This window comes from Carcharhinus amblyrhynchos, chromosome 3, assembly GCF_965287045.1.
Source record: "Carcharhinus amblyrhynchos chromosome 3, sCarAmb.v2.hapA, whole genome shotgun sequence".
Lineage (NCBI taxonomy): Eukaryota > Metazoa > Chordata > Chondrichthyes > Carcharhiniformes > Carcharhinidae > Carcharhinus > Carcharhinus amblyrhynchos.
Genome location: NC_137326.1, coordinates 12,698,017 through 13,209,020, shown reverse-complemented (window position 1 = coordinate 13,209,020; position 511,004 = coordinate 12,698,017). Strand labels below are relative to the sequence as shown.

The 511,004-nt window shown below is 42.5% G+C and overlaps 3 protein-coding genes and 1 non-coding gene across 5 annotated transcripts; 2 read left to right on the top strand and 2 right to left on the bottom strand.

Moving 5' to 3' along the window:
* Positions 1-45,996: 45,996 nt before the first annotated feature.
* On the bottom strand, positions 45,997-99,943 carry spdl1 (spindle apparatus coiled-coil protein 1). Of its 2 annotated transcripts, none has more exons than XM_080181472.1 (12): positions 99,848-99,943; positions 77,009-77,191; positions 76,342-76,518; positions 73,626-73,820; positions 71,953-72,102; positions 70,221-70,319; positions 69,686-69,796; positions 66,268-66,408; positions 65,202-65,305; positions 61,671-61,858; positions 59,571-59,931; positions 45,997-47,935 (listed from the first exon to the last, which is right to left on the bottom strand). In XM_080181472.1, the coding sequence occupies exons 2-12, from the start codon at positions 77,180-77,182 to the stop codon at positions 47,773-47,775; spliced, it is 1,863 nt and encodes a 620-aa protein (XP_080037598.1). In that variant the 5' UTR covers positions 77,183-77,191; positions 99,848-99,943; the 3' UTR covers positions 45,997-47,772. The 2 variants fall into 2 exon arrangements, with proteins under 2 accessions (XP_080037598.1, XP_080037607.1); XM_080181481.1 differs by lacking the exon at positions 45,997-47,935 and adding an exon at positions 55,602-58,004.
* Positions 99,944-170,209: 70,266 nt separating this feature from the next.
* LOC145335738 (guanine nucleotide-binding protein G(i) subunit alpha-2) lies at positions 170,210-409,147 on the top strand. Its single transcript, XM_080181461.1, has 9 exons — positions 170,210-170,693; positions 278,932-278,974; positions 279,857-279,998; positions 290,458-290,618; positions 344,671-344,799; positions 374,675-374,804; positions 380,055-380,208; positions 397,242-397,454; positions 405,777-409,147. The coding sequence occupies exons 1-8, from the start codon at positions 170,576-170,578 to the stop codon at positions 397,430-397,432; spliced, it is 1,068 nt and encodes a 355-aa protein (XP_080037587.1). The 5' UTR covers positions 170,210-170,575; the 3' UTR covers positions 397,433-397,454; positions 405,777-409,147.
* LOC145341629 (U6 spliceosomal RNA) lies at positions 380,887-380,991 on the top strand. Its single transcript, XR_013886398.1, has one exon. It is a non-coding gene; the product is annotated as a U6 spliceosomal RNA (small nuclear RNA).
* An 18,728-nt stretch (positions 409,148-427,875) lies between the features above and the next one.
* On the bottom strand, positions 427,876-497,954 carry LOC145335724 (guanine nucleotide-binding protein G(t) subunit alpha-1). The gene is made up of 9 exons (XM_080181454.1): positions 497,663-497,954; positions 450,177-450,219; positions 448,975-449,116; positions 444,504-444,661; positions 441,689-441,817; positions 440,093-440,222; positions 438,763-438,916; positions 430,021-430,232; positions 427,876-428,330 (listed from the first exon to the last, which is right to left on the bottom strand). The coding sequence occupies exons 1-8, from the start codon at positions 497,766-497,768 to the stop codon at positions 430,042-430,044; spliced, it is 1,053 nt and encodes a 350-aa protein (XP_080037580.1). The 5' UTR covers positions 497,769-497,954; the 3' UTR covers positions 427,876-428,330; positions 430,021-430,041.
* Between the last annotated feature and the right edge of the window lie 13,050 nt (positions 497,955-511,004).

The following is a 511,004-nucleotide window of genomic DNA, read 5'->3' as shown; positions in this document are numbered from 1 at the left end:
CTGTGGCCTCTGAATTCAGTAGGGATCCATCCAAAAATGGGAAATTACTGGCACCATTGCAAAAAGGGCCTTGAGTGGGGCCTTACTCACTCTAACTAGTTGTCTGCTTCCATGCAGCAAGCAGCTGACTCAGAGACAGGAATGTATCAATGAACCGTCCTCCCCTCTGCTTTCCCAGCTTCCAATCCCACCTCCACAGGAACAGAAAAATTCAGGCCTGGTTTTCCAAGGACCATGTGGTCTCCTTAATCTTCCTACCAAAATATATTATTTCAGGCTCATCTCTGTTGAAGTATATTTGACAACTCCATGTCCGATCTGCAAGTTTATCAATGTCATCTTGTATTTTGATGACAGTATTTCTGCGCTTTGCACAAATTTGCTTTCTGCAAATTTTGAAATTTTATTGATTCTTGTTCCAAATTGTTTGTGTAGGCCGGCACAGTGGCAGAGTGGTTCACACTGCTGACTCACAGCGCCGGGGTGCTGGGTTCAAATTTTGGCTTGGATCACTGTCTGTGTGGAGTTTGCACATTCTCCCCGTGTCTGCGTGGGTTTCCTCCGGGTGCTCTGGTTTCCTCCCACACTCCAAAGATGTCTGAGTTAGGTGGATTAGCAATGTTAAATTGCCCCTTAGGGTCAGGGGGACTGTGGGGATAGGGTCTGGGTGGGATTGTGGTAGGTGCAGACTTGATGGGCCTCCTTCTGCACTGTAGGATTCTGTGATTCTAAACAGTGAAGATCAGTGCGCTGAGCACGGACCCTCGTAGAACACCACTTCTTACTTTCTGTCAGTTTAATACCTTAACTCCTATTTTCAGTTCTGGAGCTAACTTTGCATCCATTCCATAACCTGTCTGCTGACTCCACATTTTCTAACTTTCCCTGTGAGGTCATTATAAGATCCCTTATCAATATGATTATGCAGAGGCAACATGAATTGATGAAAGGAGATAACCAAGTCCAATGAGCTGTTAAGAGTTTATTTGAGGGTGAATAAGGCAGGGCAGGGGAGTGGGGTTGGGGGAGGGGTGGGGCTGGTGCTGGGATGCAGATATAGTATGTTTGATTTTCAAGAAGCATTTGTCAAGGTGCCACACAAAAGGATTATAAAAGAGCTCATGGAATTGGGATCTGCGCTAACTTACCAGCATAGATCGAGGATTGGTAGATGAACAGCAAACAGAGAAGGAAAAGACAAGTCACTTTCTATTTATTAATGTCACAAATGGGCTTACATTAACACTGCAATGAAGTTACTGTGAAAATCCCCTAGTCGCCACACTCCGCCATCTGTTCAGGTATGCTGAGGAGAATTTAGCACAGCCAATGTGCACCTGACCAGCATGTCATTTGGAATGTGCGAGGAAACCAGAGCACCCAGAGGAAACCCAGGCAGACACAAGGAGAGTGTGCAGACTCCACACAGACAGTGACCCAAGCCAGGAATCGAACCCATGCTCTGAGGCAGCAGTGCTGACCACTGAACCACCGTGCCACCCATACTGTAACTAAAAGGAAAATACCACAGGTGCTGGAACTCTGAAATGAAGCAGAAAATGTTGGAAAATCTCTGCAGGTCTGATAGAGTCTGTGGAGAGAAACAGAGTTAATGTTTCAGGTCTAAATGATCCTTCTGAATTTGTTCATATCTCCATTTCCCCGACCTATCCCTGGTCTTCCATTCTGCCCCACCTCCTCTGTCTCCTTTCCAACTATAAATTCTGTACATTCCTATCTTGCTGCACTTCTGTTGAGGGATTACTTAGGTCCAGGGCCATTAACTCTTGTCTCTCCACGGGTCTGCCGGACCTGCCGAGCTTATCCAGCATTTTCTTATTTTACTTCATAGAATCCTACAGTGCAGAAGGAGGCCATTTGGCCCATTGAATCTGCACTGACCACAATCCCACCCAGGCCCTATCCCCATAATTCCATAATCCCATAGCTAGGACCTCTGACACTAAGGGGCAATTTTAGTATGGCCAATCCACCTAAACTACACATCTTTGGACTGTGGGAGGAAACAGGAGCACCCCAAGGAAACCACTTTATGCAACTAATGGGTCTTCCACAAGGATCACTGCTTGGGCTTGAGCTATTTACAATGCCGAATATTGTGCATCCAAGTTTACTGATGATACAAATGTAGCTGGAAAAGTAAGTTTGAGGAAGGTGCAAAGAGACTGCAAGAGGATTTAGATACGTTAAGCAAGTAGGCAGGTGAGTGACAGATGGAATATAATGTGGGGAAATGTGAAGTTGTTCCCTTTGCTGGGAAAAAGAGGAAAAGCAGAATACTTTTTAAAAGTTCAGAGACCAGGAAGTGCTGATATTCAACATTAGTCGATTTTCCTGCATAAATATTACATGAGTTGGAAGTGATGATATTCAGGACTAAGCCACCCTATAGTTTGCTCTATAATCTCCCTTGGCGATTTATTTATTTTTCCTCTCCCCACTACTCCACAACTTGTCTCAAAAACACATCCAATTCTGTTCCCCTTCATGAGTTTCACTCACAACACGTCTAGCAAACAAATCAGATAAAATTAAAGCTCATAATACGTTTTGTTGCCTGGCATCTGATGTACACAGTCCCAACGCATTAATATTTAATAAATCGCTCAATTAGCACCTTTCCCTTGCATAGTGTGAAAACTGATTCTTGCAGCTTTGCAGAGTGTAAGGAATGATGCAGCGTATGAGATTGGATGGGAGAGCTGTCTGAGAGAATTAAAGATGGTTTGGTTTTTGATGCCGAAATCATTTAACATTTAGTTTTAAAACATAGAAGAAATGAAATGATATTGACTGACAAGGAAACTTTAACACCTAGGGAAGGGACAAATAATTTGTTGCAAAGTTTTATGCTTAGCTTGTATAATTATTCTTGTATTAAAATCCCTGGAATTTGGTAAAGTAATAAATTCTAAGCCAATGCAAGATGCTTATTTGACTCAATTTTCCATAATGTTTATTAGGTCTGTGCAAGTTTAATAGAAGTGTCTTCGGAAAAAAGTAATTTTATTTCTCAGCTGAAGCAATGGTTTTTGAAGTGAGAATTAATTAAAATTCTTATGGTTTTAAGTTTACATTTGGATTCCTTTTTTTAAGCTATAGGCAAGATTTGGCATTTTCAATACAGATCCGAGCTCACAAGAGGCTTGGGTTGAATAATCAGTGCGAAAATGCTACGGACTTATTCTTTAAAATAATTGCCCAGAGGGCAAGGACAGCAGACACATGGGAACGCCACCACCTGTAAGTTCACCTCCAAGCCACTCACCATCCCGACTTGGAAATCTATCGCCGTTCTTCCTCAGTCGCTGGGTTGAAATCCTGGAATTCCTTCCCTAACGGCATTGTGGGTCAACTCACAGCACATGGACTGCAGCGATTCAAGAAGGCAGCTCACCACCACCTTCTCAAAGGCAAAAGAGGTATGGGCAATGAATGTTGGCCAGCCAGTAACGCCCAGGTCGCGTGAGTGAAAACAAATGTGGGCAATGCTTGTAAAGTCTCATTTTTCATTGTCCATCACTAGTTGCCCAGATGATACGGTGATACACCATCTCCTTGGACTGTTTAGTGTGACTGAGAGGAGACTTGTGATAGGATAGCTTTGTCATAATATTACTGTCCTTCTCTTAATGTAGAAATTTGTGGAATTGAATGGTGCTGTTGAAGTAGGCTTGGGGAATTGTTGCAATGTATCTTGAGTTGGTGGAAGGAGTAAATTTTGAGTCTATTCAGCAAATGAACTGCTGCATCCTGGATGATGAATCTCAGCAGGTCTGACAGCATCAGTGAAGAGAGAATGGAGCCAACGTTTCAAGTCAGCATGACTCTTTGTCAGAGCTATTGACAAAGGCACGGATGAAGGATCACCTGACTCAAAGCCTGGGCTCTATTCTCTCTCCACAGATGCTGAGTTTCTCCAGCATTTTCTGTCTTTGTTTAGATTCCAACATCCGCAGTATTTTGCCTTTAGCATCCTAGGTAACATTGACTTTTTTGTATGTTATTGCGACTACACAAGTCCTTGCAAATAGTGGGTATTCCATCATACTCCAGCCTTGTGGAGAGGTTTTGAGTGAAGATGACTATTCATTAGCACTAATTTGTCACAGTTGTTACCAAACACACTTGTCAGCCTGAGGCAGGTCAAGTGGTAAACTGGAAGGCTATGTAGAGCTGCACACTGTAACATCGCTGATAAAAGGAGACAAAGACAGTTGAGCCCTCGTTAATTTTGTGAGGGAGTCCTACAGTGATATCCTGGGACTCTGATGATTGATTTCCAACAGCTGTGACCATCTTTCTTTGTATAGAAGCTACAGCATTAATAAAGACCATTTAGCTCAGCTGGTCTTTGCTGGTATTTATAAGCTTTCTGCCATCCACCTTTATCTAACCCTGTTCACATATCCTTTCATTTATTTTGCCCACAAGTGTTCATCAAGCTTTCCTTTATATGAATCAATGTTATATATCTCAACTACTCCTTGAGGTAACGCAGTTCGCATTCTCCTTACTCTTTGGGTAGTTTCTCTATTCAAATAGTTTATGACTATCATACATTAATGACCTCTAGCTTTGGACTTAGCAAAAGTGGAAACACTTTCTCCAATCAAATTCTTCCTGAATCTTAAAGACCTTTGTAGAACTCATTCTTTCTGGTTGTATCACAGCTTGATATGGCTCTTGCTGTGTCCAAGAACACAAGAAACTACAAACCGTAGCCCAGTCCATTACTTAAACCAGCCTCCCGTCCTTTGACACTGTCTACACTTTCCGCTGCATCGGCAAAGCAGCCAGCATAATTAAGGACACCATGCACCCCAGACATTCTTTCATCCATCTTCTTCTATCGAGAAAAACATACAAATGTCTGAGGTCATGTACCAACTGACTCAAGAACAGCTCCTTCCCTGCTGTTGTCAGACTTTTGAATGGACCTACCTCACATTAAGTTGATCTTTCTCTACACCCTAGCTATGCCTGTAACATTGCACTCTGAACCCTTTCCTCTCCTTTCCTTCTCTATGTACGGTATGCTTTGTCTGTATAGTGCGTAAGAAACATTACTTTTCACTGTACACTACTACACGTGACAATAATAAGTCAAATCTCTCAGTCTTCAAAAAGTGCCCTAATCTTTCATCTTCTTTGCTTGGATATTATCCTTCTGAATCTTGTTTGCACCTTCTTCAATGCCGTTATATCTGAAGAGACCAAAACTGTCCACTTCAAGCCTCCCCCACCCCTCCCTCCACTTTCCTAACATAACTTATCTGCTTTTCAATTCTGCTACCTCAGAAATGAAACCCTGTGCATGTTTTACCTTATTAAGCTGCATTGCTACTTTTTGTGGTCTGTAACCCAAAATAACTTGAACTCTTCCACCCCATTTATCCTCTTCTGATCCAACATATGTGATCTTGTATTCTTCTTATAGTTAATTGGTAATACAAAACTTGAATATAGCTGAAAAGAGAGACATCCTGCATTTATTGACATAAACCATGTGCAAGGACCTGTTCTTTACAAATAAAAAGAAGCATGTTCACTCTTGCATCTTTATTGAATTACCCCAGAGCCTGGGGAGCTGATAGTTCTCTGTTGCTTTCTCATTGCAACATCTCAGCTAATCAGAGTTTACTTGTCATCCAATCAACATCCTTTTCTCTGGTAGTATAAATTGTCATGAATGTTTGAAATTTGATACTCTTGCATTTGTCCTGATGAGTGCAAGATAGAAAGCTTTGGGAACATGTTTCTCTTCAGCAAGATTCTTATTCTACCTTTTTTATTATTTGTTCATGAAATGTGGGCATCACTGGCTGGTCCAGCATTTATTGTCCATCCCTCATTGTCCCCCATTTCAGAGGACAGTTAAGAGTTGACCACGTTGCTGTTGCTCCAGAGTCACACGTAGGCCAGATCAGGCAGCGATGGCAGATTTCCTTCCCTAAAGGACCATAGTGAACCAGATGGGTTTTTGATAATGGTTTCATTGTTAGACTTCTAATTCCAGATCTTTATTATTCAACATCTTCAATGGTGGGATTTGAACCTGGGATCCCAGAGCATGACCCTGGGTCTCTGGATTACTAGTCCAGTGACAATACCACTATGTCACCGCCTCCCCTATAACTATAACTTTACTATATTGAAAATCAAATGACAATTATACACCCATTTAGCGACTTTATTAATGTCTTCTTGTATTCTGTTGCATTGTTTCTCAGTATTAATGAATCTACCATCCTCAAACATACAGATGTAACACACATGACTTTCGCTTCTGGAGAGTTTTGTCCTTGCCCACTGCAGGCCATGGTTTTGCCAATGTTCTTAGGACCATAGTTGGTTGAATGCTGCCTTGATTTTGAGGCCAGCAATTTTCACTGCACTGTTGGAACTCTGCTGGTGTGCCCATGCCTGGATCAAGGCAGTGAACAGATCTGGAGCTGGGTTTTTCTGGAGCTTAGCATTAGTGAGGAGATTAAATAGTGTTGCTTCATGACATTGTCGCAGGCTCTTCTTCATAATTTTGTTGATGATAGAGAGGACGCTAAAAGGTAGTAATTAGCCGCTAGAGTTCTGCTGTTTTGTGTAGATAGGACTTATTTCTTTTGTACCCACAGGTGCACTGGCAAACTGCCAAGCCACAAAAGAGCATGAAATTTGAATGAATATGAAACACATCAATATAAAGGGAAGATATTCTTTGTGCTCCATTAGTAAGTAACTTGTTGATACTCAAAGAGAACAGAGTAAACCTTCTTGCTAGGTTGTACTTAATTGTATGTGTTACAAGGGAATACGAGATGTATGGAGAAATATCAGCAGTCAAAATTTTAAAACAACTTATTCATTAATATTTTGTCTTAAACACAAATGCAATGTGGCTGATATGGTTTGAGTAATTGCTGTGGTGTTGCCATGAAATACAATGCAATGTGTGGTGTTGTGGAGATTTATTGTAATACTAACGAGACAAGGTATTGCAGTCCTGATTTCCTGCTCACAAATACATTTTTGTATCCTTAAGTAATTATCCAGTATGTTTTTGAATGTGACAAATGCTTTTTAAAATTCTTTCTTGGGATGTTGGCATCACTGACAAGACTAGCCTTTGTTGCCCACATTTAATTGCCCTTGATTTTAATATTAAGATGGTGGTGAGCTGCTATCTTGAACTGCTGCAGTCTGGTGCATGTGCTCCCACAGTGCTGTTAGGAAGGGAGTTCCAGGATTCTGAGTCAGTGACAGAGAAGGAACGATAACACGGTTCCAGATCAGGATGGTTTGTGGCTTCGACAGGAACCTGCAGGCCATGGTATTCCCATGTGTCTGCCACCCTTGTCCTTCTAGGTGGTAGAGATCATGGGTTTGGAAGGTGCTGTTGAAGGGGTTTTGGTGAGTTGTTGCAGTGCACCTTGTATATGGCATACACTGCTGCCACTGTGCATTGGTGGTGAAGGGAGTGAATGTTTAAAATGGTGGATGGGTGCTAATTAAGCAGACTACTTTGTCCTGCATAGTGTTGAGCTTCTTGAGTGTCATAGTGTCCAGGTATGTGAGGAGTCTTCCATCGCTAACTTGTATCTGTTGGACTGGCTTTGGGGAATCAGGTGGTGAGTTCCTCAGAATTCCCTGTCTCTGACCCGCTCTTATGGCTACCATACTTAAATGGCTGGTCTATTTCAGTTTCTGGCCAATGGTAACCCTCAAGACTTGACATCGATCATCATGGTGCAAAGGAAGCCACGTTTTGCAAAATCAATTTGCAAAATAATATTCTATATGCTCTCCTTGTATGGATCTCTTATGTTTAGATTATGGCCTCTTGCCTTCAATGTGTGGAATTTTACTGCCCCTCGTGCCATTGGAATCGGAGTGGGCGAAGGTCGAAGCATGGTAAGATCCATTGACCTTGGGCAGGATTTTACGGTTTCGGGATGAGTGACACCATAAAATCCCACTCGTTGTACATATAAAAATGTATATATCTTGTCCATTCTATCGGCACCACTTTGTATGAACCATTTTTGTTCACCTTAAACCTAGTATGTTATAATGGAACGTACATGTTTTACTAGGACTTCATAATCTTAGTTACCTCATTCTCCAGAGCAAATAGATACCCTTTGTGTTTATCTACACTTTCGTCAGTGTTCCAATGTTTCCTCGGAAAAAACGACCCTGAGAGCACACTATGTACTCTCTGACAATATTGACAGTGATGACTGAAGTAATTTTTTAAATGATATATTTATTGTCTTTTGAAAGGTTTATAAGAAAATGAAAATGTACATGGTTATTCCAGGAAAACGAGACCTATCATTGCCAAGATTGCCAATTCAACGTCACTGTCCATGCTCCTGCTTATTGCTATTTGTCCCAATGCAACCAGCGTATTTCCCATCCAACATGTGCATTTTGGATGTATTCAAGATTCCATCCTTGGACTGCTTCTATTCTTCATCTAAATGCAGCACTCTCACCCTGGCCTTGTCCTCCTTGTGGCTCAGCTCTTACAGATTTGCTTTGAAACTGAGCTGCCACTCTCCACACATTATCTTTAACTCTTTAGCCACCATTGCATTGTCTGAATGCTTATTAAGGCCTGGATGATCAAGAACTTTCTTCAACTTAGGGCAGCACAGTGGCACAGTGATTAGCACTGCTGCCTCACAGCGCCAGGGACCTGGGTTTGATTCCTGGCTAGGATTACTATCTGTGTGGAGTCTGCACGTTCTCCCCGTGTCTGCTTGGGTTTCCTCTGGGTGCTCCAGTTTCCTCCCACAGTCCAAAGATTTGATTTGATTTGATTTATTTTTGTCAGATGTATTAACATACAGTGAAAAATATTGTTTCTTGTGCTATACAGACAAAACATATCGTTCACAGAGTGCAGACTGTACTGTTACAGTCACAGCTAGGGTGTAGAAAAGCTCAACTTCATGCAAGGTAAGTCCATTCAAAGTGTGATGGCAGCAGGGAAGAAGCTGTTCTTGAGTCGGTTGGTACATGACCTCAGACTTTTGTATCTTTTTCCTGACGGAAGAAGGTGGAAGAGAGAATGTCCATGGTAATTATGCTGGCTGCTTTGCCGAGGCAGTGGTAAGTATAGACAGACTCAGTGAATGGGAGGCTGGCTTGCATGATGGATTGGGCTACAGTCACAACCTTTTGTAGTTTCTCGCGGTCTTGGGCAAAGCAGGAAAAATACCGAGCTGTGATACAAACAGAAAGAATGCATTCTATGATGCACCTGTAAAAGCAGGTGAGAGTCGTAGCTGACATACCAAATTTCCTTAGTGTTCTGAGAAGGTAGAGGCTTTGGTGGGCTTTCTTAACTATAGTGTCCACATGGGGGGACCAGGAAGGTTGTTGGTGATCTGGACACCTAAAAACTTGAAGCTCTCGACCCTTTCTACTTCGTCCCTGTTGATGTAGATAGGGGCAAGTTCTCCTTTACGCTTTCTGAAGTTGATGACAATTTCCTCTGTTTTGTTGACATTGAGGGAGAGATTATTGTTGCTGCACTGGTTCACCAGATTCTCTATCACATTCCTGTACTCTGTCTCATCATTGTTTGAGATCTGACCCACTATGGTGGTGTCGTCAGCAACTTGAAAATCGAACTGTAGGGGAATTCTGTTCTTTTGGCCTCCAATTTCCTTTGAGTGTTGGTCATTTATTCTTTTAGTTATTTCTTCAATTTCTATCTTTTACCTTTTTAAAGGTCAGAGAATCTCATCTCAACTCTGCCTTCAGTTGCCTCAGTGCCAAGGCCTGGCATTTGTGGGTCAGGTGGATTGGCTATGCTCAATTGCCCCTTAGTGTCAGAAGGACTAGCTAGGGTAAATGCATGGGGTTATGGGGATAGGGCCTGGGTGGGACTATGGTCAATGCAGATTTGATGGGCTGAATGGTTTCCTTCTGCACAGTAGGGATGCTATGACTCTAACTTACAATCAACAAGATTGTAGCCATCACATTTGGCTGCCGTTAACCCTGAATCACTCTCAAAGTGATATTTATAATTTATAATCTTTCTGTAATTAACTCTGATTTCACACTCTTTCTCCCTTTTCCAGTTTCTTCTTTCCTTGGTCTTGTCTTTACTCTATTGCTCTCCAACTTCCACTGAGTGTTGCCCACTTATTCTTTTAGTTACTTCTTCAATTTCTACCTTTTACCTTTTTAAAGGCTGGAGAATCTCATCGCAACTCTGCCTTCAGTTGCCTGGATGCCAAGTTGTGGCATTTCCTCCCGAAATTTCTCCGTGTCTCTCTTTCTCTTTCTATTCCATTGGGGCAAACTTTAAAATATATTACCATCATTTGTCCCAATATACCCTACGTGACAGTGTGTCAAACCTAGTTTGAAAATACTTCTGTGAAGCACTTGCATCATTTTAAAGGCACTATTTCAACGCAGGATGTTGTGGTACAAAGCAAGTTGGCAGCCTTGATGAACTGGGTTGGAACACAAAGCAGGGCCATGGCAAGAGAGGACAACCCTGAGGGCAGGTTGGCAATGGCAGGCCAGGAGCAAGTGGGACAGAAAGTTGGGCCAGGACTTGGACCAGCGTTGAGCAATTTTGGTCTCCTTTTCTGAGGAAGGATGTTCTTGATCTGTCTCGAGGGAGTGCAGCGAAGGTTTACCAGGCTGATTCCAGGGATGGCGGGACTGATGTATGAGGAGAGATGGACTAGGTTAGGATTGTTTTTGCTGGAGTTCAGATGAATGAGGGGGAATCTCATAGAGACTTACAAAATTCTAACAGGACTAGACAAGGTAGATGCATGGAGGATGTTCTTGATTGTGGGGGAGTCCTGAACCAGGAGTCATAGTCTGAGGACTCAGGGTAGACCAATAAGGATGGAGATGAGGAGACAATTCTTCACCCAAAAAGTGGTAAGCCTGTGAATTCATTACCACAGGAAGTAGTCGATGCCAAAACACTGAATGTATTCAAAAGGCAGCTGGATATAGCACCTGGGGCAAATGGATCAAAGGTTATGGGGAAAAAGCAGGATTAGACTATTGAGTTGGATGATCAGCCGTGATCGTGATAAATGGCAGAGCAGGCTCGAAGGGCCAAATGGCCTCCTCCTGCTCCTACCTTCTATGTTACTTTGACTTGAACTGGAAGGGTAGCTCAAATCAAAGGAAAGGAGCCAAGAGAATTGAATTTTTTCACAGTTTTTCTGAGAAGCACAGCAGCTTAAAGAATTTAAAATGTGAAACATAATAACTCATTTACTTTTCTTACAACAGGGATTCTCCTCTGCGACAAGAAGAGGTGGCATGTGTGGGAATAGGATAGATACTGCATTTCTGTCCCTCCCATATCAGAGAAGATTTTCCTCTCTCTTTCTCCTTTCGTCACAAAGCCAGCAAAATGGAACCCCATTCTTTCTCTTCTCCCATCCCAGCAACACAGGACAAGTTCTTGGGGTGGGGTGGCATGAATTGCAGAAGGAGGAAATAAAATGCAGTGATTTGATGTCCACTGAGTGTGAGAGGAAGTGGGCTCAGAAATCTCTGTTGCGGGTCAAACTCCATACTTATACTTTCGAACAGAAGTCACAATGGAATAGAATATAAAAAGTATAGCATTAAAGGTTGTGATTAATCCCACTGTGCCTTTGCAAAATCTTCAACTTGAACACTACATTAAGAACATAAGAACATAAGAAATAGGAGCAGGAGTAGGCCATCCAGCCCTTCGAGCCTGCTCCGCCATTCAATAAGATCATGGCTGATCTGTTGTGGCTCAGTTCCACTTTCCCGCCCTCTCCCCATAACCCTTAATCCCCTCACTTATCAAAAACCCATCAACCCGCGTCTTAAAAATATTTAGCGAGGCAGCCTCCACCACCTCAACGGGCAGAGAATTCCAGAGATTCACCACCCTTTGAGTGAAGAAGTTCCCCCTCAACTCCGTTCTAAACCGCCCCTCCCCCCCTTTATCTTGAGGCTGTGCCCCCTAATCCTACTGTCCTTTCTGAGCGGGAAGAGTCTCTCCACCTCTATCCTATCCATCCCATTCATCATCTTATACGTCTCAATGAGATCTCCCCTCATTCTTCTAAACTCTAACGAGTACAAGCCTAGTTTATTCAGCCTCTCCTCATAGCTCAACCCCCTCAACTCCGGCATCAGCCTAGTAAACCTCCTCTGCACTGCCTCCAAGGCCAAAATATCCTTGCGTAAGTACGGCGACCAAAACTGCACACAGTACTCCAGCTGCGGCCTCACCAATGCCCTATACAGCCGCAGCAAGACCTCCCTACTTCTATATTCAACCCCCCTCGCTATGAAGGCCAGCATCCCATTAGCCTTCCTGACCACCTGCTGCACCAAATCTAATTTCACTGCCCTTCTCACCTCAATACGACAGCAACGTGACTTTAAATGTATAACATTAAGCTAGGAACCATGCAATGATGTTGATAAAAACTGTTCCTCTTCCAATTTTCCATTACCTCCACAGGGTCAGCTAACATACTGAGCAATGACTTTCCTGTTTGAAGAACCATTAATAAATGTTGGATCATTCTTTAAACCTTTGGCTTGTTACTGACATGAGTATTCTAGCCAACATTGACTGCCCTAATCTGCTGACAGTTGGTGATTGGGAAGGAAAGGGGGTGTGACACAGGCTGGGCATCTGGTATGAGTTTATCCGACATACCAGAAAGTGTGAACTCTGAAAGCTCCCAATGAAAAAAGAATCATTACGTCTTCTTGGAACATAAATAAAATATGTATTTCCCCTTCTCCATGTCTCTTGATTCTTTCAGGTTATCTATTCTAAATGTCCAAGAGAAAGTACCAAGTGTTTGCAAAAGAGGGATGCCAGGTCAAGGGTTCAAATGCAGCATTGATAGGGGTCACAGAAAGGACAGAAGTAGATCAACTCTGTACACCCTGTCTGATCTTTCTTTCCAATTGCACTTGATCTACTGCCATCCATTTTTTACCCTTGTCAAAGTTGAATTTCAAATCCATTTCTCCTTTTATACTTTACAATTTTCAAAAATTTTGAAAACCCAAATAATAATATTAACTGTATGTCAAAGAGGCAATATTGATGACTGGCGCTAAAATGTCCTTACGAAATTCTGTGAGTATGCACTTACCAAACACATAATGGACACTGCAGGTTCATGGATGAAGAAAGGCATTTCGTGGAATATAATCATTAGCATCCTAAAGACGTACTCGCACCCATGAAAATTTAAACTCCCAGCATACACAACTTTGCCTTTTACTAACGTAAAGACATTGGTCGGCACAGTGGTTAGCACTGCTGCCTCACAGCGCCAGGGACCCGGATTCGATTCCTGGCTTGGGTCACTGTCTGTGTGGAGTTTGCATATTCTCCCCTTGTCTGTCTGAGTTTCCTCTGGGGGGTCCAATGTCCTCCCACAGTCTGAAAGGTATACTGGTTAGGGGCATTGACCCGAACAGGCGCCGGGGTGTGGTGACAAGGGGAATTTCACAGTAACTTCATTGCAGTGTTACTGTAAGCCTTACTGTGACTAATAAATAAACTTTTAATTTAAATATTGCACAAAGGGATTTTATAAAATGGTAGCGCCAACTATTTCATACGAGCAATATTAATATAACACGGCAAATTTTTAATACATAATGGATAATCTAGTTAGCCAGATTAGTTTTACTAATTAAACAATGTCTCTGACAAATAATTTCAATTTCAGAGCTGTAAATCAGCACAATCATTTACTTATTTTAAACACTCAGCATACACAACAATGGCATTGGATAGGTGGTCCATCGAAATTCAAGAATGCAAGACCTTAGCAGTGTTCCAATAGAAAAATAAAGAGCGTGATAGATCTTTGTTAGCAGCTATGGGTCACAGCTGAAATCTGAGATAGACCCTGGCAAATAGATAGGCATTTCCATATGGAGGGCCGAGCTCTGTTCACGTCACTAGACACACGTGTATATTTAGCCAGAAGCTTCTTCATGTCAAATTAAAAGACATTGGCTATTTACACATCAGTTCAATGTATTTTAAGACAATCCTTGGCATCGATTTCAGGCACCCAAAATGACAAAACCTCGGGCTCTAAACTTTTCATTTCAAACAACTGACTGCTGAGAAAAAGAGATTTGCACTTTATAAACAGCTTTGCAAATCGAAGTACCCTGCAGCCATATGAAGTTCATTCGAAGTGTTCATTCGAAATACGGCAGCCAATTTGTGCACATTGCGAGTTCAGGTGGAGATAAAGGGCAGGATTTTCTGGCTGCACTCGTCCCAAGGCCAGAAAATCCTGCCCAAGGTCAAAGGACCTTTGCAATGTCCGTATCCCGCCCGCTATAATTCCCTTGGCGGGCAGGAGGAGAAAATTCTGCCCAAAATATCCCCATGAGCTATTCAAAGAAAGGCAGTTGAATTTTCCGTGGCCTGGCTGATATTTTTGGTTACATTATGGACTAAAAACTAGGTACACCACACATTCATTGTATTGATGCTAGTGGGATCTTGGTGCAAATTGGCTGTGTAATTTCTGCAGCAGTGATTATAACTGGAGTGCACTCCATTGGCTGTGATGTGTTTTGAGACGTTATGAAATAGTGGAAGGCATTACATAAGAACATAAGAAATAGGAGCAGGAGTAGGCCATCTAGCCCTTCGAGCCTGCCCTGCCATTCAATAAGATCATGGCTGATCTGTCGCTGCTCAGTTCCACTTTCCCGCCCTCTCCCCATAACCCTTAATCCCCTCTCTTATCAAAAACCCATCAACCCGTGTCTTAAAAATATTTAGCGAGGCAGCCTCCACCACTTCAATGGGCAGAGAATTCCAGAGATTCACCACCCTTTGAGTGAAGAAGTTCCTCCTCAACTCCGTTCTAAACCGCCCCCCTTTTATCTTGAGGCTGTGCCCCCTAGTCCTACTGTCTTTTTTGAGCGGGAAGAGTCTCTCCACCTCTATCCTATCCATCCCATTCATTATCTTATACATCTCAATGAGATCTCCCCTCATTCTTCTAAACTCTAACGAGTACAAGCCTAGTTTATTCAGCCTCTCCTCATAGCTCAACCCCCTCAACTCCGGTATCAGCCTAGTAAACCTCCTCTGCACTCCCTCCAAGGCCAAAATATCTTTGCGCAGGTGCGGCGCCCAAAACTGCACACAGTACTCCAGCTGCGGCTTCACCAATGCCCTATACAGCTGCAGCAAGACCTCCCTACTTTTATATTCAATCCCCCTCGCTATGAAGGCCAGCATCCCATTCGCCTTCCTGACCACCTGCTGCACCTGCAAGCTGGGTTTTTGCGACTCATGCACAAGGACCCCGAGGTCCCTCTGCACTGCCGCCTGCTGCAGTTTTTCGCCCCGTAAGTAATAGTCCTTCCTACCATTCTTCCTACCAAAGTGGACCACCTCACACTTGCCAACATTAAATTCCATTTGCCATTTCCTGGCCCATTCGCCCAGCCTATCTAGATCCTTCTGCAGACTCTCCACACCCTCCGCACAATTTGCCGTTCCCCCAATCTTGGTGTCATCAGCAAATTTCGACACCCTACACTTGGTTCCCTCCTCCAGATCATCTATATAAATGGTAAAAAGCTGAGGCCCCAGCACCGACCCCTGGGGCACTCCACTAGTCACCATCCGCCAATCCGAATAGCACCCGTTGACCCCCACTCTCTGCCTCCTATTTGACAACCAATCCTCTATCCACGCTAACACCCTACCCCCAACTCCATGTCCCTCGACCTTCTGCAATAACCTCTTGTGAGGTACTTTGTCAAACGCCTTCTGAAAATCTAGAAAGACCACATCCACCGGCTCTCCTCTATCCACCGCCCTAGACACATCCTCATAGAACTCCAGTAAATTTGTCAGACACGACTTCCCTTTAATGAAACCGTGCTGCGTCTGCTCTACCAAACAATTCCCTTCAAGATGCCTCGCAATTTCCTCCTTAATGACAGATTCTAACATTTTACCTACAACAGACGTTAAACTAACCGGCCTATAATTCCCCGCCTTTTGCCTGGCACCCTTTTTAAACAACGGCGTAACATTGGCCGTTTTCCAATCATCCGGCACTTCCCGGGGATGCGCCTATGGAGCCAACATGTGTCTTGCCTGGAGCTGGAGAACTGGCGAGAACCCTTTGTTACCTCTTTTGGTGAAGCTGAAGTCCCACCCATTGAAAGCTGCCAGCCAATCAGAAGCTGGCAACACTTCATTGGCCAGCAGCACCCTGGGGAGGCTTCATTTGGGGCAGGGCTGGACATCACTGGTGGACGGGTCTTGATGTCACTGGGGATGGGACATGACATCAGGGGGGACCCCAACATGGAGGTAGAGCACAGGGTCCCCAAAAGTGTAAGTCCGCCTCTGCCTCAGTAATCAGGTACTAAACAGTGGCCAAGTAGATGGGTGCTCTTTGGAAGGGAGATCCAGGAAGTTGACTCAGCAACAGCGAAGGAACAACAATTATAGTTCCAGGTCAGGGTGGTGTGTGGCTTGGAGAGGAACTTGTAATTGGTGGTGTTCTCATACGTCGGCTGCCCCTATCCTCCAAGGTGGCAGAGGTCATGGGTTTGGAAGGGCTGTCGAGGAGCCTTGCTAAGTTGCTAACTTTCTTATTTCACTATATACTTTTAAATTTAATTTCATTGCACCATTACTTCTCAGTGGTGCCACATTTACTTGGTTACTTAGCTGACTATTTCAACAACAAACACAAAAGGCTGGAAAATCTCAGCAGGAATGACAGCATGTGTGGAGAATGAATCGAGCCAGCATTGATCAGGGTGACCCTTTGTTAGGATGTCACTCCTTTATCCCACCATCTCCCTCTCTGCCCCTGGCAAAAGTTTTTCCCTGGAGTTGGTTACTCTGGTGGAGTTGGCACAGCAGAGACACCAGAGAATAATCAGAAGGCGTGGATAACATGTCAGCTGAAAATAGAACGGGTAAGATTTGTTTACTTTGTTCCAACATAGCATGCCGGATGTCGCATTTACATCCTTCTGGGTCACTTTGATGCCTAAAGCAAAGTTAAAGTTTATTTATTAGACACAAGTAAGGCTTACATTAACACTGCCATGAAATTCCCCTAGTCGCCACACTCCGGCACCAGTTCGGGTCAATGCACCTAATCAGCACATCATTCAGACTGTGGGAAGAAACTGGAGCACCCAGAGTAAACCCACGCAGACACGAGAAGAGCATGTAAACTCCACACTGCCAGTCTCACAAGCCAGGAATCGAACCCTGGTGCGGTAAGGCAGCAGTGCTAACCACTGCCTAATGATCACTTCCAAACCCAAATGAAGCACACATTTAGCAAGTAAGCTATGAGTGCTTCAGTGATCATAGAATCCCTACAGTGCAGAAGGAGGCCAGTCAGCCCATCGAGTCTCCATCGAACACAATCCCGCTGAGGCCCTATCCCTATAATCCCAATATTTACCCTACTAATCCCCCTGGCACTAGGGTCAATTTAGCATGGCCAATCAACCTAACCCAGTGTGGAGGAGTGTGGAGGAAACTGGAGCACCCGGAGGAAGCTCACGCAAACACGGGGAGAATGTGCAAACTCCACACAAGGCCGGAACTGAATCAAGGTCCTTGGCCCTGTGAGGCAGCAGTGCTAACCACTGTACCATCATGTCACCCCGGATCTGCAACCAATACTCGTTCCTAATTATACCATTTGATGACAGACCAATACTGATCTCTTCTGAGCTTTTATAAATGCTTATTCAATGGCAGATCTTTCAGGTAGGGTGGCCTTGCTGCAGCAATGTTTTACAAAATAAAACAAATTTATCATCACTCAAAGTGCACTTCCTTAAAAGCTGAAGCTTTATTTCTTTCCTCCTTTCGTTCCTGTCTGGTATTGCTTATGGAGTTCACACCGACATCATAAACTCATTTTGTTTTTAAGGTATTTACCAACACAATTAACCTGTCTATAATTTTATCTTTCCACGAGATATAGAAAGGCAAAGGAAATATAAACCTGCCTCTCAGGTCATTAATATAAAACACTGTTTAATTTTCCCCATTTTCTGATAAGAAAGAGGGCTTGCCAAATGTTATGGACAAAATTAATCTCCAGCGTCACAAACCTTGTACTACACATGTGCAGAGATATTACCAGCACATATTAAAGACTTTGCTCTTTAGTTATAGTTGATTCCAAGAGGAATCTGAATTAAATGCACTGGAGAATTATTTAATTATATGAGTTTAGTGGAAAGTAAGTTATTTAAATACAATTGTTAGTATATGACGTTTTCAAGTCATCTTGAGTTGTCATTCAGAATAAATCTGTATCAAACATTAAGCCTTCAAGAGACATATCATTTGAGGACATGCACAGTGATATTTTTCCTCATTTCACAAAGTGTGGAATTGTGCCAGTGGTTAATGGTTTTATGTTTTATTCATGGATGACATGGGCATTGTTGGCTGGCCAGCATTTATTCTCTCCTCTCCATTCACCTGACGAAGAGGGTGTCCCTCGAAAGCTTGTGAGTATATTATCAAATAAATAGGTTGGACTAAAACCTGGTGTTGTCAGACTTTTTACTGTGTTTACGCCAGTCCAACGCCGGCATACCCACATCAGCATTTATTGCCCATCCCTAGTTTCCCTTGAGAGCGTGGTGGTGAGCTGCCTTCTTGAATCGCGATGTGGAGATGCCAGCGTTGGACGGGGGTAAACACAGTAAGAAGTCTCACACTAGGTTAAAGTCCAACAGGTTTATTTGGTAGTAAATGCCACTAGCTTTCAGAGCGCTAGGGAGTTCTGATCACAGACAAGGCATACGAAGGCACACACACTTTACAGAATGCTGATTAGAATGTGAGTCTTTACAGCTAATCAGCTATTCAAGTCTTAAAGGTACAGACAATGTGAGTGGAGATAGCACCAAGCATAGGTTAAGGAGATGTGTATTGGCTCCAGACAGGACAGTAAGTGAGATGTTGCAAGCCCAGGCAAGTCATGGGGGTTACTGATAGTGTGACATGAACCCAAGATCCCGGTTGAGGCTATCCTCATGTGTGCGGAAGTTGGCTATCAGTTTCTGAGCAGCGACTCTGTGCTGTTGTATGTTGTGAAGACCGCCTTCTTGAATCGCTGCAGTCCACGTGCTGTGGGTTGACCACAGTGCCATTGAAAAGGGAATTCATGGAATTTTTAACGACACTAAATGTGCACAATTTGAATGATTGCACAATACACACAGTCAGAACCATTTTCAGATTCATAGAATCCCTACAGAAGCAGACCATTCAGCCCATCGAGTCAACACTGATTTTCTGACAGAGCATCTTATCCAGGCCCTATCCCTGTAACTGCACATGGGCGGCACAGTGGCTCAATGGTTAGTACTGTTGCCTCACAGCACCAGGGACCTGGGTTTAATTCCAGCCTCAGGTCACTGTCTGTGCGGGTTTCTTCCAGGTGCTCCAGTTTCCTCCTGCAGTCCAAAGATATGTGAGTTAGCTTGATTTGGCCATGCTAAATTGACCCTAGTAGCAGGGGGATTAGCAGGGTAAATATGTGGGGTTACGGGAATAGGGCCTGGGGTGGGATTGTGGTTGGTACAGACTTGATGGGCCAAATGGCCTCCTTCTGTACTGTGGGAATTCTATTTACCTCGCTAATTCCCCTAACCAATACTTTTTGGAATACCAAGGGGCAACCCAACTCTCTGAATAGCCTGCTCAGCAGCTGCTCTTTACCACAGCAAACTGATTATCATCAGACTCCCTGATCAGGGAGGTGGGATAATCACCTATTGTGCCAAAGAAAGGATTTCTAATCAAAGAGATCACATCATGGGTTAGAATAGCTCAACTGGACATGGATGTTTGAAGCTGCAGAAACCATCGAATAGATGGGAGACTTGGGTAGGCTGCTCCCTGGGTCTCCCACTGTAATCCAAAAGTCCTCCTGAAAGCATGCAGTGAGGTGAGCTTGCCCAAGGATGAGAGCGACTGGATAATCTCTTCAATCAAATATGGTTGTAAGTGGCCAAGGACATCAGGGGTAGGAATGTGCTCCCTCCAACCTGGAGACACTGCACCAAATGAATTCAAAGTCTCACAAGGGAAATACAGGTGAGTGGCATAAGACTCAGGTGAGAAGCTTCACACTCTGACTTCCCTAGTATTCTTCTGCACAGTACTCTGCAGATCACCCACAGCTTCCAGCAACATTCATGCTTCACATTGTTGTGAAATCCAGATTTACCTCACTGTCGGGAAGCTGGGAACGACAACTCCCAGCATTTCTCTGGAGTGTAGCACATGCACAGGCTGGGAGCTGGTGAATTGGTTCTGGAGTGCAGATTTGGGAACCTAAGGGAATGGAGTCTCAGTAGATGAGATTGAAATTCTGAGAGATGGATCTGTCAGAATAAACGTGACGTTTGGAAAGAATTCCAAGGCGAAATCTTCAAAGATGAAGGCTGGAAGCCCTCGCGAGAGAGACAAAGTTTCAACAAATGAGCTGACTCATGGTATTTAATGATATCTGGGTGGGCTCTTGAGAAATCCATGGAATTTATCTTGGTTGCGTCTGCCGCCTATTGTGCAACGTGGTGAATTAGATCATGGTTTGTCTGGAAATTCATATTTACCTTGTATTAACTCTGATTATTTTAATTTTTATTATTTTAACCTGCAGATTATTTGCACCTTCTGACTTTGTAGACTGAAGTTTATTATCGTTTGTTTAAAACCCGCAGAATCTTGTGGCTTTGTCTTAGGGAGTGTTTGAATGTCAAACTTTGTTTACTTTAAACACAAAAAGTTATCGATCCCTAAAGTAAAGCTTACCAAAAACATTGGTCCCTAAAACTAAAGGGGTCTGGTCGAGGAACATAACAGCATCTGCCTCCGAGCAGTTAATACTCACTCACCCTCATCCCCTTACCCTCTCACTCCCATGTCTCACAGTCACCCTGTACAAATGTTGTCTTTTCCTCCACAACAAGTCATCGTAACCACTCACACCGCGCTGCTTTCGCTCCCTGAAAAAGACAGCACAGCACTTAGTGAGAGGCCAGGACCCGGGATGAGGGGAGAAAAGGCAGTCCTCTTGTGATGGACACCTTGTTGGCCTTTGCTAATGCATCCCCACCTGCTCCACTGGGAAGGAAGTCTAATTTCAGAAGGCTGCAGCTGTCAGCAACGACCTGCTGTGAACGTTCAGCCCTCCTCAGGCAAAGGTGTTCATACTTGTCATCCACTGATTGTAGATTCATTTTGGGGGTCTCACCTCTGTATCCGCGTCCATTCTCTCTCCCGCTTAGAGGAGCTTAAGGCTAAGAAAAAGGCATTGCTGCTCTCGGTGAAGGTTGGTGGCAAGGAAGTGCACCTGAAGGTGAGTGAAGTACTAGGTAGAAGTGCCTTACAAGTTGGCAATCCCCATCAAGCGGTGAAAATACTCTGAGAAGTGCTTCGAATAGCAGTCCCCTACCTGACTATGGTTGGAGCTCTTCAATGTAACTGAACAAAGCCTTCACTGCTTGTCAGTTTCACGAAAGAAGCTCTTCCTGTTTTCCTTTGGCAAAATCAGGAAACAGGTCCCATGGCTGGGAAATCCAGGATTCAGGGCTAAAGCAACTCATAATTGGCTTAACAACTAATGAATTACTTACCTAACAGATCCAAGCAATTTCCCCATTCAACTGCAATACTTCACTAAGAAAAGCAACATCAATGGCCTGAACATCCCCACCCTGCTCATCATTACAGACTGGGAAAATTCTACACAAAATTTCGAAATTTGTGGAACTTTACCTAACATAGTTACCTGCCAACTGAACACACACAGGAAACATTTTTTTTTTACAAGCACAGGTTTGATTAATAGGGATGCACTATATATTCTGTCAGCTCCAAAAGGACATTTGGTGCTTGATAAACAAATAAGCACATGGCTTAAGAACTGGCAGCCGTGTCAGAGGGATAAACATACTGTGCGATACATGATATTTTATATCAATTGCCAGCACATTATTTTTAAGGTTTGAATGACAGTGGACCTGCCACAGAAGCAACTAGATATTAGGGCCGGGATTTTCCATTCTGGGCCTAAGTCCTGTGGGGGGTCAGGAACTGGGAGTGTTTCCCACTGCAGAGGGAGTTTGCGCTGAATCGGGCAACGCTAGGCTCATTAATTTTGCAGTCAGAAGTTTCCTAATATACTGTATGGCATGCCTACACTATAGTTAAGAAAGCCCACCAACCACTCCGCTTTCTCAGAAAACTAAGGAAATTTGGCATGTCAGCTATTACTTTCACCAACTTTTACAGATGCACCATAGAAAGCATTCTTTCTGGTTGTTACAGCTTGGTATGGCTCCTGCTCTGCCCACATCTGCAAGAAACTACAAAGGTCATGAATGCAACCCAATCCATCACTCAAACCAACCTCCCATCCACTGACTCTGTCTCCACTTCCCGCTGCCTCGGCAAAGCAGCCAGCACAATTAAGGGCCCCGCACATCCTGGACATTCTCTCTTCCACCTTCTTCCTTCAGGAAAAAGATACAAAAGTCTGAAATCACGTCAGAGCTTCTTCCCTGCTGTTGTCAGACTTTTGAATGGACTTTCCTCCCATTAATTCAATCTTTCTCTACACTCAACCAAGACTAACACCACATTCTTGTTTCCCTCTCTACGAATGGTATGCTTTGTCTGTATAGCGCACAAGAAACGATATTTTTCACTGTAGGCTAATACATGACAATAATAAATCAAATCAAATCAAAAGGACAGGCTGGGTGACATGCATCCCGCCGTAATATCTAGGCACTATATTAAAAGATGTCCACTGTGGAATCCACTGTTGAAGGAGGAGATTGCTGGCAGATTCCAGGGAGCTCCTGGCCACAGATTCAGTGATTCTTTCCTCAATGCACTGGAGACCAGAGGATGAAAGGAGGAAGCCTGAGCAGTCAAACCAACCCTGCACGGGAGGAAGTCTCCAGAGAGGTCCATTCCCATGGCTTCCACCAGAGATTGCCTGCAGTGCCGCAAACACTGAATGACTCATCCACTCTGCCAGGGTTAGTGAGTCCTCAACTGCTCACACTCACCTCACTCAATGGTACAGAGCGCATGGGTTTCAGTGGCAAGGATACCATCCTTGCTGTCTATGCATAAAAGAGCTACTCAATATGATAAGGTGATGTTTCATTGACCCACTGCTGTCCATCTAGTTTACAAATGGAAAGGTCACTGCGTCCCTGACCCTTCCACAAACAAGCCCAGAAACTGTCTGGGAGGGGATGGTTGGAGAAAGGGAGGTAGATTTTGAGGATACCATTAACATTCGCCTCTATGAACCTTATCTTTTCTCTGTATGGGCTCACTGCTCTGGAAGGGGCCCTTTGAACAAACAGTGCGTTAAGCAAATGGCACATAATCCAGTGGCTTATTTATAAGGCTGGAAGAATAAGAAAGATGCATGAGACCCAATAGCTCTCAACCCTGTCTTTGCTCTTTGCGCAGAAGATTGTGGTACAGCAGTACAGAGAGAGAGGGAGAGACGGGAGGAAGTCCACCTATACTGAGGAACCTTAGAAAGGTACAATGGCACAGCGGTTGACACTGCTGCCTCATAACGCCAGGTTCAATTCCCGGCTTCGCTAACCGTCTGTTTGGAGTCTGCACATTCTCCCTGTGTCTGCGTGGGTTTCCTCCAGCTGCTCCAGTTTCCTCCCACAGTCCAAAATTTAGAGTGTGTGCACAGTATTTCAGATTTTTTGAGATATTGCCTATCAGTGATATATTAGTTTCTCAAGGGATTACTCTTCAAAAGAGTTGGCACAGAATTGTTGGGTTGAATGACCCCCCTCTATACTGTACAATTCAATGGCTGTATGATAGACAGATAAATGGGCATGGGGTACAGAACAGATAACATAACATAAGAAATAGGAGCAGGAGTAGGCCATCTAGCCTGCCCCACCATTCAATAAGATCATGGCTGATCTGTCGTGGCTCAGTTCCACATTCCCGCCCTCTCCCCATAACCCTTAATCCCCTTGCCTATCAAAAACCTACCAACCCGCGTCTTAAAAATATTTAGCCAGGCAGCCTCCACCACTTCAACGGGCAGAGAATTCCAGAGATTCACCACCCTTTGAGTGAAGAAGTTCCTCCTCAACTCCGTTCTAAACCGCCCCCCCCTTTATCCTGAGGCTGTGCCCTCTAGTCCTACTGTCCTTTCTGAGCGGGAAGAGCCTCTCCACCTCTACCCTATCCATCCCATTCAACATCTTATACATCTCAATGAGATCTCCCCTCATTCTTCTAAACTCTAACGAGTACAAACCTAGTTTATTCAGCTTCTCATAGTTCAACCCCCTCAACTCCGGAATCAGCCTAGTAAACCTCCTCTGCACTCCCTCCAAGGCCAAAATATCCTTGCGTAAGTGCAGCGACCAAAACTGCACACAGTACTCCAGCTGCGGCCTCACCAATGCCCTATACAGCTGCAGCAAGACCTCCCTACTTTTATATTCTATCCCCCTCGCTATGAAGACCAGCATCCCATTCGCCTTCCTGACAACCTGCTGCATCTGCAGGCTGGGTTTTTGCGACTCATGCACAAGGACCCCGAGGTCCCTCTGCACTGTTGCATGCTGCAGTTTTTCGCCACGTAAGTAATAATCCTTCCTACCATTATTCCTACCAAAGTGGACAACCTCACATTTGCCAACATTAAATTCCATTTGCCAGTTCCTGGCCCATTCGCCCAGCCTGTCTAGATCCTTCTGCAGACTCTCCACACCCTCCGCACAATTTGCCGTTCCACCAATCTTGGTGTCATCAGCAAATTTCGACACCATACACTTGGTTCCCTCCTCCAGATCATCTATCTAAATGGTGAATAGCTGAGGCCCCAGCACCGACCCCTGGGGCACTCCACTAATCACCAACCGCCAATCCGAATAGCACCCATTGACCCCCACTCTCTGCCTCCTATTTGACAGCCAATCCTCTATCCACGCTAACACCCTACCCCCAACTCCATGCCCCCTGACCTTCTGCAATAACCTCTTGTGAGGCACCTTGTCAAACGCCTTCTGAAAATCAAGAAAGACCACATCCACCGGCTCTCCTCTATCCACCGCCCTAGACACATCCTCATAGAACTCCAATAAATTTGTCAGACACGACTTCCCCTTAACGAAACCGTGCTGCGTCTGCTCTACCAAACAATTCTCAAGATGCCTCGCTATTTCCTCCTTGATGATGGATTCTAACATTTTTCCTACAACAGACGTTAAACTAAACGGCCTATAATTTCCCGCCTTTTGCCTGCCACCCTTCTTAGACAACAATTAGATCATGATCTAATTGGTTGAGAATGTGCTGGGTAGCTGCATTGGCCATGAGGAAAGACTGAAAACGGTTAAACAGACAGCTTGACATTCGTATCCACAGTCACTACAGGCAGACATGTAGCAAATTACAAATAACTACAACCCAGCTGGCACTGAACAGTCATACCCCAGGTGATATCTCTCCGAGGTTACAGCAACAAGAGAATCAATACCACTTAAAACTGGTCTGGAAGAACCATTGTGTCTCTGGAAAACTGATCAAGTATCAGGGGTAACTGCAGTGCTTTGATATTGGAAACAGGTAGACAGAATATGTTCAGAAACAATTAAAGATAAAGCACACAGGACAATGCATCAGTATGTGATCAAAACAAAACTTTTAACAAAATTAAAGTAACAATATGATGGCTTAATTGAAATGTAGTACTTTGAAAGTGAAAAAGTACAAGAATGTGTAAGAACCTATGATTAGCAGAGTAGGTCAGGAACAAGTTGGGATTACAGCTCCAAGTTCTACTCTCCCTCATGCATGTTGAATAAAGGCATTTTTGTTGAAGTTCTATATGGTCTCTGAAGACTCAGTTCATTCAGTCCCTGCAATAACCTCTTAAATTTTACCTGTGATCTCTTGTTCTAGATGGCCCAATAAGAGGAAACATGCGGTCTACATTTACTTTATCAATCCCTTTTCAAATTTTATATACCTCGATCAGATCCCCTCTCATCCTTCTAAACTCCAGCGAGTAGAAGACCAAAGTATTTAATCTCGCCTCATACATCAATCCTTTCATCCCCAAAAACATACTTGAATCAGATCCAAATTACTCATGAGGGAAACCTATCCAGTATAGAGAACGTCATGAGATAAGCTACAAAACATATACCACATTATTCTGAGTCATGGCCCGGTGGTAGCATTCACATCGGAGTCAGAAGATTGCAGTTTCAAGTCCCACTCCAAAGTCTATTGCAAGTGTTGTCCTTCAATGTGAGATGTTAAACCTCTAAGATAAACAGAAAAAAATTCCATGGCACTATTTCAAAGAAGGGTAGGGAGTTCTTTCCAGTGTCCTGGCTGACATTTCACTCTTAACCAACATAACTTAGAGCAAATTATCTGTGCTTTATCACAATGCTGCTCTTGGGTTTGTGCTGTGCACAATTTGGTTGCTACATTTCTTACAGTTCAACAGTGATGATACTTCCAAAGTACTTGTTTAGCTGTGAAGCACTTTAGTACACCCTAAGGTTGTGAAAGGTGATATATAAATGGAAGTCCGTCTTCTTTCAATAATACTTGGGAAATGCTGCAATGCTATGTGCTTTAATATGTGGGAACTGCATTCAGCGTAGTCAGTGTTCCTTCGATGGACTTCTTTGCGTACATTAAGCAACTGAAGACCAGCTCCCTGTTTATCAACACAGAGTAACTTGCTTTAGACATTAATCCTTTGTTACTTAACTCATTGGCTTGGTAATCGCATTAGATCTGATGACTGCAAGACAGCGGGATTTTTCTTTGGCTGCATCTTGTAAGAAAATTCTGTGAACGTGCAGTTCTCAACTCATTGTTAAAGGACTGCTCAAGGAATGTGGCAGTTACACTGAAGGGGGAACCATCACTTAGATTCTAACTGATAAAAGCAAAATATTGCAGATGCTGGAATCTGAACCAAAAACAGAAAATGCTGGAAAATCTGAGAGTTCTGACAGCATCTGCTGGGTTACCGCTGCTCCCAATGTGGTCTACTTTACATTGGAGACACCAAACACAGACTGGGCGATCACTTTGCTGAACACCTTCAGTCTGCCTGCAAGCAGGATCCAGATCTTCTTATCACTTGCCACTTCAGTGCACCGCCCTGCTCTCCTGTCCACATATTGGTCTTTTGCAATGTTCCAGTGAACCCCAAAGCAAACTGGAAGAACATCACCTCATCTTCCAATTGGGCACTTTACAGCCTTCTGGATGGAACTCTGAGTTCAACAACTTCAGAAGATGAACTCTCTCCTCTGCCTTTACCCCATTTCTATTTATTTTATTCCATTTCATTTCTATTTTTTTTACTTCTCCATTCCAGCTCTCCTGTTTTCCACACCCTCCCCCTCCCCCATCCCACTTCAGCGTACCTGCCACATTCCTTGAGCAGTCCTTTAACAATCTGTATCTCTGTCCTGCCATTTTTGCATTCTGATCACTTAATAGACACTCGCACCTTTTCAGCTTTTTGTATCCTCATTTACATTCCCTTTGTCCAATTCCACTCCTCTCATAGTATAAATCTCTGCTGATTCTCTTTGCTCTTAGACCTGACAAAAGATCATCTAGGCTCAAAACATTGGTTCTATTCTCTCTCCACAGATGCTGTTAGACCTGCTAAGATTTCCCAGCATCTTGTGTTTTAGATTCCAACTGAACCAGTTGAGCAACCAGTTGAGGGTCTCTTACTGTGTACGCTGGTATTTTACCAGTGGCAAGGGGACACTATATTCTGGGGAGAGATCTTTTGACAAACACCAGAGGCCTCCTTGGGAGTTGGTTTGGGAAAAGAGGCTCATGAATGGGGATTCTTGGTGGCAACCCCACCCTCTAGCCAAGTCCTTCCTGACCCACACTGGCACCGCCACTTAATTGGTTATGAAAGTCTATGTCCAGCACAGTGTCCTCTTTCCCCGGTGCAGTCCCAGCAGCGACCATGGCTCACGATGGTGCTGTTGAGGCTGTTAAGCTCCAGTGCTGACTTCAGCCTTAAATGTACATACCTGCCTGTTCCCCTGTAACCTTTGAGTCAACTTAAAAGAGCCTTTAAACAATAATAGAAATTGCTGTGTTGGAGAACTAAGGCAGGCCTTCTAATCATTTTAGATACAAAACCTTCAGTTTTGTCCTTCTACTATTTTCACAACCTTTTGCTGGCTGACGTAAGTTTGTGCTGTCTGTTCTTACATGTTTTATCATTCCCTATTGATATATTTATCTCTTCCTTTGTCTTCTCTAATTTATCACATCTTCCCACACTTGTTCATAGCGAGGGGGATTGAATATAAAAGTAGGGAGGTCTTGCTGCAGCTGTATAGGGCATTGGTGAGGCCGCAGCTGGAGTACTGTGTGCAGTTTTGGGCGCCGCACCTGCGCAAGGATATTTTGGCCTTGGAGGGAGTGCAGAGGAGGTTTACTAGGCTGATACCGGAGTTGAGGGGGTTGAGCTATGAGGAGAGGCTGAATAAACTAGGCTTGTACTCGTTAGAGTTTAGAAGAATGAGGGGAGATCTCATTGAGACGTATAAGATGATGAATGGGATGGATAGGATAGAGGTGGAGACACTCTTCCCGCTCAAAAAAGACAGTAGGACTAGGGGGCACAGCCTCAAGATAAAGGGGGGGCGGTTTAGAACGGAGTTGAGGAGGAACTTCTTCACTCAAAGGGTGGTGAATCTCTGGAATTCTCTGCCCGTTGAAGTGGTGGAGGCTGCCTCGCTAAATATTTTTAAGAAGCGGGTTGATGGGTTTTTGATAAGAGAGGGGATTAAGGGTTATGGGGAGAGGGCGGGAAAGTGGAACTGAGCCACGACAGATCAGCCATGATTTTATTGAATGGCGGGGCAGGCTCGAAGGGCCAGATGGCCTACTCCTGCTCCTATTTCTTATGTTCTTATGTTCTTGTTCCCTTGCCCCCCAACTATTTAGTATAAAGCCCTCTGCACCACCCCAGTTACATGACTCACCTGAACACTGCTCCCAACACGGTTCAGGTGAAAAACATCCAAATAGCGCAGCTTTCACTTTCTCCATTACTAGTGCCAGTGGCTACGGATCAAAACCCATTTCTCCCACAACCATCTTTAAGCTACAGTATTTACCTCTCTGGTCTTTTTAACCATATGCCAATTTGTTTGTGGATCAGGTAATAATCCCAAGGTCATTGCGATCTTTTAAGATTCTAACTTTGAGGTTCTGCTTTTCAATTTATCCCCTTGTAATTCATACTCACCAAGCAGAGCTCCCTTCCTCCAACTTGTCATTGATGCCATTGTGGTGGTCAACCACTGAATCCTCCCCCTCCCACAAAGTTCATCTCCAGAGCAAATGTCCTGAACCCTGGTAGTGGGTATGCAATACAACCATCTGGACTCACTCTCAGCTCCAGAGAATTGTACCTTCCCATATCACTCTCCTCCCCCACTATATTTCTATTAACTCCCTCCTGTTGAATGGCTTTGTGAACGATGGTGACTTTATTCATCCACCCTGCAGTCCCCACTTCTGTCCATACAGGTTGCAAGCACTTCAAACCTGCTGGACAATTGCAGAGGTTGAGGCTGCTCCACTTCTACCATCTCAATCACACTCTTCTGTCTTTGACCACTAGCCAAATCAAAAGACCTTATCCTAAGGAGTGTGTGAGACTGCCTCCTGGAATAAAGTTTCCAGGTACCTTTGCGCTGCCTGCTGCAATGCAGTTTCCATAGCTCAGCAACTGTTGCTCAAAAGCTCTTCAAGCCAAATATTTACTGCACATTTGGATCAAGACATTAGTGCCCAAAGGAACCCATATTCTGCAGTAGCAACATTATCACCTGCCCTTCCACTTTTTAGATATTAATTTTCTTAATTTATGATTAATAAACCCTACTACTCGCAATAAAGTTTACTACTGCTAATAAGACCTTTCAAAACTTGTACTTTATTAATTACAAGATGAATGGGAAAATACTCACCAACCACGTTTCCCTCTGATGTCACACTGATTTTTCCCCGTAAAGTCACGCCCATGCCTGCCACCATCTCTCATTGCTGCCCTCCCACCCCTTAGTTGTTTTAAGTCTCTTGCCTCTCCCTCCTGCACTGATTTAAGCTTCTTGCTTAAATTCAACCCGAGTTGAAAGTTAGTTTCAGTATCGATAACATTAAAACTATTGATTTGTCATAAAAACTCACTTGGTTCACTTATGACCTTTAAGGAAAGAAGTCTGCCGTCCTGATCCAGTCTGGCTTAAATGTGATTCTAGATCTGCAGTAATGTTGCTTACTCTTAACTACCCTCTGAAATGGTCTAGCAAGATGCTCTGTTGTAACAGACCATGATGTGGAGATGCTGGCATTGGACTGGGGTAAACACAGTACTGTGTAACAGACCATTACAGAAAGCATACAGCAGTTCAACAAGGCAGCTTATCACCGTCTTCAAGGACAATTAGAGATGGGCAAACGCTGGTCTTGCCAAAGACATCCATGAAATAATTTAAAAGGGCGATTCAAAAATAGGTCTTCCAGTTTCCTTACTGCTCAATATGATTTACTCAGACAAATTTAGACTTTGTAAAAATCAAAATTGAATTTTAAATCATTAAAATTAGTTTTTATACTTGGTGAACCAAAAACAGTCAGAATGCCAAAGAGCTACAAGATTATTTTTGTTTAAAAATGTTTAAATAACGTTGATTATTTATCAACACGAAACCGTTCTACCAGTCCAGAAGTTTTACTTATTTACAATTGATTTATTAAAATTTTAAAAAGAGGGAACTAAAAGGAACATGGAACATTTGTGAAGCTAGTTAGCAAAAACATTTCCTCATTGCTTTATGGGTGGTTTTCAGTTTGAACAGGAAGTAATGTGCATTTTCCGGATACAAATATGTGCACAAGGTGTATTTTAATAAATTTTCAGATGTTTTTCATGCAAATAGCAGGGTATTGGAAAGAAAGTTCTGTCGTGCTTTAAATGTACAAAAATCAAGACTTAACACAATTTCCCCACACTAAACAACAAAGCCATTAAATCTAAATATGATACAAATAAGTAAGTTTACCAGAATAATTACCGGACATACTTAACTGGGATAAAACCCCCACAGGCCCTGATACTCAAGTAATTAGGCCCCATCATCCTGTGGTTCATATCCCAGTAATTCATTATTTACTCCAATGCCTTTCCCGGTCTCCAAATTGTTAATTTTTTTAAAAAAATCGAAATATCACGTATATTTAATCTGTCCTAATCCTACAAAAAGACAAATATTTATGGAACAAAGGTTCACTTGCTGCTCGCCAATGACCTCGGCTTCTTGTGCAATATGCCTCTTGGTATCTTCTAACAGATCACCCCCGAGGCCTTATTAAAATCTGACATCGTCATTCTAATAAAACCTAATAGCGTTGAACAAGGCACAAATTTTAATGCCAGTCTGTCGTCAGGTTGGTTTAGTGCTGCTGCATTGCTCCTAACTTAGGCTTCCGTCAAAATAATTAACTTTTTTTTAAAAGAGGAGTCTGCATATACACAAGAATAAATGCAATACGTGATATGTGCAGTAAGCACATGTGCTGTACACAATTTAATTTAGGAATAGCATCACAAATTTATAATGCAAGTTTAAATGGGTCAGCTTCACTAATTCACCCACAAGGGTTTAACTTCTAAGCTCAGATTACTGGTCTTATCTGGAGAGATGTATTAGAGAGACTCTGCTGTACACTAAGCATCCGGTCTGTTTCTTTTGAGATTGTTTAATGTATTACTGAGTCATCACCATATACCTGGCTGCACTGCCTTACTTTGAACTGTTATTTATGTTCTAGTGAGATGAATGATTACATTATTTAACAATTGTTTGAGTGCAAGTTGGTTTGGCTTTTGTTTCCAATGGTAGTACAGAACCAGCTTCTGCAAATGCCACATTAGCTCAGCAGTAGTGATATCCTCACCTTAGTCAGAAGGCTACGGTTTCAAGATTCACAGCTGGATTTAGCACATAATCTAGGCTGACACCAATACTGAGGGAGGTGCTGTCTTCCAATGATGCATTAAGACACGTCACACCTGTCTATTTAAAAGATTCCTTGGTACTCTTCAAATGTCTCAGTTGCTAGTACAGTGTGGTTGCTATTGTTACAATCTGGTTAGGGACCATTAATGCTTGAAGACATGCAAACATCCTCGCTAAATATTTTTAAGACGCGAGTTGATGGGTTTTTGATAAGAGAGGGGATTAAGGGCTTTGGGGAGAGGGCAGGAATGTGGAACTGAGCCACGACAGATCAGCCATGATCTTATTGAATGGCGGGGCAGGCTCGAAGGGCTAGATGGCCTACTCCTGCTCCTATTTCTTCTGTTCTTATGTAATTAACTGACACCACAAGATACCACTTTTTAAAAGAACTTTATTCCATATATAAAAAAAATACAAAGTAAGCAATACTAAATTAACACGATATACTTTAAACTCCATTCTGCATTTTATTTCTCACACACTCCCTCAGCTCATCCCATGTGGCTCACTTCCATTTGGGCATGTATGGGGTGTCAGGGAGGGGTAGTACCTTTGGTGGGGGAACATGTCATGTCCTTTCAGGGTGGTTTGTCCATCTTTTGTCCCCACCTGGCATTCAGCTCTCACCTGCGGCTCCCCGTAGCTGTTTGCATGCGACAGTGGCCACACCCCGGGCAACGGCCTCGACAAGCCGGCTAAACCAGTTGAGGGTAGCCAACGGGTCTCAACTCTCAGTGAAATAGGAAGATGTCTATTCCAGCATGTGAAGACAGAGTCCAGCAGATTGAGCGGACGAGACCAATGGAAGGTCCAACGGTCAAGAAGGCCGTCTCGGCAAGCGTCGTGGAACACGAAGAGCAGGACAAGGCACAGAAGACGTCCTGGTCATCCACTGCGCCTAGTCCCACCTCCAGCCATCTTGACTCTCGTATTGCCACTGGATCTAGATGGGAATTGGAGAGCGAGACTGACGCTGCGCAACTCTCCCTCATTTTAATCGAAATCAAGCACTAGTTTCGACACCATCATCAGTGTCCAGTGGCAATAAGCGAGTGACGAAGCAGTACGTGTGGATACACTGGGAGCTGTAGTCATGGACCTGCATGCAGGCGGCTCAGGTCTAATGATCATTTTTCGCTGACCGAAGCAGCAGTGGAACTCGTGTCTACCTTGGCGACGGAGCAGTCCTCTTCAGGAACGCACTGCTCACCTCTGTAGAATGAGGAAGGGGCTAGAAAAGGTGCCTTAAACATTGCCTGTTTCACTACACCCTGGTCAGTTTACAGCGGCTGGCGGGGATCCCATCTTGCGGTCAAACAAACAAAATAAAACAAGGTGACACCGTTCACCACTGGCACTTGGAACGTACGCATGCTTTTGGACAACCTTACAGCAGCAGACCAGAGAAAACAGCCTTAGTTGCCAGAGAACTTGCAAGATACAACATTGACATTGCAGCCCTGAACAAAACTTGCCAACGTAGGTCAGTTGACTGAAATTGGAGGTGGATACACTTTTTTCTGGAGCGGTTGCGGCAGGGATGAGCATCGTGATGCTGGAGTTAGATTCGCCGTCAGGAGTCACCTTGTTCAGAAACTTTATAGTCTACCCAAGGGTGTGAATGACCGGCTTATGACATTACAGCTTCCACTACAGAACAGAAGTCAAGCCACCCTGATCAGTGCCTATGCACCCACAATGAACATCCCAGACAAGATGAAAGACAAATTCTACAAAGAACTAGATGCCCTACTATCAGCAGCAAGCTGTACCAACAAGCTGATCTTGCTTGGCGATTTCAATGCAAGAGTAGGGTGTGACTCTGCAATCTGGCAGGGGGTCTTTGGGAGGCATGGAGTAGGCAAGTGTAACAGTAACGGCCTACTCTTACTAAAGACCTGTGCAGCACATGCCCTCATCATCAACACAACCTTCCGTCTGCCTACCGTAATAAGACCTCCTGGATGCACCCCCGCTCTAAGCATTGGCATCTTATTGACTATGTCATTGTCAGGAGAGAAGATAGGCAGGATGTCAGAGTTACCAAGGCCATGTGTGGTGCTGAATGCTGGACAGATCACAGGCTCATTGTCTCCAAAATGAGGCTCCGCATCAGACCCGAGAAACGACCACAAGGAAGCAAGGTTACGAAAAGAATCAATGCAGCCAAGCTAAAGAATCCCAGCATAGCTTCAGCACTGGCTGAAGACTTAGAAATCAAGCTTGCTGACCTACACCTTGCAGGCAGCGCTGAGGATGACTGGGGATGCTATCCATACATCTGCGCTGAAGATGCTCAGATCCTCTACCCACAAGCAGCATGATTGGTTCGATGAGAATGATGAGGAGATTCAGGCTATACTTGTTGAAAAGCACTGTCTTCATCAGGCCTGTCAGAGCGACCCATCTTCAACTGCCAAGAAAAATGCTTTCATCAGTGCTCGCAGGACAGTCCAGAACAAACTGCGTAACATGCAGGATGCCTGGCTGAGCGCCAAGGCAGATGAAATATAGGGATACGCTGACAGAAACGACTTGAAATGGTTTTATGAAGCCCTCAACACTCGCTACGGCCCTCAATCTCTCGGGAGATTCCCCCCTCCTGAGTACAGATGGTACAACTCTCATTACAGAGAAAGATCAGATCCTGCAGAGATGGGCTGAACACTTTGAAGCTGTCCTCAACCAACCGTCATTTATTAACAATGAGGCAATAGACAGTATTCCCCAGGTTGATATCAACAGCGCTATGGATGATCCACCAGTAGTAACCAAAGTCACGAAAGCTGTCACCCAGCTATCCAGTAGCAAAGCCCCAGGTGCAGATGCCATACCCGCAGAGATCTACAAAGCTGCTGGTCCTGCACTTATCGAGAAGCTCAGAGTTGTTCCAGTCCTTTCAGAAGCAAGGATCCATTCCTCAGATGCTTCCATCGTACACTTCTACAAGAGAAAGGGCAATTGGCAATTATGCGACAACCACTGAGGAATCTTGCTGCTCTCCATCACAGGAAAAACACTTGCAAGAGTCTTGTTAAATCATCTGGTCACTCATCTGGAGCTGGGCCTGCTTCCAGAGTCACAGTGTGGCTTCTGCAAAGGTCGCGAGACTACTGACATGATTTTTGCTGCGCACCAACTTCAGAAGTGTCAGGAGCAGAATCGCGAGCTCTACACAACCTTTGTTGACCTCACGAAAGCCTTGGACGCTGTTAGCCGACAAGGCCGGCGGAGGATCATGTCAAAGTTTGGCTGCCCTCCAAATTCATTCAGATGGTAAGCCAGTTCCATGATGGCCAGAGTACTGGATGGCAGAGAATCCTCTGAGGCATTCTCAATCACCAATGGTGTCAAACAGGGCTGTGTGCTCACACCCACACTGTTCAGCATGATGTTTACTGCCATGCTCAATGATGCCTTCCAGGACAGTGTTGCTGGAATCAGCCTCAAGTTGTGAGTGGATGGGAAGCTCTTCAACCTGAGGAGACTTCAAGCTATTACAAAGTGAAGGAGACTGTTCGGACAGATTTCCTCTTTGCCGATGACTGTGTCCTGTATGCTGGCTCAGAGCCAGAGATGCACGTCAGTATGGACAAATTTTCCATGCCTTGTGACAACTTTGGACTCACCATCAATATTAAAAAGACCGAAGTCATGCACCAGCCTGCTATATGCTGTATTAAGACCTGTCCTTTGCAACCAGAAAGAGCATGTACATATACTACACATTTTTCAATAAAACAAAATAGGGGACAGCCATATTCTGGTTAAGGCATTCCTCTGGGGAACAGACCAGAGTTAACTTGCCTGATTTGAATTTAAACAAAGTCTAACATTTAACCATTAGTCATCAGTCAACTGGTGCACTCTCCATGGCAACTCCTGTATCGGGCTCCACTTGCCAACAAATCAGCACACTCTTCTCTATAAATTGTTGTCCCCATTTCCATTCGATATTCTTGTTAATTGTTCTGTTGAAGACAAGATAAGATGCTTTGACAACGTCTTCTTTCCCCAATTAGGTATTTATTAATTGTTCTTTGACTTGGAGGAAATTACAAAAACCTCAACATATCAGCCATTTCCAGAATTGAAGGGCCATTAGGCTCATTTCTGTGAAACAGACTAGTGCTGTATGATGGTAGATTTTCCAGTTTAATCCCATTGAGAAGAAGCCTTGCCACGGTTTAGTGCTTCACCCTAAAAAGTACACTGAAGAACAGGATATCACTGCTTACTGAATCGCTTGTGTGAAAAAAAAATGTTGTACAGCCAACTGCAGTTGGGCACAGCAGTAACAAAGTTTATTTATTAGTCACAAGTAAGGCTTACATTAACACTGTGAGCGGTCTCTCAAAAAGTCCAACAAGTTTATTTGGTAACATGAGCTTTCGGAGCCTTCATCTGATGAAGGGCAACGCTCCAAAAGCTCATGCTACCAAATAAACCTGTTGGACTTTAACCTGGTGCTGTGAGACTACTTACTGTGCCTACCCCAGTCCAATGCCGGCAACTCCACATCACAGTTACATTAACACCGCAATGGAGTTCCCTTAGTCGCCACACTCCAGCACTTGTTCGGATCAATGCACCTAACCGGCACGTCCTTCAGACTGTGGGAGAAAACCGGAGCACCCAGAGTAAACCCACGCAGACATGGGGAGAATGTGCAAACTCCACACAGACAGTGACCCAAGCCAGGAATTAAACCCGGGTCCCTGGCACTTTGAAGCAGCGGTACTAACCACTGTGCCATCTGTGCCGCTCACTGCACAAGTGAGTTATGTATCTTAAAGCAGAGATATCAGTGAGCATCAGATACCAAAAAGAAGGTAAACCACATGCAATATCTTAATATAGTTGGCAATTAGTATACTTACAAATAAGGAACCTAAGTAAAGCAAAGGAGTCAATCTAAAGACTAGAAATGCCAAGGAAAAGATGCATAATAAAGTAACCAAAGGAACGCTATCACTGTTGAAGACAGATGCTCAATAGCAAAAAGATTAATTTTAAGATAATTACTTGGTATATTGAGACTGATGCTGAACAAGATTAGTCAAGATACCACAAAAATGTCTTAAAAGCAAAGATATGCCAAGAGCAGGATATAGTCCTGCTGTGCAATTCTGTAAATGGGGTCTTTGTGTTCTAGGCACTGACGGAAATCTCATGACTTATGAATGAATTCACTAGTTCCAGTAAGCCCTTGCATTCTTCCCTTGTTCACGGTGATGTCATGCCCTGGAAATACTGGATTGCCAACCATTGCACTTGTAGCCTTAACTAGCATCTTCTGCACCAGATGGATCCATCTGGGCTCAGGCATTGTTTATTTCCCAACTCCACAAATATTTTGCTGACAAGGTACAGTGGTGGCATTGTAGCTTTGAAGTTTTGATGTGAGTTAGCATTGACTAGCGAATCAACAATTGGAAAGTCATTATTCTAAGTTAATCAAGATGCAATCTCCAGCTGCACTGGAAAGTGTGTGTGTTTTTTAAAAGAAAAGATCCCATATTGTTAAATTTAACACACAAAATTGCACCATTATTCATTTTTCCCCTGTACTGTAGATATACAAAGGGAGCAACCTATGACAAACATGACAATATGCTAGAAAGGTAAGCTTAGAGGTATGACAAATTGAATGCCTTAGCTTGTTATATTATGAATATGGGAGTCGGTTGGCTCAGTTGGCTGGATAGATGGTTCGTGCTGCAGAGCAATGCCAACAGCATGGATTCAATTCCCATATATGCTGCGGTTACTCATGGAGGCCAGTCTTCTTGATCTTGTCCCTCGTCTGAGGTGTGGTGATCCTCAGGTTAAATGACCACCAGTTAGCTCTCCCCTTCAATGGAGAGAGCAACTTATGGTCATTTGAGATTTTGGTGACTTTACTTTTTAGCTAAAAATGTGGCTTTGCTTATTCTTCAATAGCTAACAGACAATTTAATTCATCCTTGTATCATTTTATTATGTAATTGAACTTAATAGGTGTGCAGCATAGTTAATTTGTTTTATATGAAGGGAGCATGGCCCAATGGTACAAGTGCACGCATGGATGCTGAATAAACACAGTGCCAGCCAAGCTCAGTCATGCCCTGAACTGATGTCCATATTTGTAGGCTCTCTGTGGAGGTCACTGGATTATGACCATAAACGAGAATCCCCAATTTAGCCTCCTTAGCCATGCTAAATAAATCAGCTGACATCTTTTAGGATTTTTTTTGAGCATCTCAGCCCAGCAGGACTCTTGTACCACCTAGTGGTTAGCATTTAAAATTCAAACAGCCCTTACTTTAACCTACCATCCCAAGCTTTTTGCATCTTATTTTCATGTCTGTAATTGGCAGTCCAGAAATCCCTGGAAAATGGCCAATAGGTAAATAGATACTCCTTTCCTTCATCCTATGCAGCTCAGCTGCACAAAATAAACGTTATACTTTTCCACCAAAATGTGTGATTTTAGCTCAAAGTTTGTATTGGCTATGTTATAAAGTTTAATTTCCAGCTGGTTCCCTGTAATTTAGAAATCTACTTATTCAAAAAATACCCAATTCTCTTGTAAAATAATTTTAACTCATTAGATTGTTGCAGAGACAAATACCTATGCTTCAACATTAAATTGCCACACGCTACCTTAAAAATATAACAGCATTTCCAAAAATTAGCACAAAGCCTTTTTTCTACTTTTGAAACTTTGAAAACATTGGGCTGGATTTTTTTTGGATAGCAGTTTCCCACCCCACCACCAAAAAAGTCTGAGCATTAGTTGTTTGGACCTCTTTCCTTCACTTTGGAGGAAGTTCTGCTTTGAAGTGGAGGCCAGTATGATTGACTGGTGGGACCACAGGGCTGCCAGCCAAAGTGCTGGAGCCCACAGCCCAGGTAGATCTGGGGTCTTGTTGACAGCAGGGGAGAAGGTGGGCAAGAACAGACAACAAGCACCTGTAGAGAGGCTAGAGAAGACTTTGGGGAAAGGGCCCTATCTGAAGGTAGGAGTGATAGAAGTGCACCCTTTTCCCCACAGAGGTCAAGTGACCAATAGCAGGCACTTAAGGGCCACAAATAGGGCAAATACAGGCAGGCTGCCCAAGGTGTTGCCCACCTCTGCAAAATTCCTGACAGTTGGGAGTGGCTGGGCTGCTTGAGAAATTCTACAGATCCTTGTTCTGGGAGTGGAGGGGGGTGAGGATCGTGGCACAGGAGATGGACCGCATGCTGTTGAGGGCCCTGTTGACAAATGTAGATGTGAATCCATGGTTGAGGAAGAAAGAGCACATATTAGAAGCACCACTTTGGAAAGTGGCATCAACGGAACAAATGCGGTGGAGGTGAAGGAGCTGAAAGGGATGGAGTCCTTACAGGGTGCGAGGTATGAAGAGCCTGAGTCTAGATAGTTGTGGGAGTCAGTGAGCTTGTAACGGATATTGGTAGATAGTCAATTGCCGGAAATGGATACAGAAAGATCAGGGAAGGAAAGTGTCTGAGATGGACCAGGTGAAGGCGATGAAGGGGTGGAAACTGGAAGTGAAGCTGATGAATTTTGAGGTCTGGACTAGAGCATGAAGTGGCACCAAAATAATCATTGATATAGAACATAGAAACATAGAAAAAAAACTACAGCACCAACAGGCCCTTCAGCCCACAAGTTATGCTGATCATATTGCTACCTACTAGGCTTACCTATAAACTCTCAATCCTATTAAGTCCCATGTACTCATATAGAACATAGAAAAACTACAGCACAAACAAAATCCCCAGGTCGCCACACTCTGGCACCTGTTTGGGTACACTGAGGGAGAATTTAGCATGGCCAATCCTCCTAACCAGCAAGTCTTTCAGATTGTGGGAGGAAACCTATGGGAAAAATGTGCAGACGCCACACAGACAGTGACCCAAGCCAGGAATCAAACCCAGGTCTTTGGAACTGTGAGCCAGCAGTGCTAACCATTGTGCCACCATGCTGCCCCAGTAAAGGAATTGTGGGAGGGAACCTGGGTAGGCCTGGAACAAGCAATGTTCCATATATTCCATAAAATGACAACCCTCACTAAAAAATGTTGGTGGGAGCCTGTAAAATTCTGTCCATCGAGTTCATAAAAAATAAATATCGATCATAAAATTATCTTGAAAATTTATAGACAATACATTTTAACATTTCAACATTTCAAAATAACAGTATTTTTGCTAAATGCCGAGCTCTGATAAAGACCAGTGACCTGAAATGTTGCACTAGATTTTCATCCAAGGTGGGTAGTAGGAGTCAAGAAACTAGCTGACTCAGCCCACCTACCTCAATGCCAGATAGGTTGGGATTTTAATCCTGAGGATCTGAACATGAGATGCAGTTGTGTCAGCTGACCTGGGAAAAAGTTCGGAGGCAGACTATCAGGTGCAAGAAGAGTTTCTTTCTCAACCCTGTCTTAAATGGATGACCCATAACCTGAGATTACGCCCTCTGGTCCTAGAATCTTCCACAAGGGGAAACCACCTCTCAGCATCCTCCCTGTCAACTCCTTGCAAGAATCTTGTGTCTTAATAAGGTAACTTCTCATTCTTCCAAATTCCAATGAGTACAGGCCCAACCTACTCAACCACTCCGCATAAGAAAATCCATCAATACCTGGTATCAATCTGGTAAATCTTCTTTGGACTGCCTCCACTGGTTATATACTTCCTTAGATATGGGGACCAAAAGTTCACAGTATTCCAACTGTGGTCTAAATAGTTGCATAGTTTTAGCAAGACCTCTTTTTTATATACTCCATTCCATTTCAATTAAAAGCCTATTGCCTGCTGAACTTGGTGTGCTAGTTATGTGAGATTTATGCACAAGGAGTGCCCAAATCTCTGTGCAACAGCTTTCTGCAGTCTTTATCCACTTAAGTAACATTCAGCTCCTTTATTCCGACCAAAGTACATGACTTCACCAAAAATTTCATCTGCCAATTTTCTGCTGTCACTTAATTTGCCCATACCCCTCTATCTGAATTTTTCACATTATCCCCACCACCTGCCTTCCTACTTATTTTGGTATTATCCACAAACTTGGCAATAGTACATTCACTTCCCTCGCCCAAGTCATTAACATATATTGTAAATACAGTGTGGCCCCGTTATAACGTGATGATTGGGGTCATAAAATGATATCACAAAAAAAGCAGGGTCGTGCTAAATCAGGATTCAAGAAAATTAGCGTTCAAATTGACCCAATGTTGACCTAACATCCTAAAACACCACTATTATCATCCTATTTGACCCGTTTTTTATACATTTACCATCTGGCAAGTAAACTACCTTTTAAAGAATTCTGTGAATAAATTGTTGTTGTTACAGTAGAAATTAAAACAAATTAATTTTTAGTAAAGCTTTTTAATAAATAAAACAAGTTTATTTCTCAGGAGAGTGATTGAGTGTTCCTTGCTTGAACATAGCATTTCGCTGGTTGCGAGCAAAATCTAGAATGCTTCTGAGTTGGAGGATTTTTATGTGGTCCACCTCATGGGTCTCCAGCCAACGGACGCTAGCCTCGAGGTGTTCAATGGCTTCAGACACTTTTGGGGATGGAGAGTCTTCATTATCATCTTCTTGTGGCTCGAGAATCTGTACACTTGCCTCTGCCAGTGCTATAGTTACATTATGGACGATCTCAGTGTCCATCAGACGCTCATATGTTGGGCATTTGTCGTTGGCAGTGTGCCACTGCTATAGCTCGTCTTTGCTGCATTCAGATAGCTTCTCTGTCTCGTGCACATCTTCCTGTGTGAAGCCGTAAAAATCTGGCTCATTATCATCTTCCATGGTGGATTGGCATGATGGACAGGCTGGCCCCAGATCCTGATTCTGGTATCCTGAGGTCTCGTGCAACTTGAGTTTGACTTTTAGTTTTGATCGCATCAAGTGTGTGAAGCTTATCTTTCACAGAAAAAGATTTTCTTTTTCTAGCAGTTTATTCCATTTTGATCTGAGAAACACAAAATTAACTGACCAAAAACTTCTCAGTTTGCCAGAAAGAGCAAATAAAAAAGGGTCCAACGATTCAGCGCGTTATATCCGAATTCATGCTAAATCGGGGCACGTAAAATTGGGGTTTCACTGTAATTGTGGCCCAACCTTGATCCCAATGGCACTTCAGATATAGATTGCCATCCTGAAAATGCAGCCCTTAGCTCAACTGATTTCTACAAGTCATCCAATCCTCTATCCATGCCAATATACTACTAGCACCATGGGCTCTTCTTTTATTAAGTAGCCTTTTGTGCTGTACTTTACTGAACACTTTTTGGAAATCCAAATGTAAAGGTTTCACTTTATCCTATTCATTACCATTGCAAAGAATTCTAATCAATTTGTCAGGCATGATTTTCCTTTATGAAGTCAAGCTGACTCTAAGTTTTTAAATACTCCGCTATTACATTCTTCATAGTGGATTCTACTACTTACTTTATTACCCTAGGATGCAACCCATTAGGTTGTGGAGACTTATTGGCCTTCGGCCTCATTAGTTTTCAAAAGAGTACTTTTTCCTCTCATGAGAGGTATTGTATTTATTCCCAACGACCCCCACCCCCGGATTATTAAGTATTTTTGGAATGCTATTAGTAACTTCTACCACAAAGACTGACACGGGGCGGCACAGTAGTTAGCACTGCTGCCTTAGAACACCAGGGACCCAGGTTTAATTCTCAGCTCGGGTCACTGTCTGTGGAGTCTGCATGTTCTCCCCATATCTACGTGGGTTTCCTCTGGGTGCTCCGGTTTCCTTCCAAAGTCTGAAAGATGTGCTGGTTTGGTGGATTGGCCATACTAAATTCTCCCTCAGTGTACCTGAACAGGTCCTGCAGTGTGTGTTGACTAGGGGATTTTCTCCGTAACTTCATTGCAGTGTTACTGTAAGCCTGTGACGCTAATAAACAAACTTTAAACTAAAAATATTTATTTAACTTCTCTGCCATTTCCTGGTTTCCCATTATTATTTCCCATTCTCTAAGGAGCCTATGTTCATTTTGGCCTCTCTCTCCTTTCTACATATGTAAAAAAGGTCTTACAGTCTGCTTTTATATTACTTGCTAGATTACCCTCAGTTTTTCACCTCTGTTATTTTTATTTTCTTCTCATCTTCTGTTAGTTTTTAAAACTTTCCCAATCCTCAGGTTTACCACTAATGTTTATCACATTGCATGTTTTTTCTTTCAGTTTACTATCCTTACCTTCCTTGGTTAACCATGGTTGATTTTATCACCCTCTTAGAATCCTTCTTCACTGGGAAACATCTTTGTTGCAAGCCATGAACTATTTCATAAATGCCTACCATTGCTGATCTACTGTCTTTTCTGCTAAATTCTTTTCCTAGTCCACTCCAGCCAACTCTGCCCTCATTCCTTTGTAACTATCTTTATTTAAATTAGCACAGTTGTTTCTGACCCAATTTTCTCACTCACAAACTGAATGTTAAATTCTAACATGTTATGGTCACTGTTTCCAGGGGATCTTTAAACTGGTGATTATTTATTAAGCCTGCCACATAATCAGACACAAAAAAGCCTGATCCCTGGTTAGATCCACAACGTATTGTTCTAGGCAAAGGTCCCAAATACACTCAATGAACTCTACCTCACAGCTATCATTTACCAATTTTGATTTTCCCAATGCACATGAAAATTAAAGTCACCCATGATTAATATGTTGTAATAGCGAGGCATCTTGAGGGGAATTGCTTGATAGAGCAGACACAGCACGGTTTCGTTAAGCAGAAGTCGTGTCTGACAAATTTATTGGAGTTCTATGAGGATGTGTCTAGGGCGGTGGATAGAGGAGAGCCAGTGGATGTGGTCTTTCTTGATTTTCAGAAGGCGTTTGACAAGGTACCTCACGAGAGGTTATTGCAGAAGGTAAGGGGGCATGGAGTTGGGGGTAGGGTGTTAGCGTGGATAGAGGATTGGTTGTCAAATAGGAGGCAGAGAGTGGGGGGTTAATGGGTGCTATTAGGATTGGCGGTTGGTGACTAGTGGAGTGCCCCAGGGGTCGGTGCTGGGGCCTCAGCTACTTACCATTTATATAGATGATCTGGAGGAGGGAACCGAGTGTATGGTGTCGAAATTTGCTGACGACACCAAGATTGGGGGAACGGCAAATTGTGCAGAGGGTGTGGAGAGTCTGCAGAAGGATCTAGATAGGCTGGGCGAATGGGCCAGGAAATGGCAAATGGAATTTAATGTTGGCAAGTGCGAGGTGGTCCACTTTGGTAGGAAGGACTATTTCTTATGTGGCGAAAAACTGCAGCAGGCGACGGTGCAGAGGGACCTCGGGGTCCTTGTGCATGAGTCGCAAAAACCCAGCTTGCAGGTGCAGCAGGTGGTCAGGAAGGCGAATGGGATGCTGGCCTTCATAGCGAGGGGGATTGAATATAAAAGTAGGGAGGTCTTGCTGCGGCTTTATAGGGCATTGGTGAAGCCGCAGCTGGAGTACTGTGTGCAGTTTTGGTCGCCGTACTTACTCAAGGATATTTTGGCCTTGGAGGGAGTGCAGAGGAGGTTTACTAGGCTGATGCCGGAGTTGAGGGGATTGAGCTATGAGGAGAGGCTGAATAAACTAGGCTTGTACTCGTTAGAGTTTAGAAGAACGAGGGGAGATCTCATTGAGACATATAAGATGATGAATGGGATGGATAGGATAGAGGTGGAGAGACTCTTCCCGCTCAGAAAGGACAGTAGGACTAAGGGGCACAGTTTAGAACGGAGTTGAGGAGGAACTTCTTCACTCAAAGGGTGGTGAATCTCTGGAATTCTCTGCCCGTTGAGGTGGTGGAGGCTGCCTCACTAAATATTTTTAAGACGCGGGTTGATGGGTTTTTGATAAGCGAGGGGATTAAGGGTTATGGGGAGAGGGCGGGAATGTGGAACTGAGCCACGACAGATCAGCCATGATCTTACTGAATGGCAGGGCAGGCTCTAAGGGCTAGATGGCCTACTCCTGCTCCTATTTCTTATGTTCTTATGTACTTTTTACATGGCCTCTATCCTGTTTAAACCTACCGTTAAGGGGCCTATTGACTACTCCCAATGCCTTTTTCCCATTGCTATTTCTTACCTCCATCCATATGGACTCTACATCTTCCAATCATGTTTATTCCATCTTGTACTAACAAAGTTACCCACCACCCTTTCCTTCCTGCCTGTCCTTTTCAAAAGTCACACATCCCTGAATATTTAGCTATAAACTTTGATCTCCCTGCAAACCTTTGATGTTCTTGGAGATCAGAGAGCTGTTAATCAGCTAAGAGCGCATTGTGGCACTAGCATTGTGCTAAATGGGATAGATTTTGAACAGATCTAACAACTCAAGACAGGACAATCATAGGCGTTATGGGCCATCAGCAGCAGAATTGTACACAAGAACAGTTTAATCTCATGGCCTAGCATATCTCCCATTTAAACATTATCACCAAAGCAAGGATTTAACTCTAATTCAATGAAGAATGCAGGTGGTCATGCCAGAAACAGCATTGAGGTGTTAATTTGGTGAAGCTACAAGACAGGATTACTCACATGGTGAACAACATAAGCAGCAATTAATAGACAGAGTTAAGTGAATCCACAACCAACGGATCAGATCTAAGCCTTGCAGTACTGCCACATCTAATAATAAATGATGGTGGACATTTGAACAATTCACTGGAAAGGAGATATCCCTATCCTCAATGATGAAGAGTCTAGCACATCAACACTAAATGCTGCTGGATTGAAAGCCAAAGAATGTTAATGACACCCCCATAAAAAAGAAACGGAAGAAAAAAATGGGATACAAATTCAAACTTTATTTGACTAAAATATATGGACAAGCTACCAATATACAAACTTTGAATGCCAAATTCAGACAGTTAGTTCACGGCAACCAGAAATAGGTGTGGACAATAAAGACAAAAATTCATGCACTTCAGGCACTGAATAATTAGAGGGCAAACAACAAGCTTCAGAGGTTTTAAATTTACTTTTTCTAAAAGGTGTCAAACTTGTCTGTAGTAAAGCTAGAGTTGTTTTTTGTTAAATAATCAAGATTATGTTGCAGTCCAACTCATAGTCCTGCATTTGTTATTTGATCAGACCAGAACTGGATAAAATTCAAACGATTATGGCAGTCCTATATGAAGATCAACAGTACTAATAACAACAGGTTATGATCACAATGCATCTCTAGTGTATAGCAAGTTCAATCTAGGTACACTATAATATTGTTCTCAGTAAGCTTCCAAAAACAATACTAAGTAGGATACCAATACTCTTCTCTACCTCCATCTGAACTGTCACTGATCAGATCATCAAGATGGAAAGGCAGGTATCAGTTCCAGGACTAGGTTTAAGATTTGAGTTGTGCAACACTAAATTTTCTCAGGGCAATAATTTGCCTAGTTTTCTCAAATGAAAATAAACTACTGAATCTTTGCACCATCTTTCATGGTGTTTCAGGAATATTTACAGTTCTGCTGCCATGGGAGCAGGGTTGTCTCCCCCCACCTCCCCCAAAACAGTCACTTAGATTATTTTTATTTAATAAGTTGGGGTAGTTTGTAGGCATTTGAAAGCAACTGTCTTTCACATCAAGGGCTTCCGATGATTGTGCCAGACACAACATAGTAAGTGGCAAGTAACACTTGTTTGCACTTCATGCCCAACAGAAGCACAAACAGTTCCTGGGAAAAAAGGTATCTGTACACCCTTTCATTGTATCATAATCTGCAGCGCAATGGATCTAACAGATGAGAATTAAGAACAGAAAAATCCTGAAAGCTAGATAATCCTATCAAATAATTCACTTTAAGCAGATTTAGGCCAGAACTTTCCAGCCTCACCCACCACGCAGGCCCCTCTGCGACGGACGTGGCAAGCCATTCAAGTTCAGTGGGACTAGAAAACCCCTCCAGCAAAAGATGCCAGAAAATCACTTTTTTTTTTAAGCCTTAATTGGGAACAATACAGCTATAGATCAGTAGTACATTTTCTGACTTTGCATCAGAGGGAGACAGGGGAACCATTGACTGGAGCAATATTTAGAAAAGCAGGAGCAAGTGTACTTCTCATCGAATTTGGTGCTAGAAATTAACAATTTCAAACTAGCCAAGAAAAAGAGCAGCAAAAATTAGAGTTTCCAAGTTTTAACAGGCCTGTATTAGTTTTATGGGACCTAGTATTTCTGAAATTGCATATTGAAACCATGAATGCTCAGGAGAATTTGTGCATGTTATTTTAAAGCAGTATTGTTTTTTGCAAATTCATCCTTGTCTCCGCTTTCTTCTTTCAATCATAGGCAGTTAAATGCAAGCTCCTGTGTGCAGAAGGGCATCTATTGAACAAGAAATTCAACACACTGCCAAACTGAAATGTGCCACAAAGGCATCTCCCACTTACAATACCACATAATATACAGAGATGCACATTAAGTTTAAATGAGAGTGCCTGATTTGCAAGTCCCAAAGTAACAGTTTTTAACATTGTACATTTACAGGTACTTACATTTGTCCCCAGATAAAACATAGAAAAGGGCACTTATGTCTTCAACATCTGTAAAATATCTGCACATTGTTTACTGTTGGGCACACTGGGATTCAACAGTGGGTTGAGATGACACATGGATGACTGGGTGCAACTTCGGCCTTTTAACTTTATTCTTCGATTTCAAATCTTTTGTTTCTTCATCCACTTCTTCCTCGTCGAGCTTTTCTAGCTTCACATCAGCCCTGGATACCCTACAGGCAGAGTATTCAAATAATCTTCCGAATTAACGGATCAAACATGATACAGGTGACAAAAATCAGAGATTTATCCAGCACCAATTCAGAAATAACAACACAAATTTCCAAACATTTGGAAATGTTTGTATGTTTTTAAGATTAAGAGAGAGAAAATACTGAATAAATCTCCAAACCACTGTACCACAGCATTTAAAGAAAATCTTTATAGAAATTATTAATTATACAGTTAATGACAGCACAATGATTTAGAAGAGCAATTTCAAAGATCTGCTGTAATTTCATAATTGAACTATGAACTGGAGGTGACCTGGCATTCAATCTAGTCCTGTAATCTAAATGCTAAACAGACAGTACAAGTCGCACAGAAATTAGAATATACACAGGTTGATCAGTCCAGATTGGTTTTTATCCTCTACAGCAGTAACCCTACTCATTTGCCTGTCCTGTTCCCATGTCCTTTTACCCAATTTCCTGTTAGCCTGTCCAACCTGCTCTTAAATTTTGACACAGTCCCTGCTTCAACGATGAACATTGGTCATGTTTTCTTTACTACCTCTTAACTCTTTACATAGAAGATTTTTGTTGCTCCCCAACTGAAATCTCTTGCATTTGAGTTTATCCCATGTTTTTCTGTTTAGACCTCGCAAATCACTGGAATCAATGGATTGGACCTTGTCCATGTCCACTGTTCCAGCTAAAACTCCAATCACTTTCAGTAGCACTGGAGAATCTCAGCCACAAATGATGAGGTTTTGGGTCAGTTTATTTTTAATCTATTAAATTCTATTAAATATTATTTCCCTCACAGACAAATGACAAGTTCAGCCTTTGAACCAGGCCAAATGGCAGCCCCACTGTACATTTTTTAAAAAACTAATATTCTCTATCTCTTACATGCATGCTTGTAGATCTCCAGTACTACAATTCTGAAGGGCTTACCAGTTGTTCAGTAGCCAATCCCAGCTTCTCAAAATCGTGCACATTAAATTATACAATGTTGTCTTTTTGAAGTAAAGGAGACTTTCATGAAATTACAGCAGTCTACAAATCAAATTTTGCTAAAAATGTTTGACTAAAATCAAATTCTTAAAAGTTCACAATTACTGTGCTTACAATTAAAGAGCAGAGATTTTGAAGTATATAAATAAACTCTAATAACCAACCAATTTTATGTCAAGTGGACTAATTAATCCTTTGAGCACTAACATGGAATTTTAAACCAAAAATCATCTATTTAATAATATATTTTTTGAATGTTAAGCTTGCTGTTGCTTTGGACACTCAACCTGCATCTACTATAGCAACCATAAAGCAGTAAAAGATCCACGTAGCACTCAGAGGGTTAATATTTAGAAGAATTGAACCATACCAGTGTCATGCCTTAGTGCAATGCCTAACCATAAACAGTCCAGTGATGAACAAGAATTCAAATCCAGAAATAGTTCCAGCTGACATTTGTATTTACGAATATAATTTATGAACTAGAGAATGTCACCTGGAAATTCACTCTTCCCTTTTAGTTCACTGGTGACAAAACTTGGGGAAGCAGCCATGATGAAATCTGTAGTAGTGCCTACACTCTAGTTCTCTCATAACCAGAGACTTGGGTAGGAAATAATTAGAATTGCAGAAAATTTCAGCATAGAAAGGAACCACTTGGTCCATTGCATCTGATTCTTTGAAATAACTATCCATTTGTATTCATTCTCCTGTTTCTTTTCCCCACAGTTCATCAATTCCACAACCAATGCCACCCGCATCCCCCCCCCCCAAAACCCCACAACAAACCAGCATACAGTAAGCATGCAGGTGCAGCAAGCAGTCATGAAGGCAAATGGTATGTTTACCATAACATTTGAGAACAAAACCAAGGATATCTTGCTGCAGCTGTTTAGTCCTAGGTGAGATCACACCTACAGGAGCTTTAGAAGAATGAGGGGGGAATCCCATGGAAATTCTGATCGGAATGGACAGACTAGATTGCAGGCATGATATTCCCCTTGGCTGGGTGGAATCAGGAACTAGAGCGGAGGGGAGAAAGAATCTTGAACAAGGGGATCATAGTCTCAGGAAGTGGGTAGGCTATTTAGGACCAAGGTGAGGAGAAATTTCACTCACAGTAATACACCTGTGGAATTCTCAACAGAAGCCAAGTCACTGAATATGTTCAAGGAGGAAAAAGACTAAAAAGCATCGAGGGGTATAGGGAGAGCTTCGAGTATGGCGTTGAGATAGAGGATCAGTCATGATTATATTGAATGGTGGAGCAGGCTTGAAGGGCCAAATGGTCCAGTCCTGCTCCTACTTTGATTTCCCTTCTATTATGACTCCTGATGACTGAATGCTACATGAGCATACTAAATCCGTTCTACCACAAATGTTACAAACAGATTTACTGGAAGAGTAATAGCACACAAGTTGCACCATAGAAAATAAGCACAAGTATTAAGGTGATAGTCAGAAAGAAAGATCGAGTCCACTGGTATCAGGAACAGCTGCTGCTTCAGAATGTCAGGAATTTATTTAATGCAAATTTATTAAGAATTCACAATTTTATTTTAAATAATACATTACTGGATTGGCAAATGGGATTTGTAGTAGATTTGTAATTTACGTAGTGTTACTGATACATTTTGTATTTAGCTAGGTATGGATCATATAGTCTTTACAGCATGGAAACAGGCCCTTTGGCCCAGCTTGTCCATGCCACCTTTTTTAAACCCCTAAACTAATCCCAACTGCCCACATCCCGCTATACCCATCTTACTTATGTAACTGTTTAAACGCTTTTGAAAAGACAAAATTGTACCTGCCTCTACTACTACATCTGGCAGCTTGTTCCAGACACTCACCACCCTCTGGACCCTTTTGTATCTCTCCTCTCTCCCCTTAAACCTACGTCCTCCAGTTTTAGACTCCTCAAACTTTGGGAAAACATATTGACTATTCAGCTGATCTACGCCCCTCATTATTTTACAGACCTCTATAAGATCACCCCTAAGCCTCCTAGGTCTAGGAGGAAAAAAGTCCCAGTCTATCTATCCTCTCCTTATAACTCAAACCATCAAGTCCTGGTAGCATCCTAGTAAATCTTTTCTGCACACTTTCTAGTTTAACAATATCCTTTCTATAATAGGGTGACCAGAACTGTACACAGTATTCCAAGTGTGGCTTTACCAATGTCTTGTACAATTTCAACAAGACATCCCAACTCCCGTATTCAATGTTCTGACTAATGAAACCAAGCATACCAAATACCTTCTTCACCACTCTGTCCACCTGTGACTCCATTTTCAAAGAGCAATGGACTTGTACGCTGAGATCTCTTTGTTCTATAGCTCTCCTCAATGCCCTATTAACTGATTAACTCCTGCCCTGGTTCGTACTACCAAAATGCATTACCTTGTATTTATCTAAATTAAACTCCATCTGCCATTTGTCAGCCCACTGGCCGAATTGATCAAGATCCCATTGCAATCTTAGATAACTTTCTTCATTGTCTACTACGCCACCGATCTTCGTGTCATCTGCAAACTTACTAAACATGCCTACTAAATCCTCATCCAAATCATTAATATAAATGACAAATAACAGCGGATCCAGCACCAACCCGAGGTACACCGCTAGTCGCACAGGCCTTCAGTTTGAAAAACAACCCTCTTCAGCCATTTAGTCCCTACGTATTTGAAAGAATCATATAAACATTTGAAGGAAAAATATATTGCCATGGAAAAATATGATTAGAGTTCATCCCCTCCGTTAATAAGCTGCTACTAGATCAAGCACAATGGGTCAATGCTTTGTACTGAAACTTCTATGATTTTCCATTACAATAGTGTTTGATGCGAGAAAGTACATTACAAATATCACTTTGCACTTCTACATCAATGCAGCAAAAAAAAACTGCTCTGCCTTAACCAACTTTAATTTCAGAAGGCCAACTTGGTGCATTACTGACTTTGCAGTCCCCGTAATTAAAGCTTGAATATTTATTTCCTACGCCCATGAATTTGAAAAAAGGAAAAACTGGTCCATGTTTAATGTGTGTGTTTTATAGTTCTTCACAAACTGGACTTTCTTACTCTCCACACCAACCATTCAACACATACACTGTCCTTTGCCTTTATCCCTTTACCATCTTTTCATTTGCTTCCTTGTAATCCATTAACTATTCTATCAGTTGCCTTCCTTAGTTTTGTTTTCTCTCCTTGCCAGACCGCACTCTATTCCTTCAACTGACTTTGTCACTCTTCACCCCCTCTCAATTCTACTTGCTTACTTTCTTCGGTGTCCGCATTTCGTTCAATGGGTATTCTCTCTGTTCATTGGCTCCATCTCTCTCATCCCCAAATAACACTTCCTCCTTGGTTTTCTTATTACATACCTCCTCCTCCAGCTCTAATATTATGCCTTTTTAACTTTGCTGTCAATGTTCCCACTATCATTACAGCTATTCCATAAAATGTAAAAATGGAAGTCCTTAAGATCATACTTGTGGCTGGGTCATACAACACAACAAATCTTCAATGGTGCTCATGACAAGTCAGAAGATAGTTTCTCTAATAATTAGGGAAGTTCATGCCATGGAGGGGATAACATTGAGCCCACCAACCAGTGATTGTTGGGGTCGGGGCTGGCCCAGAAGGCCAGCAGTCGACAGTGGGATGGGGATCAGCAAGGCCAGCAATCAGGAGGCCGATAGTGTGGGCTACTGCACATGCGCCGTTCTTGGCACTGAGATCAGTGCATGCGTAGTGGCCCATTCAGCGCTATGCTGTTGGCCTCTCCAGTGGGAATAGGTCCCGCACACTGATTTTTCACAAGATTCAAGCTAGGGCTCTGTGTGATAAGAACATATAGGAGAAATAGGAGCAGGAGTAGGCCATCTAGCCCTTTGAGCCTGCCCCGCCATTCAATAAGATCATGGCTGATCTGAAGTGATCAGTTTCACTTTCCCGCTTTCTCCCCATAACCCTTAATTCCCCTGTCTATCAGAAACCTATCTACCCGTGACTTAAATATATTCAGCGAGGTAGCCTCCACCACTTCAACGGGCAGAGAATTCCAGAGATTCACCACCCTTTGAGTGAAGAAGTTCCTCCTCAACTCTGTTCTAAACTGCTCCCCCTCCCCCCACTTCTCTTGAGGCTGTGTCCTCTAGTCCTGCTATCCTTTCTAAGCGGGAAGAATCTCTCTACCTCTACCCTATCCATCCCCTTCATTATCTTATATGTCTCCATAAGATCCCCCCTCAGCCTTCTAAACTCCAACGAGTACAGACCCAGTCTATTTAGTCTCTCTTCATAGGCTAACCCCCCTCATCCCCAGTATCAGCCTAGTGAAACCTTCTCTGCACTCCCTCCAAGGCCAATATATCCTTCCACAAGAGCGGCGACCAAAACTGCACACAGTACTCCAGCTGCGGCCTCACCAGTACCCTGTACAGTTGCAGCAAGACCTCCCTACTTTTATATTCTATCCCCCTCGCTATAAAGGCCAACATCCCATTCGCCTTCTTGATCACCTGCTGCACCTACAGACTGGGTTTTTGCGACTCGTGCACAAGGACCCCCAGGTCCCTCTGCACCGTAGCACACTGCAGCTTTTCGCCTTTTAAATAATAATCCCTCCTACTATTATTTCTGCCAAAGTGGATAACCTCACACTTGCTAACATTACACTCCATCTGCCAGGTCCTTGCCCACTCGCTCAGCCTATCCAGATCTCTCTGCAGACTTTCCACACACTCCACGCAATTGGCTTTTCCACTCATCTTCGTGTCATCAGCAAATTTCGTCACCCTACACTCAGCCCCCTCCTCCAGATCATCTATATAAATAGTAAACAGTTGAGGCTCAGCACCGATCCCTGCGGCTGTGATGCACAGGGTGTGGGAGATCCATTTTGAAAATTCTGCTAAAAAAAAAAGTGTGATTTATTCCAGTTTTGATGCAAATTCAGCATTGAAGTTTTTTTGGGAGAATCCCACTCCTGGTATTTAGTAGCTTTGATAGGGATGTGGTATTCAGCTGCACTGATGATAGTTCTGAGTTCTGACTGCGAGTGCTAAGTGGCAACGAACAGCATCTTTTGGCCTGATAGAAATATGGAAGGGACTGAGAGCTTTACCTAATTATTACATCTTGCATCCCTATAAAGCACTAAGGGGAAGGGTAGTAGCATTAGCTTCCCAGATCCTATTGCACTGGTTTGTTGCATTTGAAGAGAAATGTGCAAATCACTATCATTGTTTTTAGGTCAATTACTTCAAATGTAACACTTGAGAGGAAGGACTGGCAATGACAATGTTTGCATTCTCTAACATAACGTTTGAAAGCAAACATAGCCTTTGATCATTGAGATGCAAATCAGTTTTATTTTAAACGAAAAGAAAAACGGCTCATTCTCTTCCTCCAACTTTACCTCTCAGCTTAATAAGCTTTCTGAGGTTTATATCTCATTTCTGATTTGAATTGCAGTCAAGGCTACCAGATCTGAAATCAGTCAGTTTTTCACACAAGCAAAGACACTGAAAATAAAAAGCACAAATTCTCAGGAAATCTTTTCAAATTAATTTTCTACTTTTCCTTTGAACAATTTAAATGAATTTAATTAAGCCTTTTGCGAATTGTGCTATTGTCTCATTAGCCTGTATCTGGGACATATTACAAATAACATGCTCAGAGTACAGAACCAGCCCTTAAGCTAAGAGAATCAGGCAAAAGTAAAAATTCCAAGCTCAGACTTCTGGGGAAAAACCAGAGGCATTCAGGAAAAAAATCTTTTAGTATCTTCAAGTTAACAGCTAAATAGTTCAGTTATATTGCTATATTAAAAACTGTATTCTGGATATTAGGAATTTCAGTTAATGAAAAAAAGCAAATATAAATTTTCCAAGTAGCATATTTTATAATGTGATTTGTTCACCAACAATAAATGTTAGGCAATGTCTGCTAGTCCTTGTGCATGAGTCGCAAAAACCCAGCTTGCAGGTGGTCAGGAAGGCAAATGGGATGCTGGCCTTCATAGCGAGGGGGATTGAATATAAAAGTAGGGAGGTCTTGCTGCAGCTGTATAGGGCATTGGTGAGGCCGCAGCTGGAGTACTGTGTGCAGTTTTGGGCGCCGCACCTGCGCAAAGATATTTTGGCCTTGGAGGGAGTGCAGAGGAGGTTTACTAGGGTGATACCGGAGTTGAGGGGGTTGAGCTATGAGGAGAGGCTGAATAAACTGGGCTTGTACTCGTTAGAATTTAGAAGAATGAGGGGAGATCTCATTGAGACGTATAAGATGATGAATGGGATGGATAGGATAGAGGTGGAGAGACTCTTCCCGCTCAAAAAAGACAGTAGGACTAGGGCGCACAGCCTCAAGATAAAAGGGGGGCGGTTTAGAACGGAGTTGAGGAGGAACTTCTTCACTCAAAGGGTGGTGAATCTCTGGAATTCTCTGCCCGTTGAAGTGGTGGAGGCTGCCTCGCTAAATATTTTTAAGACGCGGGTTGATGGGTTTTTGATAAGAGAGGGGATTAAGGGTTATGGGGAGAAAGCGGGAAAGTGGAACTGAGCAGCGACAGATCAGCCATGATCTTATTGAATGGCGGGGCAGGCTCGAAGGGCTAGATGGCCTACTCCTGCTCCTATTTCTTATGTTCTTATGTTTCCATGGGTACATTGATTCAATGTCAAATATGAACATTAACAAATCCAAAATACATATTAAAGTTTATGTATTTATTGTACATAAAGGTGCAATAATGCAGGATTTATGATACATAACTTGGAAATGCTCTCAAAAAAACCTTTGTTTTGAAACTTGCCTATAGGGAATAAAATTACATGTAATCTGGCCTGCACAGCAAAAGTTGCTTCACCCACTGTGCAGATCATGCCCATGTCCCTGGAGGGCAAGGCTGGGAGGTAAGAGAAACCAGTTTCCAAAAGTGTTAAAATGGGAACTTCAACTAGAATCCAGCAGAGAAAAGAAACAAATACTTCTTATAGTCAAATACAAGGGAGTGAATTCTTCTTGCACAGAGTTATTTGAATAATGCTACCTTTGAACAGTGACCCATGACCAGAAAAGGAATGGAAATGGCAAGTATTTTATATCTGGCCAGCTGCAAGAACTACACTACATAGAATATAATCTTGTAATTTATTTAGTTAGAAAAGTCAGTACTTCATTTTGTTTCCCAAATCTAATAGGAACAATTCAACCACGTGGCTTCAAGTGATTGGTTTCAATGCGGGCAGCACGGTGGCACAGTGGTTAGCACTGCTGCCTCAAAGCATCAGGGACCAGGGTTCAATTCCCGGCTTGGGTGACTGTGTGGAGTTTGCGTGTTCTCCTCCGGGTGTTCCAGTTTCCCCTCAGTCCAAAGGTGTGTGGGTTTGGTTGATTGGCCGTATCAAATTGTCCCTTAGTGTCAGGGAACTGGCTAGGGTAAATGTATGGCATTACAGGGATAGGACCTGGGTGGGATTGTGGTCAGTGCAGCCTCAATGGGCCAAACGGCCTCCTTTTGCACAGTAAGGATTCTATGATCCACTAGTTGCCTAAACCGATCATATCCTTCATGGGATGCTTTTACTTAATATTTAAGCATGCATGCAAAATGATTTACATATTTTGCCAGTAGGGAAACAATAAGCAACCTTTATTATATCACAGATTATTCAGAAGGATCACAAAGACTCAGTCCCAGTTGATTCCCATTACGGCCTGGCTCAATCACCACATTCCCACCCAAATAAATTGCAATATGCAATAAATGTGTCTTTAAATGTTAAAATGCATTTCAATTTCCACGTTAAATTGCGCCTTGGTATCAGGGGGTCTAGTTAGGTTAAATGCATGGGATTATAGGGCAAGGGCCTAGGTGGGATTGTGGTTGGTGCAGACACGATGGGCCGAATGGCCTCCTTCTGCAATAGGATTATTGGCCATATTTTTCCAAAGAGAAAATCTGCCCAATCATATGTAACCAGTAGAAATGCATTCTTTGTCCACAAGGAGGTGCTACTGCACAATTTTCCTCAAAACATGGAGCTCTCAGTATTTTTATTCAGCAATCAGCATTTAAAATTACAATGACAACAAAATCTAAATTTTCTGGAGTTGTGTAATTGACCAATTTCATTCACGGTACCAAAGGTCTTTGAGATACAACAGGTACCTTGCAAATACTGGATTTCAGTTTTAAATAAAGATGGCAACTTGTTTCTTTTGGAGATCTCCATAACACATCACAAACTTTAAAATACGTATACAGAAGCAATACCACCTCCCACTGCCGCCACACAGAGCTGTTTCAACTCTTCCCCAGAAACAAGCTATGCATATACTCTAGAGTAACGAGGGTATAAATAATGACCACTACAGTAGAAATAGGACAATATGTAGCAAATCAAGCATGTTGAATGACTTCAGAAGACTATATCTGTGCAATTCACAATTCTGGACAATATAACCCATTTAGGGTTATTTTTACTAAGATGATGCTCATAGTGTAATGAGCAGCAAGGGCAGTGGAAGGAAAAGAGTATTGCCGGTTTACAGGAAGATTTTTTTCAGTGCAGCTATATGCACTCCAGAGTATGTTTGATCAACATTTCTTTTTCAGAAAATGTGACAAATTATTTGAGCGAGAACAAAAATTGCCATAATACTATTCTCAGGAAGTCAGCAATGTTGCATTTAGTGCCCATTCCTGGTTGCATGCAAGTTCTTAGTACATTGCAGTACAAGATAAAAAAAGACAAAACTTCTACCAGGGACTTAAACTCTGAGGAAGAAGGGCAGGAACAAGGAAGGGTTAGAAGGAACAAAGAGAGGACCAAGAAGATCAGAAAAAAGGAGGTGCAGGGGGCAAAGTTACCCTTAAGAACTCTTGAGAATTGCAGTCCTAGTACAGACCAGAAACATCAGGTTACATACAGGATTTGTAGCAGTTCACACATAGTATTTTGGTGATAGAGCAAAAAATTTACTGAGGAAGCAGTCTTTTATCAGATGACCTATATTTTGAAGTGCCAGTTTAGCCCGTTGGAGACAGCACCGATCTAAAGTTGTTTAAGGTAGAAGAAAAGACACAAAAAGGACAAAAGAAAATAAGTTTTCAGAAAGATTTCCATTGCAAGAATACATTAAAAGCGTTTGTTTAAATATTTGCTTTCAAAATAATGAAATGGTGCACAATGCAAAGATTGTTTGAATATCAGTGGTTTAATAGACAAGATTATATTAGCAGCATGCAAAGCTAATCTATTCTTAATTCAGCTACTTTTGTACAGTCCAAAAAAAAATCAAATTACCCAGCAATTTGAATTAAGCAAATTAAAACATGAAGTGCTTCAACAATTCAAATTAATGGGCAATTTAAAATAAGTAACTTCAAATTACACAATTATATGTGCCACTTGAATGATTCACGATCTCAAAATTGTGTAGTGAAGGATCATAGAATCACTACAGTGCAGGAGGAGATCATTCGGTCCATACGCCTGAACTGACACAATCTCACCCAGGCCCTATTCCCATAACCCCACGTATTTACACTGCTGGTCCCACTGACAGTAAAGGTCAATTTAGCATGGCCAATCAACTAACCTGTACATAACTGGAGTGTGGGAGGAAACCAGAGCGCCCAGAGGAAACCACGCAGACATGGGGAGAATGTGCAAACTGCACACAGTCACCCAGGGCTGGAATTGAACCCAGGCCCCTGGCACTGAGAGGCTGCAGCGCTAACTACTGTGTCACCTTCCTGAAACAAGAAAAATGTGATGGAATAAGAGGATGTATCAGTGCAATGAACAGACTCCTGCAGCACATCTTTCTTCCTGTGAGCTCCTGATTGCAACAGGCTTTCAAGTAGTGTTATAGTATCACACGTATTGGCTAGATCAAGAACTACATTGCCAAAAGACTGGAACAGATCACCCAGCTGCTTTGGCGGCAATTGAATGAGCAGGGAATCCAAGCAGGTAGGTCCCGGAAGGCAGAATGCAAAATTGGAAGATAAGCCAAAATGGAATAGATCAGTGTTGACTGCAACTTGTGACATACAGTGCTGGGGAAGTGCTATATTCCAAATTGGAACAGAATTTATGAATTTAAACAAAGATAGGTATATGAATTAGGCATAAGCTTCAAATTTGTGTATGACACTGGTTTCAGTCCAATTCTTTACACATTTATAGAATTTCAAACACTTTCAAAAAGAATACAAAAAAAAGCAAGCACATACAGAAGGAAATGGAATGGAAAATAAAATTAGTTTGCATTTGCAGCAATCTTTTTTAAGTTATAGCCAACAAAATAAATGCAAGTTCTGGACCATGCTAGCCAAACGTTTCACATTCGAAAACTGGTGGTACTGCAGGTCTGCATCAAGGCAAGGCAGGATTTTACAAGAACGCCACACTACCTAAGTCTGTCTTTTCATTAAAAAAACTCTAATCTTGTTATACAATTTTGAGAGTCCAAACTTTGGTAACGCAGGGAAGATGGTGAAAATAAAACCAAAGAAACCAAGAACAAAGCACAGAGCATAGTTCATGCTGTAAATAAGGAGTGCAATAGGCCACTGAAGAATGCTGGGCAAAAGCTGAAAACGAGGCACTGACCTTGGGGAAGACGATGGCCTAGAGACTTCATTGCTGCTCAGTTCAGATAGCACTTGCACATCACTCGCTTCTTGAAAAATCCGCACTCGTTTGCCTTCTTTAGAAGGCGGCTGTTTACAGGCAGGTTCCAGTTCTGTATTTTGTTTGTCAATAGCAGAGGCTGGCACTGCTTGAATGACTGGTTCAGGAGCCAACATCTCCTTTAGCAGCACATCAGTCTGTCCACTTGAAGTGTCAGCTGCTTTATCAGATGAGGGGGTAGTTTCAACAACAGGAGTCTTGCTGGATGCCAGTTGAACTTCCTCGAGTACTTCAAATGGAATTTTCTCTTTCTTGCGGTTCTGTGGCCGATTCTTAACTTCTGGAATTTAAAATTTGCAAGTCACAATTTTAAAGTTAAGCACAGGAACTTTTACATTTGTGTAATAACCTTCTGGTTATTGTTGCATTGTGCCAGGCAGTTTGGGCGGAGGAGAAAGGCAGATCACCAGCTAACAGCTTCACATTTACAACACCCAGGGAAAAAAGTTTATCTTTTTAAAAACGATCTTAATGAAGTTAGTTGTCTATCTTGGTTACTGATCTTATTAATTAGAATCATTGAATGACAAGGCACAGGAAAAGACTTGGCCACCCTGCACCTATGCTGACTTTTCAAAGAAAGCATACTGAATGTAGGGTAGTTCAATCTCCACAGAGAAATGAACAGGTTATGTAAAGTGAGAAAGAAATCACTGGGTCAGTGAACCTCTACCAGTCTGACATCACATACACACCACAGGGGTATGATAGTCATGAAAGAGCTGCACACCTAGCCCACCCCCAAACTGTATATGTGCACATTACAAATCTATGTCATGTTAAGTCACCCCTCAGTCTTCTAAACCCCAGTGATTTTACAGCAAGCACTGCCTGCAACCAACAATTTTCATGTTGAAAATTCCAATTGAATTTGTTCCTTGGAGATACACACACCACTGATCTACATTTGTCACAATGCGCTTTTTAGGCAGAGTAAACCTTCTGCATTCATGTTACAATTTCAAGTCAGGTAGAACTTCAAGTCAAGTTAGGTCAGTAGATCTAAAAGGAGGACTCAGTATCCAGTTATTAACATGTACAAAATTGAATGATATCTTGCCAGGAAAGCACATGGTGAGATTAAGTTAAACAAAAAAGAAAATAGGAGTAGGCCACACGGTTCTTCGAGCCTGGTCCACTATTCACTTTGATCATAGCTGATCATCAAATTCAATATCATGATCCCTCCTCCCCTCCGTATCCCTTGATCCCTTTAGCCTCAGGAGCCATATCTAATTTCTTCATGAAATCAAGAACATGACTCAACCTTGAAAAGACAATTGCTCCATTTATTTATAAACGTTGCAAACCTCCTACTGGAGACAAAAGCTGTATTTAACGCCACCTTTAATTTAGTTCAAGGCTTACAGAATCAATTAAAGTAGGTATAACCAGGATTACTTGTCACCTTAACATCTTTGAGGCTGGTAAGTTTTTAAATGTTAAATAAGGTAAACTCTTCTCCACTGTGCAGTAAAACTGGTTTTTACTATTATTTACAGAACGTCAAACAACTATATACATAGCAAAGGTGCTACCATTTGCAACTTCAAAGTTTGGCCCAATTCAGAAGATCGAAAGTCAAAATCTTGCTGTTTGTCAGTCTTAAGTATCTGAATAGAGCTGCAGCATCCCACAGATATCCAGTTGTAGAATTGTGAAGAAATTAATGACAAATCGGCTGCCATTGATAGTGGTGGAGGCAAATTCAATAGGGTCTTTCAAGAGACTTCTGGATGAGTACATGGAACTTAATAGAATTGAGGGTTATAGGTAAGCCTAGTAGGATAAGCCTAATGGATATCATCAGCGCAACTTGTGGGCCGAAGGGCCTGTTTGTGCTGTAGTTTTTCTATGTTCTATATTGGCTGAAACCTTCCTCCTGCTTCCATGCCATGCACTGGCAAGTTTCAGTCAAAAACCTTCACAATGCAACCCAACAAATTTACTCGTAATTGGTATAAACAAACATGGCTGGGCTTTCAAAACTTAGATTAATTCATAAGTTAACACAGATACCTTCAGGTTCATATTTAAGCCTCAACTCATCCAGTTTGATTCGAAGTTTCATGTTTTCACTCTGATATTGTTTCAGCTGTCTCTCATTGGCATAAAATTTACGTTCGACTTCTAAGACACGCTGACTCTCTGCAAGAGCCTTCATGCGTTGCAAAGAGAGCTCATCATTCACGGTCTTATTTTCTTTCCTAGTTTAAAAGATAAGTTGTTGTTATAATCACAAGTTAGCAATTATATGTCTATTTCAAAGTATAGTATTAAGTTAGATGAAAATGTTACAGCATTTATTCCTCAAAAGGCTTTTAAAGTTACTTTTATTCTTAATCTTCCAATTCCTATCAATATTCAAATTAATTCAAGTATAATAATAGATGCATGCTATATAGCAGAGGGAATGGAAGAGTTGAGGAAATAAGTTGCAATGCAGAGTAGGCTATAAAGTGCGTATAGGCTACATACATCCAAACACAATGTCGATGTTCCATTATCTGTAGTAGTCGTCTTTCGAACACAATTACGCATTTGAATGAAAATGAGTACAATATTATTCAACCATCAAGCTGCAAGCCATGTTGAGAATGAATGGGATTTAAAAAAAAAAAGAAAGTCTGTAACTAAAAGATAAGAAATCAACTATTAATCCGCTTACATCTACAAACAGGAACTTCTATTCAAAAAACCAAGAACAAAGAAAATTTCAACACAGGAACAGGCCCTTCGGCCTTCCAAGCTTGCACTGACATTCTGCCCGACCAAACCGAAACCCCCTACCCTTCTGGGGACCATATCCCTCTATTCCTATCCTATTTGTGTATTTGTCCAGTTGCCCCATAAAACTCTATCAAAGAAAATTCATGGGATGTAAGCATTACTGGTTATGCCAGCTTTTATTGCCCAACTGTAATTGCCCCTGAACTGCCTTTTTCAAACGCTGCAGTCCATGTGATGTGGGTATACTTACTGTTGGGGCATGAAGTTCGAGGATTTTGGCCTAGCGACAGTGGAGGATTGGCAATATATTCCCATGTCAGCATAGTGAGTGGCTTGGAAGGGAACTTCCAGATGGCGGTGGTCCCTTGCATCTATTACCCTCGATCTTCTGGATGGTAATGATTGAGAGTTTGGAAGTTGCTGCTATCTAGAGAGCCTAGGTATGTTCCTTCAGTGCATCTTATAGATGGCACATACTGATGCAAAATTGTGAATGTTTGAGGATTGGGTTGAACTTCTTGTGTTGTTGGAGCTGCACTCACCCAGGCAAGGGGAGAGTATTGAATTACACTTCTGACTTGTGCCTTTTTTTAAAAATATGGAAGACAGGCTTTAGCGAGATAGGAGGTGAGTTACTCAGCACAGATTTGCCAGCCTTTCACCTGCTCGAGGCCACAGTATTTATATGGCTAGTCCAGTTCATTTCTGGGCAATGGTAGCCCCAGGATGTTGACAGTGGTAGGCTATGGCATTGTGGTATTATTATGGAAGTGGTAATCCAAAGACCCAGGAAATAATGCTGGCTCAGCCGGTGATGCCCACATCCCATGAACAAATAGTAAAAATAATTTTGTGATGGTAATGCCTTGAATGTCGAGAAACGATCCTCCCTTGACGGAGATGGCTATTGCCTGGCACTGATATGTCACAAATGTTGCTTGCCTGTTGTTAGCCCAAGCATGGATATTGTCCAGGTCTTGCTGCATTTGGACATATATTTCGTCAGTGTGTGAGGAGTTACAAATGGTGGTGATTATTGTGCAAACAAACATCCACATTTCTGACTATTGGAATGTCATGGATAAAGCAGTTGAACACTAGGACTCTACCCTGAGGCACTCTTGCAGTGTTGTCCTGGACCTACGGTGATTGAACTCCAACCACCGCAACCATCTTCCCTTGTGCTAGGTATGACTCCAACCAGCGGATTTTTTCCCCGATTCCCAGCAATTCCAGATTTGCTGGTGTTCATTGATGCCACAACTGACGTCAAGGGCCATCACTCTAACTTTTCAAGTTCAGCTCTTCTTGTCCATACTTGAACCAAGGCTGCAAGTCTGGACCCTAGTGATCCTGGTGGAACTTACTGAAATAGTGCGAAATACAACTGAACAAATGCAATCTCCAAGTAAGGCTTAGCTGTGATATTCTCCAATGTTAGACAGTTGGCCAACACTCACTACTGAAACTTACAATAATGACTACTTGAGCAGGCCTATGATATATGTATCTGTAATTACATTTCCATGGAGGGAAAATGTGACAACAAACTGCACAGGAAAACCCCACAAAATTTGAATCAAATGTGGAGCACATCTCATCAAAATGTCCCGCAGGTAAAGGCAATAAAATGTACATAAGTTCCTTGCAGACCATGTCAGAGATCTTTCATACATCTACCAAATAACCATAATTGGAGTAGAATGAACTGAATGTTCAATTATGGTTCTTGACTACTAACATAACAGAGCAATCCATGTTCCACAAGCATCTATTTATAGTAAAACATTTTACTTGATCCCAGCAGAACCATAGAAAATTACAGCTCAGAAACAGGCCTTTTGGCCCTTCTTGTCTGTGCCGAACCATATTTTGCCTAGTCCCACTGACCTGCACTTGGACCACATCCCTCCACACCCTCCTCATCCATGGACCTGTCCAAGTTTTTCCTTAAATATTAAAAGTGACCCCGCATTTACCATTTTATCCAGCAACTCATTCCAAAACTCCTACCACTCTCTGTGTGAAGAAGTCCCCCCTAATATTCCCTTTAAACTTTTCTCCTTTCACCCTGAACCCATGCCCTCTGGCTTTTTTCTCCCCTAGCCTCAGTGGAAAAAGCCTGCTTGCATTCACTATCTGTACCCATCAAAACCTTATACGCCTCTATCAAATCTCCCCTCATTCTTCTACGCTCCAGGGAATAAAGTCCTAACCTATTCAATCTCTCTCTCTAACTCAGCTTCGCAAGTCCCAGCAACATCCTTGTGAACCTTCTCTGCACTCTTTCAACCTTATTTACATCCTTTCTGTAACTAGATGACCAAAACTGTACACAATACTCTAAATTCGGCCTCACCAATGCCTTATGCAACCTTACCATAACACTAACTTTTATACTCGATACTCCAATTTATAAAGGTCAATATACCAAAAGCACTCTTTACGACCCTATCCACCTGTGACGTCACTTTTAGGGAATTCTGTACCTGTATTCCCAGATCCCTCTGTTCAACTGCACTCTTCAGAGTCCTACCATTTATCCTGTACGTTCTAATTTAGTTTGTCCTTCCAAAGTGCAATACCTCATACTTGTCTGCGTTAAATTCCATTTGCCATTTTTCAGCCCATTTTTCTAGTCCGTCTAAATCCCTCTGCAAGCTTTGAAAACCTTCCTCACTGTCCACTACACCCCCAATCTTTGTATCATCAGCAAAACCTCTGAAAACCTCAAACCCAGAGCTATTCTTGATGAAATTAGTTTCCCATTCCCAGATATAAAAATTGTAAGCATTGTTCAGAGTACAATCTGACACGTACTTAGCATTGTCTATTTGCAGTTTAAGCAATTCAACGTAGTATTGTCCATCACCAAAATCTGAAACATCAACTCCATTATGATTATCCCCAGCATCATAATTCATCTAAAAAGAAACAAAATGCAGGTAATTAGTACATGTAGATAAAATCATGTGGCGGCAGCTGGGGGGGCGGGGACACTAGATTATCTATAGGTTATATTTTGGCCTTGGCGGGAGTGCAGAGGAGGTTTACTAGGCTGATGCCGGAGCTGAGGGGGTTGAGCTATGAGGAGAGGCTGAATAAACTAGGCTTGTACTCGTTAGAGTTTAGAAGAATGAGGGGAGATCTCATTGAGACATATAAGATGATGAATGGGATGGACAGGATAGAGGTGGAGAGACTCTTCCGCTCAGAAAGGACAGTAGGACTAGGGGGCACAGCCTCAAGATAAAGGGGGGACGGTTTAGAACGGAGTTGAGGAGGAACTTCTTCACTCAAAGGGTGGTGAATCTCTGGAATTCTCTGCCCATTGAAGTGGTGGAGGCTACCTCGCTAAATATTTTTAGGACGTGGGTTGATGGGTTTTTGATAAGAGGGGATTAAGGGTTATGGGGAGAGGGCGGGAATGTGGAACCGAGCCACGACAGATCAGCCATGATCTTATTGAATGGCGGGGCAGGCTCAAAGGGCTAGATGGCCTACTCCTGCTCCTATTTCTTATGTTCTTATGTACTTTGGTAAAACTACCTGAGTGTTTATTTTGCCACCTGAAGAAACAAAAAATTGTGTTTGCATTATGGCATTGGCAATATGTTTTGACATACGAGTTATCTTTTAAAATACTAAAAACAAACAGGATTTAAAAATACACATTTCATTACAATTAGCCTTCTAATGTCACTGTTATGTGATGATTAAGGATAGAAGATGAGTTTTGAAACTTCACCTTGTCATCTGAGTGACACCTTCTATATCCATTTGAAAACACAGATTATTGACTGTTTTTACAGGGCCAGCAGGAGACAGTGAATGGCCAAACCTAGGCCCCAACTGTCGCATACCATCCAACGCAAGTTTTATTTACCTCCATTTTCTCTAGGCGTCGCAGTTTTACCACCAGAGCTTGAATTTCATTGTTCTTTTGTGCCAGCATCGATTGTAAGCGCTCCAGTTGTCCTGGGTCTGACTGCAAGCCCTTTACTTGTAACATTGTAGCTATCTGCATCTAATATAAAAAATTAAGAGCCCTTCTGACATTACTGCAAATTTGATTTGAAATGTTTCTATGGTGTTAAGACTTTTATTCAAAAGCAAATCCAACATTGAAAGCAAAGCATATTCCATCGGAGTTCTTTGAAGCTCAAGTTAGGTGCCTTCATTTTTTTTTACAGATACTGCTCCTACAAGACTCAAAGTAGGGTTTGAAGCTAAGGCACTGCACTGGAGCCCATACAGACTCATTCATATTTTGGGCCACTTGCACATTTCTGGCAACCCAATCAAGAGCCAAATGGGAAGAGGATTCAAAGTAGACAACAATTCATTATACTGCTCGTGACTAAGTAGAGCCGTTGAACATACAATTATTCACTTAGGCAGATATTCAGATCAACACCGTGCATGTCATTCCACAAAATTCAAAAAATAAATGAATAAATCAAATTTTTCTGTATTACACCAGATTTCATGATTTTTAATGTTTTGAAATCTTATTCTAAAATTCAATTAAGGTTTCTGTTCCAGTGGACTCAAAGGAAGGTCACTATAATACAATGTAACGGGAAATGACTTGAACCAAAATTATAATATTTCACAGGTTGCATTCTCAGGACAAACTAAAGCACGCTCAGCACAGTTGCTAACCATCTATTTTTTGAGTCATCGACCAGCAACTTTACGGAATATTCACTTTTGCTTCTGATGTTTACCAAATATATTTGCTGGCTCTAGTGGATCCAGCAGGTTCTGGCACATGGGAAACTGCAAGTAAAGTTGAGTCTTCCTGTTTCCCATTTTAAACCAGAATCCTCCAATTGCATAAGGCAGGGAACACTTATCTGATCCTGATCACAGATTTACATCATCCATCAATGGAAAGCAAAAGTGAGAAGAGCGTGGGGATCTCCTGAGGATTCATCAGCAGAAGATCAGGGAAGGACGAAGTACAGTAAAAAAAAAGAGTAAGCATCAGGTCCAGTGACACAAATTACTCGGTTACACCATAGAATTAAAGAGACCTTGATGAGAAAGGCAAAGACTTTCCCTTATCAGTGCTTCTCGCAACTAACAGACATATCCAAGCACTTTACAATCAATGAGGCATTCTTGAAGTGAAGTCACTAAAAATATAGAAAAACGCAGCACCCAATTTGTGCACAACCTTTCCCCCACAAAAAGCAATGTGAGAGTGACCAGTTAACATTGTTGATTGAGGAATATTTGGAGGACATCAGGGATAAGTCCCTTGCTCTTCTTCAATATAATGCCATTGCTCCTGTATGTCTACCTGGAAGGGCAAATTAGATCTCAGTTTAGCATCTTACTCAAAAGTTTGGGTTCAAGGGCAGAATTTAACACCCTCTCCTGCTGCATATTTGTTGGCCTGGGGGAAATGGGAGATGGAAGACAGAACTCATTTAATCAGGCAGAAGTGGTGGGTGGGGATCCCACCACTCTCCCACCTCTACCCCAATTAGGTCCATCGTGGGAAAGCTCTTGAACAGCCTTCTTACTTTGTCACCAACTGAAGCCCTTAAATGGGCAATTAACGTTCACGAAGTTCAAAGGCATTTGGTGCCTGACCAAGAGGCCAGGCACCAGCAAGAGGGGGGAACATATTGAGAACCAACTCCCTGCCTTTGCTGGTAATGGTGGGGGTGGGGTCCTCCACAGCTCCATCCCTACCATCACCTATCTGTGGCATGGGGATTCAGAAGCAGTCGTAAGACGTGGGTGAAACAATACGGGTAACTTCATTCTAACTCTCTACACCCTAGTTATGACTGTAACACTACATTCTGCACATACTTGTTTACTTCTCTATGTACGTTATATCTGCCTGTACAGCGTGCAAGCAATACTTTTTACTGTATGATAATATATGTGACAAATAATAAATCAAATCAAAGCCATGGTCTTCCCAATGGTACTACCACTCAATACAGCTGCTAGCCTCCAACTAAGAGAAATTGCTGGCAAGGTTGGGAACAAACCTCTGGACTAGGCATTTGGTACGAAGTTTACTTTCTCTTTATTTTCAAAAGAATGCAGCCAACAGCATTCATAACATATTCGTACATGAGGCTTCTGCTCCCAGATTCCTGGATCCCCGGTAAAGCTCCCGCTTTCCAATAAAATGCCCAAGTGGCACATAATTTGACGGACCGTCTTTAAAAGACGTGACACCTCAGCCCAAAAATGTCTTAATTCTGCATTTAGTATTGATAGAAATATTTTCCAAAATGTTGGGGGTGATTCTTCCAGCTAAAGCAACGCAGAGGGCCAGGAAGCTCAAGCAGAGGCTGCGTAGCAGACTCCCACTGGATGCCACAGCCTCCATGAGTCTCCAGCACCATCAACTCTGTGCCAGAAATTGGCATGGAGTTGTACAATTTATTCAAATGACCATTACCATTTCATTAGCGGGCCTGGGACTGAAGTCTCCACCTGCCGCTACTAGGAATGTTTCACCCCTGCAGGGTTTACAATATCTTCTCACTTGTGGGAAGCTGGAAGCCCTAGCCCCGCTGGAGTGAAGGGAGGGAAAAAAACCATTGAGGCCCCCCCAACTCCCCCAGAAGGTTGGGGATAAGGTCGCCTGGCACTGCCTATAGGGACACCCTGGCACTGCAAAGGGGGTGGGGCTTCTGTTGGAGAGGATGGCGGGTTCCGCTGCCTCTCTGCGTTCAGCCTTGACAGAGGGAGCAGCACCAGCGATCAGGATGGGGGTGGGAGGATGTCAGAGGGCCAGTGATGTGGGGTCAGTCAGCGATTGAGAGGCCAGCAATTGGGAGGCCAGCAGTGCAGGGCTACTGCACACACGCCAATCTTGGTGCATGCGCAGTGGCCCACTCGGCGCTATGCTGCCAGCCTCTCCATTGGGATTACGCCCCGTCCTTGGATTTTTAAAGATATTCATGCTAGGGCAATCTATGATGCACAGAGTGTGGGAAATTCATTTTGAAAATCCTGCTGGAAAAAAAGTGGGATTTACTCAAGTTTTTACACAAATTCGGCACCCAAAATTTTTTTGGGAGAACCCCACTCGTTGTTCTTCATCTGGCAGAGAATCTCGAGCAATGAATGTTTGCTTTGCCAACATTTGACATCATTAAATATTTGCTAACACAGACCAGAATGATATGGAGAAACACTGCACAAGTTGTAGCACAATCCATCATTCAGGGAGCATGTCACCAAACTCAGCTGGTGATGCATAATATATATATAATCTATATCAATGGTGTCATAAATTGTGCATAATTGTATCATGGAAACAGTACCTTCATTCGGTGAAGCTGCTGACGGGAGAATGCGTGCTGTTTCTGCAGTGACTGGTACTGGATTCTCAAACCAATAAGCTGTCGCTCCATCATCACCCTACGATCTTCCACCTAAGCAGAAATGAAACTATTGCTCAATTGTAATTCTTTCAAAACATTCTGTACTTCAGTTGTCTGCACACTGCATAGTTCAGCAAGTTCCCCAAATAATTTAACATTTTAGATATGTCCATCTCCAATTTTTCTCTTCTAACATGCAATTCAATGAACTTTCATATCAAACCTGAGTATCAAGTGCAGTCACCAAGGGAACAGAACTAGCAAAAACTTGGTAATCTACTTAGGCTCCAGGCAAGAGAATAGTAGATGGAGAATGAACAAATGCATAAATTCACACAAAACACACACCATTTTTACGCTATAGAGGAACTTACAATTTTTATCTGGGTCTATACCATCTGGTTCTAATGTGGAGGAAACTTTCCGTTAAAAAGCTATTCACTACTGGTATTTGGAAATAACTGAAATACAATACCTCAGAAAATAGTGAGTTCCCTTTACTGTTGGGATCACGAGCCTCCTGTAGCGCCTGATCCAACTGGACCTGGAGATCCTGGTTAGTCATTCGTGCTTTCTGCACAGAAGCAGACAAGTAAATCACATCAACTACAAAAGTAATCATAATCTTAGCACATCCAATACTTTTGAATATTACTAAATTTGGCTACACTGATCAAGATTACTAAAAGGAAAGGCCGTTGGGCATGGCCATGTCATAGTTCCTTCAAATCTATCTGCAATAATCTTAAGGTCCAATAATTATAAAACAGGGATTTTTAAAATTGTGAAACAGAAAGTATTAATTAGAACACAAAGAATGTTAAATGCCTAGGATTCCCAATGCCCTTACTATTGGTCATTCTGCACAAAAAAAAATTCTTGTCCATGGAAACTAAAACCGTTAGAATATTGCATTGAGCAAACTGCTAGATTAAAATTTAATTGAATCACTTGCATGCTATAGAAAATAAAAACAAGAACCCAAATAAGAGTAATTCAAAATAATTTATAGTTCTGTGGTTTAAAACATCCAAACCTCCCACCTACACAAGAAGAAATTCAAAAGGGAACCCGAGGACAAGGAAGATGTCATAGCATTTCAAGCATAAAAGCGTTCCTAATCCACATGAAGAAAACTTTTTTTTTAGATTATTCAATGACAGGTATCCCTGACATACATGAATTAGGTTGATTGGCTCTAAAGAAATAAAGGAATTTAGAATTCATAGAGAGATCAAAGAGGGATGCCAAATGAAACCTTCTGCAAGGACAAGTGCACAAGACACTGATTGCATCCGCCCACATTGAACAGTCAGGATCATGTGATTCAGAGATAGCAAATCAAAAATCTGATTCCATCCCACATCCACCACATATCAGAGGTACTCCAAAGTAGGACAGAATTTAGGGGAAAGGATTATAAAAATAGCTGCCAGGGCAGAATCTACCAAATATATTATGGCAAGCAGCAATTAAATTCAGATAGCATAAGAAACAAATGAAGATCGTGCACCCAAGTACTCTGCAACCCGAAAGTTGGTTTGAGATATTAGTTCATATTATAGACAAAGAGTGGATAGTCAGAGGTTTTTTCCCAAGATTGGAAGTGTCAATTACAAGGGGCACAGATTCAAGGTGAGAAGGGAAAAGTTTAAGAGGGATGTGCGAGGAAAGTTTTTCCCCACACAGAGAGTGATAGGTGCCTGGAACGTGCTGTCAGAGAAGATAGTAGAAGCAGGCACGTTAGCAACATTTAGAAGGCATGTGGATGGTTACACAAATAGGGAGGGAATAGAGGGATACGGACTGAGTGAAGACAAAAGGGTTTTTTAAAAAAAGTTTAGTTAGGGCATCATGATCGGCACGGGCTTGGAAGACCTAAGGGCCTGTTCCTGTAGTGCATTTTTCTTTGCTTTGTTCTACTTTAAATTATATGATTGAGCTTTTAAAAAATTATAAAATAATTGACTGAGTGGCATTGTCCTAGACATATTGAGTGCCTAGGACACAAACCTGAATCTGTGGTGCTCTAAAATAGACCCAAGGTCAGGCTGATTAACATCCAGGCAATTAGGCAGCAGCAATTGAGCTCTATTACATGGTGTGTTAGAATTTGGATTGCAGCCAATTTTGCATCCAGTCCAATCTTAATGTGTTTCAGTCTGAAAATAACGATTGGTTTTGAAAATACAAATAAATGTGGTCACCTCCAGTGCATTGCAGTACGAAGCCATCTCTTTCTCTTGTTCCTCCTTCTCCTCTTGCAGTCGCTGAACCTGGCGCTGAAGATTATTATTAGCCAGCTCCAACTGTTCCTGATGGTACACCATTTCATTAAGGTCTTCCTGCAGTTTGCCCTGAATGAGAGATAATGCACTTTTTGAAATCAGGATTCTGGAACAAATCATGGTATTTGTCAGTAAGTTATAGCCAATAAGTATATACCAGAACACTATATTGAGTCAGTATAGCAGCACTGTCACACAGTGGGACATTGCAGGTTTGCATCAAGAATGGCTTCAGCCATGCTATCATTTCTGGACGTTAAGCACATATTATGAATGGTTAGAGGTTAGCCAGTTGCACATTTAGCGGCTTGGGAGGTCAGGTGCTTATCCTCTTGATGTGCAGTGACATGGATGCTAGAGTGCACAGAATAAGAATAGCTCAAAGCTTATTTGTTTCATCTTGCTAAGACCCAATCTATCCACAAAACTAAAATGTCAAACTGTAAACTCAAATTCAGATTTCAAGGTGGAGATGTGAAAAATATTCACTCACAATGCAATAAGCTTTTCAGAAGGAAAAAATAACTTGCATACAACATGGTTTCCATTTACTGTAATATTGATGGAGCTAACTGACACCAATACTTTAAAATTGCCATTCACAATTTAAAATATTTTAAATTTTGAACAAGTATCTCCTTTTAGTTGTTTTGTTGCTCATTTTCTACACCCCTCCCAATGTTGTTGACTCCTTTCTGAGACTTTTGCAATCTGTGATGTTAGGCACTAGTACCTCATTTGAGTGACTTATTCCCTGTCAAAAGTCTGACATTGTACTTCCTGGCAGACCTTGGACCATAGCTGAGCCCAATCCCATCGTCACTTACATCAGCACAAGTAGAGTTTCTGCAGGGATCATTGAATGGCAGTCTAGCAAAGGAACCATGTCCTAATCAGGAGCACTGAAGTTAACATCAGATCATTCAGCTACTCACTGCTAAATCTGCCAAGAAACTCAATGTATTTCAGCTTTCTTGATAACTAAGTAACTCTGCTAAAACTACACAGGTTATTCACATGGACCCGCCTTCTCAACTTTGCCCTCTCCTGAGCTGTGGTGATCCTCAGGTTAAAATCACCACCAGTCAGCTCTTCCCCTCCAAGGTCATCTGGGACTATGGCAACTTCACTTTTCACACACAGATTAAGCTGACAACCTAAGTAAATAGATCAGTTTAGAAATGATGTAAAATTTGCTTTGTAATATTTTAAATCTTTAGAATACAAATTTTTTTTTACATATTGCTCCAATTCAATGTGTTAAAACTCCCTAGAAAAAAAGAGTTTTGATACTCAAAATATATGCTGCAAAAAAAAATGTTTGAGAACAGAGAGCTCTTTTTCAGCATAGGTCATTAAACATTAGGATTAAAAGCACTAACAGACTGGATGTTATTTCTGTCATGGTGGTGCTGAATTGTGGCAAGAACAAGAGATCTGGAATAGTCCTCTGTTGAGTTTGTTGTATTGCCATGGTGAAGAGTGTGAGTAACTACCAGTGTTAGGGTAACTAGTTTGTATGTTGGTATTTGAACCAAACAAGTGAAAAATAAATAAAATAGTTGTGGATTTTAAAAATCCCAATCCCATACCTTTGCAGCTTCAAGTTCCATGTTCTCCACTTGAAGGCTCATCACTTCAGATGACATTGTTTCCTGCGCACGCTCAGATAGGTTCCTCAATTCTTCGTTCTTAGCATTAAGTAATTCACTCTGGTGATCAAGTTTGTGTCTCAGCTGCTTCTCACAAAGCTGTGCTTCATCCAGCTCAGATTTCTGCTTTTCCAACTAGAAATAAATCCAAAGGTTAAAAGACGAATATTCAAAAGGCACTATGCTCCCTCCAAAGTTTACTCTTATAAAATATAACCAACCATCATATTTTTCCTCTCATAGACAATAGAACCTATGCAATTTCATATAAAATTTAGTCCAGTCTTTCACTTTCTAACAATACCCAAGAGAGAGACAGAGCAGGTGGCATAATTGGTTGCGTCGCAGTCTCAGATATTTGTTATTCCCAAGGTGGTGCTTCTATCTCTGCAGCTCCCACCTACAGTTTTGTCATGCATTGGCAGCTATACTTGTATACCATTTCCAAGGACTTTTGCTCATCAGGCACTATCACTCTTCCTTAGTCCTGCCACCCTCTTCTTGGAATTGGAAGGTTCTCAAAAGACTTTTAACCTCCTAAAGGAACATAATTATGATTTTTTTAATCCATTCCACTGTCTCGTAATCAAACTCTCTCCTTCCCCATACTAGCCTTAAAAATAAAAGTGGGTCAGTTTCCTCCTATACTCTCCAGCCAGTGGCACAGGGGTGAACCATGACTTGGGCATGGATGTACCCAGCATTTGAAAACTAAAAAGAAAATGACGACTAATTTTAAATGTATTATTAGGTAACTATGCTCAGTAGATGTCTGACAAGAAACCTTGTTCTAGCTTCTCAAAATCTCATTTGCTAAAGTTACCAGAGCATCTATTTTGTTCCATGAACCTAGCTCTCACTGTTAAGTAACATCACCATTTGCTTCCACCATTATAGCATCTGGCTCCTGCTCCTTTTCCCTTATCACACCATGATTCACAAGAGGTTATTGCAGAAGGTCAGGGAACATGGAGTTGGGGGTAGGGTGTTAGCGTGGATAGAGGATTGGTTGTCAAATAGGAGGCAGAGAGTGGAGGTCAACGGGTGCTATTCAGATTGGCGGATGGTGACTAGTGGAGTGCCCCAGGGGTCGGTGCCGGGGCCTCAGCTATTTACTATTTATATAGATGATCTGGAGGAGGGAACCGAGTGTAGGGTGTCGAAATTTGCTGATGACGCCAAGATTGGTGGAACGGCAAATTGTGCGGAGGGTGGGGAGAGTCTGCAGAAGGATCTAGATAGGCTGGGCGAATGGGCCAGGAAATGGCAAATGGAATTTAATGTTGGCAAGTGCGAGGTGGTCCACTTTGGTAGGAATAATGGTAGGAAGGACTATTACTTACGTGGAGAAAAACTGCAGCAGGCGACGGTGCAAAGGGACCTCGGGGTCCTTGCGCATGAGTCGCAAAAACCCAGCCTGCAGGTGCAGCAGGTGGTCAGGAAGGCTAATGGGATGCTGGCCTTCATAGTGAGGGGGATTGAATATAAAAGTAGGGAGGTCTTGCTGCAGCTGTATAGGCATTGGTGAGGCCGCAGCTGGAGTACTGTGTGCAGTTTTGGGCGCCGTACTTACGCAAGGATATTTTGGCCTTGGAGGGAGTGCAGAGGAGGTTTACTAGGCTGATGCCGGAGTTGAGGGGGTTGAGCTATGAGGAGAGGCTGAATAAATTAGGCTTGTACTCGTTAGAGTTTAGAAGAATGAGGGGAGATCTCATTGAGACGTATAAGATGATGAATGGGATGGATAGGATAGAGGTGGAGAGACTCTTCCCGCTCAGAAAGGATAGTAGGACTAGGGGGCACAGCCTCAAGATAAAGGGGGGGCGGTTTAGAACGGCATTGAGGAGGAACTTCTTCACTCAAAGGGTGGTGAATCTCTGGAATTCTCTGCCCGTTGAAGTGGTGGAGGCTACCTCGCTAAATATTTTTAAGACGCGGGTTGATGGGTTTTTGATAAGAGAGGGGATTAAGGGTTATGGGGAGAGGGCGGGAATGTGGAACTGAGCCACGACAGATCAGCCATGATCTTACTGAATGGCGGGGCAGGCTCGAAGGGCTAGATGGCCTACTCCTGCTCCTATTTCTTATGTTCTTATGATTCAAGTTATTTTTCAAGTGCACAATTTGCTCACGGGGCCAAGCCCCCTGATATGACGACGCATTTGAGATAAAAACATATTAAGTTACATGGCAGTTTGTTAAAAATAACTTGTTATCCAAGTCAGATTGAAAGGAAAGTTGTCCACATCTTGTGTCGTTTTGCATTTCACATACTGGGACTGAATGTCTGGATATTTGCAGGAATTCCCATTTTAACAAAAATCCACATGTTTCTCGGGACATGCAGGTGAGCCATCTCTTTACCAAATCACTGACACCAGTAATTTTTAAAGTGTCGGTGCACAGGTCTTGCACAGCCTGCTGCAAGCAAACCATAAAACTGAACAGTACTCATCAGGGCTGACAGCCTGGAAGATCGAATGAAAATTAAATTAACAGATAGGTCGATTCTTTCCATATGACTGCATAACATCAGGGATTGTGCTGGATGTCAAAGAGTACTTTACATTTTTAAATGATACGTAAAAGTACTTGATCACACTACAGAGTGAAACTTAATTACACCCCTTCCTTGCTAAATTGAATTGTGTCACACCTTGCCCTTCAGCTCGTTGATTTCACGAGCATGAACTCTCTCCAGCTGTTCCAGTTGTTGACTCAGCTGAGTTTTTTGTTGCTGTTTAATGCTTTCAATATCCGAATTCAAACTGTCCATCAAACGGTTTTTGAGTTCCACCTCTCGTTGCAATGAATATTTTTCCTGCTCCAAGCGCTATTTAAAAAAAAAGAAAATTAAAATGAGAAAATTTGTGATTTATTATTCCATAGAATCGCAAACTTATTCAGCTCATCATGAAAGCAAGATGGTGAAAGTAATAGCACACTGCATAGCACAGTGGGAGAAAGGGGTAGGTTGGATAAAGTTTGGCAAAATAAATTGATCAATGTAGGGCTCTGCAGAGATATCTTGCAATTATAATTCTAATGGTTTCCTCCCATTAAACTTAAATCATCAGTTAACTCCAAAATGGTATTCTATCTCATTACAATAGAAAAGACTGGGGAAATAGGTGACAAAAATAATACCAAGATGATCTTATCTTAGAGTGACTTGCTGATATGCAAACAGGACAAATTGCTTTCTTAGGAGGAAATATGCCTGAAGTTATGTAACATGCATAAGTTACAACGTATGCATTTAGAATCAATTTCCCATTCAATTCACAGTTCACCGTATTTTGAGTAATTTTGACACATATTACCTCTCTGACAGCAGCAAATTCATTTGTTGTTTCTGTCAATTTGTTGTCCAGTTCTGCTTCATTTTTCAGCAGCTCTAGCCCATACTGAGCCGCCTTCATCCGCTCACTTTCTGACTCCTGGAGCTGCTGCCGAAGCTGCTGGATAACTTCTTCCAGCTCTGAAACAGTCGTCATCTTGGGATCCTGCAAGGCAATGAGGCGAGCCAGCTTTTTATTTTTGGTACTAAAGTTTTACAAAGTTTCATAGACACAGAGCTAATAAGGATGATGGGGAAGGAATGTTTTCCTGTAATACTAAACTGGAAACAATATCCACAACATAAAATGCGTATAGAAGGTTCTGAAAAAAAACACGATGAGATCGCATTGTCAGATGGATACTGATACTAGTTATCCTCATGATACATAAATATATACACAGGAATAGAACTTGGTTCAATAGCATTGGATTAAATTTTGAATTGCACCTTGATTGCAAAATAGTAACAGCAACTGAGGAAAACATTTTTAGTTAAGCAGCAAATGGTTAGGATGTGGAAAGCACTGCCCGAGAGTGTGATGGAGGCAGATTCAACCATGGCTTTCAGAAGGAAAATGGGTAATTATCTGAAGATAAAGATACACAGGTCAGTGGGGGCAAAGACAATAGGCAGGAGGAACTGATGGCATACTCCATGCCAACCTACCTTACAGCATAGAGTAAGAATTTTGACTTTCACCCATCACTGGAGAGGTCTCACCCCCTACAGCAGCTCTCTTTTTCCCAGCAGCATCAGAAAGCTGTCAACTGAAGCTGCTGGGACTGCTGCTGAAGAGAGGAGCCCAAGGCCTAGGAACCCCATAGCAAGTCAGTCTCAGGTTTTGTGTCAGGAGCATTTGGGTCCATTAGGCACTGTGAAGACAGGGAATGGATAGGAAGGAGTTCAGTCGAGATGGCACTCTGTCCTCAGAGCGAGCCCTCCACCCCACCACTTCCATCCCACCTTTTAAACATGTTGTGTAAAGAAAAATCAGGCTTTCCACTCCTGCCCACAACAAACATATTATGGTGGGGGCAGCATATTATCAGATAACATGCTGAAGTGACCCTTGATTGTTCATTTAAAGATGGTGGACAGGCTGTCGATTTTAGCACACTCCCACCCCAATGTTATGAGAGTGGGTGGAAGAGGTGTAGGATAGGCAGCCAGCCATTTTATATGCTCACCATCCCCTTCTCTCACTGTACAGGAAGCACACCTACCAGGGGCATGTAAAATTCAGCCTAGGTGTGAGACCGGTTGAGTTGCTCTTTTATAGAGCCAGCACAAGCACAACAGGGTGAATGGCCTCCTTTTGTTCTGTAACCATTCTGAGATTCTATTCTATTCATGGATTGCTTTTAGACTTGTTCTGTAGCTATATAGGAACTAAGTAGAAAGAGTTGAGAGCTTCAAGTTTTTAGATGTCCAGATCACCAACAACCTGTTCTGCACCGCGTCCCCCACCCCCGCCCCACCCGACCCTATGCCGAAGGTATAGTTAAGAAGGCCCACTAGTGCGTCTACTTTCTCAGAATGCTAAGGCAATTTGGCATGTCAGCTACGACTCTTATCAACTTTAAGGATGCACCATAGAAAGCATTTCTGGTTCTATCACAGCTTGGTACGGCTCCTGCTCTGCCCAAGACCACAAGGAACTACAAAAGGTCATGAATGTAGCCCAATCCATCACGTAAACCAGTCTTTCATCCACTGACTCTGTCTACACTTCCAGCTGTCTTGGCAAAGCACCCAGCATAATTAAAGATTCCGTGCACACCGGACATTCTCTCTTCCACCTTCTTCCATCAGAAAAAAGATATGAAAGTCTGAAGTCACGTACCAACCGACTCAAGAACAGCTGCTGTCAGACTTTTGAATGGACTTACTTTGCATTAAGTTGATCTTTCTCTATACCCCAACTGTGACTGCATTCTGCACTCTCTCATTTCCTTCTCTATGAACAGTATGCTTTATCTGTATAGCATGCAATAAACAATACCTTTTGCTGTATGTTAATACATCAGACAACAATAAATCAAATCAAAATACTGAAATGCTTAAGTAGTGAAATCCTGGCATGTTTCAAGTTTTAACATGCCATGGCGCAATTTAGCTGTTTGCTGAATATATGGGATGTGTAAAATTTGTGTCCCCTCATGTGTTTGCATGGTCATACTGGGTAGCAGATAGCCAAGACTGTTTTAAGATAGGAATTGAGTAATGGGAGCAGGATAAAAACAAGTATATGCGATGGTCAATAGGCAGCAACCTCACAAAAAATTACAAATTTTTTTTATGGTATATATATCAAAGTTAGTTATCCCAAGAATCAAGTGTTCTATTTTGAACATATCTGGTCTATGACCAAGTGCATTCATTCTTCAATGTCTTGAATGACACAGCATGGGGTCATGTTTGACTAATTTGGTGGAATTCTTTGAAAACATTACATGTGCAGTGGACAATGGAAAACCTGCGGATATGATGTATCTGGATTTCCAAAAGACATCTGACAAGGTGCTGCACAAGATAAAAGTTGCAAGGTGTTACGGGTAATGTATTAGCATGGATAGAGGATTGTTTAACTAACAAAGCAAAGAGTGGGGATAAATGGGTGTTTTTATGGTTGGCGATCAGTGACTAATGGTGTGCCTCAGGGATCAGTGTTGGAACTGCAATTGTTTACGATTTATATGGATGATTTGGAGTTGGGGACCAAGTGTAGTGTGTCAAAATTCGCAGATGACACGAAGATGAGTGGCAGAGCAAAGTGTGCAGAGGACGCCGAAAGTCTGCAAAGGGATACAGATAGTCTGAGTGAATGAGCAAGGGTCTGGCAGATGGAGCACAATGTTAGTAAATGTGAGGTCACCCATTTTGGTAGGAATAACAGCAAAACGGACTATAGTTTAAATGGTGAAAAAATTGAAGCATGCTGCTGTGCAGAGGGACCTGCGTGTCGTTGTGCAAGAATCACAAAGAGTTGGTTCGCAGGTAATTAAGAAGGCAAATGGAACTTTTCCTTCATTGCTAGAGGGATGGAGTTTAAAAACAGCGAGGTTATGTTGGAGCTTATAGAGTGCTGGTGAAGCCACACCTGGAGTACCGCATACAGTTTTGGTCTCCTTACTTGAGAAAGGATATACCGGCACTGGAGTGGGTGCAAAGAAGATTCACTAGGTTGATTCCGGAGTTGAGAGGGTTGGTTTATGAGGATAGACTGAGTAGACTGGGACTATACTGATTGGAATTCAGAAGAATGAGGGCAGATTTTATAGAAACATATAAAGATTATGAAGGGATAGATCAGATAGAAGCAGGGAAGTGGTTTCCACTGGCAATTGAAACTAGAACTAGGGAGCATGGCCTCAAAAGTAAGGGGAAGCAGATTTAGGAGTTGAGGAGGAACTTCTTCACACAAAGGGTTGTGGATCTGTGGAGCAGTAGAGGCTACTCATTGAATGTTTTTAAGGCAAGGATAGATAAATTTTTGAACAGTAAAAGGAATTAAGCGTTGTGGTGAGCAAACGGGCAAGATCAGCCATGATCTTATTGAATGGCGGAGCAGGCTTGAGGGGCCAGATGGCCGACTCCTGCTCCTAGTTCTTCTGTTCTCAACTTGTTTGTAATAGAGAAACGGAATGTTTATTTAGGTACAGAATCTCTTGGACCATGCCCTTAATCTAACCTCATGTCAGATAGGAAGAATATTTGTCGCAGAGATTTGGAACCAGTCTGAACATGTGGTTTTCTGACTATTTGCACCAGGCTTCAAGGTCTTCTTGTTTCTGTTCAGCAGCAACTCCATTAAGTTGTTCACAGTGATTCCATGCCCAAGCTTGAGGTCAAGCCTCAGCATTACACATAGCCATTTTGAAAACAAGGCTAAAATATTGATTTAAATTCTAAAAATTGCAGCTTTGCTACTCAATGCAACTAGTTCAATTCATGACATCAGGTGGGCGATTCTTCCAGCCCGCTGCACTAGCTCAGCAGAAGCCATTTAGCGGGCTTCCCGCTGGTGCCATGGCCTCTGGATTTCCAGTGTCGTCAGCTGGAAATTGGCGCGAAGCTGTTTTCCCATACTGAAATTCTCATCTGAAAATCATTCGCGGGCCCAGGACTGAAAACTCTAGACCCACCGACCTCTTTCACCCTTCCCTCACCAGGAGTGTTTTACTCCAGCGGGGTTAACAACAGCTCCCCAGTAACAGAGAGCTGGCGGCACAACCCTGCTGGCGGGAAGGGAGGCCGGAGAGGCCCTCCATGAAGTCAGGGATGCCCTCTGGGCATTGCCAGCCTAGCCACCTGGCACCACCCAAGGGGCAAAGCCCAGGGGCACCATCCACTGGACACAGGCAGTGCCAAGGGGGCAGGGCCTCTAGGTATGATCACTGGTGGGGTGGTGTGTGTGTGTGTCCAGCTGCAGTTGGGATTGGACAGCAAATAAGGCTGGCCTGTATATATCCAGGAGGCCAGCGATCAGGGCATGGAGGGTTGGAGAAGCAGCTTTTGGGGGCTGCTGTGCTGGCCAGCAATTGAGCTGGTTAACGATCAGGAGACAGGCAGTGCAGCCTATTGCACGTGCTGATCTCAGCGCTGACAGATTGGCACAAGTACAGTGCTATGCTACCGGCCTCTCTAGCGGGAATATGCCACGCCCACAGATTTTTAAATCGAGATTCAAGTTAGGACTCTCCGAGATGCAGAACGTGGGAGATTCATCTTGAAAATCCTGCTGAAAAAAGGCAGCGGAATTTACTCCAGTTTTTTACATAAAAATGCTAAGTGCTGAATTTTCGGGAGAATTCCACCCCATGTCTTGATTTGCAACAACTCATTTATTTCTATGATTACAGCCAAATACACAGATGGAGTAGAATGTAGTGACATTTCCCCCTCACCTGCTCCCCAGCCCCAGAGGGGGCCTGGGAGGTGGGCATGCAATGGGATGTAGATGATATTAGGTTGGAGAGTGTATCATCATCTTCCCAACACCATCACCCCTCCCCCCTCCTCAACTAATTATGGGGCAAGTATGGGTTAAGACTTCTGACAGAGGGCCAATTAAGGATCTCACTCTGCAGCCACTCGTCATCTGGGCAAATTGCCAGGTAAGCCGTGGTAGGCATGTCTGCAGCCTAAGGGAAGAATTTCTGTTCTTGGGCATCTTGTGCCCAGTGAAAGGATCTGGTAACAGCAGTTTGCCGCACCTGCATGTTAACTTTGATATCCTTGAAATATGGTTAAAGCATATTTCAATAGTCTAACCATTGGTCTAACCTCAAGGATACATCCTAACTGGCTTCACATAATGTCTATAATACAACATGACCAGCAAATGTTGACGCCCAAGACAAGCACATTGCTTTGCCATCTCGTGAATATCCTCCATTTATCTGGCAGATACCTCACCCAAGATCAACAAACACTTTATGCAAAAAACAGAAAGAAAATGCTGAAGATTTGGAGGGTTAGCATGGCATGTTGGATGGGGAAGGAACTGAAAGAATCTGGGACAGAATGGTAAGGAGAAAACAAAGTATAGAAAATAATCCAGAAATCAGGAATGTTTGGCACCCTTTAAAAATCAGGAAATCTGCACCTTCAAGAATCTCAAGGAACTTTTAGTATTTCCAATACATCAAAGTCAATTTGACTGCAGCCAACAAATATGACCCAAGTCATTTTTTAAAAAAGTCTTTTATATCACAAATATAATTTAAAGCAACTAAGAATATTTTCTCTACCTAAATCAAAAGAAAATGATTAACTACAAGAATTATAATACAAGAACCAATGATCGTAAATGCCAAATTAGTAATTTTTTTCGTCAGACAGGCAGATTAAAAAAAATTGACTTCCTCAAGTTCATAAGATATTAGGAGCAGAATTACACCATTTGGCCTATCTAGTCTGCTCCGCTATTCGACCATGGCTGATATGCTCCTCATTCCCATTTTCCTGCCTTCTCCCTGTAATCCTTCAACCCATTACCAATTAAAAATCTGTCTAACTCCTCAAGTTTGCTCACTATCCCAGCATCCACCACATTTTGGGGTAGCGAATTCCAGAGTCACAACCTTTGGGGGAAGTAGGTTCTCCTCTTCTGTTTTAAATTTGCTACCCCTTATCCTAAGACTGTGACCTCTTCCCCTAGAATACTCCACAAGAGGAAGTATCCACTACCTTTTTATCCACATCTTTTATACATCAATTTGATCTCCCTCATTCTTCTAAATTCCAGACAGTATACGTCTAAACCGTTCAATCTCTTTTCATGCAACAAACCATTCATCTCTGGAATCAATCTAGTGAACCTCCTCTGAACTGTCTCCAATGTCACTACATCTTTCTTCAAATAAGGGGACCAGAACTAGCACCTGGAGTATTGTGCATTTCTCACCAGTGTCATGTATAGTTGCAACACTACTTCCTTACCTTCCTATATGCAATAAACAGAAAATTTGGTACCAGACTGATTCCTGGGATGGTGTGATTGAAATTTGAGGAGAGAATAAGTCAGTTAGGATTATATTCGCTGGAGTTTTGAAGAATGAGAGGGAAGCTCATAGAAACCTATAATATTCTAACAGGATTAGACAGGATAAATGCAGAAAAGATGTTTCTGATTGAGGAGATGTCCAGAACCAGCAGTCATCATCTGAGGATAGGACATAAACCTTTTAGGACTGAGATGAGGAGAAATTTCTTTGCCTAGCGACTGGTGAGCTTGTGGAATCGCAAGCAATTGAGGCCAAAAATTCTACGTTTTAAAGAAAGGATACATGAGGGTAGGGGGTAGGGTGGTGGGGAGGGAGGCAGGATCAGATTATTGAATTGGATGATCAGCCAAGACCATAATGAATGGCAGGGCAAGTTCAAGGGGCTGAATGGCCTATGTCTATTTTCTGTTTTCTAACATAGTCCTTCCCATCGCATAAATCCAGATCTAGGCACGTCCAATTAAAAGTGCGTGAACAAAGATGGCAGCTCACTACCAAACCTAAATGAAGCCATTTTAAAAACATATTTTTAACATAAAATCAACATGAATGATTAACGAGCTGCAGTGTAAGAGTAACTGTGTTTCAAAAACTACATTAATAGTTTTCTTGACGTAAATAATGATTAAGTCTCAATAGACTAATCATGCTTCATTCCAGTGCTGCCTGCTTAGTCAAAAAAGGCTTAGAAAAAAATCAAAGAAAGCAAACATTTGAAAAGTTAAAAACTTTGCAGACATAATTGCAGTGCAGTACAGGACTATAGCTGAAGAATAAATCCTGTTCAATACATGCAAATGCTTCAGCAATGCTTAGAACAAGCAGTACCAAAGCTCATCAAAAGTGCTTAGTTGTTTGAGAATCTTCTTGATGCTGTCGCTGCATGACTCAGTTGAATAGTACAAAGCATTGACGTGCACGGACTAGAACTGAGCAGCCAGCCACAAGCCTAAAAATAAGTGACTCACAGGTTCCATCTCTGCCACACACACAATCCAAGTTGAAGCTATATTGATAAATTGTTTGGTCATAACAATGTCATCAATATCATTAATGCTCATGGCCCTTCTACAGCAGATTAGTGCTGTTCAAATTCTATACAATTATTAAGATAATATTGAACTACAGGTTTCTGGAATTCTTCCTGCATAGTTGCTGCCTACTCTTCCTAAAAACAAATATATAACTGCAGACACATGTATTATCTAATCTCAAAACTACTTCACTTTCAGTAACTCCTTACCTTGAGTACATACATAGCAGACACCATAAATTCCCAATTAACATGAATATCCTAGACCATGGAGAATAACTCACAGAATGAATTTAAATGTCAGTACCATATAATGCTATTAAACACAAAGCTTCTTGTGTATGCAGTTTAAAACTCTCAGCACTTTTGTGCTTGGATTTACATAAAATACAGGGCCTAGGTCACAATGTTGTCACAGCAACCACTTTCACAATCTCCAAGGCAGCCTACTTTTGTCTGTCTGAAGAAGTTACTGTTTCCTTGATTTTTACCTTTAGAAAATGAATTTTCCCCAAATTTACACCATTTCCAGCTGACCCAAATAGGAGGTGACTTGTTTTAAACTAATGATAATTAAATCATATTTAAAAACAAGATGCAACTAAGAATTAGTACACAATGCACCATAAAAGAAATTTACATAATGGGGGAGATACAGTTTATTTTGTTTAATTGGCCTAAAGCAACTTTACACTATTAGTTTCTGCATTTTAATTCTAAGCCCTGCAAACCAGGGAACCCTTTTCTGTTCAAAAAACTCCATCATTACTAGCCTCCTGTAAAGACACAAGAATTCCATATCGAACTACTGCTACAAAGTTCAGCCATTGGTTAAATTCCTAAGGAAATGCAAATAATTCAGTTAAAGTTTTATGCAATTGGGTATCATTTCCTTTAATAAATAAATTAATTAATTTTGTTGACCACTGTCTAATGCAGGGTTGCGAGATTCCACCAGTTTGCCAGTGTAATTTTTTCCCTACTTGTATTTATTAAACTGATACACATGAAGTGAGGTGCATTCTGATTGCACAGTTCTGTGCTCCCCCTGCATCCAAAGCGCTGCTATGGTTTAATTGTAATGCTCTGCAAATTCTAGATATGCAAGCATAGTATTTCTTTCATTTTTCTATTTTAAGTTGATAACATCTATGAATAGATGAATAATTAAGCATTTTCTGTAACTGGTTATGAAATATTTGGTGTACTGCATGTATGTAATCTTCTCCATGCAGTCACGTGTGTGTGGCCAAACTCCCCTCCAATTCAGTTTTCAAGATTGCTGATGACACCACCGTAGTGGGTCAGATCTCAAACAATGATGAGACAGAGTACAGTAATGACAGAGAACCCGGTGAGCTGATGCGAAGATGATCTTTTCCCTAATGTCAACAAAATGGAGGAGATTGCCATCGACTTCAAGAAGCGTAGTGGAGAACATGCCCCTGCAACATCAACGGGGACGAAGTAGAAATGGTCAAAAGCTTCAAGTTTTTAGGTGTCCAGATAACCAACAACCTGTCCTGGTACCCCCATGCCAACACTATAGTTAAGAAAGCCCACCAATGCCTCTACTTTCGCAGAAGATCAAGGAAATTTGGCATGTCAGCCAAGACTCTCACCAATTCTTACAGATACACCATAGAAAGCATTCTTTGTGGTTTTATCACAGCTTGGTATTAGCTCCTGCAAGACAGCAAGGAAGTACAAAAGGTCTTGAATGTAGCCTAATCCATCATGAAAATCAGCCTCCATCCACTGACTCTGTGTACACATCCCACTGCCTTGGCAAAGCAGCCAGCATAATTAAGGGCCCTTTGCACGCAGGACCTTCTTCCATCAGGAAAAAGATGGAAAATCGTACCAACTCAAAACTGGCTTCTTCCCTGCTGCGGGACTTTTGAATAGACCTACCTTGCATTAAGTTGATCTTTCTCTACACCCTATGACTGTAACACTACATTCTGCTGTCTCTCATTTTCTCCTCTATGCTTTGTATAGCACGCAAGAAACAATACTTTTCACTGTATGTTAATACATGTGACAATAATAAATCAAATTTAAAATAAAAACATGGTTACTGCAGTGCCCCAATTCATGGCCAACTGACTTGAAGCAGTGCCACTCATGCTGCCCACTCATTATCCTAGGTTGCCACAATGCAAACTGATCACTTACCAGTCTAAAAAGAGAACCAATTATTTCTTACACTGCTCTTACTAAAGGCCTCTGTTCTAAACATCGAAACATCTGTCCTCCAGACTGGAGGTGGGTTGATGACTCCTTGAGCACTTTCTGCCACTTAACGACATCATGGCTGATCCGAGACCTGCCTTTGTTTTGTTACCTTTGGCTAACAAAATTTCAGTGCCAGATTTACAATTATTGATTGATTTAGCATCAGCTATCATTTGCATAACAGAGTTCCAAACTTACACCATCTTTTGCATGTAAAAGTGTTTCTAAACTTCACCTATGAAAGCTCTGGCTCTAATTTTTATACAATGTCCCCACCTCATCTTCAACTTCCAAGTAACAGAAATAGGGTAGTTCTGTTCCTCTCAACATCTAAATTTCATAGAATACAAGCCTAAGTTTATTTCCACTTTCCTCTTAGGTTAACCCTTGGGAATCCCAAGTTACATTCTAGTAAACCTACACTGCACTCCCTCCAAGCAAACACATCCCTCTTAAGGTTTGGTGCCCAGAACTGTGTACAGTATTCCATGTGTGGTGTAACCAGAGCTTGGTGTAGCTGAAGCATGAACCTCTTCATCATAGCACTGCATCAGCCAGGTTCTGAGCCCAAAACACAGGCTTGTTTTTTGCAGATCCAGTGTTTCAGTGACAAAATCTGTTTAACTTATTTGACACACATTAGATTTTGTCTTCTTTCATGTTTGCGTGCATGCTCTTCATCACTCCCCTCTAGTCCCATATTCCATGTTCTTTGAATATCTGAGAGATCTTATAATTCACATAAATGATTTTCAAACTGGTCAATAGATCAGTTAACATGTGGATGCCCTCTCTGGAACAAGTACAATTTCTGCTCTCCCCACACTCTGCACATTGTGATTCCTACGACTCCACTCACTCTACAACCACCCCATCCCTTTCCTTTATAGATGCTGACATAATGGCCTGGATGAGGACATGGGATTTAATGGGATTGAGGGTTATAGGTAGGCCTAGTAGTTAGAGATATGATCAGCGCAACTTGTGGGCTGAAGGGCCTGTTTGTGCTGTAGTTTTCTATGTTCTATAACATATATTCAGTATTTTCTATTTTGTTTCATACATCAAAGGAGCATTTGGAAGCACTCATAGGGTTAATGACCCATTTATGTTAATTGAATATAATTACTTCACAATTTCACCCAGCAAACACCAAACTAGAAGCCTCAATGATCAGCTAGACTAAACAAAATATTGAAAATTAACAAGAGGACGAAATTAAAATGTTAATCACAACTCTTGATAACTTATTTATTTGGTGAGATTGTCTTATTATAGCAGCCTTGGGAAAGATTTGTGACAGTCAGAATATTACACATCCAGATCAGCAACCAGAAAGGGCAACTAGAATTATATCTGCCTGTTATACATGCAAAATTCAATTACTTAGATGGTGCCAAGTGCCTCCAAAGGCAGTTACAACTCCACAAACAACGTAAAGAGGCACAGGTAGAGTGTTTCATAAGATCAAAGAACTTCCCAAGTTGCAGTTATCCTGAGCATTTGACCGGTATTCAGCAATTTGTCAAAAATCAGAGTATTACAGCTGGACCCCCTGGAAGCCCAGGTTTTGGAGCTGGAGCAGCAGCTGGGAAAACCATGGAGCACCTACAAGGTAGAGTGCATCTGATATAGCATTAAAGAGTGGTGGTCACACCTCAGGCAAGAAGGAAATGGGTGACCATTAGACAGAGCAAGAGGACAAAGCAGGAAGTGCAGCAATGTCCTGCGGCCATTCCCCTGCAAAACAGATGTACCTCTTTGGATACTGTTCAGAGGAATGTCCCCTTAGGGGAAAGCAGCAACAGCTGACTCTGCTGCACAAGGGAGGAATAAAGAGAGTGGGACTGCAATAGTTATGGAGTATTCAATTATTAGGGGAATAGATGGGCATTTCTGCGACCACAAACAAGACTCCAGGATGATATATGATACCTCCCTGGTGCTCAGCTCAAAGATATCTCAGAGCAGACATTCTGGAAGAGAGAAGGTGAACACCAGTGGTCATTAGTACACATGGCTACAAATGATATGGATTAAAAAAAAGGATGAGGTGCTAAAAGAAAAATATAGGGATTAAGTAAATTGAAATATAAAACCTCAAAAAGGTAGTGATTTTAATCAAGATAACTGCCAGTGCCATGTGCTAATCAGAGCAGAATGTATTAGATGAATTACGTAGCTGTACAGATGGTGTGCGGGGGAGGTTTTCAGATTCATGGGACATCAGGACTATTCTGGGGGAGGTGGAACTAGTACAAACTGGATAGGTTACACCTGGGCAGGACCAGGACTAACGTAGTACGGGGAAGATTTGCTAGAGTAGTTCAGGAGGGTTTAAATTAAGAGGGCAGGGAAATAGGAACCTAAGCAAGGAGTCAGAGGAGGGGCGAAAAAAATCAAGGATAAAAGACAAAAGGGAATTTAAAAAAATGATAGGTGGAGAAATCAAGGACCAGATTCAAATAGGCCACGGTGAAAAATAACGGGAATGGGACAACAAACGTTAAGAGATAACCCTTAACATAGAAACAAAGCAAAAGTAGGCCATTTGGCCCTTCAAGTCTGCTCGGCCATTCATTTTGATCATCGAATTCAATATCCTGATCCTCCCTTCTCCACACATCCCTTTAGCCCCAAGAGCTTTTCTTCTTGAAATCAGATAAGTCTGGGTGTCTTAATGCGTGGCGCATTCACAATAAAGTGGATGAATTAAACAGGTACATTATCATCTAGGTTCACTAGGCTGATACCAGAGTTGAGGGGGTTGAGCTACGAGGAGAGGCTGAATAGACTGGGCTTGTACTTGTTAGAGTTTAGAAGGATGAGGGGGGATCTCATCGAGACGTATAAGATGAAGAAAGGGATGGATAGGGTAGAGGTGGAGGGGTTCATCCGGCTTAGAAAGGACAGCATGACTAGAGAGCACAGCCTCAAGATGGGGCAGGGGGGGCCAGTTTAGAACAGAGTTGAGGAGGAACTTCTTCACTCAAAGGATGGTGAATCTCTGGAATTCTCTGCCTGTTGAAGAGGTGGAGGCTACCTCACTAAATATATTTAAGACGTGGGTGGATAGGTTTTTGGTAGGCAAGGAGATTAAGGGTTATGGGGAGAAAGCGGGAAAGTGGAACTGAGCCACTTCAGATCAGCCATGATCTTATTGAATGGTGGGGCAGGCTCGAAGGGCTAGATGGCCTACTCCTGCTCCTATTTCTTATGTTCTTATCAGGATTATAGAAACATGGTGGCAGGGATGGGAACTGAACATCCAGTAGCATTCAGTATTCAGGAAGGACAGACGAAAAAGGAAAGGCGATAGCATTACAATGACAATGTTGGTTAAAAGGGGAAAATAATGCAATAGTGAGGAAGGATATTAGTTTCAAACATGTGGAATCTGTATAGGTAGAGCTGAGAAACAGCAGGGTCAAAAAACATTAGTAGCCCCAGTCCCAGCAGCATGACACCGGCAGCCCCCCGAACCGGTCTGAATCTCCCGAAGGGAAACGAATCCCCCGAAAAACCAGACCTGTCCATGAGGGTCACTGCCCTATCAAATGCTCTATATACCCCCCACCCATGGTGAGCTTGGGAATGGCATTAAGCAGGAAATTAGAGACAAATGCAATAAAGGAACACCTGTAATTACGGGTGACTTAAATTTGCATACAGGTAGGCCAATCAAATTAGTAATATTGTAGAAGAGGAATTCCTGGAATGTATATGGAATGGTTTTATGGACCAATACATTGAGAAACCAGCTAGAGAACAGATCATCCTAAACTTGGTATTACATAATAAAGAAGAGGTAATTAGCAAACAAGTTGTGCATGGCTCCCTGGGGAATGAGTGACCATAATGATAGAATTTGTCATTAAGATGGAATGCTGCAGTTGAGTTTGAGACTAGGGTCTCAAATCTAAATAAAGGAAATTACGATGGTATGAGACACAAAGTGGCCATGATGGTAAATAGGCAGTGCAGACAGTGGCAAACATTCAAAGAGTGGATGAATGAACTGCAACAATTGTACATTCCTCTTTGGTGCAAAAATAAGATAGGAAAGATAACCAAACAATACCTTACAAGAGAAACTAAATTAGATCCAAGGTAAAGGCATACAATTTAGCTAGATAAAAACTGCAGACGAGGACTGGAAGCAGTTTAGAATTCAGCAAACAAGGACAAAACTTCTGTAGATGTGTGAAGAGAAAATGATTGGTGAAAACAAAATGTAGATTCCTTACAATCAGAAACAAGGAAATTTATAATTGGGAAATATAGAAATTACTGACCAACAAAATAAATATTTTGCATCCTTCTTTGCGATGACAGAGCCAAATAATGCACCAGAAATACTGAGGAAGATAGGTTTAGTGAGAGGGAGGAACAGAAGGGAATCAGAATTAGAAGGGAATTGATGCTGGGGAAATTGATGGGACTGAAGGTAGATAAATCCCCAGGGCCTGATAATCTACATCCCAGAGTAGTAAAGGAAATGGTGCTGGAAATAATGGATACATTTGTGGTCATCTTCCAAGGTTGAAAAGACTCTGGAACTATAGATCGGAGGATAGCTAATGTAACCCCTTTATTTAAGAGGGGAGATATATATAAAGACAAAACAGGGAATTACAGACCAGCCTGATGTTGATAGTCAGGAAAATTTTAAAGTCCGTTATAAAACATTTAATACCAGAACACTTGGTAAGCAGTGGCAGGATTGGACAGAGTTAGTATAGATCTATGAAAGGGAAATACTTGACAAATCTACTGGAATTCTTCAAGGATTTAACTAGTAGAGTTGATAAATAGGAGCCAGTATAGTGCTTTATTTGGGCTTTCAACAAGGTCCCACATAAGAGATTAGCATTTGGGGTAGTGTATTATGATGGATATAAAACCTGTTGACAGACGGGAAACAAACAAGGAGTAGGAATAAACGGGTCTATTTCCAAATAGCCCGCGGTGACTCGTGCCGAACCAGGGATCTGTACCAGGACCCCAGTAATTCACAGTGTATGTTAAAGATTTAGATGAAGGAACTAAACACAGTATCTCCAAATTTGTAGATGATACAAAGCTGGGAGGGTGGGTGGGTGAGGGTGACGAGCTGTGAAGAGGATGCAGAGAAGCTGCGACATGGACAGGTTAAGTGAGTAAATGCACGGCAGATGCAGAATAAATGTGGAAATGTGGGGTTATCCCCTTTGGTTGCAAAAACAGGAAGCAGATTATCTGATTGAGTGGGACAAACGTGCAACAAGACCTGGGTGTCCTTGTACACCAGTCACTGAAAGTAAGTGTGCAGATGCAGCAGGTGGTGAAGAAGACAATCATATGTTGGCCTTCATAATGAGAGGATTCAAGACAGGGATGTCTTGCTGCAATTATATTAGGGCCCTGATGAGACAATATATGTGTGCAGTTTTGGTTTCCTCATCTAAAGATGCATGTTTTTGCCATTGAGAGAGTGCAGTGAAAGATTACCAGACTGATTCCTGGGATGGTGGAACTAATGTATAAAGGAGAAATTGAATCAGTTAGGATTACATTTGTTACAATTTAGCAAAATGAGAGGGAATCTGACCTGTAAAATTCTAACAGGATGAGACAGGGTGGAGGCAAGAAGATATTTCTGATGATGGGGAGTCCAGAACCAGGAGGAGGAGTCTAAGGATGCGGGATAAAACATTTAGGACTGAGATGAGGAGAAATTTCTTCACCCAGACTGCTGTGAGCCTGTAGAATTCATCACCACAAAATGCAATTCAGGCCAAAACATTGCATGTTTACAAGAAGTTAGATATTGTTCTTAAGAGTTAAAGGAATCAAACGATATGGGCGGGGTGGTAACGGGAATAGGTTACTCAGTTAGATGATCAGCCACGATCATAATGAATGATGAGCAGTCTCAAAGGGCTGAATAGCTTACTCCTGCTCTTATTTTCCATATTTCTACAGATATGGTTTTTAAACAGGCATAAAGCATTACCTCATCATGCTTTAAAACACAAACTTTATTAAGTGGATAGGTAGCTCTTTACTACTTCTAAAAATATGAAAGTTAATAAAGAAATTTAAGATTGGGAAGCTAACTTTAAACCCACCACAATCAATGTGAACTCAAGCAATGTTAAACATGACTGATGAACTGTGAATATATACTGCACAACCTAAAACAATGGGGTAAGCAGCCGGAGGGTGTGGGTGTGTGTGTGTGGGGGGAGGGGGGGGTTGGAGTAAAGGTCTGAAATTATCCAAAAGCTGCAAGTTTACAAGAAATTATAAACTGTTAGATTTACAGAACAACAGATGTAACTCTATGTAAAATGTGAATCACTGCCAAAAAAAAAGTCAGTACTGAAGCCAAACATGAATCGCCCCAGCACCAGTGTTTCAGCAGCAGGAGAAAACAAAAAGCTTTTTGATGAGATTATAATTGAATACCATGCCTTCTCTGGATTAGACATGCTTCATATTTTGAAAAAAAAAATCACAAAGCTTGAGCTACTGCATGATAAATTTATATTGCACATTTGCAGATGTCAGTAAATCTCACTCTCTACTGTTTATCTTAAAAACTTTACAAATAGACTGGTCAAAATTCATAAATGCATTTGTTTGCTCTTAGGACATGAGCTTTGCTAGCAAGGCCAGCATTTATTGCGTGTTTCTAACTGGACTCAAGAAGCTGGTGGTGAGCCATCTTCTTAAATCACTGCAGTCCATTGATGAGGTACACCCATGGTGCTGTTAGAATGGGAATTCCTGAATTTTGAACCTGAGACAGTGAAGGAACAGCAACATAGTTCTATATCAGGCTGGTGCATGACTTGGAAAACTTCCTGGCAGTGATGTTTGCATGCATCTTCTGCCTTCGTCTATCTAAGTGATAGAGGACGCAAGAGAACATGCTGGAAAATCTCAGCAGGTCTGGCAGCATCTGTAAGGAGAGAAAAGAGCTGATGTTGAGTCCAGGTGATTCTTTGTCAAAGTGATAGAGGACACAGGTTTGGAAAGTTCTTTTGAAGGAACCCTGGCAAGTTGATACAGTGCATCTTGTAGATGATACCGTCTTTAACAGATGCATCATAGGAAGTATTCTTTCTAGTTGTATCATAGCTTAGTATAGATCCTGCTCTGTCCAAGATTGCAAAAAAAAAGGGTCATGAACAAGGCCCAGTCCATCACTCAAACCATCTTCCCACTGACATTGTCTACACTTCCCGCTGCCTCGGAAAAAGCAGCCACCATAAGGACCCCATGCACCTGGCACAAATCCGCTTCCATGTTCCATTGGGAAAAAGATACATACCAACTGACTCAAGAACTTCTCCTTCCCAACTGCCATCAGACCTTTTGAATAGACCTACCTTAAGTTGATTGTCTACACCCTAGCTATGACTGAAACACTACATTCTACACTCTTTCCCACCTCCTATATGCAGTATGCTTTGTCCATACAATATGCAAGAAACAATACTTTTCACTGTGTACTAATACATGTGACAATATTAAATCAAATCAAACAGTACAAGAAGCTCAACATCCAGAAAACAGCTCATTTAATTGGTACCCCATACATCACCTGAAACATTCACCCTCTCCATCACTGGCATAGTGGCAGTAACTTATCATCTACAAGATGCACTGTATCTACTTGCCAAACCTGTGTCCTCTATCACTTTGACAAAGAATCACCTGGACTCAACATCAGCTCTTTTCTCTCCTTACAGACGCTGCCAGGCCTGCTGAGATTTTCCAGCATGTTCTCTTTTGCGTCCTCTATCACTTAGATCGATCAAGGCAGAAGATGCATGCAAACATCACTGCCAGGAAGTTTTCAAAGTCATGCACCAGCCTGATATAGAACTATGTTGCTGTTCCTTCACTGTCTCAGGTCCAAATTCAGGAATTCCCATTCTAACAGCACCATGGGTGTACCTGCATCAACGGACTGCAGTGATTTAAGAAGATGGCTCACCACCAGCTTCTTGAGTCCAGTTAGAAACACGTAATAAATGCTGGCCTTGCTAGCAATGCTCATGTCCTAAGAGCAAACAGATGCATTTATGAATTTTGACCAGTCTATTTGTAAAGTTTTCCTTAGTCTTCTGAGAAAGTAGAGGCGTTGGTGGGCTGTCTTAACTATAGCCTCTGCATAGAGGGACCAGGACAGTTTGGTGGTGATCTGGAGACCTAATCAATGTTCTTGACCATTTCTATTTCATCCCCATTGATGTAGACAAGAACATGTCCTCCACTACGCTTCCTGAAGTTGATGACTATCTTCTTTGTTTTGTTGACATTGAGGGAGAGATTATCGTCATTGCACCAGTTCACCAGATTCTCTTTTTTCTGTACTCCATCTTGTCATTGTTTGAGATCTGACCCATTATGGTGGTGTCATCAGCAAACTTGAAAATTGAGCTGGCCACACAGAGGTGTGTAAGGAGTATAGTAAGGGTTGAGGACACAGGATCGAGGAGGTGGTATTGTTGCTTATCCTTACTAACTGTGGTCTGTGCGGTTAGGAAGTTCAGGATCTAGCCACTGCCACGGAGTTTGGAGATGAGTTTCATCGGAATAATAGTGTTGAAGGCTGAGCTGTAGTCGATAAATAGGAATCTGACATAAGTGTCTTTGTCATGCAGGTGCTCAGGGTTGAATGCTGGGTCAGGGAGATGGATTCTGCTGTGGACCTGTTACGGCAATAGGTGGGATTGTAGTGGATCCAGACAATCTTGGAGGCTGAAACTGATTCAAGCCATAACTAATCCTTTGAAGTGCTTCATAATGATGGATGTCAGAGCCTTTTTTTTGGTACTGGGATGGTTTTCTTCTTGAAGCAGATAGGGACCTCACGTTGGTGTAAAGAGAGGTTGAAGATGCCTGCAAATACCCCCACTATCTCATCCATGCATAATCTGAGCGTTCGTCCAGGTACTCCATCCAGGCCAGTCACATTCCATGAGTTGACCATCTAGACGGCTAGTCTTGCCCAAAACAGGCCTAGAATGCATCGAGCTCACTGCGGAGGGGTGCATTGGTGCCAGCAATTTTACATGCCTTCATCTTGCAGAGCTTACCATAATCAGTGGGAGTCCATTTGGCTAGCCTGGGACTCTAGCTTGGTCTGGTACTGTCTTTTGGCATTTTTGATAGATCTCCTTATATCATATCTGGTTTTCTTGTACAGGTCAGAGTTGCCTGACTTGAACACCTCAAACCTGGACTTTGAGTGTCTTTAAGACAGAGATAGATAGGTTCTTGATTAATAAGGGGATCAGGGGTTACAGGGAAAAGCCAGGAGAACAGGGATGAGAAAAATATCAGCCATGATTGAATATCAGAGCAGACTCAATAGGCCGAGTGGCCTAATCCTATGTCTTATGAACTTCAGCAAGCAGTGGACATCCCTGTTCACATAAGAACATAAGAAATAGGAGCAGGAGTAGGCCATCTAGCCCTTCGAGCCTGCCCCGCCATTCAATAAGATCATGGCTGATCTGTCGTGGCTCAGTTCCACATTCCCGCCCTCTCCCCATAACCTTTAATCCCCTCTCTTATCAAAAACCCATCCACCCGCCTCTTAAAAATATTTAGCGAGGTAGCCTCCACCACTTCAACGGGCAGAGAATTCCAGAGATTCACCACCCTTTGAGTGAAGAAGTTCACCCATGGATTCTGGCTGGGAAACAGCAGATTTGCTTTTTTGGCACACATCTTCCACACACTTACTAATGCAGTAAGTTACTGAAATGGTGTACTCATTCAGATTGGTCTCAGAGTTTTTAAATACTGACTAGTCTACTGACTCTAAGCAGGCCCATAGATCATCCGATTCATCAAACCAACACTGCATGATTTTCTTTGATGGATTCTCCCGTTTCAGTTTGTAAGCCAGGGGCACAGTCTTGTGGTCTGATTTTTGGAGTTGCACTCATTCAGGCAAGTGGAGAGCATTCCATCATACTCCTGACTTTCCCCTTGTAGATGGTGGACAGGTTTTGGGGAGTCAGGGAGGCTGTTACTCTGCAAATTTCACAGCCTCTTATCTGCTATTTTAGTCACATTGATCCAGTTCAGTTTCTGATCAATTGCAATCCCAAGACATTGATGATTTGTCACCCTCCAGGTCTGAATGTCATCTAGTCTTGCTGCATGAGGGCATAAAGTGTGTTCAATGCCATCTGCAACTTAATTAATGACAATGTGTAAACATTAGCAAGCAACCCCACTCTGAACTTATGATGAAGGGAAAGTCATTGATGAAGCAGCCAACAACGTTGAGGTTAGGACACTACTGTCGAGGAGTCTTGTAACGATGTAACGGGACAGGTGATTAGTCTCCAACCTTCCTTTGTGCTAAATGATGCCAACCAGAGGAGAATTTTCCCTCAGATTCCCATTGACTCCAGTTTTGTTAGGACTCCCTGATGCCACACTTAATCAAATGTTGTCTTGATGCCAAAAGCAGTCATTCTCATTAAGCCCTGAATTTAAGTGTTTTGTTCATGTTTGAACCAATGCTGTAATGAGGTCACACAGTGAGCGATGAGAATTTGGATTGCACTGCCTGAGCATGGTGGAGACAGTTTCAACAAAAGCATCCAAGAAGGAAGTGAATTATTATCCAAAAAAGATGAATGCAGTACTGCAAGAAAGTGACAGGGGTCTAGCACTAGATGAATTGCTCCTTCAGAGAGTGAGCACGTACAATGGGTCAAATGGCCTCTGTGCTATAATCCTTCAATGATTCCACAAGATTGATGATCACTCTTACCAATACATCAACAACAGGGAGACTGTGAGGGAGATGTCAAAATTCTTCCCACCATTTTGGTTCTCTCACCACCTACCAGAGGTCCAGATTGGGAGATACATCCTTCAGTATTTGCCTTGCTCAATCAGTAGTGGTGTTACCAACCTGCTAATGGTGATGGAAGTTGAAGCCCAACATGCACAATTCATTCTGTGGCATTGTTACCCTCAGTGCTTTTTCTAAGTGCTGTTCACCATGGGTAGGATGATTGAACAACCAGGAAAGGATAGTAGGTGGTAATCAGCAGGTGGTTTCCTACTTCATACTTTATCCAATGCCATGAGACTTCAAGTGTTTAGCATCAATGCTGAGGACTCCAGGACCACTGCCCCCCGACAATCACATTTTGATTTGATGTCTTAAGTTTCTTTTGTACTTTTGTTTCTGTTCCGGCTGTTCCCCTTCCTTTTGGGGAGCTGCCCCTTTTACTTTGTCCTAATTTAGTTTGAGTTTGTCTATTTGGTTTGACGTTAAGAGGCCAGGACCATTGCCTCCCAATTCTATAACCTTTGCTGCATCCGTCTGCCAGTGTGATAGAATAATGGCTAGGGATGACAATGGAAAAGTTTGGGATATTGGCTGCTGCAAGGTATGATACAATAAGTAAAACAATGTCAGGCTGTTGCTGGAGAAGGCCATCAGGCGGTAGCAAGTCTTTAAGGAGAAGGAGGCAAATAGAAGTAACTTACTATCACCATCAAACTTCATGACAAAAACGTTTAAGTTTATTTATTAGTGTCACAAGTAAGCTTACATTAATACTGCAATGTAGTTACTGTGAAAATACCCTAGACACCACACTCTGGTGTCTGTTCAGGTATACTGAGGGAGAATTGAGCATGGCCAATGCACAGCTTTCAGACTGTGGGAGGAAACCCACACAGACACAGGGAGAACGTGCAGACTCCACGCAGACAACAACACAAGCCGGGAATCGAACCCAGGCGCTGTCATAAAATCCTACAGTGCAGGAAGCCATTTGGCCCACTGGGTCTGCACCAACCACAATTCCACCCAGGCCCTATCACCTTAACCCCAACTATTTGTGCTACCAGTCCCCCTGATGCTATGGGGCAATTTAACATGGCCAATCCACCTAACCCACACATCTTTGGACTGAGAGGGGAAACTGGAGCACCTGGAGGAAACCCATGCAGACACAGGGAGAACGTGCAGATTCCATACAGTCAGTGACCCAAGCCAGGAAACAAACCCAGAGCCCTGGCGCAGTGAGGCAGCAGCGGTAACCATCATGCCACCGCCCCCCCCCCCCCCACACAAGTAGGAGAAGAGAGTCAGGGTTCAAAAAGATGTTGGATGCAATCAAGTCTTTCACATGAAGCCGTTTCCTAATCTTAGCTACATAGAACAAACGAGTAGTGCGAGCATCACGTTTTTATAAATGCCTCGATTGTGGAAGAAAAGCCAAGAAAGAAAATCATGCAGCTCCAAAAAAATGAAACGTACAGATAAAAATAGAGCAGCAAATAATATTGCATTTATAATCAGTGATCCGAATTGGCCGAGCATATAGCAAACATTGCCGGGGGGATAGAAAACAAGATTGATTTCCTATTTGCTTGTGTGATCATTTTGCTCCGGACTCGGTCTCTCTCCCCCCCCGGTAATCCGCAATGCAGTTTGATCTGATACCATTCCGGTTTGCAATCCGTTGACCCACCAGTCCGCCTCCTATCAACACAGATAAACAGCATGCATTTTTTGTGCTCCCCACCCTATCGACTGCACAAACTACAGTCGCTATTTGCACAGGACGCTACTGCTACATCCTTGTAGATCACAATGAATGTATCTCTGAAAGAACAAGGCGGGTAGATTGCAGTGGGCGCCCGGCGTTTGATTCTGCAGAGCCGATTCAGTTCGAGGGGGGGGGGGGAGGCAAAACAAATGCGCGCGGGGGCAGCGCGTGTCTCCCAGTGCAGCAGGTTCCCAAGGCGACCCCGCCCGCCGTGCGCTATAAAAGGCCCAGCTCAGCCCCTCCGTGATCCTCAGAGCGAGAGGAGCTGCAAGTGGCGTTGCTTTCTCGCTCACGGGCACCACTCAAATTGACCGACAGACACCTCAGGGCCATTTCCTCCCGCTCGCCCCCTGAAAAAAAGGCAATCAATATCTGCCACCCCCCCCCAATCATTCTCCGAGTTTCAGGTATGAATTCCTCCGTATTATTTAAACTTCCGTCTGTCCTTTTACCTGTTTTGAGACACGGCACAGCCACAATCACCAACGCTCGAACCCTTCAACTGCCTCGCGCCTCCAACCGTCCCTCCCCTACTCTGCAGTTTGAACTCGGCACGCACTGCCTGACCAGCCAATCATCGCGCTCCCGCCCCTTCCCCACCACTTCGCAGCGCAGCCGCTGTCGCCACTCCGGCGCGCCCCCGCCCCGCCCCTCTCCCCCCTCCCCGCCCCGCCCCTCTCCCCCCGCCCCGCCCCTCTCCCCCCGCCCCGCCCCTCTCCCCCCTCCCCGCCCCTCTCCCCCCTCCCCCGCGCGGCCCCGCCCCTCCCTCCTCCCGCGGCCCCGCCTCTCCCTCCTCCCGCGGCCCTTACCCGTCCCCGCGCGGCCCCGCCCCTCCCTCCCCGCGCGGCCCCGCCCCTCCCTCCCCGCGCGGCCCCGCCCCTCCCTCCCCGCGCGGCCGGCCCCGCCCACGCGCGGCCCCGCCCGTTCCCCTACCCCGCCGGCCCCGCCCCACTCCGATCCCTACCCTCTCGGCTCCGCCCTCGTCCCCACCCCACTTGGCCCTCCCGTCTTCACCCCGCTCGGTCCCGCCCCTGTCCCCGCCCTCTCGGTCAGGATATGGCGATGGACAGGGGTAAACAAAGTAGGAAGTCCCACAACACCAGGTTAAAGTCCAACATGTTTATTTAGTAGTTTAAGACAACTAGCTTTCACAACGCTGCTCCTTCGCCAGGTGAGTGGGGAGTTCTGATCACAAACAGGGGCCTGTTATATGCTCCCCACTCACCTGACGAAGGAGCAGTGCTCCGAAAGCTAGTGGTGTTTACTACCAAATAAACCTGTTGGACTTTAACCTGGTGTTGTGAGACTTCTTACTGTGCCTCCCCCCTCGTTCCAAGTCCCTCTCCCACCCTGTCCTCCTCCTGGCCTCTGGCAGGAGCTAAAAGAAAGTGTTGCAGATGCTGGAATCTGAAATAAAAACAGAAAATGTTGGAAAATCTCAGCAGCTCCATCAGCATCTGTGGAAAAAGAATAGAATAAGAAGTCTCACAACACCAGGTTAAAGTTCAACAGGGTTATTTGGCAGCATAAGCCACTAGCTTTCAGAGCACTGCTGCTTCATCAGGTGAGTGGGATTTCAGTTCACAAACAGGGCATATGTAGACACAGACTCAATTTACAAAATAATGGTTGGAATGTGAGTCTTTACAGTCTTTAATCAAGTCTTACCGGTACAGACAATGTGAGTGGAGACAGGGTTAAAGAGATGAGGATTGTGTCCAGCCAGGACAGTTAGTGAGATCTTGCAAGCCCAAGTAAGTCATGGAGATTACAGATAATGTGACACGAACCCAACATTCTGGTTGAGGCCATCCTCGTGTGCGGAACTTGGCTATCAGTCTTTGCTCAGCAACTCTGCGTTGTGTGTCGTGAAGGCTGCTTTGGAGAACACTTATCCAAAGATCAGAGGCTGAATGCCCGTGACCACTGAAGTGTTCCCCAACAGGAAGAGAACACTCTTGCCTGGTGATCATTGAACAGTGTTCATTTATCTGTTGTCATAGCGTCTGCATGGTTTCCCCAATGCACCATGCCTCGGGATATCCTTTCCTACAGCATATCAGGTAGATAACATCGGCCAACAGGAACACTTCAGAGGTGAAGGGGCAGCACTCCAAAAGCTAGTGGCTTGAGCTACTAAGTAAACCTGCTGGACTTTAACCTGTTGTTGTGAGACTTACTGTGTTTACTCCAGTCCAACAGTAGCAGCTCCACATCATGAAAAAGAATAGAGCCAACACTTCCAGTCTAGATTACCCTTTTTAGTGCTGATGAGAGTTGGTTGTTTTGACAGGAGCTGTAGTTCACCAGTGGTGTTGGTGAAAGATTGAATAGGAAGAGTGGAACATGTTTGTACAAACCATACTGGGGATGCTGCAAATCTTTTGCTATACCCCGTCCTTTCCTATGAACAGCACGGTGGCACAGTGGCTAGCACAGCGGCCACCACAATGCCAGGGACCCAGGTTCAATCCCAGCTTTGGGTCACTGTCTGTGTGGAGGTTGCACATTCTTCCTGTGTCTGCGTGGATTTCCTCTGGGTGCTCCAGTTTCCTCCCACAGTCCAAAGATGTGCGAGTTAGGTTGATTGGCCATGGTAAAAGTTGACCCTAGTGCCAGGGGATTAGCAGGGTAAATATGTGGGGTTATGGAAATGGATGGGATTGTGGTCAGTGCAGACTCAATGGGCCAAATGGCCTCCTTCTACACTGTAGGGATTCTGAACAGTATGTTTTGTTTAAGTTTATGGATTAGAGTCACAAGAAGGCTTACATTAACTGCAACAAAGTTACTATGAAAATCCCCTGGTCGCCCCACACTGGTGGCTGTTCGGGTACACTGAGGGAGAATTTAACATGGCTAATGCACCTTTCAGACTGTGGGATGAAATTGGAGCACTCGGAGGAAATCCGTGCAGACATAGGGAGAGCACAGTCAGAAGTCTCACAACACCAGGTTAAAGTTCAACAGGTTTATTTGGTAGCACAAGCTTTCAGAGTGCTGCCCTTTCATCAGTTAGAGTGGAGGATTGGGTTCACAAACAGGGCATATATAGACACAGACTTAATTGCAAGAAAATGGTTGGAATGTGAGTCAACAGGTAATCAAGCCTTTACAGGTACAGACAATGCAAGTGGAGAAAGGATTAAGCACAGGTTAAAGAGATGTGGATTGTCTCAAGCCAGGACAGTTTGTAAGATTTAGCAAGCCCAGGCAAGTCATGGGGGTTACATGTAATGTGACATGAACCCAAGATCCTGGTTGAGGCTGTCCTTATGTGTGTGGAACTTGGCTGTCAGTTTCTGCTCGGCAATTCTGCATTGCCATGTGTCTTGAAGGCCGCTTTGGAGAACGCGTACCCAGAGATCAGAGGCTGAATGCCCTCAACTGCTGAAGTGTTGCCTGACGTGAAACGAACACTCCTGCCTGGTGATTGTCGATCTGTGTTCATTCATCCATTGTCGTAGCATCTGCATGGTCTCACCGATGTACCATGCCTCAGGATATCCTTTCCTGCAGCATATCAGGTAGACAACTTTGGCTGAGTCACATGTGTATGTACCATGTACCATGTACCTGGTGGATGGTGTTCTCAAGTAAGTTGATGGCATCAGTGTTGATGATCTGGCGCATCTTGCAGAGGTTGCTGTGGCAGGGTTGTGTAGTGTTGTGGTTGCTATTCTGAAGGCTGGGTAGTTTGTTGCGAACAATGGTCTGCTTGAGGTTGTTTGAAGGCAAGTAGTGGGGGTGTGGGGATGTTTGTCTTCATTGATGACATGTTGAAGGCTCCGAAGAAGATGTCGTAGCTTATCTGCTCTGGGGAAGTACTGGAAGTCGAAAGGTCCTCCGTTGGCCGTGTCCCATGTTTGTCTTCTGAGGAGGTCGGTGTGGTTTTTCGCTGTGGCTAATTGAAACTGTCGATCAATGAGTCGAGCACCATATCCTGTTCTTACGAGGGCATCTTTCAGTATCTAAATGTGCCTGTTGTGTTCCTTCTGATCTGAGCAGATCCTGTGTATATGGAGGGCTTGTCCATAGGGGATAGCTTCTTTTTGGGTGTTTAGGCTGGAAGCTGGAGAAGTGGAGCACCATGAGGTTATCTGTGGGTTTGTGGTAAACTGAAGTGCTGAGTGACCGTCTTTGATGAAGGTGTGTGTGTCCAAGAATGCAATTGATTCGGGAGAGTATTCCATAGTGAGTCTGATGGTGGGATGGAACTTGTTGATGTCATCATGTAGTTGCTTCAGTGATCTTTGCCATGAGTCCAAAGGAAGAAAATGTCATCTAGTGTATAGCATCGGTTGAAGGTCCTATGTGGTGAAATGATCATGTTCGAACCTATGCATGAAGATATTGGCATATTGAGAAGTGAACTTGGTCCCCATGGCTGTTCCATGTGTCTCAATGAAGAACTGGTTGGTGAAGATGAAGACGTTGTGTTGCAGGATGAAACGGATGTGTTGTAGGTCAGACTGTATCACAAATCTACAACTCATCTGTTTCATCCTGGACCACAGCGTCTTCACTTTCAATAATCAGTTCTTTATCCAGACAAAGAGAATGTAAATGAGGTTACAGAAAGCTGAGAAGGTTCTAAGAGTATCCATTAAGTGATCAGAATGCGAGAGTGGCAGGACAGAGGTATAGATTGTTAAAGGACTGCCTGAGGAATGCGTGAAGATGATCCTTTGACTGTGGAGACTGGTGGGGTGAAAAGTGATGACAAAGGGGGACACTGTTCTGGGCAGGAGGGGATGGGTGAGAGGAGTGCTCCAGAAGATGGGTTGGACGTGGTTCAGAGCCCTGCCAGCCACAGTGGGTGGAAATCCACAATTGAGGACAAAGGAAGACATATCGGCAATGCCATTTTGAGAAGTGGCATCATCAAATGTAGCAGACACGAAGGAGCTGGGAGGATGGGATGAACTCTGGGTCATCCTGACTCAAAACATTGGCTATATTCTCTTTCCACAGTTGCTATTAGATTCACTGAGTTCTTCCAGCGTTTTCTGCTTTTGTTGCAGCCAGCTAACTTGGCTAACTTAACCACTAGTGGGTGGTAGAGCCTGCTCTGCCATTCATTATGTCATGGCCTATCATCCAACTCAATACCTGTTCCTGCTTTCCCCCGATATCCTTTGATCAATTTAGTCTCAAGAGTATATCCTGAAAGCAAACATTTTAAGCCTCAACTGCTTTCTGTGTCAGGCTCACCACCGAAGAGACGAGAGTGAAGAGATTTCTCCTCATCTCTGTCCTAAATAGTTTACCCCTAACTCTTAGACTGTGATTTTCGACTGTGATCCTCTCCCCATCACCCCCCCCCCCCCCACCCCCCCCTGCCCCGGCCTCAGTCACCGGGAATATCCTGCATTATGAATGCACGGCCGAATTCCGTTCCAACTCCATTTTTAGATTTGTGATGACACCATTGTAGTTGGTTGAATCTTAACAATGAGATGGAGTACAGGAAACAGATAGAGAATTTGGTGAACTGCTGCGCTGACAATCATTCCCTCAATGTCAGTAAAACAAAGGAATTAGTCATCGATTTCAGGAAACGTAGTGGAGGATTTGCCCCTCTTTACATCAACGGTAGTGAAGTGGAAATGGTCAAGAGCTTCAAGTTTCTAGGTGTTCACATCACCAACAATCTGTCTTGATCCCTCCATGTCCACTCATCCAACCTGTCCAGATCATTCTGAAAGATCTCTGCATCTCGTCACAGTTCACCCTCCCACCCAACTTGGTATCATCTGCAAACTTTGAGATGTTAGATTTTGTTCCCTCATTCAAATCATTAATATATATTGTGAATAGCTGGGGCCCCAGCACCAATCCCTGTGACACCCCACTAGTTACTGGCTTAGTGGTAAAAGCTGGGCAGCATGGACGTGCTGTAAACCTCTATGACTCTAAATACAGAGGCTTTGGTCTCAGCAGTGACTTCATTGACAATTCCAACATGATTGTTTCAGACTCATGAAAGTTTGGCCCACCATAAATGCCGGCCTGAAATTTCTTTGAACTGAATTATACCGCTGTTACAACTTTGGACTTGCATCCACTGATTCAATTCCACTGATCCATGTGGGCTTCAACAGTCCGTCTATTTCTACTCCCAAGTGATGCCATCATTGGCCCGGAACTGAGTGAAATGGGAGCTTGCAACTGAATAACATGGGTACCGCTCCCCCGTGCAGCCTTTAAAATGTGTATTCAGCCAGCACTCTTTGGCATCAGGCTGGGGTTAGCAAGTTTGTGCAAAAAGAAACAGTGTCTGCCTCTATTCATTTGAATACAGCATCAAAGGCAGGATCTGGCTTCCTGGGAACTAACTTCAGAGAAGCGGCCAGCAGCTGCTCCACTGTCACAAGCAAGCTTCCATGAGAGAAGTGCCACTTCAGTCCCAAAATTCTTTTATATAGAGCAGGCAACCGCCTCCAGTAAAGTATTAAAGTTTATTTTATTTATCACAAGTAAAGCTTACAGTAACATTACAATGAAGTTACTGTGAAATTCCCCTAGTCACCACACTCCAGCACCTGTTTGGGTCAATACACCTAACCAGCACGTCTTTCAGACTGTGGGAGGAAACCAGAGCACCTGGAGGAAACCCACGCAGACACAGGGAGAACATGCAGACTCCGCGCGGACAGTGGCCCAAGCCAGGAATCTTTCCCAGGTCCCTGGCGCTGTGAGGCAACAGTGCTAACCACTGTGTCACCATTGCCACCAGTAACCTGGGATCTCAAGCAGCATTCAAGAGTAGCAGTCAGGAGAATCAGTATAAAATAGCTTGAGTGAGTGCTCAGGGAACCACTCTATTAAGAAATAGTTGATCGGCTTGTGGTTCATTATATTAAAACAACATGTACTAACATCACTGTTTGTTTGGCACGGAGATTGCAATCATACAGGTGCACTTGGGTGACATTGCCATCTTCACTCAGACGATGATTATCGAAAAATACATAAGATAATAGGTGAGAAATTGGAAAAGACTTGAACTTCTCAGTCCTGTATCAAACCAGCTGCCTTAACAATTCGTATATCTTCACTGTATCAGGATTCAATCTCATTCATTCAATTCTTATATACAGAATTATTTTCTGTCTCCATAAAATCAGGAAGCCCATGATTAATAACACAAACGCATAATTGAGCCATAGGAATAAACAAGTCCCAGGTTTAATTCTGAGTCAACCTGCTGTAGCTGTGGATGGGAGTGGAAAACTACAATTAATTGGCTTCAGCACCAGTAAATGAGGCAAAATAAACGAGAGTTCTTTCTCACGATTGATGTTCAATAAGCCCCACAGGAAAATGCATCAATGTGTGCTGAGTGCAGGATCAGGCTTCATTGTGGTGCCACTTGCAATCAACTGCCTGCTGACTCTTTCAGCTTACACATTAGAAATTGGGGAAGGTACTCGAGAGCAGATGCATCTTGTAGAACTGTAGATCACAGCAGAATTGTTCAAGTTAGAAAGGCTGCTGATACGCACATATATGTCACTTGGGATTTCAAAGGTCTGTTTCATGACTGCTTACAGTCTTTCTGTTGAGTAAGAATAAATTTAGCTCTGAATTTCTATTAACTTGGAGCCTTTAATCTTAGAATTACTACCATCCTTCTTCTGTATATCCTGTAAAGACAAAAATGTCTACTTTATGGTAGGGAACCAAACATTACAGCAAGCAATCTGGAAATGTGGCCTCATCAGTGATTGACGTGGATGTCAGGCATCCCAACTAGGATTAAATTGAACTCTTCTTGCACTCTGAGAGGCAATCACTCCAGAAGCTCAGGACATATGACAAGATTATGGGAGGATGTTTTAAATAAAACATGTTCATGAAAACAGTTTTCAAGCAACCATAACAGTTGAAGAGAATAACATGCCATACTGCTTGTGCATTTGATCACCAATGGTGTCCTGACAATTTTACATCAGAATAAACCGTGTATGATGTATGGTAGGGTTGCCTGCAAGGGTAAGAAAAGCTGACATCATTACATTGATACATCATCACTTTGATACATTTGTAATAGATCATCACCAGAATGGAGTCAGAGAAATCAGGGAAGGGAAGGGAAATGGCGGAGATGGACCCTATGAAGGTGAGAGAGGGGTGGAAATTGGAAGCAAAATTGATAAATGAAAGCATGAGATGCCACCAAACAGTCATCAATGTAATCTCTACAGTAGAAAGGAGGCCATTCGGCCTATTGAGTCCACAATGACCACAATCCCACCAGGCCTGATTCCCAGAACCCCACATATTTATCCCACTAATCCCTCTGACACTTGGGGCAATCTAGCATGGCCAATCAACTTAACTCACAGATCCTTGGACTATGGGAGGAAACCAGAGCACCCAAAGGAAATCCACACAGATATGGGGAGAATGCACAAACTCCATACAGACAGTGGCCCGAGGCTGGGATAGAAACCGGGTACCTGGCACTGTGAGGCAGCAGTGCTAATCCACGGTACCCACCATGATGCCTGGATAAAGAATTAACTCTGTTAACAATGAGAAAAATACTGATAAAGAGTTAACAAAGAACAAAAGAAAGGAACTGGCTCTTTGGCCCTCTAAGCCTGTGCCAATCATGATGTTGTGACAGGGAGACTGTTCCCTCTGTGACACTCTGTCAACCTCAGATTTAAAATATACAATTGATTTGGCATCAATTTGCATTTGGGGATAAGGGTCCCAAATTTCTACTACCCATTGTATGCAGAAATGTTTCCTAATTTTCCTCATGAAAAGCTTTGCTGGAATTTTTAGACTTAAATCTGTGTTGATCAGGTCCGACTGTGAAGTTCAGCAGAACATAAGAAAGATCAGGTTTACCAACTACGAAACTGTTACCCTCGACCCTGCCCAGTCCCTCCCACCTCCCTGTTGATGCCATTATCACATATAGGTGGCTTGGTAGCACAGTGGTTAGCACTGCTGCCTCACAGCGCTAGGGACCAGGTTTGGTTCCTGGCTTGGACCATTCTCTGTGTGGAGTTTGGTCATTCTGAGTGGGTTTTCTCCGGGTGCTCTGGTTTCCTCCCACATTCTGAAAGATTTGCTGGTTAGGTGCATTGACCAAACAGGCACTGGACTGTGGCAACTAAGGGATTTTCACAGTAACTTCATTGCAGTGTTAATGTAACCCTACTTGTGACTACTAAATAAGCTTTAACTTTATATAGTGCATCATCGCCATCTGGTGGTGTGTAGCCAATGCCTGATGAACAAGAATATTTCTTAGTATCAATAAAAGAAATATTTTAAATCAATGGTTACAATGAAAATCTAGCAGGAATCAATGAACTGTGAAACAATCTAACATAGAATGCAGGGAAAACTGAAAGGAAAGTGATTTACAATAACAACAATAACTTGTACTTGTTATAGGATGATTAATGGAATACAACGTCCTAATACACTACAGCGTTGTGGTTGAAAATGGAGATGACAGCCTGCTTTTTATTGGCACAGGAGACAAAAAGATAATGAAGAAAAATTTGAAGCTTATGTGAGTCAACCTAATATTACATTCATAAGAGTATTATGATGCAAAGTTTTACACCGGGCCAGTGTTGTAATGTTCTTTCCAGGGATAGCAGCATGATGCCACTAGAAAGAAAGTGTGTCATGCAATCCAATCTTAGTTTCATTTTTGCTTTAGTGTTTGGTGCAATGACTTCAATGAGGTCCATGAGTTGGACCTGCTGGAATATGAGCTCTCTAATGGAGGCCTATGCAAACAAGATCCCTAACTGAGGTCTATTAAAGCTGCTCAATCAAGGCGATCGACAGAGACATATACTGTGGAGTATGCGGTTTGCCACACTCGTTGTGAATACTCTGTAAGGGGAAGTAGCTGCCTGAGTATTGCAAACCATTGTAAATAAATCAGTTTTGGTGAAGAGACACCGGCCTCACAGAAGTTATTTCATTTGGAATCATTTGTTTTAATTCCTATCTATTTGGCAAAAAATTGTTGGTAGAGGCTGGCCACAGGCAACTGGAGATGATTTGGTGAAAACCACCAGTGCACTGCCAAGACTGCAATGTCTCTTGATAACACTTCAAGGTTATGACTATGAAATTAGGTAAGTCAGGTTACTTGATGGTCACATCAGCTAAACTTAGTAGATTGCCTAACCCAGAGAAAACAGAAGGTATCTTCTTGGATCCACAAATTGACTTAATTGACATCAAACCTGAAGATGTTCACCAATTGATCTCGTACGTCTTGTACAATGCAAATGCCAGCTGGTATAAGAAGAAACGGTGAAAGATTCCACACTCCAGGAACTGTGGAGAATCATCTTTGAAGGGTGACCTGGTTCAACCAACATTGCCACAAACATGAGAGCACTTTAGTCTTAGCAGGATGAACTAGACATCTTCTGGGGAGTCATTTTCAAAGGTAAGCAGGTCAACATACCAGAATATTTGTGGCCTGATATTCTTCAATAACTTCTACAACACTCAGCCAGGGACAATTCCTGGAAGACCAACAAGTTTCGGGCAGACCAAAAAGCGTCCTTCACCAAGTTGATGATCCTCCAGCAACATCTGACGTTTGTCAGAGTACATTCCTGGGAACAGCCTATAGAGCACAGAGTCCTGCCTCATGGAACTATTCGGGATAAACTTCGATAAAAACCATCACATCTCTCTCCAGATCTTCTTCGCAAACGCACATTTCACAAGGAGGTGGACAATGGTCTCTTCTCCGCCATAGTCACCTCGAGGGCAATGGGCAGATGGGATGATGCTCCAGTCCGGATGATGCGGAGGGCCTTTCTCACCACCAGCCAAGCTAGGTCTTGGTGCTTGTTTGAGAGTTCTAGTGATGAGACTTTCTGCCAGATGACACTGACAGTATGCTCAGGGAACCATCCGACAGGATCCACAACCTCCTTTTCCTGTAGGGCCTCTTGGATGTTATGTGCAGTCCACTGTCTGATGGTTTTTGTGATCAAAGGTGGTTTTCTGTGTAAATTTGTTCATGAATGACAGGTGATGCTGCACGGTCCAACTACTTGGAGCGTTTCACGGCAGCATGGCCAGACCCATCCTTCACAATACTAGGACAGGTAGAACCTCAGCACATAGTGACACTTGGTGTTTGTATACCGCGGATCTATGCACAGCTTGATGCAGCTGCAAACAAAAATGGCCATCAGGAGTTTGATGATGTTGGATACATTTTTTTCTCCCATCATGTAGACGTGCGATACGCTGCCAAAGGCCTTCACGTGGTCCAGGTTGATGTGGCTGGTGTCCACACCCCTGCCGTGCACATTGGCAATTGTATCCCTGAGAAGGGCGAGGCTATCAGAAATATTCCTGCTGGGAACAGAGCAGGTCCGGTCAGGGTGGATCACCGACTCCAGAGCAGACCAGATCCGATTGGCGATGACGTTGACAGAATCTTATAATCCACATTTAGTAGTGAAATGGGTCACCAATTTGTAATTTCGTCCCTCTCCCTCTTCTGCTTGTAGATGAGGGTAATGAAGCCTTTCCTTATGGATTCTGACATGCCCCAGCCAGAAGAGGTACCTCTCGGGTACCTCCAGTAGGTTTGGGCTGATCCAGTCCCACAGAGCAGAATACAACACTTGCAGGTTGCGCATCTACGAAGTTTTAACTTATTCACTCCAAGATGTCCCCTTCTTTGTTTCTGGAGATTGTTAAAATCTGTAGTATGTTGCTTTTACTTTAATATTCAACCACTCTAACAATGTGCCATTTTCACTCTTCCCTTTGTCATTTTCCATTCATGCTGCCATTTTCCTTCAGATATTTCCTCTCTGTTTCTGTGGTATTGTATCATTTTCATCAAAAACTTGAGAAATGTATGTTGAGAAGGAGCCACTTTTGACTTTTTAAAAACTTATTCATCCAGAAATAAATGATTCCCCATTGCAGCAACCAGCTGTTTCTAAAATGATTTTCATCTTTCAGCACCCTGTCCTCCATCACCGAGGCCTTAGACGATAGACAGCGGGAGAGCCTGGTCATACCACAGATCTTAGATGAGTTGACTAAGGCCCTCACATCCTTTGAGAAGAGGCAGCAATGTTGTGATTGGCCCAGATCTGCTAGAGGTATATGACAGTATGCTTCTGGCTGGGAACGTTTTTAATTTCCCAGCCAGATTTGATTTGATTTATTGTCACATGGATAGGTATACAGTGAAAAGTTTTGTTTCTTGCATGCTATACAGGCAAAACAAAGTGTTCATAGAGCACGGAGGGGCGAAAGAAAGATCGGGGTTCGGAATATAGTGTTGCAGTCACAGTTAGGGTAAAGATAAAGATCAGGCTAATATATGGTAGGTTCATTCAAAAGTCTGATGGCAGCAGGTAAAAAGCTGTTCTTGAGTTAGTTGGTGCATGATCTCAGACTTTTGTATCTCATTCCTGATGGAAGAAAGGCTGTGTGGTGTAGTTGATTGTGCTGGTTGCTTTCCCATGATCTCTGACTTTTGTATCTTTTTCTCGATGGAAGAAGGTGAAAGAGTGTATGTCTGGGCTGCGTGGGGTAGTTGATTGTGCTGGATGCTTTCCTGAGGCAGCAGGAAGTGTAGACAGACATCAGTGGATGGGAGGCTGGTTTGTGTGATGGACTGGGCTGCGTTCACAACCCTTTGTCAGAATCCATGAGGCAAGGCTTCATCTACAAGCCGAAGGGGGAAAGGGGATAAATTAGAAACTGGCAACCCATTTCACTACTGAATGTGGGTTATAAAATTCTGTCCAAGTTCATTGCCAATTAGGTCAGCGACAGTCTGTGAAACAGCTTGCCCAATTTTAGCACAAGCCTGCAGATTTTAAGGAGGACTTAACAGAGTCAACAGGGCAGAGCCATTGTTGTTCCTGTACCTGGTTAGATTGATGACAGGTGGTCAAGTTGTCAAGATCAGTGGAACTGTCAAGTGGTCTGTCAAGAAAAATGAGAGTCTTGGTAGACAACACCAGACAGAGGTCAGAGGCTGCTGGGAGTGGAGGATGGGCAAAAGGCCAACCTCAGTGCACCTGTGAACTCAAATGAGAACTGAGGCTCTCAACGGATTTAAACCTTCTGCCTTTTAAATTTTAAAAACTTAGTCTGCAATGTTAAAAAAATCAGTGCTTGGTATTTCGCTCTGTCTATTGACATAAGACTGGAGCCATTAATCCAGGATTACTGTGGCATGACTGATTTCACAAACTTTCATTATCAAAGTAGCATGTTTGTCAGTTTGGTTTAATTGACATTGCAAGTAGTTATAAACTCTGAAATGGTACTATGAATACAAATGTTTGTTTTCATAAGGGATCAAAAAAATTTAAATGTTATGAATCTTTTATCAATGGGAGTGTTTTCTAAAAAAAATGTGAATTAGTGAATAGACTGAGAATGGATCCTGAGGTCTGCCCATAGCGTATACTGAGTGACTTGATATGGTAAGTTTAAGGGGAATGGGTGGTGGGTGGCAGGCATGGGCTGGCATAAGTTAGCAGTAAGTGTAAGCAGTAAGCAGTAATGAGGGGCACATGTTGGCATGGAAGATATGAGGGTGTGCTGGAGTGTCTGAGGGTAGTGAGGTGGCATGACTAGCATAGGTAGGACATGGATAGGGCATGAGGTGTGTGGGGGATTAAAGGATGAGGGCTGGAAGGCAGTTTTTTTGTTTTATTGTTTATTTTCTTAGCGTTGAGAAAGTGATGGGGCACTGAGGCCAGTGTTTCACCCAGCCTGCCTCCACACCCAGCAGCCTTTGACCTGTTTCTGGGGTCACCCATCAAGATTTCCATCTTCACCTGGCCGCTGACTACAAATCTGACCTTCAGGTGCACTTTTTCCTGGCTTGTGCTTACGGAACTGGGAATTGTTCCGATGCTGTGCTCCTAATCTTGGAATGAAAATTCAGGCCTTCAACCTTACCAGCGCCAAAAGCCATTTTTGTTCATTGCTAGGAGAGCCTCCCGTGCCACGGGAACAATGGATTTTGGGTTTCAAGACCTATGTGCTCGCAACACAGATGGAGAGTCCAGATGTGACTGTGATCTGTAAGAAAGCAATATTGAGTGTTCCTGAATAAAGAGACATGCTGTTGAAGCTTTCATCCTGCGCTCATCAAGACAGATACAAGAGGACATCAAGATGGCACAGTGGCTAGCACTGCTGCCTCACAGCCCTAGGGATCTGAGTTTGATTCCCAGCTTGGGTCACTGTCTGTGTGGAGCCTGCATGTTCTCCTCATGTCTATGTGGGTTTCTTCCAAGTGCTCTGGTTTCCTCCCACAGTCCAAAGATGTGCGGGTTAGGTGCATTGGCCTTGCTAAATTCTCCCTCAGTGTACCCAAAGAGGCGCTGGAGTGTGACGACTAGAGGATTTTCACAGTAACTTCACTGCAGTGTTAATGTAAGCCTATTTATGGCAATAATAAATAATAAAATCTGTACCATTTAAGATGATGTTGTGAAAAAAGTAAATGAAAATTATTCAGATATGGAAATATAGGGATCATTTCATTGCATTTTGTAAAATCATAGTACCCTACAGTACAGAAGAAGACTAATAATGTCCATGTTGATTCTTTGAAACAGCTTTCCAATTAGTCCCACTCCCCCTCTCTTTTCCAATAGCCTTGCAATTTTCTCCCCTTCAGTACTTATTCAATTGCCCTTTGAAACTTATGACTGAAATTGCTTCATAATAATTTGTTGTACAATTCTATTTCATAGCTTTCCTCTGGCTCTTTTGTCAATTGTCTTAAATCTGTATCCTCTGGTTACTCACCCTTCTGCCGCCAGAAACAGTTCCACCACATTTACTCTATCAAAACCCTCCTTGACTTTGAATACTTATATTAGATCTAATATGTGCTCAATTAACTGTAAAGTAAACCCCTTCATCATGAGGTAATTATTCAAATTGAAGTGCTAAATTATAAGCTTGAGACAACCCCGAGAGTTATGTTTCCTCCGTATGTTGTAGACCTTCAAGCTATTCTGTCTGAGATCTATGTTCAATGTGACAAACCATAGAGGAATCAATAATAAGCATCTTCCAGATTCCCATGTACAACACCAACACTATGTTGTAACCTTCATCTCTCGAAAGCAACTCTACTGCACCAATGTGATTTTTTTCATTTCTCACACTCGTTATTTTATAGCTGTTCCAAATAATAGTGCGTTTAGATTTGTAGGAAATGTACTGTGGATATATTTCAGCTAGAAACCGCATATAAATTTTCTACATGTACACTATTGTTTAGTCAGACAGAGGAAGAAAATGTTACACCATCAGCTGAGGCTGCGTCAGAATCCAGGTTATAGAGATGCAAAGATAATGCACGCAAACTCACTGTGCAACACATTTCCTACAGTGCATCATACATTTGTCGAATGCAGTCAACTCATCTTAATTCAGTGTTATTTAATTCAAATTATCTAATAGTTCTATTACGAAAAGATATACTTCCACTCTGTTATCTACATCATGGGCAAAACTTTTCCCCAGAAAATTCTAAGTTATAACAGTGTGAAAACAGGAGTTTTCCACATCGGTCTTTTGGGCGAGCTTGGCGTTGCAGCCTTCTGGCACTCTGTCAACTTGTTCGGGGCTTTGTGCCAGTAGCAGGTGGAGGGGGAGTGAAGCCGAAATACACGGGTGAACCTGAATTCAGAGCACTCAGGTGCCATTGCGCAGGGCACCCTGATCTCTTACTGAATCAGGAGATCTCCTTCTACCTCCTCCATGTCTGACCACTCCTCATCATGGGTGGCATTGTCAACCCCACCCACCCCCCACCCCCATACCAACATGGCTCACCATCATCAGGGTATCAGGCCATTCCAATTGTTCCCTGGTGGCCTCCCGACATGATCCCTCATCACAGCCCCCTCAGTGCCCCCCACTGCACATCCCCACCCACCCCTTGCACACCCATTGCACGTCCCTCCTTGCTAGCGCTTTCTGTGCATGAGCCCCCTGTCATTGTGCATAGCCTGCACCCCCCCCCCCCCCCACCCCCATCATAGCCCCATCCTCTTGGCACTGCCACTGGATTTGCTCCTTGGTCTCACTCCAATTGTCCCATCTCTTGACAGAGTCAGTCAGAGACTCTCGGGCGCCCATTGGGAGGAGGACCAACAGCTGGACGCCCCAGGACCATTCAGACAGGTGACTCTGAGGCTCTCCAGCCAGTTGAAATCCTTTCTTCCTGTGAACCCATGAACTCTAGCTCCACAGAAAGAGTGCACCTGGCCCACAACAGGACACCCAAAGCAAGGCCAGGTCTCAGCTCTCCAGAGGACAGAAGCCAGGGTAATCACAGACAACATAGAAAAATCACAGAATCATAGAAACCCTACAGAAGGAGGCCATTCGGCCCATCAGATCTGCACCAACCACAATCCCATCAGGCTGTACCCCCATATCTCTACATATTTATCCGTTAATCTCTCTAACCTACTCATCTCACGACTCTAAGGGGCAATTTTTAGCATGGTCAATCAACCTAACTCACACATTTTTGGACAGTGGGAGGAAACCGGAGCACCCAAAGGAAACCCATGCAGACATGAGGAGAATGTGCAAACTCCACACAGACAGTGACCCAAGCCAGGAATCGAACCCAGGTCCCTGGAGCTGTGAAGCAGCAGTGCTAACCACTGTGCTACCGTGCTGCCCAACATAGCAGTCAGTAGGCTGCCTCCACCCTTGCTGTGGATTTTCAGGAAGACCCAAGCTCAAGGTAAGGCCAGGAAAGTTAAAGCTAATTAATTAGATAACTGGCTTAAACAGATTTCCAGAGGTTAGTTTCACTTGAGTATAAAAGTAAGCATTCTTAAAATGCAGCTTGGTCTTGCACTGGATTGCTGCTTGGACTGCAGTAGAGTGACAGCTGGAGTGTGCTGACCAAGGGAATTGGGTGAGGGGGGAGCCATGTGATTATTTCCTTTTCTGTCTTTCCTCAGAAATATATATGAAGGAAGTAATTTAAGGGTAATTCATGGCTGGGCAGCTTGGCCATGTGGAAAGCTCTTCTCGTGTGATGTTGAAAGTCAGGGACTGAAAGCCAATGACCTGATAATTGCACATTTAGAATATTGTGTGCAGTTGTGGTCATCTCTCTAAAAGAAGGATGTGGAAGCATTGGAGAGAATGCAGAGGAGATTTACCAGGGTGTTACCTGGTTTGGAGGGTAGGTCCTATGAGGAAAGGTTGAGGAAGCTAGAACTTTTCTCTTTAGAGCAGAGGAGGATGAGAGGTGACTTAATAGAGGTTTATAAGATGATGAGGGGAATAGAGTGGACGTTCAGAGACTATTTCCTTGGGTGGATGTAACTGTTACTAGGGGGCATAACTATAAGGTTCATGGTGGGAGATATAAGAGCGATGTCTGAGGTAGGTTCTTTACTCAGAGAGTGGTTGGGGTGTAGAATACACTGCCTGCTGTGATAGTGGAGTTGGACACATTAGGAACTTTCAAGCGGTTATTGGATAGGCACATGGACCACACAGAATGATGGGGCATGGGATAGCTTGATCTTGGTTTTGGACAAAGCTCAGCACAACATTGAGGGCCGAAGGGCCTGTACTGTTCTATGTTCTATATATCCTAGGCTGTTAAGTAGGAAATAGTGGTTGCATTCCTTATCAAATTCCAAGATTCTACAGTCTTAGCAGATTGAAGGGTGTCAAGTGCAACCCTGCTATTTAAAAAAGAGGAGGGAGAAAACAGACTGGTTAGTCTAAAATCAAGAGGAAAAATGCTGGAGTCCATTATAAAGGATGTGATAAGAGGACACTTAATGAGATTAGACAATGTCAGCATGGATTTATGAAACAAGGCTCTTGTCACAAACTAGTCGTGTTATTTTACATTTATATTAATGACTTGGATGAGAATATAGGAAGCATGATTAGTAAGTTTGCAGATGACACCAAGATTGGTGGCATAGTGGACAGTGAAGAAAGTTATCTCCTATTGCGACAGGATTTTGATCAATTGGGCCAGTGGGTTGACAAACAGCAAATGGAGTTTAATTTAGACAAATGCAAGGTGATGCATTTTGGTAGATTAAACTAGGGCAGGACTTACTTAGTTAATAGTAGGGCACCGGGGAGAGTTACAGAACAAAGAGATCCAGGGGTACATGTTCATAGCTCCTTGAACATGGAGTCATAGGTGGACAGAGTGGTGAAGAAGGCATTCAGCATGCTTGGTTTCTTTGGTCAGAACATTGAATACAGGAGTTGGAATGTCTTGTTGAAGTTGTGCAAGACGTTGGTAAGACCACATTTGGAATACTGTGTGCAGTTCTGGTCACCCTATTATAGAAAGGATATTATTAAACTAGAAAGAGTGCATTAAAGATTTACTAGGATGCTACCAGGACTTGATGGATTGCGTTATAAGGAGAGGCTGGATAGACTGGCATTCTTTTCTCTGGAGCATAGGAGGCTGAGGGGTGATCTTATAGAGGTCTATAAAATAATGAGAGGCACAGATCAGCTAGATAGTCAATATCTTTTCCCAAAGGTTGGGGAGTATAAAACTAGAGGGCCTAGGTTTAAGGTGAGAGGGGAGAGGTACAAAAGGGTCCAGAGGGACAATTTTTTCACTCAGAGTGGTGAGTGTCTGGAACAAACTGCCAGAGGTAGTAGTAGAGGTGGGTACAATTTTGTCTTTTAAAAAGCATTTAGATAGTTACATTGGTATGATGGGTATAGGGGGATATGGGCCAAATGTGGGCAATTGGGATTAGTTTAGGGGTTTAAAAAAAACGACATAGACAAGTTGGGCCAAAGAGCCTGTTTCCATGCTGTAAACCTCAAAGACTCAGTACTGTGCATCCCCTCACCTCAACACACACTGATGTCACTGATGCTAATTCCAAATGGTGATTTCTGGCAGACAATAGCATCTTTGAGCGTGCTCCAGAAGAGCACATGGTTGTTTTAGACAATGTGGAGGGGAGCAATGGGATAGGAGCGAGGATGTATTGAAGCTGAAGTCTGCTCTGTGTTGGCAATGACAGATACCCTTGAGAGCTTCATGATCTGTTTGCATTTTAGACTTGGCTAGGGCCAGGATTCACCATGTGGGCATAATGCCTTTGTTAAAGAGGAGGCATTTTAATGCCTGGCAGGTAAGCGTTTGATGTTGTCATGCTCAGGTGGTCCACATCCATATTAAGGTGAGGATAAATGCAGCCTGGAATCCAAACTGAGAGTCAGTGTGATTTGGAAGAATGCACTACAGATAACTGAGTCATCTCTAAATGGATTCACAACAGCGGAATGTCATCGGCTACCTTGTCTCAAGTGTGATTTCTTTGATTCACTATTGATGTTACACAGAATGTGTAGTTTCCTTGCTTGAGGTGGAACTCATTGAGGAGAAATGTCACATTGAAGGCATTCAGCTACGAGGATCAACTGATAGCTCCCAGCTCTTGTAGGATACAGTTGTGACTGATACGCTGTGGAGACACTCGAAGAGGCATCTGGTGCTGGGACACCATACACCAGCAAGGATCTCATCTCAGCAAAGACACGTGCTGCCAAAATCCTTCAAAGGATCAGGACCTTGTGGGCCTGATGTGTGATTATTCATTCTCATATTGAAATGCATGAACGAAATGAGGAGAATAGCAATGCTGGTGTCATGTAGGCTCATGGTGGAGGGCGCTTGTCCAAGACAGTACTGACTACAATTCATCATTTTTCTGGTGGAATCTGGTGGCTATCAGTGACTCAAGCACATGCCTGCCTCATCTGCTCTGTGCTATGGTCTTTTCCCCTATTTTGGCTTCCTTTTACTCATCATCTTCATCTCCTTTGAGGGCCTCAGAGAGGAGGAAATGTGCAGCTGCTCCATCATGTCACCTGGCAAGTCCTCTTCCTTTGCAGCACCAGGTTGTGCAATGCGCAGGAAGTCACAATGATCTGTGAGACCCTCTGGAAATCGTACTGTAGTGCTCCACCAGATCTATCCAGCCATCGGAATCACATCTTAAAATGCCTGTCGTGGGATCCACCAACGTTTGGCTAGCAGCATGAGCCTCATTGTACCTTCTCTGTGCAGGCGTCTGAGGACCCCAGAGAAGCATCATCAGCCACTTTCCTGTCCTCCAATCTGCCTGCAGCACCATCAGCAGCAGAGCTTCTCCTCATTTAATCTGATACTGCAGCATTGCTGCAGATTGGAAGATGGTGGTGCAAAACCTATCACTGTCAGACCAGCTTGGACCTACCTGTGTGAGTCTAGAAGGCCGTCCCATTGTCCCTGAGCAGGTCTCCCTTTCTCACAGACTTCTTCATCCAGTCTCAGTGTCCCATAACCTTATTGTGCTTCTAGTATATCTGTTTATTAGCCCCTGGGCATTTTGAATGTGCCAATAGCTCACGTAGACTTCACCTATCCCCATCTTGATGCCGCTTCTATTGTTCAACATTTATCCTCACCCTGGCATCCTCCACTCAATCATGTGTCTGAATGCAACTGCTGGTATAGTGTAACCCTGCAACCCCTTCTCCTGCCTAAGGCCACTTGACACCCCCCTCCACCGCTTTACCCAGTACAGGCCTAGCCCTGCAGCCCATGAGTAGTCACCCCACCTTATCATTGATTTGGTAGGTGCAAACTTGCCTATGACAACATCCTGAAAGCATTGTGGTGCTGCCTGTGAAGCCTGATATTGATTCCTGTCGGTGCTGCAGTGTAAGATGGGCCAACTAATGTCGAAGTAATGATTGAAGTGCAGGCCGCCAGATACACGTCGTGTATATACTGTTGTGAAACATGTTGTCCTAATTGCACACTGACATGCCCGGATGATCCAGCATTGGGGGATGACTCGGATGAGCAGACGTTATAATGACATGCAAAAATACTGAAATGATGTTCCCACAGTGTCGCAGTGCAAAATGTAGCCCGCCATTGACAGCTGGAGTGCACAACCACAATCCGGTTTGATGATGCTATAGAACCAATTTTTGATCTTCTCTCCTGGCCATCATGATGTCCACCACAAACAGGAACGGAAAATTACAGTCTATGGGGCGAATTTTCCTATTCTGCCCACTGGAGAATTGCAGCGGATGAGGGGCAGACCATGGAAAGATCCGTTGACTTTAGCTGGGGTTTTCCGGTCTTGGGGCGAGCATGGCTGGAAAATCCCACTCTAAGGACGGAATTTTACTGTCACGTCTGCTTGAGGTTCAACCAATCCCGCCTGAGGCCAACGGAGAATGCCAATCTCCAAGCCTCACCTGCCCCCAGAATCGGGGCGGGTGTGCTGGTAAAATTCCAGCCTAAGCGTCAGAAGATGTTGCTGCCAGTTTGACGAAAATCAGTTCTATTTATCTAGCTTTAAGCAGTTTACATCCCAAGCTAAATTCAAGAAATTTATGGTATTATGATTTCTAGTTTAATAAATGTTTTAAAGTTTATTTATTAGTGTCACAAGTAGGCTTACATTAACAATGCAATGAAATTACTGTGTTAATCTACTGCCACATATTTCAGACCTAATAAATAAAATACTAGACTACCTTGACACAAGAACACAATATTACAGATATCGGGAATCTGAAATAAAGACAAAAAATGCTGAGTATTCCAGCATCTTCTGTCTTTATTTTGATCTATAATCTTTTGCATTGATTACATTGCTTTAATACTTGCCAGTTTTAGGATCCTGCAAAGTTTTCAGTTCTGGCTCTATATGGCCCAAAAAGTAAAATTAATGAAATATATTCCCTTACCAAAACAGTGATGATAATTTCAGCTGAGGTTTTTGCTAAGCAATATCATAACATTCGTGCATAAAGGAGATAGGCAAGGATGTCATTTGTTTTTTATTTCAATATAGTCATTGCCATTACATCCATTTTCTCAGCTGCTGATGTTATGTGGGCCCGATAAACTGGGGACTGCAGATTACAAAGGACTAAGGATTTTGTAGGAATAAAACTAAATGAGTGAAAAAAAAATGTGCAACAAATTTTGCATTAAAAATAATCAGACAAATAACCTGCAGGGCTCAGTTAAATGTCACAATCAATGTTTTGCAAATGTTAATAACATTGTGACTGTGCAACAGAATAACAGAGGAACCATAGTAATGATTTGAAAAATTCTAAGATACTTCACACTTCAAATGGGTAAATGCACAATTGGAAGAAATACTAAGATCAGCTAATATCAGAAGGTTCTACATGTGATACCTACTTTCCTCTGACTTTGTTGATCTCACTGAGGTGTTATAATTTGCCAAAATAACCCTTAAGCTAGGAAGGTGACAAATCAACCATTCCTATCCCTGTGACTCCTGCTAAAAGGTCTATGTGTGTGAACATTAAATAAAGACATGATTTAGATTGCTAGCAGTACCCTGGTTGATTGATTGTAGTGCCCTTAGATGGCCCACTGACCCTCTAAGCTTCCATAGGAAGATTCACCAGTGGCGGAGGGAGTTACGTGAAGGCTGGAATTGCCCATTGATCCAAACCTCAGTAGCATCCAAAGTAAACAGCAGAAGACAAGGAGGAAATAGTTTGGTTAAAACAAATAATAAATTGCCCTGGAAAGAGTAAAGGATTAACCAGAATGAAACAATATCTCAATTCTGTGCTATATGATCAGCAAAGATGGGACTCCCTGCAACAGTTCAGTCATTTTGATTTCTTACCTGCACCACTCCCTAGCCAGAAAGGAACTAACCGCTCATGTCGATCTACGACCACTCAAAAAGAGTGCATGAGTTTTGGCCAGTTACTCAAACTTTTGTGTTTAGTCCAATCGAAGCTTAAGGAATTTACATTCTATTGATCTGTGGTACAGTTGTTTGCATAGTGCTTCAAAGATTGTATTGATTTCCTTTCTGTCCCTACATTTGGCTTCTGGTTTACCTTCACTGCAATGGAACGGCAGAGATTTGTGGTTCTGAGGAATGTGAAACCTTGTTCTACCATTTTGTGGAGCAGTGGTTTTTTAATTGTTTCATGGGATGTGGGCATTCCTGGCAAGGCCAAAATGTCTTACTTATACAGAATTGCCTGTGGGAAGATGGTGATGAGTAACATTATTGAACTGTTGTAGTGCATCTGGTGTACATTTATTTACAGTGCTATTAGGAAGGGATTCCAGGATTTTGAGCCAGCGACTCTAAAGGATCAATAATATAGTTCCAAGACAGGATGGTATGTTGGTTGAAGGAGAGATTGCAGGTGATGAAATTCCCATTGATCTGCTGCCCATGTCCTTCTAGGTGTTAGAGGTCATGGGTTTGGAACATGCTGTCAAAGGAACCTTGCTGAGTTGCTGCAGTGCATCTTGTAACTGGTACACACTGCTGCCACTGTGTGTCGGTGGTGAAGAGGGCGAATGTTTGTGGATGGTGTGCCGATCAAGTGGGTTGCTTTATCCTGGATGGTGTAGAGCTTCTTAAATGTTGTCGGAGCTGCAATCATCCAGGAAAGTGAAGAGTATGCTACCATACTCCTAACCTGTGCCTTGATGGTGGACAGGCACCGGGGGGTCAGGAGATAAGTTACTCACCACAGTATTCCCAGTCTCTAACCTGCTCTTGTAGCCATAGTCTTTGGCTGAATGACTACTCTTGCTTCTAGTTTCTATGTTTCTGTGGCTAGTCGGGTTAAGTTCTGATCAATGGTAACCTCAGGATTCTGATGGTGGAGGATTCAGTGATGGCAATGCCATTGCCATTGAATTGTTCGATTTTCTCTTGTTGGAGATGGTTATTGCCTTGGTACTTGCGTGGTGTGAATGTTATCTGCCACTTGTCAGCCCAAGCCTGAATGTTTCTGCATATGGTAAAAGACTGCTTATGTATCTGAGGAATTGCAAATTGCAAAATTGAAGGTTGTGCAAAGTTACTGTGGCACTGTATATTTGACCCTTAGAAATGAAGACATTTAAAATTGTGCTGATTTTATTTTGGCAAAGCTGCTGTCCAGCTGAGTCAGTAGGTGGCAGCAAACCTTTTTAAAAGTCTGTAGGCAGCATCCAGCAATAAATTGATAGCGTTTAGAGGGAGAGGAAGTTTCAAGAGAACAATTCCGTTTAGGAATTTAGGATGATTGTATGGTATTTCTATTTCTGATTGTTTTCTATTTCCAATTCTGAAGCTGCCATCTCATGCTGGGGATTTTCCAACATTCCCAAAACCTTTGCTGAAGTATTTCTTCTTTATTTCAGACACAACAGTGCATATCTGTAGGTAAGTAAATCACAAAGGGTGCCACAAATGAACATGAACCTATTCTTGATGTGTGTATCTTGTCATCTGTACGTATGGATGACTGGGGTACCATTAAGGGTGGAAATGATGCTTTCATTCTTTCATGGGATAAGCAGTGTAGTGCCAAACCCCGCTGATGTTAAATGCAAGAATGTTCGAACCAGAAATGCTGTTTTTGTATGGTGTATTTCCTTTTGGATATTAGCGAAAAATGTTTGCGGAAACAGTGAAAACCCAGACCTTGCTTTCAATAAACAAACAAATACAAGTATTTACTTAATAGAAAAAATATAATAAAATAGCCTTATACTTTAGCACATTAACAGGATTCATTTAGTCCTTCAAAGGATGAAAACCCAAAAATATCTGCTTCCCTTGTACCTAAACTCTAAGACCCCCGTTTCCCAAACAACAACCATAACCTTATTGGTGAAATCTAACCATGATTACCACGTTGTACAACTTATGTGATCAGAATTGGAAATGGTCTTCAGTTCAACAAAGAAAACAGTCTTTTTCACAACCTGATCTCTAACTGAGTTGTTTGCTGAAGATGGGTGCCTCTCTCTCTTTTGCTGCTGCTTCTTCAACACCTCATTTGTATCTAAACTGTTTCCTGACTCACAGCATTCTGACCACAAATTATGCCAATTGCAAAGAACACCGTTTCCTATCCTTCCCTTCCTCTTAGTTGCTGCCCAGACGTAATTTACAAAATATATGACAGTTTGATTTTACTTGTACAAAAAGTAAATATTTATTTTGATAGCATCCCACCATTTCATGACAGTTGGCAAAGCTTGCATTTTGTTGCCCATTCCTATTTTACATTCTTTCACAGGTTATGGTTGTTGCTACATTTATTGCCCATCCGTAGTTGCCCTTGAGAAGGTGAGCCCCTTTCTTAAACCACTGCAGGCCATATGTTGCAGGTACAATCACAATTCTGTTAGGAAGGGAGTTCCAGGATTGACCCAGTGACAGTAAGGGAACACCAATATTATTCCAAGACAGAACGATGTGTGGCTTGGAGGGGAACTTTCAGATGGTGGTATTTCCACATATCTGATGCCACAATCCTTCAAGGTGGTGGAGGTTTTGTAAGATTTTGAAAGACCCTCGGTGAGTTGCTGTGGTGCAGCTCAGAGATGATACACACTGCTGCTACTGCACTTGTGGTGGAGGGGGTGAATGCTGAATGTGATTGGTGGGTGTCAATGAAGCGGGTTGATTTGTCCTGGATGGCATTGAGCTTCTCGAATGTTATTGGAGCTCCACTCATCCAGGCAAGTGGAGAATATTCTATCACACTCCCCATTTGTGCCTTGTCGATGGTGGATAGGCTTTAGGGAGTCAGATTTCCCAGTCTCTGTCCATCACTTGTAGCCAGAGTATTTTATATGGTTATTTCAGTGAAGTTGCTGGTCAATGGTAACTCCGAGGATGTTTATAGTGAGGATTCAGCAATTGTAATGCCAGCGAATGTCATGGGATCATGGGTGGATTTTCTTTTGCTGGATGATTATTGCTTGGCACTTATATGGCATGAATATTCCTTACCACTTATTAACCCAAGCTTGAATGTTGTCCAAATCTTATTGAATAGGGACTTGGACTGCTTCAGTATTTGCAAAGCCATGAACGGTACTGAATATTGTACCATCATTAGCGAACGTTCACAATGCTGACCTTATGGTAGAGGGAAGATGAATAATGCAGCACCTGAAAATAGGATACAGCCCTGAGGATTTCGTGTAGCAACGTATGACAATTGGCTACCATCAACCACAGTCATCCTCCTGCGTGCTTGGTGTGACTCCAACCAGTAGAGACTTTTCCCCCTGAATCCCATTAACCACAATTCTGTCAGGGTGCTTGATGTCACACTGGGTCAAATGCTCGCTTGATGTAAGGAGCGCTCTCTCTTGGATTCAGTTCTTCTGTCGGTGTTTGGACCAAGGCTGTAATAAAGTTAGGTGCTGAGTGGCCTTGATGGAAACCAAACTGAACATCAGGGCATGTTATCGCTGTGCAAGTGCAACTTGATAGGGCTGTCATCGACACCTTCCCCCACTTTACTAATGATGGAGCAGTAATTGGCTGCGTTGGATTTGTTCTGCTTTTTGTGATTAGATCATATCTCAGTAATTTTTCACATTCTGAACTGTTTACGATACGCATAGATGATCTGGAGGAAGGGACCAAGTGTAGGGTAACGAAGTTTGCTGATGACACAAAGATGAGTGGGAAAGCGAATTGCGTGGAGGACGCGGAAAGTCTGCAGAGAGATTTGGATAGGCTGAGTGAGTGAGCGAGGATCTGGCAGATGAAGTATAACATTGGCAAGTGTGAGGTTAACCACTTTGGAAGGAATAATAGTAAAATGGACTATTATTTAAATAGTGAAAAATTACAACATGCTACTGTGCAGAGGGACCTGGGGGTCCTTGTGCATGAATCGCAAAACCTCAGTCTGCAGGTGCAGCAGGTGATCAAGAAGGCAAATGGAATGTTGGCCTTTATCACGAATGGGATGGAATATAAAAGCAAGGAGGTCTTGCTGCGGTTGTACAAGGTACTGGTGAGGCCGCAGCTAGAGTAGTGTGTGCAATTTTGGTCCCCTTATTTGCAAAAGGATATATTGGCCTTGGAGGGAGTGCAGAGAAGGTTCACCAGGTTGATACCAGAGATGAGGGGGTTAGCTTATGAGAAGAGATTGAGTAGATTGAGCCTGTGCTCGTTGGCACTTAGAAGGCTGTGGGGTAATCTTATAGAGACATATAAGATAATGAAGGGGGTAGATAGGGTAGAGGCAGAGAGACTCTTTCCACTTAGAAAGGAAACAAGAACTAGAGCACACAGCCTCAAAATAAGGCGGAGTCAGTTTAGAACAGAGTTGAGGAGGAACTTCTTCTCTCAGAGGGTAGTGAATCTCTGCCCGTTGAAGCGGTGGAGGCTACCTCATTGAATATGTTTAAGTCACACATAGGTAGACTTCTGATCAATAAGGGAATTAAGAGTTATGGGGAGCAGGCAGGTAAGTGGAACTGAACCACTTTCGAATCAGCCATGATCTTATTGAATGGTGGGGCAGGCTCGAGGGGCTAGATGGCCTACTCCTGCTCCTATTTCTTATGTTCCTATGTCAGGTAGATGCCAATGTTGTAACTGTAGTGGAACAGCTAGGCTAGGGTGTGGCTACTTCTGGAACACAAGCCTTCTGTACTACTGTTGGGATGTTTTCAAGGCCTATTGCCTTTTCAGCATCCAGTGTCTTCTGACGTGATACCTTGTAAGCTCTTGATATCATGTAGACTGAATTGAATAAACATTGGCAGCTGTGATGCTAGATCTCTGGAGGAGGCTGGAATGCATCATTCATTCAGCACTTCTGGCTGAAAATTGTTATAAAAGTTTCAGCCAATATGATCAAGGGTCACTGATATGAGTTCTAGCAAAACTCCCCCCATCCCACGGTAAGGTAGGCTGACTGAGAACTGAGGATACTATCTGGGATTTATCTATCATATGATTCAGTATAGCTTTCCCTTTTAAAGCCACCTTCACTATCCCTATCCCAAAACCTCATTCTGAATCGTTCTATTCTCAACAACTAAAGCTGTATCTCAAATCTCTTGTTCCTCTCTAAAATCTTTGAATGTGAAATTACTACTCAATCAACTCTCCTGTAATTCTCCACTTCCTTTCCTAAACCTCAAAACTTCCCTCAGGCTTTTAAGGTTTCAAGCCTCATTTCATTTGATTTCTGCTTCCTAATTTACATCATCCTTTTCAATCTTTTGAACTTGTTAAGACGTCTATAACCTTGCTAAGTAAAAGCAAATTAATCCTGATGCTGGAATCTGAAACCAAAAGAGAAAACGTTGGAAAATCTCAGCAGGTCTGGCAGCATCTGTAAGGAGAGAAAAGAGATGACGTTTCAAGTCCAGATGACCCTTTGTCAAAACTGAACTCGGACTGGAGGACTGATGTTAATTACCTTCTGATCTTAGCATTTGCATAGAGTATACATAACAGGATTTTGCATATCCGCAGGAATGTCAGCAAGTGCCCAAAATCTGGAGAGACTCAAAAAACATGATTCGTCCCAGTGTGTTCCTTAGTTCCAATCTTCCAGCCCCTTAGCAGTGGTGTAGTGTGAAACTGTGGAATTCCTAGAAGTTCATTTTAATACATGCCATTAGTGAGCATTCTCTCCAGGACTTCCCCCCCCCCCCTCAACAGATATTCTGCATGACATCATGTTAGCACCATTTGTAACAGGTCTACAGAAGCGTAATCTTGGCACTTTCATCTCCAAGGGGGATTTCAGAGCTGAGTGCTCAGGCAGCCAGAAACCCCAACCCACTGTGGTGTCCATGGCAACAGAGAAGAGTTGGGTGGGGAAACAGTTAAATTCAACTTGGGGCCGGGAGAAGTCCCCAAATCACCATTTTGGGGAAGAGGGGTCTGGAGGGTTCACTTGAAGGCCTCACCTTTCCTTCATGTCAGGGTGCCCCTTGCTTTAAAGGGGTGTGAGGGCTGGTTTGCTGGTAGCGCTTCCCATGTCCTCCTTCCTGGGTTTCTGTCCCCAGAGCAGCTGAGGAAGTGCCCTTCCTTCGTGGGGGCTGGCCAGAAGGTGGAAGGACTTGAAAACAAGAGGCTCTGCACTGGGAGGTAACTGTGAGTCACCCAGATTCTGGGCCATAGGGCAGAGTGAGGGAATTCAGAAATGGACTGCATCTCACATGGCCTGCAGGGCCTTGCACTCGGGGGAAGGAAGACTGCAGTGTGAATGAAGCCCACATTCAGACAGCAGTGTGAGGGCAAAGGAGAGGAGCTGCCCAGCAGTCCACAACCAACACGCTTGCACTGACTAGGGCTGCCACTGCATCCGGGGGAGGGGGGTGGTGGTGGTGGTGGCTCTGTTGGAAGGCATTTTCCTAGAGTAGGGGTAGAGTGGCTTTGTTCCACTCAGTGGAGCTTCTGCTCCATTCCATCCAGCATCGTCATAAGGGCCCCTTCTGAAACACAAGGTGCAAATTTCTTGACCATCACCTCTGACAATCATTGTGGAACAAATGCTGGGGAGCTGTTTATATGGAGCTCCACAGTGATTGGATCAATTAAGTCATTGCAGGGTGAGTGAATCAGAGGGAACATGCCACAGGTGTGTCATGACTCTCATGACTATAAACATTTTCACCAGTACATCATGAGATTTGGTCTGAAATTATACTGGTACCGTCAGTGGGAATTATTCCATTTTTTGCACCGGAACCAGCATTTTCTGGTAATATTTTGCAAGCAGTCTGAATTCTTTGCAAGATTCAGATTGTTCCACAAGATTTGACATGCTGCTGCAACCTGACTTCAACATGGCATACATGGTCTAGAGGACAAGAATCAGCATGTAATGACAATGATTGAATGAGAATAAGCTTTCTTTCTAACTGTTTATGTCTCCACTAATTGTGCTGCAACACTTGCTACCATTATATAAATTTATTGCACTTGCTTGTGAAGATTTCATTTTTCATTGCAAATGGCAAAATTGCAATTTTTGTCCATCAAAATGGATGAAAATTAAAGGAATTCCTCAAAAAATTTTCTGTATAATAATATTTTTAGCACATGAGTCTATCTTCTCAGGTAGAACAATTTGTATTGTATTATATGTTTTCCCTGATAGCCTTAGAAATTACGAGAAGGAACCATTTGGAATCGTCAACCACTTAGATAGAAACTACAGATTGCTAAGCAACAGGCCAATGATCCTTATGAGTGCAAATTCTGCGTCTGCGTGACTTATCTTATTGCAGTATGACTGAGTGACTGTGTTAGTGCAGACTCTGTGGCTATGTGACTGTGCAATTTTATAGATTTTGTATCTTTGTAACTGACTGACTTTGATAGTTCAGACCCTATGGCTGTGTGACTGACTGACTATGATAGTATTCTTTGCTGCATAACTGACTTACCCTGAGATAATCCAAACTGCATGACTGACTCACTAATCCTGTTCACCAGATAACTGCTGAACAGGAAAGGCATTTGGCACTTCTTAATTCATTCTTTCTGAAATACCCTACCATTCATTCCCCCATCCCATTATGGAATCCAATTGTATCTTTGCGGTTTCTACTTCTACTCCACTACACTCTGAATATTTCAGAGGAACATCCTGAAATCAATTCTATATTGCCATTTGAATCTGGGTCATCTGACATACTCTCATAGCTTAATTTAAGGTAAATATCCAAAACCACCCTTTCCTTACCAATCACTATCTTTATCTATATATGGAAAAAGGTTATGAATGCATTCACTTCCTGTCCCAAAAACATAACTTCCTTTTGGTATGATTTTTGAGTATGCATTATGTTAACATTTATACTACAAATACCCTTTACGTCAGTCAACAATGAATGGTCACAATTAAGCCCCCCCCACCCCCTTTGTATTTAAAAAATATGAATTCCTTTCTGCAATTTATAAAGCCAATGCGTAGAGTGGACAGCGCAAACCCTTAATCTATCTCATTGCTTGTTCCAAAAAAAAAATTGAAGTGCAAATTGAATCCAATTCATGGCCTTCACAAGAGACACAGTAAGAAATCTCACAACACCAGGTTAAAGTCCAACAGGTTTATTTGGTAGTAAACGCCACTAGCTTTCGGAACACTGCTCCTTCATCAGGTGAGTTCTGATCACAGACAGGTCATATAAAGGCACACACTCAGAAAACTGATTAAAATGTGAGACTTCACAGCTAATCAAGTCTCAAAGGTGCAGACAATGTGAGTGGAGATGGCATTAAGCATAGATTAGTGATGTGTATTGTCTCCAGACAGTACAGTAAGTGAGATTTTGCAAACCCTGCCAAGTCATGGGGGTTACAGATAGCGTGACATGAACCCAAGAGAGAGACATGTGCATGTTAATACGTGACAATAATAAATCATATCAAGTCAAATATAATTTTTATGTGATTTTGTCATCAGTCACATATAACCATTGGGATCCTCCCACGCCCAGAGATGTGCAGGTTAGGTTGATTGGCCATGCTAAATTGACCCGAGCATCCCACTAGTGTCAGGGGGATTAGCTTGGACCCACAAGAGAGGCATACTTAGACCCAGGTTGACAAGAGTAGGCATTACATCTGACCTCAAGCTTGATCCCGTGCTTGATCTTGGCCAAAAGGCTGTAGGTCTGCATCTGTCTTCCAAAAACTTAGGTTTTAGCCCCAACATTTGTTAATCTTGTATATTCTCCTGCAGCCCCACACTTTAAAGTTGCTGTAGGCTCTCATTTTGGGGTATCAATTTTTGAATGATACCTGCCAACCTTTAATATATTTGTGTCCAATGTCTTGGCTTTTCTTTTCCATCTAGAACTCCAATCTTCATTCAGTCCTGTTCTTCAAGTTATGGGGAATTCAATAATCCTATAAGATCATCTCTCAGACAACTCTTTCAAGGCTAAAACATGCAAATTTCCCCAGTTTATCCTGACCCATTCTTTTGATGGTAGGGATCAGGCTTCTGCTTCTTCTCTGAACTCCTTCTAAATCTTCAACAGTGTCCTTGTGTCTCTGATAAGAAAAGATACAATACAGAAAGTATAGTTAAAACAGTACTCTATATAGAATCCATAAAATCCCTACAGTACAGAAGGAGAGCATTCGCCCATCAAGTCTGTACCAATCACAATCCCACCCAAGTCTATTCCCTTACCCCACACATTTACCCTGCTAATCCCCCTGACGCTAGAGGGATGCTCAGGTCAATTTAGAATGGCCAATCAACCTAACCCCCACATCTTTGGGCGTGGGAGTATCCTAATGGTAATATGTGACTGATGACAAAATCGCATAAAAATTATATTTGATTTGATATGATTTATTATTGTCACGTATTAACATGCAATGAAAAGTATTGTTTCTTGCGCACTATACAGACAAAGCATTTCGTTCATAGAGAAGGAAACAAGAGAATGCAGAATGTAGTGTTATAGTCACAGCTAGGGTTTAGAAAAATGTCAACTTAATGCAAGGTAAGTGCATTCAAAAGTTTGACAGCAGCAGGGAAGAAGCTGTTCTTGAGTTGGTTGGTACATGACCTCAGACTTTTGTATCTTTTTCCCGACGGAAGAAGATGGAAGAGAGAATGTCCAAGGTGCGTGGAGTCCTTAATTATGCTGGCTGCTTTTCCGAGGCAGCAGGACGTGTAGACAGAGTCAGTTTCCGTGATGGATTGGGCTACAATCACGACCTTTTGTAGTTCCCTGAGGTCTTGGGCAGAGCAGGAGCCATACCAAGCTGTGATACAACCAGAAAGAATGCTTTCTATGTTGCATCTTTAAAAGTTGGCGAGAGTCATAGCTGACATGCCAAATTTCCTTAGTCTTCTGAGAAAGTAGAAGCATTGGTGGGCTTTCTTAATTATAGTGTCAGCGTGGAAGGAACCAGGACAGGTTGTTGATGATCTGGAAACCTAAAAACTTGAAGCTGTCAACCTTTTCTACTTTGTCCCCGTTGATGACAACAGGGGCATGTTTTCCTTTACACTTTCTGATGTCAATGACAATCTCCTTTGTTTTGTTGGCATTGAGGGAGAGATTATTGTTGCCGCATCAATCCACCAGTTTCTCTATCTCATTCCTTTACTCTGCCTCGTCGTTGTTTGAGATCCGACCCACTACGGTGGTGTCGTCAGCAAACTTGAAAATCAAACTGAAGGGGAATTTGGCCGCACAATCATAGGTATATCAGGAGTATAGTAGGGGGCTAAGAACAGATCCTCGTGGGTCGGGGCATAGGTGTTGAGGGTGATTGTGGAGGAAGTGTTGTTGCCTATCCTTACTGATTGTGGTCTGTGAGTTAAGAAGTTCTGGATCTAGTCACAGAGGGAGATGCCAAGGCTCAGGCCATGGAGTTTGGAGATGAGTTTCATAGGAATAATGGTGTTGAAGGCTGAGCTGTAGTCAATAAATAGAAGTTTGACATAGGTGTTCTTGTTAGCTAGGTGTTCTAGGGTTGAGTGCAGGGCCAGGGAGATGGCATCTGCTGTGGACCTGTTGCGGCGGTAGGCAAACTGTAGTGGATCCAGATAGTCCGGGAGGCTGGAATTGATTCATCCCATGACTAGCCTTTCAAAGCACTTCATAATGATGGATATTTTGCAAAAGATGTAAATTCATTAGTAGCAAAGGATAATGGATTTGAAGGCACTTTAGGTCACCAGCATCAATTTTAAATCATTTATCCTACAATCAGAGTTGAAAGGTGGAGCTTAACCTATTTAAGACCAACTTTGTGTCTGATCATTCAGACAAGTTGGTGTGAACTGGTTCCCTTTATTCAAACTCTTCACTTGGTTACCAAGAGAATTTTATGTTTCTGCTTCATGAAGAAATGCTTTTTCTCAAATCAGAATGTATTTAACCAACTCTGCAGTGAGGAATAAGGAGCCAAACAAACTAAGTTTTAAACACATTTTTTAACTGCTATCCCCGGGGAAAAAAAACTACAAAAATGCAATGTCACACATACACAGGTATCAGAAATAAGGAAAGTTAGTGTCCAATAAAAAATTTAAAAGAATATATGGTTAAGTGTCCTTTGCTTGTCCTTGAGGTGTAAATGTTTAATGATATCGCCAAATTCAATTAGCTGGTTTTCAGGATGCAGTCAGACATAGAAGATGTTACAATTATTACAAGATCTCAGTTCACTGGTAGATTCGAGTAAAATTGTCTTCCAATATGTTAATACAATTATTCCAAAAGAGAGCGAAGGAGAGAGAGAGTGCAGCTTTTCACTTTGTTTCCTCTGTTAAAAACTTTATCGATGCTCTCTGTGTCACTTACAATCTCTCTGCAGTGTCTGCAGCCAGACCTGTTATACTCCACTGTGTATTTCTAGGGGGTTTAATGCGAGTCTGTTAGTGGCAGCCTTTATTTCATTATCCAGCATATTGCATTTTAATGTCTTGTTGCTTTTTCACCTTCACTTCAGAAGGTGGCCTTGCATCTTTAAGTAGTTTGTTCTGTCTCATTTCAAACTGTAAGATTTCCAGTAAGTTGAAAAATCATTCATTTTAAATTAATGGGCCTCATGACAACAGCACAGCATTAGCATGTAATGATGTGGAACTGCACCAGAAAGGTATTAAATTTGACATATAAATATCAATTTAAACATGCAATGCAATATCTTGTGCTGCTGAATAAAATGGGAGGAGTTTTGGTTTCTGAAAGGGCTTATCTATTTTTTCATTTGTTCTTTGGATGTGATCACCATTGGCAGGGCCAACATGTATTGTGCATTCATAAATGCCCTTGATAAGGAGGTGGTGTGCCATCTTCTTAAATCATTGCAGTCTATGTAGAACATAGAACATAGAACATAGAACATTACAGCGCAGAACAGGCCCTTCGGCCCACGATGTTGCGCCGACCAGTTACAAAAACAATGACCCACTAGCCTATACCAATCCCTTTTCGTCCATAAACCTATCCAGAGATCTCTTAAACGCCCCCAAACTAGACGCATTTACAACTGCAGCAGGCAGGGCATTCCAATCCCTCACCACCCGCTGGGTAAAGAACCTACCCCTGACATCCGTCCTGTAGCTACCCCCCCTTAATTTAAAGCCATGCCCCCTCGTGCTAGCTTTCTCCATCCGAGGAAAAAGGCTATCACTATCCACCCTATCTAAACCTCTAAATATCTTATATGTTTCTTATAGTGTACATTCGGCCACAGTGCAGTTAGGGATGGACTTCCAGAATTTTGATCCAGGAATAGTGAAGGAACAGCGATATAGTTCCAAGTCAAAATGGTGGGTGACTTGGAGAGAATTTGGAGGCTGTCATGTATCTACTTCTAGGTTGTAGAGGTGACAGGTTTGGAAGGTGCTGTTGAAAGGGTCTTGTTAAGTAGCTGCAGTCCGGAGAATTGTTGCCACTGTGCAGTCTGCTTATTTAGTGTATGGATTTTCTGCTGCCATTTGAAATTTGAAATATTGCCACAACATGTAGGATAAAAGACATCACTGCTTTCTTGCTGTGTTGAATGAGATGCTGTAATTGAATATGCAGTATTGAATTAACAATTTATTTTTGTTATGGTAAATCATCGAAAAATTTCCTAATGATCTCTTTATCTGTATTCATTCACCTACAATTATTGGTTACATTCTCCCAGCTTCTATCCAGTTCCCTTCTTACACAGATATATTTGAGGATTTTGACATGTATTTACTTTTTGATTTGCCTCTACTTACCTAGGAATATGCATGGGTCACAGTATACCAGCAATCCAAAGCAGGCTTCAGCAATAGCATAAAGCAGAAAACTTGTTTGAGGTCATTTTTAGAACAGACTTGTAAAGACACAGCTATTGCTTCATCAAGCAAACTCTGATGAATTTTATGAGTTGAGGGAGGGCAAGGGCTCCATTGGCTTGAGATGTTTGTTAAATTAACATTGTGAAGTCCTTCAGCAAAGAAAAGGAGAAAATAGATCTGATTTTTGATTTGATTTGATATATTGTCACATGTATTAGTATACAGTGAAAAATATTATTTCTTGCACGCTATTAAGACAGCACATCCATTCATAGGGAAGAAAAGGAGAAAGTGCAGACTGTAGTGTTAGAGTGTAGAGAAAGATCAAACTGGTGCAAGCTAAGTCCATGCAAAAGTCTGATGGCAGCAGGAAAGAAGCTGTTCTTGAGTTGGTTGATACATGACCTCATCCTTTTATATCTTTTTCTCGATGGAGGAAGGTGAAGAGAGTATACCTGGGGTGCGTGGGGTCTTTAATTATGGGAAATACAAAAATGTTCTTTGAACTCCATTACATGAATTGGTTGTTTATGGCCTTATAGTGCACTGAAAATGTCTGTTATTCTCTGTACAAGTGTTTGGTTGTATAGGCTGATGACAACAGGCTAACAAGCAGAGGGGTTTATTCAACAACCTTCGCAGCTCTTACATGTGGTGAGGTTTTCATGCAGTGAGATTTTCCAGCCTGCTCACTGCAGGAATCATCACGGGCAGAACAGACAATTTAACGGACCATTAGAATGTTTGTTGATCTCAGGCAGGAATTTCTGGTCCTGGGGCAGACAGGACCAGAAAATCTGTTTTAGTCTGTCTGCCCATGCCAGGGCAAACTCCAGTGCTACTAACCTGTCACTTTCTGTGTCCATGTCATCCCGATGTACACATGACCACCCAGTCAACAGCTTCCCCAGTTAAGTTGGGACAACTGGTTCCATGGGCATATAACAATGCAGGACAGCAGTGACAGGTTATACATTATTTTCAAGATATAGAGCACAAACTTGGGCAAAATAACGTTAACTATTAATAATACAGAACACTGACTTGGATTGCTACATCTGGTGCATTGCCCATCACGTTTCTTCTCTCCTTTTTCAAAATACACAGTCCATTTGTAGATTAGATCAGTACATAGCCCTTGAACCTTGAATTTGGCCTTTTCACAAGCCCTGAATATGTGATTGTGCCATTTGACTGTGCTTGGGATGCTCTTGGGTTGTCCTCAGGGTGGATATCAGGTGCCCTTGTGGTGTGCCCAGTGGCTGCATTTGCCACAGGAGAGGCCTCCATATCCAGCGGTGCAGAAAGTACAGATTGCAGACTCGGTGTGTTGGGCTCTGTGATGGTTTGTCGTGCTGGATCAAATACCTGCAACAGGTGACTCCTGTTCCTGACTTAGAGAGCACCATCTGAGGCAACCCACATAGCTGGTTGTTGGGCCTGGCTGTATACCACTGCCGGTTTGTCATGGCTGCATATGGTTTGGAACCTGACCATTTGGCCTGGCTCTAGAGTGCAGAATCTGAGGGCATTGAGGTCATAGTATCCTTTAGCTATTTGCCGCACTTCATGGGGTTGGCACACGCATTTGGCTCCATGTGCCTTGGTGACAGGAATCATAGTTGTGGCATGCCTGGAGAACATTCTGTGTGCTGATGAGGACAGGCCCTGCCTCACCATTTCACAGGTCGAACAGCGCTGCATTAAAGTCCATGTTATCTCAGTCACATTTCTCAAGGAGATGCTTTGTTGACCGTACTGCCTGCTTTGCCAGACTTTTCGATTATAGAGGGGGCTACTTGTGATGTGCTCAAAGTCTCATGTTTGTGCAAAGTTTCTCCCTGGATATAAACTGCCGAGCATCATTGTCCTCTGGAGTATGCCATGTGTGCTGAAGTATCTCTTCAGCTTACTGATAACCATATTGCTTTTCAAATTGGACAGATAGTCAATTTCATACCAACCAGAGTGCGTGTCAACCAGAGTCAAATGCTATTTTCTGACAACTTCAGAAGGAGCTCAGTGCCATTCAGCTCCTCTTACTGTAAACATTGTGGTTTGGAACAATGGAGGGGAGAGTACTTGAGATGCATTCAACCATGATGGGAAAGATCAACAGACAAAGCAGACTGCATGAAGTCTAAAAACAATTAAGCTGTCAATCAAAGGACTGTCAGAAGGACTGGACTGAAATTGAATGGAAATAAGGCTTTTCAAAAGGTTTGAAGGGATTTCAGAGGCTTTCTGCTTTCTATGAAGGCTTAGAAAATTGAAATAAATGCTGTGTTAAAGGAATGGGGCTAAGTGAGCATCTGTGGAAAAGGGAATTCCCCTCCCCTGGTGAAAGTTACTGACTTCTATCAGTCAGAGGACTTGAAAGGGCTTTTCTCTCATCCACAGCTTCTTAGAGAGAGAAAGGGGAATCCTTTCTGCAGAATGGAGTATTGCTGGGATTTGGATGGAGATTTAAGTGACCAGCTCACTTCAAAGTGTTGTGCTTGCCGCACAGTCTGCTTTAACCCTTATATGATGGACAAAGAATTGTGAGTCGACTTTTTGTTAGTACAGTAATATTTATTCACACATATTGGTATTAATCACCCACACAATCGATACTAAGTTATCTTACAGAATACTAAAATTCAAGTTCAATACTAGACCTTGACTTAACTTTTGTGTGCCTGGCAAGTACCCAGGCAGATCTTGGCCTTTATCCGCGTGTTGGTCTCCATAGTCCTCTGCAAAGTCTGGTCCTTCAGTCTGGCCTGATACTCTGGCTCTACTCTTCCTTCCTTCTTTGGTGTGGTGGCTCTCCTCGCGCTGGTGGTTGCTGGCAGTGGTCACCACTGTTGTTGTTTGTTTGTTGGAGAGAGAGAGAGAGAGCTCCTTCCGTTGTGCAGCACTTTTTATCCCTCAGTGGTTTTGTGCCCTTTTGGACAGTCTCTTGATTATTGCCAATCATTCGATCGGGGCTTTATCACCCAGATCAATAGAGTCCAATCAGGTGCTGCCACACTGATCTCTGGGCATGTACCCAACTGCCATGCCTTTAGGTGCTGGAAGCACGTAGGCCATATACCTCCCTTCCAAATTATGGGTTAAGACTTCCCTTTGTCTGGTAAACAAGTATGTTTGACTAGAGAGTGTCCATTGTCTTCAGGATGGCCTACTTCCTGTGTACTCAGTCGTCTGAACTGCAGTCTGTTTTATCTCTGTCCTTTAAGCTGCAGCCTGTCTGTTTCTGTACTTGCCGAATTATCATAAGAACATAAGAACATAAGAAATAGGAGCAGGAGTAGGCCATCTAGCCCTTCGAGCCTGCCCCACCATTCAATAAGATCATGGCTGATCTGTCGTGGCTCAGTTCCACTTTCCCGCCCTCTCCCCATAACCCTTAATCCCCTCTCTTATCAGAAACCCATCAACCCGCTTCTTAAAAATATTTAGCGAGGCAGCCTCCACCACTTCAACGGGCAGAGAATTCCAGAGATTCACCACCCTTTGAGTGAAGAAGTTCCTCCTCAACTCCGTTCTAAACCGCCCCCCCTTTATCTTGAGGCTGTGCCCCCTAGTCCTACTGTCTTTTTTGAGCGGGAAGAGTCTCTCCACCTCTATCCTATCCATCCCATTCATCATCTTATACGTCTCAATGAGATCTCCCCTCATTCTTCTAAACTCTAACGAGTACAAGCCTAGTTTATTCAGCCTCTCCTCATAGCTCAACCCCCTCAACTCCGGTATCAGCCTAGTAAACCTCCTCTGCACTCCCTCCAAGGCCAAAATATCTTTGCGCAGGTGCAGCGCCCAAAACTGCACACAGTACTCTAGCTGCGGCCTCACCAATGCCCTATACAGCTGCAGCATGCTTTTGTAAACCACCATCTTAGGTGGTCCATTTGGCCACAAAAGTTTTCACAGTCCACAGATCAGAATGAAGACTTTGATCAGTGAGATGCCTGAAATCACCATGCCAGGAGTGATGTTCAGGTTTCCCAGGACTAGAAGGGGCAGTCTAGCCAATAGATCGCCATCCTAGGGGAGAGTGCTGAGATCAAACCCATTCCCCCAGCCCGAGCCCACCTAGCCCCCAACACCCTTGGGGGACACTTCCTCAGCAGCCTGGCAGCATTAGAGGGGCATATGCACTTACATCATTGATCCCACTCAGGGTCCATCATGTCAGATCCATTCTCATGATCAGAACAAAACCTGCTTGGTGCAGATCCTGCCGGGCAGATTGGTGAATGGTGGGAGAGCTTTGAGTGAGACTTCCAGCTGCTAATGATATTACAATGATCAGTTTTGCATAATCAAAGTTTCCCACCCGATTTGGGTCGGTAGCTGATTGGGCCAATGGGGCAGGCTGGGCGAATGGTGACGGGTATGGCGCCCATCAGGAATCCTGTTTTAGCCCAACACCTGATTCAGCAGCAAGTTGGGATTCCCACCAATGGCGGATGGGGCTATTGAATCTCCTCTCATATTTCCTACGATAAAATCTGCCAAATGCTCCCAAATATTAAAATTTATGTGGTTATTTTTGTTGCTACAATTGATGAAGTGCCTCTTGCCACCTAACATCTCTCTGCTGGCTCCAGGCACCATGCTCATCTTAAATAAGAGATGCTGCAAAGTACATTTTTTTCAAAAAAAAGACAAATGAAATTTAAAGATGTATCTCTTTGTCAAAAGAACTTTGCATAGAAACATAAAAATTCCTTACATTTAAATGGAATTACTTGGACCTTCTCTTAGGCGGCTGGCCAGACTTCTATATTCTAAGGCTATTATGCCAAAATAAACTGGGCCATTTTCTTTGAGCGAATCTAATTTTTAATCGGATGCAATAGTATGCCAATGAGTCAAATCCCGGGGATCAGGCCTCAAATTTGAATTAAGTAGAGCTTTGTGATAGCTGAGGGAGGCCTCATTCCCACATTACTGTGTCTCAATGTAACTCGATATGCCTAAAAACTCAGCTGATGTCAAAAACAACAGATTCAAATGTCAAGTGAAAACACTGTAAAGCAGCAAGTGTGTGAAAAAATCTTTATTCAATGTGTTCACACCTTACAATGGCCTGACCTTGAAAAAGGCCGGGAGCTTGCATTGAAAATGCTGTGAGTTAGCTCTGGAAAATCTCAGTAATCTTCTTCTGCTTAGAGTGCTGTTTCTGGATGTGCTCAGTTCAATCTGACAAGTCCTCAATGCAATCAAACATGGTTTTGGTGTTTTCATGCCACAGTGCAAAATCCCGGGGCATCTCCACGACCTTGGCATTGGCTAGAAAATAGGTGGATGAGTATTCATCAGGCATTTCAGGGTCATCAGTCTCCTTGGGTTCCTGGGTTAAAGACCATACTGGATCTACAAATGCATCATTTGTCAATTCCATCGTGCAGCATATGGCAATGTCTGCCTCCTCATAACTTTCCATGATTACCTCTGCTGGAATTTCCATGTTGGCTCCTGCAGGTGAGTGAAAAGTGCCTCATCATTGGGTCGGCTAGCCTTGCCCTGCGCCGCTTTAATCTTGATGTCTTGTGTGGTCATAAAGCATTTGGACCCAGTACGATGGAAGCAGTTTACAATTGTGGCTGACATCACCACCTTCCACATCTTCTTCATTGTGAATGTAGTCTCTAGAACAGTTGGATTGTGCTCCTACTTCTTATCAGTGGCCTCCATAACCTGAATGATCAGCTGTCATCTGTCGGGTGTTTTCAGGTTCCTATTCACCCCCTGATCCATTTGCTGTACCAACTTCACTTCTGTCCAGTGGACAATACTTCTAACTTTCACACAGATTTGCTGTACATGCAGACTTTGTACGTCCTTTCACTGGGAGATCTTGATGTTAAACGATGACTTGCCCAGTGCTCTATGATTTTGCTCTCTTGTGTAGGATAACTGTGCTCTGATTGGTTGGCATGGTCATATGACAAACTTAGACAAGTTTGGTTAATCCAGAGTTATCACTGCAAAATTTTGGCTCATTATAGGCAACATTCATCCAAGTTTGCCTCATCACGATTTCATTGTATGTACTTTGGCAGATAAATGATATGTAACAAACTTTCTAATTTGTTGAGCTCATACCTGGCTTTTTGTCATATATGATTTTGTATTATATAAGAATAGTTCTTTCCTCTTAAGATTATGTTTTTCCTCATGGGGAATCGCTTGGATCCTGACTGACGAGGTTGAAATTTATGCCTTAACAATTCATTAAGAGTGCATATGAGTGATCTAGTCAAAGACCTCCACCATTTTCACCTTGAAAGCAGAATTTAAGAGGAGATTAAAGGTGACCTGGATTGGTTTGTCCTCCTCCTCTCTGCAAGGAAGTGTTTGGCCTTTGCTCAGTATCTTTTGCAGCAGTAGAGTGTTGAGATAAATAAAGGAGACTATAAAAGGATGAGGGAGAAATTGACTAAGGTAGACTGGGAGCAAAAACTTTATGGTGGGACAATTGAGGAACAGTGGAGGACATTCAAAGCAATCTTTCACAGTGTTCAACAAAAGTATATACTAGTGATAAGAAAGGACTGTAGAAAAAGAGATGATCAGCCACGGATATCTAAGGAATTAAAGGAGGGTATCAAATTGAAAGAAAATGCATACAAAATGGCAAAGATTAGTGGGAAACTAGAGGATTGGGAAATCTTTAAAGGTTTTGACAGCCACAAGAAAAGCTATAAAGAAAGTAAGATGGATTATGAGAATAAAGTAGCTCAGAATATAAAAACAGATAGCAAAAGTTTCTACAAATATGTAAAATGAAAAAGAGTGGCGAAAGTAAACATTGGTCCTTTAGAGGATGAGAAAGGGGATGTAATAACTGGAAGTGAGAAAATGGCTGAGGCATTGGACAGGTGTTTTGTGTCGGTCTTCACAGTGGAAGACACAAACAACATGCCAAAAATTGATGACAGGAAGGCTATGGTAGGTGAGAACCGAGAAACTATCATTATCATGAAAGAGGTAATGTTGGGCAAGTTAATGCGGCTAAAGGTAGACAAATCTCCTGGTCCTGATGGACTGCATCCCAGGGTACTGAAAGAGATGGTGGGAGAAATAGCAAATGCAATAGTGGTAATTTACCAAAATTCACTGAATTCTGGCGTGGTTCCTGCAGATTGGAAAACAGCAAATGTGACACCACTGTTTAAAAAAGAAGGTAGACAAAAGGCAGGTAACTATAGGCCGGTTAGCTTAGCTTCTGTAGTCAGGAAAATGCTTGAATCTATCATCAAGGAAGAACTAGCACAAGGCATCTGGATATAAATTGTCTCATTGGCAAGAAGCAGCATAGGTTCATGAAGGGCAGGTTATGTTTGACTAAGTTGGTGAAATTCTTTGAGAACATTATATGTGCAGTGGACAATGGGGAACCTGTGGATGTGGTGTATCTGGATTTCGAGAAGGCATTTGACAAGGTGCTGCACCAAAGACTGCTACATAAGTTAAAAGTGTACAGTGTTATGGGTAATGTATTAGCATGGATAGAGGATTGGTTAACTAGCAGAAAGCAAAGAGTGGGGGTAAATGGGTATTTTTCTGATTGGCGATCAGTGACTAGTGATGTGCCTCAAGGATCACTGTTCAGACTGCAATTATTTACGATTTGCAAAGATGATTTGGAGTTGGGAATCAAATCTAATATGTCAAAATTCGCAGATGACGCTAAGATGGGTGGAAGAGCAAAGTGTGCAGAGAACGCTGAAAGTCTGCGAAGGGATATAGATAAGCTAAGTGAGTGGGTGAGTGTCTGGCAGATGGAGTACAATGTTGGTAAATGTGAGGTTGTCCATTTTGGTAGGAAACACAGTAAAATGGATAATTATTTAAATGGTAAAAAATTGCAGCATGCTGCTGTGCAAAGGGACCCAAGTGTCCTTGTGCAGGAATCTCAAGGATTTGGTTTGCAGGTGCAGCAGGTAATTAAGAAGGCAAATGGAATTTTGTCTTTCATTGCTAGAGGGATGGAGTTTAAAAACAGTGAGGCTATGTTGCAGCTGTATAAGGTGCTGGTGAGGCCACACCTGGAGTACTGTGTACAGTTTCGGTCTCCTTACTTGAGAAAGGATATACTGGTACTGGAGGGGGCGCAGAGGAGATTCACTAGGTGGATTCCAGAATTGAGAGGGTTGGCTTATGAGGAGAAACTGAGTAGATTAGGACTATACTCATTGAAATTCAGAAGAATGAGGGGAGATCTTATAGAAACATATAAGATTATGAAGGGACTAGATAAGATAGGAGCAGGGAAGTTGTTTCCACTGGCGGGTGAAACTAGAATTAGGGGGCATAGCCTCAAAATAAGGGGAAGCAGATTTAGAATTGAGTTGAGGAGGAACTTCTTGACACAAAGGGTTGTGAATCTGTGGAATTCTCTGCCCAGTGAAGCAGCTGAGGCTACCTCATTGAATGTTTTTAAGGCAAGGATAGATAAATTTTTGAACAGTAAAGGAATTAAGGGTTATGGTAAGTGGGTAGGTAAGTGAAGCTGAGTCCACAAAAAGATCAGGAGCAGGCCTATTCCAGCTCCTAGTTCTTATATTCTTATTAAAAGAAATCATGAATATAAATGCATATCTAATGGGAAATACACTGGAACTGGCATGTACTATGTTAGCTCTCTAAGGAGAATTTTAAAAGAAGGAGCAACATAATGGGCGGGATTTTACAGCCTTGCTCATCCTGAAACTGCTCAACTATGTCTAATCTACAATTTTATTTTACTTTGAAGAAGCAAAATTCCGCACAAGGTCAACGGACCTTTCCATGGTCCACCCTTAGCCTGCTCCGATTCCTATGGCGAGCAAGGCGGTAAAATTCTGGCCAATATATCAAAATGTCCCTAGAGGAAGTGATGAACAATTACCAAGCAGTAACTTCTATTGAAGAATAGTTGTGGAGATGTTGGGTGAGAACTGAACCAGTTTGGGCTGACAATGCTTCTAACCTTGGCTGGCATATGAAGTACATCCAGAGGGGTAAGGTGCCATAATGCTTGCAGAGTGCACAAGTGAGGGTCTTTTGGAGGGAAGAGAGTAAAAGGTAGCAAATCATTTACTGGACTCCATTTGAACATTTGGAAAATGAAGCTATTTTCTTCAACTCAGCCCATAAACTTTTTACTTTTTTCTATTATTCTGTTCCCATCCCCTGATGCTTGCTTAGGCTGAACCCAATGATATGCCATCTCAGTGCATTATTCAACCCAGACTGAAATTCAAACCCCCTTGTTGATTACTGATACCATTTACTTCCAAATTTCTTCTGCTTCCACATTTGCCTCATTCTCTTTACAATAAAACCTTAATCCACACTTCTATTATGCCCATTTTCAACTTCTCCAATGTTCCAATTATTGACTTCCTATGCTGATGTCAAATGCCAACTTAAAGCTTTGTCCTCAACCTTGTTTGCTGATTGCTCCCTGTTTACTATCACATGTTTGACAGCACTGCAGTAAAGGACCTTAGAATGTTTCACTATGCTAAAGATCCTGCATAAGTTGCTTTTGTTGAGTACAAAATCCTCATTTCAAAAGTCCCCCATGTCTTTTGCATTGTAACTCTGCAGCCTCCTTTAGTTGTGCATCTCAGCCCATCTCCCAACTGTCTTATGTCTTGCCTACTTTTTTCCATTTCATCAATAGTGTAAGCCTTTCAACGGTCTCAACCTCACTTTCTAGAACTTCCTTCCTAAATCTATCTTGCTACTTGTTTCATGCTGCCTTTGATCCAAGCTGAATTTGTTTATCTATTTCACTTGTCCACTGTTTCTTTCGTTTACTGAAGTGTTTTATGCATGAAAGTGCAATGTAAGTGTATGGTTCCTGTTGAAAATGATCAATTAAATATGGAATAACTGTTCAACCATGTCCAATCTGCAAAATTATTTTATTTTGAAGAACTAAAGAGCTCACAGAAAAACTTTACTTCACTTGTTAATCATGTACTTTAGAAAGTATGCAATTAACTGCATCATTGAAAATCGTTTTGAATAAAGTTCATCTCTAAGGGTAGGGTGAAGTGTAATGGTTAGACATTTTTATATGGGTTTTAGTAAGCACTCTGCGTATTTTAAAAACTAAAAGCTTTATTCTCTGCTCCATTGAATTAGTACAGCTTGAGTGTAACAAGTAACCCTTTTTGTGGTAAACTGCTTACTGGAGAGCACTAATGGCATCCCATTATGTCTTTCAATGTGGAGAATGGGAAATAATCACAACATTAGTCTTTCTTGTACTGGCTAAACGATGGATTAGATTTAGTTATAAATTTAATTATTTATAATCATAAATGATTACATTTATAACACATTGATGGGAATGAGCATTGGACAGCAATAGAATTTCTGCCACCCAGCCAGGAAGCTATAAGTTTCAGTCGTAAACCAGACAGTCCTGACAAATAGAGACAAGGGGGTGGATTTTACAGAGGGGTCAGATTACCAACTCACCGACTGAACATTCCATCAGCAATTTTCCAACCAGAAACCTGGGTGTTCCACAGTGATAATACAGTGGGGGCAGTTTTAACTGTTCCAGAGTACGTCCCCACTTGGGGGGAAGTCCCACCATAGACAGCTACCAGCCAATCTGATTGACTGGCAACTCCATTGTCCTGTCAGTGCCAAAATTGAGTAGTAGCCACTACTGGGAATACAAGCAGTGCCTGAAGAAGATAACTGATGGATCCTGGATCCAGATAAATCAGAGGGTTTTGGATGGGCCTGCCAGGCAGATCCCAGTGATGGGTGGAGGGGAGAGAGGCAGGCAGCCATGTTTTAGAGACTGAGGAGAGTATTTTTTGTGGGTATGTTTTTTTTTGGGCAGGGCTGCCTCTCATGGATACAACAAACCTCTCCCACCACCCTTCCCCCAAATACTGCCCAACAGCAGCCCACACAGTGAAAGTTGCTAGGCTGTGCATCTGGCTTCCATCTTCTCCTGCCATATATATTATAGTGGTGGACGTAGAAAGAGGCTCTTTATTAGCCACCACCTCCTCACTTAGGGATCTCAATAGGGCCAAGGACAGGTGGGTTGCCTAATGCCTTATCTACCCACCGGAATATGGGAGACCCATTTCGGGCGGGTGGGCAGATGGTGGAAATGCCGTTCTTTTACAAGCCCCTCACTGCCTTCAAATATGCTGTCAGCGAAGTGACAATAAAATTCAACACAAAAGTTCTCTGAACAATGGATTAGCATCCAGCAAAATGTTCGCATTCGGTGGGAGTGGAGTGGCCATCCGCACCCATTGTGGCCATGACAATCAGAAGATCAAAGGTATTGCCTCTTTCTATTGCATTGACAGCTTAAGTTCAATGACAGTGGATTATAGTGACAAACCCATTGCATTTAGCCAATTCTATTAGTCAGGAGTTGTGAATAAGACTAGCAACCTCCCCATGAAACCCCCAAAGTACAAACTATTGGATGTAAAGCAATTGAAGAAATAAGTTGCATTAGATGCTGATAGGCATGGTAGAGAAAAAGTCTGATCTGGATGAAAAGACTCCATTATGTAGCAATTGCTAGCATACTGTTGAAAAGACACATATGCAGACAGGGAGTAATTGACCACACATCCTTTTTTTCAACTGCATACATGTTTCCACTTGACTTGATGGGAGCAGAGTAAGCTTCCATCAGCTGAAGCTTGGAACTTCATTTCCATATTATTAATGGTGTGGAGGTCTCCCACTCATTTTACTGGCTGGAATAATTGTGGGAAATTTATATGCCAGGATTACTAGATGTACTTTTCAGACAAAGGCCAATTAAAGTTGAGATGTTGAAGATGAACAGTTTTAGGAAAATTTGGGTTTACTTTTGATCATTTTCTTGTTCTTCTTCCCTGCTGGCTTTCATCAGTGTCCTTGACATTTGTTAACTTTCACCCTCAAATCCCTCCACAAAACCAATGACATGTCTGAATGAAGAGGATGATTGTAGAGTTGCAGGAAAGATGCTGTGTGTCCTCCAACCGTCATGCTGATGTCTGTAATAAAAGTTTAAGTCACTTTGACGGATGTTGCACTGGATAGTTATGCTGAATAGTTTTTCAAAAGCATCCCGATTGTTGCATGTTGTACTTTACGGGTTTCTGCATGAAGAAAAGCGTCTGACAGTAACTGGGAATCAGTGTTGACTGATTGATCAAATCTGTCAGGATGCCACCAAATATTTCTTCTGGTCCTGACATGCTTACATGGCAAAGACTGTGATGGTTTGGTATTTTGGATCACTTTTTGCATGGTTAGAATTTCCAACCAAGTTATCTTTAAAGATTAAAGAAAAGTGAATTTGAACAGACATTTTTTAAATTGCCATCAGCTCTTGGCATTGAAAATGTGCATTAAAGCCAAATGGACCAGTCTGTGGAATGTCATAATATGTGGTCTAGTCCAACTGGATCCAGTGAGGGTCAACTGTCTCATCCCAGGTCCATTAGCCAAGAAGGTCCCAATTCATTTTCAAAATAGCAGGAGGAGAGAGGCTGTCAGTTTTACTGAAGCATATTGGTGAATCACTGGCTAGGAAGGAAATCAGCCACAACCTTTCTGCAGACTGAGAAGACAAGTAAAAGAGAAAAGGACAAATATACAGATGGCTCTCAGTAAGTCTTGTTTTTAAACAAGCAACTTGGGATCCAGATCTCAAAGCTCAAACACAGGAGGTTCTTTTTTTTCCGTTAGAAATTAGTAAATCAACACGAGAATGGGACAGGGAACTTGTTTATTATTTTTCAACCTATTTTTAGGAGAGAAATAATTGACCAACATGGGATTTGGTTTAACTACTACCCAGTATATTGACTTGCTATCAATAAAATAAACAGCACAACAATTTCACAATATCTCATGAAATAGTCCTTGGCCTGTCTTTAAAAAGATTGGAGAAGATTAAGGACTTATGTGAAAGACATGATATCCAATTTACCTAAGTTCCAGTATCATACAGTTTGATTTTGGACAGTACAGAAAAATCCTGAACACAAGATGCTCTGGTTATTTACAGGAACTTCAGAGAATTTCTGAGCAGACTTGTAATTCTTCTGCAACATATTTTAGAAACTGGATCAACAAAGAGGCAGAACAGTGCAATTTGTTACAAGGATACTTGTCGCTACCAGGGAGGATAAGGCTACAATGTGCTGTGAAAATAATTCCCAGCTCAGAAAGAACTTATATTTATCCAGCGCCCTTCATAGCTTTAGGATATTCTAAAATGTTTTACAACCTTTTGAAGTATAATTACTGTTGTAACGTAGGAAGACTTGTTTGCACCTCCTTGCAGATATCCTTCACTGCTGACCTATGCTGAGGGCACTATAGAGGGCAAACACCCTTGCATGCATCTTGTGTAAATGAACTCGCACTGTAGAACTGAATGTCACATTGACATTCTGGTAGGATTTATACTTGTTCTTAAACATTCAGAAGTGATGTGGAGCTGAAAATGAGCATCAGCCGCACAGTATCTAGTGCTGAAACATAAGTAGCTGCTTACAGAGCTCAAACCATTTCTGAACATGTAATGGAATGACTAACAGAATCAAGGCTTTTTCAGCTTAACATTTACAGATATAGGAACAAACTCTATGAAGATTGTCTGAAACAGCAAAATGTGATTAGCTCACAAGTCATGTAAATTGACAAAAAATCTGGTTAACGCACAAAGGCTTTGCTTCTTGGCAGATTAGTTGCACAGGCCAACAATAACATGCATTTATTAAACATATTCCAACATGGGAAAATAATTCCAAGGTGTATCACAGATACATAATTTTAAAAAAGTCCATTTTGAAGCAGCATTCTTGTCTGAGATGCTGAATTAACATTTCAAACATATTCTTGTGACAAACTGATGGTTTCACTTCTTTCAAATCAACAACTTTTTAAGTTCAGTATTTCTTGATGGGATTTTTGTAGTTTGTAATCTATCGTCTGTCATGTGCTGAAATACAGAATCACTGAATAGTACAGTGCAGAATAGGCCCTTCTGTATCGATGCATGAAAGGCCCTGAACTGCCCACTTAATCCCACTTGCTAGAACTTGGCCCATAGCCTTGAATGTTATGGTGTGCCAAGTACTCTTCCAGGTACTTTTTAAGGAATGTGAGGCATCCTGCCTCCATCACCCTCCCAGGCACTGCATTCCAGACTATCACCACCCTCTGGATAAATGTTTTTTTCCTCAAATCCCCTCTAAACCTCCCATCCCTCACTTTTAACTTGTGTCCCCTTATAACTGATCCTTCAACAAGAACAACCTCCCTGTCCTCCCTGTTTATGCCCCCTCATAATCTTGAATACCTCAATCAGGTCGCCTCCTCCCACCCGTCTTCTCTGCTCCAACGAAAACAATCCAAGCCTATCCAACCTCTGATTATAACTTAAATGTTCCATCCCAGGCAGCATCCTACTAAATCTCTGCACCCCTTCCAGTGCATTCACGTCCTTCCTATAATGTGGCGACCAGAAATGCACACAATACTCCAGATGCGGCCTCACCAAAGTTCTATACAACTCCATCTTGCCATCTCCACTTTTGTGATCTATGTCTTGACTGATAAAGGCAAGTGTGGCATATGCCTTTTTCACCACCTATTTACCTGCCTTTCCGCCTTCAGAGATCTATGGACAAACAATCCAAGGTCCCTTTGTTCTTCGGAACTTCCCAGTGTCAGACCTTTCATAGTATATTTTTTTTTACTCTTTCCAAAGTGTATCACCTCACAATTTTCAGGGTTAAGCTCCATCTGCCACCCAGTCGCCCAATAGACCATCTCATCTATATCTTCCTGTAAACCAAGACACAACCTCATTGTTAACCACCCGGCCAATCTTTGTGTCATTGGCAAATTTACTGATTCCACACCACCCCCCCCCCCCCCCCCCGCCCCCCCCCCCCCCCCCCCCCCCCCCCCCCCAGTCATCTATGTCATTTATATAAATGATGAACAACAGGGAGCCCTGCATGGTTCCCTGTGGTACGCCACTCGTCACACAATACTTTCTCAAGCACCCGTCATTTCCCAGGATAGATGAGTCACTTCTTCTAGATAAAGTGCACGATGAATGTTAAGCACAAAATTCATCCAGGTTTTCAAAACAGTCAATATCGTTTACAAGTGCCTGCCATACTTAGGTTGGCTGCAACTTCCTATTTGATCTGGCAATCAATCAGTTCACGTTCCCTGGCTGAAGGATGTCAACGTTTAAAAATGTGTATATCTAGCTACAAGAAGGCACAACTAATCATTTCCGATTGTCAACTCAGCATTCCACAGACTCTCAACCCTTTGTTTAAAAAAAGTTTATGCTACTCTGTGTTCTGAACTTCCTTCATGTAATCTTGCATACAGTCATATTGGGCGGCACGGTAGCAAAGTGGTTAGCACTGTGCTCACAGTGTCAGAATCCCAGGTTCAATTCCAGCCTTGGGTCACTGTGTGGAGTTTGCACATTCTCCCTGTGTTTACATGGGTTTCCTCCGAGTGCTCTGGTTTCCTCTCATGCTCCAAAGATGTGCGGGTTAGGTTGATTGGCCATGCTAAATTCACCCTAGTATCTGGGGGATTAGCAGATTAAATGCGTGGGGCTATGGGAATAGGGCTTGGGTGAAATTTGGGTGGTCAGTACAGACTTGATGGGCTGAAGGCCCTTTTTTTGTGCTGTAGGGGTTCTATGGTTCTATGATGTCAGAATTTTCAACAGTTCTGATGAAAGCTCATTGACTTGAAATGTTAATTCTTTCTGTCTTAATGGCCGGAATTCTCTGACCTTGCTTTCAGCTAGGATCCTCCAGTCCCACTGCAGTGAATGGAGATTTGGCTGAGCACCAAGTTCTCCATCCTCACTGGCAGCGAAAGCAGGCATGTGAGACCAGAGAATTTGGGCCTGCAGATGTTTCCTGACCCGCTGAGTATTTCCAGCACTTACTAATTTTTATTATTGTCATAAACATGTGCTTTATGCCCAAATAATTATTTTTAATTTGCCAGCTAGAAATCTGAATTGGATTTTTAGAATGGACTTTTTAATAAACATAGAATAAAGTGATTTGAACGCTCAACCCTTCAAGGACAACTACTTCAGGGGAGTGTGGAGGAACTGCATCTACCGTCTCACGTCTGTCACGTTTGTCGACGAGATGGAAAAAATCAGACGCATTTCCCATCGACGTAAATGCAGGAAGCAATAGGCCCCTACCCCATCAGCGGCTGACCACATTTCCTGCTATTCAATGTCAGAAATGTTATTGTAATACATTAGCATACCATAACTGAACCCGTACATCAGAATCATAACCCCAGGTCAAATAAAGCATCCACGGTAGCATGACGTCAGAATCTGACGAGCAGAACTCCAAGGGGAGACGGAGGTGAGTGAGTGCACTTAAGCAGAGTGGTTCCGCATCTTTAGGGGGAGAGGGGACGGGGATGTTTCGGAGGAGGAGGCAACGATGGTGAGTTGGGGGGAGGGGAATAGGAGGGTGGCTGGGGGAGGACAGGAGTTGAGGGATGGATGCAAAGGCCTAATGTTGGGTGAGCTGCGGAGAATGGAGAGAATGGGGTGTCGGGAGTGAGAGGATGGACAGTGGTGAGTGGGGGTGATTGGGGGTGGTGGTGAGTAAGTGGGGAGGACAGAGGTGAATGGGGGAGGGGCGACGGAATGAGAGGACAGGTGACCTTAATATATAGGAGCAGAAGTAGGCCATTCAGCCCATTGAGTCTGCTTCACCAATGAGATCATGACTGATTTGATGTGATAATCCTCAAGTCCATTTTCCCATCTTATTCCCATAACCCTTGATTCCCTTACTGATTAAAAATCTGTCTATCTCAGTCTTGAAGATAGGCAGTTACTCAGCCTCTACAGCTCTCTATGGTAATGAATTCCACAGATAAACATTAGGCCTGTAGCCGCGCTGATCAGAACTCCTGCCCGAGCAACACGTCACTTCATGTGTATAACATTGGCAATATATACATGAATATACATTCTACAACATTCTCATTTCATGCAAATATCACTGTAGCACTTTGGTAGTTCACTAGCTGATGAACAATTCCATTAAATAGAGCGGTGATAAATTTAGTCTATTCAGAAAAATAACATTAGAATTGTTCATGAGTTTATGGAAGTACTTAAACTTGCATTATAACAAATTAGAAGAAATTTACTAGGAAATATTTACAGTCCATGCAATTCCTGGCTGGATAAATGGCACACTATTCACTGTCTGATTTATGCCAGTGGAACTCTGCAGCTAATCACTGCGTATATAATAATAGCGGGGTTAATTTTGCCCTTCAATGTTTTTGTGGCCTCTGGCAATATCTTTTGTACCAGATTGGTAGGAAATGGTCCATATGGGAAAGCAAACTGAGGGAGGCCTAAAACAACCAATCCAGATAAATGCACAACATAGAGCCATACAAATTATTGGTGAGTCTTGGTATTAGTTAATTGATAATAACAATGGGGTGGCAATAATTACCCCAAGAACAACAGTCAGATTTCTATTCTCCAGTGATACCTACTTATTATTTAGCCTTATATCTGAAGAATCATAAATAGGTGAAGCACCATAAATGTAATGGACACTTAAAGAAGCTTGCAAAGTATTGTTTCACAGAGGAGCAACTTTGATCTTTTCTTTTATGTTCTCAAGATTTGGGAACGTTCAAGATAAAAAGAAGTAGAACAATTAACATCTACAGCACTTTTTGTCACAAAGGCTGGAATTTTACTAGCATGCCAGCCCCGATTCCAGGGGGCAGGCTCGGCTCGGAGAATGGCATTCTCTGTTGGCCTCGGGCGGGATCGTGCGAAACTTGGGCAGACATGCTGGTAAAATTCTGCCCAAAGAGTCCGTGGAGGGGTACTTTTCAACTTTGTCACCGGGCCATTAACAAGAACAATAATAACTTGCATTTAGTTGAATAACCATGCCAAAGGAGCATTATCAAAGAGTGACATGAATACATGGCAGATTGTTACCTACCTACCATAGAATGCAACCAATTCAAATCATCAGAATGAAAGATGGAAGACATCACATCCTGTTCTCAACTCACTCCACATACACTCTTCCAACAGAGATAGAGCCGGGTGTAGTGGGAGTCCTCACATCCCGATGGTCCAGTGATACACGGGCCAGTTTCTTTATACATTTACAGAGTTGGATTGGGCATGGGTGAGGGGCCAAGGAGCAGGAGACCACCAATTTTTAAAAAGAGATAAAACATAGTAAATGAGAAAACTGGATTTTACGACTTCAAATGTGCAGAGGATGGGCTGAACTGATAGGCATTTCAACAGTGGCCATTGTTTGTTGGTGTTTCTCTTCCCACACCTCGCAATTAGCAAGTCAGATATTCATCTGTTCCCAAGATGAGGTCTTTTCCTGAAGCAGGTCACTCACATGTCACCAGGGGGCGCCACTCCACGTCAAGCATGGCTGACTCAGAGTCTCTCCCACTCTTACCGCCAGCCATGGAAAGACTTGCAGGTTGACACTCAACCTGTTTGGCCACGTTACAAACGCACCTTCTATGACCATCCAGTGGTTAGCACTGCTGCCTCACAGCACCAGGGATCTGGGTTCAATCCCCAGTTGGGTCACTGTCTGTGCAGAGTCTGCACATTCTCTCCGTGTCTGCATGGGTTTCCTCCGGGTTCTCCGGTTTCCTCCCACGATCTGAAGATGTGCGGGTTATGTGGATTGACAAGGTACCTCACAAGAGGTTATTGCAGAAGGTAAGGGGGCATGGAGTTGGGGGTAGGGTGTTAGCGTGGATAGAGGATTGGTTGTCAAATAGGAGGCAGAGAGTGGGGGTCAATGGGTGCTATTCGGATTGGCGGTTGGTGACTAGTGGAGTGCCCCAGGGGTCGGTGCTGGGGCCTCAGCTATTTACTATTTAAATAGATGATCTGGAGGAGGGAACTGAGTGTATGGTGTCGAAATTTGCTGATGACACCAAGATTGATGGAACGGCAAATTGCGCAGAGGGTGTGGAGTGTCTGCAGAAGGATCTAGATAGGCTGGGCGAATGGGCCAGGAACTGGCAAATGGAATTTAATGTTGGCAAGTGCGAGGTGGTCCACTTTGGTAGGAATAATGGTAGGAAGGACTATTACTTACGTGGCAAAAAACTGCAGCAGGCGACGGTGCAGAGGGACCTCGGGGTCCTTGTGCATGAGTCGCAAAAACACAGCCTGCAGGTGCAGCAGGTGGTCAGGAAGGCTAATGGGATGCTGGCCTTCATAGCAAGGGGGATTGAATATAAAAGTAGGGAGGTCTTGCCGCAGCTGTATAGGGCACTGGTGAGGCCGCAGTTGGAGTACTGTGTGCAGTTTTGGTCGCCGCACTTACGCAAAGATATTTTGGCCTTGGAGGGAGTGCAGAGGAGGTTTACTAGGCTGATACCGGAGTTGAGGGGGTTGAGCTATGAGGAGAGGCTGAATAAACTAGGCTTGTACTCGTTAGAGTTTAGAAGAATGAGGGGAGATCTCATTGAGACATATAAGATGATGAATGGGATGGATAGGATAGAGGTGGAGAGACTCTTCCCGCTCAGAAAGGACAGTAGGACTAGAGGGCACAGCCTCAAGATAAAGGGGGCGCAGTTTAGAACAGAGTTGAGGAGGAACTTCTTCACTCAAAGGGTGGTGAATCTCTGGAATTCTCTGCCCGTTGAGGTGGTGGAGGCTGCCTCGCTAAATATTTTTAAGACGCGGGTTGATGGGTTTTGGATAAGCGAGGGGATTAAGGGTTATGGGGAGAGGGCGGGAAAGTGGAACTGAGCCACGACAGATCAGCCATGATCTTATTGAATGGCGGGGCAGGCTCGGAGGGCAAGATGGCCTACTCCTGCTCCTATTTCTTATGTTCTTATGTTCTTAAATTGGGGTGGCACGGTAGCACAGTGGTCAGCACTGCTGCTTCACAGCTCCAGGGTCCTGGGTTCGATTCCCAGCTCGGGTCACTGTCTGTGTGGAGTTTGCACATTCTCCTCGTGTCTGTGTGGGTTTCCTCTGGGTACTCCGGTTTCCTCCCACAGTCCAAAGATGTGCGGGTTAGGTTGATTGGCCATGCTAAGAAATTTCCCCTTAGTGTCCAGGGATGTGTAAATTAGAGGGATTAATGGGTATAATATGTAGGGATATGGAGGTAGGGCCTGGGTGGGATTGTGTTCGGTACAGACTCGATGGGCCGAAGGGCCTCTTTCTGCACTGTAGGGTTCTCTGATTCTAAATTGATCCTAGTGTCGGGGGACTAGCCAGATAAATGCATGGGGTTATGGGGCTAGGGCCTGGGTGAGGTTGTGGTTGGTGCTGACTTGATGGGCTGAATGGCCTCCTTCTGCACTGTTGGATTCTATGATTCTAAATTTAGGCATGTTTTATCACAGGCAAGCGATCTGAGCACCCATGTTAACAGTGTTGACACTCCAATGTCTCCAGGAAACACTTGCTTGATAAAAACCTGCTTTCATGTTTAGATTCTCATGCTCCATTGAGTAAAACAGGATAGAGTTCCTGATCAGTGTCACCTGCCCTTTCATAAGCAAGTATTGTTTTCCTCTCGCAAAGATGCCACGTTGCCTTAGAGGATGCAGTATTACCATGCTGCGACACATCTTTACTTTTATAGTCCTCAAGAATAGCATTAAAAATCTAGTTCCATTTAACCTTACTAAGGATTTACCTCAAAAATGAATCCATACAATCACAATTTTTATTTAGCTAAAAAATGGATGGAACGGAAGTGTTGCAGTTGTGCGTGTGTGTGTGTGTGTGTGTGTGTGCACGTGTGTGGAGAGGATGGGTGGTGGTTGAGTTTAGTGTTAAATCACCCTATTCTTGGAATGCAGACAGGGATTTATCCTCCCTACAACCTATGCCTATTTGACATCATTTTTGTGATGAAGAGAAGTTATGTCTGTGCAGGCAACAAAGCATTTTCACCTTTTGCACCAAAGCATCACCTCTAACTGAGGCTGTCGAAGTTTGATACAGGTTACAGCTCTTTCTCCAGTCTACTTTTTCTCTAGTCAAATAGGCACAGGTTGTGGGGAGGATAAATCTCCGTCTGCATTCCAAGAACAGGGTGATTTAACATAAACTCAACCACCACCCATCCTCTCCACACACACACACACGCGCACAACTGCAACACTTCCGTTCCATCCATTGCTTTTGGCATGATTTCCAAATTGTTGCCAAATTCTAGGTATTGTTTCTGTATGCAACTATAACAATTGGATCTCTGATAAGTGGCTCAAACTTTTGGCGGCACAGTGGCACAATGGTAAGCATGGTTGCCTCATACCTGGGTTCAATTCCAGGCTCGGGTCATAACATAAGAACATAAGAAATAGGAGCAGGAGTAGGCCATCCATCCCTTCGAGCCTGCCCCGCCATTCAATAAGATCATGGCTGATCTGTCGTGGCTCAGTTCCACATTCCCGCCCTCTCCCCATAACCCTTAATCCCCTCGCTTATCAAAAACCCATCAACCCGCGTCTTAAAAATAGTTAGCAAGGCAGCCTCCACCACCTCAACGGGCAGAGAATTCCAGAGATTCACCACCCTTTGAGTGAAGAAGTTCCTCCTCAACTCCGTTCTAAACCGCCCCCCCTTTATCTTGAGGCTGTGCCCCCTAGTCCTACTGTCCTTTCTGAGCGGGAAGAGCCTCTCCACCTCTATCCTTTCCATCCCATTCATCATCTTATATGTCTCAATGAGATTTCCCCTCATTCTTCTAAACTCTAATGAGTACAAGCCTAGTTTATTCAGCCTCTCCTCATAGCTCAACCCCCTCAACTCCGGTATCAGCCTAGTAAACCTCCTCTGCACTCCCTCCAAGGGTCACTGTGTGGAGTTTGCACATCCTCCACGTGTTTGCATGAGTGCTCCAGTTTCCTCCCACAGCCCAAAAATGTGCGTGCTGGATTGACTGGCCATGCTAAATTGCCCCTTAGTGTCCTGGGATGTGTAAGTTAGAGGGACTAGCAGGATAAATATGGGGGTTACGGGGATAGGGCCTGGGTGGGATCGTTGTTGGTGCAAACTCTAAGGGATGTGTTCCAAGCCAATTAGTCATCTATATCACCCATTGCATTGCACTGTTTCAAGTAATATCATCCAAATCACATTATTTCAAGTAGTTAATGTTCAATCAATAAAGATTGTCATTCATCAGTGTCCTCAGACTGCCCTTATAAAACTGGAACTTATTCAATTGTTGTTAAAGTGTTCCTAGTTGAAGGTTGTTACTGTCACTCCTGTGAAGGACTGTGAAATCAATGTTTGCTAGATGTGTATATTTGTATTTCCACAAAGCTATGCAAATCTTAATGGATAACTGATAGTATTCTTTTTGTATGGATTTCATACAGGTTCACCCAATTAATATTTCTTAGTTACGAAAATAACTTGCAGAATAATAAAAGTTATCATTTAACCTTCTGAAGATTGAAGGTGGAATTTCACAAGATTTTTTCTGCGTGTTGGGCAGATGTGAAACTGGGAGGTTCCATATCTGTTTTTTGGGTGCCTTTTCAGGCCCAATCTTATAGAATCTGTCTTTAAACTTTTGGGTGAGTTTGTTTCTCGCTGCAGAAGGCAGTGAGTGGAGTTTAACTCACCAGGCATTCTGAAGAGAGAGGTATTGCGCATGTGCAGACCTCTGATGCTGCACATGCACATTCACAATGGCAGGGTCTGACACACAGAGAGCTGTCAGGCCCCTGTACTGCAGGCAGCCTTAAGTAGCAACCCCCCCCACGCCTTGGCGATCATGGGGGCCCACGGCCCAAGATGCAGCCCCTGCCAACCCCCCACCTCCTAGACCAATCATGGACTGCTGCCCTCCCTCACTGATCGCATGCAGAATAGCAGCGGACCTCCTTCCCCCACTGGCCCTGCCTCCACATTCCCATTGATCCCACCCACCTGCAGACCCCACCCCATGGCGCTGCCCTACAGGCCCCATCCCCATTAGCTCTGCCCCTGGTATTGCTCAGTGGGCATTGCCCAAGTGTCAGGGTGGCACTGCCAGTGTGGTAGTGCCTGAGGGGCACCCCCGCCTTGCCCTCAGTCTCCTCAATGGCCTCCAGTTCCATCGGCGAGGCCAACACAATTGTTCTCCCTTCATGGGGAGCAGGTGTTTTCCTTGCTGGAGAGAACCTCGCCCGGTGTGGCCATTAAGTGAGTCCGGATGATTCAATGCCAGGCTCATTAAAGACATGGAAATTAACATTTCCATAAATTTCAATAAAAGAATCAGCCTCTACACGGATTTCTGGCAAGAGGCTGACTGTGCCCGAAATCTGGATGTTGTAAAATCGCACCAGACACAAAAATCAGCCCATTCGTGCCAGCCGCTTTACACCCAATTTTAAGGCACTTTCCTGCTGCAAAATGGGCGTAAAGCAGCAGTAAAATTTTGCCTTGGGTTTCTTTGTTAGCTTGGGTGGTTAATGTATCCCCAGGTTAACAAACCTGGTCTTCATTCCTTAATCTTTGCTTAATTAATTTTTTCCAGTGGAAGAGTGGTGAGTTTGTGATGTCTGCATTAAGCATCCCTTAGATTGTGTGGTAGAAAAAATATATAATTGAGTGTTGAACAGTAACTCACACTGGAAATCATGGACTTCAGATGAGCAGAGATTTAACCTCGATTGTGATGTTCCCTCTGGGGTTGATTAGATTGCTGACAGTCACTATTTAAACTCATGAATGAAGATAACCTCTAGTGGTGACTGTGGCACAACACTGCAGCACAAGTCAGTGCCTTCAGGATAAGAGAAAGAAGTAATATGGACGACAAGAAAAAATATAAACAGAATTCTTTGTCCTTTATTCTTTGTCCTTCAGAAAAGTTAATTTCATATTGCTGGCAATACAGCCATTGGCCCTAACGAAGAAGGTAGGGCTGGATTATACAGGGCACTGTATTCCCTGTCTACCTGAAAGCCAGTTCCACACCATCCACCCCTCCAGCCTCCATCCCATGGGAAGGTTTAAAGTGGGTACGATCTGGAAGGATGTCTTCTATGGGCACAAGAGACCCCGTGAAGAAGATAACTCCTATCTCTGCTCAATAGCAGCCAAGTGAAAGCTGCCAAGATACATGCCTTTCCTCTGCCTTCTGATAGCGATGGAGGCTGAAAGAGGCCCTTAAGTGGCCAGTGGTTGGACATTTATTTGGCATGTCAGTTATGTCTCTCACCAACTTTTACAGATGCACCATAGAAAGCATTCTTTCTGATTATATCACAGGTTGGTATGGCTCCTGCTGTTCCCAAGACCGCAAGAAACTATGAAAGGTCGTGAATGTAACCATTCCATCAAGCAAACCAGCCTCCCATCCATTGACTCTGTCCACACTTCCCTCAGCAAAGCAGCCAGCATAATTAAGGACCCCACGCATCCCGATCATCCTCTCTTCTACCTTCTTCCGTCGGGGAAAAGATACAAAAGTCTGAGGTCACGCACCAACTGACTCAAGAACAGCTTCTTCCCTGCGGCCGTCAGACTTTTGAATGGACCAATCTTGCATTAAGCTGATCTTTTTCTATGACCTAACTATGACTGTAACATATACTCTGCACTCTCTCCTTTCCTTCTCTATGAACAGTATGCTCCATCTGTATAGTGCACACGAAATGGCAAATGGAATTTAATGTTGGCAAGTGTGAGGTGGTCCACTTTGGTAGGAAGAATGGTAGGAAGGACTATTACTTACGTGGCGAAAAACTGCAGCAGGCGACGGTGCAGAGGGACCTCGGGGTCCTTGTGCATGAGTCGCAAAAACCCAGCTTGCAGGTGCAGCAGGTGGTCAGGAAGGCAAATGGGATGCTGGCCTTCATAGCGAGGGGGATTGAATATAAAAGTAGGGAGGTCTTGCTGCGGCTGTATAGGGCATTGGTGAGGCCGCAGCTGGAGTACTGTGTGCAGTTTTGGGCGCCGCACCTGCGCAAGGATATTTTGGCCCTGGAGGGAGTGCAGAGGAGGTTTACTAGGCTGATACCGGAGTTGAGGGGGTTGAGCTATGAGGAGAGGCTGAATAAACTAGGCTTGTACTCGTTAGAGTTTAGAAGAATGAGGGGAGATCTCATTGAGACGTATAAGATGATGAATGGGATGGATAGGATAGAGGTGGAGAGACTCTTCCCGCTCAAAAAAGACAGTAGGACTAGGGGGCACAGCCTCAAGATAAAGGGGAGGCGGTTTAGAACGGAGTTGAGGAGGAACTTCTTCACTCAAAGGGTGGTGAATCTCTGGAATTCTCTGCCCGTTGAAGTGGTGGAGGCTGCCTCGCTAAATATTTTTAAGAAGCGGGTTGATGGGTTCTTGATAAGAGAGGGGATTAAGGGTTATGGGGAGAGGGCGGGAAAGTGGAACTGAGCCACAACAGATCAGCCATGATCTTATTGAATGGCGGGGCAGGCTCGAAGGGCTAGATGGCCTACTCCTGCTCCTATTTCTTATGTTCTTATGTTCTTATGAAACAGTACTTTTCACTGTATGTTAATACATGTGACAATAATAAATTAAATCAAATCAAAAACTTAAGGGTCTCAGTAGACCAGAGGCCTGGTAGTTGTGCTGCCTAGTGCCTTTCATGCCCACAATAATATAGCAGACAGATCAGGGGTGATGGGAAAGCCATCCATTTTATTTTACAAGCCCTCTCCTTTCAAATACACTGGCCAGAGAGTTGTAAAATCCAATCCATAGAGTCAAATGATATAATTTAAAAATGGGGTGTGAAACCCTGTTACATAAGAACATAAGAACATAAGAAATAGGAGCAGGAGTAGGCCAACTAGCCCTTCGAGCCTGCCCCGCCATTCAATAAGATCATGGCTGATCTGTCGTGGCTCAGTTCCACATTCCCGCCCTCTCCCCATAACCCTTAATCCGCTCTCTTATCAAAAACCCATCAACCCGCGTCTTAAAAATATTTAGCGAGGCAGCCTCCACCACTTCAACGGGCAGAGAATTCCAGAGATTCACCACCCTTTGAGTGAAGAAGTTCCTCCTCAACTCTGTTCTAAACCGTCCCCCCTTTATCTTGAGGCTATGCCCCCTAGTCCTACTGTCCTTTCTGAGCGGGAAGAGTCTCTCCACCTCTATCCTATCCATCCCATTCATCATCTTATACGTCTCAATGAGATCTCCCCTCATTCTTCTAAACTCTAACGAGTACAAGCCTAATCTATTCAGCCTCTCCTCATAGCTCAACCCCCTCAACTCCGGCATCAGCCTAGTAAACCTCCTCTGCACTCCCTCCAAGGCCAAAATATCCTTGCGTAAGTACGGCGCCCAAAACTGCACACAGTACTCCAGCTGCGGCCTCACCAACGCCCTATACAGCCGCAGCAAGACCTCCCTACTTTTATATTCAATCCCCCTCGCGATGAAGGCCAGCATCCCATTCACCTTCCTGACCACCTGCTGCACCTGCAAGCTGGGTTTTTGCGACTCATGCACAAGGACCCTGAGGTCCCTCTGCACCGTCGCCTGCTGCAGTTTTTCTCCACGTAAGTAATAATCCTTCCTACCATTATTCCTACCAAAGTGGACCACCTCGCACTTGCCAACATTAAATTCCATTTGCCATTTCCTGGCCCATTCGCCCAGCCTATCTAGATCCTTCTGTAGACTCTCCCCACCCTCCGCACAATTTGCCTTTCCACCAATTTTGGTGTCATCAGCAAATTTCGACACCCTACACTCAGTTCCCTCCTCCAGATCATCTATATAAATGGTAAATAGCTGAGGCCCCAGCACCGACCCCTGGGGCACTCCACTAGTCACCATCCGCCAATCTGAATAGCACCCATTGACCCCCACTCTCTGCCTCCTATTTGACAACCAGTCCTCTATCCACGCTAACACCCTACCCCCAACTCCATGCCCCCTTACCTTCTGCAATAACCTCTTGTGAGGTACCTTGTCAAACGCCTTCTGAAAATCAAGAAAGACCACATCCACTGGCTCTCCTCTATCCACCGCCCTAGACACATCCTCATAGAACTCCAGTAAATTTGTCAGACATGACTTCCCTTTAACGAAACCGTGCTGCGTCTGCTCTATCAAGCAGTTCCCCTCAAGATGCCTCGCTATTTCCTCCTTGATGACAGATTCTAACATTTTACCTAAAACCGACGTTAAACTAACAGGCCTATAATTCCCCGCCTTTTGCCTGGCACCCTTCTTAAACAACGGCGTAACATTAGCCGTTTTCCAATCTTCCGGCACTTCCCCGGAATCCAGCGACGTCTGGAAAATAACCACCAAGGCATCCACTATCACCTCCGCCATTTCTTTCAGGACCCTCGGATGCATTCCATCCAGTCCTGGGGACTGTTGATCACTGCTGCTAATACCACATGCCCTCGCCCTGGCTATTGTTATTTACTGTTCTGGTCCTAGTTAATCAAATAGCTGAGGGTCACTGCTGATGATGCAATGGCCCAATCATCCATTCTATTTTGCTGATGAGTTACCTATTACTCTCTGCAGTTCCCAGCTCAATGGTTATAGGGCCTCAGATCCTCTGGGTGTACCTCTGGCTTCACCATTCAGATGTGGAGATAACGGCGCTGGACTAGGATAAACACAGTAAGAAGTCTCACAACACCAGGTTAAAGTCCAACAAGCTTATTTGATAGCAAACACCACTAGCTTTCAGGGCTTTTCCCCTTTGTCAGGTGAGTGAAGAGTTCTGATTACAAACAGAGCATATAAGGGCACACACTCAGTTTACAGAATACTGAGTCTGGGCTTGCAACATCTCACTTATTGTCCTGTCTGGAGACAACACATATCTCTTTAACCTATGCTTAATGCTATCTCCACTCACATTGTCTGCACCTTTAAGACTAGACTAGCTATAAAGACTCGCATTCTAATCAGTGTTCTGTAAACTGAGTGTGTGCCTTTATATGCCCTGTTTGTGATCAGAACTCCCATTCACCTGACGAAGGGGAAAAGCTCCAATAGCTAGTGGCGTTTGCTACCAGATAAGCCTGTTGGACTTTAACCTGGTGTTGTGAGACTTCTTATTGTGTTCATCATTCAGACACAGGGTGTATTTATTGTGCTTCTTACTTTTCTGTGCATCAAAAAATGGATTTGCCTCAATTTTTAGGCCAATGTATTTAAATAATGTTGATTGAGGGATAAGTATTAGCCAGACACTAGTGGTAACTCCTCTCCTGTTCAAACACTGCTAAAATATCTCCTACTTCCACCTGAACTGCAATCTTGGTTCAATGTCTCATCTAAACAACAGCACCTCTGGCTCGGGCAGCACTGAAGAGTCAGCCTCGATTATATATTCAAGTCTCTTGATTGGAACTTGAACCCAGAACCTTCTGACTCAGAGGTGAAGGTGGTACTCACTGAGCCATTGCTGACATGTAAAAGTAGGTTAGGAGATGCAAGGGGCTTGTAACTGAAGTTTCTCTAGATGTTTAATGAAAGGTTTTCCACTACAGATCAAGATAAACAGTGTTTTACTCCAGTGTTGTATAAGCTGATTAAAAATAGATTTACGAAAACATAATAAAGAGCAGTGAGGAACTCTGTGGGTGAGTGCCTATTTCTATGACACTTATTTTAATACACGCTTTTCCAGTTTTCTCTTCTATCTGCCTGAAGGCCATAGCTGTTGCTGGGTTACGGTTCCACAAGTGCTGGCAACCTTCCAGTATTTCATCCAACAAACTACACTTTATTTTTCAGCATAGAAAATAAACATTAAGAAGCTATTCAATTGTGGAAGCATGATAATTGATTCTGATCGTACTGATTATCTGAATATGGGCACTCTTAGCAAATATCACTCATTTGCAATGGTGGGGTGATATTTTAATCCCCATAGGAAATTAGGAGAAGGTAAAAAAAATTTCATTCTCAAACCCAGTCCTAAGCCAGTTCCAAATCTCGCATACTCAGTTTTAACTGAGCAAGTCAGGAGAGACAAGACTGGAGATGACCAGTTCTCTCTCGGAAGGTAAGTTGGTATTTAAAATGTTTTAGGGAATTTACATACCTTCATTATAACTGAATTTTTATTTTTCAATTTATGGGGGGCTGGGATGCCTGAGTCTCAGAAATCCTGGCAGGTAAAAGGAGGCAAGAACAGCTCGATTCATGAGCTAAATGCATTTATTGCATTGCTTTTGGATCAGAAGGAGCATGATTAACCTCTGCAAGCCTTACGTGCTTACCTCTATGCATCAGAGCCCCGTTAGCTGACAAACCCACTAATCTCAACTGGTAATGTTTGACCCATGCAATGTCTTGACAGAAGCCTCTTGTGATTTTCAACCCTCCTGCCCCTAGCAATGTACCCTTAACATCTGTTCTCCAACAGCTTCAAACCAGTTGGTGGCCAGGTGAAAAAACTGTTTCAAAAATATGAACAGCAGGACATTCAGGTTAGTCTTACTTTTGGGGTTAACTTTCAAACCAATCCTAATCCAGGAAAATTTTTTGCTTCCCTATCCCTCCCCTGCCAATCTCTTCCAGGTCTAGAGCAAGCAAATATTGAGGCTGAGGAGTGCAAATTATGGCAATTTTCTTATCCTCCATGGATATTTAAATTAATCTGACAAATCAACTAACTCAGCATCTGCTGATGGATCTAATTGTAGATTTTCCTCTTTAGCAAATATAGATTTTTATCTATACAGTGAGTATTGATAACATCAATGAATACTATGATAACATCGTAGTTTGTGAAGCTATGGAGCCTGACAACATAAAGGAGCTGCATTAATATGCAGAAATTTAGTCATCCCTGAGGTGCTGCAGGTTTGAATCTACATGCTAATTCAGCTTCTTATTATTGCTGTGGTTTCTTCATTTTCAATTCTATTCTCGAGGCAGAATTAAAATTCCAGTAGAATTTTTTTTGTGCGTCACTATGGTGATCATAAGAACATGGGCAAACAGGACAAAATTGCACTGTTTTACCTTACTAAAAATTTCTACACTACATTGTTTCTCATGTTTTATGCTTTGTGGAGATATAAGATGCGTGCATTGATCCTCAGTAACAGTGTGGCATATCCATTCTCATCTGTATTGATTCAAACTGCTCACTGTTTTCAAAGAAATCCATGAAAGAAAACTGAAAAATCAGAACTTTTGAAAAATCCAAAACAAAATACATTTATATTACAGATAGAATATTTCACATGGGCGCATCTGATAAGATTACCATTGTAAAATCATTCTTGACTTATTTATCTTTTATAGCGACAGTCTCATTCATAAAGTGTGTGTTAAACTGTTGCACCCATATAATATCCTTTATGGCTCAACAGAGTCCATTATTCATTTCAAATGTCATATTATATTTTAACAAACTTGAAGGACGTTGTCACAACATTGAGGCATTTTTCACAGCTTTAGTTCCAGAAACAGCCTGGATTACTCCAGTCTGAGAACTTGGCTCAAAACTCAATGTGTTGGCCTTCATGGTAAATCTTTGCAGCAACAGAAGCTATGCTTGCTGTGACCTTTTTTCCCTGGAGTTCTATATTCAACATTTAAAACTTATCATGGAAACATACTTGTTACATATTTTTAGCATATTTTTGCTCGATGCTCCTTCTGGCTCAATATTGATAATAGCCCCGTACATGAGAGAAGGTGGCATAGTGGCATTGTTACTGGACTATTAATTCAAAGATCCTGGGTAATACTGTGGGAACCTGGGTTTGAATCCCACCACAGCAGATGGTGGAACTTGAATCCAATAAAAATCTGGAATTAAAACTTCAATGATGACCATGAAACCATTGTTGATCATCATTTAAAAAACATCTGGTTCACTAATGCCCTTTAGAGAAGGAAATCTGCTTCCCTTACCTGGTCTATGTATGACTCCAGCAATGTGGTTGATTCTCAACTACCCTCTGAAATGGCCTAGCAAGCTATTCAGTTCAAGGGCAATTGGACATGGCAACAAACGCTGGCCTTGCCAGTGCTGCCCTCATCCCATGAAAGAATAAAGAAAAAGTGATCTTCAGTACAACTTTACTGCCTGATAACATCTATGTGTACTTGTTGCTGTAATATTAGTTATCTAGCCATGTATGTTTCAGTCTTATAGAATGAATTCTACAAACAGACAGTATGATTGTATACTAACAAAATGGTTTTATTCTATATAAATGACATGAATTAACATTCTAAAAGCAAGATCCATTGATTTCCTACTGTCCTTGTTTCATGTATGATAATAAAAATGCAAACTTTACTTACACATCTGGGCAACACTTCACTTTCCAGCTAGCTAATCTTGGGCAAGCTGTGTTACGGTTATAAACAGCATAGATTCTCTTTAACAATCTGCTGCCTCTAAGAGAAAAAAGTCTTTTACCATTCTTGTTGAAAGGCATACTCTTTGACATAGAAACTAAACATCTCGTTACCTAAACTCCCTAAAGGGTGTACTGACACCTAATGGAGTTAGATACTAGAGCTAGATACCTTTCCATCACAATGGCAAGAAATGAATAAATTTGCACCCAACTAATTAATATTCTCAACTAGTATGGGGACAATCTGGATTTTGAAGCTGCTGACTTTATATGTTAAAATAAACACAGCTCTTAACAAATATCACAAACGTTATAAATGAACTGAATTCTACTCAGGACAATCCAAAATATTACAATTTAAAATACTGTATCAAAATCTTATTATTGCAACATTGCATACTGTTGTCTTTTACAAACACAAGTTATCTCATAAACTTCACCCAGCGACAATGTACCTTTAAAGGCATTTATAGCTCTCCTGTAAAATATTGGTAAAGGTGCAATATTATGTTAGTAAAGTTTCTAGTTTTGCAGTGGGTATGTAACATTTGACTTTGGTGCTGCTGAGGTAACGGTGAAAAAAATAGCCAGCAATTCTACTCATGAGTTCTGTCCTGTTGGACATGTGTGGACTGCCTTGAGGAACAGAGCATTTGAAGACCAGAACCTCAGACCCGCAACGAGCTCATGGTCTAAACAGCAGCATTGATATCTGCCTTCCAATATGACTCAGAGTCAGGTGCCTCAAAATCCTGGTGAGGTTCCATCAGTGCGACCTCCATAAGATCCTACAAGTCCGTTGGCAGAATAGGTGCACCAACATCAGTGTTCTTGCTTATGCCAGTATCTCCAGCATCAAAGCATTTACCATGCTCGATCAGCTCCGTTGGGTGGGCCACATCATCCACATGCCAGCTGGTGGAATTCAAATTAAAAAGAATATAGTCTCGATCATTAATTTTTGCAATAAACCCATCTGGTCCATTAATGCCCTTTAGGGAAGGAAATCTGCCATCCTTACCATGTGACAATAGGCCCCATGGAATGAGGTTGACTCTTAATGCCTTCTGAAATAGCCTGGCTAACCACTCAGTTAAAAAGCTATGAGGGATGGGCAATAAATGCTGGCCCAGTCAGTGATGCCCATGTCCCACGAATGAATAAAGGAAAAAAAGGTTGAAAATTCATCTTGGGGTCAGATATGACACCTGTGTTGCGAACTGTCTGGTCCAGTTTCAGTCAGTGTCATGGAGAGGGATAGAGTTGTGGCAGGAACTAAAGATGTTTGGCTTCAGTCTTCCCAATATTTTGTTGGAGGAAATACCTGCTCATCCTGTGCTGAATGTCAGACAAGCAGTCTGAGAATGTAAAGTATGGAGTGGTTAGGAGAGGTAGAGCAAACTGTTGTAAGCATAGAAGTGGAAACTGACATTATCTTCTCCAATGATGTCCATGAGGAGCTGCATTTAGGAAGGTGCCTATTATAGACCTTTGGAGATATCAGGGGTAGCAATGTGGAAATGGTAAGAGAAGGGTGGCAAGGTGGCTGGCAGCCTGGTGGCTGGCACTACTGCCTTAAATACCAGGGACCCATGTTCAATTCCTGACATGGGTCACTTTGTGTGAAGTTTGCATATTCTTCCTGTGTCTGCATGGGTTTCCTCCAGGTGCTCCCGTTTCCTTCCACACTCCAAAAATGTGTGGGTTAGGTGGAATGGCCTGGCTAAATTGTCCCTTGGTGTCAGGGGGACTAGCTAGGGCAAATGCACGGGGGTATGGGGATAGGGCCTGAGTGAGATTGTGGTCAGTGCAGACTCGATAAGCCGAATGGCCTCCTTCTGCACTGCAGGGATTCTAAAGTTAAAGTTTGTTTATTAGTCACAAGTAAGGCTTATATTACTACCGCAATGAAGTTACTGTGAAATTCCCCTAGTTCGGGTCAATGCACCTAAGCAGCACGTCTTTCAGACTGTGAGAGGAAACCAGAGCACCCAAAGGAAACTCACACTGACATGGCAATGCTAAAGAAGGTACAGACAATGACCTAAGCCAGGAATTGAACTTGGGTCCCTGGTGCTGTGAGGCAGCAGTGCTAACCACTGTGCCATTATGCCATCCATAAAACTTACAGGGATTTGTGACTGCTGTATGAGCAACAGTTAAGTAAACATTTCCAATCACATCACTTGCCCTGGAAAGCCCCATTGGATTCCAAGTCCAACGACTTAACCACTCAGCCATCGCAGCTGTTGATTCTAAGATATTGATGGCGATTCTATGGCTTCAGTTAGATGGATAAAAATTGAACCAGATAATTTCAAACTCTCTGTGCAAGTGGGGGTAAAAAGTCCCATGAGCATTTAAGATCAGGGAGTTCTTATTGTGTTCTGGCCAAAATGCCTCCCTCAATATCCACCATCAAAACAGATAAACTGTTTGCTGTGCGCATATTAGCTGCTTTATTCGCCTACAAAATTGACGACACACTAAAGAACCTTCCACTGGCTGTGAAGAACTTTGGGACGTCTTGGGGATGTGAGCGTCGTTATGTATAAGCAAGTCGTTCCTCAGTAAATCATTACATTCAGCAGAATAAATATTCATTTCAGTCCAACGTGTTCTTTCTGGACAGAAGCAGCCACCCTCATTATTGCTACATAAACATAAATGTAACAGTTCTTCCACATTTGCAATTGGGAGTTGGCCTCTGAACAATTATATTCTCTTTTACTTCATCCTAGGTGGAGGAAGTTCTCAGTAACGGATTGGTGTTTTTTTTAAAATGAGCGGTGATTGTATGTTCTTTTGTATACTGTTTCCATGTGAATAGTTCAGTGAATCCGTGCGACCGATTCCTCTGCTGGCGCTGGCTTAGGGACGCTGCTGGAACTTGGGATTGGCTTTCTTGGGGATGTCGTCGCCTTCCTGCTGTCAGCACCGTTGTTGTAGCAACAAGTCACTCGGTTTGCTGCAGGACAAACACAATAACACGAAAACGAAAGGGCAGTGAATGCTAAACACCAAAACCAAAAACAAAGCAGGAAAAATAACACCATGGTTGAGGAAAACGTGCACAGAATGTAAAATAAGTGAGAAACACCTAGAGCTGAGAGTCAATCAAAAGCAGTGAAACTAGATAAAATACTGCGGTTGCTGGAATCTGAAACAAAATAGAAAAACTGGAAAATCTCAGCATGTCTGACTGCATCTGTAGAGACAATATCTGTGGAGGGCTCCAGTCTCTCTTCACAGATGTCGTGAGAAGTCTCACAACACCAGGTTAAAGTCCAACAGATTTACTTGGTAGCAAATTTATTTGGTGGCGTTTTCTACCGAATAAACTTTAATCTGGTTTGTGAGACTTCTTATTGTGTTTACTCCAGTCCATCGCCGGCATCATCCACATCATGATCCACAGATGCTGCCAGACACGCTGAGATCTTCCAGCATTTTCTGTTCTTGAAGCAGAGAAACAATGGCTAATAAATGCATTTTTTTTTGTTTGCATACAACAGAAAAATACCAGATATCCAGCTCCATCCGTGGCAGGGAGGAAGAGAGAGAGAATTAAACACGCAAAAAAAAACCCCCAAACTGTCAATCAAGCTACCTGCTGGGTGAGCGGGGAGGTGCGGGCCGCGGGGCACGCTGGGGGTTGTAGTTCCCGGGCTGAGGGGCCAGGCTGGCGGGAGGGAGGGCGGGGGACTACAACTCCCAGCGCGCACCGCGGCCGCCTACCTCCCCCCCCCCCCCACCCACCCACCCAGTGCTATCCGGGCGCCTGTGCGAGCTGGAGCGGGGTGTGGTGGAGCAGCGAGCGCTTCCCCAGCCACTCACTCTCTTACACAGGGCTGGCTGCATTGCAAAGAGAGAGAGAAACAAAAAAAAACCACACTGCAGCGCAAACCCGCCCGAGTGTGGGGGAAGAAGAAAAAAATAAATAAACGTTTCAAGAAGCGAGGGGGAGAAGAAAAGAATTAAAAGTTTACTTTTTTTGGAGACGTCGTGCGGATCCTTTTTTTTTGTCCTCGCACTTTGGCACAGGATCGAGAAATTTAAAAGGGAAGGGTGAACTTTTTTTTTCTCTCCCACACACACACACACACAACACAACGAAGCAAACCAACAAAAGATTGAATCCACTGGCCATGGGGTGTACCATCAGTGCGGAGGACAAGGCGGCTGCCGAGCGCTCCAAAATGATTGATAAAAACCTCCGGGAGGACGGCGAGAAGGCGGCTCGGGAGGTGAAGTTGCTTCTTCTGGGTGAGTTGGATCCTCTCCTCTTCCCCCTCTCTCTCTCTCTCATCCATCCTCCGGCAGCTTCACGTTGCCGAGATGCGGCGGGGCTTTTGGGGCTGGGGCGTCGCTACATGTTAGCGAGAGACTGGATACCCCTGTGTAACTTTGTACCCAAAACCCATCGCCCCCAAATCTTATTGTCTTCTGTTTTTAAACCGCTCCCTGGGCAAATTTCTACTCTCCCCACCCCAGGAAAGGGCGATTAAAAAAATAACGGAAGTTGCACGAAGCGAGGTTTTTTTTTAAACAGCAGGCCCTCCAATGTTCATTAAAATATAGATTTTTTTTCCCCTTAATTCAACGAACTCCCGCAAGGACATGATTTGAAACAGTGTTGATGAAGTTGGATGCAATGTTACTCCGCAATCTGTTCCTGTCCTTACTCATAAACCGTGTTAAATAGATTCAGACATTTGGAGCAGGATCGCTACTAAGTTCTGGTGTGTTAGGATTGATTTAGCCTTCTGATTTCTGCTTCCACACCCCTCCCCAAGCAAAACTGCAGACACAAATGCAGGAAGTAATATGATGGGGTTGACCAGTTGCTGGGGGAAGGGGGGGGGCAAAAAAAACCACACTGTTTAGGTTGCTCTAGAAATCTGGAGATATTTGAACACTTCTGATATTTGGGAGTGGATTTTCCCACCGATATTGGGTGGGTTTTAGGAGTTGATTAAAGTGTGGAGTTAGTTGGCTTGCCGTGCTGTAGGGTGATGTCGTCAGGCTTTCGATGACAATCTCTCAGTGCATTTTTTTTCCTCTCTTCTGCGAACTTGGACGATAGGGTTCGTGCTGTTGACGTAGAGTTCAGACAAAAAGGGAAGGAAGGAGTGAGGGGAGCTGGGCCCCATACCGACTCTCAGTTTAACAGCAGCCTCAGCCTGGATCCGGTGTGTGAGGAATCCATCCGGAAGGATCAGTGTTCAGTGTGGACAAGGAGATAGCAGCAATTCAATGGGGATGATGTTTAAACGGCTGTCTGTGATTAGCAAGACCGTACATATATAGAGAGCTTATTCACAACTGCAAGCTGCTCGCTTTGCCTGTTGCTTGAGTCTGTTTAATTGCACATTCAGCAAAATTAATTTTATAAGTTTCCCTATAATTACTTCGGAATAAAACCACATTGAAAAATATGCTGTAGTCCAGGGAGAAATACTTGCTGGTTGACGGATATATAACCCCAAAGTGTAGATGTGTACACTGTCACTATCAGTTGGGCAGAAATTATATTTAATTGAAGCTGCACTTTGCAATCATGTAGCGCCTGTTATTTAACCCTGTTGTACTACCCTGTGTGTACACTGATGTAGCATTGCAGAATGTTCCCCATTTAAAAATGGAGTAAGGATGAAAATGCAGGAATCTCCAGAGAAAATAACCTCAAATGGAGGCTGCACAGAGGTGTGTGGAAGGAAAGCTAGAAATGATTTTGAGAGTTTACGGGTCTTTCGGGGTGTGTAATTTAAAGGTTAACCCAGAAATCCCTTTGGGTATTCTGTTTCTAACAGAAACGGACCTGATAGTTTTAACAAACTGATCTTGAGCAGAAAACAAAAAAAAACCCTTTTGGGCGTGGAAGCAGCTTCACAGAGGGTGAGATGATACTTGTGGTGTTGTCACACATCATGTAATTTCCTGTTGTGAACAATTTATCTGGTCATGTTTGTGATCACGGTTGTAAAAAAAACAAATTGAGATGTGAGAAATTGAAGATTATTGTTACATGAGGAACTGATATCTGCACATGAAATATTTTCAGCATTGAAAGCAGCTTGAATACATCATTTTGGTTGGAGAAATAGGAAAGCTACCTCTCCTTGGAACACAAGTTCAAAGGGAGTGAGATTCACAAATGCATTGAAAGTAGGTTAACGCATCCATCGGAAAAAGCGCATAAATCTTGGGTTTTTTTGGAGAAATATAATTCAAGAGAAGGCAGGGTTCTGGTCTTCAGGTTACAAAAAGGGGATAGAACTTTCATCAAGATTCACAAGGATGGTCCTAGCACTGGGAGCATGCAAATATCAGTAAAGATAAAACAGACTGGGACTCTTCATGAAAAAATTGAGAGGTGACCTGACCCAAGTCTTTAACGCTAACGGAGGTGTTTGTTAGAGTAGACATAAAGCTTTTTTCAATCGTAGGGGGGACCGAAGCTGGTGGACGTAAGTATAAGATAGTCGCCAATAAGTTCATTATTGAGGCAAACTTGTACACCGAGAGAGTGGCTTGAGTGTGCGACCTTCTACCTCACGGAGTGATTGAAGCTAATAGCATGCGTGCATTTATAGTGAAACTAGGTAGGTATATGAGGGAGGAACAAATAGAAGGATAAAATGGGATGATATAAGGTGGGAGAAGAATCATGTGCAGCATAAACACCAACCTCCAATCATTGGGCCGAGTGACCTATTTCTATATTGTAGACTCTGTGTAATTCTATGTAGGTCATGGGTCTCCACGGTCATGGGTTTGACGGGGTCCATTTGATGAAACATTCATAATGACAATATTTCGTAAAGTGCATTCTTAGTATGCAGTTTTTGGTACATAATGAGTAAATGTGTTTTGGGATAAAATTATGCTGAAAAGGAACTCTTAAAAATAAATTAGACACAAATCTTGTGATTCTGTGCTTTATGAACACACTCTAAATCTGCTGTGTTGATATTAAGCATGACTCTGGCATGATGAACCTGTGGATAAAATATATTTAATGTCCATAAATCACTTTTTTACGACATTGTACTTTTCAGCTTTTTAGAAAAAAGTCACTTTTGTACTTAAATGCCAGAATCTGTTAGTGAGCCATTTTGTGTACAAATATATTTATAAATATTTTATTATGCATTTTAAAACTATACATATTTCAATTTTATATTGTGTTCAATTTAGTTGATAATGCCAGATAGTGAGATACAAATTCCCTTCACGATGCTTTACAACATATTCAGTTTGCAACATATGTTAATTTGGTAAATGGGTAAACTTAATTAGGTAAAGAAATGGAAAGGATGGGCTTAGAGGTGTAGTGAATTCCTCTGTGGCTTGTCTCCAGTGCAGCTGGAGACAGCACTAGTGCTAATTAGTCTCTTGTGTGGTTTGGATTTAGGATGTTTACAATTTGAATGTTGTCAAATGAATTTTCAAAGTAAAATTGGTGCAATAATTAAAATGCAGTGTATACAATGTGAAAGATATTTAATGGAAATCACTCTAACATAATGAGTACTTGCAAAATGCATCTGAATCTACAGGGAGATCTTGATCCCTAAATGCATCTATTTTAGTAAGGCCTTCTGAGATAACATTTTGTTATATGGGGTGGGGGGGGTGGATGGTGGTGAGTAAAATCTCTGTCCCATCATTAACTTTTTCTGTATCTGCTTTTTGCCAAATGAAGTTGAACCTTGAGATGATAATGGAATAATCCAATAATGAAAATAATTTAATGTTGCTCTGTACTTAAATTTCTTCATTTCATTTTGGTTACAATGATTTCATCAATGATGTTGGGTAGCTTGTTTAAAGATAGTGCATTGATATAGAGGAATAGAACCAGAATGTATAATTATCACTGCACGTCCTCAGTACTTTGATTATTGGTGCTTCAGGATGATTTATTCTGTATCTCCACCCAACCTAGTCCGTACTTTGGCGTGAGGAGAAAACTATTTTGGGCCAGTGGGCTGACGCATGGCAGGTGGAGTTTAATTTAGACAAATGTGAGGTGATGCCTTTTGTTACATTGAACCAGGGCACGACTTATTCAGTTCATAGGGCGTTGGGGAGAGTTATGGAACAAAGAGATCTAGGGGTACATGTTCATAGCTCCTTGAAAGTGGAGTCACAGGTGGACAGGGTTGTGAAGAAGGCATTCAGCATGCTTGGTTTCATCGGTCAGAACATTGAATATAGGAGTTGGGACGTCTTGTTGAAGTTGTAAAAATCATTGGTAAGGCCACACTTGGAATACTGTGTGCAATTCTGGTCACCCTAGAAAGAGTGCAGAAAAGATTTACTAGGGTGCCACTGGGACATGATGGACTGAGTTATAAGGAGAGGCTGAATAGACTGGGACTTTTTTCTCTGGAGCGTAGGAGGCTGAGGGGTGACCTTATAGAGATCTACAAAATAATGAGGGGCATAGACAAGATAGATAGTCGATATCTTTTCCCAAAGGTAGGGGAGTCTAAAACTAGTCGGCATAGGTTTAAGGTGAGATGGGAGAGATACAGAAGTGTCCAGAAGGGCAGTTTTTTCAGAGGATGGTGACTGCCTGGAACAAGCTGCTAGAGGTAGTAGAGGCAGGTACAATTTTATCTTTTAAAAGATAGTTTTTCATTTAAATAGTTAGACAGGTACGATGGATATAGAGGGATATGGGCAAAGTGTGGGCAATTGGGATTAGCTTAGGGGTTTTAAAAAAAAGGGCTGCATGGACAAGTTGGGCCGAAGGGCCTGTTTCCATGCTATAAACGTCTATGACTCTATTTTGATGAAACATATTAAAATGGAGCTTTGTACCTCAAGAAATATTAAATTCCAGGACATGAGACATTTCATTAGTGGTCACCTTAATTTCTTGAGTAGTAGATGTGAATATTGTTTTAAAAAAATATGATTTGGTAAGTAGTTGAGTGTTCAGTCCATTCTATGACTCTATGCTAATTGCAAAAGTGTCAATTTCAAGGTCCAAATAATTTGTCAGGCAAACTTAGTTGCCTCTTTTGCTATGATGCTGGGTGAGTCTTGGGCTTCAAGTTGGTTGGCTGAGGTAATATGTAAGTTGTTCTGTGATCTTGCTGGGGGCGGGGGGAGGGAGGAACATGCCAGACAAACAACCATTGTCTAAGGAGTACGCCTTGAATCATGGCTGCTGCTTCACTGGTTATGGTGTAGTTTTGACGGCTGCTGTTGTGAAACCCATGGTCAAAGGAGGATAACATACTGTTTCCAAAGAGAAATTTGGAAGGTAGAGACTGATTCAAAAAGAAACTGCTGAATTAATCCCTTAAGCAACCATTTGGAAGGGGAGCACAATCTGTTTTTAAATGAAATAGCAGATTGTGTACACAGTTGAGTTTTTTGAGTTCCAGGTATGACCAGCAAGTATTCTTGTATATTGAGAAAAAATTGCAGCCCAATAATTCATATTGAATTGAGAAATAATTTTGTGTAAAGCAAGCAGTCAGGAGGAGATAGATACTGAATGAGAAGCTGTAAAGTTGAAGTACTTGAACTAAGAGCAAATATCATCAGCAGAATCTCCGTTTTAAAGAAAGACCATAAATTAGAAATTACTTAAATTGTTCCTTCTCCATTTTCTTCAGTTAATGTTTGAACATTTTTGGTTTAAACAATGAGTGATGACACTGGGATGACAGTGTGAAAGAGTTGAATTAGCATTGCAGTTGAAATGACCAGATCGCTGAAGCATACATAAATTAATGACTGTATCTGTGCAGAAACTCATTTCCGTTCACCATCAATGTCAGTTCCGTCTCTTGAGTCGATTCTTTTGTGATCTCCTCAACATTTGCTGGTTAGACAAGTAATCAAATTAAAAAATGAAGTTGTACATCATAGTTTCTAGGTTTTATTTATCATGAAGTGGCCCTGATGGTGGTGTTCATTGCAATTTTAAGTGTTGTGTTGCTATACAATGGATATAAAATGTTTTATCACTTCAGTAGTGAGTTTGTAGGTTGGTATTATCTGAAGTGTTTTACTTTTGTGTTGATGTGGGGAAAATTTCACATAATCAGTTGCTCTGTAAACTATTATGATGTGTGAAATTCCTAACACTAGACCCAACTGTCTTCGTACTTTGTGTTGTTTCCTATTTACTTATCCAGTAATTTGTTGATTAATATTGGAGGCATATACTAGTGTTAATCGAACACTTTCCCGCTATTTTCATTTAAAATGTAAGTCTACCTCAATGTCAACAATGAATAGAGCAGACGCAGCATGGATTCATTGAGAGGAAGTTGTGTTTGACGAATTTGTTGGATTTCTATGAGGATGTGACTAGTGCGGTAGACGGGAACCAGTGGATGTGGTGTTTCTCGATTTTCAAAAGGTGTTTGATGAGGTGCCGCACAAAAGGTTGCTTCATAAGGTTGGGGGTAAGGTGTTAGCGTGGATAGAGGATTGGTTGCCTAATAGGAGGCAGAGAGTTGGTATCAATGGGTGCTGTTCTGATTGGCGTTTGGTGACTAGTGGAGTGCCGCAGAGATAGGTGCTGGGGCCTTAGCTATTTACCATTTATATAGATGATTTGGAGGCGGGGGCTGAGTGTAGGGTTACGAAATTTGCTAATGACACGAAGATGAGTGGAAAAGCAAATTGTGCGGAGGGTGTGGAAAGTCTGCAGAGGGATCTAGATAGGCTGAGCGAGTGGGCGAGGACCTGGCAGCTGGAGTACAATGTTAGCAAGTGTGAGGTTATCCACTTTGGCAGGAACAATAGTAGGAGGGATTACTATTTAAAGGGCGAAAAGCTGCAGCATGCTACGGTGCGGAGGGACCTGGGGGTCCTTGTGCATGAGTCGCAAAATCCCAGTCTGCAGGTGCAGTAGGTGATCAAGAAGGTGAATGGGATGCTGGCCTTTATAGCGAGGGGGATAGAATATAAAAGCAGGGAGGTAGATAGGTTTTTGACAGACAAGGGAATTAAGGGTTATGGGGAAAAAGCGGGAAAGTGGAACTGAGCCACTTCAGATCAGCCATGATCTTATTGAATGGCGGGGCAGGCTTGAAGGGCTAGATGGCCTACTCCTGCTCCTATTTCTTATGTTCTTACATTTATGTAATGCCTTTCACAACCCCTGAAAGTGTCAAAGTGCTTTACAACCAATAAAGCCACCAACGTGGAGCCTGTTAGTGGACAGCAAGCTCCCATAATCATGGTAAGTAATGGGTAATCTGTTTGATGATGTTGGTTGAGGCCTGGAGATGAGGGAAACCACTGCCCTTTACTTCGGAATAGTCCAATGCGATTTTTGTTTTTTTTGTTCGGCTGAGAGAGTAGAGGAGACCATTGTTTGGTCTTTCTTCTGAAAGGCAGCATCTCCAACAGTGCAAACTACTCTGGGGTGTCAGCCTTGACTTTCTATGCACAAGTATTGGAGAGGGACTTGAATCCATAACCTTCCGATCAGAAGCAAGAGTGTTGTCAACTAAGCCACAGTTGACAAAATGAAGTGCTTTAACCCTTTAACAGGGGTTTTTAGCAGCTGAGCTGGAAATAACTCTCGTTTTGTGCTGAGTTAAACTGTTGGAAGCTCAGTTGAGGAGGGGCAAAACAATGACTTTCTGTGCCCTAAGCTGTGGGAGAAAACGGCAAGGACTCCTGCTTTTTGATGCCTGGTCACTAATCCGGAAAGTTTCTATGTATATAGATGTCAGGTGTGGACAAATTTGGGCTTGTCTATTGTGATCCTTGGTGTTGAAGTGCTCACTTGCACCTGTTAGCTAGTTAGCTAGTTTGAAGTGTAACATGGTAAGTAACGGTCTCAAAACCCCATCCCCACAAAAATGGGATGGGTTGGGAAAAATACGTTAAAAATACTGGCTTTGTGTTGATTCACAAGTTGCATGGTTGCTTCACTCAGATTATTGGGTGCAGACCAAATGAGTGGAATATAGTGCAATTTGATTGCAAGAAACGAGTTTTGATTTTTAATGGCCACTAGAGAAATTATTGAAGATTTAGCAATAGAATAGATTAGTGAACCCCACACTCCAACCACATGCTGAATAGATCAGGAAAGTACCTTTGGACAAAACACCCATTGGTTTCTATAGCTATAGCATTGGTCCTTTGTTTCACAGTGAGGCTTTCACAAATTGTGAATGGGACTATAAAACCATAAATATGGCTATTGAAGTAAATAATTAACATCTGCGGACATATGGTCGTTTTCTAATAGGAGTTGAGCTGACAAGTAATGTCATTGACAAAAACATTTCTGGCTTAATCGTCCCCTCTTCCAATGTGATTTTATTCATAGGAAATAGTCAACCCTAGATGAATACATAATGAATTGAAGCGTAATTGTATCTATACAATTTAATAATTCCTGGTTCGAGTAGAGGATCATCATAAATTGTTTTTGTTTATAATCAGTGTACTGACTGTAATCTACCCAGTGCCAATATTGAGCAATAATTCAAGTTACACTCTCTCTCTCTTTTGTGAAAAATATAACAAATGTTAATTGCTGAGTGATCTTGTGGACTAGGCTGTGGTGTGGAGATTTATAAATTGACTGCTTTCAGCGGCAATTCATAGAAATCATAGCAAAATGCAGCTTGAATGCTGGTGTAATAATTTTTGGCATGCCATTGGAGCCGTTTACAGGATCCACCTATATCTGAAAATAAGCTACTTCAGTATTTAAAAGTGCTGACGGCAAGTGTTGTGAGCCAAAACTTTAAGTTTCAGGAGCTGTAATCTTTTTCAATGCTGTAAATAAACACTTTACTCACAGGAAGCCTTTTAAGACATGCAGGGATCTGCTATGACTAGTTTTTAATGCATATCTCAACAGGTAATGAACAAAATCCTGAAGTATATATTGTGTGCTTAGTGCAGTAGCCTCCGATTCATGCTGATTGTAGGATCAGGAAATGCAGAATGAGTTCAGACCGTTGGCAGAATAATGCAGAATGCTTACTTCTGGAAGGTAGATACGTGAAAAATCTTTTTTTGGTTCCTTCGCATCCCAGCAATCTGTTCATTTTCTCTACACAGAAGCGATTCATACTTCTGTTTGCGAACTAAGACTTTTGAAAAAGCCAAGTCATTAACAGACTGATTTGTTCTAATGACAATAAGAAGTCTCACCACACCCGGTTACAGTCCAACAGGTTTATTCGGTAGCGCAAGCCATCATGAAGGGGCAGTGGTCCGAAAGCTAGTGGCTTGTGCTACAAAATAAACCTGTTGGACTTTAACCTGGTGTTGTGAGACTTCTTGCTGTGTTTACCATAGCCCAATGCTGGCATCTCCACATTATGTTCTGATGAGCCAGAGTCCTTTTGATCAGTTGGATCCATTGAAGCAATCAAATCAAAAAGTCATCCTTCTGTGATTTTTGGATTGAACAAAGAACAAAGAGAACAAAGAACATTACAGCACAGGAACAGTCCTTTTGGCCCTCTAAGCCTGTGCCGATCATGTTGTCCTATGTAAACCAACTGCTTATATCCTCTATCCCCTGCTTGTTCATGTGTTTATCAGATAAGCCTTAAATGTCGCTAATGTATCTGCCTCAGTCACCTCACTTGGCAGTGCATTCCAGGCCACCACTAACTTGTGTTAAAAATCTTCCTCCACACATCTCCACCGAACTTTTCCCCCTTATCTTGAATTTGTGACCTTTGTAATTGTCATCTCTGCCCTGGGGAAAAGCTTCCAACTGTTCACCTTATCTATACCCCTCATAATTTTATAAACTTCTATCAGACCACCCTCAGTCTCTGTCCTTCCAGGGAGAACAATCCCAGTCCATTCAATCTCTCCTCATAGCTAATACCCTCCATACCAGGCAACATCCTGGTAAATCTTTTCTGCACCCTCTCCAAAGCTTCCACATCCTTCTGGTAGTGTGGTGACCAGAATTGGACACAGTAATCCAAATGTAGCCTAACCAACGTTTTATACAACTAACATAATTTGCCAGCTTTTATACTGGATGCCCCAGCCAATGATGGCAGATATACCATATGCTTTCTTCACCTTTTCCACCTGTGATGCTACTTTTAAGGATCTGTTCTGTGTGCCTATGCTCCTGAGGGTTCTGCCATTTAATTTATAGCTCCCACCTGAATTGGATCTACCAAAATGCATCACCTCGCATCTGTTTGGATTAAATTCCATCTGCCATTTCTCTGCCTAATTTTCCAGCCTATCTATATCCTGCTGTATTCTCTGACAACCTTCATTACTATCGGCAACTCCTCCAATCTCCATAGATTTGTTAATCAGACCAGCTATGTCTTTTTCCAAGTCACTTATACATATTACAAACAGATTGTAAATAGGACTTTATAACCAAAGCAAATAGGTTGGTTGAGTGGTACAAGTTTGGGCGAGATGCTTCTTAGGATTCCCCTACACTTTCTGCTCGTCCTGGCTGTGCTGTTTGGATGTGAAGCTGAGTAGAAGCAATGTACCTTACAGGAAAGGAAGGGAATTTGATTCAAGTGATATGTAATTGTGTAAATGGAATCACCCTGCTTTAGCTCCTCCTTGGTTTATATTTCCAATCTGCTGTTGACAATGTTTTTTTAAGCTGTGAATATAAACAGCACTGTCAGGGGCAGCGCACATCACCCAGATAGATTTTGAAAGGCATCACTGAGACAGACGGTTACTGGAAACATAAAGAGGAAATTAGTTTGGTTTAAAAAAAAAATCCATGGTAGCTAGTAAATTTAGTAAACTGCCTGCCTGTATATGAATCAGCAAAATGGTGTTACCTTGTTCATCACTAAGGATTTGGCTGTGAAAAACGGTGCTTTGTGCAGTTCAATCATGTTGTACCTCAAACTTCTAATATTGTCAATTGGCTAGTTTATGTGGTGAATGGCAAATGTGTCAGCTATAGTTCAACCTTGCAGCACTCTCACGTTGAATCACAAGGCTCCGGATTCAAGTTGCATTCCAGGCCTTGAGTACTGAAAAGAAAACACATGACTGACACTCCAATACAATTCTGAGAGTCACTTGCATTGTCTGCAATGTTTGTGAGATATTAAACCAAGACTCAGTCTACCTGCTTGTGTAAGTGTAATAGATCCTGTTTTTGAAGAAGAGCAGGGGTGTTTATTCCTGGTGTCTTGGCCAATATTTATCCCTTGTAATCAACAACACAAGAACAAACGACATGGTCATTATCAGCTGGGAGTGGGAGTTTGCTTTGTGCAAGTTTCTGATAGTATAGTAGTGGCTACACTTCAAAAGGGCTTCTGTGGCTATAAAGCACTTTAAGATGTCTGCTAATTTTGAGAAGCATTATTTCAATGCAAATGTTTCTTTTTCTTTTAAAATAGATCCTCCCAACTGGACAGTAGCTTTCATGATTGTTCCTTATATTTGCTTGGGAGTTTTGTTTTGAACTGATCTTTTGTATAGTGATGGAGACAAAACTGTTGCCATTTGGGGAGGGAGGGTGCACACACCTTCGCTTTGCAGCAAAGCCTGTCTTCACCATTGATGAAAAAATATTTATTTTAATTTTTTTATGCAACCCGCTGCCTGGCACAGAAGTCCAAGCATCTAACCAGAGAGATGAGCAGAATTTATGGAGTCTATTGGTTTCCTATCATTTAGTCAACAAGTATATCTTGTCAGATTTTATTGAAATTCTTAACAGCGTGCGAAGGGAGTTGCAGTAACTTGAGACCACTATAAGGTAGTTGAATAGTTTTGCTTAAAATAAGGATCATTATATTATAAAATAACAAAGTTTATTAGTAACTCAGCAGAACAGTAATTATGAAAACATGTGTAACTCATGCATTGTAACTCGTGCTTTGCTTGCAGAATGCTCTTGCAGACTAAAAGCCTTCCAAAAGCATGCATAGGTCAGAACCTGCAACAGAGACCAGTACAGCCATTACATTAGACAAAATGCTTATAAGAACACTTTGTACTCAGAATGAAACTCTGTGACAAGAGTGAAAAAAGATTAGAAAAGAAAAGCAGATTGGGTAGAAACTCCGGCCATTTCTGCTTTCAGGTTAAATGCATTCATTATAGCACTGGATTTTGCAGTAATTTGTGTTAATCAGAAGAATGCTATTTACAAGAAAAACTGACATAGAACCTTTAATGAGATATTTCAAGATGCCTCACAGTAGCATTCTAAAACAAAATATGATGCCAAGCTTTGTAAAGGGGTATTAGACCAGAGGACCAAAAGCTCTGGCCATGAGTTGTGCCTTAAGGAAAGGAAGGGACTTAGAGAGTTGGAGAAACCTAGGAAGGGAATTCTACAGTTTAGAGCCAAGATAACTGAAGACATGGGAACCATTATTGGAAAGAATAGATTCTGGGTTGCTAAAGAGACCTGAATTAGATGGGTGAAGAAATCACAGAAATGGAAGGGTAGGGTCGTGGGGGAATTTGAAAATGATCAGAATTTTAAAAATGGATTTGTCGCTTGATTAGGAGCGTGAGTGATAAGTGAACAGGACATGGTATGAGTCGGCACAGGGTGGCAGTGTTTTGGATGACCTCACACTTATCCAGCTGGTATCACACTTTCTAAACTTCATGTATATTAGAATGGTGAAATCTGGATACAAAAGTCATAAATGTGATTTTGGCAGCAGATGAGCTGCCATAGTGCTGTAATTGGGCAAATTTAAGGAGTAAAAATGGGCAATCTTGATAATGGCACGAATATGACCTGAAGCTCATCTTGGGGTCAAATATAACACCAAGGTTGTGAACGGTTTTGTTTAGTCTTTCAGTTGCTGGGATGGAGTTGGGAGTGAGAATTCGCTGTTTGGAGTGGGAACAGAAAGCAATGGCTTGAGATGTTCAACATTTAATTGGAGGAAATTTCTGCTCATTTCGCACTGGATGTCGGGTAAGCAGCCTGATAATTGAGCTACAGTGGAGGAGTCGAGAGAGGTGGTGGTGAAGTGCAGCTAGGTGTTATCAGCTGTGCTCATTAGTTATTTTAATTCTTTTACCAGTGCAGGTTCCCATAGTGCGAGTTGTTTTTGGACTTGCTCCAGAAGGTACATTTGTAGCTCCAGCAATTTTGGTGATGTTTATATACCAGGAGGTTACAAACAAAATATTGACTTGTTCTGACAGGTATCTGCCCAATAGGTGCTTACAGCCATCGTCACTTAAGGCAATAAGTGATAATAGCTACTATCAGTGCTCATTACCAGCACTTTCCAGCATTCAGTGAGAGTGTGCATTACTTTCTTTATTAAGGTTGGCATTTCAATGCGTGATGTGGTTTTATCAGATTCCTTGTGTCTGGCACCATTGATCAAGCAGTATATGCCTGAAAATTTTCCCCTTAAAATCAGACTCTGGGGCAATTACATTGTAATAAGGGCACAAACCTGTTCTTGTTTCTGTTAAGAAAGATGTTCTTTGAAGAACATTTTAGAAGATAGTTTCTTCAGAGAAATGTTACTGAATCAGAAAAGTTGTTATGCTGGCCTACAACTAAATTGGATTCTAAAAGCCCATTGCCCACGAATCTGCCCTAAGCTTAATTATACCAAATCCAGTTCACTCGTCCCAAAGGCAAAAGTGTAGACCTAACATTAAAGCTTCCACTCCTGCCCACTGCGGGAATCGTCATGGGTGGGATGGACAATTTCACGGACCATCGAAAGGGGGCAATTTTCTGTCCTGGGGTGGGCACAGCCAGAAAATCCTGCCCCTAATTTGTTTTTCAAGGGTCTACATTATGATACTGTGGGAAGTGGAGAACTGGCTCCAAGGATCAACTTAATCATAGAACCATCAAGAGTATAGAAACACAGAGGGACCTAGGTGTGCAAGTCCACAAATCCTTGAAGGTGGCAGCACAGGTGGAGAAGGTGGTGAAGAAGGCATATGGCATGCTTGCCTTTGTAGGACGGGGTATAGAGTATACAAGCTGGAGTCTGATGTTGCAGCTGTATAGAACGTTGGTTAGGCCACATTTGGAGTACTGCGTCCAGTTCTGGTCACCACAGTACCAGAAGGACATGGAGGCTTTGGAGGGAGTGCAGAGGAAGTTTATCAGAACGTTGCCTGGTATGGAGGGTCTTAGCTATGAGACGAGATTGAGTAAACTGGGGTTGTTCTCCTTGGAAAGACAGACAATGAGGGGAGACCTAATAGAGGTGTACAAAATTATGAAGAGTAAAGATAGGGTGAACAGTGGGAAGCTTTTTCCCAGGTCAGAGGTGACGATCATGAGAGGTCACAGGCTCAAGGTGAGAGGGGCGAGGTATAACTCAGATATCAGAGGGACGTTTTTTACACAGAGGGTGGTGGGGGCCTGGAATGCACTGCCAAGTAGGGTGGTGGAGGCGGACATGCTGGGATCGTTTAAGACTTACCTGGATAGTCACATGAGCAGACTGGGAATGGAGGGATACAAACGAATGGTCTAGTTGGACCAATGAGCGGCATGGGCTTGGAGGGCCAAAAGGGCCTGTTTCCTGTGCTGTACTGTTCTTTGTTCTCTACGGTGCCAAAGGAGCCCATTTGGCCCATCGAGTCTGTACTGATCACAATCTCACCCAGGGCCAATCCCTGTAACCCCAAGTATTTACTCTGCTAATCCCCCTGGGCGTAAGGGTCAATTTATTATAGATAATCCGCCTAACCTGCACATCTCTGGAGTCTGGGAGGAAACCGGAGCACCCGGAGGAAATCCATGCTGACGCGGGGAGAATGTGCAAACTCGATGTTGGCAGTCACCCGGGGATATGACTCCAGCTGATGACTTGATGTTTCACTTCAGAGTGGAAATTAGGATTTGTTTTTGATTTTATATTCCTCATTTGTTTTCTCCTGCTCTCATCTAGGGATGTGGGCAATAGATGTTTTTAATACCTATCTCTAATTAACTAGCAAAGTTCCTGGTGTACGACTTTGAACTGCTACTGTTGCTGGTGGTGATCCATTGTTGGCCTTTTGCAACCTCAAAACTGAAACAGGTAGTGGCATTATGGTTTGACTATTGAAAATTGGTATGCTGTATTTGACTTTAACATCAGTATTTAATGCTTCAGGGTATATGTTCTCAAAATAACAACAATTTGTATTTATGTAGCATCTTTAATGCAGTAAAACATCCTGAGGTGTTTCATAGAGGCATCATCAAACAAAGTTTTCACTGTGTCACGTAAGATGTTATGATTGACCGTAAGTTTGGTAGGAAAGGTAGGTTTTAAATACTATCTTGAGAGTAGGGACATGCAGTCACTCAAGATTTAGGGCCTTAGCAGCTGATGACCTGACCAATGATGGGGCAGTGAAAATCAGGAATGTGCAAGAGGCGAGAATTGGAGGAGTGCCATGATCTTGCCGGGGGGGGGGGGGGCTGAAACACTCAAAGATGTTACACAGATTGAGAAGAGTGAAGCCAAGGAGGGATTTGAAAATGTAGAAGTTAAATTTATAACGCAGAATAAACAAACATGGTTCATGAACATCCACCCAAAGACTAGATAATCTGTTGTGCCAATCCTAGTCTGAATTCAACTGTACACTTTTATTATGTGTCCTAATATCAAAGAAATTATGTGAAATTGCATTCAATTTTTAAAATTTGCTCACTGAATGTGGGCATTGCGTGGACTGCAGTGTTTCAAGGGGGCAACTCGCCACCACCTTCTCAAGGGGGTGGGGGTGGGGCGTGCAATAAATGGTGACCTAGCCAATCTCACACCACACATTGTGCAATGTTAATAAACTGTACAGATGCTTTAAAGATTCTCCCAGAATTTTAAAAATACAGTTGTACTAAAAGTTGTTGTTTTAAATACCTGACGGCTTAAGGTAGAAATAAAGGATTTTTTAATATTGGGAAACAATTATTCTCGGGCACAGCATGTTTCCATAAATTTGTACAGTTTGATTTTGCTCCTTAGAATGTTGATAACGAACTTTCTTTGAACAAAAGGTTAGCTCGATCATAATGAAAAATAAAAGCATTACAAGTGATATTGCTGCCAGACATACCTGGGTCTGACCTTTGCCTATCGTTTTCAGTACAATGCTTTGAAAAAATTAATTATTGATGATAGTGTTAATGGCTTGCAATCTGTAATTGATTAGTGTTTGTTGCAAAGCTCGAAATGCTGCCTTCTGCAGAGTCTGAAGCTGCTGAGACAGGCAGTCATTATTTGGCCTTCCTGTGTAGCACTGACTCACTTCCTCTTTTCTTGTTTTTTTTCTGAAGTGGAAGAAGTTGCCAGAAATCAAATGCTCATTCTTCACGTTGCATTTTCGTTTGTTTACATTGGAAGACGTGACGTATGATTATTTTAGTTGAGTGAGAATGTCGACCCTTTTTTTGGTAGGCGCCTCCTGGCTAATGGGCTTGAGAAGAAACAGAAGCAGTTCTTCTCCTCATACAGAATCTACTGTTTGCAGATTTTTGGAAACGGGTGTCTGTGTGACTTCCAGCAGGATTGCATTTTCAATGGGTACTGCAGTGTAGGAGTGCAAAAAAAAGAGGAAGTATGCCAAGACCCCATAGCTTCACCCTAGTTCCTTTAATTTGAATGTGCTGACATTGTTCTGGACTGCCATTTAATCATTCTGCACATTAAAAAGTCTCATTGGGGAGTTAGTACTGCTTTATAATTTAACCCATTCTTCTGAAAACACCTCAGCGTTGGAGATGCTGAGTATGGATTAGTTTTAAGCAGTTGATCCATCTGCATAATGAAAATATATATATAGAGAACCACAGAAATGTGATGAAATAGTAGATGAGTCACAAATTATTATTCAGTAGGCGCTCAAATTGATCAGTGGGACCAGGTTGAAACTCCCAAAGTAAGGTATTTAGATCTTGGACAGTGCTTCTTCAACTGTCATCTTCCTTCAAGCGCCCACTGCAGCACCAAGATATTATTTAGTTTCTTATTCCAGTCAGCTTTGCAGTCCTTTGAATGAAATGGCCAATGTTTCTTGTTTTTTTGGCCTGAGTTCAAATCCAGTCCCAGTCACAAACAACAGTTCCTGCCTAGTTCTTTCCAAAACCTGTTGGAGCGTTTGCCTTCAAACAGTTTTTGATGCTGATGGCCTTCAGATCAGAATTTTGGGAGAAGCAGAAAATCCTGAATATGTCAGCTTCTGTCACTCAGGATTATGGTGTGATAGATTTCCTTTTGAAAAGAAAAATAAAAATGTGACATTTCCATTTTGTTGAGATGGATGCCTCTTCCGTTCCCCAGCTTCTCCTCCCCATAGCAACAACCTCACATGGTGACTCCTGCTCGTGTCCCCCTGCCCCTGCCTTGTCTTCAGCCCAGTTAATAGTGTTTCTATAATGATTGAGCTGGGACCTGTTAAGAGAGTAGCAGGATATTGAGCCTATCTGATATTTAGTGATATTGTTCCATATTGTAGCTCCATTTACTTACTAATTCAATATTCCTTCATACGCTTAACAAAAACCCATTAATCTGTGTTTTAAAGTTTTCAATTGATTTGCCTTTGAAAGCTCCTTTTTAGGGAGAAAGTATTACAAATTTCTATTATCCTTTGGGTAAAATGTTTTCAGACATCACCGATGAGTAATTGAGATCTAATTTTAAGGCTGTTCTTCCTTTTTCTGGACTCCTTTCTCCACTGCCCTTCCCAGAAGAAATAATTTCTTCTCTGTTTACCCCTTCAGATCCTTTAATTTGCCTTAACTAATGTGAAAACTTAACGCATACAGTCATCCAAGGTAGGAATTGAACTCTGGCCCTTGGCGCAGATGCAGAGTGCTAACCACTGTGCTGCCCCTCAGTGGACTCAGTGTTAACTCTGTTTCTCTCTCCACATATGCTGCCAGGCCTGCTGAATTTACCTACCATTTTCTGTTACTATTAATCCTTTAAATTGCTTTGCTCCTTCACATTTTGTAGTTTCTCACCATTTCGAAAATACTGTGATCTATCTTGGTTCCAAAAGTAGATGACCAAACACTTCCTAAACTAAACTCCATCTACTACACTTGCGTCCACTCACTTTATTGATATTTCTTCGCAGCTTTTTGCTTCCGCCTACAATTTCTACATGCCGCATTAATGTTTTTGGGAAATTTGGGTATAACTTGCTTTTTTTTTCAAGTCATTTTTAAGTGTAAAGCTGAGATTCCAGTGCAGATTCCTGGGCAATGCATCTATTTGCATTCAGCCGGTTGTCGTGCGTCCCCATTATCCCTAATCTCTGTCTTTTGATGGAACCAATTGCCTGTCAAGAAGGCAATGCCAAGAAGTTGCTTACAGTTCTGTGGACTTTCGTTTTTACTTGGTTTCTCATGTGGAATCTTTATTGTCTTCAAGAAATCCATATCATTAACATTTTGTTATCTGCCATGGTAGTAATATTCAGCTGGGATACTTATAAATGTCTTGCTTGTTACAATTCCATACTGGCTCCCAGATTCGATTCTTTGATGAAATTGCAGATGTACATCATCTGATTCTCAGGTTTGGGGCTCAAAGTAATATTCAGCAAAGAAAAGTCGCTCAACCATTGAAACTAACTCTTAACAACACTTCTAACAGTTGAGATTTGAGATTTACACTGTGGATTCTTGCCACTTAAATTTAGGTTTTCAATTTTAATCCAATGGAATAGTTGAGTAGAACATGAATGTGATGTATTTTGTCATTTGGCCTTCATTGTGACTTATTGGAAGAAAGTGCTTCCATTTGTGTTAGCAGAACTGCCGGCAGTTACTTTGCAGATTGATGGGATGTAGACTTCACGCATGAATTTTCACATTTCTACAATTTGGCCCTCGGAAGATGAACGAAGCTGAGCCTATTCTTCCGTGGCATTGTCATCTTCCCCCTCTGAATAGACAATAATGTATAACTAGAGGAAGATGAGGATGGCGAAACCTAGGGGTTGAGGGGGTGGGGTGAGGGCACCCTGTTTGAACAGCACAGGGGAATAATTTTGAACGATGTTGTCGAGCACTTTTATTCATCTAAAATTCTTTCTTTTGATTGAAACCATTTGCTTATACCGCTTTATTGAGAAGATGTACAATCTGAGGTTCACGTTAGGAGCCCACAACATAGGAAATGATGAACATAGGATATTAATTTAAAACTGATGTTTTGCATGAGCTAATAGCTACTGACATATATTTTCCTGATACTAAGTTAATAGTCATACATGCTGTTAATGTGACAAAGTAGATTTCTGGCATCTTGTTGCGGTGATTCCTTACAAATTTCGGTGTTGCATTCTAGATTTTGCAGAATTGATCCAATGTTTATTATTTCAGTCAATGTTCTTCCAAGTTATAAGATTTAATTGCTCGTGCTTCTTTTTTAATGTGCCTTCAAGAACCTAATTTTTAAACTCACCATAAGCGCTTTTTCTGTATTGGAAAATAACCATTGCTTTAGTCTGATATAACCTTGTGTCGTGAATGTGCCAGCAGGTTAAAAGCTGCGAGGATTTACGACACTAAAGTCGGAGGAGTTGTACACAGTGAGGATGGATGTTACAGTTTGCAGAGGGACATAGATAAGCTGCAGAGTTGGGCTGAGAGGTGGCAAATGGAGTTTAATGCAGAAAAGTGAGAGGTGATTCACTTTGGAAAGAGTAACAGGATTACAGAATATAGGGCTAATGGAAGGACTCTTGGTAGTGTCGACGAGCGGAGAGATCTCGGGGTACATGTGCATAGCTCCCTGAAAGTTGGCACCCAGGTTGATAAGGTTGTGAAGTAGGCATACGGTGTGTTAGCTTTTATTGGTAGAGGGATTGAATTTCGGAGCCATGAGATCATGTTGTAACTGTACAAAACTCTGGTGCGGCCGCACTTGGAGTATTGCGTATAGTTCTGGTCGCTGCATTATCGGACAGATGTGGAAGCATTGGAAAGGGTGCAGAGGAGGTTTACCAGGATGTTGCCTGGTATGGTGGGAAAGTCTTATGAGGAAAGGCTGAGGGACTTGAGGTTGTTTTTGTTAGAAGGTTAAGAGGTGACCTAATTGAGGCATACAAGATGATCAGAGGATTAGATAGGGTGGACAGTAAGAGCCTTTTTCCTCAGATGGTGATAGCTAACACGTGGGGACATAGCTTTAAATTGAGGGGTGATAATTATAGGACGGATGTCAGAGGTAGGCTCTTTACACAGGGTAGTAAGGGCATGGAATGCCCTGCCTGCAGCAGTTGTGGACTCGCCAACTTTAAGGGCATTCAGATGGTCAGTGGATAAGCATATGGATAACATTGGAATAGTTTAGGTTAGAGGGTCATTAGATTGGTTCCACTGGTCGGTGCAGCATCGAGGGCTGAAGGGCCTGTACTGCGCTGTAATGTTCTATGTTTTCAAAAGGTATGCAAGTCCCAGTAATTAGTTGTAGACAGACCAGAAGAATCCATCGCTCTGCTAATAGAAAATGCCTTTGGGTAGATGATTGCACCATCCAGTAAAGGCATACATGTTAATCTTTCAGAACTACAGAAACTGAGGGGACAGAGTTTAAAGTCTATTTATTAGTGTCACAAGTAGGCTTACATTAACACTACAACAACGTTACTGTGAAAATTCCCTAGTCGCCACAATCCAGGTACGCGGAGGGAGAATTCAGCATGGCCAATGCACCTAATCAGCGTGTCTTTCGGACTGTGGGAGAAAACTAGGGCATGCAGAAGAAACCCATGCAGGCATGGGGAGAACGCGCAGACTTTGCACAGACAATAACCCAAGCCGGGAATTGAACCTGAGTCCCTAGTACTGTGAGGCTAACCGCTTTGCCACCTTGCAGATACATAAAAAGAACTATTAGAGGGAAATAATGGTATAGTTGGCAACCTTTTTGTCGAAGCAGGGAGGCAGTATCGATCTTGCGGCCCTTGGAAGATGAATGAAGCTGGGGTTATTCTTCCACAGCTTTGTCTTCTTCCACCTGCTCCACCCCCCTACATTTCTGAATAGACAACAATGTATAACTAGGGGAAGCTGAGGATGGAAAAACATTGAAAGTGGGTAGGTGTGCCCTGTTTGTACAGCACAGGAAAATAATATTGAAAGAATTTGTCAAGCATTAATTTATTCATCTAAAATTCTTTCTTTTGATTGAAACCATTTGCTTATACCAATTTATTGAGAAGATGCACAATCTGAGGTTCACATTAAGAGCCCACAACTTAGGAAATGACAAACATAGGATATTAATCTAGAACTGTGGGGATTTGCATAAGCTTATAGTGACTGACAGGTAGACCAATATATGATAGTCCCTCTACAACTAACTGGCAGATTAAGCTGATTTTAGCCAGCAGACCAGAAGCAAGAACACAGAAACCTTCATGGAAGCAATTAAAACCATGTTTTCACCGAACCAAGAGAAGTTGTTCCCCAGCGTAACTACTCAATTGTATACAAAGTGGTAATTGTAAGCTGGCCTTTACTTCTAGATGTATTGAATTGATGTTGTTTGGGAAGAGGGAAGTCCTGAAAAAGTTCAGATCTTGTGAATGTATTTTGGATCAAAAGGGTAATTTCTACTGAAACTGTTTGGATGTTTTTAGTGGTTCTTACGTAACTCTCTTAGATTGTTGTTGTCTTGTTCATATATTTATGTGTCTATTCTTTATTATAACAAATCGAGTTTAATAAGTGTTTCACTCCGTGTCTACTAAGTGTTATAATACTGGGTTGGTTTCTGTTCTCACTGACTCTTGCACGTGCTTCCTCACACCATTCCTGTAATCAAGCTATACGCCACAATGAACCGGTGTCCCGGGTTAGGGCACCCTTGCAGATAACATCAGCCTGGTTTGTGACAATTGGCAAGACCATTGGCATGTTGCTGTAAAGCAGCACTATGATAGGATGGTCCTGCCATGACTGTATTTTTGAACGATGGGCAGCAACAAATTTCAGAAGAGTATTATAGATATTTCCTATTGACCGAGCTAATGCTTTTCAGATTTGTTTTGCCGGAGGGCCTATGGCTAGCATTCTTAACCAGCATTGCTATTTTATTTCCCTTTCTACTTGAACCTTACCTTCATTTATGTGGTAACGATTGTTGGGACCAGGGTCCATACGTGATAGCTCCCTTATATTCCTAAGATAGTATTCTGTCTCTGAGCTGAGACAGTAAGTAAGAACTGTATGGGGGAACGCAGTCAAACTGGTCTGGTCTTGCCACAGCATGCAAGCTTACACATGTGGCAAGGTCTGAATAGAAGAGATCAACTATGCCTTCATCTCTTAAAACCATCTCTTAAGATTGCTGAGCATAACCTGGGACTTCCCAATCTATGTTTCACGCTGGAATCAATTTACTACATTGGTTAGTAATCACAGCATGTAATTTAGAATCTATTTCCTTTCCCCACAGCTAAATCACCTGGCACAAATCTCAGCCATATTCAGTTATATGCAAATTTATAAACCCATATCATTGCAAGCAGAGCCAACCATTGAGCAAAATATTTGCTGTATCCTGCTGAGTGATTTCCTCACACTCCTGGATCATTCAACGTCGTCTAAAATGGGCCCAGATGTTTGAGAACCTATATAAATGATTTTTTTCCTTGATTGAGCTGTGTCCCATGATGTCTTGTGCATATTTGCATACACTTTTTTTATTGTTCCTAACGCAGGCGACGCTTGCAATACTTGTGTAAATCTTATGTTCTACGTTTACTTTAAGTTTACTGATTTTAAATTTGGAACACCATAACAGCATGGGCAAAAGGAGGAAAGGTTTAAAATCAGCAGTGGAAGCTGGGACTCTAGTCCAGCTTGTGATTTATAGGGTACTTTGGTTGGTTTGAGCCAAAACTGAGAAAATGTTCTTGTGGTTATCTGTGAAGTGAGAGGCAGTAGTTGGATGGTTCACAAGTTGGTAATAATGACCTTTGTTGGCACATTGTGGAGGATTTGTTTTTGGATGTTGGAGAGAGAAAGGGTGGCCAATATTGTGCTTGTACAGAGTCAGTTTTCAGTAAGTGGAATGGTATCCAGTGAATATAATGTTTTTTGAAAAGCTAAAAAGCAGCCAAGGATAACTTAGTCAATCCTACATTTTAATTGTGTTGTAAATTGTTTCCATTTTCATCAGTTACCATATCCAATGCATTGCAATCAGTATTAAACATACTAAAAAAAAAAGTTACTTTGATCTTTTGGTTATCCTGCAATCATGTTAGTTACTTAATCATTCAGCATCGAGGGCATGATGTACAATTTGATATAATTTTTTAATTTGGCCAGCCCAAAATCTGGTTGAAACGTTTGCAATTTATTTATTTTTCACAAGGTAGATTATAAAGCGACCAGTATCTTTCCAAGTGCAATTTGAACTCAAATCCCAAAGAACTACTGTAAACAACTCAAACGTTTTTGTTTAATATTATTATTGAGGTGTTGATTAGACTTTGTGTTTTGGTCACCTCTCCAAGCATGGTTGCATAACATATGAACAATTGCAGAACTTTACTTTTATTATTTAAAATATTTAAATGTTAAATATTTTAGTTTAAATATATTGAACATTGAGAATGAAAGGCAAACAATTAATGAAGGAAGTTGGCCACAGCTGTAATCTCAGGTCTGAGACCACATCTGGTGTGTTTTATTGACTTTGAGCTTTGGATCTGTAAGCTTGCTGTTTGATTTCAGAACAGCTGAGGGATGATCATTTGTAAAGGACATGATTTTGCAGTGAGAAAGGAGAGGTCTAATAATTGCAGAGAAGACCAGTTTCTCCAGATTTTCTGATTAGGTGGGAAGTTCCCCGCAGTAAAAAGCCAGGGGCTATATTGATCACTTGCAAGCTTTCTTAGCATGCAAGTTATTTCTATTCATTGTGTTGCAGTTCAACGGAAAATAGAAACAGAAATGAGCAAATCATTGCGTAAAATGGTGCATCATTGAGATTATAAACTCATTTACTGTGATGCTTTAAGTTTCTGGTTGGGAGATTATAAAATTTGTAACAAAGGAGATCCTCTCTCACAAAGGTGATATCAGTACTCAGTGTTCATTGTACAATTTCTTTTAGTTCTGAGGCACAGAAACTTATGAAGCTGGGGTGAGTTGATAGAAAGAGACGCTGCATGTGGCCGCTGATGAAGCAAAATGTGTATCTGTAAGTAATGATTTGTGAAATTGCTGAAAAAAGACTTTTTGTTGAAGATTTTCATCTTGCACTCAGCAGGACTCTTGAGTACCAGAGCTAAACCTTCAAACAAAAGATCTTTTCTCAGCAATACTCAAGTTCTGTCCTCCCAGACGATGATCTTTGAAATGTAACAACTACAAGGTGTGCTTGCCTGAAATTGAGATAAAGGCCCCTTAATTAAAAGTGGGGAGTGAACTGCAGTTGGATAATATCATTTATAAATATTGAGCGTGTTTATTTTTGGTGGGGGAGGGAGCCCCACTTGCTGCTGATTACATTAATGGTTCAGTTCTTTCTGTAAGGCTAAAGATGTGTGTATAACATCAAGTGAAGATAAATTAAACCCTCTTCCTTACATCACTGTGCTGCAAATCACAGCTTTTAATTCTGAAATAAGTGATTCGTTAGCTGTGATTTTTGCCAGTGCACATTGTAGAGTATTGAAAACAGCAAAAATAAACATGGATATTTTTGGTCAATGCAAATGAATAAATTAATTAGAGGTTTGTCTGTTGCACATGATGTATCTAAAAACTTGCATCTGACGTACACTTGTCTTCAAACCTTAGTTTCTATACCACATTTCTGAGTTCTGCTTTTATTGGTCAGCTTCCATTTTAAGTACTATCTACACACTTTCATGGAAAAAACTCAGAAGAACGTGCCAACTCTTGCAATAGGAAAACCCTACATCAGCATGGTAATATTTCACCATTTGGGGCTTGTTATTAAATGAGTTGAATTTGACAATTTTGCACATCTTTTACCCACTCTTTCTTAATTGAAATTTCTAATGTCCAAAATGAGTTTTTAAACAAAGCAAAAATAATAATCGAAGTCCACAATATTCAATAAATAAACTGTGATTCTTATGTTTAAATTGAATCATTGAGGAAGTCAGAAATCATACCAATGAATTTCGAATGGATGATGTTTATCCCAACATGTATCACTAAGCTGCTTGAGTTCAAGAGCAGAAAATTTACTTTCCTTTCCCAAAGTTCTTAAAACAACTGAGTATGGCAGTTCCTGAGGTTTCAGATCGATTTCACAGTGAAAAAACTATCTACTCCAAGAGGACTGCTCACAGACTTTGGCGTCTGTGATTAACAATGCCCATGCCTTTTTTGACATTTGGCAAGCAGAATAAGAATTGTTTATGGAGAATGAATTCTGTCCCAGAGTGGAAAAGTCCATTTTCATTCTAGCTGGCAGGAAAGCTTGAGTTATAGTGGTTCCTTCATGATTGGCTGTTGTCCGTGTCAAATTTAATCTCTTTCTATTTTAGCAAAAAACTTCAAGTAAAATTTCCTCTTTCCAGAAAAACAGCGAGCCATTTTGATGGTCTACGGGTATTTTGTGTACTAGTACATGGAAATTGTAAATGACATATTTTAAAGCAATTGAGGTGACTTTTGTTTATGGAATTTTATGTACTTTGAAAACTGCAGAAGCAGGCATGCTTGCGTAGTGCATTTAGTACTTCAAGGCAGAAACTGGTTGCCGTGGAGAAAGTGATCCTAAGGTACCTAAGGGAGCTGCAGATGGGCCTGGAACTGATTATCAAGAACACAGTGGCAACAGCTGATGGTCTGAAGTGAGCCGAGGGCAAATGACATTCCACTGGACTTTTGGCTAAGATCAGATGTAGTATCGACGTGCTGTGTTTGTTGAAGTCATTAGGTTACATTTTAGCTTCATTTGAAGCAATTTTTAACAGCGGCATCTCGGCCTTTTGGCTAAGATGCAAATGAGATCAAGCCTTGGAGGAGGAGCTATGCCTACTCCAATCAGCTTGGATTATGTAGATCAAGCCCAAGGCAGGTGAGAACCCTGTCTTGTCAGCTTGGATCGGGAATGTCTCAACTTGTCGAGACTCTGAATTGGACTTGATTTGATTGAATTGGAATAAAAACAAAAAAAGCTGATGGATTTCACTACTTTCCTGGACAACCTGGAATACTGGCTCACCTGGTGTTTGCAGTCCTTTGGCACTTCACCTTCTCCCCCAAAGAAATTCATCCCAGCTCCTCTGGACTGCTTCATTTCCAATCTTCTTCCCAATTGGTTAACATTTATGAACACTTGAGGAAGGATTGCTAATGAGAGATATTTAATATGCTGTAGACCAGATTTTGAAGACGTAGTAAATAGTAAGCACTGATATCTTACTGCCATTTCCAGGAGAGAAACAGAACCTTACAGAGGACTCCCATTGTAATTAAATTTACAGATTCTTGCTGCAACTGTACAGGGCACTGGTGAGGCCGCAGCTGGAGTACTGTGTGCAGTTTTGGTCACCGCACTTGCGCAAGGATATTTTGGCCTTGGAGGGAGTGCAGAGGAGGTTCACTAGGCTGATACTGGAGCTGAGGGGGTTGAACTACGAAGAGAGGCTGAATAGACTGGGCTTGTACTCGTTGGAGTTTAGAAGGATGAGGGAGGATCTTATTGAGACATATAAGATGATGAAGGGGATGGATAGGGTAGAGGTTCTTCCCACTCAGAAAGGATAGCAGGACTAGAGGACACAGCCTCAAGATATGGGGGGTGTAGTTTAGAACGGAGTTGAGGAGGAACTTCTTCACTCAAAGGGTGGTGAATCTCTGGAATTCTCTGCCCGTTGAAGTGGAGGAGGCTACCTCGCTAAATATATTTAAGACGCGGGTAGATAGGTTTTTGGTAAGCACGGGGATTAAGGGTTATGGGGAGAAAGCGGGAAAGTGGAACTGAGCCACTTCAGATCAGCCATGATCTTATTGAATAGCGGGGCAGGCTCAAGGGGCTAGATGGCCTACTCCTGCTCCTATTTCTTATGTTCTTATTTCATATTGAGCTCAATGAGTGATGTTGTAACTTTAAAAATCTCTCATGCTTTCGACCAGTTTGTTTACTCCAATGTTTCACCCCGGTGCCCTTATTTGCAAGATGGACAAAGGACAAATACAGTAAAGGTTCAACAAGTTTATTAACATTAACCCTACTAACCCTTAAATTACCCACATAAAACAAGAGGATACCCCAAAATCAGATATACTACCTGCAAAGATGGTTTGGTTAAAACTGCAGGCTCGATTCTCTGAGTCCCTCTGGCCTGTTGTCACGAAGGTGAGTCTCGATGGCAGCTTCTTCCTTCCTTCTCTGATCAGTCTTCCAAATAGTCAAGGGTTGCCTCCTTCTTCAAGTCTTCTCAAGTCTTCACTGCTGGTGTCTGAAAGTGTGTTCCTTTATCCCCTGCCTGCTTGCCTTTCCAGAAACTTCTCTGGCTTCTGGCCAATGAGGTCCCAGGAGGGGGTTCCAATACCCAGTGGGTTTCTTGATGTCTGCCTGACAGGACGCCAGGGTCTGCCGTCGGGTGTCCATCTCCATGCTGTTGCTTACATGTAACCTTTTATCAGATTAAGCCAACTGCAGGAACTTGTGGTGACAGTCTGGCCCAATCTGGGCTTCTAACAATAGGCTGGTGCATTTCAATGGGGTACAATGATCTCCTGCTAAGTATCAGTAGACAATCACCAGGCAAGACTGTTCCCTTCCTGTTGGCGAACACTTCAGTGGTCATGGGCATTCAGCCTCTGACCTTCGGGTAAGCATTCTCCAAGGCGGCCTTCACGACACACGACAGCGCAGAGTCGCTGAGCAGAGACTGATAGCCAAGTTCCCCACACATGAGGACAGTCTCAACAGGGATCTTGGGTTCACGTCGCACTATCTGTAACCCCCGTGACTTGCCTGGGTTTGCAAAACCTCACTGACTGTACTGTCTGGAGACAATACACATCTCTTTAACCTGTGATCAGTGCTCCTTCCACTCACATTGTCGGCCACTTTAAGACTTGAACAGCAGGTCATGTGTAAAGATGCGCATTCTAATCAGTAATCTGTAAACTGCGCTTTATATGCTTGTTCTGAGGCCAGAACTCTCCATTCACCTGACGAAGGGGCTAACCCGAAAGCTAGTGAGTTTACTATCAAATAAATCAGTTGGACTGAAACCTGGTGTTGTCAGACTTTTTACTGTGTTTACCCCAGTCCAACGCCGGCATATCCACATCAAGTATCAGTAGGGTGCAGGGGAGATTGATGAATCAGGCCCAGACAGGTTTGTGTATTGTACAATTGGCCTGCCTGAGGTTTGACTGTTTGATTTTTAATATGCCCAATTCTTTAATTTAGGATATCCAATTTTATGAGCCTTAAAACTAGGGCCTGTTTATGTTACAGTGAGAATGTTTGTCCTTATCGCATATGGGCTAATATAATTTGATGTGTAATCAAACCCATGCCCCTTTGTATTATAATACGCATTAATTCCTGAGCAGGTTTTTTTGGGAGGAGGCACTAAGGGGTAGAGCACCAAGCATCAGGACAGTGTAATAAGAAATCTAAACTGCACTGTAGCTGATTTATTATTTTCAGAGTACAATCAAACCTTAATGGGTATATGTGGTGGCCAGTTTGCGTGCAGCAAGATGCATGAAAATGTGATAAGTGATCAGTTTATCTGTTGCACTGGTGTTGGTAGAGGGATGAATATTGGCTAGAATAATACACCTGGCTATGATTGTTGACTCAAAGTTGGTTATGAAGTCTACAGTGAACACTGTCTCCTGAACTGGAATGAAGTCATAGCAGATTATGGTCCAGGATGAAATAATTGTTCATTTGGTGGAGTTTCATCTGGGCCAATGTAAAATGTGTTGTAGCATTTTTATGGATGTAAAAACTGTGGAAGAATTTTTTAAAGAATAATTGCAGAATTGTTCACCTTCATTCTCATTAATTAAAGATCTTAAGATTGAAGAAATATGTCTGAATCCTTAAAACATCTTGGATTGGGTTTTCAGGAATTTACATTTCCACTCCAAAGTGACTATGCAGGTAGATTTTATAAAGCTCTTGCATATTTAAAGATATCATTTCACACACTTTTTGAATACATGTCTCCAGACATAGTTTATAATGTCACTGGACATCCTGAAGGCCAGTTACTATCAAGAGGAGGAATATTTTCCCAGATCTGGTAACTTGGGATGAGTTTTGAGGTGTGGGATTGTTGTCATGTCTAGGAGCAAGGTGGATTTGGGTCCATGGTGATTTTTTCATTCCCGGGATCTGGAGGAAATTAGGATTCAGGACAGTGGAGATCGAACTTGAAAACTGGTTTGGGGTTACTGCTTCTCGAGGCCAGCTGTGCCTATTTTTCCCCTTCTAAATTTTTAAACATTAAATGATAAACGAGATTAAATTTTAGCTGTCGCTCAACATTATCACTCTTAAAGTGGCTGAGTGGATTTGAAGGTCTGAACTTATGGTTAAGCTTTTAGGTCTCTGCTTTAATGGCATGAATCTTTCACTATAGCTTCATTCATACCTGCTCAACTGCAATTGTAATATCTGTTGTGTTTTTGGGAGGTTGTATCTATAATAGTAATTTACATGGTAACCTAAACTATAAGAATTACAATTCCAATGATGCAAATAAATTATTATTAAAATGGAAATGGTTTGGCAATGCTGGATGAGGCTAATTTCATTCAAACTATGATGGTACAATGCCAGTCCTTTTCCAATTGCTTTCTTGAACCTCCTTAAATGCTATCAAACATTTGATTAACGTTAGTGTTTGAGCTTATGGGTTTGAAGACATAGTGGAGTTCAATGTCTGTGTGTGATTACAAAATGTTTGACGTACATAGAACATAAATAGGAGCAGGAGTAGGCCATCTAGCCCTTTGAGCCTGCCCCGCCATTCAGTAAGATCATGGCTGATCTGTCGTGGCTCAGTTCCACATTCCCGCCCTCTCCCCATAACCCTTAATCCCCTCTCTTATCAAAAACCCATCAACCCGCGTCTTAAAAATATTTAGCGAGGTAGCCTCCACCACTTCAACGGGCAGAGAATTCCAGAGATTCACCACCCTTTGAGTGAAGAAGTTCCTCCTCAACTCTGTTCTGAAGCGCCCCCCCTTTATCTTGAGGCTGTGCCCCCTAGTCCTACTGTCCTTTCTGAGCAGGAAGAGTCTCTCCACCTCTATCCTATCCATCCCATTCATCATCTTATACGTCTCAATGAGATCTCCCCTCATTCTTCTAAACTCTAACGAGTACAAGCCTAGTTTATTCAGCCTCTCCTCATAGCTCAACCCCCTCAACTCCGGCATCAGCCTAGTAAACCTCTGCACTCCCTCCAAGGCCAAAATATCCTTGCGTAAGTACGGCACCCAAAACTGCACACAGTACTCCAGCTGCGGCCTCACCAACGCCCTATACAGCCGCAGCAAGACCTCCCTACTTTTATATTCAATCCCCCTCGCTATGAAGGCCAGCATCCCATTCGCCTTCCTGACCACCTGCAAGCTGGGTTTTTGCGACTCATGCACAAGGACCCCGAGGTCCCTCTGCACCGTCGTCTGCTGCAGTTTTTCTCCACGTAAGTAATAATCCTTCCTACCATTATTCCTACCAAAGTGGACCACCTCGCACTTGCCAACATTAAATTCCATTTGCCAGTTCCTGGCCCATTCGCCCAGCCTATCTAGATCCTTCTGTAGACTCTCCACACCCTCCGCACAGTTTGCCTTTCCTCCAATCTTGGTGTCATCAGCAAATTTCGACACCCTACACTTGGTTCCCTCCTCCAGATCATCTATATAAATGGTAAATAGCTGAGGCCCCAGCACCGACCCCTGGGGCACTCCACTAGTCACCATCCGCCAATCCGAATAGCACCCATTAACCCCCACTCTCTGCCTCCTATTTGACAACCAATCCTCTATCCACGCTAACACCCTACCCCCAACTCCATGTCCCCTGACCTTCTGCAATAACCTCCTGTGAGGTACCTTGTCAGACGCCTTCTGAAAATCCAGAAAGACCACATCCACCAGCTCTCCTCTATCCACTGCCCTAGACACATCCTCATAGAACTCCAGTAAATTTGTCAGACACGACTTCCCTTTAATGAAACCGTGCTGCGTCTGCTCTATTAAGCAATTCCTCTCGAGATGCCTCACTATTTCCTCCTTGATCACGGATTCTAATGTTTTACCTACAACAGACGTTAAACTAACCGGCCTATAATTCCCCGCCTTTTGCCTGGCACCCTTCTTAAACAACGGTGTAACATTAGCCGCTTTCCAATCTTCCGGCACTTCCCCGGAATCCAGCGACGTCTGGAAAATAACCACCAAGGCATCCACTATCACCTCCGCCGTTTCTTTCAGAACCCTCGGATGTATTCCATCCGGTCCTGGCGACTTGTCCACAATCAGTCCCTCCAGTCTGTTGAGCACCTCCTCTCTAGTAACAGTAATGTCATTAAGACCCTCCAGTCCTACCACCTTTCCATCTCTAACACCCGGTAGACTGGAACTTTATATATAATTTATTATTCTATGCTGAAAATTTGTAGAGAATCAGTTTATGGATACTGGTCATTATGCAATAGCAGTTTATATTGGTGTTTAACCTCCAGTCAAAATGTAATCCTGACCCTAAGAGCCTGCTCAATAAGCATGTCTCCATTCAATTTTCCTAACCATCCTATTTTTAAATGTTGACATGGATTCTGTTTCAATCATGAACTCTGGTAGTTTAGTCCACTGCCTTAAAGTACAACCTACTGTACTTAAAAAAAAATCTCCTTTTTATCCCAAATCTTAAACCCATATCCCCTTGTTGTCTAGAATCATAGAAACTCTACAGTGTAGAAAAAGGCCATTCTATCGAAGTCTGCAGCGACGACAGTCCCACCCAGACCTATCCCTGAAATCCCACATATTTACCCCGCTAATCTCTCTAACATACACACCCTGGGACACTACGGGGCAATTTAGCCTAGCCAGTCAACCTAACCGGCACATGATTGGACTGTGGGAGGAAACCCACGCAGATATGGAGAATGTGCAAACTCCACACAGACAGTGACGAAAGCTGGGAATTGAACTCTTATCCCTGGAGCTGTGAGGCAGCAGTGCTAACCACTGTGTCACCTCCAAGGTGGGTTCTTCAATTGCTCGTAAAAGTCTTTTTATATAAGGCATGGTGGCACAGTGCTTAGCACTGCTGCTTCTCAGTGCCAAGGACCCGGGTTCAATTCTGGCCTCGGGTCACTGTGTGGAGTTTGCATCTTCTCCTCGAGCCTCTGTGGGTCCCCTTCAGGTGTTCTGGTTTCTTCCCACAGTCTGAAAGATGTGCAGGTTACGTGGATTGGCCATGCTAAATTGCCTTAGTGTCAGGGAGATTAGTTGTGTTAGTACATGGGGTTATGGGTCTGGATGGGATTGTCAGTGCAGAATCGATTGGTTGAATGGCCTCCTTCTGCACTGTAGGGATTCTATGAATCTATGATAGCTGCTCTGTCCCATCTGTTCATCATTTTAAATACCTCTATCAAATTGCCCCATAATCTCCTCAGTTTTAATGAAACAATGCCATATGGCAATTTAATGGACAGTTTCACTGAAGAGAGACATCTGCACAGACCCAATTATATCCTGTGTAGCTAATTATTGTTGTTGAAAGGTGAGAATATTCAGTTTAATGTGCTTTCTTACACTCCAGTGAAACATTTTTGGAAAGCAGTCCTGTACAGAGCTATTATGTTGGCCATCCTGGGGTAGGAAGACCACTCAAACCTTATTTGTAGTGTCTACCTTTGGGTTGAGTGGAAATTTAGAGTCCCCTTGATCCTGCTGTACAAAAGTGGTTTCAAAATTCATTACCCAACATCTAAGATGCTTGGTCATCATACTCCAATGATCTGGCCCTCAATGCCTGGGCAGTTCAGGATAATTTATGGTTAGATGTCCTGTTTATAATTTTTCCTGTTTGAATCTTGTGGAGCTAGACATTTTGAAAAGGTTATGTGAAATAATACAGACGGGTTGTATAGCTGAACCTGAACATAAACCAGAAATGATGGATGTAGAGGATGGACTAGTCACCAACTAGAAAAGACATGTTATTGTCATGAATCAGCTTTTTTTACGCAGAGTCCTGTGTATTTTCCAGCATTTTCTGTTTCTCATTATTTGAAATTTACGGCAATTATCTCAGCCAGAGAATTTGGAGTCTACGATGTTTAGCATGAAAAACGGAAAATCTTGTTCAGCTTGCTGTCCAGAGGCTCCTGCTTGTGTGATAACTGAATCAAGCTTGATAGTGGGAGCTTAAATGGTTGTACAGTCAGTCTGTATCCACTGTCTAGACTTTCAAGTGAAGAATGTCACTAGGATTGTATATTGGCAGAAGGCTTACTTGCCTGTGGATCGATACCAAAGCCTGCATTATTACATCATATGGGAAAAGAGGGATTCAGCGCTAGCACAATTGGTTAAATGGTGATCTGTGCAGTATTGTTCTATGTAACTATGAAATAAAATAGTATGGACATATCATTTTCAAAAGAAAATATAGTTGGTAAAACACCCATGGCCAAAACTCCCTGGCTTAGACTACTATTAACTCTGTTACTTTGCCCAGATGCAGCATTCTCGGTTTGTGTGTCTGCATTCATACCCTTCAGGTACATTTTGTGAATTAAGTAACCAAATTCACCACTGCAAGTCTTTTGAACGATATCACCACTGATAGAAACATTGAAAATAGGTGCAGGAATTGGCCATTTGGCCCTTCAAACCTTGCAGCACCATTCAATATTATCGTGGCTGATCATGCACTTTCAGTATCCCACTCCCACTTTCTGTCCATACCCCTTGATCCTTTTAGCTGCTGGGGCCAGTGATAGTGATTATGAAATAGGACAGTCTGTTGTGTTGCAGAAACTTAAACCAAAATGTTTCTGTGAGCATGAATGATGCTAATAGGGTAACAATAACAGCAGGAACTAAAATCCGTGCTTCATTTGACTGACTAAAATCCCTTTGAACTGTATCTACTATAAAGCACAGTCTCAATTTTAGAAGTGCCCTAAGCTCCATCAGTGTGAACTCTGCAGTTTCCCATACCAACTATCCTTGGGGCCCCTCTGAATCCATCTGATTGGCCAATTTTTAATGCAAAGTCAGTGCCAAGCTACAGTTGGCCTATGTTTTGGAATTATGCCGACAAAGAAATGGATTTAGATTGCACCAAGCCCAACTCACTTAAAATCCTGGCAGCTGGCAGAAAAGAGAACTTGGATGCATTATTCTGATGAGACATTTCACAGTAATGAAATCTCTAGAAATATTAACGACAGTAGCAAGTATGTTGTACATGAGAACATACTGGCTTGGCAACAAACAGTGATTGGTTGTTTGTCATGGATGATATCTATTTGTCCCTTGTATAGAAGAAATCAGCAATCAGAAAGAAATCAATATGTACCATGTACACTAGATTGCACATTGCTGTTTTATACTTTGGATGACCTTTGGCACAAAATGCCTTTTGAAGATTGCATTATATCTGGGTAAGCTCTGTTTTCTGTATTTGAAGAAGGATCAAACAATATTTTTCTAATTTTCAGAATTTATCATTAACAAAATGGACTGAATTGTTTGTGAAAATTTACAGTGAAAGTTAATGGACGTGATTTTATAGCCTTGCTCTTCCTGAAACGGTCATATCCTGCCCAAGGTCAACGGATCTTTCCTTAGTCTGCCCCTCGCCCACTCCGATTCTTGTTGCGGTCAGGACGGTAAAATTCCAGCATATGACTGCATTGAAGAAAATATTCATTGATGTTTGTCCAATCCTTGTGATTCTAAAATTGTGTAGAAACCTTGTGTTCTCCCTTGCTCTGCAGGATAATCAAAACTTCCGTGTAATCAATATGTACAGCTTATCTTGCAGAATAATGAGAAGCAGACACTAGGCTATAATTTGTATTTTAGCTCTGGGCATAATTTACGGTTTTAAACATTGATTCTCAACATGTTCTCATAGAGCTCACATTGGATTAATTACAATATAGAGTTGGAAATCATTTTGTATTGGGTACTGAAAAATGCCTGGGAGCACTTGGACTGCTCTGCTCACATACCAACATGCTGTTTGATGGAGCGTTTGGAATGGGGGCAATGAAATGCAAGTTGCCTGTATATTTTGTTTTCTTGGAAATGCCACAGCAAATATTTTACCTATTTTGTTTGGGAGAAGGAAGAAAAGATACACACAAAATAACTTCAAAAATTATTCTTGGGCATAAGGTTAGGAAAGATTGGGTAGACCAATAGATTGGAGACTTGGGCACAGAGATGGCTGATGGAGTTTAATCCGGACAAATGTGAGCTGGTGCATTTTGGAGGATCAAATTTAGGTGTGAATTATATTGTAAATGGCAGAATCCTTAGGAACATTAACATACAGAGGGATCTGAGCATGTAAGTCCACAGTTCCTTAAAAGTGGCAACGCTGATGGCCAAGGTGATTGAGAAGGCATGTTGCGTGCTTGCCTTCATCAGCCAGTGCATTGAGTAGGAGAGTTGGAAAGTCATGTTGCAGCTATATAAAACCTTGATTAGGCTGCATTTGGAGTATTGCAGACAGTTCTGATCACCATGTTATAAGGTCGAGGAAGCTTTGGAGAGAGTGCAAAGAAGGTTCACTAGGATGTCACCTGATCTCTGTGTTGGCTATGAGGAGAGGTTGAATAAACTATGGAGTAGCACAGTGGTTAGCACTGCTACTTCACAACTCCAGGGACCTGGGTTCGATTCCCAGCTTGGGTCACTGTCTCTGTGGAGTTTGCACATTCTCTTTGTGTCTGTGTGGGTTTCCTCCGGGTGCTCAGGTTTCCTCCCGCAATCCAAAGATGTGCGAGTTAGGTTGATTGGCCATGCTAAAACTGCCCCTTAGTGTCCTGAGATGCGTAAGCGGGATTAGATGCGTTAGAGGGATTAGTGGATAAAATATGTAGGGATATGGGGATAGGACCTGAGTGGGATTGTGGTCAGTGCAAACTCAGTGGGCCAAATGGCCACTTCCTGCACTGTATGATTCCAAGATCTATAAACTAGGATTGTTTCCTAGACAGAGGCTGAGGGGAGACCTGATAGAGGTCTACAAAATAATGAGAAGCATAGGCATAGTGGATAATCGGAGGTTTTTTCCAAGGGTCGAAGTGTCAATTAGTACGGGGCATAGGTTCAAGGCAAGAGGGGGAAAGTTTAAGGGGGATGTGCGGGAGAAATTTTTCACGCAGAACATGATGGTTGCCTGGAAAGCACTGCCAGAGGTGGTGGAGGAAGCAGGCACATTAGCAACATTTAAGAGGCATCTAAATGGGTTCATGAATAGGGAGAAAACTGAAGGATATGGACTGAGTAAGGGCAGAAGTTTTTTTTAAAGTTAGGGCACCATGATCAGTACAGCCTTAAAGGACCAAAGGGCCTGTTCCTGTGCTGTACTTTGTTCTTTGAAAAATGCATCTTTTTTTCCTGATGGGGTGTGCATCTGAAATTGTGCACACCCCATCAGGAAAAAAAAAGCATTTTTCGAAGAAAAAAGTACAGCACAGGAACCAGACCCTTTGGTCCTTTAAACCTGTAGTTCCACTTAATACCCGGTTGCCTTGTGCAGGAATCATGACTATTTTGTACTCCCTCTCCCAGAAAACAACTGCAAACTAAATTTAAGTGTGTACTAGAACGTCAAGACTTATTAACAATCATTTACTTGCAAAAAAAAATCTCCTCATATCCTGTTCTCCTTTGCTGTCTAAAGTTTTCTCCTGAGAGTACTCTAATTTTCAAAATTTCAATCCTGGAATATTGGTGTTGAAGGCAAGGTTGTATTTTAATGCCCACTTTGGTTGCCCTTGAGAATGTGGCACTGGGCCAGTTCCTTGAACCGCTGTAAGTTGTGAAGGCATTCGCACAGTGCAGTTAGGGATGGAGTGACAGGATTTTGATCCAGCACCAATGAAGAACTAGCACCAGTAACAAATGTCCAAGTCAGGAAGGCATGTATCTTGAAAATAAATGTGTTGCCTGGCATCTTCTCCTCTTGTCTGCCTTGCTGCACTTTTTGTAGAGCCTTTTCTGACCTCAGTGTCCCAGAGTGCTCTGCAGCCAATTAAGTCTTTTTTGAAATATAGTCAGGATTCTGATTGGGAAAGGTAAAGATGAAGTCACCATAGTCCCAGATGACCATAGGCCCTTAAAGGGGAGAGCTGACTGGTGGTGACTTATTTTGAGGATCATTGCACCTCAGACGAGGGACAAGATTGAGAAGTTGGGTCCTTCATGCATTACCTCAGCTGGTATGGGAATTGAACCTACGCTATTGGAGTCATTCTGCATCATAAACTAGCTGTCCCAGGCAACTGAGCTAAACCGATTCCCCAAAAGTAGTATGCGCTGCAGATGTGGCGGGGATGATTTTTGTTTCAACTCTGCATATTCTGCTGTCTGGCTAGCAGCTTGATTTAAGAATGATTCCAAGAGCTACTCATTTGTTTTCTCTCCATCCCACCCTGTATCATAAAAGTCTGGCGTATGTAGGGTTGACATGGGACTTCAGTACTGCCCTCACAGTATGTAAGAAAGCACATGATCTGCATCCAGGGTCATTCGAGTGGACAGGGCTGTGTGCCAGCGAGCATGGAGACACCGTCTAGCTTGTATTCTTTACTGAATGCAGATAGTTTCAAATCGTTAACTTAGTTTGACCAAAGTCATCAAATATATAACCAAGCACACACCTACTCAAAATGGACAAATGCTTTACCCTTCTAATGTAGTCACCTAACTGTGTTTGTGAATCAGGATCTACTGCTCTAATGAGATTTTCTTTTGTTCATAGGTTTCAGGTCTAGCCAAGATATAGTTTTGGTATTGATGGGTTTGGCTGTGCTTGGATTATCCGTCCTCTGTTATTGAGCTGTCGTGTAATTCAGCTGCTTTGGGATTTGATCTTGGTGCTGTTTGCTGAAACATTGATTTCTGGTCATTTGATTTAACAACTGAACAGTTTCCTGGCTCAGACTCATTCGTGCTCTGGTGTGGTTTCCTTGCATTTCTGTGGTCCAGAAGAGCTGAGATGAAGAGCTACTAAGCGCAATTGTCTCTGTGCAATACAATGGAAAATGTTACACTTCCTGTTTCAGTTGGTGGTAAATGCAAAGCTTGAAATTGTGTGTGGAATTTCTTTTCAGACATTGGTGTAATTTGCTTATTATAAGCCCAGCCATCATAGCATTAAGGTACCTGGTTAGGGAATTGGAAATAAATTATTTTAAGCTTGGAGCTCTGTTATAACCAGTACAAATTATTTGAAATCACTGTTAGATTTTATTTTTGTGCGTGTGCTGGAAACAGGTTATTTTTTCCATTCTTGGGTGAGATGGTGGCACAGTGTTTCACTAGTCTAGTAATCTAGAGTCCCAGGATAATGCCCAGGCTCAAATCCCACCACACAAATGGTGAAACTTAAATTGAATAACAATCTGGAATTAGAAGTCTAATTACAGCCTTTTTTTTCCATTGTTGTAAAAATCCATCTGACCACACCTGATCTGACCTGTGTGACTCCAGATCCACAACTATGTGGTTGACTCCTAAATACAGAACTCAGTTCAAAGGATGGGCAATGAATGCTGGCCCAGCTAGTGAATGAATTAAAACAAAAGGCCTTGATCAATTAATTCAGCCCTTTAATTGCTGTCCCAAAGGACTGAATTCATTGGTCAAGGGAGAAGTTCAGCTCACAGTATTGAGCCAAGCAAATAGATTTGCTGTTTTCTATAAATAGCTGGTCCAAGTGTCCACATTTAACAAAATATAAACATGTTTTAGATGTCATTTTTACCTTTATTGCTAAGATTGTATCTTTGAGGATAAGCATATAGTACTACTACTAAGGTTATAATCATAAAAGTGTTGAACTCTATGAAGATTTCGTATGTACTGGGAGGAGTGTGTTGGTGTCATAGTTGAAGGCCGTTGTTCATGTACTGGTGTGGGAAACGGAGATCGAGCAGTTGAGATTGTGTCCAAGGGTTTCTAGTGAAGAATAAGCACGTGAAATGTTGTGGACATCGTTTGGTTGGAGCATTTAGTTCTGTTTCAGATCCTGAGAGATTTTGACAGGTTGGATGTGGAGAGGATGTTGCTTCTTCAGGGGAATCTAGAACTAGGGGATCACTGTTTAAAAATAACAGGATGCCCATTAAAATGGAGATGAAAATTTCTTTTGAGGATAGTGTCTTTCGAACTTCCTTTCTCAAAAGACAATGGAAGCATATTTTTAAGGCAGAGGTAGATAGATTCTTGACAAACAAGGGGGTGAAAGGTTATCGAGGGATAGTTGGATCGTTATAACTAGATCAGCCAAGATTGCATTGAATTTGGAACAGGTTCAAGGGGCTGAGTGGCCCACTCTTGCTCCTAATTTGTATGTTTGTGTAATTCTGTTTGCTCCTTGATCCTGCCAAGCAATGTGCTACTTTTAGATGCTTGTTATCTTAAACCTTTGATATGTAAACAGAACTTGAATAGTTTGTGTTTTATTTTTGATGCGATTTGTGGGATTTTTTTAAAAAAAACTTTCCAAGTTTTACATTTTTTTCTGAAACTATAAATACTTTCTTGAATTTAAGGATTTAGAACTCTGAAGGATTAAGATTTCCATTCTGTGTTGAGTTTGGAATGGAAATGACAAAAATAATGAATTCTATTTATGAAGCACTTTTAATGTTGTAAAATATTTCAGGGTGAAAATGGGTGAAGCGATAAGGGCAGCATTAGGATGGGTGACCAAAGTTTTGTTGAATAGGTGTATTTAGGCAGGGGGTTAGAGTGGAAATGCTTGGAGTTGCAGCGAGGTTTGGAGAGTGAATTCCAAAGCTTTGTGCCTGGAGGGCTGACAGCACTGATGCCAATTGTGGGGTGAAGAGCAAGTGGTATGCATAAGGGGCCAACGTCAATAGAATGAAGCTCTTGGGAGTGGTTGCAAAGCCAGGGGTAGTGCAAGATTATGAAAGGATTTAAAATGTGGCCATGTGAGTGTCAAATTTGAGGTTTTGGAGGAGTGGCAAGCAAGTGTGAATCTACAAGTGAAAAGGGCTCGGATAAGTGTTTAAGTGTCAGATGAGAGGAAGAAGGACCAGAGGCAGGCAATGATTTTGATTTGATTTATTAATTGACACATATATTACAATACAATGAAAAGTATTGTTTATTGCGCACTATATAGACAAAACATACCATTCATAGAGAAGGAAACAAGAGAGTGCAGAATGTAGCATTACAGTCATAGCTAGGGTGTAGAGAAAGCTTAAGTTAATGCAAGTTAAGCCCATTCAAAAGCCTGACAGCAGCAGAGAAGAAGCTGTTCTCGGTTGGTACGTGATCTCAGATTTTTGTATCTTTTTTCTGACAGAAGAAGATGGAGAGAATGTCCAGAGTGCTTGGGGTCCTTAGTTATGCTGGCTGCTTTGCCGAGGCAGTGGGAAGTGTAGACAGAGTCAATGAATGGGAGGCTGGTTTGTGTGATGGATTGTGCTATATTCGTGACTTTTTGTAATTCCTTGCGATCTTGGGCAGAGTGGGAGCCATTCCAAGCTGTGATACAACCAGAAAGAATGCTTCCTATCGTGGATCTGTAAGAGTTGTTGAGATGTTGCAAATTCAAGCATGCACTTGAAGGAGAGAGTTTTTAAAAACGTCATCTTTTGCTTCCCTTCAAATCTTCCCATTCCACAACCCCCGGTGTTTCAACATGATGCTGAACTAAAGTAGGCTATTCGGTCTTCAAATCTGTTATGACGTTCAGTTAAAGACAGCATGGTGGCACAGTGGTTAGCATTGCTGCCTCACAGTGCCAGGGACCCAGGTTCAATTCTGGCCTTGAATCACTATCTGTGTGAAATTTGCATGTTCTCACCGTGTCTGCGTGGGTTTCCTCAGGGTGCTCTGGTTTCCTCACATACTCTAAAGATGTGCAAGTTAGGTGGATTCGCCATGCTAAATTGACCTTTAGTATCAAAGGGATTAGCAGGGTAACTATGTGGGGTTATGGGGATAGGACCTGGGTGAGATTATTGTTGGTGCAGGCTTAATGGGCCAATTGGCACCTCCTGCACTGTAGGGATTCTATGAAATGATCTGTGATTTATCTCCTATTTACTGCCTTGGTTTAATAATTCTCATTACCCTTGTCTAATAGAATCTGTTGTTTTCAATTTTAAATTGTTCAGCAGTATTTGAAGGAGAGTGTTCCAAAATCCCACTATACTTTGAGTGCACAAGTGCTTCCTGACATTACCCCTGGGCAGCCTAGCTCAAATTTAAATGTCATGTTCCTTTGTTCTGGATTCCTTCAGGAGAGGAAATGGTTTTTCTCTACCTATCCAAAAAAACAACTTCTAGCATATTAAATGCCTCCATTCGATCACGCTCATTCTCTTATATTTATTGAAATACAGGCCTGGTCTATACATCCTGCCACCATAATTAAAACCTTTTATCTCTAGTTTAATTATGGGAAAACTGTACTGTACCACCTCAAGGATAATCTACCCTTCCTAAGTGGGTGCACTGAATAGAATGCAGTACTCTTTATAGGCTAACTAGAGTTTTGTACAGCAGTAAACATTGGATCCTGAGATTGCCTGTGTTTAAACTATGCAACAGTACGTCATTAAACTCGTCTAGATAAGCTGTGAAGCAATTATATCCTGTCAAAGTATCTTCAATTTATGATTCCCTTTGATATGTTTGTTAATAATTTTAGTCTGAAGAAATTTCAGCCGTAGCTATTTGGCTAAGAACAGGCCAACATTTCCCAATGTACTAATGCTGCTCCTTTTCTCCCTTAAATTAAGGCTAATTTGCTTAGCCTAGTTTATTTGGACTGTAACAGGTACTTATTGCTGTAGTATTGTTTTGAATCATTTTTCCATTGGACAGCCAGCTAACTATGCTTGTGAAGTTGGAGGAAAAGAGAAGCAGTTCTGTTGAGAAAACTTGTGTTTAAAACAGACAAGGGGTTGGCTTGTCGTATGACTTTCCTTCAACTGCCAAGGGAATTCAAAACAATGTATTGTCCATGTATTCCAAAAGTGACTTAATTAGCCCATGTCAGGAATCTAGCTTAGCCATGATCCCATTGTCCAATCGACTAGTTTTAATGGCCCATCTCCAGCAGTCGAATACCTTAGGTTAGTACTGCAACCTCAGTGTCCAGGGACCTAGGTTCATTTCCAGCTTGGGTGACTGCCTGTCTGGAATTTGCACATTCTCCTGCCCTGTTCGTGTAGGTTTCCTTTGGGTGCTCCAGTTTCCTCCCACATATCTAGAGATGTGCAGACTAAGTGGAGGGGCCATGGTAAAATTGCCCCTTATTGTCCCAAGATTAGATGGATTACTCATGATGACTGGGTGGGGTTACAGGGATAGAGTGAGGAAGAGGGCCTGGGTACAAAACTGTGTCAGAGAGTTGGTGCAGACTTGATTAGCCAAATGGCCACCTCCTGGACTGTAGGGATTCTGAGATTCATTGATTCTAGGAGACTTAGTTCATGGAATCATAGAGTCCCTACAGTGCAGAAGGAGGCCATTTGGCCCATTGGATCTGCACTGCCAACAATCCCACTCATGCCCTATCCCTGTAATCCCACGTATTTATTCTGTCATTGTCTGATTGCCATATGTGCCTTTCTAATGAGATAGTAGATGTGATTCCTTTATATTCCACTGAAGTAGTTGTCTTTGGGATTTGCAGATGGACTGGCTCCATTCCAATGCATTGGCTATGGAATGTATCGCAATCCAAGTTGAGGTTAGCCATTTTGCATTGTGAATTCCAGTCACTTTAGCCTGTATGCATTTTTGAAAGTCTAATTCAGGTTTCCCACCGGTGGAGTAAAACTCTATTTGACATGAAGCGCATCTTCATGTCAATGCAAACCAACATATATTGAACATTGTGAAAATATCCCTCAAGCAACTTCCTATGCAAGAATGGAGTGAATGCGTAATGCTGCTGGGATGCTTTTACAAGTCCAATTCTGCGTAGGGCTGTCTTCAACTTGGTCTTAATTTCAAGATGAGTGCCAGACCATTTACATAGTTACTTACATATGCCGTGGTACACTTGTGAAATTATCAAAATAAAATTAGCTTTGATTAATATTGAAGTGTACTTTGCAGTAATACAATTCTTTGTTATAAAGGGGAAAATGACCACGAAAATTGTGATGGTGGAAAATTAGGAGATGTAATCAAAAGCTTACTCAGTGATGGGTTTTTAAGGATAATCTTAGAGGAGAGTGAGCTGGAGAGGCAGAGGTGTTTAGGAAGGAAAATTCCAACCTAGGCAAAGAAGGCACAACAATCAGCAGTTGGGTGAAGAGAAGGAGGAATCAGATTGAGTATTTTGCCTGGCATCTTTTATGTTGGGTGAGGAAGGAGTGGTGCTGAGTTCACAAAGAGATTTAAACAGGAAGATAAAGTTAAATTGGGCACGTTGGAGGAACCAGGAGTCGATGTTTATCTTTGATTTGATTTATTATTGTCACATGTATTAACATGCAGTGAAAAGTATTGTTTCTTGCGTGCTGTACAGACAAAGCGTACCGTTCATAGAGAAGGAAACAAGGGAGTACAGAGAAAGATCAACTTAATGCAAGGTAAGTCCATTCAAAAGTCTGACAGCAGCAGGGAAGAAGCTGCTCTTGAGTAGGTTGGTAGGTGACTTCAGACTTTTGTATCTTTTTCCCAATGAAAGAAGGTGGAAGAGAGAATGTCCGGGGTGCGAGGGACCCTTAATTGTGCTGTCCACTTTGCTGAGGCAGCGGGAAGTGTAGATAGTGTCAATGGATGGGAAGCTGGTTTGCGTGATGGATTGGGCTACATTCACAACCTTTTGTAGTTCCTTGTGGTCTTAGGCAAGAGAGATAGATAGTGTTGGATATACCCTGAGTAGAAAAGTATTGGATTAGCTTGTGTTAATGAAGGAAGTCTAGCCAGGAAAGCATTGAATGAATTGAGTGAGTCCCTGAACCTGTGAACAAGCAGCCCAATGTAGTTTGAATCCTGAGATTGCCTATGTTAAACAATGCAACACTATGTCATTAAACTTGGATAAGATGTGAAGCAATTACAGCCTCTGAGTATCTTCAATTCGTGGTACCTTTTGATATGTCACCTTTTAGTTTGTTAATGGTTTCAAACTGAAGAAATTCAGCTTCAGCCATTTGGCTAAGAACAAGCATTCAAGCCTAAGATGGGGTGCGATGCCTTCCTTATCTTGTCAGCTTAGATCTTGTTTATCTCTCTTGTGGGGACCGTGAATTGGATTCAATTAGATTTGGAATTTGGTTTTTGGAACAAGCAGGGAATGGATTTGGATTTACCCCATCCGCACAGAGCATTGGCTTTGAAACTTTAAGGATGGAGTAAACAATTTAAAAAAGAACCAATTTGGAGGCATTTTTGGTAAATGATTTGTGTTTATATCACACCTTTCTTGATCCTAAATCATTCCAAAGTGCATCACTATCAAATAACGTTATTTTTTTGTGTATTGTTGTAATGTAGGAAATAGAACAACTAATTTGCATACAGCCAGTGCCCACAAATAGCAGAATGATAATCAGATAATCCTTTTCAGTGATGTTGATTGAGGCATATGTATAGGCCAAGAAACTGGGGAGAACTTGTCCCGCTTTTCATGAAAATAGTGCTTTAAGATCTTTTACAACCATCTTAGCTTTCGGCCTGTGTCAAATTGCCTTGTTTAACAAAACATGATGCAAGTGTAAGGATGCGTATATGGAATTGATCTGTTGGAGAGAGTAAATTATTCCTTTGGACTTTGAAAAACAATTATTGTAAAAGTGTTTGCCTTAACATTCCCAGTTACAAGTATTTTTAAATTTAACTTGTAAATACTTCAGTTGACATGTAAAATTACTGGTCTGTGTATTGCCATTTGCCATGGTAAGGTAATTGGAAACTTAGTATTACCTTACAAGAAGTCCTGTGTATGGCTTCATTTGGAATTGTTTTTAGCTCTGGGTCATGTAACTTCAGCCAAAAAAGCTATCACAAAACACATTTGAATCACAGGAGACAAGATATGTTGAAATGATCAAAGTATTTTAAAGCTGTTGATTGTAACTCCTAAGATGACTCATGCCAATCCTCCAGTTACCTTTTTTGTCTGACAGAGATTTGGACAAAACGATGTCATGTGCTGTTTCTGGATTGACAAGGCAATCAAGTTAGTTTTCCTTTCCTATTACCGTACGTATGATTGGTAGACAATTTTTGATCTTTGTCAATTTAATTTATAATTTCCTATTCTTTTGCATATTATGTTTCCTTCACACAGCTGGATGTAAGGGCATGCATGAATTGTTCAAAAACAGTGCATTTAAGAACGTAAAAACATAAGAAATAGGAGCAGGAGTAGGCCATCTGGCCCTTCGAGCCTGCCCCGCCATTCAATAAGATCATGGCTGATCTGTCGTGGCTCAGTTCCACATTCCCGCCCTCTCCCCATAACCCTTAATCCCCTCTTTTATCAGAAACCCATCACTCCGTGTCTTAAAAATATTTAGCGAGGTAGCCTCCACCACTTCAACGGGCAGAGAATTCCAGAGATTCACCACCCTTTGAGTGAAGAAGTTCTTCCTCAACTCCGTTCTGAAGCGCCCCCCCTTTATCTTGAGGCTGTGCCCCCTAGTCCTACTGTCCTTTCTGAGCGGGAAGAGTCTTTCCACCTCTATCCTATCCATCCCATTCATCATCTTATATGTCTCAATGAGATCTCCCCTCATTCTTCTAAACTCCAACGAGTACAAGCCTAGTTTATTCAGCCTCTCCTCATAGCTCAACCCCCTCAACTCCGGCATCAGCCTAGTAAACCTCCTCTGCACTCCCTCCAAGGCCAAAATATCCTTGCGTAAGTACGGCGCCCAAAACTGCACACAGTACTCCAGCTGCGGCCTCACCAATGCCCTATATAGCCGCAGCAAGACCTCTCTACTTTTATATTCAATCCCCCTTGCTATGAAGGCCAGCATCCCATTCGCCTTCCTGACCACCTGCTGCACCTGCAAGCTGGGTTTTTGCGACTCATACACAAGGACCCCGAGGTCCCTCTGCACCGTCGCCTGCTGCAGTTTTTCTCCACGTAAGTAATAATCCTTCCTACCATTATTCCTACCAAAGTGGACCACCTCACACTTGCCAACATTAAATTCCATTTGCCAGTTCCTGGCCCATTCGCCCAGCCTACCTAGATCCTTCTGCAGACTCTCCACACCCTCCGCACAATTTGCCGTTCCCCCAATCTTGGTGTCATCAGCAAATTTCGACACCATACACTCGGTTCCCTCCTCCAGATCATCTATATAAATGGTAAATAGCTGAGGCCCCAGCACCGACCCCTGGGGCACTCCACTAGTCACCATCCGCCAATCCGAATAGCACCCATTGACCCCCACTCTCTGCCTTCTATTTGACAACCAATCCTCTATCCACGCTAACACCCTACCCCCAACTGCATGCCCCCTGACCTTCTGCAATAACCTCTTGTGAGGTACCTTGTCAAACGCCTTCTGAAAATCAAGAAAGACCACATCCACTGGCTCTCCTCTATCCACCGCCCTAGACACATCCTCATAGAACTCCAGTAAATTTGTCAGACACGACTTCGCCTTAACGAAACCGTGCTGCGTCTGCTCTATCAAGCAATTCCCCTCAAGACGCCTTGCTATTTCCTCCTTGATGACGGATTCTAACATTTTACCTACAACAGACGTTAAACTAACCGGCCTATAATTCCCCGCCTTTTGCCTGGCACCCTTCTTAAACAACGGCGTAACATTAGCCGCTTTCCAATCTTCCGGCACTTCCCCGGAATCCAGCGACGTCTGGAAAATAACCACCAAGGCATCCACTATCACCTCCGCCATTTCTTTCAGAACCCTCGGATGCATTCCATCCGGTCCTGGGGACTTGTCCACAATCATCCCCTCCAGTCTGTCGAGCACCACCTCTCTAGTAACAGTAATGTCATCGAGACCCTCCAGTCCTACCACCTTTCCATCTCTAACACCCGGCAAATTATTCACGTCCTCCTCCGTGAAGACAGAAACAAAAAAGTTATTCAAGACCTCAGCCATTTCCCCATCCCCTACCACTAAGTCCCCCTTCTCATCCTCTAAGGGACCAACGTTCACCCTAGCCAGCCTGTTCCTTTTTATATATTTATAAAAACTCTTGCTATCCTTTTTTATATTAAGCGCTAGCCCAGCTTCATAGTTTCTCCTACCCTTCTTTATCAATTTCTTTGTCAATCTTTGTTGACATTTAAACCTCTCCCAATCCTCTTCTCGCCCACTACTCTTAGCTACTCTAAACACCTCCGCTTTTAATTTTTTACTGTGATAAACATTAGAATTCTGGAAACTTGCTCAAACTTTCAGCAGAGAAATTCTAAACAATTTGGGCCGTCAATATTGACGCCGCTTCTCTGCTTTCCTAACGTGCCCCGCATTCAGATTTTATGCTAATGACGTGTCTGCTAATGGGTGGCACAGTGGTTAGCATTGCTAACCATGCCTCACAGTGCCAGGGACATGGGTTCGATTCCCGGCTTGGATGAATGTGTGGAGTTTGCACACTCTCCTCGAGTCTTCACGGGTTTCCTTCGGGTGCTCCAGTTTCCTCCCCCACTCCAAAGATGTGTGAATTAGGTTGATTTGGTCATGGTAAATTGCCCCTTAGTATCGGGGGACTAGCAGGGTAAATACATGAGGCTACAGGAGTAGGGACTGGATGGGATTGTGGTCAGTGCAGATTTGATGGGCTGAATGGCCTCCTGCACTGTAGGGATTCTATGACGTAACAATGACAAGCATGAATTTAAATTGAGATGTTCAAATGACAGATTGGTGGTTCGTCTGCTCTGTTAATGACTGCAGGTCTAACTTTGCTTGGACACAGTAACTTGGTTCCCCAACAATCACTGTCTAACCAGTAAGAGAAGAAACAATTAATAGGGCAGGCTAAGAATTCTGTCTTCTGCTGCAGTGCAGCCTTATCTAATCAACCACAATGTTTCGCCATGATGAATATTGACAAGATTTCCCCTTTTGTCTTTCATTTCCTGATGGCTGCTGTGTGTGTTGTAACCCTCCTATGCTTTTTTTTTCCTTCCCTTCCCCTCCATGTCGTCTCCAATCCCATTCCACCCTCATGATTTTCCCCTCAAGACTCCATTTTACTCGAGTTGTATTTTGCTCTGAAATGGTGAGTGCAAGTCGATGGCATTGATCCAAAAAAAAGCCTGCCGATTTCATTTGAGAAATTAAAAAAAACTCTTCCAACATGATGCTTTGATTTGTTTAGCTTGGCCCTTTTTAAATGGTGATGGTTGTCATGTTTTGTTTTAAATCCTAGTTGGCCTGAATTCCAATTCTCCCTTGACCAGTAACATTCAAATCTGGTTAGAATAAGCATTGATGATTATGTATATGTAAAGGATTCCTACTTATATAGCCCAGTTGAAACTTTGCCCATTAAGTGTGATTAGTTTAGAAATTGGCACTTCTCGAGTTTAATAAAGGTTTACATTTAATTTTTATATTTGTTTTGTAAAATGCTGTGAATGATGCATGCTGGTGATAAGATCTCATTTTTGTTTCCATAAATCAGTGGTTTCATGCCAACTTGTGTTGGAAATATTCACGCAGCTATACCATTCCAAAGCAAGCAATATCACAAATAAATTAAGGCGGTATGGTGGTACAGTGGTTAGCATTGCTGCCTCACAAGGCCAGGGACCTGGGTTCGATTCCTGGCTTGGGTCACTGTCTGTGTGGAATTTGCATGTTCCCCACATATGTGTGGGCTTCCTCCGAGTGCTTTGATTTCCCCTCTAGTCTGAAAGATGTGCTGGTTAGGTACATTGTCCTGAACAGGCACCAGGGAGTGGCAACTCGAGGAATTTCACAGTAACTTCATCAGTGTTAATGTAAACCTTGTGACTAATAAATAAACTTTAACTTTACGTTTACTTTCCTTGGGCTTAATAATATGGACAACTCAACAAAAGTTATTCTAACTGGACACTAGGAAATGGCCTGCAATCATTTCACTAAAATTCTTCTGTCACCGTCTTGAGCGGAAACATTCTGAAACTGCAGGCCATAATTACACGCCATGCATGTTGGTGATGCAATACTAGCCACACAGGATGGTGACATATTTATGTAGATAGTAAGAAGGAATTTGAATGTATGTTGTTACTTTCAATTTTTTAGAAGATCCAAAGCATTCTCCAACTAATAAATTACTGTTGCTGACATGTTTAAGCTTTGTATTCTTCAGCCTATTTCCAATATTTATATCTGGCATATTCTATCCCACATGGCTCACTTCCACTTCTGGTCCTCTGAGCTCCTGACTGCATATCTCAGTTAATGGTTGCACTGTTGTCAATGTCTCAAATTGGAACAAATTTAAATGAGCAAAAATAATTTGATTTTGCAACTTCTTAAAGCATTAAGTGTTCTTTTACCTCTGATTTCCAAAGCAGTACGATGCCTTTGAGTCCAATTCTTGTCTCTGTGTCATAGTTCATTTCACCCCCGCCCACCCCCTTCTCCACCCTTGTTTCAATAGTGACCATTGCATATAGTTGCCCAGTGCAATAAAACTTTGCCTGTCCAAGCTCTGACTTCCACCCATCCTTAGACATGAGAATTTCTTAAATCAGGACTGATAACTTGATGTGTACAGCTATTGGTGTAGCTTTTTGGACTTCGTATTAATTGATGGTAAGCTTTGTATTGAAAAGCCTCCATATGAGAAAGTTGAAGGTTTCTGCTTTTCTTAACCCACATTACACATGTCCACAAGTTGCATGCAGTGTCACTTAGATCATCAATTGGAAAGTTTCTAAAAATTGAATAGCCTGAAAATGGGACTGAAGGGAATATTCAACACAAAAGTGGCATGTTGGAATTTGTGCACTATAACATTTGAAATTATTTGAGCTACTGAAATGATATTTTGCTCTGTTTTACTGCTCGATAGTTAAGATAATTTTAAAATCTGATGTTAACCATGAAATAGACATTTTTGGGTTGGGTTTCTCCACTCCTAATATCAACTGCCATTACCAAATACTATTCAACCAGGGAATGAGAGGGAGAGTGGGAATACTCACTAAGCCTGGGCCAAAATGCTGGGAGGAACATACTTGGGACATTTTTACATAAACATTTGTTGATGTTGTATTCTAGAGCTAGGCTGAATCAGTTAAACTAATTTTTAAAGAGCATACCTCCATTGCTGCTAACACCTGCCACAGCTATATTTAGTAAGGAGGAAGTTAAATCAGGTCCTGATATTTGGGATATATTGACACTATAAACTCTGGCATTGTAGTGTTAAAATAGTTTGCATATTTAAGAACATTGATGCAGGAGCAAACCATATGGCCCTTTGAGCTGGCACTGCCATTCCAAACAATCATGGTTGAATCTCTGCCTTGACTCCACTTTCCTGCCCACACTCTTATCCTGAGAGACCAAATCTTTATCTGCCTCAGCTTTAAAGACACTCAACAGTGGAACATTTATGACCCTCTGGGGTAAACGATGCCAATGATTCACACCCTGAGTAAAGAAATTTCTCCTCAACCCAGACCTAACTGTTCAGACGTCTTATCCTGAGACTGTGCCCACATCAGCCAGACTACCTTGTCAGGGAAACCATCCTACCACACTCTACCCTGGAAGACTGTTGTGTTTTAATTAGATCGCCCCTCATTTTTCTAAATTCTAACATAGTGGCCTCATTTACCCAGACACTCATCATGGAACAGCTCTTTTCAATAAGGAACCAATCTACTAACCCTTCACTGTGCTGCCTTCAATGCACATGTTGCCTTCCTTATAAATGGGGGCCAAAACAGTGCACAGTATTCTTGGAATCGAAAGAGAAAATGATGGAAAATCTCAGCAGGTCTGGCAGCATCTGTAAGGAGAGAAAAGAGCTAACGTTTTGAGTCCAGCTGACCCTTTGTCAAAGCTTATTTTTTACACGGTGTTCCAGGTGTAGCTTCACCATAACCCAATACAATTGTAGCAAGACTTCCTTACTCTTGTACTCCATTCCCCTGTAACATCTTTCACGTGGAGTTGTCATCCTTATTGACACTCTTCCAGTCGCCTTGGCAATACTTCAGCATCTTGGTGGTGGATATCAGGGTATCATTGCTGAAATCGGAGATGTCAGTGACTGGGCACTCACCTTTTAATTCTGTTATATCGAGAAACGCAACAATATCCAAAGGAGATTAAATGAACCAGTGTTCGAGGTTTCTCATGATTGCTAATCATCACTGCTGGGAAGTGCTAGGATTTGGTTAGGAGAGGTTTGTGCGCAGCTGTGATGCATCACATTTCAAACTTATAAGTTGCAGGAATGTAAGAGTTTGGCCAGTGTTGAACCTGAGGGTGAAACGTGCATTTAGCACAAGTGAAATCGCATCTTGAACCTTGATGCAATTATCATACAATTTGCCTGCGTGATGTAAGATATGGAGCCAACAGCTCTTTTTGAATTACAATTTTTTTGTTCTCACTGATTGTGTTCAGAGCTTTGAACTGGGTGAGTTGTGAGCAGAAAAATCTACCCAGTATGATTTCTCACCAACGAGTGGTAGATAATTGACACCTGAATGTTTCCCAATTCTAAAATGGGTTCAACATCAGCAGCGGAAAATTGTTAGCAAGCTGTTGATTCATTATTGTGCATGAAACGTTAACAACTCGGCATACCTGTGTATTAAACTGTGGCAGAATAAAATTATCTTCAGCCAAATATCAAGTTGTTGACCTATCAGTGTAATTCTGCATGTGGTAAATGCTATTTTGACTATTAAAAATTTGTCCCGAGATTGACCTTCTGATCAGCCTTGCATGACAGATCAACAGGAAGGCAAGGCCTACTATGAGATAATGCACTTTTTGAGAAGAAAGCTTTTTGCACTCTTTTTGTTTGCTTTGAAACTTACTGAGTAGCTTAACGGTCCCCAGCTCTTCATTGATCCTGTCTTCATGTGCTAATATTTTCACTGGCAGCTAAGGAGAGATTAATGACTAATTCTAGCTGAACCGGATTGTTGTAATCTTCAAAAGCAAGCATGCTTAATTTTTAATCGCTGGTAAAGAGTGATTTTTAAGGCATCATAGCAGTGGTGCATCAAATGCATTACATAATCTGTTTTTAATGAGCAACCGATGACAGGCAGAGTAAAGGTCAAAAAAGAATAAAACTGATTCTTTTATTTGCTATATATTATATTAAGTAGCAATTTAAAATGATTTTGTGAATTCCAAGCGATTACAAATGCTTTTCAGGTGAGTGGCTGGTGGTATAGTGGTATAATTTCCAGCAGATTTATTACTCTACTGCCTGGACAAGATGGTTGTACTGAAATCAGGCAGCATGACCTTAACTCCAAACCCCTTCCCTCATACACCCAGATCATGGGTTATAGGCTGCAGGAAGCTCTTATCTGCTGCTATTGGTTTTGGAATGCTGCAGTGTTACAGTAGAGATTTTAGTTTAATGTTGTGTCAGAGGAGTTTTTTTTACTGCAAGCTGTTGCCGAGCATACTTGACAGTCTTCGTACATGTAGTGTGATTCCATGCTTGTGCACATTGTGATTTATCATTGAGTGAGTTTCCACATGCAGGAAAGGACATGTGGGGAAATTCCCCTTGGCCCTTCCAGACAAAGCTTACTAAGATGCAAATGAGTAATGCTCGTATTATGGTATGTTTTTCAGTTGATCAGTCAGATACGAAGTGAAAATGCAGATTTGTGTATTTGGCAGCTTCCTGTCACTGGACAATGTTAATTTATAGGTATTTTAATTTTACTGTTCTCCAAAATAAATCCATCAATTTTTGTTCTTGATCTGCTGAATGTTCGAAATATAACCCCACGGTATTAGTGTGTGAGGATGGCATTATTAAGGTTTCATTCATGGCTTTGAGAAAGGGCAGGGGCGAAGGAAATTCAGGTCATTGGCAATCTGTGTGCTATCTAAATTTGCATTCATGTTTAGTTTTTACTAGGTTTTTGATCTGATCACAGTGAGAGTTGATGTTATTGCTGGCTAGTGAATGGAATCGTTTTCAGCCTATAATTTTTTAGCAAGTGTAGCAATTTTGCTATTATTGCATTTAATGAATCCATATCTGTTTTATATGATGCACCATTGCTTTTCAGCACACTCAGTAGTTTCAGTTAAAAGTAAAGTTTACTTATTAGTCACGAGTAGGTTTACAGTCACACTGCAATGAAGTTATTATGAAAATCCCCTAGTCACTACACTCTGACGCCTGTTTGGGTACACTGAGGGAAAATTTAGCATGGCCAATTCACCTAACCAGCACATCTTTGGACTGTGGGAGGAAACTGGAGCACCCAGAGGAAACCCACGCAGACACAGGGAGACTGTGCAGACTCCACACTGACAGTGACCTAGCCGGGAATCGAACCCAGGTCCCTGGCGCTGAGAGGTAGCAGTGCTAACAACTGTGCCACCGTGCTGCCAAATGTAATAGGTTTACATGAGCATGCAAGTTTGTAAAAAGTAACACTTCTAAAACAAAAGAAAATTGATTGAACAGTTTTATGGCATAGTTAGTGGTAAGCTATAAAGATGGTGACTGTCTATGGGATTTTAAATCTAAATAAAATGTTCCTTCCACACAGGATGTACATCTTTGCCAGAGAATGATCTGTGACTGAAGTATAGATGTAATGTTTTTACACCCAAGTGTGGAGATTTCCTGTTAACGTGAACCTAACCCAAATCTATTATAGGTGAAGTTTTATCGCCTCCCACTACAGTCACTTGGCATAGATTCATTACAGCAAGTTATCATGAGGTTAAGTAAGTTCTGCCTTGGGCTACTGGTAAATACAGTTGCACCTCAGTGGTCATATTGTGGTGTGCTGTGAACATGAATGAAGGTTTTTAAAATGCCTGACTTTAATCTGGTTTGTCTGCCAGTTCCAAATATTCTTGATTTTACCACGGTGCATTTTGCAGCAAGTTTACTGAAACATAAATAATTTTACATTAGTGGCATAAAATGAACATTGCTTCCTTTTAATAATACATTGCAATTTACAAGTGCTAACAGGAAATTAGGAAACGTTACTACTCGTTTTCAAACAATATGATGGATTGTTTGCATTCACCTGTTAAGGCAGGTGAGACCTCGGTTTAAAATCCATCATGTCCAGCACCTCTGACAATGCTACATTGGCGCAGTGGTTAGCACTGCTGCCTCACAGTGCCAGGGACCCAGGTTCAGTTCTGGCCTTGGGTCACTGTCTTCTATGGAGTTTGCACGTTCTCCCCGTGTCAGAGAGTTTCCTGTTGGTGCTCTGGTTTCCTCCCACACTCCAGAGATGTGTGGGTGAGATTGATTGGCCATACTAAATTGCCTCTAAAGCGTCAGGGGGATTAGCAGGGTAACTATGTGGGGTAATGGGGATAGGGCCTGGGTGGGATTGTTATTGGTGCTCGCTTGATGGGTCAAATGGCCTCCTGCACTATAGGAATTCTAATACTCCTGCACTCTTTTGGGACCATAATGAAAAGCAGTCTAAATTATGTGCTGTGACTTTGGTATGGAATTTGAATGCATAATGTTCTTCCACCAACAAGAGTTGTATTCTGACCCAGAATAACTGTGATATAAAATGTTTGCTGATGTTAAATGGCTTCCAGTTGGGCGTTCTGGAATTTTAGGGCCAGTAGCATTTATTCTCTATGGAATGGACATGAGTCCCAGATACGAATAGTAATTATGCATCACTGTCTAGAGTGTTTGAAATAGCTTGCTGCATTCAGCTGTGACAGAGTGCGAGTTCACCCAATAGCTTGCTTAATGAATGTCAGGCCTCATCTGGCAGATATGCAAAGTGAGACAATAGTTCAGGGGGGGTAGCTTCCGACAGCAAATCAGCATGGATCCTTATTTAGGAATTAATCAAAAGTTGTCCTTGACATATGGGAGTATTGTATTTAAGACATGGGAATACATTTTTTTAAAAACACCAGTGTTTCTATTTCTACACTTCACACTGTTTTCGGAGAATAAGGCATTTGAGTAATTGCTCAGGGACTTTGCCTTCCCTCAGATGATTCTCAGGTTTCACTCATATCAATTATACCCCCAAATAGTAATCACCAGACACAAGTGTTCCCTTACTGATGGGGAACACTTCAGCAGTCACAGGCATTCAGCCTCTGATTTCGGGTAAGCGGTCTCCAAGGTGCCCTTCAAGACACACAACAACACACAATCGCTGAGCAGAAACTGACAGCCAAGTTCTGCACGCGTAAGGATGGCCTCAACCAGGATCTTGGGTTCATGTCACACTTTCTGTAACCCCCAGGACTTGCCTGGGCTTGCAGAATCTCACTAAATGTCCTGGCTGGAGACAATACACACCTCTTTAACCTGTGCTTAACCCTCTCTCCACTCGCATTGTCTGCACCTGTAAAGAATTGATTACCTGTTAAGACTCGCATTCCAACCATTATCTTGTAATTGAGTTTGTGTCTATATATGCCCTGCTGGTGAACCAACTCTTCACTCACCTGATGAAGGGGCAATGCTCCAAAAGCTTGTTCTACCAAATAAATCTGTTGGACTTAATCTGGTGTTGAGACTACTTACTGTGCCTACTCCTGTCCAACGCCAGCAACTCTACATCATACCCCAAATAGCAATTGGTTTGACCAAGGGGATAGTAATACCTCTCTGCTAAAGGGTTTTGGATCCAATTACAAGCCGCCCCCGCCCCCCACTCAACCAGCCTAATTTTTTTCATATATCCCTTTTGCATTTGCCTCCTGGTGGCTATCACTGACTTTAAAGCTTAAAGTACGTTGGTACTCAACCTCTGCTCCAACCAGACAACTGTTTCACTCAAAGAACAGGAAGAATTAGAGGCTGAAGTTGAGCCTTGAAGCTTTCTGCTCTCTGAAGGAGCCACTAATGCAAGGTTAGCCACAGTTAGTGGTTAAAATTTAAATTAAAATCCGTCTTGAAAAGTTATTTTTTAAATTCACTTTTTCTTTATGTGTGGATGGCAATTGTCCTGCGGTTATTCTTCAAGGCTGGGCAAGCTCACTTTGAAACATTCTTTTAGATAGCTGCAAGTGTGCTAGAGAGAGAAATGATATTGGTAGGTGAACTTGGATGGAACAAGTTCTTTGTACGATGATTCCCTGGGCAACATTCTGTGCACATCTTTTAATACTGCATCCCATTGTATTTTCTGGTTGCTAAATGTCCAACTGTTTCCAACACTACTTGTTAATCTTGGCCACAACAGTTGAGAAACAGGAAAATAAATCACAAGGTCAAACCTTTGTCCTCATGGTGCATCGAAGCAGTAACATGCTGCTTCACCCTGGAAGAAGAAATCTGCTTAGTGTTGTCATGTTGTGTTTCTTTGGTTCGTTTATCAGCTTGGATAATTGGTTTCTGCTGTTTGTTCAGTTCACTGTGCCAAAGCTCTGTTATCATCCCTGTTTTAACAATGCAGATGGAGGATTGTAGAAGGAAACTGCTGATTATTCAATCTGTTTACATGAGGAACTTTACCATCTCCTACCACCTCTATCTTTACAGCCTTGCATTGTCTCCTGGTACTGAAACAATTTTGGCTTAAAATTTTCCTCATTTTTAAATCCTTTCATCACTCCTCTGATCTCTGTTGCCTCTAGGACCGCCACAATTCCTTTAACTTTGGCCTCCCTTCCTCCCTTTGCAGCAACGTTATTATACAGCCTCTACTTATTTGTAATCTAGGTGCTGGAATTCACCCCCTCAAAACCAGTTCAACTCCGCCTTCCCCTTTTTGAAATCACCCATAGTGCCCATTACTTTGTCCAAGCTTTTGGCAATCTGTACAAAGCCTCATTTCCTGTCGCAGTTGCCCCTCTGAAGTGCCTCGAGATGTTGTCTAGATTAAAGGTGCTGCTATATTGATGCAGGTTGTAAGAATTTGAAATCATCTGAATCTTTGACTTGTGTGCTCCAATTTGCCTGACATGATTTTTATACAGTGTGGCAGCATACCATAATGATGATGCAATGTTAATATCACTAGGCAAGGGCAGCATAGTAGTTAGCACTGTTGCCTCTCAGTGTCAGGGACTCGGGTTTGATTCCAGCCTTTTGGTGACTATCCGTCCATGTGCAGTTTACACATTGTCCCTGTATCTGCCTGGATTTCCTCCGGGCATTCTGGTTTCCTTCCACAGTCCAAAGATGTGCAGGTTAGGTGGATTGGCCATGGTAAATGCATAGTGTTAAGGGCGTATCACGGAGAAGAGGGCTTGGATGGAATGCTCTTTCAGCAAGTTGGTGCAGACTCAATAGGCTGGATGGCCTTTTTCTGCATTGGCCCAAAAGGGCATTAGTACGCTAGATGGGCTTTTACAATAGTAGTTTGGTCACCATTACTGAAGCTAGCTTTCAATTCCAGGTTTTTAATTAACTGAATTGAAATTTCATCAGCTGCTGTAATGTGATCTGTACCCATGTCCCCGGGCGTCTGGATTAACCATAGAAATCTGCCGTCCTCGCCTGATTTGGCCTACATGTCTCCAGATTCTCAGCAAGATGGTTGACTGTTAGCTTTGAAATGGCCTAATAAGCCACTCCGTTCAAAGGCAGTTAGGAATGGGAAACATCTGCTGGCCTCACCGACATGATGTGGAGATGCCGGCATCATGTTCAGCAGGTTTATTTGGAACACTCTGTTCCCTCGTCAGGTGGATAGGAGTTCTGATCACAAACAGAGCACAAAGACACAAACTCAATTTACATGAATAATTACAGCTAATCCAGTCTTAAAGGTATAGACAGTGTGAATGGAGTGAGCATTTAGCACAGGTTAAAATGATGTGTATTTTCTTTCCAGACAGGAAAGTTAGTGAGATTTTGCAAGTCCAGGCAAGTTGGGGGGTGGTTACAGAAAGTGTGACGTGAACCCAAGACCCTGGTTGAGGACGTCCTCATGCGTGCAGAACTTGGCCATCACGCTCTGCTCAGTGGCTCTGCACCGTCGTGTGTCGTGAAGGCCGCCTTGGAGAATGCTTACCCGAAGATCAGAGGCCAAATGCCCTTGACCGCTGAAGTGTTCCCCAACAGGAAGAGAACACTCCTGGTGATTGTCAAGCGGTGTTCATTCATCCATTGTCGTAGTGTCTGCATGGTCTCCCCAGTGTACCAAGCCTCAGGACATCCTTTCCTGCAGCGTATCAGGTAGACAACATTGGCTGAGCTGCAAGACTATGTACCGTGTACCTGATGGATGGTGTTCTCACGTGAGATGATGGCATCCGTGTCAATAATCTGGCATGTCTTAGAGGTTGCTGTGGTAGGGTTGTGTGGTGTCGTGGTCACTATTCTCCTGAAGGCTGGGTAGTTTGCTGCGGACAATGGTCTGTTTGAGATTATGCGGTTATTTAAAGTCTAGAAGTGGAGGTGTGGGCATGGCCTTGGCGAGATGTTCGTCTTCATCAATGACATGTTGAAGGCCCCAGAGAAGATGTCGTAGCCTCTCCGCTCCGGGGAAGTACTGGACGATGAAGGGTGCCCTGTCCACCGTGTTCCATGTTTGTCTTCTGAGGAGGTCGGCGCGGTTTTTGGCTGTGGCGCATCGGAACTATCGATCAAAGACCCACATTCCAATCATTATTCGTGTAAATTGAGTTTGTGTCTTTGTGCCCTGTTTGTGATCAGAACTCCCATCCACCTGATGAAGGAACAGCGTGTTCCGAAAGCTTGTGGCATTTGCTACAAATAAACCTGTTGGACTTTAAGCTGATGTTGTGAGACTTCTTTCTGTTCTCACCACTGACACCCAGAGAATAAAAAATCTTTTGTTTGTACAGTTGTATGTGAACATGTGCCTGAACTGCAGAACAAGATGACAGATTGTTTAAAAAGACTCAAATTATGGAAACTTTCTCTGTATCTGTATTGTCCAGTGTGCACAAATCTCTATCACGTAATGTTTGATGAAATAGGTTTAAAAATTACATGGATGTTTCTATACAAGTATTTCATCTTGTCTTTTTAGCTGTTTAATGCTTTTGTTTTGAGTATCAGTAGGAAAACTGGTATTGCTGTAAAATAAAATCGCTTGATGCCTGTTGAGCTTTGGAAAGTGTTAATTTCTGGCTGCTGTGATCAGTCTTTTGTAATACTACAGAGAATTAAGTTGCTGTATTCTCCCTCAGCCTACCCAAATAGGTGCCGGAGTGTGGCAAGGAGGGGATTTTCACAGTAATTTCACTGCAGTGTTAAATGTAAGCCTACTTATGACACCAATAAATAAACTTTAAATTTAAACTTAAGTGTAAAATAATGAGTTTACGTGACTGAGATTTATTAGGGCATCCGTTACATTGAATTACACACTTGTTTCAACTTCATTGTTGCCAGAACATTCTCTACCTGAGAAGTCAGAAGAAACAAACTCATAATATTTATGGTATCAACAACACAACATAAAACTCCTTCTGCCACATTAGTAACCACATAGTAGTTATGAAATGTGTCAAAGAACAGGTAAGCAGCAAATCACACTTGGGGTCACTATAATTCAGTGAACGTTCAGTTCAGATTGCATGATGTACAAGCTAATTGTAGAATCATAATACACAGAAGGAAGGGTATTTGGCCCATTGTACCCAAACCTGCTCTCTGAAAAGAGTTTATCCAATTAGTTCTACTCCCCTGCTCTTTTGTCACAGCTTTGAATTTTTTGGTGCCCTTTTTAAGTTTATACCTGGTTCCTTTCTGAAAGTTAGTACTACTGATCCCTCAGTATTGCAAAAATTGGAAGTCATTTTGTGAACTGGAAGAACCCTCCAGGGAGCTACTGCTTCCTTGGGTTGACATTCTCACCATACTGGTGAATCATTCAAAACTGTCCTATCAGAAAAGGTGTAGGGAGCACCTGTCATCCGGTAAAGATGTTAACCGTTATCAAACAGCTGATATTTTCATGTAGGATGGAGTCAGCTCAAGTTTGTTATCTCAACTGTGTTCAAACAACTGCCAACAATATCAGCTTCAGATGCAGATAGATTGCAGCATGAACTTGGCGTTAATGGTTTCTTTGGAGGCATGGTAATTGTTACAGATGTCAGGGACTTTACAGTTGTTGTAGAAGGGCACTGAAGAACATGGAAATTATTTTTAAAAACCTGAACATTTGAGTCAATGGCCTTGTACTGAGGGTAGGAAATAAAAGGTGGTGTTACCATTTATTACTTTGTTTCTGAATGCAGTATCGCACTTCCTGGTTTCTGTTCCCCAATCATTTAAAGTGGCTAGCTTTCCTCAGCCACTCCAAACTGCATAACTTTTGTGGTGTTGGTCATGTCTCATGTAGAAAACCATGTGATCTTCTGCATTGGTCATGCTTCAGTGGTTTGCTTTGATTAAGTGCCTTCAATATAAATCGCAAAAGCCATTCAGCTCTAATCTGTGGAGTTTAGGGATTGATGCTTGTTAGAGAACGTGGTAGTGAAAATATAATGCCAATAGTGTTGGCCCTTGTAAAATTTTTTCAAGGGAGGATTACAAACTAATCTACATAATCTGAATTGCCAAATATATGTAGTGATGGTATCCTGAACTTGATTCAATTTGTCTTAACTTGGTTAACACACTTTTAAACCAAACACACTCCTTGCATTATTTTGGTTCTGAGTTGTGCTGGTTGAGAGATGTATAAGTAAAACAAATCTCACTATTTTAATTCTCTCATTGCCTTGTAAACATCAAAGAAAATATTTGATCTGCCATTGGCAGAGCCAGATACCAAGTGCATCTTTTCTGTAAAGGATTTTCTTTTGTCTATATTATCCCACAGGAAGCAGAATCTGCTCCTGGATCTCTACCAATATGGGTAGCTGGGGTGAAATTTCGCCCTCTGTTTGTTCTTCCAAAAGACTTGCTGGTTAGGTACATTAGCCATGTTAAATTCTTCCTCAGTGTACCCGAGCAGGTGCTGTAGTGTGGCGACTAGGGTATTTTCACAGTAACTTCATTGCAATATTAATGTAAGTCTACTTCTGACACTAATAAATAAACTTTAAACTTAACTATAGGGATTCAGTTGATTTACTTTTCACTTCTGTGAACATTGGAGAAGCTGTAAATGGTGAAAACATTGGGAAAAGGGTGGGCCAGTCAGCCCCTCATTCTACCAGATCCTGGCTGATCTATATGTTAACATCATTTTCCCATCTTTCCTTGATAGCTGTAGCTAACAAAAAATCCGACCATCACTACCTCGCAAGTTCCAGTTGCCATGGCATCATGGCCTCCTGGTCTTTTAGAGAGGCAGTTGCAAGTTTCTGCCACTATTTTGTATGAAAATGGTAGCTCAGCCTCCAGCCAGTTATTGGTAGTTAATCACCCTGGCAGTCAAGGCTGCTCTACATTGGAGCCGAAACTGCCTTTTGAGTGAAAATGTTGATCTCCAGGAAATTTCAATTCCATTGTGCACTGGAAACAATTGAAAACAGATGTTTCAACAATTTGGTAAAATTATGCAACTGTGTCTCTAATATAACACGCATTGCCCATGGTGCACTTAGTGGAAAGGTCAGGCAATGTATCCAATTTATGACGTGCTTCTCGCAATCTGCTTAATACTGGGGCTTGCAGGGGCAGCATTGTGGAGAAGATCTGGTGTTTTTGGCCCTTGTTCTTATCATGCAGTGACAGTTGGCAATATTGTGCAATCCTAAGTCTGCCCTCCTGTAACCTCTGCCCACCTGTTTTCATTGAAGACACTGCACTTTGATTGCATTTCTCTACATTTACAGATGAAAGCCATTTTAGATCACACACAGCATGTGCTTCAAATGAAAGTTCGGCTTGAAAATTGTGCACCTTTTGAATACTTCTGACAGCTTATGTTTCCAACCCCTGCTCACTGACCTCAGAACTAAATGTTGTAAAACACATTTTGTGCAAGTACTGGTAAGAACATAAGAAATAGGAGCAGGAACATACACCACATGGCATAATAAGCCAGTTCCACCATTCAGTACAATCATGGCTGATCTTGGGGAGCGGTGCAGGGGGTGGGGTGGGGTGGTGTTGTCTGCCTAGATCTTTCACAGTTACCCAGATGTTGCAAGATTCCTCTAACTTTGGGTAACTATTTGTGTAACACAACTGGAATCATTCAAAGTCTGCAATTTAAATCACGTTTTTGGATTGTTCCCAGTGCAGGGCAATTTGCCAGAGGAAGTTTGCACTTCTGGGCAATCGCCATGCAAACGTTTACCTGGTAAGCTCCAAGAGGGATTCCTCAGGAAGTCTTTGGGTTACTCCCATCATAACTGACACAGAGGAGCCCAGAAGTTGCAACCCATTGTTTATAGATCCAAAGTGTTCTGTATATTAGTGTATGTTAGGGAAGTAAATGTAGTTTAAGGGATTGATATTTGTATTAGCAAACAATAGAAATAAAGTAAAAACAAATTATTGCAGATGCTGAAATCTGAAACAAAACACAAAATGTTGGAAAATCTCAGCAGGTCTGACCATATCTGTGAAATAACATACAGTTTTAAATGCTTCTGTGCCTTGAAGGGACCTGTAGTTAGATTCATGCTGGACAAAGGTGTTTGTATGTGTGGAGGTTGGTTAAGTTCAAGCTTGTGACTCCATTGTGCTTAAAGAGAGCTATGATGTGAAGCATCAATAGGTCAGCAGAGGTATGCAGGCATTGTTTCACAATTGGGACCTTGTAAGGATGAAAAAAAAAGCTTTCCTTTGTACTTTATTTTTAAATTGAAAACCAGAACAATAACAGATAGAAAGCCAGAGGGGGAATATTTCTCAGCTTTGCTTGAAGCAGGAAAAGCTGTACAATGAAATAATGTGCAAGCAAGCACTCTCCAAGGAATGAAAGGACAGTTGGTTCTGGAAATAAAACAGGATACACAGACAAAGGTGAGAAGACTTTAACTGGTGAGAAGCTAGAGAATGGTTTCTAAAGTTTGGAATATCTTACTGCAGTCTGTGAAACAAATTTTAAAATAATTGGGAAGAATGTATTGGCTAGAAATCAGAAGTTGTGTAACAGTGGAAGTCAGTCAAGACAAAGAAATCCTGAGAAGGTGCAACATCTTGAGGTGAATTCACTATCAAAGTGGAGCGGAAGCTCAGTAGAAGAGTCAATTGTAAAACCGGCATTGGATTTTGGAATAGAACCTGCCAATGAAAAGCTTTATTATGAGAGACGATTTTAAGGCCTGCTTTTGGGAGTGAAGCTTGGAAACTCAACAGACTTTTTGTGTTTGACCACAATCAATCTGGCTGGTTTAACAAAGAACTTGGTGTGGTACGAAGACTTTGTTGCTTCAAATGTACTTGTCATCCCTGTTGATCTTAAAACCTGTGTATATCCATGTTTGATGTTTTCTTTTAAAATAAAAGTTAGTTGTTTGAGCCAGGATTCCATTCTGGGACCTTTCCATCCAATTATAAGACCAACCGTGACTATAACATGTAAGCAATGTGCACACAAGACTTTACAGCCCCAGGAATGGGAAGGATAAACCATGACACCATATCACCAGCAGCCAAGGGTAATCTTTGATTTAGCTGTATCCCATGATCTGTTTCTAAAGTGATTTGCCACTGATTTTAAAAAAAACTATTACATTACTCAGCATTTCACAAATATGTTTGTTTTTGCTTTTAATAACAACACTACATTGTTCCATAAAATATTATGAGCTCCAATGATCACAGTGGACATTTTCCATTAAAATGTAATCACATCTGCTTTGGGATGATGCATCTTCATAACTGCCTGCAGCAAATGGGAGGGGAGCGGAATGAATAAATGTAATTTCTTGCATTGCGACAAAATGGAACATACATGCACTCCTTTTCTCTTTCACAATATAGAAGGTTTGTTATTTTGCCTAAGTAATGAGTAATTTTCACATCCTGGATCTCTGCAGGTGAGCAGTTTTCTGAGCACATGAATGACCTTTTCCAAGACAGCTTTTGATTTTGCTTCAGTGTGGTATCTCTGAAGTTGCACTCCTTAGTTTCTGCAGACAGTAGTGGCATCTTATCCTCTTGCTCTTGTTTTATGCAAGTAATTTTCAAACTGCGTTACTGTGTAAAAAGTCTCTGCCTGCAGTTGTCCATTTGGATGGTTCTACCATTGCAATGTTTTGTTTATATCCAGCAAAATAGAATCTTTGAACACGTGGGACCTGAAGCTATTTAGTGGCAACTGAATTTTTTTGGAGAAAGTGGGAGGATTTGCTGTATGAAGGATACTTTATGGACATAAATATTGCTTGTGCTAGATTTAGTTCTCCCTTTCAAATATTCTCATTGGCTGTGGGGAGGGTATTAATCAACAGCTATTCTATTATGAATAGATGTTAATTAAGTAATTAGTGAGGGAAATGAGTTGAAACAATTGTGAAGAAACATACAAGATTCTTGGCTTTATAACTAGAAGCATAGAGTGCAAAAGCAAAAAAGTTACCCAGACATCTACAGATCATTGTTTCAACCTCCAGTCTGGACATCAATTTAGGAAGGATTTAGGAAGGCCTGGGATTGGGTGCAGAGCTGATTTACAGAAATGGGATGAGGGACTTCAGTTATGTGCCAACAAGGCAAACTGGGACTGCTCTCCTTAGAATAGGACACGTTAAGGAGAAATTAATAGAATTGTTTAAGAATGAGTAAATGTTTTGATGGAATAGATAGGGAGAAGCTGTATTGATTGACAGGAGGGTTGATAACCAGGGGACATACAACTTAAGCTTATAAAAGGACTGGAGGAATTGACCATTTTTTAACGTAACAATTTGTGATCTATTATGAAACAAAAACTGAAAATGCTGGGACATCTCAGCAGGTCTGACGACATCTGTGGAGGGAGAACAGAGCTAACGTTCCAAGTCAGGATGAACCTTCTTCAGAACTGTGATCTAATTATGATTGCATTGTCTAGAAAGTCTGGTGGGAAACAGATTCAGTGCCAACTTTTAAAGGAAATTGAAAGTTTACTTGAAAATGAAAAATTTGCAAGCTTCCAGGTGAAGAGGAGGTTGCTAGTATTAATTGGGCAAATCACTGGCATCATAAGCCAAATGTCATCCTGAGCTATAAGAGTCTGATTCTATTCATTTTTGTTCCTTGTTTCTCCATTATGTCTGACTTTTTTTTTAAGCTGGTGATACTATTTTTCACAATACATCAAACAATGGCGGGAAGAAGAAATTGGCTTTTATTGTCAGTACGGTGAACTTGCAGCAGTGGGAGCAGCAATTGTGTCAAATCCTTGTACTCCCAGCAGGCAACAAAATCCTACATACTGTTTGACAGCTTACCACTTTGGAGAGAGGTTTGTTGTGTGGTTCAAAAATTTTTTTCATTCCCTGGAAAAAAATTTCTGAGACTATTTTTGCTCCTAACTTTGTCAGTAGTTTGCAGAAGGGGAACACAAGAGGCTAAGTGTGGTTCTCCGTGAAATTTGAGGTCAGGGTAGGTTTCATAAATTACTTGAATATTTCAAGTGAGGTAGGCATGCGTTATGTTAGCCAGCTGCTGCAGTTCACAGGAGTAATTTTTGTATCTGATATAAATCATGACTTTATATGACATTGAGGTTGACTTCTGTGCTTGTGTGCATTTATAAGACTGGCTGTGATTATGAATAGTTATGTAACTGTGAGCAGCAGATGTGATCTCCTGGTTCTCAACTGAGACTCCATTTTATCTCCAGTGTTTTCTCAGATTAAATATTGGAAAGAATAATTTGGGGTTGCTAACCTCTGAGGGAGCTGACAGAAACACAAAGATTTGTGAGACAGGACGTGACCATTCAGTGACATTTTATCCAGCATATTTTAGGTAGCTAAATTTTGCTCATTTATTTCAGTAGAGACACTGGAAGTTAGGAGATGATGAGTGATGAAGCAGTTTTAATGCATTTGATAACGAGATGTTGCAAGTGAGTTTGTATGCATCAAATTAAAGCTTGAAGCTACTCCCCTGCCTCTTTACTGTTTGTTTATTTATTAGTCACAAATAGGCTGATATTCACACTGTAATGAAGTTACTGTGAAAATCCTCTAGTCATCACACTCTGGCACCTGTTCAGGTACACTGAGGGAGAATTTAGCACGGCCAATGCACCTAACCAACACATCTTTAGACTGTGGAGGAAACCCATGCAGACACGGGGAGAATGTGCAAACTCCACACAGACAGTGACCCTTGTTGGGAATTGAACCTGGGTCCCTAGCACTGAGAGGCAGCAGTGCTAACCACTGTGCCACCGTGTTGGAGCAGAAAATGTGGAATCTGTTAGTCTGACAGAATTGGACAAACGGAGGGTAAGTCCAGGGAATGGTCACAGATGGTCAATGCAACATAGAATGGAGACAGTTCCTGAGAGATGTTTGGAGGATTTTGAAATTATGTTGGAGACAAGAAACTAATAGAAATGATGGGTGCATGGACTTTGTTCTGGATGCCATATGATCTATAGATTTCTGAATGAATTAAAGTTTGTGTATGACATTAGGGAGTTTTTGACATGACTAATGTGGGTGATGATTCACTGTGAGAGGAGGATGTAGGTTAACTGCATTTAACAAATAGAAATATTTTTCTGGGCAGCTTTGAAGGTCAGCTTGCACTTAATAAGTTCAGTCAATGTGGGACGTTAGTGGTGGGATGCACTTTTTGGCAGGGGGACATGGGAGTAGGATTTAACTTGGTATCTGTGACTTGAAGTGCACAGCAAAAGTTTGAAAAGTTAATTTGTGTCTTTCAGTGCTATGCTAAGCAAAATCCTGACCCACCCATATCAGTTAAATGGTTGAACATCAAGATGGTGGTCATTGAGGCAAGGCTTGGTGTGGAGCTGGATGTCTATATAAAGTCTGGGAACTGACCAGAGTTGATATGAGCAGCTCCATATGTCAAGTAGTGCTAAATATCTGTTTTGAACATTGATGAAACATCAATGATCATAGGATAGAGGTGGAGAGACTCTTCCTGCTCAGAAAGGACAGTAGGACTCGGGGGCACAGCCTCAAGATAAAGGGGGGGCGGTTTAGAACGGAGTTGAGGAGGAACTTCTTCACTCAAAGGGTGGTGAATCTCTGGAATTCTCTGCCCGTTGAGGTGGTGGAGGCTGCCTCGCTGAATATTTTTAAGACGCGGGCTGATGGGTTTTTGATAAGCGAGGGGATTAAGGGTTATGGGGAGCGGGCGGGAATGTGGAACTGAGCCACGACAGATCAGCCATGATCTTATTGAATGGCGGGGCGGGCTAGATGGCCTACTCCTGCTCCTATTTCTTATGTTCTTACCAGAGGCGTCCATGTTCAGAGCTTATTGTGAATTTAACTATTGACTCTTGGAGTTGAAGTCTTTGGGTGGCATCTGTCTTTGAAATGACCATCTGTGACCATTCTACAAAACTGCTCAGCAGTACAGATTCCTGTTGTATTTGTGACCAGAGAACATTTTCTGGAAACTGCAGGGAACTTTGTGGTTTGCAACCTAGCATTTATTTTAAAGAAAAAAAATTTCCACTCATGGGATGACAGTGAGTTACTGGAGCAAATTCCAGTATCTGGTCTATGCAGACCAGAGAGGTTTCAGATTTGATCTGCTTGCTGGTGATTTCCACAGGGAGCAATTGATCTGTGTACCTCGGGCTTAGTGCTAAAAATAGGCCAAAGCTTGTGCTTCTGATTTCCAACAAATCGCATGTGTGTATCTGGACACAGGATGAGGACAGACTTGGCAATGATGTGCCCAGCAGTTCAATTGCCTATCAACTTTCATTGTAAGGTTTTGGAGATACGGACAACCAAGCATTGAAGCCTCAGGAAAGGTGAAATAATGTTCAGTTTTGGGCAATAGAGTGTTGAGACATATAATATTTTATACAAAGGAGAGCAGCCCAAATATGCCAGCTTTGCGAGTTTGCAGGATAAATGCAATTTGTGCTTTTCAGGTTTATTTTCTCATCTTGAATCAAATGTGTTTAGTGAAACAAATAACAAAGCTGTGTTTCCAAGGTCAGGCTGCTTTTGTTTATAGAAAGGAAGTCAAAATAGTATTTATCAGGAGCAGGCATGCAAATTAATTTAAATCAATGTCAAATCTAGAAGAAACATGCATTTAAAATTTCAGTTGAAAACCATATTAACGCCTTTATTTCATATCAAGTTGCACTGAATTTTTTTCTTCTATGGGATGTAAGTGTCGCCGGCCTGGCCAGCATTTATTGCCCATACCTAATTGCTCTTGAGAGGGTGATGGTTGAGTTACTACCACAAGTTGATCATTTCACCTGTATCTTGGCAACTGGTGTTAACAAATTTGAAATATTCAAATACTCAAAATGACTTTATTTTGATAAATTTGTTAATGTGGGTAATGCTGATGATAAAGATTGGCAATGTGCCCCAAAAAGGAGCTGATTTTCCAGATGAAAACTTTATTGTGCCTTCCTTGAAAATGGTGGAATTCCTGAATGCTGGAATCTACGTTCATTGGAGAGGATTTGGGAGCCATTTTTCTTTTAAATAAGGCCCAGCAGATGCTGAAAACTTTTATATTAAGGAGTATTTTTTCCAATTGCTGCTTTTTTTAAACAAGGCTGTTGTCTACTAAATTTTAATGAACTTTCATTTTTAAGAATGTCAGAACTCAAACCTTTGCCCTCGTCTTGTTTTGGACTTCAGTGTGTAAAGGTGGGCCTTTCCAGTAGGCTTTTTTCCGTTTTACACAGTTTAACAATTGATAATAGCACGTGACTTCTGCCAGGTGTCTTATATTCATTATTGCAGCCTTCTGTGTTAAAAATGGAACACACTTTCAGACATGTAGCCTCTTTCTGCTCGTATTCACTTGTCTTTTTTGTGTGCTTGTACGTTGTTGGCCACTGTTGTTTTTGCTCAATTCTTTCCTATTGTCAAGACCAGTAATCTCATTGCTGTCCAAGAACTCTTGAAACGTGACCACCCTGAATCTCGTATAGAAATGAATCTCTAATCACATGACGGGAATAACAGATTAACTTTTCGTGCATCCTTAAATCACCAGCTGACACTTCAATCTAGCTTTGACAGGCTAAATGCCTCTGCAGGTTCAGCACATCAGTGTGCTTTTCTTGTGATGTGAAATTGCATCATTACTCATGTGTGATGCACTGAACCAGCTCAGCCTCTATTCTCAATCTGGGCTAGAACCTCCACATTCAAGTTACTTCAGAATTTATGGTGGTTGGATACACTGTTCTATTCCTCAGGACTCTTACAGACTTGTTGGAGGAGGCATGGAATGATCTTGCATATGAATAGAATATAAACAGTAGAACATAGTAGAGGTGGACTTGATGTCATTTCTTGGAACATCTAGGATAATGAAAAGTATCTTTATGTTCCCTCTTCATTCTGGGGCTTGATTGTCAGTTATGTGTGATTTAGTGAAAAAATGAATCAGATTTGTAAGACGTTGCAGCAGGATCAGATTACAGTCAGTATGTGGTGGACATGTGGGAGGGTATGAATTGAAATAAATGCCATCTTTATTAGAGTATGCAGTGCAAAGTATAGGAGTTTTAAGAATTCAAACATAACTAGTTCTCTCTTTTGTTTCTAGTGATCAGTAAAATGTAAGCACGTGGCTGTGTTTTTGACGAAAGTCCTGAATAATAATCAGTAACCTGCAGACTCTATGCTACCAATAAACATAGAAAATTGAAAAAGTCGTTTCATGGGAATGTAATCAGATGCAAATTGACATTCACCAAAATGGGGAAGCATTAGGACGAGTGACTATTTTGGTCAAAGAGGTAGACTTTAGAGGGCTTCTTGAGGATGAGAGTTTTAAGTTTGGGTTGCGTACCATTGTAAGCCAGCAAGTACAGGGTTGAGCAGGATTGTGCAGGTTAGGATATGGACAGCAGAGTTCCAGAGGAACTTAATTTTATAGAGAGTATCAGATGGAGACTGGTCTGGAGAGTCTCAATGGTCTAAGGGTATTAAAAGCATGGTTAAGGGTTTCAGCAGCAGACAGGCTGAGACATGGTCGGAGCTGAGCAATTCTGGAGATGACAGTAAGCAGCCTTTCAGCCCAACATACACCCTCATCACCACAATGTCAAATAAATGCCAAGCTTTGAATAGTCGGGTTCAGCCTAGAACAGTGGTTATCAAGGGGAGGTGGGGAGGGGGTGATGAAGGCTTTACTTAGTTGAAGCTCATCCCAAACTGGATATCAACCAAGCTAGTTGATAACACAAACATTGCAGAGGTCAGGAAAAGTAGTATTGAGGAAATGCTGGGAGTCGTGTGGAATTTGCTGTTGTCGAGTGTTGTTGAAGGGCAGCCTACAGATGTGCAATAGGACGGGACCAAGGATAGGTCTTTGGGAAATTCAAGATGCAATGGTGTGGGGTGAACAGAGAAGACGTTTTATCAAGTCATCACTCTATGGCAGTCAGTTTAGTTTGGATGGCTGGTTAGTGATGCAGAGCGATGCCACAACGCAGGTTCAATTACTGTACTGGCTGAGGTTATTCATGAAGGCCTTGGCTTTTCAACCTTGCCCCTCACCTGAGATGTGGTAACCTTCAGGTTAAATCACCACCAGTCAGCTCTCCCCCTCAAAGAGGAGAGCAGCCTCCGGTCATCTGGGACTATGGAGACTTTATCTTTTACACTATGACTCGATTGATACGAGTGGAAACGGCTGAGGGCAGTCCCACTAAATTGGACAACTGAGCGATCTTGGAGAATGATGGTATGGTCAAAGACAGTAGACAGGTAGAGGAGAGATAATGTACTGCAGTTATAGTAATTGATGGCCTTCATTATGGCTGTAACAAGAGTGGTTCAGACAGTTATTAGATATGGTTTTGGAAGGTGACAATACATTCACAAGCTTATAGTAAAATGATGACATCTTTTTAACAATTTACCCATTTGAACATTGTGGACAGAAATACTCCATGTGCTCTGTGCATAGACAGACTTGTATGGATTTGTGAACTAGTAAATCATTGTTTGGATGTTATACTATTCCTGCTACAATATAGTCTGCTGTCTTTTTTGTGTGCAGTAATGGTAACACTTTCTAGCTCGCAATCCTCAGATGGAGACCAGTTAAAGTGATAGAATTAGCTTTGAGCTCAGGGGAAATTGGAGTAAAAAGGTTTTGCACTTAATTAATAAAACCATTACACCTGAGCTGTGGATTTCAGCCTGAATGTCTGGGGACTGGCACAAGTGATAATCCTGCAGTCACTTATATTAATTATTTTATGGAGTGTAACTTTTATCCATGCCATGTCGGTACATGCAGCAGTTTGATGTAATGTTGCCCATTGAATGCATTTCAGTTTAACACAGATTTGTCATCTCTTTGCTCAAGTGGCCTTTCTGCAATTGTGAACCTAGGAAACGATGGTGACTGGTGTATTCAACTGTGCAAGACTGCATGTTAAATCCAATCCTCTTTGTCCAACATCTGCAGGTGAAGTTCCAGCGAGGATCAAGGCAGAGTAATGACAATGGGAGCGTACTCCACCTCTCCAGAGTGTTGCGACCAATTCTGAACAGCTGCTTTTATGTTGGCTCAGAATAGCTAGCTAAGGTTTTCCTCAGCGGTAACACTCAGGTTATGATTTCATGCCTCACTCGAGAAACTTAAGCTAATGCTGGACCCATGCAATACTGATCAGAGACTGCATTGTCGAGCTGAGCTACAATTGAGTAGTGATTTTTAAAATGGCTTCCTGTGCGTGCGCTCAATGTAAAAAAAAAACCATGATTCAAAGATAAGCAATGTGGTTCTCCTGATGTCCTAGCCAACATCTATCCCTAACGTAACTCCATGAAAGTAGATGACCTAATCGTATTATCTTTTAATGTTTCTGGAATGTTGCAGAGCACAGATCCGCTGCCGGTTTTGCCAGCAACTGTGTTGGCAATTTAAATCCTGTTCGTTGACTGCGCAACACTTTGCGGAAGTCCTGAGTGTGTGGCATGAGGTGTATAAATGCAATTCTTTCCTTACTTTAACTTGGCATTGACAACAAAGAGGTTGGAGGCCACTGGTTTGTATAGTGCACTACATTTGTTTCCTGTGCAAATGGCGTGCAGCTCATTAAGGTGTGTATACTTGTGCCAAAAACACACAGCCGTCCATGAAAGAGAATTTGGAGTCAGGGCTGAATCAGCTGCAGAGCAAATCCACTCCAAGGTTATTGAATTGCTTGTCAATCATAGCAGTGAAAAGCAACAAAAATGTACTATAGAACCATTGGAAAGACTGATAGCTGGAGAAAAAAACCAGGGGAATATTAAAGCCCCAGAAAAACTACCTGCTGAATGTGATAAGATGTTTCACAGTGTGGGAGTAGTGTGTTGCACAATCCATTAGTGTTCTAAAATGGTTCCTTTTGGTCATTTAGAATGTCAGTCACTGTTGAATGCCAAAGGGACATATTGGGTGTATTAAATCTTCACTCCAAATTATTGATAAGTGCTTGTAGCCTCTATTCAGAGATCACTTGTTGAAGACATAGGAGACCTCCTCCTGAGGTGAAACACTTAGGAAACAGATGTCTCTGTTCTGTGGTCAGAAATTCTCACTTCCTTGGCCCTTAGCCACGTTTATGAACTCTAAATACTTGCACGCTGCAGCAGTCTTCAGTTAATACCAGATTGGCTATTTTAAGATTGCATTCTTTTGTTGATTGTCTTAACCTACTTGTTCCTTCTGCTTCACTGCACTGGTGTGGCTTCATATGGTTTTTGTATCTGAAATGGAATGTGGTATTTTATTAATTAAATTTAGAAAGGTAGAGGAAGCCAAGCCAAGGAATTGAGGAAATGTCTGAGACATCAGATAGTGAATGAAGCAGGAAAAAGGCGGTATTTATAAAGGACACAAAAAGCAGGCAAAAGTTGAATACCGCGAATCGGAAGGTTCCTACAGAGAGATCCACTGTCATCATATGGAGGAATAATTATCTAAACTTTTACCCTGCATCTATCAGAGAGCCATTATTGGAGTGTCTGGCCACTGTCCGGAAGATAATACTTCCAGGAATGGGATAAAATTAAGCAGCTAGGGCAAAAATCAAAATCTTTGAAAAGAATCTACAAGATTTTGAAAGACTGCCACGGGGAGCCAATAGCCTAGTGGTATTATCGCTAGACTATTAACCCAGAAACTCAGCATATGTTCTGGGGGGGGTTCAAGGTTTGAATCCCACAGCTGATGGTGGAATTTGAATTCAACAGAAAGAATCTGGAATTTAGAATCTACTGATGACCAGGAAACCACTGTCGAATGTTGGAAAAACCCATCTGGTTCACTAATGTCCTTGAGGGAAGGAAATGTGCAGTCCTTATGGCCCATAAATGAATTTAAAACACCCATTCCATCAAGATTTTCAGTTGACTGGCATCCTGTTGATTAAATTGCCACAACTGTTAAGTTTTGTGGCCATCCAGAATCACAAATGGTAGAATGCTGAAAGCTAGTTCTGTATCTTGATATAAATAAGCACCGTAGACTGCTAGAGACCCAGTATTCATAACTGTTTCAGAAATGGATCTGCAATAGAAGTTATCTCATTAATATGCTAAACAAGGAAACACTCATCTGCTTATTGATAATGCCTGTTCTACATGGAGTGTGAGATGAGGAAAAGAAAGATATAGATTTATAGAGTGCCTTTCACATTCATCCCACAGTGCTTTTACAGTGAGTGCAGTACTTTTTGAAGTGAAGTCACTTTAGTGTAGGAACCATGACAGCCAATTTGTGCACAGTGTCCCATAGATGGCAATAGTGAATTTGTCTGAGACACCAGGACACAGCAAAGAGCACCCCTGCTTGTTGTATGAAATAGTGTAATGGATTTTTGACTTTTGTCTGAGAGAGTAGGTGAGATCTCAGTTTGATGTCTCATCCCTGAAGTTACTCCCTTTTGGCTTAGATTTCTGTGCTGAGGTTGGTGGACTGAAAATTGAACCCATGAAATTCTGACTGAAGTGAGAGTGCTGCAAATGGCTGTCACTGATGTATAATGTAACGAGTAGCAGCCCTCGAATTGCTGCCATTTTCTCTTCCCCTCTCTGCCTACCTTGGCTTCCTGTGCTGAAGCACAGTTGCTTTAGGAGATGGTTCAAAGGACAACAATGGCCTCCCTTCGCCCACTATCTTGCGCAGTCAATCAAAGTTGAGTGCATATAAGAACATAACATAAATAGGAGCAGGAGTAGGCCATCTGGCCCTTCGAGCCTGCCCCGCCATTCAATAAGATCATGGCTGATCTGTCGTGGCTCAGTTCCACATTCCCGCCCTCTCCCCATAACCCTTAATCCCCTCTCTTATCAAAAATCCTATCCTTATGACTCTGGGATCTATCACCACTGGGTTTAATAGTATCTTTGCCTGAGATGTACCCTTCCGTGCTTCCAGCAACAGTTTCTGAATAGTCAGCTGGAGTGGGAAACATATTTTGGGTGTACAATCCAATTATAATAATCCCATGGCCATTTGGTTGAAATGTTCTTTTCAAAGTGCCCTGATTCATTACACTGCATCTAGTAAGCTTCATAGCACCATAGAAAGGCATCGTTTTGTGAAACATTTCTTGGCTGAAGGATTGAGGATGGTCTGAGAGAAGGCCAAACCAAGCCTGTTTCATTTTGCTTCGCCAAAAGATATTTGGGTGGAATTACTGCAACGTGAGGATCATGTCGCCCCCTTGGATGTAGAGCAGGAAGGGAGGAAGAGCCATCAAGAGACAGCTGTAAAATGGGACTGCAGGTTCCAATGAGAAGAGTTCTAAATGTCTTTTTGAAGTAGCACTTCAGTTTTAAATGCTGTAGCAATTATTTTAGATTGTGAAGTATAGCACCAGGCATTTTTCTTTGCTGAATTGTAAGCGCACCACAGTGAAAGCTTTGATAAGATTACAGCCAGGGGTTGTTGCACCTACCGTGAAATTTGAGTCTGATTTTGTGTATGTCAGTAGTTTTACTTGTGCAGAATGCTTTAGAATAGATTTTTATGCGCACCTGAGAATATGCTGAGCTGTTATGTTGCTATTGAAAAACATGGCCCTTTCTGCATTTGTACTTAAGTAGTGTGCCTGCATTTCTCTGGACTGCAAATAGATGTTTGGAATTAGAGAAAATGGAAGTGTGCAGAGTGTTCTTTCTTTAAAGCAGATTAATGTGAACTTGTGAATAAACACTGAAGTCCAGTTTGAATTCATTGCAGGTTTTCTTATACCATGGACTCATGTAAGGATATGAGGGGGATCGAGGTATTGAATTTGATCAGACATGGTCATAATGAATGGCGGAGCAGGCTCGAAGGGCCAAATGGTCTACTTCTGGTTTCTGTTTTTAAGTATGTGGTACAGTTGAAGCTAGGGGTTTGGATGGAGAGTTGGGTGTGGGGTAGAGTGTGGTGGTGAAGTTGAGCTCTGAGAATCATTTAGCTTTCTGGTTGAAATGACGTGCTAATAAAAATTTAAACAACTTGATTTTGCGCCAATCACTCCCATAAGTGCTGTTGCTCCATTGTTGCAGTCTAAAACACTGCACACAAAGCAGTGAGGCAAATAGTATTGAAGCCTTTACGGGAAAACTAGGCAAGTACATGATGGAGAGAGTTAAGATGATAGCGTTTGGTAAAACAGGGCGGTAGGTTTGTGTGGAACATAAGTACAGATGCTGACCAATTTGGCTTAGTTTATTTGTGTACACTAAAAACCAAGTTCTTCATTCACACCAGTTTTGTGGAAAATGTTTGGCATCTGTATGCAAATTTATGATTCATGGTCACTCTCATTTGGATGCAGTGGATAAAACTCGCACGTAGTGACTATTAGGAGAGCCCTATAAATCTGAGACTGATGGTCTCCTGGACATTTGTGGTAATCTAATTACGTGCAACCTGTTTGCACTAGTATTGTTGATGTCTGTTTTGCAAGAGCCAGCATAGCAGTCAGTAATATTTCAATCTGTTCTCCCGATCGCAGGACAAACAATCTCTCTTTGTACTATCTGATATCTATAGCAGTTTGGAACAGCAAATTTGTGGTCAAATAATAAATTTTAGAATTTTGCCACGCTAATTATGGCTCAGAAGAGGCCAATGAAGATGAATAATTTACCCAAAGTGATATGAAACATTCATCATAGAATTTACAATGCAGAAGGAGACCATTTGGCCCATTGAGCCTGCGCAGACAACAGTCTTGTTCCAGTAACCCCATATATTTACCCTCCTACTCTGATACTAAGGGGCAAATTATTATGGCCAGTCAACCGAGCCCGCACAATTTCGGACTGTGGGAGGAAGCCAGAGCACCTGGAGCAAACCCACGCAGACATGGGGAGAATATGCAAACTCCACACAGATAGTAACCCGAGGCCGGAATTGAACCCGGGTCCCTGGCCCTGTGAGGCAACAGTGGTAATCATCATGCCGGACATTGGGAGTAGTTGAAATGAATAACATAGGCCTCTTTGAGGGAAAGAGAGAAGGTGAAAGGAAAAGACGGCTATGTTGCTAGGGTGTGATGAAATGAGGTGGAGGAGGGTTGAGTGGAGAGAAAACACCCGTTGAGCCAGATGACCTGTTCTTGTGCTGCAAAGTCTCCCTGTAAACCAACTTTCCCAAGACAGAAATATGAACAAGTGTTTAGAAATTCAGCTAAGTTGATGAATGTTCTAACCTAGTTTTCAGGGGCAGCAGCAGAGTCTGATACAAGCTCCCAGCTGCTGCTGCTTCCCTTCTGAGTTCAGCCAACCTATAGGAGGCAACTAGCAGGAGCCAAGCTTTACCCGCAAGGTTCGAGAATTACTTGAGGGGGGAAAAAAAAGCTGCATGTTGTGGGGAAAAGAAGTGATTTTGAAGTATGCCCTCAATGTGTATATAATTGGATTCATTTATCCCCTGTTCTCGTAGTGGGACAGTTGTGTTGATGTCATATTTTGAATGTCAGCCATGACTTATTTTGACTGTGTAAATGAGCTCATATGATCAAATGGTTGTTTGAACAAGGAGGGACATGTTTTTGACAGCGAAAATCGGGGTAATGAAGTTAAATGTTGGCTTTTCATAAAAGAACCTGTTACTTGCCAGGTTTGTCGGACTGTTTCTGGGATTCTTTTTATATTTGAGAACTGTAGGGTGTCTGTCGTACGAGTTGACTGAGACCATATGTGTCTGAATCTCACTTTGTACCTTAACGCAGTACAAATGTTCATTGTTCAACATTAGTGCTCTATACCACAGAGAGTAAACTGCTTGCATGTTTGAATAGCATCAGAATTCTTGGCAGCTCCGTGACCCTGGGACATTTGTTATTCTAACTGCTGCTTGTCTGGCTGGGTGAGTGGTGGAGGCAGAAGCAGGACACAGTTACTAGCATTTGATGAATTTATCATTGTTCATGGACAGTTCAGATATCTGGAGCATTGCATTCTAGGACATTGTAAAATCTTGGGGCAAATTCTGTTTTGTCTGTAGCCTTCTTCAACCTACTTCGCAGGATTTTAAACTTTGCCATCATCCACAAAGCTGAGGAATTGCAGAAATTAAAACAATTAATTTTTGGATTTTAATTAAAATCTAATGTTCAACATTTTCATGCTTTCCTGATTCCATTTGGCACTGGTTTATTGGATGGTTTTGATGCATATCTCAACATTTGAGTGGTGTTGCAGGAGAACAGTTGGTCCACTGATTAGCCTTGGTTGCATCGTATGTTGTAAATTTAGAACAATGGCAAAAAATAATGTTTTGCACCTTGTCTGTTTTTAATTTTGTGTACCATTAATTAATCAGTTACATTTCTAGATGGAGGGTCAAGGGTTACTCTTATAGTCAGTTTGATGTTAAAGGATGAACATGGGCTGAAGTTAGTGTTTTCTTATGACATGAAGTTCTTAGTATTCACTGATGCTTGTGTTGGTTGTGTCTAACATGTACTGTTCAGAGTTCATGAGCTGCTTTTTGTACTTTCTAGGAAGATTTTCACCTGTTTTCATTAGCTGGTGGTGGTTAAAGCAGATCAAAAGCTTTGTTTGAATTAAGTGTTGCTCTGCCCTCTTTGAACTAAGGTGATGCTGGATTTTATTTCATGGTGCATTAAAGTAGGAGTATATACTTGCTGTGTGTATTTTATATGTAACTTGAGAGTTATTTTAAAGGCTTAGAACGCAACAGCAAAATAGCAAGCAAGTAAATGATCGTGAGCAGCTCCAGTCAAACAGACTAAACCACAGCTGAAGTTGGACGACTTTGGTGTTTTTCCTCAAGTTTCCAGGACAGAGTTTAAACGCTTCAATTGAAACAGTGTTGAGGCCATTAGATGAAAGAAACACTAGGGCCCTTTGAGATGTAAACCATTGAGAAATTTAGTCTTCCTAAAAGCTTCTGACTATCCTGGCACAGCACAGGCTCCACCCCCAACTGTATTTGAAAACAAAAGCTTTTGAGTTAGAAGCCATATGCCTTCCCTCATTTCAAAAATCCTAGCTCCAGCTGCAGGATAGTACTCGAGGCTCGTTATAAAATAATCAATCAGGGCCATGGCCTTCTCATCACCTAAGCTTGATCATTGATCCAAATTTTGCCATCAGCAGCAAAGAGTTGATGCACATACATTGAGATTGAAGAGACTTTCATGTAAGTGGAGCATCAATGAGAGAGCTAAGCAACCGATCGGATTGAAGAATCTCTCGGACAGCAAACCAGGAAGTAAAATGCGCTGACGCCGTTCATTTTAGAGAAATAAAAACAGGAACAGAAGTATTCAAAATAAAATCTGTAAATCTTTAGCATAATTTTTTTTTAGTGATTATGACTTAGCACACCATTTAAAAACTCAGTTATACCTCATTCAGCAAGGCTTAATCTTCTGCAAGGTTTTTACAGCAAAAATAGTGCATAAAATGTTGAAATTCATGTCAAATCATTGTGTGCTGATTGAGTGTGTAAAGACTGATTAGCAGTGCATAGTTTGGGGGAGTAGTGGGAGGTGGAGCAGGATATCATTGAGAATATCATCTGAATTTCCACATTGAGCTTCATTCTTATGGATGCCAAACGTTGCTATCCATTTTACACAGTAATGGTAGTGACTGCTGACTCTTTCAGTGTTATCACAACTGCAAATTCTAACCTATTCTACTCTTCTGGGAGCACTCTGCTCATTTAACTGTGAACTGGCCAAGCGACCACAAGAACGGGTCAGGGGTTGGGAATTCTGTGGGGAATAACTCACCTCCCTAATCCCCAAAGCCTGCTTATCATCTAAAAGGCACAGGTCAGGTTAGTAATGGAATACTGCCCGCTTTCCTGGATACAGAGTACGGCTCCATCAACACCCAAGAAGCTCAACATCATCCAGGACAAAGTGGCCCGATTGATTAACACTCCATCCACCACCTTCAACATCCATTCACTTCATCACCAACACACAGTGGCAGCAGTATGTATCATTTGCAAGATGCACTACAGCTCAGCAAAGTTCTTTCAACAGTACCTTAATCAGTGACACCACCAAGAACAACCAGAACATGAGAACACCATCTACAAGTTCCCTTCCAAGTCTCACACCATCCTGACTTGGGACTATATTGCTGTTGTTTCACTGTCACTGACTCAAAATCCTGGAGCTTCTTTTCTAACAGCACTGTGGGTGTACCTACACTATACGGACTGCAGCAGTTCAAGAAGGCAGCTCATCAGCTTCGCAAGGGTAATTAGGGATGAGCAATAAAAATATGGATTTGTCGGAATCAGTAGGTTTTTGAAAATGCTGGAACAGTTGAGAGGCATCTTTCGTACCAAAATCCTGGTCTCTTAGGACATATGTAATAGGTTGAGTTAGTTAGTTTGGTTAGCTTTGCATCCGTGACATGTTTTGAGATTACTCCGACCAATTTTCATAGGAAAAGTGCAACTAGATTTAAATTTTGGGTTTTCAGAGTAGACCGTATTTGCATAAGTTTTAAATAAGTGAGTTCAGTCTTTCATCAGTGCCTCTCTGGTTGTATGCACTAGGTGGTGTTACTTCATGCTTTTTGTCTCCCCCGCCTCGTTACAAATTTGTTGTCACATGAATGTACATAGAAGTGACATTGGCTGGGAGAATGTTGGATAGAGAACCCATTGAGAATTTTTTGAGACTGTAGTACACTTGATGTTTTGGATGGTGCTGTATACCATGAGGGGAAGAAAAAAACTTCATTAGTTTACTCAATCGTCCAAACCCAAGAGTGTTTTACAGTTGTGAGCATGTTCCCTCAAATTATTTGCATTTATAATGCTTACAACTTATTGTACATGAGTGGATATCTCTCCAAACTCCTTTTCCTGTCAGTTTGAGTTATGCTTCAAAAGTAGCTCAGTTTATGTTTTGTTAAGCGATGCTGTATTTTATGCATAATTCTACATCATACAGTGAAGTGAAATAGTATTTTACTTTGCAGCACACAGTGCAGTAACAAATCAGTGGAAATCACAATTCAGTCTGCCAGCATTCCCTCCCTCCCTGCCCAAAATCTTGCAAATTAGTGGACAAATTAGTTCTATATGTTTCATCTATCCTCATTTGATGTGGAAAGCTAGAATGTTTTCCAAGATGCAGGTGATGTTGTACCCTTTTAGGAACAAGAAGTTTTGAAATTTAACCCTTGGCAGCCGTCTTTGAGCTAATAACACTGCACCATTGATTGCTGGCTGACAAAGCCTCACTGCTCTCCCTACTTGTTTAATTGCTTGGCTGTTGGCTGCTGAAAGATTTATGTGACATAAAGGACATGTTCATGCAGTGACTGTCAGAGGATTTTTGTTCTTTTGAGGGGGGGAGAAAAAGACCTTGAAGGAGGGGAAAAAAAATAAAGAAAAGTGCTTTGATTTATTTAAGCTGGCAGCTGCAAACAAATATTGTAAGCAATTTGTACTTGCCAGTGAAAGTGGACTTGTTTTTGGTATTTGTTACCAGCTGCAACGTTGTTTCTTCTGAATGCAAAAACTCTTCCAATGTATTTCTACTCTTGAGTAGATGGGAGAGTAGTGCGGGGGCGGGGGGGGGGGGCGCAGTAGTGGGAGCAGTTAACAAAATTGTTTGTCTCTGCAGGAAATTGTTTCAAGGGATAAGGGAAGAAACTTGTGGTGCTTTGTGGAGTTTATGGCACCATGTGCTTCTCAGTGTGATGAATTCTCCAATCGTTCACATTTGCAGGTTGCTTTAAGAGATCACATGCTTTGATGATTAGGGTGTTTGCAGAAACTACTCTTACTTTCAGTTCATATTCTGCTCAGAGCACTGAACGTCTCTTTGAATAAAACCTGTGTGTTAGATTGAGTCTACCATGATGACCATAGGAGATCACCAATAGGTCTCCCTGTGGATCACATGGAATAAGAGTTCCCCTATTGGGTGGGTGCAGATTTGCCCAATAAGGAAGGAACAATGGGGGTTTAAAACCAGCCGGCTTCACACAGGTCGGCAGTCAAAAGACTTGGGGACTGACCTGTATACTGCAGCCGCTGAGATTGAGGTAGGGTAGAAATGATCTGAAGTTGCACTTGTTCAAGGAAATGGAATGGTATAACCAAAGGGTAAGAAACCATCGGATGATGCGTGAGGACTTGAACTGATAGAATGTGCACCAAGTGTTTTGAAGAAATTTTTTCAAATAGCTGGCTTACAGGAAAGAATTAGTATTTGCTTAGATGTAAGGATTTGAGAGTTTTACACACTAAAATCACCCTTACATATGTGAAATATTTTCTAGAATAGTTATTCAAAGTCTGTGGGCAGTATTCTGGGCAGGTGAATTTACTGTAAGGAGGATAGGTTCCTCTCAATTAGTGTCATTGGAAAGTGCCTGAAATAAAAGATTAGAAGTCTGAGTATCGTGCAATGGGCTTTAATCTTTATTGGAAGATTCTTCAGTCAGATGATTATCTGGGTCATGGGTGTGTGTCCTTGCACTGTCTCTGTTCTACCCACTTCTCTCAATGTCCTCAGCACTGCAAGTGAAAATGAGGTAGAAAAATGGACTAGTGTTTAAATTTGTGCAGTAGCTTTTAAGAATTAATGCTGACTATGTGATGTAGCCAAGTCCAGTCAGTGTTGCTGCTGTTTTTATGGTTACCATAGAAACAATGAAATCTGGCACGTGCTTTTATGGCAGAACAAAAGAGTTTTATTGTGGATGAAGACAGGATTGGTCTATTATTTGGTTAAACAAAGCTGTAGGATTTTAAACTTCCATCTTGATTTACTGCAGGCAAACTCAGGCCAGTAAAGCACTTTGGTTCTAAAACACATGATCTGCTTTGTGTGATTTTGCACCAAATTGTGATATTAAAAATGATCTGGTACAAACGTTTGTTCCAAGTACTACCAAGCCAATATCTGCTCTGGTTTTCATTGGCACTTCATTCTGCACTTCATATTTTGTGGCTGGTGTCAGAGTGACGTTGAGACTTAGAACTTAAACAGGAGCAGGAGTGAATTGAACGTTCCCCTGGTCTGATCTTGCCACTTGTTATGACTGTGATTGATGTCCCGCCTCAGTTCCACTTTGCCTATTCTAATAGAGCAGCCCAATGAGCTTTTTTTGTTATGGATATTGAATGGCGTGAGGTAAGGAGGGGAGGTTGCTTTGATGGAGAAAAGATGCAAGGAAAAATTTGGAGTAGCATTCAGGAAATGTTGAGCATAAGACGGCAGGTCATAACGTGATGGTGAGTTCTGAAACTTGTCTTCACCCGTTGAAGATACTGACCTGTGCAATTTCTGCATTTATTTTCTTTGTGTAATTTCTAGCACTTCAGTTTGACACCAATTTATTTTCGAGTCACAGCGTGTGTTATGGCGAAGTGGAATGGTTTAATGGACTTTATTACATTGAGGGGCATTGTTTATTGCAATTCTTTGGCTTATCAAGTTTGCAACTGGATCATGTTTTGGAATCGTAACTTCCATTTTAAAAAAATCTTTTCCTGTATGACACAGGCATAGAGATGGCACAGTGGCTAGCACTGCTGCCTTGCAGTGTCAGGGACCCGAGTTCAATTCCAACCACGGGTCACTGTCTGTGTGGAGTGTGCATGTTCACCCCATATCTGCGTGGGTTTCCTCCGGGTTCTGTGGTTTCCTCCCACAGCCCAAAGATGGCAGGTTAGTTTGATTGGCCATGATAAATTTACCCTACTGTCAGGGGGATTAGCAGGGTAAATGTGTGGAATTGCAAGAAAGGGGCCTGGGTGGGATTGTAGTCGGTGCAGACTCGATGGGATTCTATGATTCTTAACTTCAGAACTTCCCTTTTAAATAAATCGACTTGATCAGTAGTAGTTGGTCCCAGATGAGATTTGTTCCATGGGTGAAGAAACCCAAAATCTGAAGTGATTTTTCCTGAGCTTAACACAGCTTGTGCTTTCTTGTGGCAGCACCTCCTTCATTCCAAACTTTCACAGAGTGTTTGTGTTCTTCAGTATATTTTAATCCTTTTCACTTTCTGTGAATACTCCCAATATACTGTTTGTCCAGTTAATAAGCCATTGTGGACTGGTTTAAGTCAGGCATAACGTAGAATCACAGAATCCTGCAGTGCAGAAGGAGGCTGTTCAGCCCATCGAGTTAGCACCGATCACAATCTCACCCAAGCCGTAAACCATGCATTTACCCTAGCTAGTCCCCCTGACACTAAGGTGCAATTTAGCATGGCCAATCCACCTAACCCACACATCTTTGGAATGATTCCAGAAAAGTGTTTTCAGGATCTTTGGAGGGCAGCAGACAGTATGGAGATGCAGAAAAGCATTATGCTTTAAAATGTTACTTCTGCATGCCTGTGACTAGAAAATTGCTACTGAAGTCCTTGAGGATGGTCTGTGCTGGTTGATGGATCAATCTTCTATTTCATGCACTCAATATCATCGATTAAGCAGAACAAACCCTGATCCTTCCACCCGAGTCCCTGGTTTTATATGCACATGTAATTTGCCTATGGGGGTGAGGGGGTGGAGGCAGTCTAGTTTTTTTGCCAGCATCTTGCTGCAGTGATACTTGATGGTTCTCCTCAGACTGCCATCTTCAAAAGTGCAGTAGAAGACATTGCAATTACTGTACCACAGGATTGACATGAGGGTCTTGGTGGAGAGCATTGTACTGGCGAAAATGCTGTACAAACCAATTTGATTAGTTTTGAATCCATGCACCATTATTCACTTGGAAAATCTTAATTTGGTTTGCGATGGAGTAGTGAAATGCAACAAGTAAACATCCCAGAGGGGGTGAAATTTCAGGGTTGCCAAAATGTTTTAATGGGTAATAACTAAATGTGTCATTAAAGAAATGAGTCACCAAGCAATCTGGCAAGGGTAACTCTTGGCAGTTTATGACTCAATTAAGATAGTGGAAGACGGCCATCAGTAATGAAAAACAGAAAGGCTCATAAATACAATATTGGATCCTTAAATCCTGATTTCTTTTATCATGAATCTTTGGGCCCTAATTTTAAACTTGTTACGCTTAAAAACTGTTTTGCAGCTGTTGAGTTTAGTGTCAAAATATCTGTTAACTTCAGAAATGGCGCAGCCAGCAGTTGGGCTTTGCAGTTGTTTCACTAGGCCACTTGCAATTAGACCCTGTTTGTTTTCTTTCCACCAGCGGAAGTGCCACACCAAAGCCACTTAGAGTTCCACCCACACAGGGCAGGAGGAAATCTAGAATATGTAACCTTAGCACAATGTTGATTAAAATCCAGACGACTGACAGCCTGGAGGGTTAAACACACAGACTGAATGTGATCGGTCTCAGATAACCTTCAGTCACTTTTAACTATTTTCACTTGAACTGGTGGGTAATTCTTAATTATATGAAATGTACAACACAAACCAGGCCAACCGGTCAATGCTTTATGTTCATCCTCCTCCCATTCTGCTTCATTTAACCCTACTAGGACAACACTTGGTTTGCTTCTTTTTCAGATACTGTTATAGCTTCCCCTTAAAAGTGCATCAGTGCTGATCATCTCAATCACCTCCCCGTGGTAACAAGTTCCACATTCTTACCCATCTCTAGGTAAAGAAGTTTCTTCTCACTTCCCTATTTGATTTTGTAACCATCTGATATTGATGGCTGAGTTTTTCTCTTCCCCACAGTTAGAAACTTATACATGTGTCTGCTTTATTATAAACTTTCATAATTTTAGATCACTCCTTAGCCTTCGAGAGAACTGAAACCTAGCCTGTTCATCCTTTCTGTGTTACACGTTCTAGTACCTCTATATCCATTGGACAATATAGCAACCAGAGTTATGCACAGTTCTCCAAAGGTAATATAATTTAGCATAACTTCTCTAATTTTCAAATCTGTCATCCTGTAAATAAATCCGTGTTTCGTTTGTTTTTTAATGGCCTTAGTAGCCTCTGCTCCATTTAGTAATTTGCGTATATGTACCCCAGATCCTTTTGTTCCTCAAATCATATGTGGTCTCTTTATTTTTCTTTTCAAGTGTAGCACATCACACATGCCTATGTTGAAATTTATTTTTCAATCATATGTCCACTCTGCAAGGCTATTGATGTTGTTCTTGTAATTTATTGCAATTCTCCTCACCCTGTTTGTAATTTAGAAACCATATTTTGGATTCCAAAGCCTAAATAATTTATGTAAGTGTTAACAATTTACATTAAAATGAGCCCACTGTGCCTGTGCGGGATCTGCAAATGTGACATGAATATGAGCTATGTTAGCTCTGGGTAATGGATTCTAATTCCTACTTTGTTAGCCTAATATCAGTACTACCATTGGTGAAAATAGCGAAGTTCCCTTTACTTGTTATCACGATGCATCTTAACATCAACTTTCAGTTACTTGTAAATAACCCAGTACAATCAAAATTATAGTATTAATGCCAAACTAATGGGCTCTTTTGTGTTGTGTACCCATGTTTCTTCAGAACTGCGGAAAGGAATTTTCATTCCTGACTCCTGAATACAAGCCCAGGTCTCAAGAGTGGGAAAACAACAATTAAGCAGACTGCATCACTGTATCCCCAATGGGACATAGTTCTAACTAATTATACAAGCCTTCCATTTTAGTATCTGCATAAGAAATGAGCTTATTCAGATGTTCCATTATTTGGTTTTTTAGAAACTAGTTAATTTTGCTGAATACAATTGATGTTCTCAATAATGGTGTACTACTTTGAGGCAGAGGATACTGCACCAACTGTGATAGTGATTAATTGGTTTATTTTCTCTAGTGCAGAAGACCTAGAATTTATAATTCCATAGAGGTGAGCAAAGCAGACTCAAAAGTAATTGGAGGGGGTTGGAACTCTAGATTTGATTTGATTCGTTATTTGTCATGTATTAGTATACAGTGAAAGGTATTGTTTCTTGCGCGCTATACAGACAAAACATACCGTTCATAGATAAGGAGAGAAGAATGTAGTGTTAAGTCATAGCTGGGGTGTAAAGAAAGATCAAATTAATGCAAGATAGCTCCATTTAAAAGTCTGATGGCAGCAGGAAAGAAGCTGTTCTGGAGTTGGTTGGTATGTGGCTTCAGTCTTTTATATCTGATCTGATGGGAAGAGGCTCAAGCAGGGAACACCGATGAACCCACTCCAAAGGCTGGAAACCGGAAGGAATAGAATATTGCACCTGGAGCCCAGGACGAATAATTGAGATGGAAATGAAATGGCGATACTTTGTTAAAGCCACAGAGGCTGCCTACAAAATGATTGTGGGTTCATGGTCCTAGAATTCATGGAATCCGTACAGTGCTGAAGGATGCCATTTGGCCCATCAAGTCTGCACCGCTGACAATCCCAACCCAGGCCCTATCCCCACAACCCCACACGTTAACCCCACTAACCTCTCTAACCTACACATTCCGGGACACCTAAGGGGCATGACTGATCAAGCTAACCCGCATATCTTTGGACTGTGGGAGGAAACTGGAGCAACCAGAGGAAACCCACACAGGCACGGGAAGAATGTACAAACTCCACACAGACAGTGACCCAAGCCAGGAATCGAACCCAGATCCCTGGCACTGTGAGGCAGCAGTGTTAACCACTGTGCCACCCATAATCGTTCAATGGCGCAGCCGCATTTAGATTAATTTAGGAGAGTCTGCAGAAGGATCTAGATAGGCTGGGCGAATGGGCCAGGAAATGGCAAATGGAATTTAATGTTGGCAAGTGTGAGGTGGTCCACTTTGGTAGGAAGAATGGTAGGAAGGACTATTACTTACGTGACGAAAAACTGCAGCAGGCGACGGTGCAGAGGGACCTCGGGGTCCTTGTGCATGAGTCGCAAAAACCCAGCTTGTAGGTGCAGCAGGTGGTCAGGAAGGCGAATGGGATGCTGGCCTTCATAGCGAGGGGGATTGAATATAAAAGTAGGGAGGTCTTGCTGCAGCTGTATAGGGCATTGGTGAGGCCGCAGCTGGAGTACTGTGTGCAGTTTTGGGCGCCGCACCTGCGCAAGGATATTTTGGCCCTGGAGGGAGTGCAGAGGAGGTTTACTAGGCTGATACCGGAGTTGAGGGGATTGAGCTATGAGGAGAGGCTGAATAAACTAGGCTTGTACTCGTTAGAGTTTAGAAGAATGAGGGGAGATCTCATTGAGACGTATAAGATGATGAATGGGATGGATAGGATAGAGGTGGAGAGACTCTTCCCGCTCAAAAAAGACAGTAGGACTAGGGGGCACAGCCTCAAGATAAAGGGGGGGCGGTTTAGAACGGAGTTGAGGAGGAACTTCTTCACTCAAAGGGTGGTGAATCTCTGGAATTCTCTGCCCGTTGAAGTGGTGGAGGCTGCCTCGCTAAATATTTTTAAGAAGCGGGTTGATGGGTTCTTGATAAGAGAGGGGATTAAGGGTTATGGGGAGAGGGCGGGAATGTGGAACTGGGCCACAACAGATCAGCCATGATCTTATTGAATGGCGGGGCAGGCTCGAAGGGCTAGATGGCCTACTCCTGCTCCTATTTCTTATGTTCTTATGTTCTTATTCCCCTATTGACAAAAGTTTTAGGATCACTTCTGTTGATATCCCAAATTTCTTGGGGTGTGTGCGCAGAGGGATAGATGCTTCTGGATTATTGAAAGTTGTGCAATTTATTTTTAAATGTGTAGCCTGAGAAGAGGTTTTGCGAAGCTTTATTTTAAATGGGCTTGGAGTTTCTATGTGCTATCCTTGACCAAGACCTGTTCCAAAACAGGTAAAAGTCAAGTATTGTTTTGTAAACCCCTCATAATCTGCATGATTGCATCCCTGAGCTTGGTAACTTACCATGAAGGCTGTAATAGTGATAACAGCGCCATAGCCAAAACTGTGAAGATAAATATGAAATCTAGGACCATGAACCCATAATCATTTTGTAAGCAGCCTCTGTGGCTTTAACAAAGTATCTCCATTCCATTTCAATTTCAGTTATTTGTCCTGGGCTCCAGGTGCAATATTCCATTCCTTCCAGTTTGCAGACTACACATTTCAAAATAAATTGCACAACTGTCAATAATCCAGAAGCATCTATCCCTCTGCACACTCACCCCAAGTAATTTGGGATATCAACAGAAGAGATCCTAAAGTTTTGTCAATAGGGGAATATTTGACACTCAGATTAATCTAAATGAGGCTGTACCAGGATGGCAGGGTGACACAGTGGTGAGCGCTGCTGCCTCACAGCACCAGGGACCTGGGTTCGATTCCTAGCTTGGGTCACTGTCTGTGTGGAGTTTGCGCATTCTCCCCATGTTGGTGTAGCCATAGCCAAAACTGTGAAGAATAGGAGCAATAAAAACATTTGTTCCATTGAGATGACTGTAACTTCGTTATCATCTGCTTGCCCACTTTGAATGCAGGACGTGATGGGGAGTTGAACAAAGGCTTTGGGGCCAAGCAAAATATCAACTTACCTCAAACTTGGCAAAGCAATTATACAACTGATGGGCTTAGTCAGGCACATTGTTCTCAGTCCTGGCAGCAGAAGAATTCTTTACTTTCAGATATTTGGTGCTGCTTCTCTTGGGCAATGATAATAGATGATTTTCATTTGAGACCAGATGTATCAGGCTCTGAGAAGCTGCAAATGAGATTGTGTTGGATTTACTGAATGGGTGGACAATTTTTTCTCAAACTGGCTGAACAGAAAGTTTGTGCCACTGAAATTATTATGCTTATCAGTGTAGTATTTGTTGCTTGTTAGGTGAATGTTTGGCACAATTATAGTTGAAGCACATCCAAGTACATCTGAAATGTTCTTCAAAAGGAGAGAGAACTGGATGCAGTGTAATATAAAAGCAAATTACCATGGGTGCTGGAATCTGAAACAAGAACAGAAAATGCTGTAAGAACTCCACAGGTCTGACAGCACCTGTGGAGAGAGAACAGAGCTACTGTTGAGTCAAGATGACTCTGTCAGAGTAGTGTATTTTTTGAAAGGAATGATAAGTTTTAAAATCCTGTGGGCAAGGGATGTCAGCGTCCCACACCCCAACCCCAAGGTATATTGTAAAGCCAGAGTGGACCCCAAGAATTTTCCATTTTGTGAGGAAAATATACTTCCTTCCAGGAATTATTCCACTGATTTTAAAGTAGGGGTTTTTATAGTGTAGCAAACTTTATTTAATAGCACAGTTTTAACATAATTAACAAATGAAGCAACTTTAACTATTTACAGTTGAACACTATTTAAAAATGAAAAGAAAGCAACTTCAATTTCTAATTTATCACTGTTTTAGTTCCAAATAAGCAACATTTGTCTTACAGACTTGAAAGCTAATTTAAATATAGTTAGTAATTATAAATATACTTGCTATGATGAGTATAGATAATCATGAAGCTTTGAGAGAAAATTGGTACAGAAGCCTACAAAATCTTTCCAATTTCAACCAGGCTTCAGCTACGAACTAAACTATTTTTTGCAAAAACCTTTTCACTTTGCACATAAGCTACATTAGAACATAGAACGTTATAGCACAGTACAGGCCTTTTGGCCCTCGATGTTGCGCCGACCAGTGGAACCAATCTAATGACCCTCTGACCTAAACTATTCCAATGTTATCCATATGCCTATCCACTGACCGTTTGAATGCCCTTAAAGTTGGCGAGTCCACAACTGCTGCAGGCAGGGCATTCCACGCCCTTACTACCCTCTGAGTAAAGAACCTACCTTTGACATCTGTCCTATAATAATCACCCCTCAATTTAAAGCTATGTCCCCTCGTGTTAGCCATCACCATCCAAGGAAAAAGGCTCTCGCTGTCCACCCTGTCTGACCCTCTGATCATCTTGTATGCCTCATATTGTCACACGATTCTGTCAATTGCTCTAACCCACAATCCCAGGTGAACTTAAGTAAATAAAGTCCATTAATTCTACGTAACAACCACTTGCAAGACGTAAATGAGTAATTATCCTATAATATATACATATGTATGTATATACATTCCATATCAATTGCACCACAGGGAGCAGAAAATAAATGCATGTCAATCTATTCTTTTCACACACAGGGTGGTGAGTGTCTGGAACAAGCTGTCAGAGGTAGTAGTAGAGGCGGGTATAATTTTGTCTTTTAAAAAGCATTTAGATAATTACATGGGTAAGATGGCTATAGAGGGATATGGGCCAAATGTGGGCAATTGGGACTAGCTTAGTGGTTTAAGAAAAAGGGGCAGCGTAGACAAGTTGGGCTGAAAGGCTTATTTGCATGCTATGAACCTCTATGACTCTGTGAAATGCCTCTTCAAATATAATTTTAATCCAAAAATAAACAAAATAGGACCATGGGAGGCAGTGGCACAAAGGAATTATCACTGGACAAGCAATCCAGAGACCCAGAGTAATATCTGGGGACCCAGGTTCAAATCCCACCATGGCAGATGGTGAAATTTGAATTCAGTAAAAATCTGGAATTATGCTCCAATGACCATGAAACCATAGTTGATTATCATAAAAACCCATCTGGTTTGCTAATGTCCTTTAGGGAAGGAAATCTGCCATCCTTACCCAGTCTGGCCCACATGCGACTCCAGAGCCACAGCAATGTGTTTGATTCTCAAATGCCTTCTAAAATAGAAGATATTTATGGATGGGCAGTAAATGCTGACCCAGTCAGTGATGCCCATAAAAATGAATAGATTAAAAACAAAATCATTCTGCGAATTTTGATGTGTTTGTGAAATATACAGTGAGTGACTGTATAATGTTGGATAAGTTAAGGTGTTATGGTGTAATGAATGTTTTTCAAACCTCTCAAATACGGGCATCCATATACCTTTCAGAATTGCAGCTTGCGCTGAATTAAAATTGGTACCATGTACACGACGTCTCTGCTCCATTTATACTGTAAAGTGAAGATTGTTGCTCTGGTGTTCCCTGGCTGACCAGAATTGCTGATGTGGAACAGAGATTTGGAAGATAATTTGCATGTTTTGCTGACAGTGGCAAACTTTGTCTAAAGTGAATCTCCTCGGAGGAGCGGAACTGCAGAGTCTGCAGTCTTGTGGCCATGGACTTAATTTCTGTACTCCTGCTTGAGTCTAAAGATTTGCTTTGTTCGATTGCATGCTGTCTGTCTCCCCCACTCTCCCTACACCTAACCACCTCTCCATCATCAAGCTAACAGGATTTCATATACCTGTAATAATAGAGCAGCCTAAAGAGAACACAACAACAATTTATTCTCTCCATGTCCCTTCCCTGAAATGCTTATTCAGTGTTGAGGAATTAACAGTTTCTGTACCTAATGTCTAGATTGCAAAGCCAGAACATAGGGACAGGAGTAGGACCATTTGGCCCCTTGAGGATCTTCCACCAGTGCTTCAGTCAAATTATACCTTCCTAGCTTTGGCCAATGTTTCTTGATACCAGTGGCCTGTGGTAACACATCCTCAGTTTTATAGGTAAGCACCTGATCTCCACTTGGTGTTTCTATGATAGCATTCACAAATCTGTACCTATATTCTGCTTACGAACAATAAAGTTCTGAGGTTTGGTACCACTATGCCACCATATTTCTGTTTTAGTCATGTAAAGTTTATTTCTACTTTAGGCTCACAAGTATTCTGTTAGAACAGTTGCAACAAAATGTCCAAAGTGAGGCAGTGTGGCTGCTTCCTATTTGATATTGTTGTATTGCCTTCTTGCCTGACACGTTCTTGTGTTGCCATTGACCACTTCTGACAACAAGGTAGAGCTTGCTTTTTGGGCATCTCCCATTGACTGGAACTGGAGCCTTTATTCATTGTTCTGTTCAATTGAGTTGGTTCAGCATGCTTGTGTTGAAATCTGAGCAGCTTATTGGATTAGCTTACTTTTGAGTTTAAAAAAATGAAGAGTTTGCCAGATAACCAAGTCTCCAGTTTCTGTTTCTGGGCTTGTTTAGTTTAGTTTATTTTTGGTCACAAGTAGGCTTACGTTAACCCTGAAATGAAGTTACTGTGAAATACCCTTAATCGCCACACTCTGGCGCCTGTTCCGGCCAATGCACCTAACCAGCACATCTTTCAGACTGTGGAAGGAGACTGGAGCACCCAGAGAAGACCCACATAGACATGGTGAGAACATACGAACTCCGCACAGACAGTGACCCAAGCCGGCAATCGAACCCAGGTCCCTGGTGCAGTGAGACAGCAGTACTAATCATTGTACCACCGTGCCGCCCACAATTTAGAGAGCAAAGGTGTTGTTTATTTTCAAAACGAAAGAATACAGAGGTTAGTTTGATGTGTGTATCTCCCAAAAACTCAATAAAAAACATGACTAATTTAAAAGCACCTCATGATGATCATGTCCGTAGTATCCTGGGAGCGAGGCAATGCCAAATGATAAGTCATAGAACGGGGTCAGTAGAGAACTGGCATCAGATTGCCTTCTTTGCACTCTTGGCTGAGAAAACATGGGGATACCATTTCCTTCCTGAGTACTTGGCCTGCTCACTAGGGATCGGGATTTGGCAGATACTGAGAGTAATTCCGAAAATGAGCCGGCAAGCCAGCAAAAGGTGCTGCGAGGTCCAAATGTTGGCCGAGTACCTGCACTTTTCTCTCTAACGCATTTATGATTTGTCAATCGGTAAGTGGGCAGTCAAAGGTGAATTTGTTGAAAGAGCTTTGAGTGGAAATTGATCTTTCTCCTGTTCCTGCTTGCTAGTGGAGATCATTGTTGGTATTGACCAGATTATCTTCCAGGTCAGGTTTTACCGTGCAATTTGGATATGGAAAGAAGCTCTTCTATTGATCCAACAATATGACTTCATTTTATTCCTATCACCATATCAAAAAGAGTGAAATGACTATTAGTGCTGGATAGGTTACGCAACTGTGAAATTCAGCATGTTTGTGGAGAATGTGTTGCGATTACAATCTGAGAATTTGGAATTTGAGGGCATAGCACCTCAGCAGCTGTCAGTAATAAAGTGATTAAAATCAGGGATGCTTAAGAGGTCAGAGTTAGAGGTTGTAAGGCTGCAGAACGTTGCAGGGATGAGAAAGGTGAGACCATGGAGAAATATGAACATAAGGATCAAAAACTTTAAATTGGGCTCTTACTCACCTGTAGGTCAACAGAGGCAGGTAAGAAGTGAATAGAATTTGGGTGCATAGTAGTGTATGGACAGTAGAAGCTTTGATTTTAAATTTATGGAAAGGTGGAAGATGGGACAGCCAGCCACAAGTGTGTTGGAATAATCAAACCTAGAGGTAACATGGATTCCAGGATTTCAGCAACAGAACGCTGAGATAAGACCGGAGTTGGATTACAGGTAAAAAGCAAGAATCTGGCATTTAGCACAACTGTTCTTTATCCAGCAGAGAAAACATGGCTAAGTGGCTTTCTAAAGTTATGTATGATTCTGTGACACAGATGTGGAAGCAGGTGACAGTTCGGTTATGTGGTCAAAAACAATAAACTTGCAAGTGGTCTGGTTTAGTCTGAGACCGTTCCAGGGAGCAGGATGATGTTAGTGGCTAGGAAAGGGGTTTGTGAAGAGGACCAACGACACAATGATTTTGATCTTCCCAGTGTTTTATTGTCTGATGACAGACAACTGGTAACTGTCAGTAGATTTCTGCTTATGCAGTACTGGATGGCAAACAGTCTGATAAGTTAGAGATGGTGGAGCTGTCAAGAGAGAGAGGAAGGGAGGTACAGCCCAAGTAAACTTGTGAAAACTAATGCAGTGTTTTTGAACAACGTTGCGGAGGAACAGCTTTTAGATGTGAAATAGGAAGGGTCCAACGTTATGCCATTTTGAGGAATCCAGAGGTAACTGGATGGAAAAGGGAGTCAGCAGAGTGCAATCTCACCCAGCTGAATGACGGAAGAGAACATTTGAGGAAGATGGTGCAGTCAGCTGTGTCAATGGCTGCAGACACATCGCAAATAGGAGGGATGTTTTACTATTGCCATAGTTAGCGGATGTAGTTTGTGACTTTATGAACCATTTTGGTTCTGTGACGAGGTGGAAACTTGACTGGCGGGATTCAAGCATGGAGCTCTAGGGAAGATGGGCACAGAGTTAGGAGGTGCCAGCATTGTCAGGGATATTCAAAATGGGGCAGCAGTCTGCATGGTCAGAAGGATTTGGCGCTTTGGGGGGGCGGGGTGGGGGGTGGGGGGGTGGAGGATGGTGACGACCGATTTGAAAGGTGAGAGAAATACCTGAGGGAAGAGAACTGTTGGCTCTTACTAACATGGAGCCAGGAAGGGAAGTTAGGTGGTCAGTGTTTTAGTGATGAATTTCAGTGGGGGAGCAGGAGATGGGTTTTACAGACACAAACTTGGGAAGAGCATTAGAGAGATAGGAGAGGCACTTGAGAAAGGTGTGCGCTCAAGGCTTGGGCGTGGGGAGAATTCGGAAATAGATGAGACAAGATTGTTTTCAATTGGAGCTGTATTCAAAGTAAGCTTCAATTTTTTTAAAGATAAAACTTGATACACATTTAATTGAATCGCTTGTCCTCTTGCGTTTGTGCATGAGCCCTGTTTGCTAGTTTGGAGTGTCCCAGAGCAATGGTCATACTGTCACTAAGTACAATCTTCAAACAATGCACATGAAGCAAGCTATTATTAAAAGCATCCAGCGTGCCTATTGAGCCAGTGATTAAATGTGCATGAGTTTTGCACACACTTAAAACTTTGCTTAGGAGAGTTATATTCGTGTGTGGGATCTAACACAAAGCTGAATTTGCTTTTCAGGATTCTTAAGGTAGTTTATGACCCAAACTAATTAATTCCATAATGATTTCACTGGCTGTGATGATTCAGAATGTGGTTCAGTTGTGAAAATGAAAGATATTTTCAGCTGAGCTGCAGCAGTTTGGAATGCAGTTTATCTGTAATTTGTATGAAGATGGTCAGGTTATTCTTTAAAAAGGTTTTGTAAGTTAAGGTAGTTGACTCAGGTAATATCTTAGCAGTTTGCTGAAGAGTTTCCAGTGCGAATGAGGAATGGTTGACGTGTTGTGCAGTAATTGTGTTTTCAATTTTTAGATTTTTTTTCTAGCCAGGATCCTGTTAGCATGTTTTGGGATGGAGAAAGGAAAATGTTAAGATCTTTGATTTATGTTGATATGTTTAATACGGTTTACAGCTTTGTTGTTTAAAAAAATGTGGACACTGCCAAAGGAGAGATTTGGGGATGGGCTGAATGTTGGAGGATTAATATGTCAATATTCTAGCTGGACATTAATATCATGCTACTGTGCAGAGGGACCTGGGGGTCCTTGTACATGAATCGCAAAAACTCAGTCTGCAGGTGATCAAGAAGGCAAATGGAGTGTTGGCCTTTATCGCGAGGGGGATGGAATATAAAAGCAGGGAGGTCTTGCTGCAATTGTACAAGGTACTGGTGAGGCCGCAACTAGAGTACTGTGTGCAATTTTGATCCCCTTATTTGCAAAAGGATATATTGGCCTTGGAGGGAGTACAGAGGAGGTTCACCAGGCTGATACCGGAGAAGAGGAGGTTGGCTTACGAGGAGAGATTGAGTAGATTGGGCCTGTACTCGTTGGAGTTTAGAAGGCTGAGGGGTGATCTTATAGAGACATATAAGGTAGAGGCAGAGAGATTCTTGCCACTTAGAACCTCGGGGTCCTTGTGCATGAGTCGCAAAAACCCAGCCTGCAGGTGCAGCAGGTGGTCAGGAAGGCGAATGGGATGCTGGCCTTCATAGCGAAGGGGATTGAATATAAAAGTAGGGAGGTCTTGCTGCAGCTGTATAGGACATTGGTGAGGCCGCAGCTGGAGTACTGTGTGCAGTTTTGGGTGCCACACCTGCGCAAGGATATTTTGGCCTTGGAGGGAGTGCAGAGGAGGCTTACTAGGCTGATACCGGAGTTGAGGGGGTTGAGCTATGAGGAGAGGCTGAATAAACTAGGCTTGTACTCGTTGGAGTTTAGAAGAATGAGGGGAGATCTCATTGAGACGTATAAGATGATGAATGGGATGGATAGGATAGAGGTGGAGAGACTCTTCCCGCTCAGAAAGGACAGTAGGACTAGGGGGCACAGCCTCAAGATAAAGGGGGGGTGTTTTAGAACGGAGTTGAGGAGGAACTTCTTCACTCAAAGGGTGGTGAATCTCTGGAATTCTCTACCCGTTGAAGTGGTGGAGGCTGCCTCGCTAAATATTTTCAAGAAGCGGGTTGATGGGTTTTTGATAAGAGAGGGGATTAAGGGTTATGGGGAGAGGGCCGGAAAGTGGAACTGAGCCACGACTGATCAGCCATGATCTTATTGAATGGCGGGGCAGGCTCGAAGGGCCAGATGGCCTACTCCTGCTCCTATTTCTTATGTTCTTATGAAACAAGAACTAGAGGACGCAGCCTCAAAATAAGGGGGAGTCAGTTTAGAACAGAATTGAGGAGGAACTTCTTCTCTCAGGGAGTAGTGAATCTCTGGAATTCTCTGCCCATTGAAGTGGTGGAGGCTACCTCGTTAAATATGTTTAAGTCACAGGTAGATAGATTTCTGATCAATAAGGGAATTAAGGATTATGGGGAGCAGGCGGGTAAGTGGAACTGAACCACTTTCAGATCAGCCATGATCTTACTGAATGGCGGGGCAGGCTTGAGGGGCTACTTGGCGTACTCCTGCTCCTTTTTCTTATGTTCTTATCATTGTCCACGTATGCTTGCTGATTCCCAGCCTTTTCCATTACTTGCTGAACAGGCAGTTGTCTCATTTGAAGAAAAGGGTTACCAATAAATTTCAAAGCTGTCTACATGACTCGTGCAAAATAACCATCCAAGATGCATGGCATGTATACATTGTACATGTACTCATACATTTATTTCTCCATCGGGTTGGAGGGCAGAGGAATAATTAAATCAAGGCAAAAGAAGGTGGAAAGAGGATGAAGCATAAAGGCCAGCTGAGGGATCAATGAAAAGCATTGGAGGAAATGGGATAGTGAGGAAGAGGTAGGAAAGACTCAGCTGGGGTGATGCCAATCTGACTTTCAATTCTTTCTTTATGAATGAAGAAATCCTGATGTTTTTTTTTTCACTCAACAACTGACATATAGCACCTTTTAATGCAATCCTTAGGCTTCTTGCAGGAACTTCGAACATTGAAGAGATTCTCAGATTTTAATCTTGACAAGGCCACGTTTTTGAGAAGCCAGAACGGTATCTGCTTGTACTGGCAAGGCATTTTTCATCTGCGATAAGGTGCCTGTTCTCCCATTTTTGTGCTGATAAAGTTGTAACGTTGAAGTGCCTGCCAACCTCCATATGATAGGTTTGGAAGTACCAGAAGCTTGGCTAAGCTTTTAGCAAGTCTATTAAATATGTAATGCATGTTATGTAAGGATATGATGTGGAATTACAGTTCAAGCTGCTTTTATGTTTCACAGAATCCTACAATACAGATGGAGGCCATTCGACCCATTGAGTCTACACCAACCACAATCCCACTCAGGCCCTATTCCCATAAACCCCTCATACTTACCTTGCTAATCCCCCTGACACTAGGGTCAATTTAGCATGGCCAATGAACTAACCACATCTTTGGACTGTGGGAGGAAACCGGAGCAAACCCACCAGACACTGGAAGAACATGCAGACATCACATAGATAGTGACCCAAGCCAGAAATCAAACTCTGGTCCCTGGCGCTGTGAGGCGACACTGCTAACCACTGTGCTGGAGGTGAAAGTATCTTTTAAAGCTTAAAGTAAATTGAGGAGTAAAACTCTGAAGGCTGATATGGGCATTGACAAGGATTGCTTGACCTGCTGTGCTGTGGACCTCTGAAATCTGAAAACTAACTCTACGTGTTTCCAGACTTTTGAACTGGCTGTTTGTCAGTTACTCTGGGGTGTAAGGGCATATGACAGTCTCAGATCATTATCAGCTGTCTTTGAGAACTCTGTTCAACAGGTGAAATGCATGTTAACAAAACTGTAAATCCATGGGAATTAATATACTTTGCGATATCAGTTGATGAATACAGAGGGTTGAATGACCTCATGGGATCTCCTTGCATATTGCTGAAATCGAGGTACCGTGTTGGAGGAATATTTCATTTGAGACACCATTTGGATCAGAGGCCCTCCAATGTCCTGAGGTACCTCAAGGCCATCTGGGACAAGGAAGATCAGATTTTGCTGAAGGCTGGTAAATCTGCTCAGAATTTAAGGACATGTCAAACTCAAAATAAACTTTTAAATACTGAATAAAGTAGTAAACCAATTGCTTACACATTCTTTTAAAAATGAACCTTTTTAACCCACTTATAAAGCAGTTTGTTAGACTCAGCTATTGATTCCTGTATTTAGTTAGTAGCCCATACAGGTGGTCTGAAAACTATCATGTCAAAGTAATCTTTTAATTCCCATGGCTTTGCAGTGTTGTTAATGGACATCTCAGCGGCTGAATGGAATTTCCATACTGGCAGCTGATTGTGATCTGAGCTCATTTGGTTAAATAATCCCCATGCAACACACTCTCTCATCCATTTAGTAGCTGCGGTCAGTGCAGAAAATGCGAAATACATTAACAAGCTGCTAATCGATGGAGATTAGAAAATTATCACGATAGATTTAAAACACCAGGAATTGGTTCCAGTTTACTTAAAATGAGGACAATTGTGAAGCAAAAAACAAAATGGGCTTGTTTGCCTGCCAATGAGAACTATATTAATCAAATTAATTACATTATCTACAATACAACATTATGCCATTCAGCCCAACTTACCCAAGATTGTGCCAGAGCGAGACGATTTCTTGCAAGTGTACCCAGCATACCGTCTAATTCGATCTTTTACACTTGTTCTGTGCTTCTAAAATGTCATTCTAACTCTTTTAAACTCTAACAATGTTTTAATTACACCCTAGCAATGACTGTAATGCATTCTGCACTCTCGTTTTCCTCTATGAATGATATGCTTTGTTGGCGCACAAGAAACAATGCTTTTCGCTGTATACTAATACATGTAACAATAATAAATCAAATCAACTGGTCAACTCCACCATTTACTCTGTATGAGCCTCCTCCTAGCCCTCTACATCTGATCCTATTAGCAAATCCTTCTATTACTTTACCCCTCACGTATTTAATTAGCTTCCCCTTAAACTGACCTAACCTATTCATCGCAAGTACTCTTTGTGGCAGCACATTCCACATTCAAACAACTCTTGTCCAAAGAAGCTTTTCCTAAGTTCTCCATTAGTGACTACCTTGCGCTTATGACCTTGAGCTTTGGACTCCCCTACTAACAGGAAATGGGTTAGCTTGAAGTGTCGTTGATCGATATTGTAGTAATGGGGGAGGGAGGAAGAGAAACAAACATAGTGTGCCTCCCTTTAATGGAAAAGCATGTAGAGGTAAATTATGCTTTGAGATCACATGACATTCCGTGAAACCATTTCATTCATTTATAATGTTTTCAAAGTTCCCTGGAGTATATTGCAGTCTTGTTAAATGCTACCAGTCATCGGTTCTGGCTGCACAAGATCTTTTAAAAATAAATCAGCCACTACTAATTTTATTTTAGTTAAGATAGAAAATGTTTTTGTAAGTCGGATTGGAATAACTTAACCCTTTTTGTCTCTTCGCTGTACTGTAGTTTAATTTTACATTGCCAGCAAATGCAGTTCTGACCCTCCACTGTTTGCTGATTTATAAGTGCCTGTACTTTATGACATGGGAACATACGGTTGCATGCAGCTAATTTTTCTTGATCTTCTGGGAGTCACCGCCATCTTTCAGCTCTGCTCCTTGATTTAATTTTGGCAGTTTCATAAATTGCTACGTGTACTTTTTACACCCAGTGCCGCTGCCCCTATTGTTAGTCCTGGGATCTGGCCAGCTGGCTTAACAATGATAATATTACTACTACTGAACACAGGCAGTCATTGTCATTACAACGTATCTTGAGTTCTGTCAGGATTCAGTTTGCTGAGGATCTTTTGACTCTGCCTGTTTTAAAAAATTAGAAGTATAGAATGATAAGCACAGGAGGCTACCTTTTTGCCCATTTTATTTGTGCTGGCTCTTTGAAGAGATCCAGTTACTTACACTCCCATGCCCTTCCCCATAGCCCTGCAAGTTTATCCTGTTCAAATTGTTATCCAGTTCCTTCTTTGAAAGTGATTATTGTTCCTGCTTCACATTTTCTGCAGTGCATTCCAGATGACGCACTGTCTTTTAAAGAAGAAATTCACCTCACCACTGGTTCTTTTGAAAAATTACCCTAAGCCTGCAATTTCTAGTTACTGACCGTTCTGCTACTGGAAACAGTTTTTCCTATTTTGAAATCCATTTTTCTTTGTCTCTGTATGCTAAATTAGCAGTCTGTGGAGATTATAACATTTAAAGTACAGGAATTTCCACTGTGTATACATTTGCTCCTGCCTTGTAACAAGCTTGAAAGTCTCTTGGAGTGTTTTGATAGGTCACCAGATCAGTTCAAGTTGCAATGGGCAGTCATTTTTTAAGTTAGTTAGCCAGCAAGTGTTGCAGATGGGGGAGCGCAACTTGATGAGTTTAAAGAAAGGAGCAGAAAAATGGGCTCCTAGCTCCAAATTAGAGAGAGAATTGTGTGGGAACCCTGAAGATCCAGGAGGTTATTGAAGGTTGGTGACTCGATGCTGTTAGCTTTTGAGGTGAAGTACCCTGTTGGAGCAGTGGTGTTCTGCTTGGAAAGACCAAAGAGCTGAAATTGTGTTTGTGAGTTGATGTTTGAGTGTACTTGGGAATCCAGAAGAATGATCATGTGGAAGTTGAGATTGAAACCTTTTGAATTGGAATGATCTTTGGAAAGAGTCCCAAGGCAAGGTTGAATGGATACTCCTGAGAGGCACAGTTTGAGAGATTGACTCGTAGTAGGACAGCCAACATCTAGCTAGAGTTGCTGAGAAGCCCATGGAACCTGTTTTGGTCGCATCTGTCATTTATTGTGTAGTGTGGTGTATCTGACCAGTTTGTTTGTTAATTCACACATGCTTCATACTTGCAATATAAATCTTATGTGCTAACGTTTAAGGTAAGTTATTTTCTTTTATCTTTTTGAACTGTGTGGAATTTTATGACTTTATTCACTGAGTAAGCATGTTGAATCTCAATCCATGTCTGCTTTACGCACACAAAAAATTGGCCCAGAACTGGGTGTCACCAACAATCTGGGGTTTGACCATTGATTACAATTTGATTTATTTTTGCCACATGTATTAGTATACAATAAGAAGTATTGTTTCTTGTGCTTATACAGACAAAGCATACCATACATAGAGAAGGTAAGGAGAGAGTGCAGATTGTAGTACTACAGTCACAGCTAGGGTGCAGAGAAAGATCAGTTTAATACAAAGTAGGTCCATTCAAAAGTCTGATGGCAGCAGGGAAGAAGCAGTTCAACGTGTCCTCAGACTTTAGTATCTTTTTCCCAACGGATGAAGGTAGAAGAGACTATGGCTGGATGCAAGGGCTCCTTGATAATGCTGGCTGCTTTTCCAAGGCAATGGGAAGTGTAGACAGTCACGGGATGGGAGGCTGATTTTGAGTGATTTGAATGGGTTATGTTCACAACCCTTTGTAACACTCATTTGTCAAAACCCTTCAAAATCTTAAATCTTCCCATAAACTTTCTTTATTCTCAGGCAAAGCAGACATCACTTCTCTTGTTCCTCCAAAAAACTAGTCATGCATCCCTCTGGGCCCTCTCTAAGCCTTGACCTCCTTCCTAAATTGCGGTGGCTCTAAGTGGACACAATACTCCATCTGAATCCCAATACTAAATGGGTTTCCTGTGTCTGTGATATGACATTCTTTTAAATATAAAATAATTGAATTATATTCAAGAAATTACTTGCACCTTTTGCAAAGCATGTCTAGCACTTTGTATAGAATCAAGAGAGGGGCTACAAATGCTTGATTTTACATTTTGGTTGTGTGTGTTTGTGGGGGGGGGGGTGGAAGGAGAAGAAGCAGCGGTGGGATAGTGGTGACCAGAAGAACTTTGCTACAAAACTTGGAGACCACGAATATTACGTTAAAAGGAAAAATGCTTGGAAAGGACACCAGGGATGGTCAAGCAGTAGGATTAGGCCAAATGGCTTGACGAGTTGAAAGGGATTCAAAGGTATAATATATGATTCATTGAAAGATTGAATGTTCAGAGGTTTCACTTTTTTAATTCAATCATGGGCGTCACTGGCTGGACAGGATTTGTTGCCCTTGGAGGGCAGTTGAGAATCAACCACATTGCTGTGGCTCTGGAATCATGTTAAGGCCAGACCGGGTAAAGACAGTAGATTTCCTTCTCTAAAGGACGTGAGTGAACCAAATGGGTTTTTCCAACAATGCTTTCATGTTTATCAGTAGATTCTTGATTCCAGACATTTTGTATTGAATTCAAATTCCACCATTTGCCATGGTGAGATTCGAACCTGTGTTCCCTGAACGTTAGCTGAATTTCTGAATTCATAGTCTAGCAATGATGCCACTAGGCCATCGCCTCACCTAATTCAATGCACGCTCCAATTAAAAGGGGTTTTTTGGTAGATGCAAGTATTGAGAATGTGATTTGCCTGGTTTGGATAATTCCAGAATTCTGCCTATTTTTGGGGGTATAATTTACACACTTGGGGTTCCGGACTACATAGCTTGATTTTGGATATTCAAATAATCTGACCTTGATTGAGTTTTCTTTGGGCTACTTTGTAACATTTTTTTCTCTCAATAAACAGAAAATGTTGGAACTTGGAAACACTCTTTTTGGTCATGTTTAATCTGTAAGAGAACAGATGAGCTATTTCAGATGCAGACCCTTATTCAAATTGTCCATTTTTTTAAGTTTGAGTAACTGATCCGATCACCTTGCTAAAACTTCAGAGGAGCAAATATTCCCCATTACAGTGCTAGTCTGCTGCAATTTTGGTCACATCATGGTGCCTAACTCTCTCAATTTGATTTTAAACTGATGCACTTTTTTTGTATTTTCAATTGAATTGTTAAAATACTGAGCAGAACGGTTGCTTTAGGAAACCGTGATTCCAGCGATGTGCAGGTTAGGTTGATTGGGCATGCTAAATTGCCCCATAGTGTCCTGGGATGTGTAGGTTAGAGGGATTAACGGGATAATATGTGGGGTCATAGGAATTGGGCCTGAATAGGATACTCTGTTGGAGAGTCAGGTGCAGACTTGGTCTGAATAGTTTCCTTCTGCACTGTAGGGATTCCATGATAATTTTTTTTATGTATAACAGGTTTTATTCAGTGCTTTAAAATGTCTGCTCCATGCTTCTATCTTAAGCTTCCAGTTCTTTCTACAGTTTATTTGCTTTCCTCTGGTTAACCTTTTGGGTTTGGACTCGATCAAGCACAGAACAGAGCACAAATATTAAACAGACTTGCACAATCAATCGCAGAGCAACTGAACATTTAAGAACATAACATAAGAAATAGGAGCAGGAGTAGGCCATCTAGCCCTTCGAGCCTGCCCCGCCATTCAATAAGATCATGGCTGATCTGTCGTGGCTCAGTTCCACATTCCCGCCCTCTCCCTATAACCCTTAATCCCCTCTCTTATCAAAAACCCATCAACCCGCGTCTTAAAAATATTTAGCGAGGCAGCCTCCACCACTTCAACGGGCAGAGAATTCCAGAGATTCACCACCCTTTGAGTGAAGAAGTTCCTCCTCAACTCCGTTCTAAACCGCCCCCCCTTTATCTTGAGGCTGTGCCCCCTAGTCCTACTATCCTTTCTGAGCGGGAAGAGTCTCTCCACCTCTATCCTATCCATCCCATTCATCATCTTATACGTCTCAATGAGATCTCCCCTCATTCTTCTAAACTCTAACAAGTACAAGCCTAATTTATTCAGCCTCTCCTCATAGCTCAACCCCCTCAACTCCGGCAACAGCCTAGTAAACCTCCTCTGCACTCCCTCCAAGGCCCAAATATCCTTGCGTAAGTACGGCGACCAAAACTGCACACAGTACTCCAGCTGCGGCCTCACCAATGCCCTATACAGCTGCAGCAAGACCTCCCTACTTTTATATTCAATCCCCCTTGCTATGAAGGCATATTTCATATTTTCATATTTCATATTCCCCGTCCCCTTTACAAAGCTGAAAGGCATATTTTAAATTATATTATCCCGCGCAACAAACATGTACGTTGAATCGTTACTTCGAGTTCAGCTGACCCATTGTCCCTAAATACAAAATTTCTTTGAGATCAAAGGTCTCAGATGATTGCATTGAGATCTACAAATTTAAGGTTGTGGTTCTGTGAGATCACCTTTTATAAGGCAAATAATCACCACATGCTGTCCCTCAAGACAATGACCTTCACATCAGTGACGTCTGGCTATGCTCACTCAAGAGACACAAATCAGCAGCATGAATGTTAGCATGTACAGACCTAATACAAACACAATAGCCTGACCAATCGTAACACGTCAGTCTCTGCTATATATGACTACTAATTCCAGTCACTCCTTCAGGCAATGGAGTACTGCCCAAAATAACTTACTAACTCTTCTAAGGAACTTTTTGAAGTACGAATTGTTCCTTTTAGACCAAAGTTGTTATAATGTAATGACTGTAAAATCATCTTTCTCGTCATTACTACGCTCACCATAGAAATCCTCGACGGCTTTTGTTCTGCAATAATTCAAAAGTAACTTTAAAAAGAGAATTAAATACATTTGGAAAGGAAAATTATTTGGGGTTTAGTAGAAAGAGCAGGTTGTTGGGACTAATTGGATAGAACTTCCAAGAAAGGCTAGGTGTGATGGATTGGAAGCATTGCTTTGTGCTGTAAGATTCTGTGATAAACATTGCATAAGCTTTTCCAGATTGGTTATTTTAAACTGCTAATGTTATATTGCTGTGCAAGAGATTTGGTTCCTTGTGGGATGGGCATGACACCAAGGGAGTAAGAAAACAGAGTGCATATTGCAGCATGCAGGGATCAGCCAGACCTGCAGCAGCTATTGATTATGTTTTGAGTGGTGTATAATTGCATAATCTCTCGGATTGTGGTGCTGGAGATTTACACTTCAAAGCTTTGGTGTTTTCTGAAGTAGTTAACCATATTATTTCAGTGCCTTGTTGTTTTCCTCTGAGCTCATTATTGACATTCGTCTGCTGCTGTGTTAATTGCATTATAGCATTTTCACAAATATTAAGCCTTCTGGAAATGTATTTCAAGATACATTATGTGAGAAAAGATATCTCATAAACCATTTTACCAATAATCTGTCTACAACTTGAGTAAAAACTAAGCGCGGTTGTTTAGAAATCCAAAGAGAGAACTTCTATTCCATTGAATAAGTCCTTGCCTTCATTTTGAAATGACTACTTTTGAAATTAATTAGCCAATGATTGAGTTGATAATTGCATCAACATTCCAAATCATCTTCCAGTTCAGTCTCAGAATAACCCACTTTTATCAATACGGATTTTCTGATGCTCCCATCGCAACTTAGTGAGGTCAACATCTTGAAACTTCTCATAGAGAAGCCAAAAGGAAAGAGGAGATTGTTATCTCTAAATGGTGAACGTTATTCCCATGCACAGCACTCCCTGCCCTGTTTTCCATCTGATCCCTAGAGAAGAATGACATTTTTTTAAAATCAAAAGTAGCAGGTAATTATGATGAAGGGACTATCAGGAAGAATATGGGGGAAAAAAATGAATATTTGACATGACGTTGATAGTATTATAGTTTGCAATCAGATTGAAATGTTGATGAATATAAGTAGACCAGTAGAATGCAAGCCCAAGAGCAAGATAGTGACATTCTGTTAGCCATTGAAGGAGCTATGCGTGGAGCTTGAAGATCTGATAACAGCAGAAGTAACCCAGAAGAGGGCATCAGGGATAATTCCAGATTTTAGTTATTTTGTTTTATCCAGTCTTAAAACCAGGGCGACTTTTATTAGTGAGAGTAAAATTGTTATCCATGGTTTATTGTATGTGTTGGGTGGTTTGCTAGTGGGAATTTGGTAAACCTGGTGATTCATGTAATTTAGGCATAAAAAGTTAAATAGAGAATTTTCAATATGTATCATATGTTTACTAAAAGAGATGTCTCTTAGCATCAAGCGTTTGACAATTCCTGTCTTTTTTGGTTCTGGTGGTGATTCTGCTGGGCCAGAGATCAGTACAATTTTAGAAAAAAATTGCATTATATCTTTTTTAAAAAAGGGGGGAAACAGATGAGAATTGAGCCCAAGATGAATGTTAGATCATAGGGTGGCACAGTAGCACAGTGGATAGCACTGCTGCCTCACAGCACCAGGGACCTGCATTCAGTTCTGCCCTTGAGTGACTGTGTGGAGTTTACATATTCTCCCTGTGTCTGCATAGGTTTCCTTCGCGTGCTACCATAGCCCAAAGAAGTGTGGGTTAGGTGGAGTGACCATGCTAAATTGCCCCTTAGTGTCAGGGAAATTAGCAGGGGTAGTATGTGGTTACGGGGACAGAGCCTGGGTAGGATTGTTGTTGGTGCAGGCTTGATGGGCCAAATGCGTTGTAGGGATTCTATGATTTGAATTTCCAGTGTTGTTTACTGACATACGTTCAGGAATGGCAAGCTCCACTTATCCAAAAGATCAGATGTGAGGAATTTTAGTGGTTAAGGATCCAGAGCAGCAATTAATGTTTCTGCAGTTTGACTTGAGCTTACAAGCTATGCAAAGTGTAGCATCGCCCTGATGCTTGGTAAGTTCCTCACCCATCTGTTTCTTTCCCATGTTCCACATTGTACTGCATGACATTGAAGCAAAAAGCACAATAATATCAATAGCTGATTAGATTGCCATTTTAACAAAGATAAGGTGGCAAAGGTGAGATTATGCATCAGGTGCTCACCTGTATTTACAGAGCTGAACTGATTTCCAAAAATGACTTGTTATATTTCGGTGATTTTCAACTTTTCACCTCTGTACGCATTTTCCATCTCAGCATTGTCTTCATTGGAAAAATGTCTTGCCATTGATTTTTTTTTTCTTCTGATGTGTGAGATAATATTTGCAGCATGCAATGTGTTTTAGACACTATACCTTATGGTGCGATGTCTGGTTACATTGCTACTCATTTAAATGGAGGACAATGAACATTTTATATGCATTTTCAAAAATGAATTGCAATTAATTTGCGATGGCTACGTTCAGTGGCTAATACAAGTTCTGCGACCCTTTTGGGAAGGAAATGTTAATTTGTTGTTTAATTTCATCTAGTCTTTATTCCACTACTCCATTTAACTTCTCAGAAGCTAAAATTTTATTGAATTCCAGTAATGATTTTTTAAAAAATTGCTTTTAAAATCACCAGCAGAATGATGTTGAGGGGTAGAATTCAGCAAGTGTCTTCCTTTATCCATATAATGGATAGATTTTACAATGGTATCTTAATCGCAAGAGCTCATAAATTCATTTTTTATTTTAAATTAAGAAAAATGATGCACTATTAACTTGTGAAAAATCTGTTCTCTCTTCCCCTCCCCCTCCAACATCTATTGCAGCAGAATATCATCTTCATCAGCATTAGCATCTTGAATAGGGAGGTAGCTAAATTACCTCAGTGCAATTCATCACTTCCTAAGTATATACTTGAATCAATACAAATCAAGTGTACTGTAAAATGTTAACTACTGTATAGTCTTGAGAGGTTATGTTGTAATACTTCATTATTAAATTCAAGTTCTTGAAAGCAATCTATTATTTTATCTTGACAGGTGCTGGTGAATCAGGGAAAAGCACAATTGTGAAACAGATGAAGTAAGTATTCTCCCTGATGTTTTAAAGAATGTCCGCAGTCTGTTCTGCCCTCACTCGTGCACGATTCTAACATCGACTTATAGACCCTCACTAACACATGATCCTTACTCTAATGCTGCTTTGCGTTGTCACCTTCAAGGGGTGGTACTGTTGTCCCGCTAATCCCCTAAACTACACTTGGAATACTAAGGGACAATTCAGCATGGCCAGTCCAACTAACCAGCATGTCTTTCAGACTGGGGGAACGGTGACCCATGTAGACATAGTCATAGAGGTTTACAGCATGGAAACAGGCCCTTTGGCCCAACTTGTCCATGCCGCCCTTTTTCAAAAATCGGTTAAGCTAGTCCCAATTGCCCGCATTTGGCCCATATTCTTCGATAGTCATTTTATCCATGGGGAGAACATGTAAACTCCACGCGGTCACCCAAGGTCGGAATTGAATCCGGGTCCCTGGCACTATGAGGCAGCAGTGTTAATCACTTTGCCAGTTCTTGCTTGATAAATTGAGATATATTTCTTTTTAAATTGCATGATCAAGCTATACTTTCTAAATGAATCTTCAAGGGATTCTATTAAGAGTCCAACTATTCCAATGATGCCAGCTAGATGAGGAACAACATTACAGTCCTAGGCATAAAAGAATCTCAATTGACAGTCACTGATTTAATTGTCTCACTTTGTTTTTGGTTTTAATTGATTAACTATAATGTAACCCTCTTGCGAGGTTGCAGGTGCGGCATTGTCAGAAGCTGAATAAATGGGTTAGGAGGTGGAGCGAGGGCCACAGTTTCATGGACATTATTTTCCCTCTGGCTGTGTGATGTGACAGGGATAATGAAGTTGCATGGATTTTAAGGATTTCTTTCATGTCTCCCCCAGGATTATCCACGAGGATGGATACTCAGAAGAAGAATGCAGACAGTACAAAGCTGTGGTATACAGTAACACCATCCAATCCATCATGGCCATCATCAAAGCCATGGGAAACCTGAAGATAGATTTTGGAGAGTCTGGCAGAGCAGTAAGTCAAATCAATAGTCCAACTAGCTCATTTCTTGTAACTGGCTCTACATGTTTGATAGTACTGCTTTCTGTGCGTGTTATTGACTGTGTGGTAATATCAGGACAGACAAATGGTGAAGAAGCTGTGAAATATTGTCATATTTGAATACATTAACCATCTCTCTCTCTTTCACCTTTCTGTTTTTGCTTCCTTTTCCATTGTTCTCCTGTTTTTCCCCATTCCTTTCTCTGCGCCTTCTTGCATGAAAGCATTCTTTTCTTCCTCCTTTTCCTGTCTCCACTCACCTTCACTTGTTGGTATGGAACTGCGGAACTGTTAAACCTGGACTTAACTTGTTAGATTCCATGGTAGAGCAGAATGGTGTTTGTGAATTTGGCCATGATTATACCTCTTAAATTTCAGTCTCCGGAGTGCTCCCTCAGATTCCTGAAGTAGAGGCTTGAGAAGAGGAAAATCCTCACCAGTATCTTGCTTACACCCATGCATCAAAATTAGCTGATCGCTGGAACGTCATTCTGTTCTTTTTAGTGAACATGATATACTGGGTTGGGGAACCACAGAAAATTAAAGCATGGAACCAACTCTGTTTTTGTGGAGTTGGTGCATGTAAAATTATACTGTAAAATTAATAGTTACTGTGCTTTAAATGGGTACCGCTTTTGTTGAATTATGTAAATGATTTGAATATTTCGCAGTTGTGATAGGGAATTTGCAGATTTTATCCTATTGTAAATATTTAGCTAACCAATTTTTAATACTTGCAATTCCATTCAGACCTAAAGTACTTCAAAGTTTGTGAAGTGGCATTTGAGTAATTTGCAAAATGTAATTGTAACTATAGACAAGGGGAATAAAAGCCTTTAAACTTAAAAGCTTGTGAATATGCAGCTGTCATTCTGTAACATCAGGAAAGCATCAATGAAATACAACTGTGAAGATTCCAAGTATAAATTGTACATCCATTGCAAGTGTGTAAAACTCTTTATAGAGGAATAGCTTTTGCGTTATGCTTTTCTGTAATATCACTCTCCTGATACCTATTGTTCACATTATTCACTGATTGCCAACAATGCTTAATGAGGCTTTTCTTTTACATTTGCTGAAAATGAAGAATGCTGTTGGCACTGGCTTCATGCATTGTGTTATGATCCTAGCTGATACAGTACAGCCAGGTCCCAGAATAGAAACACTAGCTCAATAAACCCTAACTTTTTTTGTTCAGAAATGTGAATGAACAGTCATAGGACTGCCAATTAACTTCTAACAAAATAGTACAACATTTATTGAACATGAAAAGATTGACTATAACAATACCCCTTTATCCCTGTATCTTCACAGATGTATACAGATTTTTAAGGAATACACAAGTTGCAAAATATACTATAATATTCTTGTCAACTATACAATCCACATGAACTGACAGGCTAATTATGGTCAGATTCACCACACTCAGAAAGCAAGTGGCGGATAATATCCAATAGAACATCTGTGGATTTTGCTTCCCCCTACCCACCCCAATGCCAACTGCTTTCACTGGAATGCTAACTTCCACATGAATGTTTCCAGTCTTCACTCTTGAAGAATATGCCTTGGAATCTTCTCCCAAACAATGCTTTCTTTCAAATGCCTTCACCCAGGATCCACTTCCAGGATTTCAGTTTCTCCTTCAGTATTCCTCTACCTTGGAAGACATTCAAGCCTCTGCACAATTTGTCAGGTACCCAACCAGGCCAACAGGCTGTATTAAAGTGTCACTGTCGGCAACCTTGGATTACCTCTGATGTCTGGCTTCTCGCTATCCAGCTTCTCCAGGTCTGCATATTTTCACTGCTTTAATGGGGAGTGCTTCTCTGCCACTTTCTTTAATGTCAGTGAACAGTATCTTGGCCCACTGACTTCAGTATTTCTGGGACTACTTTTTCGTTCCCTTGTTCCTAGAACTATCTGTTCTTTAGCTTCTGGGACTTGCTTTTTTTCTCCTTATTCAATTACCCTGTCCCCCTGCTGTCAATTGCTGAGAGCTACTTTCTTTTCAGATACCTGGTTCCAACTGAATCGCGAACGCTTATATTTTTCAGTGCAAGCACTTGGTTGCTAAGTAATTGCTTAGGTTTTTTCCTATAAACCCTATTTGTCTTCAAGTTGTAAACCCTTTAATTACAATGCAAGCACAACCTTAAAGTGAACACATCAGGCACCTTTGTTTCATGTGAAGGTAACTGAAGTTACCTTTCTTGCACAGAAACTGAAATTTGAATTTGCTTGGAGCTATACCTTGTTTCTAATACCCACAAATACAAATTATTTTACTTACAATTACCTGTTTCCTGACAATTATTGTCAGGCCTAGGTTTTGGAGAGCGACACTATATAATCAGCCTGCTGGTTTATTCTCTATCTAATTTTCCCCTCTAGACATGGGGCAAGCATAAAGCAAGTGTTGAATGCTCCATAAAACACACTTCTGCTGACAAAACAGGAAATATTTGGTAACCCAAATGCTGATATCAATAAATCAGGAAAGTTGTGCTGTTTTTGTTTTGAAGTGAAGGATGCAGGAGGAATAATTCCGAATGCAGGGGTTGGCTGCAAGCAGCCTCCTGAAGTCTGAGGTTCAGTGCTTGAGTTGCCAATGAACAAACACACCCTTCAATCATTGACTGATTTTTCCAACAATTATCCCCCCCCCCCCCACCCCCCGTGTGCTCCCAGCCCACAAATGTAAAAAAAATCATTGGCTGTCTAAAATTCTTGTCATTCAGTCAACCAAGCTGAACCAGTCTGTGCTAAGTATTGTATCAGGTTGAATCCAGTGATGAGCTACAAATCCCTCAAACTACCCAAGGTTGTTTACTTTTCTAAGTGGGCTGGATGGACCAGACTACCACCTCCTCCTGTACAGTAACGATTGTCCTGCATAACAATACCCACTTCTATTCCTACCACTACTTCACACTAAATCTTACCACTGCTTTTGTCACTTCTAGACTCAATTTCCCCACAGGCTTCTCACCCTTCCAAAAAATCAACTTGTCCAAAACTCAGGTGGCTGTAGTCTGTCTGACACCAAGTTCTACTTGTTCATCATCACCATTCCCAGATAATCTTCATTGGCTTTATGCATTTCATTATTTTTGACCAAGTTTTTTGGTCTCCTTTCCTAACTCTTTCACCTTGACTTTTATTTCTTAGAAAATATAGCTAGGGACAATGGCGTGCAATTCTTGTTCTGTTATATTTCAAGATTTTTCAACTTTTTGGAATGGAAAACTGCTAGGATTCTAAGCTGAAAAAGAAAGTTAAGTGAACAGCTTTTTTTCCCTGCAGTTTTTATCAAATCTCGGGGTTGTAGGTTGAAATAACGAGGGTGGTAGTGGTATGGTGGCATTGTCACTGGACTAGTAATCCAAAGATCTAAGGTAGTTAGTGCTTTGAGGACCAAAGTTCAAATTGCATGGTAGATGGCAAAATTTAAATTCAATAGAAATCTGGAGTTAAAAGTCTGTTGGTGACTCTGAAGCCATTGCCGATTGTCATAAAAGCCTATTTGGTTCATTAATGTCCTTTAGGAAAGGAAATCTGCCACCTTTACCTGGTCTGGCCTATACGTGACTCCAGATCCACAGCAATGCAGTTGACTCTTAACTGCTACTCAGTTGAAAGGCAGTTAGAGATGGGCAACAAATGCTGGCCTTGCAGCAATACCCACATCCCATGAAAGAGTAAAGGAAAAAAACAGTAATTTTTCTATTGGGCAATTCTGCTGTATCTGATTTCCAGCAATTGTTCAGATCTGAACTGTTCTATTTCACAGAGAATTTATAATTACAGTAAAATGAATCAGCATTCGCAAGGAAATGGGTGGTACCAACTAATGAAAAATGCCAGTTAAGAGTTCAATTTACCAACGGAATATGGTGCAATACGTATAGAATGAACTTGTATGTAAATACTCAGGAAGTACAGTATTCTTTTCACTCCCTAATCTTCAACAATACATAAAACAAAAATCGAAGCATAAAATAATACAGTATGTAGATTCTGGATAACTTTGTAATTGCTTCCAGTTGGTAAAGTGATGATTCAGATTAGGGGAACATCAAATTCCAGATGGTAAATTGCTGGATAACACAGTTTGCTATAATTTGATAGGCTCAGTTGTTCAGTGCAGGTGCCTGTTTTCTAAATCCTTATTGTGTTGGACACTCTGAAAACTGTACCTTTTCAGTAGTTAGTGCAAGTAATGTAATCGGTGCAAGTGGAAAAGAGGTTCAGCATTTTACATTCAGTTTTACGTGCTTCAGTGGATGCCTGATGACTGACTCTTGCACAAGTTGCAGATGGTTTTGAAATCCCTAATGGTGCAGATGTTACTCAATTCACTCTGGTGACAAGCTGTTAATGAAAGGATTAAGAAAGCATATTTCAGTGTCCTTTGCACTGCAGTTGATTAAAGTTGCAGCATTACTTTAATGGTGAAGTGCATTTCCACCTCTCCCTTGCCATCAGCTTTATGCAGAAATTCTTCTGAGTTCATTATTGCAAGATAATGTCAGACGGGGAAGGGCAGTCAGACCATCTCGATTGCATCTGTCTAGAAACATTGTGCAGTTACATCCCACTCCCACCAATTGAAACATCCAATCGTAAGTGATGCCAGGATTTTCACCTCTTTTATCCTGTTCAGGAATCCACTGCTTGTGGTGGTTGTTGTGTGTCGAGGAAGAATGTCTTTGATATTTGTTTTGATTTTCCTTCTAAATCTTAAATTTAAATTAAATCATTTGAACTTGTCCTTTTGTCCTGCACCAGGATTTAGCAAAACTTTCCAGGCTAACCTTTTTCAAAGCTATCTTTTATATTTCCCAAGCTCGTGCATAAAAATTAGGAGTAAGAATAGGCCATTGGGCCCCTTGAGCCCGCTCTGTCATTTGATTGTGGTCTCAGCTCTACTTTTCTGCCTACCTCCTATTTCCTTTGACTCCGTTGTCATCCAAAAATCACTGCTGGGATGCCACCTTTCCAAGATGAAATGTCCAAGTTTTCCCTGTTCCCTCTTTATAATAGGATGTGGATGTTGCTGGCAGGCCCATTCCTAATTGCTCTTGAACTAAGTGGCTTGTTAGTCCTTTTCAGATGGCATTTAAGGGTCAACCACATTGCTTATGAAGGCCAGATCAGGTAAGGATGGAAGATTTCCTTCCCTAAAGGGCTTGAGTAAACTAGATGGTTTTTACTTCAATCAGCCCATATCCCAAGCAAGAATAAAAATAAATCAGCCTGTAAAAATTCTCTATCCTGCCTCCATCATTTCATGACCTCTCTGAATACTGTACTCAAAAGTGTGTCTCGCTCAGAGTGCTGTAATTTGATTGTGACTTTATCCGACTTGCATTAGGTATTTCATTCAACATTGGCTTTGGTGTTTGCCCTGTATTGATTAGACATAATTAGCCCCTGAAGCATGTTCCGTTATTCAGTGAGGTAATGGCTGATCTGTGACCAAACTCCAATCTAGTAAGATTCCAAGTTGTCTCCCAGCTTAATCATTAACTATTTTAGTGCCATTGACAGAGTGCATGTTATATACATAGAAACATAGCAATTCAGAGCAGGTAGGCAATTCAGCCCTTCGAGCCTGTTCTGCCATTCAACCAGATCATGGCTCATCTCTCCCTGGTCTCAAATTCACCTCCCGACCTGTTCACCATACCCCTTTTAACCCTTTTTTTTTAATCAGTGCTGTCCATTTTTCCTTCCTATAGTGACACCATTAGAAAATGTCATGCAAGCAGCTCCCAGCCCTTGACCTAGGCCTTGCTGCAGGGGGATTACACTGAGGCGGCATTTGCAAAAGCCCAGTTGGCAAGAGCCTGAGCCTCCCCTTTCTCCAGGAAGGTCAAATCTGGTGATTGAGAACACAGAAGCTTCAGGGATAATTTATTTGAAGTTTGCTTTGAAAGTTGGTTCCTGCATCTTATTTCCATGTGTACTGTTTATTGCCTGTCTTCGATCTATTAGTTTCTCTTCCCAAAAATCAAAATCAATCTGCAATCTTAATTGCTGAGAACAAACTGGAGGAATTCTGGTATGTGTATCTGCTTCAATGAGAAATTAATTGATATTTCTGATGTGTGTAGAGATTGGATGATTTGGTTTTGATCCCTGAAAAGTAGTTGACCTGGACTTTTACATGAGGTAAAAATCATAGGGTTGACCTATACACAAGTAGATACGGTATTTGTTTATCCAATTTCTGTAATTCATTTAATTTTACAGCCTGTTCCAGTTTGGTATGAGATCGAGTCCAGGTGGGTTAGATAAAAGAGACACTTGTGATGGTCTCAGCACTGCTTTTGGTTTGTGGTGAGTGCGGAGGAGAAACTTACGAACCCAATTTTGACAACCTATTGCTATTGGTTCAGCATTTGATGAGAACAGTGTTTGATTCCCTTTGGAATGATTGACAAATTACAGGTTGAATAGTTATTTTATTTGGATCTTGGTGTGTTATTGTCGTTAATGGTTGTGACTCAGATACCTGCTTTATTATAGAATAGGAATCATAGAATAGAATCGTAGCCTTGGCGGGCCAAAGGGCCTGTTCTTGTGCTGTAATTGTCTTTGTTCTTTGTAATCCCTATGGAGGCCATTCAGCCCATCGAGCCTGCACTGATGACAATCCCACCCAGGCCCTATTCTCATAACCTCACGTACTTACCGTGCTAATCCCTCTGACACTAAGGGACAACTTAGCATGGGCAATCCATCTAACCTGCACAACTATGGACCATGGGAGGAAATGGGAATATCCAAGGAAACTCATGCAGATACAGGGAGAACGTGCAAACTCCAACAGACTGTCACCCAGGGCTGGAATTGAACCTGTGTCCCTGATGCTGTGAGACAGAAGTGCTATCCACTGTGCCACCATGCTGCCCTTATATCCCTTTTCCCTCCCCTGGTTACATCACCAGAGTCATGGCTAAAACATATTTTGCCTAGTTTGTGCTTTTTTAAAAAATCTGATGGTTCATGAAGATTTTATTTGATTCTTAACATGCCTTTTAAACCATTTTAAATAATTTTCCTACCTCATCAAACAATGGAAACTCAAATGATTCAGGAAAAAAGGAAAACAGCTCATAATTCATGTGGTTGTCATGTTCTGGAAAATATCCATTGCAGGACTGATGAAAAGACATTTTTGTTCCTTTAGTACAGCTTAGGAATGGCATTTTCAGGATTCTCTTGAAGAGATAGGTTTTAGGCAGGCGATAAAGCTACTTGCTTCTAATCTTGGTACCAGTAAGACTGTTCAATGTATTGGTGGACATGAAAAGGAGGAGGCTTGGAGACTGAAATTTAGAGATTCGTGAGGGAAAAATTTTAGCTGCTGACCTTATTGAATACTAACCACTTAAATCTTTCATCTGCTTTGGTTATTTCATACTCTATGCAGTTATGTTGTTCCTGTGCAACAACACAGTGTATACTGGGTTAATTTGTATTTGTTAATTTCTGTGTGGCAATAACAATGTTTCTTGGACAATGCACTTCATTAAATTCCCAGGAGCCATGTGTAATTTGATAATACCAACGTTCTTTGTGTTATCCATAACTCTTCCTGTAAATCCTTGATGGTTGAGCAATCTAGAAAAGGAAATCTAGTTGTCTCCCGGTCTGGTAAGAGATTCCCTGTTCTGAAGATGATTAATGATGTAGAAATAAAAATTCCCTATGCAATCTCATTCCATGGTTCAGTGCAGGTCTAGGTGGGGAATGAGAAGTGTGAAACATCATAAGGTCTCCAAGCCTCCTCCTTTTCATGTCCACCAATACATCGAACTATCTTACTGGTACCAGTACTAGAAACAAGTGTCGCCTTCCTAAAACCTATCTCTCTTCAAGAGAATCCTGAAAATGACATTCGGCAGTTGAATTTTCCTAAGCTGTACTAAAGGAACAAAAATGTCTTTTCTTCAGTCCTGCAATGGGTATTTTCCAGAACATCATAATCACATGAATTATGAACTGTTCTTTTTTTAGTAACTTGTAAAAGCGTACTATTTTTTTCACCTGTACTTCCCTTGAGTGTACGTGTGTGTGTTTGTGAGAGTGGATGCCGTAGAGTTAGTTTTGGGGTGAGTTCTGAAATAAACAACCATTTTGTGGTGGACTCGTTGGGTATCAGGGGAATACTCCACTGGTTGAAGTCGTACCTGGTACGTACGATGATGGTTGTGGTTGTGGAAGATCAGTTGTCTCAGCTCCAAGATATTTCTGCAGGACTCCCTCGGGGTAGTGTCCTAGGCCCAACAATCTTCAGCCGCTTCACCAATGACTTTCCCTCCTTCATATGGTCAGAAGAGGGGATGTTCGCTGATGATTGCACAATGTTCAGCACCATTCGTGACTCCTCAGATACTGAAGCAGTCCACATTGAAATGCAACAATATTTTGACAATATCCTGGCTTGGGCTGACATGTGACAAGTAACATTTGCACCACACAAATACCAGGCAATGACCATCACCAGTAAAAGACACTCTAACCACTATCTCTTGACATTCAATGGTGTAACCATCACCGAATCCCCCACTGTCAACACCCTTGGGCTTACCATTGACCAGAACCTCAACTGGACTCACCACATAAACACAGTGGCTACAAGAATAGGTCAGAGGCTAGGAATACTATGGCAAATAACTCGCCTTCTGACTCCCCAAAATCTGTCCACCATCTACGAGGTACAGGTCAGGAGTGTGATGAAATACTCCCCACTTGCCTGGATGGGTGCAGCTTCAACAACACTCAAGAAGCTTGATGTCATCCAGGACAGAGCAGCCTGCTTTATTGGCACCATATCCACAAACATGACTCCCTCCACCATTGACGCACAGGAGCAGCAGTGCGTACTATCTACAAGATGCACTTCAGCAATTCACCAACATCCTTAGACAGCATCTTTCAAACCCACAACCACTTACATCTCAAAGGACAAGGGCAAATGACACATGGGAACACCACCACCTGCAAGTTCCCCTCCAAGCCACTCACCGTCCTGATTTGAAAATATATCACCATTCCTTCACAGTCGCTGAGTTGAAATCCTGGAATTCCCTCCCTAATGGCATTGTGGGTCCACCCACAGAACACGTACTGCTACGATTCAAGGAGGCAGCTCACCATCACCTTCTCTAGGGCAATGAGGGATGGGCAATAAATGCCAGCGACACCCATGCTCCACAAACGAATGGAGGAAAACTTGCTGCTGGCTATTCAAATTGTCCACACACTTGAGCTATTAAAAAAAATCTTCTCAAAAGCTTACTGATTACGAATAGCTGGGAGAAGATGCACAGGGTAGATGCTGAAAGGTGGTTCCCCTTGTGGGAGAGTGTAGGACCAGAGGGCATAATCTGAGTAAGGGGTCATCAATTTAAGACAGATGAGGAGGAATTTCTGCTCTGAAGGTAGTGAATCTGTGGAATTTTTTACCACAGAGGGTTACAGAGGCTGGGTTGTTAAGCGTGTTCAAAGCTGAGATCGGTTTTTAATCAGTAAGGGAATTCAGGATTATGAGGTAAGGCAGGAAAGTGGAGTCGAAGATTATCCCATCAGATAACTCATTAACTCATTTGAAAGCGCATACCTGATGGACTGAATGGCCTACCTTTGCCCTAATGTCTTATGGTCTCTCTGTTATTGAGGCCCGAAAGGGGAGAAGTGATGGCCTAGTGATATTAACACTAAACTATTAATCCAGAAACTCAGCTAATGTTCTGGGGACCCAGGTTTAAATCCTGTCACGGCAGTTGATGGAATTTGAATTCATTAAAAAAAAAACCTGGAATTAAAAATCTACTGATGACCATGAAACAAACCACTGTCAATTTTTGGAAAAGCTCATCTCATTCACTGGTGTCCTTCGGAGAAGAAAATCTGCTGTCCTTACCTGGTCTGGCTGACATGTGACTCCAGAGCCACAGCAATGTGGTTAACTCTCAATTGCCTTCTATGGGAATAGGCAACAAATGTTAGCCAGCCAGCAACACCCATGTTCCACAAATGATTTTTGAAAATGAATTAATTTGAACATTCACAGTCTAGTTCCTGGACAAAGTGGGACAAGCATAAAAAGCTACTAATTTGGTTGATTGCAAGAAGTACCAATTCTTTGGGATTAAGGCATATTGTTCATATATAGGGAGATTTATTCTTCAACTGGTTGTACTGCATTTGAACTGGGATTGCTTGATGCTAATGTTGATTGGGATTTCCCACCCATATGATGTGTTAAGATGATCCCTAAGTGGTAATCTTCATGGCAAAATGACTATGAATTTGTCTGTTTTAAAAGGAGAAAGGGAAGCAGTATCTCCAATAGAAGTAGACTGTGAAGGCTGACCATAACTGGAATCTTCTAACATTTGTTGTTGTGTTTTATCTTCAGGATGATGCACGCCAGCTGTTTGCGCTGTCTGGCACTGCTGAGGAGCAGGGCATCTTGCCTGAAGATTTAGCAAATGTGATCAGAAGGCTCTGGGGTGACGCTGGAGTTCAGGCTTGCTTTGGTCGATCCAGGGAATACCAGCTCAATGATTCCGCTGCTTAGTAAGTCTCAAAAATTGTTCCTTTTCTCTTTGTTGCATCAGTTTGGGTTTGACTGGCTGAAAGAAACGCACTGCAGATTGTATTTGTGGTGCATCTAATTATTTGCTGTGTCTTTGATCAGATCGAAACTAAAATGTCCAACGTTGCTTTATTTTAATGACCTCTTGTGAAAGTTGCATTGCCACCAATAACAGACTTCTTGACAGCCTTTGGAGATGCATTTAATTTTATCTCATAACCACAGGCTTGGCTCAAATATTTTTTCAATCTGTCTGATTGCTCTCAATGCAATTCTTGAAGTAACTTGATCTATCTTTTTGTTTTTTTTGTATATTTCGCTTTTATAGTGGGAGGATGCTTACAAATATTGATCCAAGTAGTGATCACTAACTGTAGTGAAATTAGAATGAATTGCCATTAAGGGGAATATTACAAAACATGTAGTTTTGTGCAAGTACTCAATGTGAAATCTGCCAAGGAAATTTGGATTTATATCCTTAGAAAATGACAATCAATAATACAATATATTCCAGGAAGTAACTGTTCCCAAATAGCAATCACAAAGACTGATAGCGTGACATACTTTATAGTAAATACTGCAATTGAATGTAAACTAAAAGAATAGCCACTTGAACTGTGCAATGAATCTCAATGCTTTCACTCTTCAAATAATGATGCTTCTTTCAGAAGTCTGGCATTCCAAATGTAAACATCGCTGGGCAAAATTTGATTAACTTTCCTCTTTTCTTCCACCTCCACTGGGGAAAAAAAGACAGTGGTTTGAGAAGAATTTTGTTGTACACCCAGTATGACATTGTGAATGGATAGCTGTGACGTGTTCTACATGCTTTTAGTGCTAAGGGAAATCTGATGATATTTAATCTGGTGATGCATACTTGGTGCGTACAAGATTTTTATACAGAGGATGCTTTTGAGTGATAATATGGATGATGGTGTATACTCAAATGTCATTTATTTTCCTTTCTACAGTTCTGTACCTGTCCTCAGCAATTTGGATAATTAAATTTTCAGTTTATAAAACTGAGTTAATTAATTCATTTTGAGACCTCTGGGTTTCCAACTGTGCTCAGTATGTCAGTTTCCTGATTCTTGAGGAGATGTAACTCATGCCCAGTTAAAATGTCTTCTGGAAAAGCTGCATGGTGCTGTCTCTGTACCTGGCACGTGGTAGGCTTTGACTTGGGCTATTCAAGGACAAACAAATGTACAGGAACCTGACAAACAGCTGCTGACTAGCTGAAAGGAACAGATTTTATAAGAACAGGGTTTAGTAAGAAATACATCATAGGCCCAACCATATTACAATCAATAGGCTAGTCTAGACTACCTTGAAGCAATAAAGTCTTGGCTTTTGCTTAATACATCAACTGACTATGTATGCATACGATATTGACTGTACAATAGCACTGTGGCTTGTGCTGCAGGTGCAATCCCTTAGTCTTCGTGGTAAATTGCGATGATTTACACCAGGCTGACACCATTCTAGTCATGGAGTCATACAGTGCTGAAAAGGCCTTTTGGTCCATCGAGTCTGCACTAACAATAACTACCACTAAAGGCACACTAATCCCACTTTCCTGCACTTGTCCCATATCCTTGAATGTTATGATATTTCAAGTGCTCATCCAAATATCCATAAATTAATGGCCATGTAATATGCACTGTCTGGGCTCAATTTTATGTGATTAGGGGTTATGTAGGGATTGTGCAATTATCATCCAGGCTATTTTTCTAAAAGGAAAAATGCTTTGATCAAGTAACATTTAGAGCACATGTCTAACAATGGTAAATTGGTGTTCTCACTAAGAGCTACTTTAACCTGACACCCAGAGGAATAATCTGCATTATTAAAAAGCACAAGAACAAGAGGGCCATGAGTAATTGTTCAGGATTGATTGTATCGACTCCCGGAGTTCTGGGACTTCGCAGAGGGAAATGAAGGAATAGATTCAGCAGTTACACTAAACTGTGTTCCTGCTAAAGTGTGCTACGTTTTATTTTATTTGCTATGGAAAGTGGCTTTCTGTAGCTTATCTGCACGCACTCGGAGTGTGTTTTGCCGAATTTGAGGACAATTTCAATCAGGACGTTTTGAACTGAAGCTGTCCAATCTCATTTCATTCGAATCCTTTTAACGATCAGCCTTTTTGTCTCAGTTTAATTCATCCACTTCGAGGGCGAATTTCATCAGCACTTTTTGTGTGACTTCTGCTATGAGGCTGAACTTCTCCTGAGGTTAACATTGATGGCACAGTGAATATAAGTGACGGAACGTTTAAACCGAATAATAGCCATGTCTGTTATTGTTAGGTATTTTGGGTAACAGCAGCATTGTATGAGTCTTAGTTGCAGCAATTCAGCAACTTTATTCTGATTGTACTCAAATAGGATTCTAATTCATTTAACAAGCTGCAACTTTCCATTGAAAGATAACCATGTTCATGCAGCAATAAAATAAATTGTGCTCACATTTAAATGATTTAAAGTTGATACATCACTGCGGTAATTCAGTGACCTAATTGTAACAAAACCATAATATGCCTTGTTATGGCAGTATGATTGCTAAATAATGCATTGACCATGAAATGGTGGAATTCGATTTCTTGATGATATTACTGAATAAATCTATTAAGCAGGGGAGACTTGATGCCTACTTTTGAGCAACTGTGGTTACTCCAGTCGTCTTGCAGCTATTGGTCTTCTCATACTTTGGGTGCTGGTTGTCTTTCACTTTGAAATGGAATCTGTAAAGAGCTTCCCTTGTTTCCATCTTGTATCGCTCTCTGAAGCCTGCACTATAATGTAAAAGATGTTTCCAATTTAAAATAAACTTTCTTACCTGAGCCTTCATTCCTTGCATCAACATGTAAAACATCCCTAGTGATGGCCAACTTCAATCACCACGCACACATTTCCCTCCCAAGTTGGGCAGGCCTAATATTCAAGGGTCAGAAACTGCTGGAGCAACATGGTGCTGATATTGGTAGATACTTTTCTGGTCATAATGAAGACTGGTGTCTTGTTTCTTTCTCTGAGCTGACCAAGAACTCACTGAGCCAATATCAGCAGAGTGTATAGAGGCTCTCTTTGTGCCTATCTGATGCACAAGTAACACAGGTTGGTGTAAAAGAATATAACTGCTTGCATCGGAAGGAGTTGACCCTCGGGTAACAGGTATTCTTCCACAAATGTTTTTCTTTTTTGATGTTGCTTAATTCTTGCTGGAATAAGATTCCCCAATGTTTCACCTTGCAAAGTACGAGGGTGAGGCTTTCCAGTGAACACGTAACAGACTATTCCAAATCCAATTACTATTCTTAACATAATTTCCACACATGCAGGTGATTTGAGCTTTTTCCTTCCCTTGTTGTTATGCTGACTGAGATCAGCTTACACAACATACCCTAGCAGGACTCGGACCTTCCTGGGTTTGTATGGATCAATTACTGACCTATTGCAAAGTCATGGTTTTGGCCGCCTCACTACAGGAAGGATGTGGAAGCTATTGAGAGGGTGCAGAGGAGATTGACAAGGATGTTGCCTGGATTGGGAGGCATGCCTTATGAAGATAGGTTGAGGGAGCTAGGGCTGTTTTCCCAGGAGAGATGGAGGTTGAGAGGCGACCTGATAGAGGTTTGTAAAATGTTGAGAGTTGCTGGAGCAGACGAGTGAAGGAGCAGAGAGACAGATAAGAAATTACCTGTTAAAAACCTGTTTAAATAAGTTTAAAGCACTTTGTAGTAAGAACTTACATAAGAACATAAGAAATAGGAGCAGGAGTAGGCCATCTAGCCCTTCGAGCCTGCCCCGCCATTCAATAAGATCATGGCTGATCTGTCGTGGCTCAGTTCCACATTCCCGCCCTCTCCCCATAACTCTTAATCCCCTCTCTTATCAAAAACCCATCAACCCGCGTCATAAAAATATTTAGCGAGGCAGCCTCCACCACTTCAACGGGCAGAGAATTCCAGAGATTCACCACCCTTTGAGTGAAGAAGTTCTTCCTCAACTCCGTTCTAAACCGCCCCCCCCTTTATCTTGAGGCTGTGCCCCCTAGTCCTACTGTCCTTTGAGTGGGAAGAGTCTCTCCACCTCTATCCTATCCATCCCATTCATCATCTTATATGTCTCAATGAGATCTCCCCTCATTCTTCTAAACTCTTAACGAGTACAAGCCTAGTTTATTCAGCCTCTCCTCATAGCTCAACCCCCTCAACTCCGGCATCAGCCTAGTAAACCTCCTCTGCACTCCCTCCAAGGCCAAAATATCCTTGCGTAAGTACGGCGCCCAAAACTGCACACAGTACTCCAGCTGCGGCCTCACCAATGCCCTATACAGCCACAGCAAGACCTCCCTACTTTTATATTCAATCCCCCTCGCTATGAAGGCCAGCATCCCATTCGCCTTCCTGACCACCTGCAAGCTGGGTTTTTGCGACTCATGCACAAGGACCCCGAGGTCCCTCTGCACCGTCGCCTGCTGCAGTTTTTCGCCACGCAAGTAATAATCCTTCCTACCATTATTCCTACCAAAGTGGACCACCTCGCACTTGCCAACATTAAATTCCATTTGCCAGTTCCTGGTCCATTCGCCCAGCCTATCTAGATCCTTCTGTAGACTCTCCACTCCCTCCGCACAATTTGTCGTTCCACCAATCTTGGTGTCATCAGCAAATTTCGACACCATACACTCGGTTCCCTCCTCCAGATCATCTATATAAATGGTAAATAGCTGAGGCCCCAGCACCGACCCCTGGGGCACTCCACTAGTCACCAACCGCCAATCTGAATAACACCCATTGACCCCCACTCTCTGCCTCCTATTTGACAACCAATCCTCTATCCACGCTAACACCCTACCCCCAACTCCATGTCCCCTTACCTTCTGCAATAACCTCTTGTGAGGTACCGTGTCAAACGCCTTCTGAAAATCAAGAAAGACCACATCCACCGGCTCTCCTCTATCCACCGCCCTAGACACATCCTCATAGAACTCCAGTAAATTTGTCAGACACGACTTCCCCTTAACGAAACCATGCTGCATCTGCTCTATCAAGCAATTCCCCTCAAGATGCCTTGCTATTTCCTCCTTGATGATGGATTCTAACATTTTACCTACAACAGACGTTAAACTAACCGGCCTATAATTCCCTGCCTTTTGCCTGGCACCCTTCTTAAACAACGGCGTAACATTAGCCGTTTTCCAATCTTCTGGCACTTCCCCAGAATCCAGCGACGTCTGGAAAATAACCACCGAGGCATCCACTATCACCTCCGCCATTTCTTTCAGAACCCTCGGATGCATTCCATCCGGTCCTGGGGACTTGTCCACAATCAGCCCCTCCACTCTGTCGAGCACCGCCTCTCTAGTAACAGTACCTTGTAGAACTGTTTAAATCATTTAAAAGCATTTTTGTGGGCTTTTTGTATTTACCGCTTTAAGAATTCTAAGGGAGTGGTTTAGCAGGGAGTTGTGGGGGAGCAGGCTTTAAAACAGCACCAGGTTTAAAAGGAGGCCTGGTGTAGACAGCGGGCAGTGTCGGAGCGGGCAGCGGAGTGAGAGGGAAGCAGAGTGAGCTATTAGGGCTTAAGATCAAAAGGGCTGGGGGGAAAAAGGGCCAGGTAAGCTCGTGTGGAAATTTTCAATATTACTACAGTGAATAATGGAAGGGCATGTCATGTGTTGTTTCTGTATGATGTGGGAACTGGTGGACCCCAGCGTCCTTCCCAGTGACCATGTCTGCAGTAAGTGCAGGTTGCTGGAGGAGCTCCAGCTCAAGGTAGATGAGCTGGCCTCTGAGCTACAGACACTGAGGCTCATCAGGGGGAGAGAGGGTGCCATTGTCAATGGGGTGCAAGTGACATCCACCCCCCCTGGACTGGCTAACTCTAAGGGTCAGGAACAAGAGGGGGCTGCTGAGAGGAGGAAGGGGGGTGGGGAGCGGAGGCCTCAGCCTCTCAATCTGCATAACAGGTTTGAGGTTCTTGCTTCCAGTGTGGACGAGAACGAGGGAGGTGAGGTCGGTGAGCAAACTGCACACAGTACAGTGATGCAGCAGGGCATAGGCAAGGAGAAGGTGAAAAGGAACGTAGTAGTAATTGGGGATAGTGGGGTGAAGGGTATTGACACTGTCCTTTGTCACAATGACAAAGTGCACAGAAGAGTGTGTTGTCTGCCTGGTGCTCGGGTCCAGGATGTCGCATCTGGGCTGCAGAGGAACCTGGAATGGGAGCGTGAGAATCCGGTCGTTGTGGTACATGTGGGTGCCAACGATGTAGGCAAAATGCGGACTGAGGATCTGGGGAGGGAGTATGATAAGCTGGGAATGGAATTAAAAAGTAGAACTGACAAGGTGGTTATCTCTGGGCTACTGCCTGAACCAAGTGCAGACGGGCGTAGGGTTGATAGGATTAAGGAAGTGAATGGGTGGCTCAGGGATTGGTGTGGGAGGAATGGGTTTGAATTTATGGGGCATTGGCATCAGTATTGGGGTAGGTGGGACCTGTTCAGGTGGGATGGGGTTGGTCTGAACTGTGCTGGGACCAGAGTGCTGGCGAATCGTGTAAAGAGGACTGTAGACAGGGCTTTAAACTAATTTTGGGGGGGGGAGGGTGGAAGCGAGGGTAGGTGACATTACGGGGTCTAAAGTTAAGGAGAGGGTACAGGTAAGGGAAGAGGTCGAGGATGTCCCAATAATAAAGGGAGTAGGGGGCGTGAGTATGGTTGGTGGCGTTCCGGCAAATAGGGTCCAAGTGAAGGCTGGGATGAAGGCACTTTATCCGAATGCACAAAGCATTCGGAATAAAGTGGATGAGCTGGTGGCGCAGATCAGCACAAATGGATATGATCTGGTGGCCATTACAGAGACGTGGCTGCAGGGTGACAGGGACTGGGAGCTGAATGTCCAGGGGTATCAAGTGTTTAGGAAGGATAGGCGGGAGGAAAAAGCGGGGAGCGTAGCTCTGCTGATTAAGGATAGCATCAGGGTGGTAGCAAGGGATGATATTGGAGACAAAGAGCAGAAAGTGGAATCGTTGTGGGTGGAGATTAGGAACAGCAAAGGGAGGAAGACGCTGGTGGGTGTCGTCTATAGGCCCCCGAATAATGATCTGGAGGTGGGGCGGGCTGTTAACGCACAAATAAGTGCGGCATGCAGGAATGGGACGGCCGTAATTATGGGGGATTTCAATCTGCATATTGATTGGTCGACCCATGTTGGACGCGGTGGGCTCGAGGAGGAGTTCTTGGAATGCTGCCGGGATAGTTTCCTTGAACAGTGTGTGTTGGAGCTGACGAGGGAGCGAGCTATCTTGGATCTGGTGTTATGTAATGAGGCGGGTAGAATTAGGGACCTTGCGGTGAAGGATCCTCTTGGGGAGAGTGATCATTGTATGGTGGAGTTTCTGGTGCAGATGGAGGAGGAGAAAGTGGGTTCCCGGACACGCGTCCTTTGTTTAAACAGAGGGGAGTACGGTAGGATGAGAGAAGAATTGGCGAATGTGGACTGGGGGAGCGCGTTGGAAGGTAGGTCTGCTGTGGAGCAGTGGAGGATCTTTAAGGAGATCTTTCTTGGTGCTCAGCAGAAATTTATTCCGATGGTCAAAAAGGACCGTAGGAGGAGAGGTAATAAGCCATGGATAACGAAGGAGGTGAAGGAAAGTGTTAAATTGAAAGCGGAGGCGTTTAGAGTAGCTAAGAGTAGTGGGCGAGAAGAGGATTGGGAGAGGTTTAAATGTCAACAAAGATTGACAAAGAAGTTGATAAAGAAGGGTAGGAGAAACTATGAAGCTGGGCTAGCGCTTAATATAAAAAAGGATAGCAAGAGCTTTTATAAATATATAAAAAGGAAGAGGCTGGCTAGGGTGAACGTTGGACCCTTAGAGGATGAGAAGGAGGACTTAGTGGTGGGGGATGGGGAAATGGCTGAGGTCTTGAATAACTTTTTTGTTTCGGTCTTCACGGAGGATGTGAATAATTTGCCGGGTGTTAGAGATGGAAAGGTGGTAGGACTGGAGGGTCTCAATGACATTATTGTTGCTAGAGAGGCGGTGCTCGACAGACTGGAGGGACTGATTGTGGACAAGTCCCCAGGACCGGATGGAATGCATCCGAGGGTTCTGAAAGAAATGGCGGAGGTGATAGTGGATGCCTTGGTGGTTATTTTCCAAACGTCGCTGGATTCCGGGGAAGTGCCGGAAGATTGGAAAGCAGCTAATGTTACGTTGTTGTTTAAGAATGGTGCCAGGCAGCTGGTGGAATTTAAATTCAAATAAAAAAAAAGTCTCGAATTGAAAGCTAGTCTCAAGTACAACTGCTATCGATTGTTGTGTCAACCCATCTGGTTCAGTGATGTCCTTTAGGGAAAGGCATCTACCATCCTAAAAAAAACTAAATCCCAAAACTACTCGTAGGGTAGAGAAAAGGGAACCGATAGATTTACTATACCTATATTCCCAAAAAATATTCAATAAGGCACTGCATAAAAGATTAATTGGTATGATAAAGGCTCATGGAATTGGGAGTAAGAGGATTGAGTAATGATGGAAAGTAGAGTGGACTTTTTCAAGTTGGTAGGTAGTGAAATGCTGCAAGATAAGGTGGGCAGTGAGAGATTAGAATAGAATCCCTACAGTGCAGAAGGAGGCCTTTGGCCCATCGAGTCTGCACCGACAACAATCCTACCCAGCCCTATCCCCGTAACCCCACATTTTTACTCTAAGTCCCCTGACACTAGGGGACAATTTAGCATGGCCAATCAACCTAACCCAGACATCTTTGGAGTGTGGGAAGCTGGTAGGGGAAACTGGAGCATGTGGAGGAAACCTGTGCAGACACAGGGAGAATGTGCAAACTCTGCACAGTAACATGAGGCTCGAATTGATCCCGGTCCCTGGTGCTGAGAGGCAGCAGTGCTAACCATGATACCACCGTGTACGTTGGTTTGCACTGCACAGATTGGTTCTACTTGTTGAGTAATCTAAAATAGCCTCACGATAAGAGGCCAAGAATTTAGGACTAGGGTGGAAAGAAATTAGTTCACTCAAACGGTTGTGATTATTTGGAATTCTCTATCCCAGGAAGGTTGAATACACTTGAGGCTGGGGTAGATAGATATTTGGTGTCTCAGAACTAGATGTGGGGTGAAGCAGGCATAGTGAGCTGTAGGTTTACTTCTGCTATTTCTTATATCATGTGTTTTTGTATCCATATCTGGCCTGGCCTCCATGTTACTCCAGATCCAGAGCAATACAATTGACTCTTAATTGCCTTCTGAAATGGCCTAACAAGCTGTGCAGTTCTAGGGCAGTTGGGGATGGGCAACAATGCTGGCCATACCAGCGACACCCACATGGCATGAAAGAATTTAAGAAACAGAATTGATTGCATTTGATTTGATTTATTATTGTCACGTGTATTAGCATACGCTTATCATAATTGATTTTGCTGCTGCCTCGGCAAAGCAGCCGGCATAATTAAGGAGCCCGGACAGTCTCTCTTCCATCTTCGTCCTTCGGGAAAAAGATACAGAAGTTTGAGGTCACGTACCAACCAACCTCAAGAACAGCAGTTTCCCTGATGCTGTCAGACTTATGAATGGACCTATCTTGCATTAATTTGATCATTCTCTACACCCTAGCTATGACCGTAACACTACATTCTGAACTCTCCCATTTCCTTGTCTTACGAATGGTATGTTTTGTCTATATAGCACGCGAGAAACTATGTTAATACATGTGACAATAATAAATCAAATCGTACGGTGAAAAGTATGGTTTCTTGCGCGCTATACAAAGCATACCGCTCATAGAGAATGAAAGGAGAGAGTGCAGAATGTAGTGTTACAGTCATTGCTAGATGACTGGGAGGGGGCTACTTTCCCACCTTCATGCTGTGTAGACCTATGTATTAGTGGGAGAAGTACAGAGCGTCACATCCTTTACCATGGCCTTTTCCTGTATGAACATAATGATGTAATTATTAAATTAGAATAAAATTACATTTGGAACCAATAATGGCTCGGATGTATAAAATACATTCTTTATTCTTGTGCTATATTTTATTGTAAACTATTAATTTTAATCTAATAAACCATAATAAGTAACTAAGCATGTGCTGAATTCTGTTTTCTAACTGAGACCTAGGAATGTTTGGTCATTTAAAGACACAAGACGGACACTCACCCTTAGGAACTGATAAATTCTTAAGGCAAGTTAACTCCATGAATAACGATTTGAAAGTTCTTGCTGCCAAGAGGTTTTCAGGTATATATTTACCATCACTTGAGATAACACACCGTGCTTATGTAAGTAATGCACCAATTTTCATTCAAAGTTTATTTGCTTAATTCCAGCTAACTAAATTATTCCTTTTCACTCATTTTATCAAGTTCCAGCAGGGTGGATCTCTCTACTTTTACTGACATTACGTCAAGATCTTGAATAGGAATAATTTGTCTCGATTACCTTGATTATGTCTTTTAAAGGTAGACTTTTTGCCTGTTCTGAATTCTGAAATTACAGTATTTGATAGATGCATGTTTACATCTCAGGCCAAATGTAACTATTTTTCTACATCAGCTGAACCCTTATTTCAATGAATATTAAAGTCAGAGGAAAATCCTTCTCAGAGAAACCCAATTAAATATCAGCTTATAATGGTTTGTGTTCTAACAAATGATCACTGATTCTTACACTGTCATTTTATGAAATTTTTTTTGGATTTTAGACAATGGTAGATACTGAAAATATGAAATAAAAACAAAATGTTGGAAATGTTCAAGTCTGTCAGTATCTGTGGAGAGAGAAAGTATTAGATTCCAAGTCAGTGGTCTTTCATCAGAACCGAGCTACACAATAATATAATGCATTACATCCAGAATATTTGAGATGCTAAATGTCCAGCTCCTACATCATGATGCACAATGACTGGACTCCCGAACTTTCAGACTCTGCCATCTAGAAGGACAAGTGCATAGGAACACCTTTATTTCAACATTTGCCATCAAGTCAAACAGTATCATGACTTGGATCTATGTCACAATTCTTGAATCATTTGGTCAAAATCTTGGGTAGTCTCAATTGCATCAGCATCAACACAATCACCTCATCTTCACCGACAAGGGCTGCGACATTTCAAGAGTATCAAGAAGCACCATCTCAGGGCAACTGTTGATGGCAATAAGCACTCAACTAGTTAGTTTCCCCTTGTGCTTTTTTTGCAAAGTAAACCATGCTCAATCTGTAGTAGAAAAAGAAGCTGGTCTCAAATTTTACTATGGCATTGTTAAATTTTATACCTTGCACCAATTTATGTAGTGAAGAGCTAGGAGATCTAAAGTGAATTAGCTTGTCACCAGTCACTTAAAATCTTTAAACTATTTCCAAAGATGTGTGGTTTATGTGGATTGGCCATGCTAAATTGCCCTTTAGTGTTGGGTAAATGCATGGGGTTATGGGGATAGGGACTGGGTGGCATTGTGGTCAGTGCAGTATCGATGGGCTGAATGGCCGCCTCCTGCACTGTAGGCATTCTATGAATATTTGAAATTTGGTAGTTGCCTACAAAAAGTAATGAAAAAGGATGATGAAACGCCAGCCTTTATAATGAGAAGTATAAAAAGGATAAATTTTTCCTGCAGCTATATGAAACCCTGTTTCAACCACATTTGGGTGTTATAGTTTATAGAATCTCTAAGATTGCAGTGCAGATCCATCAAGATGTTAGCAGGGCTCCAGTAATTTGATTGAGGAATGGTTACATAAATTAGGATTGTGCTCCTGGAATATAGAAGATTTAAGGGGTGAATAGACAAAAAAGAACTTAAGGATTTTGAAAGGAATCAATGGGGTAGGTGGAGGGGTGGGGCATTAAGGGTAAGGGGCTATAATTTTAAAAGCGGTCAAACCATTCAAGTGATGTTGGGAGACATTTCATAGAATCCATAGAAAAGCTCCAGTGCAGAAGGAGGCCATTTGGCCCACTGAGTCTGCACACAATCCCACCCATGCCCTATCCCCATAATCCTAATTATTTTCCTTATGAACCCAATGCTAAAGGGACAATTTAGCATAGCCAGTTAACCTAACCTGCACTTCTTTGGACTTTGGGAGGAAACCAGAGCACTTGGAAGAAACCCCTGCAAACATGGGGAGAATGTGCAAACTCTACACGGACAGTGACCCAAGCCAGGAATCGAACCCATGTCCCTGGTGCTGACAGGCAGCGGTGTTAACCACTGTGCCACCTTCATGCAAACGATATTAGTTCTGTGGACAGTCAAACTGCACTAGCTGCTGGCTCAATTGATTTCAAATTTAAGATTGATAGGTTTTTGCTGGTCTGTGGTGTTAAAGGAAATGGGAGTTCGAATTCAGCTCAACCATGATCTCATTAAATGGTGGAACTGACTTGCAGGGCTGAATGGCCTCCTCCACTTATTTCCAGTATGAATTAAAATGTATGATAATTTTAGGAGTCCCTTGTGGCTGATTCCTCTTCTCCATCAGTCACGTAGCAATTTGACTGTTGTAAAAGTCAGAGCGTGAGCTGTATCAGCACACACTCTAATATATAGAACCAGCTCAGAGGCCTCGCAACAGAGCAAGTGATTTTTTTTTTGCTGATTAACCAAGCCATAGACTAACCAAGCCACAGTTTAACCAATGCCCCACTTGTTTTACAGTAGTTGGCTGGAAGGTATGAAGTAAGCAAAGTGCAGAAGATGGTTTTAGACTCTTATGTGCTTCCTGTTGTGCTTCCTTTTTAACCAAGAAGAGAATTATATACAACTCTGATGATATGACCACATTCTGGAACTTGTTTTGTGGGCAAATTGAGATGACCTCAAAATCCACCACAGTGCTGGAGTATTGTGAAGAATAATAGAATAACACATCACCTTACATAATCTTTTTCCAGCATCTCCCTTGTATTTTCAAAAGCTGTGACCACTTTTGTAATAATGTTGAAGATCATCAATAATTCTATTGGTCGTTTAATGTTCAGTTGTTCCATGATTAACTGGTTAATGAGGCAAGAATGTGATTAATGCTTCAATTGTTGCTTCCATCTAGAGTTGTTAATAATAAGAAATTAGCTTTGACAGGGATAGGAAGTTACCACACTTCTTTGATCAGACTACAAGCAACATTATCCTATAATGGAGGCTGAAGGATGCTTCCATCAAAGACTTGCTCCCTTTCATCCAAAACTGGAACAGGCTGCACTTATTCTCAGGGTCCTGCCAACAAAAGTTTGGACGTGTTGGAGTGGAGGTTCTTGAGCAGAGATTCACAGCCCCTGGGGTTTGTGAGAAGGATTTGAGGTCTGCTGAACAGCGTTTCTTTGTCTGAAGAACAAAGATTGCAATTAATATTTTACAAACATTTTTTAAATCAAACGATCAAGTTCTGAGCATGAGCCTCTTTCAACTCAAATAACATCCATAACCTGCTCTTCCCAGTGGAATTTATTGACTAGTTATCGGCCCATTTTTGAACTGCGCCTAGTAAATCAGTTGTGAATTATTTAGCGTATATCATTGGTTATTTTGTGACTGTTATTTCATTGAACTTGATTTGATTTATTATTGTCACATGAATTGGGATACATGAAAAGTATTGTTTCTTGCACGCTCTACAGACAAAATATACCATTCATATAGTACATAGGGGAGAAGGAAAGGATGGTGAAGAATGTAGTGTTACAATCATAGCTAGGGTGTAAAGAAAGTTCAGCTTAATATAAGGAAAATCCATTCAAAAGTTTGGTGGCAGCAGGGAAGAAGCTGTTCTTAAGTTGCTTGGTACGTGAACTCAGACTTTTGTATCTTTTTCCTGATGGAAGAAGGTGGACGAGAGTATGTCTGGGATGCGCAGAGTCCTTGATTATATTGGCTGCTGTGCCAAGGCAGTGGGAAGTGTAGACAGAGTCAATGGATGGGAGGCTGGCTTGCGTGATGGATTGGGCTATATTCAGGATCTTTTTTAGTTTCTTGTAGTCTTGATCAAAGCAGGAACCATGCCAAGCTGTGATACATCAGGAAAAGACGCTTTCTATGGCGCAACTGTAAACATTGGTGAGAGTTGTAGCGGACATGCCAAATTTCCTTAGCCTCCTGAGAAAGTAGAGGCATTGGCCGACTTTTTTAACTATAGCATCAGCATGGAGGGAACTGAACCATGACACGATCCTGCGTCTTCAGAAACATGGGCCCACCATTTAACTCCATCTACTTCTGCAGCTTTAAAATCTTCAACCAAATTTTTGTGGCTCAGTATCACGTTTTGTGAATGCCTTTGTGAAACCGCCGGAGCAGTTTATTATGTTAAAGATGCTACAATAATGCAGGTTGTTGCTGAATGAATTGCCCAGGGGTCCTGTCACTCTGAGGGAGTAGGGTGGATTTTTGTTGTTATTGACGAGGAATCTGATTAAGAACATAAGAAATAGGAGCAGGAGTAGGCCATCTAGCCCTTCGAGCCTGCCCCGCCATTCAACAAGATCCTGGTTGATCTGAAGTGGATCAGTTCCACTTTTCCGCTTTCTCCCTATAACTCTTAATTCCTTTGCCTACCAAAAACCTATCTACCCGTGACTTAAAAATATATTTAACGAGGTAGCCTCCACCACTTCAATGGGCAGAGAATTCCAGAGATTCACCACCCTTTGAGTGAAGAAGTTCTCCTCAACTCTGATCTAAACTGCCTCCCCCTTGTCTTGAGGCTGTGTCCTCTAGTCCTGCTATCCTTTCTAAGCGGGAAGAATCTTTCTACCTCTAGCCTATCCATCCCCTTCATTATCTTATATGTCTCTATGATTTCCACCCCCCCCCTCCCCCTCTCAGCCTCCTAAACTCCAATGAGTACAGAACTAGTCTATTTAGTCTCTATTCATAGTCCAACCCCCTCATCTCCGGTATCAGTCTAGTGAACCTCCTCTGCACTCCCTCTAAGGCCAAAATATCCTTCCGCAAGTGCGGTGACCAGAACTGCGCACAGATTTGTTGAAATGCTGTTTGTCAAGTCATCAGATTCATAGCGTGAGTGAGCAGTGCTCAGTTGGAGATTTCGGGAATGATGGGATAAATTCTAAAAGCAATGGAGGAAAATCCTTGAGGAATTTCATGTCTGTTGAGGAGATATCAAAGTTGCAAATGGAGATAAACGATGGACCGGCATTTCCAAAGGTGTGGAATTGTATTATGGGTCAGTTCAATGAAATGTCATGCATTCATAAAATAACCAATGACAGATACCTGCTCCATAAATCACAGCGATTTTAATATCCCAGGATAGTTCCACAATAAGCAGCAATCTAAGCTTCTCGCTTGCTGTCTGCAGAATTCTGTGAACGCCCACAGCCTCAACTAGAATAACGCCTTGAACGTGAAGAACCCCTGTTGCAGGCTGCTGTGACTGTCTTCGGTGTTCCTTGCTGACAATCTCCACATCTCACTGCACATGTTGTACCTTGCTTTTCCAGTAATAATTTGGTAATGAGCTTCAATGCAGCAGGCTGGCTGAATATTGATAAATCTCATGACCAAGCATTGCAAATGACTTGCACATTGAATGCAGGTTGGTGCACCCTGGGAGAAAAGCAAAGAATCCATTACAGCACCAAATGCAGTATGTACACTGCTTATGAAAATGTACTAGAAGAGAAAATTCCTCAATTTGCGTGTCTTTTTTTTAAACTTGCTGATTAAAAGAGAGAGGTCTTTAACTTGCGGTATATTGCTGAATACAGTTACCATACTGGAAGACTTGGTTTATGGTCATGAAGGAAACTCACCCCACTGTGCCCGTTCACCTCACTGGACACTCCCAGCTTCCCCCTGGCTACTTAAAGTAGCTAGACAATTGAACTTGGCTGTTTTATGGCAGCAAGCATCATAAACAGGGACATGGTTTTTTTAATTTGATCTGACTCTGCTGCACAGCACGAGAAGGCCTCAGGAACACGCTGTACTGCACTCTTCTGAGGAGGCCCAAGTCTTACCTTCAGTAAGAAGAGTGCAGCCTAGTGCTTACTAAGGTAAGTAAACTTGACTAGAGCGACAATTTGAATGTGATTGCCACTGTTCACAAGTTCTGACCCATTGTGCTTTCAATTAACTAGCATACACTGCTTTTTGGGGAAGTGTGTTAAGATTTCTGCTACCTTTCATCTATGTATCATGTTGAATCTCTCTACCATTATAATAGACACCTTAATTGGATCACGCTTCAACCTTCTAAGGAATACAAGTTATGTTGTACTGCCGTCACAATGTAATCCTTTCAATTCCATAGAATAGAAGCACAGAACCATAGAATCCCTACAGTGTAGAAGGTGGCCATTTGGCCCATCAAGTCTGCACCGACTTACCAAAAGAGCATCTTACCCAGCCTCCACCCCATTGCCCTGTCCTATCCCTGTAACTCCATGTATTTACCATGGTTAACCCACCTAACCTACATTTCTTTGAGCATCAAGGGGCAATTTAGCATGGTCAGTCCACCTCATCTGTACATCTTTGGACTGAGAGGAAACCCACACAGACAGTGGGAGAACATACAAACTCCACACCATCACCTGAGACCAAACTCAATCCTGGGTCCCTGTTGTGAGGCAGCAGTGGCAACAACTGTGCTGTGTCGGTATCAGTCTGGTGAGTATGTGCTGTACCTCCTCCAAGTCCAGTGTACCTTGAGATTTGAGTTCCACAGCTGAGAACATGGTCTGGAAGGGATCTTTTCAAGGCCCTGTACAACTGAACCATCACTTCTTCAGTTTTATATTCCAATCCTCTTGAGCTGAAGGACGTACCAGTAGCCGTTTAGAATACTGTTTTAACATGTAAGTCAAGGTTTTATGATAGACAGTTACATATGGAGATCTTTTGTTTCAGTGATCCTAATCCTCATTGTGATTCTGACAACCTACCTCAGAGATGCACTGTCTACAACATTGACTTTGATTGTGTCACCCTTTCTCGGGGCTATCGTCACTATTAGTGGTTTCTGGTTGCTATCTTAGGACCACATCTCTACGTGACTTTTGACCTGAGTTTGCTAGTAAGGTTTAACCTTGGGCTGTGCACACCTTTCAGTGTCCTCACTTTACCAAGGGACCCTAGTTGTTCCTCTGCTAGCTTTTTCAGAAAGACGAATATGTTATAAAAGTATGATCTAATATTCTATAATCATAGAATCCTACTGTGCAGAAGGAGGCCATTTGGCCCATCAAGTCTGCACTGACAACAATCCCACCCAGGCCTTATCCCTATAACCCCACTAATCCTGAGACACTAAGGGACAATTTAGTATGGCCAATGCACCCAACCCGCACATCTTCAGACTCTGGGAGGACACCGGAGCACCCAGAGGAAACTGGCGCAGGGTGAACGTGCAGACTCCGCACAGACTGTGACCCAAGCCAGGAATCGAACCAGGGTCCCTGGTGCTGTGAGACAGCAGTGCTAACCACTGTGCCACCGTGCCACCCACTGTGCCACCCAGAATATATGTATGCAATAGATAAATATATTTTCTGAACATTTAGCTGGTTTGAGTAAGTATCTGCAGCTGCAAGCAATTACACACGGGAATAAACAATTTTGTGACTTGAGTTAATAATTAGAGGCTGAGTGGATATATTTAAATGAACTAACATGAAATTTCACAAGGAAAATTAGCACTGCTTTAAATAATTTAATTGAAAAAAATAATCCATCTCCTTAACAGATCATAAAATAAATGACCGCTGTGCCAAGAAATTAATAAATTCATTTAGTTAAATAATCCTGTGTTAAAAACTGAGGTAATAAATTGAGATCTGGGTTAAAAAACAAAAATAAATCTCTAGCAAAAATAATGCTGTTCTGAAGTGGGAAAAATAAATAAATGGTCAACCAAACCAACTAAAATATTTTGTTCTTAGTGAAATGAGAATCCTGCCACAACCAATTGCTGGAATTAATTATTGACTACTGATTCCATCCACGATCAAATTTGAATCTATTTACCGATTAGAATTGGGGCAGTTTCCCTCTGAGCATCGATTCCTGTTCCCCTAACTTGGAACTTTATGACTTTGGTTGCTGCTGCAATGTACTGATTCTCTCTGAAAGGGAGATCAAACATCAGGGGAAATCTTTTCATCAATCCGATTGAAAGTTGGGATGTCGACCAAACAGTTGGAGAAATTGACTGATCTTAATCTTCAGGAAGAAACCTCTCAACGCCGGGTTAAAGTCCAACAGGTTTATTTGGAATCACATTTGGTAATTCCAGATAAACCTGTTGGACTTTAATCTGGTGTGTGAGATTTCTTACTATGCCCACACCAGTCCAATGCCGGCATCTTCACATCACGATCTACAGGAATCTTGGAAATTTCAGGCCGGAAAGGCTAACTGGTCAAAGCTGCATAATGTCAGATAAAGGGCTAAAATGGTTCTTTCTGGAGTTTTGGTTGATTTGCCCTAAAGGAAGCTTTTTGTCGGGCACTTAAGTATTCTGGGTACAGTCCGTAATGCATTGTCTTTGGAAGGAAAAAGTTTCATAAGCTGAAAGCCTTTTTTCACCTCCACTGTTTTATGGTTGTTCTAATGAAAAGCAGAAACCAAGCTGAAGTTTGCAAACCAGAACTGCAGGGACATCTGGAAACTGACTTTTAATACGTAGACATCAATGCCAAGAAACAAGGATCCTAATAGCATATATTCTTGATTTACTAAGAAATCCTTTCATAGATTTTTTACCTAATTCTTACAATGAAAAATAATCCCGGGTGTATTTTGGGGGGAAGGCAGGGGGAGAAATGAGGGAATTGCTTTGTGTTGGAGGACTGGCAGCCTTGAATAGTTTAATAGATATTTAATCTGCTCCAGAAATTCCACTCTTAGCCTCACAATTACCACAAAGTGATTAGCGGTCTGAATTAACTAAATGAAGATAAATTTACATTGTAGTTAAGTTTTAAGTTATTTCTAAATTAGTACCACAAGTAGGCTTGCATTGACACTGCAATGAAGTTACTGTGAAAAGTTAGTTAGTGTATGGATCTTACACTTAGCCAAATTGACTAGTTATTCCAACTGGATTGCCCATCCTGCTCTGTGTGTCCAGTTACTTATACTATATTCTGGCCTCATGCACACCTCTGATTTTCATTGCTCCACTGTTGCTGGCTATATTTTTAGCTGCCTAGGCTCCAAGCTCTGCAGTTCTGTCCAAAATCTTCTTTCTCTGCCTCTTTGACCAAATCTTTAGTCACATGCTCTGATATCTCCCACATGGAAGGGGAGTGTAATTGGTGAAAAATCATTCCAATGTTGAATAATGTTAACTATTGGTATTCCAATGGTTTTTTTGGTTGATATCTAATGAATGCTAGCCTAGTCTTTGTATCTCTTGGTATTTGTATTCCGTATACCCTTCTGGCCTCGTTTTGAGTACTGCCAACAGCTGAACTGTAGCTGTTTCTGTGTACTTGAACATTGGTGGGAATTGTTTTAAAGCCGTTTGATTTTGAGGCCAGGTTAATTTTAAGTTCAGTGTGTGTTTAGCTCAGTTGGGTGCACTTCTTACCTCTGTGTCGGAACGTTGTGGGGATCACACCAAATCAATTATGAAACTTGAGCACATAGGAGCAATATATGGGTGAAGCCCTTATCAAATTCGCTTTGAAAGCAAATGGAAAAGGCATGGTAGACAAAAGAAAAAAATGGATTTCTCTCAAATCTGGGACATATCAATTGAAAGAGTGGGAATAGAGCTCCAAATTCAGAATGTCATCCTGAACCAAGCTGTAGGTAATTAAAATATTCAGATTTAAAATGTGCAATATCCTGTACAGCTGGTGTTAGAGATTTCACAAAATGTTACTACACACCTAATGTCTGCTTGGGACTTAATGGAGCTGATATTCCTCCCATAGGAAAGAGGAAGTGAAAGAGTAATACAAGAGTTTCCTAAGAAAGGCTTCAAGTCTTTTGTTCAAATTTCCTCCTTTTTCCTCGAAGAGAAAATTTGTGTGTGTGAAGAATTTGTTAGATTTCCTTTTGAATTGGCCAATCTTGCTTGGGGTTTGAGAATGTGTTTCCGTATTGACAGGAAGTCATATATTTTGTACTGGTTGCTTAAGAGAGGCACTGGAAGGGGCTTTTCCCTTTTAGGAGAGGACATACTCAGTGAGAAGTTTGGGGGGGGGGTGGAGCTGGTGGAAGAATTAACTAATGTGGAATTAAAGGAAAAGTTTGCCTGACATGTGTTTTTGGAGTTAAAATAAAATGCCCTTCAAAAATATGGGATAGCATAGAGGCTGGAATGTGTTGTGTAACAGTAATATAAAGAGAAATTGAATTATTATATCTTTCAAATAGCCACCTTCTCTTCTGCTGATTATCCTTTGGAATGAGACCAGTAGAAATTGATGGGGACAGGAAAAATTAAAAGGCTGCTGTAGTGGATCATAATTCTTCGTCGTGGGTAAATTTTTTAATGACATATTTCTTCATCCATGAAACTCATTTAGGCGAGTGCATGATAACGCCTTTGCTTGGCTGTCTGCCAAAATCTTCCATGCCCTTTAAGATTCTGAAGTGGGAAATACTGGCCCAGTAAAACTTGATGTGTCCATTTGAGACCTGAGCTTGCTTCCAAAAAGATAAATTAACTGCATTGCATCTCGACTTTGTGCATGAGGAATTTGCACTTGATTTTTCTTGCCTCTTGGTGTCCAATCACAGTGGAACACCGCTTAAATGAACACTTAGCCAAATTGACTTGTTACTCACATTGGATTGCCCACCTCGCTCTGTGTCCAGTTATTTGCTGTACTGTATTCTGGCTTCGCGCACACTCTGATTTTCGTTGCTCCACTGGTGGCTGTATCTTTCGCTGCCTAGGCCCTAAGCTCTGCAGTTCTCTCCAAAATTGTCTTTCTCTCTCCGCTCGTGCATGCTGTCGTCTTTAAAACACCCCTGGACATCTGCCTCTTTGACCAAACTGTTAGTCATGTGCCCTCGTGTCTTTGTTGCGTCTTGGTGCCTGATAATGCTCCTGTGAAGCACCTTGGAACATTTTGCTACATTACAGGAGTGGTATACATGCAAATTACTGTACATGGATATCTGTTTTAAATTAATATTCAATGCAGTGAGACGTTAAAAATAATAAAATCTATTGTCAAACATTATTCGCTTCAATAATTTCCCAAACGTTAGAATCAATTGCAGCCATCTGCCCCTCTATATGCCTTGAATACTATCAATGGTTAGAGCATCACAGTGGGTTTACTAGCGTTCTGTTGGCATTATGATGTGTCAGACTGCAGATATGTCTCTTGAGATTGTTTACTGTGCACTAGGACAGCTGTGGCCCCACATTACAACTCTGACAGCAGAAATGAAACAAAGGCACTTAACATGAACACTTCACTGCAGATATGCCATGCATCTTAAAAATGCAGGCAGTCACAAACCTTTCAAACCAAAAATCTGAGCTTCATTTGGCTGATGCAGTATTTGTAGTATATTGCAGGTAAAAACTAGGCAGCTGTAGTCTTGACTGCCAGCTTCATTTGAATGAGAAGCTGAATGGTATTAACATTTGACACTCAAAAGCCCTCCTTGGCCTTTTTCTCGCAATTTTCCAGAACTATGACTGCATAGAGGGGCCTGCTGAGATTATGCACCGTGAATAAGGGCAGCTGCAGCCCCATATCGGAAGTTTAACAGAATAAATAAGGAACGAGGTTAGCATTAACACTTCAGTACTTGTGAGTTAGGAGGTGTGAAAGAGAAGTATCTCCTTGATGAGACACTGATGACACATGGGCTGTGAAAAGAAAGTTTGTGGGCCGTTCCTTGATACCCAAAGGCCATGAAAAACTCTCCAAAATGGTGCTTAAATGTTGAACTCCTTTGATCACGTGACCGTTCAGCAAGTCTTGCTGAACAGCTGAACAAATGCAAACACCAGTGCATATTTCATTTTGCTTTAATACTAAAATAACATACTTACAGGTCAGATATAATGTGAGCTAGTTCTAATGTGAAATTCCTGCTCTACTTAAATGAAGATCATAATTTTCAAGAAGAAATTAGATATAGCTCTTGGGGCAAAAGGGATCAAGGGATATGGGGGAAAAGGGGAATCAGGATATTGAATTTGATAATCAGTCATGATCATAAATGGCAGAGCAGGCTCGAAGGGCTGAATGGCCTACACCTGCTACTTGTTTCTATATATATTGGGCCTCCCTCCAATTTCAGAAGAGTGCCATGACCCAAAATGTCCATTTTTGTATTTCTCGTGCTAGTTCCCAATGCAATCCCTCTGTCAGTTTGCCAGCTTTTATAACCCATTGTTATATTGTGCTTTTACCTGTCAAGACTAGTTTTCAGAGCCTTTAGCGTGGTTGGAGAAAAACAAGGCTGATCTGCTTTGTCTTACATCCCATAGACAAAATGACTAGTATCATCCAGTTTTCAAGAATTCATTCAGAAAACCGACTAGTTTTGAACAACATAGAATGGTTATGGCACAAAAATAGGCTATTTGACCTGTCATGTCTTTGTTGTGCCTCTGAAGGAACCATTCATCTACTGCCAGTCCCCTATGTTTTCCTTGTAGCCCTGCAAAAATATTGCTCGTCAGATGATGCTCCAATTTCTTTAAGTCTCAAATGACCCTGCCTCCACCAAACACTCAGGCAGTGCATTCCGTATTCTTACCACTCACGGCATGAAAATATTTTTTTTCTCATGTCACCAATGCTGCTTTTGTCAGTCATCGCTAATCTGTGCCCTCTGGTTCTCAGCCTTTCCATCACTGAGAATCGTTTTGCCCTATCTACTGTGCCCGGACCCTTTGTTATTTTGAATATCTTTGTCAAATCTCTCTTCAGCCTTCTCTTCTCCAACCTTTCTATATACCTGATGTTCTTCATCCCTGGAACCATTCTCATGAATCCTTTCTGCACCCTTTCTAATGCCTTCATGTCCTTGTTGTACCCGGAAGTGTTGCACCCAGAATTGGATGCAGTATTTCAGTTGAGGCTGAACCAGTGTTTTAATATACTTTTCCTGTCAATAAAGCCAGGATGCCATATGCTTTATTAACTGCTCTCTCAACTTGTCCATTTAACTTGATCATTACAATATAAATGTAGATCTGTTAATCAAAATACTCATGCTACCTTCAATGATTATTGTATCTCTGTATCCCAGTCCCTCTGCTTCATTCCCTTTGTACCCTGTATTTTATCTTGTGTTTCTGCAGTCTTTCTACCAAAGTGAATCATTTCACACTTCTCTACATTAAATTTTACCTCCTCCTTGTCCACCCATTTCACCTACTTGACTATGTCCTTTTGAAGTTTACCATCCTCCTTGTGGGTCAGAAATGTTTTCCCATGATGTTTCATGTCATCTGCATTTTGAACTTGTGTGCCAAGGTCTAGATCATTAATATCGAAGAGCAGGAGTCCTAACCTGGGAACTCCATTGTATATCTGACTGCAGTATGAAAATAAACATCAAGCACTATTCTTTATTTGTTACTTCTTATCCATAGTGCAGACCACTTCTGGTCATCTTAAGGTCTTTCCGTGTTCTGTTTATTTTCCCCTTGTACGTGTGCCTGGTCAATGCAGCCACTGGCATCCTGGCAGTATAGATATTCATCCTGATACAAATCTCTAAGTAACTCAGGAGTAAAAAATCTTAAGTGTACGTGGTTGGCAGTGCAACTGCCTGCTTAAATGGTAGGGACTTTAAATATACTTGTCTCTGCTCACTAATGAGAAAAAAAATTATTTTGAGTCCTATGGACTTTTAATACCAGATCTTAATTCTTCAACCCCTACGTGCGGGGACACCAGCACACGGGTGTGTTCTCACCCAGGCACTCAGACACAGACATACACATGGTGTAGGTGTCATTAATAGCATGAGTATTCTGATTAACAGAGCTTCATTTACATTGGAAATGATCAAGTTAAATTTTGAAAAGAATTTTATCTTGATGTCTTCTCTGTAGCTTTTATCTGCATTCCCTTCCTCATCTGTTTCTCTGTGCGCCGCCACCCCCCCCCCGCCGCCCCAACCCCAATACTTAATCATGTTCCCTGGGTGAAGGTGTTAGGATCTGTCCCCTCAACTCATCACTGCCATATAACTGGGCACTAAAAATTGAACATGAGGTTTTCAGCTTTTTTATTTTAAATAAATGTCAGTCTCCCATGGAGATTGCCTCACTCAAGCTGTGTGCTAGAATAGTGATCAGACAACCAACACAGATGCCAGATTGTACGTGGATTATTCATATCACTTTTTCTTTTCACAATGAACTTTTTTTCTGCTGCCTTTTGACCACACCGTGTGGGTCTGTGTACCTCACACTGTGGTCAGAAAGGATTCTCTATCAATACTGCTCTCCAGCTGTTCTGTGTGTTTTTCGGGCTACCTCAAGATGTTTCTTTTTATTTCCTCTTTTAGGAGAAATTTAGTCTACATTCAGCACCTCGTGGCAGTGTGGGATGTGTGGGCAGGAATTTCAGCCAGCTTTAATCCTGCAAGATCCCTCATTTCCCTCAAGATCCCTCATAGGAGAGTCAGAATTTGTAATTGCCTTGCCATAACCATTCAAATTCACAGAATGGTATTAGTAGGTGCAGGTTATAGCGTGGGTATGAACTACTTTTCTTTGAGTGCTCCACATTTTGGCAGTGATCAGGGAAATAAATGATCTAGTATAGAGTTGCTCCAATTTGTAATTGTCATAGAATCGTAGAATCTCAACAGTGCAGAAAGAGGCCATACAGCCCATTGAGCCTGCATCGATGACAATCCCACCCAAGCCCTATCTTGTAACCCCACATATTCACCCTGTAAATCTCACTGAAACGAAGGGGAAGTAAGCATGGCCAATAAACAAAACCCACACGTCTTTGGACTGTGCCAGGAAACCGGAGCACCCGGAGGAAACCCACACGGACACGGGGAGAATATGCAAACTCCACATAGACAGTGATCCGAGGTTGGAATTGAACCTGGGTTCCTGGTGCTGAGACAGCAGTGCTAATCACTGTGCCACCATGTGCCCTATTGTCAGATCTAGAAGTGCCACGTTTCTTGCAGCTTGATACTACAACAATAACTTGAGGAGGTGGAGGAGTTAAGAACATAAGAAATAGGAGCAGGAGTAGGCCATCTAGCCCCTTGAGCCTGCCCCGCCATTCAATAAGATCATGGCTGATCTGTCGTGTCTCAGTTCCACATTCTCGCCCTCTCCCCATAACCCTTAATCCCCTTGCCCATCAAAAACCTATCAACCCGCGTCTTAAAAATATTTAGCGAGGCAGCCTCCACCACTTCAACGGGCAGAGAATTCCAGAGATTCACCACCCTTTGAGTGAAGAAGTTCCTCCTCAACTCCGTTCTAAACCGCGCCCCCCCCTTTATCTTGAGGCTGTGCCCTCTAGTCCTACTGTCCTTTCTGAGCGGGAAGAGCCTCTCCACCTCTACCCTATCCATCCCATTCTTCATCTTATATGTCTCAATGAGATCTCCCCTCATTCTTCTAAACTCTAACGAGTACAAGCCTAGTTTATTCAGCCTCTCCTCATAGTTCAACTCCCTCAACTCCGGTATCAGCCTAGTAAACCTCCTCTGCACTCCCTCCAAGGCCAAAATATCCTTGCGTTGGGAGACTTGCCCATCTTTAAGAAGAAAGGTTCTTGAAGCAAAATATTAGATATGATTGGAGCTGGTGATTGCTGTGGAATATTTTATTCCTTGTGAAAGAAGTGAAATTAAAGGGCAAACGAAACTACTTTCTGGTGAATAAGAACATAAGAAATAGGAGCAGGAGTAGGCCATCTAGCCCTTCGAGCCTGCCCCGCCATTCAATAAGATCATGGCTGTTCTGGAGTGGATCAGTTCCACTTTCCCGCTTTCTCCCCATAGCCCTTGATTCCATTGTCTGTCAGAAATCTATCTACCCATGACTTAAATATATTCAACAAGGTAGCCTCCACCACTTCAATGGGTAGAGAATTCCAGAGATTCACCACCCTTTGAGTGAAGAAGTTCCTCCTCAACTCCGTTCTAAAGTGCCCCCCCCGCCCTTATTTTGAGACTGTGCCCTCTAGTTCTGTTTTCCTTTCTAAGCGGGAAGAATCTCTACCTCAGAATGACTTATGCTTCTGTCCTCCAGCTTTGGGGCAGATTGATTTTTGCTGAGAAACTTCTTTTGCTCATGTTCTTGTGGGGTAAATAAGAATCCAGACATTGTCAACTCTTCTCTCTCCTCTGAAATATTGATTTCAGTTTCTGTGCACGTACAGGAAAGGCTGAATAGATCAGGATTTTTTTACCTTGAACTTAGGGGGTTATCTTATCGAGGTCTATAAAATAATGAGGGGCATCGATAAGGTAAGTAGTCAATATCTGTTCCCAAAGGCAGGGGAGTCTAAAACTAGAGGACGTAAGTTTAAGGTGAGAGGGGAAAGATACAAAAGGATCCAGAGGGACAATTATTTTGCACAGAGGGTGGTGAGTGCCTGGAATGAGCTGCCAGAGCCAGTAGTGGAAGTGGGTACAGTTCTGTCTTTTAAAAAGCATTTAGACAGTTACATGTGTAAGATGGGTATAGAGGGATATGAGCCAAATGCGGGCAATTGGGACGAGCTTTAGTGGTTTAAAAACTAGGCGACATGGACAAATTGGACCAAAGGGTCTGTTTCCATGCTGCAAACCTCTTCTGACTCTGATGACATTGAGGAATGAGAGATCTCAGAAATATTTGTCTGGGTAAAGTTAAGAGCATGTACCTACATGCAAGGACAAGCAGGGCAGGGCAAGTGCTTATTGAAGTCAATAAATACGTGTCCTGCTTGTTTTATATGTAGATACATCTGACATATCATGTATCTATGTAGATATATTATGTGATATTTTCTATGTCATGCTGCTCTGTTTGGTGTCTATACCATGAAGGTTTGTTGCAGTTTTCACTTTGTTGTACAGTTAACAACCTAAAGCATTTACAAATGGCCTTCGGACAATAACTATGATCCCAGTGAGAATTTAAACCTTCATTAGTCTAATGAACCAACTTGTGGGGGGAGGGAACGTTAGACAGGGTTCACACCAGCCTTCCAGCTCAGTTGATCCTTGTCATTCCTCAGCCAGATGTATCTGAAGTAATCCAGGGCATTGACTTTTGGAGCCTAGAACTTTTCCTGTTCCATTCTTCATAACTCCACAAGAAAAAGACGCAATCGGGACTGTGCCCAAAACAGGTGTGGCGGCTATTTGAATGGGCTGGATGCCCAAACTTTACCAGCACTTCCCCCTTTACCACCGCGTTCACCCATCCAGATTCGGCGTGAAACAGACATGATCTGCAAAGGTCCAATCGGGATCTCCAGCTTCTGAGGAGCTAAGTTCAGAGCTTCCGGTGGCTGTGACTCAGATTGGTGGTGAGGGAGGGAAGCAGGTCAGGTGGCTCTCTGGTGGGGGGAGTGGGGAGAGAGGTGGGTCAGATTGCTCTCTGGTGGAGGGTCTGCTGCCACCCTGTGCAATCGGTGGAGGGGAAGGGGGGCAGGTGGCTATGATCAGTCGGGGTGGCGAGGGGATGGAGGGATAAGGAGGTCAGTTATGTTGTGGGGGCTGCTGGGGGGACATTATCCTGCCCGGGAGCAATGCGGCAGGAGAGCGTTTTTCTATTTTTGTTAATTGCACGTGTGCAGTTGGAGGCTGTAATCAGAGCAGCAGTGTTTCAGGCACCATAAGCCCTGCCCACAGGCTTTTGCAGCGCAATTCAGAATTGCTGCTTTTTTTTCGGGCAGTGTGTGCATGGGGGGGGGGGGGGGGGGTGGAGAACGGGTCTAAAAGTTGGATCTGAAACACTCCCAGATTCAGCAATTAGAATCAAAATAGTAAAATCAGGCCCAATGTTACAGGTCAATAATCTTTCATCAGCACCTGGAGCCACTTAAAGAAGCGTCATCCGATTGGAATAAGCAAAAATTAGCTTCTCGTTGCCTTGCTCTATTAATCTGCCTGATTTTACTTATTTTATTCTCAAACATTATTCTTGCATGTATTTTGGTGGTGGGGGATTCCAGCACATCTGTTGGAAAGATAAGGCTGAAGCATTTGCAATAATTTTCAGTAGTAATTTCCAAGTGGATGATCTATCTTGGTCTCCTCTGGAGAATCACAGCATCACGGATGTTAGTCTTCAGCCAATTTAATTCACTCCATGTGATACCAAGAAATGATGGGAAGGCTATAGTGCTGAGGTACTTGCCACGCCTCTGGTCAACCTGTTCCAACAGCACTACACTCGTGGCATCTACCCAGCACTGTTGAAAATTGCTCAGTTGTGTCCTGCACATAAAACATGGGATAACACCAACCTGGTCAATTACTGCCCTATCAATCTACTCTTGGTCATCAGTAAAATGATGGAAGTGCTATGAAGTGGCACCTGCTCACTGACGTTCAATTTGGGTTCTGCCGGGGTTACTCAGCTCCTGACCTCAATACAGCCTTAGTCAAACATGGACAAAGCTGGAGTTAATGGGATCAGAGGAAACCTCTCTGCTGTTAGTCATACCTAGCACAAAGCAATACGATTGTGGTTGTTGGAAGTCAATCATCTCAATTCCTGGATGTCACTGCAGGAGTTCCTCAGCATAGTGTTCTAGGCCCAGCCATCTTAAAGAAGAACAATAACTACTTCATTAGTAACTTCCCTTCCATTTCAAGGTAAGTAATGGATATGTTCAGCACCATTCAGAACTCCACAGATACTGAATCAATCCATGTGCGAATGCTGTAATATCTGGACAAAAGTTGTCAGCAGTTTGGTTTCAACATGGAGGAAACTTTCCATGTGACACACGCTCAGTTGACTGACTGGACAATTGAAGGAAGTGATTAAAGTTACTGGGAGAGTTATTGTGCAACTTCAGTCTAGGTTAACGCAACTCAGCAGCTTTACCCTTCCATGTGCAATCCTTAAATCCTGAGTTCAGTAGCTGCTCTCCCAGCCAGTTGACTGTGGGTATGTGCCAAATTTACTGTGTAGATGTAATTTCCTCTGCTTCAGCTTCCAATAAATCACCATTATCCCTGCACCCAACCCCCTCTGCTTCCCCTACTTCCAGCCACACTGCCAAGATATTTACCAAATGATGAGTTACTAAAAAAAAGTTTGCCTCAGCCAAAGGTCTTTTTAAATAAACTTATAATAAAAAGTTGATGTATTTATCCATCATTCCCCTTTCAACTGACTTGAGTGGTATCCACATCTACTTGTGAATTTGTTGTTCATACGTCAAAGTTCTCACATCATTGCTAAGATGATGACCCATGCATGAATCCCCTGGAAATACAACTGTTAATCACTTAATGGCTGACTGACAGTTTGTCAAACCATGTAAGGACAACTAATATGAGTTGCTGACCTGTCCAGTGATTTAATGCAAAACACGTTCTTAACTTGGATTCAAGTTTTACATTGAGTGGGTTTTACCTAATTATAGAACAAGCAAGTTAGAGCCAGGGGATCAGTGAAGAAGGAAGCCATTGAGCCTGCACCAGCTCTCCAAAAGAACACACCATCTAGGTCCTATTCATGTAATCCCATACATTGATCATGGCCAATCCACCTAACTGACATGTCTTTGGACTGTGGGAGGAAACAGGAGCACCCTCCCCTTGAAGTTTGTCTGTTTACTGACTAGGTTTCTTGGACATTGGTCACTCTTGAGTACCACACCAAGGTGGTTATTTTTGTGATCCTAGATGGTGAGTGACAATTAAATTTTTTTTACTACAGGCTCATCCCAGTTAGTCTTGAATATGTTCTCATCCATAAAAACATAAGAACTCCAATACAGCTTGTCACCTCTCATCTCACCTAGGGATAATGGAGTTACTAAATTAACAAAAAGACTTGCTTTCAGATGGTGCTTTTTATGAAATTTCCTTTCCAAATCATTTACAGCCACTCAAAAGCTTCTAAAATGTAGTCACTTGTGTAATGTTGAAAATGTGGCGGTTTTATATCTGCACAGCAACCTGTACAAACAGTAATGAAATAACGACCAGATCATCTGTTCATGTGGTGGATTTTGGGGAACAAGTATTGACCAAGACGCACAATGCCAGAGGGTCCTTTACATCCATTTGAAAGGTCTTGCTGGTCCTTGGTTTAATATTTCAATCAAATGGCATCTTCTAATGCTGTGGCACATCCTCAGTACTGCGTCGGGGGCATCAAGCTAAAGTTTGTACTTGTGTTGAGTTCAGCTAACTCACCATAGACAAGTTATCACACTCAAACCACCACCCTCACCAACACCTATCGTCCTGTACAGATCAGCTAATCACTGGAAAAGGTTTGCTGTACACTCCACACAATTCCAGATTGGTTGAATGGCTGGAGCAAAGAGAACTGTCACTGAAATGGTGTGTTGCACATAATTTGCTTGTGATGGATCTATGCAGTTAACTATTGATGTTGTCTGGAATGATGATGGGGGAACATCAGCGTAGAATCCTACAGTGCAGAAGGAGGCAATTCAGTCCATCGAGTCTGCGCTGACCACAATCTCACCCACGTCCTATCCCCACAACCCCATGCACTTACCTGGTTATCCCCTGGATACTAAGGGGCCATTTAGCACCTTAACCTGCAAATCTTCGGACTGTGGGAGGAACAGAGCACCCAGTGGAAACCCACACAGACAAAGGAGAACGTGGAAACTCCACACAGTGACCTAAGCCAGGAATTGAGCCCAGGTCCCTGGTACTGTAAGGCAGCAGTGCTAACCACCGTGCCACCCATAGCATTGCAGGTACAATTTCATTTCATTTGTCCTTTGCGTGTTTTTCCAGGCTGCTGCATGCCTGAGGGAATGAAACATGGAAAGTAGAAAACATTGGAATATTTTCACTTTAAAGGACCAGGGCTTCACTTTCAAATTTCTAAATTCCTATTTTGTCTGAAATTATTTTTGCTTGTTGCACGTACCTGGGGGTCTTGCCGCATTCCACCCTTCCGGTTTCTGTTTGGTTTTCATGCAATGAACCATTTCAATGCTGCAACTCCCCTGTGACTTTGATGGAAATAACGCTGCCTCCAATTCTCACCAGAAAAAGCAAGCTGTTTGCTAGATTAAACTGCTTTTAGCCATTTCTCCTGTAACTGCAAGATAGCTGCGGAACATTTTAAAAACAATTGTTAAAATTTATTCACAGGATGTAAATGTCACTGGCAAAACCAGTATTTATTACCCATTTGCTACCTTCTTGAATCACTGCAGCCTGTGAAGTACAGGTACTCGTATGGTGCTGTTAGTATGGAGTTCTAAGATGTTGGCCCAGTGTCAATGAAGAAACGGTGATATATTTCCAAGTCAGGATGGTGTGTGACCTGAAGTGATGTGTTCCCCTGTGCTTGTTGCTGCTGCTTGTTGGTAGAATTTGTGGGTTTGGGAGGTGCTGTTAAAAAAAAAGCTTTGACAAGTTGCTGCAGTGCATCTTCTAAGTGGTGTACACAGTAGCTGCAGTGTGCCAGTTGTGGTGAAGATAATTGGTCTACACCAACCAGAATCATCATCCTCTACACCAAGTATGCTTTTGCGGAGAGTTTACCCTCAATCCACACTGACGCTAACTTTACAAGAGCTTCTTGATTCGACATTCTGTCAAATGCTGCCTTGAAGTCTTCGATACAGTTCTTTTGCCCATGTTTGGGATAAGGCTGTCATGAGATCTGGAGTCAAGTAGTCTTGCCAAAATGCAAACTGAGTATTAGTGTGAAGGTCATTGGTAAGTGCATTTGTCGAGAACACCTTCCATCACTTTATTGATTGAGAGTAGGCAGAAATTTCAGTAATTGGATAGATTGGAGTTTTGGGCTGGATATCATTTGATGCACAATATATTTTTGAGGTACCAAATGAGTACTTCACATCTGTCATTGCAAAAGAAAAATATGCTGCTAAAGTCATAGTAAAAGAGAATGCAGTTGAGTTATAGAATGGACTTAAAATTGATAGAGTGGGTATTGGAGAGACTGGCTCTATTTGAAGTTGATAAGACACCAGGCACTATGGAATGTATCTGAGGATGAGAAGGGAAGTTAACGAAAATTGTGAAAGTACTAATCATAATTTTCCAACTCTCCTGGAATAGAGGATTGGTATCACAGGTCTGCGGAGCTGCAAATATTGCATCCTGTTCAAAAAAGATAAACACAGCATCTACTTGCCAACCAGCTTAAGCTTGGTGGCTGGAAAGCTTGAAGAATCTGAGTCAAAATTTAATTCATATGGATGAATTGTGGAAAACTAGCAGAGATTTGTTAAAGACAAATTGGGTTCAGTTGTTCTGAGTTTTGAGGCCACAGAAGGGGTTGATGAGGATAAAAGATGCTTTGTTTCCCTAAGGTGTTTGGTGAATTGCCATATAATCTTGCTAGAGTCAGTATTAGACGAGACCAAATAAGGTCTTCCTTTCCTGATGGACATTCTTGAACCTGTTGGGTGTTTTGACAATCCAAAGTCTTAGTCAGCACCATTACAGTTACTAGCTTTTCATTCTAAATCTTCTACTTTTTTAATCAAATTCAAATCTATAAGCTACCATGGTGGCATTTAAATTTGCAAATTTGGATTACTAATCTGACAATGTATCCACTACACAACTATACCTATTGGAGTTGTTTTTGTGAACAGGAGATGCAAAATCATAGAACAGATCTTACTTTCTTAAACAAATAGCTGATGTAGTCGCTATTTGCTTTCTATCAATTTTGTCTCCTCGATTCCTAGATTGGGGCAGCATGGTGGCACAGTGGATAGCACTGCTGCCTCACAGTGCCAGGGACCCGAGTTCGATTCCTGGCTTGGATCACTGTATGTGGATTTTGTACATTCTCCCCCTGTCTGCATGGGTTTCCTCCCACAGTCCAAAGACGTGTGGGTTAGATTTATTCACCATGATAAATCGAGCCTTAGTGTGAGGGGGATTAGGAGAATAAATATGTGGAGTTATCGCGATAGAGCCTGCGTGGGATTGTTGTCGGTGCAGCCTTGATGGGCCAAATGGTCTCCTACTGCACAGTAGATTCTATCTATTCCTGATCTAATGGACATTGATCCATGGTGGGCCTGGTGGCATGGATGGTTACAGCCATCCAGCACCTTGAACAATCTGCAGTCCTGTGTATGACCCTGTCTGATCACTGGGCAGTACAGCACAGCCCAGCCTCATCAGGAATCATTGGAGAATTGTGAAGAGTAGGGACTTCTCCTACTCAGCTCTTGGTGCAAAGCCTGGTTGGACCACTCAATTTGTCATCCCAGGTGGCAGCCTAACTCTGCAGTTCAGGAATTTAACTTTGGGACATTTTGGTTTGTATGGCTGCTGGCTTTTGATTTACATTGAAACACATTTTTATGTTGAGACACATGGATGTCAGGGAGTTAAACAGTTTAATTGTCGTTTTAGTTCAGGTGCTACAAGCAAAAGAAGATGTTGTTGAATTGTAGGAAGGGGAGTAGGTTGTTTCATTTTCCGATGTTATTGATAGTGGTTTTTACTGCAAGTTCACTGCACTTCATGACCTTGTTGGGTGGTGATAACTGCACAAGGAGACTTGTGATTATGAAGTAATTGCTGCAAATTTAATCAGTAAATAATTTGGTGCTGATTACTGGAAGTTCTGTGTGCAGCACATGTTGTCAGGTTGTGTAACACAATTAAATGGGCAACAGAATGGCACAAAAATAAATGATACTGTTTGGATAATAGGGTAAAATAATGTCCTCTGAAATTCCTCCTTATTACTTCAATGGAGAAGTGAACCTAATAAATATACTGATTATCCCATAGCATGTCTTCAAGATCATGGAGAATTATCCATGCAAATGACTGCATGAAAGAAATATCATGTGAGTTTAGATGACATTAAGCAGTAAAAGATTGAATGATGCATTTATTTCCCCCACTAACTTAAAGTATATGCAGCAGTTAATGGTTAAATCTGTTAAATGATTTTCATTTGCTCTTCAGTCTGTATGTAATTTTGTGTTTTGAAGGAAAACATCCCATTTTCCTTGGCTCTTGGTTTGTTAACCCTGTACTGTGTATGAGCTAGCAGTGATCACTGGGCAGTGCAGCACAGCCCAATCTCATGAGGTACTATTAGAGAATTGTGAAGAGAATGGACTTCTCCTCCTCCAGTTCCTGATGCAAAGCATTGTTGGACCACTCAGTTTGCAGCTAATACAGCTTAGTTGTCAGTGCTATGAACCAAGCATAAATCACAGCTGACGTGTGAAGAAAAATTATTCAGTAACTTGAAGCGAAGTTAAAGCGTAGGGAAGTGAATTTGAAATACTTTGTCTGTAGAACATCTATTTGTAAACATGTTCAGTTGTGAAGGCTCAGCGTTCATGCTTCTGCTGCTTCGATAGCCAATAAGGACAGTGATTAGGCCTGGGGTAGTTCCATTTGATCAGAGTGGCATTTTAAGATTCAGAGACATATAGATTCAGAGTCTGAAGGGAGGATATTCCCAATGGTGGTGTCACAGTCTGAGGATTCAGGGTAGACCATTTAGGACGGAGATGAGAAATTTCTTTGTGCAAAGAGTGGTGAGCCTGTGGAATTCATTACCGCAGGAAATAGTTGATGCCAAAGCATTGAATGTATTCAAGAGGCAGCTAGATATATAGCACTTAGGGTGAATGAGATCAGAGGTTATGGGGAGAAAGTAGGATTAGGCAATTGAGTTGGACAATCAGCCATGTTAGTAATGAATGGCAGAGCAGGCTCAAAGGGCCAAATGGCCGCCTCCTGCTCCTGTGATCTGTTTTTATGGACACTTGCTACCAGTTCTTGGGTCACTTGTGAGGAGTAGTTTGAAAACTGGAAGTACTGGTGCCGTTGAGTAGAGTGACTCAAGCCCTGTTCCTGTAACTTACGTCACTCATGCAGTTTAGATGGTATGATAAACGATGAAGAAAGAGACAGCACCATCATAAACCAACCTTTACAATCAACTAGAGGATATGATATAAAACAAATGCTATCCAATAAATGGATTGGGGTATGAGGATGGTAGAAGTGTGAGGAATAATTTATGTAATGACCCACTGTCTTGCTTTGTATAATTTTACTGTATAGAGTTTCCCAGTTGCACTCATTGAGAATAACAACCCCACGTTTTTATTTAAAAATGTACTTGACTTTGTGTGCCATTGAAAATTAATTGAACTTCTTGGGTGTGGTGTTACTGGTTCACCACACCTGCAATCAGGTTTACTATTTTTCCAGCTCTGCTTTGTCACAGATCGGTTTGGGCATGAAGCATATTTACATAAAAGTAAGACGACTTACCATGGAATCTCCGACCTTCTGGAATTTCCCCCTTGTTAGCGGAGACCAGTCGCCAGGGTCCCGCGAAGGGGATCAGAGACCGTTGAAACCTCCAGGTAATCGGGGGCGTTCTGGGCCGTGCCTGGTGGGGCACATCTTCCAGCTGTCAGAAAAACTGATGAGCGTGGGATGATCGCCATGCCGAAGTTACCCAAAAACCCAGTGTGGAAAACTCCAGTTTTCAGACTTTTCTGACACTTGGTAGTGAATTTTTCCATCCTGTCCACCAAGGGAATTTTAACAAGACGGGACACGGATCATGCAAAGGTCAGTTGAACTTGGGTGGGATTTTTCCGGTTTTGGGGCGAGTGTGGCTGTAAAATCCTGTCCATAGAATTTTTTGGAAAGATTGTCCCGGATGTGTTGATACATTCTGCAATTTCAAATAAGAAATTCCTTTCTGGCCAGAAAAAAAGTGATAGTGCTTTACTGGGCTGCCTATCCAGAGGCTGAGTTTACATGGACACTTTTAGAATTGAAAAGTCCAATATTTCTCTAATGTCATTTTGCCACTTCTGGCCCAGTCTAGCCTCTGTGTGACTAAAATTCATACTCTGGTTGGTAATCCTGCAACAGCTAGGGATCAGTTATTAATTCATCTGCATCGTAACAAACCATAGGGGAATTTCACACTAAACTTCACTGCAGTACTAATGTAAGCCTACTTGTGTCTAATAAATAAACTTTAATTTAGTAATCTCACTAACAGTTGATCAGGAGAATTAACTATGTAATTCTGTGATACTTGAGACAATAGCTGAACTCAAGTTAGAAGCTTCAGACATAAAGTGGAGCTAAAGGTTACATGGCTTACTGGTCATAGTTAAATTTATTTCTTTGCTTTACCTGTACAACAACTGCCATTGAACTTATCCTGAAGAAGTAATTGAGTGCATAGGCTGGGACCCCTCAGCCATATTCTGCATTCTGCTTCTGTTCATCTTCTGTTTAATTGGGAAGCACTTTTACCACTAATGAAGCTAAATCAGTAATAATTGGTTTAGCAAGAGGAAAAGAAAACCCCACAGAGGTTGATTTTTCGTAAGTGTTGTCCTGATATCAGGAGCAATAAGCCAATGATTGTAAGCTAACTTGAGTTTTGTGTTTATCTGGTGGGAGCAGGCAGGCCTAAATGTGTGCCTGTGTTCGCCTTAGTTTCAGTGTCTAAAGGGATTTGTCAGTTTGAAGCTTACTGCTATAATTACCTGATTACAGGATCATAAATTGCCTCATTATGACTGTAGCTAATTTATTTAATAAAAGGTTCTTCGTAATACACCCTGACTGATTACACTTGTGCTGGCTCACAATAGCTAGATGAGGCCTTTCAGATCAAATTACTGAGCTGATGGAAGGGGCATTTGAAACAAAGAAACGTGCACAAAAATAGTTTGTTTGAAATTGTCTTACAATGACATTCGGACAAATAAAGAAATTTTGATGAAAGTTGTAGCTAAACATGTAGCTGTAGATTCTACACTGCTTCTGTGCATTGTGCAATGTTTATTGAGCTTATTTCTATTAGATTAGCCCAAGTTTATTTAAATATGTAAAGGCTTTATGTGATTAATGAAGACAAAGTGTTGTGTAGCTAGAGTCTAATTATCATTTTCACAGTCAAAATTGCCAGACTATAGAATAATTAGGATAAGATAAAGTAGTGGGAGTGGGGTGGGGAGAGAGAGGGTGGGGTGGTGTCTGTCTATCTGATGCTTGCAAGTGTCTGTCTATCTGATGCTTGCAAGTGTCTGTCTATCTGATGCTTGCAAGTGTCTGTCTATCTGATGCTTGCAAGTGTCTGTCTATCTGATGCTTGCAAGTGTCTGTCTATCTGATGCTTGCAAGTGTCTGTCTATCTGATGCTTGCAGACTCATGTCCATCTGTAGCTATTTGCTCTCTGTTCCTTAGATGTTGAACATTGATTACAGCATTTGCCATTTCCTTGCTAGATGATCAGAAATAGATTGTGTTTACTACTATAAGTACAGGTCCATATACATACAATGGAGTAACAATTGCTGTACCACCAGTGAACAGAATTAAAGCTATGACTTGTTTTGAAATTGACTCCTAATGTGCAGTTGGGATGTGGGAAATTGAGATGCGGAAGTGAATAATTTATTGAACAGGTTAATATTGGGACATGCCAACAAATGGGTCAAATAAAATATTATTAACATGGAGAGTGGTAAATTTTTGCAACACTGTCATAGACCAGTTGATAAGTTTCCTGAAACTTGGTTGTTCTGAAATAACTGATGTTAATTTGTCTCTGTTTCAGAGTAATTGCTTGTGGTACAGGATATGGTGACAATATCAAATGAGAAAGTGAAAATGCATAATTTTTCTTCATTATCTTTTGATCCTCTGCCAAATTTCAAATGTTAAATGCTTAAGATGCTGAGGAGCAGAGGCAAAAAAGATGCAGCACCAGTTAAACTCAGTGACTTTAACATAGGTAAATGGCAAACAGTATAGGAGAATGGACACTGACAAGGAATTGTAAAAAATTAAGGCTTGATAAGAATGAAGGATTAAGAGTTAAAAAAAATACTATGCTGCATCAGGGATAGTAATTATAAGAAGACTTTGAAGGTAAAGAAAATAATTTGAGCTGGAAAATGACGGCTGGCAGTGCCACTGATGGGAGAGATAGTAGTTAGGGCACATTATAGACTAAAGTTTGTGGGAGGATCTGGGCAGAGGTATAGAATTGTATTGCATAGGGCATAGAATGCTGTGCACCTAAGAGGAGGATTATGAAATCGATGTGCTGAAAGCCATGGTGGAGTACACATGCAGTAGGTCAACAGAACGCAGGATAGGATTGGAGTGGTGACGTTTTGGGTTAGTTGAGATCAATGGACTGATGGAAGCATTTGGAGAAGCCAAGCTGTGAAGTGACTGAAGTATGTGGATGGGGGTTTCAGCAAGAAAGGGGTGGAGTTGAAGATGGAAATAGGCAGTTTTTGGTTATTAGGTTTGGACAGATAATATCTAGTAGGTATAAAAATGAAGATATCAGTGTGGTACTTGTTTTAACAGTGTAGAGTGGAGATGATCTTGAATTCCAGGAGGACAACCCTAAATTTATTTTTGCCTCATTTATAATTATAATTGACTTGACCTGCAAGGAACCAATGGTAAGCCTAAAAGTTTGTCTCCCTATCTTTGCTGTCTGATCAAGCAACCCCCATTGGTGAGCTAAATGCTGAGAACCAATCTGTGGTTGCACTGTTCCACTCTTGATTCATTTTATTGCTTCTCAGTAGACTTACAAAGACCAGAAACAGAAGGTGGGCCAACAATGAGTGTCGGTCTATCCCAATCAGATTAGAAAATACAAAAGCAGACTACTAACCAAAATGTAAGACATGCAGCATTTTGCCACGTTACAGCACTGCTTTAAGTACAAGCAGATCCAAAATAGCTTGGCTTGCGATGCTGTGGCGTCTAACCCAGAGACATTACAAAGCAGATTTCCACAGCACTTGAGGCAAAATGCTCCCAAGGGAATTTACTTGCAATTTGCTTGAAAGTCATGACCGTGTACTTTATTATTTACTCGTCAGACTTATTCCAAAAGGCTGGGAATGATGGCCTGAGCTAGCATCTCTTAAGAAACTATGGGGCTGTTGGCATGCTCAGATAGAGCACTCAATCAGCCCACGCAGCCATTATCATCAGAAATGGTGGCAAGACCAATTTTCATGGGTGTTCTCAGGCTCCTTAGAAAGAATAAACCCTATTTTTTCAGTACAGCTGCTGGAGTTGGAAGAGCTGTAAAAGAAAGGTAATCAGGTTAGTTTTGTAATGATTAACAGCTTGATGCTGTTCCTGCATCTCCACCCAAATCAATAAAAGGCGCAATAAGGTGTCCTTTGTTTATTTAAAGTGCAGCCAGCGACAGCAATTTTGTTCCTTTAACGGCATGTTTGTGGCAATGTCAACTTTTGCTATGGTCATCGAGGCAAAGTGGACCATGTTCCAGTATTATCCTCAGTAATTGTCCTACGTAGTGGCTCAGTTCAACACTTGCTTCCAGCAATCCTATCGCTTGGCGTTGCATGCTAATATCCCATACAAATTGCAGTTATTAGTCCATTTACTTTTATGCCTCTCGAATGTGAACCTTATTACCTGAGAGTAATTTTCCTTTAGTGTTAAGGAGAATTCCTTTCTCCTGCTTTCTCCCAGCTTAAAGGATGACTTGAGGAAGGGTTTTTATTCGGAATAATGGGAAATAAGTTGGAGCTGATAATTTCATCCTTGCCTTGGGTAAATTGGTGAAGCCACAAAGTCTGCAACAGATGAGTCAACGTTTGACTAATTTAGTTAATGTGGCTAGTGCTGAACATCATTAATTGCACCATTCAATTACTATTTAAAACAGCATTTCCAAATCATCAGGCAAAAAAAGATATTGAGATACTGAAAAAAAATGGTCCTTTTAAAGTTCACAAATGTCTGTCCCATGTCCGAAAAGCGCTGTAGCCATCATGATCTTTATGCATTTGACCACTGCCTGAGTGGTCCGAACTGACATGAAAATTCTTGATGGCTTAATTCCATGCTGTTTAGCAGCGTTGAGCTAGTTACTGCACTGAAGTAGAATTTTGAGTGAAGTGATGGGTACCAGGCCCTGATCTGGGAGTGCCTGATATTTATATTGGGTGCAAAAGTAGAAAAGCTGTTCCATCTCCAGTGCAAAGTTCTAACCATTCTTGTTTTTTCTTGGTTTTTGTGACTAAATTTGTAAAACAATTTTTCCTCCTTATTCTCCCAGTAGAGTAATTTTCCTGAAATAATTTGTATATTTTTGGAATACTGAGTTGTGCATGTTTGTATTTGAATCTCTGGTACTCATCTGTGCTTTGGACTGGGTATGGAGCACTGCATGTCCTTTCCCCTGAGAGTGGGAGGACAGGTAGCATAGGCCTGCTCTTGTCTGCCTTCTGAGGACGGCTTGTGGAATAGTTTTGACAGAGGTTGGATGGCTGTTGTTTACCTCACACTAATTAGAGAGTGATTGCACAGCAGAGAACTCTAAAGAGGGATTGGGAGAAAATCTGCAGCTGTGGCATTTTGGTGAATTCAGGTGGCAAAACCTATTGGGAAATCTGATGATTTTTTGGGTGGGCAAGAGAGTGAGTGAATTTTAAATGCCTTTGCTAGATTGAGTGAGTTTTAAATCACTACTGCAAATTATTGTTTAAAAAATGTTTCTTTCCCACCATTTCCCTTCAGTGTTTTGTTGGGTGTGGTTCTATAATTGCAGAGAGTTCTCCACTGCCTTCCCATACATGTTCTTTATATGAAGTTGTTGAGAGGAATGGGAAAAGCAGCATAGACCTGCCTAGTTCTCTTCCTTGCCCAGTTTCTGAGCATGCACTTAGCAGCAGAGGCCAATGGAGAGTGATTGACCATTTCCTTCTCCCTAGCCCAGACATTGAGGATAACCGCAGCCCTCTGTCATTAATCTCACAAGCAATCATTCCATTCACATTTCTCCACCCTGTCACTGTTACCTGAAATTATGTAAGGCCTTGGTACAGTTTTTGTCTCCTTAACAAAGAAAGATATACTTGTTCTAGAGGGGGAGCAGTTTAGACCTACTAGTCTGATTCATATCAAGAAGATATTGTCTTAGAAGAAGAAATTGAATACACTATATCTATAATCTCTGGAGCTTATAAGAACAGGCCATTTTAGACTGTATGACGTTTCTTAAGACCCTTGACAGGATTAGATGCTGGAGGATGTTCTCCCTGGTTGGAAAATCTAGAGGTAGGAGTCACGGTCTCAGAATAAGAGGTCAGTCATTAGGAATAAGAGAGGAGTTTCCTTGATTCAATCTGTTGTGTACCTTTAAATGCCATACTCCAGAGAGCAGTGTGTCGTTAGAAGTTGAATACGTTCAAGATGGAGATCAGATATTTGCATGGTAAGGGAATCAAAGAATATGAGGATAATGTCGGAAGGTGCAGTTGAGATAGATCAGTCATTCTCTTATTGAATGGAGGAGCAGACGAGAAGGGTCATTTGGCTTCTTCCACCTCCTACTACTTAACTGCCTTAACTCACTTCCAATAGATACCTCATTACCTGTTAGCTTTTATACTTCATGCCACTTGGATAAAAATATCAAATTAGATTTTTAAAATTGCCTTTACAACTTTGGGTGCTGTCTTCAATTTTCTGTGAGCCAGGGCCCCAAAGGGCATTCCCTTGCCTTCCTGAAGCACTCATCCCACAATCCTTGTGGGATTCCATAACTGCTGTTAATATTTGAACCAAAATGCCACACCTCAGGCTTGCTATTATTGAATTCTGTATGTTACTTTTTAGCCCATGTTCCCTATCAATAACTCAACAGTTTAATTTTACCTGCTAAAGGATTAACTTTATCTCCTACTTTCAACACCATTTCCTCTAGATCTATATCCATGACAAACAGAAATGGCTCCAGAATGGAACCTGTGGAACACCAGCCCTGCCTTTTCTCATCTGTTTCCTCCTAATTAATTTTACTATCCAGTTTGCTATCCTCTAATTCTATGCCACTTAACCTGCCAAAAAACCTTGTTAAAGGCCTTTGTAGGGCGTTTATGCTGTTTATCCACTGTAATTCCCAAACCTGGTCACATCTGTTACCTCTTAAAATTGAGTTTGTCAAACATGATTGTACCCTTTTGAAAGCTGTACCAACTATTTGTCACTATTTTCTTTTTCATTGAATCATAGAATCCCTACAGTGCATAAAGACACCATTCAGCCTATCGCGTCTGCACTGACCACAATCCCACCCAGGCCCTATTCCTGTAACCCCTCATATTTACCCTGCTAATCCCCCAACTCTAGGGTTAATTTAGCATGGTCAGTCAACCTAACCCACACATCTTTAGACTGTGGGAGGAAACCAGAACACCCCAGGAAACTCGCGCAGGCACGGGGAGAACGCGCAAATTCCACATAGACAGTGATCCGAGGCCTGAATTGAACCCGAGTCCCTGGCGCTGTGAGGCAGCAGTGTTAGCCACTGTGCCTCCCTAAGGATGCTGATTTCTAATCGGCATCCTTTATTTTCTATCATCTGAACTTAAGACAACATCCACACTTCCTTTATTCATCGTGTATGAAAGTATTTTTGTGGAAATTTATGTATGCCATACAAGCTGAGAATTGTACTTAAAATCAGTTTCCCATATTTTGGTTCCCAGAATAATATAAATACTGGCAGTTCCTCCACATCTCCAAAACAATGCCTGGCAAGTTTCAGCCTTTTGTACTTTGTTATTATTCGTTCTGAGAATGCTTTTTACTCTTGTAAAGGCACCCAACTTATTGATTTTCATAAATTTTTCGTAAATTGCTAAATGCCATATATTTACACTTACTCAATTCTTTATTTTTAGATATGTAGTAATTTCATTTTTAAAGTCTAAAGTTTATCCTGCTAAATCCTTGTAATTACCTGGATTAGACACCGTCTTTTCAAAGTAAGACATTTTGTTGGAAAGTGGACCTCAGCTAGCCTGTTTAACATTGGTCGAATCACTAGCCCTTGGTTTCAACCTTTTTGTCCTGGAAAGTAGACAAAATAATGTATTGAAATTGCAACATGGAAATAGGCCATTTGGCCCAATCAGTCTATGTTTATGTTCATCCCCTTGTGTGCAAATGGTCCCAATTGCATTTACCCACTTGAATTCCACTGCCTTTCAAAACTCCAAAGAATTTCCTTTTATTCTGTTCTACGTTTCTTGAATTTACTTTGGATCTAAGATGATGAATGGGATGGATAGGATAGAGGTGGAGAGACTCTTCCCGCTCAGAAAGGACAGTAGGACTAGGGGGCACAGCCTCAAGATAAAGGGAGGACGGTTTAGAACGGAGTTGAGGAGGAACTTCTTCACTCAAAGGGTGGTGAATCTCTGGAATTGTCTGCCCGCTGAAGTGGTGGAGGCTACCTTGCTAAATATTTTTAAGACGCGGGTTGATGGGTTTTTGATAAGCGAGGGGATTAAGGGTTATGGGGAGAGGGTGGGAATGTGGAACTGAGCCACGACAGATCAGCCATGATCTTATTGAATGGCGGGGCAGGCTCGAAGGGCTAGATGGCCTACTCCTCCTATTTCTTATGTTCTTATCTCTGGTCTTCATACTTCCATTATGTCAAAGTGTAATCCATTGTTCTAATAATATGTACTCCTCAACCCCTCAATGTTTTAAAGACTCAATTCGCTATTAATAACCTCACAGCAAACTCAAGATAGGATGGCTTCAAAAGGTTAGTTTATTCGCAGGCATTCAATATGAAGGAGGAGGATCACAGTGTTGCCTCCTTTACATTTATATTGCAAAAGAGGGATAGAGAAAAGTGAGATTTACAGTGCGGAGCTCACAGAGAAAAGCAACATTGTTTCACGTGGGTTCCGGAGTCCAGAATCAATGTCCAATGCAATGTTCCTTCATGGAGGTTGGTGGGCTGAGAACTAATGCTGTATATTTGCTTTTCCAATGATGTTGACTTCACATGATGAGTTGAGTGGTTAGCACTGATCCTGGCTTAATTGTTCAATCTGCTGAGCTGTTTTTACATAACTGAATAAGCAGGAGTGGGCCATTCGGCCCTTTGAACCTAATCCACCATTCAGTAAGATGAACTGACTGTAGTTTCACAGTGCCAGGCACCTGGGCTCAATTCCTGGCTTGGGTCACTCTATGCGGATTCTGCACATTCTCCCCGGGTCTGCGTGGATTTCCTCTGGGTGCTCCGGTTTCCTCCCACAGTCCGAAAGACATGCTGGTTAGATGCATTCGCCATGCTAAATTCTCTCTGCGCACCTGAACAGGCACTGGAGTGTGGCAACCTGGGGATTTTCACTATGACTTCATTGCAGTGTTTATGTAAGCCAATTTGTGACACTAATAAATAAACCACAACTAAGCATACAGAGGTGAATTGATCTTGTGCAGTCTTGGTACAGAATACCTGCAGAGGCATTGTAGGTGGGACCAAGTGTCAAAGCTGGACCAGAGGTCTATGAGGCTGCTAGTTAGATGGTAGACAGCAGACTGAGACTTTGCAGTTGAGCAAGCTAATGTTACTTGTTCCACAAGCCAGAAGCCCATGTCATCTGACTCCCACATTAACACACCATCTTTGACAAAGGGTCTGTAGCTTTTGTCTGGTTACCCAAGATTGCGAAATGTCACAACCATTAACAATTGAAAGGAAGGGTGTAGGACCCTTTGTCTTAGCAGACTCCTATTGGCCAGCCTGGGCTACGGAATACAGATAGCCTTTGTATAGTTTTCTTTGAATTTGATCTGTGCAGTCCATAGGAGTTATTAGTGGCTCTTCGGAGGTAATGATGCTAGAGTTTCCCTGATACTGCTAGGTAGCTTCCTTCAGGGTCACGGAGGGACAATATCATCACAGAACCATATTTAGCCATTTTAAACCTTTGTCCACTTTGAAATTTTTAGACAGAATGAACAAACTGATGTATTTTATAAGAAAAATATACATGATGTGAGGTCTTAGTCCCTCACAGATTTCAATCTATCTCTGAATTTATATTGTCTCTGCAGGCAGCATCTTGCTGAAGCTTGTATCCTCTCCAATATACTTTCCTCGGTGTGCTTAAAATAGCCATTTTAATCAAAGCAGTATGTTGCACATGAGTAGTATAAGAGTGCAAAATTAAATTGTCCACTTTAGTCGAGAATCTGAAAAGTGACTCATCATCAGGGAGCCCATTTGAGGAGGGACTGAGCATTGAGGAAGTTGTGGGAGTGATGTGCATTTAACCCTGGAGAAATTGAATGTGATTTGGCTGCATTAGCTGTTTCTTTAACATTTGGCCCCTGGCTCTTGTAACTGGGAAACAGCTGCGTATATAACTACCTGATTGATTAGTTGAGACTGTTGGCCAAGGAAATCCATTTTTCACCTGCTACCAGTTTAACTCTGCCCACGAAGCACATTGCACTAGAATCAGCTGCTGTTCCTGATGCCGTACTCTGCCATTACTTACAAAGTGCAATTAGCACGTCACACTCTCGTCTTCTGGCATCCTGATGCAGTCGGGTGCATTCACGGTGATAGCTTTACTGCAAATGCACAAGTTTTTTGAAGCACACTTTGTTGCCAGTTCAGATAAACTTTGACCAATGCAGTATGAAAAGATAAAGGCCTGTGGTTCTTAACAGGCTGGCAGCACTCAAAGGAGGGAAGGCGGGATGGGATCCACCCCGTTGCTGAGGGAAGCAAGGGTGGAAATTGCTGGGGCTCTGGGCACAATCTGCCAATGCTCACTGAATGCAGTTGTGGTGCCAGAGAGCCTAAAGTTTGCAATTTTTACACCCAAAAGAGAGGGATAATCTTGGCAACTACAGGTCAGTCAGTCTAACATTAGAACAATAATCCAAAACAAAACTATTTTGCATTTGAAAAAAGTATGGGCTGAAAATTGTAAATTAGTATAGATTTATTCAAGGCTAGCCATGTTTGACCAATTTGACTGCGTTATTTGATGTGGTAATGTCAAGAGTTGATGTGGGCCATGTAATCAATGGAAACATAGAAAATAGGAGCAGGAGAAGGCCATTTGGCCCTTCGAGCCTGCTCTGCCATTCATCACAATCATCATCCAACTCGATAGCCTAATTTTACTTTCTCCCCCATAACCTTTGATTCCATTCACCCCAATATGGATTTTTGAAAGGAGTTTTATAAAGTACCATGTTATGGGCTTGTTAAAAAAATTAAAACCCATGTGATCAGAGGAACAGTGACAGCATGGATAAGAACTTGGTTGGGGGTGGGGGGGGGGGGACAGCAGATCGTAGAGGGTGATGATGAGCAGTTGCTTTTCAGATTGAAGGGAATATGTGCAGTTGTGTTCTCCAGGGGTCAGTATTAGGACCACTGCTGATTCTGATACAAATAATCTGGATTTGTGTACAAAGGTTGCCAGATCAAAGTATGCAAGTGACCCAAAACTAAAATGTAGTGCATAATGAGGAGGGTAGTAACAGACTTTGGAGATCATGGGTGGGTGAAAAGGGCAGAGACAGAGCAGACGAAATTTAACAGATGTGTGAAATGATGCATTTTGATAGGAAAAATGCAGAGCAACAAATGTGTGTGAAATGATTCAATGTTAAAGGGAATGCACAAACAAGGAGACCTTGCGTGTAAGTATACCAATCTTTGAAGATGGAAGCTAAGTTGTTATGGTTGTTTTTTTTAAACAAAAAGCTTATAGGATTCTTGGACTTGAGTTACTGGCTGGATATTAGGAGTAGGAAATCCAAATAATTTTTTATTTTACTCCCTCAGTCTACTTTCCTTTTATACTTCTGGTGCTGCTGTTGTGGGTGTGGCAAACCAATCCAATGCTGACTGGGGATCAAATCTGGGACTTCTCTGGGTTATGCGCAATCTTTGATAATCTTGAGTTAGAGGGAACTCCCTTTTCAAAATAATTGAAAACTTTTTTGCTCGAGAATAAACTGGAAATATCTTTTTTTTTAAAAAGCACTTCTGCAAAGAACTGCTGATTTCAAGTGATCCAGGATGTTCATGCATAGATATAAGTAAATATTACCAAGTCTGTTCCACGGTTAGTAAATGGTTACTGTAGTGCTACCACTTGCTTGATGTTTTCACTCTTCCCATTTTAGATGTTTCTATGGTGATGAAGTTGAGGCAGGGGGGAACTGCACGTAGCATACTGCTCTGGTTCCAGGATGAGGTCAGGCATGCATAGAATGATGAGATGCCTGTTAATCTTAATGAACGTTGAAAATGCTGGTTAATTCTGTTGTCTTTTTGCTAAAATGCCAGAGTACCTTGTGACTGTTCGATGGTTGCAACGGATTCACGTAGTGTTGACATGAAAGTAGTTCGATTTTCTTTCCCCTAGACTGTGTACCTCTTTTTGTGTAGTTGTTTTCACAGAACATCTGCAGAAGTCATTTTTCTGCAAATGTTTCACTCTGTTTGGACTGTATGTCGCTACGTAATAAAAATGAAAGAAACCAGAGACCCTTTCTAATATACGTATTAGGTTTGCACCCAAACATTTTACAATAAATTTGAAGAAAATTTAGTAAAATCTGCTGCAGGATCCAAAAGGTGAGATTTTCTAGGGTCTTGATGTTGGGACACAGGCAGCTGTCAGTATTGTGTAGAGGTGGTTTTCCTTTGGTTGTGAGTGAAGGTTAGAGATTAGCACAGCTGTCAGGACTGATGGGGCTTTGTGTGAAAGTGAATATGGTTATTTATTTGAGAGATTGTTGGCCAGTCATGGAGCCTGTGATTTCAGCAGAACTTAATTCTGTCTGGTGCATGTTTAAAAGAGGAGTTCAATGACCCAACTGCTGTCTATGTGCAATTCTTACTGACAATCCCAACACAAGCACTTGAATTCTGTTGTCCTTTTAGAGGAATCTTTACATTGCAGCATCTTGAACAAAAAAAACAGAATTTCAGAGCGTGCAAAATTTTGGGAAGCTTAGCATATATTCAAATAGTGTCATTGCATCGCAGCATGTTGGTGTATCAATCAGTCATGCAGCAGAGTGGTCAGACATGAATGTGTGCTTACAGGTCCCATGTCCCGAATGGCCTCTATATGCTAACTGAGGCCAAATCTGTAGGTAGTTTAAACACAGGATACTGTTTGCTCTGGCAGTGAGTAAACTGGGAGCAATTACCTACTCTCACTCTTGGGACTAGAGTTGGGAGCATGCATTAAAAATAATTACAAAGGGAAATTATTGTGATGGTTCAAAGCTGTATGTCACTGAAATTTGTACTGCAAAGTGGTGCTGCAGTTTGTAAAAATTTGATATAGTTAAGTACTGTGAATGATGGCCAAGTAAAAGCATGTGTATTTCTGGTTCTGTTTGACTGTATACTCTAAAGAGAAAGACGAATATTTCATTTATATAGAATGTTTCACAACTTCACGTTTCAAGTGTTTTATAGTCAATTACATAGAGTTAAATGTAGTTGTGCTATGACACAACGGCAGTCATTTTGAAAAAAGCTATCAGCCGAACTAATTTGATAAACTGTTTTCATATCAAGTGAGTGGTAAATTTTAAGAAGGGAACGGGGAGGAATCTCCCCTGTTCTTCTTGGAATTAGTGCTGGAGGACATTTTATGTCCATCTGAAAGAACGGTTCTACAATTCATCCAAAAGACAGCAGTGGCAGTGATGCAGCATTCCTTAGAGTGTCAGCCTAGATTTTGTGTGCAAGAATTTGGAGCAGAACTGTGAATGAGCAACATCCTAACTTCGCTAAAAGTGCTATCTATCTTCAACCAGTCTTAAATGGGAGATCTCTTGTTTTTAAAATTGAGGCACTGGGTTCACTCAAGACTTTATTTCCCCAAAGTCATTGCACACACCTTACTATTGCGGTAACAGCAGTGATCTGCCCAAGGGCAAGTCTTCCCGTTTCTCCATGCCTCTCAGTCCTGCACTTTACTTTTCAGTTGATTGTAGGAGCCTCCCATTTGTAATTTTAAATTGTTTAACATGATTCTTTCTCCCTCTTGATTTGCATTCCTCTAAACTTCTTTCAAGCACCTTCACATTTTCATGATTTAGATTATGACCAATGTAACCTTGTTGCCTTTTCTTGATATTCATTGAAAATCTTTTCTCATGCATCACCCTGAGAACTACTGTTTTCTCCACCAGACCAACTCCATCCTTTTCCAGAATCTCATTTCATGACTTTCTAGATGTTCACTTTTCTTAGTGGAAGAAAATTAAAGCCAGTATTTTATAGTAACCGATTAGGAAGAGTTTCAGCATTTTTCACCAAGATCCCCACTGCAAGAAGGAAATGAAATTGTAGCATTTACTAAATGAGAGTAAAAGAAAACCTGGAGCCAAGTCACTCCAGGCTGCAGCTCAGCAGCTAATAGTTGTTCACAAGGACTTGGACTTGGCTGGGGGTAATATAGGGAGAGTCTCAAAAGGAAGACTGAAAATATAACGATGATTTGCTAGTGGTGATGGTTGAGGTAGGTTAGATAGATAGAATGGTTTGAAAGAGGTGACGTTTCTAGCTAGCTGCCAGCAAGTCCAATCCTGTCATGTTAGCGGGGCCAATTGAAAAAGTCAACCATTGATTCAAAAGTGCTTTGTTTTCCAAGTCATGTGTGTTCTACAACTGGGTGAAATCTCAAGGGTTTCATTCAGCATGTTCATCACCAGTTGAACCAAGCATCATGTGTAAACATGAAAACGATAGATAGGAAAAGGTCAACACGGCCTGTCCCAGTTTTTGTTAAAATAAATTGCTAAACTGTTGGCTTTCAATGGAGTTGTAAATTTATACAGGAAATGAATGGGGAAGGAGCTGTTCTCCTAAATGTATCTTTAGTTTTATTAATTGAGCTCTTAATTCTTTCAAGGAAGTGAGCATCACTGGTAAAGTCAACATTTGATGCCAGCCTTTAATCATCCTTAAGGTAATGGTGTGATGACTTCTTGCAGTCCATGTGGTGAACGTATACCCATACAGGTGTTAGGAAGGGAGTTAGATTTGGTAAATGTAATGGATTAGGGAGGTTCTGTTGAAGGAGAAGTGCATCTTGTAGATGCACAGTGCTGCAACTGTGTGCTGGTGGTGGAGGGAGTGAATGTTGAGCGTGGTAGATAGGGTGTCAGTCTGGTGGGCTGCTTTGTCCTGAATGGTATTGACTTGTTCAGTGTTTGTTGGAGCTGCACTCACCCAGACAAGTGGAGAGTATGCCGTCATACTCCTGACTCATACCTTGTAGATGATGGACAAGTTTTGGGGAGTTGGAAGTTTAATAACTCGCTGTTATATCATTATACTTTGTTCTATCTTGTGCAGACAAATGACTGTGTACAGACCAAAATAAAATGCCTGCAAGATCCCCCCACCCCCATCACTTAACTTCATAGTAGAAACTTGATCAGTTTTGTCTTGTGAAAGTTCCTGTCTGCACTCATTCTGCCAACCCTTTCTAATGGCATTGTGAGATTGGCAACTTGAGGCATGTTGAAAATTCTCAGTGGAAACATTTTCACCTCCATAGTCAAAAAGGTTTTTCTGACATTCTGGTGCAATACAAATGTACTGGCTCTTTTAGAGATGTGTTTTTCAGGTACGATGACCTCTTTGCCACCTAAGGTGAATATAGCCAATTCCCTAGCACTTCTTGAAGAAAATCATTGGGAGTTTCTTGCATCCTCATAGAGTCATAGAAGTTTATGGCATGGAAACAGGCCCTTTGGCCCAACTTGTCCATGCTGCCTTTTTTTAACCCCTAAAATAGTTGCAATTGCTCGTGTTTGGCCCATATCCCTCTAGACACTTACATGGGCAAGGTGGGTATAAACGCTTTTTAAAAGACAAAATTATACCTGCCTTTACTAGAACCTCTGGCAGCTTGTTCCAAACACTCACCACCCTCTGTGTGGAAAAACCATTCCCTCTGGACCCTTTTGTATCTCTTCCTTCTCACCTTAAATCTATGCCCTCTAGTTTTAGATCCCCCCCTACCTTTGGGAAAAGATATTGACTATCTAGCTGATCTATGTCCCTCATTATTTTATAGACCTCTGTAAGATCAGCCTCCTATGCTGCAGAGAAAAAAGTCCCAGTCTATCTAGCCTCTCCTTGTAACATCAAGTCCCAGTAGCATCCTAGTTTTCTGCACTCTTTCTAGTTTAATAGTAACCTTTCTATAATACGATGACCAGAACTGTACACAATTCAACATTTAGCTATCAGCCAAAATTAATACAAGTGGCTTTTCCAGCTCATTGCTATTTGTGAAACTTTGCTGAATGCAAATGAGCTGCGGTGCTCCCTTACATCACTCTCTACCCCAATCATGCTTCAGTGCAGGGAATGTATACACATCTCATAAAAGTTTGGTGATAACAGAATTGTGCATGCCATTCAGATTATTGCATCTGTAATGATCAACTGACCTTGGAAGTATGAAAGTTGCTTCTTAATTGCAAAAGTTATCCGAGTATCATTGATGGTGGATGGGCTGTGCAATGACACACAATTTCCAATGTTTATTTTTGTCAGCTGTCATTGTTTAGAGGGATGGATTCCTCAAAGTCATGTGTGGACCAAGGGTGTGATGCTGAAGGCTGAAGTGTTCGTTTCTCATCGGTCCTTGTATTTTCACTGAAATGGCTAGTGAGAGAACTGTTGATAATGCTGGTTAATTGTCATGCATATTTGTTTATGCAGTAGAAGTCTATTTGCTTTGGCAGGATTAACTCTTTGTACATCTAACAGTTATTTCTTTGTTCACATCAGTTACACCATCAGCCTTGTTACCCAAAGTACCTTTTCCAGATTTAAGAACATAAACATTAAGAACTAGGAGCAGGATTAGGCCTTCTGGCCCCTTGAGCCTGCTCCGCCATTCAATAAGATTATAGCTGATTTTTTTATGGACTCAACGCCACTTACCCGCCTGCTCACCATAACCCTTAATTCCTTTACTGTTCAAAAATTTATCTATCCTTGCCTTAAGAACATTCAATGGGATAGCCTCAACTGCTTCACTAATTTAAACAAATGTTCTCTTGAACCTATCTGCAAAAAAATGGAAAATCCTAAGTGTTTTCCCCCAATATTCTCCCTTTCCTGTTGGGAAAATCTTAATGCTTTCTCCATATGTTATAGTGAAGAATGTGAACTCTTGACTTCACTTCTTTCAAGACGTTGACGCAACTCCCACTTCTCGCCTTGAAGTGGATCAGTTTGCCTATGATGTTGCAGTTTGATTTTCCCAATGATTGAGGTATTGACCTTGATCCATCAGGTATTTTCTTCTCAAACTGTCTGAGATTGAGCATCTTCCTGGGAGATAAGGAAAGAAGAAATAAGACTGCTGATGGGCTGCGGTATCTTTTCCTAACCTCTATTATTTCTCTCTCTTCTGCCTCTCCCAGCCCTGGACATTGAGGAAGGTCGGATGAACTTTGCAGTGTCCAGTTTCAAGAACATAACATAAGAACTAGAGCAGGATTAGGCCATCTGGTCCCTTGAGCCTGCTCTGCCGTTCAATAAGATCATTGCTGATCTTTTCATGGACTCAGCTCCATTTACTCGCCCGCACATTATAACCCTTAATTCCTTTACTGTTCAAAAATGTATCTATCCTTACCTTAAAAACATTCAATGGGGTAGCCTCAACTGCTTCACTGGGCAGGGATTTCCACAGATTCACAACCCTTTGTGTGAAGAAATTCCTCCTCAACTCAGTCCTAAATCTGCTCCCTCCTTATTTTGAGGCCATGTCCCCTACTTCTAGTTTCACCTGCCAGTGGAACAAACCTCCCTGCTTCTATTTTATCTATTCCCTTCATAATTTTGTATGTTTCTAAAAGATCTCCCCTCGTTCTTCTGAATTCCAGTGAGTATAGTCCCTATCTACTCAGTCTCTTCTCATAAGCCAACCTTCTCAACTCCGGAATCAACCTAGTGAGTCTCCTCTGCACCAGCTCCAGTGCCGGTATGTCCTTTCTCAAATAAGGAGACCAAAACTGTACTCAGTGCTCCAGGTGTAGTCTCACCAGTACCTTTATAGAGTTGCAACACAATCTCCCTGTTTGTAAACTCCATCCCTCTTGCAATGAAGGACAAAATTCCATTTGCTTTCTTAATTACCTGGTGCACCTGCAAACCAACTTTTTGGGACTCGTGCACAGGGACACTCAGGTCCCTCTGCACAGAAGTATGCTGCAATTTTTTACCATTTTAAAAAAAATTACGGGAGTTTTGGCCTCCTTATTTGAGGAAGGATGTGGTGCATTTTAGACAGTTCAGAGGAGATTCACCATATTCGTTCCAGGAATGAAAGAGTTGACTTATGAAGAGAGGTTAAACAATTTGGGCTTGTACTTGCTGGAATTTAGAAAGATGGGAGGGGATTTGATTGAGGTATTTAAAATTTTAAAAGGGATTGATAAAGTAAACGTAGACCAAATGTTTCTTATAGGGCAATCTCGAGCAAGAGGTCATGGGTATAGGTTGAGAGGCGGTAGATTTAAAACTGAGATGAGGGGGAACTACTACTTGCAGGGAGTGGTGAATATGTGGAACTCGCTGCCCCATAGTGCGGTGGAGTCTAAATTGCTGAATGGTTTCAAGAGGGAGATAGATAAAGGGATATGGGGAACAGGTGGGGAGGTGTATTTGAGACCAGGGAGAGATTGGCCATGATCTAATTCAATGGGCTATATTTACTTGCTTCTGCCCCTAATTCCTATGTTCCTAACCAGTGTTACAATAATTAGCCATTAGGCTGTTTCCAAAAGTATGTTTGAATGTATTCCCTTGTGAAAAAAATCTGTCTTTCACTTACCAATCTCTCTAGTGTTACTGCCAAAATGATGAACTCATGTCATGTTGAGGTCTCTTGTACTGAAAAGTAGGCCTTCCGTGAAAATGTACGGTGCCTTTTTTATGTTCTGGCTATTGCTGTTATAATCAGTTGATAATTATTAATTGAGTGCTTTTAATTTTATTCTTTTGCAGTTATCTGAATGATCTTGAAAGGATAGCGCGATCTGATTACATCCCGACCCAGCAGGATGTGCTGCGAACCAGAGTCAAGACTACAGGCATTGTAGAAACCCATTTCACTTTCAAGGACCTACATTTCAAGTAAGCATCGCATGGTTAAATTCTGTGCTATTGCTTCTGATTAGATTAAAAGCAATAAGAGCTTCCTGCACAAATTGATAAAACAAGTATTTTTTGAGGGGCGGGAGACATTGTAATCTGTTCACTATTGCTTGGTTTATGTTAGTACATTATTGATTCTGATCCTGCATCTGTTATACGTGATGAGATTAGATTTTTATTCTGTGTTTTATTTCATGACCCTTCCTGAGCCTCCTGTTTCAGGCAGTTTCCTACTAAAGAAGATGTAACAACTGTCTGCTTCTAGTCCTTTGCCAGTGTCATTTTGTTTTTAAACATTATTTCCTTTAATGTAGAAGAGTAAGGAGTCATTTAATTGTGCTTTTTAAAATGATTGAGATAAGAACATAAGAAATAGGAGCAGGAGTAGGCCATCCAGCCCTTCGAGCCTGCCCCGCCATTCAATAAGATCATGGCTGATCTGTCGCTGCTCAGTTCCACTTTCCCGCCCTCTCCCCATAACCCTTAATCCCCTCTCCTATCAAAAACCCATCAACCCGCGTCTTAAAAATATTTAGCGAGGCAGCCTCCACCACTTCATTTAAGACCATGAGAAATAGGAACAGGAGGAGGCTGTTCGGCCCCTTGAGCCTACTCTGCTATTTAATGGGATTGTGGCTGATTGTCACAAAAACCGAACTGGTATACAAATGTCCTGGAAGGGGACAGTTGGGTGGTGGGGACAGGAAGGAGAAAGAAACTAGGCTTGTTTTCACTGGAAAGACAGGCTGGGGAGACCTGATAGAAGCCTACAAAATTGAGAGGCATAGACAGGGCAGACAGTCAGAAGTCACTTCCTAGAATGGAAGTGTCAATTTCAAGGGGGCACAGGTTCAAGGTGAGAGGGAGAAAGTTTAAGGGAGATGTGTGGGGGATGTTTTTCATGCAGAGTGGTGGGTGCTTGGAATGTGCTGGCAGAGGAGGTTGTGGAGGCAAGCACATTAGCAACATTTAAGAGGCATCCTGTTGGGTGCATGAATAGGGAGGGAATAGAAGGATGTGGACCGAGTAAGGACAGAAGATTTTTTTTTACGTTTAGTTAGGGCATCATGATCGGCGCAGGCTCAAAGGGCAGAGAGGCCTATTCCTGTGCTGTACTTTTCTTTGTTCTTTGAAACCAGCTATTATTGCTGATATGTCACCCCCATCCAACACCATTTTGATGGATTCTTAACTATTCTGTGAAATAACGTTAAAAAATGCCGCTTTATTGAGTTGTGGTTGATGGAGGTGATCCATTGTTTCAAGAAAAGTAGGACTGGATAATTCCAGCCTTGCCAGAAAGGTGTTTGAAATAAACATTTTTTTTTGCTACGCATTATTTAAAAAGAGCTGGTTTAACCGTTTCCAGAGTTTCATTCCTTGAGTTGTTCTTCATTTGGATCCCAACGTATTTTCGATATTTCAGTGGTTTGATTCCAAGTTAGACTAAATTTAGGAGGACTGGGGCTGGCAACTAATTATTCTGTTGAAGCCTCGCTGAGCAACCATTGAAAGATCACTTTTCTGTACAAAGGTTGACATCAATGTTTTAGACTGTCCGTTCATGCAGCTTGCATGCTAGTGCACACCTGCCACACAGTGGTATTCCTGAGCCTTCTAGCTCTGAAGAGCAGGAAGAAGCAGCACTGAATCATGCAGGTATATAGTATAAGCAACAGCGGAGTGATGACCCAATGGTACTATCACTCGACTATTGATCCAGAAATTCAGATGATGTTCTGGGGACCCTGGTACAAATCCCACTACAGCAAATGTTGGAATTTGAATGTAATAAAAGTAAGAATCTACTGATGACTATGAAACCATTGTCGACTGTCAGAAAAACCCATCTGGTTCACTAATGCCCTTTAAGGAAGGAAATCTGCCGTCCTTACCTGGGCTGACCTACATATGACTCCAGAGCCATAGCAGTGTGGTTTACTCTGAACAGCTCTTAGGCAATTAAGGATGGGCAATAATTGCTGGCCAAACCAACAACGTTAATGTCCACGATTGAATAAATAAAACCACAGAGGCACAGTGTGCAAGGTAAGTTCAGGTTGCTAGGTTCTCACAGCCTATACTATCAATGTCATTAGACCAGAATTGATTTTGAGATCAGCTGATTGGAAGAGGAGTTTATCGAAAATAAGTTTATGCAGGTACAATAATTTTATTTGCAAGCCTACATGCAGCATTTGAGAACGCCTCCAGTTTGAACCAATTTCATTTCTACAGAACAAATTATTAAAATCTGAGACCCTAGATTTGAAGATTGACTGTTAGCCAAGCATCCACAAATTCACCATTCTTGTCACTATTCTTTTCTGATGTTGGTGAAAACTGCGTTATTGTCCTCTTATGGGCAAGCTGAGAGCAGAGTCATAGCAATCTGGAGGCATTTCAAGAGGCTTGCAATCAGTCGTGTCATTGGTGTACATTTACCTTTTATATTGTCATCTCGTTTACAGCAGCACAGCTGTCCTTGAGGCAGGCCTGTTGTTCTATTAAATTGAAAAGTTCTTGTTAAAGCTGTAATTGTTTAGGACAATTCATGTTCATGTGTTTTGAGGGAGGTTGGTGTTTTGGCTCTCTCTCCAACCCTGGGAAGATCCATGCCAAATATTTTCTAAATGAAAACTTTGTTACACAAGCAAATTTAAGAAGTAAAGCCAAGCACTATTTATCACAACGACCTTGGGTTTTAAATGAAACCTCAGAGGAAAGATCATCATTCAAAGCAGGTTTGATTTGGTAACTGGTACCGAGAGAGAGAGAATTGTGAGACTGCCAACAGTTTGTATGCTACTGAACACAAGTGTCAATGTTTCACAGGAGAGATGTATCATGAATGACTGTGTCGATCTTGACTATGCTCGTGTGGTTTAAGACGTGCTGTAGAAAGCATTAGAGGTGTGGCATCAGTGGTTAGCACTATTACCTCACAGCGCCAGAAACCTGGGTTCAATTCTGTCCTCGGGTCACTGTCTGTGCGGTGTTTGCACTTTTCCCCATGTCTTTCCTCCGGGTGCTCCGATTTCCTCCCACAGTCCAAAAATGTGCAGGTTAGATTGATTAGCCGTGCTAAAATTGACCCTCATGTCAGGGGGATTAGCAGAGTAAATGTATGGGGTTATAGGAATAGGGCCTGCGTGAGATTGAGGTTAGTACAGACTTGATGGACCGAATGGCCTCCTTCTGTACTGTCGGGATTCTACGAGGTTTGCTGGGCACTTTGTTGAAATTCTTATGAAAGCTTGATCTTCACCCTAGCAATGACCGTAACACTACATTCTGCACTGTCTTGTTTCCTTCTCTATGAACGGTATGCTTTGTCTATAAAACGCGTAAGAAACAGTTTTCACTATGTTAATACATGTGACAATGATGAATCAAATCAAATTCACAGGCAATTATTGTTTTAAAATCAAATCACTGTTCGTTTCATTTTTTAGAAATCTGGATCCCAGTGCGGCGTTAAACTTGACTAAAAGTTTCGTTTCAACAGTAGAACAGTTACATAATTGAAATAAAAAGAGAGTGCTGGAATATTCAGGGCTTGCAGCATTTGTAGAGAGAGAGAAACAAAATGTGACTGTTCTTCATAGCTATCGTATGTCAGACTATTTACGTAAGAACATAGGCCTCTCGATTGCTTTGTTCAGTAAGATCACAGCTGATCTGATTGCCCCAACTCCAATGTTCTGCATGTTGCCCAGAACCCCAACAGTTTCAAGAGTTTGTCTGTCTGAGCCTTGAACATATTCAATGACCCAGTCTCCACAGCTCTGGAATGTGGAGAATTCTAAAGATTCATGACCCTCAGAGAAGAAATTCCTCCTCACCCCCATCACAAATGGGCAACCCCTTACTCTGAAACTGTGCCCTCTTATTATCCCTTGAGGGATAACATCCTCTCAGCATCTATCCTATCATGCACCCCACCCCCCTCCCGATATGCTTCAAGAAGGTCACCTCTTATTCTTCTAGCTTCAAATGAGTGCAGACTCGATCTTTCCTCAAGACCGTCCCTCCATCCCAGAAATGAACCTGGTCAACCTTCTCTGAATTGTATCCAATGCAAACATATCCCTGAAATAAGGAGACCACACAGTACTCTAGGGTATTAATAGGACCATACCTAAGTTGTTACAACTGGTCCCCAGGTGAGGTCCCCATATCCCGGACAAGATTCCTCTGGATGGGATGCCCCCAAATTGTTATGCCGTCTTGTGGCGGGATGAACTGGCTCACTTTCTTTATACAACCACTTGGTTGGTCACAACAAGATTACTTCAAAAAGGATCCCTTCCCTTGCAAATACTATTACCATGTCCAAATGTAATTATACTTCAAAAGTATCCTATTTAACCAGCTTTCTTGAGTTAGTGAGTTTATCAGCTACTAAACATGAGAAAAATAATAAAGCGCATGCATTCACACAGACTAGAATTGAGTCCAAAAATACGTTTTAAAATTTCGTGCAAATCTGTCATTGGCTTGCCTATGAGGAGTAGATGGTGCAATGTTGGAGCCATTTAAGATTCGTGATTCCAGTAGTGCTGACTTCAGTTGAATAATTCTGCATTTTAGCTGACAATGCCTTGCTTCCTTTATGGTTGTAACTTTGCTTGCTTCAGCAATCAGAAAGATCAAGACATGTATTTTTTTTGCCTGTCAGAACCACAGGTTCTGCTGCTGCCCTTGTTGCTGTGTCACACACTGACACACCCAACACTAGTCCACACTGACCAAGTTTTGCAGTTGGCTTTTTTCCCAGTCTCATCTCTCTTCCTGGAAGGCTCAAATCCACACATTAGTCTGGGGCATTACTTACTGGATATCAATCATGCTGAGATGATATGCTACCGTTATCTGCAGAGGAGATGGCTGTTAGTTTCTGTATAGCTTTTGTATATTTGATATGTCCCCTCTGGAAGGAGGGTGTGATATTATATTGTCTTTCTCGCAGTATCACTCACACCAGAGAAATTTGGACAGTGACTAAATTTACACACCCAGAATTTACATCCGTGGCCATTTTTGGCTGGTGTGTCCATTTTTATAACACACATCTTATGTAAAATTCCAATATACAAACATAATTCGAGATATTTTTTCTCCATCATTGTGATACACGTGGCAAAACTCCCTAAATTTATACCCTAACCCCTTTGCAATGAAGGGCAGCATTCCATTTGCTTTCCTAATTACTTCCTGTACCTGATGGTAACCTTTCATGCTTGATGAAAACATAAGAACGAGAAGCAGGAGTGGGCCATCTGGCCCCTCGAGCTTGATCTGCCATTCAATAAGATCATGGCTGATTTTTTTTGTGGACTCACTCCACTTACCCACCCGCTCACCATAATCCTTCATTCCTTACTGTTCAAAAATGTATCTATCCTTGCCTTAAGAACATTCAATGAGGTAGCCTCAACTACTTCACTGGGCAGGGAATTCCACCGATTCACAACCCTTTGTGTGAAGAAGTTTCTCCTTAACTCAGTCCTAAATCTGTTCCCCCTTATTTTGAGGCCATGTCTCCTAGTTCTGGTTTCAAGTACCAGTGGAAACAAATTCACTGCTCCTATTTTATCTATTCCCTTCATAATCTTTTATGTTCTTATAAGATCTCCCCTCATTCTTCTGAATTTCAATGAGTATAGTCCCAGTCTACATAGTCTCTCCTCATAAGCCAACCCTCTCATGTTTTTATTTGACTCTTCTTCCCACCAAAGTAGATAACATTGTCTAACTATATACTAACTCTTGTCATTTTTTTTTGCCCACTCACGTAACCTTTCTTTATCCCTTTGCAGACTCTAGTTTGCTTTAACATTTATCTTGGTATCGTAAGCAAATTTGGCTACAATGCAAATGGTCCTTTCATCCAGGTTATTAATACAGATTGTAAATAATTGAGACCCCAGCACTGATCTCTCTGGCAGCATACTAGTTACAGTTTGTCAACCTAGAATGGCCCATTTATTCCAATTCTTTATTAGCCAACTAATCTTTTGCCCATGCTGATGTATTGCTCCCAGTACAATGAGCTCTTATTTGTGCAGTAACTTTTCTTGTGACACCTTATCAAATGTTTTCTGGAAATTCAAATATGCTATATCTACTCATTCCCCACTATCGACGCTGCTTGTTATATCCTGAAAGGACTGTAATAAATTTGTCAAACATTATTTCCCTTTCACAAAACAATGTTGACTCTGCCTGATTTATATTGTGATTTTCTTATCCTGCTACTACTTCCTTATTAATGAACTCCAGTATTTTCCTAGTAACAAATGACTAGCCTATGGTTTCCTGCTTTCTGCCTCGTTCCTTTCTTTAAGGTGTTTCATTTATGTTTTTCCAGTCCACTGGGACCTTTACAGAATCCACAGAATTTTTGAAAGATTGCAACGAATGCAGCCACAATCTCTTTACCCACATTTAAGGCACTAAAATGCAGGCCATCAGATCCAGGGATCTTGTAAGTCTTTAATCCCATTCGTGTTCCTAGTACTTTTTCTCTGCTGATAATTGTCTGCAAGTTCCTCCCTTCTTTTTATCCCCATGGTTTTCTGCTATTACTGAGAAATTTTAGTATCTTCTATTATAAAGGACAATACAAAATATTAATTCAAAGTCTCTGCTATATCCTTGTTTCCCAATTTTAATTCCCCAGACTTATCCTCTAAGAGACCAATGCTCACTTTAGCTACTCTCTTCCTTTCTATATACTTATAGAATAGAGTCATAGAGATTTGCAGCATGGAAACAGGCCCTTCGGCCCAACTTGTCCATGCTGCCCTTTTTTTTAAAACCCCTAAGCTAATTCCAATTGCCAGCATTTGGCCTATATTCCTCTATACCCATTGTATCCATTTAACTATCTAAATGCTTTTTAAAAGGGAAAATTGTACCCACCTCTACTACTATCTCTGACAACTTGTTCCAGATATTCACTGCCCTCTGTGTGAAACAATTACCCCTCTGGACACTTTTGCATCTCTCCACTCTCATTTTAAACCCATGTCCTCCAGTTTTAGACTCCCTATCTAGCTGATCTATACCCCTCATTATTTTACAGACCACCTCTCAGCCTCCTACGCTCCAGAGAAAAAAGTCTCAGTCTATCCAGCCTCTCCTTACAACTCAGTATCTCTTACTGTCTGTCGTTTTTCTTGCTAGTTATTTTTCCTCTTATTTTTAATCATTCATTGCAGGTTTCTAAGACTTTCCTGATCTTCCGGCCTATCTTTAACCTTTGCAACATTGTATGCTTATCCTTTCAATTTCATGCCAACCGTAACTCCTTACTAAGCCATAGATGATTCACCCTTTTTGTAGACTTCTTTCATAATGGAGTATATTTTTGTTGGGATCATGGGTATGAAATATCTTCATAAATGTCTGCCACTGTTTATTACTGCTTTCTAACCTTTTAATCTATTTCCTCAGTTCGCTTTAGTCAGCTTTATCTTCATACTTTGACGTTATTTAGCTTTAAGGCACCAGTTTCAGACTCAAGTTAGCTGCCCTCGAACTGAACATGAAATTATGGTATGATCACTCTTCCTAAGAGGATCCTTTATTTTGAAATCAATAATTAGCCTGTCTCATTATACATTACCAGACCCTAAAACAGCCTGTTCCCCTGGTTGTTTTGTTCTAAGAACCTGTCCCAAATACACTTTTATGATCGCGTCCTCAAGGCTATCTTTGCCAGTTGATTTATCCAATCTGCATGAAGCTAAAAGCTGCTCACCATTATTGCAGTATCTTTCTATAGGCCCCCATTATTTCTTGATGCATACTTTGTCCTTCCCGCTCAAAAAAGACAGTAGGACTAGGGGGCACAGCCTCAAGATAAAGGGGAGGCGGTTTAGAACGGAGTTGAGGAGGAACTTCTTCACTCAAAGGGTGGTGAATCTCTGGAATTCTCTGCCCGTTGAAGTGGTGGAGGCTGCCTCGCTAAATATTTTTAAGAAGCGGGTTGATGGGTTCTTGATAAGAGAGGGGATTAAGGGTTATGGGGAGAGGGCGGGAAAGTGGAACTGAGCTACAACAGATCAGCCATGATCTTATTGAATGGCGGGGCAGGCTCGAAGGGCTAGATGGCCTACTCCTGCTCCTATTTCTTATGTTCTTATGTTCTTATTGCTAATGTTAGGGGACCTTTAAGCTATTCCCGACAGTGACTTCTTTCCCTTGCTATTCTTATCTTTATTCAAACTGATCGTACATTTTAATCTCCTGAACCATTGATCATTTCTCACTAATTGATGAATATCATCCTTTATAAGCAGAACCACCCCCGACTGCTTTTCCTTTCTCCCTCTGCTGCTGAAATGTCAAGTACTCCGAATATTCAGTTCCCAGCTCCGGTCACCTTGCACCATATCTCGATAATGGTTGAATGTGTTCATTAATTACACGGCAGAACTGTCGTGCAGAGAGAATTTTTGTGCAAACCTGTAAAGCTATGAAAGTAGTGGGTACGTTTTCAACACTCTTTTAATAAAATTTATTGAATTTAGATACTTGGAGCAGGATTTAACACTCTGAAATCCAGAGAGTAAGCTACTCAGGTCACAGGTTCCAATTGGCACTCCTGTACACAGAAACAAACTGGGCAACTGGTTTTAAAATATAAAGTAGGCAATTAGGAATCAAACTTGATTCTCGGACTGATGCAGTGCTGGCTTCTACCCCGCCTTTTCACCCATCGAAACCTTGGTTACGTGAGCCATGAATTTTACCATCTGTATCCAAACCTACATGATTCTCAGTGCCTGCCCTTGTTAACTCAATTTGCTGCAAACAACAGATTGCAGCATTTCTGCAGAGGCATTATGGAGGGCTACAGTGTGTCTGTGCAGCAGGATCCTCCTTCTACTATGCAGATGCTTGCATGATCCTTGTGTCCTTCCTTTGTTGATGTTCATAGAATTGTTTTGCCTGAGTGCTGTTGTTGGAGAAGCTGTCTTGGAATTGTAGCAGCCCTTCTGAGGGAAGTAAGTTAATGGCTGCAGTGGCAAGACTGCTGAAGCACCTTTGGTTAATGAATTGACGTCTCATGCTGTTGCCCTTTGCAATTTAACATGTCCCTGCAAGTTCCCTGATCACAGCAGTAGCGTTCAAACAACTTTTCAAAAAACAAGGAAACCACAGCAGGGATGAAGGGAAATCAGATTCTTTATGGTGGCTGAACGAAGGGCAGTGTATTACCTGTGATGTGTGTGCTGAGATTTGAGTTTCTGTCTGTCCCTTCATCAGTTAGCAAGTTGCCAATTTCAGCTGCATTGCTACATGGCAACAGCATGTGGAACTTCGGGGGTTCCCCACAGTTTGAGAAAGAGGCCAAGATTACTGGATCCCTGCAATGCAATAAGAAGTCTGACAACACCAGGTTGAAGTCCAACCGATTTATTTGATAGTAGACTCGCAAGCTTTCAGGGTCTGCCCCTTCGTCAGGTGAATGGAGAGTTTCTGCAATGCACACAGTAGCTGCTGTATTGTCAAATGATTGTGAAGTAGATGTTTAACCCACACACTTGCAGGTAGGATTGACGGGAAAAATTAGATAATAAGTGATCATGAGGGTAAAGCTTGTTTATCAGAAGGAGAGAAATTGGAGCTTTCCCACCTGCTTGACTTTGTACTTGTAAAGGTACACGCTGTACAGAACACATTGTTCCTTACATTGAAAGTGAGGGGCACCCATGAAGACAAGTCACTTCCACATTCCTGTTTTTTTTCCCAAGTATCTGTTCTGTTCATTTTGTATTGCTTTTAGATAAGCAGCTGGTTCAAAAAAAAATCAACAGAATATGACCATGCAACACTTGCTTTAGAATACATAAAGGCCTAACACAAAAGGCCAAGTTAAAGCAGTTTGTAAAAGTTACCAAAACTTGATGGCCACTCTCCCTACTCCATAGTGTCAGCACACTTAACTTGAGTTTGTTGCCATGCTTAACTTGACCATGGTGCAACAGTGAAAAATGCTCAAGTAATGTGGAATCCTATGGATGTTTGTTATTATATCACTCTAAATTCCTTTAAAAATTATTCCATTATTTTTAAGCACAGTGGTGATACAGTGGGTAAATAAGAAATGTTGTATTCTAAAAAGTCATTGAACTGTTGGCTTGGTCTGTTGTACACAGAGGCACTGACGGTGGTTACACAAAGTTTTTTTTAACCTGTGAAGACAGAGTTTGCACAGTTGTTCCTTCCTATACAATTAAATGCCACTTTAACTTTCCAGTCGGTATCTGAATCAGGAAGTAATTTTAGATGAGGAAGGCCATTTGGTTTATCCATCCATTTGGGATCCTAATGCCTCTGACCCCCTGATTGAGGGAGTTCTCTTGGGGAGTGGGACTAATTGAATGATTTTTTTTCAAAGTGTTGGTATAGACACCATGGGCCAAATGGCCTCCTCCTGTGTCACTTTCTGTTGTGATTCCTCTAAACCCTGATCATAGCCCCCATTTGACTGTTTCTTTACTGTTTTTACCAAGTAGCTCAACTTGTACTGGCTTTGTTGATTATTGCTATACACACTTGGACTTCTCCCAAATATCAACAGTACCTAGATGTTCCAAGCATCAACAATGCTTGAGGCATTGCAATGATGCATGAGTTGCTTTCCTCCTGTTATCCAATTGATGTGTTCCTAAGCTTTCCCTTTAGACATTTTGCCAAGTTTCCATAATAGAACCCTGCTCCATTTGCTGCTTTATATGAAGCAGATTTGAGGAATGCTACTGGGAGATACTGCTGTTTGCAGTTCCCTGCAGCCAGTCTATTACTTTAATTAAAGTTTCTTTGAGGTCCACAGCAATTGACATTTTTCTCCAGAGTGAAAGAAGTTTGTGAAACATAACACACTGCTCAATTTAGTGGTGAAAATAACTTATTAATATTTTGTAATATCTTCTGGGGCCTGAGACTAAAGTAACTGAAATGTGCACGAAACATAGAAAATAGCAGCAAGGATAGGCCATTTAGTCCTTCGAGCTGCTCCGCCATTTATTATGATTATGGTACGTGGAAAGTGAAATTAGGTCCATAAATCAGACTGGACTTGGACCCAGATTTGTTATTGAGCTACTCTCATCTTGTGTCATACTCTTCATTCTTTTAACTTAATGGCAATATTTGTGCTATATGAGTTTCCAACTAAATGCGCTGTTGCTTTTTATGCTTCTTGGCAGGTTTATTTACTGTAGTAAATCTAGGATATTCAAAACGTTCGTACTGGAAATGCCAATAATTATCTTTTGGCTTTTCAGTAAAAGCTTGAAAATTTAAGCAGACATTAATTACAATAACTTGGCCTTGGATCGAGCAATTCACTGGCACTCACTCGACAGGTTTGTACAATTTACTGATGTGTTACCATGACAACTGAACAATTGATGTTGAGTGGGCATCGATGCTGGGGAAAGACATGAACATCTTCTGAAGGCCGGTATGCATACTGACATGTGACTGACTTGAAAGTTGAAACAGATCAGGGCAGGTCATGGGAACACAGAGTACAGAGAGTTTGAATAGAAATAAGCAGAAATTAAAGGCACAGGTACCTGATGAGCTACTTAATCAGTGCAGGAATTTATTGCCCGGTGTGATGTGGAAGGAATACAGGCCTGGTGTAGGCCCAGAATCAATGTTTAGTTGGTGCTGAGTTAATTTGATGCAGTTCCGAATGCACTGGGAAAATTGTATTTGGCATCAGTACCCCTGATTTAGGAAGGGAAGGAGAAATTGGAAGGAGTTCCACTTCCTGCCCAGCAAGTCCTATATTCACATCTGGTAAGGACACAGCTACACTTCGGCAAAATAAACTGTTGATCCTCATGGTCAGTACAAATGTATAAAGAAAAGCTGTATGCTAAGGATATCAGAAACCAGTGTCCATGGAACTGTGTACCACCTTCCAGAAGGAAGAAAGGGGAAGGGGAAGTTTCGGATGCAGTAATAAGAGGCAGGGCGAGTTGCTTGTTCACGGTTTATTTGTTTAAAGGTTTGGTAGGAAGGATTATTACTTACGTGGAGAAAAACTGCAGCAGGCGACGGTGCAAAGGGACCTCGGGGTCCTTGTGCATGAGTCGCAAAAACCCAGCTTGCAGGTGCAGCAGGTGGTCAGGAAGGCGAATGGGATGCTGGCCTTCATAGCGCGGGGGATTGAATATAAAAGTAGGGAGGTCTTGCTGTGGCTATATAGGGCATTGGTGAGGCCGCAGCTGGAGTACTGTGTGCAGTTTTGGGCGCGGTACTTACGCAAGGATATTTTGGCCTTGGAGGGAGTGCAGAGGAGACTTACTAGGCTGATGCCGGAGTTGAGGGGGTTGAGCTATGAGGAGAGGTTGAATAAACTAGGCTTGTACTCGGAGTTTAGAAGAATGAGGGGAGATCTCATTGAGACGTATAAGATGATGAATGGGATGGATAGGATAGAGGTGGAGAGACTCTTCCTGCTCAGAAAGGATAGTAGGACTAGGGGGCACAGCCTCAAGATAAAGGGGGGGCGGTTTAGAACGGAGTTGAGGAAGAATTTCTTCACTCAAAGGGTGGTGAATCTCTGGAATTCTCTGCCCGTTGAAGTGGTGGAGGCTACCTCGCTAAATATTTTTAAGACGCGGGTTGATGGGTTTTTGATAAGAGAGGGGATTAAGGGTTATGGGGAGAGGGCGGGAATGTGGAACTGGGCCACGACAGATCAGCCATGATCTTATTGAATGGCGGGGCAGGCTCGAAGGGCCAGATGGCCTACTCCTCCTATTTCTTATGTTCTTATTACAGAACCAAACATATTATGTTTGTGACTTTCTTTTTATAGCATTGATCATGTAGAGCTGAGCACACCTGAGTATTTTGACAGTGGGCTTGCTTTTCCTGTTGAATGAATAAGTAGTATGAAGTCTCTTACTGCTCACCATCATCGCACTTTCTGCTGCAGTCATTCAACAGCAGTAAGTGCCTTACACTTGAAGCCCTTTGTCTCACTGAATCTGAGCTGGCTATTCTGAAGAGAAATCAAGTTAGTCTCACTCCCGGGCTCAGATCCACCGCCCCATCAGGCAGTGCGATCTAAATCCTAACCACTTGTAGCATAAAAATGTGTTCCATCTTATTCCCTCCGTTTCTTTAGCTATTTAGTTAAAGATGTTGCTTTGCTTTTGTTTTTAAATTATAGACATTTCTTTTGGTGTGTGGTGTCAGCCCCACTGTAGGTGAACCGTCACTCCCTGTCCTCTGGAAAACACTTTAACTCACCTCACTAAATTTAATGGCATGCCATGAATTTCGTTGACTTCAGCTTACTAGTTTCACCCTGTGCCTCTGTGTAATCCTCAGTGATTTCATGAGTTGACAAAATTACACAATATTAGATGGTAATTTTGAATTTAACTACCAGATATCTTTATTAAACAGTAAAAGGACAAATAAAATTTCACATTGACACAATGTAGATTTCACAAGAGCAAAGTACTGCGAATGCTGGAAGTCTGAAATTAGAACAAAATGCTGGAAATACTCAGCAAGTTAGGCAGAGAGAAATAGTTAATGTTTGTGATCTGTGACCTTGCATCAAAATTGTCAGCGCAAAATTCATTTGAAGTGGGGGCTCTACATATTTAATATCCCAGGTCTGTACTGTTCTGAATCTGAACCACCTTGGATTGCAATCTGCAAATCACTTCCAGATACCCCTATAGGGAACATGTAAACTTTTCCATTTTGATTGTAACTTCATGTTCATTTCCAAAATTGATTATTTTGTGCATTGTAGTAATTAGTATTTAGAGGGACAAACTAAAGCCAGCATTTTTGTGCAAAGGATACTTGAATCATAGCCAATACGAGTAAAAAAAAATTAAATTTGCTCCATTGTGGTGCCACATGCCCTTAAACCCATTCCAGAGGAAGTGTTTGTGCTATTACTAGTCCACAAGGGTTCTGTGTGTTAGCTGCAGGAGACTCCTCAACTGTGTAGAAAGGTCACATCATTAAAACTGGACTCTCCTGGCGCAACTGAAATCTCATGCTTCTGCAACACACGTCTGATTAGATATCAATCAAAGACAAACATCAAGTGAATATTGCTTGGATCTTCGTTGGGGTAAAGAACTAAAAAAAATGATTAGACAAACAATAGGGCCAAATTCTTGGCCAGTTTGAACCCTTTCCTGTGTCAGAAATATTGTTTGCCGTTTTATCTTAACATTTCATACTATTTTAAATTCATATGCTAGTAAAAGAATGAGGGTCAAGTTTATTTTGGAAAGTAAGTAATTATTCATTGGCATGAACGTAATGATTGTTGTTAAGAATTTTCAAAGGGCATGCTAATCCATCAAATTATTCTGTAATAGTTGTGTAATAAAGGGAAGCAGCTGCGTAGTTATTAAGACCTCAGTCACTCCCTGTCACTTGGTCTTGTGCTTTAGTTTCCAGTTAAAAGCAGTTTTAGAGGAGTGAAAGTCGACCCAGTTTATCCAGATTATGACACCACTATGAGCGGGTGAGGGTTGGTGGTGGTACAAGCGGTGTTGGGGGGAGTCTTCTCATAGATTATTCCTGGGTTGTATCCATCTGTAATCTTTAAACCATGAAGTAGCAGCTGGCGTACATTAATAAACATATGGGAAGGTGCACACCTTCTTTCTACCATTTGAGATTAAAGAACAGTTACAGCTCCATTTTAATCTGCCTGGGGAAGTGGATCTCAGCTCAGCTCTCTACGGTCCTAACATACAATGGTGGCCTTGTGCCAGAGAGATCAATTTCTGTAACTTGATTGTTATTGTACTTGTCAGATGGCTCAGTTCCATTGTTCACCCCACCATGAGGTTCTCAGAACTGAAGTCCGGAGGAGGGAGGGCTATATGCAGAAGAAACAGGCTGGCTAGTGCCTGTCAGCACAGAACTGCTTCCCTCAAACTGATTTGGCTGCAGTAGGTAAAACATTCCCCAAATCAACACTGCTTAACTGGTGCAGCCAGGAACAGTACAGATGAAAATCAATAGATTTGCTGGAAAAGACAATTGCTATTAATATTGTGATTCATGTTTTATCTACATTTATTAGATCTTGATTTAGATCTGCATTTAGATTTTTACACTGCACTGTTAATTTGAGCCAACTTGTGACGCTAATCAATAAACTTAAACAATGTGGAGTGTCCAATACAGCAACCCATTTAATGAGCCCATAGTTTGAACACGTTTGCCAGAATTTTACCACCCCGCTTACCCGCCATAAGCGAGGGATGGACAATGGAAATATCTGTTGACCTCGAGCGTAATTTTCCGGTCTCGGGTCGAGTGAGGCCATAAAATCCCACCTGCAGTGTCCATCTTGAGCATATGTTGATCTGATAAGGCACAGGTTGGATGGAGCATGAAGCTGAACAGTGCACCATTTCCAATGTAACTATAAAGGTGTAAGTACAGAAACAGATAACACTCTACATTTGTGCAGAAGTTACTTGGTATTAACATCCGAATCCATATGCCTTGCTTGGCATTTCAGATTACTTTTGGATCGGAATGTGGCTATTCTGAATTGTACCTTGTTTCACTGTTTATCCAGACTGGACTCAGGAATTCTCTCTCTGCCACATCTTTGGTTCAATCTTCTCCTGTGTGTATGTTGGGTTCTATGGCAAATGCTCAAAGCATACCTGAAGTATGGTTTGGGCACAACTGTTATAGAGGGAATAAGGATTCCTGAATTGCGATTTGAACAACATATTATGTATATGATGTCTTTAACATAGCCAAGGCACTTCAAGGAGCATTATGTAGCAAAAAGTCACGTAAGTAACATTCAGGACAGATGGTGAGAGGCTTGGTCAAAGAGAGCAGTTTTGAGGAGCATCATGAAGGATGAAAAAGATAGAGAAAATTTAATAGTTCAGGCTGGCATGGCCATCACGGGTGGAGCATCAAAAATCTGGGTGCTTGAGGCCAGAATTAGAAGTGAAGGTAGCGCAGACCGTTCTGGGATTGGAAGAGATTAGCGGTAGGGAAGCGTGAGGCCGTGGAGGGATTTGAATGCAAGGATGAGAATTTTGAAATTGGTGTGTGATTTAACTGGAAGCCAGTGCAGTTGGGCGAAATGGAGGTGGTGCAGGTCAGCATATAAAGAGCAGATTTTTGGATTATTTCTAGTTTATGGAAGGTACAGTGTGTGAGGCCAGCCAGGAGTGCATTGAAATAATCAAGTCTAGAGGAAAAAAGGCATGGTTGAGGATTTCAACACCAGATGTGCTGAGAGAGATGCCAGAAACATTCCAGAAATGTGTGAATCAGGAGGTGAAAGGGAGTGTATAAAATCATGAGAGACATAGGATGAATAGTCTTTTTTCCCAGGGTAGGGGAATTGAAAACTAGAGGGCATAGGTTGAAGGTGAGAGGGGAAAGATTTAAAAGGGACCTGAGGGGCAGCTTCACACAGAAGATGGTGCATAATGGAATGAGCTTTCAGAGAAAGTGATTGAGGCAGGCTCAATAGCAACATTTAAAAAGCACTTGGATAAGTACATGGATGGAAAAGGATTAGAAGGATATGGGCCAAACACAGGCAATTGGGACTAGCTGGGAGGGCACCATGGTTAGCATGGACCACTTAGGCCAAAGGACCTGTTTCTGTGCTATATTGAGCTATGACTCTCTGAGGGTGTAAAATGAATAAAATCACCAGGGAAAGGGTACTTAGAAAATGATTAGAACTAAAAACTTATAAGTCCCCAGATTCTGATGGACTCCATCCTCGAATCTCAAAGGATGTGGCTGCCAAAACAGAAGATGCATTTTCGAAAGTTCCCTAGATTCTGGAAAAATCCCTTCAGATTGGAAAATAGCAAATGTAATGCCTCTATTCAAGAGAGGCGGGAGACAGAAAGCAGAAAACTGTAGGCCAGTTAGCTTAACAATCTGTCATAGATTCATAGAGCACAGACGAGACACTTTGGCCCATCAAGTCCGCACTGACACAGTAGAAACACCTAATCCCATTGCCAGCACTTGGCCCATAGCCCTGAATATTATGACTTGCCAAGCCCTCATCCAGATATGTTTTAAAGGATGTGAGGCAACCTGCCTCTACCACCCTCCCAGGCAACGTATTCCAGACCATCACTACCCTCTGGGTAAAACTGTTTCCTCACGTTCCCCCTAAACCTCCTGCTCCTCACCTTGAAAAGGAAAAATGATAGACTACTACGAAGGAGGTTGCAGCAGGGCACTTAAAAATCTCAGTTGAACCAAGCAGAGTCAACATGGTTTTATGAGAGGGAAATCGTAGTTGACTATTTGAGGAAGCAACATGGGTGAAGGGGAACCTGTGAATGTGCTGTGCTTGCTTTCTGGAAACAGCTTCGTTTCTCAAGGTACCATATCAAAGGTTATAATGCAAAATTAAAGCTCATGCAGGAGTAACATTAGCATGGGTAGAGGATTGGTTAGCTAATTGGAAACAGCAGGTATAAATGGGTCATTTTTAAGTTGGCAAAATGTGACAATGGATTGCCACAGGGAGCAGTGCTGGGACCTTAACTATTTACAGTTTATATGAATAATTTGCATGAAGGGACTTGCTAAATTTGCTGATGACACAAAAAAAAGGAAAATAAGTTATGACACGAACATAAGGTGTCAGCAAAAGGGTATGGACAGATTAAGTGAGTGGACACAAATTTGATACATCAGTATAATGTGGGAAAATATGAACTTATCCACTTTGACAGGAGGAGTGGAAAAGCAGCACATTGTTCAAGCAAGTACATAAATGCATTAGAAGCAGTTCAGAGAAGGTTTACTTGACTTTACCTGGGACTGGTGAGGGTGATGTGGGGTGTGGTGTTAGGAGGAAAGTTCAAACATGCTGGGCCTGAATCCATTAGAGTTTAGAAGAATGGAGATAATACTGAAATATACAAGATTCTGAGGGTACTTGACAAGGTGAATGCTGAAAGGATATTTCTTGTGGGAGAGCCTAGAACTAGGGTACACGATTTAAAAATAAGGCAGAGATCAGGAGAGATTTTTTTGAGTGTTGTGAGTTTTTAGAACTTTCTGCCTCAGAGATGCGAAGGTAGAATCAGTGGTTATTTTTAAGGCTGAGTTTTATAGAGCCTTAATTGGTAAGGGAGTCAAAGGTTATTGGGGATTGACCTCATTGAATGGCGGAGCGTGCTCAAGGGAGCCAATGATGTAGTCTTCCTAAGTTGTATGTTCGTGTGGGTTAGATGATATTCCAAATGTGATTTTAGTGGTGACATGAATTTGTGGGATTTGAAAGTTCCAGGACTTCAAGATCGGCAGTAATTAGCAGGAATGTTGATGTCAAGAGTAGGTCTGGGTGGATACATGCATGATTGTGACTGTCTTTGTTCAATCTAACAAAATTCATTTGTTTCCAGGGCTGGCTTGACTAGGGCACTGTAGGGCTGTTATTGCACCTGGATCCATAACCCAATTCATCCATCGATTGATTACAGCGCAGGAGGAGGCTATTCGGCACATCATGTCCATGCCAGATGTCCATTCCAGACTTCTGCAAGAACAACTCTGCTATTCCCACCGCCCTTCCCCCAGCCTTTTAAATTGATTCCCTTCCTAAATATCCAATTCCTTTTTGAAAGCCAAGATTGTATCTGCCTCCATCACACAGTCAGGCAACACATTCCAGATCCTAACCGCTCGCTGCCTAAAAAGTGTTTCCTCATGTCGCTGTTAATTTTTACCATTACCTTCATCAGTATTCTCTAGTTTTCAACCCTTTGGTCAGTGGTACACAGTAGCCTAAATACAGACTGCACTTGAACTGATTGCATTTAGGAGAAAAGCTTTTAGAAATTGTAGGCAAGTTGAATTCAGGAAAACCTAATGGTGAAGGATAGTACTGGAGTCAACCTTTACATGCTTTCATAGGCATTTATTTATGATAATACACATTATAAACATGCATTTCCTAATCCAGTAACCACAGTTCTAGTCTCATCCTATTGAAAGACATACATAGTTCGTATCCACCACCTGTGCACAATTAAACACAATTAACATTCAATGTGTAACAGGAGGTTGTTTATATGAAATAATCGCCTAATTTATTGATGTGATTTGACTAATGTTATCCCATGAGTTTTCAAGTAGCAATGTAATTAGAAACTACTCACCAGAAAGGTTTTTTCAATGATAAAGGTGTGCAAGTGTGAGAGTAATGAACTTGGCAAGTTATTCATGCCTAAATAAGGGCTGTTCATTGTTGACATTTTTGCTTGTTCAGTTGCGCTGGATAACCCAATCCTTTTGAGAAATTCTGCATTGAATTTCCACTGATCCTCATGGTTTGCACCATCCTTTCTTGTTCAGCTTGGGTTTGTCCTAAGTATTCTTGAATCTTTTATGCACAAAGGATTTTAAAAGCTATTTTTCTGTTTCCTCTCTGTTTCCCTGCTGTCCCTTCCCCTGTTCAGTTTTCCCCTATCTATCTCCCTCTCTGTTCCTCTTTTGCTGAAATGCAAGTTGCCTTTGCCTTTATTTTAAGCAAATGTCCAGCAGCAAGAATTGCTTTAACTGAGAGAGGTACTGGAGTGCATTGATCTTGAGAAGCAGAGTTCCTGTATTTAAGCATTTTACTCTGAAAAATTCCTGCCGCACCCAACCTCTGGTGTGAATGAACCATCTTCTGGTTTCTGAGAAACCAGACCAAGATAAATTTTTGAACAGTAAAGGAATTAAGGGTTATAGTGAGCAGGCAAGTAAGTGGAGCTGAATCCACAAGAAGATCAGCCATGATCTTATTGAATGGTGGAGCAGGCTCGAGGGCCAGATGGCCAACTCCTGCTCCTAGTTCTTATGTTCTTCAACCAAGAAGATGCAATCTTTCTTTGTTGTGCATAGTGTGCATCATTTTTTTTGCTGCCATTCCTATTTCAATTCTGCCTTGCATTCTGGGAAACATGGCAGCCCAGCTTGTGGTCTTCAATTACGGTAAATATCTGTTCGTGGAAATCATAGAATGCTTACAGTGCAGGAGGAGTCCATTTGACTCATCGGACTTGCACCAACAACAATCCCACGTATTTACCCTGCTAGTCCTCCAACACTAAGGGGCAACTTAGCATGGTCAATCAACCTAACCCATACATCTTTGGACTGTAGGAGGAAACTGGAGTGCACAGACGAAACCCACGCAGACACAGGGAAAACGTGCCAACTCCACACTCAGGAGTGGCTCAAGGCTGGAATTGAACCCAGGTCTCTGGTGTTGTGAGGCAGCAGCGCTAACCACTGAGCATGTTATTTATAATGATTTAACTTCCAACGTCTGCCTCCTCACACACAATAAGTTTAACGCAACATTGAAAGCCATTTAGTTCAAAATTATTTGAAATTTGTTCTGGGATATGACCATACTGGCTAGGCCAGCATTCATTGTCCATTTCTAATTGCCCTTGAGAAGGTGGTGGTAAACCACTTTCTTCAACTGTTGCAGTCCATGACATGCTGGTGCACTGCGAGTGCTGTTGGGAGGCAGGTTCCAGGATTTTGACCCAGTGATGATGAAGGAATGGCAATATAGTTCCAAGTCAGGATCGTGTGTGACGTGGAGCGGAACTTATGAATAATGGTGTGTTTAGCCTATACTCTCCAGAGCTTAGAAGAATGAGCAGAGATCCTTCGGGGGAGGGGGGGGATAGATTAAGTGGGCCATTTAGAACTGAGGGGAGGAAGAATTTTTTCCCTTGGAGGGTGGCAAATCTTAAATCGTCTATTCCAGAGGGCTGTGGTAGCTCAGTAATTCAGCATATTCAAGACTGATAACAATAGATTTCTAGTTATTAAAGATATTAAGGGATGTGGTGATAGGAGGAGGAAAATGAAGTTGAGGTAGAAAATCAGCCAAGGTCTAATAGAATTGCAAACCAGGATCCAGGGGCCAAATGGACTATCCCTATTCCCTGTGCCTGCTCCTAGGTCGTAGAGGTTACGGAGTTGGAATGTGTTGTTGCAGCTAACCTTGGCGAGTTGCTATTAACCTTTTGTTAATTTGTTTGTATGTTTGGTCATGGACTGTTAACTGTTATATTCAGGTAAGGAATGTCTTCCATTTTAGATGGAGGAAGTTACATGCGGGAAAGAGAGAGACCATAATTTCGTCGAACTTAAAATGGGGCAGGGTATAATAGAAAAATCCTAGTGTGACAATTTATAAGAATTGTGAAAAGCAGATGCGTATACGTGCCTCACTTTTGGTTAATAAAATCTTGCCTGTGTTTCTTGCGAACTTTTTTATTGAATTTCGATGTTGGATTTTACTATCTCTGTAAATGCTATAATTGCTATCACTGGGAATGTGTTTGCAGCCCTCTTCATGTTAAATGTTTGCAGGGTCTGTTTCCATTACCTGTATGACCATGGGAATTTATGAACCAGTGGAGAATGTCTGCAGGTACGATCTTCCTCCAAAGATTATGCTGTGACCAGTCTCAGCCTTGTCACAATTCGTTGTAGCTAAAAGGTTAATCATTGTCTTCCTCTGGTTACCATGAAAAAAACATAAACAATGAATTTTCCCCTTTTCCAGACATCTTTTCATTTCCTTAGGACCTATCTTTACAAATGAGGTATTCATTTTGGGATAGATAATTTGTTAATACTTGAACTATAACCTGCTTACTGGTAGATACTTCAATGGGAATAAACTACTGCATTCTATTGGCACTGCATTCATATTTAATAATGCTGTATTTGTCAGGTTTTTATGTTTCCCTCCACGTGCTTTGTTGGCACCATGTTGACAATTCAAGCGCTCTGCTGCCCTTTATCAATAGAATTGATGTAGCGCATTGATGATCCTAAAGCACACTGACAGCTCATAGATCAGGTTGCTTACAGCACTACAGTATAACTTTTAACAATGCATTATGTACAATTGTCTCATAATTTGTCTCTGGTTGTGATCTGCTCGAGGCCAGGTCAGGGCAATGAGCTTGACCAGGTTGGTCACTAGTTGAAGTAAGCAGAGACATCGACTGCATTGCACTCCACCTACCTCAACCAACGCCCCACCCCCACCCCAATTCCCACCCTGCCTGGCCCACTTTATTTCTCTTGCCAGCTCAAAATCGAGGATCGAGAGAAAATAAATGTGCTTTCCACTTCCGGCTTGAAATGCACACTATGCCTGAAGAGTCACACAGCAATGACACCAAACCTAAAATATTTGGGCTGCACAGTGGCGCAGTGATTAGCACTGCTGCCTCACCGCACCGCCGACCTGGGTTCAATTCCAGCTTCGGAAGTCAGTGTGGAGTTTGCACATTCTCCCTGTGTCTGTGTGGGTTTCCTCTGGATGCTCTGGTTTCCTCCCCAGTCCAGAGATGTGCAGGTTAGGTTGATTGGCCATGTTAAATTGCCATTCAGTGTCAGGTGGATTAGGAGGGTATATATGTGGGCTGTGGGAATAGGGCCTGGGTGGGATTGTGGTTGGTGCAGACTCGATGGGCCAAGTGGCCTCCTTCTGCATTGTAGGGATTCTATAAAGTACCCTATAATAGAAGTACAGATGTAAATGTTTAAAAATTTCATAAAATTTTTGAGTTTGAAAAATAAATTAGTCCAGGTGATTGCTGAAAGCACAGAAAGGTAGTGCAAATAAATGGACAAGTTGAGATTTGCCATGTCTTAAAATATGTTTCAACAGCCCACATTCAAAAATCTGTTTATCACGATGGACTTGAAGCTAAAGACATAACTTTGTCCATCTATGGAACTTTGATAGTTTCTTTTGAACCTTTAAGTACTTTATTCCTAATCAAAAAAAACAATTAAGTCCAATCAGGATCCCCAGACAAGGGACAAACCAGATCCAAGCTGACAAGACCAGATATACATCCCAACTTGTGCTTGACCAAACAAGATCTAAGCTGACAGGGTGAAGCATTACACCCTCCCCCAGCCTTGATCTGAGCTTCGTCTTTGCTAAATGGCCAAGATTACTTTGAAAAATTGCATCAGGTAAAGCCTTTGTTTAACCTCATTGGCTACCCTGATCGCTTGCTCTTCCCTTGCACAGGCAAACCATGATCGCAGGCATCAGTACACCTGAAGTGGGATGGGCCAGCCACATCCCCTGCCTGATAATGATTTCATCCCTGCCAGGTCACTTCGCGAATTAAGTTTTTGATAGGCATAAATTGTGGAGATACACAACCTCACTGCACTCTGACATCAATGTGGTGGCCTATCTTGGTACAGGCAGTGCCTGTGAGTCATTGCTTCAGTCATCTTGTAGCAGGTACATTTTGAATGTGTCATTTCAATGCAGTCTTCAAAGACAGCCTCCCTTATCTGATCGATAGATGGCTGACGGTAATTTCATTCAACTACTCCAATGATGTCACAGACATCGAACCTGAGACTTCAAAGGTTTACAAATGCCAGCAGGGACACGTGGACTCGACTGCTGATGACTTTCGTGACCAAATCTCACTTGCTTGTAATAAACACTCCACAGCTTATTTGTTTGTTTGAAATAGCATCTATTCTGTACACGTTTTTGCGGCAAAATGTGCTAAGTGTGGAAGAAGTAGTATTGAGCGTAAAGTCAGATAACTGATCTGATCAGCTGGATTTGACTTAAACCACGTGGATTATGTTGAGTGAATGATAGCAACATCTAAGCTTGGGCAATCTGAACCTTGTACCTTTGATATGTATGCTGTTTTTCTCCTACAGCTTCATAAGAACATAAGAAATAGGAGCAGGAGTAGGCCATCTAGTCCTTCGAGCCTGCCCCGCCATTCAACAAGATCATGGCTGATCTGTCGTGGCTCAGTTCCACATTCCCGCCCTCTCCCCATAACCCTTAATCCCCTTGCCTATCAAAAACCCATCAACCTGCGTCTTAGAAGTATTTAGCGAGGCAGCCTCCACCACTTCAACGGGCAGAGAATTCCAGAGATTCACCACCCTTTGAGTGAAGAAGTTCCTCCTCAACTCCGTTCTAAACCGCACCCCCTTTATCTTGAGGCTGTGCCCCCTAGTCCTACTATCCTTCCTGAGCGGGAAGAGTCTCTCCACCTCTATCCTATCCATCCCATTCATCATCTTATATGTCTCAATGAGATCTCCCCTCATTCTTCTAAACTCTAATGAGTACAAGCCTAGTTTATTCAACCTCTCCTCATAGCTCAACCCCCTCAACTCCGGCATCAGCCTAGTAAACCTCCTCTGCACTCTCTCCAAGGCCAAAATATCCTTGCGTAAGTACGGCGCCCAAAACTGCACACAGTACTCCAGCTGCGGCCTCACCAATGCCCTATACAGCCACAGCAAGACCTCCCTACTTATATATTCAATCCCCCTCGCTACGAAGGCCAGCATCCCATTCGCCTTCCTGACCACCTGCTGCACCTGCAAGCTGGGTTTTTGCGACTCATGCACAAGGACCCCGAGGTCCCTCGGCACCATCGCCTGCTGCAGTTTTTCTCCACGCAAGTAATAATCCTTCCTACCATTATTCCTACCAAAGTGGACCACCTCGCACTTGCCAACATTAAATTCCATTTGCCAGTTCCTGGCCCATTCGCCCAGCCTATCTAGATCCTTCTGTAGACTCTCCACACCCTCCACACAATTTGCCGTTCCACCAATCTTGGTGTCATCAGCAAATTTCGACACCCTACACTCGGTTCCCTCCTCCAGATCATCTATATAAATGGTAAATAGCTGAGGCCCCAGCACCGACCCCTGGGGCACTCCACTAGTCACCATCCGCCAATCCGAATAGCACCCATTGACCCCCACTCTCTGCCTTCTATTTGACAACCAATCCTCTATCCACGCTAACACCCTACCCCCAACTCCATGCCTCCTGACCTTCTGCAATAACCTCTTGTGAGGTACCTTGTCAAACGCCTTCTGAAAATCAAGAAAGACCACATCCACCGGCTTTCCTCTATCCACCGCCCTGGACACATCCTCATAGAACTCCAGTAAATTTGTCAGACACGACTTCCCCTTAACGAAACCGTGCTGCGTCTGCTCTAAAAAGCAATTCCCCTCAAGATGCCTCGCTATTTCCTCCTTGATGACGGATTCTAACATTTTACCTACAACAGACGTTAAACTAACCGGCCTATAATTCCCTGCCTTTTGCCTGGCACCCTTCTTAAACAACGGCGTAACATTAGCCGTTTTCCAATCTTCCGGCACTTCCCCGGAATCCAGCGACGTCTGGAAAATAACCACCGAGGCATCCACTATCACCTCCGCCATTTCTTTCAGAACCCTTGGATGCATTCCATCCGGTCCTGGGGACTTGTCCACAATCAGCCCCTCCAGTCTGTCGAGCACCGCCTCTCTAGCAACAGTAACGTCATCAAGACCCTCCAGTCCTACCACCTTTCCATCTCTAACACCCGGCAAATTATTCACGTCCTCCTCCGTGAAGACAGAAACAAAAAAGTTATTCAAGACCTTAGCCATATCCCCATCCCCTACCACTAAGTCCCCCTTCTCATCCTCTAAGGGACCAACGTTCACCCTAGCCAGCCTCTTCCTTTTTATATATTTATAAAAACTCTTGCTACCCATTTTTATATTAAGCGCTAGCCCAGCTTCATAGTTTCTCCTACCCTTCTTTATCAACTTCTTTGTCAATCTTTGTTGACATTTAAACCTCTCCCAATCCTCTTCTCGCCCACTACTCTTAGCTACTCTAAATGCCTCCGCTTTTAATTTAACACTTTCCTTCACCTCCTTCGTTATCCACGGCTTATTACCTCTCCTCCTACTGTGCTTTTTGACCATCGGAATAAATTTCTGCTGAGCGCCAAGAAAGATCTCCTTAAAGATCCTCCACTGCTCCTCAGCAGACCTACCTTCCAACGCGCTCCCCCAGTCCACATTCGCCAATTCTTCTCTCATCCTACCATACTCCCCTCTGTTCAAAGGACGCGTGTCTGGGAACCCACTTTCTCCTCCTCCATCTGCACCAGAAACTCCACCATACAATGATCACTCTCCCCAAGAGGATCCTTCACCACAAGGCCCCTAATTCTACCCGCCTCATTACATAACACCAGATCCAAGATAGCTCGCTCCCTCGTCGGCTCCAACACACACTGTTCAAGGAGACTATCCCGGCAGCATTCCAAGAACTCCTCCTTGAGCCCACTGCGCCCAACATGGGTCGACCAATCTATATGTAGATTGAAATCCCCCATAACTACGGCCGTCCCATTCCTGCACGCCGCACTTATTTGCGCGTTAACAGCCCGCCCCACCTCCAGATCATTATTCCGGGGCCTATAGACAACACCCACCAGCGTCTTCCTCCCTTTGCTGTTCCTAATCTCTACCCACAACGATTCCACTTTCTGCTCCTTGGCTCCAATATCATCCCTTGCTACCACCCTGATGCTATCCTTAATCGGCAAAGCTACGCCCCCCGCTTTTTCCTCCCGCCTATCCTTCCTAAACACTTGATACCCCTGGACATTCAGCTCCCAGTCCCTGTCCGTTTTTAAATATCGGTGGAGCTCCATGGCTGCTGCCTGCCTTTCAGTGTTCACCGCTGTGACGGCCTGGGGCTCTCCCTCACGTAACCAGAACTGTTGTGTAACATCATTGTTGATATGTGGTCAGCCAGTGTTAATGAGAAATTGTACAATTTGTTTTACAAGACCTAAGACTCCTGTGAATCATTTCTCAGCATTAAGCAATGTATCTTTAACTCTGCTTCTCAATTTAATTCCAAAGGAAAATCAGATAATTGCAGGTGAAAAATTGATGGAGTTTAATTTGGACAAATGCGAGGTGATGCATTTTGGTACATTGAACCAGGGCAGGACTTATTCAGCTCATGATAGAGCGTTGGGGAGAATTACAGAACAAAGAGATCTAGGATACATGTTCAAAGTTCCTTGAAAGTGGAATGACAGGTGGACAGAGTGGTGAAGAAGGCATTCAGCATGCTCGGTTTCATCGGTCAAAACATTGAATACAGGAGTTGGGACGTCTTGTTGAAGTTGTACAAGACGTTGGTAAGGCCACACTTGGAATACTGCATGCAATTCTGGTCATCCTATTATCCTATTATAGAAAGGATGTTATTAAACTGGAAAGAGTGCAGAAAAGATTTACTAGGATGCCACCAGGACTTGATGGATTGAGTTATAAGGAGAGGCTGAATAGACTGCGACTTTTTTCTGTGGAGCGTAGGAGGCTGAGGGGTGACCTTATAGAGATCTATAAAATAATGAGGGGCATAGACAAGATAGATAGTCAATATCTTTTCCCAAAGGTAGGGGAGCCTAAGACTAGAGAGCATAGGTTTAAGGTGAGAGGAGAGAGATACAAAAATATCCAAAGGGGCAATTTTTTCACAAAGGATGGTGAGTGTCTGGAACAGTCTGCCAGAGGTAGTAATAGAGGCAGGTACAATTTTATCTTTTAAAAGAAAGTTTTTCATTTAGATAGTTACATGGGTTTAGAGGGACATGGGCCAAATGCGGGCAATTGGGATTAGCTTAGGGATTTTAAAAAAAAAAGGACTGCATGGACAAGTTGGGCCGAAGGGCCTGTTTCCATGCTATAAACCTCTGACTCTGACTCAGTTCATCCTAAGTGATGCAACATATTTGGCCTGTGTTTATTTTCTGATATCTAACCTTTTTTGTACATTGTGTTCTCAGTATTTAATGGAAAAATGGCATGGCGCCACATAGGTAACTTTTACTATAGTGATAAATATATCAATACAGTCAGATGGCAAGCGATGGACTGAATAGCTGCCTCTTTCTGTAATGTGATTCTGTGCTGTGCTAACAAACCATTCCTAAAATCAACCATCTGTAGTGTTTAGTTATGGTGACTGTAAGATGCCACACTTAGCTTCAACGCCCTGCACTGTGAAGGAAAAGATCCTGTTTGGGTTTCCAGCTTTTGATTACTACACAGTAAAGCTGGCGGTAAAGTGTGCAGGTGGAAATGTGCCGGAGGGAAGAGTTGGGCTTTGCTGTGTTGTTTGACTAGCATCATGTAGCCATTGTTTATTATTTATTGATTAGTGTCACGAATCAATGTGATTAGTGTCACTAAGTAGGCTTACATTAACACTGCAATGAAGTGAAAACCCCCTAGTCACCACACTCCAACATCTGTTCGGGTACACTGAGGAAGTATTTACCATGGCCGATCCACTAACCAGTACGTCTTTCAGATTGTGGGAGGAAACTGGAGCACCCAGAGGAAACCCACACAGACGCGGGGAGAATGTGCAAACCTGGCACTGAGGCAGCAGTGCTAACAACTGTGCCACCCTTAATATCGTGGTTCATGCAGGAGAAATTACCATTTGAATACCCTACCAGAGGGTTGTTAGAATTATTAGAAATTGGAAAGGGAGAAGATATAGCAGTACTGTAAGTCATTGTGTTTACAAAAAAAGTCAAAATCATGCATATGTATCAAGCCGTATCCCTACTGCTGAGATTGGCCACAATTTACACACAACTTTAACATGTAAACGTTTTCCAGTTTGCCTGAATTTCTGGACGTACTTATTTGATCACATGGCTGGCCAGGTTAGAATTTCTACTTTGGATTTTGTGTTCAGCCTGTTTCAATGAATGGGGTTTCTCAGTTTTGTTGAATTCATGCTCATGGCCATAAGGCAGACATGGCTGGCAGCTGTCTCAAGCAGAATAGGTGTACCTCGCACATGCAGAGAGAATGGGTTAGTGTGTCACAGAATTAACATTCAACATTTTCTTGAGAGAAGCACCGGAAGGATATATGGGATGCTTGCCATTTTCTGCTGATCATTTTGATAGATGGAACAGCACCAAATTAACAGTTCCATTATTCCGGCTAAAGCTAAAAAGTTGCATGTTGTAAATTTATACACATAAAGATAAAATGAAGTAATGCATTATTTCTTTCTCAAACTCAAATAACAAAACACAGGCGTATTTCATTTGCTTTTTTTCAGTATTATTTAACTGAATCTCAAATGCCTTGGGATGTTTTATTACTTCATAGGCACTACATGATTGTTGAATAAATGTAACCTAGGTACTCTTGCTCCATGGGATTCTGTATCACAGCTGTGTTGTGAAACTAAATAAAGACAAATGAACCAATGATGTGATGAAAGACTGCAATATTTATCCCAGCTTGACAGGCCCTTGTGTACAGAGCTATCAAATGAGTCAGATTAAAGATCCTGATGGGAGATGTTTGTTTCCCTTGTTGAGAATTGATGCTCAGCCAGTGTATTACCCAGAAATTGCTATTGCTGACTTAGTGTTCACTGGGCTTGCTTTAATACACTAAAGGTTGCTTTGGATGGGTAAGCTATTGGAATTAATGTCTACATCAGTAGACTTGCATTCTTTGATAGGCCTCTAACTGGAGCTTGGAAATAATAGTATCAATAATAGTATCACCGTTCACAAGAATCTGTAATAATGTTAACAGTAATTCAGAAGCTACCTGAGCATGCAATGTTTCACAGCCAGTAGAGAATTTCTTTTGCAATTTTAAGATGTAAGGACTTCAGACAGCATTATATATATTCCTGTCTTCAGACCAAAAAGATTTGATCAGAAACAGGCCATGGTTTAAATTTTAAAATCCCACTGCCTAAGTCTGACTACAGTTTAAATAAAAGCCATGTGAGAAACAAATATTGATCTGCAGGAATCCCTCAGACCTGTCCCTTATATAAAAAAAAGGCAAAGATAATTGTTAACTGGCCAAGGGATATATTGAAAAGAAAAGCAAGGTGATAATCAGTTTTTTGCATTTTGTTTTTCAGGATGTTTGATGTTGGTGGACAGAGATCGGAGAGAAAGAAGTGGATCCATTGCTTTGAGGGAGTCACTGCTATCATCTTCTGTGTAGCTCTTAGTGCATATGACTTGGTCTTGGCAGAGGATGAGGAGATGGTGAGTAAAATGCAATGGAATCTTGACCGTTCAGCAGGCTTAGTTTTTCCCCAATTAATAAATACAGTATTAATATTGATATCTTACAAATTTGTAGCACCCAGTATTTATTGTGTGTGGGGGAGTTCAGGAAGATCTTCATCTACCAAGCAGGTTTCCAAATAGGCAAGTTTGAATCCACTGTTATGCTTGCATAGAAACATAGATTTATGGCACAAGAAGCCAATTGGTCCATTGTACCTAGGCTAGTCATATATACCTAGTCTAATACTATCTCCCAGTTCTTATTCTGTAGGTTATGGCACCTCAGTCATATTCAAATGTTCTTTAAGTGTGATGAGGGTTTTTGCCTCTACCACTCTTTCAGGCAAAGCACATTTGTTTTGAACTTTTTTTTAGCACTCCCTTGAATGTTTCCCATTGTCTACATTGACCTACTTTCAAGTAGCTGTTCCAGCTTTTACACTGGAGAAAAGCCAATACTAAGCTGCAATTTTCCCCAGTCTAAAACTTTTAGCCTATGGTCATCTTTCCCCACGACTAGTAAATCTAACTCAATAATGACCACAACCACAAAACGCTGCCCCACTGAAACCCTTTCTTGCCCAGATGCATTTTCTAAATCTAAGTTCAAAAGTGTCTCTTGTTGGACTTTCTACATTCCAGCTTAAAAAAAAGTTCTCTTGAATGCATTTTTAAGATATCTGCACTTGCTGTATTTTTTGCACCTAATGCTACTTAATTCTCTTCTTGTTTCACACTTGTCAGCAACTTCCCTACACATCGCTCTTCCATCTCCCTCTGACTGTTTGGGGGCCTATAGTATATTCCCAACAGTGTGATTGCCCTTTTTGTTTGTTCCTCAGTTCAACTCGTGTGGCTTCGTTTGATATTCTTTCTGGTGTATCATCCCACCTAACAGAACTCTTTCTAACTTGAACCATGTTTTAATTCTGCTCTCTATCCCCTTAAACACTTTGTAACCAGCAATGCTGGACTACCTTCCATTTCAGTAACAGTTGTGATATATTTTCACGTGTTTATCTGTGACCTCCATTTAGAGAGGGGATTAAGGGTTATGGGGAGAGGGCAGGAATGTGGAACTGAGCCACGACAGATCAGCCACGATCTTATTGAATGGCGGGGCAGGCTCAAAGGGCTAGATGGCCTACTCCTGCTCCTATTTCTTATGTTCTTATTTATTCATCAGAATATTGCCTTATTCACTAGCCAACTTGTATTGAAGTATGTACCAGTAATCTGTAAACAACTCCTTTGTCTATTTTCTAGTCGTTTTTCCATGACCTTCCATAGTCACTAATTTTGTTTCTGATATGGCCTTCTAACTTTTCCTTCTGAGCCTACTTTCAGATTCCCATCTTCCTGCCAAACTAATTTAAACTCCCCCCACCAAAGTATTGGTCTCAGCCTCTTTGAGGTGCAAACTGTCTGGCTTCTGCTGGTTCCAATGTCCAGGAAGCCAAAGCCTTTCCTCCTGCACCATTTCCATAGCCACGAATTCAGCTGCACAATCCTTATATTCTTGCCCTCACTAGCAGGTGGGACCAGGAGGAATATGGTAATTGCTACCCTTGAAATTCTACGTTTACTCCCTTTCCTAGTTTCCTGAATTTTTCCCGCAGGAGCTCATCCTTTTCACTCATCTCATTGGTACCAATATGGACATCCGCACTTGTTCACTTGTCCACCTCAAATGTTGTACAACTGTTCAGCGATGTTGGTGAATCTTAGGAAATGCATTACATGACAGCAAATAGTTTATAGAATAATAGCGTGATAACCTCACTATAAGGTTAATGTTGAAATTCACTCGGTAAGCTTATCATAAATTTGGCATCCATTGTTGACTGGGATGCAGTGAATAGTGGGTGCAGATCAAGTGTCAGGCCAGTGCAGGAGGCTGGACGGGGCTGCGTGCTCAAGTCCCTTTCACAACGTTCTAAAAATGGGAAGATTTTCTGGTCAGGTCTCTTCCTGAGATGGAGAAGCTCAGGAAATTGTGTTTGTACTGAAGGGCACAAGAAATTTCTGCAGAGAATGTAATGAAGATTTGAATATAAGACTAGTATTTTATATCCCTATTCCACTTTTGTGTGGTACTGTATCAATACCACACATTCCCTTTACAGCATTTCAGGAGAACAATCTCTGAAGAATAGTACCATTGCCACAAGTTATCCAGATCCCAGATGCTGAAGTGCTTTGAACATAAGAACATAAGAAATAGGAGCAGGAGTAGGCCATCTAGCCCTTCAAGCCTGCCCCGCCATTCAATAAGATCATGGCTGATCTGTCATGGTTCAGTTCCACATTCCCGCCCTCTCCCCATAACCCTTAATCCCCTCTCTTATCAAAAACCCATCAACCCGCGTCTTAAAAATATTTAGCGAGGCAGCCTCCACCACTTCAACAGGCAGAGAATTCCAGAGATTCACCACCCTTTGAGTGAAGAAGTTCCTCCTCAACTCCGTTCTAAACCGCGCCCCCCTTTATCTTGAGGCTGTGCCCCCTAGTCCTACTGTCCTTTCTGAGCGGGAAGAGTCTCTCCACCTCTATCCTATCCATCCCGTTCATCATCTTATACGTCTCAATGAGATCTCCCCTCATTCTTCTAAACTCTAACGAGTACAAGCCTAGTTTATTCAACCTCTCCTCATAGCTCAACCCCCTCAACTCCGGCATCAGCCTAGTAAACCTCCTCTGCACTCCCTCCAAGGCCAAAATATCCTTGCGTAAGTACGGCGCCCAAAACTGCACACAGTACTCCAGCTGCGGCCTCACCAACTCCCTATACAGCCGCAGCAAGACCTCCCTACTTTTATATTCAATCCCCCTCACTATGAAGGCCAGCATCCCATTGGCCTTCCTGACCATCTGCTGCACCTGCAAGCTGGGTTTTTGCGACTCGTGCACAAGGACCCCGAGGTCCCTCTGCACAGTCGCCTGCTGCAGTTTTTCGCCACGTAAGTAATAATCCTTCCTACCATTATTCCTACCAAAGTGGACCACCTCACACTTGCCAACATTAAATTCCTGGCCCATTCGCTCAGCCTATCTAGATCCTTCGGTAGACTCTCCACACCCTCCGCACAATTTGCCGTTCCACCAATCTTGGTGTCGTAGCAAATTTCGACACCATACCCTCGGTTCCCTCCTCCAGATCATCTATATAAATGGTAAATAGCTGAGGCCCCAGCACCGACCCCTGGGGCACTCCACTAGTCACCATCTGCCAATCCGAATAGCACCCATTGACCCCCACTCTCTGCCTTCTATTTGACAACCAATCCTCTATCCACGCTAACACCCTACCCCCAGCTCCATGCCCCTGACCATATGCAATAACCTCTTGTGAGGTACCGTGTCAAACGCCTTCTGAAAATCAAGAAAGACCACATCCACCGGCTCTCCTCTATCCACCGCCCTAGACACACCCTCATAGAACTCCAGTAAATTTGTCAGACACGACTTCCCTTTAACGAAACCGTGCTGCGTCTGCTCTATCAAGCAATTCCCCTCAAGATGCCTCGCTATTTCCTCCTTGATGACGGATTCTAACATTTTACAACAGACGTTAAACTAACCGGCCTATAATTCCCTGCCTTTTGCCTGGCACCCTTCTTAAACAACGGCGTAACATTAGCCGTTTTCCAATCTTCCGGCACTTCCCCGGAATCCAGCGACGTCTGGAAAATAACCACCGAGGCATCCACTATCACCTCCGCCATTTCTTTCAGAACCTTCGGATGCATTCCATCCGGTCCTGGGGACTTGTCCACAATCAGCCCCTCCAGTCTGTCGAGCACCGCCTCTCTAGTAACAGTAATGTCATCAAGACCCTCCAGTCCTACCACCTTTCCATCTCTAACACCCGGCAAATTATTCACGTCCTCCTCCGTGAAGACAGAAACAAAAAAGTTATTCAAGACCTCAGCCATATCCCCATCCCCTACCACTAAGTCCCCCTTCTCATCCTCTGAGGGACCAACGTTCACCCTAGCCAGCCTCTTCCTTTTTATATATTTATAAAAACTCTTGCTATCCTTTTTTATATTAAGCGCTAGCCCAGCTTCATAGTTTCTCCTACCCTTCTTTATCAACTTCTTTGTCAATCTTTGTTGACATTTAAACCTCTCCCAATCCTCTTCTCGCCCACTACTCTTAGCTACTCTAAATGCCTCCGCTTTTAATTTAACACTTTCCTTCACCTCCTTCGTTATCCACGGCTTATTACCTCTCCTCCTACTGTCCTTTTTGACCATCAGAATAAATTTCTGCTGAGCACCAAGAAAGATCTCCTTAAAGATCCTCCACTGCTCCTCAGCAGACCTACCCTCCAACGCGCTCCCCCAGTCCGCATTCGCCAATTCTTCTCTCATCCTACCGTACTCCCCTCTGTTCAAACAAAGGACGCGCATCCGGGAACCCACTTTCTCCTCCTCCATCTGCACCAGAAACTCCACCATCCAATGATCACTCTCCCCAAGAGGATCCTTCACCGCAAGGTCCCTAATTCTACCCGCCTCATTACATAATACCAGATCCAAGAGAGCTCGCTCCCTCGTTGGCTCCAACACACACTGTTCAAGGAAACTATCCCGGCAGCATTCCAAGAACTTTGAAGTAAGCTAACATTGTATCTGCATTCAAATCTTCTCTGGACCCATGGGAACGTTTTGTCTAAAGAAGTCCAGATGAAGTAATGATATTTACAGAATGAAAGCTATTTTGTTAATGCAGTTTGGGTTCTGGGTTGGTACAGATTATGCAGAGCACACAGAAAATTGAATCCACACCAACTGAGAGTGCTCGAGGTGGAAAATTTTCAATTTTCCAGCATTAAGTATTCCTTTTCTTGAAAACAAAAAACAAGGTGTCTGTCCCTAGCTGTGGTTTTGGCAGACACAGCTCTAGTCAGTTCCCCAGGCTACTTCAGCTCTGCTAAGCACAATGCTATCACCTACCTTCATCCTCCCTCTCAGTTTGAGGTGTTTTGCAGACCAGTGGAAATAAAACTAAAGGATTAAACTGGACACTAAGGGATAGAACATCTCTCAGACAGCTGACTCTGAGAATATCACAGATCCAAACATGTTTAAGAATAATGTTGTTTCATGGAAAGCGCTGTATGACTGCCCTGCCTGGTCTTTGTCTTGCTTATTGAATGTTGCACACTGCACCAGGTTGAAAGTAAGGAAGCAATAATGAAGCCTATCTCTTCTGTTCCAGAATCGCATGCACGAGAGCATGAAGCTGTTTGACAGTATTTGCAACAACAAGTGGTTCACAGACACTTCTATCATCCTCTTCCTCAACAAGAAAGACCTCTTTGAAGAGAAGATCACCAAGAGTCCCCTGACTATCTGCTTCCCTGAATACTCAGGTATGTACTCAGATATATTTTTAGTAAAATGAAATATTGGATGTGTCCAACTGAGTTGATCAGCACTTGAAAGAGAAAGTTTGGTTAACACGCCACCATCAATCTGACGAAATCTGATCAGGCAGCATACCTGAGATTTTCTCTTCTTTGCCTTTCAGATGTTGATTGGTGTTTGCATTTCTAGCACTGTTTTTGTTTCAGATTTCTAATGTTCTGCATTCTTTTCATATCTAAGTCTTCCTTTATTCTGACTGGGCACATTCGAAAAGCTATTGAGGCAGAGCAAAACTGATCTTGATATTATCCTGCTTCTGAAAGAAAATCCCCACAGTGCGCTTGTGGAGAAATTGTTGACTGTTACACAGAAGATAAGAGCAGGAGGAGGCCTTTTGACCCTTCAAGCCTGCTCCACCATTCGTTACAATCATGGCTGATCATCCATCTCAATAACCTAATCCTGCTTTTTCCCCATAACCTTTGATCCCATTTGCCCCAGGTGATATATCCAGCCGCCTCCTGAATACAGTCAATGTTTTGACATCAACTACTTCCTGTGGTAATAAATTCCACAGGCTCACCACTGGGTGAAGAAATGTCTCCTCACCTCTGTCTTAAGTGTCTACCTTGAATCCTCAGACTGTGACCCCAGTTCTGTTCTTTATAAATGTTTCACCTTTTGTTGTATGCAGCAGCACATATACTAAAATTGGAACGATACAGAGAAGATCAGCATGGGCCCTGCGCAAGGATGACACGCAAATTCGTGAAGCGTTCCATATTTGTTGCATGTTAAATAATAGGGCAGCATCCAGATGCCACTCACTTCCCCCTTTTATTTGTTTGTTTCATAATCAAACGCCAAAGTTTGTAGTCAAGTACGCATAGCATATAATCGAAAGAAAAGATCAAAATGGAATAGAACCACTCCGCATATTCACCAAAAATGCTTTTACAAAGTATGCTCAAATGTTTTTAGGATTAATTTTATTTGAAGTGCTGAAATCCCCCTTTATACACAGGTCCTGCATTGAGTTCTGGCACCAGATCTTAGGAATGATATGTTGACATTGGAAAGACTGCAGTGTAGAACTGATACTGGACATTGAAGAGTTAAATTATGAGGGCAGTTCTTTATTCTGTAAAATAAGAAATAATCTAATGTAAGTGTATAAAATAGTTTAGGGATTTAATGGGGTAATTAGAAAGACATTGTTTCCTCAAGTGAGGACGTCAAAGAGGGGCTTGGCTGTAAAGCTTAAGCTATACCATTCAAAGGTGATGTTGAGAAATACTTCTTGATGTAAAGGGTTTTGGAAATCTGGAATATTCTTTCTTAAAAAAAACTGCTACGGATCGGTCAGTTGAACATTTCAAAACTATGATTGAGAGATTCTTGTTAATAAGAGCATTTGGCTTTAAGGGTTCAAAGGATCATAGAATCCTTACAATGCAGAAGGAGGCCATTTGGACCAAAAAATCTGCATTGATTCTTGGCAGAATATCTTACCCAGGCCCACCCCACCCTATCCCCGTAACTCCATTTACCACAGCTAATCCATTTAACCTACACATTTTGGGACGCTAAGGGGCAATTTATCACGGCTAATCCACCTAACCTGCACATATTTGAACTGCGGAAGGAAAAAAAATCCATGCAGACACAGGAAGAAAGTGCACACACCACACAGATACCCTAGGTCAGAATTGAAGCTGGGTCCCTGCTACTGAGAGGTAGTGCTAACCACTGTGCCCTCTATGGAACCAATGTGGGTAGATGGACTTAAAGTACAGATCAACCATGATCAAACATGTTCCCATGTCCCAACTCTCCTCTACACCTTCTGTTACCAGCTGTAGTTGATGTTTCAGATGGTACTTCTAAACAATGAGTTTACGTCTGATTACCATGAGTAGATGGCCGTCTTATCTACTCCAGGTGCACCAAGTATGAAGTCTTTGATTAAATTACTCCTGCTAGCAGATGTGACTGTGCACTGCTCGATTTGAAAAGTTCATATCTGTTCTTCACTTCTCCCTCAAGATAAGAATAGTCCCAGACATTCATTGATCTAAAATTGCGACAGGCTGGCATCAGCCCAAATAAGAAACTCATCTATGGAACACAAAGCTGTCATGGGAGTTTGTCTTCCATGACTTTGAAATTGTTCATTGTCTACTGCAGATAGCCCCTGAAGTAAAGTGGAAACGTGGTGCAGGAGATATGTTTTACTTGTCGGAAGCGAGCCAGCTGCAGCTTTGACGTGACTGTGCTGAGACCGTCACTGGCACGCTGCAGCGAGACTTCTGGTGACTTTTGTTGACGTCTGTGCAATTAATCACCAAAAACCACGTTAGCATTTACAGAAACAAACTGGTCTCATTCTTCAGGGCAGCTGGATGTGCTGTTTGGGGCCAGAATATGTGTGTGTGAGTCCAAGTCTACTTTTACAAAACAAATGTTTGGTTTCTGTTACTCAGTTGCATTTTGAGTTGTACTATCACCCTTGCGTTGCTGCATGCCCCAAACTACTTGCTTCAGTGCAAGACTGATGGTGTAAAAGCTGCTTAAGACACTGCAGTTGTCTGAGAGATGTTCTATCCCTTAATATTCAGTTTACTCCTTATTTTTATTTCTACTGGTCTGCATGTAACCTCAAGCTCAGAGGGGGCGGGGGGTTGAAGGTAAGTGATAACATTGCGCTTAGCAGAGCTGGAGTAGCCTGAGGACTGACTAGAGCTGTGTCTGTCATCCAGTAGCCCAAAGGCTTACTTAACATAGTGCGCAATCCCAGACTCCAAAACTAGCCAAGGCTGTTTTTTTTTCAAATCTGGCTTGAAGCTCTTGTTAGGAGTAAAGGAACAGGAGAAGGCCATTCAGACCCTCCAGCCTGTTTTGTCATTCAACTCGAGGTGCTCTACTGCAGCTGGCCAAGGCTGCTTTGACAGCATCTTCCAAAGCTGTGACTTCCCGGCCCAGCAGAACAAGGGCAGCAGGCGTACGGGAACGCAGAGACCTGCAAGTTGTCCTCCAAGTCGCAAACCATCCTGACTTTGAAATATATAACTGTCCTTAGTTCTGTAACCCTTGCTACCTTGGCTAACAAAAAACTATCAATCAGCTTTATGGATTTTCAGTTAACCCCCAGCCATAGAACCTTTTCAGGGGAAAGGTCCAAATTTGCACTACTCTTTTTCTTTAGATTACTCAGTAGAACTGCTGTCAAGGCTGGTTAAAGATGAGCTGGGATTGTTTCATCGTCTGTCATCCCTTTACAAAAGCATCCAGCAAACATATGAGTGGTACAGCTTCCTTTCAAACAGCATGCACCTCCTACTGCACAAATGGCCCACAGCTGCTGCAGTAGAATGCGCATATCGGTGGTGTCAGCATTTCCGCAGTATGCACTCTCATTTTCATTCCTGATTGTTAATCATTGCGTACAGTTTGCAATCGATACAACTTCTAACTTGGGCTGTTTTTAATCCTGGCACTTTAATTAAGTCAGAAGTCTCACAACACCGGGTTAAAGTCCAACAGGTTTATTTGGCAGCATGATTCACTAGCTTTTCAAGTGTTCGCTGCTCCTTCGTCACGTGAGTGCCTTGCTGCTCCTTTGTCATGCACCTGACAAAGGAGCAGCAAGGGCTCAGAAAGCTAGTGAATTTTGCTGCCAAATAAACCTGTTGGACTTTAACCTGGCGTTGTGAGACTTCTTAGTGCGTTTACCCGAATCCAACGCTGGCATCTCCACATCATGACTTTAATTAAGTCCATGACTGTGGCTTCTGATTTCTGAATTTGTGCAGAGCTGGTTAAATTGCAGTCAGTTATTTCTTTGTCCGCATCCTGTTTTAGAATGGCAGCAGTTATTGAAAACAAGCTTTCACTGATGTGAATCCCTGACCTGAATTACACTCAGAGCCGCCTTAAAATTCTGACAATTAATTGAACTGTTCTTAAGGCTGCAGTAAACAGAAGTTTCCTTTGTGGACGAATGCACCACTCGGTGTGGTACTGCACTGCACAGATCAGAAAGATTCCCAAGTTCCTTGTCCAGCCCCTGCTTGATCATCTGATATCTAATCTAAATTGGACATAGGTGACCGTGAGTTGCCTCGATGTAAGGAAATGTATGGTTAGTCTACAAATCTGTGAATGTCTCATCGTTTTCTTCCATAACTTGTAATTGGGATCAGAGAAGAATTTCTCATCTTTTTAACTACCAACTTGGTTTGGACAGATATCTTTTGCCTCTGAGAAGAACGGATAGTTTTGGGTAGCATGGCAAGTGTTTAAAACAAATGTTCAAATTATCGCAATTGTGTGGGGCAGGCTGAATAGACAAGTGGGTCTTTCTCTGCCTGTCATACGTTTATAGTTCTGTACTTTGGAATTGCATTCTTTTGCGACTAGATTGAGACTGCCAAACTTGATGTTGGCAGTAAAAAAAATGCTTCCAGCCAATCATAATGAATAGGATTCAAACCAGGGGCCAAGAGATGGGAATGTGATGTCTGACAATCCCAGCCAGTCCTCCAGAGTATTAATTTTCTAACTTGCATTATTGGGTATAAAAATCTTAGCGATTGGTGTGTAAATGAGCATTTTCAACCTAGGATCAGTTCAAGTTATGTTTCCTGAGCTTAAGGTATTTAAGCAAACCCATACTAGATGTCCAGAGCTGTTTTTATTGCCACGCACCTTGGATCAGTGGTGGTACTCTTGTATTTTGCCAGAAGCTTGCAGATCCAACACCCACATGAGGATTTAACAATGTAATATAGACCAATGTGTCAATAACATACTGAAAGATTGCTGTAAATGTCTTTCAGCTGAACTGCCTACTGTACATTGAGATAAAAGCAAAATACTGCAGATGTTGGAATCTGACACAAAAACAGGAAATGTTGGAAAATCCCTTTGTCCTATTACAACAACTCCCTCCACCCACCCACCCCCGCCTACTTAGAAAGCTTTTCTGATTTTCTTTGTTCTTAGCTCTGACGAGCCATAGATTTGTGGAAGATAGGAGCAGGAGGAAGCCATTTGACCTTTTGAGCCTGCTCCACCATTCATTAAGATCATGGCTGATCATCCAACTCAATAGCCTAATCCTGCTTTTTCCCCATAACCTTTGATCCCATTTGCCCCAAGTGCTATATCCAGCTACCCCTTGAATACATTCAATGTTTTGGCATCAACTACTTCCTGTGGTAATGAATTCCACAGACTCATCACTCTTTGGGTGAAGAAATGTCTCTAAATGGTCTACCCTGAATCCTTAGGCTGTGACTCCGGTTCTGAATTCCCCCACCATCGGGAATATCCTTCCTGCATCTATCCTGTCTAGACCTAATCGAATTTTATAAGTCTCTGTGAGATCCCCCCCTTATTCGTTTGAACTGCACCAAAAATAATCCTAACTCAGTCGATCACTCTTCATACGTCAGTCCCGCCATCCCTGGAGTCAGCCTGGTAAACCTTTGCTGCATTCCCTCGAGAGCAGGAACATCCTTCATCAGAAAAGGAGACCAAAATTGCACACACTACTCTAGGTGTGGCCCCACCAAGGCCCTGTATAATTGCAACAACACATCCCTGCTCCTGTACTGGAAACCTCTCGCAATGAAGACCAACATACCATTTGTCTTCTTTGTTGCTTGCTGCACCTGCGTGCTTACCTTCAGTGACTGTTGGACAAGTACTCTCAAGTCCTGCTGGAGACTCCCCCCTCCCAATTTACAACTATTCAGGTAGTAATCTGCTGCCTTATTTTTGCATCCAAAGTGAATAACCTCAGACATATCCAAATTATGTGCATCTGCCACCGATTAGCCCACTTATCCAATCTATCCAGATCATTCTGAAGGATCTCTGCACCTTTGTCACAGTTCACCCTCTCACCCAACTTGGTATCATTGTTACATTTTGTTCCCTCATCCAAATCATTATTATGTATTCTGAATAGCCGAGGCCTCAGCACCGATTCCTGTGGCACCCCAATAGTTACTACCTGCCGATTTGAAAAGCACCCATTAATTCTGATTTTTGTTTCCTCTCTGCTAGCCAGTTTTCTATCCATCTCCAATCCTATGAGCTTTAATCTTGCACAATAATCTCTTGTGCGGCACTTTGTCAAACGCCTTCTGAAAGTCCAAATATGCCACATTTACTGGTTCCCCCCTTGTCAACCCTATTAGTTACATCGTCAATGAATTTGTCAAGCATGATTTTCCCTTCATAAATCCATGCTGACTCTGTCTGACCCTGCCACTGCTTTCTAAATGCACTGCTGTAAAGTCCTTGGTAATAGATTTGAGAATTTCCTCCACTACCAATGTTAAGCTTACTGGTCGATAGTTCCCCATTTTCTCTCTACTTCCCTTTTCAAATATTGGAGTTACATTAGCTCCAATCTGCAAGGACTGTTCCAGAGTCTGTAGAATCCTGAAAGATGACCACCACTGCATTCACGATTTCTAGAGGCACTTCCTGAAGAACTCTGGGATGTAGACTATCAGGTCCTGGGGATTTATCCACCTTCAATCCCATTAACTTTCCCAGTACCATTTCTCTACTAATATTGATCTCCCTCAGTTCTTCCTTCTCACTAAATCTTGCAATCTTCGACATTTCTAGTATCTGATTTGTGAAGATAGAACCAAAATATGTATTCAATTGCTTGGCCATTTCCTTGTCCCCTATTATACATTCACCCGTTTCTGTCTCTGCAGGACCTACATTTGAGTTCACCAACCTCTTTCTGTTCCTATACCTACAGAAACTGAGTGTCAGTCTTTATGTTCCCTGCAAGCTTACTTTTGTGCTGTATTTTCCTCTTCTTAATCAATTCCTTGGTCCTCCTTAGCTGAATTCTAAACTGCTCCCAATCCTCAAACCTATTATTTTTCTTGGCCAATCTGTATGTTTCTTCCTTAGATCAGATATTCTCTCCAGTTTCCTTTGTAAGCCATGGATTGGCCCTTTTACCCATTTTGCTTTTGTGCCAGTGTCATGCAGACTTGAAACGTCAGCTGTGTTTGCTGTCAGACCTGCTGAGATTTTCCAGCATTTTCTGTTTTTGCTTACTGCACATGCTGTCTATCAGCATTTTTTCAGACACCACCTTCTGCATCTGTATGCTGCCTCTAAACAGTATTACCCAAAAAGATGGGATCAACTTTAATAAATATATCAACTATCTACCACAACTCTTATTACTGCCCCATGGAGACCCAAGTCCGTTAAAAGCCTGCATCAACTTTTGTGTACTACCCCTTTAAGACCAAAGTGGCTGGGGAGTATTCTGATCATGAAATAATTAGGTTCCAAGAAATGCCCGCGTAACGTGACGTTGCCATGAGAATGAACAGCTAAGGAGCGAAGGGTAAAGAGAGCGGAGGCAGCGGCATTGTGGTACTGTGGCTGGACTAGTAATCCTGAGACCCAGGGTAATACTCTGGAGACCCAGATATGTGTTACACCACAGCAGATTAAATTAAAAATCTAATGACCACGAAACTATTGTCAATTGTCGTAAAAACCCATCTGGTTCACAAATGTCCTTTAGGGAGGGAAATTTGCTGTTCTTATCTGGCCTGACCTACATGAGACTCCAGAGCCACAGTAATGTGATTGACTCTTGAATGTCCTCAGACAACTAGGGATGAATGCTGGCCAGCCAGTGATGCCCACGTTCCATGAATGAGTAAAAAAAAAGACCTGCCACTGACATTCAGTTTGGGTTTCACCAGGATTACTCAGTGATTGACCTCATTGCAGCCTTGTTTCAAACATGGACAAAAAAGCTGAACTTGAGAAGCGAGGTGAGAGTGACTGCCATTCACATCAAGGCAGCATTTGATTAAGTATGGTATCAAGGGTCCTGAGCAAAACCGGAGTCAATGGGAATTAGCTGGAAAACTCACCACTAGTGGAGCGATACCTAGCGCAAAGCAAGATGGTTATTGATGTTGGAAGTCAATCATCTCAGCCCCTGGAAATCGCTGAAGGAGTCCCTTGAGGAACACATTCCTGGACCCTTCCCTTCATCATAAGGTCAGACGTGGGAATGTTCACCATTGTGCAATTTTCAGTACCATTTGCAACAGCTCAGATACTGAAGTAGTCCATGTTCAAGTGCAGCAAGATCTGGACAATATCCAGGCTTAGGCTGACAAATAACAAGGAATCTTCATACCACACAAGTGTGAGACGATGATCACCTCCAACTAAAGAGAATCTAACCATCGCCCCTTGGCATTCAATGGCATTACCATCACTGATTCTCCCACTATCAACATCCTGGGGATTACCTTTGACCCAAAACAACTGGACCAATCATAAATACTGTGGCTACAAGAGCAGGTCAAAGGTTAGGAGTCCTGCAGTAAGTAACTCACCTCATGACTTCCAAAAGCCTGTGCACCATCTACAAGCCACAAGTCATTTGCCTGGGTGAGTGCAACTCCAACAATATTGAAGAAGTCATATAGCATCCAGGACAAAACAGCCCACTTGATTGGTATCCCATTCACAAACATTCACTCCCTCCACAGCTGACATACAATGGCAGCCATATGTACCGTCTCTCAAGATGCACTGCAGAAACTCACCAAAGCTCTTAGCACCTTCCAAACCCATTACCACTGCCATTTAGAAGACAAGAGTAAAAGATCCATGGAAACATCATCACCTGTAAGTTCCCCTGCAAGCCACATGGCATCCTGACTGTGAAATATATCCCCATTCCTTCACTCTCCCTAGCAGCACTGAATGTACCAACATCACATGAACTATTGGAGTTAAGGAAGGTAGCTTATTACCACCATCTCAAGGACAATTAGAGATGGTAAGAAGTCTCACAACACCAGGTTAAAGTCCAGCAGGTCTATTTGGTAACACAAGCCACAAGCTTGTGAGTGGGAGTTGTGTTCATAAACAGGACACAAAAAGACACAAACTCAAATTAACAGATAATGGTTGGAGTGCGAGTCTTTACAGGTAATCAAGTCAAATGTTACAGTAAAAGTTTAAAAAGTGAAATCTTGTCCATCAGTTTTCTTTACATTGACATCATAGAAATCCTTTTTCTTTAAAGGATATACACCTCAACGGCAATCATAGCACCCATCAATTCACAAATGGATCAGTAATGATGCATTGATGGTTTAATTTCTGTAGGACTAAATTCAACCTATTTGGCTGACAGCAAAAACTTTTCACTTCCAGAAGCCAATGCTATTTCCCCACCTAGCTACTTACTGAGACTGAAGCTTCAAATACCTGCAATACAGAGGTTGCACGATCACTGGTTAAAGACTCAAATGCTTCAGCTAATCCCCCTACCACCAAAGATCTCATTGACATTCTCAACACTGGGGCTTCATTGATGCTATTGATGCTGAACTTGCCGACCAACACAGCTTCATTTTTCTCAAACAACCTCATCCAGAATTCTGGCACGCAATTTTATTACTGATGAAGTCCTCAACTCAGGTCCATCTCTACTGACCTCCATTTTGTCATCCTGATCTGCACATTGACTTCAAGCCCCGCCCCCACCTCACTTCTTTCAACTAACTTCTTGGCCTCACTCCACTCTAGCTCTGTGTGCTCTTATAGCCCAGCAGTCAAGCTTTGCTCTCCTTCCCATCATCTAGTGTGCACTCCTGTTCCCCAGCAACACCACACTCCATTCCACCATTAGCTCCCATACGGCTGCCCTCTGAAATTGTCTTTCCAAAATCCTCCTTAAAAGGTTTTTATTGTATACCCGAATTTCTCTGCTTTTTTTTTTGGCGTACGTTGCTTCTCTTTAGGTTGTGAGATGCTTGTTGTATGTAAGGCACTATATAGAGTCAGAGGTTTACAGCTTGCAAACAGGCCCTTCAGCCCAACTTGTCCATGCTGCCCCTGTTTTTAAAACCCCTAACCTCATCCCAATTGCCCACGTTTGGCCCATATCCCTCCAAAATAAAAGGCAATCTAGGTAACTGTGATGTCCAAATTGTTTTTGTGCATGATAATAGAACACAGTATTTTACTGGTATGCAATGACTATTCCTGTAAAAAAAAAAATTATAAGTCTGAGTAATCAACAGAGTAGTTTGTTTCTTGGTTCCATTGTATCATCTGTTTATAGTTTGCTTTTGCTAGATAATGTGAACAGTTTGCATTATAAAAAAGTTAATATGTTCATTAAATAACACTGTAAACATCTTACAGTCACTTGGCAACTTGCCTCTTCTCAAAGGTTTTATAATAATGCAACGTATAACATAGTTGAGAAATGCTAATGTTTTTATGTTTAGCATTCTTCTGTTGCTGTACAGATCGCTGGCAGCTACTGTGCACTCACAGTGGGTAAAGGGTAGCATTTCGAATGTGTCTGGTGCTCAGTGGTTGACGTATGATTCACTGTCATGTGTGTTGCACTGGTTGAAAGGCTTGACTTACTCCCATCTGGTATTATTTAGCTTCCTTTAGTTTAACAGATTCTGAGGCCAGAACATCACCTCATGGCAGAGAATAAGTTTGTGTGTCAGTTCCTGCATTGACACCAAGGCCTTTATGCCAAGCACAGTTGGCAGTGATCTCGATGATCACCACACGTTCCTGTTCGAACAGTAACTTGGTATATTTGTGTTTTTATACCCTGTGGAGCACAGACTTTCCTCCTGAGTGGTCTGCTTGAAAGATTAGTGGGAGCAAATTCAATAGTAACTTTCAAAGGGAAGTTGGATAAATATCAGAAATTGAATCCTTTTAGAACTTTGGAAAAGGAGAAACGGGAATTGGGTCTAGGATAGCAATTTTAGGAGCTCATACAGCCATAATGGGCTGAAGGTGCTCCTGCGCTGACTGGTTCTATGAACATTGTTCATTATAATTTGACTATTTGGGACAATAAATAATCTGAGACAATAGTCCAAAATGAACATTTGAAAAAAACACAATTGATATTTCATTTAAAACATTAAATATGATGAAACTATTGCTTCTTGAATAGTTCTCAGTCTGACATTTGACTTTTTGTCAGACTATTCTCAAATTATTCTCAAATTGGATGAACAAGAAAGATTTTGTTCATGTAGTTTTCTCTCCCAGCCGCTTGAGTACTCTGGTATGCCGAGATGCACTCCTGTGGGCATATTTTCATTTTCTTTCTTGGAATGTAAGGTCAGCATTTGTTGCCCATTCCTAATTGTCCATGAACTGAGTGGTTTGCTAGACCATCTCAGAGGGCAGTTGAGAGTCAGCCACATTTACTGTGGGTTTGGAATCACATGTAGGCCAGATCAGGTAAGGATAACAGATTTCCTTTCCTAAAGGGACATTAGTGAACCAAATAGGTTTTTGCAACAGTTGATAGCTTTATGGTCAGTATTACTGAGACTAACTTTATAGTTCAGCTTTTTTTCGTTTATTAATTGAATTCAAATTCCGCCATCTGCCTTGGTGGAGATATGAACCCATGTCCCCAAAACATGAGCCAGGCCTCTGGTTCAGTGATGCACTGCCATGTTTCACACATGATGAATTTGTGTATTCTTTCAACCATGGGTGTTGTCAGGCTGCTTGAAGCATCAGAACCGAGTCTCATTCCTTGTTCACCTGCTGCCCATACACATTTTCCAGCAAGTGTCAATGTTAACATTCAAGAGTAGGAACTTGAATTGATTTTTTTTATTTTCCTCTTTGCCCCTTCCCAGTATTGCTGCGAGTTATGTATCAAGGATTGAGCCTTGTTAGTTTTAACATCAAGTGACATAGTTATTTATTGTTCTGTGGATCGAGAGTGCATTCCCTCAGTTTCTTCCTCTTGTGTTGTTTAGCCAGCACCTCCCCTTGGGAATCCTTGTACAGTCACTCAATGATGTGAAGAAGGCAGAAAAATAAATCTTCTGGTTGAAAGGGTGCATCATCCTCCCTATCAGAACAAGATAGGCAACCTGCTGCTAGGCTTCTGCAATTGTCACCACCTCATTGGTCACCAGGAAAGTCTGTCCCTTTTTCCTGCAACCATCTTTTTATCAACTTCCTGTGAAGAAGTCATCATAAGGGAATGCATCTAGATGTGGATGTCATATGAGTATTGAAAGGCTGCCAGGCTTTTTCAACTGTTGAACCTTTTTGATTGCTATGCGAATCTCTCCTTTTCTTTCCCTCTCCTCCCAGAAAGATCTTCTCTCCTTGGAGTGCTGCATATGGGAACAAAAAGATTGGCTTTCATTCATCTATCCTGCCACACTAATGTTCTCCTCTGAGTGTTTTTGCAACAGGCAAAGATGTAATCCTGATGAAATTTTATGGCTTTCAGAATTGTTCTTACAGATCTGAAATGCTTAATTTATATATTACCAAAGTCTGCCAACATGAAAATAAACCCACTGTTTGGCCAGATATCCTGACAATGTTTCAATTAGCTCACTTGAAGTTTCCATTTACTGCCAACATTTGACTAAGATTGTGAAATAGATTGTGTCACTGATCCCAGTTGGTATGAAGTTCAGTCTCTGATTAATCTTGTGTGCGTTTTGACTCAGGCATTCAGGATTCAAGACCCACAAGCAAAAACTATTAAAAGAATAAATTGTGAAAAAAGGAGAGACGATGGTTCGCTATAATTAAGTGCTCAACTCACAAGCATCACCAGAATTGTGTGTCTGAGCATGTGGAGTAACTTTCTCTGCAGCCAAGAGGAATAGTTCAAAGTACCTTTCTGTTTATTTGAACTAGTTTGGTACTGCAGTCCCATGCGCCCTCTTCCATTACATCAATATTGGCCTCAAAAGATGAGAATGTGCCAAGATAATACAACAGATGCTTGTTGTGTCCTCTGATTCTATCTCGCTGCTTCTCTTTAACAGGCGCCATGTCAGTGAAATATTTTATTGCATAGTGTAATGACCTGTGATTGCTCTTGAATGGCCCAGTTTGGGTAGAACAAAGAACATTACTGCACAGGAACAAGTCCTTCGATCCTCCGAGCCTGCACTGATCATGATACCTGCCTAAACTTATACTGTATGCACTTATGGAGTCCATATTCTTCCATTCCCATCCTATTCATTATTCATCTAGATATCCCTTAAATGTTGCTGTCGCACCTGCTCCCACTACCTCCCTGGGCAGCACATTCTAGACATTCACCACTCTTTGTTAAAAAAAACTTTCCTCTCACATCTCCCCTAAACTTATCTTCATGCACCTTAAACCTATGTTCCCTAGTACTTGACTTTTCTATCCTAGGAAAGAGCATCTGACTATCCACTCTGTCCATGCCATTCGTAATCTTGTAAACCTCTATCAAGTTACCCCTTAATCTCCATTTGTTCCAGTGAGAACAAACCGAGTTTATTTAACCTCTAGTCATAGCTAATAGCCTCCATACCAGGCAACAAGTAAACCTTTTCTGTACGCTCTCCAAACCATCCTCATCCTTCTGGTAGTGTGGCAACCAGAATTGTACACAGCATTTCAAATGAGGTCTAACTAAGGTTCTGTACAGCTGCAGCATGACCTGCTAATTTTTATACTCAATGCCCCGACTGATGAAGGCAAGCATGCCGGATGCCTTCCTGACTAGCTTATCCATCTGTGTTGCCACTCCCAGTGATTGGTGGACATGTACGCCCAGATCTCTCTGCTCATCAGTACTCCTCAGAGTTCTCCCATGTACTCGATAATTCCTACATATGCATTGGACCTTCCAAAATGCATTACTTAACACTTGTCTGGATTAAACGCCATCTGCCATTTCTCCGCCCAAGTCTCCAACCGGTCTATATCTTGCTGTATCCTCTGACAATCCTCTTCACTGTCTGCAACTCCACTAATTTTGTTTTGTCATCTGCAAACTTACTAATCAGACCAGCTACATTTTCCTCCAAATTGCTTCTTTATGCTACGAACAACGAAGGTCCCAGAACTGATCCCTGTGGAACACCGTTAGTCGCACCCTTCCATTCAGAAAAGCACCCCTCTACAGCTACGCTCTATCTTCTTTGGCCAAGCCACTTCTGCGTCCATTATGCCAGTTCTGTATCCATCGTGTCAGCTCTCCTCTGATCCCCTGTGACTTCACCTGCAGCATGTTCAACTTTTTAAATGTGTTTTTCATTCCTTATGTGCTTTAAATCACAGGGTAAATACAGCTATGAGACTTTTTTTGTCCCACTTGAAGGAACTTTTACAATTCAGCGCCAGTTTTTGTACCAGCTTCCCAATGCTAATCCACCCCATTTCCACTGCCATTTTTTTGAAACAGACCAGAAACATTCCTTGTGAATTTAATAGCAGCATTTAAAACCCAAATAGATTCCTTATGTTGCTGAAACATGGTTGATTGACGGGCTTCTGCTATTAGCTTTTGCTGATGTCAAAGCAGTTTCTCACATTGATTGCAGTTTGTAAAGACGCAAGTGCCTTGACCTGTTCTATCCAGAAAGAACAACCTGCAGTTTGCCTTTACCCAGCCAGTTTGTTTGTGAATCAATAGCCTTTACTTTCATTCTCCTATGGGGGAGACCGTTTCAGATAGTCATTCTCGTATGAAGTAGTTTTTTCCTATTTCTGTATCAATGGGGACCAAATAGAAATGGTGGAGAGATTCAGGTTTTTAGGTGTCCAGATCATCAACAACCAGTCCTGGTGCCCCCCATGCCGACACTATAGTTAAGACCAACTACATATAAATATCTATATATAGTTATACCAACGCCTCTACTTTTTCAGAAGACTAAGGAAATTTGGCCACTACGACTCTCACCAATTTTTACGGATGCCCCACAGAAAGCATCCTTTCTGGTTGTATCACAGCTTGGTATGGCTCCTGCTCTGCCCGAGACTGCAAGAAACTACAAAGGGTTGTGAATGAAACCCAGTCCATCACGCAAACCAGCTTCCCATCCATTGACTCTATCTATGCTTTACGCTGCCTTGGAAAATCAGCCAGCACAATTAAGGACCCCACGCACCCCGGATATCCTCTGTTCCACCTTCCTCTGGGAGAAAATTATACAAAAGTCTGATGTCACATACCAACCGACTCAAGAACAGCTTCTTCCATGCTGCCATCGGACTTTTGAATGGACCTACCTCGCATTAAGTTGATTTTTTTTTTACACCCTAGCTATGACTGTAATACTACATTCTGCAATCTCTCCTTTCCTTCTCTGTGAACAGTATGCTTTGTATAGCATGCAAGAAACAATACTTTTCAGTGTATATCATCAGGACTTGAGCTATGAGAACCATATATTATTATGTGATAATAAATCAAATCATTGATACTTTATCAGTTTAGCTTATGTGTCCCACTTGTTTGTCTGTTTTGCAGTATGTGTTGGTTGTTCTTATCTGTAGCAATTCATATCACTTGTATTCTATCAAATCCCCTCTGAGCCATTCCATTTCATTCTAAAAAGCCTGACTTTCTCTAGTTTTCCTCATAGCTCAGCTCTGATGATAGGGATAAGTCCTTGTAGCCTTGTATACAACCAGTGCAGAATCATTTGTGCTCGCTTCTGTCTTCCAAGACTAAAACTAGCAACGACTCTGAGCTGTGGTTTTGAGCAGCAGCAGCAGAGCCCTTTGATCAGGTCACCTGTGAAGTCTCAGTGTTTGGGAAATTGTATGTGGTACTCAGAGTGTTCAGACTAGCAGCTGCGCACCTGAAACTAAACTGGCAGTTCTGGTCACCCTATTATAGAAAGGATATTACTAAGCTAGAAAGAATGTAGAACATAGAACATTATAGCGCAGTACAGGCCCGTCAGCCCTCGATGTTGCACCAACCAGTGGAACCAATCTAATGACCCTCTAACCTAAACTATTCCAATATCATCTATATGCCTATCCAATGAACATTTGAATGCCCTTAGTCCTGTTAATGTAGAAAAGATTTACTAGGATGCTACTGGGACTTATTGGTTTGAATTATAAGGAGAGACTGGATAGAGTGGGACTTTTTTCTCTGGAGCGTAGAAGGCTGAGGGCTGATCTTAGAGGTCTATAAAATAATGAAAGGCATAGATCAGCTAGACAGTCAATATCTTTTCCCAAAGGTAAGGGAATCTAAAACTAGAGGGCATAGGTTTAAGGTGAGAGGGGAAGAGATACAAAAGGATCCAGAGAGGCAATTCTTTCACTGAGAGGGTGGTGAGTGTCTGGAACAAGCTGCCAGAGATAGTAGTAGAGGCGGGCAAAATTTTGTCTTTCAAAATGCATTTAGACAGTTACATGGGTAAAATAGGTATAGAGGAATATGGGCCAAATGCAGGGGTTTAAAAAAGAAAGGGCGACATGGACAAGTTGGACTAAAGGGCCTGTTTCCATGCTGTAAACCTCTATGAAGAAATGGAACTGTAATGTAATTGACAAACTAAAACCTGTTGTTTGGATGGAAATAGGAATGTATCTTTTTGGTTGGCTAAGATTGGCAGCTGCTGTAGTGTGGAAAAACTGCATGAATTATTTCCTCTCTTCTGAAGCACAAATGGATGGTAAATGAGACATTAAACAATGACTGAGTGAAAATTGATCTGGTTGTGTTTACAAGGCACAGTGGTTAGCACTGCTGCCTCACAGCGCCGGGGGCCCGGGTTCGATTTCCGACTTGGGTCACTGTGTGGCGTTTGCACGTTCTCACCGTGTCAGCGTAGGTTTCCTCTGGGTGCTTCAGTTTCCTCCCATGGTCTAAAGATGTGCAAATTAGGTGAATTGGCCATGCTAAATTCTTCCTCAGCATACCCGAACAGGTGCTGGAGTGTGGCGACTAGGGGATTTTCACAGTAGCTTCTCTGCAGTGTGACTGTATCAGCCATGATCTTATTGAATGGCGGGGCAGGCTCGAAGGGCTAGATGGCCTACTCCTGCTCCTATTTCTTATTTCTTATGTTCTTATTAATAAATTAACTTTTAACTTCAGGAGCAAAAAGTTAAAAAATCCATCTCAGATCAGTTCATTCCCAGTTATATCTGTTTTTCCATGAAGCTATATTCTAACCACTTCCTTCTCTGAATGCAGGGGCCAATGAGTATGATGCAGCTGCAGGCTATATCCAGACCAAATTTGAAGACCTAAATAAACGGAAGGATACCAAGGAGATCTACACACACTTCACGTGTGCTACTGATACAAAGAACGTGCAGTTTGTATTTGATGCAGTTACTGATGTCATCATCAAGAATAACCTGAAGGATTGCGGCCTCTTCTAAGAACAGAAGTGTAAAGATGATGGTAAGCCTCTTGAGTCTATATCTGTAAGTTCAGGTTCAGTGCCTCACTCAAACTTTATTCCCAAAAAGTAATTACACGTTCTAAATTAACTTAGGTCATTAGATATAGAGGTCTGTAAAATAATGAGGGGCATAGATAAGTTAACATTTTTTCCCAAAAGTTGTGGAGTCTGTAGATCGTGGAGTCTGTAGTCATAGAGACTTATAGATAAGTACGTGGAACTTAGTAAGATAGAGGGTTATAGGTAAGCCTGTTAATGTCTAAGGTAGGGACATGTTTGGCGCAATTTTGTTGGCCGAAGGGCCTTTATTGTGCTGTAGTTTTTCTACGTTTCTATAACTAGAGGACATAGATTTAAGATGAGAGGGGAGAACAACGAAAGAGTCCAAAGGGCCAATTTTTTCACACAACAGGTAGTGAGTGTCTGGAACAAGCTACCAGAGATAGTAGTAGAAGCAGGTACAATTTTGTCTTTTAAAAAGCATTTAGATAGTTACAAGGGTAAGATGGGTATAGAGGGATATGGGCCAAACATGAGCAATTGGGATTAGCTTAGGGGTTTGAAAGAAAGGGCAGCATGGACAAATTGGTCTGAAGGGCATGTTTCCATGCTGTAAACCTCTATGACATCAACATCAATTTGTTCCCTCAAAAGTTTTTAATGATACAGAGAGAGATTTGGTTTGTACCCAAAGGTACTACAGAGCTGAATTAATCCACAGATAGCTGAAATCATTGTCACTGAAAAAATGGTAGTGATAATTTAACTGACTGTTCAGCTCCATTGCACTCCTGGGCCCAGCAACGAATGTCACATAGTCCTTTCGATCATTAATTCTCACCAATCAAACACCAAAAATCAATTGAACACCTCCACAGTCGCACAAGATAGAAGTTTATTCTGATTTTTATAAGCAGTGCTCCAACTTGAGCATTTGAGAAACACCAACTTTTACAGATGCACCCTCGAAAGCATTCTTTCTGGTTGTATAAGAACATAAGAAATAGGAGCAGGAGTGGGCCATCTAGCCCTTCGAGCCTGTCCCGCCATTCAATAAGATCATGGCTAATCTGAAGTGGATCAGTTCCACTTACCCACCTGCTCCCCATAGCCCTTAATTCCCTCATCAATCAGACATCTATCTACCCGTGACTTAAACATATTCAACAAGGTGGCCTCCACCACTTCAATGGGCAGAGATTCTGAGAGAAGTTGTTCCTCCTCAACTCTGTTCTAAACTGCGCCCTGCGCCCCCCCCTATTTTGAGGCTTTGCCCTCTGGTTCTGGTTTTCTTTCTAAGTGGAAAGAATCTCTCTACCTCTACCCTATCTAGCCCCTTCATTATCTTGTAAGTCGCTATAAGATCCCACTTCAGCCTTCGAAACCCCAACGAGTACAGGCCCAATCTACTCAATCTCTCCTCATAAGCTATACCCCTCATCTCCAATATCAGCCTGGTGGACCTATCACAGCTTGGTGTGGTTCTTGCTCTGCCCGAGACCACAAGGAACTACAAAATGTCATGAATGTAACCCAGTCCATCACACAAATCAGCCTCCCATCCATTGACTGTGCCCACACTTCCTGCTGCCTCGGCAAAGTAACCAGCACATCCCAGACATTCTCTTTTCCACTTCCTTCCATCGGGAAAAAGAAACAAAAGTCTGAGGTCACGTACCAATCAACTCAAGAATAGCTTCTTCCCTGCTGCTGTCAGACTTTTGAATGGATTTACCTTGCATTAAGTTGACCTTTCCCTACACACTTTAGCTATGATTGTAACCCTACATTCTGCACTCTCGTTTCTTTCTCTATGAACGGTATCCTTTGTCTATATAGCGTGCAAGAAACAATACTTTTCAGTGTATGTTAATACGTGTGACAAAAATCAAATAGCTTGTTTTCTGCTCCTTGTTGGATGAATCTGATGCATCTAACCAAGATAACCATTTATTTAAAGATGTTATAAAGTGCTGATGTGGGGTATTTTTGAGTATGCAATGAACTTGGCTGCCCGAATTCACTCGCCTGTAAGTGAAATCAATTTGGCAATCTGTCAGTGATGTTGGGTTACGTGTGTCAGCAGGGTACCCGATGAATCATGGAAAATAGGAGCAGGAGTAAGCCATTTGGCCCTTTGACCCTGTTCTGCCATTCAATATTATCATGGCTAATCATTTCAGTGCCATATTCCTGCACTCTCCTCATACCCATTTACGCCTTTAGAGTCTAGAAATCTTCTGCTTAAATATATTCAGTGATTTGGCCTCCACAGCTTTCTGTGGTAACAAAATCCACAAGTTTACCTCATCTCAGTCCGAAATGGCCTACCCTGTATCCTAAGACTGTGACCCTCCAGCCTGTGGAATTAAAACATCCCTGCATCGAGTCTGACCAACCCTCAATGTTATGTGTTTCTATTGAAGCCACTCTCGTTCTTCTAAATTCCCACGGATACTGGATTTGATGCAGTCTGTCATCTCAGGAATTTTCTGTAATCAGAGAAGCCCTGTCCAAAAGAAAAGATAGGAAGAGGATGGACAATTTCAGTGATTTAAAAGCATTACTTAAACTGTGGAAAAGGCATTGTAAAGCTGGAGGATAAATGAGAGCTGTGAAGCTTCTGAGTAGGACAGTGTGATAGATCTGAGGTGCTACAATCCAAATCGTGTTGGTGTTCATAAAACTGCACTAATTGGCAGACTGTATGTTGTTTCTAATGTGGTGATAATGCAGCACCAATCCAATCCCGTCTTTTGTGGTCAGTTTGACTCCTTTCCCTCTAAGGCTGTTTTTTTTTCACGGTGGGTGGTGATAGGAGGTGAACTGACGCATGTTCCAGCTTGTCTCAGTTCAATCACTGAAAAGGATCATGCCTCCAAGTGGTCATGTCCTGGCAATAATTTAAGAGCAAAGTAAAAAATTCATTGTTTGTCCATGAGCATTGCTGGCAAGGCTAACTTGATTTCCCATCCCTAATTGCTCTGGAGATTTTATTCTCCAGTTTGCAATAACATAATAACAAAATTTGATTTGTTAATGTCACATGTATTAGTATACAATGAAAAGTATTGTTTCTTGCACGCTATACAGACAAAGCAAACTGTTCATAGAGAAGGAGAGTGCAGAACGTAGTGTTATAGTCACAGCTAGGGTGTAGAGAAAGATCAACTTAGTGAGAGGTGGGTCCATTCAGAAATTCCTGGTAACATCCACTCTTGCCTTACATGACTTCAGCTTCAAGTGATTTTGGAACAGTGGTGGTGAGGGCAGACCTAATTGAAGTGTAGAAAATTGAAGGGCTTGGGTAGAGGGGATAAGAAGGCCCCATTACCGTTGACTGAGGGATCAATTACCAGCGGGCATAGAATTAGAGTAAGGCATAAGGTTTAGAGAGAATCAAAGCGACAGTTGTTCACCACAGAATGTCACGAATTTGAAACTGGCTGTATAAAAGGTGATAGAGGCAGAAATTCTCGTAACATTGAAAACATACGTAGATGTGCCCTTCAAGTGATGTAAGCTACTTGGGTATAGACCTAGAGCTGGAAATTGGGATTAGACTGGATGATGGCTTTCTGGCTGGAGTAAACATCATGGAGCGAATGGCCTCTTTCTGTGCTGTCAATGCAATGATTTCTTTGACTAGAGAAAATCAGTTATTCCAATAATAGTGATTTAGAGAACCAACATGCAGCGCAAGAAAGGGTGGCCCTGCAATTGTTGCCTGATGTTCCATAAGGAAGCTCATTCCCCAATTTAGGGAAAACACAACTCGTTCATTGACAGGTTAAACTATACAGAGGTTGTAAACTTGTGGCTGCAATCAGCTCTCGAGATGGCACTGAGTATGGCACTTATCATAGAAATCATAGTACCCTACAGTGCAGAAAGAGGCCCTTTGGCCCATCGGGTCTGCACCGACTACCATCCCACCCAGGCCCCCCCCCCCCCCCCCCATATCCCTACATATTTTACCCACTAATCCCTCTAACCTACGCATCTCAGGATAGTAAGGGGCACCTTACCAGGGTGATCCCCCACTGTGCTGCTCGATTGGTTCCCTAGGAGACCCTTGCTCTTCAGTTTGCTCCTTAAAGAGATAATCATCACATATTCTTAAAACCAATATTCTTTTATCCTTGTGCATTCAGCCTGAAGTTTTGCGAGCAAGGGGCCAAAATAGAGCCCTTATTAATGAGATTCTCATCAAGTTTGGTTTCCCTTGACATAGATGGACGTTGCTTGTTGTGCTGTAATGATTACCAAAAACGCCAGATGCTGAGATATGGGCTTAACCTATCAGGGATGTTTACTCCTTTCTACATCGCATTGTATGAGAAACTGTAGGCAATAGAACTATTTTGTATTCATGTAAACCATTGAAAGAAAAAAAATGGAGAGACATTTTCCTTAAACTGTATCCTAGAACATGGTATATCAACCTTGAAGTGTTCTGACGTTGCTGGAAATGGGTCCTTCTAGCTGCTGATCCTCCGATCATTTTCAGATTTTTCTTGTGATTAACTCAGAGACATACCCTCAGAGAAACCAGTGTGCCAAAATTATAGAGAAATACCTCTTGTGCACAAATTGCTGATTATAGCAAGAATTCAACATAAAGGAACTGATTTGTTTATTGGAGGCAGGTAGTTCTGCCTGATTTTGACACATGGAAGTGAGGTTGGGACAAACAGTGAAGCAACGCAGAGAAGAAGTGAGGCTGCAGAATTGGGGTTTATGAGGTGAAAACAAATATCTTGGATAAGATGCACCACCAATGAAGAGATGTTTGTAAAATTTGAGACACAATGTTTACTGGAAGCTACGCAGTTCTTTGCAGACAGAACTTGTACAGACATCATGCTTGTTTCAGCTAAACAAAATAGGTGACGACCATTCAGTGACTCATTTCTCAGGACAATGCCTTGACCAATCAAGATCAAACTACTTGGTTTAAATTTCAGTGCTTGGTAGTTAACTGTCAATCATCTAGTACATAGTTCTAGTTCTCCATAACAACACCTCTACTAGAGTCTGCTGCCAACCAATCAGCACGTATCACACATCCTGAAGGGACTTGATAAGGTAGATAGCGATTGGTAGGATGCTTCCATTTGTTGGGGCAACTAGAACGGGGTGGTGGTGGTCGTAGCTGTACAGTGGATTTGAGATCATTTTCAGATTAGCCATGACTGGGCTGCACAGTGGCTAGCACTGCTGCCTCATAGCACCAGGGACTCAGGTTCAATTCCAGCCTCGCATCACTGTCTGTGTGGTATTGCACATTCTCCTCATATCTGCATGGTTGCTCGGGGTTCTCCAGTTTCCTCCCACAATCTAAAGATGTGTGGGTTAGGTTGATTGGCCATGATATATTGCCCCTTAGTGTCAGGGAGACTAGTAGTGTAAATAGGTGGGGTTACGGAGATAGGGGCTGGGTGGGATTGTTTTTGATGCAGACTCGATGGGCTGAATGGCCTCCTTCTGCAACATAGGGATTCTGAGATCTTACTGAATAGCGGAGAACGTTCGAAGGGCTGAATTACCTATTCCTGTTGCTCTGTAATTTCTTGATGACAACGAGTTAAAGAGGAAATTAAAAAACTTTCAGTGAATGAATAAAATGTGGAAGCCCGTGCCACGGACAGAGTTTGTAAAGTTCATAAGTCAGTTGAATAGCTTGAATGAGAGGAGTTCTGAAGGACATGGAAGAGAGAAGAGAGTGGATGAACAGGATGATGTGACTTGTGGTAATTTAGACGGGTAATAAAACTGGACTGACTCTACCCCAGTTTCTGCATTGTAGCATTTTAATTCCGTTCTGTGATTTCAGAAACTGGAAAAAAAACATGATCTTGGCTGCAGTGAAATGATATCTATCCATATTTCCACATATGCAGCTGTCCACATGACTAACCTTGGGACTTGATAAATTACAGTGATTAAAAATAGTCATTAATACTGAATGAACGGGGCAGGCAGGGTGTTTTTAATTTTGGAGGACATGTCTAGCTTGATAAATTTGGGAGAGAAGGAGCCTTTCATCGGGATAATGATGTGGGCAGGGACTGTCAATCATTGAAAGCTTGGGGCAATCCAGGGCTCAGCTGACCTGTGCAGGCAAGAACATCTCTGGTTTGTTCCCGGAATGTGCCAATTTAAAAATAAATGCTTTTTATTCTTTATCAGACAATGTGAGTGTCGCTAACAAGGCCCGCATTTGTTGCCCCTCCCTAATAAGACCATAAGACATAGGAGCAGAATTAGGCCACTCAGGCCAACAGCTCCACCATTCAATCGTGGCTGATATTTTTGTTATCCCCATTCTCCTGTCTTTTCCCCATCACCCTTGATCCCCTTATTGATCAAGAACCTATCTATCTCTGTCTTAACGACACTCAATGACCTGGCCTTCACAGCCTTCTGTGGCAAAGATTTCCACAGTTTCACCATTCTCTGGCTGAATAAATTCCTCCTCATCTCTGTTTTAAAAGATCGTTCCTTTACACTGAATTTGTGCTCTTTGGTTCTGTTTTTCCTACTAGCGGAAACATCCTCTCCACATCCACTCTATCCAAGCCTTGCAGTATCCTGTGAGTTTCAATAAGATCCCCCCTCATCCTCCTAAACGCCAGTGAGTGCAGACCCAGAGTCCCCAGCTGTTGCTCATACGACAAACTTTTCATTCTTGTGATCCTCGTCTTGATCTTTTCCAAGGCCAGCACATCCTTCCTTACAAATGGGGCCCAAAACTATTCACAGTACTCCAAATGGGATCTGACCAGAGCCTTATATAGCCTCAGAAGTACATCCCTGCTCTTGTATCCTGGCCCTGTCGTCGTGAATGCTAACATGATAAAATGATGGTGAGGTGGTTTAGCTTACTTTTGCTAGAGCAACAATACAGAAAGCAGCAAATGGTATCAGCACCTCTGGGATAAAGAGCAGAATTCATCCAGGGCCCTACTCTGGATCACTTTCCTGAATTATAGTCTTTATAGCTCAGTTGGATTATTGAAGTCACTTTTCATGTACCAGAACGATCGTTGATGGATCATAGAATCTCTATAGTGCAGAAAGAGGCCATTCGGTCCACCATGTCTGCGCCAACTCGCTGACAGAGCATCTTACCCAGGCCCACCTCTCTACCCTATCCCTGCAGTCCCCCCACATTTATTCAGCTAATCCCCCCAACCTACACACCTTTGGACACTAAGGGGTCTTTAGCATGGCCAATCCACCTAACCCGTACATCTTTGGACCGTGAAAAGAAACTGCAGCTTCCGGAGGAAACCCACACAGACACTAGGAGGCCGTGCAAACTCCACGCAGTCACTCAAGGCTGGAATCGAACCTGGGTCCCTGGTGCTATATGGCAATCTACACTGTTCATCAACCACTCCCAACACACATACCGTATGAGGTTATGTAGAGTAAAATTTCCCCTGCTCTGTCCAAGGAATTGGTGGTAGCTGATTTTTATTTTTATGTTTCGGAAAAAAACAGGAATCAAACTGCTCAGCGTTTGTGTGGACACTTGTTTTATTTCAATCAACCCTTCACGTTGAAACATGAAGTTTAAGCTCCAGGTACTGTCTTGGAGAACTTTATGGTGAAAAGTATAACTACTGCCATCAAAAATCCAATTGAATCCAATCACTGCAGCAACCTGTCTGATGCTGAATCTCTGCAGTGCCATCCTTTCTATTGGCATGTGACTTCGTTGATATTTTCTACTTTTATATCCATGCCAAATGAGCTCCCAGTTCATTGAGTAGTAAATAATCTCAACAATAATCTTATTTGAACAGCATTAATATCGTAAAACCTGAAGTGTTGATCACGTTTGTGGCTTTCCTGATAGTAAAGTTCATGCTTGCCATGATTATATATTGTTATTCATACTCCAATGAAGGGAATCCTATCATTTTGGAAGCAATGTTGCAATAACCATGTAACTTGGTACAGTGACATTGGGATTTGTCTTCCTGATTGATGCAGGGAGATAATATATTTTCTGTGTATGATATTCTGAAGGTATTTGTACTTTACTTCGTACAGCACCCATCACACCTTAATCTGTGGAACAGATCTTCTTGTAGCTCTTGTCTCTAAATGATTAGGATGCTGTGTTCTCCATCCTGTGGGGACCACACAAGCTGGAATGTAATCATTTCTACATCTTTGATTTATTGTACAATAATCCTTTCACAATAATAACAGATAAGAATGCACACTTATGCCAGGGGGTATTACGTATGCAATAAAACAGCCGTGCCGCACTTTACACTTACTGATTTTGATCTGTTTTGTTTCAGAGTTACTTGAACTGCTCAGTATGGAGGATCCCAGAGGAAGGACTGCACCAATAAAATCAGCTTTCTGCTTTTAACTGCTTTTTACAAGAGACTTAAGACCATCAATGCATTGCCAACTTTCCCAATCTTTTTATCTCCTGATGATGCAGAATTTTTACTATTTAATTAATTTTATTTTTTACGAAAATGCCTTGTTTTGGAAGAGTGCAGACGTCCTTGAGCTCAATTAGCGAGTGCTTTGCTAGTGTTAGTGGAACTCTCCGTTTTCTGGTTATGTCAGGCATGGATGCCTTTTTGTTGATTGTTTTAAGCATGTAAGAAGTTATAAGTGTGATCACCTTTCAAACAAAAACACAACAGCTTAGCAAAAACTGGTCATTGCACCAACCTGCTGGTTTCCCTGTTGGCAAAAAAAAGTTGTTCCTTTGTGTGTGAGAGTTTGTCAGCCAAGTTGCATGTAAAACATAGATGTCTCCTATTCTTTACATTTGCACAACCAGCATACATTCCTAACGGATTTTAATAGTTTTCAAAAGTTTGCTTAAGAGAGGCTTTATTAGCTACTAAGCTGCAAATTCATTTAACATATTTAAAATGTAAGTAATCCACAATGTACTGATATGAATTTTGCTGCAGTAAGTTTTGTGCCTTGAATATAACTTTGTTTACAGCTGTTCTGCTTAATTTTAATGGTTAAGTTTTCCTTTCCCCTTAATGTTCGATGCAAATGGTTACTTTGGCTTGTCTGAGTGAAAGGTGCTCTATCATGGACAGGACCAGCTTGATGGTGTATTCATCTTACTCAAAAGGGGACATTCTGTCCAAAATTATGTTTCTTACTGTTAGCAGCATTAATTCTTTAAGTACTAACTGGGATGTTGCCACACCTACTGGACCTTAATCTTAAGCCGATCAGGATTTCTTCGATACATTTTTCAGGCCCTTTTTTTTACTGCAAAAAAATGTTCCCTCCCCCAACTTCTGTCAGTACCTTCCTTGGACAGTCCTGACTGTGTTATAGAATGATAGCAGTATCCATCCAAAATCTATTCATACTTACTTACCTGGCTGCTTCTCTATTTTATTTGTGTCTTTATAGTCCCTACAAAGCCACTCCGCAATTGTGGAAATGGACTTGTGTAAAGTTTTAATTAAACTTAAATCTGTTGAGGACATTTTGTGATGGCTGTAATATCTCTCTACTCTTCGCATCTGCCTTACCTGTCTTGACCTGTGTCCTAATGTAGATGGAATTGATGGCCTCAATTATAGCATTCATCTAGTAAGTGATGTGACAACTGAACAGAGCAATGTTTGAATGGCAACGTAACACTATGAACATCAACTAAGAACGATGCATTCCTGCCTTGTGACCAATGCTTAACAATTATCTGGAACTTCATTACTGAATTACTAACGAAAAGCATTGCACCAAAATTCTTCTCTTCAGCTAAGAATCTTCATCTAAGCAACCACCTCTTTCAGTAATCACTAGATACACCTGTGACGTTCAAGACATTCAGGTGTGTGTCCTGCAAAGCAAAATCTGTATCACTTAGAGTATCCCAAATCACAAGGACTGCTTCCAGGCATTGTGCTGATAGATCTTGTTTGTATTGGTAATGGTAGGAACTAACTTGGTGATGTTTGCCCCAACCTGAACTTAAAGGGACACTGCACACACTTCTCTTCTGTTTATCAGGTGCTTGACACCCTACTCAGGCCTTTTGAAGCTCTATTCATTCACCTCATGTTCATCCGAACATATTTCCAGTTTTTTTGCAAACTGGTTCAGAGCCAATTTAGGGCCAAGTAATTGAAAATACTAATCAGAGAAAATAGACCTGCATTATGGTTGTGGTGATACCCAGTGGCTGAAAAGTTGAAGCTCAAGGCCATTTATTGTCCGTACAAGTATCTTGTCAGTTTTATTTAGTAGCTTGCTGTGCTCCCTTTGCTTAGAAGAGGTTGTGTAATTAAAAAATACTTAATGACTGAGGAGGTCACCAGGATTGTTGCAGCAGATTGATGAATGCTTTAATAGTTTTCTGTGGGCTTTTATTTTCTTTGTAGTTGCTAAGTTCCATTCCATTTCATGTACACCATTTTCTATAAATGCAATGCATCTTGCAGGTTGTGAGCACTAGTGGTGGCTTTTCAAGTTCCAACTTGTGTTTCTCAGGCAATTCTTCCTCTGTGCGAAGAGCTTTGACTATTTATATTCCTTCAAATCATCAATTACGAGTGGACGTTAAGCGTATGACTTTTGTAAATTTAGCAGAGGGGTTTATCTTGGTTGCACTTGGATGTAATTAAGATTTCTAGATTTTAAAAGATTCCAGTTTATTCTGTGTCTTGTGTAACTCTGTAATATGTTTTATGTACAGTAATCCATTTAAGCACAAAGTTGAGACAGGTTGATGAGTATTTTTTATGAAAGCCTGACATAATAAACCCCTGACACGGTAGTACTTTTAATGTTCCGGATATTAACCAAATTTTTCCGATTTGCTTTGTTAGAAACCCCAAGTTTTGAAGTTTAAATAGGATTAGACACCATCTTTTAAACCTAATTGGAAAAATGGTGATTTCTCACCTTTTATTAACGACTGTTTGATTAAATGATGCAGTTTGAGCAGCTAATACTTGGAGCATGAGTAAGATTTGAACCCTGGTATCGAGGCCATAATCTTTGGCAATGGGGGATAAAAACTTTTGAGAGAGTGAAGCACGCATAAGCAGTGTGTTACAGACTTTTTCGGATATAGTAATTTGAGTTCAGCAATGCAATTTTGAAAGCTAATTTAAATTGGGCGATTTCATTCAGTCAACAAAGACAAAAGTTCCTGAGACACCTGCAATTCTTCAATTTGCTGAAAAAAAACTCTTAAAGCTCTTTGCAGCTATTCTGTATTTAAGTTTTGTTTTTTTTTTCTTGAATGAAGTCATTCTAATGCTTGCATCATAAAAGTAGATTGAATAGAAACTGTCCGTAGCTGGGGAGGAGCTAATTATAGAAACTTTGTATTCTGAGAATTAAAAAGTTCTAAATATATGAAGGAAGGTTCAAAACATTCAATAAAATATTTTGTTAATTTCTTTTGTTCAAGCTTTTTCTGATATCCATGTGTTGGCTCAGATGATATGCAACCAGTTTTCCTAAGAGTAAAATTAACCTTTTTTTGGGGGGACGGGGATTTACTATCTGACAATATGTGACTAGATTTTGTCATCGTTACTTACACACGCCCACACTTCTCTTTAGTTTGTAATGAGGCCAGATGCATTGCAACCATGTATGTTTCTTACAATATGTTACCTGGTGTAAAAACAAGTAAAAGACCAAATTAATAAAATACTTTTTAGTAGGACCCCAGTGACTTTGTCTTGATTGACTGCTGTTCTGACATGCATCTTCCTGTTTAAGATTAGTCTGATGTTTGCCACCATGTGCTACCTCTCAATCTGAGAGCATGTGCTCCAGGTGACCGCAAATGCCATTCTTACTGGTTCCTAGGACATTTTTCAAGAGAGACCCAAACTCATCCTGTAGATTGAATTTTTTGAGGAGGTAATTAAGTGTGTAGATGAAGGTAGAGCAGTTGATGTTGTATACATGAATTTTAGTAAGGCGTTTGATAAGGTTCCCCATGGTAGGGTCATGAAGAAAGTAAGGATGTGTGGGATAGAAGGAAATTTAGCCGATTGGATTAGTAACTGGCTATCTCATAGAAGCAGAGGGTGGTGGTGGAGGGAAAATTTTCAGACTGGAGGCCAGTTACCAGTGGTGTACCACAGGGATCAGTGCTGGGTCCTCTGCTATTTGTGATTTTTATCAATGACTTGGAAGAGGGGGCTGAAGGATGGGTTAGTAAATTTGCTGATGACACCAAGATTGGTGCAGTAGTGGATGAGGTAGAGGGTTCTTGTAGGCTGCACAGCTGGGCTGACAAGTGGCAGAAGGGGTTTAACCTTGATGAGTGTGAGGTGATTCATTTTGGTAGGACAAACTTGAAAGCGGATTACAGGGTCAACGGCAGGGTTCTGAGGAGTGTGGAGGAACAGAGAGATTTTGGGGTTCACCATCCACAGATCTCTGAAGGTTGCACTCAGGTGGATGGAGCCATGAAGAAGGCTTATATTGTATTAGTGTTTATTAACAGGGGGTTTTAGTTTGAGCTGTGGGGTTATGCTGCAACTATACAGGACCGTGGTGAGACCGCATCTGGAATATTGTGTGCAGTTCTGGTCACCTTATTATAAAAAGGGTGTGGAAGCATTGGAGAGAGTGCAGAGGAGATTTACGAGGATGCTGCCTGGTTTGGAGGGTTGTCCTTGTGAGGAATGGTTGCGGGAGCTGGGGTTTTTCTCGTTAGAGTGAAGGAGGATAAGAGGTGACTTAATAAAAGTTATAAGATGATGAGGGGGATAGATAGAGTGGACGTTTGGAGACTATTTCCTCAGGTGGATTTAGCTGTTACTAGGGGGCATAACTATAAGGTTCATGGTGGGAGATATTGGAGGGATGTCCAAGGTAGACTCTTTTCTCAGAGTGGTTGGGGTGTGAAATGCACTGCTTGCTGTGATAGTGAAGTCAGACACTTTAGGAACTTTCAAGCGGTCGTTGGATAGGCACATGGAGCACACCAGAATGATAGGGAGTGGGATAGCTTGATCTTGGGATTGGACATAGCTCAGCACAACATCGAGGGCTGAAGGGCCTGTACTGTTCTATGTTCTAGATTAAGAAACAAAACATGCAAGAAATTTCTTCAGTATTGATGTATATAAAGACACTTTATTAAAGCATTGTTTAAGAATCTTACGATATCTATGTACTCACAGCCTCAGGTTTTACACGTCTCATTAATTTTTTTCTTTGTATTTTTGCTTATTCATTAATGAGGTAAGTATCTCTGACTAGGCCAGCATTTATTGCCCATCCCTATTTGCCCTTCAGAAGGTAATGAGTGGTGAGCTGCTTTCCAGAGTCTTTGCACTCCCTGAGATGTAGTTATATCCACAGTGCAATTAGGGAGGGCATTTCAGGATTTTGACCCTGTGACAGTAAAGGAACAACAATATATTTCCAAGCAAGGGTGATAAGTGACTTGGAGGGGGAATCTCCAGGTGGTGGTGTCCCTATGTATCTGCTACCCTTGTTCTAGATGGTAGTGGCTGTGACTTGGAAGGTGCTGCCTAAGGAACCTTGCTGAGTTCCTGCAGTGCACATGGCTGTTTAGTGGTGGTGCAGGGAGTGAATGTTTGTGCAAGGAGTATCAATCAGGCAGGTTGCTTCCCCCTGGATGTTGTCAAACTTCTTGAGTGTTGTTGGAGCTGCACTTATCCAAATAAGTGGAGTATTCCATCCAACACACAGCTGACTGAGACCTTGTAGATGGTGGACAGGCTTTGGGGTGTCAGGAGCTGCGATACTTTCTGCAGGATTCCTAGCCTCTGAACTGTTATTGTAGCCACAGTATTTACATAGCTAGAATTCAGCAATGGTAGTCCCATTGAGAGTCAAGGGATGATGGTTAGATTTTGTCTTGTTAGGATGGTTTAGCCTGATATTCCTTCTAAATTTGGATTTTGGGGAACTGCATAAATAGTTAAGTCTGAAAAGCACATCACAAGGTTTACTATGATAAAGGGCTGTTAAATTTGGTTAGGCAGCCAATTTGTTTCTTTGGAACTTGTTAAGAACGCCCATACATAACCGAGGTAAAAGAGATGTTCGGATCGTGGTGCTGCAAGATCCTGAAACAGCTCGCAGATTCTGCTGGGGCAAAGAGGCAAATTATGTCTTTGGTTTATTATGGAAGATCTTTCTTTTCCAGCTACATGTTGGATTGTCCAAGTGCTAGTCCACTCTCCTATAGGTCAGGCATGGTTTTGAATTCCACTGCAGGGCGTGCATACAGAATTGTTAAGGGCAGGAAGAGGTTATTCAGCCCTGTGTCTGCTCCAACCCTCCCAAAGCCAAAACTAATACTTCATCGGAACATAGCAAACGTTAAGGCCTGCAGTCTCTTGATCCTCCTGTGATTGAATTAAATCATGGCTCCTCTCTACATAGATTCTATTTACTCATTTATTCCCAATATCGCTGCCTAATCATCTTTACCTTTTTTGATTTGATTTATTATTGTCACATGTATTCGTATACAGTGAAAAGTACTGTTTCTTGCACACTATACAGACAAAGCATACCATTCATAGAGAAGGAAGGAGTGCAGAGTGTAGTGTTACAGTCATAGCTAGATGTAGAGAAAGAACAACTTAATGCAAGGTAGGTCCTTTCAGAAGTCTGACAGCAGCAGGGAAGAAGCTGTTCCTGAGTTGGTTGGTACGTGACCTCAGACTTCTGTATCTTTGTCCCAAAGGAAGAATGTGGAAGAGAGCCAATAGTCATGTCTCAGTCTTGGAATTTTCAGTTGACTTACGTTCCAGCCTTTTGAGGATGAAAATTCCAGAATTCCAATGACCTGCTGTGTGTGAAAGCGCTTTGTCAACTTCAGTCCTGACAGGAGAATTACGTTTATATTGGAATAGCAGGAGGTCAATTTAACCCCTTGAGCCTATTCTGCCAGTTAGTTAAATCGGCTGAATTATGCCTTGAATTCTTTGCCTGTGTTTGATCCATATCATAGAAACATAGAAGATAGGAGGAGGTCATTTGGCCCTTCAATCCTGCTCTGCCATTCATCATGATCATGGCTGATCATCTAATTCAGTAGCCTAATCCTGCTTTTTCCCCATAATCTTTGATCTCATTCGCCTCAAGCGCTATATCCAGCCACCTCCTGAATACAGTCAATGTTTTGGCATCAACTACTCCCTGTGGTAATGAATTCCACAGGCTCGCCACTCTTTGGGTGAAGAAATGTCTCCTCCGTTCTAAGTGGTCCACCCACGTCCTCAGACTATGACCCCTGGTTCGGGACTCCCCCTTATCTTCGGATATGGCTATCCTTTGAAACCAACAGAAGCCATCTTGGTCTTGGCCAATGCATCATTCCTTAGTTTTGATATACAAAAATGAAGACAGGTCTGACCCAAGTATCATTCCCCCACTTCTGCATTTGAAACCTCTTGTGATTAAGGTTAACTTTTGATTAGCCTCTTTGAGTACTTTTTGAACCTGTCCTCAATCTTCCAGTGATCTGCATACACGGACACCTAAGTTATTCTGCTCCCTTCAATCGCTCCCCATTTAGGAAAATATTTTGATTTATGGAATGGCAAAGCTGCATTGCTGGCTGTGCTGCCCTGCAGTTCAAATCTATCTGTTGAAGTGGACATTAAAGACCGAATGGCAACATTGGAAGAACAATCAATAGATACCTCTGAATGTTGTCCTGGCTGCCATTTATCCCCCTTGCTCAGTGTCACTAAAACAGGCTAACCATTCGCTTTGCTTGGTGTTGGTTGTGGAAAAGTGTGTGATTATGCACTTCGGAGGAATGGAGGCATAGACTATTTTCTAAATGGGAAGATGCTTAGGAAATCAAACACAACGGGAATTGGGAATCGTTGTTCAACATTCTCCTAAGGTTAACGTGCAGGTTCAGTCGGCAGTTAGGAAGGCAAATGCAATGTTAGCATTCATGTCAAGAGGGCTAGAATACAAGAACAGGGATGCACTTCTGAGGCTGTATGAGGCTCTGATCAAACCCCATTTGGAGTATTCTGAACAATTTTGGGCCCCATATCTAAGGAAAGATGTACTGGCCTTGGAAAGGGTCCAGAGGAAGTTCACAAGAATGATCCCTGGAATGAAGAGCTTGTCATTATGAGGAACTCTGGGTCAGTACTCTTTGGAGCTTAGAAGGATGAGGGTGGATCTTATTGAAACTTATAGGTTACTGCGAGGACTAGATAGTGGACGTGAAGAGAATGTTTCCACTCGTAGGAAAAACTAGAACCAGAGGGCACAACCTCAGGCTAAAGGGATGATCCTTCAAAACAGAAATGAGGAGGAATTTCTTCAGCCAGAGAGTGGTGAATCTGTGGAATTCATTGCTGCAGAGGGCTGTCGAGACCAGGTCATTGAGTGTCTTTAAGACAGAGATAGATAGGTTCTTGATTAATAAGGGGATCAGGGTTGATGGGGAAATGGCAGAATGGGGATGAGAAAAGTATCAGCCATGATTGAATGGCAGAGCAGACTTGATGGGCCAAGTGGCCTAATTCTGCTCTGTTTTATGGTCTTATAGGACTCATGGTGTGCAAGTTACCATGCTGCATTTCTTTACAAAACACAAATGACTTTATTATCTGTCAGGTGCCTTAAGATATGAAAAGTGCTTTATAATTTTTGCCCTCAGGTGAATCCAATGGGAATCACTTGGGTGCAGATGTGACTGGTGGTGGTAAGGTAGAATAGTTCAGTGCAAGAAACAGCCATCGAGATGACCCCAAGCTGAATACATAAATGATTATTGTATTATTGATCATTTTCTCTTCCACTTGGGCCCATCACCGCTCATTGATCTGTCAATTCAAGGCAGGTCATGGATGAAACTGGTCTTAACAATTGAATTCTAGAATTGCCGGAGTGCAGGAGACCATTTAGCCATTGAGCCTGCATGGACAACAATCCCACTGAGGCATATCCCTGTAACCCCATATATTCACCCTGCTGGTTGCCTTAACACGAAGGGCAATTCGCCATGGCCAATCCACCTAACCTGCCATCTGCAGGTTGGCATGGCACAGTGGTTGGCACTGCTGCCTCACAGTGCCAGGGATCCGGGTTCGGTTCCAGCCTCAGATCACTATCTGTGTGGAGTTTGCACATTTTCCGCATATTTGCGTGCGTTTCCTCCCGGTGTTCCGGTTTCCTCCCACAGTCCAAAGATGCGCAGGTTAGGTAGATTGATCATGTTAAATTGTCTGTGATGGTCCAAAGATGTGTAGCTTAGGGGGATTAGTGGGGTAAATGTGTGGGGTTACGGGGACAGGGCCTAGGTAGGATGCTCTGTTTAAGAGCCGGCTCATATAGACAGTGACCCAAGCTGGGATTCGAACCAAGGTCCCTGGTGCTGAAAGGCAGCAGTGCTAACCGCTGGACCACCCTGCACCAATGAATTGCAACTGTTATAAACCTTGCCCAATTTTATCTCTTAATGATATCCACAATGGTGGAACTCACGTGGAACAGATATCTATACCAACCCATAATGCACCTGATTAATATGGATATAAGTAACAGGACACCTGCTCCCATGTTGTTGAGGGATTTTACAGCATTTCAAGAGAGATTCTGAATCTTAAAATCTACTTGTGTTCAGATTGTTTAAAATTAACAATAGCTGCAATTTTTAAAATTAATTTTTTTAAACAATGGTGTCTGTGCAAAAAAATGTAAAACTTGCTGCTTTGCCCCTCAGAACTCTCGCTCTGTCCCCTGTTAGTTCAGAAGGTATATTGGTAAACGATGGTGCTCCCTCTGCTTTTAGGTCATGCTACTCTCTACGATAATTGCAATATCCGCACTGTTGAAATCCAGGATCCTCCCATTGTTTCCTGCCTTTATTCTTCCCCCGGCTTCCTGATTCCTGTGGATTTAGTTCTCTCCCCCTCTGCCCCTTCCAATCACCCAGCCTGTCTACAACCTTAAGGACCTTAAAAGGTCCAACATGATATCACCTCATCATTGTTGCTGAATTTTACCGTACTGTCTCCACTGATTTCTTTGTTCCAGCAGTGACCACACTTCAAAGTATTTCATTGGCTGTTTAATGCATTGCAACACCCTGAGATTGTGAAAGATGCACTACAGAGCAAAGTCTTTTTATACTGGGTCATGTGCTAGACTGATGGGGTTTAGACCCAGGTTTCTTGATATTTGGAAACTGATTAAGTGAGTAAGTGAACGTATTGGCGTCACAAAAGACTTACATTAACATGCAATGAAGTTACTGTGAAAATCCCCAAGTCACTGGTGCCTGTTCAGGTACACTGAGGGAGAATTTAGCATGGCCCATGCATCTAATCAACATGTCTTTCAGACTGTGGGAGGAAACCGGATCTCCTGGAGGAAACACACGCAGACTGTGCACAGTGACTAAGCTGGGAATCGAACCCTGGTCCCTGGCACTGAGGCAGCAGTGCTGACCACTGTGCCATTATGCCATGTTGATTCTTGGTGGTGTTTTAAAGACTGACTGAATCTGAGATAGTAATCTCCTAATGCCCGTTGCTGAGCAACATGTCAGATATGAATCAAGTGCTAGGCAGTGGATGTGATAAACTCTGTCCCAGTGTGAAAGGAAGCTGAATAAATGTTGTAGAGGCACTGACAGGCATCTGATGAGCACCGAATCTGCATAGGTTTTATATTCAAAAAAGATGAGTAAATGATTTATTTTTGTAATTGAGTAAATTACAAATGTAAATTGGGTCTAGCACAGTGGTTAGCACTGCTGCTTCACAACTCCAGGGTCCTGGGTTCGATTCCTGGCTCGGGTCACTGTCTGTGTGAAGTTTGCACATTCTCCTCGTGTCTGCGTGGGTTTCCTCCAGGTACTTCGGTTTCCTCCCAAGATGTGCGGGTTAGGCTGATTGGCCGTGCTGAGAAATTGCCCCTTAGTGTCTAGGGATGTGTAAATTAGAGGGATTAGTGGGTATAATATGTAGGGATATGGGGATAGGGCCTCTTTCTGCACTGTAGGGCTCTATGATTCTACATTGAAATTATTAAAAAATATGGGACCAAAATTTATATTATGTTGTTATATCCATTCCCTTTTTAACAGAGAGCTGAACTTAGTAACAAAGGACATCAAATCCTTTATAAGGTGTCAGTGGTCATCACACTGATCTCTGAACCAGAAGGTAATGGATTTGAGTTCCACTCCAAATACAATCTTGGCTGATCTTGCAATGCTGCACTGAGGGAGTGCCGCACGGTCAGAAGCATCACCCTTCAGATGAAACATCTGCACCTGTGGAGAGGGAGAAGATTCTTGGCACTTTTTGAGAATGATTGAATGCCGCAATCAGTAAGAATAGGCAACAAGCACCTCCTCCATGATTATCCTCAACACTGGTGCCCCACAAAGCTGTGTCCTCAGCTCCCTATCATATTCCTTATACACCTGTGACTGCGTGGACAAATACTCCTCCAACGTGATTTTCAAGTTTGACAATGACATCACCGTCATGAGTCAGATCTCAAATAATGATGACACAGAGTACAGGGGCTGGTGCGATGACAATCTCTCCCTCAATGTCAACAAAGCAAGGGAGCTAGACTTCAGGAAGAGTAGTGAAGGACGTGCCCCAATCTACATCAATGGGATGAAGTAGAAATGGTCGCGAGTTTCAAGTTTTTAAGTGTCCAGGTCACCAACAACTTGTCATGATCCCCTCCGTGCCCACACTATTAAGAAAGCCTGTCAATGCCTCTATTTCCTCAGAAGACTATGGAAATTTGGCATGTCAGCTATGACTCTCACCAACCTTTACAGATGCACCATAGAAAGTATTCTTTCTGGATGTGGTATGGCTCCTGCTCAGCCCAAGACCGCAAGAAACTATTGCTAATCATGTCTAGCAAGATGCAGGTAAGACTCCACTCAACAAGATATCATATGACAAATCGCAATTCACCTGAACCGTAACGCTTTCCACATAAGCCATTGGCTTGCTTATTTATTATAGAAATTAGATATTAATGTTGATTCTTGCAGTAAGCATAGTGTATTAGTATATTTATGTATTCACGGGAAGTGATGTCACCGGTCACTGGAAATACCAGAGTGAAGAAGCAGTTGTGCAGTGAACACCACTCAGTAAATAAAGCTCCTTTATTTAGCCCAATCCATTACACAAACCAGCCACTCATCCATTGACTCTGTCTACACTTCCCACTGCCTTGGAAAAGCAGCCAGTCTAATTAAGGACCCCAGACGTACTCTCTTCCACCGGGAAAAAGGTCTGAGGTCACCTACCAACTGACACAAGAACAGCTTCTTCCCTGCTGCCATCAGACTTTTGAATGGACCTATCTCACACTAAGTTGATCTTTCTCTACACCTTAGCTATGATTGTAACATTCAGCGCGCTCTCGTTTCCTTCTCTATGAATGGTGTGCTTTGTATAGTGCGCAAGAAACAATACTTTCCGCTGTATACTAATACATGTGACAATAAATCAAAACCAAATCACTCAAATATGGCAGCTAGTCATTTGTCTTATTGTTGGTAGAGGGAGCTTGCTGTGTTTGCCTATGTTACACGAGTGACAATATTCAAAAGGAACACCACCCATCAAATAAAACTCCTTTATCTTTAACCCTCTGTGGTTCCTGGTGTCAATTCTCCAACATGCAACAGAAATGTGGTCAGTTTTCTGCGGCTGAGTTATAATTGCCCCGAACCCAGGGCAGTCCTCCTAGAATTGTTTCAGAGTTACAAAGTGAAAGAACAGTGTTACAATCATGCCCCTTTGCAGTGCTCGGAGAGAGGAAGTCAAATTGCTGGCTGAGCTTGTTATCACTGTCAGAATGCTAGGCCGTTTACATTGCTGGGTGACGGGGACGGGCAGGCAGGTGAGATCTAAAACCACTTTCGAGCCACCTAACCTCGCAGCTGGGAGCCCTCTCTGAGGAAGAATGGGGAGTCACTGCATATCCGCAACCAACATTGAAAACAGATGGTGCGTTTGTGTGGTTTCTGGGAGCTTGCTGCAGCCTGTATTTGAACAGTGACTACTCTTTTTTTTAGAAAAGTGCTGTATTGATTGGAAAACCATTTTGGAATGCCCTGAGGTTGTGGTTTGCGCAATTGCAAAAATACACGTCTTGTTTTCTTTAGTAAAAAGTTTCATCGACAGCAGACACAATGGGCAAAATGTTGTGGAGGTGGTTACGGTCCCATCCCTGTGGTTGGAAATATTGATGGGGACAGGACTCAGGACTCGTATTTTGCCAACGGCAGCCAATAGGGCGGCTTCTGTTAGAGCTGCTGCCCCATTAAGGATTGTGGCCCAAACCCCACTCCCCTCCCCACCCTCTGACCCAGTCAGAAGACTGGCACATCAGCCACCTCAGCGATGGCCATGCATTCGCAAACTCTGATGCACGGGGTCAGGCTGTGACGGCACTGGAATCAGGAAGGCAGGTCCCTGCAATGGGAGGAAGGGGGACTCTGCTGAGGGCATTGGCAGAGAGGTGGCCGCTTCTGCAAGGCCCCTCTGTGGGCCAAAGAACTCCCAAAAGGGAAGGCTTCAGCCACCATCCCACAGCCCACGGGGGAGGGTGCCCAGGTTTACCAGGTAAATGCCAGCGGTGGTGGGAAGTGGGTGTAAGTGTCTCAGTTGGGCTCCAGACAGGCATTCCTGTCCAATGCTGGTGTGAAGTCACCAGGCACCCCATCCCTACCCCTATACTCCTTCCCAGGCCATTTTGCCCACCTTCTGGACCATCCCAAATGGCCCCAGAAAACTCGGGTCAATTTTTCAGTGCTGGCCCCATAATTGTGTTTCCTTGAACAGCCAAGACTGGAAAAAAAAACTTGTTATTTCATGAAAATTATCTAAATATTGCCCTGAAAGTTGCAGCTTTCACTCAATAGTGAATTTTAAGGGGGGGTCTGGACAAATACATGAATAGGATGGGAATAGAGAGATACGGTCCCTGGAAGGGTAGGGAGTTTTAGTTCAATTGGGCAGCATGGTCGGTGCAGGTTTGGAGGGCCGAAGGGCCTGTTCCTGTGCTGTAATTTTCTTTGTTCTTTGTTCCCTGTTCTTTATTTTTTGAATGGGCCTGAAAGCATCTTGCATTTTGTTTCTTGTTGTTCAGGGTGTGTGAGTGAACAGGGCAGCTGTGCAAGTGGGAAGAAAGAAAAGAATGGCTTCATAAAATAATGTTTTGTGAGACTGAGAGCAGCCAGTCCTGATGTTGGTCATCATCAAAACAGCAAAGCCACTACACATGAAAAAGCTCCTTCCAGTCCTCTAAGAAGTCTCACAACATCAGTTAAAGTTTATTTGGGATCACGAGCATTCAGAGCACTGCTTCTTCATCAGGTGAGCGAGGAATGAGTAGCGCTCCGAAAACTTGTGATTCCAAATAAACCTGTTGCACGTTAATCTGATGTTGGGAGACTTCTTACTGTGCCCACCCCAGTCCAACGCCGGCATCTCCACATCATGACTTCCAATACTGATCAGACATTATTTGTGGAGATGTTGTGCTTCAAACATTATTGCAGGTTTTGTGTTTTACACCCAAAAAATGAAAGGGTTGTGAAAGAATTTAAATAATGCTGCATTATTTTCTAAAGTTGATGACTATGGTAGAAGCCTTTGACGAGGGGAGACTGATAAGGAAGGTGGAAGCACGTGGGATCCGCGATAACTTGGCAAGTTCAATCCAAAACGGGCTTAGTGGTAGGAGACAGGGGATGGTGGTAGAAGGCTGTTTGTGTGATTGGAAACTGGTGTCCAGTGGCATACCACAGGGATCATTGTTAGGTCCATTATTATTCATGATATATATAAACGATGTAGTTGTGAATATTGAAGAGTAAGTTTGTGGATGGCCCAGTTTGGCCTATGCATGTAAACTCCAGACCCACTGCAATGTGGTTGAGTCTGAATTGCCCTCTGGAATGGTTGAGTCAGCCACTCAGTTCAAGGTCAATTAGCGAGGGGCACCGAACGCTGGCCCTGCCAATGATGCCACATCCCATGAAAGAAAAGACAAGGTACACGCCCTTTCAAAGTGCTTTGCCTTCTCTGGGCCTGTGACCTTTTTTTATCTTTGCCAATGAGCTAGTACATTATTCTTGTTGGCGTGGAGGGTTTCTTAGCTCTCCCCTGCCCTTCTGTCACAGCTGGATACGCTCCTGTTCTGTCACCGTGCTTAGCAAGAAGTTCTGTCTACTGCGGTTGGCAATTTGAATCATCTCTGACCAATTCTTTCTCTGCTCATACTTGGGGCATTGACCCCAACATTTCTTCGAAAAACATCACCTCCTGCCTTCCTGCTCTTTTGGCACCCACTCCATTGGGCTTTCTCAGGGGAATCTCGCTCTTCATCCTCATTCAACTTTATTCTAATGAGAGGGTTGATGTCTTCAACTCACTTCTCTGTGCAATCTTAACCTGGTTATGGTTGTCAGGTATTTAATTTTTAAGTTTATTTATTAGTGCCACAAGTAGGCTTACATTAATACTGCAATGAAGTTAATACGAAAATCCCCTAGTCACCACACTCCGGCGCCTGTTCAGGTACACTGAGAGAGAATTTAGCATGGCCAATGCACCTAACCAACACATCTTTTAGACTGTGGGAAGATACTGGAGCATCTGGAGGAAAACCCATGCAGACTTCTCACAGACAGTGACCCAAGCCGGGAATTGAACCCAGGTCCCTGGCGCTGTGAGGCAGTTGTGCTAACCACTGTGCCGCCAAACTGCCCTTGTTAGCTCCATTATCGATTCTTTATGCGCTGGTTAGGTACTCTGTCCTCAGGATGGTTATATCCACCTTTGTGCTTGCAGTGTGTTTCCTATTCTCTTCTAATCTCGGTCTACCCTTTATTTTTGAGCGGCACGGTGGCACAGTTGTTAGCGCTGCTGCCTCACAGTGCCAGGGACCCGGGTTCCATTCCCGTCTTGAGTCTCCGCCTGTGCATTGTCACCATGTTCTCCCCGTGTCTGTGTGGGTTTCCTCCGGGTGCTCCAGTTTCCTCCCGCATTCTGAAAGATGTGCTGGTTAGGTGCATTGGCCATGCTAAATTCTCCATCAGTGTACCCAAACAGGCATCAGAGTGTGGTGACTCGGGGATTTTCACAGTAACTTCATTGCGGTGTTAATGTAATTGTGACAATAATAAATAAATTTAAACTTACATTTTTCTTGGACCTTTACTTGAATTTCAAGCAAAAAATTGATTCTGAGCCTAAAAATAAGTATAATATTTCACCAGTAAAGTTATTGAAATTACTGTTGCCTCTTCCTCTAACATTCTGGCTTAGTCTGTATTAGATGTTATGATTTTTGGCTCGTTGTAACTCTGGATCCCTGTCTTTGAATACTTTGCGAATTGTCTTGGCTTTGGAAACATCCATGCCTTTAGGGTATTAACTGCAGGCTTCAGTGAAGTTATTATAAAGCTCCTTACTGCAAGTGTGTCCATAGCTATGTTCTTCACTCCCCAATCCATTGTCTGGTAGCTAATGCTTCATCCAGATGTTTTCCCAACAACTGGAGTTCCCCAAGGATCTACCTTCTCTGCTACATTTCTACATTTCAGTGGCCCCCTCTCCCTCAACATCGAAACCTATGCACTCTATCTGTGATGAGTTAATTTTACATGTATCAAAATTAACTCATCACAGTTAATTTGTGACTACAAATCAGAAATTTGTAATTTGTGGTTTGTAATCACAAATTAAACCACCCCCCACCTCCCCACCCCCCCAAGCCCCCGCGGACTCCATCATTGCATGCAGCTCATGGGAGAGCAAAATCTTCAAAGGGAGAGTTTCTCGGTGCTTTTAACCCAAGCCAACAGCCTTCACCTATCGTAGAACCATATCTTAGAAACTACAGTGCAGAAGGAGGCCATTCGGCCCATCAATCCTGCACCGACCACAATCGCACCCAGTCCCATCCTGGTAACTTCACATATTTACCCTAGCTAGTCCCCCTGACACTAAGGGTCAATTTAACATGGCCACTCAACCTAACCCGCACATCTTTGGAGCGTGGGAGGAAACCGGAGCCTCCGTAGGAAACAGACACAGGGAGAATGTGCAAACTCCCAACAGACAGTGACCCAAGCCAAGAATCGAACCCAGGTCCCTGGTGCTGTGAGGACCACTAAGCCACTGTGTGCCCTCTTAGTCTTCACCTCTTGGCATTTTTGGTCTAAATCTTGCGAGCTCAAATGTATCTCTAGCATCAAAACTGATTCTGGAAAGGCCTTTACAGTCTGATTTGTTGTTATAGTTTAGCATTCAACTTCACAAGATTGTGATGGATTTAGCTCCTATCTGACTGTATCTTTAGGAGAGAGAGCATATAACCTCACACCAATCTTACCAATTTGTAATGCCAATGCTTGGTATATGAGGAGGAGGAGATGAAAGAATCTCTGCTTTCCAGAATTTGAGGTTTGGTGGATTTACAAATTGTTCAGCGCATCCAAAAGGACACCTGAACATTTTTTCAAAACTAAATTCGAAATTGGATTGGATTTAATTCTCCATGTAGTGTCAAACTAAGTCAATGGGATAATGGTCCTTCCTGGGAATCTTACTGCAATTCATTCATTGAATTAATGAACTATTTTCATTGCAAAGCTCATGCCAGTTAAACCAGGAGCAGGATGGTAAGGTTATTGTGCTGGGAATCCAGAGAACTGGGCTAATGCGCTGCAGATAGGAGTTCAAATGTCATACTGGCAACTGGGAAAATTGAATAAACCAGGGATAAAAAGACAGTGGCAATAATGATGATAGGATTGTCATAAAACCCCAGCTGGGTCACCTCTGTCCTTTAGGGAAGGCAATCTGATTTTGTGATGGTAATGTGCTACTGATATATTTTATTTAAAAGAGGAATGTTTTAAGATTCAGCTTTTCCCTACAGGCTGTCATTTTGTCTGGTGGGAATGCAGCTCAGATGCTGGGAGAGCAGAATAATTACTCATTTTAACCATGTAGTGTTTACTTTGGAGAGAGCTAATGTAATTCTCTTTATAGATGAAGATTTACCTTGGGATTTTTGATCTGGTTGATTAACAGGATCAGGTGAGAATGTGGTTAATGGGAGGAGCTAAATATGTCGCAGAGAAAAACAACTTCCAGTTCTGGCTGGGAATTGCTTGAAGACAGAAGCTTTCTGTAAACTGCTGAAACTCATTCTCTGCCTGAAAGCGTGAAAAATGTCTACACTCATAGCAAGTATATTTATAGGTGCTAACTGTATTTAAAGTCTATAAGTGAACTGTTGCTTATTTGGCACTGTAACAGTGATAAGTTAGAAATTAAAGTTGTTTCTTTTCATCTTTTAACTATTGTTTAACTGATAATAGTTATGTTGCTTCATTTGTTAGAGTTATAGTTAAGGTGTGTTATTAAATAAAGTTTGTTTTACTATATAAAAAATCCCTAATCGGTGAGTGGAATTACTCCTAGACTAAAGCATCCTTTCCTCACATTAATGTCAAAATAGAAAAAATTGTTGGGGTCTAGTCTGACTTCACATTGTAACTTGGCATTCTGGCCAAATATGACTCTGCACCCACAGCAATTTAGTTGAATCTTTGCTGTCCTCTGAAATGGATGAGAATTTATAATGGTTATATCAATCCACAATAATAAAATTGTATGGAACACTCAGAATCTGTCTAGGTGTTGGATTTGGATACAACAAAATTATACCCAGTCCAGTCGACACTGTCCTCCCTGATAACATCTGGGAACTTGTACCAAAATTGGGAGAGCAGTTCCATAGTCTAGTTGAGCAACAGTCATACGCATAGGCTTTTACCTTGCGGACAATACCCCAGACCCTCCATTATCATCCATGGGTATCCCATCCCACCGGCAAGACAAACCCTCCAGAGGAGGTGGCACAGTCAGAAAGGTGCAGCCCTGAGATTCCTCAACATCGACTCTGGATGTTGAAGTCTCTGTGGCAAATTTGAGCATCGAAGCCTTCCACGGATCACCACACCGCCCTCCCTCAGTTCTCCTCCTTGCTGAGCATCACTTGGAGGAAACACTGAGAGAGTTACAAGGTTACAGAATGTACTTTGCGAGGAGGACTTCAATGTCCATCACCAAAAGTGGTTTGGTGTCACTGTTAATGACCAGTGATGTCCTGAAGACCTAATCTGCCGGGCTGGGCCTACAACAAGTGGCCCAGTACACCAATAGGTCTCTGACTCACTGTCTGTTAATTCATCCTTTCCTTGGCAGCGTTTTTTAATCAGTTGTTGTTTGCCATTGCTTTCCACTCTCAGGAGCATGATAGGCACATCCCAGTGCCCACCGCAGCTGAAATGGGAATCAAACCCACACAGTTGCCATCATTCTGAATCATACACTAGCTATCTCGTCATTGGAGGCGGTGGCGTAGTGATACTGTCACTGGATTAGTAATGCAGAGACCCAATGTAATGTTCTGGGAACCCGGCTTTGAATCCCACCATGGCAGGTGGTGAAATTTGAATTCAATAAAAAAAATCTGAAATTAAAAGTCTGCTGGTGATCATGAAACCACTGTCATAAAAACCCATCGGGTTCATTAGTGTCCTTCAGGGAAGGGAATCTGTTGTCCTTACCTGGTCTGGACTACATGTGACTCCAGAGCCAAAGCAATGTGTGGTTGACACTTACGTGTCTCCAGGGATGGGCAATAAATTCTGGCCCCACCAGAGATGTCCACATCCCATGAATGAATAAAAAAGCCAACCAGACCTAACCTCACCTATAACGCTCTCCGCTTCACTCAATCTTTCACCACTCCTGAATCTTGAGTCCTTTAAAACCAGTGTTTTATATCAGCTGATGATGACTTAGTCGAGTATTTTTGAGTCTCTTAACTTTGATGGCTTCTCGGCCTTTTATATTAATTTCTCAGAAACAAAATTATGGATGTGACTTGATTGTTCCACTTGTAACAAAAGGAAATGAACAAATACAAAAACAGAAAAATGCTGGAAAATCTCAGCAGGTCTGACAGCCTCTGTGGAGAGAGTAGAGCCAACATTTCGAGTCTGGATGATCCTTCGTCAGCCCTTTCATCAAAATGACATTTTGTTTCAGATTCTGGCATCCGCGGTATTTTGCGTTTATCTACATAAACAAATACCTGTCAGTGGAGAGAGGGCAGGAGAGTAGGACTAATTGGAGATCGATCTTTCAATGGGCTGGCAGAGTCTTGATGGGTCAAATGGCCTCCTTCTAAGTTACATGGTTCTCGGATACTTTGATTTTTAAGAATTTGAATTGTATGAAGTATCTGCATTTTCCAAGCATCCAATCCCTGGCTCACACATTTCGATAGCGCGGTTAAGTGAAACGATGATCGGTTTAAAGCATTAAAGGCCTGACCCCCCCCCCCACCCCCATGGCCACAGGACCTTTAGGACTCTGCATGGGTGAATAGTTATTTTATCTGCTGAGTACAGCACACATCCAGGATGAAAGCGTGCACATCATTTTGTCATGAGCAGTATATTTGAAATGTCTATGGTAATATTCAGTCATCCTCCTCAGCAAATATGGCATGTGTGTATTTAAACATAATCCTCCCACCCCTGGTTTTGAGCATCCTGTTTTAGTCATGCTCGGAAGAAACTCACTTCCTTTCCAAGGAGCAATCGGAACAGTGTGTTCGACTCCAGATGAATTCCTCTGAAAAGCGAGACCATACAAACAGAGGATTCTGCAAGGAATGATTCCGTTCCCCCATCCCCCACCCCACCCCACCCCCAATGTATTTAAAGATCCTTCCCCCCTCATTTATAGGAAATAACCCACAATAACCACCACATTGCTTGGTCAGTTAAATGGAGTTAAAACTGGTCCCTGGATTGAATGATTTACATTTTAATACAGTGATTAAAATAGGAGCTAAAATCCATTGTGTGTAATTGGAGATGTTAAAATTAAACACAGGGTGGCACAATGGTTGAGACTGCTGCCTCACAGCACTGGGGATCTGGGTTCGATTCCTGGCTTGGATCACTGTCTGTGCAGAGTCTGCACATTCTCCCCGTGTCTGCATGGGTTTCCTCTGAGTGCTCCAGTTTCCTCCCACAGTCTGAAAGACGTGCTGGTTAGGTACATTGACCTGAACAGGCACCGGAGTGTGGCGACTCGGGGAGTTTCACGGTAACTTCATTGCAGTGTTAATGTAAGCCTTACTTGTGACTAATAAATAAGTTTTAAAGAGGTATGTTTCTCACAGTCAGGCAAGTGTTTTTTGACATTTCTCTTCAAGTAAGTACACAAGGATATTCTTAGGGTGGCATGGTGGTTAGCACTGCAGTGTCATAGCGCCAAGAACCCGCGTTCGATTCCCTGCTTTGTTGACTGTGCGGAGTCTGCATGTTCTCCCCATGTCTGTGTGGGTTTCCTCCCACACTCCAAAAGACGTGCTGGTTAGGGTGCATTGGCCATGCTAAATTCTCTCTCAGAGCAGGCGGAGTGTGGCGGCTATGGGATTTTCACAGTAACTTCATTGCAGTGTTAATATAAGCGTGCTCGTGACACCAATAATTAAACTTATAAACTTACAAAACGACCCTTGTTTGTAATGCCTCAGAAGCTGCCTAAAAGCAGCTGTGAGTTGACAGATTGAATGAGTATTCCACAGGTATTGAGGTTGTTTTTTTTTTGGCTGTTCTTTTATTGAGTTGACACAAAAGTGGGAGAATCTTTTTCAACACTCATCTGGCAGCCATTTTACCCCAAACTACTCCATGGTCGATGATTGAGCTGTTTAATTTCTTGCAAGAGCACCCTCTATAGGTTTCATAGCTCACTACAGCGTGGACTTTCGATGGGAAGCTTCTGAAAGGACCTCAACACATAAACTACTCTCTAGAGCTGATCGTGTCACAAAATGAGCTGCTTTATGTTCTGTAGAGCTTCCCCGGCAGGTCACTGCTTACGGGGCTGGTCCTTTCCTGTGGGTTCTCCCTCTGCAGGTAGCTCGACGCACTGCAATATGAATGAGAAAAGTGCTGGAAAATCTCAGCAGATCTGACGGCATCTGTGGAGAGAGAATGGAGCCAGCGTTTCGAGTCGGGGAAGGGTCATCCAGACTCGAAACATTTGTTCTATTCCAACCCCCCACTGCAGCTGTCAGACCTGCTGAGATTTTCCAGCATTTCCTGTTTCTGTTTCAGAATCCAGCATCCGCAGTAGTTTGCTTTTATCGCAATATTAATTGTAAGTTGTACATCATTTAGAGATGGTACCTCCGTCTATTCACAGTTCACTGTATTCACTGAACAGTGTCCTTTCTACAAGTGCTCTTACAGCCTTTTTGTGCTCACTACAGAATGAATTGAGGTGTACCTATTGTATTGCATTCATATAGGTTTAATGGCCTCTATAAACATCAGCTAAATTGAGTTGTTTATTTTGTAGACGAGCTCCCACTACATATCCCTAGTTTGCTAGTGTTAATACACAGGGAAACATTGCTACTGTGTAAATTTGCACCCACTGCAAACAATTGTGGAGTGCAAAGGAGACACAGACAATTTTCCAATTCAATTATCACCAATGTTTAGTTGATGGGCGACATTGTATCAGTGTTATTGTAGGAAAGCAATTTTGGTTCAGAGTACAGCTTTTCTTCAGGAGCATAATCATAACTGGCTTGGTCTAGTCTTTACAGGAAAGTAGGGTAGTCATTTTCACAGAACGGCTACTGCGTGCATTCTTAATCGCAGCCAATGACAGCAAGCAGAATGGAAACATCTTCAGCAGACGTAGAATCAGGACCTCTCTGGATTCATTTGTAGTCGGATGAATTTCATGGGTAGTTTTTATTTCAGTAGTATCGAACTCCTGAGATAAAAGACAAAAAAGACAATACAAGATAATAATGCAAATTTATAATCGCTGCCCTTGACAATGAGATGAGGGAGCTATCTTGATGACTCGTGGGGCGCATAGATCAGCTTTAATGTAATACTAAGTTATTGCAGATTGCGACAACTTGCATTTATGAACGTAGAACAAAAAAAATTACAGCGCAGGAACAGGCCCTTCGGCCCTCTAGCCTGCACCCACCATGCTGCCTGACTGAACTAAAACCCCCTACCCTTCCTGGGGACCGTATCCCTCCATTCCCATCCTATTCACGTATTTGTCAAGACGCTCCCTTAAAATTCACTATCATATCTGCTTCCACTACTTCCCCAGCAGTGGGTTCCAGGCACCCAGCACCCTCTGCATCAAAAACTTGCCTCTTACATCTCCTTTAAACCATGCCCCTCGCATCTTAATAGCTTTTGCATCCCAAAGCATTCCAAAGGAGTGTTATCAAATAAAGTTTAAAAGCAAGCCACGTGAGGTGGTAGAACAGTGATCAAAAGATTCGTCAAAAATCTAGGCTTTGAGGAACATTTCAAAGGAGGAATGAGAGCTGGAAGAGTTAGGGAGTGAGTTCCAAAGATTGGGGGCATCTGAAGACATGGGCAACTGCCATGAGTGATGACAATTGTGGACCCATCAGAGAGCTGGCTTGGTGGAGTGCAGAGATTTTGAAAGGTTGTCAAGCTGAAGGAGATTACAGAGAGTGGAGTGGGTGAGTTTATGGAGGGATTTGAACTAAAGGATAATTTAAAACTGAAAACAGATGATTTGGAAGCTAATGTCTTGTCAATTTACATTAAGGTTTGTTAATATCCATTACATTGTTCCGGTTAAGAGAAACTGGTGATGGGTCTTTGAACGCGCAGATAAATGGGAGATAACATTGGGCTGTGTGGGAGGAAAGCTGAGAGACTGAACAAGTCCATAAACTCTCTGTGGAGACACTCTCTTGTATTTTGGTTTCCACTTTATCAATCAGCTTAGATCCTATTAACAGTGAGAAGTCCACCAAGACAGCATTGGAGGCATCAATGTTGAGTTGGAGGTAACAAATTTTGGAATGAAGGAGGGGTATTGATAAAGGTGGTTTTAGATAAGCAGTAGTGAAGAATGGTGAGTTACCACTTCAATTCCCCACTCCACAGCATGTTTGTTATCTTGGGTATTTTGGTGTGAATGGTCTCCCTGCACTTTGGGGATTCTATACCCTGTCCTGTGCCCAAATCCTGATCAGCAAATTCCTGCCAAAATTACTTAATCTGTTGACTCCCTCGCCATTTCCCTAGACATTCCTGTGCAACAACACCCGTAATGGAGGGACTGTAGGTGTTATACAAACAAAGTCAGGGTGAGAAAGACAGAAGGGACGAGGGTGAGGAGGATGGTTTGAGTTTTGGAGGTAGTTCTCCTTATATATTTGGGGGGCGCGGGGGTGGACGGGGTGGGAATGGCTATAACAACACTGCGGCCTAGCCCAAAAAGACTTGGGAACTAGTTGGGTAAAACTGGGACTGAAATGTGGGAGGTAAGGGAAATTAGATTTCTAATGTGATGAAACAACCTCAAGCTATATTTTTATTCTGGGAGTTTAGAACTGCGCTGTTCCAGTTGCCCTCATTACTCTGACCTGCTTTCTCTCTAGTTCCGATGCGGACCATACCTTGGGAGAGCTGGAGTAGGTTTAGAACAGACCGCAGTCTTTCAAGTTCTCTTTGATGATGATGTCTGTCACTGCGTCGAACACAAACTTGACGTTCTCTGTGTCTGTAGCACAGGTCATGTGCGAGTAAATCTCCTTCACGTCTCGTCTCATGTTCAATTCTAGGAATTGGGCCTTAATGTATGCTCCGGCATCCTCCATTGAGTTGTTTCCTGGAAAGGGTGGATAGCGACACAGTGTTATTGAGTTTTCAACATCGTGATGACTTCATTACCTTCCTTAGTCTGATATCCACCAGTCTGAGCTGCATGTCCAGAATGTTTTTTAAATGTACCTCACATGATCTTTATGACACACACACACACATGCTCTCTTCCACGTACCCCTGCGCTTTATGAGATGGATGTGTTTGTAAGTAAGGGTTTCATAAGAACATAAGAAATAGGAGCAGGAGTAGGCCATCTAGCCCTTCGAGCCTGCCCCGCCATTCAATAAGATCATGGCTGATCTGAAGTGGATCAGTTCCACTTTCCTGCTTTCTCCCCCTAACCCTTAATTCCCCTGCCTATCAGAAACCCATCTACCTGTGACTTAAATATATTGAGCGAGGCAGCCTCCACCACTTCAACGGGCAGAGAATTCCAGAGATTCACCACCCTTTGAGTGAAGAAGTCCCTCCTCAACTCCGATCTAAACTGCTCCCCCTTATCTTGAGGCTGTGCCCTCTAGTCCTGCTATCCTTTCTAAGCGGGAAGAGTCTTTCTACCTCTACCCCATCTATTGATTTCTATTAACTAGAAATGCTATTAATTATTAAATGGATTGATTTCTATCAATTGATTTCTATTAGCAGCAGAGTAAACATCAATGGAGAATGTCTGTCTGATCCACCCTGATCCTGTCTGCCTCCAATCTGATTTCTCCCTATCTTAATCCAACATGTATATTGGTATCGGAGGGAGTGTAAGGTGCCTTTACCACAGCATTACCTGGAATCCAAAGGTTAAATCATGACAAGAGATGGCATAAATTAAGGATTTATTCCCACGAATTTAGCGGGTCTTGTGGTTATTTGTTTGGAGCCTTCAGATGTTAAAGGAAACGCACAGGGCTTGATGGAGGTGATGGAGGCGAATTTCCAGCCTTGCCGTGCCTGGCACAGATTGTACCGACCCTGGAAAATTGCACGTAGGCCTAAAACTGGCTTTGTGCCTGACGCCAAGCTGTTTGCAATCATCCCGATTGCTACTGGCCAAAACGGATCTCGCTCAGAAAGGACATAAGGCCGATTAGCATACTTAAATAGCATTTAAATATGTTTAGGCCACTTGATGCCGGATTCTCCCAGCCCCCGGGGCGAACCTGGCGAAAATCACTACTGGTCTCCAGCAGCTGAGCCCAGGTGCAAGTGGCCATACAAAGGCAGGCGGGGGGCATTGAAGTTCCTGTGTGGTTGGGGACACGGCTGAGCAGTGCCCATCTGGGTGGGGATGAGTGGGGAAGGAAAAGGAATCCATATGAATTAAGATTTGTCAAAAGTGATAAAGAATTCTTGCCTAAGAAATATTTGATTCATCGTTGAGGGTGATTTGGATAGCCAATAGTTGATGTACAGCAAAGTATTTGGGATTAGTTTCAGTGGCAGTATGTGTTTTACTGTCTCTCACATTGTTGAAACAAATATTTGGATAAATCTGGCTTGTGATGGTGGAGAGGCAAAATGAGTCTGTTTTGCCACTGACTTGAGGGGAAGTTTTAATTATCATCTTCAGTACACAGAATGTTCCTCCTCCCCCCTCTCCCTCTCTCCCAGAACTCAACAGAGTTGGAGATGGAGGTAATATCGAAAGTCAGTGAGTGATATATGGCAGGAGGCAGGTTGAGAAATGTTTCAAAGTTTAGTTATTAGTGACAAGTAGGCTTCCATTAATACTGCAATGAATGGGTACACTGTGGGAGAATTTAGCGTGGCCAAAGTACCTAACCAGCAAATTTTTCGGACTGCGGGAGGAAACCGAAGCCCCTGGAGGAAACGCAAGCAGACATGGGGAGAATGTGCAAACTCTGCACAGCCACCCAAGAAAAAAAGAACAAAGAAAATTACAGCGCAGGATCAGGCCCTTCAGCCCTCCAAACCTGCACCAACTATGCTGTCCAACTGAACTAAAGCCCCCTCCCTGCCAGGGACCATACCCCTCTATTCCCATCCTATTCATGTATTTGTCCAGACACTCCTTAAAACTCACTATCGTATCTGCTTCCACTACCTCCCCTGGCAGTGAGTTCCAGGCACTCACCAAGTTCTGTGTAAAAACCATGCCTCGTACGTCTCCTTTAAATCTTGCCCCTCGCACCTTAAACCTGTGCCCCCTCGTAATTGACACTTCCACCCTGGGAAAAAGCTTCTGACTATCCACTCTGTCCATGCCTCTCATAATATTGTCAAATTCTATCAGGTCGCCCCTTCAAGCTCCATCGTTCCAGTGAGAACAAACCAAATTTCTCCGACCTCTCCTCATAGCTAATGCCCTCCAAACTGGGAATTGAACCCATGTCCCGGGCACTATGAGGCAGCAGTGCTAACCACTGTGCCACTGTGAAATGGGCGGGCAAATGTGGAGGCAGAAACAGAGAGAGAGAGAGAGAGAGAGAAAACTACAAAGGAAGAGAGCGAGAACTAGAGAGGTGGAAAGATGCATGCTCAAACGTAGAGAGGAACTGGTACCAAAGGAAATCAGTGTTGGATTGTAGTGTGCTCAACTCAGTTTTGTTTGGTGATATTTATAATTTTTGATGTAACGAATAACATTGAATTAGTGTATCTGTCAGACAGAAATATCCAATTATGATGCTACATTATTCAATAATTCTACAGGTCAGGGTTTGTTAGTCTCATAAGAGACAGAAGATAATTAGAATGCTTTGGAATGCTGGCCTTTATTGCAAGGGGGTTGAGATACAAAAAAGTGGAGGATGAATTGGCCTTGGAAAGGCTGCAGCACAGATCAACTGGAATAAAATGAGGGCTAAAGGGTTAAATAATGAGGACAGATTGTACAGAATACACTTGCATTGTTTTGAGTATTGAGGGTTAAGGGGTGATGTGTTTGCAATAGGTGGGGTCTGGAACATAAAGGGTTAAGGGACTGAGTATAGGACTGTCCGCACGGTGATGTGTAAAGATACCTGACCCAGAGCCATGGTCAGGCTGGAGATGGATACAGTGAGACTGGGGTCAGCTCCCTACCTGTCTGTTCTACCGTAAATATCTACGTTGTTATGATCTGTGACGAAAGATTTGCTGTTAATGTAGGATATGAAGCTTATGTCAAGCTGCCCAAAGCTGGATTCTTCAGCATTAAGTATTTAAGAGTTTAAGATAATTAAGTTAGTTAATAGGGTTAGATAGAGGCGGCATGGGTGGGGGGAGGAGGGCAGTTGATGTTAAGCAGAACTAGGGGGCATAACATTAAACTGAGAACTCGGCTATTTCAGCCTAATGTCTTTTTATTGTTGTGTACGGCAGTTTCATATGAAGTCTCTTTAAATGTTTCTGTTTGGCTGTTCACACTTATTCTGCAGCACAGTGGTGCAGTACACACATGCCGCACCCACATAGCATACTGGCGCAGCAGCCACGTAGCACATTGGTGCAGAACACCCACGTAGCACCTACGCAGCAGCTATGCAGCACACCAACAATGCAACACAATGGCGCAACACCCACACAACACACTAGTGCAGTACATCCACGCAGCACCAATGCAGCACACCGGTGTAGCAGTCACATAGCACACTGGCTCAGCGCACGCGCAGCGCACTGGCTCAGCGCACGCGCAGGACACCTGCTTAGCACACCGCACATCTTGGCAGGAATGTGGATGATGTGAGACTGTGTTTTCCAACACCCAAGAAGGGGGTTGGAAATGGGGAACTGTCTCCCCCCAAAAGATGTTCAGAGAGCAGCAGGGGGCAGGGTCATTGAATGTTTTGAACGTAGAGTTGGATTGGTTGTTGACTAGGAAGGGAATCAAAGGTTATCGGGGAGGTCAACAGGAATATGGAGTTGAGGCCACAGTCAGAGCAGCCATGATCTTGTTGAAATGTGTGTTCGAGGTGCTATTCCTGCTCATGATTCATATGTTTGTGCGTTTAGACCAAACCAATTGGAAATGAGGAAACGGTGATCATTAATAATAATCAATAATTCCTCTGTTCTGATGAAAGGCCACCAACCTGAAAGGTAACTCTATGCCTCTCCCCCAGATGCTCCCTGAGTATTCCCGCTGATAGCCCCTCATATTGAAGAAAGGGTGCAGGTCAGCCCCTTAGTGAACACAGGAACAAGCTAGATGGGCTGAATGGCCTGCTCTTCATTCTACATTCCCCTTCTGTGCACATTTCAGTTACATTAAACAGCTTAGCCTCTTTCAACAAGATATGTTCTAGGAGCGTGACAGGAAGAGATATGTAGGAAAATGCAGTCAACAATCCTGTAGGTAAACGTGGACATTTCAATAAAGAATAAAGAAAATTACAGCACAGGAACAGGCCCGTCAACCCTCCAAGCCTGCGCTGACCTTGCTGCCCGAATGAACTAAAACCCCCTACACTTCTGGGGACCATATCCCTCCATTCCCATCCTATTCACGTATTTGTCCAGATGCCCCTTAAAACTCACTACCGTATCTGCTTCCACTACCTCCCCTGGCAGCAAGCTCCAGGCACCCACCACCCTCCGTATAAAGAACTTGCCTCGGTACATCTCCTTTAAACCTTGCCCCTCGCACCTTAAACCTGTGCCCCTAGTAATTGACTCTTCCACCCTGGGAAAAAGCTTCTGATTATCCACTCTGTTCATGCCCGTCATTATCTTGTAGACTTTTATCAGCGTCCGTCGTTCCAGTGAGAACAAACCAAGTTTCCCCAACCTCTCCTCATAGCTAAAGCCCTCCATACCAGGTAACATCTTGGTAAATCTTTTCTGTACCCTCTCCAAAGCCTCCACATCCTTTTGGTAGTGTGGTGACCAGAATTGAACAGTGTATTCCAAGTGCGGCCTAACTAAGGTTCTATAAAGGTGTAATGTTCATCATTTGTGTTGACGCGGGTATACATGCTGTGTGCATACTGTGAATGTGTGTATGTGAACTCAGCTCAACTGCAATGCAGCAACTGAGCCGGATAATGAACCCATGGAAATTAATGTAAAAAACAATGGATTTAACAGACTGAGCAGAAAGGGCGAGGAAATCAGTAAAACAGCTTAGAAATATTGTCAGGTTTCTCTGTAACTATTTTGGTTTGGAAAACATTAAGAGTTCCAGTTGAATAATAACAGGTCTGTATCGCTGTGTATTCACGAACTGAGATCTTCACTGACCTGCTGTTATCTTGTTTGTTCTGAGCTTGGCAAGACTGCAACTAGGATGGGGTGGGGTAAGTATTTTGTGCCGATTGTCAGGGTGGAAATGGCAGCTGGTTGGGAATCGGTCACATGTTGAGGACGTAGCGATGATTCCTGAACTAAATTTGGTTAGGTCACACTCGGAGGACTGTGAACAGCTCTGGTCTCTGTACAAACGACACCAGGGGCACTGGAGATGGCGCAGAAAAAAAGACTCACTCCGAATGATACCGGAACTAAGAGGGAAGAATGAAAAGGGGCAGTTTGAAAAACAACTGATTGGAAGTCTTCAAGACTGAGGAAGGGTCTGAAAGGGGAGACATAGGGAAGGTGTTTCCATTTTGCAAGTGAGACCAAAATTAAGGGTCGTGACTGTAAGATATTTGCTGTAAACCCAATGGGGAATTCAGGAGAAATTTCTTTACCAGTGGAGACGTGAGCATGTGGAACATGTCGTAGGGCGGGCAAGTAGCATAGATGCACTCAAGAGGAGGTTCCATTGAATCCTTCAGTTAGAGAAAGAGGCCATTCGGCCCATTGAATCTGTACCAATCACAATCCCACCCTATCCCCATCACCCTATACATTTACCCTAGCTAGTCCTCCCATCACCAAGGGGCAATTTAACATGGCCAATCCACCTAACCCACACATCCTTGGGGGAGGAAACCAGAGCACCCAGAGGAAACCCATGCAGACACTGGGAAAATGTGCAAAATCTATACAGACAGTGACCCAAGCTGGGAATTGAACCCGGGCTCCTGGCGCTGTGAGGCAACAGTGCTAACCACTGTGCCATCGTGCCACCCATGGTTAGATAAGATAGGCAGGAATAGAAGGATCTGTTGATGGGGTTTAGATGAAAAAGGGTTCGGAGGAGGTTCATGTGGAATATAAACACTGATATTGAGCCAATGGCCCAATGGCAGAACATTGCCTGATAGCGTCAGAGTCCCAGGTTCAGTTCCTGGTTTGGGCCAGTGTTTGTGCGGAGCTTGCATGTACTCCCTGTGTCTGCATGGGTTTTCTCCGGGTGCTCTGGTTTTCTCCCACAGCCTGAAAGATGTGCTGGTTAGATGCTTTGGCCACGCTAAGCTATCCCTCAGTGTACCCGAACAGGCGGCGGAGTGTGGCGAGTGGGGGATTTTCACGGTAACTTCATTGCGGTGTTAATGTAAGCCTACTTATGACACTAATAAATAAACTTTAAACATTATGTCTTGTTGCTGTGCTGTAAATAGGTTGCGGTTTGAACATCCAGGTGATTGCGGTGTCATTTATAACCTCACATGAGGGTTTTGGAATGGAAACATATTTGGGTGTGGAGATTGGAGGGGTGGTTAGCGAGGGTGAGAAGCACAGACTGACCTCTGCCACCTGCCCAAAACCATGTACAGAGACAAGTCACAAGGCTAGCATTTATCGAAGTGAAGGTAATTATTATTTGCAGGGAATAGAGATTTGTATTACACAGTAAATAGGTCTGGCACATGCAGGGTGTAATTCATTTGAAAGTCAAACGTGTTGTTCTTATCTCCACATCAATGTGATATTGTGTGTGGGCAAATAGCAAAGCTGAGAAAAACCTTGTCAGGACTCTGAAGCTCCTCCACAATACTCGGCAACTGGGAGCAGCAACCGATACTTCACAGCATTGAGGTGTTCCAGATCATGAGGGGTGTGGACAGGGTGGATAGAGAGTACCCGTTCCCCTTAGTCAATGGGTCAGCTACACGGGGACACAAGTTAAAAGTGAGGGGTGGGAGGTTTAGGGGGGATTTGAGGAAAAACCTTTTTTACCCAGGGGGTGGTGATGGTCTGGATTGCACTGCCTGGAGGTTGCTGGAGGCGGGATGCCTCACACTCTTTAAAAAGTACCCGGATGAGCACTTGGCGCGTCATAACATCCAAGGCTGTGGGCCAAGTGCTGGCAAGTGGGATTAGATGGGCAGGTCAGGGCCTTACATGGGTCGGTGCAGACTCAATGGGCCGAAGGGCCTCTTCTGCACTGTAGTGTTCTGTGATCCTGTGAACATCACCAATGGGAAATTACAGTCACAGGATGGTTACAGGGGTAATTTCTGGTCTAAAAGTAAGTGGCTGTTCAATAGGAAACATTGACACAAGAGCATGCTGGGAAAAGGATAAACTTGCATTTTTATGGCGCCTTTTGTGGCCCAGGGCATCCCAAGAATGCTGCGTAACCAATGAAATGCCCTAGAAGTGTTGCCATTTGCAATGTCGGAAATGCAGCCGCCTACTTGTGCACAGCAAGCTCCCACAAAGCGCAGTGTGGCAATGATCGTACAATCGGTCTATGCGGTGTTGAATGAGCGATGAGTATGGACCCAGAAGGACACTGAGGTAAACTCGCCTGCTCATCTTCCACGTCACACAGGATTCTTCACGTTCTCCCGGGAGGCCATGTGGGCATCTCGAAATGGCCCACCCCACAGCACGGTGCCTCCTCGAGACTGCACGCGAGGATCAGCCTCAAATCTCTGGAGCGGGACGCGAACTGACTTGAAGCTTCTGAACTCGGCCAGAAGTGCCAGTGGCTGAGCCGCAATTAACACTGAAGGGAATAGTTTCCAGTAAAACTGGAAACACACAATGGCTATGTCATTTGTTTTGGTGTGTTTTGTAGGCAGGATTGTGCAACAACACCAATTGTGTATCACAGTTTCGAGAGACGCCCTGGACAATAAACGCTGCGTCTGGAGTGTGGTGACTAGGGGATTTTCACAGTAACTTCATTGCAGTGTTAATGTTAGCCTACGTGTGACACTAATAAATAAATGTCAACTCTAAAGACCACAGATCATACAGTGAAGCAACTGAGGTACAGATTGGCCATTATTTAACTGGATAGCAGAACAAGTTTGAGGGGCTGAATGGCCTACTCTTCATTTCCATGTCCCTTGTATTAGGCTTTGCTTGGTTTTAGGACTCCTAATTTCTTAAGTAACTATGACCATTTCTTGAGGTTTAGTTTAAAGATGTTAACATTTTCATCTTTACTTTTCATCCTCTCTCTTGGCTGGCTGAAGCTTACTGGTTATCCCTGGTCAGTTCGTGGTCTATATAACTTTGGTAAACAGTCGCAGCTCTCCATGAGGGTGATGTGGAGATGCCGGCGTTGGACTGGGGTGGGCACAGTTTAGCAATCAGTTAAACGCGAACTGGAATTTGTAGGTTTGCACGATGGTGTTTGTAAGATGTGTGCAGATAGTTGCCCCCTCCCCGCTCCCTCCCCATCCCCTCCCCCCCCCCGTTATGGTTCACTTAATTGAAGCCCTGTGAACAATATGATGAACCGTTACATTTGGACTGACCGTCGTAATCTGGGAAGCAAATACTCAAGTGAGTCTTCTTGATCTTCTCCTGGAACACATCCTTCTTGTTGAGGAAGAGGACAATGGAGGTTGCGATGAAGTAACGATGGTTACAAATACTGTTGAAGAGATGCAGACTCTCGTGCATACGGTTCTGTAATTCACCAAGAGCGATCGATTAGTCAGAAAAGAAGCCAAACCAGTTTGGAATAATATTGAAATTAGAACTCGGCTCCTTAAGGCTGAGATTAAGAAGCATGTATTCGCACAAAGGAGCTGTGGAAATCTAAAACTCAGTTCCCTAAAGGAAAACTGGGCCTTTTTTAAGAGTGACCTTGACAGGCCTTTGTTAGGCAGGGTATTTGTGGCATGGTGCCACAGTGGTTAGCACTGTTGCCTCACAGTGCCAGGGACCTGGATTCGGTTTCCAGATTCGGCTCCTGGCCTGGGTCACTGTCTGTGTGGAGTCTGCACGTTCTTCCCATGTCTGTGTGGGTTTCCTCCGGGTGTTCCAGTTCCCTCTCATGGTCCGAGAAACATGCTGGTTAGGTGGATTGGCCATGCTAAATTCTCCCTCAGTGTACCCGAACAGGTCCGGAGTGTGGCGACTGGGGGATTTTCACAGTAACTTCATTGCAGTGTTAACGTAAGCCTACGTGTGACACTAACAAATAAACTTAAACTCTAAGGACTGCAGAACAGACAGTTAAGCAACTGAGGTACAGATTGGCCATTATCTAATTGAATAGCAGAACAGGTTTGAGGGGGAGTATGGCCTACTCTTCATTTTATCACATGTTCCTTGTATTAGGCTTTGCTTGGTTTTAGGACTCCTAATTTCTTGTGTAACTGTGGCTATTTCTTGAGGTTTAGTTTAAAGATATTGACATTTTCATCTTTACTTTTCATCCTCTCTCTTGGCTGGCTGAAGCTTACTGGTTATCCCTGGTCAGTTCATGGTCTATATAACTTTGGTAAACAGTCGCAGCTCTCCGTGAGGGTGATGTGGAGATGCCGGCGTTGGACTGGGGTGGGCACAGTAAGAAGTCTCACAACACCAGGTTAAAGTCCAACAGGTTTATTAGGTAGCACTTAATAAACCCGTTGGACTTTAACCTGGGGTTGTGAGACTTCTAACTCCGTGAGGATCTCAGCGTACGGCAAATGTCACTCATTGTACATCGTTGTGAGGTGTTAGCAGGCAGACTTGCTTCCACGGTGATTGCAGTGGGACCTGGGAGGGTCGGAGGTGGGGGTGATCTGTCTGTTTCCACCCACTCGGCTTCGCGTTAAAGGTGAGGGTCACTTTCAGAGTGCGGGGGCCACTTACCACCTCGTCATCTTCCACCAGCACCATATCGTAAGCGCTGAGCGCCGCGATGAAGATAATGCAGGTGACGCCTTCAAAGCAGTGGATCCATTTCTTGCGTTCAGAGCGCTGACCACCCACGTCAAACATTCTGTGGAGGAAGAAAACGAAGACTGACTGATCACGTGGGAAACACTCCATTCCATCGCACTTCCAGCCCAGGCCTTCAGGTACACCAAGTCACAAAGATTATGCTTGGGAGCGTGACCCTTCTGGGCAAACAATGACTTGTAAAGTAATTCTGTGTAACTGCATTTCTGGTTATTAAGAGATAAAGAGGATAATAAACTTTTAATAGGGCAAACATACAAGGGACAAACATCGGCTCAGCTTTAAGTTAGATTGTTATATAATGGGCTGTAACTTCTAATGGAGCGATTGAGTCAGATTGCCACCTCTTGGAGTTCTTACTTTGGAATCCAGGTGACCCTGACCCACCAAACCTTCCGACTCAGGCCAGTTATAGAAACATAGAATCCCTATAGTGCAGGAGAAGGCCATTCGGCCCATCAAGCCTGCACCGACCACAATCCCACCCAGGTGAGATCTGGGCAGTGTCGTACCTCCCTATGGCCAGCGCTAAGGATTGCCGATTCCCAGGCAAGCAAAAGTCAGCAACCCCCTCCCCTCGTACCCCCCCCCCCCCCACTTTGTTACGGCACTGGCTGCTATTTACCAACCCAGTTTAAAGATCCCATGACAAGGCAGGGTTAGTGCGCTCGCTAGATGGGTGGGACTGAGGGCTTGACTGGTTGGGTGGGCCCAGCCCTGGTGGTGGGGATGGAGGGAGAGGTGCTTAGGCCTGGCCCAGGAGTGGGGGAGTTCCTGTCAGGGGGTGTAGTCCCTTGCAGCTTGGGAGCAGGGGGTGCATCCTGTGGGGCGGTGGAGGGAGTGTCCCATGGGTGGCGGGGGACAGAGGAAGGGGGTCCTATGGTGGGAGTGGGGGATTGTGTGGGTGGAATTATATCATTTGTCAATTACAAGCCCATTCTGCAAGTTTGTGGATATCATCATTAGGTGGCAATGATGGCACAGTGATTAGCACTGCTGCCTCACAGCGCCAGGGACCTGGGTGGGTTCGATTCCGGCCTCGAGTTTCTGTCTGTGTGGTATCTGCATGTTCTCCCTGTGCCTGCACGGGTTTCTTTGGGTGCTCCAGTTTCCTCCCACAGTCCAAAAGATGTGCAGGTTAGGTTGTTTGGCCATGATAAGTTGCCCCTAGGTATCGGGGGATTAACAGGGGTTAGGGGGAATAGGGCCCTAATAGGGAATAGGGTGGGATTGTGGTCAGTGCAGGCTTGATGGGCCGAATGGGCTCCTCCTGAACTGTAGGGATTCTATAACCCTGCTTCTACCACTCCCTGAGGAAGAGAATTCCAGACCCGTGATTCTCCGAAGGAAAAAAACAATACCCCTCATCTCCATTTAAATAGAGCCTTTATTTTTAACTGGTGTCCCTTAGTTCTGAGACAGAAGCTTATGGCAGCTTAGCTTGCTGAGTTAGGATAGGTTTGCAGACTGGGGAACGTTAACGAAATTCATCCCCATTCTCGGTACCTGAAGTTGAGATCTTTAAATCCAAATTGGGTCTCGATAATTCCGGTGGTTTTGACTCTTGAACGCAGTACGTCTTGCTCAGTGGGGAGATACCCTGGCTGTACAATTCGATCCAGGTCATTGAGATAGCTGGAGAGGTCAAAAGAGAAGGAAAGGAACAAGACTCAGCGACCAGACATCAGATTAGCTGTTGACAATTCAGGGGAGGTCGGAGAAAGGGGAAGGCAGAATGGGGGATCTTGTTGATTCTTGTTGGTCTGAAGCCTGTCATTTTTTTGGTTTTATCCCTAACTCTCTCGGCCTCACTATCCACATGTTTGATTGGCTCAGTCGTGGCACTCGTGCCCCTGTCCACCAAAGGCTATCAAATTGAGGCCGAGTGTGTAAACCTGGGACTGTGCGGCCAAATTCCCCTCCAACTCGATTTTCAAGTTTGTTGATGACACCACTGTAGTGGGCCGGATCTCAAACACTGATGAGTACAGGAATGAGATAGAGAATCTGGTGAACTGGTGTGGTGGCAATAACCTCTCCCTCGATTTCAACGAAATGAAGGAGATTGTCACCAACTTCAGGAAGCTTAGTGGAGGATAGGCCCTTGTCTACATCAACGGGGATGAAATAGAAATGGTCGCGAGCCTCACATTTTTAAGTGTCCAGATCATTGAGGGACAAACCAGATCCAAACTGACAGGATGAGGCATTGTCACCCCCACCTCTCTCCCCACCCCCGGCTCAATCTAATGCTTCATTTTTGCTAACAAGCCGAGATGGCATTGAAAAATTGCATCAGGTAAAGCCTCGATTTAACCTCGTTGGCCACCCCGATCCTTAACTCTACCTTAACCTTCTGGGCAAAGCATGATCGTAGGCATCAGCGCACCCTCAGTGCAATGGGCTAGCCTCGAAGATTCCATAATGACATTAGCAAATCAACTGGCCATTTACTCCACTTGCTGTTAGTGGCACCTTGCTGTGTGCAATCTAGTCATTATCATTTAAAAATAGTTTGGGACATCTTGGGGATTTGAAGGGTGCTGTATAAATACAATTTGTTTTTAACTTCATCTCCAAACTCACCATCTTGGCCTTTTGGCTAAGATCCAGCATCAGATTAATCCCAAGATGGGGCACATTGCCTTATCTTGTCAGCTTCATAGAATCCCTATGCAAGGTCACTTGGCCCATCAAGTCTGCCCCCTGACACTGATGGACAATTTATCACGGCCAACCCACCTAACCCACACATCTTTGGGCTGCTGGAGGAAACTCACGCAGATACGGGGAGAACGTGCAGACTCCACACAGACTGTGGCCCAAGCTGGGAATCGAACCCAGGTCTCTGGAGCTGTGAGGTAGCAGTGCCACCCACATTGCTGCAGCTCTGCATTCACATGTAGACCAGACAGTGTAGGGACAGCAGATTTCCTTCCCTAAAGGACATCAGTGAACCAGTTGTGTATTTCTGACAATGGTTTCATGGTCTTCCATAGATCCTTAATTCCAATTATTACTTGGATATTGTTTGTCTCTCTCTCAGGGACTGTAAATTGGATTCAATTCTAATTTTGAATTTGGAGCAAGCAAGGAATGGGTTCGGGTTTGCCTGGTCCACTCTGGCTTTGTAACTTTAAGGATGGAGTATAGATTTTTTTAAAAAACCACCTCAACTTTGCCTGTACTCATCAACTTCACGAACCCCGTTCCTGTTTGATGCCCAATTCTTTTTGACACTCTTTGTCTAATGCAAGGTGCATTTGGAATCTTTTTTGCTCAGTGTGTTAAAATTGCAATTAATTCGATATAATTCAAGGGCGCCATAACATAGTGACTGATGGTCTGGTTCAAATCCTACCATGGCAACTGGGTGAATTTAAATCCATTAAATTAATAAATCTGAAGTAAAAAAGCTAGCCTTGTTAATCGTGATCACGAAACGATCAGAATATTGTAAAGAAACCCGATCTGGTTCACTAATTTTTTTTAGGGAAGGGAATTGGCCATTCTTACCCGTCCCTTACCCTGGGGCAGCACGGTGGCACAGTAGTTAGCACTGCTGCTTCACAATGCCGGAGGACTTGGGTTCAATTCCAGCCTCAGGTCACTATCTGTGTGGAATTTGCACATTCTCTCTGTATTTGCGTGGGTTTCCTCTGGGTGCTCCAGTTTCCTCCCACAGTCCGAAGATGTGCGGGTTAGGTTGATTGGCCATGCTGAATTGCCCCTTAGGGTCAGGGGGATTAACAGGTGGCCGAACGGCATTGTCACTCGACTAATAATCCAGAGACTTGAGGTAATGCCTTGGAGGTCTGGGTTCGAATCCCATGGCCGATGGAGTTTGGACTTAATTAAAGTCTACAATTAGAAATCTAATGAAACTATTGTCAATGGTTGTAAAACCCACAGCAATGTCCCTTAATCGCCCTCTGGGATGGCCAAGCAAACCACACGGTTGTCACAAACTGCTACTATGGGGGCACCTGCACCAGATGGACAGTAGCACAGACCACCTTCTTGAAGGGCAACATTGCTTACATCCCTTGAATGAATCAAAAAAGATGTATTTGTTGTTCCTGCAGTACCAGCTTTCGCTGGCAGATGGTGGTGTTGTGCTGTCAGAGTTTTAATACAGTACAACTTCGCCATCTATAGGCAGAGGAGTGCCTAACAGCACAGGGGAAACCTCAAAGCGTTCACTCGACAACCCACTCTCGGAGTGCAGCTGGGGCGGTTCTGTTGGCAAACGCGGCAACAATTCTACCTGCAGCAACTAGCTACTAGATTAGCTGTTTTTCCCTATAAAGGAGCCACCTACTAGCCGGCAGAATCGTTCAGTTGGTACTCCGAGGCTCGCTCGAAGCAGGCCTGGATGCCGCTGTCCTTCCAGAGACGGCTGATAATTTCGTACAGCTCATTTGGCATGGTCCCCTCATCGATCGTATCAGCTAGATGCATCAGTTTGCGGGAGTCATCCTGTGGGGGAAAGTGGATTTCGTAAGAATGTGTTGCCGGTTTTTCGCCACGAGTTCAGTCTGTGACCGCAGAACGGAATGTCGGAGCAAGAATCAGAGAATCTACAGTGCGGAAGGAGGCCATTTGGCCCATCGAGCATGAACTCTGATAGACAGGGGAATTATGGGTTATGGAGAGGAAGCGGGAAAGCGGAACTGATCCACTTCAGATCAGCCATGATCCTATTGAATGGCGGGGCAGGCTCGAAGGGCTGGATGGCCTACTCCTGCTCCTACTTCTTATGATCTTACGTAACTGACAACAACCCCACCCAAGCCCCATCTCCATGACCCCATGCATTTACCCTCGCTAATCCCCCTGACACTAAGGGACAACTTAGCATGGCCGATCCACCTGATCCGCACATCTTTGGACTGTGGGAGGAAACCAGAGCACCAGGAGGAAACCCACGCAGACACAGAGAGAATGTGCAGGCTCCACGTAGACAGTAACCCGAGGCCAGAATTGAACCCGGGTCCCTGGCACTGTGAGGCAGCAGTGCTAACCACTGTGCCACTGCGCCACCCCACGAAAGCACTGCCCTCGGGCTTGCTGCTTTAGAGAAAGTGGCTCAGTGTTGGCACCATCAGCAGTGAGCTCCCTACCTTGGAAGTGCTGCTGTGGGGAAGAGCTACATTGAGGTATTGCCTGACAGGGAGAGCCTGGTTCTTACACTTCATCCCAGTTCTGGTCTCTCCCACAAGGTGAAACATCCTTTCAAATAGTAAAATCCTGGCATCCTTTTTGTCATGACAATGATAAGTCACTCTCTGCAACAATCACTTGAAGCATGGAGGATGCTAGTCATGCAGTCTGTAGCCCATTGCACATGGAATACTCCAACATGGGGATGGGATAAGTGTGAGGCTATTCACTTTGGAAGTAAAAATAAGAAGGCAGATTATCACCTGAATGGCTGTAAATTGGGAGAGGGGAGTGTGCAGTGGGACCTGGGTGCATCAGTCGCTGATGGTAAGCATGTAAGTGCAGCAGGCGGTAAAGACGGCAAATGGCATGTTGGCCTTCATTGTGAGAGGTTTCGAGTACAGGAACAGGGATATATTGTTGCAATTATACAGGGCCTTGGTGAGGCCACACCGAGCGTATTGTGTGCAGTTTTGGTCTCCTTTTCTTGACTTGGAAGTTGGTGTGCATTTTGGTGATAGTGACCACAATTCGGTTACGTTCACCTTAGTGATGGGAAGAGATAGGCATGAACCTCGGGTCAGCAATTTTAGCTGGGGTAAGGGCGATTATGAGGCTATCAGGAGTGAATTAGGAAGCATGGATTGGATTAGGGGATTACAGGGACTGGGAACGTCTGAAATGTGGAGTTTTTTCAAGGAGCAGCTACTGCGAGTCCTTGATAGGTATGTCCCTGTCAGGCATGGTGGATTTGGTAGATCTAGGGAACCGTGGTGCACTAAAAGAGTTGAGTCGATGGTTAAAAAGAAAAAGGAGGCTTATGTTAGGATGAGATTGGAGGGCTCAGATAGTGCACTAGAAAGCTTTAGATTGGCTAGGAGGGAGTTGAAGAGTGAGTTGAGAAGGGCTAAAAGAGGACATGAGAAGACTTTGGCTGATAGGATTAAGGAGAATCCTAAGGCGTTCTATAGGTATGTCAAGAACAGAAGGTTGGTCAGGGCAAGATTAGGGCCAGTTACAGACAGCAGGGGGAAGTTGTGTGTGGAACCGGAGGAGATTGGAGAAGTATTGAACCAATATTTCTCTTCGGTGTTCACGCAGGGGGACATGAATATAGCTGAGGAGGACATTGGGTTGCAGGGGTGTAAAATAGACAGTATTACGGTTGATAAAGAGGATGTGCTGGAAATTCTTGAGGGGCTGAAAATAGATAAGTCCCCTGGTCCGGATGGGATCTACCCTAGGATTCTCTGGGAGGCTAGAGAGGTGATTGCAGAGCCTCTGGCTCAGATCTTCAGGTCGTCATTGGTCTCTGGTGTAGTCCCGGAGGATTGGAGGATAGCGAATGTTGTCCCATTGTTTAAGAAGGGGAACAGAGACTTTGCCGGGAATTATAGACCGGTGAGTCTTACTTCTGTTGTGGGCAAGGTTTTAGAAAAAATTATTAGGGATAGGATTTATAGTTATTTGGAGTGTAATGAATTGATTAGAAATAGTCAACATGGTTTTGTAGCGGGTAGGTCGTGCCTTACTAACCTTATTGAGTTTTTTGAGAAGGTGACCAAAGAGGTGGATGGGGGTAAGGCAGTTGACGTGGTATACATGGATTTTAGTAAGGCGTTCGATAAGGTTCACCATGGTAGGCTTCTGCAGAAAATGCAGATGTATGGGATTGTGGGTAATCTAGGAAGTTGGATCAGGAATTGGCTATCAGATAGGAGACAGAGGGTGGTGGTGGATGGTAAATATTCATCATGGAGTACAGTTACGAGTGGTGTGCCTCAGGGATCTGTTTTGGGGCCACTGTTGTTTGTAATTTTTATTAATGATCTGGATGAGGGTATAGTTGGGTGGATTAGTAAATTTGCTGATGACACCAAAATTGGAGGTGTGGTAGATTGTGAGGAAGGGTGTCATAGTCTGCAGGGAGACTTAGATAGGTTGCAGAGCTGGGCCGAGAGGTGGCGGATGGAATTTAATGCGGAGAAGTGTGAGGTAATTCACTTTGGTAGGAGCAACAGATGTGTCGAGTATAGGGCTAACGGGAGGACTTTGAATAGTGTGGATGAACAGAGGGATCTAGGTGTGTGTGTACATAGATCCCTGAAAGTTGGGAATCAAGTAGATAAGGTTGTTAAGAAGGCGTACGGTGTCTTGGCGTTTATTGGTAGGGGGATTGAATTTAGGAGTCGCAGTGTAATGTTGCAACTGTACACTACTCTAGTGCGGCCGCACTTGGAGTACTGTGTGCAGTTCTGGTCCCCGCATTACAAGAAGGATGTGGAGGCGTTGGAGAGGGTGCAGAGGAGGTTTACTAGGATGGTGCCTGGTATGGTGGGGAGGTCCTATGAGGAGAGACTGAGGGATTTAGGGTTGTTTTCGTTGGAAAGAAGGCGGCTAAGAGGGGATCTTATTGAAACATATAAGATGATTAGAGGTTTAGATAGGGTGGATAGTGATAGCCTTTTTCCTCGGATGGAGAAAGCTAGCACGAGGGGGCATGGCTTTAAATTAAGGGGGGGTAGCTACAGGACGGATGTCAGGGGTAGGTTCTTTACCCAGCGGGTGGTGAAGGATTGGAATGCCCTGCCTGCTGCAGTTGTAAATGCGTCTAGTTTGGGGGCGTTTAAGAGATCTCTGGATAGGTTTATGGACGAAAAGGGATTGGTATAGGCTAGTGGGTCATTGTTTTTGTAACTGGTCGGCGCAACATCGTGGGCCGAAGGGCCTGTTCTGCGCTGTAATGTTCTATGTTCTATGTTCTATGTTTTCTGAGGAAGGATGTTCTCACTCTCGATGGAGAGCAGCGAAGATTCACCAGGCTGATTCTGGAGATGGTGGGACTGATGTTGGAGGAGAGATTGGCTAGGTTAGGATTGTTTTCACTGGAGATCAGACAAATGAGAGAATATCGTAGAAACTTATAAAATCCTAACAGGACTAGACAGGGTAGATGCAGGGAGGATATTCCCAATGGTGGGGGAGTCCAGAACCAGGGGTGACAGTCTGAGGGTTCAGGGTAGACCAGTTAAGACGGAGGTGAGGAGACATTTCTTCACCCAAAGAGTGATGAGCCTGTGGAATCCATTACCACAGGAAGTAGTTGATGCCAAAACATTGAATGTACTCAAGAGGCGGCTGGATATAGCAGTTGGGGCGAATGGGATTGAAGGTTAAAGGGAGAAAGTAAGATTAGGCTGTTGAGTTGGACAATCAGCCATGATCGTAACGAATGGCAGAGCAGGCTCGAAGGGCCAAATGGGCTCCTCCTGCTCCTATCTTCTGTGTTTCTATGTCAGAAGGATTGAGAATCAGAGAACAATTTAAGGTGAGTGGCAAAAAATTCAGAGGCTACAGGAAGGAAATGAATGTTTGGGATCTGGAATGATCTGTCTGGTGTAGACATTCACTGCAACTTTCAGAAGTGAATTGATTGAGTATCATGGAGAAAGTATTTGTGGGGCTGTGGGGAACAGGCTGGGGTGGGGACTAATGGAAGAGCCAGCACAGACACAACGGATTGTGTGGGCTCCTTCTGTGCCATCGCCATTCTGTGATTGTATTCCCAGTGTGATTGTGGTGCTCATAGTGTGATTGTGTCTGGTAATCTGTGCACTGGTTTCACAGACCTGTCTGGCACTGTCTCCGTATCCGATGTTGAGTGTGGTCATTGCCTTGACAATAGCCATCATAGACTGCAAGGTGTTACTGTAGATGATGCTGATGAACTCAAGACATTCCTCGCGGGAGTAGCCATCTTGGTGAATAATTCTGTCAAGCAACAGAGTACATGAGGATTTTAGAATCATAGAATCCCTACAGTGCAGGAGAAGGCCGTTTGGCCCATCGAATACATAGGGGTGAAGGAAAGTTTTTTTTAAGTTTATTTGTTATTATCACAAGTAGGCTTACATTAACACTGCAATGAAGTCAATGTGAAAATCTCCCAGTCGCCACACTCCGGCCCCTGTTCGGGTACATTGAGGGAGAATTTAGCATGGCCAATGCACTCTAACCAACAGGTCTTTCGGACTGTGGGAGGAAACCAGAGCACCCGGAGGGAACCCAGGCAGACACGGGGAGAATGTGCAGACTCCACACAGATGGTGACCCAAGCTGGGAATTAAGTCTGGGTGCCTGGCGCAGTGAGGCAGCAGTGCTAACCATCTTGCCAACTTCCTTTCCATCATACAACTGAGCTGGAATCTCACCCGCTCTCATCGGTGTGTGTTGGAAGGGCCTGCAGGTTGGGTATCAGCCTGTTAGTCCACATCATCAACACAGCTTCCTTTGCCATCAAGTCCTGAGGGGGGTTTTGAACAGAGATCCGGGCTCAGAGGCAGAGATGCTGCCCCTCTACACCACACAATCTCCTCGAGGGAAACGTACGTATCTACAAATAAAGAGGGAAGACCTGGAGATTGGAAAAATCATGAGGGTGACACAGTGGATAGCATTGCTCCCTCAAAGAGGTCGGGGGGAGGTGTTGTTGGGGGTTGGTGGGGGGTGGGGGAGTTTGGGGGGGATGGGGGGTGGTGGGGGGGGTGGGGAAGTTGTGGGGGGGTGGGGGGATGGGATGGGGTGGGAGTTGGGGGAGGCAGGGGTGGACCATGCAAAAGTCCATTGACTTCGGGTGGGATGGTCCAGTTTTGGGGTGAGCGTGGCTGGAAAATCCCGCCCTGAGTGTCTAATGTCTTCCCCGGTGCCTCCCAGTAACACCAACAGTTACGTTCTGAGTGAACATTGAAGCTAGGCCATGTCAGTATGACCTTAATCTGTTACCAAGGGAAACAATAACATTCTTTCAAAAGGAATAAGCCAGACAACCTACTTCATCTGCTTGACAATCGTGCTCTTGCCAGATTCCCCAGCACCTGGAAGAGAAGAGATGTAGCTGGGTTAGTTTTTCCATTGTAGTTGCTCGGGTTACAGGAGAAGTAGAAGTACTTAAAAGTATGTAAGCATTGGATAGAGTAGATTGAGCCTTTCAATAGCGAGGAACCAAAGGCAGCAGATTGAACGTAAGGCAGTTAACATCATAGAATGGGCCATTCAGCCCATCGAGTCTGTACTACTTCTCTGTAAGAACATCTCACTCTCTGTCCCTTTCCCCGCATCCCTCCATTTTTCTCCACTTCAGAGGTTTACCTTAATCTTATTCAATCAATTTCTATCAAATAATGACAGGGGAAGTGATGCAATGATATTGTCACTGGATACGCTCTGGGGACCCAGGTTCAAATCCCACCATGGCAGATGCTGAAATTTGAATTCAATCCAAAGCAAAAATCTGAGCTTGAAAGTCTAATGATGACCATGAATCCATTGTCGATTATCATTAAAAAAAACCCATCTGGTTCACTAGTATCCTTTGGGAAAGGAAATCTGTCGTCCTTTCCTGGTCTGGCCTACATGTGACTCCAGACCCACAGTGATGTGGTTGACCCTTAACTGCCACTCGGCTGAAGGACAATTTGGGATGGGCAACAAATGCTGGCCTTGGGTGGCACAGTGGAACAGCAGTTTAAAATGTCATCTTGGCCTTTTGGCTGAGATGAAGCTTGGATCAGGCTTTGGAGGGGGCGTAATGCCTGCTCCCATCAGTTTGGATCTTGTTGATTGAGCCCAAGACAGGAAAAGGGGAGCCTGTCTTGTTAGCGTTGATCTGTAATGTCTCTCTAGTAGGGACTTTGACTGGGCCAATTTGGTTTTTGCTTGGATATAACTAAAATAAAAGTGGTTAGCATTGTTGCCTCACAGCTCCAGGGAGCTGGATTCGATTCCCAACATTGGTTACTGTCTGTGTGGAGTCTGCATGTTCTCCCCATGTCTCCGTGGGTTTCCTCTGGGTGCTCCGGTGATTTCCTCCCACAGTCCAAAGATGTGCAGGTTGAATGTATTGGCTATGCTAAATTGCCCCTTAGTGTCCTGTGATGCATAGGTTGGAGAGATATGTTGGGGTTACAGGGATAGGACCTAGGAGGCATTGTTGTCGGTGCAGACCCGATGGCCCGAATGGCCTCATTCAACATTGTGGCGTTCTTATGACTCTTGCCAGTGGTTCCCACATCCAGTGAATGGAGAAACAAATGGTGCAGTAACTACATTCTGCCCCTAGGTGGCTTTAATATCTGGAAACGAAATGTGACAATGAGATATAGTTACACTGTCTTAACAGGGCATCAGCATTGCCCTGTTGTCAGTCTTTGTTGGCACTCTAATTGCTGTGGCGTCTACTTGACTGGGTAGCTGGACACAATGAGGCTCAAAGCAGGACTGCAAGAAGAGAAGTCCACCAAACCCCTTCTCACTTCTGCTCATCCCTTGACCACCTGTCATTGCTGGCAAAGAGCTTGGGTCCAGTTGCCCTGTTGCCAGCCTGCACTCTCTGCTAGAAAACATGCCCACTGAAGGGAAACACTGTGGTGACAGCGAGGTAAATCTCGCCGGTAAGCACCACTTTCAGAGTGTTGGCAGCTGTATTGAGACATCCACCTTTCACTTCCCTCGGAAACACCATCAGACACAACCACCAATATTGTGGCAAATTATCCCTTCAAATACATATTTTCTGTCATGCATTTCTCCCAAACTCTCCCATGTTCGTGTAATATAACAATTTATATATCAAAACACAGACCATTAGAAAGGAGTCAGTTCTTTTTTAGACGGTATTTGATTTTCTCTGGTCCAGCCTCTGTTACACGCTACAATGATGAATAATTTACATCGATGAGGTGCCTTATTTTGTTGAGAAGGCTTAAGTGCTTCACCCAAGGAATTACTTGTTGGAGGGCACTGACTGTTCTTATGTTGGCAACGTCAGCTTGGATAGGAGAACCACCCACTTATTCCAATGGTGCTTGGTGCCCACTCAATGGGGCAGCAAGCCATCTCATTGGCACATAATGCCTGGGTCATCTGTAAGGAGAGAAAAGAGATGATGTTTCGAGTCAAGATGACCCAGGTCATCTGGACTCGAAACGTCAGCCTTTTTCTCTACGTACAGATGCTGCCAGACCTGCTGAGATTTTCCAGCATTTTCTCTTTTGGTTTCAGGTTCCAGCACCCGCAGTAATTTGCTTTTATGCCTGGGTCGTTTGAGTTTGGAATTCACATCCATTTGAGTATATTGGATATTTTTCGAAGTTGTGGTTGAGATTCTTGAGTTGGCTGTGGAGGGAGAGAAACTGATCACGTTGCTGTGGCTCGTGAAATCCCGAAAGCCAGGTCCAATCTTTCCCATCAAAAACAGGATATTTGGATTCGCAAGTGTCGTGTTTGTAATGAATGATACAAATTGCAAACACAGGGTCGACACTGTTGCTGAATTCATCCACTAAGTGGCATAGTAGCATCAGGTTAGATTAAATATTTGGGTTGGAAAGACTCGCAGGTTCTTAGAAACATCTCAAAGCACTTCATTTCCCATGCGTTCATTTGACAAGCACTTTCTATTCTGATGCAACAACAATTTTAGATACCACAAGTGGCAATATAAAAATCAAAGAACAAAGCAAAATACAGCACAGGAACAGGCCCTTCTGCCCTCCAAGCCGTGTCGATCGTGATATCCTAATTAACCAACAAAAAACCTTCTGCCCTTACTTGGATCGCATCCCTCTATTCCCTCCCTATTCATGTGCATAAGAACATAAGAACATAAGAAATAGGAGCAGGAGTAGGCCATCTGGCTCTTCGAGCCTGCCCCGCCATTCAATAAGATCATGGCTGATCTGTCGTGGCTCAGTTCCACTTTCCCGCCCTCTCCCCATAACCCTTAATCCCCTCTCTTATCAAAAACCCATCAACCCGCTTCTTAAAAATATTTAGCGAGGCAGCCTCCACCACTTCAACGGGCAGAGAATTCCAGATATTCACCACCCTTTGAGTGAAGAAGTTCCTCCTCAACTCCGTTCTAAACCGCTCCCCCTTTATCTTGAGGCTGTGCCCCCTAGTCCTACTGTCTTTTTTGAGCGGGAAGAGTCTCTCCACCTCTATCCTATCCATCCCATTCATCATCTTATACGTCTCAATGAGATCTCCCCTCATTCTTCTAAACTCTAACGAGTACAAGCCTAGTTTATTCAGCCTCTCCTCATAGCTCAACCCCCTCAACTCCGGTATCAGCCTAGTAAACCTCCTCTGCACTCCCTCCAAGGCCAAAATATCCTTGCGCAGGTGCGGCGCCCAAAACTGCACACAGTACTCCAGCTGCGGCCTCACCAATGCCCTATACAGCCGCAGCAAGACCTCCCTACTTTTATATTCAATCCCCCTCGCTATGAAGGCCAGCATCCCATTCGCCTTCCTGACCACCTGCTGCACCTGCAGGCTGGGTTTTTGCGACTCATGCACAAGGACCCCGAGGTCCCTCTGCACCGTCGCCTGCTGCAGTTTTTCGCCACGTAAGTAATAGTCCTTCCTACCATTCTTCCTGCCAAAGTGGACCACCTCACACTTGCCAACATTAAATTCCATTTGCCATTTCCTGGCCCATTCGCCCAGCCTATCTAGATCCTTCTGCAGACTCTCCACACCCTCCGCACAATTTGCCTTTCCCCCAATCTTGGTGTCATCAGCAAATTTCGACACCCTACACTCGGTTCCCTCCTCCAGATCATCTATATAAATGTACCCATCCTGATGCCTCTTAAATGTTGCTAACGTATCTACATTCCCTCACCTCCTCTGGCAGCGCGTTCCAGGCACCCATCACTCCCTGCGTGAAAAACTTCCCCCGCACATCTCCCTTAAACTCTCCCACTCTCACCTTGAACCTGTGCCCCTTTGAAATTGAAACTTCCACCCTTGGAAGAAGCCTCTAACTATCCACCCTGTCTATGCCTCTCATCATTTTGTAGACCTCTATCAGTTTTCCCCTCAGCCTCCATCTTCCCAGTGAAAACAATCCTAGTTTATTCAGCCTCTCCTCATAGCCAACACCCTCAATGAGAAGAAAAATTAGTTCATCTGTTTTCAGTGCTATTGGTTGAAGGGAAGAACGTTGTCCCAGACACCAGAGAACTGTTCCTCATTTAGCTTAAGAAATTGAATCTCACAAGTGGGGCCTCAGATTAAGGTCTAAAAGATGATACCTCCTATAATGCAACGGTCCTTTTATGAGCTTCACATCTTGGTCTGGGTCTCGAAGCATGGGTAAATGGGCGATTAACTGAAGTGGGAAATGTTCAGTGATTAGTTCTTTTAGAGACAATGTTTTAGGACAGTGTAACAGCGTGGATTTGTGAGGTATATAGAATCGTCACAGACTCCTTCAGTGCAGAAGGAGGCCGTTTGGCCTAATGAGTCTGCACCGACAACAATCCCACCCAGGCCCTATCCCCATATCGCCACGCATTTACCCTAGCTAATACCCCTGACATTAAGCTTTTTACACACAGGGTAATGGGTGCCTGGAGCTTGCTGCTGGGGGAGGTAATGGAAGCAGTGAGTTTTAAGGTGCAAGTGCACGAATAGAATGGGAACACAGGGATATGGTCCCCGGAAGGGTTTTAGTTCACTCGGACAGCATGGTTTTTGCAGGCTTGGAGGGCCGAAGGGCCTGTTCCAGTGCTGTAATTTCTTTGTTCTTTGTTCTAAGGGACAATTTAGCATGGTCAATCCATCTAACCTGTACATCTTTGGAAACCGGAGCACCTGGAGGAAGCCTACGCAGACATGGAGAGGATGTGCAAATTCCACACAGACAGTGACCCACGGCTGGAATTGAACCCGGGGTCCCTGGTGCTGTGAGGCAGCAGTGCTAACCACTGTATATCCAAAGGTATGTAGGTTTTGAAGAAGATTCGTATTGGACCCAAAACATTAACACTACAGAGAGTCAATGCTGCCCGACTTGCTGAGTTTTTCCAATACTTTATTATTTCAGATTTCCAGTATCTACAGCATTTTGCTTTTTATTATGGATTTGTAGGAACTCTAAGTTGGTCTACAACTTAGATTAACCAGTCTTAACCACATCAGGAGTCATTGCCAGAAAATATAGGAGTCGTATAAAGTTGCTAGAGAAAGTAGCAAGCCTGAGGATTGGGAGTAATTCAGTATTCGGCAAAAGGGGTGCAGTTTTGGCACCTTACCTAAGAAAGGATATACTTGCCATAGAGGGAGTGCTGTGAAGGTTGACCAATTTCTGGGATGGCAGGATTGTTGTATGAGGAGAGGTTGGGTTTTGGGTTTGTTGGACAAGTAGTCACTGGAATTTTTAGGAGAGGGGATTTCAATGAAAGGTATAAAATTCTGACAGGGCTGGACAGACTGGATGCGGGGATGATGTTTCTTTGGGCTGAGGGGGTCTAGAAGATGGGGCACAGTCTCAGGATACAGGGTAGGCCATTTAGGACTGAGATGAGGAGAAATGTATTCACTCAGCGGGTGGTGAACCTGTGAAATTCCCTACCACTGAAGGCTGCAGAGACTAAGTCCCTGAATATATTTAAAAAGGAAATAGATTTCTGGATTAAAGGTGTTAAGGGATATGGGTAGAGAACGGGAGTATGAAGTTGAGATAGAGAATCAGCCATGGTCCTGTTGAATGGTGTTGCAGGTTCAAAAAGGGGCCGAATGGCCTACTCCTGCTCCTACTCTCTATGTTGACAATAAGATGTCAGGGGAATTATAAATTTCCAAACTGAGCAATTCTTCTGCTCATTGGTTCTAGTGAAGACACCTGTTTTTCAATTTCTTGGGCCCTGGTGAAATTTTCCATCATTTCCTCAGACAGACAATGGAGGGAGAAATACTGGGACCTGGAATCCCTCCCTACCGGCACTGTGCGTGTACCATATGGATTGCCGCGGTTCAAGATGACAGCTCTTTTTCAAGTGCCATTAGGGATGGGTAATAAATGCTGGCCTAGCCAGTGAAGCCCAGATGAACAAATTGGGTGGCATGGTGGCACAGTGCGCGGAGTCTGCACATTCTCCCCGTGTTTGCGTGGGTTTTATCCAGGCGCTCCAGCTTCCCCCCACAGTCCAAAAGACGTGCTGGTTAAGTGCATTGGCCATGCTAAATTCTCCCTCTGTGTACCCGAACAGGCGCCGAAATGTGACAACTGGATGATTTTCACAGTAACTTCATTGCAGTGTTAATGTAAGACTACTTGTGACTCTAATAAATAAACATTAAGCTTTTAAATTAAATCAAGCTCCAGACTACAGGGTTTTTTTTCTCTTTGTGACTTCTCCAATTTTCTCCCCAGTTCTTTCCCTTCCTCTCTTAGAGATGTTGGGTTCCATCCTTTAACGTATTGATGGCTCTCATTTTTTTCTGAGGGCAATGGGGTCCTTCCTTTCCTGCGATTGGTAGATTCCTCATGGGGACATAACCCAACAGCTACTCATCCTTTGGTGCTTTCGTCCAAACAGCTATTACTCATAAGCCACGGAGAGGCCTTTGACTCACAACCAATCTAGGGTTGCCAGCCCTCTTGGATTGGGCTGGAGTCTCCAGGGATCAATGTCCAGGACACTGCAGCATGCAACCCTGGGGAAAAAAATCACCGGGACACTAAAAATAAATTGTTTCCTTTTGTGATTTTTTTTTTGGGCATTTCACTTCACCAAATTTAAGATATTGAAAAAGATTGTTTGGCGACAGACATCCAATTGGGTAATGAATCCTTTTGCTTTTCAATTGACGCAGGAAGGGAATGGAGTCACAAGGGTGGGTGTGTTACCTGACTGGAGCTGGGGGGGGAGGGGGGGGAGGTCATGTGATGAAACCTCAGGAATCGATTAGTCACAGTTGGCGACATTAGCCACATCCACTGGCTCACCATCAGGAGGTAAAACTTTTGCACATTTCCTCTTCCTTAACCCAGGATGAACTAAGGACAATTTTTCTTTATTAGTTCATGCGATATGGGTGTCGCTGGCTGGGCTCATCCCTAATTGCTTCTTGAGCTGAATGGCTTGCTAAGCCATTTCAGAGTCAACCATATTGGTGTGGGTTTGGAATCACATGTAGGCCAGACCAGGTAAGGATAGCAGATTTCCTTCCCCTCAAGGACATTAACGAGCCAGATGGGTTTTGACAACAATTGATAATGGTCATCATCAAATTTTAATACCAGATTTTTATTGAATTCAAATTTCACCATTTGCTTTGGTGGGATTCGAACCCGGGTCCCCAGTGGATCACCATGGTTTTCTGGGTTCTTAGTCCAATGATAAAACCACCATGCCACTACCTCCCCCAAATGAAAATGTGATTAAAGTTTACTTATTAGTGTCACAAGTAGGCTTACATTAACACTGCAATGAAGTTACTGTGAAAATCGTCTAGTCACCACACTCCGGTGCCTGTTCGGGTACACCGAGGGAGAATTTAGCAAGGCCAATGCACCTAACCAGCACATCTTTTGGACTATGGGAGGAAACCAGAGCATCTGAAGGAAACCCACACGGACGCGAGAAGAATGTGCAAAGTCCACAAACACAGTGACCCAAGCCGGGATTCGAACCTGGGTCCCTGGCGCTGTGAGGCAGCAGTGCTAACCGCTGTGCCAGCGTGCCACCAACTTGGTTGAAATGCACCAATCACCGTCCAAATCTGAAATCAGCTTTGCAGGGCGTATGGGTTGATTCAAAGGGCAAGCTGCGTCTTACAGGGAGGGGGTTTAAAATCAAAACTAAAAAAGGAAAGAAAACAAAGCAAATCGATGCTTTATCTGATGTAGGGTGCACCCGGTAAATGTTATACCGGCCTTTTGTCCTTGAGGATGCTGTTTAGTTTTCTGTTTTCACTTTGAATTAAAGCAGTGACCGTCATGAATATTATATTGAGAATCGGATTGAAATTCGAGACAGGGAGATGGTGCCAAAAGTAAATTACTTTTAAGTCTAAAACATGTTGGGCAGTCACTGAAGACTCTGCTGACAACAGGCATCCCCGATGTTGGGAGACTTGAGAGAAGAGAAAGGATTGAAAATTAGATGATTGGCACAATGCATTTTTTTTTTGCTGAGAGGGCTCAGTACATTAAAAATTGACACGCGTCTGACTTCATTAATTTTATTCTGACACATTTTGAAGTATTCTTGTTGCTCTGGTAACCGAAGCTGGAAGGCACAGCAATTACTAATCGTGTCTGCTGCTCAACATTTAAATGTGCCTTTCTCAGAGTTCAAGTTTCAGGTAACAAGCACCATAGTCTGTTGAAGTGCCATTGTCAGCCGCTCTGTCCCTCCTCCCCCGCCCCCCCCCCCCCCCCCCCCTCAAAGGTACGTGGGATGGGCATCGGTGAATGGCCACCTCTTTGTGGTGCTGCTTCTCTCTTCCCCCTCTGCCCGCCTCTTGGCATCGCGGCCGTGATCCGGAGCTTGGCGATCTGTGACAAAATCACCACCTGGAATCTGTGGCAGACTGGCCATTGTCTCCTCAGAATGCAGGCTCCCCGCCCCTTTAATTGAAGGGGTGCGGAAAATTACTGGTGTGCTTAAAGGCAGTGCAGGGTGGCAACGTGCCATCTTCTGTGCCAAACTCCAGCTCACAACTCGAGACGCAAGCGAGCTCTCCTTCTTCGGGCACGCCTGATGCCACCAGGGAAAAATCATGAGACTTGTGGCGGGGGGGGGGGGGGGGGGGGGGAGGGGAGGGATGCATCATGTGGCGCCCTCCCCCTCAAGAGTGACTTTGGCAAAGGGGGAGGAGGGAGAGCTGGCATCACGCCAGGGCAGCCTGAAGCATTGCTCCCGCAGAGGGCCAAGCGGGGTTAGCATTAATTTCACTGTAACTGAGTCCAAACACAGATCGTCACATCCGTCTGGCAGCCGACCATGCTCTCCAGCCAGCTCGAGCAGCGCCGCTGATGTCTTGTGATCAGTGAAGTGATCACTGGAAGAGGATTTGCTCAATGCTGATTATCCTCAGTTGGAACCCTTTGCCCAGCTGTCACCTACCTTAAAAAGTGGCTCGCTAGCAGAAAACAAAAAAAAAATCCAAGGGAAACTCTCTACTGCCACTATCTTGCTGTTATTGCCTGTTTTGGGGTGTTCGCGTGGGCACGGTGTCCATGACTATTGTGTGCTAAATGTTAGATACATCCAATCAAGGTCTTCTGCAGACAGAGTCCACTCAGGACAGCACTAACTAATGCAGTGAGAAGTACGTTTAGGAGTGCGGGGTCAGACAGTTTACTCACATCTGGGTATAGGTTCCAGCCTTAGATAATTTCTGTGTGGAACAAAGAACAGCACAGCACAGGAAACAGGCCCTTTGGCCCTACAAGCCCGTGCCACCCATTTTAACACTCAGTGAGTGCCTTATTCAAGTCCTCCTTCTACCTACAACTTTTGTCCACATCTAATGGACTCCACAATAAAGGGGTGCAAATTTAGGGAATTCTATGTGGACTCTGCGCGTTCTCCCTATATCTGCGTGGGTTTCCTCCGGGTGCTCCGGTTTCCTCCCACAGTCCGAAGGTGTGCGGGTTAGGTGGATTGGCCGTGCTAAATTAGTGTCGGGGGATTAGCAGGGTAAATATGTGCGGTTACAGGGATAGGGCCTGGGAGGGATTGTTGTCGGTGCAGATTTGATGGACTGAACGGCCTTCTTCTGTACTTGCAGGGACTCTAGGATTGACATATTTTCTCTGTTCCTGTGTGTTTCCACCAGATGCTCTGGTTTCCTCCCACGCTCCAAAGATGTGTAGGTTAGGTGGATTTAGCTAAATCTTGGTGTCCCAAGATATGTAGGTTAAGGGGATGAGTGGGATAAGTACCTGGGGTTATGGGAAAGTGCCTGGGTGGGACCCTCTGTCAGAGAGTGGGTGCAAACAGGATGGGCCGCATGGCCTCCTTCTACACTGTAGGGATTCTATGATTCTATAACTGGTACCATTGCAGAGCTGGTGTGGGGGCACAGCTGAAGATTTCACTGAGGGATGCTCTCCTGAGATGAATCTGATATCCCGGCTGCTGGCAGCCCTCCCATAACGGATAAAAAGATTAGAAATTTCTGACGAGGCAATACGAGTGGAACCTCAGTGAATTTAATCTCCCGCTGTTGTTCCTCTTCAGATGCCTGCTGGAATTCAGCCATTTTGTTGTTTATAGTGAGAGTCAACCTCAATCCTCATGCCATTAGTTAAGAGGTTCAGATCTAAGCAGCGTATTAGTGCAGCTTATTTTCGTGCTGACATGCCCTTGGTTGGAAGTCATCCAGTGAATGCTGCGGCAAAGGTTCCCACAGATTAGACAGAATTTAATGCTCCCCTCTGTGGTGAGCTTGCAGGTGGGGGGGGGGGGGCGCAATTAGTTGGATGGGGAGTAAGTCGTGAGTGGGGGGGGGAGGGTCACCACTTTCTTTCTTCTCCCTTAATTAAATCTATTGCAAGAAGGCTTGTGGGCAGTCTCCCATTTCCAATTGAAGTCCTTAGTTTGGCAATTAATGCCCCCTTAAGGGTCAAATCTGACTGTTGCTACTATTCACCCGGTTCCCTTGTTCAAAGGCACTCATTTTCCGATTGAGGGTCCCAGCATCGGGATGGGGGAAGGCCCACTGAGAGACCCCCTCCCACATTGCATTTGCTGTCAATGCCCCTCTCCTGCACCTCATACCCCCACAATCCCTCTCCTGTCATTACTCCCCAAAGCCTGGATCACTCAATGACCTTGGACCTTGGGTGAGTGCAGTACCAGCAGCAACCACCACCATCCTGTTGGAGCTGCTGAGCACTGAAGAGCCACGAGCTCCTGATTGGCTGGCAGTCTAAGGCAGGCAGGCAAGTCCCTTCCAGGGTCAAAGTTAAATTGGGGTCAAAGTTAAATTGCTGATACAAATGTGTTTTCCCTGACGGGGGACAGCGAAACAGAGAGAGTGGTCAACCCTCTGGTGCTGGCTGATGGCTTCCTTGTGGCCTGCCCTCAGGTGGCACTGACACTGATGTAGGTCCCTTGTCCACTCTCAGTGGTGGAATGGGGGCAAAAGTTTGGACACAGTGGGTCAACCGCTTAAACCCAGGTTCCAGGCTTGATTGCAGCCAAGGTTCCTCCATGTTGGCTATAGGAATTTTGACTACAAGATGAGCTCTGATTTGGACAAGTGAGTTGTCCAAAATTACCTACAAACTGGTCATCACTGTGGTACTCTAAACTGGGGAGAACAAGGGTGGTCTGAATCGACAATGTGCTATGGCAGCCTGGTGGCTTTGAATTCAAATTTCATCCTGGTGACTATCTTAGTGGTTTAAAAAAAAGGGTTGCATGGACGAGTTGGGCCGAAGGGCCTTTTTCCACGCTGTAAACCTCTATGCTCTAGGTTGAAGCTACGTTCAATAGTTCCAGCACTGGTAAATAACCACTAAAAAAACTGCATTTATATAGCACCTTTTGCAACCCCGGGATGTCCCAATGGTCTTTACAGCCAATTAAATCCTTTTGAAATGAAAACAATGTAGGGAACCAAGCTGACAATTTTCACACGGCAAGCTTACCCGGCCAGCTGTGTGATTAAGACCAGACGCGTTTGTGTGTTGATTGAAGGATAAATATTGACTCTTATGCCAAGGAGACCTCCCCTTCCCTTCTTTAAAATACTGGTATGTGATCTTTTACATCCATTTAAGAAAGTAGCCTACATATCCTGCTTTAGTTTCTCATCCAACCGTGCAACACTCCCTCAGGCCTGCACTACAGCATCTGGCGAGATTCTTGTGCTCAAGTCTCTGGCATGGGAATTGAACCAACAACTTGCTGACTCAGGGGCAAGAATGCCATTAACTCAGCAACAGCTAACGTTGCCAGATTATATCATTTTGAAAAAAACGCAGTTTCAATCAGTTTCTTTTAGGAAAGGGTGTGAGTTGCTCTACCCTTTCCTGATGTGGAGGTGCCAGCGTTGGACTGGGGTGGGCACAGTTAGAAGTCTCGCAACACCAGATTAATGTCCAACTGGTTTACTTATTCTTGATTAATAAAGGGATCAGGGGTTATGGAGAAAAGGCAGGAGAATGGGAATGACAAAACTATCAGCCACGATTGAATGGCGGAACAGACTCGATGGGCTGAGTGGCCTAATTCTGCTCCTATGTCTTATGGTCTTGTGGCCTTATTTGGAATCACGAGTTTTCGGAGCGCTGCTCCTTGACTCACCCGATGAAGGAGCAGTGCTCTGAAAGCTCGTGTTTCTAAATAAACCTGGTATTGTGAGACTTCTTACAGCACCTATCCTTTCCTGGTTGGATCTTTCTTGTGACTCCCTGTCCAAATTCAGGGCAACTGCTTCCCAAGAATTAATAATTTCGAAAATAAGCCAGTTGCTCTCCGGACGTTATGGGGCTTCACTCTGCATCCATTGAAGAAGTGGGAGTGTTTAATCGCGGTGCTGAGTGTCCACGAAGGCACCATTACACCGCTATCTCCCAGCTTTACGAGGTTTGATCAGAACAATTGTAAATTTGGCCAGAAAAACTGTGTAGCGAATGTGGGCATTCAGCTCAATCAAAACTGAGAGCTTGAGGTGTGAGAGTGGGATCCAGTGATGGGTTCCTGAGTCTGAAACCAGAGTGACTAAAATAGCACAGTGCACAGTGGTTAGCACTGCTGTCTCACAGCGCCAGGTACCTGGGTTCAATCCCAGCCTCGGGTCACTGTCTGTGTGGAGCTTGTACATTCTCCTCATGTCTGAGTGGGTTTCCTCCTGGTGCTCTGGTTTCCTCCCACACTCCAAAGTTGTGCAGGTTAGGTGGATTGGCCAAGCTAAATTGCCCTTTAGTGTCAGAGGGATTAGCTAGGGTAAATGCATGGGGTCATGGGGATAGGTAGGATTGTTGTCAGTGCAGATTCAATGGGCTGAATGGCCTCCTTCTGCACTGTCGGGGATTCTATGATTCTCTAAAAACACTACACGTGATGTCCGAACTCAGTAGGGCAATGAATATTTTGTAATGCCTGGAGTGAGAAAGAAAATTATCATGTAACCAAAAACCGTAGAGCTTTATGTTAACCGGATCCTTTCAGGCGTGCCTCCGAGAGAGGTGATTCTCATCAGCACAGGCTTCTGTGCGACTCACAGCTGGGCTCGGCAATGGAACTCCCTGGGTGATACGGGCTCATATAATGAATCAGACCTATAAATAAGTGACCATGACTGAGAGGAAAGGTGGAGCTAATGTGAAGGAAGCAATTGTCTTCCTCTGCTACTATTCTTCAAAAGGTACCTTAGCTCAACATCTCATTCTCCATTGCATGTCTGATACATTACCATTCCAGCAGTCTCAAAGTAAAAATCTGTCAAAAACCTGGGGGTTTCTCCTCTGCTAATTCTCCAAGAGGGACTGCCACAATTGATCATGTGAATCATTTGTCCTTGAATTGTACCATTACTGTGACAACTATATTGTCCAAAGATGTGGGGGTTAGGCAGATTGGCCATGCTAAATTGCCCCTGAGTGTCAGGGGGACTAACTAGGGCAAATACATGTGGTTATGGGGATAGGGCCTGGGTGGGACTGTGGTCAGCGCAGACTCGATGGGCTGAGTGGCCTCCTTCTGTACTGTAGGGATTCTAGGATTCAATATCTTTATTTCTGCCAACATACTCCTGAAGGAGTTAACCACGATATTTTTGTTGGAACTCAGAAATGGGTTTGTTCTTGTTCTCAAACAACAAAGTGACGTTATAATCATTTTTTTTTGACAATGTTTTCTGTGACTCTTAATTTATTCCTGGTTGTTTCCTGAAGAGGAACCCCTTTGCCAAGTACCACTTGTGAGAGAGCTCTCGCCCTTGCCTCACAGGATCAGAGTTCTGTTATTATTGTAGGTGTGACTGCTCCATCTCTGTGCCCTTCACTCTAACTCTCCCTGTTGCCTCTTGCGTTTGGGAAGTGCAGAGACCTCTGCTTGAAGCAGTATCGCGCCAAACTAGGCTGCAAAGTGGCACAACATGGGTATTTGTGGTTTTTGGACTTTATTTAAAACAGCCTCTACCCTCAGCCTTACGAATCAAGCAAACTCTTGTTAGGGGATGTCAGAGGTTGAATTTTGGAGGATATTTCCCAATCGAGTATGATTAAACTCTGACATTTGCAAACATAGCTTTTTGTTTTGCCTGAAGCCACAATGAAGAAAACCTCTTGTTCTATCTGCTCGGGGAACCGTCACTACACAATGTTGACATTTCCAAAGACGTATTGATCCTCGAGCAAAGCACTGTTTTAATCTCATTTGCTAACAGCGATCCTGCATTTTATTTTGCAAGCTAATCAACTCCACTCTGAGTGCGCCAGGACCTTCCTGTGGCCTTCTGCTCTGCCGATCTGTGATTGGCCTTAATCGGCACCCAAATTAGAATAGGGACAACTTAAACTGGGCGCAATCAGTTAATCTGATTTTCCACTATTGCCTTGATCAAGCTGTCAGAGCTATTCTAAGAAAGGAAAGTAGGATAAATTACAGTTGAAAGCGCGTGGTGCCTGAATCATTTACTGCAGCCGATTCCACTTAGAGAATATCTGATTAATGACTAATGAAAGTGAGACATGACCGCGTGCTGCCGATACAATTTGTACTGGGGCTTGTCAATGTCACAATTGTACTGAAAGGTCATGGGAACATTTCCCGCTCATTGTCCCCATAGTTTAATGTCGCAATGTTTGCTACATACGAGGGGAGACTCAAATTGCCAAAGGGTGATCAGGAGAATTCCGATTTCTGCTCCCTGGTATTTTACCCATACTGAGGGAACACTGACTGCACGGTTGGATATACCATCTTTCAGATGAGATGCTAAATGAAAGTCACCCTCCCCCACCACCATCTACCTTCTCAGGTGGACATAAGGGATTCCAAGGCACAAATAGCAGGAGAGTTCTGGCCAATATTTATTCCTGAACCATCATCACTTACACCATAAAAAGCATCCTTTCTGGATGTATCACAGGTTGGTTTGGCTCCTGATCTATCCAAGACCGCAAAAAACCACAAAATGCTGTGAATGAAGCCCAGTCCATCACTTAAACCAGCCTCCCATCCTATGAAACTATCGACATTCCCCACTGCCTTGGAAAAGCAGCCAGCACAATTAAGGGCCCCATGCACCCCGAACATATTCTTTTGCGTCTTCTTCCGTTGGGGAAGAAGATACAAAAGTCTGAGGTCACGTACCAACCGGCTCAAGAACAGCTCCTTCCCTGTTGCCATCAGAAGTTTGAATGGACCTACCTCGCATGAAGTTCATCTTTCTCTATTCTAGCTATGACTGTAATACTCTGCATTCTTTTCTTTCCTTCTCTCTGAGCGGTATGCTTTGTCTGTATGATGCGCAAGAAACAACACTTATCACTGTATACTAAGACATGTGACAATAATAAATCAAAACAAATCAAAATTATGGCTACAACTGATGAGCTCAGAATGCTGTTTCTGAGAACTTGCTGTGCATAAATAGGCTACCTATGTTTTAATGTTTACTTATTGGTATGACAAGTAGGCTTACATTAACACTGCAACGAAGTTACTGTGAAAATCATCTAGTTGCCAGATTTTCATTGAATTTAATTGTCACCATCTGATGTGGTGGGATTTGAACTCGGGTTCCCAGGGCATCACCCTGGGTTTCTGGGTTCTATCTAGTAACAGAGCCATTATTCCACTACCTCCCCCAAATGAAAATGTGATTAAAGTTTATTTATTAATGTCACAAATTACGTTAATACTGCCTACCACTGATGCCTCAGAGCGCTGAGGCCCGGGACCGATTCCCGGCTTGGTCACTGTCTGTGCGGGGACTGCACGTTCTCCCCATGTCTGCATGGGTTTCCTCCGGGTGCTCCAGCTTCCTCCCACAGTCCGAAAGATGTGCTGGTTAGGTGTATTGGCCATGCTAAATTTTCCCTCAGTGTACCTGAACAGGCGCTGGAGTGTGGCGACTAGGGGATTTTTGCAATAACTTCATTGCAATGTTAATGTAAGCTGACTTGTGACACTAATAAATAAACTTTAATTAGCAGCTTAAATAGCAAGAAGGGGAGGTGAAATAGGGGAAAAGGTAGCTAAAGTTCAAAAACCAGCTAATTCAAAGCCTATTACTTGAGCTTTATTCGGTTAGGTTAGGTGCATTGACCCGAACAGGCGCTGGAGTGTGGCGACTAGGGGGTTTTCGCAATAACTTCATTGCAGTGTTAATGTAAGCTGACTTGTGACACTAATAAATAAACTTTAATTAGCAGCTTAAACAGCAAGAAGGGTAGGTGAAATAGGGGAAAAGGTAGCTAAAGTTCAAAAACCAGCTAATTCAAAGCCTATTACTTGAGCCAATGCTTTATTCGGTTAGGTTAGGTGCATTGACCCGAACAGGCGCTGGAGTGTGGTGACTAGGGGAATTTCACAGTAACTTCATTGCAGTGTTAATGTAAGCCTTAATTGTGACTAATAAATAAACTTTGAGTTTATTTTGTTCCGAAAGGACTTAAAATTGGACCGAGCATTTCCGTATGTCATGTCCATCAGGCCAAACCAAAACCATTTCTGTTTTACAGAAGTTAAATCTAATTATTGATGACCTGGCTTTAAGAGTCAGGTTACGGACATCAATTAATTGCATTAATTTGGAAGTTGCAACATTGACCTGAAATTGACAGTGTTCCTGTTAAAGGGGAAGGTATGTGCTGGAATTGGAATACAGACAGCAGAACGCTTGAGATAGCGTAATACTGCCAGATGGTTTGAATTTCACACAATTAGCCCCTCTGTGAGCAGAAAGTCAGCTCCTTTGTCGAGGCTTGCTGTTAAATAATAGTTCTTGTGAATATCACTCTCCTCTCGGACCATTTCCAGATGCGGACAAAAGAAATAGATACAATTACAAGCAATTGGAGAAAGATATTTGCTTTATTAAACGGGCACTGTGCATACTTTGGAGATTTAAAAGTCCCACATGCTGTCCCTAAACAACAAATGCAGTGAATATTTTACAAGTCTTTTTTCCCCTAAAATGGATTGTTGCAAATGAAAGTTTTAAAGGGTAGGATTTTCCTGCTGTGCTCACCCCAAGGCTGGCAAACCCCGCCTGAGGTCAGTGAACCTTTGCATGGTCTGTGTCCTGCTCGTGGTGGGTGAAACAGGAAACTTCCACCCTTAGAGTTAAACTTTTATCCTGTAATTATTAAATGTATCAGCCAAAAGGCTTATAGAAGGAGCTTCAATAGTAACTTTCAAAAGGGAATTGGATATACAGGTTGAAGGAAGCACAGAGGCAGTGGTTAGCACTGCTGCTTCACAGCACCAGGGACCCGGGTTCAATTCTGGCCTCGGACCACTGTCTGTGTGGAGTCTGCACACTCGCCCCGTGTCTGCGTGGGTTTCCTCCGGGTGCCCTGGTTTCCTCCCACTGTCCAAAGATGTGCAGGTTGGGTGGATTGACCATGCTAAATTGCCCCTTGGTGTCAAGAGGACGAGCTAGGGTAAACGCATGGGGTTATGGGGATAGGGCCTGGGTGAGATAGTGGTCAGTGAAGACTCAATGGGCTGATGGCCTCCTCCTGGACTGTAGGGATTCTGTGATTTTTGTTTGCAGAGCTATGGGAAAAGACCAGGGAATTGTATAACTCCTTCAAAGAGCTGGTAGAGACATAGTTGCTGGTATTCTACCGGCCTGCTCACCACGGGTATCGGAGCGGGTGAGGGGCGGACAATGGGAACGTGCGTTGACCTTGGGTGGGATTTTCCGGTTGCAGGTCGAGCGCGGCTGTAAAATTCCACCCATTGGGTCAAATGACCTCCTGTTCTGGCCTGGAATCATATGACTCATCACTTCTTAATACAGAACTTGACTATTGCTGGAAAGAAAGGCATAATATCAAAGCTTTCTGTCTTGCACTCATCAGGACAGATACAAAAATGCCAAAGTTCAAAGGGAGTATCAGTTTATGTTGCTTGTGAAAAGTGTACTGATAGGTTGACAAGTTGACTCTGATTGGTTGGTGGTGCTGCTATTGAGAACGCACCAGGGAACTAATGTACCCTGAGGTTAATTATTTAAAAAGTGCAATGTCTGGACATGTTCCTTTTGTCTGCAGTGGATGGATCCTTGTGTAAGAATATATGTGGCTTCTAGAAAGTGTGAGCCACATTTCGAGTTCAACTGGTAATCTTAATCCCTGATAATCCGTTCTTTCGTGCAGTACATATCATTGCTCCCTTTGAAAGTTGATAACCTCATATCTGTCCTGATGAATGTAAGGTGACAAGCTTTTGTAGGATGTTTCCTTTTCCAGCAAAATTCTAAGATTCTACAATAACCTGGTGCATTCCTGAGAAATTGACTGAGGGGATACAGTGGAAAATTTATTGGGAATAATGGCACAAAGCAAGAAATATTGTAAAACACTTCACTATTTAGTCTCTGACCCATATAGCTGTTTTGATAAACAGTAAGCACAGAATTAAATTCATAAGAATAGTTTAATGGGAATGATTTTTCATTATATCATTACCATAAATAAGTGCCAACCCACTACTGTTGTTGGCATTCTTGCCCCAACTCAGAAAGCTCGGTGAATTGATCACATGATTGAAGCTGGCGCACCAGTGCAGCACTGAGGGGGTGCTGCACTGTCAGAGATGTCAATCTTTGGATGAGATGTTGAACTGAGGCCTCTTCTGCGCTCTCCAGTGGGCGTAAAAGGTCCCATGGCCAAGGAGATATGGGGAACAGTTGGGGAGATGGATTTGAGACCCGGGAGAGATCAGCCATGATCTGATTGAATGGCGGAGCAGGCCCGAAGGGCTGAAATTGCCTACTTCCGTTCCTATTTCCTATAGCACTATCTGAAGAGGAGTTTTCCTGGTGACCTAGCCAATATTTATTCCTCAACCAACATCAGTAGAACAGACAATCTAGTTATTTGTTTCTCTCCTGTTTGTTACACACACATTGGTTGCCACATGTCCTGACATTCCAACACTTTAGGCACTTCAGTGAGTCCCAAGCTTTTTTTACCATGTGGAAATATATGGCAATATGCTTCTAACTAATTTACTAAATTGTTCTGCAACCAAGCACTTTTTAAAAATAAAACCACTACTTGAATAAGTAAAGAACAATGTGTAAGTACTGTTTGAGGGCAACTAATGATTTGATCTGTAATCAAATATTGCAGCTATTTTGTGTCATTGTGTACCTTGATAACCAGATACAATGGGAGTTTAGCAACAAGATGCCTGTGTTATTGGTGCTGTGGCTTGGCAAGGGTTCCACCCAACACACTGAAGCTTTGTTTCATGCACAATGACTACACTATTGACTGCACTTATGTCCCCTTTCCTTCTCCTTGCCACCTTACCAACCAGTTGTCTGACAAGTGAAAAGTTCAGTCAGAATAAAGCTTGAGTGTCTTTCTCTTCGTCAACAACTAACATTTATATAGTGCCTTTAAACTAATGAAACTTTGGCACAGTGGTTAGCATTGCTGCCTCACAGCGCCAGGGACCCAGGTTCAATTCCGGCCTCAAGTCGCTGTGGAGTTTGCACATTCCCCCTGTGTCTGCATGGGTTTCCTCCGGGTGCTCCGGTTTCCTCCCACAGTCCAAAGATGTGCAGGTTAGGTGGATTGGCCCTGCTAAATTGACCCTAGTGTCAGAGGACTAACAGGGTAAATATGTGAGGTTACGGGAATAGGGCCTGGGTGGGAATTGTGGTTGGTGTAGACTCAATGGGCTGAATGGCCTCCTTCTGTAGGGTTTCTATGATCCTGTGACATTTCAGAGAACTATCATAAAACCAAGCCTGACACTGAACCACAAAAGGTAATATCGGGTCAGAAAAGTTAGTTAAAAAGGTAGGTTTTAAGGGTTGCTTTAAAGGAGGAAAGTGAGGTAGAGAGGTATGGGTAGAAAATTCTTGAGCCGAGGCAACTGAGGGCACAGTCTTCACTGTAGGAGCAATTAAAATTGGGGATGCACAAGAGGCCCGAATTAGAGGAACAAGGAGATATCTTGAAGACTTGTGGGGTTGGAGGAGATTGTAGAGATAGGGAAGGGTGAGGCCATGGAGGGAGTTGAAAAGGATGGGAATTTTAAGTAGTCAATGCAAGTGGTTAGCACTGCTGCCTCACAGTGCCAGGGGACCCAGAGTTGATTCCAGCCTTGGGTGACTGTGTGGAGTTTGCACATTCTCCCCGTGTCTGCGTGGGTTTCCTCAAAGTGCTCCGGTTTACTCCCACACTCCAAAGATGTTTAGGTTAGGTGGATTGGCCATGCTAAATTAGTGTCCCAAGATGTGTAGGTTAGGGTGATTAGCATGGTAAAGCGAAGAGGTCCCAGAGATAGTGCGGAGTGTGAGCTTGGGTAAGATGCTCTTTCGGAGACTCAGTGCAGGCTCAATGGGTCAAATGGTCTTCATCTGCACTGTGGGGATTTGATTCTATATCAGTGAGTACAGGAATGTTTGGGAACAGGATTTGCTGTGAGTTAAGACAAAAGCAGCAGTATTTTGGACAACTTCAAGCTTAAAGTTTAATTATTAGTGTCACAAGTAGGTATACATTAACACTGCAATGAAGTTACTGTGAAAGTTGCTGCTTTCCGGCACCTTTTTGGCTACACTGAGGGAGAATTTAGCATGGCCAATCTACCTAACCAGCACAACTTTGGACTATAGAAGGAAACTGGAGCACCCGGAGGAAACCCCCGCAGTCATGGGGAGAATGTGTGGGCACCACACAGACGGCGACCCAAGCTGGGGATCGAATCCTGGTCCCTTGCACTGTGAGGCAGCAGTGCTAACCACTGTGCCACCATTCTGTCCATATTATGGAGGATAGAATGGGAGAGTCCAGTCTCGGGGTGAGGGCCTCAGCAACGGGTGAGCTGCAAAGGGGTGAAGTTGGGGGATGTAACAGAGTTGGAAATAGATGGTCTTCGCGATGGTATGACTATGAAACTCAGCTGTGGGTCAATGCTTTACTTTCTCAGAAGACTAAGGAAATTTGGCATGTCAGCTACGATGCTCACCAACTTTTACAGATGCACCATGGAAAGTATTCTTTCTGGTTGTATCACAGCTCCTGATCTGTCCAAGACCGCAAGAAACTACGAAAGGTTGTGAATGTGGCCCAATCCATCGCACAAACCGGCCTCCCAACCATTGATTCTGTCTAGACTTCCCGCTGCCTCGGCATAACAACCAACATAATTAAGGACCACACACACCCCGGATATTCTCTGTTCTGCCTTCTTCTGTCAGGAAAAAGATACAAGAGTCACATATCAACCCCGACTCAAGAGCAGCTTCTTCCCTGCTACCATCAGACTTTTGAATGGACTTACCTTGCATTAATTTGATCTCTCTCTACACCTTAGCTATGACTGTAACACAATATTCAGCACTCTTGTTTCCTTCTCTATACTTTGTCTGTATAGCGTGCAAGAAACAGTACTTTTCACTGTATACTAATAAATGTGACAATAATAAATCAAATCAAATGTGGTACCGAGTTTGTGATTAATCTCAGCCTGTTACCAGGGAGAAAGGGATGGAGTCGATATCTAAGGAACAGAGCCTGGAACTTCAGTCTTCCCAATATTTAATTGAAGGAAACTTCATCTCTTTCAGTGCTGGGTCTCAGATAATTCGGCATCAATTTAGAGAGTGACTTTAACATTCAGCACAAATAAACCAGGACACAGTTTTTTAAAGATATTATTCCCTGGAGAGGGAGGAATACAAATTTTTCCAAATGATACTGGGGTTAAAAGGTTTAAATTATGTGGAAAGGCTTCATAGACAATCTTGCATTCTCTGGAGTGGGGAACATTACGGGGTGAATTACTTGAGGGGCTTAAAATGAATAAAGCAGTTGACAGGGATCCAAAGATGTGCAGGTTAGGTTGATTGGCCATGCTAAATTGCCCCTTATTGTCAGGGGAATTAGCAAGGTGGATATGTGGGATTACAGGGATAGGGTCTGGGTGGGATTGTGGTTGGTGCAGACTCAATGGGCCGAATGGCCTCCTTCTGCACTGTAGGGATTCTATGATTCACCTGCATCATACTATCAGCAAGTCGCACATGCTGGCAACAGCTTATTGGGAGCCTTGACAAGGGGGGAGCTTAATAAAATGAACCCTGGGTGGAATTTTATTTACCCCCCCAATCCCACCAGGGGGAATTTGGAGGCACAAGGATATTTAATTGGGGAGGAGGGTACTGCGTTGGGATCCTACTGCCTTCCTGCGTCTGAATGGGTGAAGGCTGGGGTAAAATGGCTGGTGGCTTCCTGCCCTGATGCCCTCTTGCCCTGATGCCAATTGGTGCCCTTAAGTGGGCAATTAATGCCCATTAAGGGCTTCATGTCTCTGCCATTGATGGGGCAAGTTGGCAAGCTGTGAGCTCGGAAAGCTAATCCTGTCAAGTTAGTTGGGGGTGACTGGGGGTGGGTGAGGGGGTGGTGCTCTTTCAAAGGCGCTCACCGCCCAGTTGAGGCACCCTGCATCCGGAAGATGGGTGGGAGTGCACGTGTGGGCATGGCCATCCCTGGCACATTGCCCTGCGCCCTCACCACCGAAAAATCTTGAGGCTCCCGAGAGATAATTTCAATCCTTTTTTCCTGAGTCGACGTTTACCAACTGTGGAAAATCCTGACTAATGGAATCATTCCACCTTTGCGAACACCTGAAAGAGTTACAGGCAGGGGCTGGCTGGATATTGAAATTCTTCACTTCATGTGGAAGAGATTACTTGTAGCATTTGATGTAATTGGTGCTTTTCTTAGAAAGCCGTGGGTGGCAGGCAGTGCGAGGAATAAATGTGAAGCATATTGATGAGGTAAACGAACAGAAGAAAATGAGCCCCCTTCAAGTATTTGCATTGAGCGCGCGTTGAGCCTCTTCTGAAGGCTGCCAAGCTCCATAATTGCCCAGTAATTATTATTTTAATGGCATGATTGGTCTTCAATAAAGATTCCTACCTGTAGAAATGGGAAGGTCACATTACAGATGCACTCTGCTTGGAAGAAACGATGAGTAGATTCTAAGCAGCAAAGTGGGCAATAGAGGAATGTAAAGGTTGTTTGAGTGTTGTGATCACTGGGTTCTGATGTTTCAGTTCAGGTTAATTTTTTTTTTGTAGACTGTGTGAGATTATGAAAAGTGCATTCCAGCACTAAAAGGCTTATTTTTTTCTCAAATTCGTTCCTAACTTTTGGCAGGGGAGGGTGAAATAAAACAATGATCCAGATTTTGCTGCCAAAATAATCTGCATTTTTATTATACTTTTCATTGATATGCAAATTGTTCAGTAGTTTGTAGCAAGGTAGCAATGGCCCAGTGGTTACCACTTCTGCCTCACAGCATCAGGGACCCAGGTTCAATTCTCGGTCTCGGGTGACTGTCTGTGTGGGGTCTGCATGTTCTCCCCGTGTCTGTGTGGATTTCCTCCGGGTACTCCGGTTTCCTCCCACAGTCTGAAAGACATGCTGGATAGTGGATTGACCATGCTAAATTCTCCCTCAGTGTACCTGAACAGGCGCCAGAGTGTGGTGACTAAGGGATTTTCACAGTATCTTCATTGCTGTGTTAATGTAGGCTTACTTGTGGCACTAATTTGGGGTGGCACGGTAGCACAGTGGTTAGCACTGCTGCTTCACAGCTCCAGGGATCTAGGCTCGATTCCCTGCTCGGGTCACTGTCTGTGTGGAGTTTGCACATTCTCCTCATGTCTGTATGGGTTTCCTCCCACAGTCTAAAGATGTGCAGGTTAGATTGATTGGCTATGCTAAAATTGCCCTTAGTGTCCTGAGATGTGTAGGTTAGAGGGATTAGTGGGTAAATATGTAGGGATATGGGGGTAGTTCCTGGGTGGGATTGTGGTCAGTGCAGATTGATGGGCTGAATGGCCTCTCTCTGTATTAAAGGGATTCTATGATTCTAATTGATAAACTTAAATAAGCTATTATTTGTGAATTGCTAGAGGTTGTGTGATTTTGCTCTGTTCTTTGGAAAGTGATAATGCACCCTCAACCTCCACAGCTGTTACAAAGCATTGCTACTACTCCACATTAATTATCAATTAAATTCACAGTCAAAAGTTAGGGTTGGTAATTAGCATCATGAGGACCACTCTAATGGGAAGATTAATGTTGCCCACAAGATTAATGCCCTACAACCTCTCTAGCTTAGAAAGGCAAGTATTGAAATAGTGCAGTCACATTTGGCACAATGGTTAGTACTGCTGCCTCACAGCACCAGGGACACAGGTTCAATTCGGGTCACTGTCTGTGTAGAGTTCTCCCTGTGTCTGTGTGGGTTACCTCTGGGTGCTGTGGTTTCTTCCCACAGTCCAAAGATGTGCAGGTTAGGTTGACTGGCTGTGCTAAATTAACCCTAGTGTCAGGGGGATTAGCAGGGTAAATATAGGGGGTTACAGGAATAGGGCCTGGGTGAAATTGTGGTCAGTGCTGACTCGATGGGCCAAATGGCTTCCTTCTGCACTGTAGGGTTTCTATGATTCCACCAGGCACCAAAGCTTTCTGAAAAATTTTAAAATATAAATTCAAAATGTTTTTATTTATTACTTTTTCTTTCTGTCTCTTTCACAATTTTAAGCCAGTCTTTCTATTTTTCTTTCCCCACCCCAGATTTGCCTCTCTTTTTCCAGTGTTCTCTCTCAACCCTTAAATTCAGCAAAAGAGAAGTACTCTTTAATGTGAGAATGCTGGGTGTGAATAGTGCAGACTGACTTAGAGAACGGGGAAGTTAAGGTCAGTCAGTCCGTCTGCATTCAAGGACTACGTACAGCCTAAGGGTTTTCCTTAGTAGGACTCCAGCAGATTACAATCAAAGAGTAGAATGTTTAGTATGAATGTGAATTCAGAAAGAATGGGGGTGGCCTTCAGACAGGGGCCAATTATAACTGTACCGGCACAAAAACATCTTATACCTGGTTCAACCTTGATGTTAAAAAATATGATTGTGGATAATTGAACCAGTTCCTGCCTCTAAGGTTTTACCCAGTCACAATGTATTGAAGATTTGGTGTCTCATGATATGTCTGAAAGGAGAACATTGAACATTTTGGGATGCCGTTTGCAATAATTCTTGTTCACCAGTTAAAGGTATAACAACACTTATATTTGTAAGTAAAGCCTACACAGAGGCTTGCAGCCTCCTGGCTGCAGCAGCTCCTCAGAAGGTTCTGGAACAGAAACCCGAGCTCACCAGGGTGATTCCCCCTACCCCTGACTGCTTGCCGATAAGCTCCCAGGGTCGTGTGACCTCTACTCGACCCTTAAAGGAACAGTCACACCACATCGTTGAGTCAGGAAGAATCATCATTCCTTCAAAGAGGCACGGATCCCTACAGTGCCGATGGAGGCCACTTGGCCCATCAAGTCCACGCTGACTCCCTGACAGAGCATTCAACCCAGGCCCACCATGCTTGCATTCACTCCAACAATCCCCTTAACCTACGCACCCTGAGAGCCTAAGGGGCGATCTAGCACGGCCAATCCACCTGACCTGGACATCCTTGGAGTGTGAGAGTAAACCCACACAGTCAGCCAAAGCTAGAAGTGAATCCGGGTCCCTGGTGTTGTAAGGGAGCAGTGCTAATGCCACCATGCCACCCACATCGCACGCACATGTCAGAGGGCAGACTTTACTTGCATGTTCCCATTTTTGCAGGTTTTTAAATCTGTAAACCAACGAATTAATAATACTCAAATTAAAAGTTAAAAACTTTAATCACACATGTCACACTCTTTCAAGGTGATGCCAGGAGACTTGAGGCTTAAGTTTTATTTTGGACAACATGAAATTCACCAAGGTCAATTTATTTTCAATTTTATTTGCATTTCCTTCAGCTATGAGTTCTGGACCCCATTATTTATTTGCACAGGTTAATATGACAGGCAGTGCACTTCTGGTTCCTAATGAGCATCCCATTAATGTTCCATCGCCTCTTATTGGAGGCCCTAGGCAAACAATATGGTCATTTCTACGTCATTAGGGATGCAAAGGTGAAGGATTATAAGGGAATAGTGTGTGTGGAAAGATAAGTGAACATAAAGGAACAACATATACACACGGTTTCAGGATTGTAAGGATACAGTAGATTACACATGCACGGGCATGTATTCCATCTCCCTAGAAGATAAAGGAAATTTTATTGGAGTGAGAAACTGATTGTAACCACTGAAGTTGACCAACTGAATTTGAGTCTTGAGGTGCTGCAATGTTCCCAACTGGAAGTTGAGGTGCTGCTTCTCCAGCTTGCCTTGGGCTTCATTGGAGTGTCACAGCAGGCCAAGGATGGACATGTAGGCTCTGACAAAGAGTCAAAGGACTTGAAATGTTAACTCTGCTTTCTCTCCTGAAGGATGCTACCAGACATGTTGGGTGGGATTTTATGGCCTTGCTTGACCCGAGACCAGAAAATCCTGCCTGAGGTCAATGGACCTTCCCATTGTCTGCCCCTCGCCCACTCCGATTCCTGTAGGTGGGGTGGTAGACTTCCGACAGCTGAGATTTTCCAGCATCATCTGTTCCTATTTCAGATTCAGGCATCCGCAGTGTTTTTTTATTCATCTGTGGGACATGGACATCACTGGCAGACCAGCATTTATTGCCTATGCCTAATTGCCCAAGAGCAGTTGAGAGTCAACCACATTGCTGTAGCTCTGGAGTCACATGTAGGTCTTGCTTCTTAAAGTTCACCATGTCAGTAAAAATAATGGCCTCAATATGGGGAGCTGGGATACAAATGGAAAACTGTCAGAATGCCCGTCATATAAACTGTGCGTACAAAAAAATGGCATCCAAATCCCATCCTGAATGAAATTCAAATAAGATTGAAAATAAATTGGTGAATTTTGTGGTGTCTGCAAATGAAACTTTCTAAAGCCTGAAGGTTTTGGCCATCTTCTGAGCTTGAAAGTTATTAAAGTTACTGCATTAAGTTTGAATATTAATAATCTATTCAACTTACTGATATAAAAAATCAAAAGGGAAGCTTCAAGTAAAATTCCCCCTCTGACAGGTATATATCCCTTTGAAGAAGTACTCAGATATCCTGCATGATTCAGTAGCATCCCGGTGATCAACCTTCTTCTGGTAAAGACATGTTATCAGAGGCCAAGCCTTCAATTGACTGCGACTGTACAAACCTTACAGGCAAAATATCTTTCAAGGTGCTATTGCCCACATTCATAGATTACTGTGGCATAGTGGTTAGCACTGCTATCTCACAGCGCCAGGGACCCGGTCTCATTTCCTGACTCGCGTGACTGTCTACGCAGAGTCTGCATGTTCTCCTCGTGTCTACCTAGGTTTCCTCTGGGTGCTCTGGTTTCCTCCCTCAGTCTGAAAGACGTGCTGGTTAGGTGCATTGGCTGTGCTAAATTCTCCCTCAGTGCACCCAAACAGATGCCAGAGTGTGGCGACTAGGGGATTTTCACAGTAACTTCACTACAGTGTTAATAATGTGAACCTACTTGTAACTAATAAATAAATAAATACTTTAAAATCAAAGTTGAACCAGGGGAGAAATGGTTCAGTCCCTGTGTCATTACATTTTAAAAGTGTTGGCCATGGCTCAGAGGGTAGGGCTCTGAATCAGAATGTTGTGGATACAAGTGTCACTGTGAAACCTGAGCACAAAATCCAGGCTGACACTGGAATGCCATTCCGAGGGAGTGCTACACTGTTAGAGGAACTATCTTCTGGATGATGTGTTAACCTGAGGTCCCATCTGCTCTTTCAGCTGGCAGAGGAAGATTCCAAGGGTGCTGATTTGAAGAAGAGCAGGGGGGTTCTCTTCAGAGATTCTCTCCAGCCTATATTTCTCCTTCGATTAGCATCACTGAAAACAGTGATAACACAGTGGCACAGTGGTTAGCACTGCTACCTCACAGTGCCAGCGATCCAGGTTCCCTTGGATGTATGTCTGTGCGGAGTTCTCCTTGTGACCGTGTGGGTTTCCTCCGGGTGCTCCGGTTTCCTCCCACAGGCCAAAGATGTGTGGGTTAGGTGCATTGTCCGTGCTAAATTGCCCCTTCGTGTCAGGGAGATTAGCAGGGTAAATATGTGGGGCTACAGTGAGGGGGCCTGGGTGGAATTGTTGTCGGTAAAGGCTTGAGGGGCTGAAAGCCTCTTCTGGCACTGTAAGGATTCTAAATAACATATCTAAGATTATCTATTATCACATTGCTATTGATGGCAGTTTGCTGTGTCTTATTTCCTACATTACAGCTGAGCCTGCATTAAAAAAAGTACTTTGTAAATTGCAATTTGTAAAGCTCTTTGGAGTATACTGAAGCCACGTACGTGCAAGACTTTCTCATTCTTTATGTTAGTTCAATCAACAATTAAGTCAAATCTATCTGGAATGCCAGGACTTTAGGTAGAATCGTAGTAATTCACAGGTGATTCCTGTGAGTAGCCAGACCCTGTGTCTGGATCTTGCGAGGACTCTCTCTGACCGCGTGTAAAGATTTAGCGTTCTACATAAAACACATTGTAGGCTGAGAATTGAATTATAGACTAGACGGTCAAAATAGAGACAGACTGGTAATTCTATTAGTGTTTCACCATTACTGAGGCCTACACTGTTTCATGTGGTCTTAAATTTACCGTCCGTGTATCTATTTTAAAAGGTTAAGATAACTATCTGCTTTAAAAGGGTCAGGACCCATGCTCAGTGACCTATGCATCAAGTTGAACGCAGGGAGAAATAATCTTTTAAAGTACAGTCACTCTCTTGCTCCAGATAATCCTCAGGATTAGTACACTTCAAAGGGAATAATCGTTGCTAGGTAACTCCCGCATTAATTCGCTGACACCTGTGTACAAAATGACAGGGTCAAGGCACAAATTGTCCTCCGCACTTTTGAAATTAGGCCAGATGAGGACCAACCGATAAAATGCTTTCAAATAGACTTTTATTACAAACCATCTTGGTGACACTTATCAGATCAACTCTTGATGGAACACTTGACTGCTTTCTTATTGTTTTAGTTGCTGGCGGGGTTTGAAAGAGGCAAGTTATTCCATCTGAATTGGGGACGCCAGCACTGTACACACCTTTGGTGTGCAGTCATGTTGAACTGAGCACTTTTTTTTTGACCTGACCCACAACACAAGAAGTGTGTGGCTCTTTGTTTTGCCCTGACGTCAGTGTTTAACCCCCATTGCTACTGAATTTTGTCGATCACGATTTGGTCCAGCGGACAGCTCAGATTCATTAAACTTTGCCTTTTGAGAGGCTTCCTACTTTCATATATACTGCTGATTAATTGCGGGGTCAGGGAGAAGGGATATCAGAATATAAGAACTAGGAGCAGGAGTAGGCCACCTGGCCCCTCGAGCCTGCTCCACCATTCAATAAGATCACGGCTGATCTTTATTGTGGACTCAGCTCCACTTATCTACCTGCTCACCGTAATCCTTAATTCTTTTACTGTTCAAAAATATATTTATCCTGACCTTAAAAACATTCAATGAGGTAGCCTCAACTGTTTCACTGACCAGGGAATTCCACAGATTCACAACCCTTTGTGTGAAGAAGTTCCTCCTCAACTCAGTCCTAAATCTGCTTCCCCTTATTTTGAAGCCATTCCCCCTAGTTCTAGTTTCACCTGCCAGTGGAAACAACTTCCCTACTTCTAACTTACCTATTCCCTTCATAATCTTTTATGTTTCTATAAGATCTTCCCTCATTCTTCTGAATTTCAATGAGTATAGTCCTCATCTTACAGTCTCTCCTCATAAGCCAACCTCTCAAAATACTTAAGGTACAAGGGCATTTTTTTGAATTTAATACAAGATTGAAAGCATAGTAACGAGGGAAAAGTAGACAAGTCACCAGAACCTGATAATTTTCGCCCCAGGTATTTAAAGATAAGGAAAGGTAATCATAGTTATATCAGTCGCAATTTCCCAAAAGATTATACTTTTCGATTGTAAAATTGCAAATGACACTATTATTTAAGAATAACTACTTGTCAGTGTAACGTCTACTTCAGGACTTACAAGGTTAAATCTACGAACAAGTTCAGCTTATAGTCCCTTGAATTTAGAAAGTTCAAGTGTTTAAAATGATAGTACTGTTGAGCAGGGTAGAGAGATATTATTTCCTCTGTTCAGAGAACCTAGAACAATACACACAATCTTAATACTAGAACTGGAACGTTTAGCAGGGACAATTCTTTCACAAAAAATATAGAGGAAACAAGGAACGCCCTTCTCCGAGGGAGGGGACACTGGGACAGTGACATCTTCTAGATTGAGTCTGTCAGAGTTTTATTAAATAAAAGTGTCGAGGGATATAGATCAAAGGTGAGTAAATGTCATTAAATTTCAAATCAGCCATGATTTAATAGAATAACAGAAGACATTTGATCGACTACTGTTACAAGATTCCGTTCAAGGCCATTCAGCCCATCTTGGTCTTCCATTTAAATAGACCCATTCTTTCCACAGAGGCGTCTCATTTAGCTGGGTTTTGCCTCCAACACTATTTGGAAGCTTATTCCCCATGTTGGTCACACTTCATGTAAGTAAAATTTTCTGATATCTGTCTTAAATTTGTCATGTAATGGTTTTACCTTTGTGCTGCTTTTGCAATTCAATTTGAAATACCATCATAGGTGTACTTTTTCTATACCCTTAATTATGTAACACATTTCCAGAAAGTTACTTCTCCATAGAACCATAGAATCTCTACAGAGCAGAAAGAGACTGTTTGGCCCATCAAGTCTGCACCGATTCTTTGAAAGAGCATCCCACCCCGGCTCTCCCCTCTGCCCTACCCCTGTAACCTCACTGTATTACCACCTAATCCATCTAACAGTGATATGGTGGCACCGTTGTTAGCACTACTGCCTCATAGCACCAGGGACCTGGGTTTAAATCCAGCCTCGGGTGTCTGTCTGCGTGCAGTTTGCATGTTCTCCATATGTCTACATAGGTTTCCTCCGAATGCCCTGATCTCCTCCCACACTCCAAAGATGGACAGGTTAGGTTGATTGGCCATGCTAAATTGCCTCTTAGTGTCACGGAGACTAGCAGACTAAATGCCTGGGGTTACGGGAATAGGGCCTGGGTGGGATTGTTGTTGGTGCAGGTTTGATGGGCCGAATGGCCTCAATCTGTACAGTAGGGATTCTATGATTCTAACCTACACATATTTGGACACTAAGGGGAAATTTAGCATGGTCAATCCACCTAACCTGTACATATTTGGACACGAAGGGACAATTTAGCACAGCCAATCCATTATAATGTCCATATTCTGTGAAATTTGTAGAACAATGAGAATGCACAACCTGAATCAGAATATTGTTTTTTCTCATGTAAAATAAAAATGTAATTACAGAAATAAAGTTTTTATCCATACTAATGTACAAAATTCATTTTCCAAAAGGTAATTGTGCAAGGCTGAACACTCATTAGGATGCCTAATACTCTTGTGCTGACCCTGCCTGTGCTGTTACCCTGTTTTGAGATATATTTGATGTGCTGATGTTTCCTGAACCTTTATTTCAGAACATTAACATTTTACTGTCACTCAGGCGCGACGGTTCAGTAATTCTATTGCTCGTTGTAATAAACCTGTAGATCGCTGATAAATCAATTTCTCAAGCGGTGAAGATCATCGCGAAGGCTGGGGCATTCGCAGCTGAAAATAATTGTTCATGGGGGGTAGCACATTTCTTGCCTTATCTCTGGCAATGACAACCATTAGCTGATGAGTGTGCACCTCGGGCCTTAGGATCCCTTGGCCTTCAGACAGCTCCTAGTCCTAAATATCTGTCGTGCGTTTCCAGCATTCCCCCTTTCCTGTTGCAGATTGAGATTACATGGTTCCTCCAGAAAGAATCACTGGGGCAGCAGCTGCTCCCTCCCTCGCACCCCTCATTCAGTGCCTATTCCCATGTCGGGAATTGTGGAAAGGATCCAGTTTCCTATCACTGGCAGGTGTTGACACTTTGGACAACCAACTCCAAATTTAAAGGCCTGTGCTTAGGGTAGCCAAGCAAGGGATACGTTTCCCAGTCTTTTTTGGCATCTATCCACTTAATTCAATCTGGCAAATCCAGCATTCCTCAATCTCAGTGCAAAATCATAAAGCTATTTGTAAAGAGTTGAGTAAATCTCCCTTCCACATTGATATACTGTCCGTCCCGCACTAACTGAAGAATATTGCCTTTCTTCTCCCCAACATATTTCACCTGATGTCAGCGTTAAGCACTCCCAGCTCTGATAGCCCATACGCAGAGTAGTGCCCCCTCCAATCTTAACCCAATGACGCATCTTTGCTCCCATCTTATAAGGTCAGTGGCTACAACACCAGTGTGACATTTTCATTTCCCACATCAGCTTCTCTGAGTGGCACAACTAATTTAGCACTAATTGGTGTCGACTTGTGGTCAGTTTTCTTTGCGTCGTAATTCATTCTCACCAGTTATATTAAAAATGCCCCGAGCCTGTTTCTCTAAGGGGTCTTTCTGCAGGCGGAAAGTGGATACTTTTATTTCAAGCCTGGAGTGAATTTGTTCCTGTTCCAAAGGTGAAAGGGCAATGTGCAAACACAATGTGCCATCCAGTCCCTGGAAGGATGCTTTGCTATGGGTTTTAGTGTTTGTTTAGGTTGCTTTCAGCTGTACGGATTAGCAGAACAAGCGAGAAAAAGCTTTACTGCACTCAATGGGCCATCTATCACCAACGTGGCACATGTATCAATGATTCGCTGCTGGAACTTGCTGATAGATCAGCCCTTCCATTTCTAATCTCCAATTTTCCTAATTTCAGCATTGCAGACCATTCTTTAAGCTTCCCAGGACCTAAGCTTTGGAATTCCCTCTCTAAACAGTCTCAGTTATCCCACTTCTCTCTGTTCTTTTAAGTTGTTCCCTGAAACCTATCCCTTCAACCACAGTTGTGGTCGGCTGATATTCCCTCACCTGGCTCGCTTGCAAAATTTTGTACCCGTGGACTGCCTTGTGACCATTAAGGATGTTGATCTATATAAGTTCAAGTTGTTCGTGTTGTCATGCTAATCCGTACATATATACGATGGACTTTGTCACTCTTTCAGCCATGTTGAATGTATTCAAGAGGTGGCTGGATATAGCACTTGACGCAAATGGGATCAACGGTTATGGGGAGAAAGCTGGATTAGGCTCCTGAGTTGGACTATCAGCCATGATTGTGATGAACAGTGGAGCAGGCTCAAATGGTCTATGTTTCTATGTTGTTCTGCCTCTATGACTCGACCCAGGCAGCCTGCCCTGCATATTTATTGTGCAAAAAGATAACAGGGCAGAAATATTACTAAGCTAATCAATGGTGCCTAATGGCTGGGCTAAAACTGAGCAAAAGACACCATGGGACCCCATTTAAGGTTAGATTCCTGGCCTATCATTTCGTAGCAGGCAATGTATGCAGTAGAGAATCAACATCTGTCGCAAAGCAAAGATCCCATTTCCTACAATGAAACCTATGTGATAATATTGTCTGTGAGTTTATATCTGAACTTGATATAAGTGACAGTCAAAGTTCAGTGGCACATTCTTGGTACACTCTTTGTTTTGAGTGACCTGGTCATGGATTCAAGTTCCACAAAACCTATTTGACACTCCCAGTACGAAAGAAATACCAAATGTTACTTAAATTCATTAAATTCTAAATCTCCAACTCAGCTATGTGTTTGAGTAGAAAGGTTTTTTTTCCTCCTGCTCATTCACGGGATGTGAGTATCGCTTACTGGGCCAGCATTTATTGCCCATCCCTAATTGCCCTTGAGCTGAATGTGTTTCAGTGGGCATTTTAAGAGTCAACATTGCTGTCAGTCTGGAGTCACATGTAGGTCAGACCAGGTAAGGACAGCAGATTTCCTTCCCTACAAAGGCATTAGTGAACCAGACAGCACAGTGGCTAGCACTGCTGCCTCACAGCCCTAGGGACCTGGGTTTGATTCCTGGCTTGAGTCACTGCCTGTGCATTGGCCATGCTAAATTCTTCCTCAGTGTACCTGAACAGGTGTTGGAGTGTGGCGACTAGGGGATTTTCACAGTAACTTAATTGCAGTGTTAATGTGAGCCTATTTGTGACACTAATGAATAAACAAAACAGATGGGTTTTTATGACAATAGTTTTGCTTTTTTTAATTGAATTCAAACTTCACCATCTGCTGTGATGAGATTTGAACCCGGATCCAGAACATTACCCAGAGTCTCCGGATGGGGGTTTCAGTGACAATATCACTATGCCAATGTCTCCCTTCCCTGTCGCAGGTGATTTTATGCAGTTGACTCAATCGTAATGGAAGTTGGAATGAGGCAACTCCAGATTCACTTATTCTTGGACCCCCCCATCCGGAAGGGGGAGGAGTTTTATATTTCCAAACCAAGTTGGATCTCTCGTCTTCCTCATATTCTTTTTTTCTCATCTTCTACCAAGAAAGGGAAATGGACAATATTTCCAGGCCTATGGGGAGGCAGCGGGCGAGTAAAATTAGCAGATAGCTCGTTCAAAGAGCTGACATATTAACAATGGGCTGAAAGATCTCCATCTATGCCCTGAAGATATAATTTTTTGATTTTGATTTGATTTGACTTATTATTGTCACATGTATTAATATACAGTGAAAAGTATTGTTTCTTGCAGCTTATACAGACAAAGCATGCTGTTAATAGAGAAGGAAACGAGAGAGTATAGAATGTAGTGTTACAGTCTTAGCTAGAGTGTAGAGAAAGGTCAACTTAATGCAAGATAAGTCCATTCAAAAGATGGCGCTTTTAACTTCAGTTGGATAATTTACGATAAAATAAAATAATGCAGATTCTGGAAATTGGAAGTAAAAGCATAAAATGTTGGGAAGCTCAGCAAGGACTAATCCAGAAGATATATAAATCTCTGTCGACCTCAATTACTTAATTTCCTCTGCAATATTTTTAGTGCACAGGCTAATTAATTCAGGTTAATTTCTGTCTACTTTCATTCTGCCATTTTAACCCATTCATTAACCTGTTTATGAGGGCCAAGGACTTACTCTCAGATGGATTTTTCTCAGGACAGTAGGTGAACAATTAATAACTTCTGATGTGCTCTTGTTTGGTTGATGCTCAGGGGTCTGTGTAGGGTGCAGCAAGTCCCTAGCACAGACAATACGAAAAGCTGTTGACCCATCCTGTATATTCACAGAATCGCAGTAGCAGGGAGGACACCTAAAAGTGATCAAACTGAAATCCTACTTCTAAGTTTAAAGTTTATTTATCACTGTCACAAGTAGGCTTACATTAACATTGCAATGAAATTACTGTGAAAATCCCCTCGTTGTCACGTTCCGGTGCCTGTTTGGGTACACTGAAGGAGAATTTAGCATGGCCAATGCACCTAACCAGTGCAACTTCCAGATTGTAGGAGGAAACTGGAGCACCTAAAGGAAATCCTCTTCCCCCGGTCAGGAGTATTTCACTCTGGCGGGGTTTCAATTAGCTCCCCATTTTCGGGGAGCTAATTGAATAATATATCTGCCCTAAATATTTATTGTGCAAAAAGATAGTGGGTCAGAAATACTACTCAGCTAATCAATGGTGCTAAATGCTAGCAATGGGATTATAGGGAGACTCCACACAATGACTCAAACCGAGAATCAAACCCATGTCCCTGGCACTGTGAGGCAGCAAAGCTAACCATTGTGCCACTGAACTGGAAACAGCAAAGTTATAAAGAACAAAGAACAATACAGCACAGGAACAGGCCCTTCGGCCCATCAAGCGAACGCCGCTTCTTAATCCTTACTTAGATCCACTACTTTTTGTCCGTAATGATATCCTTGTGACATGTCAACTTGAATCTCTCCTCTCTGTGGCTGTGAAACGTCCCATGGCAACAGTTGGAGAGGGGCAAGGACAATTGTCTTCGGTATCCTATTCAACAGCTGAGCAGAGACCACAGGAGAGGTTTGATGTATCAAAGCCTCGTTGAGCACCATGGGAAACAAAGGACTGAACTAAACCAAACTTTGATATTCTTTGAGTCAGAATGTTGGGTGTTCAAAACTCACTCCAGAGACCTGAGCACAAAATCTAAGTTGACTCTCCCAAGATAGTACTTAGGGAGTTCTGCACTGTCAGTGGTGCTATTTTTTTGTTGAGACTTTAAACTGAGATTCTGTCCAGCCTATCAGATGGAGATGACACTGTTACACCATCCAAAGCTCCTGGCCCATATCTATTCATAAACCAATACAGCTAACACAAAAGGGACTATCTGGTCCTCATAACATTGCTGCTTGTTGGAACCTGCCTTGCAAATTCCCTGCCGTGTGTCTTTCATTCCATTAGTGGCTACGTTTCAAAAATAAACTTAGTTGACTGGAAAATACTTTGAGATGTCCTCAAATTGAGCGCGGTGTTACGTAAATGCAAGTCTTTCTTTCTTTTACTGGGATGTGGTGAACTTAAGTATAGAAAGACTTAACAATATTATAATCATGTCTTGAATTAAAGCACGGCAGACCAAGTAGACATTTGATAAAATATAGTTTCCACACAAATCTTGATTACAATCCCATGTTGTGTTACCCATTCATATGAGAATCCACTCAAAGTATTTGCAGCACAAGAACAGATCATTTAACCTAACAGATCCATGTATCACACAAACCCTCTCCCCTTTCCTTCATATAACCATCAACATAAACTTCAATTCCCCTTCCTTGCAAATGCATTTATCTGGATTCCCCTTAAATCTATCTACGCTACTCACCTGAGCTAAGTTTAAGTTAAAGTTTATTTAATAGTGTCACATGTAAGCTTACGTTAACACTGCAATGAAATTACTCTGAATATCCCCTAGTTGCCAAATTCTGGTGCCTGTTCGGATACAATGAGTGAGATTTTAGCATGGCCAATGCACCTACCCAGCATGTCATTCGGACTGTACAAAGAAACCGGAGCACCCGATGGAAACCCACGTAGACATGAGGAGAACGAGCAAATTCCACACAGACTGTGACCAAACCGAGAATCGAACCCGGGTCCCTGGTGCTGTGAGGCAGCAATGCTAACAAGTGTGCCGCCGTGCCGCCCAACTTCTTGTATCCAGATCCACATTCTCGCCACACTATGTGGAACGATGTTTCTGCTGAATTCGCACTGGATTTATTTGTGATTGTCTTATATTTATGACCACTTATTCTTGCCTTCCCTGCAAGTGGAAGCATCTTCTCCACATAATCTTAAAGACGTCTCTGAAGTTATCCCTCAGTCTTGTTCTTTCTGGAGGAAAGAGTTTCAGCCTGTTGGATCGTTCCTGGCTGGTATAACATCTTATCTCATGTATCAATCTCACAAATCTCTTTTGGCAGTATTCCGAAAGTTTTTTTTCTCTAATATGGTAAGCAGAACTGTTCACAATTCTCCAAGTGTGATCCAACCAAGATTATCTGACAGTTTAACATAATATCTACGCTTTTCAATTATGTCCCTTTATGTCCATTATGTGGAAATGGACCATGGAGCTTAGTTTTGCTCAAATAGCTTTATTAAGCTGCCTGGCTGTTTTTAGTGACTGGTATTCAGGACCTACCTGTCTCTCTGTTTATGCCTTTAGACGTTTATTTTCAACAATAAAATCGCCTTATTCTTCCCACCAAAATATACCATCACATACTTATCGATATTTACCATGATGTGGAGATGTCAGTGTTGGACTGGGGTCGGCACAGTAATAAGTCTCAAAGCACCAAGTTAAAGTCCAACAGTTTTATGTGGAATTACGAGCTTTCAAACCACTGCTCCTTGACTCACCTGATGAAGGAGCAGCGCTCCGAAAGCTCGTAATTCCAAATATACCTGTTGTATTTTAACCTGCTGTTGTGAGACTTCTTATTGTACCTATATTAAGGTTATTTTGTCAAATACCTGGCAATTCTGGAAATTTATTAATATCTTCCTCTATTTTGTCACAGTCCGCGTCTGTCTTAACTACTCCCTGCCAATTTGATATCATCTGTAAATTTTAAAATGATATTTTTTAATCCTGTGACTGACAGAATTTTAAATCCTGCTGCCATTTGAGAAGACAGCTTGCACCATCAGGGGCAATTAGGGCTGGGCAACAAATGCTGGCCTAGCCAGCGATGCCCACATCTCATAAAAATGAATTAAAAATAATACCTTAAGTAGGCAGTGAACCACAGTGGTTCCAGTGTTGATCCTTGTGGAACACCATTACCTACCTTTTTGCCAACCTGAGTAACTGTCTCTAACCCTCGCTGTGTTAGAACAAAAGAACATAAGAAATAGGAGCAGGAGTAGGCCATCTAGCCCTTCGAGCCTGCCCCGCCATTCAATAAGATCATGGCTGATCTGTTGTGGCTCAGTTCCACTTTCCCGCCCTCTCCCCATAACCCTTAATCCCCTCCCTTATCAAGAACCCATCAACCCGCTTCTTAAAAATATTTAGCGAGGCAGCCTCCACCACTTCAACGGGCAGAGAATTCCAGAGATTCACCACCCTTTGAGTGAAGAAGTTCCTCCTCAACTCCGTTCTAAACCGCCTCCCCCTTATCTTGAGGCTGTGCCCCCTAGTCCTACTGTCTTTTTTGAGCGGGAAGAGTCTCTCCACCTCTATCCTATCCATCCCATTCATCATCTTATACGTCTCAATGAGATCTCCCCTCATTCTTCTAAACTCTAACGAGTACAAGCCTAGTTTATTCAGCCTCTCCTCATAGCTCAATCCCCTCAACTCCGGTATCAGCCTAGTAAACCTCCTCTGCACTCCCTCCAGGGCCAAAATATCCTTGCGCAGGTGCGGCGCCCAAAACTGCACACAGTACTCCAGCTGCGGCCTCACCAATGCCCTATACAGCTGCAGCAAGACCTCCCTACTTTTATATTCAATCCCCCTCGCTATGAAGGCCAGCATCCCATTCGCCTTCCTGACCACCTGCTGCACCTGCAAGCTGGGTTTTTGCGACTCATGCACAAGGACCCCGAGGTCCCTCTGCACCGTCGCCTGCTGCAGTTTTTCGCCACGTAAGTAATAGTCCTTCCTACCATTCTTCCTACCAAAGTGGACCACCTCACACTTGCCAACATTAAATTCCATTTGCCATTTCCTGGCCCATTCGCCCAGCCTATCTAGATCCTTCTGCAGACTCTCCACACCCTCCGCACAATTTGCCTTTCCCCCAATCTTGGTGTCATCAGCAAATTTCGACACCCTGCACTCGGTTCCCTCCTCCAGATCATCTATATAAATGGTAAATAGCTGAGGCCCCAGCACCGACCCCTGGGGCACCCCACTAGTCACCAACCGCCAATCCGAATAGCACCCATTGACCCCCACTCTCTGCCTCCTATTTGACAACCAATCCTCTATCCACGCTAACACCCTACCCCCAACTCCATGTCCCCTGACCTTCTGCAATAACCTCTTGTGAGGTACCTTGTCAAACGCCTTCTGAAAATCCAGAAAGACCACATCCACCGGCTCTCCTCTATCCACTGCCCTAGACACATCCTCATAGAACTCCAGTAAATTTGTCAGACACGACTTCCCTTTAATGAAACCGTGTTGCGTCCACCCTATCAAGCAATTCCCTTCAAGATGCCTCGCAATTTCCTCCTTAATGACGGATTCTAACATTTTACCTACCACAGACGTTAAACTAACCGTGTTAGAGCGAAGAACAGTGCAAAACAGGAAGAAGCCCTTTGGCTCTCCAAGCCTGTGGTGACACATGACGTCTGTCTAAAGACCTTTTGCCTTAACGCGGTCCCTCTATTCCCTGCCTATCCATGTGTCTGTCAAGATGTCTCTTAAATGTTGCTATTGTAACTGCTTCCACCACCTCCTCTGGCAGTGCATTCCAAGCACTCACCACCTTCTGTGTAAATGCCTCTGACATCCTCTTTAAACTTTCTCCCTTTTACCTTAAACTTATGTCCCCTAGTAAATGACACTTCTACCTTCGGAAAAAGACTCCTACTATCCATTCTATCCATACTGCTCATAATTTTGTAAACTTCTATCAGGTTGTCCCAAAGCTCCAACATTCAAGTGAAAACAAACCAAGTTGGTCCAATCTCTCCGCATAACTAATACCCTCCAAACCAGGGAACGTCCTGGTAAACCTTTTCAGTACCTCTCCAAAGCCTCCATGTCCTTCTGGTTGTGTGGCGACCAGAACTGTATGCAATATTCCAAATGTGGCCTAATTGAAGTCCGATACAGCTGCAACATGACTTATTTTGCTTTTTTTTAGCCAGCTGTCCATTCATTCCTTGTTACCTGACTTCACGCATTCTTCCCTTAAACATGTGTCTACAATGCAGCATCTTGCTGAAGGCATTTTGCAAACCTAAATATATTATGACTATTTCTTTACCCTTTTTATTACTTCTTCAAAGAATTCAGTAAGGTTGCCCAAGCATGACTTTCCCTTTTCAAGCCTGTGTCCATATCCGTCATTATATTTTCAGTTTCTGGATGTTTTTCTGTTGCACCTTTGAGTGAGGATTTGCTTATCTTTCTTAGCATCTACAGAATAGCACCAGGTGGAAAGCACACCCCAAGTACAGAGATTCCTTATTGTGAAATTTCAATACAGAAACTCTATTCCATACCAAGACTGCATCATTTGAAAGTTAACATACCAATTTTTAACAAAAAACGTGCAGTCAAAATTCAGGTTTGCAGAGATCAACCATAGAACCATACAGTACAAAAGAAGGCCTTTCGGCCCATTGAGAATGTACTGACAACAATAGACCCAGGCTCTATCCCCATAACCCCACGCATTTACTTCACTAATCCCCCTGACACTAAGGTGGGATTTTCCAGCCACGCTCATCCTGAAACTGGAAAATCCCACTCAAGGATAATGGACCTTTCCATGGTCCGTCCCCCCATCCACTCTGATTTCTGTGCCTGGTGGGATGGCTAAATTCTGGTGTAATGGTTAATTTAGTATGGCCAATCCACCTAACATGCACACCTTTGAAGTGTGGGAGGAAACTGGAGCACTAGGAAGAAACCAAGGCAGACATGGGAAGAATGTGCAAACTCCACATAGACAGCAACCCAAGGCTGGAATCCAACCCAGGGCCCTAGCACTGTGAGGTAGCAGTGCTAACCACTGTGCCACCATTCTCATTACAGTTGGCATTATGGTTATCATCTCACCAACGTCATGGTTTTCTGCATACTTAGTGTGATTTTTGTACATAATTATTTTTGTGCGTATGCGCGTTTCCTGCTTCACGGATGATGTTCTTGGTCTTCATTGCATTGCAATACCCACAGATAGCATTACAATTCTAAAGTCAACCATTAGGAGGAGAGTGAGAGCAGCCCAGGGCAAACACTTCCCCCCGGCATGAGAATGGTGCCCCCTACAGCAGAGCAAACCCTTATGCGCATCATACGCAAACCCACATTGAAGCTCTCACAACCAAACCTCTGAATGGTCCTACCATATATTAAGCTGATCTTTCACTCCCCCTTACCTGTAACTGCAACACTATATTCTGTACCCTCTCCTTTTCCTTCTCCCCTATATACTCGATGAACAGTATGTTTTCTGTGAATAGCATGCAAGAAACAATACTTTTCACTGTATCCTAGTATATGTCAATAATAAATCAAATCAAATCAAAATCAGTGTGATAAGTTTATACATACAGACATAGGAACCTAGAATGTGAGAGCCTCAGATTTTCAATATATAATGAAAATTAAAAGTTATTAGAGCAGAAATTGTGCCTTCTCGATGAAGCCAAGTTATGTTTAGAAATCCTATCCCCACTGTCTTGCTGACCTACATTGACTTTGTGTCGAGAAACATCTCCATCTTCCCTCTTGATCCTTCTGCTAAGTATAATACACAACACTTGTTACTTTAGTGCTACAACTCACAGGGCTCAAACCATTTATTCTGTGAACAGTTAAGCCATTCAAGTCAAGAAACTTCCCAAATTTGAATCAACTAGTCTAAGCTGAAGCTACAATCGCAGGTGGCAAAAGGCTCCTCAGTGTCTGTAGGTGAAGGAGAAGGAAATTTTCTGGAGTCTTGACTCTCATTGGTATCCAGCAACTGCTGCCGATGAGACAGGAGGAGTGATCATTGCAATGTCCACTGTGGCCCAACAACACCCCTGAATTGAGGATGATCATATTAGATCAATCATAGTCCTATTGAGTTGTGGAGCAGATTCAATGGGCTGAATGGCCTACTTCTGCTCCTATGTTTTACAGTAATGGCTGCTTGGGTGAGGTACTGAGGGTGGGATTGTGTGCCAGCAAGCACTGAACGATCTGGAGGGAAAGGAGAAAAAGGTGAGGAAGGAAATAGATACGTTAGTGACATTATCTGGATAGACGCATGAACAGACGGGGAAAAGAGGGAAACAAGCAGTTGGTCTAGATAGGACAACGTGATTGGAGGGCTGAAGGGCCTGTTCCTGTGCTGTGCTGTTCGTTGTTCTTTGAAATAATTAGATCTTATCTTTATGCGATATTCTAAAAGAAGTGATAGTGAGTTAGGAGCCTGTTGTACACATTGCCTCATTGACTTCAATGGATATAACATTGGACAGAGATAGGACTTGCTTCCATTCTTTGTACACTATCTCAGAGTCAGGATCTATGCCAGTGAGCTTAATTCTAGCTCTTTTATGGAGAACACGTCATGTTCCCTCCATATTTTCATACAATGCATTAGTTCTCTATATGTTTATCGACGAATATTTTGCCAAATCGAGATTAATCCTATGCAGAAGAGGATTTATGAATTTATGCACAATGCAAGTTAATGCACAAAATGATTGCTAACAATGAGCTTATTCTCAAACAGAGCTATCAGTTTATATCCTGTGGCGTTAAGATAGCTAGAATTACCCTTTTGACTATTGCTAATGCTGCATCAGATATCCACATGTGTATCTATATTACAATATGTACCGGTTGACATTTTTACACGTACAATAGACTTTATAGACTGTACTTCACTCTGTGTAACACTCTGTGTAAGCAACGAACAACGACCTCCTCTGTTACCAATCGAGCTTGCCTCAATTTTGGGAAACTATCCGGTTTACTCGGGAAATGTAGTCTCACATCTGAATGGAAAAGAAGGCATTTCTATCCTATGACTGAGACATTACAACTCAATCAACATCATGAAAACAGATTGGGCCAGAAATTCCAAATTCTCCAGCGTATTAGTGTTGTGCCACCGACAAATAAACTTTGAAACAATTTGGAAAACACTGTGAGTCTCTCATTCCCATCTTTCTTCCACCTGTGGGAAACATAAAGTCCAGTGAACTTAACCAAAGATTAGACAGTTTCATTTTCAAACAATATATGACTTTGGAGTTCCATTTGGCCCTATTTATCCAATTTGCCTCATCTCAATGAAAGTGAATACAGTTCAAGGTGAACTTAGATAAAGTGTTAGAGAAGTTCAAACTGTACAGAGGGTGGTTAACAGAAGAGACAATGAGATAGACAAAATAAAGCACAGAATTTTATAAAAACTGAAGATTGCATATATATCGCTGTATTTCACAACCTCAGAAGTTCCCAAAACATTTTAAAGGCAACAAAATGCTGTTCGGGGGGGGGTAAAAATCAGAATGATGCCAACATAGAGGCTGATTCTGTGGCAGACGATGTCCCCAGGATGGAAATCTCTATTGGCTTTAGGTGGGATTTTACGATCTTGCCTGAACGAGGCTGTAAAGCCCCGCCAGGAAATCTGAAACAAAACAGAAAATGCTGCAAGTTTTCAGCAGGTCTGGTAAGAGAGAAACTGAGCAGGCGGTTCATGTCTGTGACCTTTCTCAACCGATAAAAGGTCACAGACCTGAGAATCTCTTTCTCTTTCTCTCTCTACAGATGCCACCTGACCTGCTGAGTACTTCTAACGTTTTCCGTTGTTAGGGCTGTGCGGTGAAGGAAAGGGAGTAACCAGTGATGCACGTTAGGGCAGCATGGTGGCGCAGTGGTTAGCACTGCTGCCTTAAAGCGTGAGGGACTCGGGTTCGATTCCCATCTTGGGTCATTGTCTATTTGGAGGCTGCACGTTCTCCCTGTGTCTACATGGGTTTCCTCCGGGTGCTCCTTTCCCTCCCATAGTCTGAAAGGCGTGCTGGTTAGGTGCACTGTCCATGCTAAATCCTCCATCAGTGTACCCAAACAGGCACCAGACTGGAGGATTTTCACTGTAAACTTCATTGCAGTGTTAATGTAAGCCTACTCGTGACTAATAAATAAACTTTAAGATGATACACAGCCTGATCCACTAAACAGCAGTGTTATAAAGGAGCAGCTAATCTGTTTGAGTGATGTGGGTTGAGGGATAAACATTGCCAAATTAATACTAGGCATCAGGGAGGACAGACAAGGTCAACCCAGAAAAAGATGTTAAGATATAGCAGGAGAGTGTATAATAGGACGTTGGTGTATTTTATTGTGTAGTGCGTTGAAAGTAGGATTCTGAATAAAGTACAAAATGAAAGGTCATCCCGACTTGAAATGTTGGCTCTATTCTCTCCCTACAGAGGCTATCAGTCCTGCTGAGATTTTCCAGCGTTTTCTGTTTTTGTTTCGGATTCCAGTGTCCTCAGTATGCTGCTTCTATTTCTGAACAAGGCGGTTACAGAATAAATTTGAAACAGGTATTAGGATTAGCGTGAGCAAAAAGGTAATTCTAGCTACATTTTTCATAATGCCGTGAGGTATGAACTGAGTGCCCTGTGCATGAATAAGCTCATTGTCGCCAATCTGAGCACTAATCCATATTGTGCAGTGACATATGGACCAGAATTATTCTTGGCTCTGGTAAACGTTTAGAATAATCAGCCAGGCTGACCAGTGGGGACTAAAACACTGAGGACATGCAGGGCGCAACAGAATGCTATGATGTGAGGGTTGGCGTGCCAACGACATTGGGTTGTCTTTACTTAGCCTTTTTTGTTCTTTGTGTTCTCATCTCCAGGTATCTTTTTAAACTGTGTTCCTTCGGAACATGATTTTTCAGAACAGAATTTATATTTAATTATTTGTGTCACAAACAGGCTTACATAAACACTGCAATGAAGTTACTGTGGCAGTCCCTTCGTCGCCACAATCTGGCGCCTGTTCGGGTACACTGAGTGAAAATTTAGCGTGGCCAATGCACCTAACCAGCATGTCCTTTGGACTGTTGGAGGTAACTGGGGAACCTGGAGGAATCCCACACAGACACGGGGAGATGGTGTGGACTCTGCACGGACGGTGACCAAAGCCAGAAATTGAACCCATGTCCCTGGTGCTGTGAGGCAGTGGTGCTGAGTCCTGTGCCACTGTGCAGGACTCAAAAAAGCCCCAAGACAAGAGTTTGCAGTGTTCTGCAGTGACATTGCCTAAACAATCTTCAGAGAAGATTGGGATGGCACCGTGGTTAGCATTGCTGCTTCTCAGTGCCAGGGGCCTGGGTTCAATTCCCCACTTGGGTCACTGTCTATGCAGAGTCTGCACATTCTCCCCATGTCTGTGTGGGTTTCCTTCAGGTGTTCCAGTTTCCTCCCACAGTCAAAGAAATGCTGGTTAGGTGCATTAGCCATGCAAAATTGTCCCTCAGAGTACCTGAACATGTGCTAGTGTGTGGCAACTAGGGGATTTTTGCAGTAACTTCATTGCAGTGTTAATGTAAGCCTGCTTGTGAATAATAAATTATAAAAAAACTGTGAAAAATGGTGAGACCAAAAATGTTATTTGGTGCACACACAGTCTGACTCTGTTACAATACCATGTTTCTAAGACACAACCATTCTTCTAATAGCTCCCAAACATTTTTACTTGGACTTCTCTTGAATATTTTAGGTGAATTTAGTTTTCTAATGAATTAATTGTAAAGAACACTGCTCACTCTCCCACTATTACATGGAAAGAATCTGTTTCAACTGTTGGAGGCTTATTATAGGGTGCCGCACGAAAAATTGCCAATTTGGTCGTCAAACTTCACAAAGGGTGTAATGAAGTGTCTGAAAGGAACACGTTTTATAAAGAATAGTTCGAACTCTGCTCTTCGCTATAAGTTGCCTTTTTTTTTGTCTAAAGATCTACAATGGTTAAAGGGAATTCTTCAATGTACAGCAAAAGATTTCTGCCGTGGTGCAGTTTCCATAATTTCCGAATCAACTTCCAAAGCAAAGCCCCCCCAAACACAGGAAATTTCTGATTTCCTTCCCATGCCTAGTGCTGCAGTAATGGCAGTTTCTACTGCTAGTAATTTCCGGAACAGATCGCTAGTCTGTTGCCAGAGGCTGACAGCTTGAGGGGGGCGGGGGGGGGCCACTGCACATCAAGCTTAACTGGCCAAGAGTCTCTCCCACTCTTACTGCTAGCCATTGGTACGTTCAACCAGCTTGGCCACGTTATGAACGCACCTTCCTTGGCCATCAAGTCTTGCGGTGGGACTTGATAGAATCCATAGAAACCCTACAATAGAGAAGGAGGCCATTGAGTCAGTTGAGCCTGCACTGGCTCTCCAACAGAGCCTCCCATCCTGGCCGTATCCCCATAACCCCATGTATTTACTCTGCTAATCCCCTAACCTATACATCTTGGGATACTAAGGGGCACTTTTGCATGGCTAGTCCACCTAACCTGCACATCTTTGGACTATTTGAGGAAACTGGAGCCACGGGGAGAATGTGCAAACTCTATACAGACGATCACCCAAGAGCGGAAATGAATTCGGTTCCCTGCTGCTGTGAGGCAGCAATGCTAACCATTGTGCCACCATCCTGTCCAGAGCTTCTGGCACTGAGGCAGGGACGCTACTCACTATGCCTCAAGACCTCCTACATATGTAGTTTGTTACAAGCAGCTGGCTAAACAGTATATAAGCTCAGATAGTTAGCAGCATCAAAAGTTGATAATGTTTATTTATTAGTCACAAGCAGGCTTATGTTAACACTGCAATGAAGTTATTCTGAAAATTCCCGAGTTGTCACACTCTGACACCTGTTCGGGTACACTGAGGAAGAATTTAGCATGGCCAATGCACCTAACCAGCGCGTCTTTCAGACTGTGGGAGGAAGCCGGAGCACCCAGAGGAAACCCAACCAGACACAAGGAAAATGTGCAAACTCCACACAGACAGCAACCCAAGCTGGGAATTGAATCTGGGTCTCTGGAGCTATGAGACAGCAGTGCTAACCACTGTGCCACCTCTGTCTATAACATTAAGGTCAGCTTGAAGTCTTGCTGTGAGGTCAAATGCACCCTTTGTTGACAGACAGTTTACTCATTGCAATGCCTCCAATTTCTAAATGGTTCAACAGGTATTTACCCAGCAGTAAGAGCTTGACTGTTCTTGCATCTTTCTCCGCATCTTCCTTCAGTTTCTTCTCCAAGTCCCTCGAATGTTTCTCTTCTGCACTGGCTCCTGCTCCCATGGTGTCGAGGTCTGGAAATTGCTCCTGCTTTCCAGAAGACGCAGCTTGCAGAAGCTTCTCTCTCACCTCGTGAGAGGCTGTCCAGTCCCCGTCTGTACTCGTTGCAGCGGGGTAAAGGTCGATGCAGTCACCGAAATTGCATGGGCATCAAGTGCGTGCTCTCACTAAACCCCAAATCCAGCATTCAGGACTTCTTAGAAGGATTTTGGAGTTGGGACGTACCATGTGAGACCCGTATTCCAATCAGAGGCAAGGACAGGATAAGAACAGAGGAAGGTGGGTGGAACAGAATTGCTGTGGTCAGCTGAAGCTGTGGTCCAATTTGAAGATAAGTCCTTAAGTCTTCAGGCTGTTGCTACAGGCAGAAATAAGGATGACTCTCGTCCAATATAGCTTGGTTTGTGTGCCTACGAATGGCAGGGAATGAGGTGGCATTTAATTTATGAGAGATGGTTCCTGTTAACAGTGAGGAGGAATCAATGTAACAATAAAACCGATGTGAAAGTCTGCTCATGCTGAAATCAGATTCCATTGCTATGTGATTTAGAGATTGAACATACATAAGGTACAATGCTGGTTCTCAGACAAGGACAGGTTTCTTCCTAATTAATGTTCCAATTTTACATTCCCTCTATATTCTGACAAAAGCCAATGTAATCTCATCTCCTATTGTCCTACATTGAAACGCACTTTATTTTCTTATCTTGTTTTCCCTCTTCTAGTAGATAGAGTCAGGTCACTATTAGACTCACTCTATTATCCTCAGAGATTTGATGGTTATGTTCACAGCTTAGTGACATTTAAGCCCCTCTGATACGATTACAGGTTTTGAAAGACAACTTGTCAGGTCCGATTGACCTCAATCCAATCAAAGGAAAGCAAGCTGAGTTGAGGCCTTGACTGGTTAGTGATTGCAGAGGGGAGTAATTATTGGTGAAAACCTCACAGTTGAGCTAAGAAAATATTTTGGGAACAGCAATGAAGTTGTAATGGTGGCCTCGTGATGCGGGGGCCATGAGCCCAGATCTGAGCCAGAAGCTCCGTGTTATGCAGTCCATTCTAGGTGTGGATGGCGATGGAAGGTGTTCTAGTAATACAGCCAGACTGGTTGACGTTCCACCCAGCAAATCCTTCCAACATGCTGATGGCAGGTGGTTAAAGTGGGAGATACTCCTGGACAGCTATGTTTGATATGGAGTGGCACCCCTCAAGCTATTGCCTCTGGCTTATCGCTACATACTGACCCCTTCCAGGAAAATCAAATAATGAGAAATGGGCGTAAGCGTGTGCTTTGTCTGCCTTGTGCCTCTCTAGGTGTGGGAGGTTGCCTAAGTTTAATAACTCTAGTGCTCTTCTGCTTTTAAAAATATATTCCTGCAGTCTCTGGCTTGTGATTCAGTTGACCTCCTTCTGTACTGTAGGGATTCTATGATTGCAGCCAGAGTGGCTGGAGCAGGACCACAATTAAACGGGGCAACATTAGGCTTGAGAGCAATAAAGGAAGACTCCTGCTCTTCACTTGTGTCCAGTGACATGTGCTGAAAAGAAGGTGTGCATGGATGCTGAAAAATAAGATTGGCCAGTGTTGGCATTTCTTCATTTCTATGTCTCATGTATAAAATAAATGGCGCCGGAGTGTGGCAACTTCCTGTGAGCTGTCACCAGCACACCCTCTAATTCCATCTTTTATTCTCAAACTGTGCTCTTTTATCTCTTCTAAACTTCCTCACTCTCTCCTTTCTTTCTCCCCTATATACCCTATGAATGGTATGTTTGTCCGTACAGCACGGAAGAAACAATACTGTTCACTGTATTCCACCACATGTGACAATAATAAGTCAATTCAATCAATGCATGTCTCTTCATGTAATGTTAAACTGAAGTTAAACTAGTCAGAGACCCGCACAAGACAGAATCCTTAACTCACACTGTTGAAAATTGGGTGTTTCGGGAGTAGGATCGGGAATCCCAGTATAGTATCCCAGCTGCTATTCTTCCGCTTTGCATGGAGTCTCCCTAATTCTATGGAAATCCAGCTCTATATTTTTTTTTCTGTAGATGATTGAATTCAATATTCCACTGCATTGCTCTGGCTCTGTGTGGCTAATTAAGGACTCTTCAGTCTGATTGGTTGCGGAGATATGCTGTAATTTGCCTTGAAGGCGCTGTGTTGGGAGTGACATCCATGGACCCATGAAGTAAAAAGCACCAATTGCTCACAAGGGATTGTGTTAGCACATTGTGGATTAATTTATTGAGACCATTGTGAACAATTGAGTTTAAAAGTGGGAGGGCCGAACGGCCTGTTTCAATACTGTAAACCTCTATGACTGGATACATGGGAATAGATATACACAGATAAGGAAGATAGGAAACTTAAATGTGTCAGAGCTGTCTGTGCTGTGCTCTGCTCTAAACAAAACTAAAACTGGAATGTGGGACACACTTCCTTTGAGTGATGTCATGCTGCAATCCCTTAATGGCATATTAAAATATCCCCCCCATTGTTTAAAGAAACTTCCTCCTCCCATTCCAAAGAAGAATGACAACGTGTGTTCTTGTTTAATTACTAATACAGAAGTGTATAGAATAGATGGATCTATGTGGTTCTAAATGCAGAGGTAATTTGCTGACGTGGTAATGGTAACCTTGTCTCAAAGTTGCGTGGTGGCACAGTGGTTAGTACTGCTGCCTCACAATGCCAGATTTTGATTCCTGGCTTGGGTCACTGTCTGTGTGGAGCCTGTACATTCTCCTCGTGTCTGCGTGGGTTTCCTCCGGGTGCTCTGGTTTCTTCCCACAGTCTGAAAGACGTGCTGGTTAGGTGCATTGGCCATGCTAAATTCTCCCTCAGTGTACTCCCTCAGGCACTGAGGTATGGCAACTAGGGGATTTTCACAAGAACTTCTTTGCAGTGTTAATGTAAGCCTACTTGTGACATTAATAAATAAACTCTAAAACTTTTAAACTCAATTGTTCACAATGATCTTTGAGATTGTTGTTCATCTCATGTTGCGCCTGGCTGCATTTGGGTTAGGACTGTATGGTGACTGTGGAGCTGGAATGAATCTGATTTTTCCTCAGTAATACCTCACTGTGTGTTTCACCAGGGTGGCATGGTGGCACAGTGGTTAGCGCTGCTGCTTCACAGCTCCAGGGACTTGGGTTTGATTCTGATGTTGGGTGACTGTCTGTTCAGAGTTTGCACGTATTTGCGTGGGTTTCCTCTGAATGCTCCAATTTCCTCCCACAATCCAAAGTTAGGTTGATTGAATATGCAAAATTAACCCTTAGTTTCCTAGGATGTGATAGGTTAGAGGGATTAGCAAGGTAACTAAGTGGAGATAGGGCCTGGTTGGGATTGTTGTTGGTGCAGACTCCACGGACCGAATGATCTAGGTTACAAGCATCTCTGCTGGTTGCCATCTCTGCTAGTTGCCATGTACCTTCTGTGCTAACTTATTTGCGAATTTGTTGTCCCAAGTGTGAACTTGACAATTCTGTACCTGCATTATTAATATGTACCTTGGTTATCTTCCCTTGCAGGTTGCTCTTTAGTTTCTGAGAGAGTAGAATGGGTAAGAGTGGACAGATTAGTACACATTGCTCTCCCAAACGTGGGATGGGATTTGACAGCCTCACTCATCCAGAAACCGTAAAATCCCTCCTGAGGTCAACAGACCTTTCCATTGTCGACTCCTTACCCACTCCGATTCTGATGGCAGAGAGGGTGGTAAAATTCCAGTCATGAGCTCTACCCTTGATGGAATAATTGTACTTAAAGGAGTCGCTCTGAGACATAACTTTGTAATGTGTAGGTCTTGCTGGTCTGTCTACATTTAAGTATTCGGGATCTCACAGTTCGAATCATTCATGCTGCTTGGCTGTTGGATCTATGATAATGAAGAGAAGATGGAAATAGAAATTTTCCCACCTTGGGATTCAGAGTGGGCAGATGGGGGGACCAGGCATTGACCTCAGGCAGGATTTTCCAGTTTTGGGGCAGGCGTGGCTGGAAAATCCCGTCCATAGTGTAATCAGCATTCCTCTCCTCACACATATCTTGAAATGGCTTAGCAGTAGGTTGCCGACCATTACCTATAATAATCTACCCAGGCATGCCAAATAAGCTGAAAATAATAGGATGTGCATGACATTTGTGCTTGGCGTATATATAGGGCCATTGACGAATGGTGGGTTACTTGGTAAAGTAGTCGATGATGACAATGAAGCCGATGAACTATGGTCATGAAAGAGATCAGCTGCCTTTGTAGACCAAGAAGGGGTAGGAATCTTGTGTAGAATCTCATGTGTTTCTTTTGGCTGACTTGGCACATGTCTCACAGTTCTTACTGATCTTAATGCCATTTTTATATCTGGCCAATAGAGTGTATCTCTTGCAAGTCTTCTCATCCAATCTATGTCCATGCATGAGTGATGAAATTGTTGGAGAGTTTCAAGTTGCAAACATTCTGGCCAAGATTGACACAATGGGTAAGTGCCAACATGCTACCCCTTTGAAATCTAAAAGACCAGTCACCCCATGCTGCAATTCCAACACTCTCCAATGCTGTTGCAGTCTTTCCAGAATGTCAAAGGTCATCTCATGTGGCATGGCTGTCCACCATGTCATACCTGCACATAATCTTGCTGTCCTTCAGAGCACCATGTCATTTCCTCCCACAGCATGTTGTGGTTTTATGATGACATAAAAACACTAATTGCTCGTAAGGGATTGTGTAAGTATATCATGGGGACATTTTTTTAAAACTAATCACATGGGAGCAGATATGCATGAAGACAAGCTTGAAGATGTCAGAGCTGCAGTGGTGTCGGTGCTGTATTCACCTTGAAACACACACTGAACTAATACTGGATTATATGACACACTTCCTTTTTGTGATGTCATGCTGTAATGGGTGGAACAATGGCTCAGTGGTTAGCACTGCTGCCTCACAGATTCAGGGACCCAGGTTCAATTCCGGTCTTGGGTCACTGTCTGTGTGGAGTTTGCATGTTCTCCCTGTGTCTGCGTGTGTTTCCTCCAGATGCTCTGATTTCCTCCTACAGTCCAAAAATGTGTAGGTTAGGTGGATTGACCATGCTAAATTGTCCCTTGGTGTCCCAAGATGTATAGGTTAGGGTATTAGTGGGGTAATTATATGGTAGGGCGCTCTGTCACAGAGTCAATGCAGACTGAATGGGTTGAATGGCCTCCTTCTGCATTGTAGGAATCCTATGATTTTAAAAGACGTAGAATCTACAGTGCAGAAGGAGGCCATTTGCCTGCACCAACAACAATCTCACACAGACCCTATTACAGTAAGCCTATATATTTGCCCTCCTAATGCCCCTGACACTAAGGGTCAAATTATCATAGTCAATCAATCTAACCCGCGCATCTTTGGACTGTGGGAGAAAACCGGAGCACCCAGAGGAAATCCACACAGACACCAGGAGAATATGTAAACTCCACAAAGTCAGTGACCCATGGCCAGAGCTGAACTCTGGTCCTTGGCCCTGTGAGGCAGCAGTGTCAACCACTGTGATCCCGAGCCACACATATTACAACAGAAAGTTGCCACGAAAAAAAACATTTAAAGGTCTGTGGGCAGCTGTAAGCCAAGTGACTGGTGAATGGCAAAATCTACTTTTTTCAATATCATTTTTAATAGGTTTTTTAAAAGATACCTTTAAACTGAGATAGCATATCCACGTTTTAATTATGACTTGCCGTTATGGAAGACTGCAAATTGACAAATTATAGTTTCACCACAGCATAGCAGCTGATGAATTCTGTCTGAAGGTGGGCTAGTAGACAGAGAACAGATTCAAAAACTTTCAGTGGGGTCTTTCTGAATCATAATAGCAATAAGAAATGACCATTATGGCAAAGATGAAATATTGTGATGTAGAATATTCTTAACAATTATATATTTGATTTAATGATATTTTAACCTTCTGTTACAGTTCAGCAGTTTACAAGGCTATTACATTTCAGTTTCTGAAATTACTATACTTTGGAACTTTTGATTTAAATGGAGGGTCACTGAGATGGATCACGTGATCTGTGCTGGAGTCTGACTGACAATAAGCCTAGGTAGTTTATTTGTTATAGATTCATGTGATTCAGGCTGTATAATTGAGAGGAAGATGCAAAGTATTCACATTAAAGACAATCCCTGAGTATGCCATGAATAGTCCTTGAATATCCCAGAGCCAGAGAAAGATGTTAAAAGTATCAAGTTGAAAACAGTGGTGCTATAAACGATCCATTTACCTCCAAAATGAAAGGAATTTTGGAATCAAACATAACCAGTTAGCATTTCTACTTAGATACAAAGCTAATGTGTTTCCCATTGCCATGGTGACAGGAGTGGAGGAAGCCATTTTGAGATCGGGTTGCAAGCTTCCCTATAAACCTTGGAATATCACAGACAGTTAAGATGATTGCAGATTTGTCTCCTGTGTTCTGTTGCCAACTGAGAGGTATGGAGCAAGAGATATAACCAGCCAGGCCTGCACCTTAAGCAAAGAAAATGTTGATTCTATGGTTCACTCTGGAGAATGCAGACAAGAGTCCACATTCAGATTGAAGACCTAGTTTGTAGCATTTAAAGGAGGCTGGCAAATTTGCTTAGCTTGGAGCTATAGGAAGAAATCTAAAATGTAACCCTCACAGTGAGTGATAGTTTTGGGCTTAGAAGTTATATGGCAGGGAAAGTAAAAAGGAAGTGAACCACTTTGACCCAGTTGAGAATTGTGAAGTTTTGGAGATACTAACTAATTCTGTGGAGAATGTGATATGTGATATCTTTTAAAGAACTCTTTATTTCTGTAGTTTCAAATATAAATTGCTTAGAAAAGAAAACAGTGTTTAGTCAATAGTATTTTAGTCATTTGACACTGTAAATGGTTTAAAATGTGACACTTTGACTTTGTGAGGACTGTTAGCTGGAAGTTCAAATTTCTCTTTGAAAGTTATCATTCTCCACAGCGATACTAACTAGTAATTTCGTACTGCAAAACCTGGGTTTTGCTGAAAAAGAATTTTTTTTTATTGAAGCTTTTTGTCTTGCACTCATCACAACATTCGCAAGAGGACAATGTAAGGGAAATTAAAGCATTTATACTCTATGAAAAGAAAGTAGTAATTGGTTGGCAAATAGACTCTGATTGGTAGAGATGTTATTGTTGATGGTGATTGGCAGTTAACTGCCAAGAAGTGTTTGAAATTTAAACCAGGCAACTTGACTCTGATTGGTCAAGGCATTGTCCTGAGGGATGAGCCAGTGAATGGCTGCCACTTTTTTTTAGCTGAAACAGGTACGACGTGTGTACATATTCTTTCTTGGCAGTTACCTGTCAGTCACCATCAACTGTTGCATGCACCATGGCAATGCCTCTACTAATCAGAGTCTACTTGCTAACCAATCAGCACTCTTTCTCATATAATTTGCTGCACTCCCTTACATTATACACTTGTGGATGTCCTGATGAGTTCTACATGAAAAGCTTTGACAAAAAAGTCTTTTTTTTCAACAATACTTGGAGATTACAATAGTTGTTCAAGAGGTTGCTGTTTGGGTGAGTGAGGGATATCTTTTGCCTTGTTATTTTAAAGTGCGTGCAATGTGCGATTGAGGAGTGTTAAATAAGAAGAGCAATAGACCATTCAGCCCCGCAAGCCCATTTTGCCGTTCAGTTAGATAATGACTGACCTGTATCTTAACTCCAGTCTTCCCAGTTTGTCTGTGTGACCCTCTACGCCCTTGCTGAATGAAAGTATACCCATTTCAGCATGGAAATTTACTCTTGACCCCAACATCGGCAACTTTCTGAGGGGCAGAGTTCCAGATTCCTACTACCCTTTGTGTGAAAAAGTGTTGTTGCTGCCACCTATAAATAGTCTAACTCTAATTTTAAGGCTATGTCTGCTTGTTCTGGATTCACCATCATCAGGAAATAGTTTATCTCTTGCTATCTTATCAAATCCTTTAATCGCCTTACACACCTCAAATAGCTCACCCCCATTAATCTTCCAAAAGCTATGATATTCATCCTGTCATCCTCCCCTGCAACGTGTGAATAGCCAGGTTGAATTATGTGACAAATTGCATGTATTTGAGATTTCTCTCCCCCCACCCTCCCGGCAGCCCCCACCCCCCACCCCCCCCCCCCACCCCCCCGCCAGTTTTGGTGGGGTGTAATCTTGGCTGTGGATGGGTTGGAATTGCTGCTGAGAATGTTTGGAATGTGTTGCCTTTGATGTAGCTGGAAGCCGTGAAAGGTGTTGATACTAAGGATGTTTTTGTGTATTGATGATTGCATTATGCGCCTTGCCATTTAATTTTGAATCATATGTTTTCTGTTTCAACAGTTAGTCATTTTGCATATGTTATCTGCGGAGTGTTGTGATTTTTGGTTGAAAAAAAATGTTTTCAATCTCATTCCTTTCCCAATGTTGAGTTTGGCACATCTCTCGGTGTTCGTCTTCTCTCTGAGATAGATTATTGTGGCTCAGTTTGTCATCGTTTCTGCTTTGATGCAGAACTCCAGGGGGTAGACTCGCTGCTATTAAAATTATAGTGTGAATGCATCCAAAATCTCCTTTTGTATGCTGTACTTGCTGAGCAATTTTTACAGCCTTATTTAAGAAAGTCAGAGTGGGGTCATTGAGGAAGGATGTCAGGAAACATTTGTTCACGCAAATGGCAGTTGAGATTGAGGGCATTCTTTACCCCATGCTGTGACAATTGGAGCTTTCAAGACTAAATTAGATTATTGTTAGATAAAGGCCTCAAAGGCCAAGGACCTGGGGGCAGCATGATGGCTCAGTGGTTAACATTGTTGCCTCACAATGCCAGGAACAGGAGTTTGATTCCCTGCTTGGGTCGCTGTCTGTGTAGTGTGTCCATTCTCCCCATGTCTGCGTGGGTTTCCTCTGGGTGTTCTGGCTTCCTCCCAAAGTTCAAAAGATGTGCTGGTTAGGTGCATGGACGGTGCTAAATTCTCTCTCAGTGTACCCAAACAGGCGCCGGAGTGTGGCGACTAGGCGATTTTCATGGTAACTTAATCACAGTGTTAATGTAAGCCTATTTGTGACACTGATAAATAAACTTTAAACTCAATGGATATGCAGTTGAGGTGGGAAAATGGAGTGGAGATGCAAATGATCTGATATAATTTTTAAAAGTTCATTTGTGGGATTTGGGTGTTGCTGGCTGGCCAGCATTTATTGTCTGTCCCTAGTTGCCCAAGGGCATTTGACAGTCAACTATATTGCTGTGGCAGTGGAGTCACATGTAGGCCAGACTGAGCAAGAATAGCAGATTTCTTTCCCTAAAGGACATTAGTGATGAGTTTTCCAACAATGGTTTCATGGTCACCATAATTCCAGAGATTTTTTACTGAATTCAAATTCCACCATCTTCCATGGGGAGATTCGAATCTCGGTCCACAGAGCATTACCCTGGATCTCAGGATTACTACAGCAAGAAGTTTCACAACACCAGGTTAAAATCACAAGCTTTCAGAGCTCCTTCATCAGGTGAGTGTCGACTTGGGTTAACAAATAGGGCATATATAGGCAATGGCACAATTGCAAGATAATGATTGGAAAGTGAATCTTTATATATAATCAAGTCTTTTCAGATACAGACAATGCGAGTGGAGAGAGGCTTAATCAGGTTAAACCTATTGGACTTTGACCTGATGTTGTGAGATTCTTTACTGTACCCACCTCAGTCCAATGCCAGCATCTCCATACCTGGATTACTAGATCAATAACAATACACTATGCCACCATCTCCCCCTAAGTACAATGACTGGGCATGTTAAATGAATGGAATAGTCTACACTTACTACTAACAGCCATACCCCCCCAACTTTCACTTTTGCCTTTCTTGTCCTCTGCAATCTGAAGCACAATCTTGGGATCTAAATAATAACTTGGATTTGTCCGGTGCACAAATGTCAAAAACATTCCCAGGCTTTCTGTTGATCGAGGCGTGAGTCCAAGGGACTTTGTTTTGGACACAGGAAAATGCCATCTGAGATGAAGACTCAAACAATATATAAACTATCCAACTAATGGCAGGAAGGAATAGGGACAAGGCAAGTATATTAGGGATAATCCATATCATGTCAAAATGGATTTGAGCAAAGGCTGATTGAAGATACGTTTTCTCAGTAGGGTCTTAAAGGAAGTAAGGGAAGGATAGATGAGGACTTTAGGAAGATAAATCTAGGAAGCAGACTAAGATTGATAATGGCGTGGCTACCAATGATTGGCAAAGAGAATGCAGAAAAGACCAGCCTCAGGGGACTGGAGTGTTGGGAAGGAATTGTCGCATGGCAGGAGGTTACAGCAATAATTATGGCGATGCTGCAGAAAGAGGAAAGGATACAAGGTATCAACAGAGCAGAAGTGAGATTGGGGGTTGACGAATGCTCTCATGATCTTGACTTCCTGATTTACCTCAATTTCCTCCTACTTCTTGCAGTCTCAGTGGTCCTCTGCATTTGGCTCTTCCCTCTGTCTGTTCAGTGAGAAAAGTTTAGCAGACAACTTGAATGGAATTTTGATGTGACTATCCCTACTACTGTTGCCTTATACTCATTTTCCACCCTGATATTTGCTGGATAGTTCATATGGTCGAGTCCTCATCCCAAATGGCATTTCCCCGTATCCCACCTGGAGCAAGGCAATGCCCCTTAGTCAGTGTATTAATACTAGGGTAGGGATTGAGTTGCCAGAAGTTGATTTTTGACTTTGTGATGTTGTCAGCATTCTTTTTTTGGCAGTGTGCGATTTAGTGCCTCTCTGGAACAGTTTACTTTTCTTTTCTGCTGTCAAAACATGTCATTGAATTTTTTTGTTGCAAATTCCACATCCATTGATATTCTACATGTGAGTCTCCCATCTCAAATATCTTTCAATACCTTGTCCTATTTCAGAACATAATGAAGGCTCATATTTAAGACCATTTGGCTTGAAATGCTCCATACAAGGTATAATGCATAGAATGAGTAACTGGAGTGGAATGCATGCCACAGGTATTGAATTAGCAGCCAGTTCAACTGGAATCATTGCATTGACACTACATACTTTTGTTCTGAAGCTGTCTAACTTACACTGTCATACTGGAGTTCTGGGTGAATAATCCATGATGGGTTTTTTTTTCAGCGATGGTTTCATTATGAATCTGAAGACTTCGCTGAGTTGTCCTGTGTGACCTTGGTTCATTTGCTTGAGTTGGATCTCTCCAAGCAAAGAATGGGATGTAGACTCACTCTTATTCCTTTGCTAAACTCAGAAATCAGCTTCCAAGTATTTGGGAGCAGATGGAATGTACGCGCTCCATCCCTTCTCCACCTTCATGGAATCATAGGGCAGGTTTTCCAGTTTCGGGACGAGCATGGCCAGAAAATCCTGCCCGAGGTCAATGGACCTTTCTATGGTCCATCCCTCTCCCACTATGATTCCTGTGGTGGGTGGAACAAGAAAACTCAATCCATAGCATCCCTACGGTGCAGAAGGAGGCCATTTGGCCCATCAACCTGCACCGACAACAATCCCACCCAGGTCCTATTCCTGTAACTCCATCGATCTCCCAGCTAGTCTCCCTGACACTGAAGGACAATTTAGCATGGCCAATCCAGCTAACCTACACATCTTTGGAAACTAAGGGATAATTTACCATGGCCAATAAACCCAACCTGCACATCTTTGGAGACTAAGGGGCAATTTAACATGGCCAATCCACCTGACCTGCACATCTTTGGATACTAAGGGGCAATTTAGCATGGCCAATCCACCTAACCCGCACATCTTTGAACACTAAGGGGCAATTTACCATGGCCAATCAATATAACCTGCACATCTTTGGACTGTGAGAGAGAATTTGACCTCCATTCATGGGCTTAAGATTGGAGCCTTAGCAATATAGGGAGTCATGAGTATGAGCCCAACTCTCAGTGATCCAAATGTTGAGGATCCAGTGACTCGTCTTGTTTCAATTTGTCGTCTTGTTGGTGAAGCTGGGTACAATGATCCGTTTGTTGAGAATGGAAGGGAAGTTTTTCTTTGTGTGCTGGGCAGTGCGGCCCAGCGATTATCCTTTCTGGAACTAGCAATTGCTGGGCCGATTGTGCTACTGGTTGGTGTCTCTATGATCAATGGACATTCCAACTTACAAGTAGATCAGCCATGATCTTATTTAATGGCAGTGCAGTCTCAAATGGCCAACTGCTAATTTGTACGCAGGCCTTCTGCAAAACTGGGTTATTGTTATTTTCCAGGTTTGCTGATCTCACTGTGTGCTGTGTTCCATTTGGTTCCGGATACAGATTTGACACATGAAGCATGAGATAAGAACATGTGAGCTGTCCAGTATTGCAGGAACAATAGAAAAGTGGAATATTATTTAAATTGAAAGAGATTACAGAATGCTGCAGTACGGAGAAATGGGCGTTCTTGTATATGAATTGTAAGACGCTAGCATACGGACACAGCTGATGGGATTTTCCGGCTGCGCTCATCCCAAGGACGAAAATCCCACCCATGGTCACTGGACCTTTGCATGGCCTGTGTCACAGGAATTGTAGTGGACGGGACGGTAAGATTCCACCCAGCAGGTATGTTAGCCTTTATTGCAAAGGGGATGGCGTATAAATGAAAGGAGGTCTTTCTGCCAACTGTCCAGGGCATTGGTGAGAAAGTATTTAGAATAACATGTACAGTTTTGGTCTCATTAGGAGGGATATGCTTGCATTGGAAACAGTTCAGACAGAGTTCAGTCGGCTGATGCTTAAGATGAAGGGACCATCTCACGAGGAAAGGTTGAGCAATTTGGGCCTATATTCATTGGAGTTTAAAAGAATGGGAGGTAGTCTATTAAAACAAGGGGCTTGACTGGGTCAATACTGAGAGGATAATTCCCCTGATGACAGAATCTAGAACTGGAGATTCAGGAGACTCGCATTTAAGGCAGAGGTGAGGAGGAATTTCTTCCCCATGAGGGTCATTAGCCTTTTTTTAGAGTTTATTTATTAGTGCCACAAGTAGGCTTACATTAACACTGCAATGAAGTAACTGTGAAAAATCCCCTATTCACCGCATTCTAGCACCTATTCGGGTACATTGATAGAGAATTTAGCATGGCCAATGAACCTAACCAGCACATCTTTCGGATTGTGGGAGGAAACCAGTGTACCCGGAGGAAACCCACGCGG

Excerpts from the sequence above, each read along its gene's own strand:
- spdl1 (XM_080181472.1), bottom strand. The coding sequence starts at position 77,182 with ATGACGACTGTTTCAGAGCTGGAAGAAGTTATCCAGCAGCTTCGGCAG. Across the intron at positions 73,821-76,341 it reads TCAACGAGCTGAAGGGCAAG|TTGGAAAAGCAGAAATCTGA; the intron begins GTGTGACACAAT and ends ATTTATTTCTAG. Across the intron at positions 69,797-70,220 it reads GGAACTCACTATTTTCTGAG|GTGGAAGATCGTAGGGTGAT; the intron begins GTATTGTATTTC and ends ATTTCTGCTTAG.
- LOC145335738 (XM_080181461.1), top strand. The coding sequence starts at position 170,576 with ATGGGGTGTACCATCAGTGCGGAGGACAAGGCGGCTGCCGAGCGCTCC. Across the intron at positions 170,694-278,931 it reads GGTGAAGTTGCTTCTTCTGG|GTGCTGGTGAATCAGGGAAA; the intron begins GTGAGTTGGATC and ends TTATCTTGACAG. Across the intron at positions 380,209-397,241 it reads CTGCTTCCCTGAATACTCAG|GGGCCAATGAGTATGATGCA; the intron begins GTATGTACTCAG and ends CTCTGAATGCAG.
- LOC145335724 (XM_080181454.1), bottom strand. The coding sequence starts at position 497,768 with ATGGGAGCAGGAGCCAGTGCAGAAGAGAAACATTCGAGGGACTTGGAG. Across the intron at positions 449,117-450,176 it reads ACGATTGTCAAGCAGATGAA|AATTATTCACCAAGATGGCT; the intron begins GTAGGTTGTCTG and ends GTTGCTTGACAG. Across the intron at positions 441,818-444,503 it reads CTGAACGATTCTGCCGGCTA|CTATCTCAATGACCTGGATC; the intron begins GTAGGTGGCTCC and ends TGACCTCTCCAG.